Source organism: Scophthalmus maximus, chromosome 17 (assembly GCF_022379125.1).
Source record: "Scophthalmus maximus strain ysfricsl-2021 chromosome 17, ASM2237912v1, whole genome shotgun sequence".
Classification (NCBI taxonomy): Eukaryota; Metazoa; Chordata; class Actinopteri; order Pleuronectiformes; family Scophthalmidae; genus Scophthalmus; species Scophthalmus maximus.
The window spans coordinates 4,030,756-4,552,500 of NC_061531.1; the positions used below are offsets into that span (position 1 = coordinate 4,030,756).

The 521,745-nt window shown below is 44.3% G+C and overlaps 22 protein-coding genes and 3 long non-coding RNA genes across 82 annotated transcripts in view; 15 read left to right on the forward strand and 10 right to left on the reverse strand.

The window, feature by feature from the left end:
• Window positions 1–2,381: 2,381 nt before the first annotated feature.
• Window positions 2,382–23,432, forward strand: brsk1b (BR serine/threonine kinase 1b). Of its 5 annotated transcripts, none has more exons than XM_047328306.1 (20): window positions 2,382–3,885; window positions 4,366–4,460; window positions 6,471–6,556; window positions 6,855–6,995; window positions 7,669–7,785; window positions 7,940–7,973; window positions 8,099–8,167; window positions 8,515–8,661; window positions 11,047–11,078; window positions 11,770–11,934; window positions 13,278–13,375; window positions 13,523–13,673; window positions 13,869–13,929; window positions 15,124–15,730; window positions 16,239–16,287; window positions 16,858–16,981; window positions 17,080–17,181; window positions 17,298–17,406; window positions 18,452–18,541; window positions 18,634–23,432. In XM_047328306.1, the coding sequence occupies exons 1-20, from the start codon at window positions 3,798–3,800 to the stop codon at window positions 18,852–18,854; spliced, it is 2,586 nt and encodes an 861-aa protein (XP_047184262.1). In that variant the 5' UTR covers window positions 2,382–3,797; the 3' UTR covers window positions 18,855–23,432. The 5 variants fall into 5 exon arrangements, with proteins under 5 accessions (XP_047184262.1, XP_047184263.1, XP_047184264.1 ...); XM_047328307.1 differs by having other exon boundaries at window positions 22,356–23,432; XM_047328308.1 differs by having other exon boundaries at window positions 15,454–15,730.
• Window positions 23,433–25,018: 1,586 nt separating this feature from the next.
• On the forward strand, window positions 25,019–65,947 carry cpt1a2b (carnitine palmitoyltransferase 1A2b). The gene is made up of 20 exons (XM_035614266.2): window positions 25,019–25,176; window positions 31,101–31,243; window positions 31,713–31,852; window positions 33,768–33,945; window positions 34,227–34,328; window positions 34,456–34,593; window positions 35,220–35,297; window positions 35,530–35,637; window positions 36,720–36,807; window positions 37,093–37,288; window positions 39,931–40,119; window positions 41,904–42,009; window positions 43,432–43,548; window positions 54,263–54,427; window positions 55,682–55,810; window positions 56,514–56,669; window positions 57,585–57,698; window positions 57,788–57,880; window positions 59,098–62,977; window positions 65,882–65,947. The coding sequence occupies exons 2-19, from the start codon at window positions 31,103–31,105 to the stop codon at window positions 59,224–59,226; spliced, it is 2,367 nt and encodes a 788-aa protein (XP_035470159.2). The 5' UTR covers window positions 25,019–25,176; window positions 31,101–31,102; the 3' UTR covers window positions 59,227–62,977; window positions 65,882–65,947.
• A 12,646-nt stretch (window positions 65,948–78,593) lies between these two features.
• pih1d1 (PIH1 domain containing 1) lies at window positions 78,594–87,572 on the forward strand. The gene is made up of 11 exons (XM_035614269.2): window positions 78,594–78,707; window positions 80,295–80,377; window positions 81,537–81,594; window positions 81,742–81,930; window positions 82,872–82,933; window positions 83,452–83,533; window positions 84,067–84,163; window positions 84,848–84,874; window positions 85,055–85,133; window positions 86,618–86,761; window positions 87,145–87,572. Exons 2-11 carry the CDS (start codon window positions 80,297–80,299, stop codon window positions 87,178–87,180), a joined length of 855 nt encoding a protein of 284 aa, XP_035470162.1. The 5' UTR covers window positions 78,594–78,707; window positions 80,295–80,296; the 3' UTR covers window positions 87,181–87,572.
• Window positions 87,573–90,153: 2,581 nt separating this feature from the next.
• tnnt1 (troponin T type 1 (skeletal, slow)) lies at window positions 90,154–101,937 on the forward strand. Its single transcript, XM_035616456.2, has 14 exons — window positions 90,154–90,302; window positions 96,841–96,868; window positions 97,003–97,016; window positions 97,146–97,199; window positions 97,421–97,438; window positions 98,425–98,446; window positions 98,600–98,660; window positions 99,425–99,541; window positions 99,699–99,776; window positions 100,099–100,212; window positions 100,323–100,432; window positions 101,336–101,426; window positions 101,549–101,589; window positions 101,714–101,937. Exons 2-14 carry the CDS (start codon window positions 96,843–96,845, stop codon window positions 101,757–101,759), a joined length of 792 nt encoding a protein of 263 aa, XP_035472349.1. The 5' UTR covers window positions 90,154–90,302; window positions 96,841–96,842; the 3' UTR covers window positions 101,760–101,937.
• Window positions 101,938–102,921: 984 nt separating this feature from the next.
• On the reverse strand, window positions 102,922–116,262 carry syt5a (synaptotagmin Va). 2 transcript variants are annotated; one of them, XM_035613990.2, is made up of 10 exons: window positions 116,146–116,262; window positions 111,029–111,186; window positions 110,689–110,703; window positions 109,435–109,613; window positions 107,227–107,313; window positions 105,629–105,796; window positions 105,332–105,499; window positions 105,118–105,235; window positions 104,848–104,981; window positions 102,922–104,000 (listed from the first exon to the last, which is right to left on the reverse strand). In XM_035613990.2, the coding sequence occupies exons 2-10, from the start codon at window positions 111,177–111,179 to the stop codon at window positions 103,791–103,793; spliced, it is 1,230 nt and encodes a 409-aa protein (XP_035469883.2). In that variant the 5' UTR covers window positions 111,180–111,186; window positions 116,146–116,262; the 3' UTR covers window positions 102,922–103,790. The 2 variants fall into 2 exon arrangements, with proteins under 2 accessions (XP_035469883.2, XP_035469886.2); XM_035613993.2 differs by lacking the exon at window positions 110,689–110,703.
• Window positions 116,263–117,505: 1,243 nt separating this feature from the next.
• Window positions 117,506–119,032, reverse strand: LOC118288185 (ferritin, middle subunit). Its single transcript, XM_035613994.2, has 4 exons — window positions 118,686–119,032; window positions 118,204–118,350; window positions 117,963–118,088; window positions 117,506–117,860 (listed from the first exon to the last, which is right to left on the reverse strand). The coding sequence occupies exons 1-4, from the start codon at window positions 118,785–118,787 to the stop codon at window positions 117,705–117,707; spliced, it is 531 nt and encodes a 176-aa protein (XP_035469887.1). The 5' UTR covers window positions 118,788–119,032; the 3' UTR covers window positions 117,506–117,704.
• A 3,104-nt stretch (window positions 119,033–122,136) lies between these two features.
• aldh16a1 (aldehyde dehydrogenase 16 family, member A1) lies at window positions 122,137–132,070 on the reverse strand. The gene is made up of 17 exons (XM_035613983.2): window positions 131,801–132,070; window positions 129,863–129,962; window positions 129,407–129,533; window positions 128,967–129,124; window positions 128,792–128,869; window positions 127,678–127,865; window positions 127,432–127,590; window positions 127,194–127,352; window positions 126,712–126,868; window positions 126,549–126,624; window positions 126,258–126,363; window positions 125,951–126,087; window positions 125,602–125,772; window positions 124,454–124,658; window positions 124,007–124,192; window positions 123,750–123,875; window positions 122,137–123,624 (listed from the first exon to the last, which is right to left on the reverse strand). The coding sequence occupies exons 1-17, from the start codon at window positions 131,891–131,893 to the stop codon at window positions 123,463–123,465; spliced, it is 2,388 nt and encodes a 795-aa protein (XP_035469876.2). The 5' UTR covers window positions 131,894–132,070; the 3' UTR covers window positions 122,137–123,462.
• A 189-nt stretch (window positions 132,071–132,259) lies between these two features.
• On the forward strand, window positions 132,260–151,894 carry LOC118288182 (histone acetyltransferase KAT7). Of its 6 annotated transcripts, XM_035613985.2 has the most exons (17): window positions 132,260–132,741; window positions 134,198–134,471; window positions 134,610–134,754; window positions 136,360–136,578; window positions 138,969–139,250; window positions 139,379–139,461; window positions 140,348–140,434; window positions 141,260–141,358; window positions 141,483–141,593; window positions 141,691–141,738; window positions 142,521–142,712; window positions 143,802–143,891; window positions 144,140–144,280; window positions 144,703–144,796; window positions 145,064–145,210; window positions 147,655–147,761; window positions 147,936–151,894. In XM_035613985.2, the coding sequence occupies exons 2-17, from the start codon at window positions 134,445–134,447 to the stop codon at window positions 148,032–148,034; spliced, it is 1,971 nt and encodes a 656-aa protein (XP_035469878.1). In that variant the 5' UTR covers window positions 132,260–132,741; window positions 134,198–134,444; the 3' UTR covers window positions 148,035–151,894. The 6 variants fall into 6 exon arrangements, with proteins under 6 accessions (XP_035469878.1, XP_035469877.1, XP_035469879.1 ...); XM_035613984.2 differs by having other exon boundaries at window positions 132,260–134,471; XM_035613986.2 differs by lacking the exon at window positions 134,198–134,471.
• A 4,514-nt stretch (window positions 151,895–156,408) lies between these two features.
• Window positions 156,409–167,245, forward strand: LOC118288725. Of its 9 annotated transcripts, none has more exons than XR_007029877.1 (6): window positions 164,118–164,132; window positions 164,612–164,706; window positions 165,400–165,511; window positions 166,206–166,322; window positions 166,507–166,787; window positions 166,910–167,245. XR_007029877.1 is itself a non-coding variant. In XM_047328093.1 (5 exons), exons 2-5 carry the CDS (start codon window positions 157,067–157,069, stop codon window positions 167,197–167,199), a joined length of 855 nt encoding a protein of 284 aa, XP_047184049.1. In that variant the 5' UTR covers window positions 156,409–156,552; window positions 156,986–157,066; the 3' UTR covers window positions 167,200–167,245. The 9 variants fall into 9 exon arrangements, 6 of the variants coding, with proteins under 6 accessions (XP_047184049.1, XP_047184050.1, XP_047184047.1 ...); XR_007029876.1 differs by lacking the exon at window positions 164,118–164,132 and adding an exon at window positions 164,346–164,363; XM_047328093.1 differs by lacking the exons at window positions 164,118–164,132; window positions 164,612–164,706; window positions 165,400–165,511 and adding exons at window positions 156,409–156,552; window positions 156,986–157,078; window positions 157,701–157,733 and having other exon boundaries at window positions 166,507–167,245.
• Window positions 167,246–167,401: 156 nt separating this feature from the next.
• LOC118288724 (NACHT, LRR and PYD domains-containing protein 12) lies at window positions 167,402–175,572 on the reverse strand. 6 transcript variants are annotated; one of them, XM_035615153.2, is made up of 10 exons: window positions 175,421–175,572; window positions 174,209–174,613; window positions 174,079–174,117; window positions 170,728–172,597; window positions 170,452–170,655; window positions 169,943–170,116; window positions 169,103–169,276; window positions 168,821–168,994; window positions 168,619–168,665; window positions 167,402–168,509 (listed from the first exon to the last, which is right to left on the reverse strand). In XM_035615153.2, the coding sequence occupies exons 2-10, from the start codon at window positions 174,519–174,521 to the stop codon at window positions 167,944–167,946; spliced, it is 3,561 nt and encodes a 1,186-aa protein (XP_035471046.2). In that variant the 5' UTR covers window positions 174,522–174,613; window positions 175,421–175,572; the 3' UTR covers window positions 167,402–167,943. The 6 variants fall into 6 exon arrangements, with proteins under 6 accessions (XP_035471046.2, XP_035471048.2, XP_035471043.2 ...); XM_035615155.2 differs by having other exon boundaries at window positions 170,452–170,625; window positions 174,079–174,120; XM_035615150.2 differs by having other exon boundaries at window positions 174,079–174,120.
• A 3,018-nt stretch (window positions 175,573–178,590) lies between these two features.
• On the reverse strand, window positions 178,591–183,614 carry LOC118288726. Its single transcript, XM_047328170.1, has 4 exons — window positions 183,485–183,614; window positions 182,562–182,737; window positions 180,785–181,655; window positions 178,591–180,139 (listed from the first exon to the last, which is right to left on the reverse strand). The coding sequence occupies exons 1-4, from the start codon at window positions 183,612–183,614 to the stop codon at window positions 179,229–179,231; spliced, it is 2,088 nt and encodes a 695-aa protein (XP_047184126.1). The 3' UTR covers window positions 178,591–179,228.
• Window positions 183,615–186,141: 2,527 nt separating this feature from the next.
• On the forward strand, window positions 186,142–190,854 carry eci1 (enoyl-CoA delta isomerase 1). Its single transcript, XM_035616008.2, has 7 exons — window positions 186,142–186,298; window positions 187,007–187,132; window positions 188,784–188,911; window positions 189,028–189,174; window positions 189,275–189,396; window positions 189,534–189,712; window positions 190,076–190,854. The coding sequence occupies exons 1-7, from the start codon at window positions 186,256–186,258 to the stop codon at window positions 190,240–190,242; spliced, it is 912 nt and encodes a 303-aa protein (XP_035471901.2). The 5' UTR covers window positions 186,142–186,255; the 3' UTR covers window positions 190,243–190,854.
• A 304-nt stretch (window positions 190,855–191,158) lies between these two features.
• On the reverse strand, window positions 191,159–196,561 carry dnase1 (deoxyribonuclease I). The gene is made up of 9 exons (XM_035616009.2): window positions 196,426–196,561; window positions 194,719–194,857; window positions 194,218–194,306; window positions 193,917–194,006; window positions 193,395–193,510; window positions 192,855–192,967; window positions 192,497–192,651; window positions 192,331–192,424; window positions 191,159–191,341 (listed from the first exon to the last, which is right to left on the reverse strand). Exons 2-9 carry the CDS (start codon window positions 194,854–194,856, stop codon window positions 191,285–191,287), a joined length of 852 nt encoding a protein of 283 aa, XP_035471902.2. The 5' UTR covers window position 194,857; window positions 196,426–196,561; the 3' UTR covers window positions 191,159–191,284.
• A 3,446-nt stretch (window positions 196,562–200,007) lies between these two features.
• On the forward strand, window positions 200,008–207,173 carry nat15 (N-acetyltransferase 15 (GCN5-related, putative)). The gene is made up of 7 exons (XM_035615729.2): window positions 200,008–200,252; window positions 201,716–201,831; window positions 202,213–202,342; window positions 202,878–202,974; window positions 204,209–204,443; window positions 205,056–205,221; window positions 205,332–207,173. The coding sequence occupies exons 2-6, from the start codon at window positions 201,722–201,724 to the stop codon at window positions 205,210–205,212; spliced, it is 729 nt and encodes a 242-aa protein (XP_035471622.1). The 5' UTR covers window positions 200,008–200,252; window positions 201,716–201,721; the 3' UTR covers window positions 205,213–205,221; window positions 205,332–207,173.
• Window positions 207,174–210,212: 3,039 nt separating this feature from the next.
• Window positions 210,213–229,623, forward strand: carhsp1 (calcium regulated heat stable protein 1). Its single transcript, XM_035616053.2, has 5 exons — window positions 210,213–210,449; window positions 225,125–225,299; window positions 225,584–225,692; window positions 226,927–227,049; window positions 228,870–229,623. Exons 2-5 carry the CDS (start codon window positions 225,209–225,211, stop codon window positions 229,030–229,032), a joined length of 486 nt encoding a protein of 161 aa, XP_035471946.1. The 5' UTR covers window positions 210,213–210,449; window positions 225,125–225,208; the 3' UTR covers window positions 229,033–229,623.
• A 570-nt stretch (window positions 229,624–230,193) lies between these two features.
• LOC118288406 lies at window positions 230,194–230,992 on the forward strand. Its single transcript, XR_004785871.2, has 2 exons — window positions 230,194–230,644; window positions 230,744–230,992. It is a non-coding gene; the product is annotated as an uncharacterized LOC118288406 (long non-coding RNA).
• Window positions 230,993–233,968: 2,976 nt separating this feature from the next.
• Window positions 233,969–257,882, forward strand: LOC118288404 (neurabin-2-like). 2 transcript variants are annotated; one of them, XM_047327993.1, is made up of 15 exons: window positions 233,969–234,083; window positions 240,474–240,881; window positions 241,664–241,872; window positions 241,970–242,329; window positions 242,456–243,166; window positions 251,157–251,289; window positions 251,738–251,858; window positions 252,305–252,409; window positions 252,949–253,084; window positions 254,427–254,570; window positions 254,665–254,718; window positions 254,871–255,002; window positions 255,526–255,623; window positions 255,708–255,804; window positions 256,975–257,882. In XM_047327993.1, exons 2-15 carry the CDS (start codon window positions 240,560–240,562, stop codon window positions 257,026–257,028), a joined length of 2,676 nt encoding a protein of 891 aa, XP_047183949.1. In that variant the 5' UTR covers window positions 233,969–234,083; window positions 240,474–240,559; the 3' UTR covers window positions 257,029–257,882. The 2 variants fall into 2 exon arrangements, with proteins under 2 accessions (XP_047183949.1, XP_035470346.2); XM_035614453.2 differs by lacking the exon at window positions 233,969–234,083 and adding an exon at window positions 234,357–234,513.
• Window positions 257,883–262,617: 4,735 nt separating this feature from the next.
• Window positions 262,618–271,509, reverse strand: LOC118288405 (phosphoribosyl pyrophosphate synthase-associated protein 2). The gene is made up of 11 exons (XM_035614454.2): window positions 271,361–271,509; window positions 269,327–269,487; window positions 267,652–267,704; window positions 267,138–267,204; window positions 266,870–267,042; window positions 266,578–266,693; window positions 265,913–265,968; window positions 265,284–265,432; window positions 265,050–265,120; window positions 264,143–264,289; window positions 262,618–264,047 (listed from the first exon to the last, which is right to left on the reverse strand). The coding sequence occupies exons 2-11, from the start codon at window positions 269,407–269,409 to the stop codon at window positions 263,889–263,891; spliced, it is 1,074 nt and encodes a 357-aa protein (XP_035470347.1). The 5' UTR covers window positions 269,410–269,487; window positions 271,361–271,509; the 3' UTR covers window positions 262,618–263,888.
• Window positions 271,510–274,604: 3,095 nt separating this feature from the next.
• On the forward strand, window positions 274,605–369,532 carry caskin1 (CASK interacting protein 1). 12 transcript variants are annotated; one of them, XM_035614683.2, is made up of 25 exons: window positions 274,605–275,715; window positions 321,639–321,690; window positions 333,870–333,967; window positions 334,216–334,361; window positions 336,595–336,690; window positions 336,813–336,943; window positions 338,628–338,736; window positions 340,485–340,593; window positions 341,044–341,138; window positions 342,103–342,220; window positions 342,335–342,418; window positions 345,603–345,851; window positions 349,535–349,639; window positions 350,524–350,642; window positions 352,646–352,727; window positions 353,185–353,297; window positions 355,257–355,367; window positions 358,254–358,355; window positions 358,544–358,682; window positions 359,378–359,545; window positions 359,704–360,929; window positions 361,062–361,385; window positions 361,940–362,600; window positions 363,264–363,771; window positions 364,858–369,532. In XM_035614683.2, the coding sequence occupies exons 1-25, from the start codon at window positions 275,622–275,624 to the stop codon at window positions 364,952–364,954; spliced, it is 5,136 nt and encodes a 1,711-aa protein (XP_035470576.2). In that variant the 5' UTR covers window positions 274,605–275,621; the 3' UTR covers window positions 364,955–369,532. The 12 variants fall into 12 exon arrangements, with proteins under 12 accessions (XP_035470576.2, XP_035470578.2, XP_035470580.2 ...); XM_035614685.2 differs by having other exon boundaries at window positions 353,188–353,297; XM_035614687.2 differs by having other exon boundaries at window positions 274,606–275,715; window positions 361,964–362,600.
• A 2,126-nt stretch (window positions 369,533–371,658) lies between these two features.
• Window positions 371,659–385,243, reverse strand: traf7 (TNF receptor-associated factor 7). 4 transcript variants are annotated; one of them, XM_035614701.2, is made up of 22 exons: window positions 385,086–385,243; window positions 383,292–383,461; window positions 383,067–383,119; window positions 382,860–382,951; window positions 382,607–382,723; window positions 382,265–382,357; window positions 380,444–380,477; window positions 380,103–380,325; window positions 379,836–379,970; window positions 379,596–379,691; window positions 379,351–379,472; window positions 378,528–378,601; window positions 378,353–378,401; window positions 377,906–378,033; window positions 377,305–377,387; window positions 377,136–377,175; window positions 376,890–377,006; window positions 375,424–375,546; window positions 373,377–373,496; window positions 373,127–373,258; window positions 372,542–372,661; window positions 371,659–372,459 (listed from the first exon to the last, which is right to left on the reverse strand). In XM_035614701.2, the coding sequence occupies exons 3-22, from the start codon at window positions 383,116–383,118 to the stop codon at window positions 372,445–372,447; spliced, it is 1,965 nt and encodes a 654-aa protein (XP_035470594.1). In that variant the 5' UTR covers window position 383,119; window positions 383,292–383,461; window positions 385,086–385,243; the 3' UTR covers window positions 371,659–372,444. The 4 variants fall into 4 exon arrangements, with proteins under 4 accessions (XP_035470594.1, XP_035470592.1, XP_035470593.1 ...); XM_035614699.2 differs by having other exon boundaries at window positions 383,064–383,119; XM_035614700.2 differs by having other exon boundaries at window positions 383,067–383,124.
• Window positions 385,244–399,060: 13,817 nt separating this feature from the next.
• On the forward strand, window positions 399,061–413,439 carry gng13b (guanine nucleotide binding protein (G protein), gamma 13b). 2 transcript variants are annotated; one of them, XM_035615737.2, is made up of 3 exons: window positions 399,061–399,526; window positions 408,797–408,923; window positions 409,650–413,439. In XM_035615737.2, exons 2-3 carry the CDS (start codon window positions 408,826–408,828, stop codon window positions 409,753–409,755), a joined length of 204 nt encoding a protein of 67 aa, XP_035471630.1. In that variant the 5' UTR covers window positions 399,061–399,526; window positions 408,797–408,825; the 3' UTR covers window positions 409,756–413,439. The 2 variants fall into 2 exon arrangements, with proteins under 2 accessions (XP_035471630.1, XP_035471629.1); XM_035615736.2 differs by lacking the exon at window positions 399,061–399,526 and adding an exon at window positions 408,313–408,438.
• A 13,436-nt stretch (window positions 413,440–426,875) lies between these two features.
• On the reverse strand, window positions 426,876–429,622 carry LOC124849440. Its single transcript, XR_007029868.1, has 3 exons — window positions 429,484–429,622; window positions 429,022–429,076; window positions 426,876–428,861 (listed from the first exon to the last, which is right to left on the reverse strand). It is a non-coding gene; the product is annotated as an uncharacterized LOC124849440 (long non-coding RNA).
• On the forward strand, window positions 427,148–439,264 carry LOC124849441. The gene is made up of 2 exons (XR_007029869.1): window positions 427,148–427,178; window positions 437,378–439,264. It is a non-coding gene; the product is annotated as an uncharacterized LOC124849441 (long non-coding RNA).
• Window positions 429,565–436,782, forward strand: rad23aa (RAD23 homolog A, nucleotide excision repair protein a). Of its 2 annotated transcripts, none has more exons than XM_035615091.2 (9): window positions 429,565–429,791; window positions 430,758–430,919; window positions 431,119–431,318; window positions 432,286–432,329; window positions 433,196–433,323; window positions 434,545–434,632; window positions 435,387–435,517; window positions 436,366–436,527; window positions 436,633–436,782. In XM_035615091.2, the coding sequence occupies exons 1-9, from the start codon at window positions 429,726–429,728 to the stop codon at window positions 436,744–436,746; spliced, it is 1,095 nt and encodes a 364-aa protein (XP_035470984.1). In that variant the 5' UTR covers window positions 429,565–429,725; the 3' UTR covers window positions 436,747–436,782. The 2 variants fall into 2 exon arrangements, with proteins under 2 accessions (XP_035470984.1, XP_035470985.1); XM_035615092.2 differs by lacking the exon at window positions 429,565–429,791 and adding an exon at window positions 430,034–430,055.
• Window positions 439,265–441,221: 1,957 nt separating the features above from the next.
• Window positions 441,222–521,745, reverse strand: part of nfixb (nuclear factor I/Xb) — a 155,372-nt gene continuing 74,848 nt past the window's right edge. For 7 of the 18 annotated variants that reach the window (XM_035615082.2, XM_035615080.2, XM_035615079.2 and 4 more), the window contains 11 exons: window positions 468,202–468,267; window positions 466,818–466,892; window positions 466,049–466,169; window positions 465,653–465,688; window positions 464,852–464,982; window positions 462,987–463,061; window positions 457,627–457,755; window positions 453,452–453,627; window positions 452,198–452,345; window positions 450,502–450,593; window positions 441,222–447,474 (listed from right to left, as the gene is read on the reverse strand). In XM_035615082.2, the coding sequence (XP_035470975.1) occupies window positions 447,460–447,474; window positions 450,502–450,593; window positions 452,198–452,345; window positions 453,452–453,627; window positions 457,627–457,755; window positions 462,987–463,061; window positions 464,852–464,982; window positions 465,653–465,688; window positions 466,049–466,169; window positions 466,818–466,892; window positions 468,202–468,267 (1,064 nt within the window). In that variant the 3' untranslated portion in view covers window positions 441,222–447,459. The remainder of the gene's footprint in view (window positions 447,475–450,501; window positions 450,594–452,197; window positions 452,346–453,451; window positions 453,628–457,626; window positions 457,756–462,986; window positions 463,062–464,851; window positions 464,983–465,652; window positions 465,689–466,048; window positions 466,170–466,817; window positions 466,893–468,201; window positions 468,268–521,745) is intronic. The other 11 variants (XM_047328044.1, XM_047328042.1, XM_035615086.2 and 8 more) reach the window with 9 other exon arrangements.

Sequence of the window (521,745 nt, forward strand, 5' to 3'; positions counted from 1 at the left end):
GTAACAAGGTGCATTGTTCATGCCTCACCATGCTCAACTGAGCATGTCTGATTTCCTGTCCTCCATAAGGAAACGGGTGCGTTTCGTTACGCAGCAGCAGCGGCTCGTGGGTGAAGACGTGAATGACAGATGAGGGTCTGCACTGCAGCGTAACAGCACCATCGCGTGGCGTTCAATCTGCAGCTACAGATACATCGGTAGGAGTGTGTACTCTACCCTCCCCGCACAGATTTTAATAATGCTGGGTTAATATTTCGATAAACTCTGTTTAACAGAAGGGCGCGCGTGGATGGAGGTTTTGAATGTGCGCAATACCCAACAAAATGAGAAACAACCTCTCTGTGAGGCAAAACTGTCTCACGACATCTCCCATTTTTAGCTTTGCCCCCGTTGAACACCGCCTATGGCACAAAGACAGACGCACATGCCTGAACACACTCACACACATACGCAGCACCATTAGATAATCTGAACCACATCAACCTGACTGCATCAAGAGATTAAGATTAAAAGGGGATTAAGATTTAGGAGGCAGTCGAACAGATATCACAATGTGAACCTTAATCACAGCCTCCACTTTCTGTTTTGCAGTGGCTCCAACTGTCCCAGCGGTTGGCGGAGTACAGTTGCTTTTCATCCATCGTGTATTTAAAAAAAACAAAAACATTTCAATTGTATATATTTTTTTATTTGGAGAGAATCCAGCACATTAAAGCCATCCGTCAGAAAAATGGATTTCATTTTTCATCATCCCTTAGTATTTCCATTACCACCCAGACATGGTCAGACAGAAGATGAAGTGTCTATATATTCTGTACAGTCAGTGGAATGTGTTAGTTAACAGTGATTCACTAATTCAACTTCACAGTTCATTTTCTGAGCTTTTAAAACACAAGACATGAGACAATAGGGTCAATGATTGTGCTGTTGTTTTCCACCACATCATTTGTTCTCAGAGTGACACCACGTGTGGAAGAGGGAAAAGCCTTTTGTTCATTTTGACCTCACACAAACGTTCAATTCATAAGCTCAATTAAGGACAATTAGGTTGGTTTTCTTGCGGTTACAGCATTGGTCTGGTGTGACCAGTAGCCTTTGTGGGCTAAAGTTAGCAAACTCGTATGTGCTGCACTTAGTTTTCTCTCGTCGCCGGACGTGGTTTCTTGCTGAGAGCGGGTGGCGGTGATGGTCCCTTGCCAAGAGCTTGGACCATTGTTTGATCTACAAAAAATGACATTACGTCCTCAAGGGCAGACAGGACGCTAGAGTGACTTGTCATCTGAAGATGATGAGAATGGCCAGCCAGGCCGGGGCTAGCCGGTTAGCATGAACTTCAGTAGAAAGAGGAATAAGGAAGAATTAGCTTTGACAATGCTTTCCACTACTGGAGACAGCTCTTGTTGAGTAAAGGGTTGAAGTTTGATGCTGAACTTGCAATGTTTCTGCAAGACTGGTAAATAATCATCTGTTAATGCTAACGCTAATCAGTGACTGTACAAAGATCTCAGCTGTCCATCACGAAATAATTCACACCTGAGAAAAAAACACTAGTGGCAGATAAGCTACCTAAAATGACAAAAATAAAACATCTTTAGGAAACATTTATTTGGCGTGCGAATGAATGAATGGACGAATGACAGATGCATGAATTTCGACTTTTTTAGTCTGGCCCATGTCCCATCTGCTACCACGGAGGGGGCAGGGTTAATGAGCTATGCTGCAGCCAGTCACCAGGGGGCGATAAATGTGTTTTGGCTTCACTTTTGGGTTGCTGTCATGTCACGTCAATGTTTGCAGTTAGCCTATTGATGCTAACACAGGCTATGTAGCAATAGCATACATACATATAGCACCTTCTAGATAGGTACTGCTGTGTAAATACACACAGACTTTATGACTCTAATCTTCTTGTAATAGCACAATGGCTGCCATTGATTTAAAGTCTGACTAATATTATTGTTTAATGGAACTGCAAGATGAATTTTAAAATAAAACTGATACATTATTATTCATAATGTATAGTATGAACTGTGCTATACAATTTCCAGATCCCGTATACATTTTTTAGAACAATCAAAAGTTGAAAACAAATTCATATCTGAGAGCTTTAAATTATTACGAAAGTTAGTAATGATGATCAATTATTTGTATTTTTAAACATCCCTATGTACGTTTTTTTTCTTCAAATTTGCCTTTTAATATTCTTTCATTCATTTAAGTTGTCAGTGATACAGATTGGGACCATGTGGTGTCTGGTGGTACCTCCGACTTCGTCTGTCGTCGCAGCCAATCACGTGTGGAACTTTGCTGTAGTACAAAAAAAAAAAAAGGGGGTGGGGGGCCAGAGGCTCACCGAGGAGGGAGAGGCTGGGACCGAGGGAGGAGAGGGACCCGGATGCTGATGCTGCCCGACGAAGAGAGGGGAAGAAAGAGAGACGTAACGGGCCACTTCTGATAACCTGCGAGATTAGATCACGAAGCCCAGGCCATCCATTCCAACAACAACACAAATAATAATAACTGACGCCTTCCCTTTTGTAATCTTTTTTTTTTTTTTTTTTTTTGCGCCCATGCTACAGACTGAGGGAGGGGATGCGGTGATATCACGCTCCGCGGCCAGCCAGGGACGGAGAGGAGGAGAGACGGGGAGGAGCAGAGGGAGGAGAGACAGAGAGGAGCAGAGGGAGGAGAGGCGGGGAGTCGGCTGCCACCGAGCCAGCTGAGGATGCTTGTCGTTTCCAGGAGCGGGATTTAGTCGCCGGGCCGCGCGCTCGACTCTCCTCCGGCGCACCGAGCGCACCTCGCCCCCCCCCCCCCCCCCCCGCCGCCGCCGCCGCTGTCCCGCGTCCGGTCCGCCCGTCGCGGCTGCTCGCCACGCTCTTGATGCTCTCCCCCCTCTTCCTCTGTTTCCTGATGCAGGGCCGGGCGGGGGGCGAGCCAAAGTGTGCACCGGATATTGGAAAACCCATTCTTCTGGCTGATGCTGTCACGATAATAGGTCGCCATCCGGACACCGCCGCGTCCGCGCGGAGAGCCAGGTCCTGACCGAGCGAGGCCCGGCCCGAGGCGGGACACGGAGGGGGATGCTGGAGCCCGGGAGACTTGTGAAAACATTTCCCGGACGGCAGCAGTAGCGAGGAGGAGGAGGAGGAGGAGGGGGGGGAGGAGGAGGAGGAGGAGGAGGGGGTCTCCCTGATATCGATCAGAGAATGGATTCAATCAGGGCATTCTGACTTGGGATATTTGAGACTCCTGCTTTTTTCTTTTCTTTTTTTTGGGGTTTGTACAGGAATCAATCCGTGGCAAATGTAGCCTTCCTGTCCGGCTCTGGCTGAGATCTGTCCTCTCCTGCTTCACTTTCTTTTTTCTTCTCCAGCTGCATAGAAGCCGTGCGAGATCACTCAGCGTTGAACCACTGTTATTTATAGCAGGGGTGGGCTGGATGTGACTATTCATCCAATTGTGGACAAAAACCTCGCACGCCCCTTTTTCTCTCTTTCCCTGGTCTTTTCCACCGGCCCTTTTAAACGATGCTGCTGTGAGTCCCGGGACACACTTTACTCCGCAGGCCTCATTGCCTCTCCCGGCGCGGCAGCTGACCGCATGACAAACAAGTGCATGGGAGTAGCCTGCAGGGCCCGGCGTTAGATCACGACCACGCCAGCCCCCCCCCCCCCGCCGCCGTGCAGCCGCCTGTGATGTGCGTTAGGGCATTACGCACGGAGCAGGACCGAGCCCTATCTTGATCCGCCTCGCCTCGGCAACAGAAGCGCATCCCGGCACGGGAGGGGAGAAGGATGAGCAGCAAGGAGCTGACGGTGGGCCCGTCCAGCCAGTACGTGGGGCCCTACCGGCTGGAGAAGACCCTCGGGAAGGGGCAGACAGGTAGGGGACCCCCCCCCCTTATGGGATTTACCTTTTCCGAGTCCCGCAGCGGGGCAAGAGGAGAAGAGGCCCGCGAGTTGCATCAGCTGACTTCAGGGGTGTTAACACCCCTGTTCACAATCAATTAAAAAAAAAAAAAATCCCCCATTATATTCTGAGCTCATGGTTTAATCCTAATGCTCATTGTGTGTCCTCTTATCTTCTATGGTTTTACAATGCTACAAATCTGCTTAAAGAGACCCCCAGAAATCCACCGCAATGTGTCAAACACACCACAGTAGGCCTCTCAAGAAACACGACTTGAATAGACCAGTCTTGTCTGTGACAATGTCAGCAAAAGCCTTTTGAATTATGTATGACATCCCCTCCTTCCAGTTTTCACACTGCATGATGATTTCTGATATTCAAACATTTGCTCCCCCCCCCCCCCCCCCCCCCCCCACTCCCTCTCTCTCTCCCTCTCTCTCCCTGACTCCTCAGGACTGGTGAAGTTGGGTGTCCACTGTATAACGGGACAGAAGGTGGCCATAAAGATTGTGAACAGAGAGAAGCTCTCCGAATCGGTCCTAATGAAGGTACACAGCATGTGTGTGGGGTTCGCCTGTCCGCCTGCAGTATGCGTGTGCTGCAACAGCGGCGGCTCCAGAGCATCACATCGTGTCGGCTCGCGCCGTCCAGCCCCCCAGAAATAGAAGTCGTTATTTTCGCGTCAAGAAGAGAGCCCCGGCGTCCGTGGTGTTGTACAGCTCGGAGCTGAGCCCGGGTGTGTGGGCACTGCTCCTGTATACCGAACAATAGGAATGATTTCAGTCTGCTAATTAAGCCCCCTGATGAAAGCTACAGCAGCTGAAACACGCCGACTGAAGGAAAAAAAAAGAATCAACATTTGAAGCAGCTTGCATGTCGGCGGTGTCGCTAAAAGTGCCCGATCACCTGATGGTATTGTGCAGTCTGCCTTTTTAAAAAAATACAGCGAGGTGAGCGGGGGGGAAGTTCTGGACGCGAGAGAGGGCATCGCGTGTTTTACCACGTCACGCATGTATCTCAGCATCTTAGTGACAATGATTTTGTCTAGTCTTATATAAACCTGGACGTATAGAATCCGAAAGAGGCTCAGGCTTCTGGCACGAGGGGCATTAACCAGCAATGACATTTTTGCATGTGTTTTTTTTTTCTTTTCTTTCCTCGGCCAGGTGAGAGCTAATGGTGACAAGATCATGAAAGTGAACCTTCATGCCCGACGCAGGCCGCTGGTACCCAGTGCTCTGGTTTATACAGTACTGCTCATCTGTATCACTTTGGAAAGTTGCCCATTTCCCCGCCAGTAGGCCGACCGCACTGCTGGGCTGCTGTCCACCAGCTTGCACATAAGGAGCTGAAGCAGCCCCTTTAACGTTGGCGCTCCAAATGTGGCCTCGTGTCTTTGGCTTCCTGCTGCCAAAACATCGGACCACACATATATATTAGCATATCTTAATATTTCAAACAGATAGCGTCTGGCTGTCCTAACTTTTAACCTGCATTAGCTTATGTTTAGGGTTCCAAGAAGCTGTAACCAGACCATTGGTATAATGTCACCTTTCAAATTTAATATAAGGAACTTAGCAAACTCTGCAAAAAGTTGCCTATTTATACATCAAGCAGATGCAGAGCATTCATTTGGATTTCTGACCATCCAGAGAAATTAGAGTCTAAAATCCATCCTCATCTTTTAGCTATGTTTTGGTCTCAACCAGCTCCCGAAAACCCTTTATCTGGTCTTTAAATGCTCCACTATGTCCAACAGCTGGTCACTAACATGCATGATAAGCAGTGGGTTCATCAGAGATTCGCTGAAACTGTAAAAGTTGTGAGCGGTAAAACTAAAAAGAAGCTAAAGCCTGCACAAGGCTATCTAGTTCATTTTTTTCTATAAAAGATTTGATTGGTGCAACTTTACTTTCAAGTCGCTAAAGGGCCTGAAGCAGCAAACTGTGGTACATGACCTGCAGTTAAAGGCGCAGGAAGCGATTTTTGGAGAACGACTGTTTGTTGTCGATTTTCTTCAGTCTGCACTGGTCGGCGCTCGAACCTGCGGCCTTGGGTACGAGAGACAGACGCGCTAACCGCGAGGCCAAAAAACCCTGAGTCATGGCGTCTGTAGCTAGCACGCCTCCCCATGTGACTGGGAGGGATGCAGTTACAAACTGCACAGTGATGTGCGTCGGGGTCCGAAGCATTATTTTTTTCAAGGTTTCTTTTAATTTACAGAAATCGCCGAAAAACAGATTTATTTTTATTTGGCGCGCACACAGAACCGACAGCTGGCAAACCGTTAGGAAACATTCGCTGATTTTAACCAACAGCGTATTGGATTTAAATGGCCTACTGCCCCTTTAAACTTTTGTTGTTGCACTCAAACGTGTCTCGTCCCTTCAGTTAGTACTATTAGGACTTCTGCTCCACATTCATCTTGATGCTTGCTTACTCATCTTGTTTCCCTTCCTGCTCTTTCTCAACATTTCCCATTTGCATCATTTTTAACCTCCCTCCTCCTCCTCTTTACCTTTCTGCACATCTCTCCCTCCCTGCCTCTGTCTGTCCAGGTGGAGAGAGAAATAGCTATTCTTAAACTAATAGAGCACCCTCATGTTCTGAAGCTGCACGATGTCTATGAGAATAACAAATACCTGTGAGTATCTCTTTATCTTTCTCGTTTCCGCTGACTTGTTTTTTTTTCCCCAGTCTCCTCTCTGCCTCTGGATCTCTGCCAGAGCAGAAACAACCTTGAATCGTAAAGGGAAGATGTCTCTGTGAGACCAAACTGAGATAAATAAGCATATGACAACGATGCACCAGGTTGTGAGCGTGTGTTTCAGTGTGGATGAGTCTGCATGTACAGACAGTGACTTATGAGCATGATCTGTTACCAGCGGTCCTTCCTCTCACCTGTCATCATCTGTCTGACCTCTCTGCTCCCCGGTCTCCAGGTACCTGGTGCTGGAGCATGTGTCCGGCGGAGAGTTATTCGACTACCTGGTGAAGAAGGGCAGGCTGACCCCCAAAGAGGCCAGGAAGTTCTTCAGACAAATCATCTCCGCCCTTGACTTCTGCCACAACCACTCCATATGGTCCGTCAGAAAGCTATAGGAAAGCCTTTCGTCCCCTCTCAGGGGTCACAGGGCAGCTGTACTTAAGTTCCATTGATAGAAGTACTAGATAGTCTTGCCTTTACGTTTTTCGCCGTGAATATTAGTGTTCAAGTAACAGCAACTAATAGACATCTGATAAGTGACAGTGGGTCCCAGCACTGATGAACTGCTTTACTATGGGGTCAAAATCCAACGAGGTTGGGAACCACTGGTTCAAAATTTCATAGTGCATCATATTTTTATGAGCTAATCATATTTATCTCGCTTTCAAATGTTTTTATCCAAGCTTATTGACAGGAATGTACATTTAAAACCTGTATAACACTGGCGTACAGTATCGTTTTCAACATGCTCTTTTGATGTGAAAATAAGAACATAGATAATAGAAACAGAATATGAACTAAGGGAGCTTATCATATTCCTGAGTAACTAGTAACTAGTTACTAGAGGTGTCCAATAAATGTACAGACTAAAAGTTCAATATTTCCCTCTGAAATGCAGTGGAGTTGAAGTATAGAGTTTGAAAATGCGTGGAAGAAAGTACCTCGAAATTGTATTTAAGTACAACTTGAGTAAACGTACGTGTGTGTGTGTGTGTGTGTGTGTGTGTGTGTGTGTGTGCGTGCGCGTGTGTGTGCGTGTGCGTGTGCAGTCACAGAGACCTGAAGCCGGAGAATCTTCTCCTGGATGAGAAGAACAACATCAGGATAGCCGACTTCGGCATGGCCTCGCTGCAGGTCGGGGACAGCCTGCTGGAAACCAGCTGTGGGTCAGTATGAGGTTCAGTGGGTAGATACAAATCCCCCCAACGCCCCGTTTGGGCCACTTTTTACGCAACTGATTATGAAGTAGACACTTTGAAACAGATAACCCTTTATCGTTGTGTTTATTTGTGTAATAATGTCCCTCTTCTTTCTTTAAAGGTCCCCTCATTATGCTTGCCCAGAGGTCATAAGGGTAAGTTACCTCCCTTTCAGTGTGTGTCACTGTGTGTGTGTGTGTGTGTGTGTGTGTGTGTGTGTGTGTGTGTGTGTGTGTGTGGGCCTTCCTAATGCCACCCTGCCCTTGCGTTCCTCTATCAGGGGGAGAAGTACGACGGTCGAAGGGCAGATGTTTGGAGCTGTGGAGTCATCCTCTTTGCTCTTCTTGTGGTAAGAACACCCTTTTTTTTTAACCATTTCTTCCTCCAGTGTCTGTTTATTCTATATTCCTTATTATTCATCTCTAATCACCCTTTGATTCCCATGATTCGTCCCATGTACAACATTATTCACATTGACTTCATTTACCTTTTGTGGGCCACACTTTTTTTTCTCCCGATTGACAGCTGGTTGTTGTAGCGTGTCCCAAATTGAAGTGGAATGGGATGACTTATTCCTTTAACTGCTGAATGTTGACTGACAAAGCATACTATGTGTTCGCCTCCATTTCCATTTCTCGTCCTTTTTCAACCTCTTCCTCGATGGGCCTCTCCCGTCTCCTCCCACCCCCTTCCCAGGGTGCCTTGCCCTTCGACCACGACAACCTGCGGCAGCTTCTCGAGAAAGTGAAGAGCGGAGTGTTCCACATGCCCCACTTTATACCTCCTGACTGCCAAGCTTTGCTCAAGGGCATGATAGAAGTCAACCCTGACAAGAGACTCACGGTGAGGAGGGGAAGATCGCGGGGGAGGAGGGAGAGTTTTTTACACAAAGCATCACTTTAAAATAAGCTTATAGGGATGTATGTATGTATGTTTCCATCCTTTTTGTTCTTTAATTAACCCTCATCCCTGTGAAAACCTGCCCGAGAGTGATATGATGATGCAATGCAATACAAGTAGGTTTGAAATTTCAAAAGTTTATCATTATCCAGAAGCATAATTGTAGAATCAATGAGCAGAGTCTTCTGTCTGGAGGCAAAATCATTGCACGGTGACTCATTCCGTCAAAGCTGATGGGATCACACATTTCTACAATTGAAGCTGTCAAAACATTGCAGTGCACTGATGAGAAATTGCATTACGAGTGTACAATCATCAAGGACATTGGCAGAAAATGGATCGGTCAAAATCAATGTCCACCAAAAATCTTAGTAGTTGACGATGTTGTTTCATCCCATGTCACTCTCTGGGAGAAGAAGAGAGGAGGTGTGACACAGTCAACATGACTCAGCAAGTCAAACAGGATACTCATGCCTATTGACTGAAGGTTTATTTATTTTGGTGTATACCTCTCAGGGGATCTGCAGCTAAGACAAACATATCAGATCATTTGCAAATCCCCAGCTTATGTCCAGTCTTAGCGTCGCTGCCCAGAGGCCTGTACCCGAAGATCAAGCTTCGGATCTCTACAAATGTTGAAGCGGCGTGAAGCAGCATGGGGCTGCAGTGAAAGCGCTAATCAGCGCTGTATATGAAAGCGGACGAAGTTGACGGGTCCGGAAAGTGACGCCAATGTGGAAATGTCTGAAGCCCGTTTTTCTCAGGAATCACCAGCAGAGGGCGACTCAGTGGTTTTTAAAAAAGCGGCATGTCTTCTTCAATACAGCATGATGTTCATTTTTGTGAATTACGGTCTCATTTAGAGTAAAATATACGGTAGAGCGGCCATGGATGCAGCGCGATTGACAGCTGGTGCCATCCAATGGTTGCAGGGACGAGCTCTCAGTCAGGCTCCACCCCCTGCTCCTCCAAATATGGCAACGTCTGGTTTCAAAAAACCAACATGGCGCTGTCCAAAATGCTAAACTTGAGGCTTCCAAACGTTTTTCATAGTGCTGACCTCTTGTAAGCACTGCCTCCAGACAATGACAGGTCTATTTTCATTTTTATCTGTTCAAAATCAAGTGCAAATTGTTTCATAAATTGTAAAGAATTCTAAGAGGTACATTTGGTGCCATTAATATTGAAAACTGCAAAGTTGGACAGTAGTGGATTTAAAGATGGGTCGAATCAGTCCGTCGCTGCCGCTCACATGGCACCACATCAGTTTCTACAGCACATGAAGCACAACACAGACATTTAAGAGGGAGGAAGGAAAGGAAATGAAAAGCGCCAGCCCCAGGCTTTGTTCCAAAATGTGACAGAAATGAACCCTGACACATCCACAGAGGGTGAATGGGAAGGACATCTCTTCCTTCTCACCTAAATGCCAACTTTCCAAAGTGAAAGAAAGGCTTGAAAAGAGACGGAGGGGAGGGGGGGAGGGGGCTGAGTGAATGAATAAATGAACGACTGAGTGAAAAGGACCGCTGGAAGAAATTCCACTGCACTCAGCTTTATAAAGGCAAGCCGGGCCAAAGCAGGCGTTTAGGGGTAGAAATGAACTCGCGGTCATGAGGCAGAAAGACGGAGAGAGCCGCGATCATGTGGTCGGCCCGGTGCTGGGAAGCAAAGACGAGAACGGAAGAAGAAGCCCGGTCAGTGAGTCGGCCGGGCTAAAACAGAGCAGATTTAATCAGAGCTGCGGGTTTGTGTGACGAGCTGTTGATTAATGGAGCCTGAAAGCAGGTCAGACCGTCTCTATCCGTCTCTGCCTTGTCTGCGAGTTCCCCCCAACGGAAACCAAACCCGCCGCGCACAGAGACGGAGATCGAGCCGGCGTGTTTGTACTGAGCGAGCACAACGTCAGGGAAATGAGCCCAGACATCTTCGGTTTTGCCCCATTTTCATGGCGTCCACATCGGTTAGGAAACGGGAACGTCCCATAAACGAAGTGTTCGCAGCATTTTTTTCCACAGGCTTGCAGACGTGCAGCTGCTCCGTTACTCCACCCACAAGAGACACTGTGCGGTACTGACGTGAAGTGTGACCTTTGACCTCAGTCCCCTGAAGCACGTGTTACTTTCCAGCTAAACTGAACTTTCCATACGGAAAAATACTGGTCTGGAGTCAGGACTGTTTTTTTTTTCTTCATCTGTACAGTAAATACTTGATTCTTATGTGTCATTGAATTGGTTGTTAAAAAAAAAATAAAGGAAAAAAAAGTGGATAGATATGTTTTAATATCTATCAACGCATTAATAATGGCTTATTTTTTGTCATTTACAGCTAGAAGCAATACAGAAACACGCCTGGTATCAGTAAGTTCCACATTTTTTCTCTTACCTATTTGTCGCCCTGTTCCTTTCTTCACCCAAACCCACCCCACCAACTTGTTATATACAAGGCTGCTGTCACACTCATACTGTAGCTATGTCATCCATTATCGTTTGACCAATATTGTAACATACAATATGCTCCACCGCACACTGTACATATAGCATGCTGTGATATAGAATGAAAAGGTGAGGTCAATACTGTGAGTGGTTGTTTTACGTGTTCTGTTCACTCCAGGCATGAAAGTGGAAGTAGAGAAAACAGAAAGTAGGCCCAAGATGTGGATTGTGCAAAGAAAGGTTCAGATTAGCCCTTGACTTGTCTCATTTTCAAATGTTTAAAGTTGGTTTCGGCAGCAGCAATAGATACAATACACATAAGTGAGACAATTCATACATCACTGTAAGCACTGCATTCCAAATTGTAGAAGTACACAAAATTACAAGCTTTGCAATTTCCCTCCCAAAAATTCTTATCTTATTATGCTTAAATGATATGTTCTGGATAGACTAAGACAATCATTCAATGTCAAACCTTCCTTCCTCTGCTGGGAATTTCACTTTTACTTCTTCCTCGGTGTAATGTACGACCTGCTGTAAACTCCTGGGTATGCCCCTGACGTTTCTAATTGCACTAACTTGCGCTAACTCCACACACCGATGCTTTCCGTGTCAGGAGTGGCCGCAACGAGCCCTGCCCCGAGCAGCCGCCGCCTCGCCGGGTGTGTGTGAAGAGGATCCAGTCCTTAACGGAGCTGGACCCCGACGTGCTGGAAAGCATGTACTCCCTGGGGTGCTTCAGAGACCGGGTCAAGCTCACGCAGGACCTTACAAGTGAGGAGTGAGTAAATACACCCAATCAAACAATTTTTCTGCTTTCCAACGTTGAAAAGGCATGTCTGCTGCTATACATGGCAATAAGAATTCAAAAATCCATCTCGCAGTTTTATAAATCTGACCGGTTTCCAGATCTTTGAGCATGTGTCTCAGTTGTGCCTACTGACCCTCACATAAACAGAACGCAGCAGGTCAAGTCTATCAGTATCGGAAATTTAAGATTGGCAGATACCCAAGCAAATCGTGAGCTGTTTTCCGTAAAGCAGAAATTTAAAATTGGCTATTTTTTTGGTCTCGTGATGCGCCCCCATAATTTAAGATAAAATACCATTCAAAAATATCCGTCTACGAAGATGCAGGCCCAACTGGACAGAGGCAATCGAACCGTGCGTATCACCGAGGCAGACGGAAAAGCTGCTACAGAACGGTCAGAGCCACAGAACGAGCCGCCAAGGTCAGGTTGCAGGTCAGGTCGCTAATTCGATTGTCGGCTGCAGCGCATTGAACATGAAACAAATGGCACTTGGGTCCGGTTAGTACTCAGAATTACTGCTAACACCGGGTCGGTCCATGGCTTACCTCGACGGCGCACGGTGGTTCACTCTCTGCAGCAGGATAAACCAGACCTTTCCTTCTCATTTAAATAGTACAAAATTATAAGTAATATTTGAACAGAAAAAGAATAAATGTATATTTAGACTCTTATGGTATTTACACCTGGTACTGAAACCGGTATTGTGTGACGGGTTTACAATCAGATAGTGCTCGACCATATTTAAGTACAGGTGTAAAAGGCACCTAAGATTGGATTGGCGGATTGAGATACGATCGGCTACACCACTTCCGGAGAGGGTCAGGGGAACATTTTTGGTCGACATAGGTTGAGCTGCGCCTAAGACCAGAGACGTAATCTTTTTTTTATTTGTTCTGTGTGCGAGTCCTCCTCTCCTTCACAGGGACAAACTGTGACCGACGCTGAACACAAGTGTAAACGTGGACACTTATAATACCAGGTGTAAACGTAATCAGGTTAAAATCATATCTGGACACAGTATGGTTATGAAATGCATTGTAATGCCAGGTGTAGGTGTAAATGAAAATGTCAGAGCTGGTTAAATCTATTGAAGCATGTTTAGATTGTGCCACAGTTATGTTAGTTAACAATATCAATGGATGCTCTGCAACTTTGAATAACTCGAAACAACACCAAGTTTGGGGAGTCTCGTTCATCCTATTTGGAAGAGTTTTGTCATTTCTATTTACTTCATGACCTGACCAGCGAGCACAATGTTTGCCAGTGTTCACGCTCGGACCCTTCTCTGTGTTCCCCTGCGTCTCTTTCTGCAGGGAGAACCAGGAGAAGATGATCTACTACCTCCTGTTGGACAGGAAGGAGCGATACCCCAGCTGTGAGGACGAGGATCTGCCGCCCAGAAACGACCTTGGTGAGGCCAATTGTCCTTTTAACCCCCCCTCCGTTTCTTTTTAATCATAGAAAATTTCCCCCCAAAATACATTTGACCCTTTATGGAACTTTTTAAAAATGTTACAATTTTTTCCATTGTCTTTTATTATCATTTGCCTCCTCAAAGATCCACCTAGGAAGCGCGTGGACTCCCCCATGTTGACGCGTCATGGCCGCTGTCGTCCGGAGAGGAAGAGCCTGGAAGTCCTCAGTGTCACAGAACAGGGGTCTCCCACCCCACCTCGCAGGGCCCTGGACACCAATGCACACAGCCAGAGGTGTGTGCCAAAACCTGTGGATCGTGACAATTGTTTGAATGATTGAAATCGTTGGCAGGAGTCTAATTGACAGCCCGAGTACACACGGGAATAATAATCTTGACCTCAAGATTGTAAAACCACCAATGTGTATTTGGATTGTTGCCTCTGGAATTCGCCTTTCATCTCATTGTCGCTTGGTGTCGTCTTCCAAAGGTCTCGTTCGGTCAGCGGAGCGTCCACGGGCCTGTCCTCCAGCCCCCTCAACAGTCCCAAGGTGAGAACTTTGCCCTCCTCTGGTCCAACCTGCCGTGTTCAACCGTATTTCACACCCAGCTCGGAGCTTTACCTTTACCTTTATTTAATTCTCCCATGTATTTAATGTGATCATGGATACTTGAGTGACAGTGATGGTTAAGAGTTTGTGGCCTCTGACCTTGCTACATGTGTCCATAACCCCAGTTTAAAAAAAAAAAAAAGTTAAATCTGTTCTCTGAAAATTAGTTTCATTTCTTGACGTTACACTGCTACAACAGCAAATACCAGCTTACCTGTCTTTAACAATGGGACCCATTTTAATCTCGTAGATTCTGTCGCAGGCTTTAAAATGTGCTTTGAACAGCCACACTATTGCGCTGAATGACACGATCCTTCATTATGATGAATATGGTCGCTGTGGTTTATTTTAGGTCAAACCCATGTGCCCATGTACAACATGCGCCATGTAGAATAATGTGTATTCGTCCACAGCTGGAAATTGTCCCATACAAATGAAGCATTCATTGCTTTAATGATAATTGATTAAAAAAAAAACGCAGTGACCCGCTTTTGTTACAAATCGCTATGCCTTGAAAGTCAGACGGTATTCAGAGACTTTCCAACATACTGTACTTATGTTTTGAGCCCTAACTTGTTGCCAATAAGAAAATACAGCTCCAGCTTTATCATTTACCTTGCGATAATTTCATTATAATAAGGGTTTGTTGTGTTTGTTGTGTTTGCAGTGTGGTGTATTGTGTGCCTGTATTTCCAGTATACTGTACATACTTTGTAGATTGATGTGTGTTTCATCTGCAACTTCAGTATGTAAATATGGGGTTTGGCCATCAAAAACACGAAACCAAATTTCCTCATATAATCTTCTTTCTCCAAAAACTTTGGGCTCAGACTGTCACTGCGAGTCATGCCTCTCAATCATTCTCTCACATTGTCAGCCATGCACATTCTCATTTCATGGACACGCCATGCTGCCTCCAACAAAAGTCTGTGCACACATGCTGACACGGATCGGTACAATGAAGGGGACCAAAACACACAAGCATAACCCGAGACCCCAAATTCATATTCCATGTGGTACATGCGATCAAGGCTTGTTGAGGAATGGTGTCCATGAATCATTATTCATGATCATTACTTTCTGTCCATCTCTCTTTCCTTCCCTCTCCCCATATCTCTCCTGTCTGTCCATCAGAGCCCGGTCTTCACTTTCAACCAATCAGAAGTCACCTCCACTTCCTCCTCCAAAGACCCCAAACCAGGAAGTGCCACCGCCTCTCGGCCTACCCGCCCGCCGCCTGACCCCAAAACACAGACCCTGCCCACAAAGGGCCAAGCCGACCGGCCCCAGCTCCACTCCATGAAGTCGCTCCCTCTTCAGACGCCGCGCTCCCCTTCCCCGTCCCCGTCCCCGCTCCTCTCTCCCATCCCGCGCTTCTTCAACTTCCCCTCTCCATCTGTCTTCAAGTCCAAGAACTCCCAGTCGGCCTCTAACTCCTCTGCCACGCCTCCTCCTGTCTCGCAGGTCACGCCGCAGGGCTCGCCGCTGCCCACTCCGCTGGGCACGCCCGTGCACCAAATTCAACACCCTTCGTCCACCACCCCTCCCTCCTCTTCCTCGTCGTCCTCTTCTTCCAGAGCCGACGGGGCCGGCGGGGCCTCGCTGTCGCTGACGCCGCCCTCCAGCCCGGGCGGCAGTGGCGGGCTGGCCGCCTCGAGCTCCGGCCACTGGAGAACAAGGCTCAACTCGTTCAAAAACAACCTGCTGGGCTCGCCTCGCTTCCATCGGCGCAAAATGCAAGGTGATTGAAACCAAGCTAATGATGGTTATTAATTCAGTAATATCACATCCTGCGGAGTAGTTTTGCAGCTGTGTGATGAAGCAAAATGTGTCTCCACACTGTAACTGTGAACGTGAACAATTTAAACATTATTCTACTTTACCTACTTTGCATTTGTATCCAGGATAAACTCCATCTTTACTACGGAGCTGACATAGGTCCCAGCCCGTATCGTGCACTGAAAAACACATTATACGCTCATAGTAGAATAACGTTTGAAATGAGTTTAATGCCCCGCAAAAAAATGAGAAAGAAATTAGAAGAAATGTCTTGTCAGACAGAAAGCAGCCATCTAATCATTTACTCGGATTGCAATGCTTGCGGTGTGTCTGTTTTGAGTAATGTCTATTTCCGTAATAAATTCGTAGTTAGGGTAATGAAATCAGGTCCTGTCATCAAGATTTACGGCCCTTTTCCTTTTTTTCTTCCCTCTCCTCTCTCTCTCTCACTGACTCTGTTTTTTTTCTAGTCCCCACATCAGAGGACATGTCCAGTCTGACTCCAGAGTCCAGTCCAGAGTAAGCACACGCGTCTCGGTTTGATACGCTGTATTTAGGTTGGTTGTGTCATGTTCGTTTGACGGAGCGGTCTCGCCGCAAAGGCCAATCGAGATCCGCAACAGAGAGTTCAACCACTGTCTCCAGGCTTTGAGGATGGAACCTTCACCGTCGACTTGGCATCGGCTTTCGTTTTACTTTTAATTTGGTCGGCGACCGGCCGGTTTCATTTTCACGATCCTGCAAACCGCCTCTTTGGCTTTTTTTTTTCAAAACATAGGATACTTCCTCTCCCAAAACTTTTTCCCAGGAATTAGTAGAGACCAACACAAGTTCAAGGAGAGTGAACACGTGGCTAACATTCGTCATGTGGCGAGGATTGCTAACGTTGCTTCATGTCCGGTGGATGTGTAATAAGGCAACCGTTTTGTGGGCCTCAGTAATTTCCTCATAGCTCTGCAATATTCGAAATCAAATGAATTCAAGTTGGTGTAATGTTTAACCTCAATGTAGCACGGCGTTAGTTCGCCGCAGCACTGGCTTCTTCTGCAAAAATCGCACCTGACACACTGTTTTTTTTCTTTTTCGCAGGCTGGCCAAGAAGTCCTGGTTCGGTAACTTCATCAGCCTGGAGAAAGAAGAGCAGATCTTTGTTATGATTAGAGACAAGCCGCTCAGCTCCATCAAGGCGGACATCGTCCATGCCTTTCTCTCTGTGAGTACGATCAGCCACGACCTCACTTTCCGTTCATGACATTAAAGGCGCGGCCTCCTTTTACCTGAGCGTCACCCTTTGTCCCTTTGCCCCGGCAGATCCCGTCCCTCAGCCACAGTGTTGTGTCTCAGAACAGCTTCCGGGCGGAGTACAAGTCCTCCGGCGGCCCCTCTGTCTTCCAGAAGCCCGTCAAGTTCCAAGTATAGCTTTGCTTCTTCCTTCTTCATCTTTTTCCACCTTTGAAAGTTTAGGGTCGACTGCATGTGAATGTGAAAATGCTTCTTCTTTTTTTTTGCCGGTCGTGTTCCCCCCGTAGGTGGACATCGCTTTCTCGGAGGGGGAGAGGGAGCGAGAGAGGGAGCGAGCGGAGAGGGAAGGAAGACGAGAGATGGGCATCTACAGCGTCACCTTCACGCTAGTAACAGGTAGGGGAGTAGGTTTCACAGCGAGATGGAGGCATGGAGAGATGAATAGAAATAAATGGGTGTTACGGGAGGGGCCATGCTTTTGCTTTTTTTTAAAGTACAAACTCCAAATTTTGTGTATTAACAATAAACTTGAAAAATAGCAGCTCTAGTTGTGACTGCAAGTATAAATAGTTGTCTGTCTGTATATATAAGTTCTGTGATTATCTGTGAGACTTTCCCTACTTCCTCTGGCCTAATTAACCTGGGATATAGGTTAGAAACCTTGCACCGAATAAGAGGGTATCGACCTAATTCATGCCCCAGGATATCTTCCATACAAGATATGTGCAATGGGACTGAATCCGGGCACGTGTTTTTGTCATCTTTGTAAATGCCCAATGGACAATTTTTGGTGATGTGAAATGTTAATTTGCTATAGATTTAGTAAATTTCTCACCATAAATTATACTAACTATTACCCCCAAATGGATTTCTATATTTTCTATACCTTAGTGTCAAAGGGATCTGTTTTTAAAGTGTCTATAATCAATATTTTTCATAATATAAGATACATCTTGCAGTGGACGTGAAAGGGATCACTCATTATTCATTATCACCTGACTCTTCAGGTTTCCTCAGCTCTCTGGAATGTTTTCTCTGGAGTCTTTCCGCTCACTGTTTCTGGCTTTCAGCGCCATAACGTCACCGTTTTGTGCAGTTTTTTTCAAATGAAACAGCACCCAAACAGCAGACAGAGTTAGTTAGCTGGTGAACAAACAGTAGATGCACACAGAACACACATATTTTTTATGTTGGTGGAGAGATCAATGACAGAGCGAAAGGGAATATACAATTCAGGAGGTGGCCAGAAACGTAGCTTGTCCACACTGCCCCCAAGTGTAAAATAAAAGGTATTGCAGGTTTAAAATGATGCCTGAATGTGAGGCAAATTCATGCTTGTTGATGTTTCAGTGTGAACTTTTCTGTTTAAAAGGTTTAGTTTGATTTTCACAGTTCGAGTCTTTAAAAAACTCAAACAAATATTGATCCTCTGTCTTCCTAGGTCCCAGTCGCAGATTCAAAAGGGTGGTGGAAACCATTCAGGCCCAGCTCCTGAGCACTCATGATCAGCCTTCTGTGCAGGCACTGGCTGGTGAGTAACACACACTGATACGTGCTACAAGCAACCGGTGGCTAGTTGTTTTTACGTCTTCTCCTCCTGCCTTTTGCCCCTCTGCCGCGCAGATGAGAAGAACGGGCAGCTCTCCCGCCAGCCCAGCACGCCGACGCGTCAGAACTCTCGCCGCTCCGAGAGCGGATCCGACCGGGAGCGGGCGGCGGACGCGGGAAGCGGGAGCGGGAGCGGGAGCGGGAGCAACAGTAGCACCGTCTTACAAAGGCGAGAGTCAGGGAAAGACAAGAACAGACTCCTCTCGTCGTCCAATGGGACGCAGTCTCATCCCTGAGAAGAATGTTGCGGAAGAGAGGCCCTTTCTCTCTTCCTTCCCTCTGTCCTTCCCACATTGTTTCCTTTCCCGTTTCCTTACTTTTTTGCCTTTTGCTTCCTGCCATTACCCCCTAGCAGTGGGTTGGAGGTGGGGGGGAGGAGTTTTTCCCTTGAAGCTGATCTATGGATATGACGGAATTTCCCCACAAATGGCTGATTTTAGCAGAAATGTATGTTTGTGGGGGTGGCGGAGACGGGTGGAGCTGATCTCTAGTCAGCCTTCAGGGGCGTCCTCGCCCCAGAGCGACGGGTCTAAAGACTGGATGTCCCAAAAAAAAAGCCCACCTCAACAGTGAAATACAGGAAAAGCTCACAGCTAAGCGGAAAACACGCCGTTCGCCCACTCCGACGAACCGAGAAAGCACATTGCCTTCCCACCGACCGATCACATGCAGCAAGTGGTTCATATCCAACGGGAGACCTCGCGTCAGTCAGTCGAAATGGTGAAGGGGACAAAGAGCCTCGAGGCATGTTCGTTAATCATTTCCTGACCAGCCAAGCGTCACCTGGATCACGGAGTCTCCTCAACACCACGATGAGTCGCATGGCGAGAAACCTGCTCTCCTCTCTTCTACTTCAATTTCCAATCGAAGACAAACATGTGTTCTCAAAAAGTCTTTCGGAAAAAGGGAACAGGAATTTACCGAATGGCCGCCGAAGTGGATTTTCTCTACAGGGACCTTACAGAGCTGTGTCCGACCAACCAAGGGAGTCTGAGAGCAGAGAAAGAGCAACAAAGCAATGATGAGAAAAGGATCTGATGTGGTCCACGTACTGTAATGTAGCCGCAAAGCTAGGTGAAAATCAAAAAAACCCCAACAACAACAAAAGAACAAACACCCCCAGACACCTTTTCCTTGAGTGTATGAGAAACATGAAGTCCCACAATTTAATTTCTGAATAACACTGATAAAGCTATGATACCGTGTTGCCTTTAACGGAGGAGAAAAAAAGTGGATAGCTAGTTAGATTTTAGTACCATTTTGCGGACACTAGTCACACACACACAGGTAGACTGTTTCACAAGTGAACGCTCCCGCTGGCAGAAAAGAGACGAGGAGTAGATTAGACACAGAGGATGGCGAGACACAGGTTTCCATTTGGTGGCGAAATGGAAATGGGAAAAAAAAGCACATTTTCCTCTTGAGCTAGTGTAGAGATGACAATGAAAGTCTAGTTTTGTTAAAGGATAGGTTGTGATTTAGTTTGTCCCAATGCAAAGTTGATAGGCCATATGCGCACTGCAAGAGTTCACTGTTCGCTGCGCTTCTTCCCACGCGCTGGCGGTGAGGAAATACCTTCCGAGAGCAACTACGCTGAAAAAGACAAGAGGCCTCGATCCACGGTTCCCCGCTGTGCATTGTAATTGTCCGGCTGAAGCTGATGTGAGGCTTCATCCGAGTCCGAGTCAGACTAACTAATGTTCTCTAAGCCCCCGCCCCTATACATGGGCTGTCCAATCACAGCTTAGTGGGGCGCAATGCTCGAAATGTGGCCTTTGAGTTGAGTGTTAGGGAGCTGACGGTAGCCTAATGAGTTGGAAGTCGGGGGAAAAAGTGACGTCCGCTGTCCGAAATGAGCGTCCTCCCCTTTGACTTTCGTCTGTCTCAAATTGAGTGACTGATTTCAAAAAAATAACAAGTGAAAAATGGATCCGTGTCATGGCAGAGGACACGCACACAGGCACCGGCACAGTAATGAGTACGATTTCTGTCTCGCATCACAACCAGGAGGCGGACGAAAAGGTTTTTTGCTCCTCGCTGACTTGTGGATTGTAGTTCCATTCTAAAATATGCAGGCCGATATACGGGCCGAGCGACGTCATCATCTCGTGGGGAGGTCAGCAGGAACGCTGGTGCTTATACAAGAAACACGTCTCTGCTGCCGATGAGGCACAAGACTCATGTTGGCCCTCATTTTAAGTTTGGCTCAACAAGAATGCATTGTCGGACAGTTTAAAAAAACAAACATTTACCCTTATGATATAATGATATAATCATGGAAGGTATCACCTCAGAGCCGCCAGTGAGAGGATGAAGGATCACCGTGACCGATGGCACTTTCAGTGTTCATATCAGCGTGTGAATACTGTATTGCGAGTCCCTTGGGGGGGGGGGAGAAAAATCGACCCTTTGACTAGGAGGAAAATTGAAATCCATAGAGTTAATATACCTTAACATTCTGAAACAAAGCAGCTGGTCAAACAGGACAGCCGATTGTTTAAAGTATTTAGACCCACGCCGAAACCCCTTTCAATGAGACTTTTTGGTTTGCCAGAAGATGCAGAACGACGCGGCTCTCACCTCAGCCCCGTCAGGACCCCGGCCCTCTCTGCCTGTGAACGAGCTGGACGGAGGCCCGAGAGGAACAAATGGGAAAATACACAGACGAGACAGAGAAAAAGACTTGGGTGTCTTCTGTCATAAGAATTCTGCACACATGCCTGGAGGGGGTGGGCGCGGTGGGGGAGGAAAATTCAAGCCACACCTAAAAAAATGTACAATTCACGTGTTTAGCCTTATATTTTCCGTTCCTTTTTTCTTCTGTCCCCGGTCCTTGTGTGTTTTGTTTTGTTTGTTTCCGTGCGCGCCCCCAGCAACAGCAACAACAAAAAAGGACGCGAATGTCAGAGAAACTTTCCTGAAATTGTTGCGAGAAGAGTGTAAACATATTTTTGTTCCATATATTCAATTGAAAGTGTATTTATTAATTTATGTATTTATCTATTTATTTATTTTTCCGCGTACTTGCTTAGAGTGTGATTTATTTCCCATGAATTGAACAGCAGGGCGAGACAGGGAAATGTCACCTTCGAGGTGTCTAATACTGCAGGGCTCACCGGCTTTCCCTGAGGAAAACTAATCCCTCTCCCTTTTCTTTTTTAAACATTCCAAAAAATAAAAAGGCCAACCAGCAGGCCCAAGCCTTCGCTGTCCTATGTACGAACCTCGCACAAGCTGTAGGCTTTTTCGGTCTTGGTTCAGAATGTTTAATGATTCACGGGCAGTGACTGAAAACACAAGAGCACTTTTCTTGTCGCTTCCATTCCCCGTGAAACATCCTGTATTTGAATTAACGCCGGCCAACACCCGACTGAAACCGTGACACATTCCTGATAGGACTCGCGATGGTGCTTTCGCCTAACGGGTGAAAAGCAACGCTCACTTGCAGTTTCATCTGCCAGCGCCCCGTGCAAAGCTGGGGACTGCGGCGAGGACTTGCGGTTGCACTTGCAGGAGGGACTCGACGTCCAAATTGAAGACATTTCACAATATCTTGCCTGATGTGTCGCACCCGCGGACGAGTTTTGTGGAAACGTTTTTAGTCTGCCCTTGTTGACAGTTTTGTTCTTTTTCGGTGGCGCAGAACATGTGCGGTCTGTGTTTTGTTTTAACGCAAGATGTACATGTATTTTCTTTTCCCCTCTCATGTAATCGGAGCCTTTGTTTCCCCATTCCAGTGCTCTACGGAGGGCCCCCTTCAGATGAGTCCAGCAATGACATGCACACTTCAGAAAAGGCCAGAGGTCAGGGAGCTCCAGAGTTACACACATGACACGCGGAAGAGCGTGCTAATGTCGCGGTCCTCTTCTATCTTTTTGACACAAGGTCAGAGTCAACTCCGCCCACAGCAACTCTCACAAAGGAATGATTTGGTTAAAGGACAGAGAAAAGGGAAGAACATAGAAGAAGAAGAAACAAGGCTGCTCCAGAGTTTGGTTCTACTCGGAGCAAACTCAAAAGACACAACAGGGGCCTCGGCACATTGGTGGCTGAGACGCTGCCTGCTCGCTTAACTCTCTTATTGAAAGAAATCTCACCCCTCCCGCCCGCCATTCCTCCTTTACTCCCCCATCCACTTCGCATTTGCTACTTGCCCATTCGTCCTCTTTGTATCTCTTGAATCCTGCTCCATGGCCACCCCTTGTCTCTCCCAACTGCACATATCTCACCCCCTTATATAATCAACACCCCCCTCCCCCTTGTATACATTTTATACACCGTATACTTCAATGCAAATGCTGTATACATTTGTATACACTGTATGCCTGTCTCTGTCTCCATTGTATGCCATTCATATCTATGTAGCCTTCACTATCTTTTATCGACATTGTAGCCACCGTACCAGTCTTACTTCTCATCATTATCGCTCATTGTCCCTCTGCAGAGAGAGTTGTACGACTATAATCTCTTGTCTCCTGCCCATGTTCCCCCTCCACCCGAGCCCCCGCCACACCGCATCCATTGGCCTGCCGCTTCATCTTGTGACCCTCCACTCCACACAATGGAGAGGGTTTTCTTTTTTCACCCCGGAGAAATTTCGCGATGTCAGAAAAAAAAAAACTTGACGGAGGAGGGGGAGGAGCTGCGTGGGGGAGGGGGAGTCGAGAAAACGTTCGAACACAGTAAATGATGACAACAACGACAAAGAGAAATGTCTGTAGTATAATTACAAAAAAGGAAAAGTGCACTATTATGACAACGATTATTATTGCCTGTGAGAAAAATACTGACCAATAAACAACAATGGAAATATATACATGGGTGTTTGTCGTCTTTGAGGATGTCACTAATTGTTTTTAACTGGGAATGATCGCAAAATCACCGTTATAGTTCACTGTCATTCAGGCAATATCTTTGCCAAATAGTGGTGTGCTTGGGCTGCAACAAATGTCCAGGCAGTTGGTACGCGTCAAGGTATCATCCTCATGAATACCAGGACCGAAGGTTTCCCAGCACTAACATATCCCCAGAGGGTCATGCTGCGTCCACCAGCTTGCCTTTTCCCCACCGTGCTGCCACCTCTTCACCTGGAAAACAATATACATGCCACCCAGCCGTCCACATGATGTAAAAGGAAATGTGTGTCATCGGGCCAGGTCAACCGTCTTCCGTCTTGCGCCATGGTCCAGTTCTGCAGTCCCGACACACATGTGCATCAGTGTATTCGCTGGAGGGGTCAACATGGGCACTCTACGCAGCGACAAAAACCAGCGTGCAGAAATGTATGCTGCAGAAGCTTGTCTGTAATATTAGGAACCACATGGGCCTGCCTTCTCTCCCCGCCCACATCAGCGAACCTTGGGTTCCCATGAGAGTGTCACCACTTCCCCTGTTGTACTTCCGTAGACCACTTCTTGTTTGTACTAACCACCGCGTACAAGAAACACCCCAGAGGACCTGCTGTTTTGGAGAGGTTCGGACTCAATTATCAAGCCAACACAATTTAGCCCATGTCAAATTTGCTTTTCCTGCTTCCAACACATCAACTTCAAGCACGGACTCTTCACATGCTGCATAATTTATACCTGTCCAAGACAGGTGCCTTCGTACCTTTTTTAAAATGAGCTAATGGGTTATGGATATTGCCGGTCATTGGTTTTGATATTGTGTCTAATTGGTAAATATGTATATTCACTGTATATATGGATTCCTGCCTCAGTGACTCGATATGACCCCGTTCAGGCATGGCCTCTGCACAGTAGGTGAGAGTTTATATATTTGTTGGAGGTATGCAGTAAAATGCACAATAAAAAAACACTGTCCATTTATCTTTCATAATTTTTCCATGCACCGCGGGTCACTCATTGGCTATGTTTTTAAACCACAGATATATGTAGATGTTGTAAACTAAAAACGTGTCCTATTATGTCAGAGGTGGGCCGGTCTCCTCGCGTGTGACGTAATGCAAAGCGTCTTGCAAGGAGGAAAAATGGAAAGAGCTCTCACTCTGACCCCAAACACGATAACACCACCCCATCTTTCTTACTTTACTTTATATCTGCTTGTATGGTTGTTGGACTTTGATTTATTTACATTCATTTTAATAAGTATCCAATACTTCCCGCAGGCAACTGTTTGCTTTGTCTTGTATTGCACGGTCTTCGTGATGTTAATAAAGTTGCTATAAAAAAATATAGGCAGGATTTACTCCAAAGACTTTTCGTACTAATTACTTAACCGGTTTGTCTTATATCTTATCATATGTAATCTGGCCTCTACGGCATACACGCCAAAGTCAACGCCTACATTTACACAATCTCAGCTCGGGCTCCTGGTTTTCTCAAATGAATGTAGGAGTGCCCCATCTTCTCGCAGTCAACCCATCTCTGCTCGCTGGTACAGGAACTTGATCCCCCTGCTGGCAGCCAGAGGGGGAACAGTCGCGTTCGCTGGCTGCGCTGTGTGGCAGACTCTGGAAGAACAGGGAGGGGTTCGGACCGACACACGGTTCTGTGTCTGCACTCTCGCCGAGGAAAACTCCTCGAACCGACGCTCCAGGTAAACTTTGAACTGCTGCTGAATCTGCTTTCATCGATGCGCGCCCGCGAGGGATCTGTCTCCGGTGTGATGGACGCACGCCGCTCTCCTCGTTTTTGTTCGACTCTCCGTGCGTCGCGCGGCGCTGGCGACGGTGCCGAGCATGAATGGACCACTGTGTCGAATAGCAGCGGTTGTTCTTTTACAATAGGCTGCGGAGTTCTTTCGCACAAGTGGTGTGTGTGTGTGTGTGTGTGTGTGTGTGTGTGTGTGTGTGTGTGTGTGTGTGTGTGTGTGTGTGTGTGTGTGTGTGTGTGTGTGTGTGTGTGTGTGTGTGTGTGTGTCTCTTTGGCAGTCCCCGTCCACCCGCATAGGGGCGACGCGGACTACATCGATGTACAGTAGCGATGGAGAGCAGCGTGGTTACGACAAGCAGGATGTATTTGTCTTTCGTCGAGCAACTGGTTTGGACTCGGGTCACATTCCTACCGACAACTTCCCCCAGAGTAGACTACACGAGCGAAAGTACGGCACAGACGTACAAGGAAAACTATTTCTATTAAGTCTGACATACTTGTCGGGGGCGTGTAGTGATTTCAACGTTTGTTGGTGGACGTTGTGTAAACAGTATTTTCCACAGCGGACATTTTGACTTGTCACGTCAGGAGACGCCCAGGTGTTCCCGATAATGGCTCTAATGAGCCCCGCCGATTAAATGGGATTATTTACACCTGTGCTTTTCCCTCCTATCACTGGTCCTAATTAGTTTCCTCCACATTCCTCTAGCTCGTGCCTGCGTGCGTGCGCGCGCGCGCCGTCTCTTCCCGCCGGCGTCGTGACCGCGCTCTCGGGCTCTCTCGATGAGCTCGGCAGCATTGCTTTTATTTCTGCTCCAGCAGGTAAAACCTGCTCTCCTGCTCCTTTTCTTCAAGCACAAATTGTGTAGCTCTAATTGAAACATTGCCTACTGACCTCAGCCAACTTTTCAAATGTGTTGCAGCTGAGTCAACCCCCCACCCCCCTTTTTTATCCTTGAACTATGGCTGCTTTAATTAATGTTACAGTTTTTCTTTTAATGTGTAGCAGACATAATATGTATGTTTTTAAATTGGTGATCCTGTCGCTATCTTCAGAATAGCAGGAAGTAACTTTCAACAACTGGGGTTTTAAAATCCCTTTAGGTACCTTTTTATTGTAAAAATAAATAAATGCTCAATTCTGACCAAAATATTGACTGTATGCAAAAGAATTGACTTAATTTATGAGAAAATGACTCTACGTCTCACTTGATGTATAACAGCAGTAAACATTTTCCTCAGGAGTTTATGGTCTCAAGCTGTGATTGACAGCTGGTCCGTCAAACCGGGGCATAGTTGCAGATGTAGGTGGGCGTGCAGTAGACAAGCTCTCAGTCAGACCAAACCCCAATTCTATGTCAGTTTTTAAAAAAACCTACATGGCGCTGGTCAAAACGCAAAACCCAAGGCTTCAAAATGGCAGCTCACAAACCAACGGGTGACGTCACGCTGGGCTGCTACTTGGGTGAGAGGCACACACTGTTTTATAACCAGAGGAAAAAAGCCCTAGTATTTAGATCAGAACCATGGCTGCAGTGTTTACCATAAACAAACTTGACCTCCCCTACCCAGGAGTGTGCACGAGACCGGGCCGTGCACAGAATCCCCTTGGTAACGGGAGATAAAAAAAAAGGAAGTTGTTTTCATTACTTCACGATGACATACTTGTCGTGGTAAGAATCAGTTTAGTTTAGTGTAGCTTTTGGGTGAACAGTGGAATTGTGAGAGTGGTTTGCACCAATGCTAATCATTTGGAGGCCGTCGGAAGCGCGCGCGCACACACAAATAGTCTGTCAGTAGCTTAAGTAACTGTACAGCAACTGTGCGCTGCTCAACATGCCCACACTCCTCCCACCTTCATTCTCTCCATCTCATTCACAAACGGTGACATAGCTGTTGGAAGTGAGAACTATGCAGCAATCAGTTGCATGGCTGGGCAGAGAGAAGGAGCAGAGATGACAGAGGTCTGCATGTGCGCACGCGCACTGGCAAAAGACCTCATAGGGATTATGTTGACCTGCTTTCTATCGGTTGTGTCACTGTTACCATATAGGTGTCATGTCATGATCCACTATACACCAGAGGCCAGCTGTACATACTGTACATTACAGTGCCTTTTAATAGTGAAGGACCTCGGAGCACCGCTCCTCGCTCCCTCTCTCACTCAGTCAACAACAGGAGAAACTTGACATATTTGTTTGAGTTGTCGTAAAAAAAAAGAGCAGCAAAGCGAATACTACGGGTTTCAGCTGTCCATGTGTCTACATCATGAAGTGGTTGCACAGGAAGTGAAGGTTTTGTGTAGTCACACTCTTTTACTGTCTGCAGCTTAAGGCTTGGTGCAGAATGTTTCAAAGCTCAGATATATTGAACAAACATTCTAGTCAGTGCAAGTATGCAACGGTATATACACGCAAGCCTTAAAAATCATTGAATTAATTTTTCTTCTAAAACCTGTTGCCAGTATTTGAAAGCCTAAATTCAATTTAAAATACATTTTCTTTTCCCAGCCACAGGCAGTAATGTATTTGATTTTGTATGTGACAGTGGACTGTTGTTGTGGAAACACTTTCAAAGTGGATTGTGTGAGAAGGGGTGTATTCCAGGAAGCAGGTTAAAAAACCTCTGAACCTAACCCTGAACTCTGAGTTGATCTACTCTAAGATCTGAAACTCTTGAGTTTTCGGTTCCAGAACAGCTGATCTGAGTTAGTTAGATCAACTCAGAGTATGTTCACTCTGAGTTACGCCCGTGGCCGACCACTATAAAAAGTCATCATCAATGGAGTTCTGATACCACGATCAAAAAAACAGGTCCTCCTACGTCACGTCAGTAGAGTTGGACATCCGACTTTGTGTTTATGGAGAAAATGTGCACATTCTGAGAAAGAGGAGCAGCGCAGCTGATAAGACAGTTGGCGTGGGAGCTGATTACTGCCCAAACCAATGTGTAAGACTGAATGATAGTCAATTGATTTAAAACATTCTTATATTTTCTCCACCAAATTCTTGTATAATTGTATAATGGTAAGTGATGCTGTCCGGTGAGAAGGAGAAAATAACGAGAAAATAACGTGGCTGCAGCTGAAAATGAATTATAAGAACATAGTGCAGATAGGTAAGGCATATGGTTTTAATCAGGTTCCACATGTTAAACAAAGAAAACATCAGTGGCTATTTCAACTTGTTGTACAGGAAACTCCCGTTGCAAAGAATTAGCTCTGTTTGGAAAGCATGTCCGCGATATTATAATGCTGGAAATAAGGCCGTAGAATATAGTTCAGATGTGATATATTGTGAGAGAAACGGTAAAGTTCTACTAAGTAGTCGTCCGGGAATGAAAGCATCTATACAGGGTCTGAACAACCTCTCCCGACGTGAGGCTACTGGATTAATTCTGCTTCCATATCGATCGGGTTGACGAGGAAAGGATACCTAACATTTTGACAACTAGATCGATAGAGTTAATAAGAAACTGCTTTTCACACCAGTGAGCAGATTCAGTTACCACGGTAATAAACTCATGCTCTCATTATGGCCAAGTGTTAGTTTTCGTCACAATTTAATGGGTTCTTCAAACAATTTCAAAGAAATTTGTAGTGGTTTTAAAGAATTCCTGCTGACTGACTGACAGAATGGTAATAAAAACATAAGCTACATTGCAGAGTTAATTATTATAATTCAATGCTGGAAAGTAATGATATGATACTTCAAGACTATATTTTTGCTACTGGTTTTCCATCATGCTTTCAGACTTTGGCCAGTGAGGCTGTGAAAGTGGTATCAAATTTCCTTCTAGAGCTTTTTTTTCTCAGAATCAGATCACGACATTGTCTGGAGTTCACATCAGAAAACAGTTGCTCTTCCCATGTCAGACGTGTTCGGACCTCCTGGAAATCTTTTCAGTTTGGTTTGGTTCAAGACAGGAGTGGTGTCGGGTTCGAGCGTGCAGGAGAAATAAAAGAAACCTCATCAACACGCTCACTTGATTGCTTTGAAATCTCCAAACAATGATGGGCTCTGTTCACACACCGGCTCGATTGAACACTGTTATCGGGATAAGGCAGAGAAAAGTCAGTTTAATGTCCTGTCCAGTCGATCCAAACTTTTGTGCTCTCACATAATGCTCATTCATTCATTGAACCTTGGATGTCACGTAGATTGTTATAGAAAACATTAACTGAAAACTAAGGGTGGGCGATATGACTGTCGCGCTGCTCTCCTTCTCCTGCGTCTTTGGGCTTGTGTCATCGTTGAGCTCATGCGCGCTAGGGAACGTAAATGGGTCAAACGTCGCTAAACCACTGTTATCGTGGATGGTATGATTATGGCACAACCCAAGTGACAACTAAGATTTTAGTGGCTTTTGAAGTGTGCTTATTTGCATTATTATTACAGATTTTTCATGCTCATTCAACCCATCTGACCTCTGACCTTTCGATGGTGTAATGTTTAGTATGAACCTGTACTTTTGCTGATGAAATGGATTTAAATTCACATTAGTTTTTATAAAGATGAGTCCAGAATAGTCCGCCCTACCATTGCATTGTGTTAGTTTGTTCTTTGAATCTGCCCACACATTCATGTCAATTAGTGACACGTATGATGCCAGAGCCTGGAGCTCACAAGTATTACATTATTTCTAATGTCAAACAGAGGCTGTTGTCTGCTCAGGCACAGTCCTACAATATACTCTCTTGTAGATTAACCGCAGGCAGCCTTTGCTTCCTGAGCTGAACACAACTTTTAACTATCAGTTTGACCATCACCTCTGCACAGTGCATTCACTTCTGATTCACTATTGTAACAATCAATTCATTTTCACAGTAACAGTGTAGGGATCTGTCATGGCAGCCAATGTAAAGACATAATGACACAACAGTGTAGGACATACTGGCTGCTTGCATTTTTTATAGGCTGCAAATACAAATCCTGGCTAATATAGATAATACTCATTTTTGTGGTGTACAGTGCATCTCATAGTATTCAGATACATGCTAAATATTCAATGATTTTAATATATGACCAGGTTAAAAATTACATAAGATATGGAGCTTTTGTCTTTAAACATTTGGTTGAAATGTCTTCAAAAGAGAACAACAAGTTTGACTCTGTGGCGGGATTCAGCGAGACCACACTGCCAACACACTGAGTTGACAGTTGATGTTGTGATGAGATGACTTACAAACCTGTTATCCTGGGTTATTATGTCTCCTTTGAAAACAGCCATAAATTATCCCAAAGCCCAGTGAATGTTTTGAAGTTGAAGGCTTTAGGTGTGGTATGTCTGAGGCAACAGAAACACAATAAGAATAAGCTTGTTCATTTGTTCACTGCTTGCGCATTGTCACGTCTACTGGAATTCCACAGATGGGAAATTTACTCTTTTAAAGCATTTTAATGCTGCGTTTTACTTCAAACGGGTCTTGGTAAGGGTTTTTGTCATTGCACACTAAAGTAAACATCAAACAACTTTTTTCGAACCTATTAAAAATGAACAATATATTGTTTTTAAAAACAAATAATCACTACATCTACCTCTTCTTTCGCATCTCCGACTGTCTGGGGAAAAGGAAAACTCCGGAGCAGAAGGTGCCAAAAACGACAGAAGAGTGTACAACCAATCACGTTGCGATCTCTTATCGTGTTGTGCCCTCAACCATAGCTCCTTTAGGTGATGTGAAATACAATTGGGGAAAAAACAAAAAACCCAAACAGATAAATTTGACTGGTCATTTGTTGAAAATCAACAATACATTCAGCAAAAATGAGGTACACATAGACATTGACTCCTTAATTCTAATAAACTATATATGATGAATGAAAGTGATATTTTAGTTAAAATGTTTGTTATCTTGTGTTTCTACAGCAATGGCAGAAGCCCACCAGGCAGTGGCGTTCCAGTTCACCATCACACCAGAGGGTATTGACCTGCAGCTCTCCTACCAGGCCCTGAACCAGATCTACCTGTCTGGAGTACGAGCATGGAAGAAACGAGTCAGCCGCATCAGGGTGAGCATGATGGGAAATCTCTATCTCTCTCTGTGTGTTTGGTATGATGGAGCTGAATGCACACAGCCTTATTACATGGTGTGAATTCCCCATTGTATAGGTTAGGAAAGCTGAGCCTTCCCTGACATGTACTGACATGACTATTTTCCTCCTACTGGAGTGACAAAAACGCAGCTGTCCATATGAGCTTCCCTGTGCATTCAGCTCAACTCCTGTTGTTTGTAATGTGCCTCATAATTAATTCTGACTTGACCTTATAATCCTGCCAGTCATGTGAGCGATTGTCGTGAGGCCAAACATTGTATAAACTGTATTATTTATTTCTTATCAAGTTTACAAAATTACCTCCTCAATGACAAATCAGTTTTTCAGACTCGGGGAATCCAGAGGTTTCTCAAGTTAACCCTTGTTAAGGTGATCAATGTCTCACTAATCACAATCCATGTTGTTTCTTCTTCTGTGGTAACAGAACAGGGTGATCAAGGGAGTGTACCCCGCCAGCCCTTCCTCCTGGCTCTTTGTTGTCATAGCGATCCTGGCCACCATGTACATGCGCTCAGATCCCAGCATGGGCCTCATCGCCAAGATACAGCAACACCTGCCGCTGAGGTACACAAAAACACACACAGCAGGAGTGTTTAGATCAGGAGCGTCTTCATTAGGAGAGAACAAATAAACAAAAAGAGTAGAAATGTGAGCGTCATCGATATTTGAGGGGGATGGGGCCAAAGACACTGGTGATGGAGGTGATGAGATGAAGAAAAGGCTCCGATGAGCTCGATCTAAAGGTGAATGGGGTGGATAAAAAGGAAATGCATCTATAGGGAAGAGTTGATTTATCAAGGACGATGGATCATTTTTTGTTTGTAGACAGGAATAATGACTTTAAGATCACTAAATGAGTGACATTACATAAATTCAAACAGTAAATAGTGCTGATGATCATGTTGATGTTGTCTAAATTGACGATGCAAAGAAATTATTAGATCACAATGTATAATAGTTGAAAATGGAGCAAGACGGATAAAAGGCGGATATCGGCGGACTGCAGATATGTCACTTTGGTGTACAGATCAGCCAATAAGTAACAAGCAACTGCAGTATGTCCACCAGAGGGGACAAGTGACTGACAAGTTGATCATTACACTGTAACTGGTCCCTCTCATTACATAAATCAGTCACAGTAAAGAAAAAAACGAAGGGATTTATACATCAGCCAATGAATTGTTATAAGTTTTTGTAAAACTTTTCTAAACAAAAATCCAGTATTGGTCAGAATATCCAGTCTTATAAGAGTCAGTAACAGGTGACAGGATTAGGATATAAAGCTGATGAATCATTCTGGAGCAGTGTGGGTGTGGTTTCTTTTACCTTTCCCCTACTTCCTTCCCACTCTCATCACTTAATTGCTGCTTGAGACAATTTCAACATTTGCTGACTCGCCGTCTACCTCATACACAAACCTGTTACTTCTCCCCCGATAATGAGTGAGTACATATTAGTTTTTCTTGTCATCATATGCAGTATCATGTGAAAGACTGAGAGCTGCGTTGCATTTGACTCATTGTTGCTTTAGAACATTTGTCCATGAAGGACAACGGGAACTTGACAAGAAAGTATGTTGTTTTTTCATACCTAAATCAATATTTTCGGTGCTTCTGTTTGTAGATACCTGGACTTTGGCACCTCAGAGTGACTTCCAGTGATTACACTGTGGTCACACTGATTAATAGTCATTCATTTTTAACAGATACTGGAGAAAGGGACATGACCATGACTACAGACTGAGTCGCAGTGGTTCTGTGCAGTTTAATATACCTGAAGCACGACAAAGAATAGCACAAGATATATACATTTTTATATCACTCAGTTCTGTTGATCAGCAGTAACGTATACAAATAATATTTTTGTTATTACCTTTGTATTTAAAACTCCTATTCCCATGTTTTGCTTTATTTCATTGCATATATTCTTTAATTTAGTTTATTACATTCTGTCTATTTTATTTTTATATAAATTTTAATGCCGTTGTGTGATTCTAAAAAAAAAAAGGAAAAAAAGCTCAGAAATTAACTTCCTCATTGATCAAAATATAGAATTGGTGTTGCTGTTTTTCTTTCGTCATGATATGTGACATGAGGAATGTGTCATGGGTATATTGTAGAAACATGCATTTTTGTCTCCTGCGGATGTTACTATTATTTAAGGAAGTTAATTTGCCTTCTTGACCATTTCAGATTACTGTCCCTGGCTCTGTCATTGGTCTGTGTACGCTTATCTTTCGCTGCCCTCTGCTGGTTGTAATGGTGTACACATTTGGACAGATAAATGCTAATCTACAGTTTATGGTCCTAATCTGGCATTTGAAACCTGATCTTCCTCAGTTGGCAACACTTAACTTTGTCCATCTATGAAGCATTAATAAGCTTCAAATAAACATTTAGTAAATTTAATTAAGAAACAGTAATATCTCTATTGACTCCACTAACTTGTATATATTTACTTTCCCTATTGTCTTGTCCAGTCTCCACGTGTCCCTCAGTTCGCAGGGTCAGACCATGTTGTCAGCGCTGGTCTTCAGCACGCTGCTGTGGCTCTCCCTCATCCTCGCCCTAAGGTTCTGCCTTAAGCTTCTCCTCTCCTACCACCAGTGGATGTTCGAGCAGCATGGCCGCATTTCCAACACCACTAAAGTCTGGGTGGTAAGACAGACTTCTGCCTGATATCACTGCTTCCTTCTGTCGTCACGCTGCAGAGGTTGTTTTAGGTCTCACAGACAAAATTGCTGCTTTCATATAATTTTGTTTACTGGTTGTGAACAAAACTATAACAACACGTTGATGCATTTTATCATCACGTGAAACAGATGGGGCTTTATGAAATGACAGTTTAAACATCTTTTTATAGTTGCTCATAGTAAACAAATAGGTTATGTTGGAGTGAATGGAAATGTCACATATCTGTCTCTCTTTGTTTCTCACAGACTCTGTTGAGGTTGTTGTCGAGCAGGAAGCCTCTGCTGTACAGTTATCAGACCTCTCTCCCTCACCTGCCTGTTCCTTCCATCAAAGACACACTGAGCAGGGTGAATGAACACACCTGTTCACGTTAAGACACATTTACATGCATATCTTGCATTCCATGCACATGTAACCTACAGTATAACCCTAAATGTCAGAAGTACATTTTGACTGTTGCTTTTTCTCTCTCAGTATCTGGAGTCTGCACGTCCTCTGCTCACAGATTCAGAGTTTAATCGGATGATGGAACTGGGCAATCAGTTTGAGTCTAGTCTGGGAAACCGTCTCCAACGCTACTTGAAACTTAAAGCTCTGTGGGCCACGAACTATGTAAGTGTACTCACTCTCACTCACACATGTCTGTCACCAACCAGTAGCAGAACAAGATGCAACACTGGGCCCCTTCTCCAAACCTACAGCTGCAGCAGAGAACCATTTACAACTTGACATCCTCCTCAACCTAACTTTACAAGAATTAACAATGACCAACACTGAATTAAAAAGGCCACTGACACCACAGAGGGCAATGTGTGTTATCCACTGCACACGCCAAGTTTTGAAGTAGGTGTCAGGATTTAATGTTCCCTCACAACTGCAGCCATTTATGAACACAAGGTTCCAAACTGGCATCTGCTCTGCATGATTGTTTAAGACCTTGGTTTTCTTTTTGAAACTCCAGTGCCTGCACATATTGAGCATATTGACATATTTTGTAACATTTAGAGAATAGTTTCTACAACAGAATTGTTTTTGTACTGTTATGGCCCACATCCCCTAAAGCTCCACAAGTGTCTCTTACCTGTAAATGAAAGTGATACTCTGTCGCATTTTCATTAAAACGGATTACAATTTGCTGGAAACCTCGTACTATATAATAGTTCTTTGTTGTTAAAAGAAACACTGAAGTATTTTATCATTTTGTTTGAAAGACTAAAAAACAAATTGTTGTGTTCCAGGTGAGCGACTGGTGGGAGGAATACATCTACTTGAGAAGCAGAAGTCCTATTATGGTCAACAGCAACTACTACGGCATGGTAACCAGCTGCCATACCAATTTTACAACATAGGAAAAAAATGATAAATCTTTAAAATGTTTCATATCTGTTTGTAGCAGAGAAAATGGATGGAAGCATCTCTCTTATTCATGAGCTCTACTGCTACTTGTCTTTCCTACCTGAACTCCTCCTCCCTTTTGTTCTTATTTATTCAAAATCATAGATACATCTTGTTTTAAATCTGAATTCCTGTGTATGTGTGCCTGTCTAGGACTTTCTGTATGTGACCCCAACCCCAGTGCAGGCTGCCAGAGCAGGCAACACCATTACTGCCCTGCTGCTGTACCGCCGCAAGGTCAACAGGGAGGAACTCAAACCGGTAGGACTGCACAGTGTGTGTGTGTTGTGGGAGGGGTGGTGTCTTTGTAAGGGGTGAAGTGATTTCAGTAGTGAACTTGTCTGACACACACACGCGCACACACTTCACAGACCAAAGAGAAAACATTGTTACATAAAGCATCTTTGTTGCGTCGCAACTTTCCTCTGCTGAATAACGGTAGATGTACTAAAATCTAAATATAAATTTAGCCTCTTAAGCTCAACAAAAAAATTGTTACTGTTGGATGATACTGCTGCATAAGTTCCTTTAATACATTTTTCATCCAGCATGGTAGATGAATACCATGGCAACACATTTTTACAGTATAACAAAGCACAGAGAAGGCTGTTTTTAAAGAACGTGGATTAATTAACTTGAATTGCAGAGCTCACTCTCACTGTTAATTACTTAAGTGTCATCATTAGTCATAATTTACCAGCGTTGACTTTCAGCCATGCTGGGGGCATGACTCTGTGATTCAGTTGTTTGGTCAGTCCATCACTGTGGTCCAGGTTCAAATATTATCATGGATTACCTTGGTACAGTATGTGAGTCCCAGAGAATGGCTCCTGCTGACAATGATGTCACGATGTTTCCTTTTGCACAACAACCCTGAGGTTAACAGTTGTGGTTTTGACTAAAATGTCTCAACATTGTTGGATAAATGGCCATGATATTAGGAACAGACGTCCATGTTTACCTCAGTATTACATGTGATCCAGTGACTTCTCTTGAACATTTTTCTTGCTAAACATCAGCATGTAAGCATTATGCTGACTTTAGCACTTAGCTCGACTCACCTCTGTTCCTCAGATCATGGCTGTAGATTCTTTTGATGAGTTGACAGGAGGCGAAATCACAGAAGAATGTGTCATGACTCTTTGGACTTTACTGTTTTCATATCATTTCTAGTTTCATTCGACCATGCTTTATTGGCTTGAATTCCATAAAATGTATGTCATTTTTTATGTTCCTACGATGCCTGTATATGTTTATAACTGCATATGCATCAAGTGAAACCAACGAGTGTTACATTAAACAATTAATATCAATCATTAATATGTGTGTCTCTGTGTGTCAAGAGTCGTGTTCCAGGTACAGTCATCCCTCTGTGTGCCGCCCAGTGTGAGAGGATGTTCAACACAACGCGCACTCCAGGAGACGAGACTGGTAACACAACACAGCACTTTCGTACCCTGAGCTAGTCCTCCTGGAATCAACTAGTAGTAATAATAATAATAATAATAATAACTTTCATTCATAGATGTCTTGTGTCCTGTAAAAAGAGAATATATATAACTAAAGTAGAAATTGATTAGAAACCAACAACACACACGGTAATAGCCTTGTCCTCCTTGAGCTAACTTAATTGGCAAGCGTCAACAAAATGTGCTGTAGTTGGAGCAGACAGTAGAAATGACTGAGCCAGTGGAATAATCTTCCTTTCCTCCACAGATGTACTGCAGCACTGGCAGGACAGTGAGTTTGTGGCGGTGTACCACAAGGGGCGCTTCTTCCGTCTGTGGGTGTACCGGGCAGGCCGCCTGCTGACCCCCAGGGAGATCGAGTACCAGGTCCAGAGGATCCTGGATGACTCTTCACCCCCCCAACCTGGAGAGGACAAACTGGGAGCTCTCACTGCAGGCGACAGGTAGGAGAAGTGTGGTGGAGTGCAACGGAATGTGTTTGTTACTCGTGCATTGTGTCTCTTACCTGTAGACCTTAACCCTTTGTAATTTGGTGTTAATAACTGAATGCATGGCTTGCTCTTGGTAAGTGTTAAATGTGAACAAAAGGATTATACCAACAACAGAGATTCAAGAGTTTGAGATGCTGTTTCTCACATTGAAGTTGGCGGGTTGTCCACTAACCTGTAGGTCAGTGGTTCAATCCCCGGCTCCTCCACCCCGCATACGAAAGTCTCCTTGAGCAAGACGTTGAACCCTAAATTGCACCTGACAGCTGTGAAGGCAGCGCATGAATGACGTGTGATGGAAAAAGTGCTGCACCAGAGTTTACTATCCACACTAGCCTCGGGCTTTCAGACCGTTTACATTATATAACACACAGCCAGTGGTCTAATAACAAGCAAACTGAAATCTTTCACAAGCAAAGATGGAAACTAGATCACAGGTCAACAGCATATGTTTGTACTCTGCTAGTGCAGCGTTGTGGCGGCGTAACATGAAACGCAGACAGGAAAGCGTTCCGAAATCCATTTAGTGACTCGAAACCTAATCGAGTCCATCTGTGTTCTCCTCTCAACTGGAGCTCAGCCCTGTGATCTCTCTATGGGAGCAGGCGCTTGTGCACATTTAAGCTTGAGCCGAAAGCCTTCAGTATTTTACAAGGTCGAGGTTAAAGTCACTGTGATTGGATGATGTTATTCTGTATTCTCACTATGTCCACCACCACCACTGTTATTTAGATCACATCATCACACTTCAGTACAATACACCAGCATGCCTCTGGCATCAGACATCGGTCTGCCGTAAATACAGTGTTTCACTTTGGCCTATGTCGGGTTGTTCTGTTTACAATAGAAGACCTTATCGACCACGTAAATGCTGTGTAAATGCTGCGTAAATGCTGTTTCAGGCAGCCACTGTTTTCTGTACGTTTCACCGGCAGGTATTTTACATTTACAATGTGTTGCAGAATTTTCAGCAAATTTCAAAAATATCAGTAAAAGACAATTAGGTTCATTAACTGCTTTTTTTTTTTTTTATAGATTAGATTGAATGGCCATCAGCAGAACCTGCACCTTCTGCTCCTCTTTGTTTTTCTTGTAACTGCCAGCATCGGTATAATGCTGCCACTCACCTTTATATTCATGTTACACCCAGTGTGTGGTACAGTGACAAACCAAGGAGACGAACACGTGCTGACTGGATCCTGTGATTTGTCAGTTTTTGTTTGTTTTTCCAGATCCAGACTTTCACGTTTCTGTGTCCTTACGTGCCCCATGAAGTAGCAAGGAGCTCCAGTGCTCTCCGAATATGTAAATTAGTCAAATAAGTTTCTCAACGGTATAAAGTATGTGGGTTACATGGTGTCTTTATATTTTATTATGTGTTCCTCTAGGTCTAAATTATCAAATCAATCACTTTCATATCTTTATTATTGTAAATGTTACAGCATTAGGCTTTGAATATACATAGCACATTAACACTAGTCTTTATTGTGCTGCTTTGTTATGAATCAAGATTGTGGAGCTTGTTGACAGCCCTCGACATTACTCCAAAAATATTTTGCTTGGTCGTCCATACAGTGATCAGTGTTTCCCCTAGGTTTACTGGTTTGGGGGGGGGGTTAGGGTTAGGGCTCGTTAGGGCTAGGGTTAGGGTTCAAAATAACACTTCTTTAAACAATCTTTCATACAGGAATGAGGAATAAGGTGTATAAGGAAAGTGACCTGAAATTACTTCTGCTTGACATAATATGTAAAATACAAAAAAAATAATTATATTATATATATTTTTTTAAAAATTAAAATCAATTTGACATTTCAAGGGGGGCTGGGGCTCCCGTTGAGGGGGCGGGGCGCCCTCCCAATTCAATGGTAAGGGAAACACTGGTGATGGATGAGCTGTCATGAGCTAAATTAAAGTCTCTGCAGCTTGGTAGACACATATATGATGTAAAGGAATCGTGAACCAAGAAAGAGAGTCATGTTTGTGTGAGGTGTCATACTGATAAGACAAGCTGTTGAAACCTCACAGGGACAATCATTTCCTGGAGGAGTTGTGTTAGGCTCAGCTTAGACAAAGGGCACATGACTCATGCACAGACAGCACGCCTAGGTTTGCCTGTGGACAGGAGAGATAAGAAAGCATTTTCCTGAATTTTCTGTAAACGTGGAAGTCTCTAATAACTTCTAACTTTATTTCACTTGTATCCTGGTTCGGCTGCATCAACTAAGAACATTGCCAGATTCACTATAAACAGTTAAAAACTGATCAGATGTTACTACAAAACAAATTTAATCAGCAAAAATTGCATCTTAAAAGAAATATAAGTTGCTGCCATGATACGGACACTAATCATAATGAAGAAAGCCAAACTAAATCTTGGCTGATCTCATAGTTGATTGTGTCATCTAAATCATGAAAGGACATCTGCTATTTCCGCTGGGATGAACTCTTTGCTCTTTTCTTTTGGGTTATTAAGAAGTGTCTTGTCAGTTTTTAGCTGCATTTTGCAATTCCGTATGCAGATGTTGGCAATGCACCCATGATCACAATGATAACGATTGTGTGTCACTACTATTTATACATCTCTTGCTCTTCCCAGGATTCCTTGGTTTCAAACGAGGAAGCAGTACTTTAGCTCCGGCATCAACAAGCGATCGCTGGACGCAATCGAGAGGGCGGCCTTCTTCGTAACTCTGGACGATGAAGAGCAAGGCATGAGGGGAGAAGACCCGGCAGGAAACCTGGACCGCTACGCCAAGTCCCTGCTCCACGGGAAATGTTATGACAGGTAAGATGGAGAGAAAGAAAGTCCACAGGTGTTCAGAGACCGCTAGAACCCTTGAGATCACAACCAGAGATTCGTCATCTTGAACTCTTAAGGTGCTTTTTGGTTAATTTGCACGGAAAAGGATTATTTAAACTGGATTAAACAGTTGAACATCCTACTACTGGATGTTCAATATCGTACCTTCAAAATGTTCTTTCAAACATCCCAGTCAATGAAAACACATCTCAGTCTTGAGTATTCACACTTGAAGGTGCATCATTTTAGCAAAGTACCCACATTGGCTGAATCATCCGAAAAGTACTGCTCCTAAATACCACTGCAGAGTTGGTAAGATGTTGTATAAAATAAGATTAAGGGAAAAAATATTCTTTCTATCAGTTTGATCTATTATTGATCTATTTTCTGCATGTTTACATGAATCACAACAGGCTTTAATTTCACTTAATGTGGCCGCCTGTCACCACTACTATTTTGTCTGCATATCCTCCTATTGTTTTTCTTATAACACAATCATTGGGATAGGAGTGACTCTAAAACACTGAATAGATTTTTCCTTTTTTTGGCCCTAACCCTTCTATAGGCTCTGGCTTCACAAGACATGAGAGTGGTGTTGCTTGATGCTTCACAATAAATAGTGCAGTAATGCGCAATGCATTCATGCACCATTAAAAACATAAAGGAGAAAAAGTACAACAAAAGTGCGTCTAGGGCTTAAAACCCCATGAAATAAAAGGGCAGGTTTATCTTGAGTCTTAGGCGATGTTTTTTTTAAGAAAATGTTCCTGGCTGTCAGCGACACGGGTGGATAACAGCCTCAGTCAGCCCAGATACGGAGGCATATGGGCTGAGGACCCTAAACATATGTATTATGCAAGAAGCAACCCACCATGATGTCGCCAATCTGGTTGTGAGCTTCCAATTTTATGTCTTGAGTTTCGCATATTGACCAGCGCCATGTTGTTTTTTTGCAACCGGACGTAGAATGGTTCTGACTGCGACTCCTTAATGTCCAGCTGTCCTCAGTCTGTCGCACTCTGTCCTCCTTGCTGCAGCCTCTTATGACCCATTCACTCACTCTCTTGGCAGCAGCAACAACAATCTGTGTCTCACAGTTCAGGACAACGAGCCGATGATTTATGTTAAAATATCAGGTACTTTTAGTCAAACACTCGTTCGTAATCGGAGCCGCTTCTCTCCACGTCATGGTATAAACCCTGCCCATTATCAGATACTCGGTTATGATTGGACCAGCAAGATTTCTGCCAGAAGGAAATCACTTTTCAATCGAAAAGATCCTAATCCAGATGTAGTCTGGCAGAGCAAATGAAATGAGCTCCCAGAATTCGTCTGGCTCCCAGGCTATCTATTCACATGTAACTACTGAACCTTTATTTTTTTTCAAAAAGGATCACTCAAAGTGATCTTTAATGTCAAATACTAACCTCAGAAATGTACAGTGGGCTTGTTTTACTGAAAGTTGATCCAAACCCTGTTCAACACGATCGCCTAGACAACAGACCACACCCACCTGAGATGACGCATGGACAGAGGTTCAACACTCTTTCACTTTTCAACTCCACAGAGGCCAGGGAAACTAGGAAAACAAAAATAATATTTATATAGAAGTACCACCACCTTGAGATTTATATCAGTGGTTTTATGTCAAATGTTTCATATGATATAATAATAATTGAATATTTTTTTCTAAATACATTGCCAACAATGCATTCTCTCCCATCTAATCCCTCCCGTTGCTGTGCTGTGTTTCTCTTCCTGTGTCCCAGGTGGTTTGATAAATCATTCTCTATTGTGATCTACAAGAATGGGAAGAGTGGACTGAATGCAGAGCACTCCTGGGCTGACGCACCCACTGTGGCTCACCTTTGGGAGGTGTGTTTGTCTGTGTGTGTCTGTTTGTTTTCATGGGCTAGTGTTCGTCTTATCAAATCTAAATCTCTGCCACTGCAATATCTCCAACATAGTCTCTCACTCCTGTGAGAAGAAACATGACCTGTACCCATTGGGCGGCACTAGCTGTCAACACCCCACTGCATACCATGCCTTATCTTTACAAAAATTACATCATGCAGTATTGAAGAATAATTTAAACGAGATTGAGACCATAAACTCTTCAGGAAACCGTTCACTGAAGTTATTCAATAAAATTTGACTTGTATAGCACCAAATAACAACAGACATTATCTCAAGGCACTTTACATAGTGATGTCAAATCCTCACAATATTACAGAGAAACACAACAGTTCCCACTATGAGCAGCACTTGGTGACTGCAGGAAAAAAACAAACCCTTTTATAGGAAGAAATGAATAACAGAACCGGACTCAGTTGTGGGCGGAACATCTGCCTCGACTGGTTGGGGTGAGAGGGGAGAAATGGGCGAGAGAGACAGGGAACCGTTGTGTAACCGTTGAGATGCTCAGTGCATGATGGGAGTTCAACCAGTATTCTAGACCTATAGCAGCATGACTAAGGAATGATTCAGTTATAAATGTAGCTGTATAATGGGATGTTTGCAAAGTTTGTCATTTGAAAAAATTGAGGAGATGGTACATCATCATCTGATGGTGATGTGAAGGGCACAGGAAGTGGTTTACTGAGCAATGGAACAAAGGCAGAGGATTTGATGACGCATTCACCCTTTTCAAGAAGCCTTTGTGTACGTGTGCGGCCGGCTGTCCGTTGCTGCTGCCGTGGGTGACAGTCAAGAGGGAAAGGTCACATGTTAATTTGCGGGGTTAATTTTCCAAGCACCTCGGGGGCATGCTTTTAAGTTTTTGACTTTTAGAAAAAAATGCTGCTGGTCCTGTTTTGGTTGGTAAACTCTGCAGTTGCTTTTTAGTTTAGACAGACAGAAACAGAGTTTTGGAAACAATAACGTAGTCGCCCACATTCTCTTCCTGACTGGGTTTGTCAGGCACGAATCAACCCCCAGCATTGAACGCCACGAAGAGTTTCTAACACTTAACGTTAGTCACTGTTCCACCTCGGTGTCGGTCCAAACAAACAAATCCCTGCTATTCCTTGATTGTGTTTTTTTTCCACCTAAACCACCAACTGTAGAGTTAACAGTTTGCTTCCTGAGCGTGGACATGAATGGAGATGAGTGTGTTCAGGTGTGCTAGCATGGACAGATTATTTCTGATACGGAGCTAAAACACTCATCATTATTGTTTTTAAATGCTGTTGTAAAATGAATATGTGTGGACGTAGCCTTGGCGTGTATTTGTAGTGTGTTGCTGTGTATCGGTGTGTATTTGGATGTAAATATGAGCATGTTTCTTCCCCTCTTCAGTACACCCTGGCCACAGATGCCTTCCAGCTTGGCTACAATGAGAACGGGCATTGTAAAGGTGAGGTGGACCGCTCACTGCCCCACCCTCAGAGGCTTCTCTGGGACATCCCCTCAGAGGTACACGCACCCAGGGAAATGTGTATGAATGTGTATGATTGTGGTCGTGTGGTATGTTATAAACATGCATGAATGTTTTCACTCTTTTACTGGACCATATTAGCAGGTACAAGTCCCTTATGTACCTTTACTTTAAGGTCAGTTGATAAAGTAGGATTTAGTACAACAGGTCATTATTATTACATTTATGCTCTGGTGCAGACTTGGTGGAGGAACACATATGGGCGACGGCTCAGTCATTACCTTTCACAGGGAAGGTGGATTCTTTCATTTCAGTTGGAACGAGCACAAATTCAAGTTTGACTGTTATACTCGGAGGAATGTTTTGGGAACAATAATTGGCAGATCCAGAAAATGAAAACAAGTAGCAGCTATCAAAGGAAAGAATAAACAATTGACGGATTTGCAACTCTATTCAGCCTTCCTCCTTTGGCTTCACAGCAGAGGTGTGGCTAACCATACTGCACTGAGAGGGCAAGCATCCATAAATCAGGTTTGATCAGAATAAGACCAAAACATCTTATAATGTTTTTAGCCAGTTTATGGTGAATTCAGAATAATAACTATTTAAAAGAAAAACGATGTTGAATAGGAACAAATTGAGAAGAATCATGTTCTTAAGGAGACTGGATAAATATTTTCTTACCTTTTTTTCCAGATTTCTTTACAACCTTTGCAGTCCACTGCAATTCAAAATGTACTTCATCATAAACTAGCATAAAGACATTGCTCAGTCAAACGCTCAATGCATATCATATGCTTGCTCTGCAGCATTGAGTTCACTGCACAAGCCCAAATTAAAACCAGGCCAAAATGTCTTTGTTCTTCCGACTTCCTGATCCTGAGAGCCAAATATTTTCTATTCCTTATCGACGTCCTCACGCTGACTTAACCCTTACTGCAAAGTGCCTTTTCCATAAGTTTCTCAAAGTAGTTTGTGTCGTTTTCTTTTTGAACTGTTGATTTTAAAGGTGTTTAGAATACCGTTAGCCTTATGGACAGTATGTACATAAGGGTACACACAATAATTGAAATGTTACACTATACAATCCAAATCGTCATCTTTCTATTCTGTGCACAGACAAATGGGATGCAGCAGCACACAGTCTACATTGTGGACACAGTGCAGACGCTCCAGAGCAGTGAAATGTGTTGCCCCTCTGTGAAAACATGAAAGTGGGCGCTGCCGAGGGAAAGCAACTGAGCCTGCTCGTCCATGGGCTAAATTGTTTTGACATGTAGGGACAGATTTTCCTTTTCTTTTTTTAGAAATGGATTTTCAGATAAAGCAAAACTTGCATTCACTCAACGAAGAGGGAAAGAGGGCAGGGAAAAATCAGTCTGTGAAAGCATACTGGTTAAAGAACTGAAGTGAGGCAGGTGGAAATAAATAAAAAGAAAGAATTAGTGTTCGACCGATATATCGCCCGGCCGATATTTGCGTTTTTTACGTGTATCAGCATCAGCTGATGCGGCGATAGTTTTTTTTGGGAGGGCAGATCCGGTCGCCTATCGGGCCCAGCCCCGCTCTCTCTGGAACCATTTCCCCAGCGTCATCGTGGTGCCTCTACCCTAGGCTGCCGCGCTGCACGCCCGCCGGGTACCAACTCTCCCTTCTCCTCCGGAGAGCGGGAGGGGGATTCAATGTCTCCCCCCTGCTCTGCCGCCGCTCCTCCGACGACTTCTCGCTGGCTCTGGCCAGCTTAGTCATGGGTCGCGGTGGACGGAGCGCCCGGTGGGTTTGTGTCTTTCTCCTTTTTCTCCAAAACCTTTGCCTTGTGGAAATTGACTTTTTAATCTCGGGGGGGCCGCCGCCGACGGACGGGTGCGAGGCTCGTGGTTGCTGTTTTACGCATCCTCCACGTCCTCGCGCTCTCTCTGCTCGTCAGCTGGCTCTTCTCCCCGTACCCTCCTTCTCTTCCCCGCCTTTCCCCTCTCTGCTTCAGCAGCTTGGGACTGGCGGCACCCCCCGTCGGGCCCCACACAGAGTCGGGCGCGGCTGCCGGTGGACTTTTTGAGTCTCCGCGCTGACCGCGCCGCAGGCTTTGCGCAGGGGATACCGTTCACGGGCGGACGAGTCCCGGTCTGGTGGGAACCCCTGAGATGCTCGAGCCACGGCCTTGGCCATAACCCCACTTTGACTAAGACCTCAGATCAGACGAGACAACCCGCTGAATTTAATTCTATTTAACTATTAAATTGAGGGAGCAAAAGTAGTATCGGCTCCAAGAATCTGCTCAAGAAAATCGGCAGTCCTTATCGGTCATCGGCTAAGGCAGATGAAAAAAAAATCGGTATCGGCATCGGCCCTAAAAAATCGGTATCGGTCGATCCTAGAAAGAAACCACTGTACGGTAATAGATAGAAGGCAGACAGAGAGGTATATGTAAATATTGAATCTAAAACTGCTACACTTGGACATGTGCGCGCGTGTGTTTGTGTGTGTGTGTGCGTGTGTGCGTGCGTGTGTGTGCGTGTGTGTGTGTGAGCGTGTGTGTATGTGAGCGTGAGCGCGCGTGCGTGCGTGTGTGAACATTAACTCGGTGGTTGCCCATAAAAAGAGTTGTGTGGCCTACTGAGGGGAGAATGGGGAGTTTCCTTCTCACTTTCTCTGAGTTGAATACTGTTTGAGATCCTGTTTGGTTTCCTACTCAGACCTTCTGAAAAACTGCTTTTGCGTCTGTCCTGCCTTTTACACAGGCTCTGTGATTTCAGTTTCAAAATATTATTCATCATCGGTTTGACAGTCCTGTCTGAACCACTTCAGTAGCATTAACCTGTATGAAAGGTATACACTAAAATGGTGTGCGTAGTAATTTGACATTACATGAGCGGTTACGGACCAGCAGTACATTTAATTCTCTCTTTTATCACTTGTACGTGACACTTGAGAACAACCGTATTTGTGCGACCAGTTGGTGCATCAAGTCCTTCCTCATCCCACCCTGTATCCAAGTGCAGCACCGCTGTGCCATGTGCCTGTCGCAAAGACAAATCACACACTGCGCGTTGATTCATGAAGAGCAGCATGGATCCAGTTGCAGTCTCAGGATTCTAATCCAGACGGACGTATCTTCCAGTTGTTTGCTGATTACTGGGACACTGTACAGACACTTATGCTCCTCAGGGAAGGAATCCTGGGGACTTTTCTGATACTTTGGTTTACAGTCACATTCCCAATTAGCAAATGTTAGCATGCCAACACAGAAATGTAAGAAGGTGATCAAGTTAAACATTATAACAGTTTCCCAAATGCATGATGGCATTTACATCATTTTACTAAATGCATCCTGACGTTAACATTAGGTTAACAGTTTGACTGAGCTGCTGGCTTATCTTAAAATCACTGCCAAGTGAATTAATCTACGTTTCAAAATGAAAGAGAAAAAAGAGAAACATTCACATAATCATGTCAAAACAAAGTCTTTTTTTCTTTTTCTCCATTCATATTTAATGACCACTCTTCTCATTCGTTTCTAAATATGTCTCTAACCGTACATAGTATTAGTCAGTGTGTTTGTGTGTGGGGTGTAGAGACAAATGGGATGTGTTGCCTCTCTGTGAAAACATGAAAGTGGGCGCTGCCGAGGGAAAGCAACTGAGCCTGCTCGTCCATGGGCTAAATTGTTTTGACATGTAGGGACAGATTTTCCTTTTCTTTTTTTAGAAATGGATTTTCAGATAAAGCAAAACTTGCATTCACTCAACGAAGAGGGAAAGAGGGCAGGGAAAAATCAGTCTGTGAAAGCATACTGGTTAAAGAACTGAAGTGAGGCAGGTGGAAATAAATAAAAAGAAAGAATTAGTGTTCGACCGATATATCGCCCGGCCGATATTTGCGTTTTTTACGTGTATCAGCATCAGCTGATGCGGCGATAGTTTTTTTTGGGAGGGCAGATCCGGTCGCCTATCGGGCCCAGCCCCGCTCTCTCTGGAACCATTTCCCCAGCGTCATCGTGGTGCCTCTACCCTAGGCTGCCGCGCTGCACGCCCGCCGGGTACCAACTCTCCCTTCTCCTCCGGAGAGCGGGAGGGGGATTCAATGTCTCCCCCCTGCTCTGCCGCCGCTCCTCCGACGACTTCTCGCTGGCTCTGGCCAGCTTAGTCATGGGTCGCGGTGGACGGAGCGCCCGGTGGGTTTGTGTCTTTCTCCTTTTTCTCCAAAACCTTTGCCTTGTGGAAATTGACTTTTTAATCTCGGGGGGGCCGACGGACGGGTGCGAGGCTCGTGGTTGCTGTTTTACGCATCCTCCACGTCCTCGCGCTCTCTCTGCTCGTCAGCTGGCTCTTCTCCCCGTACCCTCCTTCTCTTCCCCGCCTTTCCCCTCTCTGCTTCAGCAGCTTGGGACTGGCGGCACCCCCCGTCGGGCCCCACACAGAGTCGGGCGCGGCTGCCGGTGGACTTTTTGAGTCTCCGCGCTGACCGCGCCGCAGGCTTTGCGCAGGGGATACCGTTCACGGGCGGACGAGTCCCGGTCTGGTGGGAACCCCTGAGATGCTCGAGCCACGGCCTTGGCCATAACCCCACTTTGACTAAGACCTCAGATCAGACGAGACAACCCGCTGAATTTAATTCTATTTAACTATTAAATTGAGGGAGCAAAAGTAGTATCGGCTCCAAGAATCTGCTCAAGAAAATCGGCAGTCCTTATCGGTCATCGGCTAAGGCAGATGAAAAAAAAATCGGTATCGGCATCGGCCCTAAAAAATCGGTATCGGTCGATCCTAGAAAGAAACCACTGTACGGTAATAGATAGAAGGCAGACAGAGAGGTATATGTAAATATTGAATCTAAAACTGCTACACTTGGACATGTGCGCGCGTGTGTTTGTGTGTGTGTGTGCGTGTGTGCGTGCGTGCGTGTGTGTGCGTGTGTGTGTGTGAGCGTGTGTGTATGTGAGCGTGAGCGCGCGTGCGTGCGTGTGTGAACATTAACTCGGTGGTTGCCCATAAAAAGAGTTGTGTGGCCTACTGAGGGGAGAATGGGGAGTTTCCTTCTCACTTTCTCTGAGTTGAATACTGTTTGAGATCCTGTTTGGTTTCCTACTCAGACCTTCTGAAAAACTGCTTTTGCGTCTGTCCTGCCTTTTACACAGGCTCTGTGATTTCAGTTTCAAAATATTATTCATCATCGGTTTGACAGTCCTGTCTGAACCACTTCAGTAGCATTAACCTGTATGAAAGGTATACACTAAAATGGTGTGCGTAGTAATTTGACATTACATGAGCGGTTACGGACCAGCAGTACATTTAATTCTCTCTTTTATCACTTGTACGTGACACTTGAGAACAACCGTATTTGTGCGACCAGTTGGTGCATCAAGTCCTTCCTCATCCCACCCTGTATCCAAGTGCAGCACCGCTGTGCCATGTGCCTGTCGCAAAGACAAATCACACACTGCGCGTTGATTCATGAAGAGCAGCATGGATCCAGTTGCAGTCTCAGGATTCTAATCCAGACGGACGTATCTTCCAGTTGTTTGCTGATTACTGGGACACTGTACAGACACTTATGCTCCTCAGGGAAGGAATCCTGGGGACTTTTCTGATACTTTGGTTTACAGTCACATTCCCAATTAGCAAATGTTAGCATGCCAACACAGAAATGTAAGAAGGTGATCAAGTTAAACATTATAACAGTTTCCCAAATGCATGATGGCATTTACATCATTTTACTAAATGCATCCTGACGTTAACATTAGGTTAACAGTTTGACTGAGCTGCTGGCTTATCTTAAAATCACTGCCAAGTGAATTAATCTACGTTTCAAAATGAAAGAGAAAAAAGAGAAACATTCACATAATCATGTCAAAACAAAGTCTTTTTTTCTTTTTCTCCATTCATATTTAATGACCACTCTTCTCATTCGTTTCTAAATATGTCTCTAACCGTACATAGTATTAGTCAGTGTGTTTGTGTGTGGGGTGTAGAGACAAATGGGATGTGTTGCCTCTCTGTGAAAACATGAAAGTGGGCGCTGCCGAGGGAAAGCAACTGAGCCTGCTCGTCCATGGGCTAAATTGTTTTGACATGTAGGGACAGATTTTCCTTTTCTTTTTTTAGAAATGGATTTTCAGATAAAGCAAAACTTGCATTCACTCAACGAAGAGGGAAAGAGGGCAGGGAAAAATCAGTCTGTGAAAGCATACTGGTTAAAGAACTGAAGTGAGGCAGGTGGAAATAAATAAAAAGAAAGAATTAGTGTTCGACCGATATATCGCCCGGCCGATATTTGCGTTTTTTACGTGTATCAGCATCAGCTGATGCGGCGATAGTTTTTTTTGGGAGGGCAGATCCGGTCGCCTATCGGGCCCAGCCCCGCTCTCTCTGGAACCATTTCCCCAGCGTCATCGTGGTGCCTCTACCCTAGGCTGCCGCGCTGCACGCCCGCCGGGTACCAACTCTCCCTTCTCCTCCGGAGAGCGGGAGGGGGATTCAATGTCTCCCCCCTGCTCTGCCGCCGCTCCTCCGACGACTTCTCGCTGGCTCTGGCCAGCTTAGTCATGGGTCGCGGTGGACGGAGCGCCCGGTGGGTTTGTGTCTTTCTCCTTTTTCTCCAAAACCTTTGCCTTGTGGAAATTGACTTTTTAATCTCGGGGGGGCCGACGGACGGGTGCGAGGCTCGTGGTTGCTGTTTTACGCATCCTCCACGTCCTCGCGCTCTCTCTGCTCGTCAGCTGGCTCTTCTCCCCGTACCCTCCTTCTCTTCCCCGCCTTTCCCCTCTCTGCTTCAGCAGCTTGGGACTGGCGGCACCCCCCGTCGGGCCCCACACAGAGTCGGGCGCGGCTGCCGGTGGACTTTTTGAGTCTCCGCGCTGACCGCGCCGCAGGCTTTGCGCAGGGGATACCGTTCACGGGCGGACGAGTCCCGGTCTGGTGGGAACCCCTGAGATGCTCGAGCCACGGCCTTGGCCATAACCCCACTTTGACTAAGACCTCAGATCAGACGAGACAACCCGCTGAATTTAATTCTATTTAACTATTAAATTGAGGGAGCAAAAGTAGTATCGGCTCCAAGAATCTGCTCAAGAAAATCGGCAGTCCTTATCGGTCATCGGCTAAGGCAGATGAAAAAAAAATCGGTATCGGCATCGGCCCTAAAAAATCGGTATCGGTCGATCCTAGAAAGAAACCACTGTACGGTAATAGATAGAAGGCAGACAGAGAGGTATATGTAAATATTGAATCTAAAACTGCTACACTTGGACATGTGCGCGCGTGTGTTTGTGTGTGTGTGTGCGTGTGTGCGTGCGTGTGTGTGCGTGTGTGTGTGTGAGCGTGTGTGTATGTGAGCGTGAGCGCGCGTGCGTGCGTGTGTGAACATTAACTCGGTGGTTGCCCATAAAAAGAGTTGTGTGGCCTACTGAGGGGAGAATGGGGAGTTTCCTTCTCACTTTCTCTGAGTTGAATACTGTTTGAGATCCTGTTTGGTTTCCTACTCAGACCTTCTGAAAAACTGCTTTTGCGTCTGTCCTGCCTTTTACACAGGCTCTGTGATTTCAGTTTCAAAATATTATTCATCATCGGTTTGACAGTCCTGTCTGAACCACTTCAGTAGCATTAACCTGTATGAAAGGTATACACTAAAATGGTGTGCGTAGTAATTTGACATTACATGAGCGGTTACGGACCAGCAGTACATTTAATTCTCTCTTTTATCACTTGTACGTGACACTTGAGAACAACCGTATTTGTGCGACCAGTTGGTGCATCAAGTCCTTCCTCATCCCACCCTGTATCCAAGTGCAGCACCGCTGTGCCATGTGCCTGTCGCAAAGACAAATCACACACTGCGCGTTGATTCATGAAGAGCAGCATGGATCCAGTTGCAGTCTCAGGATTCTAATCCAGACGGACGTATCTTCCAGTTGTTTGCTGATTACTGGGACACTGTACAGACACTTATGCTCCTCAGGGAAGGAATCCTGGGGACTTTTCTGATACTTTGGTTTACAGTCACATTCCCAATTAGCAAATGTTAGCATGCCAACACAGAAATGTAAGAAGGTGATCAAGTTAAACATTATAACAGTTTCCCAAATGCATGATGGCATTTACATCATTTTACTAAATGCATCCTGACGTTAACATTAGGTTAACAGTTTGACTGAGCTGCTGGCTTATCTTAAAATCACTGCCAAGTGAATTAATCTACGTTTCAAAATGAAAGAGAAAAAAGAGAAACATTCACATAATCATGTCAAAACAAAGTCTTTTTTTCTTTTTCTCCCTTCATATTTAATGACCACTCTTCTCATTCGTTTCTAAATATGTCTCTAACCGTACATAGTATTAGTCAGTGTGTTTGTGTGTGGGGTGTAGAGACAAATGGGATGTGTTGCCTCTCTGTGAAAACATGAAAGTGGGCGCTGCTGAGGGAAAGCAACTGAGCCTGCTCGTCCATGGGCTAAATTGTTTTGACATGTAGGGACAGATTTTCCTTTTCTTTTTTTAGAAATGGATTTTCAGATAAAGCAAAACTTGCATTCACTCAACGAAGAGGGAAAGAGGGCAGGGAAAAATCAGTCTGTGAAAGCATACTGGTTAAAGAACTGAAGTGAGGCAGGTGGAAATAAATAAAAAGAAAGAAACCACTGTATGGTAATAGATAGAAGGCAGAAAGAGAGGTATATCTAAATATTGAATCTAAAACTGATACACTTGGACGTGTGTGTGCGTGCGCGTGTGTTTGTGTGTGTGAGAACATTAACTCGGTGGTTTCCCATGAAAATAGTCGTGTGGCCTACTCGGGAGAGTGGGGAGTTTCCCTCTCTCTTTCTCTGAGTTGACAGACTTTTTGAGACCATGTTTGGTTTCCTACTCAGACCTTCTGAAAAACATCCGGCCAATGGAAAATGTTTCTTCAGGAACACTTTCAGTTTTGATCAGACATGCCTCTGCATTGCATATAGAGCATGACAGTGTTCCTGAATTATAGGCGTGTTGTGTAACAACTACTGCTTTTGCGTCTGTCCTGCCTTTTACACAGGCTCTGTGATTTCAGTTTCAAAATATTATTCATCAGTTTGACAGTCCTGTCTGAACCACTTCAGTAGCATTAACCTGTATGAAAGGTATACACTAAAATGGCATGCGTAGTAATTTGACATTACATGAGCGGTTACGGACCAGCAGTACATTTAATTCTCTCTTTTATCACTTGTACGTGACACTTGAGATCAACCGTATTTGTGCCACCAGTTGGTGCATCAAGTCCTTCGTCATCGCACCCTGTATCCAAGTGCCTGTCGCAAAGACAAATCACACACTGCGCGTTGATTCATGAAGAGCAGCATGGATCCAGTTGCAGTTTCAGGATTCTGATGCAGACGGACGTATCTTCCAGTTGTTTGCTGATTACTGGGACACTGTACAGACACTTATGCTCCTCAGGGAAGGAATCCTGAGGACTTTTCCGATACTTTGGTTTACAGTCACATTCCCAATTAGCAAATGTTAGCATGCCAACACAGACATGTAAGAAGATGATCGTGTTAAATATTATACCAGTTTCCCAAATGCATGATGGCATTTTCATAATTTTTCTAAATGCATCCTGACATTAACATTAGGTTAACAGTCTGACTGAGCTGCTGGCTTGTCTTAAAATCACTGCCAAGTGAATTACTCTACATTTCAAAATGAAAGAGAAATAAGAGAAACATTCACATAATCATGTCAAAACAAAGTCTTTTTTTCTTTTTCTCATTCATATTTAATGACCACTCTTCCCATTCGTTTCTAAATATGTCTGTAACCGTATATAGTATTAGTCATGGCAGCATTTTTCTGTCATTACAGTCACCACATGTTCTGTGAACTCCAACTTGTTCTTTATCCATTTGTCTCTATACAAACGAAAAACTTTCACTGAGGAGACGTTTCAGAAGAGAGCTACAGTATATTCAGTGGTGTGAAAGACTGATTTGAGCAATGTGATAAATGCTGTATATTGTCCTGAGTGGTGCTTGATTTTGCTTAAACAAAAACCAGGTAAAGTTCAAGTAGAGTTTATTGGAGAGTTTTGGCCTACTGCCCTAAAGAAGGATCACTGTTGATGAGTGGCAGATGTAATGTCGTGTGTCTATTTTTGGTCTTGGTAATGTATCGTGTGTATTTATCTATTTGTTATAATTAGTTATATATAATTTGTTATATGTTAGGTGGAAAAGTTAACCACAGTTAAATGCTCATGCACTCCGACCGAAAGCCGACGGGGACAGTGATGTCGGAGAGGTTTGTACAAGTAACCAACAGGCTCTCTCCTCTGCACTGAACTCCTCCTGAGCTCTGACTCTGTTCCAACAGCTCTTTTTCGAGTGTGTGCACTGTAAACTTGACCGATCATTAAGAGCTGTGGGGGAGTGAGTGCTCTCTGAAACTGCATTTCCTTTTTATTTTACTGTTTCCTAGCGCCACTATCATTTTGATCACAGCATCCCCTTTCAATCCTCCAAACAACCCACCATGTCAAAACTATCTTGTGTATGCTGTTATAAAAGCTGGCTATTGTGAATGGATATCAACGTTTTCTTTTTCACTTTTTGCTTAAATTTGATTGATATTTGATATCTTTTTGTACAATAATAAGTCAGCCATTGAGGGTTCACTTGCCACAGTGGTGCTTTGAGCTAAAGGCTAAAATGCTCATAATGAAGGTGCTGATATGATGATGGTAAGCAAGTACTAAAATTTGTGTCCTTCTCTCCGTCAGGTCGAGGCTCAGGTGCAAAGATCCCTGACTGTGGCTCAGGCTCTGGCAGACGACGTGGACTGCCACGTGTTCCCCTTCAGCCAGTTCGGCAAAGGACGGATCAAGAAGCTCCGCGTCAGCCCAGACGCATTCATACAGATCAGCTTACAGCTGGCATACTACAGGGTAACACACACAGACACACACACAGACAGAACGAACATGAAAAGGTGAAAATTCATTGTTGTCCAGCATCAACTTCAAATATTGTTCCCTGTGGATCTGGTGTGTATATGGTTAATTCTGATGCCGAATGTGCACTCTCACTCAGCCATGGCCTTAGCACAAAAAAAGTGTAACATGCCAATGGAGTGATAGCATGAACATGATCTAAAATAAAATATGCAGTCTCAGGAAATGATGCTCTGACATGCTAGTAAATCTTGGCATTCGAAGAAGTTGAATATTTAAACGAAATAGTTTTAAAAACTTGTCCTAACCTTTAACTCATCGGTCAAAAAAGGTTTTATCTTAAAGCAAAGTCTTAGTTGTGATCCTTAACTGCTGATTGCAGTGAACATTGTCATGTCAGATGATCATTGCAGGGTTCCTACGCAGTATGGAATTTGTTTTTTAGTAACACCAGGTCTGGATATTGGTTTTTTTTGTGTTTGTAGACTGAAGTCTAAACAGACCTTTATCCAAAGATTGTAGAATACTAACGATCCGTCTCAATTTCTCTAGTCTAGTGAATCATTTTCCCACGGTCAGTGATAAATGTTGCCATAGCGACACACTCTCTGTTCCTGCCACCACTGTATCTACAGAGCCTTATCACATATGACTATGACAGGCGGAAGGATAAGTAGTTTCTATCAACATACACATTTACCCAAAATTACTGAGTTTCAATATCCCAATCTTTTAATATGAAGATCAGTCCTACAACAGGTAGCGTCGGAATTGGAAGTATCAAAATGTCAATATCAATCTGCACATGTACACCACAATCAACCTTCTGGAGAAACCGTGACTTACAGTCAGAATGTAATTTTATAAACAGTTGGATTTTAAAATGATTTATTTACATAATAATATTTGATTCTAGCTGATTGTACTCGGATGTCAAATATGGTCTGAATCTACAGAGAAGAAGGAAATTTGAGTCTGGAAGAAGTTTGGAATTTATGAAATGGAAAATGTGTAGGAACCCTGTCATTGACTGTATCCAATGCTTTCATGCTGCAGAATATTTAAACATGCATGTGGGAAGCTTTTGGGAGCTGAGACCAAGTCTTATCTCTTTCTTAGTCCTATAACTCTGACACACGAAAGACCTAAGTAATTTTTTGCTGATAATTCTTCAAATTTAACAAATGTTCATATTTTGCTGTCTTCCTATCAAACCCCTCCCCTCCCCTGCTCCAACTCTTCCTCCAGGATCGCGCTAGTTTCTGTTTGACCTATGAGGCGTCGATGACCCGTCTGTTCAGGGAGGGCAGGACGGAGACTGTGCGATCCTGCTCCAACGAAAGCTCTGCTTTTGTCAAAGCTCTGGAGGCTGGAGAGGTACTGACACATTCCTTCATTCTGCTCTCAAGTATTTAAAGTAAAACCTCAAAAAGTTTGAAACACATGCTGACCCCAATGTGCATCCAAAATTACAATATTGTTACGATAAAAATTACAGGGTAATATTGGCTCAGACTTCTTAATGTTCTATTTTGTGCTTTATTTCTACTCATTTTAAAGGTCACATATTATGCAAAAATCACTTTTTCAGTGTAACTGTGGAAAAAGACCACCCTGTTGTTTCTATGTGAGCTAGCTAAACCCTACAGCCTGACTGGTTCAGATTTCTCTCCCACTGTGATGTCACAGTTGGACTCTTTTGGGGTAACCCCACCTGCAATCTGAGACTCTCCACTTCTCTGGTGAAGCAGTGTGACATTTCCGACACGTTTTTGAAAGCGGTTGACCAATCACAACAGACTGGGGCAGCTGGCCAATCAGAGCAGACTGGGGTTTATCGGGAGGAGGGGGCTAAAAGAAATCCAGGAGTTTTAGACAGGGTTTGAAAAGAGGAGCTGCAGGAATGAGCAGTTTGAGAACACTGATGCCTTTTCTCAATATTAGAGCATGTCAATCTTTTCAAGTGGTAACCCACATTAAAAGTATGGAACCAAATATGAGCATAATATGTCACCTTTAAAGTTTGTTGATGATGTATAGGTGACAGAGTGAAAGTGTGATGGTTGATTCGGTTCGACAGGCAAAAGAACAGTGCAGGCATCTCTTCCGACTGGCTTCAGAGAGGCACCAGAACCTCTATCGAATGGCGATGACTGGAGCTGGAATAGACAGACACCTCTTCTGCCTGTACGTGGTGTCCAAGTATTTGGGGGTGGAGTCACCGTTCCTGAAAGAGGTGAGCTTGTGTTCGCTCTGTGTCCTTTTAATCTTCCCTGAATTTCCAATTGACAATACTTTACAGATTGTGTAAGTGACAACACAGTCAATACACCATAAGTGTGGATTAACAGTAACAACAAACATATTCTGAGTTTACCTGCTTACAGTTTTGACCTTGAGGTATAATTTTAACAATGTTTACCGTTTGAGTTTTGCATGTTAACTTGCTAACAATTGTTAATTAGCACAAAACACAAATTACACCTGAAGCTGATAATAGTAATGTCATTAAATGTACAGGTATTTTTATATCAACTAAAGTAAGGGATGAATTAACCTTTAGATCTGATGGTGGTACTAGATCAAAGGTCAGAGGGTCAATGGTATGACAGGTCATTCTCATTGGGCCGTGTATTTGCTTATGACGTGACAATCCATCTAGTAGTTACGATATTTCAATCTGGACTAACTGACCATAACTGACTGCAACAACAATACTGCTCTTATGAAGTTTTTAATGCTTCTCTCTATGTTTTGTTGTTGGCTGCATACTGTATAGCAGATCAGATTGATTTATTTGTCACTTCCATAATACACGTTACCGCATACATGGGAGTGAAATGCTGTACTCCACAGATCAGGGTCATATAAAGTGTTGGTGCACTTAGTGCAGGTCTGTCATCCTGTGGTGTTGGATGGAGGATGGGGGGGGGGGGGGGTTAGCATTCTGAGGGTTCTGATGAATCGTCGGATATCAGTCATATATTTTACACCATCAGTGGAGACGAAAGGTGAAAATGCACTAACAGGTGAAAAACGGTGTAATGTGATGTTTTTATCTCTTTCTTTGTTTAAAAAGTTTCAACAGATGTCTGTGAAGGTCGTTGTGCTTCATCTCTTTCTATTCATCTCGCCCCTGCTCACATTCCAGGTTTTGTCGGAACCGTGGCGTCTCTCCACCAGTCAGACCCCAGTTCAGCAGATGGAGCTGTTCGACCTGAAGAATCACCCAGACTTCGTATCACTGGGCGGAGGGTTCGGACCTGTGAGTAACAGGCACACAGTGTAAACGGACACAGTGAGTGGTCTGTGAGGCTTTGGAATAATCTCATATGATCTCTTTGGCCACGTTAGGTTGCTGATGATGGTTATGGGGTGTCATACATCATCGTGGGCGAGGATATGATCAACTTCCACGTGTCGTCCAAATATTCCTTCAGTGAGACTGTAAGTAAAAGCTCTGTTAATGTCGTCAGCGTTCAGAGAAGGTATTGATTGTCCTAACACAACTGGAATGACATCACACTGAGGCATTCAAGTGAATGTTTGACAGAAAACAGTGACAGAAAACTGCTCTTTTACACAGACACACACACACACACACTGTACACACATTAGAATCTTAAAGGGAAAGTCTGTGTAAAAAAGGCTGTTTTTACTCGTTAAAATTGGCAGAGCAAAGATGCTTTAAACATCACTAACTGATGCTATTTAGCAGTTTTGGAATAATAAGTGGAAAAGTAAATGTACCGTTACTTTCCATGAACTGCACATTTGTAATAAAGCCGTGCAACTCCTACTTTCATCCCTGCCGGGGGAGAGATGTTGACCCTACACCAAATATCTGAATGCGTTATTTTGTAGACAGTGTCTCCCCTCTCGCTCAACCTCTCACTGTCTGGATTGTTTCCTCTGATGTCTTCCTACATGCTGTGAAGCTGCAGATTAAGTGAGACGCACTCAACCTGCGACTTCCCATCATTTTCACAGACCCTGAAGATGAAATCAAATGAGATGATCCTTTAATAGTCCCACTGTCGGGAAATTTTCTGAGGTACAACAGCAAAGGGAAGTCATAATTAAGTCCCACAAGGTTTCCAGTGGAAATGATTAATGTCCACTTCAGTTGGGACATTAAGTTTGGGATGAGTGGAGACAAGAATCTCATTGAATCACTCCACAGCAGCTGTGGTGATGAGTTCTCAGTGGACTGCTTACAGGGATTCCCAGCAGTGTCTGTGTGCACAAGAAAGTGTTCCGCTCATATTCTTCAACCACAGAGCATATGACAGGACAGCAGGAACTGTGTTTAGTGCTTCGCTGTCTGTTTTCACTTCCCCGTTAACGCTCACGCTCACTCTCACACTGTGGCATCCGGTGTTCGAGAGCCAGGTTTATAAATCAGCTGCTGTTGACTGAGAGCAGTTTGTGTGCGCCATTCAGGTGGTACAGGGAATCGAAGGACAAAAATGCTAAACTAGGTTTGATAAACTATTCTTTAAATCTCTCAAATACATCCATTGTCCGGTACTTAAGTGCTTCCCTTGTATTCTCTTCACTTCTTGTATGTCTCTGTGGTTTTGATTCTGTACCCACATCATTGTTCTCAGTTCCCCTCCCATCACCATGCTCTAAATCCTTCTCTCTGGTTCTCCTCACTGCAGGACTCCCACAGGTTTGGAGCTCAGATAAGCAAAGCTCTCCACGACATCATGACTCTCCTCACTCCTGATGCCAAAACCCCCTCTTCCCCCAAAGGTGCAGCCCAGCCTCAGTCCAAGAAGCTTCTCTGAACACGGCTTTCACAGAGAGTGTCGGACCCGTAGAGAACCCGTTATGTAGAACCCTTAATGTTAAAAGAGCAAATCGTACATATGACTGATTATAGACATGAAAGCGTTTATTAAAAGTGAATTTGATAAGTAAACCCAAGGGAGATCCCAGCCCAGCAAAGCTACAGGCTGATGTCATGGTGCTGCCACGCCGCACCTGAATGTTATGATTTACATTCTTCTGCCAAAAGTTCTGTAGTGGACAAGCCTTTCTGCTTAGACAAATATATTTCACTACTATTCAGCACCAACTCATAGACGTGTGAAAACAAAAAGCTTCCAGTCCCGCCTTTTTGAGAGCATGAACCCTGTGATGGGTGATTTTGAGGGAGGGAGTGAAGGTCGTCAGTTGAGAAGGAAGTCTTTAGGAGAAATGTAAGAGACAATTAAAAGTGAAAAGGGAAATAGTGTTTTAGATTGTAACCAGAGCCGAGTGTGAAATGACGCCGTGCAGCTGATCTCACTGACATGAATCATAATAGTTTAATGGTCATGGAGTGCATGTTGTAGTTCATTGCTAAAAATCCAAAAAGCCCCCCAAAAAAATTACGTATCATAAGGAGGAGGATAAGACTGAAGCAGAGAAGAGTCGTACTTGCAGACCTCTGACTAAAGCAGCCCAGTTGTTCTTGTCATGTACTAATCAGACGGGACACTTAGTCCTGATTGGAAACATTTTACCAATTGATGTTTTGAGTCGCCTGAATCAGTGGTGAACTACCTTCATGACTTTGTAGCCGGCTCTTCAGTGACAGAGAGGATGTTTTTGCCGTTGTTACAATTACAAGTATCTGTGATAAAAAGTAAAATGCAACAACACCGACAAATGCATCTGAGTAACTTCAGAGTGAAAACGAAAGCTAGCAAAATGTGTTCCCCCTTAAAACTGTCTCTCCCTGAGGTCCGACGGCACGTTGAGGGCAATTCCATCATCAGGAAAACATTTGCAGAACCAGCGTTTTTAAGGACCATGCTGGCTGGCTGACTGACCGTCTCCCTCTCCACTGTCTCACTACAATTGTGTGAAACGTGTAGTAATCTGTGGCCATGTTTTATTGGACGAGTTTTGACATTCTCTTCAATCAGCTGTTAAATTAAGAACCACAACTTTCACTGTATCAGGTTCAATGTGAACTGCAGTGGCTTGATGGTGGGAGTGGTCAGTGATGACTGGCAGCAGTTTGAGCTTCGTGTAATGTAGAGAAACTGTTAGTTTCTCTACATTACACATTGCCTCATTCATTTGATGGTTTGAATTCACTGGTTCCACATTAATTCATCAACCCCTTGAGCAATCAGTTATTTCAGGCTCCATTTTGTCCAAGATCAAGTGATAACTGCTAATGTAATACTGAAGTTTTATTTAAACCCATGCACAGGAAGGGAGGGAGAAAACATTATTTTCTTTTCTTTTTTAACTGATTTTTTTTACTGATCCATTTAATAAGATGTAGAGGATTTAGGTCAAATGTCTTGTAACATTGTGTTGATGGTCCGAACTGGACCGTTGCCGTGTGACGTACAGTAGCTCGGCCTTCTGATCGCCCGTACTAACTGAACCAGTGATTTTTATTCTTCTGCAAACCAGTTTCAAATGGTCTCCTTTCTTCCTGAAGGTTAAACCAGTGCCAAGCTTCTTTATCTTATCCCTCCCAATCTGTGACCTCAAGTTGGGTAAGGTGCCGCGCCGGGCTGACATCACTTTATAACCAACGGTAGACATGGCCCCAACCCTCCGAGCAGTAGAAGTGACCCTGTCGAGTCTGTGCACTTCAATAAATCAGAACTAAATATAAGGATTATAGGACGTCAGTTATGCATTAAATGAGATGAAGAGAAGCAGCAATTAGAACACCCATTTCGAAGGTCATTAAGTGTAAAATAATGCAGTCCTATTGTGGACCAACAGTTCTTTTTGCCATGAGTCATAGATCACACTATGACTCATCCCTGTTTCAGAGCTGTGGGGTTAAAGAAATGCGTGTGAGCCTGAATTCGAGTATCGATTCAGTGAAACCGTTTCAATGCAACTTTGAAATCAATGCAATTCCTGAGGGGAAACCTTGCCACGTTATACTCAAGTGTGTTCTGTGTGTTGATAAGAATGTATTGCAGTTGGCCAGATAACTACTGTACCATTACTAATGTCAGGATATGTCTTCATGTGCAATGTTCACCATAACACATGAAACCAATATGGATAAACATAGATTTCCGAATGATTTCTGCTTTTCACTCCTTTTATAACCAGAATATTAACTTACTACACCATGCTCATGTTTCCTACCTATAGTCTAATTTCATATCCCTTTTTCAGAGAGAGTGATGTCTTAATATTCTCAAAAACCTCAGACCATAGTGGCTTAGTGTCTCATTTCCCAAACTGTTGAATGGCAGAGGAACTGTTTTTATTCAGCCAAAAGACTAATAAGACCGTTCCTACAGCTGCAGCAGTGGACACTCACAACTTCTCTACCTCTCGTGACTTTTTCTGAATGTGGAAGGCCCAAAAGAACCCGCTTGTTGGTTTTCCTCTTGTAACAGACAAACTTTTTTATTTTTTTCCAAAGCAATGTATTGTTTTCAGGTTATCACAAAATGATAAAAAAAAAAATTGAGGGAGTGTTCAAATAAAATGTTTGACCAGTTTGTCACGGTAACATGGTCAAGAGCGTTTTGAAACCTGTTTTTGTACTCTACACTCCACTGGTGTCGTTAATAAGGGCTTCTTAGTTATACCTTTTTTTTTCTTTTCTTTTTTTCACATGCTGCAGTTTGTCCAGGAGCTTAACTCAAAGCATTAAATATGAGAAATGTCAATTATCACTCACCAATATCTCTCACCTTACCCTGCCTGAAAACCATAGAACCAATGAAACCGCTTCTGTGCCTCAGACGACTCCAGTGTGCCACATGTCTTGCCCGACACCGGACTGTGTCCTCTGGCTTTCAACAGTTTGGACAATGAGCCTCACAAAACGGCAGCGAAGGTCACGTCTAGCAGCAGCGTTACAATTTACTGTCAGGACTAAAGTTTAATATTAATACTAGCACGAGGTCTTTTCTTACTCATTTGATATCGGGATACATTTTAATTTCTGTTATTTCTCTGTAACCTGTCATGTCTACTGTTTGTTTGTTTGTTTTTACACTAGGTTAATTGTGGTAATGCTTGAAGATTTTAGTAACTTTTCGTGTTTAAAGTTATGATATCCCATGTTTACTGACCATACACTCCTGAATATCCATGTTACTGGGTTGTTTTTTTCAGTTTGTTTTTTCATTGTTAAGCTTATTTACATGTAAATTGTGGCTTTTTACAGACGGTGACTGCATGTGATGTCAATTAAAAAAACCTTTCCCTGCGGTGCCGCTGGATTCTTTCTAACTGTTCAATGTAACTTTTGCACCGCATCTGTGGACGTGAGGCCGCGGGAGTGAGCAGTGACCCCGGGGGACCTCCCCACTGGCTCCTAGTTAACAGTAGCTGGAATGGGTTGTTGGAGAGTCCGCCACTTTCCATCGTCTCCGGCTCGGGACGTCGACGCATCGTTTCGGAAACCCCGGGATGATGTCACAGGGGCAACAGGGGGAAGAGGAGGAGAGAGGAAGAGGAGGGAGAAGACGCGGCCGAAAGTGAAAGTAAAAGTCCAAGGCAGAATGCGTGCGGCTGCAGCTCAGAGTCGATGGACCTCGCCAGCAGCAAACCACGGTGAGTCAGTTCCACGCTGCGCGACGCGTCTCGTGTCCCGCAGGGGCGAGCGGAGCGGGGCTCCTCCGGCCCGGAGCGGGGCTCCTCCGGCCCGGAGCGGGGCTCCTCTGGCCGGGTGGCCGCTCGGGTCCGACCCGCCGAGCGCTCCACGCGGTGATGGCGCTGCTGCGCGGCCGCGCGCCTGTTCTGCTGCGGGTCGCCGACGTGCGAGAGCCACGTCGGCGACCCGCCGGGAGGGGAGGAGAGGGGAGGGGAAGTCGGTGCAATTACTGATCCTCGTCTGTCGCCTCTGGTCCGAGCTGTTGTCTTTGGAACCGGATGGAATAAAGAGGGACGTGCAGGGCAGTTTACAAGTCAAGTTCTCTCTATGGGGTTTTTTTTTCTCTGGGCTACGTTCACTGTGTAAACCCCAAGCATATCCAGAATTACTGGATTAGTAATGGTTATTATAACGGACATGACATGTTGGTATGTGCGGTGTGTGCGCGTCACGACTTTTAATTCATTTTTTTCTAATCTAGTGATTCAATCTCAGACTGTAGAAATAGATATACTTCAATATGAATATATATAATTCGAGCTGCAACAATTAATCAATTAGTAATCGATTACAAAATTAACCAACTATTTTGATAATTGATTCATCCGCTTAAGTAGTTTTCATTAAACAAAAAGTCAAAGTTCACCGATTTCAATTTCAAAAATGTGAATATTTTCTGGTTTCTTTGCTCGTCTGACAGTGTACTAAATATCTTTTCTTGTTTGTGGACAAAACAAAACATCATGTTGGAGTTTTGGGAAACGCAAGCGACATTTTTCACCATTTTATGGACCAAACAACGAATCGATTGATCCAGAAAATAATAATAATAAAAAACGCCACAAATACTTCTTTCCATTTAAAGGGGCAGTAAGCGATTCTGAGTAAGTTTTTTTTTCTTTTTCTTATCTGCGAATATTTCCTCACGGTCCACTAGCTGTCGGTTGTGTATGTGCGCCGGTGTAAAACCCCCAGGGGTTTCCCGCTCAGTTCGTCCCATCCAAAGAAAAGGGTGCGGACCGCACCGCACTGCGCTGCACGTGCAGTTTGTGAAACGTCCCTCGTCGACACCCTGAGAGACGCGGCCGCAAATGACTCTACGACATCAGCGCCAAATATTTACCCGTGACGCGTCTTTGCTCTGCTTTCTGCTTCCCCTCACAGTGTGAGTCTGGGTGGTCTCGGCGGCAGCATGACCTCATGGAGAATCGTGACCTGCCTGTTTGCTTTCGTAAGTGTCGCACCTCCGCCCCGGGACTCTGCCGTTTGTGACGAGGCTTCAGATCGGAGCTTCTTTTTTTTTGATCCGAGTGCAGCGCTAATGACGCGGCGAAGTGTGTCATTTGAAGGTCACACACACACAGACGAATTCGGAAGTAGCTGGAATAATTGCACATTTCTGCATCAGTCACTACTTTTACCTACATGCACAAACACGTCACGGCTTTCACTCTTATCCTGCAAAAGACTGAATAAACAGTTTACGCGGCTGATGTGGCAGCATAGAGCTGCTTCTTCCAAAACGTGTTGGACCATGAGAACAAAACCTCCTTTGTCCTTCCATCCAGGAACGTGGCTGTTACGTATGGAAGCAAATAAGAGACATACGTCTTTGAACTTTAACAGCCACTCAATACTTAATATTGAAATATTTTATTTTGAAAAACATGTATCTGAATTTCTTTGTTCGGAATTCACCTCTTTGAAATTATTTTTACTTCGGTGTTCAGACACAAAAAAATTCAGATCTCAAATTTCAAGTTCGAAAAATTCAAGTCAAATATTCACACTCTCAAATTCGATTGCTCAAATTCAGACTGAAAAATCCACACAGTAACATCCGGGCTACCCAGGATTGGAAAAGCAATTGAGCCTGCATGAAATCGAACCGACGTCTGGCCTATCAGAGCACGGACGGTCTGTCATGTGATCCAAGAAATCGGCACGGATATTTTGAAGATGACGAAGGCTGAAACGAAGGCGCTCCGGTAAGTTTGCTGTTTATGTACAATCGAACTCAGGGCTCGACAGGAGTATGTTGAAGCTAAGTATGTTTGGAACACAGCTACGGTTTGTGTGACTCGTGTCTCTATGTAGGTAAGTCATCACATGACAGACCGTCCGTGCTCTGATAGGCCAGACGTCGGTTCGATTGCATGCAGGCCCAATTGCTTTTCCTATCCTGGGTAGCCCGGATGTTACTGTGTGGATGTTTCAATCTGAATTTGAGCAATCGAAAAATTGTAACTTGAAATTTGAGATCTGAATTTTTTGGGATCTGAATAGCGAAGTGAAATAAATTCGAACAAATAAATTCAGATACATGTTTTTCAAAATAAAATTTTTCAATATTAAGTACTCAGTGGCTGTTGAAGTTCAAGTTCAAATAAAAGTGTCTCTTATTTGCTTCCATAGTTACAGTTGCGCTACCATAACCGCCGCCTTGCAAACTGTACTCTAGCTGGCTTGTGTACAAGGCTCAGAGCTAATTGGAAAAAATTAATAACTGAGAAGCATATTCTGAATGAGCTGTATACATAACCAAAGAATGCTTCTCAAACCTGAGCAGTGCCGGCGTATCCCATGTGTTTTGATGGGGGAATAAGGCCATACCAATTGTGAGGCGTAATACAAACCGTTTTCTAATAATGAGCTCCAAAAGATGCTCCCAAATATTTTGCCGGCCCTATTCATATTGGACGGCGTTGAATTGTTAGACTGCACAGCTTAATTTGAAACCATGTGCACGAATTGATACAGTACTTTGTAACTTCTTATGATGAAATGTAAGTTTAATATCTTTTCTATTTCTGTTCAAAATCGGACTTAGAATTTTGCTCTCACCTTTTTTTCCCGTCCGCTAGGTGTCCCTGATCGCCTCGTCAAAGGAAGACTGCTTCGACTATTTTAAGATCGAGACATGGGTATGTGTTCTTCATTTTGTCTTCAGATTCTCCTTCATAGCATACATAGGACGTCGCGCAGGGAGAACAGCTCGTCTGAACAGAGCCGCTCCTCGGGGCGCGCCTACGAGTGGCTTGAGCAAAGTTTTCTAGTACGTCCAGTTTTTTCTCTGATGTGCCTGTTGGTCTCAACGGTGAACAGTACACCAGTTTGACCTGAATTCATAATGACTTCATCTGAATGAATTTGGAGTATAAACAGGCAGAAAATGTAATAAATAATGGATTCAAAATGAATAATAATAATTGCAAACTCTATATTCTTTGTACCACTTTGTGGCTTGCTAAATTTCCCTTGGCATATTTCATCACAGCAACATGCAGTTAGGACCCCAGGCAGACCAAAGACCCTTACACAAGTAACTAGTGACGTTACTCGTTATGTTACTATATTGCTATATTACTTTTGCGGGTCATGCAGTCATTAGAGCCGCAAGGAGTTTATGATGATTTTACAGAACATAAAACGTTGCATAATCCCCACATTCAAGCTGATATTGTGTCCAGCTTCTTGTTCTGTTATTTCTGCCCTGGCATATTAAGCAAGGTCCCTAATGTTCAGAAGTTAAACAATGATTGTAGGTCATTAGAAGATCATCTACGATATACCCAGCGACGAGCTTCTCCAGATCCCTGTCATCCTCCACCCTTCGTTTGGCTTTTTGCCTCGTGGCCAACGTGACCCGCCTGCGCGTACACGTGGTCATATAGTAATAAGTAACGCAGCGTTACTTGGATCAGTAACTGTAATATAATTACTATTTCAGAAATTGTAATCCCTTACACTAATAGTGACTGAGAAAAATAATAACATTACAGTAATAATATATTACTGAGTAATTAGGTGCAGCCCAACACTGCTCGCGGACACGTTAAGAGACGCTCATGACTTTGAGCTCCCTTGGTAGATCGCCCGTCTCCCACGCAGAGGTCAGGGGTTCAAAGCCAACCTGTGACGCCCCCCCCCCCCCCCCCCCCCCCCCACCACCACCACCACCAGCCCTGAACAGGCTGTTGAATGTTTTGGTCACCCACTGCCCCCATTTCACTATGAATGGGAAAATAAGTTATGTTAATGATAGCCTTTAGCAAATGAGAAACCAGAGATGAACAATTCATAATATCCTCTGTTTGTCTATACTTTGAAGGATGTAAAAAATCTGGGAGAAAGTTTCGTCCTTATTCGAGAGAGGGATTCCAGGGTGAGTTGGTGGAACAGTGTGGTGTGCACAAATGAAATATTGTCGGTAACTGTATGCAAATGCACATTGTTGGATGGAGATTGGATTGAGTTGCGATTGACAACGTCAATTTCCTTTTTCCAATGCAGGACTTAATCAAATGTACTCTGGAACATGCGTGCAACACTACAAATGATATAAATCATACTCTGTGTCACGTAGTACAAGACTGCTTTGGAGTGAGTAGATCCTAAAAATGTTTTATTGTCCTTTACTTCATATAATGTCATGTTTGGCTCATTTAGTTTGCTGCTTCTGTTTTGCCGCTTTTGTTTCAGTGTTGTTGTTTTTTACTTCCCCGATCGAGCCAATGAATGACTGCATGTGACCGACTCATTTCTGTTTCCACACCAGGATAGTGAAGAGTCACGGACTTTGACGTGCGATGGCCAGCGCTCTCAGAATATCTCCTTCTATCACCTCATGTGCTTGACAGCCAAAGCACTCAAATATCCTCCCACTGTACTTTTTCCTGAAGGTACAGTATCAATCCTACTGATCCCAATGCTTTCACCTGGATAGGGCTGAGGGTCTGCTGCTGTTAATGTTACTCCCAAACTATATTTCAAAACTTTACACACATCAGTAGCACACCCTCTAAGGGAAAAGTTAAGTATTGGAATCAAAATCAGTCATTAGTAGTTACAATAGCAGACCCTCAAACCCACCAAGGTAAAACCAGATACTACTTATATCGTTTGGAAAAAAATGCCTGTTGCTCTCAAATTGCTAATTTGAACCTAACGGTCTCGCTGATGATCTCAAAAGGCGACTGACCCCTTTTTAAATATCATTTAAAAATGTACACGTAATGAATGTCCAAATCTGACAATTGCTGCAAAATCATTTTAGTGCTGAACAGCTGTTGTTACACCTTCAAATTCATAATTTGCCTCTCTTCTCTTTCCTTTCTTGCATCACAGGCTGCAAATACAGTGAGTACGGTGCACGGAAAAATGAACATGTGGAAGTGTGTTGTGCATGAGCGCGGTACAGCACTGTGCCCGGATGGATGGATGGACACGTGAACGTCAAATCCAGTTGGAAATCTTCTTTCTCTCTGCTCGTTACCTCAACTCGTCGTATTGATATTATTCTCCTCGTCTTTTTAGAAAATGTGTGCGAGCTTCATTCCAAAATACAGCCTCTTGGTAAGTGGCAACACTTTTGTTTGGACACGCTTAAGAAGTGCGGGGCTGATGCCGCAGCATTTATCCCGTCTGAATGGCTCTGGTGTAACTTTGAGACGAATGACCACATAGGTGACCGCGAAATTGCACACTTTTGTATTTCGTTGCCTTCTTAACCGCTTTTATGTACAGTTAAGAAGGCAATACTGTTGTTAGCGCAGCTTTTAATCTCCTGATTTCTAATCGCTCACTAAAGGTACAGGGAACTTAAAATATTGGCCAGACTGAGACATTTTCACCTGAGGATTGTGAATTTGGAAAATCTATTTAAGAACCAAACTTCCTACTGTACAGTGTTTTCAAAGGGGAGACTGTTTGTTTTTTTGCAAACACTTGTCATTCATCAAGTTTGATCTTGAAAAATCCAGCCAGATTCTCATGTGTATTTCATAAGAATCCTCACTGGTATTGGTCAGTCGGAAAATCCACAGAAAAACGTCCATCCCTATTTCCGAGGCGCAACCACCAACTCAAATATATATTAAATCAATCCACAATATTTGAGCTGCCTGTACCTTTAAATCCTGCCTTTCATTTCTCTTGATCTCCTGTTACTGCTACAAGCATCGCATGTTCGCATAAAGACCCTCTCGTACGATTTCATCACTGACGGAGACGCCTGCCGTTTTAGATCAAACGACAACACTGTCCCCAGCGACAACAACACTGTCCCCAGCGACAACAGTATTGCCATCAATGACGGCAACAGAGACAGCATGGCCACTTACCGCAACAACACCCGGAACGACCACAGTCATACGGGGACAAGGGGGCCGAGGGAATGGTAAGCTGCATACATTTCACTTCATTTCATGGCCGGGGGAACGTCTGCTCTCAGGTTACCCCACCAGTTTGACCCAATTTAACCTGAAACATCCTCCTCCTCTCATTTCGGCTTACGCTCGGCCTGAATATCTACTAAAATGCGATGCGATTGGCCGGGGCAATGCGCTGCCGCCGAAAGTGTTGAACACGACGCACGCCGCAAAAAGCACCACCGCGCTGCATGCTTGACAATGCATGACATTAGCCCCATTCAAAGTGAATGAGCGTGTTCATTTCTTTGCATGCAGGGTGAGATCCGATCATAAGTCAGCTGATCGCAGTTCGACCCTCAATTCGTGTGATTTTCTTCTTTTTATTCTTCCGCATAAAAAATGTCTCAAGTCTTTTAAAGGCCCCATGAAACTGATCGCTCGTTCCACATAATTGCCGTGGATGTTGATTGGCACAGATATCGTAGCCAATGGCGCTGAATGTGCGTCACGCCCCCAGGGGCAGAGTTGACCGTAATAGCATCCTCAACACGGAGAGTCATAATGACACCTTGGCTTATGGATTCAACCGATGAATTGGACATAGTCGTGTTGAGGGAGGGAAGAATTTGAGAAAGCATTATCAAAAAGATTAAACACCCCTCGGTGTAAGGTGAGTCATCAAACAGTTCAAACTCTTTTACAGGAAGAGGAAAAAGACAGAGATTTAAATTTCCTCAGAGACACAGGATTACATTTCGGAAAATGTGTTTTTAATTTCATGGGGTTTTTAGGTGTTGTTCTCAAACGGCCAGCAAATTGTACTGATGTAAGTTGTTTTTCCATCTTTCCACAGCCTCAACTTTACATGGAACAGGTAAGCTCTTGTTTTTCTTTTTTTTTCAGATTTCAATTGTGCATATGTGGGTCAATACAAATGTGTCCAATAGACAGAGTCAGAAAATAGGGAAAAAATAATCATCACAACGAAGGAGACAAACCACAAATCCCCACATTTGAGGATCCAAAGAAAGTTTTGGAAGGCTTTTTTAAACTGAATGACTTGCCACTTTGTTCTTTCATGTAACTATTTTGAAGGTGCGACAAGAGCGTTTCTTCTCAGTGCACCGCTGCTCTGGAGGGACAACGTTTCTCCTCTGTTTATTGTAAAAGCAGAAAGTTAAATCAAAGAATGAATGAAACAATTACATGCGCGTCTTACGCGTTTGCAGTTGACTGACATAGTTCATAGCTTTTCTTCCTTCATTAAGATTGGCAGAATTTTACCGATGCAAATATGTGAGAGAGAGACAGAACTGCTCTGGGATCAGATGCACTGTCATCTAGTTCCAGGAGGTTTGAAAGTCGTAAGAATATGACTCTGCAAGGTTCCGGCTCAGTGCCACAAAATGAATCAACAACAATAAAAATCAACATTTTTCCATGCTGGTGACCTTCATCGTCCATAATTGTGTGTACTTTTAAGTAATATTTATTTGTTCTGCAGTAAATACAGTTCCACCAGCTTCAGTGTATTTCATGTCTTGACGTGGCACGATCACCCAATTCCCTTCCGGCACGTCGCCCAAAACCTTTTGGGGTGTTCGTATCGGCGGCATCTCTCGGAAAATGGCTTTTTTTTAAACTTTCTACTTCCTGATAGATACCCGTAACGCGATGGCAAAGTTCAGTTGAAACGGGCTACGGGTCGTTTGGTCGGTGACATTAATGGAGGTTGCCTCTGTCTCTGATCTCTCCCGAACAAGGTCCCTCAACCATGAAGAATTGGTTAATCATTTCCACCATCTCCAATGTTTTGCTGCCGCTGGTTGTGTACCTCTACATGCGCCGGAAGACACGGGACCAGACACATGTGAGCAAAACCAAACGTGTTGTGCGCAAATGTCATGGTCCAAATGCTCAAAGAACCTTAAAGGGGTTACATTTCTGTGCGTGAGCGCACGAATGGCGCTCACGGAAACCTTGTTGGTTCCGGGAAATCGCCTCAGCCGGCACCTGTGACAAGCCGGCGTCAGTGGCAATGATGTCATCTTACCCGCGACATTCCACCACATTGTTATTCCGGGGTCCTTGCGAGGAGTAGGCCAACATCACACGCGTCTCGCCCCGCGGGAGGCTTCACGCTCAAGTCTCGCGAGACCCGGGTTGTCGCGGGAAGACGGAGGTGACGGAGGAGCGGCTGGAACAGGGGACTGTGGATTTTTTAATGAGAGAAAACTATCACGGCTGAATCTTCCGCTGACGTGGACGATGTCACCCGGGACACCGTGTGAAGACTTCGGAGGAGACTTGACCACGCTGGAGACGTGTAATGATGCCAGACTCTCGGCAAAGACCCCGAATAACAATTGGAGCCTTTTATTGGTGAGGAAAAACCAACCTGTCACAGCAGATTAGATTGTAGCCACGTGCTGGCTGAGGCTGATTCCATTCACGTGCACTCCCACAGTTGTAAAAAACAAAACAAATGGGCCCAGGTTAAAAAAAAAATTCTGTTGGGAGACTGCTTGATATTTTTTGTCAGTCAAGATGGTCACTGTGTCGGATGAGGTGATTATAGAGTCGTAAATTCTCGCTGCGTCCTGGCCGAGAGACATGACCGACTACGTGTTTGGGAGAGGAGCCAATCAATGGCGTCATAAATTCCTGGGACGGGAATTTAAGCAAACGCGGCGTCCAGAGCGTGGTGGAGCGTTGTGTGCCAGCTTCACCTCTTCAGGCAGAGGATTTCATTCAACCCCACAGGGGGGATGAAGCCAGGAAAAAAATGTCCACATTACCAAAATAAGCCTCTAATGTTGATGATGAAATTAGCAAATAGAAATCTACGTTGTGCGGCATCAAAGCCTTTTATCTGTTTTTCAGAATGGAGCACCTCTGTTGGACGGAAGCTTGGTGGACCCAGAAGCTCAGCCGTTAACACAGGTACTAATGCTGCGGATTTTCAGTTATGGTCAAAATATATTCACACTGTACTATATGAGGACACAAATAGTTTATACTTGCTTTTCCAAACAAGGCCTTTAAAAGAACTTGATATGTTCATGGTTTCACTAGTGTGTATGTGTTGCATGAAATTACTTTGAGATTGCTTTTAGCAATGAAAAGTGCTCTATAAATGAAATGTATTATTATTATTATTATTGTTATTATTATTATTATTATTATTATTATAAATGAAACCGGGCCGGTTTCTGTCCAGAAGGGATATCTGGAAGCCTGTTGCTCCTAGAGAGTGGACTTATCTCTCTGCTGGGCAGTTAGTGACCAGTCGAGTCCAATAAACTATGAAAAGCAAGCGGGCTGGCTATGAAACCAAACTAAGTGACGTATTCAGTCCATCTGTCAGGCATCCACTCATACCAAACAAATTTTACTCAAAAGGAATTTACAGATTTTGAGAGTGACAAAGAAGTTGCCGGATGCGATCAAAAATGTCCTGGTCCCATTCTGGGAGGTCCAGTTCAAACCCTGTGTGGAATCTTGACAAAGCTCAAGGATGGTTTAGGCAGACAGGACGTACCTGACCACGACTTGCAGCATCGCAGCAAATACTTTGGAAATGCAGTAATTCAGTGTTTTATTGTGTTTAAAAACACATTTCACTTCCAATTTCAGTCTACAAAATAGTAAAGTCTGCATAGAAGAAGAAGGAAGCCGCTGTACTCTAGATAATAGACAATATTACCGATATTTTCCAATTACAACTCTTCTTCTTATATTTTTGTATGCGCTGATGCATGACCGTGGGTGTTTACGATGGTGAGTCTGAATGCAGGAGGTAAAGATTAAACTATCCACGGCTGTTGTTTAACCACCTCTCTCACCCGGTCAGGTCAAAAACCTTACACAATAACAGGCAAGTGAAACACATTAACAGCATGTGTAAATACTGGACGGAAATAAATTCACAGTCAAATTTTGTTTGTCTGGAAGGTGATGATTGAGACGAAAACTATGGCAATGGTCGGCAGTAGCCAAAAACTGAAGAGATAGGCAAAGACATTCGGCGAAATGCCCAAACTTCCTATCATAATAGATGATGGATAGACCTTTATTAGTGATTCTCAACCCTCGTAGGTCATTCGGTTTGTGTTTGAGCAAAGAGGTTCAGGTCAGCTATCTGTTGGGGGTGAGTCCATTGCTCAGAAATATTAAAGTCACATTGAAATGAAAAGAACATAGAAACCAAATAGAGCCCTATCGATTTTGGGGGGCCAATGCCAATGCCAATATTAGGGAGTAAAAAAAATCTCAGATACTGATATATCAGCTGATATATATACAGTATATATACATATATATATATATATTGAGGCTGGTTATTTGACAGTTTATACATAAACTCTGCTATAGATAACTATAAATAAAAAGAAAACACAAATACAAGCGAATACAAAAAACATATAGGATGAAATAAACATACTATATTAATCAACTCAGTTCATGACTGAGTTAAAAATTAAGCTTTAAGATACACTTCCCCAAATTATTAAAGCACCCCATTTCATTTCCCCGTTTACTGACCATTTTTGATGGAAGTTACTGAGTGTTGCTGACAAGTTTCAGTCACATAGATTATATATACAGTAAATGATTGAATAATTTGTATGAAAAGACAGATGTTAACAACTCTGTAATGTGCAGAACTCAGATGGTGTGTTCTTTAATTATTCCCTATTCTATGAATAGATCTATAATTATGGCCTTGCCAAAAAAAACAAATGTGCCAAACACATGAAAAGAGCGTTTGCCAACCGCCATCAAAAACGACGATGAAGAATGTACAACCAATCACGTTGCGACCTCTAAGCTGGTTGTGGCCCATGAACACGGCCTCAACCGTAGCTCACCGAGATGGGGAAAGGGGGTATGCAAGCTACACATTGGCGTGTTTCAGTGGCATGACACTTCTGTCTCTCGTGTCGCTCTTTCGTCAGCAAGCCCAATGTGACCCCAGCGCCTCCCCCTCAGCGGACACAACCATGACTGAATGCGCCGCTGGACACAGAACGCCGCTTTGAGGACCGTGCTCACAACTCTGACCATCGCTGTGACAGAGCTGCGGGATGCAACGCGGGGGGGGATCAGCTCGACGCAGGGTGGAGAGCTGAGTGACTGTGGTTTTGCGAAAGGCCTTTACAGGGAGGAGAAGCTCTGATGGGAGCTTTCACTTCAAATATGCGCGAGTGAGGGCGAACAAGCTGCAGCACGCGTCCATCGAGATGACCCATTTGCGGTACCCCGGCACTAAGTCAAAGGAAAATGAAGGGCGACAGGACGACTTTTGAGGACTTTGTGTGACTAAAGACCAACGGAGCGGGTGCCCGGAAGAAACAGATGCCCGGCATGTTAAAGGTCATAACAAAATGCAGCCGTGGCAACGCTATGTAAAAACATCACAACTTTAAATACAGCCGGAGCGTCATTGTTGTTTTAGACGCATGAAATGAAACTCCCATGTGAGATGTAGCAGCATGAGGTGAGACCTAACTGGCTCATTGAGGAGTCGCAGTGTGGGCAGAGTTTATTAAAGGCAAAAGCAGTTTGTCTGCACAAATGTCCACTTTACAGTTGGATAAATCAAGAAGAATTCAGAAAGTATTAGAGCTGTAATGTTTTCATTGATATAGCCAGTCGTTTAATGGGTTCCACCCCTGGGACTCGCCTCCTCTGTCTCCTTAACATCCTGTCCCGTCCATATTAATGATAGAAAAAGGATGCATGTAAAGTAAACTGCCCACTGCTTGTTACAGAGGGATTATTCCCGTTGCATGCGATGGCTTGTAATTGGATAGACGTATATGCTAAGCTATCTGTAGTGTAAGAGCATAAAGCCATTCTATACACATTATACAGAAGAACACACTTTTCTCATAAGCTATGAATACATGCTTGGGTTATCATTATAATCCTGAATAGGTTCTCCTCCTGACACGCTTCATCAATAGACGGGTGTGTGTGTGTGTGTGTGTGTGTGTGTGTGTGTGCGTGCGTGCGTGCGTGCGTGCGTGCGTGCGTGCGTGCGTGCGTGCGTGCGTGCGTGCGTGCGTGCGTGCGTGCGTGCGTGCGTGGTGCGTGCGTGCGTGCGTGCGTGTTACAGGTACAGGTACAGCTTCTGTTGTGGGGACTTCAATTTGTTTACACATTATGAAGACTAGTCTTTGTCCTTGTGGGGACAAATTGCAGACCCCATCTCATTAATCCTAACATTTTATGCTGAAAACATGTTAAGGTTAAGTCTCCAGTGCTTGAACTGTATTTTATGCCTTTTCAGCAGTAATAATCTCAAAGATTAGTAGTTACTTACCTTGATATTGGCCAGATGAGTGGTTCCCACACTTTATCTTGCAACCGTGTTATGAGAGCAGCTCTGTGTGCCAAAAACAGTTTCATATACCTACACAAAATCCACGTATATCTACTGACAAAAACGTCAACCTTGCAGAAGGGTACATCAGATAGAGATCGAACAGTTCGGTTTTTTTATAATGTTGTGTATTGACACTGCTAAGATATTCCTGGTCTGTATTATTAACTACTGTGGCATTTCTGTTTTTTTGTTGAACTGTGAAGAAAATGTATGCATGTGTGTGTATGTTTAAAATTATTGTTTGATTCAATTCAATTCAATTCAATTTTATTTGTATAGCGCCATATCACAACATACATTGTCTCAAGGCACTTTACATAGTGAGGTCAATATTACAGTATTACAGGGAAAACCCGACAAATCCTACAATGAGCAAAGCACTTGGCGACGGTGGAGAGAAAAAACTCCCTTTTAACAGGAAGAAATCTCTGACAGAACCAGACTCAGTTGTGGGCGTCTGTCATCGGTCATCTGTCTCGACCGGTTGGGGTGAGGAGAGAAATGAGGAAGAGAGGAGAGGTGGGAGGAAAGAGGGTGAGAGGAGAGACAGTAGGAGAGAAGAGAGAGAGAGGACAGTTGTACAACCGCCGCTGTAATCTCTACCAGACTGATACTTATAATTAAAAAACACAATTATGTTGTTGTTATTATTAGTGATGATATTAATATTAATTTTATTAATAATAATAACAATAGTAATGACAGGTTTGGGTCCTGCAGCTCTGGGGTCAGAGATACACTAGGAGAGATAGAAAACACAAACAGGGTTAGTGACATGTACTGTAAACATATCGGGGGATGGGGGGGTAGTATAACAGTTGCTTTCATTTCTACCAGACTGATACTTATAATTAGTGAAAACTGACACTTATAATTACAATGATGCGTTAACGGAGTGATCTGATGCTAATATATCTCAAAGTTGACATTGTTTAACAAATAAAGTAAATCCAAATAGACACTGTGGGTTTAATGGTCATTCAACTCCCGAACTGGAAGCTTCATAGCTTTGCTTATTGGGATATTTTATGTTCCTTAATCCTGAGGTCCGCAGAGCTTCTCTTTTCCTCTGGTAAACATCTGACCTTCTAGCGTTTTTCCTCTCCACGATGCCCACCGGCTCGTCTCTATTTGTGTGTGTCTGCAGTTTGGTGCTGCACGGTTGTTTTTTTTCACGGTGGGTCTTTTAGTAGAACATTCTCCCCTGAGCACCACAGTCTCTTGTGGCTGAAAGTGATGCTGTGAGCCTCCTGCCTTCATACGACAGTATTCTAGTTCTCTCTGAAAAGCGTCCTCCGCCTATGCCACTGAGGCACTTGTTTTGCAGGTTGCACCTTTTCAGCAGTTTAGAAGTAGAGGTGAGGCGTCGTCATCGGCATCTCACCGCAATGAGCCCCTCCACCGGCTGCTGAAGAAATGATTCATTAGAGCATTGTACTTTCTGTCCGGTCTCTGTGCTTTTATGTCCTGTTTTATTTTAAAATGACATACCTTGAGTGTCTGCCGGGTATTTTACTTCCTGTCATTGTGTGTGTGGGTGGGTTGGTTTCACTTTCTCCCCATCTCACTTGCCTTCCTTGCGTGTTACGTCTCTGCGTCGCCCCTCACTCCTTGAGTTTGTCTGTTCCGTTTCCTCGTGTTACCTTGTCGTTTCTGACTGGTTGCCTGTTCATGTTTTTCGAGTTTCCCGAGATTTGTTTGCTGCCTACCTGAACTCCACAGCCCCCTTTTTTTTTAGTTTCGAAAAGGAATCACATTTACTACATTTCTGCCTGGTGTCCAGACTACTGCAGAGTTTTCCAGCCCCCTAAAACAGAGGCCCTTTGGAATGCTCGGGTGGTGTTTGGGCACTGGACCAGCAGAAATGGATTCTTGAAGGTTTGCCAACTTCTGCCTTGGCTTTTTGTACCCAGCTGTTGATTTTGGCAAACTAAAAATAAAAATTGTCTTGTGGGTGATGACAGTCTTAATGTCCAAATACTAAAACTCTGGATTGAATCTAACTTGCCAAGATCGTCAGTGTGTGGACATGCAGTTATGGTAACCCAGAATGCATCAGGCTCACAACATGGCCTTATCCATCCATTATCTATAGTGGGGGAGCTGGAGCCAATCCCAGTCGACATTGCTGGCAACCAGAAGCTGAGGGGGATGTCTTGATAAGTGGCTTCAAACACTCGACCTCCGGCATGGGAGACGGATGCGCCATCAGTGAGGCTCAAACCCTGTTGACCACCGTTACACATGCTCAACAGAACAAACCATGCAAGGATTAAATCCCCCTTCCAAATATTGTACAGTGATTGGAGACATTCTGAAAAGCCTTGCATTGATCAAGGCTAATGGAACCAGGATCATTTGGTAAATGAGCCCCAATGTCATCTATTGTCTGATGAACGCGAGCGCTGACAGTGGGTGGTCCATTTCAGATTTTGTCATTCTATCGCACCGTATACTGTTCGCGTTACAGCGCTTACCTGGGGTCATCCCTATGTTCCCTCAGCCCTATGTTCCCTCATTTCTATGAAATTTCCCGCCGTCAAAAGTAGGCCCTATGTTCCCTCAGCCATATGTTCCCTCAAGGATTTCCCCCCAAATTAGGCCCTGTTTTCTCTCAGCCCTATGCTCCATCATTTCTTTTAAATTTCCCCGCATCAAAATGAGGCCCTATATCAGGGTTAGGGTGAGGGTGAGGGAACATCTATGGGCTTCAGCAGAAAGGGGAGATTCTCAGGTTGCAGGCTGGGTTTCCCCCGAAAGAGTCCAACTGTGACATCACAGTGGGAGAGAAATCTGAACCAGTTGTTCTGAGCCAGGCTGTAGGGATTAGCAAACTCACATTTATATGCACAAACTCTGAAAAGTGATTTTTGCACAAGACGTCACCTTTAAGTGCTTCCATATTTGTTGATTTGCTTCAGATTGAATGGCAGTGGGAGAATTAAATGCAGACCCCCAGGTTTATTTTGACAGACAAAAAAGTTTTGTGCAAAACTTGGGTTGCTTGGATTTCCGTGCGCTTTTATTCTGAAGGATCCGAATCGGAAGTGCTGTTGTAGCTGCGTCGAACGCGGACGGGACATCTCGCAACAGTTAGCGGGTGCAGGGTGGGAAGGTAAACAACTGTCCGGTTACGCGTTTTGACAGGTGAGGGAAGCGACACGGTGGACGCACACAGTGCACACACACACACACACACACACACACACACACACACACACACAAAACCCCGTTCAATTATTTCACGTGGAAAATCAAAGAGCGACGTTTGGCGGCTCGCGGACACCCCTTTGCTAGCTAAAGCTAAGCTAGCGCCTGTGGACGGGAAACGGCGTGGACAAAACACACACACACACACACACACACGTTACCAAGACGACGCCCTCCGCGAGGTTTAGCAGTAACTCTTGCGCGTGTTGAGAAAAACGTGTGTTCACTGACGCCAGCTGACTGAAGTCCACTCCGAGTCAGACTATGCAGCAAACGGAGAGATCTGCTGTCTCTGCCCCTCACATCGCAAGCCTGTGGTCCCCACAGATGTCCCATGTGTCTCGGTAAACACCAATATGCAACTGTATTTAGCTCACGCGCATGTGCAAGCCCCCTGCATTTTAGTGCTGTGTCAAAGTTAAAAAAAACTTCACCCGTGGGTTATTGACTATTGATTATCAAATGATCCAAAATGAATATATGAACAGCAAAGCCAAAGATTGATATTTTCACTAAGACCTATTCTCAGCGGTAACGTTAACATGCACGCAGTGGTCACTTGTCGTGAGCGCTACAGTCAGGGGCAGCGTACGGTGTAAGATGCCTAGTTTATGGATATCGGCTTATTATTACAACGCTTATGTAAAGGAGATGTTAAAAGTTGATATGGTAACGTGCACGATCAAAAGTAGACGGCCCCCCTCGGGCCCCTTTAACCGGCAGCGTACTGGCCCCCGGAAGACCCCTAATAAGTCAGGGGCCCCCCGATGGTGTGTGTGCATCCCGAAGAGAGACCTTACCAGCACAATGTTTTCCTTCACGTAGGCCTGAGTAGAGTAAGACTCTCCTTGACATTTTTTTCGTGTGGTTGACCGCTCAGCAACAGAAGGATGGGGGTGAGCGCTGGGGGGCGAGGCCGAAGGCGGCGACTGCGTAGCTGTGACATCACATTTATACGGAAGTCCTCGAGCCTCGTAGCAAAACCAAAAAAAGTAGCTGCTGAATGCAGGCTGTGTATTTGTCTGTGGATTGACTGTTTTCACACTTTTATGGTACTTATAAAGCCCCTAGACCTTATTTAGTATGAAAAAAGCCAAGAGATCTCGATTTTGACAATATGGGGACCTTTACAGCTTTCGGGCCAGGCCTACTTATTTCATTCTTTTTGAAAGTGACTAGTTAAAAAAACACAGGCGCTGCAGTAAGTGAGTGGGGACCAGAGGCTTCTCTGTGGCAGCTACGGTGCTATGGTCCACTGTTAGCCTGCATGCAAAGTCGTTATGGATCATGGGTAAATTTTAGTGTCTACCAATATTTTCCATGCGAGGCCTTTAGGGGAGATTTGTAAATTCAAGAACAGGGAAAAAAAACGGCATTACACTCTGGTCAGAGTTTCTGCATGCACACTGGTCACACGCTGCGCCACGCACCACCTCAACACAATTCTTATTTGATCAAAACTAAATCAGTTGTTAAACTTCATGTTCAAATGGTGGATCATTGACGGGAGTTTTGTCCGTGCAGCCATGGCGACCGACTCCTCCCTCCTCAACTCTGAGCTGGAGTTACAGCAGCAGGAGGAGCTGTATCAACAGCTGCTGTTACAGGTAATATTGTTTTAAAGTGAATTGGCTGACGGAACAACTGACGGAAGTTTTCCCACATTGACAGCCGTCATTGTCCTTTGAAAACTGTAGTGAATTGAGTGTGTATACACATTTGATTCTTTTTATAAAGGTTGCAATATTTTTTCTTCTTCCTTTAAAAGTGATGTGCCCTTGCTTTAGAGGAATAGTTTGACATTTTAGGAAATACGTTTGTTTGCTTTCTTGCCAGTAGCTGGATGGGACGATTAACTCTTCTGTCTAGCCTTTTATCTCAGCTTAACTTTAAAACTGGAAATGGAGAAACGGTTATTCTGTCTCTGTCTAACAATAAATAGCTGGGACCAGTAACCTCCTAGAGTCAAGAAATAGTATGGGCACATAACCTTGTAAGTGTTTTTAAATTTTTAAATTTTTAGTAATTAAATAAATAAGGTATAATGGACGGATCCGCACTTGCTGTTTCCCACTGTTATCAGGCTTTATGCTAAGCTAAGCAAACTGGCTCTTGCTTCATATTTACGATAATGACTCATCTCACGATTTGCAAAAAAAGCAAACAAGTGCATTTCCCAAAAAGTTGAACCATTCCTTTAAGGGGAAAACTACTATTAATACTCTCATTTATCTTCTCTAAAAGTATTTGCATTGCTGAAGAAGTTGAAATGCTGTCCAATGTTTAGAAAAGCCAGCTGTATTTTTGTGTTGTTTGGAACAAGTTGTCTTTCAGCTTTGTTACATATAATAAATGTAGCGCAATTGTACGTACTCCATGCCAACGGAGATGTTGTCATATAGTTATGTTTGAACTCCTCTCAAAATATTTTTAGACTTTTGATCATTAACATAGGTTGATTAAGGCCATGAAAATCCCCTTAAATAACATTAAATGCAGCTAGAGACCTTTTTTGTTCTGCGACTGAAAGTATGGTCAAACCTTTTCATACAGTCTTTTCTCTAGTTAGTCCTCCCAGCACTGTCACATCATAACAACACTAGTGTGCATTTCTTTTGTGTTTGTGTTAGTTTGTCTTGATATTTTCTTTCCTTTTTCTCTTTTATACCTCATGCTCTGTATCTATGATGTTCAAGCATTTCATTCTGCAACAGTTTTTCTTTTGGAGGAACTGAAAATATTTAAAACTACCGGTTATCTTTTTAGACAATGGGAAATAAGCAAACGGAAAATCCAGAATCAAAAGTAATCCGACCACAACCTGGTAAGTGTCTCCACAATGTGAGAATGTTGTTTGAAATCACACACACACACACACACACACACACACACTGATGGAGCAGAGCCTTACATGGGCGACAGGGCGTGACTATTGTCTTCTCTCTTTCCTCTTGCTCTCTTCATCTCCCAGGCATGTGTGTGAAGACCGTCTCAGAGCCAGACAAGCAGAAAGTGTTTGTCAACATTTGTCAGTCCAACTCTGTCCCACATCCCCCAGAACTCTCAAGAGAGGAGCTCTTGGAGCTGCTCCAATCTGAGGATCCCAGTGGCTACAGAGTTCCCATGACCCTCGGCGAGCCACACACAGAAGTGGACAACAGTATGTAACTAAAGCCAAAGATAATATGTTTTCATTGGCAGGCAGATTGGTTGTCCTCGCTGTGAAATCAGACACAAGTTGAGCCAGGCACTTAGATCTCGTCCTCTTAAATAACCAATCAAGTTACCGGTTAGCGCCTGTTGTTCCGGTGTGTGTTGGGTGACCCAGGTGGGCAAGAATGTTTGCCACAATTTCTTATTTAAAAACATGCAAAACCAAAGTGATAGCTTTTACACAGACCATTCTTTTTGTTTTTCCAATAAGAATTTTTTTTTTTGGCATATCATCATCACGAGGATGTTTACTTGTCTTTGCAGCTGTAGAAAGCTAAGACAGGGATTTCTTATGGACATTGTGTGATCTTCCTGTGACTGTTTTTTCCAAGAATTACGTCAGACATGGGGCTTACTGAGAAAAACTAAAAGTTGGGAAATTAATTATTCTGTATCTCAGGATTAGTAATGATACTTCCACAACCAAACTGTGGATCCACACGCACAAACACACACTTTACAGATGGATTCTTGATGGCAGTTTTTTTTTCTGAATAGAAAGACTGGACATGGTAATTTGTGTTATTTTAGCTGCAAACATTCAGTATCTCAGCACTTTTGTAATCAGGAAATGTTTTTTTTACAACCATCACCTTTCAGGTTTATATTGAGAAGGAGTAACCATTTTGATTTATTGCTTTAATCAGTATTGAAGGACATCCACAGTGTTTATATTTGTTGGGTCCCACATTTTAATTTACAGTGTGATAAGTTTGATTGACCTGGTTACCCATTTTCATCACCGTGTGCCAGAAGCTTACAGACCTTTATGACTATTTTCCTGTTTTAAAACTTCTTTAACACACAGTTCATCATTCAATAACTACCTTTTGTTCTTGAAAAATGTATTTGGTAGATAGTTCATTTCTCTCTCTGTGTGTGTTTCAGGCTCTCAGGGTTGCACAGCTTATGATGTGGTCATCAACCAGGATTTCTTCCAGAGATGCCAGGTGTGTGTGTGCGTGCGTGCGTGCGTGTTTCTTTTTTCATTCATATAACAGTTTCATTTTGCTATTGGAGATAAGAGGAAAGAGTAGAAATGCTGTACACTGCAGTACTTGCTTGGGATTATTAACGTTAAGTTTAGAGGTTGATATATTTTAGTACACGTCTGTATAATTTTTTGTATCACACCTGCCTCAGTCATATTTGAAAGCCAGAATTTTATTTATCCTCTCACAAACTGAAGAAACTCATTGAATTTGAACTGGCTCAATGTCCAGTATATTCAAAGGGGATCTGTGATGTTATTGACGTATTATGTAGCCGAGCCGAATGTAAGTGATCTGTTAAAGATAAAAAGTGACATAAAGCTTCTAAATGCCAAACATTTTCTGTTCGGCCTGTCTTTGGAACCGCCACGACTACGGTAGCAGTCACACGTCTTCACACGTATAATATGTAACAATATGAAATGTATATACATAATAAATTTGCCTCTGTGTGTGTGTGTGTGTGTGTGTTTTAGGAGGATCCCTTGTTCCAGCAGTTTTTTATCCTGGTGTCTGTGGAGGGTCTGGAGAACAAATACAACCTAGAGCTAAGTAGAGGTAAGTGTGTGTGTTGGTGCGGGTGTCTGTGTGTAATTGTACTCATACTTGTACTTTTGTACTATACTATATCTTTGTGAGGACCATCAGTATAGACCATAGACTGTATATAAAAAATGGTGACCAGGTCTGGAAAGTGAAGACAATGCAGAAGTGCCTGAAGCCTATATTCTCTGGAACGACCAGCAGAGGGTGACTCACTGGTTGCAAAAACAAGTCAGTTTCTATAGAAGTCAATCAGAAACCGACTCAATCTCTAGTTTCAACTCTTCTTCAATACAGCATGGTGTTAATTTTGTAAATGATGGTCTCATTTAGAGTAAGAGAGATGAGAAATCACTGTACACATTGGGGCATGGATACTGTGTGATCGACAGCTGGTACCGTCCAATGGGTGCAGGTCGAAGGTGTAGGTGGACGTGCAAATTAACCCCAAGATGGTGGGGTGAGAGAGAGAGAGAGAGAGACACAGAGAGGTTAACCTGTATTCATATGAAAAGCAGGTGTTGAGCTTCTTTCCTGTCTTCCTGCAGACTGGAAGGTTCTGAAGAACAGGAAGTTCTTGGGATCCGTTAGTGAGCAGAACATCCGAACGAAGAGCAGGCCGGTTATCCAAGAGCTGCAGCCCCAGTACGTCCCTGTGAACGGACAGAGAGTGGAGCCTGGTGCAGGGCTCATCTTTTGACCCGTGTCTTCCCTTTAAGCATTTATAAACAACATATAAACATGGAATAGATGGTTCATTTAATGTATCTGACAACAACTCCTACTCCTCCCGTGGCACCCACAAGTATGAACATCTAATGATAATAATTACATCAAAGGAAAACACAATTGTAATTGTGCGAGATGTGTTCATCGGAGAAGTAATATATGCTGACAATTAATTTACTTTAATAAAAAATAGTTTATTCAATGTTTATATCCTGCTCATAGATGTGAAGAATCTGTCAGGAGGACACTGAACTTTTCAAATATGAATAGAGGTCTCTGCCCTTTAGTGCCTTTGTGCTTTGTTAGGCATAAATCAAACAGCCACCCACTTGCACAGGACATTCTTAGCAGTCTGATGCAACTGATTAAATCAGACATGACAGGAATGAAAAGGTCTGCTTCTGCCCCTATAACCTGCCTGTACTCCCCTTATTAGTTTGCATTGATTTGCCATTTAGCGTTGGAATTTCCTTCAGTGTTTATTAAAGACAGGGTCTGAAACATGTATATTTAGCTAATATTATGGTGAGTGTAAGACTTGTGGGTTTATAAGTTGTATCAGATGCTAAAATCTCCCCCTCTCTGTCCCTCTTCTTCCAGAGGAAGCTCCGCCGCAGTAGCCAAAAAGTAAATATCTTCTAATCTGTTTTTGTCTGGCTCACACATTTGATTTATCTTCTCTCATTATCTGTCTTTACTTTGCTGCTTTTTATCTCTTCCTTGTACTCGTTTCACCCATTATTTTGTCCGCATTCCTCATGTTTGTCTTCCGTTCCACTCCCTGGCGGTGTCCTTCACTTTCTCCAGACCAGAGTTCACTTTGCTTGTGGAGCCGCCTGCTGGTGACCCTGAGTATCTGATTGCTGAAATAAAGCTTCCTGGGGTGGTGAGACATGCACACAGACACACACACACACACACTACATAAAACACTCTTGAATCATCCCTTGTCTTCTCGTCTACCCTGTATTAAACAATAAGACATGCAACTACATGTCCAGTGTTCTGGAATTTTAAGTTTCATAGTTTGGGAGTTATTTAATAATTCTGACTCATTTTTCAATTGTGTGTGACATACAAAGTTGCCTTGAGGACATAAGATCATAACGTTGGACGTGGACTGATATCAATATAATGTCATTGTGCGAAAAAGTTGTCTTCGCCTTTGGTCTGAACACACCTTAACACTTTGACTGCGAAGCAACTTCAAGGACATGCCGCACGCTGAACATCTGAGTTGACTATCAGTCACCAAGGCTGTCGGTGTAAAGGTAGATACACACAGTTCTCTGCAGTAAGAGAAGATAAGATAATAAGCCTCCATTTAATTATATTACAATAAATACAACGAAATTGCGAATGCCCCTCCCGGCGGTGCTTCAAGAAACTATATCGCACACATCCGTATATGATATAAAACACGGGCGCACACACACACACACACACACACACACACAGTCAACCACATTCCACGTCATACACCAACCTTCAAGACAAGGGCAGATAAGGTTGTGATAAATAATAAATATATTATTATATATAAATTTCAACTGCAGCACATCATCAGTTATTGTAAGTATATGTACTAAAGACTGTATTGATATGAACATTGCAGCATTCATCTAACCGCTGCTGTTTTTCTATAGTAAGCTGTTAAAGCATCAAAGTTTTAAGTCAGAACAGGATTTTTAATTCCATTTCTGTCCACAATACTTCACTTTAGTACCGAGACAAACTTGCCTTACATTGCAGTGCAAGAAGAGTAATACTCTTTACTTCCATGTGGTCTGAATGGACCATCAGCTGCTGAGGATGCTGAGAATAAAATACATGATTCAGCTGAGAAGATGCTGAATCATGTATTTTATTTAACAGGCTCTCTCCTTTTAAAAACAAACCAATTGAAAACATTAGGATCTCAGCTGGTTTTCGGTGTCAACCAGTTTTGGCATGCACTGTAACTCCTTCTAGATCACAAGAGTTAGTGAGAGTTGAAATTGTGTTCGACAAAATCCAAAAATGAGAAGCCTGCTTTTCTGTACTTGTGTGTGAAATCCAAGACCAGCAGAAAATGAGTTAAATTCAGAGTTAGTTCTGTTTACAGGTGCTGTGTCATAAGTAATGTAAATCTCTATCAGTATTCATTTTCACATATTAGTTCCCCTACTGACTTTATCACTAACTTCATTTCTTATCACTCTAAGGTAACATTTCAGAATAATGATATGATGCTGATAGTGGCATGTGTAGAAGCCCATGTAGCTGTCATTCAGTTCAGACAGGGCTTCACATAGTCAACACGCTGCATTGATCTGTGTAAATATGTAATTAGAGAGGCTGCATGTCATATATTTGTGTGTGGGCACGCAGCCATCATCTCGCTCTCTGGTTCTGGATGTCGGAGAAGACCGACTTGTGTTGACCGCCCGGCCGTCGCTGTTCCACCTCGACATCTTCCACCCATTCCTTGTCGATCAGGTCAACAGCATGGCACAGTACAACAAGAGCACCGAGGTACGAAACACACACACACATACACACACAAATGCATTAAGTATATACTGCGCACAAACAGTCACAGACAATGAGAACGATAAAGCAGTGTACAGTGACACCTAGATGAAATGAAACAAATTCAAACATTATGATTTGTAGTTGTAGTACATACAATGTGGCATAACACACTAGACTACTAAACAAGCTACAGCATGACAAAAACAAACACACACACCCTTGTGTAATATAGCACCAACGAACCGCAAACACCACCGACAAAAATGATAAACATAACACTTAAACATAACACAAAATAACACTAATCTACTACAACAAAGTGTGCACACTTGCATTTTGTCTCCTTACACACTGTACACTTTGTTTCTGTTTTCCTTTCACAGATCCTCACAGTCACTATGCCTGTGGTGTCTTCCTGACACTGGAGAGGTTATGTCCAGTTATTTATTCATTTTTGGGGGGTTAAAGCTCCAGTGTGTAATTATTTTACTTTTCTGGCGGCATCTGGTGGTACAGTTGCAAACCGCAGTTTCCAACAGGGGACACTTTCTGGTGACCCCGGAAGTCGGTGTAGTGATTTGGTGGAACCGGAGCACAGCACAACAAGATTTAGCAAACATGGCGATTTACATGGAGGTCGGGTCCATCTCATGTAACTATATATATATTGGTTCTTTGTTGCAGGTGAATATACCTATATGAACAGACAATTATGACAACATATTCAATTTCTTCTACATATTACACACTGTAGCTTTAAAAAAAAAAAAAAATGATGTACTAATAAAATACTTTTTTTTTTCGAGGCACATCTCTGTTTCTTTGATTTGATTCATGACTTGGTTCACCACAACTCAGAGCAGATTTTAAAAAAGCAGCAGCTCCTCGAGTTTGTAGAACATTTCTCCTCCTTTGGTGCAAATTCAGATTTAAAAAGAAAAAGATAAAAAACAGAAAAGCAAATGAAGCCAAGTAACATCTGCCGTTCTTGGGAGGTGGGTTGTCAGTAGGGTTTTGAAGATGGACAGCTCAGGTGTTCCACAACAAACTTTTTTGTTTCAATTCAACACATTTTCCCATTAAAGATCTAATTATATATTTTTCTACAGCATACTTCTCCCTCTTCTGCGGTGGTTAGCTGGTCACTGAGCAGTTCTACAGAGGCTCTGCTCGAGCTCAGTGATACTGTTTCTGTTGAGGTGGAGGCACACACACACACACACACACACGTTCTTCTCCCTATTCCACACCCACATTTTTCACCAGCTTCAGCCGTCAGCAGCCTGCTGCTTGACACAGAGTCATCAGAGGTACAGTAAACCAACTGTAACTAAACCAACAGCTTCCATAGACGAGGCTGATTTAGTTTTTTCCCCTTTAAACGTTTTTGACATTTGATCAGTTTTTCATCCTTGCAATTCAAAGCCCCAAACCCATTAACACCTTAGTAAGTAGAGTTTTTGTGTAGAAATAATATTGTTTTGGTTTGTTTCAATCGAGACACTAGTGTGACTCACTCTCGGCCTCTTGCTTTTCTTGGCTTTCATCAGGTTCATTTCGCTGATGGAGACTATACGATAGTAGGTGGACTTTGAGTGGAGTTCTATTTTGTCGAAGAAACGTGCTCTTTGGAGTCACAGCAGATGAAACAAGAAAAACAAAAGTCCTTCTTGTTAACACAGTGTGGTACTTGTTAAATGTTGCCACTCACACTTACTGGAATGTTCCCCTCCTCAGTAATTTATCGCTGACCACAGCGGTGCAGTACGTACGTAAGGGGCAACATTTTCATTCCGTCGTAAGGCCTCCGTGGAGCTCTTTTCTGCGAACTGGAAATCTCTCCTTTCATGGAAAAGACAAATGAGTGAAGCAGTCACTTCTATTCTGGATCTGCTCTGGTCATCCCTCTGTCTGCTGCCGCCCCCCCCCCCCCCCCCTCCCCGTCCATCTCTCGCTTCCTGCTGTTGCATGAGCATCCACAGTTTGGCTCGGTGTGGCTCCGCTCTCACGTTTCTCCACCCGCCGTTGTGTGGAGAGGCGGGTGTGTCCAGAGGTAAAAAAATGGCAAACATTTTTCCAACAGAGGATGTGGACAATTGTCTGTTTACCCATTGACAGTGACTGGCATGTCTGTCTCCTTATATTACAAGTAAAAACAAATGATTTAATTTATTTGGAAAAAGCGCCGGGAGCATCGTAAAAAATTAAGTTATTATTATTATGTAGTCACAATCATCCAATCAGTGAGTTTAATAAGAATATGGAACTTCATAGATCCAATCATTAAAGCTGCACTATTCTTTTATTTTTCTCATCTTAACAGTTAGTCCAGTGACCATGTGTGATGTGAACTGTCACTCAGTGACGAACACATAGAGTTATTAGTTCAATCTGCAGCTCTCTTCAGCTCTCAGCTCAGTGATTTAGTGGCGACCAAAACTGAACCAAAAGGAGTGTGATTGTTTGACTGACAGTCATCAAGCGGCCGGAAGCCCAATGAATGCTGATGTTGCTGTGTCTCTGCTGAAAGCTGAAAGTTGCTGTGTTGAAAGTCTTTGCTGATAATCTTTACAAAAAGTTTATCTTTTTACATCTTGTTCTGTTGCCCCCAAGCGGCTCTAAAAAAAAATATTTTAAGTAAAACTAAATCACATTTTAAAGGAACAGTTCAACATTTTTGGAAATACACATATGATATCTCGTCCCTGTACCATAAATATGAAGCGACCACCAGCAGCACAATGAGTGGAAACCCGGGAAACAGCCTTGCTCCGTCCAAAGTTGAGAAAATCTGTCTGCCAGCACATCTGAAGATCAATCATCAACACATTCAATTTCATGTGCGTAATCCATACAACTAAAAAATTAAAACATTAAAACAGCTGTATTTTGTTACTTTTGGTTATTTGATGAGCAAAACACTCTGATGCATTTTAATGAATATGAAGCCGCAGCCAGTTAGCTTAGGTCAGCACGGCTGAGAGCAGGAGGAAACTCATAGGCCGAAGGCCAAAACACACTGAGTCTCACCTGCTAAAGCTCACGGTCGGCTTAAAAGCCGCGACTTGGACTACTTAAAGCGGCAGTCCTTCTCTGCCAGCTCTGGCTCACTGCATGTGTCAAACCCTCCCTCTTCATTCTGTCATCCCCCTCTCCACCTGCCCTGTGGCAACCCCCATTTGTTCAGTGAGGTCATGCCTCTGTTCTCCCTAATCCTTGCGAGGTGCTCATCTTTCTGCCTCTCCTTAATCCGCCTGCATGCGCGGCGGCACACACACACACACACACACACACACATTTGTGCACTTGAACTCACTGTTATTCTTGTATGTATACTCGGACTCTAAGTAATTCTCACAGCATGCATACACACATAGTCATTCAGCACACACACACACACACACACACACACACACACAAACACACACCCCTTCACCTCTCTGTATAAAACTCCCTCTGTTTCTGTACAATAGCCATTCTCTCTTCCGTCTCTGTCCCTCTGTCTGTCTCTCGTGTCTGGTGATAGCACACCTTCATACAGGTATGTCTCTTCTTTAAAATATACTCTCTAGTGTATGCTAAAGTAGGATGAAAGTAGTCTCAAATATAACCCTAACTTTGAGATTGATGTCAAGCTTTTTTTCTAGGCTGCCGTCGTCTTCATTTTCCCCACAGCTTTGAAAACTCTTCCTTGTTGGTGTTCTTAAGAATGCTCTGCCATGACAGTTATGGACAAATCACGGAACGCTTTAATGCAAAGAAATTTCCTATTCAACCAAATGTTACTGTACTTTAAGGATTTGCAATATTACATACTAGTGTGTGTCTGCTAATATTGCAATTTCTTATAATCTGCACAAGTTTTCAGTACTTCTTCTCAGCAGCAGATGCAAGTTTTGGGTGTCTGAGCATCCCCTGAAAGCACCACAGATGTTTTTCCTTTTTCCTTTGTCTTTTTTAAATAAAAAAAAACTATTACTGCCATTTAACAATAATGTAGCAAAAAAAACATTCAAGCCACAGCAAGTTAATTTCATGCTGTCCAAGAATTAATGGTTACATTGAACATAATCCTGTTATATTTTATATAATGAAAATATCCAAACCTTTAGCTATATAAAACCAGCCTGTGTCTTCACCTCTTAAAAAAAACAACAACCCTATCTTGAATACTGTTGTTGGGTGCAATGGATTAATAATAATGAATGGTTACAGCGTTAAAACATCTCTGTTTGAAAGTGTTGATAGACTTTAGGCTGCCGTGCGTGAACTGTCACCTGCGTACGTCTGCACCGACACTCGTCCTGTGTGTCTGTGTTAGTGTGCTCCAGGGCCTGGGTCAGAGTTTCATTCTGCTGCTCAGACAAAGGATGACGACTTAGAGTGTCCCAGACAGAAGTCCACACAGGGTCACATTTAACAACCAGCGTTCAGGAAATGGCTGAAATTAAATGAAATGTTTTTGATCCAGTGCCACAGCACTGTTATGTAGTTTGCATGTCCTTCACTGCTAAACAGCAAAGCTCTGACAGCCAATTAGGCTTGTGTGTGTGTGTGTGCGTGTGCGTGTGTGTGTGTGTGTGTGTGTAGCCTGCCACCCTTCACATTGTTCTCTGTGGTCGCAGCCAACCACATTCACAAATGCTGACAGTCTGAGGTCAGACCATCTAACTTTAGCCGCCGGAGGAAAGTGGAGGGCATTAAACAGGTGCCTACATACAAAGATATCATCTAGTGTGAGTGCATTACTTTTACAACAGGCGATTCAGGTCAGTGTCAAAAATCTTTTCTGGTTGTCGTCTCGTTAAACTGGCCATGCACCGAATGATTTCAGCCTCATTCGGAACCTGATTTATGAGCCACACAACTCATTTTAGTAGCCTGGCGTAGCCAGACTAATACTCGAATGCACATTAGTCTGGGACCTCTCGGTTCCTTTTCGATTTCCAGGGGGAGGCGGTACCAACGGACGCAGAGCAAAATGCCTCCGGACGCAATATGGCGCAACAGTGAGGTTCCGGAAGTTAAAATCCCATTCATATTCTCCAATGACATTTTGAGTATTAGCCGTAATGTCTTAACCATCCAAGGTAGACTCACCACAAGCTACGAGGTTGTGAAACGGTGATATATGCACCTGTACAAGCCACACGTTTTGTTTTATTCATGATGCCATTGAGAAATACTACAGTACCCACCAACCTAAAGTGTAACATCGACGCCTCTGATTGGTGGAGATCACTGTTACCATGGACACACTTACTACACCCGCGAACTTCATGTCGGCCCATGCTGCTGCATTCCATTGTACTCGGAGGTTCGGGCAGCGGGGCTGTCGTTCCGTTATAGCTCCGAACTCGAAAATTACAGACCTCCGAGTCGGACCTTGCAACCTGAACCGCTTCTTGAGTCGGAATTTTTGCACCCTCTACTACCACTGAACTCTAACGTCGTGTATACACGCGCACAGAACACAGGCCAATACAGTCCAACACATTACACATTACATTACACATTATATTGTTTATATTCTTTTCAACAATATAAACAATGATGATGATGATGAAGGTTAAATTCAAGAAGAAGCTAAATTGTTGTCGGAAGCCGTTGGAAATGCATTCGCTCTTGAAATATTTATGTACACAGTTTTGTACCTTTCTCTTTTTTTTCTGTTTTCCAATTTCTTTTCTTTGCTCAGAATAAAAAAATGTTTTATGGTAACGATTAATCTCGTAGCTTATTGGCCTGGTTCCAGTCTTTAAACTCTCTACATAATGATGAAATGTCAATGGAGTAAATAATTGGGGAAATTCCCTTCTGGAACCGGAGCCGTGAAAAAAAGTGGGCGGTCGCTGTGGCGCTCTATTGGATAGACCTACAACCAGTGAGAGCAACGAATCATGTGACGTCTGTTGAGCGACCGCGGAAGAGTCAACACTCTAGAGCAGGGAAGAGATGCCCGTGATGATGATGCCACAATGTCCGTGAAAGAACGTTGACCTTTTCGTGGGAGAAATGTGAAAATGTCGGATCCTTTCAGTCAAATGCTCGTTCATCAGCGGCAGCCATCTTGTTAACAAAAGTCGCTTGTTTTCCGCGTCACGGTGCAAACCCCGCCCATTATCAGATAATCGTTTGTGATTGGACCAGCAAGTCCACTTGTTACAAGTGACAGAAATGAAAAGACAACTTAAACCCAGTCCTGACTAACGACTGCTACCTGCACACCCAAAACATTTTGTTCGCTTGTTTTTAATTATAGTCAAATAGGAAATGTCCTATGACTCGGATATTCTTTTATTTTTACTGCAGCTGAATTCTTTGTCAGGAGGATTTGACTGAATTGTTTTGCGCACACACACACATACACACACACACACACACAAACACACACACACACACACACACACCCTGTCCTTGACTAAAATTAACCCTGCTAAGGCCTATGCCTGTTGTCTGCTGGAACTTGATTCTCCTCCCAAATCCCCTGGTTGCCCCCCCCCCCAATGACATGTGCACCTCTCATTAATGCATCCATCATTCCTCCCCACCCTCCCACTTATGTCCTTATTCATAGGTCTTACCTTTATGCACCTCTTAAATAAAATCAGCCCCCCCCCCCCCGGACCCCCTTGCGTGTAAGATTACACGGAAGGAGCATTTGAGCAACACACTAATCTCCAAGTGATTCTTGCGATAAAGGTCCCATGCAGTGTCATGTGTTGCTCTGTTGCTGTATAGCAATAATAAGATACATAATACTGAAATCATAACATTTTCTCCCCTTAAAGGAAAACTCCTGAGGCAAACTACTGAGACGTTTTGAAGCCTCGTGCTTTAGTATTTTCGGCCAGCGCCATCTTGGTTTTTTTGAAACCAGAAGTAACCATATTTGGAGGAGCATGGGGTGGGTGTGACTGAGAGCTCATCCACTGCACGTCCACCTGCGACCTGCAACCCATTGGACAGTACTAGCTGTCAATCACACAGTAGCCATGCCCCGATGCATACTGCGATTTGTCGTCTATTATACTCTAAATGGGACCATCATTTACAAAATGAACATCATGCTGTATTGAATTAGACTTGAAACTAGAGATTAAGACCATAAAGTCCTCAGGAAAAATGTTTACTCATGTTGTAAATCAAGTGTAGCCCTCTATAGAAACGGACTTCTTTATGCAACCAGTGGAGTCGCCCCCTGCTGGTCATTCCACAAAATACAAGCTCCAGGCGCTTGCGCATTGGCTTCACTCTCTGACATTTAAGATTCAGGTTATGGTCTTTTCAAAGGAAACCAAAAATCCTCCCACCCGCAGGCCTTGTAATGAACATATGACATCAGGTTAGTTTAAACCTGCAATTACCGATTTCCGTAAAAGAGCTGCAGATTCAGGGGATTGCTCTCTGTAGGTTCACCACTATGAGTGGTCTGGTTAACGTTGTTTTCACCCTGTCATTACGTACCTTGTTATTATAAAAACATATATTAGCGGTCCGGTTATTAAATCAGCAGAAGTTTTTTTTTTAAAGCCAAACTAGTTCTTTGCCTGTCTTCTGTCTTTCTGGAGAACCTTCGGACCGAGCCAGGCTAGCTCCTTCCCCTTGGTCCCCTATTGGCTGTTACCTCTTTTTACCATATGAACATGCGAGTGGTATCAATCTTGTGATCGAACCCTCTGCAAGAAGGGGAATGAGCTCATTTCTCCACATGTCGAACTGTTCCTGAGTTACTGAGTCTTGGGTCTGAAGCGATTCGAAGGGCGTGGAACAGGCTTTTACAATTTTAAAATTAAATTTCGCATCTGTGAGAGCTGGAACTGCTTACTGAGCACGCAGATGGAGAAATGATTGACAACTGTCCACCGAAGACTGGAGGGATACTGATTTCCGTTGAAAGCACTCGTGGTGTCCAACTTGGCCAAGCTCCGGCTTGTGGAATGACAGTGGGCCCGACAACAGACAGGAGAGAGAGGGCAAAGCTTTTAAAGACAGTTACCACCTCTGTGGATTTAACCACCCAGTGACAGGGTGCACTGAATTCCCCCCTGATGATTGACAGATAGACAGAGTGGAGGAGAGGATGGGAGGGCCTGACGTTGTGTTTTGGAAGAACACAAGGAAAAGGGGATGGCTGGTGAATTTTCCATTTCTACTTTTGAGCCGCGATTTTACAAGCTGGAGTTTTATTCTGCTCAAGGTTTTTTGAATAATGGCCAAAAAAACTGCGCACATTTTGGACATGATCATAAAGTGAAGGTCCAAGCCCCTCCCCCCCCAGCCAAGCTGATGACATAGTTTCTTATTAAAGAATTATTATTGTATATTATCAGTCACTTGAACAGTTAAGGTGTTAAGCTTTCAATACACTCGAGGGAAATCAACACAGCCCCTGGGGGTGCGGACCCTCAGCAGAGTTTTCGAAGGAAATTATCCCATCAAGTTTTTTCAGAAAGACCAGTACGGAGGGAGAAACCGACAGCGAGGACAAAGGTGGACATAGAGATGTGTGTGTGTGTGTGTGTGTGTGTGGGGGGAACTAGAAAGCGAGAGAAACTCTATCACCCCAGGTCCTTCTGTGTTTAACCCCTTGTCACATTCTCACCTGTTGACACTCCATCCGTCTCCCTGCGCCGCCTGCCAGGGAGGTGTCAGCACCCTCCTCTGTGTCCGTCCGTCTGTCTGCGTGCGGTTTTGTGTCGGGACAATGGAAGCTCAGCGAGACAATTTATAGTGAAAACCATCTCGCCCGTACATTGTCTCTCTCTCTCTGTGTGTGTGTGTGCTTGTGTGTGTTTGTCTGTCTCCAGAGTGATTAAGCACAGGAGAATGGAGACTGTGACCCGCTAGGATTTACCGATGGTGACTCGTGTACTTATGAAAGAGACAGTCCTTTAATTCTGCACTTACTGCACATCACATTGTTTGCTCAGTATTTCAATTGATATGACCAAAATATTTCCAATATATTTTTGCTTGTTATTTATAAAGTAAGCAGGCAGTCCCAATGAGTTGTATTCGGTAAAACTGGGACTTCAAGACATTTATAGGCAAGCAACCATTCAAAGGAGCAATGTGTTTTAATGTGCACTATAGATGGCAGATAAACCCTTATTTAGTGACAAATAAGGGTTTTCATTACATAGTCACAAATCAACAGGAGATTAAGCGTAACAACCATATGATAAGACTGGTCTATTTGATAAAAAGGAAAAGTAGCAGTACGCCAACAGTGTGGCTGACCACACCTCATTTTGAGACAAATGCGTCCATGGGCCCTCAGATGGGCATTTGATATTCAAACAACATAGTTGATGTTTCGGAAAAAAATTAGAACTGCTTCTCCCTGAAACTAGCAAAGACACTTGACATATTTCAATCTGGCTACAGCCGTGAACTAACCAAACCAAGTCACCAGCATAGTGGCATAGGCCTCCACAGGGACTGAGAGTTATTGAACATAATTTCCTTGGATGCCCACAATGACAAACATATTGTCCTATGCCTTATTCAACCACCATCACCAATCACCATCATTCATCCTGAGGCTCTGCTGAGTGTTGATAGAAGGATAACATTAACACCACCTTGTTGAGGGTCTTAAAAATAAGGCTGTGGAAAATATTTATTTTCATAATACAAATATTTCTTCAGCGATTTTTATTTTTTGGCAACATTTTGTCACAAAATAATTCAAAGTGAATTAAAAAAAAAGCCCATGACATTTTCCAGCGGCCAAACTGTGACCTTCAAATAGCTTTTTATTACCTGACCAACAGTCTACCAGTTGACGGCTGGTCTGTTTCAGTTTACACTGATACAAAGCAAAGAAAAATGGCCAATGTTTATATTTGAAAAGCTGTAAACAGTGAGTGTGCTCTGCATTTTTCCTTAATAGATGTCTTGAATGAATCAATTTGCTGATACGGCAATTCTTTAATCAGTTGAGCAAATTGCCCCTATCAATCAAACATTTCTTTTTCTGATAGGTTTCTCGTACTTCACATAGCTCTGCTGTTGTTACTGTCTCCTGTGTCTTTCATTATCTTCTTGATTCATTATCCTTCTCTTTGCTGCAGCCATGTCAGACGTAGAGGAGGAATACGAGTGAGTAGAGCGGCACCCTTCACCGTTTGTCATTTGACGTCACTTGTCATCTGTCCATCAAAGTGTAAATGCGTCCACTGTGATGTTAACTGATGTACACTGTGTGTCCGTGTTCCTCCTCCTTGTCTCCACAGGGAGCAGGCAGAGGGTGAGTTCCGTTCAGACGTGTCCGCGCCGGTCACCCGTCACTCGCAGACACAATGAACGTCATCTGAGACGGTTTACGTGAGACATGAAACGATATACAGTACTTTTCCCCGGTTCTCGTTTCTCCCAGAGGTTGAGGAGGAGCAGGAAGAAGAGGCCGACCAGGTGGAGGAGGATGTAGAAGGTAAGGCCAGGGAGAGTCCCAGAAGGCAACGCACAGTGTGCACAGCGACAGTGACTGAAGTTGAGATCAAAGTGAATGTCCTCGTGTTCTGAGGAATTTCCCTCTCCTTTCTTCATAACTGTATCAGTTATGTGTGATCTGTACTGACTCTGACTTACCAACTGCCACTCTGTCTTACTTTGTCCCGCTGTTGGCTGATCGCCGCTGGTCCGGGTTACCAGAGGAGCCAGAGTACCAAGGTAAGGTCATCACGAGTCACACTTGGACATACCATTTAAGGGCTTAAATAAAATATATCCTTATTTATGTGTGTTTATTTTATTTGTTAAATCAAAGTAGAACGTTATTTGCTCGTGTCACCTGGACCCCTTTTTTTTAGAAAGAATGTAGATATGAATTTGACCTGCACTGTATTATGTCATCATGACTTGTCCAGTACTTTTCTAGATGTAAGGATTAAAGACCTATGTCATTTTTAAGCATATTGCCCTTTCCATTTTGATCATGCTTCTCTCAGTAATGTAAGCATATCACTACATTCAGTCTTTCCCGCTTCAGTGTTGTGAAGGTGTGAAATAAAATAATCAAATAGGATATTTTTTATGATGTGTTTAAATCTAAAATTGTATATATTAATTCAAAGGCTAAATATTATCATCTAAAAATAGTCATTTAAAGCTGCAGTCATCAATGTTTTTATATCAATATATCAGACAACTATGCAATGTGATGACAAATCAACAGTAAGTGTTACATTTTCAAAACTCTGCGGTTCCCCTCAACTTAAAGAGACTTCACCTTAGTGATTTGGTACTTTGGCTACTTTACTGTTTTACAGTAATTCAGGGTGGCTACTCTCCTCAACCAGCAGGCAACTGTTTTCAGTGAAAAGGCTCTTAAAACCCACCCGGTGCTCCTCTCACCAACACCAAATAGCAGAAAGACAAAGTCGTTGATCGACACAAACTTCCCTCAGGAGTTGGTGGAGACCAAAACGGAGCTAAAAGGAGGGTGACTAGGACAACCATAATAACACGACTCTCCGTGAATGCTAAATAACTGCTTTATTTAATTTGACGTTTTCCTTTCCCAATCCCATGCTTCTTTTGCATTCAATCAAATTAAAAGCCCTCCACCCATGTTTGAAGGGAAACAGCGTCTGATTTGTTCCATACAGTACGATATATATTCATATGTTGCTCATCTTTCTCTCTTTCATGAACAGAGGAGGAGCGCCCCAAACCCAAGTATGTTGCCTCAAGCCATTTTACAAAGTCTGACTGCAATATTTCTTGTTCTCAGTTTCTCAGTCCATTCCCCTAATCTTATTTTTCATCTTTCAATTATTCTACCAAAAATCTTTATTTCTTAAACTTTTGTGTTTCCATTTTTTTCTCCAGGCCTATTGTGCCTCAACATGCTCCCCCAAAGATCCCTGAGGGAGATAGGGTGGATTTTGATGTAAGTTGTGAAAAAGCGGGTTAAGCCAGATCTTCTTTTCTTTCCAGTAGCAGTCTTCCTAATCAGTTTCAGTCTGGGCTCAGATCTGACAGTCTCCTGAAACTCGGTGGACCAGGGCAGCGATCAACTTGTTAACTGCACTGGATTCTTATCTTACACCTGTGCTGCCTTGGACACTATCGATCGGGACTCTACAGCATCCTGAAACCTCATTGGTCTCAAGGGGCCAGCATTTGCCTGCTCATACTTTGCTAACAGAGCAAAAAGTGTTAACAATGCAACAATATCTTTTGCTGGGGTCAAATACGGTGTTCCACAGGGTACAAAACCTGGACTACTTTTGATCTTTCACCTGCTCACATTGTCAAAAAACAACCCGTCTATTTAACAACACACACAATCTGCAGTATTTTCCTGTAACAGCTTATGACCCCTATCAAATTGTGACACTAAAGAACAACAGAACATCAAGTTATTTTTCCCCCATTAAATTACATTACATTCATTTAAGTGCATTCAACCATTTCCCCAAACCATTTTTTTCCAATTCAGATGCGTAAATACTGTTAAATACTTTCAAAATGAATGAGAGGCAGTGAGACCAAATAAAATGGCTGCAAATGGCTTCCAAAGGATCTCATCCAGATAGGAGGTTTTGGATACACACAGAATCTAATGGATGTCTTAGTGGTAAAATAATAATAAGCATAACTAATCAGTTTTGTGCTGTCCATATGGAGGTAAACACTCTCTTGTTCCAACAGGACATCCACAGAAAGCGTATGGAGAAGGACTTACTGGAGCTGCATACTTTGATCGACGTCCACTTTGAACAGAGGAAGAAGGATGAGGAAGAACTTATTGGCCTCAAAGACCGAATTGTAAGCTCACTTTGACATTACCGCTCGTTGTTCTGCCAGAAACTGGCCAACACATTTATTACATGTATTTGTGTGTGCTACTTAAGTCCTGTACTTACTTTCTGCTACTTCATATCTTGTATTAACAGTATTGCTTCTTTGCTTTGCCTTCCATCAGGAGCACCGTCGTTCAGAGAGAGCTGAGATCCAGAGGGTTAGAGCAGAGAAGGAGAAGGATAGACAGAACCGGATTGCGGTAACACACACACACACACACACACACACACACACACACACACACACACCAAGGCGCATTTCATACTGTTAAATATTATACATGTGAAGACATTTGACTGTAGTCGTGGCAGTTCCAAACACAGAACAGACAATCTTTGGCATTTAGATCGTTCTCTGTTGGTCAAGTGTAGAAAACAGACGTATGTACAAGTGTACGTACAACCACTTGTTATATTCATTTATATATTAAGCCATAGAGTTTATATGAGCATGACAATGCTCAAAAACACAATTCAAAGCGTAAATGTGGCTTCATCAGCCTCTCCCTCTCCACTTGTCAGGAGGAGCGTCACAGAAAAGAGGAAGAGGAGGCCAAGAAGAAGGCTGATGATGATGCCAAGAAGAAGAAAGTGCTGTCTGGCATGGGAGCAAACTTTGGAGGCTTCCTGACCAAGGTCAGACACCTGCTGTTGTTCTCAGTAGTGATGATGATGATGATGATGATGATGATGATGATTGGGAGACGATGCTGTAGAAGACGACTGTTCTGTGCGTTCTGTTCCAGGCTGATACGAGGAAGGGCAAGCGCCTGACAGGCCGAGAGATCAAGAAGAAGACTCTGGCTGAGAGACGACAGCCCCTAACCTTCGACACTATGAGGGAGGATGCGCTCAAGTGAGTCTCCTCCGGTTGAACTTCAGATCGCTGACCGATGATGCTACACCTTTGCACCAGCTTTAAACTATGGGTATTCATAGACATGGAAGGTGATCAAACCAATCCGTTCCTGGATCTATGTTGTATTGTGTTGTGTAGATGGATTCAAGATGGGCTTTACACATTTGACCATTTGCTAAACCCCTACCCCCGAACAGCAGTTGTCAATATATCAACCATAACTATATGCATGGCAGGCCAGTTATGCTTCACGCAGGCGATAGTCTTTCTTTTAACTATGCTCACGCATCATGGCAACCTGATGTACAGTATCCTGCATCCAATCACACACACCAATGGTAGGAGCAGATGGTCGCCATGGTCACAACATTGTTGATTTATTGCTTTTTTCTGCCATGATCTCAGAAGTAACCACAGGCCTCCAGTGTCGCCATGTTTTTTCAGTTTGCAGAACGCGAAATTCAGAAATTCAATACGGAGTATACTCCAGCATCATGCGTAGTACTCCAGCATCATGCGTGGTACACTACACACGCAATACATAGCAAGTCTGTGAAGAATTATGGTCATATTCAATATTCAAAGAGTCTAGATAGTGGTTTTTGTTTTTGTTTTCATTTTTTTGCTTTTTGCACTCGGAAAAACCCCTAAAACACCAGAGCACAAGTGGTTGTAAGGAATGGCTTTAACAATTTCAAATCTTTGCATGTCCAGCTAACTAACTTACCGTCTACTGTAGAAACCACACTCACTTGTTTCAGAGGCCAGCAGCATTTCATTGTACAGTATGTGGAGGGGTTAAAGGGTAAATACAATTTAAAAAAAATCCCTGTTCATGCTAGCGCATCCAATATATGGAAATGGGTCCTGGATCCTCATTTATACTGTACTGTTTCCAAGGCAACGGGCCCAGGAGATGTGGAACTGCATCTACCAGCTGGAGTCGGAGAAGTTTGACTTCATAGAGCACATGAAACACCAGAAATACGAGGTACTGCAACTGCCCACAGAAATAACCGCTTGTGAAGTGGTCTTGTATGCACACTGTGCTTCTCATGGCGCTCTTCCTTTCTCCCTGTTACCTCTCAATCCCTTCCGTTACCCCTCCTGCAGATCATCGTGCTGCTGAACCGGATCCAGCATGCTCAGAAATTGTGAGTAGCTATTCAAAATACGAAATGTGAGTGACTACAAATCTCCCTTTCATGTGTTTTCATCCTTCCTCACTTCGCCTCTCTTTCCTCCCCTCTCCTCCTCCTCCTCCTCCTCCTCCGACAGTAAAAAGATCCATGGCAAAGGGAAGGTGGGTGGTCGCTGGAAGTAAAACGGGGGGGGGGGGGGACATTTTGAAAAAGGAGAAAACAAAACAGGGTTGCCGTGTAGAAATGGAGGAGGGACGCTCTCCACGGTCTCCTCGTTCCGGAGCCCCTTTCACTGTACGTGTGCGAGATGCTGAATGTTTCCTGCTGAGATGTATTGATAATAAAATGACATGCACTGAGTGTGGAGTCGGTTTTGTCATTGCTCTAATTCTATTTGGACACGTATTGTACTGCTCTGTTTACACCGGCACGCAAGACCAGCGTATGTGAATGCTCATGTGATGAGCGTTTTTCAGGTGCGTCGAGTACGGACGGGGATAACCTCGGATACAGAGCTGAAACGCCCGTCTGGACGGAGATCGTTGGGCTAAAATGTATGGGTGTGGGTGCAGCCTGGCTCTGATTCATCAAATGGAAAGAGATGAGAGAGCTCGGACATCAGCACGCTTGTCAAAATGCAGGTCAACACGATTCAATCAAACACCAAGGTGACACGTAAAGTACAAGATTTGGAAAAGCAAAAAAAAAATCACAACCCTCATTTTGGTGCAAAAACTACATTCTACTCTTTGCATTGTTTGGACTTTATCAGCCACATGGACATTATCAGCCACATGGACATTATCAGCCACATGGACATTATCAGCCACATGGACATTATCAGCCACATGGACATTATCAGCCACATGGACATTATCAGCCACACGTCTTTTAAGTTAAATCCGTGATAAGCTCTTTTTTAAAATTTCCATTGCTGCAACATTTTATGGTCAGCTATTATACAGACCGTATTCTTTCCTTACTTTTCTTTTCTTACTCTTCTTCTCTCCTGTCTGTGGTAAATATGTTTCCTGTATGACCCCCCCTCCTCCCCTCACTAATTCCTAATGCCTCACATGTTTGGCTCACAGCGTGAGACAAGGACTACAGAGGACAAACTGTTAATCCAGTCTTTCACTCGCTACATGGGATCAACACGCACGCACACGCACACGCACACACACACACACAAACACACACATACACACACACACACACACACACACAGGTACTGTGTGATTGAGAGAGGGGGGGGCGACTTTCTGTTTGTGTGCAGATAGAAGCATGTCATGGTCACACATGAGGGTAGTGCAGCGTCTGTTCCACTGAACCCATCTGTCTTTGTTTCATTTTTTTTATTTTTCTTCAGCTATTTACTTGACAGTCACATGGTATGAATCGAAAGTGAGACCACAAACAGCTTTCCATTTTTTTTATATACATACAACACACACGCGCGCGCACGCATCAATATGCACGCTCACCAGACGCTCCCCTCATCCAAACAGTAGCAGAAGAAGGAGCCACAAAGATACAGACCAATAGTGAGTAGAAACATGTAACTACAAGCAACAAGTTTCAGAGGGGGGGGGGAATCAAGTTTAGTTTGGAAGTTAGGAGGGGTTCTCGGGGCAAACGAGTGGGAAAACATGAGGACGACAGAGGACAAAGAGGAATATTCACACTTCAGCTCTGCGACAGCAGATTGGAGTCGGACAAACTTTTTTTTCTATCTCCGCTCTCAGAGGGTGGAGAACGTTCTAGCGCCACCCTCTCGACAGTGGTTTCTAAAAAATCGTTAATTCCAAAAACACTGGTAAACTGAATTGGATTCGGCCGGGGAAATGTGCTGGAGACCCTGTTGTCCAAGAGCAAACGGACCCTTTGACTTCTGAATATGTGAGTCGCTGAACTGGTCGCTCAGTGTAAATTTGTAGTTTGACTTTGAATGAGACAGTTTGGGCCAGTACGCTTGAATAAATCTGAGTCCCGATGCAAGTGCACATCCTGTTTCTGTGTGCTTGAATACAGAGTACACATGCAAGGCATGTGAAGAGATCCCCAAAATATCACACAATCGATGTTGGTGTGAATGATTACTATTCAAGTTACAGGTCGTTTTATAAAACCCACCGTTGTTTGCTTTTAGATTGAAAGACTACCCCTCCTTTGCAGGTGATGCTCCACACACACGTGTGTCCGTGGGAGCGTGGTTAGCGAATGGGGGCCTTCAGGGCGGCGTCCACCTCCTCCTCAGGCTGCAGCGTGTGCCACTGGGCCACGGGGCGCCTGGGATTGGCCAGCATGTCCGACCAGTGGCGCAGCCCGACACCCGACGCCCCGTATCCCATCCAGCACTTGCCGATGGGGTCGTTGCTGCCGAGCTTGTCGTAGTCGTACACGGTGATCACCACCTGGATTTTCTGTGTTGAGTGGAACAGAGGAGAGGAAGCTGTGGTTACACCACAAGAGCATCTTGTTTTGTTTGTTCCCCGTCCATGGGTAAAATCCTTGCGGAGTTTGGTCTATTTTAAGCAACAACCCCAAAATGAAAATGAAAATGCATAATCTCCCGAAAGCAACACCCTATCACCTATCTAGTTACTTCTTTAGTAGCAGCTGCAACACATAAACTACCAAAGAGTTTGTGTGCAAAACTTTGTTTTCCATTTTTGTCAAGATCAACTTACTATCGTAGGACTTCTGAAGTTTTCAAATATGCAGTTAAACTATGACAAAATGTGCGTAAAAGGAGACCAAGGGCCCTACAACCGGCTCAAAGCGGTGCCAAGCACGATGCAGGTGTTTCAGACTGACACAGTTGTTGTACATTATTATGATTCCTCCTCTGGGGAACCAGAAATGTCTGTGCAACACTTTATGACGAACCCATTCAATAGTTGAAAATGTTTCTGTCTGTACTCCATCAAGTGATGGACAAACCAACCAACACTGCCCTTTCTTAAACTAGGAATACAGATGCAATCATAACAGAATGACATCTCAAGTTTTAATATTTCATGCAGCTTTAGCTGAATACAGCTTCAACGACTAGCTATAACATGTACATGTCACTATAGATGTGTGCTATATCAAATGTAGGAAATACTTTAAGGGACATCAAACAGAAATGTTGTGTTTATGCATAACTGATAAAGTCTTCTCTCCACGTAAATAAGAAAGTAATAATTCACTAGGTAATGCAAACAGATAATTACCCTAAAGGAGCCATTGAATTTGACCCCGTGTAGTAAAAGGATGTGTACGGACCTGGATCTGGGAGAAAGGGATCTCGAAGCTGAAGCTCTCATTGAAGTACGGATTCAGAGTGTTTTGTTTGACTGTTGTCTTCTTCTTCTTCAGGCGCTTCCCGTTGTGCTGCAGCACCACCTTGACAAAGGGGTCTGAGACAGAGAGACTTTGTTATCAGGCAGGGGATCAGTGTTACCAGTAGAGATACCATTGCTGCCGTCCGTCACCAGTGTCAGTCTTCATAGTGGAAGAGCGCATGTGTGGATACTGTGCGTGTGTTGTGTTCACCTGACAGGCCTCCGACGTCCATCTTCTTCAGGTTCTTGGCTTCCATGATGTTAATCGTGAGCTTACCGGCCGTTGGGACGTAACGGAGGGAAATGCAGACATCACCCAGCTTCTCTTGCTGTCAAGAGACAAAACGGACACAAACAGTCGGCGAGTTGTCGTTGCACAGTGCTTTTGGTTACTTGAAATGTGGGAAATGACAAAAATCATGTACCTCCTCCTTCTCGCCTCCAACCAGATCTTTCCATTCGTGTATCGGCTGTGCGAGGTCAATGGAGTTCATGGGGATCTTGATCTCACCAATGGTGTCATGTTTACCAAAACGGTCAAAGTCGAAAACCTGCAGCACCAGAGTCTGACCGCCCAACTCGCTGTAGGGTATCTGGAGAGGGGGAGTATTTTCCAAAAGTTACATCTGATGCTCCTCCATGCTGAACAGTTTGACAATGCTACTGACTCTGTGATCAAAGCTGTCCGCGCCCGGTATCATCTAAAGCACCCATGTACACACCTTAAAGGTGAAGGTCTCATTGAAGACTGGACACAGGTTCTTGCGCTGAATTTTGGTCTCAAACTTCTTCTTCTTGTCCGGCAGCATGTAGACTTTGACGTAGGGGTCTGAGGTCCCGCCCATGTCCATAGCTGGGAGGTCCTGTGCCTGGAGGATGCCCACGATCAGCTGGAAGAGGGAGGCAAGAATGGGAGATAAACTGACCTGCCGAGTCAGAGGGTGTCATGAACTCTTTACGACCTTAAAGGTGACATATTATGCTCATGATCGGGTTCATACTTAATTAATTTGGGTGTCCACTTGAAAAGGTTTTATGCTGTACTGTTCAGAAAAGGCATCAGTGTTGGCATACTGCCCATTCCTGCGGCTCCTCTTTTCACCCTCTCTCTAAAACGCCTGGATTTCTTTTAGCTCCGCCTCCTGATAAATCACAGTTTGCTCTGATTGACCAACTGGCCCAGTCTGTTGTGATTGGTCAACCGCTTTCAAAATGTCTAGAGAATCTCACGCCCCTTCACTGCAGGCGGGGTTACCCCCAAAGAGTCCAACTGTGACATCAGAGTGGGAGAGAATTCTTAAAACCAGTTTTTGAGAGCCAGGCCACAGGGTTTAGCCAGCTCACAAAAAAACTACAGGGTGGTCTTTTTTTCACAGTTTGTGGGCCGGCAGGCTCCACAGATACACAACTTCATGTAAACAAACACTGAAAAAGTAAATTTTTCCATAATATGTCTGTTCACGCTTTGATTTACCTTTGCTATTTCCTGTGTTTGTATCCTGAATTTTGTGATTTCCTGTTTTACTTAGTGGTTTCCTTTCTCGTGTGTAGTCACTTCCTGTTCTCCTGTGTGTTTGGTGTCTTGACTTTTCTCGTGTCTCACCTGTGTCTCATTACCTGTGCCCTCTCGTTTCTACTGTGCTTCCCTTTGTCTCGGTCAGTTCGCTCCAGTCTGTTCCTGGCCTGTTATGATTCCCGCCTGTTTTTTCCCCCGTGGTTCGGTTTGTTATTTCGTTCCTGTTTTTGAGTTTTTACCATTGGTTCCTTTGCCTGACTTGGAGTTTTGAACTCCCTGAGTTTGGATTGTGTTAGTTTTTCCCTAAAAGACTAAGTCTGTTGTTTTGGTTACCGCTTATTAAATCAGCTTGTTCACCGCGCTCTGCATTTGGGTCCCGTTCCTGCACCGCTTAACAGAGGGTCCCAAAGCTCAAATCCCAGGTAAGCCTGCTTCTCAGAATGAAGGGCTTCATCATCGCTGGACGTTAATTCTTTTCGTTTCTCTATTTAGTTTTGTACGATATTGATGAGTACACCTGCAAATTATTCTGTGTTTGCCAAGATCTCAAATGTAAGATTTTGAAATATGAGATTAATTATCTTGTTTTAAAAGGTATTCATTTGTTTCTATCATTGAACTTATAAGAGCTTACTTATTTTACTAGAATAAACCAACTTATTTCAGGATTTCTTGTCAAGTTAAAATATTGTGCCGCATGAACAGATGATTTCACTTGTATTAAGTAATTTTTCCCTCAAATTCCATGTTAATTTCTTCTATTTTAGCTTTTTTTTTGCAGTGATATCCTTCCAAAATACTTACCTGGTTATCAGTGAAGTTATAGTCCAGTGAGTACTCCAGTTTGCCATAGAACTCCTTCTCTTCGTCTTGCTTCCCGTCCTCTCCTTCCTGGAAGACACACAGTGTGATTTGTAGTTAACAGGTGATGGTATGTCTTCACAAAGCATTCTGATTCTGAAGGCAAATATATTCAGTTCAGAAGGAGCCAACACCAACCATTCAGACAAAACCTAGAGTGAGAATGATGAGACATAGGGTGAAGGTTTTACATATATCATGCAGCTCTGGGTCCTAAAGTTACCCCGTGGAGTCTGGTCCACTGTTTTCTTTGTCAAATTGACGATAATGTTTCATCGAAACGTTCAAAGGAAATGCATTGAGAAGCACGTAATGCATTTAAAGTAAAACTGAATCTACACATATTTGTTTCTCCATGGGTCACAGTAAAGGTTCGGCTGTTCATTTCCTCATGGTGGCCACCGTTAATGATCATATTTTCAGTGATTATGACCAATAAAGTTTCGTTTTGGCAGAATATATATCAGATCGTGGTGAATGTGCAAGGCAAGTGGAAATCAGCATCAATGAGAAAAGTAACACTCTCTCTTTGTCAACATGGTTTCCACATCCATATACTATATTAATATACTGTAATATATATATATATATGTATATATATATATATACATATATATATATGTGTGTGTGTGTGTGTGTTTGTGTGTGTATACAGTATATAGCAATAAGCTGATAGGTGCAGTGAACAATAAACCCTATATACACATTATTATCATTTCCATTCATATTTGGTGAAAACGGTGATAAAATGTCCAGAGAAATTGTGAAAAGAAATGTGAATCAATGTATGTTTCCATCCACTGCTGTGATGTGAATATTTGAATGTCGAACTCGGAGCAAATTGAAAATGAACATGAAAAAATACAAGTCGGTGGAGGAAAATACACTGTATGACACCAAGAGGACTGAATGTGAATATATAAATACGAGAGTCATGTTTTTGTCAGATTTCGCGCAAGGCTGCTAACATTGTCGTCTTGATCACATACATGTTCGTTAGTGTATGTAAGAAATGTGTTGTATGTTTATCACTGTAGTGAGTTGGATGGTTAGCCACACTGGTTATAAAAGAGCCTTTGTATAAACTGTACGTGGGTGAGCTTTCCATTTTGACCTGACCAAGGAGCAGGAGTTCCTCTCTGCTCCTCATTCATGCCTGTTGCCATAAGCTTCTCCCAAAATCGGCGCCCAAGCTCTGCGCCGTCGTCCCTTTCCAGTGTGTTTACCATGGTGCACTCCGGCTGTTTGAGCCGCAACTAGTCTCCACGTGGAACGGAGCCAAACAGCTTGTGGACAGGGAGGCCGTGATTACAATCGGATACCAAACAGTGCAGCTCCAGCTGTTGGGCCTGTGGAAGGTGAACACACTATCTGACTGGATTATTTATTCAGCTCCTAAAGGAATAGTTCAACATTTTGAGAAATGCGCTCGTACGATTTCTTGCCAACAGTTATGAGCTGAGGTGAGGTAACAGCACCAATCACTAGCATATTTCCCATAATGTCAAAGAATACCTGTAGTATAACTGCAGTCTTTGCACAAGTATATTTTCCCTCAAATGATTAAATCCAACTCCATTGCACTCAACTTCATCTCTTGAATGTACAACCTGGCACAGAGGTACTAAGGGGTGACTCAGGAGTAGTTTTGCGAGGCCATGGTTGGATTTCAGCCCGACTTGAACAGTAGAATGGCCACTTGGCCCAGGTAGAAGTAGATGAAGTGCTTCGTCTCGTGCGTCACATAGCTGCCAAAGTTCCTCCCGGCGTGGGATTGTATTGGGTTTTTCCCTGCGAGATTGCGAGGTCTCGACCTCACTGTGTGAAGTGTTTTGAGTTGACGTATGTTGTGATTTGGCACTGTACAAATGAAATTTCATTGAATGTATTTATTTTTTCCGCATCCCAGCTTCCTCCCACAGTCCAAAGGCCTTCAGATTGGGTTTAGGTCAATGGACAGGTTTTCTCTAAATGCTAACCCTGCCTCCTGCCCAGTGTCAGCTGGGATTGGCTCCAGCCCCCCCTGCAACCCTTAATTAATAAAGCAGTATAGATAATGGACGGATGGAAATGTATTTTTTGTCCCTCCGCAGACACTACGGTCACAGGATCACCATGTGACTCCCCCTCCACCTTTCTCCCTCTTCTCACCTTATCCCCTCCGTCCTCGCCGTCCTTGTCCTTCTTTCTGCGCCCTCGTCCTCCCTTCCGCTCGCGGACCTTCTTGGGCTTGCTGCCCTTGTTGAAGCACTTCTTGAAGATGCAGAATCCCAGGCAGGCCACGAGGGCGAGGACCACCACCACGATGGCTCCCACTGCCCACATGGGCACTGGAGGAGGTGGAGGAGGGGCAGGGGAGAAAGGCAGGTTGGCGTCGAGCGGTTTGATAGAAAACAGTGTGTGACACATTTACTGCTACTGAACTAGACTGACGAGGAATTTCGGCGGAACACATTGAAAACGGTGTGAGATTGTTGTCACGTGAAGTCATTGTACCACATTTTGAATGGCTTTCATTCAACTTGAATTGAGCGGCCTAAGCTTGGGCCCTGTAGGCCGGAGACCTGTCTATTTCATGGAGGTGTGTCTTAGTGTTATATTTTATATATTGATTTGATTGATGTTTATTTATCAGGTTTTAATGAGTGTTTACAGAGACTGAGGTAACTTATCTAACTTGTGGCTGATTCAGTAGACTGTATGATGTGTACTACTATACTGGGTTGTCTTTTTCATTATAGGGTGGTCATGGCCACTGCTGTTTCGCCTGTTTGTGTTGCCGCTGTACTATTTTAAACTATCGCCCTGTAATGTTGATGCCCACTGCTGGGGGGTCCCCAGGGCTTTTTACTATGTTCTCCTCCACCGTACCATGGATCCTTACCTTCTCATCACACGCTTTGGGGTGAGGTGAGACCGTGCACTTTGTTACGCCCGTCACTATTATATTGCTTGCTGTGTCTTCAGGGGGCGAGACCCTCGTGTGGCATTTCCAGGGCGAGTGGTGTGTTGTTTTTTTTTATAGCCTTTCGCCTGTTATTGTTTATTCATTAATTGATCCCCTTTGTGATAAACTTGTTAAAATACAAGTCTCTGTCATTTTCCGTGGGGAACCCACTCTATAGCCTCTACGTAGTCTTCCTGGGGATGTGTCCTCCGGATGGCGTTTTCTAAGCCTAGGCCCTTTAAATCTCAGTAAATGTTACATATGTATACATTCGTTAGTGTGGATATAATGACAAAACTGACTGAGAAATTGAGTCCTGTCAGATAATTTGAAACTGTTGGATAAGAAAAAACTATTTTTCCCTTCCCACGATAGTTTCTTCTGTTAAACTTGTTTTTGGCCCGTGTTGTTTTTGAGAAGGAAAGACAGAAAATGTAGAAGAAATGAGATGGACTTACTGTTGAGTTTATGATCTTGAAGAGCGGAGCAGAGTGGGCACACGAAGAAATGAGGGAGGACAGAATGAAGAAATGAAACATGGTTGAAAGAGAGGTAACACAATGGTAAGATGATGGTATGAAACAGAAGTGGCCCCAGATAGTCTGTCTTATGTCCCTTGTTTGTAATGCAGGCTGTGTGTGTGTGTGTGTGTGTGTCTGTGTCTGTGTGTGTGTGTGTGTGTGTGTGTGTGTGTGTGTGTGTGTGTGTGTGTGTGTGTGTGTGTGTGTGTGTGTGTGTGTGTGTGTGTGTGTGTGTGTGTGTGTGTGTGTGTGTGTGTGTGTGTGTGTGCTTGCTCACTTGGCAGGTGTGTGAGCTCATTGAAGAACTTGCTCTTCATGCTCGCAAACTGGTGGTTGGAGTGGTGCGAGGGGGGAGGTGGGGGCTCCTTCTCCTTCTCCTCCTCGACCGCCCTGCGGAGCCGCGCCCCCGCCACGCTGACCAATCGCATCGCTGCTCTGCGGGCAACAAAGGACAAATGGTCAATGAAAACATTGCAATTGATTTTATTGATAATTTGTCTATTTTTTTAATTTATTTTTTTACCTGCATGAGACTACAAACTGCCTTAAAGACGAATAACTATTATTCTCAATTAAATCCACAGACTGACCAGTGACAGAATAACTAAACCAGTGGACCTAACAACACATTGGCCCCTTTCTTGTCTTCTATACTTCTCCTCCCTGCTTCTCATTCATTCAAACGTATCCTTTCAAATTTCGTCCCTTTCGCCCTTTGACCTGGCTGTAATCTCTTTAATCCTCTCTCACTTCCCTCTGCTGCCTCTCACCATCCCATTCATTCCTCAGTTATCTGATAAAGATTAACACGATATCTTCATCCAGGAGGAGGGCCTCCTTTTCAAAGGAGTTTCTATACCGTAGGATCACGGCGTGAAATTCCTGTGGTGAAGGATGTACTTGGATATTTTACTGTATTAATAGCAACTTGTAACTGGCGATTGAGACCAGTCATGTTCTCATACACTTCTATAGAAACTGACTACTTTTTGCAACCATGAGTCGCCCTCTCTACAGCAACACCAAATATCCTTCATTTACTTTGTCCTGCAATCAAAATACAACGCTCACGCTAAATGTTTCAAATGTTTGAGGTGGAGTTAATTTTAACTGCTTCATACATAATCCTGTTGGGTTTATTTGATCAATAATAGTGTCATCTTTGTCATGTATGAAATTAAGACTGCCTCTGTAATATTCAAACGTGAGGATGATGTTATCATCGTTCCCGCTGCATCATCATTTTTTTTTACTGTGCTTAATGAGGCACAGTGTGAATTCACCTCAGTGAGATATAGTGAACGTGTACATTGGGTTTCAAAAGTTTCAGAAAACGCAAGTAAATTGTGTTCTTCGTCTGCCAAATCCCCGCATCGGTAAAATGAGAAGATATCAATCTGGTGGCAATCATGTCTTCAACTTGTCGGACGATTCAGCCCGCAGCAGACAACCCTCCGTCGCCGCGCAGAGATGTAACGAGATTAATTGCCAAAGGTAATCCAAAAATCCCTCAGCTTAGACAAATTAAGGACAGTTTGCCTCTCTGGGTCTCCTCCCCCCTCTCGGCCCATCCTACCACCCTCTCCCCTTTACTCCTCCCCTCTGTCTGTCACTTATCCCCCCTCCTGACAGCTGAAGGAGAGACACACCACCAAACATATCGACGCACACACACACACACACACACACACACACACACACCATATTCCCACAATGAGATCTGATTTAGTTGGCGGGCTGTGTTGCACTGTGCGTCGACCCTCGCAGCTCCCTGAATTGCATAAGCAGAGGATTAGAGAGGGAGGCCTCGGTGTGTGGACTCCGACTCACAAACACATGCAGAAATCTTGCTGATTAAATTTGCCAGATCAGTGGCCCGTGCACTGAGAACTGTTCCTGCAATGCAGCAGCCGCTGTGTATGATGATGAATATTAGATTATTCTCTGGTCTGTTAATACGCCACACGCTTTGACCTGCAACTGAATGAAAAGCCTCAAAGGTGGGGTTTGGGAAACACAATCATAACACTTGTTCGAAATCCTTTTTAATTTACGAGTTTAACAGTTTGTTTATTTTAATTTCCACTTGTGAAAGAAACTGATTTAATGATATTACTACTCCCCCCCCCCCCCCAATTAGATTGTATTTCGTGTCTTCATGCAATATTATAGCGGAAAATAGAATTCACACCAAATATGTTAACATGAGACTATATTAAATATTGTTCAATCCAATGACACAGCCGGTGATTACAAGCATCCAATAGACAACTAACTCCCCAGTGAAACGCACACCTATGAGATACAGTACGTTAAGTTTTTGATGTTACAGTCCATTTCCTTTTCCAACAGCCAAATAAAGGACATGTCATGGTCTTTAGTCAACTCAGAGGTGACTGAAAGTGAAATATATACAATATAAGATTGAAATGTAACTGCAAGAGAGTCTTTTCTGGGGAGAAGATGGATGTTCCACAAACAACAGCTGTAACGGGGCTGATGCTAAATCCAAAAATGTGTTTGTTTTATTTCTAAAAGCCATTGCAGAAGTGACTGAAAGCTGAATTTCAGTGGAATGACCAGCAGAGGGCGACTCCACTGGCTGCAAAAAAGAAGTCAGTTTCTATAGAAGTCAGAATAAACGACTCTACTTCTCACCTGAGGAGTTTGTGGTCTCAATCTCTAGTTTCAAGTCTTCTTCAATACAGCATGGTGTCCATTTTGTGAATTGTAGCCTATTTGAAGCAAAATAGGTGATAAAGCATCGTATGAATGAGGGTGCGGATACAACGTGATTGACAGCTGGCACTGTCCAATGGGTGAGGGTCGCAGGTGTAGATGCGCGTGCAGTGGATGAGCTCTCGGTCAGGCCCCACCCCTCGCTACTCCACATATGGGGTGGATTCAGATTTTGTCCTTCCTTTTGTCTTTTCCTGTCTACTATTCTTTTACCTCAATGGAAATTGTCATGAGGTCAAGGAAAGTGTGGAGGAGGACTGATGGGACTTAAAAAAGCAGACAGCGCTGCTCAGAGAATCCGACTCCACTTACACTATAGTACGTCATTATGCAACGGTGGATGTTATTGAAACTACAAATTTGTGTATTACCACCGCGCGGCATGAGATGTAAATGCTTCATAGCAACGGTAACTTATATAATGACGTGCGTCTCTTCTGGGTCATACTCATGCTCTTCTTCTTCTCCTTCTTCGGATTGAATCGTTTACGTTTGTGCATGGCGCGTCACGTTAAATATCGCTGCCGCAATGAATTGTGGGGCATCTGTTTCTCCTTTTCTTTCGCTAAGGAAGGTCCAGTGTAGCCTATGCTAAAGGAGATAGGAAAGGAAGCATTGAAGCTCCTTTCCCTATGCATTTAGAGAATCCGAACAGCTCTCATCATGGCTGACGATGAAATACTTCCCGGTCATTTCAAGATTTAGGAAACTTTGACAATTCGACCGCAACCCGGGTAACTTCTGGTTTCAAACACTAAGATGGCGCTGGTCGAAATATTATACCCGAGGCTTCAAAACGGCAGTTCACAAATCAAATGGGATTCTCTGGTCAGTTCAATGCTGCAAGCGCTCGCACTTTAAGTCCCTAAACAAGATTCAACATATTCAACGTGTTAGAGCTGAAATGATAAGTCAATTAATGGATTAGTCAACCGACAAATTTCATAAAAGGTTAATTGTGTTAACCATTTTTTTTTTTCAAATTCAGCGCTTATGGATTTTAAAATAGGTAGTAATCTTTGGGTTTCAGACTGTTGCTTGGACAAGCAGGGTATCTTTATCTGTCAAATTGAGCTCTGAGAGGTGTCATGAGTATCACTGTTTTCCGACATTTCATGCACGAAACAATTGACAATAATCAGCAGTTTAATCAACGATGAAAATGATTATTAGCTGCTGTCCTTCGTGCATTAAGCGCATAGTGTATGTGTGACTAACCAGTGTTAAAGACTTCAGATGTACTGATAAATGTACGTCCCCCCCCTCGCTATTCCAGACAAGACGTTTTGTGCCTCAGTGAAACCAGGTCTCGCGTTGTTTTGCAAGTTCGAGGTGCCGTGCTCTGATCTCCCAGCGGACAGATTGGAAGGTGAACAGCCGGCGGTGGGATTTCGTCGGCCTAAAAGCTCTCAGCTCTGAACTGAACCCGGGGCCTGTCAGGCTGTATGACACTCCGCTTGACTACGTCACTATTTCATGCAGTTCGTATATTTTAAATTTATTTGTGTATATATTGTATAGATTTTTAATGTGTGCTGGGTGAAACGTACTGCTGCTACACCGGAATTTCCCAGCTTGGGATGAATAAAGTATCTATCTATCTATCTATCTATCTATCCATCTACTATGTATAAACTACATGAACCCAAACAACATGAGGGTCAATATTGACATATTGCAGCAACATTCCTATGAGAATTGACATTTGAAATTTGCGACACTTGATGCATCATGCATTTTGAGAATAGCATCGCAATAGATAACCAAAAAGATGAAGCAGTAATTTCTTTGAGAGACAAATTTCTACCGCGGACATCAATGCATAATAATACAATTAGCTAAAATACGCTAACCCGATGCAATTGCTGGAGCTGAATAGGATAATGATTAATAACTTCCTTTTTGTTGGGACCACACAAATGTGTGCATTTGTGGTATTGTTGCTTTACGTGTCATTTTCAATTTTGTTTTATACTATTCTTCAAATTTAACAAAATTTCTTTTGTCTTTTAAGACAAGGATATTCTACAGTTTAGTGTGAATCTGAAGCTTTGTCTACATTTCCAGTAGCCTATGGCGCAAGCATCCACCCGCAGTGCAACATCCACAACAAGCACTGCTGTTGTAGAGGTGTGTTACGGGTGAATTCACGTGAACACGCCGTGACACTGCAAACAGACGCGCATCGGTATCCCATAATCCACTTAAACTAATCTTTACCCGTTTTGGAAAAACATCCTCCGCTCGGCGTAAAAAATCAAATGTTCTTCAAACTTTCTCAGTGAAATGTATAAATCAAAAGATACAGAACGTCATGAAAAATGAGCACAATAGTATAAAATCCAGTAAATAAAATAAACTACGGCCGCTTCTCAATGGAGTTACAGCACAACTGAAATATTAGTGCATAACAGAAAATTCCGAAAGTTTCATGATCATGTCATTTAAAATGAAATCAAAAAATATGTCCTGCTTATTTAAGGTAAAGGTTTGCTTGATTTTCTCTGTTTCCATTCATTGGAAATAAAATCCCTTTTAGTCTTTCATCTGTCTGTCTTAAAAATAAAAAAATAAAAAATTTGGCCATGGTAAGTTTGTCATAGTTGTAAACCCAAAAATAAATAATAATACAAGACAAAACAGCACACAACTCACCTTATTTAATATCAGTCCCACTTGTTTCTCCGTTGATATAATTATTTTGCATCCAAACCTCCTCCGGACAATTTCACCACAACTGACTAGAGAGATGTCCTTGTGCATAACTCCCTCACTCCCTCTCTCTCTCTGTTCCTCCCCCTCCCCCCTCTGGGTTAATCTCCAGAATATCCCTCACCACTTACTGTCCACGTACACTGCAAAAAAAAGTCCATCTTCAAGATTCAGCAATCCACCTTGCCTTTAAATCTTCTCCTTCAAAAACAACCGGGAAACTACTGTTGTGTTCTTGAACAACTTCTTATAGCGTTTTGTTAGATACAAGTGATTGAAATACAAATCAATGTCTTGCTTGTAAATAGTGCACTTATTCAATGTCATTGCTAGATACATATATTTTTAACCTGCTTTAAATATGATTTGCAAATTCGATAGATTTGTTTTACAGTGTATGAGCTCGCACTTTGCCAACAGAGCTGACAGACAAATATGGAATTATTAAGAAACTGTCAGCTTGTCACACAAATAATCTTTATTGTTATAATCTGGATTCATCCTGTATTTAGTTGATCAACGATTAAATGCTGCTATGCACTCAGACAGATGTCACCAGTGCATGAAATGATGCATTTTAAACTCTGAGATGTAATTTAAAGCGGCTGTAATTGATATTTTCAAGCTAACAATTTAACAAATATTACCACAGAGTGAAAGAGGTTGCTTCTACAGCTGAACCAACGGATAATTATATTTAGCTCCCCTTGGTTCCAGGGAGCTTTACAGCAAGGACAGATTATTGCCTGGCCACAGTTTCACATTTTTGGTTCAGTCTCACGGCATCATAAGCTGAAAGACTGAATATTGGACGTACATTTGGAAAGTAAACAATTTCAAATATTGTGTGTATATAGCAATAATAGTAAAACTGAGTAAGTCGGCCATCTATGATAGTGAATTTCAGTCTTTCACAGCATGTATAAACTGTGTACTTCAACTTGACAGTGACTTTTGATTAAAAATCACTTGACTCCAGGTTTTCCATGAGCTTGGTTAACAAATAATGAAATTGTCCCCACCTTGTGGTAAAGAAGAAGAAATACATAACCAAGAGAGCCTGCCAAGTTCTTGTGACTAAAGGGTATACTATAATCTATAGGTTTTCTCTTCAATATAAATCATTTTACATACAAGCTCTTTTTCAAGAATAGACTACTTAACCATTAGTGAATTGAAAGTATAAACCATTCACTATTTAAAACCAACAATGTTCACTTTGGAAGTTAGTTGTATGATTGTTAGCATCTCAGTAAAACACTTTCATATGGACATGTTAAAATTGATGCAGATAGAGACAAAATTCCAGCTCAAAAGGTTTATTCAGATAGACAGATCAGGGAGTGTTAAAAATGCCACGAGGAGGCTTATAGGTAATGAGGGCAAAGCCAACCCAACATTCATCCTTCCATTATGACAATTAACAGTTGGAGCAGACGGGTGCGTTTATTCAAAGGCCCTGTTAATACTCTCACTCGGGCCAAACCCTGAGGCTTGCGTGTTTAGCTTTTGCCCCCAAGGGAGTGCTTGTCAAACAGGTACTCGGCCATCTTGTTGTTTTTGGCATCCATGCGGGTGAGGTTGGAGATGTAGTCGCCCAGCTTCTTGATGGCCTCCACCTGCTCATTCAGGTAGTGGGTCTCCAGGAAGTCACACATCTGACGAAGAGAGGGAACAATTAGTGGTTTGCTAAAACACAATGTTTACAACTCATATCTCGTCTCAAAATTGGACAAAAACAGATTTATCCCACAACTCACATGCGGGTCTACGTGGTCCGAGGCCAGCTTGTGCAGATCCAGCAGGGCCTGGTTGACGTTCTTCTCCAGCTGCAGAGCGCACTGCATGGCCTCCAGCCCGCTGCCCCACTCGTCTTTTTCCGGTTTCTATGGGGGGGAATAAATAAATATTACAGCAGACTGTAGCCTCGTTACATAGCGGCCTTGCGTACATTGCAAAAATGATCGGAGTCAACAGCCACACTGCTGGATCTGTACAGACCTTGACGTCCTGGAGGAAGATGCGCCCTCCCCTGTTGTTCTGGAAGGACAGCAGCTTGTCGGCATGCTCGCGCTCTTCCTCACTGTTCTCCTTGAAGAAATGGGAGAAGCCTGGAAGGGCCACATCGTCACGGGAGAAGTAAAAAGCCTGTGTGGAGGGGAGGGCAGACAAAACAACCTGTTATGACAAAACCAAAAATCACCCGTCATCAATTTGGCAAAAAGCCACCGTGACAAACGGTAGTTATGCAACCAAACACACACACACACACACACACACACACACACACACACACACACACACACACACACACACACACACACACACACACACACACACACACACACACACACACACACACACACACACACACACACACACACACGTGCATTATGGGAAAAACAATAGAAATAACCAGTGACCATTGCATCTTCATGGGTTTTCCACAGTTACAAATAACAGAGGGGTTTTGTTTTGCTCACCATCGAAGTGTAGGTGTAGGAGGCGAACAGCTCCATGTTTACCATCCGGTTGACGGCGGCCTCACAGTCGCGGTTGTAGTTCTGACGCACTTGGGACTCCATTTTGGCCGGTGTGTGGGTTTTCTTCTCCCCTGCTTTTTCTTAGCAAAAACGGTACAAAAATAGAGCTCTGCGGCGGTTTCGTCGTTAGTGTTCGAGTAGAAAAATATAGGACTTTCGTCGCGACTAGCTTAAAGTAGATGGTGTGGAGGGAAAGAAGAAGGAGGAGGAGGGACGAGTGTAGAAGTTCCGTTCAAACACTGTTGAAGCAAGAACAACTGTTTCTTCCCCGGTCTGAAATGGCTGACGGGACGCTCCGCGTATTTATACCCCCACTGCGCACACCTCGTGACAGTCGACGCGTCACTCGGCGCATCTCCACCAATCGCTGGGCTCAGACGTCAAACGAGCCACGCGCCAAGGGATGAGGTTGCACTTTTTGGGGGGAGGACACGTTTACTTCTTTAATCCGACCCGCTTACACACACGTCCAATGACTTTTGCTGCTTCAAAACCTTTTTTTTTTATTATCGATAACTGTATTCTATTTGATCATGTCCCCAGTGCAAAGTTATCGACTTCAATAAGAACAATAAACCATTAAACGATTTTTTTAAAACCCTGAATGAGTTGTGACGTTCTTTCCCCTTTACCTACACACCAGCATAGAAACAGACAAAACTTAGAACATACCCAAGCTCATGAATACAAACAAAAAAATATCAGGCTACTATAAAATCGAAATATTTATCAAATAAAAACAGGGCGAGTACTTGCAACTGCAAATGAAAAAGTATTGTAGAGCTGGTAAACACTTTTGTAATTTATTATTATAATTATAATTATAATTATTATTATTACTTGACCAACAATTTTTTATGGGTGTATTTCGGTGAGTAGACTTTGGGCCTACACATAACCAGGTTGAACTGGACCTGTCGCACCTCATAAACGCACCACATGACATCTGAAAAACTGCTGACAACATGTTTCCAACCAAGGTAGTTTTTATTGCATTACTCAATACCACAGCACAGTTGCGAGACGCCACTGGGGCCGAAAAGCCCGAGAAGGCCTATCATTGCAAAAAACAACACGGGGACCAAAGAAATCCTTGTATTCGATTTGTGTTGTTGTTTTTTAGGCTGAGCCTTTCTACACAAAGCATTTGCCTCTCTTTTTTGTGTCTGCGAGAAGATCCTCCAATAGAGAATGAACTGTCCATTAGGCTGAATATGTCTGTCTGTATGAATATACACATTTACATACGTGTGTAGACAGCAGTTGTCAGCCCCCAATAGTGTGTCTGTAGTGTACTCTGCCCCCTGCAAAGGCAGGTAGGCTGGGATAGGCTCCAACAGTTAGAAAGTGAATAGATGCAAAACAACCATTATAACAAAAGAAGAAAAAAAGTTAGTTTATGAAAGTTGATGTTGTCACACTAATGATGGAAACATTTGCTACAGTAAATGGGATATGTTGAATTGGTGATACCATTGCTTAATTAAATGAGAGAAATTTAGATGTCACAATTTCCTTCACACTTCCAAGTTTTCACCCACAACTGTAGATCATCTACAGCTGAGTTGTAAACCTAGCCCATCTGATAGGATGTAACGCAGATGCATTGAAATTTGGGTTGAGGTTTGCCCTCATATTTACCTAAATATTCTGTATTTAGCTTTCCCTGGCAGTATGAGATGATTCACATGACTTTGGTTATTAGACTATATGATCAACTGACACAGCAGTGTGAGCCAGTAATTTTCCACTTGTGTCTCGGTTCTTTGTTTACCCCTGCTAAACACAAGTACACACCTTTTCTTCACCGTACCCTATCATTTATTTTGATAGCATCCAACCTGATTTTGGGACATTTAAATTCAATTTGATCTGAACCGCCATTTTAACTCTCTTGTTGAAAGTTCAAGGGATCTTCCTCCATTAGTATAATATGCATTGGTAAAGTTATACGGCCTGATAAGCTGTTTCCATTTTAATTAGCAAGCCAATTAAACCCCCATGATACATTTTCATGCTTTTATTGTATATTTCAATAGCTATAGCACAATTAAGAAGAATTTCTAACACATCCTAATTTGTATTTGTGTAGCGCCACATACATTACCTCAAGGTACTTTACATAGTGAGGTTGAGACCTTACAATATTAGTATATTATAATATACTATACATCCTACACTCTCAAAAAAGTGACTCAGCAATTCAAACAGCACCAATGCCTCTACCATCCTTACTTTTTGCTGTGTCATGTTGACACGATTAGTCAGTGTACAAAATGTCAGGTTCAACTGTGGATTGTGCTGTGTCATTGTTGTGACTCAGCATTCCACACAGACTGTAAACCTTCCTGTTTTGGTCAGGGAGTCGGTAACCTGATCTGGTCTTGTGAGCTGTGAACTGTCAGACAGGAAGGTCACGTCAGCGCTCTGCTGGATAGAACCGGTCTGGGAGACAGAAAGAAAAGGGGAACCAATTTCTGGACATGGACATGAATGTCTCTTGTGCAGTGTTAGTGTAACTAAGAAAAGTGATCCTGAAATTTATTGAAATATCAGGAATATGAAATGTGTGTTTCTGTTCAAATATTTGCCTTTCTGTAATTTTTTTTAAATGTAAGCTAAATTGTGGAAAAAGTGACAGAATATTTAGACACAACTGGCCCTACAACACTACTGCTGTACTGTCAGTGAACAACAAATCAGGCCTCCTCAATTTAACTAGTGATAGCAGGGAACGTTCCCGTTGAAATTGATAATGTTAAGACGTGTCCATTCCAGTTCTTGCGATGCAATAGGGCATGCAATGAATACAAGTAGTAGGTTGTCAAGTCAAAAAGTCTGCTGCAATAAAGGTCCAGGTTAAAATATACAAAGAAGCTTTGAGGTTTGAATAGATTCCTATAGATAAATAACCAAATGAATCTGTAATCCAGAACCATAATCCTCCATTTGTGTAGCCATCAATCTAATTTAGTGTGTATGCATTATAATTTTTGCTAATTAGCACTAAATACAAAGTAGAGGTTGGTGAGAAAGCCATGACATTTGCAGCCATCTATAATCTAGATAGTGGTCAAAATGTATTTTTGATCTGATGCTGGTGCTAAATGAAAGTTAAGGGATCACCATTGGATTAAAATTCATCCTGTGGGGAACATGAATGTCTCTACCGATGTAAATCTATCCAATAGCTGTTCGGACATCTCACACATAACTGTGAACCTTATGAAGGTGCAGGACTAAAAAGTAGATACATCACATCATCCGAGAGCCATGCATGTGTTTTACACATTTTTATGGCTTTAATGGTTGGGTTATTTCAATCTGGACGAGAATGGTGGACAAAACAACAGCCCAAAGACAGCCCCAAAAACATGACAGACAGAATGCGTAAATTCATGTAATTGTCCTTTAATTATGGCTTTTAGACAGTGAGACTCACAGCATCATTCTGCAGAAACACATTCAGATGTTAAAAACCTTTTTAAATGGTAACTCGGACATGGAAACAAACTACATTTTAATGGGAATGTTTGCACCAGTTAGTAAGTGTGCTTCTATTGCTAAAAGCAATATTACACTACAGTAGTAGAGATATGCAGTACAGTACAATAGCGTGTTTGTATTGACTTCTCACAGGATGGATTGATCGTTGCTCATTCATTGACAGAACGCAGATAAAATTGCAAGTTAGACACTGAAAAATGCAGCGACGTTAGAGTGAGGATACTTCTTAGAGAAGCATAATGGCAGATGATAGAGGTAGAAAGACATCAAGTCATTAGGTAAGGCAAATAAATGAGGAATTGGTCCTTTTTAGCTAGTATTTGTGTAGCCCTTGTCATCTTTCATTCATACCTGCACTCTTAAAAAACCCCAAAATAAACTGGAATATTATTTTATTGTGAAAAATTTTGCTGAAGCATTTTTTTTTATCACAGTGGAAGACTGAATAATGAGAACATTCCTTATACTATTTGAAATTCTTTGTATCAGTGACACTTTTTTTTATATCTTGTTGACAACCCCAAAAAACAATCGTCTTATACTGTACTGTATCAGCAATGCTGATAACATGTGACCTTCAACAAAGTATATTTATATATATTTCTAGTATTCCTTCAAAATCTCCTGTCTGTTTTAAGTGCTTTATGAATTTTAATCAAAAGTTCAACCCAGGCTGAGACTCTGTCTACCTGTCTCTGTATAACCCCAAAATTAAATATGTTTTTATAACTAATATATCTATCGAATTCTGCTCACTCACCCATAACCTGCTAAATAAATCCCTGTTGTGATGATACAGTGGAGTAATGGAAGCCACACTGTGTTGTGATCCAAGCTTCTCTGTTATTTGTTCTGGTAGCCAGTCCAGGTGCACATTCATGTTCGTGCATCTGCATGTGTCCCTCACTATGAAGCCGTTACTCTAACCATGTTAATAAAGTGACATCGCTTCAGCTGAGGGATGAAAGATCTATTGGTGTAGTAACAGTAACTAAGGAGGGTTTTGCTTAATGAACAGTCACTGAGTGTATTTGTTGTCTGTTCACTTTTCATTTTTATAGGCATCTTGTGATTTTCACGGTTAGAATCTGATCCTGCCTTTTCCAATCAACATCCTACGGGTCAAAGTTCAAATCAGTGGATATCTGGAACACTTCCTTCCTCTATATTTTTATCACCTTCATCTATCATTCTCCCTCCCTCTGTCTTTTTATGCAGTGGGAATCCAAACACTCTTCCACTGCACGGCGTTTCTCCACATCTCTTCCAGGAGCGAGGGATGAGTCCAATCCTTCCCACCGTCTTCCTCCTCCTTTTGGCGGAACAGGCGCAGGGTCTTCAGAGGGCTGGTGTGCTGGAGGTACTGACAGCCCTGTGGCAGGAAATCAGGAGAGCAGGTGAGAAGAGGAGGACATGAGAGAGGCAGTGCACCCCCACGCTTTCACAAAAATTTAAAAACACTGTTGTTTGGTGTATGTGTTGGTATGTGGCGCCTACCTCAGCACTACCCCAGTACCAGATGGCCTTGATGACACTGTGATTCGCCAGAGCCACTGTAAGCTGGTTCCTACTTCCTGAAATGACATTTACCAAACCTGCTGGCAGGTCTGACGCCTGGATTACCTGAGGAGCAGGAGGAGGAGAAAAATGGGTTAAAAGATGATCATGGTGTTTATAGATACATTACAAGAGGCAAAGTGGAACGCCATATTTGATGTTTTGCCGTCGCCCTTGTTGAATGTGTTAACACTTGCCTGGATGAATGCCAAGGCTGCCAGTGGATACTTCTGACTGGGCACCATGATGACAGCGTTGCCAGTGGCTATGGCCGCCCCGAGAAGGGTTACCATCGAGAGGAGGGGATTCTTGTCTGGTAGGACGAGGCCCACGACTCCCAGGGCTTCAGGGATGGAGAACGCAGAACCAGACTGAGGCATAGGCTAAAGGAGAGGGTTGATGGTACTCTGAGTCAACGGTTTTCTGATGTTGAATGCAACAAAGAAGGTGGTAAGACACATAGGACACATTGGCAGGGAGGCTGTGGCTCAGGGGCTAGAGAGGGTCTACCCCCTGTCCGTGTGCAGAAATGTCCTTGATAGCAGTGGTGTGACCTTTACTGTAAAGCTCTTTGAGCGGGCGATAAGACTAAAAAAAGGGCTATATGAATACAGTCCATTTACTTTATTTATAAAAAGCCTCACCAGAGTTCCTCCACGGATTTTGTCACAGTAAGCGGCCCAATCGCTGAGCCTCGCGAGGCTGAGGTCCACCTCCTTCTCCGCTTCCTCCACCGACAGACCGGCCTGGATGCTGATTGACACGGCTATGTCCCGCCTCTTTGACTCCAGGCCCTTGGCCAGAGAGAGGAGAGACTGAGCGCGTGCAGACGGACTTTTCTTCATCCAGCTAGAAGGAAGTTAAAAAGAAATAATATGAAGAAACATTGGCGCCAACATTCACACACATCTGTGTGGTCGATTGTCAGGTTATATTATATATTATATTATAAACTGTACTTTTAATGGTCTTAACAAAAAGAGCTGTGGATTTCAACTTATTGAACTCTGCTGATACACTTTGTTCATACTCATGTACTTTATTGTGTATGAGTCAGCAAATATGGCTTTTTTCCCATTTGCTCCCAGAGCCATGTTGGACTTCAAAAGGAGATAAACACACCTTCCTACATGTGTCCTCATGAAAGTCTTGAAAGTCGGAATGTAGCCAGATTTCACCTCTATGAAACATATTTATGTTAATAATTGACAGGTTTATGGCTCAGTTTAAAAGTAGTTACACTTTAACTAGGAGAGGGAGACTGAGTGTTTCAGTCTGGGCCAGATTGCACAATTACACGACACAACACAATAAAGGCCTCAAACAGGATTTAACTGTGGGACCAAAGCAGAATTTAAGATGATCTTGATATATGTTTGCTGATGGTAATTGACATGTTAAGACTGCGTTAAAAGATCTGCACATTTAATCTGCTTTGTAGTGAAGAAACCGAAACTCCGGGTTTCTCTAATCAAGGCACAGAGATCACTTTCATTATGGTTTAGTTGCTTTGGTAACCCCTGTCTTGCTTCTGTACACCACCGCACAGGATTTGAAAGCCATAAAAGATGTGATTGAAGCTTATACTTCTCAGCTTTAATTTGATGGGTTTAACAAAAATATAGCATGAACCGTTTCTGGAACAGGACACGGCTCTTCTACACATTTATAAATTTGTAAATTGATCCTCTGGCTTTGACAGCACAATTTGCATTTGTGTTCTTAGCTGGACTTTGATATAGCAATCTGCTGCTGTTGTGTTTGTGTGATTCTTGTTTGCCAGAGGTCTCACCCGGGCTGGACTTTGGTCGCTGCCTCCACAGCATTTCGGACATCTTTCCGCCCTCCATCTGGACAGTAGGCTAACACACTGCCGCCTCCTGGTGGCTGCACAGCCATACTGCAGCCGGACTCTGACTTGCACGCCTTGCCCCCCACGAACTGCTGGTAGGACTTAGGAGCACTGAGGGGAGCGGAGGGAGAGACAGATACGCACCCAACAAATCAGTCATGTGAAACTCTTGCAGTGAAGAATATCATCTCCCCAACCTTATTACCACATTTATTAAAATGTTCTTATGTGTGCAGCTAACGCCTTATGAACATGCGTTGTAGTGAAGAGAGATTTACACTGAACCCACCTGGCAGGGTCCGAGTCATCAGGAATGATAGCTGGGGAGGCTGCTGTCCCAAACTTTGTGTAGTCCATAGAGACAGGGGAGGAGCGAGGAAGAGGAGGAGAGGAAGAACGGGACGGGCGTAGAAACTGGTACAAACCCTGGTGGAAATCAGAGTGGAGGTCAACATGCGATACAAGACTCTTCTGCCTCGTGGTACGGTTATATTTGATCGCTGAAGTAGCTGGTTTCTGTTCTCATATATGGTTTCTGGAATTCATATGTGTTCCCTGTCAAAGTGTAAACTGTGAGAGAAACCACTGAAACCCACCTCCTGTCCTCCATCAGTGCAGGTGCCACTGTCTTTGTGACCAGAGACGGGCAGACAAGGGTCCGACACAGAGTGGGAATTTACCCACACGGAGCCAACTGACAGACTGGGGTGGGGGAGAGGAAGAAGAAGAAGAAGAAAACATCAGTGGAAAGAACAAGACCCTGGAAGAAAAAACGTGATTTGAAAAGAAGACAGAAACATCAGAAGCAAAGAAACATAGACGTCAACTCAGTGAGATGGGCCTGACGGACGAGAAGAAGAAGACGTTGAAGAGTAATGTGACCGTACCTCTTGGCCGTCTCCAGAGCCAGCGTGAGGTCTTCAGTCCAGACTGAGGCTGCCAGGCCATGAGGACTGTGATTCCCTGTTCAAACACAAGGTTTGAAATGTCTGAACAGAGAAATAACTTCACCAACTGCTTGCGTCAGTGTCCACAGCGAAGTCTCCCTACCCAGGGTCACAGCTTCGGTGTTGCTTCGGAAGGTCATGAGAGGCAGCAGCGGTCCCGGAGAAGGGCTGACCACAAACGGAGAGGAGGGGACGGCTCCACAGATCACCGTGGGAGGGTAAAGGGCACCTGAAGGAGGGGCAGCGCAGGACTGAACCAACTGAGGAGAGACACGGAGAGAAACAAGGTGGATTGGGATTTTCCTTCCCATCGTCTTTTCCTATCTACTATTCCTTGACCTCAGTGGAAAACGTCATGAGGTCAAGGAAATGTGTAAAGGAGGATTCATAAGACTTAGGAAAAAGCAGACAGCGCTGCTCAGAGAATCCGACTTGACTTACACTATACTACGTCGTTATGCGACGGCGGATGTTATTGACGTGAAACTGACAAAATGTAATAAATCTTGAAAACACAAATGAAATAAAAGAATTCTGGTCTCAGTCACTCATTCTGAGAGTCACTGCATAGTTTTTCTGACTCACCTTGGCCCCCTGCTGCTGAGCCTCCTGCACTGCGGCGTCCACCAGCACCCTGTCTGCTTCACTGGGCAGGCCGACACACTTCATCCCCGCCACGCGCAGCCTGAGACGGGCCACGACACTGTCCAGCACGCTCTCTTGCACGCACAGCACCCAGTTGACCTGAGGGGTGAGAGGGGGAGAGGGCTGCTACAGGAACTGTAGGGTGGGTGGTCTGACGCAATCATTTTACGTGAATCACCTCTTTCTTTTTCTTGAAAGCCGTCTCGATCACTCCGTCCACAGCGCTGTCAATGTCGGCCGACTCGAAAATGATGAAGGGACATGTGGCACCGATGCAGGGGAAGACAGAAACGGATACGCCCATCCCTGCTGTGGCCTGGCAAAGCGTTACTGCATCCTGACCGGGAAGAGAAACATTTTTGTGTTGATCAGGGACATTTTTGTTCACATTAAAAACGTGTAATGTAATCTCTCCCACACACACCTGCTTGTTGCCACAGTAGGCGACGCAGCTGATGCCAGGGTTCTGGGCCACTCTGGCACCCAGGGACATGTCACTTCCTGTTAGAACATTAAGCGCCCCGGCGGGAAGTCCTGCACCCATAAAAAGCTGTGCCAATAGGAGCGCTGGAGGGGCGGTGCTGCGACCGGGGACGATGATGATGGAGTTTCCTGGGACAAAGCATGACTTGGTTACTGCAACTATTTTCTAACTATTATCATGTTCAAGAGAATTTTCCTCATGGCTTCAGCTTCTCACATGTGAGAATTTGCTGCTGTCTCTTGTCTTATAAGAAATTGTATATTTGGAATATTTGCCTTTGGAATGCTGGTTGGGGTAAACAAGATATTTGTTGTTGACATTGTTTCCTGAGCCTGTCTGTGTGTGTGTGTGTGTGTGTGTGTGTGTGTGTGTGTCACTGCCCTTGGTTGCATAACTACCATTTGTCACGGTGGCTTTTTGCCAAATTGATGACGGGTGATGTTTTGTCATAACAGGTTGTTTTGTCTGCCCTCCCCTCCACACAGGCTTTTTACTTCTCCCGTGACGATGTGGCCCTTCCAGGCTTCTCCCATTTCTTCAAGGAGAACAGTGAGGAAGAGCGCGAGCATGCCGACAAGCTGCTGTCCTTCCAGAACAACAGGGGAGGGCGCATCTTCCTCCAGGACGTCAAGGTCTGTACAGATCCAGCAGTGTGGCTGTTGACTCCGATCATTTTGCAATGTACGCAAGGCCGCTATGTAACGAGGCTACAGTCTGCTGTAATATTTATTTATTTATTTCCCCCCCCCCATAGAAACCAGAAAGAGACGAGTGGGGCAGCGGGCTGGAGGCCATGCAGTGCGCTCTGCAGCTGGAGAAGAACGTCAACCAGGCCCTGCTGGATCTGCACAAGCTGGCCTCGGAAGACGTAGACCCTCATGTGAGTTGTGGGATAAATCTGTTTTTGTCCAATTTTTAGACGAGACATGAGTTGTAAACTTTGTGTTTTAGCAAACCACTAATTGTTCCCTCTCTTCCTCAGAAGTGTGACTTCCTGGAGACCCACTACCTGAATGAGCAGGTGGAGGCATGTGTATGTTGTTGTTTTTCTTACCCATGGCCAGAGATGGCAGGACTTTGAGCATAAGGGAATAAAGAGAGCAGTCATCAGAGACGACTACAGCCACCACACCTGGAATAGAGGGAAAACAAACATAATTTGATCACATTTTTAAAAAAACAACTAAAAACATCAATTAAAAAAATGTATGCAAGCCTCATTCCCTCACCCAGTGGTGTCCAGTCGGTGATGAGCGTGTCCCTGAGCTGAGCCCAGCTGCTGTAGTACTGCAGCAGTCTGACCAGGGTGGAGGGGGAACAGGAGGCCTCGCACAGATCGCACAGCTCTGACACACACTTGGTATGCTGCCCGAGAACACTCACCAGCCTGCGATGGAGGAGCAGGCAAGCAAACACCCACCCACACACACACACACACACACACACACACACACACACACACACACACACACACACACACACACACACACACACACACACACACACACACACACACACACACACACACACACACACACACACACACACACACACACACACACACACACACACACACACACACACAGTCAGAGTCAGAGTCGAGTCGGCCGGTGGCAAACTGGCTAAAACTTCCAAAAACCTCTGCATGTCAGAGCGGAGTTTGTCCTACCTGAGAAGAACCTTGGCCCTGTTGTAGCACGTCATCCCGCTCCAGGCCTTGTAGCCGTTAACGGCCGAGGAGGCACACTGGGAAACATCGTCCTCAGCAGCGCACAGAGTGCTGCACACGTTAGCACCTGGAGGGCAGAGCAGTGAAATATGATGCATCATAGTTTTTCATTCAAACAAGAAAAACTGATGAAGGTAACCTGATTTGTGAACTTAGTTCTTTGTAGTACAAATAAGGACATTTAGAAATGGGCTGAATCACTGACTTGTTTTTAATTGTGTGCGGTAGCAATTGATTTTGGGCAAACGTGCGTATAAATTCTGGTGAAATGTCACATCATATTTTCATATCTAGGTTATATTAACGTTGTGCTTTTGTTGGGTTCACAAAAGTCAAATGATCTGCCATCTAAGATGATAAAGGCGAGTTTTGAGCTCTAACAAAAGCTGCCATTACCTTTAGAGTCAGCCAGGCAGCGAGTCTGTCTGTCTGCTGGACAGACAGACTTGCCATCGATGAACAGACCCAGAGAGCGAGAATGATGATCCAGCCAGGCCTAGTGGAGGAGACATGAACAGACAATACTGAGGGTAAGGTGGCAACATAAAACCATCTCTAACTTTTTCCATTATTAACAAAATATGTCTTAGGTTGATTTGACGACAAGTAGACAGCTATGACACATGGCAAAGATTTGTTAGTGTGAATAAAGTTTAAAGAAGTGCTGATACATCTCCAAGATTGGGCTTTTTTTCTTTTTAGAAAAAAACAACAAAAAACATTTAAATTAACCTACCAGTTTTTATTCATTGTTAAAGCTTAATATTCATCAATAAATCCGTCCCCAAAATGTCTGTTTTCTTTTTACTTCAACTCTTATTTCTGTTGTTAGCTTGTTGAAATACAAACATCCATGGTGTCAGTTTTTGGCGAAAATTTGAACAAACAAACAGTGAGAACGAGAAAGACTTCTTTCGAAATGCAGAGAAGCCTCATCTGCCTTTGGAAGAAATGAGGAGGAGCCCCTGGGGCTTTCTTCTACACAGGACGCAGGGTTGCGACCTGCACACGAGGAATACCCAAAGCTGACGCTCACATGTAATTGGTCAGGAAGATGCCACCTCTGCGGGACAGTGACTGATAACAGGCTGGCAGGGCAGGAGAGAGTGTGCGTCAACTATCTACAGACTAAAGAGCAAAGTGCGGAGCTGACTTTCTCTGGTCTGGGCCACTGAGCTCATCTACAGTTCACCACAGAGAAGCAGCTCTGATTTACTCTGATAAAATATCACTTTCAGTGTTATTCAAATTTGGTCAATGGTATTTGTGTGTATTCCAGCAGAACGTCAGTAATCATGTTTGGTGATAGTCCAGCATTTCACTCACGTCGGACTCCCAAGAGACTGGATTCCACATTTTCGTTCAGTAGAACTCAACGGTGTCCTTCACTGAACCCTCCCTACCTGGTAAAAGTCCACACCCGAAGATTGTAAAGTTGCTGTCTCTTAACCCCGAGTGATCATATAAACAGGGTTATCTTTCCCCCTCCAATGCCATGGAAGACATAACTGTCACGGGTTAAGTAGCACTCTTCATGACAAGAGAACTGAACTTTACGTGCAAAATCTACGGACCCCTTTAAATGCTGCTCTGTAATACACAAAAAATGTGCATGTTTCTATGGGCCCCAATGGCGAAGAAAACATAAGTAGTAGAAACAATTAGTGGATCATTAGGTTGTTTTGAAGGGCTTTCCATCACTACACTGCTAAATTAGATAACACGTATTTACATTATGTTCTCCTGGCCAACATTGAACATTTGTGGGGCCAAATTACCCTTTTGGGGGGGGGGGTGTAACCCACTCTGTGTGTCTCTCAAGATTCATCTGTATGTGAATTGGATGTTTTTCAAATCCAGGTTTCATGAGACGGTGGTTAAGGCCCAGGGGGAATATTCACAAAGATGAAATTTGGTTGTCACCTTATAATAATAATAATAAAAATAATGTAACGCTGTGTGTGAACCAGGCTGCCATCGTGACATAACAGGACAGCAGGGACGAGGTCAATCTTGAAAAGGGCTACGAGAAATATGTATCACAACGCGTACAGCAAACTATAGGAGAATATGACAACACTGTGCAGAATCTACAATTGAACAGCACGGACCCGCCGACACCTCACACCACCGGCGGACCTCCTAAACCAACAGCTACATCAGGAAGCCTTCATTATCTTGACCCGTCTGGGTCACATGCTCGCCTTGTGAGTGACAGTGGGCTAACAGTTAACGATCTTCACATGGCTCCGACAGTATGCCGGCTACATATGCTAACGCCACAGGAGCCGGTCCCTCCGCCGGGGGAGAAAAAGAACCGGTCGGGAACTTTACCTGTGCAGTGGCAGAGCTGGGGGTCGCTGCTGGTCCGCACTCCATGCTTCGGAAGATGTCGTACACGGTCTTGGTGGTGGTGCTACCAGCCATAATAGTTACAGATCGGCGAGGTCCCTGGCGCTCTGTCCGATTCTGGAGTTGGTGGTGGGGCACGCTCAGGGGAACCTGCGGTGAGTTGGAGGACGAGGAGAGGGGCCACGGCTGGTAGGAGGACGGAGTCCGTCTTCGCTCCACACAAACCCTGCTGGCTTCCCTCCCACTGCAAAACCCCCGAGACCTGACCTGCGCAGAGCTACGTTTGAACTGCGCAGGGCGAGATGTTTCACCCCCTTCTTTCTTCTGGTGTTGTTTCCGTTTTTCCAAGGGGTTCACTCATTACAGTGTATATAAGCAAAAACAACGCAATGTTTAGGGTTTTTAATAGCTGCTGTTTTACACACAGACACACACACACACACACACACACACACACACACACACACACACACACATATATATACATATATATTCAATTTGGTGTAAACATGCACAGGGATCCTGCTCTGCTACACTTGTTTCATTAGTATTTTCCACGAACAATTTATTAAACTTTTTTAAGTCCCCAGTCGTGACATATTCCGCTGGGACGCACTGAAATATGTTTGGTGTTTTTTTTGTTTGTTTCTTAAATATATCTGAATCTGACCAACCAAGATAGCTACATGTTTCCACCCGGAGGCATTTTGGCAACGTACCTGAAAAAACGACCGGGCTTGCGCACTAGGAAGTGCGGAGAAATTGGTGTGCCTTTTTTTTTTTCAGCTGAGTTGGCTCATGTCAAAAGCTGGTGATTTGTTGTGCTTGGTATTTATCCTGCCCGGGATAAATTGCTCCCAAAGTGCGGAGTAATAATCTGCCAGCGGCAGTGCGTCCCATCTTTGAAAATGCCCCGGAGAAAGGTAAGGGCAGAGGATGTTTGCTGCAGACTGCAGCTCGGACACACAACAACATCACGTCATAGCTAATGTTAGCCGACGTAGAGGTAACATTCAAGTTGTGTGTGAAAACCGCCTGCGAGCTGAAATGCGACACAACCGGACGCCGTCAATGAGTTTGACTTAAGGAACGTGTTCAATATCAGTGTTGGTGAAATCACTCAACTGAGCTGCCGACTTGTGTTTTTGCTAAAAGCTAAGCTAGCTCATGTTTAATGCCGAGTTGCATGATTGTTCCGTCGTTTATGAAGTGTCTCTTCTTTGTGGTACAGAAAGGAAGGACTTTGAACGTTTGGGCTTTGCGACATTAGATTTCTACGAACGGCTGACAGACGCTGACCCGGGTTAAGTGTGATAACGGCGGCGTTAACTGATAGGAACGGGTTGTTCTTTGGGGTGCGAGGACGAAGCGAAGCGTCCCTACCAAAACAACGCTGTGATTGGCCAGAATCATGAAGGTGTGGTGTTCATTGGTTCGGCTCCCCCAGTCACCGCCGCCTCTTAAATTTGATTGGTCGTATGCAAATGTGCGCCTATTTTCTTGTGAAGTTGTCAAATAACGCGCGTTAGTTAATGTGCGTTAGTGGGGCATCCGGTTGCTTCACAACCGGTTGTCGCCTGACCATTTGATATATAGTTCGTTTTCGTTTTTCTCGGCTGTGAAAATGTATCTTACTTTTTAATAGTATTAAAAATAGCCCAACAGCGATGCTATCAATATCATTTTGCACAAATTAGTCCAATGCAATGCACTAAAAACATTGGTATGTGTACCGGCTTAGGGTATTGCATTATACACACACACACACACACACACAGACACACACACACACACACATACACACACACACACACACACACACACACACTCTTCACCCATCTGTTTCTATTGCTGCTGTATCAACCACCGCCCCCCCCCAAAAAATGAAAAAAAGATTTTATTTTGGTGTTACATTATTATTAAAGTTAATATAATAGTAAGATATCCCAAATATTCGTCACCGTTTCAGATATATAATTGGACCGAAACAGGATTGCTGTTCAATATCTTGAAAATTGCGTGTAGCGAGTGAAATACATATAAATGTATATATATAATAAAATATATGAACGTTAATATTCATTCACCGTATGAATGACATTGTATTACACCACAGATAGCCCCATAGTGACACGTTTGAGCAGATAGGACGAGCGATGCCCCCGGTACGTTATTTCTGAAATGCAAATGACATGTTGGCTGCTGCTCCTCACCCCACCCCCACCTAGCCGGTGGTGTCGGGTGAGCCCCTCATACGCCTCAGTCATCAGCATCACCCCTCTCATTCCGTATGGGCAGCCTGTTTTTTTCAAAAAACCATGCTGCAAATACGTTCATGGGACATTTTAATCAGATAATTTGATTTTCACTGATTATCAGACCCTCCTGGAAATAACAGAGAGCCGACTCGACAGACTGCAGCCTGGGAATTCACGCGGAAGTTGCAAACCGGGCGCCGTGATTAAACTGGGGTTGGTACAATGGATGCGCTCGGCTTCATTCGAGCAGTGTCCGCCGCCACGCCGGTGTCGCGCTCGTGTTGAGTGCTTATCGACAAGCCCATCGCGAGGAGAGTCGGTGCAGAGCCGGAGGAGATGTGAATTGGGTGACGTGCTCCCCCCCTAGTATGGGATCTCTGTTGAATTATCCGCTGGTAAAAACACTCAAACCAAACGACACATTGTTACGTTACAAAAAAAAAAAAGCAAATGCGAACTGATCCCATATGAGCGGTTTACAGTCCGGGCGTCTGGCTGAGTCACTCAAAGTTGCTTCTAATTGTTGTTTCCAGAGGACCGCAGGCAGCAGCTCGGACGGGACTGAGGACTCGGATTTTTCCGCCGACCTCGAACACGCCGAGGTTTCCGAGAGCGCGCACAGGCGCAGCAGCACGCGCCTGACCCGCGCGTCGCTGCGCCTCAGTCGGAGCTCTCAAGGTAAACACCCGAAGTTTTTTGTCCCAAAAAATGAACACATACAATATGACTGACTGCTATAGCATATAGTAATAGATCAACGAACTCCTGATGTTAGCACCAGCAGTCTACACATGCCGGCATTTAAAGATAGTTTGGTTTTATAGCTGCAGTGTAATTGTTGAAATAATCGCTTGCGTCTTTGAAGGTGCCCTATTTTCAATTTTCACAAAGACAGATTATAAGACAAAAATCGACCCATTTACCAGACAGAAGGAAACATTTCACGAGGCCCGTTAACCATTTTTTACACCAGTTCATTTTCTCATTATGTAACACCATTGTATTCAGAAGACCTCTCCTCGCTGTAAACTTTAGAAAGTTTAAATTACCACTTCCCTGCCATTTTTTCCTTGTGGGTATAATCAAACATTAATTATATCACAGTTAAGTTTATTCTTTTTTGATCTTGACCCGTAGTGAACTCTACCTTCATCTTTTTATCATACATATTTTACCTCCACTTCTATTTATTGTGAAGCCAAACATGTCTACATGCAGTATAATTGAGTTCATGAGGAAGGATGTTTTTCATTTGGAGACCACCGAGACCCCAAATCCCCCCCCCCCCTGTTGCTTTTATGTATGGGCAGTGATAAAGCATGAATGGGTTCAGACAGCCTCACCCCCCCCCCCCCCCACCACCACCACCACCACCCGCCGCCCACCGCCCACCACCACAGGCACAAACGCACCCTGTGTGACCTCTTTCTGCTGTGCCAGAGGGGATTTACAACAGAGAAAGAAAGGCTGACACTGTTCCCTCCGCCGTTTGTCGCTGAGAGAAGAACGCTGCCCTAGTCCTCACCGGGGCACAGCCCAGAGATTGATCCAGAAATAATTGGATTCAGAGGTTCAGTCCTCCAATCTGTGGTTGGATTAGACTCTTCATAACCATTGAGGCCGTTCCTAACAAGTAACTACTTCTTCTTACCACTCTTGCTTGGATTAGATTAGATACTGCTAGGGTTCAAGAAACCTAGAATCTGCAAAACCTTTAATCCATCGGTTCAGTCAAGTTTCGACAGCAATTCTTTTCCATAGGGCACAATGAATAGTCTGGTAATGTCAAATTGCTTATGTTGTCTGACCAACAGTCAGATATTCAGTGAGAATATTTAGTTTATTATCGCCTAAGACAAGGAGCAGCAAGTGAATCCTCACCATTGAAAGCTAGAACATGGTACTATTTGCCACTGTTTATTGAAAATTCGATGGTTATCATAATACTAACAACAACGAAAAATCTGATCAGTTTATGGACTAATCATGTCAGGTTCATGCCTCTACACAGACCAAACAGTAAAAACACAAACACAAAGTAAAATACAAATGTTCAATAAGTTTATGATGAAGGCTATTAAGGAAACATTTGTATAAAGCTGTATACTTTCAGTTCTAATGCATTTTATGAGGTAATACATTTTTTTAAAACTTATTTTACCAAATGGGTGATAATTATTGCCAACAGATAAACACAGTAGAGGACCGAAGTTTCAAAAAGTAAAAATCCTGAACTCTCCTCTTCTCTCCTCTTCTCTTCTCTTCTCTTCTCTTCTCCTCCAGATAACTGCAGCTCAGTGCGGAGCAGTTCTCCTGCAGCTGTGGCTCCGGACGAAGCCCTGGATTCAGCAGCAGCAGCAGCAGCAGTGACAGCAGTGGCAGCGTCGGTCTTCTCCTCCGGGCGCAGGGTCACACGCAGCCAACAGGTGGCGACAAACACCACAGCCAAAAGATACCCCCTGCGCCAGAGCAGGTCGTCTGGCTCAGACACAGAAGCTAATGGTGAGGAGCTGTGTGTTGTAGGGTTTAAAATGAGATCTATACACAATATCACAGAGACTTTGCAACATTTACTTTTAAAATGTGGATTCTGTTTGATGTGTTCATTCCACCTCTTGGGAAAGGGAAAGCACAAGCAGATGAATCTGTTTTAAGAGAGAAGAAACAGAGGCACAGAGAAAATAGATAAAACAAGGGTGGAAGAAAAGTGATGATAGCTGTAAAGCTAGGGCTGGTTGGAGGAAGCAGAGTGAGGGCGATGGGGAGAGTAAAAGAAAAGATTGATAACTGAGAAAGAAGAGAAAAGAAACACTGCCATGAAAACGAGAGGGAGAGGAGGGGGGGAGAGGGAGAGGAAGGGCGTCTATCTGTGTGTTTCATTCATTCATTCATTGTGTTGCTGTTCAGCTAATGTCATCCGGCCCATCTGTGATCACAGCGTGTTCCTGATTATAAAGAAGACAAACATGTCTCAGTACGTATCCAGGACTTGTGTTTTGTCAATTGAAATGAATGAATAACCTTATAGAGACCAGGAGCTGTTGTTATCTAACTTCAGCCACTGGAAGGAAGTGACTCTCCATCCATTAGAGAAGACACATCTGTTATTAATTTGTGAGCTTATTAAATTTTGTCATTTGTTACCTTCACAGTGAGTCATGTTGTGAAACAATATAAAGTGTGATGTCATGATATACAGTCAATCATGTCTTATCATGATCGTAATGTGCTAAAGTTGAAGACAGTTACAAGTTAGTGTCATTGTGCTAAAAAAAAGTAATATTTAAAGCAAAAAGCATGAAATGTTTTTTGTTAACCATGAGTAAGATTTTTTTTTTTTACATTATCCATTTCAATTTGAGAACAATAGACAGGTATTGTTCAAAATTAAAAGTATTTGCTGTTAATTTTCAAAAAGATGCAATTTAAAATCAACAGGGGTTCTAAACTAGATCCATGTGAAACTCCATATGTAATGTGTTAAAGGTAGCAGAATAAATGCTTTGCGGTGACAAATTGTATTTAATGATGAAGAAAGCTACTACACATAGTCGCCGTAGATTCTATAGCAGACAGTATATCATGTTCAAACCTGTCGAGGTTAAAAAACAGCCAAAGGAAATTCTCCATTATCATGAGCCTTTTTTTGATCTTTCATTAAATATGTTAGTGCTACAAATAATTGGCACTTTTAATTAGGGCTGCAACTAACGATTATCTTCATAATCGATTAATCTGTTGATTATTTTCCCGATTAATCGATAAGTTGTCTGTTCCATAAAATGTCGTAAAATTGTGAAAAACGTTGATCATGTTTCCCAAATCCCCAAGATGATGTTTTGTTTTTTTCCACTCACCAATGATATTCAGTTTACTGTCCTAGAGGAGCAAAGAAACCAGAAAATATTCACATTTAAGAAGCTGAAATCAGAGAATTCTTCCTTTTTTCCCATAAAAACTACTTGAACCGGTTAACCGATTATCAAAATAGTTGGCCATTAATTTAGTAATCGATGATTTATCAATTAACTGTTGCAGCTCTACTTTTAATGAACTATACATGCTCACTAAGTAGAATAGTCAGGATACAACAATGTAATGCTCAATTATCATTACAGGAATATTGAATGGCAGAAAAATCGTGATCAGTCATTGCGATCACAATAAAAAAAAAAAGACTGTTTTCATCAATGATACCTCTTCTTCTTTTTTTGCCTTTGTTTGCTTGCTTGAATGTTAGTCTGACCTCAAATCGAAGTGATGTTAGCATCAATGTTTAAGAGTGTATTAAAAAACACCTCCTGAATTCCAGTGGCAGTGGAAAATAGGGAAAGGAAATGTGCTGCAATATGTCCTCCCCTTCACCTACCAGCCTCCCTGAGCACAGACTGTGTTCTTCTGAGGCAGCAGCATCCGTCTTTACTATTGAATTTCTCTGCTGGCAGCCACTGCTGGAGAGTGTTTACTGCATCTGCATGTGGTTACATTTGCAGCCTATAGAAATGTCCCCTTATGATAGACCTGTTGCAATGGAGAGGCTAGAAATCTTTCATCACCTTTCACCTGGCATAAACAGGCATCTTGTTTGGAAAGCAGGGGGAAATCACAGCTTTCACCAGTGTCTATCACGCATCTCCAAAGTGTCCAGCTTACCACTTTAGTTCAGATTTCATTACTGCCTATGTGTAACTACAGTTTTTTTTAGGTTTACACTCCAGAAGATATGTGGTCAAAATGTGTCCTAGACCAGCTCCACAAGTGGCTTGAGTAATCCGATCACATTGTGTCATGGCGGTTGTTTGCACATGTTAATGCCAGGTGTGTACATAATTTTAAGGTGGTAAAGATTTTGTATGACTACAATGTTTTTCTTGCCCTGATTGGCTCAATAGACCTAAAGCAGAGTGAGGACCGCGATGAGACCCCTCCCCGCACCCCAACAGGCAACGCCCCATCCTCGGAGTCCGACATCGAGGTTTCCAGCCCAAGCAACGACCTTGTATCTTCCAGCAACGATATTGTAGTTTCACAGGAGGAGGACGAGAGATTGGCCAAAGAGCTGTCGCTCAAAGAGGCCGCCGCTCACGACCTTTCCCACCGGCCAAAGCGACGGCGCTTCCATGAGAGCTACAACTTCAACATGAAATGTCCCACACCTGGCTGCAACTCCCTGGGTAAAGGCACAAACACAGCATGATTTTATGTCGGATCTGATCTCCTGCTTTTGTAGACCGACCCTGAGCTTCAAGTCTTTGTCTCTCTGTCTCCCTCCACATTTTCTCTTTTCTTTTTTTTCACTCAGGTCATCTAACAGGGAGGCATGAGAGACATTTCTCCATATCAGGATGTCCTCTTTACCACAACCTGTCTGCTGATGAATGCAAGGTACACACACACACACACACACACATAAAGACGTTTCAGAAGAGTTCCAGGGTAGAAACTAGTGTGAAATCATGATGCTGAATGGTTCTTCAGACCATCTTAAAGTTTCTCTTATTTGTTTTATTTTGTTGAATTTCATGACAACTATTTGCCACATTGAAGTAAAATAGGCTACAGTTTTTTTTTTCAGTTCATCCTCAAACAACTTTTTAAATTACTGGAAACATCCCAGCCAACCCGCCCCGACCAGGGGCCTGTACTACGAAGCGAGTTCAACATACCCAGGATATGTTTTCGTTATCTGGTTTGACTTAACATCAACTAACATTGATCATCCTGGATGACCTGTGCTACGAACTGGATATCAATTGTCTCACAATCCTAAAGTGTAACATTGACGTCTCTAATTGGTTGGAAGTTGTTGGAAAGGCATTCGCAGGGGTTTATGAGTGGTTCCTACATTCTTTAAATACTTTAATAAAAATTATTATTTGTAAGGTTATTCCAAACTCTTTTGTCCCAGTCAGGATCCTGTAGAATGATAACTAACGGTTTTCCAGTGATAGTTGGACTGGTGACTTGGCTTTGATCTTTTATCTTGAACTTAGCCGTTCAGCATAAGTTACCATGATGATTTACCCCGGTAAGAAGAGACCCAGCTTCGTAGGACGGAAAAACCCAGAGTTAAACTTGAAGTTACCTCGATAACCGCAAATCCTGCTTCGTAATTCAGGCCTCATGAAGCTGAGTTGAGTCTAAGGCCAACAGACTCAAATTGAAACGGTCAAGCTGTGAAGCCTTCCGGAATGTGGGGGTTTGCTGCGATGTTACTGCTGCAGGGCTGGTTGTGAGTGGTTGGTGGTAGATGGTGTTGATGTTTTGTCAGGGCAAGGCATCGACTCGTGACAAACAGACTGAGGAGAGGACACTGTCACACCGTCAGGACGAGAACAGACATTCCACAAGAAACCAGGTAATGTACAACACACACACAAACACACACATACAAGTGCATCACAAGCACAAGACTGGGGACACGCACATGTAAAGAAACAAACAAAAAAACAGATACTGGTACACACATTCTGTGTTCCTGTAAGGGTAATTCTCTTGTTCAACTGTCCGATTCACTTCATCATGAGCTGAAGTTGTGTTTGTGCCTGAGTCTGTGTTCAGGTCAAAGGTCTGACGGCCATGTAATGTTGTGAATTCTTTTTTCCACAAAATACCGTCTGAAATATGCACAAAATAGTGAAAAACAAAAAACACATCCTACATCACATAATGCCACAGCAAAAACGAAAAATGCCATCAGCTGCAATCCATACAATCAGCTCAGCTGATTCCTGCTCAGCTCTTATTTGTTTCATCTGAAGTACGGACATGAACTGAACACTGGGGTCAGATGCAACTTGTAACATTATATCTGGTTTAGGAGTGACATTTCTGAGAAGGAACTACTACAAATGTCAATGCATTGAACTTAGGATGTGATTGGTTTAGCCATGATGTAATATAATGGCTCATTGCATTGGCAAGTTTGGAGGCGGGTTGCTGTCTGTAAAACCATGTGTATAGACCACTTTATCATCAGCATATGAGTGGAAGTTCTTCAGCTAGGAGACCACATAAATGTGGGCCGAGTATAGATCCCTGTGGGACGTTATTAAATGGAAGCCAATACAATTTTGCAAGATATTACCTCTTTATGTACAGTATAATCCACAGTCTTTGCCTTAAAAGGTAAAGAGGTCATAATCTTCTTTTTTGCAATGTTTGTCTCGGTTTGACATCACAGGCTCCAACAGAGCGTCAGCTACGCTACAAGGAGAAAGTGACGGAGCTGAGGAGGAAGAGGAACTCTGGACTGAATAAGGAGCAGAAGGATAAGTACATGGTAAGTGTGTGGGAAATAGATGTGTGTGTGCAATATGTCAAACATAAGCAAATTCATTCCCCATATATTTATATATGTATATATATTTTGAGAGTGTTTCCTCTTTCCTACTCTGCACATACAGGAGCACCGTCAAAGCCACGGGACGAGCCGGGAGCCGCTGCTGGAGAACATCACCAGTGACTACGACCTCGAGCTGTTCAGGAAAGCGCAGGCACGTGCCTCGGACGACCTTGTAAGAGAGAAAACTCATCGCCATCTCCCTCCCTTTTTTTTTTTTTTTTAATCCTTCGGCTTCTTTTCTGCCTTACTCCTCTTCTTCTCTGTTTCAGTCCACAAACCCTCCTCTGCAGCCAAAGGAGGAGTCTGAGATATTTTTGGTAGTTTGGACAATCACTTCCTGTTTTTACCTGTCTTCTTTTATCTCCTGCTCTGTTAGTTAGTGACCTGTTCAGATGAGAAAGCATCAGATCAGGCTTCTTTTCAAACGATCAAATGGTTTCGCCAGTTTTAACCTCTAAGGTACAAATGACATATGCTTTACACTTCCTTAAATTTTCCAAAGCAAAAAGAAGATATAGATGTGACATGCTTTTAAAGTTGTTACTGGTCTTTGACAACCATAAGATTGGTAATCTAAAAGTGAACATTGTTCCACTTTATTTGTTATAATGGCATTGTAATGCTGGTAGTTCCCGATTATCCTAAATTTTCTTGCCCCGATTCAAGGCAATTATTTTGGCACGTTTCTACATCTTAAATTCAGTTTTAGAGATTTCGCAAATATTGTGGTTTCCATACAACTCTTATCCTTTGTCCTTTTTTTTTATGTTATAATTCTAGTGGCAGCGTTTGTCACTGAAAAGGTCTTTCACACGACACTTAAATATTTTGTTTCATACTTTCATATAGAGCCTTTTTTGTTCTTCGTCCTAATTTTTCTTCCAGCATCTTCATATTGTTTTATTTTTAAGTGGTTTCCTCCACTGAGGTTTTCCCTGAGTAAGTGTGATCTTTGTCTCAATCATTCCTCTTCCCTGCATAATTGAGATCCTTTTCTTCTCTCTCCTCTCTCCCCTCTTTCTGCCCACCTGCCCTCTCTTCTTGTCCACCCTTTTACCTTTTCTCTCTCTCCCTGTCCCTCCTGTCTTGGTCTGTACAGGACAAGCTCCGTCTGGCCGGTCAGGTGTCGGAGGGCAGCAACATGATTAAGACCATCGTGTTCGGTCGCTATGAGCTGGACACCTGGTACCACTCTCCCTATCCGGAGGAGTACGCTCGCCTGGGGAGGCTGTACATGTGCGAGTTCTGCCTTAAGTATATGAAGAGCCAGACCATTCTGCGCAGGCACATGGTGAGGCAGCTTCTCTGAAGGCATCAGAGCAGATTCTTAGAAAAAGCCACATAGAATAATCTCCCAACTCTTTCCCTCAGTTCTGCTGAGTTTCACATTGACTTTGTCCTTTTGTGTTTTCCAACACTGCTTTGTTTTGCTCTCACCACGCTGATATCGATAATTTTGGCCACAGGATGCAGAAGATTTCAGCCCTGATACACTCACTGTACACCGCCTGCTTAGTGCCCATGTGTGGCGCCACGCCTGCTTGATGTGTAAATAGGCAACTGTTTGCTTACTTGTTTGCTAGATCAACTCATAAAAATATTATATTTGTGTTGTGTTCATAGGTGCGTGAAATATTTCTCTGTTTAGTAAGTGTTTGTCATTTCCTGCCCATAATGAAGTGTTTGACCTTCTGGTTTGTTCAGCTTTTAGTGCAGCTATAAAAACACATGGAGACATTGGTTGAGAATCAGACAAATTACATGACTCTGCGGGTAAATTTTGTGTTTGCTGTGACATTATTGCAGCTCCCCTGGAAACAGTTTGACTGTCCTGCACGTCCAATGTTACAGTAGATAAATACACAAGGAGGCTGGAAATTGACTAATCCAATTGCAGTTTGTATTTAAATGCTAAAAATGGACTGCAGGTTCTTCTTGGCGTGGTGAGGGAGCGGTTCTCTATCTTGCTAAAATAAAATGTTTCTGATCGATAACCACAATAAAAATTTAAACTTCCAGTCAGCAATGTTGAAGCATTAAAGTGAAAATGGAAACAAAATGAGCCTTTGCCTCAGTCGAAAAAAATGACCTTAGCATCTCAGCACCTAAGGCGATTCATAATTTCATTCCTAGACCACACACTCTATTTGGATAGACTTTATAACTTTGCCCTTCTGATACAGTTCACACTTTTTTCTGTATTTGAGGGATAGATGGAGGACCTGGCTGCTCTGCTTACCTCAATGCTTTGGAACTGGGATGTGAAACCGACCGTTGTTGTTGTTGTTGTTGTTGTTGTTGTTGTTGTTGTATTTACTATGTGAAATGTTTTACCCACCCCTGTATGAAGCAACCTTTCTTCCTTGTTTGTTGCATGAAGGCTAAGTGTGTGTGGAAGCATCCCCCAGGCGATGAGATCTACAGGAAGGGGAACATCTCTGTCTTTGAGGTGGATGGAAAGAAGAACAAGGTAAGAGAGAGCTGCACGAGCCTTCCTGACCTTCTTTCTTCCAGAGGGTCCAAGACTCATTGATCCTCATGAGTTTCCTCAGAATGTCATTTCCTGCTGCTCCTCTTTTCAGCCTCCGTCTGAAGCGCTTGGTTGTAGTCTCTTAAGGCCCCTCCCTCCACACATGCACACTGTCAAGAAAACACAATGTTATATACATGACATAAGTGTTATATAGATTATTATCTCAATGCTGCCCTTCCTCACAGATTTACTGCCAGAACTTGTGTTTGCTGGCCAAACTCTTCCTGGACCACAAGACTCTGTATTACGATGTTGAACCTTTCCTCTTCTATGTCATGACTGAAGCTGACAACACGGGGTGCCACCTTGTCGGATACTTCTCTAAGGTAACCGGGAAGTCAATTATAGATTGCTCTTGCTTTCAACATTTTTATATATATGAATAACATGAATAGAACCCTTTGAGTCAAGTGTTTTTAAAGAGAGGAGAACACAGAATGTACAAACGCTGATTTGCTATTTTTGGACTGTTGAGAATAGAACTGACGTCACTAACTAACCCTAAATTGCTTTTGATAATATCATAGTCCCCCAGCACATGCTATAATACTGAATTTTATTTATACATTGAGCTTACTCAGTTCGTTCTACATTGATTGAGTCTCAGGGTGTGAGAAACAAAAAAAATTAATGAGACGCAGTCAAGATCAACCTCAAATTCATATATATTAGTTCTGATAATCCACCTTGGATAAACCTGTGTCAGGCAAATCATAGGTGTTTCTGGATTGTTTTTATCTTTCTGCAGGAGAAGAACTCTTTCCTGAACTACAACGTGTCCTGCATCCTCACTATGCCACAGTACATGAGGCAGGGTTACGGCAAGATGCTCATAGACTTCAGTGAGTATATGCACCCAGTTTGTGTATTATCTCTCTCTTCTCTTTTGTTTGTGTGTGTGTCTTTAATCTCATATTGTAATCACTGGTCAGAGATTCTGCACAGCACAATAACAGCAGATTTTCTGAAGCATTTACTTCTCAAATAGCATCCCTATTATTTAGATATTACAGTCATCGATTTGTTGATTACCTTTTTCTATATCTGTAAGGAAGATGATGCTTATAATGAAAGCCAAACAAAAAGCTCTATCTGATCTGTCCTTCCAGGTTACCTGTTGTCAAAGGTGGAGGAGAAGGTGGGCTCACCCGAGCGCCCTCTGTCTGACCTGGGTCTTATCAGCTACCGCAGCTACTGGAAGGAGGTGCTGCTGCGCTACCTGAACAACTTCCAGGGCAAGGAGATCTCCATCAAAGGTCAGCGCAGGACAACACGCTCCACAATTATGGAAAGAGACAGGAACATTTCAGGAGAGAGAAAGGTTGGACAGTGGTCCATGGAGATCTCTGAACAACTACGTTTTTGATTTTTACAAGAAGCTGTAGAATAGAGTGTTATGTCAGGCGGGAATCTAAGAGCCGCAATTCTCGATACTGCATGTGTTCATGTTAATATCTGTATGCATGCATTCATGTGTGTCCACCTCTGACTGGATGTCAGTTTTTTTTTTCTCCTGTTTGTGCGCAAACTTGAGAACGTCCCTGTTGCAGTGATGACAAAACAAAAATCAAGTCAAAGAGTCTGCAGCCATTATGGCGGCTAACAAAACACAGTGGTGCGTTGAGTGAAATTCTAATATTGGCAGGCTAACATGGTCACAGAGACGATGCTACTGTGTAAAGTTTACAATAATCACAAAAGGCCAAAAAAGAGGCAACAGCGTATAAGGACTCACTCACGCACTATATGTCCAATTAACATAATTTATCATATTACAAACAATAACAGTTCAGCAGCGAAGGGACCTTCCACCCGTAGTGATACGCTCCAATACACTGATTATTCATTATTTATTTATTTATAAATAAAAAAACGACCTTAAATTGCACAGCGTATGCCCGGCTTTAGGTTTAAAGCACAAGTTACAAGAACTACTAAACATGAAGCCACGGGGGCAGACAATCTCTCCACTGTATGAGCTGGTACAATAATGTGGCTACGTCTGTCCGTGAGGTCCACGTCTATATATTGCAGGGACACACACACACACACACGCACACACACACGGGCTAAATCAGATCGCAAAAAGATGTATTATACTGGGAAAATACACAAAAGCTGGCCCTTACGATCATGCTACTTCAGGCTAACAACACAACTATGTAGCACATGAAAGCAGGGCCTCCAACAGTATATTTTCTTATCTACCTACGACCAAATCGCACTGAACCAGCAGCCAAAGACGAGCAAATATAAAGTTCGCATTAAACCGCTAAAGCCGGCAAAGCCAATGTCCCTGTGTCACTTCCAAATGATTCCCACGTTAATGTTTCCTTCTGCACATTAGGTATGGCCCCTTTCTTTGCACACAGTGTATTTGCGTCCTCATAGGTGGTAAATGGTGATATTGACATGGATTTAGAGGCTGTGTTATTGGTGCATACCTAATATGAGTTACACTAATAATTCACTGCAACTGAAAATCTTTTTTTTCATACTAGATAAATTAATAACTAAGGCCTCAAAATAATGAATTGCCACCAAGGTCAGACAGCATCGTCAGTGTGACAAAACTGCAAGTAATTCAGTAATAACACTCTGTTCTGTCTCTCCCAAGCCTTCTTTTTTTATCTTCCTTTTTTTTGAGTTTGTGTTGTTTAAAATGTCTGCGTGTCATTTTGAATATTTGACCATGTTTTCAACTCGCACAGAGGAATACAAATGACTCCTTATTCATCCCTTCGACACTCGGAATGTTCTCAGTATACTGGCGTGATTCCACTGCTGTGCTGTGACCATTCTTCAGCTTCACTTTTATAATGTTGAGTGTTTTTTCAGTTGCATAGAAACAGCACAAGCCGAGCTTGCCGAGAAATGCTTGCCTCCACAACTATGGGATGGACTGGCAGGAATTTGGGTTCCTTCATGTCCCCTCAGCATGAATTGTAATGATGTTGCTTATCCTTTATTTTCCATGCTCCATTATTTGATCAAATTTTTCCTTTTTTTACTAGTACTTACGTTAACATGCTAAAATAACATGGCATACATGCCATCTGCTAAACATGAACATCTTAAAGATATAGTTTAACATTTTGGGAAATGCGCTCTTGTCAACAATAATACAATACAAGTCTCCGCTGGCTGCCTGGCAATCGCACTGTGACACCAAAACTCAAGAAAGTTTGGCCAAGAAATAATCCGGCACACACCATAACACACCATCAAACCATAACTTGTTGTTTGTACTCTTTCATTTTTTTGCAGATTACATACATGTGCCAATTGGTGATCTTAAACATACTCTCCATTATCACAATGTGCTAGATTTTGTATGATGGCGCCACTGTTGCTTTTTCTGATGTGATCTCACAATCAAGAAAATAATCCAAGCTAATCAGCTGCTGGCTCTTTCCCTATATTTACTGGATATATGTGAGTGGTATCAATCATCTCGTCAAACTCTTGGCAAGAAAGCAGGGAAAAAGCACATTTAAAAAAAACCAATTTCTTTAATATTTATTAGATTATTATTTTAAGCATGTTGTCATTTTAGTAGATGAATAAACCTCAAAGCACTGTTATGACTGAATGCAGCCTCAGAGTGCAGATAGCATGGCTGTAACTTCTCAGCCTTCTCAATGAGACAGATCTTATCGCTCTGACCTCCTAACTCCGCTTCCACGTTTCATGTTCTCAGAGATCAGTCAGGAGACGGCAGTGAACCCAGTGGATATCGTGAGCACACTACAGTCGCTCCAAATGCTCAAATACTGGAAGGGAAAGCACCTGGTTTTAAAGAGACAGGTAGGAAACAAAGGATCCATTTTGAAAGTCAAAATTCCCTTTATGCTATTACTAGATAATACAGACTCATGGTAAATAATATCGGTCAATTAGATACTTGTGATAATTACAGTTCCTCTTTATTACTCAACTCTTCATTAGCACATGCGACTTAGTTGTTTTTTCTTCCTGTAGGACCTTATTGACGACTGGAAGGCCAAGGAGACCAAACGGGGTAACGGAAAGACCATTGATCCCACAGCCTTAAAATGGACACCGCCTAAAGGGACGTAGAGAAGCTTCCTTTCACACTCCAAAACCCTAAAACACACAAACACAGTCAAATCCTCCTCTGTACACTGGCATGCTCACACACCCTGAGCCTAAACTCTCACACGCACCTCTGTACAAAATGCTTTCTGCAGCTACAGCATAGTCACCCACTTTACACATGACATCTACACATTACTCTGGGTTCAAGCAGTCACTGTCATGGCTCGGGAAGCTGACTTCAGTCCAACAAATTAAAAATTGATTGATATAATTCACATACCAAGATCAAGCAAAAGTTCAAATTAAAAATTGAACAGGAAAAAAATGTGTAGGAAAAATACATGAGAAGTTGGTTAAAACATGGTTAACTAATGATGTTTAATGAAAGATAAAAAAAATTTAAAAAAAACTAATTGTAACCTAAGTGTGGTTTTAGATTTACTTGAAGGAATGAGCAAACTAGTACACTACAGTTTAGTGTTTACATTCAGCTCACACATGTAGCCACTGGCTATTAATCACTAAAATTAAGGCAATACATCACATGGCTGCCACATGCTTAGAGAAAAAGTAAAGCTTCCTAGATTACATTTTGCCTTGTCACTACTGTCCTTCAAGCCTTTGTTGCTCTTTGAAACAGACAGATTTGTTTTCAGTTATTTCTCAAATTGTTTATTTAATATTTCTCACAATTTATTTATTATATTAGACATAATATCATTCAAAACACTTATTTTTTTTAGATTCTAGGTAATATCAAACACTTTGGGGTATCACAGTGGACAAGTTAGACTAAGATTCTTGTCAACGGACAGCATGACTAGGATATAAAGTTATGGGCCACAGTAGCAGCCAATGAGGTCAGTCTACGTAGGATGGCCGGCTGACATCTCCTCAACCTCATTTGTTATCTGAAAAGTGAAAGTAATTGTTAGCGCGCCTCCTTCCAGACACTCCGTTAGCACAGACCACCAGGCACACCCAACTAATCCAATCTTCCAGCGGCAGGTATGAAACCTGTGCTGCACTTCATTCTGTTCTCGAGACAGAACGCAGGTCGGCAGCACGCTGACGCATGCGGCGAGTTTAGGGAGACAGACCAGCTGTGATTATCAGCATCAGGATCGTAAGAATAGGAACCCAGACCTCGATTTACCATCCGGTTCGTGAATATATAGTGAGTTCTCACACAAACTGGTCTTTAAAATGAATTTGCACATTACCCCTATTAGAATATTACAAATAAATTGACAATTTTGTCATTTCACACATTGTTTTTATTCACAATGTGAAGAGGGGGCACATGATCAGCTGTAAGGAGTGATGTAGTGTTATACTGTTTATCCAGTCATCTGAAGTTGGTACAATTTTGGTCTGGAAAAAGTTTAATGGTTGAACTAGTATGAAGAGCTCAGATGGTCTCGGGTCACGTCTTTAAATCTTTACAGATTCTCTATTTGTGTTAAAACAAACAAATGGCAAAAGGACTCAACAGTGACTGTTTGAACTCAAATCCATTCTTCTCCTCTCTTCTCTCTCTGCAACAAATGTACATTGTGTCCAGTATGTAACCTATCTTTCTCAGTAGTTAGTTGGTTAACTAGGAAGCTATAGCTGCCATCGGCCGTTTTCTGTCCCATCCTGTTATGTTACCAGGATGTTTTGTGACCACCTGTGCCCCCCCACCCCTGTTTTTTGTCTTCGTGTCGAGACGTCCACACTTGTATCCTGAGCAGTGAAGGTACGTGGGGAATCTCGGCTGCTTCGAGTGTGGGAGCTCACAAACATGTTACTGTGTTTCCCCGTGTTCTTTGTGTTGACTTTGTTAAAGTTCTCAATGATATTTTACACTTTTTCTACCTCTAAGGTTTTACCACTGTATAAAAGCTACAGCCCATTTTTACCATGTTCTGTTTTCTGTTAACGTGATAATATGTAGCTGTGTTTGGCCAGCAACGTTTTTTTCCCATTAGATTTTTTTTTAATTTTTTAAAAATATATATGCTATTTATATTCTTTAAAAAAAAAAGGACATGTTAATTGCGTAGAACGTACAGTAACAGACAAAGTCTGGTAGAAGAATGTCTACTCTATAGGACCGGCTGTCTTGTGAATAGAAATATTTATTTAAAATTTATATGTAGATTTTAATGTGTTCAGAAGCTCTTGGAAGGTACAAGACTCGCCAACGACTAATACAACAATAGAAGTCATTTTCATTTCAAGGGTTTATCTCCGGCTATCAGAAGCTATTGAATCAAGATGTGTCCCCTTTGCACATTGTCACTATTTGTTCACACCACTGTTACTGCTCCAATCATTGAGGAAAATACAAGCACATCCTTCATGCCTAAGACCAGTTAGAATGTAGAATGGTCGGCAGCCTTTTTTATGTTTTGATTTGCGTAGCCCACTGCGTTATACCAGCTGAATTTATTTCATTAACATTCTCAATATTTATTGATTAAGGTTAACATGTTCATTTTTGTTTGCATCGTTGTGGATTTGTTAACAATTTGGTAAATTTGCATATTCTCTTTCTTGTTGAAAGTTGATACTGCTCTCAGTAATGTCAAACTATTCCTTTAAACTTTGTGCAGATAAGCTTAGACAGCGGCTGGCTGGGAAATTGGAGGTGTGACGCCAACAATGTCAGAGTAAATCATCTTTTTCATCAAAGCTTTTTTTCGTTTTGCAGCTTCAGTGTTACAATTTCAAACGCAGATGAACGATTTTCTCTCACTAACTACAGACATGTTGTTGTTGTTCTTTTCTTCTTCTCTTCTGTTGCCTTTGACGTGCGTAAGGTTAAAGACGTTCTTCTCTGTTTCTTATTTTCTTTTACAGTGATCTTTTCTTTCTGCCATCTAGGAATGAATACGTCTGTGTTTTACCTGTTTATATTCTCTTTAATCCTGTGATTGGTGTCGCCGTCTTTTTTCAATTCTCACTCGAGGGCGTTCACAAGTCATGTCACTGACCGGTCAATACCAACAACAGTTTATGCCTTTCAGACGACTACAATTATCCTTTTAGCACTCGTTCTCAATAAACCTCTCTGAAAATGTGCTACTGATCAAACTTATTGTTGGGAGTGTGGGGAGTGTTTTTTTGTCGTTGTCCCCTGCGCAATCGTTTATTCACAGGAAAGTGCACTTATTTCGGAGGGAATTTCAAAGTAAAAGTCTGTCCCTAAAACACAACAACTTCCCATATGTGACTGGGGTAATTTAAAAATGTGCTCTTATTTTTGTTGCGGCCATGTTGAGATATTCTGTTCAAAGTATGAGGGAGTGATCTCTGCTTTCAGTGCCTCTGAATTAAAGAGGACGGGCATTTTTTTTTAAACTCTTTTTTCATTTTATTTCCAAATATCATTGATATTTACCAGTAATACAGGGAATAGATCATAATAATTGGCATATACTCCCTCAATTACAGAAAATGGACCTGAACAATTTCTCGACTGACAGAGAAAACCGTAGTGACAACGCTTTGTCCAAAAACACATCTGGAATGTGTTGCACATTGGACATATCCTTTAAGATGAGCCCCTTATAGGGAAATCGGTCTGTCTTGATGTGGCAGTCTGTTTTAATTTCCGTCATTTGTCTTGCCGTCGTTCCTCTGTGCCAGTGGCAGCTATAGATCGGCAGGTTTCAGAGCCCCTTGCTGGTTATTAACGCGTCCGAACGGGATCACAAGTTACTTAGAGAAACGAGAGGAATTCCATCGCCTTCCACAGGCCAGCGAGCTGTTGTAGTGCCGCTACCTATTTAAACTACGTGCACAAAAGCAGCGTGGCATTGATGTGTAGCTCAGTTCTTTTTTGTATTTGCTTTCCCTGCATTACTTCCTCTTCAATAAATGCAAAATGGTGATCTCTGCCTGGTGTGCTGTTTGTGTGGTTGCCATTTACCAGTGACGGCTGGTGATAAAAAAAATTGGGGGGTGGGGCAAACAAACAGAAAGCGGCACTTCAAAGCTCAGCAAAAAAACAAAACAGCACTACTTTTTAAAAAACAATTATGTATTTAAGAAAAGCTGGGCAATACAATACCATACCAAAATCAAGTTACAAATATAAGAAGATAGTGACTCTCCTGAGTTAAATTTTTTTTTTTTTTAACTATATCCTCCCACCAACTACCAAAATGTATGTTTACTACTTGAACATACATTCTGCTCTCCTTTCCTTCTGGCCAGGATATATCTCAGTGAGTTTCTGATTAAAGATTTTTTTTTATTAAAACTTGTCCCAAGTTTTTAAGAAAGCTGCTTGCAACTTGCTAAAACATAGCCCAAGTTTTGAGGTGATCACTGGCAGGAAATGTGTTTTTTTGTCCGTTATTATTGTCATAAGATAAGATATACCTTTATTCGTCCCACAATGGGGAAATTCAAGCATTACAGCAGCAAAGTGGACAGAAGAACATATGAGAAATTTCCACACAAAAAAGGGTTAGTCTGTACAAAATAAAAAAAATTTAAAAAAATAAAATAACAAATAAAATAAAAAAACAAAGGTATAAAAATACTATATACAGAGCAGTAGCAATAGTTGCACATGTAATATTACAATTATAAAATATAAATATTGTACAGTTCGTCATTGCACTTTAAATGTATCTGTGAATTATTTGTGGTCATGTGACTGTTTTTTCAAACCCTCCCTGCTGGTTCATTCACAGGAGCTTCCTCACCTGAGATTCAAGAGTCCTCTGATCTTCGAACAAAAGGTCAGTCAATGCTCATAACTATATAGTTGAATTATGTTTATGGTCAGGGTTAATGTCATTCGTGGTCCAAAACCAGTGCAACGCCACTGGAGCATTTGACCGGTTTCACACTTCTTCGTCAGTCGACTCGTCTTGAGGAGTGCTTCTCGACAAACAGCTGGGAATGTCTCCGGCGTCCCTAAAACTGTGAACGCGGAGTTTGACGCGATTGTTCTCAACAAAGACATGCCGTCGAACTGCATCATGGGAAACGTATAGGATCCGGCATGTCGTGGAGCCCTGTCCCGTACCAGGGACTGAAAGTCGTAACATCTTGTCCTCTGGCGCCTCAGTTATGACCATTCTTTTATTTTCAATCCATCTGTTTTCAGACCCCAGACCAAGTACAGTACTCAGTCACTAGAATCTTTATATCATATTCATATTATATTTAAGAGATATGATGCAGGGAACATAGTGATCTACAGTTGCAGATATAGATGTGCTCCCTACATATCTGTTTTTAAATCCTGATTAATGACACATCCTTTTTCACTGGCTATTTCATTTCATATTTAAGCCCCCCCTCCCCTCCCCTTAAAAAAAAATATTGTTGTAATGTTTATAATATTGTATTTGTCTGGTTGTTAATTGTCGTCATTGTCACACATTCTCACACATTCCTCCCATGCACGGGTATCGTTCATTACAGTAGAAACACAGAATAAAAGACACTCAGCTAATGTCATCGGATGGATTTAATGGATTTGGCATGAAATAAGCGAACACCCTAAAAGACGTGAGTACATACTTTTAAATATAAACAAAATATTACTAATAACAATGTAGATCATAGGTGACGGTCCCAGTGATTTCCAGCGGCTCTTAATGTACTTGTAGTAGTTTCAACAGATGTTTGGAACATCTGTCCTGGTCAGAGAGTGGGAGATACTCGACAGTGTGTCCTGTTGGTCAACAACGTAGGACCGCAGTGCACATATACATATAGTTGGTCTCAAGATTTATATTGATGTTGTTGTTGTTTTGTCCATCTTCATCTTTAATAAGAATCAGATTTCCAATCATCTTCTATATCTGGGGAAAAAAGAGACAAAGGGAGCAAGATGTCACTCAGCAAAAAAACCCACAACCTTTCTCAAGTGACGAGTGCGGGGTTATTTAGAGCTTTTGATTACAGATCACATTTTTGACCATCAAATGAAAAAAATACTACTACAGACATAAAATATACAAGTACTGCATTTCATGAAAAGACAAAACCCAATTCTAGTTCTAAGACCAAAGCGAAGTGTGCATTACCTCCACGTAGACTCCTCCTGCCCATGAGTCCAACAAACATCTCCCCTTTGTTCCCTGGTACAGACAGAAAAAAAACAATGTTCAGTGTCGTACATTACAAGGATCGTACAACTGCTTGTACTTGAAGAAGCAGAAGCAAAACAACACTTTTGCCTTCCTCGCAGCGTGATCGCACTCACTTTTCCTCCCCAGTCTCACAGGTTGAGGTGAACCTGAAATAAAGGCGGAATAAAAATGTTGTAGTGATGATCAAAAGCGCACCAGGGAAACCACGAGATGAAGAAGGAATATGTTATTTATGTCATTATTATACAAAAGAATACCACAAAGTACATTATTACAACTGCAATAATACAATGAATCAACTATAACATCCCCACAAAGTACAATTATGGATTCTTTCTTTTTTTCTTCCTTTCTTTGTTGCTTTATGTTTACCCGAGCTTCTTCCCATCAGGCCGTGGAACTGCTCTGATTTGGAGCGCTTGATGAGGTCTGCCAGACGAATGGTTAGGCCTCTCTCCAGCGGGTAGCCCTGAACACACACACACACACACACACACACATATTGTACCTTGTGTTGTGGTATTCCTCCCTTAAATCATCCGATCCCTACTACCTGTTGGACTGAAACTGAGCGGTGCTCATCACACAGGTCTGGATGTAAGTACACAGAGAGGAGAGTACTGTATACAGTGTATAGTGTATGTATGTGTATACTATGTACTCTATACGGTATTCTGTACACTATTATATACATGCTTGTGAGTTTCACTCTCCACTTTACATCTGTCTCAAACCGCCTTTTGGAAACTCTTTTTTTTATATTGCTCTATTTACTTGAATCTTTTCATCACACTCCATCCTGACTCAACGCTGATGTTGTGTTCATGGTCTTGGGGACCACATGGTCTCTGACACAGACCACCAACTTCATTCCACAGTGTTTTTATCTCCTTGACCCTTCATGACTTTTTCCTACTTTGGAAAATTTGGAATTTGTGGTTTTTGGTGCGATACAGGAAATAACAGAGCCTATTATTTCAATTTTGATTTAAAACAAAGTGGGACTGTTTTTTGCCATGAATCGCCACAAACAGCTGTCAGGTTCAAGACCACAGAGTGTACCGACTGCACATGGGAGCGGACGCACCGACTGTGTGTGTGTGTGTGTGTGTGTGTGTGTGTGTGTGTGTGTGTGTGTGTGTGTGTGTGTGTGTGTGTGTGTGTGTGTGTGTGTGTGTGTGTGTGTGTGTGTGTGTGTGTGTGTGTGTGTGTGTGTGTGTGTGTGTGTGTACTCTTTCTGTCCCCCCCCCCACGCACCTGTCTCCTGACAGTATATGTTTATCAAAAAGATTCATGAGGCTCCGAGATTTTTCTCTCTGTTGACTCTCTGTGAGACAGGAGGCGAGTTACCCTCCAGCTACTTGTACGTAACTTGCAAAAGTTGGCCTGATGTGTGTGTCCTGAGGTGTGTGTGTGTGTGTGTATGTGTATATAAATGTACATAAATGTGTGTATATATATATATATAAATGTACACACATACCTGATTCTACTGATGTGTGTGTATTTAATTATTCATAGTTTTCTAACGGCTCATCTAGCATTTAATATAACGCATAAGATTTATCACAAATCATATAAAACAGGAAGTATTCCATGGTGTAATTTCAAAAAGTCTTGGCCAATTCTTTGTTTTGTCACCTTCATCAAAATGTTCAAATTCGCGGCGAAAGAGAAATATACCTCCTATATTTCTACTAGAGAAAAGGGAGGGATAAGACAAAACACAAGCTGCGTTTTTTTCTTTCCTTTTTTGTTTGCGAGACAACTGTGTACGGTACAGTAAGTAAGGAAAGTAGAAAATCCTTCATCCAGCCAAAGTGTGCGTGTCCGTGCGGAGCTCTCCGTGGTGCTGAAGTCTGAGGCGCGTGACAACCAAGAGAAAGGCGAAGAAGGAGGAGGGCTCCTTTCTGTCTCCTTGGACACGCAACACCGGCTCCACCGGATGGTGCACAGTGGAGGGACACTTTCTCCACAGAAGTCTTAATATTAGAGGAAATTCATAAGAAAAACTACTGTAAGTTCCACAGACAGTGTTTCATAGTCTCAGTCAGTTTGGACTACTGCACCATAGACCAGGCGACGGGAAGTTTATCCTTCACTCCCTTTTACTAATTTGCAGAAATATATATGTTTAGCTGTATTACCAATAATAATTTTTTTTAAAAATCCATAAATCCCTCATTATGAAATGTTTCTGATGATGTTTTTTTTAATCTTTTTCTTTTTTCTTCTTTTTTTTTACCTGCGAGTTGTCCAAGGTCCAGGTGTCCCCGTCTTCCTCTTGGCCGGAGAGCGGGGTCCCCAGCGCGCCGATCACCTGCACGAACACGACCAGCAGCAGCACGCCCACGAACTTCAGAGCCTCCATCGTCGCCCCCAAGGGTGGCCCGGGGGGAAAACAGACAAACGCGTTACCGGCCGAGCAGGTCAAGGTAGAGCTCCCCGAGACGACGCGCTTTGTCGGTACACTGCACTTTGTGCGTTGCTCCCGAGCGAAGGTCCCCGTCTTGTCTTTTTAAAACCAGCCCCCTGCTCGCCCCTCCCCGCCTCCCCCAGCCCCTGCTATCAAAGTGATTACGTTCTGTGCTAGAGATTTTCTTTTTCTTTCTTTTTTTATTTTTTTTTATCTTTGTGTGACTCAGGTGTGATGTGCGTAGACAGTGAGTAAACCAAAGCCAACGAGATTTCCACTAACTATGATGGATGGACGTGCTGATTTGATTCTATTCACACTGTAGCCTAATCTGTGAAAAGAGTGCGTGTGTGTGTGCGTGTGTGTGTGTGTGTGGGGGACGACGACGACATTATTTTACAGTCACAAACAGTCACCAAATGAAACTGTCACTGTCATATTTTCGATTGCAGGTCCAAGCAGATCGCAGTCACGTGTGTTGTGTCCCCTTCTCCATGGTGCCGTGTGATTTTCAGCTCAGGTTGTCTTCCTGAATGACTCTGCGGGTGGGTACGAAAGGCACAGTGGCATGATAAATTCATGCTTTATGTTATGTTCACCGCAGCAGCAGCAGCAGCAGCAGCAGCAGCAGCAGCAGCAGCAGCAGCAGCAGCAGCAGCAGCAGCCTTGGACACGAATTCAATTCTCTGTATCGCTCTCTGCCGCTTCAGTCAATAGTTCACACCTGTTCCTTCGCGCGACAAGACAAACAGAGAAAACGTGAAATGGGAACATCTTTGTTGGGAAATGAAGCTTTGTTAAAATTTAGGAAGCTTCTACAGAACATTCAATTCGTCCTGTTGCACAGGGATTCGGTGCTAAAGAGGGATAAGAGAAATGGGACAGATGCAGATATAATGGGTTTACAGCACAGTTCACAGAGGTGGATCAAACAATGCACACACACGCACATACACACACCTTGACTAATGTCTCAATACACAACCAGAGAAGCTCTGCATGCGTACGCCGGGCAGATAATGAGAGTCTTCAAGCAGCCAATCAGGTCGACATTTCCCCCTGGTCGTCTCCTCCATTTTTTAGCGAACTGACAAACTGCTGTTTACCATTTAAGTCATCACGTACCTCAATGTCTGACCCGTTTTGTACTTTGTATTGTGTTGTAGGATGACAGAGATGAAAACCGCGAACCCCAAACACGTGAGCATTCACCTCATCAAACATTGGTTTACATATATTGTAAAAGAAAAACAATTGTCAAATTGTCAATGTTCATTATCGGGAAAATATATGCGAATGAACAATTACACCCTTTTGTCTGAGAGGAGCAAATATATGTCCGGCAAGCGTGTCAATCATCCATACCTGCCTATTCCAGTTCCGCGTGAGGTTGACCTTCATCAGCACCTTTATGCTACTGCAGCCGTTGCGAATCTACCGCCGCTGATCAGACATTTTACGCATCTCCGTCTTCGTTCTAATGACAGCGACTGATGTCCCTCACTCGCTCGTTTTTTTTTAATAGTAGCCCATCTGAGGAATGACCAGCTGCAATCAGTCTCCTTGGACAATCAGGAGCTATTGAGAAGAAAAGGAACATCGTATGTAGAACTTTGTGCTCTTATGGAAATGGAATGAAGACATAACGGAAGTAAAGCAGTAAGCGATCCTGGAGAAAGCTTGTCTCTCTCTTTGTTGGTGTTGGTGTTGTTGTTGTTGTTGTGATGCTACTGCTCTGGGCCGGCTGCGGACCCGCGACCTCGGGCATGGGAGACCAACACACGCATCACTAGGCCAAAACCGCAGAGTTGCGGTGCCGCCCGTGGCCACGGGTGATGTTTACAAACCTCGCTCGCAGTGTTGTGTGGTGCGGTCCGCACCATTTAGTTTTTTTCTTTTAGATTGATACCGACTGGTAGCGGACCCTGAGGTCGCCTTAACCTGTCTTCATCTCTCTGGGGCTGGTTTTTAGGCAAAGAGGCGCTTTGGGCTCATGATTGATTCTGCGACAACATTTTGGACTAATTCTAATTTGGACCGGGTGATGGAACTGGAAAAAGAGTCAGTAGATCAATAAAGCTATTATAAGTCCTCCTGTGTGGTTCACAAAGGCCTTGTGGTAAAAGGCCAATCACGTGATTGCACTAGAGGTCAAAGGAGTCAAAGGACATTCAAAATCATTCCGATTTGTTCTCCTTCTGCAGGAGTAAGTCAGGAGATCAGCAAAAAGTCATTAGAATGCATCCTCTGGGTACCACGAATGTCTGTAGAAAGTTTCCTGCAAGTCCATCCAATAGTTTCAACTTGCACCATAGGGGTGTGGTGACCTGCCTTGCTGCTAGCCAGATTGTTGATGATAGTAAAAAGCCCCATTCAGCAATTTTTCTGCTCTTTCATTCAGCAGAAAAACACTAGGTTGTGAAGTCTGTCCCTCGAACATCAGGTACTCCTTAGAAAGGTATCGGTCCAGTACAGTTTGATACGTATAGGCATCATTTAAGATCATCAAACTGTTGTTGCTCCTGAAAGTATTATTGCTAATGCAGCTTCATCTTAAAGTAACCGTAACACAGACGGCTGCCTGTATGGTCAACATGAAGGAGTTACAAATATATATATATTTTTGTATCTTTCCTTATGTCCTGAACACCAGAGACCACCCCCCTCGAAAATGTTGCTGGACTGCGGCGTGGTTGACAGAACCAAATCACCAAGTCATTACCCCGGTTATGTTTAACCATTCTACCATGATGATTAAGTGACTCACATAATTGCTGAAATGAACGGATCATACTGGAAAATGATGTCAAGGAAGGCGGTCGGAACATGTTTTTGACGCCCTTTGTTTGGCCACGCCAACGGCAATAGACATTCGCACAAAAGTGTCTGTACAAATAATACGGAATGATTCCGATTGGGGATAAATGAAGCTTCAGTCTCTCATAAAATGTGGAACCACGGAATCTGGAAATATATAGAACGCGATTCGTATGTCACGACCTCAGAGGAGACAGAGGTTGTGACTCGGGGGACAGGGGACCGGGACGCCGCATTCCCACGGTGGCCATTCCTGGGCCGGTGGCATTGAGAAGGCTGCAAAAGACCCCCATGTTGGGGAAATAAAAACAGTAATAGTAGCATTTAAAGAACCGTCATTTCCTTAATAATAAGCCAAATAATTACAGTTTATCCTGAGGGGAGCGTGAATGCAACCGGGCAAAATGTGCCGTCGTCCCTATTTACCGGGACGCCACCGTTCTACGGACCCTGTGCATTGGATGTAGTCACTGAAGGGGTCCTCGCTCTCGGTTCGAGCGCTGGCTCGGTGTCTGTCTGCTCCGAGCTCTGAGAGAGATTTTACGTTCAAGTTCAGTGGATTTAATGCGACACGTTCATACAGGCATGCAGATGTTGTAATTATCACTTCTGATTTGATTTTTAGGGACCCAACACAGACTTTGAAGATTTTGTTTTACAATATAAAAAAAAGTACAATTACATCCTTTTGTCTCTCTTTGCCTTTTGCTTTCTTTTTTCTTCTCACTGTGACTCCTGCGAGCAGTCTGCGGACACTGTTGTAGTTTTTATCCGAGCTTGAACCCAGCAAACCGCCGAGGGAGCAGTTTTGGGCAAACAAAATAAGTGATATCACTCTGGCTGCCACCTCTTTCTCCCAGGGCGGCAAGCAAAGACACACACACCTGGTGGGAAGTGCAAACACATTGAAAAAAACATTTCTCTAATCCATTTAAAGCTAATTGCTTCTAAGTCTTTCTCCAGTGTCCTCCTTAATACTCCACCGCTCGGCAGGAGCAAGAGGGCCAATAAAGCCTGAGTGTTGATCGCCATAATAGTGATGATAATATTAGATCATGATAATGACATGCAGGGTCAGAAGAAGGGAGGGGACGGAGCAACCGAAACACGGGAAGCTAGAAATTCATCTCAAGCATCTTTTTTGTCGGAGTTCAAGCACTGGTCAAGCTTTCTTCTCTCCCAGCACATACATATAGTATACAGCATATATAAATATAAATGCTTCATATGTAACAGTTACTTACATGATGACTTGTGTCCCTTCTGGATCACGTTCATACTCTTCTTCTTCTTCTTCTACTTCGGATTGAATCGTTTACGTCCGTTCATGACGCGTCACATTAAAAATCGCTGCCGCAATGCATTCTGGGGCGACTATATGTCCTTACTCTCACATAGGAAAGTCCAGTGTACCCTATGTTAAAGGAGATCGGAAATGAGGCATTGAAACACATGTCCTATGCATTTAGAGAATCCGAACGGCTCTCATCACGGCTGCTGATGAAATACTTCTGGGTTACGTCAAGATTTGGGAAACTTCCGCAGCAACTTTGACAATTCGACCTCACCCCTTGGCCGGTTCAGTGTGCCTTAACTGACTGCGTACTCGTGTGTTGATATTTTTGAATTCTAAGATACTAGCACGAGTGCAAGATTAGAACGTTTTGCGTTGCAAAAGTTGAAAAAATGTAACCGGGCTCAATTCCCAGCACCAGAACTCCTCAGATCACTCGACGGCTCACGGCCTCGCTCTTAACATTTGAACTGACAAGTGTTTCTGTCTGTTTGTAGGCGGGTATGCAGTAACACACCAAACCCCGGGGTGGGTGTATAGTAAATGCCGGCCTGTACTCGCCACTACGCCTCAGTGTAGTCCGTGAAGTCGATGTGACTAAATGGGCAAATCCAGGACAACAGTCGAGCAGACGTGATTAAGGAAAAAACAAAAACCGGACCACAGTGGCCACAGAAATCTGGCATTGTTCCTACAGATTCATTACAAAGGGGGGCCTGTTGCAAAAACTAAACACAGGAACAGAAGCAAAAACTGTTATTGCCCCCGCAAGACAACGTGCAACTTTATGTATGCATATACACGTGCATCAATGTGTGTCGGACGATGTGTGTGCGCGTACTCTTCGCAAACATGTATCAGCCCGGAAGCTTTGTGTTAATTTGCTCCATATGTTACAGGTCTTGGCTACAGACGCCTCCTGTTGAGCAGCACCACTCCAGGTTGTAAACACTGGCCGTAAACGTGACTGCATGTTTTCCACCACTTCATAATTAGATCCCTCAATCATTTGCTGCACAGATCTTTGCTTGCGCTGTGGGCTTAGGAGATAGAGACATGAACGCAGTGCGTGCGAATGTGTGTGTGAGGGCATTTTCGTGCGTGCGTGCGTGCGTGCGTGCGTGTGTGCGTGCGTGCGTGCGTGCGTGCGTGTGTGTGTGTGTGTGTGTGTGAGCGAGTGTGTGTGTGAGCGAGAGAGAGAGAGAGAAAGAGAGAGAGTGAGAGTGAGTCTTAGCATGTGCTTCTGTGCAATGGGTCACATGTGTAAGCTTGCATGCAATGCAATGCATGTGCATGTGCATGTATGCGCGGAATCCAAATCCAATGGGTTGTTGGACAGAAACCGGTATTAATCCGATTGAGACACTGGCGCAATAATTGTAGCTGTGATGTATTAACGGGCACACTGAATTTGTGTCAGGAGAGATACATGCAGATAATTTCTCCATCCATTCACTTCCATGAAACGAGTGTGTGGTTCGTGTTTGCCGACTGCACTCGTTACTGTTCACAGTGTTGCTTCCGCAGAAAGAGTGTCGGGAACCTTAATGAACAAGTGATTAGGCACATTTTTCCCCCCTGACTTCATGAAGCTTCCATTTTTACAATCTTCCCAATAGACAACCTCATGAACATCGAGAGTTAAAGGAACCGTTTGACGTTTTACGAAGCGGCCTGGCCCCAATCTTCTCGTCTCATTAGTTCTGTGAGAGACCCACACACACGAAACGCTCCAGTTCATGTCCTGCAGTGTATCCGGATCAACCCCATGCTAACTGATGGCATTTGCATTAGCCCGACGACTGTTAGGTGAACACGTGCTCCTCTACATGCTGTCACTATAATTAACATTATGAATGAATTTGAAAATCCGGCGTGGCGCCGTTTGATTGATTGTGTTTACCTGGTCATATTCGCAAAGGCCCTGCGTGAATTTATCTGAGAACCATGAGGTATGTGGAGGTGGACAGGTCGGCTGTGTCTGGAACATTTGAGATGCGCACAGCTGTATCAACAGTGAGGAAAGGGAGACGGGGGAAGACCGGTGAGTGAGCGACGAAGAGACGGTGGGGAGGGGGGGGGGGGGGGGGGGGGTATGGAGTAAACATGTTGTGCACACGGTATGTTTTACACACACACACTGCAGAGAAAAGTATCTGGCAATGTTGCTAATTGCTCCTCTATGTTCACAGCCAAGTCGCCGGCTTTGTTCTCCTGCAGTCTTGATGTTCAACGGGTAGAATATTACGATAATTCAGAGCTTTTTAACTAAAATATGTTGCATGCTGTGGCAAGTGGAGTTTGCAGGCCCGGACCATACAAACTGCATACAGAGATGGATGCCACGTCCCGTGCTGGCACGGGTGCTGCCGCCTTGTGCTGATGATGCAATTCGGAGCAAGAGTCTGCACAGTACTGATCATGGAGTGGAGCTGTGGTGTCGAGGTCCCGCCCAAACACATGCTCGACCAATCACAAGTCAGTCTCAGCTCTCAATTAGGATGTTTCACTTTGAGTTAAATAATAAATTAAAACCAAACTTACTGGAAAAAGTAACACTTTGTGTGGTTAGATCTACGTAAAATTATAGCAAATTTATTTAAAATGTAATTTTTGACTTTTTAGTTTGGTAGTTCCTTGTCCCATCCTTTAACTTTTATGACCCTTATTGCAGTTTTACCACCATGTGACATCAGATGTAAATGATTCATATGTAACAGTAACTGACATGATGACGTGCGTCCCTTCTGGGTCATATTAATACTCTTCTTCTTCTTCTACTTTGGATTGAATCGTTTACGTTCGTTCATGGCGCGTCACATTATATATCCCGGCCGCACTGAATTGTTTTCCTGATTTAGATTTTTTTAGTTTCGATTCCAGCTTTCTTTTACCTGCCTGATCTGCAGAGACTGTGAGCCTGTTTTTTAAAATTAAATTCCTGTTGCATGTGGGTCCTTTCCCTGCACTCCCCCCCGACCACATGGAGCTGTGGAGTCGACTGATAATTCTCCACGGGTTTATCACCATAATATACACGTACTACTTTGATCCCTATGTTACTCCTCAAAATAATAACTGTGGGTGCCGCTTCAAATTTTTTCTAATATAATTAGCGGGATGAAATAACGTTACCTGGACGTGGAAAAGGAATGGGAGGCAAACTCTGTATGTAGCTCACACGACATTCTCAGTAAGTCGGCACAGCTGTGACTGAAGTTGTTGTGTGTGTGTGTGTGTGTGTGTGTGTGTGTGTGTGTGTGTGTGTGTGTGTGTGTGTGTGTGTGTGTGTGTGTGTGTGTCTGTCTTTGATTTATAATTACTAATGAAAACTTTATACAAAGGAGAAAAACATTTTTTCTTATGTTTCTAAGGATTTTAAGAGGATGAAAATGCTGTTTGCTTCCATTAGAAACAACATAGGGGCCCTTTACAGATTTTAAGGGCACTTTACAGATTTGTTGGGGCCACGCCGCCATCTAGTGGTGGTGAGCATGTGTGACATCCTTTTGTATGCACCTCTGTGGAATGCTGTATCGAATGCTGGAAGACAAACACACACAGTACACCATTTCGAATGAATTATGACAAATTAGTCTGTCACCGTGCACAGATTTAAATGCTTGATGAAGATATCGCATATGTGCCACGTGCGCAAAAGGCGCAAACTGCGACCCTGGTGCTCTTTGGCAAACCTGAGATATCGTTTGAGAAAACAGGTTGGAATGTTTGAGGGTTTTTAAAAAATGTTTATTCCCGTCTAAAAATGTTTTTTCATTTTCATCTGTCCACCTTCATCACGTGTGATGTGGACTCGAGCTCAGGTCTTTGATGAAGCTTTGATCTCAAAGGGAAGATGTGACCATGAAAGCATATGTCATTCCGTCATTCCCTTCTATGGTTGCCCTGTTTGTCGCAATCGTTCATATTTGACTACTATTTGAGGAAAATATATTTTTCTTTAAAGATATCACTCTCACTGAGGACGCCTGGGCCCAGACAACAAGTAAAACCTCAGTCACACCGACGACTGCGACTCACCAAACTTCCATCATGGAAAATGTGAGATTTGGACACTTTGAAGTGTTTTCTGTGTATTCCACCGTGTAGAGACTTTCAGGACTCTGAAGCTCTGAAGCATTGCCACCAGGCTCAGTTAAGAACTCAGAAAATATGTTGAAGTGAACCTGGATTCATAGATGAATTAATAAAATCATTCATCTCACCCTTTACAGTATCATAAAACATTCAGTATCACAGTTTTGTTTTTATTATCATTTAGCTTACAGTTAGGATAAAGTAATATTGTGAGTTTGAGTGTGGCCACTAAAAACAACTTAAAGTTTATAAGATATGAGATAAGGCAAGTTTATTTGTATGGCACATTTCGATAACAAGGCAATTCAAAGTGCTTTACATAAAACATTAAAAGCATTAGAGAAACAGATGAAATCACATTAAAATACAATCATCAAAAAGATAAATTAAAAACATGTTAAAGTAGAATAAGACAGGTGATGAAAGTTACAGTGCAGTACAAGAAATGCATAGATAGTCTATTTACTGGAAGGCAGCGGCAAACAGAAAAGTCTTCAGTCTTGATTTAAAAGAGCTGAGAGTTGCAGATGTCCTGCAGATGTCCTGTCTGGATGGTTCGTAGCAAAGCAGGAGATCAGAAATGTATTTTTGGCCCTAAACCGTTCAGAGCTTTGTAAACCAACGGTAGTATTTTGAAGTCAATTCTCTGACCAACAGGAAGCCAGGAGACCTGTGAGGACACTGTTACAGTAGTCGCGTCGGCTGAAGATGAGTGCATTTCCAAATCCTGCTGAGACATAAGTCCTTTAATCCTTAAAATATTCTTCAGGTGATAGTAGGCTGACTTTGTTATATCGTTTTAATGTGGCTGTTGAAGTTCAGGTGTGAGTCCATGAGATGAGAAGCCTTTATTGTCATTTATATTACAATGAATACGACGAACTAATGCCCCTCCTGGCGGTGCTTAAAGAAACGGTAGCCTATTGCACACACTCGCACGTAACATAAAAAGTACACACACTTTTACACAGTCAACCACATTCTGCGTCGTATTTCCAGCATTCATCAGAAAACGAGGGCAGGTAGGTCGTGATAAGTAACACATTAATTGCACAGATCTTAATGATAATAACAATATAATATTGCAAAGATTAGTAACAATGAACGTAAGCACACTAATAGAATGTAATGAAATGTGACATACGGGGAGCAGAGTGATTGTGTGTGTGTGTGTGTGTGTGTGTGTGGATTTATAGTGCGGACGGCTTTGGGGAAGAAACTGTTCATTAGTGTGGTGGTTGGTGTCCCGACGGACGTGTAGGGGTCGAACAGATGGTGGCCAGTCTTGTTTTTTTGCTTTGGAGAGGTAGCGGGTGTTTGCAATGTCCTAGAGTGAGGGGAGGGGGCGGCCGGCGGTTCCCTGTGTTAAACTAGATGTTGAAGACGCATCTGCAATTTTGACATTCAAATGTAGAACTTGTCGAACTGTAGGGCCTCGTCCTAACGGGTGTGTGTCGTTGCAGTGTTATGTGCCCATCCACCTCAAAGAGCACTCGAAGAGGAGAGTCTCTGCGGGCCGGGCAGACGCTGCAGGGGAGCACCGACCCTTCGGCAACCGGCCATGCTGCACAAACAACCAGGTCGGACGTTTGGATCAAAAAATCCAAAAAACAAAGAATTTCACTGATGTTTCTATTTAGAAAGAAATCAAACTCTTTGTAAAAACTTGTCCTTCTGTTGTGAAATTGCGAAGCTTCCTTGTTGACATGTTTTTCCTGAGGCCGGCCCACTTCTCATGCGTCGCCCACTGTCCCCATGGTGCAGAGTGTCACCCGGAGCCCCCAGCACTCGGCCTTCCTGCACCAGAGGAGGAGGCGCCGTCCGTCCACGCCCACCGCTCCGTCCGCGGTGAAGGCCTTTGTTTTCCAGAGGTCTCGGTCTCCAGTCCCAGCGGCTGACCTGCCAGTGGCCTCGCGTCGGCCCCCCAGCGCTGAAGACCAGCTGACCTGCACTGCTGTCAACCCCGATGAGCCTTTACTGGTTCACAAGCACTCGGTGGAAGAGTACCAGCAGATCTACCATGAAGCGGTGGACGATGTCCTGAGGTGCGTTCGCGTCAAATATCATCCGCCTTTTCAATCAGATCTCCATCACACTTGTCAAATTGTTCGGATCTCAGTTTATAGCCATTGCATCTACTTATTTTTTGGTGTCCTCTGCTCTTCAGGAATGGCCGGGTGCCTCCATACAGTTTACACCTCGGGCGTCAAATCAAAGAGAAGCTGTGGGAGAGACTGGCCCGCCCAGCGTTTGCAGCCACAACGGACGATGGCGGCCACGTGCATGTGGGCGTCTCATACGGGGCTGGAGCCTCCCCTCCCCATTATGACATTGACACTTCCCTGGAACCAGAACCTAAACCAGTGGCCCCCGAACACGAGAGCTGAGAGCCGAAGCCTAAAATCAGACAGCCGCGGCTCATCGGGGGGGAGGCAGCGGCTCCTCAGAAATTTGTGAGGGGGAAAAAAAAAAAAGCGATGATAATAAAACACCATTTAGTTTACGATTCTGTGTATTAATTGAATAAATATAGTGCACTTCCGTTGGTGTGGTCTAAGCCACCAAGTGGAGGCTGAAATGGCTTTGCCTCCCTTGGCGAAACCGAGGCTAGCTGAGTCTGATGTTTCAACCAATCACAGAGCTACACGCTCTGCTCTACCTGACACACCTGTCTCTTCAGACACTCTTCTATCTGTTCTGTTTGTGTTCATTAATGTAATGAGAACAATTTGGGGAATTCCTGCCACAACAAACACAAACAACGTCGAAGTTTGGAGCAGTTATTTTCTTTCTATAAGCCAATGCGCCTTCTCACACAGTCTTTTACTCCGTGTAAGTGGCTGCTGCTCTGATATTCCTTATCCTCTGCACATATTCATCATCAATCCTTTTGGATTCACTCGGCTGCAGGGGCAACATCTGGACAGACAACAGAAGGGGGATTCAGTTGAGCGGTGGCCGCCCGCCCCCTCGCAGTGAGGGAGTGGCAAGCCGCTTGGCTGTAGCAGAGCGGAGTGGGCGGCCTGTTCTCTGACGTTTGACCATGTTCTGGATGGAGGACGGGCCTGAGCCATTGGCAGCGCGGTAGGCGCGTACCAGTGCACGGTGTAGCGTGGGGGAATTCTGGTAGGCGCTCTGGACGAGCTGCAGACGTACGATGGCACGTTCCCGACAGATAACACCCAATAACACCCTGTTTCTTCAAACAGGCGACAACTCCTCCTCCTCCGCCTCCTCCTCCATCTGGCACAGAGTCGCTGAGCAATTCAACCCAATCCAGAACCCGGGGTAGACAGGCTCGTCGAACGTGGAGTAGAAGGTGTAGAGGTGAGTCACAGTATCAGAGGAGAGTCTGTAGAAGGACAGGGTGCCCGCGGGCCAGTCCAGATACGCCGCCACTCTGGTGGTGTCGAGGGGGTGGAACCATATGCTTGTTATACTTTTATTGTGCCAAGAATAGTACGCATCATCCGTGCACTCGAGGCACCAGGACTTTTCATTCCCTCCGAGTAGGCAGTGGACAGCCTTTCCACTCCTGCTGATTCCGCTGTAGGCCGCACCGATCCAAACCCGTCCTTTCCACTCCACCTCCCAGTAGTGGCGACCGGTGAGACCCTCTCTGCACAGCAACTGAAACACGTCGCAAAATCTCTCGGGGCCATCTGGATACGGCTGCTCGTCGTCGCCCTTGGTCACGCTCCTGTTCCCGTCGGACAGCACGAGGTCCCTGTGCGCGGTGTTCAGGTCCAGTGTGAGTTCACCGGCATCTGGCGGAAAAAGAACGGGTCACAGCACGGGCAGCAAGTGTTTTGTATGGCACGGTTTCTTTTTCGTTGGAATCAACATGTCACATTCAAGAACTAAGTAGACACTCACACTTCCTCAGACCAGATTTCAACCAGCACACTCCGCTGGGGTCGACCCTTAAACAAAAGAAAAGAAGATCAGGATTGAAGCAATTTATTACTTTAACTTTGAAAGATTTCCCATGAACCCAATTTTGTATCCCTTAACCCAACGCCATGACAGGGACATTGTGTGCGACCTGTCAGCTTTCCCAGCGGCTTGCTCTCCATACTTCAGAGTGTCCAGCCTCCACCGTGGGTCGTCCAGTCCGGCGGACAGGGGCGCCGCTCCCGAGACCCCCGGATGATTGTAGCTCAGGTCCAGCTCCCTCAGATGGGAGGGGTTGGAGCTCAGAGCTGAGGCCAGAGAAGCACAGCCTTCCTCTGTGACCAGACAGCCTGACAGCCTACACACACGCGCACACACACACACACACACACACACACAAACAGGGATGTGAATTATTATTATTATTTTTTTTCTCACTACCTCAAACTAATTGAGGGATTCTCACCTGAGTGTTTCCAGTCGGCATCGTGGATTCGCCAGTCCGGCAGCGAGCAGTTTAACTCCTGAATCCAGCAGGTCATTGTTACTCAGGTCCAGCTGCCTCAGGCAAGATGACCGTGAGCTGAGGACCGAGGCCAGAGCTTCACAGCTCACCGAGGACAGCTTGCACAAGTTCAGCCTTTACAGAACATGGAAACAGATGAAAATGTTTCCTCCCGCATCTAAACGTTGCTGTTGCCCTCCGCATTTGACCGTGCGTTGCATTTTCTGGTAGATGTATTATTAATAATGATAGCACAGCATGCGAGTACATACATACATTTGAGCATTTTTATACTTTGCTGGGGCGCTGCGACTCGTTGAGTGCAACCACCAGAGGCGGTGATTGGTTCCTGAGGTTACGATTTGGAAGTTTAATTTTACTCAGATGACAGAAGAAAATTGAAGGTAACCCTGAACAGAAATTTAAGTCATCAAGTAAGTTTGAATATAAATTCTCTGAGTATTATCACAACAGGTCTTTATACTATATACTCCATTCATGACACACTGACTCCTCTGTTGCTCTATGAGTCACTGGGTTGGAGCGTTCTCTTCTACACGAAAGGGGGATAAGTGAATGAACCACCTTATCTACAATACCAACCCTGTTGGTGTTGGCTGTTTGCTGTTCTCTAAATGCAACATTAAAATGTGCAGCACGGGCTCTGCAAAATAACTAAACTACATTTGTTCTACAATGTAGTGTAGACCTTGGCTAAGGGGGGTTGAGTTCAAGTCAAGTAGAGCAGAGTAGGTGTTGAACTTGATTTTTTTTTTCTTCTTCACAGCACTGGATTCTCACCGGAGCGATTCCAACGTGCAGTGCGGACTCTCAAGTCCGGCAGCGAGAAGCTTCACTCCGGAATCCTGCAAGTTGTTGTCACCCAGGTCCAGCTCTCGCAGATTGGAGGACCCAGACCCGAGGACTGAGGCCAGAGAGTCACAGTTCCCCTCCGAGAGGTTGCAGGCACTTAACCTGAAGGAAGGTAAAAAACAAACAAACATATACATACATGTTAATCTTTCATTGTATTTCATTTCATCTTAGGTTTTTTTTCAGGTTGTTTTTTTTATATAGCGCATTTTACAAATTCGCATTTAGACTTTAGCTGGGTAGAAGATTAAAGCATATTCTTGGTGTTTTCATGGGATTTGTTGACAATATAGAATTACACAACAACGATGGCTGAATCTTGCTGCCATACGCATGCTCTGTTCATAGTTTGAATGTAAAACTGCCACATCCGAAAAAGAGAAGAAGAAAAAAAACGCAGCTAACAGACGTGACAGCAGAGGGGGAAATGAAGTGACCTGAGCGATTCCACTCTGCAGCATGGATTCTCCAGGGCGGCGGAGAGCGCCGTCACTCCAACATCGTCGGGGTTGTTGCTGCTCAGGTCCAGCTCTCTCACCTTCGACTGTTCCGAGGTCAGGACCGAGACCAGGGCTTTGAAGCTGGTGTCTGACAGGTTACAGCCACTCAGCCTGAATGAGACAAACAGAGGAGGACACCACCTTTGGGGAAAAAAAACTTGACCAATAAAATATTTAAAAACAATTGTTAATAATTTTTCTATGTCCACCTACAGGTATGTTGTGGAGTCTTGAAACACCGGCAGCAGCCTCAGGAGACCGCCATGCGAGGCAGAGTATTTCTTGAGGTCAAACACGTCATGCTTTTTTTCTGATGACAGAAGGATGAAGACCAGCCCTGACCACTGGGCAGGAGTGAGATATCTTTGAAAGATACATCCCGAACTGATGTAGTCTTGAATATCCTCCACTAGCGAGTGGTCATTCAGCTCATTCAGACAGTGGAACAGGTTGATGCTTCTCTCTGGAGACAGATCCTGCTCAATCTTCTCTTTAATGTACTGGATTGTCTCCTGATTACTGCTTGGGCTCATTGGTTTCCGTCCAAGCAGGTCTGCCAGGAGGTCTTTGTTGGTCTGCAATGACAGGCCCAACAGGAAACGGAGGAACAAGTCCAGGTGACCCTCGGGACTCGCCAAGGCCTTGTCGATGGCACTCCTGTGGACCTCGGTTGCAGATGTTTTGCAGAAAAACCCCCCCAGATTTCTGGAGACCGCCTGTGATTCCGCCATCACGTTTTTGCTGCCGTTGACGAGCGAGAGCTGCACATAAAAAGCAGCCAGAAACTCCTGAATGCTCAGATGGACAAAACTGAACATTCTGCCCTTTTCCTTGTCCTTCTTCCTCCAGCGCTCCCTCTTAAAGATCTGCGTGAACACCCCAGAGTACATGGAGGCTTCGCTGAGATCAATGCCGCTATGTTTTAGGTCCTCCTCGTAGAAGATTATGTTTCCTTTCTCCAGCTGGTGGAAAGCCAGCTTTGCAAGTGACTCAATGTAGCGAATGCACTTTTTTGTGCCGTATTTCTCTTTTGTCTGCTTCATCTGAAAAGCAAGGAATTCCGTGTACATCTCAGTCAGGGTCTTTGGCAGCTCTACTCCCTCGCTGGTTTGCAACACGTCCTGCAGCACTGTAGCTGTGATCCAGCAGAAGACCGGAATGTAGCACATGATGTAAAGGCTCCGTGACGCCCTGATGTGGGAGATGATTCTATCAGCATGCCCGTGATGGCTGAATTTCTTGGTGAAATACTCCTCCTTCTGTGGGTCGGTGAAGCCTCTCACCTCTGATACCATGTCAACTAACTCTAGGGAGATCTGATTGGCTGCTGCAGGTCGTGTGGTTATCCAGAGGCGCGAAGACGGAAGCAGAGTCCCTTTAATGAGGTTCATCAGAAGTCCTTCCACCCCTGTCGAATTTGTCACATCAAGAACCTTTGTTTCCTTGGCAGTGAAGTCGAGTTGAAGACGGTTCTCATCTAGTCCGTCCAACACAAAGAGAAGTTTAAATTTGCTCTTGTCGTAGTTGGTGTTTCCAGATGTCTGTAAAGTTGTGAAAATGTAATTAAGAGCGTCCTCTGTGATGTCTTTGGTTTCCCTGATACATTTGTGAATGAGTTTGGCAAGACAAAACCTTTTTCCCTTCAGTAGATTGAGCTGGCGGAAGGTGAAGGGGAATATGAGATGCACATCCTGATTGTTTCTTCCTTCAGCCCAATCGAGGATGAACTTTTGCACAAGAAAGGTTTTCCCGATCCCTGCAATCCCATTGGTCAGCACTGTCCTTATGGGCCTGTATTTTCCGGACGGGTGTTTGAAGATGTCACTGGGTTTGACTGATATCTCTATTTTAGCTGGCTGCCTTGCTGCCATCTCAATCTGCCTGACCTCATGTTGCCTGTTAATTTGCATGTTGCCTCCATCTGTGATGTAGAGCTCTGTATAGATATCATCCAGCAGTTTTTTATCCTCCATATCAGACAGTCCTTCGTGTACACATATAAACCGGTTCTGAAGATTAGACTGGAGCATCTTTTGGTACGATGTGATTGGTTGTGGAGGCTTTGGTACTGGCACCATCAAATCTGTGTAGTACAAGGTAAAATTTATACAATAATAACAATACCAACACCAATAATAATAATATATATATATTATAACAAAGTGTGTCCCGACCCAATCCAATGGACACAACTGTAAAACCACAAGTGTTTTTCTTAGTTTCAACAAATCCAACAGACATCCAAGAGAATTCCCCTTTTAGTTGATCGCATCCTTACTGTCGCCAGTGTTATTCTACAAACTGAACGATCAAATCAATAATTTAAGACAATAAACTTCATGTTTTTGAACCATATGCTTCAGTATTTGGATCAAGAAGGGTCGAAAGTATCGTGGGACCAAATGACGAAGGGTCGAATGAAGCGAGGGATGAAATGACGTGAGAAGTGAGTCAAAGAGTGAGGAAACGGAACAAGGGATTTTTAGTACTTTCTGTGCGGAAATGAGGTGTATTTGAGGCGTGGTCCCTGTTCCCGAACTTAGTTATTAAACTTCATTCAGACAGTCTCTTCTTGAAGGCCCCCATGGTGCTGCACTTGGTAAAAACACGAGTAATGAATGTACTTGTGTGAAGAGTAATTGAAGAAAGAGCTTGAGAAGTTCAAACTTTTCCAAATTTCATATCTTTCCACAAAAAAACCTGATCGCAACGTCAAGTGGCAGCGCCTGACCTTTCGCTGGAAAGTTACAACGTGAGACTACGGCCATGCTAGTGGCTCTTGAGCTTGTGCCTGGGAACAGCACAACAGTCCTCTGACCTAATTGCTAACATGCTTACAATGACACGGTTAACATGCTGATGCCAAGCATCTCATTCATCACTGGACTTGTACAACCAAGTCCCGTAGCCCCTGGTTCAACGCCCTTTTGGATGATGCCAAGCCTGCCAAGTCATCCTGGGGACATGAACATCTGTTCCAAACGTCATGACAAACCCTTCAGTGGACTACACAAATGTTAACCTGCCAGTAGGGGGAACACTAAAGGATGTCTTGAGGACACACCGAGGACCGTGAATATGTCAACAACATTTTGTTCCAAACCATCTGGAAGGTGTGAAAATGTATGAAATATTGGGGTTCATCCTCTGGGGATCATGGAGGCACGAAAGGTCATGGCAATCAGGTAAATAGTTGTTGAGTTATTTCAAATTTACTGTCCAACAGACAGACAAGCACTTTTCATTCATGTGGCCATGCCATTAGTATGGCTAGAACAATTGTGGTGAGCAGCCCCCGTAATTCCACCATCAAATTAGGGGTTTCAGATGCCGCCTGATCATCTGACAAACACTTATTGACACTTGGGACATTAAAAACAACTCACGTTTGCGGGGTATCATTCAAAATTCTGACAGTGACAGTTTTTGTCTCAGACACAGCCTAAAAGCCCCCCGAACCAAGTCATTCTGAGGTACTTGCCAAATGTGAATGAAGCAACAAAAATGTAAGAGCTGGCCTCAGCGTTAACCGAGTGAAACAAACAGAAACATCCATAATCGTACCTCTTCTGTTTTCTGAACTAATCCCCACATCACCAACATCTACTGCGAGAGACACAGAAAGGAAGAGAGGGACATTTCAGGAGCTTGAACATCAATAAGTGAACAGATATTACACATTATCTGGTTTTACCTTCCCACGCAGCTTTTGATGTTGCGGTGATGTTTGGTAATTGCTGCACAAGATCATTTCTGTTGATCTTGATTAAAACCCCTCTGGTCACCTCCAGAGCGCCACGGAGGTTGTAGATCTGCACCATCTGATCAACGGTGTCTTGCCTGTCGGCCTTCTCCAGCCTGGTGGTGGGGATGGCTCGATAGGCCTCGCCATGTGGGACGATCGTGTGCATGATGTCCGCCTGCTGGAGGTGCCATTTCAACTGCTTGAACTCCTCAGCCCTCAAATCCTCCAGCGTTAGCCACAGCGTCTCCTTGAGCGAGGTCATCGTGACTGGAAGAGTGGCATTGGAAAGGCACAGTCTAGAAGGTGACTGACTGACCTATTTGGCTGCTCTGCAATTTGTATACTTCATAGTCCCTGGGAAACACACATAATTGGCAATTTCCACATTTCCTCAGTAACATCAGAGCAGAAGAGTGTTCCTTTTGTTCCTTTTTTGACTGCACAGGGCTGCTAGTAACTGGAGTTACCTCATATTAACCACAACCAGTCGTATTAGAACTACATTGCGTTAAGTGCATAGCTCTTCCTGATAGATAGATAGATAGATAGATAGATAGATAGATAGATAACCCTAACCCAAATTCTGGTGAAGTTGGGACTGCGCAGTTGTGCTGTTTTATTTAAAAACCTTAACAGGGATTCATTCATGAATGGTTAAAGTCCAATACTGGAAGGTTGAGCAGTAGCCAGCAGCACCAGTCACTTTAAAAAGCCTGGAATAAAACCATATATCATAATAAATCTTTCTTGTTTGCTTCCTCCAGTAAAAGGTCAGGATTTGTCAGCAACAGAAAGCTTTACAGTAGAGATTCAGTCGCATCTCAAGTTAAGAGTCAATCTTCCTATTTATGTTGCGAACATTCTTTCCATTATAAATATCCGTACGTGTACTGTAGCTGAAGTGATAGAACAAAACAATATCCTTTGTTACTTTCAGTGTCCTGCTGCTGAAAGTCCATGTTTTCCTCCCATTTTATCTTTCTCCCTCACTTCTGCTCTCTTTCAAAGAGGTGGACAACAAAACAGGTGTAGACCTGAGACATCATTAGTCCTTTGACAAACCATTCATTTTCGAAGAATTTATTGGGAATACAGGTTTTCAAAAATATTTCTCATCATACAGGATCTACAGTTAAGCAAATGTAAAAAACAATCACGTACCCTCTTGACAGAGCTTTTGCCTCGAGAACTCTCGTTTGTGATTTGTATCTCAGAGTGAAAATATGTGTTCTCTTCCCCAAAACAAAACACTATTTCACAAGAGTGGAGGTTTGTCAAAAAGGAACTTAACTGTGCACTGCACCACAAAATTTCTCTACCAGTTCCTTAAAATGGGTATAATGTCATGTTACTGCCCAGGGCTGGACTGGGACAAAAAATCCGCCCTGGCATTTTTGGCCCAGGAGGCCCACACACACCGTGATAGGTCAGACTTCATTAGCATTTATTGGCCAGGCGTCCAATTCTCCCTGAATTCATTGTGTTTAGTTTGCTATTTCCTGTTTTACTTTGTAGTTTCCTTCCTCGTGTTGCTTCACTTCCTGTTCTCCTCTCTCTTGTGTTCGGTGTCTTTACGTCTCTTGTGTCTCCTGCCCCTGTGATTTTTTTTGTCTTTTTCTCCTAGTGGACACCCTTGGATGCATTTTGCTTTTGTTTTACTTCAGACACAGTAAGTCTGTTTTGTATTTTTATTTAATTAAATATGACATCTGTGTCCTGCATTTGGGCCGTGCCTCTTTGCCACAGTCCTTACAGGCAGGCTGGAAAGGTCTCTTTCTGCTGACTCTGTAGCTGGACATATGAAACTGGCCAATAAGACCTAAAAAAGGTCCAATAGCCTTTTAATAGCTTATCAAAAAAAGCGGAATATGTTTTCACGATAGAAAACATAAAGTATATGGTAGTGCCATAGCTCAGGCGGTTTAAAAAAGCCATTTGCTTTTAGTTTGACCACAACATCTTCTGCCAATTTCCACTGTCTGAAGTAGAATTTCCCAGCTTGGGTTCAATAAAGTACCTAACTGTCATATGTAGAAATTGAATAGTAACATATATATATATATATAGGCATACTATACATCTGATAATGTGCATGTCAGCCACTGACTGAACCATGTTCTTTCCTTTAAAACACGCCTTCTATTTTAAGAACAGACACTGCACCCTGCTCTGCAGCTGAGCAATGCAGCTTGTTGGTGCATCTGTGGGGGAACCAGTTTTTTTCTTCACCACAGTTCAGCCACAGGAACGTAGGATAGAGAAAAGGTGAGGTGACAAGATACTTGCAAGCTTGACCTTTTTTTTTCAACATTCCTTCCATCAGGAGACCGGGATTTAAGTCTCAAGTTTTTGTTGCAGCTGATTTACGTTTTGCCTACATATTAATTTTGGTTTGTATGTCCCACTCAAATACATATATTGAGTGTCTTACTGAATTACAGGTTTGCATGTTTCATGCAGCTTAAGCTGCTGTGGCGCTCCAATCCCACTCTCTTTCTACATACAGTACACACACTGTAGTATTCTGCTGGCCGTCCGCTGTGTAGTATATGTACAAGTGCAGCCTTTAACAGAAGACATGAGGCAAAGCATTTTCTACAGCCGCCAACATTTTATAGCAAGAAAAGTCTACAGCCTAATAAATAAGCATAACCAAAAACTGAACCAAATCTTATATGAAATGTGCTCGCGTGTCGAATACATGCAAAAACTTTGAACAGATGTGACTGATCTTCTCGACACATTATTTTTGCGTTTTACAATGTGTACATTTATAAGAGTCATACAATAATTATATTATGGACCAAATTTTCATTAAATCAAAATATGAGAGACTAAAAGCATAATTGCTAAAGAAAAAGGGGAGATGAAGATTTGTGATATTACATAGCCTGCAAACTACAAAAAGAAATATATAGAAATATATATATATATATTTCTATATATTTTTTTGAATTCCAGTCCCTAGACATAGTTAAAAAAAAATAGAAACGAAAAAAGACCGGATCTCATGGCGCAAATGGCCTGGATTAATAGCAACATCAAATCGAATTGTCTCTCAGCCCGAGGCCAAAGTGTCCACCACACTTCAGGAAAGTGTTTCCTGCTGACGGACAGGGGGACCGACATGGGTGAAAACATGACCTCCGCTGCAGAGGTCAACCTCAACTGTGGCTTAAATACAGGCATTAATATCAGTATCTGACACGTCGGTACCTGCAATGTAATATGTATTATATCAAAACACATCAGCCCATATGAAACTACATGAATCAAAGTAACAGCCCTTTGCCGTGTGTGTGTGTGTGTGCATATTTAGAGCCGCTCTTACTGTCATTAAACTTTACTTACATACCCCAAAAAAATATAAATATACATATTGTTGCTAGGTAGCCCATTTAAAAATAAACACATCCTAAAACGTACTTTTCCCAAATTCAAAAAGCATTAAGTTATTAAGGTTTCCATTGATCTAAAATAACTTTGCAACGTGTGATACTGTCTCTTGATACAAATTACAGTGATTTTTTAGCCCGTGCAATTCTGGGTTTTTTATTTTTTCATAATCCTGCAATATTTACACACTATACACAAGAGTGTTAGTATAACCAATGTGAACTCTGCGTTGTGCTCAAAAAGGAATCCACACTTGCTTTTCAGTCTGGTCTGGTTTATTTCACGGGCACGCTCCTCATGCACTGGCCCAGCTCTATTTACCGTACCGTACGGTAGCAATGTATAATAGCACAAACTTGACATTAAATGGAACAAAAATGTAAACAAAAAGTCAATATGTACCTGGTGAACAAAGGAATTATCCTGGTCAAGCCACGTAGGACACAGCGTACACACCCAGTCATTCTAATTACAGATGGATAAAAGCAAATTAGCAACCAAGCAAATTAGCAGCTAAACATTTCCAGTACATTGCACGAGATAAGCTTTTCAGACAGTCTACATAGCCGTCGCTGCATTCTACGGGAGCATTTAAACATCAACATATCAACATTGTATGTAAATTAAATATCATTAAAAGAAACAATCAAAATGTGCTCGTGACTGGGTGCGATCCAACCTACAGCGGGCACGCTCGTCGGGCACAGCTCAGTCATGTACAAGGGCGTATATCTACAGAGGAGACGCCCACTGACCAATCAAAATACAGAATGTCAATTAAACCTTTTGGTATTGGTTGATTAAACCATGGCAAGAGGGATCAGTAAATAACTCTACTGTTACATTAGTGATCGCTGTAATAATTCTTACTGGCGGCGAAACGATCATAATCAGAATAAACACAAGAATGATATCAGTGACATCGTGGGGGAAAATCCATACTTGTCCCTTAGGCTGGCAAAGCTACGAGACTTTTTATTGGCAAGCAGGAAAAAGCTCTGGGGTATCAAATAACTTAACACGTGACAAATGTTCCGTTTATTGGCACCAGTAAACGAGATTGTCAGACTGCACAACACCAGGACTCAATCTCCGGTGCGGCTAAATGTAATCCAGCCCTTATTAATATCGTTTGTTATATATGTGGGTTCGCCGTGTCATAGCGGCCGCTATGCTTAAAGGCACAAACCATGACCCAGGTATAAATAACAGGGTAGCCCTGCCACCAAAACAACAACCACCACAACAACAACAACAACAACAAGCTCATCTCATTTGGACGCATTAGACTGAATAACAGTAATAATTGTCATATTTTGTGTTGCTCTCTACAGCAGCAATGTTGCTGACATCGGCAGAAAAGCATCAATGAATCGATGTTGCCCCTTGAAATGGCCCCTTTATGATTTGTACACAAAAGTCTTTCAATGAAACGTTTGCAGTCTGGGATTTACATCTTTCATGCTCTTTGCAGTGCAAAGATACTAATCACTAATATCTATTTTCAACCTGCTTTTTTTTGTTGTTGTTTGCATGCTGTGTGTGCCTACGTCTCTGTGTCGCGCATCTGTCCTCACAAAGTGGTCGTGGAGTGTCGCGCGGCGAGCGGCGCGCGCAGCCGGTGAGACTCTGCGCGGCAGCGTGTGCGCACGAGGCTGTGTACGGCGCGGCGGTATCGGGCCGACATCAGGTTGTACAGTAAAGGGTTGACAGCTGCACTGAGGTAGAAGAGAACCGAGGACACCAGGTTGAAATACTGGGACAGATAGTATAAAAAATACAAGCGTGTGTCACTGTGTGTGCCGTTGTGTACGTCGGCGGGCGTCACCACGTGCGTGTCCGCGCCTGCCGTCGGGCCCGCGTTTCGTGAGCTCGTGCAAACGGATGACCTGTTTAGGTTCTCACGTGAAGTAGTGTTTGTGCTGTTGCACGTTTGATTCTTTGTGTCTCTGCCGTCTGCAAATTGGCTCGGTTGTGTGTCAACACGTCCTGGTCCGCTGCGTGCCCCAGTCTGTGTAGTTGAACGTGAATCCGTTTCAACGCACGGATCCGAGCCGCGTGCGCCCTCGCCAGTGTCGGCGTGCTGCCCTCTGGAGTGCGGTGTGACACGAGAATGCGAGGGTCTGGGTGTGCTCGAATTTACCTGTGCGCCTGTGCGCGTTTCGGTTTCTCTGTCCCTGTGTCTGCTGATGTCGACTTTGGTCTTTGTACAGGCGTCACTGAGTGTTTCATCTCTCTCCGCGTGAGCACGTGCAGTCGCTGTTCCGGTGAAGCGCGCCTCCGAGTCGGAGTGTCTCATGGGCTTTGTGGCAGGGCGCGTGTTGCCGGCGCTGTCGGGGGACGGGTTTGTGTCCATGTGCGGGTTCGCGTCCACGTGAGGCGACGTCTCCTCTCTTTCAGCACTGGTGCCCAGGGAAAGAGAGAATATGGTCCGGCCGACGTGGAAGGGCAGCCAGCACAGGACGAAGGCCAAGACAATCACTCCTGCGGGAGGCGAGGAGAGACACCGGGGGCACGGCAGGGAGATCAGCACAGGAAGTGGACATTAGAATCATCAATACCTGAAAGTAATAAAATATATCTCGCACTATTAAACACAGATGTTCGAACCCTGTCCTGGATTTGGCTGCACAACCTACAATCTTAGAGTCTTGGTTCGTAAAGACTCAAAGGGGCAGTAAGCGACTCTAAAGCAATACACGTTTTGTAAAAATCTGTGAATATTTCCACATCGTCCTTTAGCTGTCGCTTTTGTGTATGTCCCGACAAAAAAATTCGGGTTTTCGGCTCAGCCCGGGCTCTGTAAATCGTCAAAACATAAAAAATGGTGCGGACCGCACCACGCAAGACTGCGAGTGCAGTTTGTTTGTCACATACCGAAGGTCGCAGGATTGCGATTTGAAAAAATCTAAACAACAACAAAGAGAGAAACAAGCTTTCCCCAAAACATATCTTACTACCCCTTTAAGTAACGTGTAAAGCAACTATGTAACTGTATAAACAAAAGGTCACTTTAGCATGAGCTAACTGCTAACAGAAGATAATATACTCAAGCAACTAGTTCCTGTATGTTCTTGTCACAGTAAAGAGCCAACGTGAGGGTGTGTGATCGTCCAGTGTGTTTCTCACCCAGCATTTTGACAGTGTGCCGGTGACTCTGGTCTCTACGGCTGCTTCGCGGGCGGAGCCACAGGGTCCGTCCAATCAGGCTGTAGACCAGTCCCAGGATGCAGAGTGGTACCAGGAAGTACAAGTTGGACAGAACCATCATGGCCGACAACAGGCCAGAGGAGACGGCGTAGTGCGTGCAGCGGCACTCGCTCTTGTCAGTCTCGCTCCCTGTATCAACGCCCACTTCCCTTCCTCCTCCTCCCCCCTCATCTTCTCTCATTTTATTTAGCTGCATTCCGTCAACTTCCATCTTTCCTTCTTTTTCACCTCCTCCCTCGTCTGCCTGCTTGTCATCTTTCATTTCTCCTCTGTCTCCTTGTTTCTTGTCATCGGTTACTCCTGTTCCCAGTTTTCTGTCCCCATCCTCTCTTAACAAGTTCAACTCCCCAACTCTTTCCCTCCATCCCTTTGTCCCTTTTTGTTCCCACTTTCCTCCCTCCAATCCTCCATCCATCGATGTCAGGTGTCCACTTCCTGTTTCCCCTGCATCTATCATAAATGCACCCTGTTCTCCTTCCCTGCCCGTCCAGCCTGCACCCTCCCCCCATCCGCCGAGCCCCTGTTCCTCTCCGCCAACCTCCTCCACTCCAACCATGACCAGCACTGGTGCTGCGCTGATGGCTGCGCCCAGCCAGAGGCAGCCAATGAGAGACCTGGTTCTGCGGCGTGTCACCACGGTCTTGGCTGTGATCGGCCAGCAGACCGCCAGGTACCTCTCCAGGGAGAGGCAGGTGATGTGGAGGATGGTGCAGAAGGTGCAGCACTCTGAGAGGAACATGGTCACTTTACAGACAAGGTCTCCCAAGGGCCAGGGTCTGGGCCTCCAGAGCTGAGAGTGACAGATGACAATGTCTTTACTGTCGCCTGGATCTAATCCTCTGACAATTAGCTGCTCCGAAGCATGTCACTCATATAGCATTTGTTACCATGGTGTTTTAAACAGGGTCAGCTTTGTGATAGCAGAGTGAAACTTGAGTTAAACTCACTAATCTCGCTTCCTGGAACAGGCCTTCCAGCAAGCAGAGACATACAATTGGCTACTTCCTGAGTGATTTGATAAATCTAGTTATTTCTCAGGTCAGTGTTCAGCTAGACTGAAGTGATATACGACGTTCAATATGTTATGGAAGACATTATTATGGCCCCTCCACGCCTCCCCTTGGTAATAGAATCTCACTATGTCACCACTCGCCACTTAAGATCTTTGGGGTAGAGCATGAGTGTCCTAGTCCTAGACACTGTTTGTTTTTTTCAGTGAATTTATAGGCCATGCTTGCAGAAAACGTCTGGTCCTCATCATAGAAACAACCATGCCAATCAGACATTTAGTAAGTGTGAAGAATCAATAATGGGTGCATCGGTAAATTGCACACATTATAAAGACAATTAGATCCATACACAGCTTATTGACTGAAAACAATGTTGACTTGATTAATGTGTCACCATTTTACTATTTGGTTATGTCACAATGACAACTAAAGAATGAAAAATTACATACAGTACTTATATTGTTATTTATCCACATTTACTGTAAATGTCCTTTGACCTCATTTGATTTACCATTGAAATTCATTCAAATGAGTGGCCTGCAATTTCTGACGTGAGTGTACCTTGAGCCAAAACATCAGTGTCTGGACAGATATATATATATATATATATGTATATATATATATGAGTGTGTGTGTGTGTGTGTGTGTGTGTGTGTGTGTGTGTGTGTGTGTGTGTTTGTGTGTACCTTATACAGATCCAGAGGCAGCAGCAGGAGAATCAACAGATCACTGACAGCCATGCTGCTCAGGTAGAGGTAGGTCGAGCTTCTCATGTGCGGACGAAGCCAGACCACCAGGATTGTGAGTATGTTTCCAAGAAGGCCAAAGAGCATCAGTGGAATGTAGATCGCAGTAACACAAACTAGAAAAAATAAAACATTGATGTTTTCTGTAGAACCGCTTTGCATTTTATTCTGAAAATGCCGACATGGAAAAGCAAGAATGAAAAAAATTTGTAGTTTACGAAAAATATATTATTTCACTAAGACTGGCACCATTAGTTTTGTGAGATCTAATAGGATTAGTTTCTTGCCAAGAGGTAGATTAGAGTACATGTGAAAAAAACAAAAACATATTTTAGAACTGCCAAATTTCCTATTGTACTGCTTTTGTTCTTTTGTTCAAAATTTACAAATGTATTTGTTCAAAATTTTGGGAAATTGGTTTGTTTGCTTTCTTATCTATAAACACATGGAATATGAAGTTACGACAAGCCGCCATTAGCCTAGCATGTCCACTGGAGACAGGTGCATATTCTGAAAGTGTGAACAAACAAAATGATTATTGTTAATTAGTAATCAGTGATCTTTAGAGGCACTGGTAGGCAGTTTTTGCTAGAAGTTTCCACCTGTTTAAAGAGTTTGTGCTAAGCTAAGCTAACCAGCTGCTGGCGTCAGCTATGTAGTTACTGTACCGATATTTTTCCTATTTCCACATTGTTGAATTATTTTGCCCAGATCAAATGTAAGATGAATGAGATTTTTAATTCATACTATCCTCTCCTTCAGTTGAAGTTGTTTTTTTTTATATCAAATGATATTAAAACTTACACACATTAAATCTTAAATTCTAAAACATCATTACCATTGTTGTTGTTTTTTTTACCCACCTAACTCAATCAATCCGAACATAGGTTCCTCCCACTGGCTTTCTTGGTTGGAGCACTCCTCCGGGGAGCCTGACGCGAGGACACAGTTTCTATCTCCACAGCCCATGTCTCCCAACTCCACGAGATCCATGATGGCACAGGGTGGGGGGTGGGTACAAAACAAGCGAGTGGTACGGAGAAAACGGCGGGGGAGACGCGCGTGTCCCCCAGGTTACAGGGCGACACAGGTGACGCACACCGATGGATTTCCAATGACACTCGATCACGGCCAACACTGGAGGGGATGGTCAGGGTGCGAATGTGCTGTCCAGTCAGGACAAAAGAGAAAAACAAAAAATTACATAGAAACGTATGTCATATATTAGAAAACTCACATGCAATTGCACACGCATAAAGGATGTTTTCTTTGAGACGGATAAACGCAGAATTAAATTCAACACTATGTCTTGCTACACTGCTGTGCACATATGCACATATAATGGTTCACCTTTCAAACAACCTTCCAAACTATTTAAATCTTTATACAACTGACAACATCAATACCGTTTAAAATGAACCATTTTTAAAGTAAACTCATCATTTCTGCACCCCCCCAAACATCTAGATCAATCTAAAATATTAGGCTAGCGGAGACATAGAGTTACACACACACAAACACACACACACACGTTTGCTTAAACTCAAGGTATTATATACTCACGGATTCAGCAGAGCTGCGGTACCTGGTGTATTTATCTGTTGCAGACACGCTTTTGCTTTGACTTACGCCCCTATAGTATGGCTTCTCTCCCTCCCTCCCTCTCTCTATTTCCCCTATCTCTCTTTATCTCTCTCTCCATCCCTCCAATGGTTCCCAACCTGTAGGTCGCTCCCTTGAAGGGTCATATGATAGATCTGAGGGATCGTGAGATGATTAAAGCAGCAGTCACAACACAGAGTTGCATTAGTTTGTAGTATTTGGAGCAGGTCAAAGGATTGGATTACCTTAGCATCTTCCATTTATGCACTTGCAAACGTCAGCACTGTCAAGCTGGCTTGACAAATTTAAAGTCAAAGGAAGCTGACCTCGTGTTCCTTTCATCGTGGCAATTCTATTGGAATGGACTGATTTTGCTGTGAAATTAAATCCCAATGTGTTGCCTCTTGAACCGTTATTTGAACAAAACCTTCTGAGAAGTTTAAATGGAAAACATCTCATTGGTGGAACCGCTAGTAACTGTAATCTGAAATGTGGCGAGAGGCCCCAAAGAAACAAAAAGATGGGGAACCACTGGTTTAATCTTCTTCAGTGTCACAAAAGATCTTGAGGAACCAACAAGATCCAAATTAGAGGTCATCATTTGGGGCAATTCAATAGGAAGGTGGTTAGAGTCGAGCACTGAGACAAACAAGGCCAAATAAACATCTAGACGGACACAGCACACAAGTGATTACTGGTAGGAATCAGACTGGTCTATGCGATCAGTAGAAGGTAGAGAAGCCAATAGAGCATGAAATTATTGATTATAAGCATAGACTGTGTGTAAAAATGGACATAGTCATCGAGTACAGAAAGTGAAGCCAACCTGTATTCTCTCGAATGACCAGCAGAGGGCGACTCCACATGGTCTCAATCGCTAGTTTCAAGTCTTTGTCAATACAGCATGATGTTAATTTTGTAAGCGAGTCAAACAGACAATAAATGACAGTATACTTTGGGGCATGGACACTGCATGATTGACAGCTAGTACCATCCAATGGGTGCAGGTAACAGGTGTAGGTGGGCATGCAGTGGATGAGCTCTCCCCCTGCTCCTCCAAATATGGTTACTTCTGGTAAAAAAACAAAAAGGTAAAAAATGCTGTGCTCGAGGCTTCAAAATGTCAGTTCTCAAACCAATGGGTGACGTCGCGGTCAGTGGGGTTGCCATTTGATTGTAACAAATATGAACTCGCAAGAAGACAAATGAAGAAAGACACCATCGTTATATGAAAACTTAATGGTACATGCAGTCAAATGTTACTCAAGTTTTTTCGGCAAACAGTATTTTACAGTTGATGAGCAACTCTGATGCACATTTTGGGGCACAAAGTGGCAGTAATGCTCAGGTGTCTAGGCAGATGGGTGACTTTGGAGTAGGGTGCTGGTTGTAGCGTCGATGGGAGACTTACATTATTCCACAATCCACATTCACAAGCAGAGACGGGCGGACTCAAAACCAAATTTTGGACTTTGGAATCCTTTGGAAGCCACTTAAACCCAATTTTGTCTTTGACATTTCTTATGTAGAGATAACTACATTATTAAATTTTTTTAATAATTTTAATAAAGTTCATTTGAATTTGTATTTCTTCTTTCTTTCTTTTCTCTTCTTTTTTCTTTTCTTTATCTCTTCAATAATTAGTATGTGTACTACTGGCATTGGCAGTTTTTTTGACACTATAATTGTACATGTTTTGTGCATGTGTGTGTGTGTGGGGGGGGGGGGGGGGTTAAAGTAGCAGACACAAACCTCATAAGTATCTGTGGGCCACTTTTTTTAAATTGCGGAAGTGCGTTATTTCTTTTCACACCAGTGAGACAGAGGACCAGCCCCTACATTGACTATGATTGGCTTGCCATCATGCTATCGCCCTAATCCCAACAAATCATCGCGCTCCATTCCTACAAATCGCCAATCACAGGCAGGAAAGGGGCGGCTCTTCACTCACCTCGGGTGGGTCGGAGGAAAATACAGTTAGCCCTCTCTCGCTCTCTTATCTAAACTTCACTCGTTGTGTGCGGAAAACAAAATGGCATTGAGAGCTGCGTTCAGAAACCGGCGCGGCGTGTCAGGTACGTGTGTACGCCGGCGCATCTGTGGGAATGGCAAATCTCACTTTATGCATTGTTTCCTGAAAGTCGCAGTCACTGAATATCGAAATGTGGCTGCGGGTGTTAGCAGCGTTAGCTGTGCTAGCAACGGTAGCGGTGCTTTAGCTCAGGAGAAACTGGACCAAAGGTCGCGTCCAGGACCCTGACAAGGGGGTTACACCGAAACCTGTCAGCTTGCGCTCAGCTATTATTCGCAATTTGTATGATACGTATTCACATTATATTAATTTGACTTCTTAGTTGTTACTGGAGATGTTTAATCTAAAAGCATTAGAAACACTGATAATCAAACGCAGGTGTGTGTGATAGGTGTCATTTTCACATCCGCCTTAGGCTGCTGAGGGATACACTGTCACAGGAAAAACTTTGTTTTGTAGCAGACTTCTTCACTGTGTGTGTGTGTGTGTGTGTGTGTGTGTGTGTGTATGTATGTATGTATGTGTGTTGTGTGTGTGTGTGTTGTGTATGTATATGTGTGTGTGTTGTGTTATGTATGTATATGTGTGTGTGTGTGTGTGTGTGTATGTATGTATGTATGTATGTGTGTTGTGTGTGTGTGTGTGTATTGTGTATTTGTGTGTGTGTGTGTTGTGTATGTATGTATATGTGTGTGTGTGTGTGTGTGTGTGTTTTGTGTGCGTGCGTGCGTGCGTGTGTGTGCCCTTGCAGGCCTTCTCTCCCAGCTGTCCTCTTGCAGCAGTCATGTCCGAGTGTGTGTGTCTCCCGTCCTCGTCGCTCAGCAGAGGAGCAACTCCACGTCGCCCAAGCTCAAAGTGGATTTCGACCAAAGCTCGGGTAAAGATTCCGCCATCACCTGCATCGTTTACCCTTTGCCACGCACGTTTGCCAGAGTTACTAGATTATTAGGTTGGATCATCGGCTAACACAAACACAAATTAATGGTATTTGTTTGCGGCAGACCATTATGGATTTTTTTGGAGGGGAGGGCGATGCCGATATCAATATTAGGGAGTACAAGATTTCCGATACGATACATCAATAATATATATTTATTTATATGTATATATATCTGTCATTGATTCCTAAGATTTCGTTAACAAACCTTCATAACAAAAAATGTAATTTGAGTATTGATATTTTTGTTTAAAGATAAACTTTATCAGAAATAATAAGAACTTTAATTAAGAAAATAAACATTTATAAATGCACCTTTTTTTTCCTGCATTGTTTATTCTGTCCAATCAAATATTTCATATCGGTAAACGTAAGCGCTGATATGATGCGTCTGTGAGAGGTTGTATCGGTTGGCCAATGATATCGGTGTGGCTCTAAACATATCGGCCGATACCCATATGTCTGTGAAAGGCTAGCATAGGCCAATCGATATATCGGTGTGGCTCTACTATTTATGGACTAAAAGTTTAATATAAAAAAGATAATTAGGACAGAACTGTCAAAAGATCAGATTAACAATCCAATCATATTGGTGAAGCTTGATCATATATGTGAGAGAACAGCTTGAGACACTTTTTTTTCCCCAACAACAGCTCATCTGAGTGGAGTTCAGTGTAACGTCAGCTGTCATTATCACCGGAGACTTTCCACAGAACCGTTCCCTTAGTAGTGTTGTGTATTCATCTTAGATGGACGGATGAATTCATACATTTTTAACATCTGGCTAATATGTTTCTGGGCAATATTGGCCAAAATGACTGGATCGGATATTGGAAGAAATAAGAAGTAAAATCAGATCGGATACATCACAATAAACATACCAAATAAATGCCTATTTACATATCTACTAAGCCTTGAACGACATTCCGGCATTATATTTTTATGTTAGTTTATTATAATTTAATTAACAGTTAACAGTTCAATTTTTTTTTTGCTTGTTTGAATGGTGCAGACCATAAAAAAACATTCTGCCAAAAGTTCTGTGAGAAATAAAAAAGCAGTATTCCATAACTCAGTCATGTTGCTGGCTAAGTATGTCTTCCTTAAGGTGAGTTGATTATTTGTTTCACAGTTGAGCAAGAGGATTGAGATGGGTAGGTTAAGCAAAGTGCATCCAGAACAATGCATTATTAATATTTCATCTTACGAGTGGGGGAAAAATTGTACCAAATCGTATCGCCAAATACTCAAGGTTGCAGGATCGGTATGGGATCGGACACGATAAAGTGGTATCATCCCATCCCTAGTCTCAGGAAGTGGTCTGGGCAATGACATTTCAGTCTGTCTTTAATCCTTTTTAGATGAATTACTATGAAATGAATATCTGAAAATCTGCCCCATCCGCCCAAGAAGCATTAAGTAACTGTTGGATTCAGAGCAGCTCAGGTGTGCTGCCTGCGTTGTGAGGTTTAAAGTTCCATGTTTTCTTTACCTACTAATTTTAACCCTTTTACATAATTTCTTTTCATTCGATAAAGAATTTATGTTAACATAATTCAGATGACAGATAAGCTTGTGTGTCTCTCTGTAGGTGTGGCGGTGATGCACATGCAGAGTCCTCCTGTCAACAGCCTGAGTTTAGATTTCCTCACGGAGTTCTGCATCGGTGTGGAGAAGCTGGAGATGGATAAGAGCTGCCGAGGCCTCATCATCACCTCGGTACGGTACAACCTTGTCGTGTGCGGCAGCAGAGGCTGCGGTGCATATGGCGGGACAAACGGACAGCTTACCCTTGTTTGTGTTTGTGCGTGAGCGTGCGTGTTGCTTAATTTCAGAGCCAGCCCAAGGTTTTCTCAGCCGGGTTGGACATCATGGAGATGTACGGGAAGAGTCCCGAGCGCTGTGGAGAGTTCTGGAAAGGTGTCCAGGAGATGTGGCTGAAACTCTACAACTCCAACATGGTCATCATCGCTGCGATCAATGTACGTGTGCAACACAAGCCCCGACCGCCACAGCTCAAAATAAGAAACTGAAGCATCTTGCAGTTGACCTCTGACCTTCCTCATCCCCCTCCCTCCACAGGGCTCCAGTCCTGCAGGTGGCTGTCTGATGTCTTTGACATGTGACTACAGGATAATGGCAGACAACCCCCGTTACAGCATCGGCCTTAATGAGACGCAGCTCGGCATCGTAGCGCCTTTTTGGTAAGGAATCACATGACGACTCCCTGTGGCAGTAGTTGTGGTTATGTCAGTCATCATGATCATGCAATCAGCAGGTGTTCTCTGCTCATGCCTTTCACTGTTGTTTAACTGGAGTTAAAACTTGCTGCTGTGTGCAGGTTTAAGGACACAATGGTAAACACGGTGGGACACCGAGCCACAGAGATCGCTCTGGAGCTGGGGTTGCTCTACAGCCCGTCGGAGGCCCTCAAGGTCGGGCTGGTGGACCTGCTGGTTCCTGAAGACCAGGTTCTCACCACAGCCACACAGACCATGACCAAGTGGTTGGCTATTCCAGGTAAACTACACATACATACATTGCCACAAAAAAACTGAGGTTTTATGTCATAACATGCTACAGCTAATCACATAAGGAAACATCCTTTATTAAAATTATTCTAATCATCTCACTGCCAAACGGGCAAGTTCAGCTGTAGCCCAGCGGCTATATAGAACTGAGCTGCAAAACATGGGTGGTTGAAAGTTAACAGACTGTTAGTGTACATGTAGGTTAAGGGTGTTCAAATATGATAGTAGACATAACTTATTCTAGTGAGTCATGCGAGTGACAACCATCTAGAATGCATATAAAAGGCTGGTGGAACCTTTACGCCACTGTTTGGAGTCAGCAAGCTAACTGTCGGGTCTGTTCACTCTGCAGACCACGCCAGACAGATCACCAAGTCCATGATGAGGAAGCCGACCATCGACAGGCTGACATCCAACCGGGAGGCCGACGTTCAGAACTTTGTCAGCTTCATCACCAAAGACTCCATTCAGAAGTCGCTGCGCATGTATCTAGAGATGCTTAAAAAGAGGAGAGGCTAGAGGAGAATGTCACACATATGCTGCACATGTTTGAACCAGACCGATATGGATACGATACAGATATTGGGGAGTTACATTCCCATGCTGATATATTGGCCGATAGCAGCCTTATGCTCTGTCTGACGTTGTCATGTTCTCACTCTCTGTAAAAAAAAAAAAGATTTTAAATACTGTATGCAGATGATACAGTGCTAAAATACAGAGGCTCCAGCTGCAAGTCTCACCTGCTCCTCATCCAGAGCAGCAGTGGCCATGATGATCATTTGAGTGTAGAAGTACATTATTCTGCTGTTATGGTACAGTATTATAGTTAGACATGAGCGACCCTCTGAGGTATCAGGTACCTCAATACAGCCCCGTGAGCTCTTGGATAGTCAGTGTTTGGAGGAGGGGTTTTAGTAGATGGTTGATTATTGTCACAGACAGGTCTTCACTATTTAAGGTGCCTAACCTTAGTTCTTTCGAGCGCCATGACAACTGATGATGAACCTTTGAATAGCCCACAGTGGGCGGAGCCTCTGTCATCTCTTCACAGATTTTTCTTCACTCAAGTTTTCCTTATGCTATTTGTGAATAAATTCATTCGGTCAATGATTGAATGATCTGATTAAATGTCCTGTTGTCACACTTTCTCACTCACATAGCTCCAGTTTTATGTTCCAAGGTTTTTGATTTTCCATCACTGTAATATTTGCCACTGCCTGATATGAAACAGCTAAACGGACTTCAGTTTGCCCTTCATGAAACAATGACAAATGAAAACATCGGTGTTTCCTTTCATTGGCCCAGGTACTCAGGAGAAACATGGGGCATTTCGTCAGCAGAAAGTGATTTTTCCAAGATAAATATGAATCCAGCAAATGCTCAAAAAAAGGCTTTCTTCATGCCTGTTCCAAGAAGCAAGCTTGCAATGACATAATTGAGCAGATTTGTTTATTTTGGTCTTGTCATTCATGACTGTGCTTGTTGAGTGAATAGGCCCAGTGTGGATTGAGCCCGGAGACATCATGAGGAGGTTTGTTGCTGTTGTTGTCACAGTGATTCAAGTAGCTGGAGTCAGCGTCACCTCCACAGGGAAATGGTCACTGACAGCCAATGCCTGAGTGAGACAGTGAAAACATTTGTTTCCTTGTACCACTCATTGGTACACATAGTTCACACAGTTAAACAGTAAGCATGTTGTCTTCCTTGTACAATATGCTTTATCTCCAGCATGTACTGTAAAACTCCAACTTTTTTATTGTTTTAACCTATCGGCTACAAATCTTTTACTTTTAACTTTTTTCCAAGTTGTAGTCGTAAGTCAGAATGTGTTGTATTAATTTTTTTGTGTTTAGAACATTTAATCAACATATAGGCATATAGATAATAAAAACAATGAATCTAGATCAATCTGCATGGACAGCAACAAACCATTACAAATTATGTTTGCAAAAAATGTGATTTGAAATATGTAAATGTGTACCATTAATCAGCTAATTGAGCTTAATTAGCATTATCCACTATTCGTATCATCGTAACCATTTTTCGGAGCGCACATTATAATTTTGCCTTCTTGCTAAGGTATGTTTAATAACAATTATTAACATATTTAATTATGTGTGTTTAATGGCTCAGTATGGCTTTCTTATGGCTGTTTTATGTGGGATCAGTAACTTTCTTAAGTCTTTGTTGGTTGCCTGGCAACTATTTCAGAGAGAAGACATAGTCCTGCACATTATCCCAGATTAATGACTGATTGTTATTTCATACTTCAGTATTTCTATGGGTTTAATTTATGAATTAATGAGAGATAAGGTTAATGCTAAGCTAACAGCTTCTCATAATTACAGTCCAGTACAGTATTTGTATCTTCTCATCTGTTTGCCAGAAAGACATTCGGTTTTTTTTCCAAAATGTTGAACTATTCCTTTAAACAGTAACTCAGCATCAATATGTGTTTCACTGACGCTGAACCTCTGACCATGCCCAACAGTGATGTCACCATGCACTGACCCTGAGTGCACCGTGTTGAAGTTATAGACTGAGCATCTTTGCAATAGAAGTGAATTCTACTGTGAAGGAGAATTAAGCCAGAGATGTATTTACCAGATCGTGTTTGAGATTCATGTCCATCATGTAGTCGTAGACCTCAGCAGTGCTGGGCACTACTCCCTTCATCATGTCAGTAGTGACCACAATCCTGCAAATGCACAATAGGAGGTGTATTCAAGAGTAGATATCACTGTGTGTGTGTGTGTGTGTGTGTGTGTACCTGTCGTAAGGGCAGTTAGTGTGTGACACTGTGGTGTCGGCCTTGTCGCTGATCAGCCAGTAGAAACTCTTATCGGTGAAGAGACGGATCTGCTGCCAATCGGAGCCTGAGACATAATTGCAGCCTGTGTTGAAGTCACCGAGCAGAGCTATGTCCTGAGGGGAGGAGAGTTGGATTGACCCTTGGTCAAATAGCTGACCAGATGTCCTTTAAATAATTGATTCTCTGAGTGAGTGAGTGTGTGTGTGTGTGTGTGTGTTAGATAGATAGATAGATAGATCAATACTTTATTCATTTATCTATCTATCTATCTAACACACACAGTAGACTTGTTGTAGACTTGGGAGAGAGTATGCACATTGGTGTTCCAGCGAGAGCGGACGTCAGCCACCACATCGTAGAGAGCGTTCACTTCCTTCACTGCACTGTCGGGAGAGGTGTGCTGAGGGATCAGAACAAAGTTCTTCACAGCTAAAAAAAACAGGAGGGAGGGAGGGAGGAGTGAATGGAGAGAGGGAGCAACACAGGAAGGAGTATCGGGATTGGCACGCAGCACTGAGATCACAATGAGTTTCCTGGCTTTTGTGCCTGACAACTTCCTGAAGCCACTGTGGATCAGTCACCTGGGGCATTTTTTTGTTTAAATCACTTTGCCTTTGATACTTAAAAGTATATTTTTTTGTGATAGTGGAACTTTCACTGATGTAAAGGATGTGAGTATAGAACTAAACTGGAGCTTAAGTCTGTAGAGGTTCACTGGTGAACAACAGACTGTCCGGCCTCTGAATCTCATCTTACACAAGTCTGATGCTTTTGTCTCTGTTATTTTACGTAATAAAAGAGAAACTCGCCATGAAAAAGCAGAATTTTGTGTTTGCCTCGCTCTTCCAGAGCCTACCGGTATGATCGGAGGAGAACATGACGACAAAAGGCTCCCTGCTGAAGGCGTCCGTCCCACAGGGCTCGCAGCCGTCGTCATAGGTGTAGTTTTTAGCCACGGACACCGTGTGCTCTCTGGGAAATGGAGACACCTTTTAGTCACATCGCGTTTTTCTGTTTGTAAAGAACAAATTAATATTTGTTTAAAAAGTGTGCTTCACCTGAACCACGTCGAGATGTGTAGACATTAATAATCTTACAATGTCATATTACTCTGACTGTGGCCATTCTGCAGTATGTACTGCATCATATTGATACTTGATGTATATTTTATTACCTGGAATTATTATAAATATTCTATTTATGTAAAGGATCATCTAGTTTTCTGCCAATGCTCACATTAAGAGCAGAGATAAAGGCACTGCAGAGCAGAATTAAATTAAACTTAGAAGGATTAATCCAAAATAAAAATGTAAAATTAAATATATGTTTATGTTAGTTGTAATCGCTTAGTTGTAATGGCTTTGCTGTCTTTGTGTACCTGTAGAGGAAGAGATATCTCTCCTTATAGGAGCTGCGCCCCAGAGGCTCACTCACGATGTGGCTGTACCTGAACTGAGGAGGAGATCCTCTGGGGAAAACACACACACACACACACACACACACACACACAAATACACAGATCTAGATGAAGATATAGATGTTCTGTTTATCGTATTTCATGATGTGAGTTTGTGAGCTTTCACACATTTCTACTAAAGGTCGTCATATTTTAGTCCTGACACAATGAAATAATTTTATAATTTCACGTATACGAATGATTTTGATAAGATTTATCTAACTTGTTGACATGCTCCATGAGTTTTTTGGTGGCGGACAGATCACTGTCTCTGACCTCCTGGATCAGAAGGATGTCATAGCGGTGGACAATCTGTAACACAAAGAGCAAAACACATCACATCGATCTGATACATGTTCTATAAATCATTATATTATGAATGCACATGGCTACCGTTTTTCCACTGTAGTTATCCTTTTTTTTAAGCTCAGTAAACGTGCTAGGTAGAAAAAGGGGCCCTCCATCAAGGAGGTCAAGGAGGGTTACAAAGAAAACACTGTTGCTTTCATCTAGAGGAAATGTAGGATCCAGAGTTTGAAGCTTGACCCATACTAGGCACTGAAATGATGTCTAAATAAAAGAAATAATAATTTACAGTGGAAGGGAGCTCAAGTGTAGGCTGAACCCCGGTATTTTAGTTTCTCAGCACTCCTCAAAATATAGTGTCTTTACAGTCCAGACGTGGGTATTAATTGTAAGATGAGATACCGTCGGCGTTTCAGACCTTGCTGATGATGTTCATGAGCGTGGCGTTGGAGGATTTCTTGTCTCCGAACGACTTGATGTTGAAGGCTCCCAGCAGCAGGGGGGTCGACAGATGGAGCAGGGTCAAAAAGAGACCCAGGGCACACAGCAAGCGCATCCTTGGCCACAGAGGTCAGGCGTGTACATTAACACACACAGTACATTAAGAACATTTACCCCCTCGTTTCAAAAACATTTTCTATTCATATCTCAACCGACGGCCCAGCAGTTTATTATTGTCACGGTAGCCAGTGTATTAGGAGTTAAATTGCAAGTTGAGCATGACTATAATATTGTATAATTTTTTTTTCCTCTATATATAATTGGAAGCAGAAACATCCCCCGCTGTGTCTCTGTGCAAAGCTCCGAGCTGGATCACGTTGATCAGATTCAGGAGATTCAACACAGGTGTTGTGGTCACAAGAGGTTAACCTCATATTCACTTTAGGGCTCAACCCATTATCGGCTTGGCCGACTATCAGCGCCATTTTTATGATTATCGGCATCGACCTTTTTTTTAATTCCGATTTGCCGATACGATAATTTCATTATAAAATGTGCTTCTTTGGCTCTGATGCAGCCTGGACTTTAAAAATGTCCCGTCCATGTTTGTTTGCTCAACTTCAATAATACCGCTGCCGACAGCTCCCTGCACTTTGTGTGTTACGGTCACGTTGAAAGGTTCTGTGAACTAAACATACGCTTTTAGGCATTTCAACAAAGTTTTGTGTTGAGAGTTAAGACCTTTGACACTTTTACTGCAGACAAACACCGGTTTCAAATATCGATTATCGGTATTGGTCGACCCCTAATTCACGTCTTCCATCTTCACCTGATCATGAATTTTTTTGATTATCTGATTAAATGCTGTCTGACAGTGCTGTTGTTGGCTAATGTGGATCCAGGAAAATGGACAATAGACATCTGTGAGTAAAACAGTTAAATGTGCCGTTGTACGATCGGTCGCATGACCATGAGAGCCTCTCTTTACCTTTGCTGTATTGTGGGAGTGAGAGATCAACGTAACACCTGCAGCAATAACATGGGCTCTATTGCTGTCAGTTCATCAAACTGCAAGCTGTAACTTCCATGTTTGACATGATGCTTTTCGCAGAGACATGATCCATGTTGGACAATCTGGGTAAAGTATTACTCAGCTGAAGAATATTATCCTGTTGCTCTGACTGCCCAGTGATTCTTGGGCAAAGGTTGTAAACTACTGTGTGTGTGTGTGTGTGTGTGTGTGTGTGTGTGTGTGTGTGTGTGTGTGTGTGTGTGTGTGTGTGTGTGTGTGTGTGTGTGTGTGTGTGTGTGTGTGTGTGTGTGTGTGTGTGTGTGTGTGTGTGTGTGTGTGTGTGTGTGTGTGTGTGTGTGTGTGTGTGTTCCCCAGTGTGTAACATTTTAACCCTAAACTCAATTTGAAAATAAACTTATGTTAAAGTTTTTTTTAAAAGAAGTTATTTAGCTAATGGTCCTTTGGTTTCCTTTGGTCTACACTTGATGCTGTGTTAAAACAACTACGTTACATTTTCCGTTACATTACTTCTTTTTTTTTTTACAATAAGTCAGCCAGAAAAGATTATTTGATTCCATAAAATTGTTCTATGATTGTTTTTTTTTATTTTTATGAAGCTTTAATCTGCTGTTTCTGCATTAAATGAGAGACAGAGGTGTATAGCTACTGTACCTGCGTCTGTGTGGGAGAGGAGCAGGTCTGCTGAAGTAGCACACAGGCTTATTTGTGTGAGTCCCTGGAGGCTCCACTGCAATTTGAGCTGGACCCCTGGTAGCTCCTGGTGAGGTTTTTATTTACCTGCGAGTGCATGTGACTGGGGAGGAGTGAAGGGAGGAGGTGTGATGTGGAGGGAACACAAGGTTTTCAGGTTTTTAGGTAAAGTGGCGACCATGTCGGCTTTAAGTTGACTTTGCAGGAAGTAGGCCAACAACGTGCCTGTCTCAGTATTCTCCTCTGCTTTTGAGTTTGGCTGAATCATGTAAACGCTGATTTTATATTTGATTGCTAGAATCATTTACTTTTTTGCGTTAAGTTTGATTGTAAATTATTTTTTGCCGCCAGAAAACCCTGCAGAGCAAATGCATGTCCAGTTTTGGCTCAGCTGGAGTTGGTCCACCTCTAGACTGAAATGACAACTATTGGATGGATTGACTTGACAGTTTTCACAGACATTCAAAATTCAGACAACTTAGCAAACGTGAGCATGTGAACACACTTCATTATGGTGAACATGGTAAATATTTGTAACTGTGTGTGTGTGTGTGTGTGTGTGTGTGTGTGTGTGTGTGTGTGTGTGTGTGTGTTGTACTATAATTTTAGCGACACGCTGAAATGCGGTCAGACCGGCTGGAGGAGTTACAGAGGTGCTGTCGATGCTCATTTTGAGCAGCAGCAGGGGGTCGACAGCATCGGCTACTGTGGAGACGAGCGAGCACCTGTGCTAACAGGTCGTGTTGTTTCTGTGGATACTGTGTCATGCAGTCAGCAGAAATCATGAACTAACCACTGTACAAAAAAATTGTCTAACCTATAGTCTTAGCAGAGTGACGGACTACACGTTGACCATAACGTATCTTTATGTAAATCTGCCGAAGCTGTAGAAAGAAGTGGGATTGATGCATTAACTTTGTTAATATGGTGAGGATATTCTATCACAGAGATGAAAACTACCGCTGAGGACTGGAAATGTTCCAAATCTGAAGATATAGCATTGGCTCGCGGGCAACGGTGGATTCATCCAATGCCAAGAGCCACAAACAGCTGCAGGTGCAACTTTCAAATCTGTCCCATACGGAGGTGTTTTGATAAGTGTAAGGCAGGATAATGATTATTATAGTAACTCTAACACTGCGGTGGTGTTCACATTATATACTAATGACACTATGTGTAGTCTTCCAAATAAATATATATCTATCTCTATATATAGATAGATATATATAGATATATATTCTTGAAACATATTCCACTTTAATGTCAAGTTAAATCTATAGATTACATATAAAACATTTAACCCGACATTAATTTCAGGGTATGTATTTGAAATATATCTATCTAAATGTATATGTAAATGAGAATGCAATGCAAAAGGCCAATACTTACAGTGAACTTTTGGAAAGGAATTTAAAAATGGATCTTTGTGCTATCCCATACGTTAAAATGTATTTGTAATCCATTGTGAAATATGAAATCCATCACATTTCTGAAAGCATAATGGAAATGCACCTGAAACATTTTAGTTGTTTCGTTGTTACAAATAAAGGACACTGGCCTGGATTAAATCCTCAAAGGTCGTGCTTAATTCATATCACAACATTTCAGAACAAATATTGACACATTTGAGGTTGAATATATATATAATATAACACAATATTAACTCATTTGACTAATTAGAGAGGACAAACCTCGTGAACTTGAGTGTGTAAATGATCATTAGAGGCTATTTTTAACCGACGGGTTCACAGCAGCAGTGAGAAGGCAACAGGTGGCATAAAGGCCTGATAAAGAGAGTTGATTTAAAATCATGTGTGATGGAACATTTCTGCCTTTGAACCACGTTCCACGCATCGTCTTCATACCAGAATGAAATACCTTTCATGGAAGAAGAAAACATTAAAACATTTGCCATGAAGTCTTGAGACTTTTATTTGTATTTTTCTGTGTGATTGAAGGCGCTAAAGTCCAAAGTAAAAGGTGTTTCCCATTAATTGAAATCTATAGTTGTATATACTCATACTTTTTCTCTGTCTTAACAGGGGTAGTTTCATTTTAGCTGTAATATTCATGCAACAATGTGGAGATAATCAATGTAGATTTTTTTTAAATAGTACATTAACTGTAATTGATTCATTGTCAATCAAAGGGATAAAGTAAACTGGATGTTTTCACATGTTGATTTGATGTTAATAATTTGTATGTAGTAGTCATTGTTTTATGATATAATTTAACACTGTTTTGATTAAAATGTGTATATTGTTTGTTGAAACAATATTTTGATTGGTATGTGCCAAATGCCTCTGGTGGTATTTACCTGGATTAGACTGTTGAGAAAAATTAAATTCAGCTCCATGTGCGCCATCAGGTGGGGAGAGTGACATGGACTATTGATAATACATATAATCAGTTATACATCAGTGAACTTCAAATACCAGTGAATTTTTGGTCTTAATCATCTCAATGATTATAAAAACTGAAATGTGTCTTATGGTGTCATGTCTGTTTAATTTCACGGTTTGTTTAAACTCTTTTAATGGTTAAAAAAAAAACACACACTACAATCCAGTCCACTTTTATTTCCACAGTTTACAGACACAAACACTTTACAACTACACTCTTTGATTTAACTAGTAGGATATAAAACAGACCTTTGGACAAACATGGATTGTTTTAATGACAAATAAAATAAAATATCTTAATCTACTTTTAAAGAATTTGTTGACATGGCTCCACTACTTGGGACGGGCTTAAACTTTGTTTTTTTAGTGAGGGGACCAGGGTCAAGGGGCGCACTCGGTTGTTGAGAGGAGCAGAAGTGGGTGGTGAATAAGGTGAGGTGAGGAATAAGTCGTGCTCTTCCTTGGTGGGTGGGGGCGACAACTCGGAAAGCTTCATCTGCCTTTTTTTTTTTTTTACTGTGGATATTTGAGCTTCACCCTTTGGCACAGTCAAGATTGATAATAGCGCTGTTTTCACATTCATCTGCTGAAGAACGGTAAAAGTCTATCGGTGCTTCCCTCACATTGAAGATGTGTACTCATAAACAACTTTAGTGTCCGAGTGTGATGTGGAAATAGTGTGAATCCTCCGGTGTACATAGCTGAGAGAGGACTTTTCAGTGGTGCAGGAGACGACATGTGTGCAGTTAATGTTTATCCTTAGGTTACATTATTATAATGATGGAGAAGGAATATGGGGGGGGGGGGCACTCCATGTCCTTTATATTGCACATTTTCAATTTATTATATTTATTTAGTTTCCTGTATATTTCACATACTGTACAGTTTTTCCTTACTATAGCACATTTTCAATTTCTTTAGCTTTTCTATGCCGTGTGGTTTTGCCTTACTCTTACTTTTGCTCTATTTATTATATATATTACTTTTCAATTCCTCTGTATGTCTGAAATAATATTGCAGGAATTGACAATAAAGTTGACTTGGAAAAAAAAATAAAATTCCTACTCCACTTCAGCCCACTAGGTGGCGGTAACGTAAAGTACGTTTGACACCAAGCGACTGACGGAGCAGAAGAAGTGACGCTGCTCTTAGTGGCGGCCACAAACAGGAAGAAAACATCCAGCGGTTATCGTAGCGGAGGGAGCCTCGACTAGCTCGGCGGTCTGTGTGGCACTGGCACAGTAATGAAACGGCCCTGAGAGTCGAGGATAAACGGGACTTTTTGGAATCATGCTGTGTCCGGAGGAGTGACTGCATCCGCTGACACCCAGGGAGGAATCACACAACTCTCCTCGTCTTTCCTTCGGGTCCGGGTGTTGAAACAAGGTGCGTTAGCTTAGCAAACGGACCGTTAGCTAGCGCTAGCGAATGCTAGCTTGTAGCTAATTACCGGGCAGCTGTCACACCAGTCAGGGCTGCTGCACCAGGCTCACTGCGTGGTGTGTGTGTGTGTGTGTGTGTGTGTGTGTGTGTGTGTGTGTGTGTGTGTGTGTGTGTGTGTGTGTGTGTGTGTGTGTGTGTGTGTGTGTGTGTGTGTGTGTGTGTGCGTGCGCGCGCGTGTGTGCGCGTGTGTGTGTGTGTGTGTTGTACTATCATTTTAGCGACACGCTGAAATGCGGTCAGACCGGCTGGAGGAGCAACAGAGGTGCTGTCGATGCTCATTTTGAGCAGCAGCAGGGGGTCGACAGCATCGGCTTCCTGTACTAACGGGTCGTGTTGTTTCTGTGGATACTGTGTCGTGCAGCCAGCAGAAGTCATGAACTGAGTGTTGCTCACACAGTGACACACACAGCTCAGAGTCGACGTGTTCAGGGTGATCTGTGTTTTAGGTAGTGCTGTTCACTGTGGTGTAGAGCTGCAATGACCATCGAGAAAAAAACTCTATTGGATGACTGATTGAACTGTCTATCTATCTCAAGAAGAAGAAAAAAAAAGGTATAAACTTTGTTGGTTCCGGGATCTGAAATGTGCTGCTTGTACCTTGTCCTGTATGTGTTGTAGAATTAATAATGAATTGCTTAATTCAAATAGGTGACAGATTGATAGATGATACATAAATCATCTATCACATCCCTACTACTTGACAATAGTCTCATCAGCACAGATTAAGACCGCAACTAATGAATATTTAATAAGACACAGTACAGTTTTCCACCATCTAATTGTTCTTTCCTTCTGTCCATCAGTCCAAACCTCTTATGATGTTCAGTTTATTTCCACAGAAGATCAAGAAAAACAATCAATATTAATATCTGAGAGACTAGAACCAGAAGTAAGGCTGAAATGATTAAGATCGTTTGATCTACAGAAAACCAAGTTGCTGATTTGATAATTGAGTAATCCTTTGTTATTTTTAGGATCCAAACAAATAGTTGATGAAGATACTTATACAATCATATTAATTTAAATTGACATAGTCATTAGATGCACTCTTTAAAAAGATTGATTGATTGTTAAAATGGTTGTAGATTAATCATATCTCAACTTATCATTTTAGCATTAAAGTTTCAGTGTTTTTTAATATTTATTTATTATTCTATCTTTCAATGATGCACAAACTTTATTACATACTGTATATTAAATCTAACTGGTTAACCATACTGATTTTAAAATGGGGTTGAAGTCGTATTCAAATTCATGTTTTAACACAATGCCCTTTAAAAACTTTAATGTCCTAAAAATGCATATAGGAAAAACAAGCAGTCTCGTCGTCGTTTTGCCATTGTTGGGGGCTACTGACACTGTCGACTCACCGAAACCTTTTCTGTTTTTCATGTCGGGGCGCGCAGGTGTGAATGAGTGACGTGGTGCCTCCCACAGCTCTCAGTGAAGTCCAGCTCCGCTTCCTCTGCCACGATGACATAGAGAACGTCAAGCTGCTATGTGGCGATTGGTTCCCAATCGAGTAAGGATTCATGTTCCGTATGCCTGTGATTGCGCTTGCATTGGATCGTATCTGAATACAGTATTTTTGAATTTGATTTGTGACCTGTCAAATCCGTTGTTGAACATTTTATAAAAATTTGAAGGGCTAACTAGATAAAGGAACTCTGATAAATACGTGTACATTTTCTTGTTTATAATCACTAACATATTCTAAAGAGACTAAACCATCACTAATATCACGAGTACTTCATACCTTACCATTTTTTTTAAAGTACATTATTTGCCATCTCCACTTTTGTCTGACTGTTATGGTTAAGAATCCCATACTTTGCCAACATGTTTTTAAGATCCCTTCGCCCGCCCATGCACGAATGCTAATCTGTCTGACCTCTGACCCTAGGTACCCAGACTCATGGTATCAGGACATCACCTCCAACAAGAAGTTCTTCTCCCTCGCTGCCACCTTCGGAGGAGGCATCGTGGGAATGATTGTGGCTGAGATCAAAGGTCGAACCAAAGTGCACAAAGAGGTGTGTGACTTACAGTACCGTCGCTCACGCGAAACACGCGGCGGTTTTGAACTCTGTCCCGTCGAGAACGTGTCACCCAGCGTGTTGTCAGTACAGTTTATCCAATGTCACTCACCGACGTAGCAGAGTCTGTTATAAGTCTTCTAACTAGTCAAACCACACCCTCGAGTGAGTGTGCTGTTATCAAACACTGGAACAGAATGTATTCCACTGTACTGGTGTCAGAAATCTACTCCTTTCACTTCAGGCTCTTGTTTTTATAAGCTCTTGACTTAGTAGATGGAGCGGCTTGTGTCAAAATCTGATTTCCCCTTGGAATATTTGCATTTTGGAATCTAACTCCCCAGTGGGTAATTTGCCTAGGCCGGTCCCAGAGGGAATGTGCAAAGCATGTTCCCCAAACTGCCGAACTGAAATCTTCCAGTGATGTATTCAATAATCCCCTGTGGCTGGCAAAAGAGTCTATCGTATGTTCAGAATGTTGGGTCTCGATTGCATCTTTTTCTCTGACTTTTGTCTGTTGTGTATCTGTTAGGATGGAGACATCCTGGCCTCCAGTTTCCCTGTGGACACACAGGTAGCCTACATCCTCAGCCTGGGAGTGGTCAAAGAGTTCAGGAAACATGGCATAGGTACATAGCCCCTGTGTCCCGACTCGCTCTAACACATACACCCAGACACGCTAAAGACTTACATAGATCCCCTTGATTGTGACCACTACATGCAGAGCTCCACAGTCGCTTCAGGGACTTTTGCTGCAATTTGGGTTAAAAACACTCCCCGCTATTGGTGTCAAATCTGAACAAGTTCTATAGATATTTTTTACATTTCTGTATGACTTACACTGCTAGAGAATATTAATCATCATTATTTTATTATTACGCTAACCTATAAACAAATCTTTATTTTGGTGGTTATCCTCGTGGAGCCTTTTTTTATAAAAATACATTTTTGTCTCCAAAAAACTAAACAAGGTTACAATACCGTTACTTTGTGAACAGATTTTTATCCTCACATTTACAGCGCCATTTCATTGTGTTATTTGTCTCAATAATAATTAATGATAAGTAATTAATAGAATGGAATATGTTCACGGTTCAAGGTTTTTTTAAAATTTATTTGCCATGCAGACAGGGCACAGCAATCCAAGGAAACAAGGCCCCCCCAAAAATGTGTATATTTATATTACAAGTTGATTTTACATTCAAACTTTTACAAAGCACTGGTTCAACTCCAGCAATGGTTGTTAGGTCTTAACTCTGAATTCAAATGAGGGAGCAGGCGTCAGTTAAAAATGATCAAAGTGAACAAACAGCAGTGGACCAGAGTTTGGAAATGGGAAACGTCTCATTCACTTGAATAACACCTGCCTATGGCACTTTTTTGTATAGCATACATTTAGATAATTTAAGTAAAAATACTACCAGGATATTTGTGTGGAAAAAGTCAAACAACACTGTCATTTTATGTATAAGGTCAATAGATGGATATGTTATTAATTTCATTCCTGTCAAAGGAGGAGCTGGGTGTTTGAATCATTCATTGATCAAACTGTCAGTGGTTTTGTCATTTAGAACTCTGCCAACCTCTCATGAATAATTAATAACATAAAGGGAATGTGTGCTCTACCTCTCCGTGACCTTAGCCACACTTTCCTTTGTTGAGAGAACTCGTCTCCTCTGTCTTTGCATAACCCTGTTTGTTTCCCTCTCCCTCGTCTTTCCCCCTTTGCTCTATATTGATGCGAAGAGACGCGGAAACATTTCACCCTGTGACCCAGCACCCTGGGGACCTGTCCTGTGTTTCTCTCTCTCTCTCCCTCTCACTCATTAAACTCTCTCTCTCTCTCTCTCTCTTTCTGTTTAGGCTCCCTACTGCTGGACAGTTTGAAGGAGCACATCTCAACGACGGCGCAGGACCACTGCAAAGCAATCTACCTGCATGTCCTCACCACCAACAACACTGCCATCAAATTTTACGAAAACAGGGACTTCAGGCAGCACCACTACCTGCCCTACTACTACTCCATACGAGGAGTCCTGAAAGACGGCTTCACGTATGTGCTCTACATCAATGGGGGTCACCCGCCCTGGACAATATTATATCCTTTTGTGGCAGCAAAGTCACTCACTCACAGTTGTTTAGCGGCCAGTTCGATTATTTTAGTATTCAAGCCTAGATGGTAAGAAAATCATGATTCAGATCTGCGATTGTGATTCTATCCCAAAAGATCGTGATATGATCTTTTGGCCAGTTCGCCCACCCCTACACTGTACCGGGTTATGTTTCTTATCAGCTTAAAATTATATCAAACTTTGGACACTTTGTCGTTTTTCTTCCGCCTGTTTCACTGTTTTTGCTCTGTTCATCCATTTTTTCATCTGCGCCGGTCTCGTAATTCTTGACTGAATGTTCACAACAGAAGCCGGTTGTGCGACAGTAACAATCATCCTTGCGGAAACACAGTGAGTGGTGCAACGTTAGTTACATTGATTACATGAAGCTTCCATGCAAATATGGATGATTTTTAGTGATCAAATTATTCTAAATTACTCTAGGAATCGTTTCAGCCCTAGTTTGTATTTACCATTTCACATAACTGGCTCCAATGAGTAGAATCTGTAAAACCTTCAGGCAGTAACATGGACAAGTCGGAGAGATAAACCAAATATAAATGTGTTTTTTGCATTTTTCCTTGACTATTTCGTCCCACTGACTATATCCAGCACATTGGCTCCACCCTGGCCAGCCTGAGCCCCTGCTCCATCCCGCAGAGGTTGTACCGACAGGCCCAGTCCCTGCTCCGCTCTCTATTGCCCTGGTCCAACATCGCCTCCAAGACTGGTATCCAGTACAGCAGAACAATGTGACACAGCATGGTGGGTGGGAGTCGTGGCAACAGGGGCCACACCTTTTTCTTTTTAGCCCTTGTCTTTTAAGAGGTGTCTGATTCCTTTTTTTTTTTCTTTTCTTTCTCCTTCTCTTTCAGGGGCGCAAAAGTGTTCCATTTTCCATCAGTCTTCCCCTGTACACACCAGGATGTGCAAGCACTCGCTCACATTCTCGATCACGTATGGCTTTCCACCCCCCACCCCCCATCCGTGGGACTCAGGTTCAACCTGTGCTTGACCGTTCACGCACCAGAATATCAACTCCAGATTCAGTACACGCGTGGCACCGTTCTCTCAAGGTTCCGGGTTTGCAGCTGCAGCCGCGCGCCCACTTACTAAACAGGGTCGTTGCATTGCAACATTATTTTTTAATTGAAATGTTGTGTTTCCACTGATGGACAGTGTTCTCTGGTTAAAAAAAACAAACCCCACAGGATTTCTTCTAGTTGTTCAGTCACAATACCATCCCATATATAGTCATCTATCCCATAGTTGCTATAGTGACCTGTGTTTGACCAGTCACACCAAAGCTGAGCAGTGTCAGACCGGCATTCTTTTATGTTGGCCTACACACACAGACGACAACCACGGGTCATTGTTCTGATGTGAGAGGGGTGTAACACGCACGCACGCACGCACACACACACGCACACACGCACGCACACACGCACACACTGGGAGAGCGGTACAGAGACTAAAGGTTCAAAGCTTGTCTACCTTTCTGTCTCCCTTCAACCTGATTCACCACTGTCACAGAGACTATGTATACTGTTTGTATATTATATATACTGAGCTAATATATGAATTTCTCTTGATATGTATGTATGTTCTATACTGTCCGTTGGGCCTAGTTGGAGGAGAACCCATCCATTTTTCCTTTTTTCGACTATAGACTGAATCCAGTCAATTCCAGTTTGTAATCTAGATGCTAAACTAAATTGGGACTGTGAATCTAGCGATGTGAACAGGCTCGCGGGGTAGAAATAAAAACGAATTATGCACAGGAAACTTTGCGACACAATGTAGGAAGTAATTCAATATACTGAGTCGCAACTGGAGATTTTTTCTTCTCTTTAAGGATTCTTTGCCTTTGCAAATACGTGAAATGAGTCTGACATTCTGTGCAATAATTGTCCCTGTGGCATCAATGTAGAAATTATGTTGTTGTGTACAACTCAGTCAGTACTTCCTGCAACACAAGAATTTTACAGACGCCACCAATTATGCAGTACTGTCTGAAAGTGTTATATAAAAAAATAATATAGTTATAATTATGAGCAAAATGGCCTTTCTGCATTGTTTCAAAAATGTTGCCTATGTATAATTCCGACATGAGTAAGGGAGAGCTCCTTGAGTCCTTGTTTTAGATTGTTCTGTGAGCGGCTGTAGCCCCGTCCTCCTCTTTGGCTGTAAAATTGCTGCTAGTGTAGAGCAATGTCCATTTTGTTTGTTCGGGTTTTAAGAAAAAAATGGCCCAGATTAGAGGGTTATTTTATGTTGGCTTGTAGAAGCGATAAGATGAAAAGCTATGTGATGTTCCCAAACACAAACATCATACACACTTTGTGTGCCCAGGTGCACTAAGGTGTGCATGTCTGGGTCTGAAATTGTTGCTCAGATCCAAAGAAAAGCATGGTAAGCTCACCCGACACGTCGACTTGTATGTCCAAAGTGAGTGAAGTCTTACTTTTATTGCTTTTTAGTTGCTCCGCACTTGAACGACTTTCAAACCTGATCCAAGGTTTCAGTCAGGGAGGAAATGTAAGATTTTTATACATGACACTGCACTGAAGAAAAAAATGTGGGGGGGGGGGGGTAACTGTGATAAATGTGCATTCATTTTTAAAAAGGCAAAAGTTCCTCTTGTTCTCTAGTACTGCACGGGTGACTCCACAGAAAGTTTCAGACATTTGTGTATGCAATAAATCTGTTTCATTTGATTGAGTGTAAAGACTGCGTTAGTCCGACTGCCCTCTTCTGTATGACTACTACTTCACGTTGTTCTAATATTTTATTGTGAATATCATATTACATTGTTCGAAACCTGAGCCTTGATTTCATTCATGGTGTCACTTGAGTGATTCAGGATTGTAAGATAGATTTTTTCTACAAATGGTCAAAACCCAGTCGGATATATCCTGACTTATTACTTGGTATAGATCCTACACTTCCCATAATGCATCTTCATAGGATTTTAGATCCTCCCTGACTAGTAACTAGTGTTTTCCAACCTCCCAAGAGATGAACCTCATCATTAGGGTTGTTTTCTCAACCCTTTAAAGGCTCCTATACAGACCCACAGAAGAAGTTATACGACTGTCGTCATAGTCGTGCTCATCGTGACGAGGTACATTTTAAAAGTCTTCCATTGTGTCTTATCACTCAAAACCTCCGGTTTCCGCATGTGGCACAATCAAGGAATTCGCATCGTACCAAAACAATACATCCCGGGAACCTACGCCCTTGTAAGGAAAGGAAGGAAATTGGTTGATTCCCCCCATCAATCCTCATTCATTTTTAATGTTGAGTGCGTAGAAAATGCTTGCTGTGCTTGGCCCGAGGACTGTGGAGGGTTTTTCCTGCACATGATGAGGTTTCCGTAATGGCGATATAGTTTATCAGTGGCTTCCTATGCCATGATGTTGTAATGCTTTGTTGTTATTAATTGATTCTCTTATCGTGGACAAATAGAGGAGTCTCCTTGTGGCCGGAGGTTATTTCAGAAAGACACGTCTCTCCGACCTTTGACCGTCTTGTATTGGAAGGTCACTGCTGCTATATAGTTTGTTTCCAAAATTCTCATGTATTTAGCTGCACTGGAGAGGCAAAAACACCACCGGGCCTAGTCTCGTCCTCCGGTTTCAAATATTGGATTTCCTAAAGATGCTTAATTACTTCACAAAATTATTGTTAAAATCTCCATGAACAACCTTATGGACAAGCTGCTAATCGGATCTGTTTGTAAGAGAGGAGTTTGTTTCCAAGCAGGCTTGGGTAACACGTTGAGGAAAGCTGTTTAACACTTAACTTTTATGTGAACTGTTTTTAACTATGATTCTTTAGTACGCTGCTCTTTGACAAACAATGTTCATATTGCAAAGGATCCAAGATCATCATTAACGCATGGACACAATGAAGCTCATCTGTTTCATCGCATAGACATCTCCAAGAAATTTTACTTTTTGTGTCATAACCAAATGGCATAAAAGTACTGTTAAAAGTATAACATAACAAAAGTTTTGTGCTCAATGTATTGAATATGACAAGAAGGAAAGGAGGAATCATCTGATCAAATCATCATATTTATTTAGCACACTGGTGTAGCCATGTTAAGATCTTATTCTTTTGTCTAAGCAGGGGCAACTTGGAGATGTCGTTGATTGTCGTTGATGTGCACAATTTATTTCAAGCTAAAACTGGTTCAAATAATAAAGCAAACAAGTGGAGGCAAAAGATAATTGCAGTGAAGCTGCTATTCACCGCACTTTTTTCTTTCATACACATTCATACACTGCCGGAAGAGCCACCAGAGGCAATTAAGGGTTAAGCGCTTGCCCAAGGACATATCGGCATGTGGACTGGCTGAAGCTGGGATAGAACAACTCTACCTCCTGAGCCACAGCCGCCCTATGATGAAATCAAGCTGCACCGAATTGCACACACCCATAGATATCAGTTCCCTAAATATGCCTGCGAAATTAGTGAAAATTTAAAAAGAATGCCATCAAGTTTGACGGAAATCTGATTTTGCATAATCCTGCTGACCAACCAACCTAACTACCTTCCTGTACCCACCTACCTGCAGACAGTACCTACCTTTTACCTCCCTACCTACCTACCTGCTGACAGTACCTACCTACCTTTCTACCTACCTACCTGCCTACCTACATACCTTCCTTCCTTAATTCATTCTCTGTTTTCGCTTATATGAAAATCCCAGGAGATATGATCCTTATTTGTAGCAGTTATTATACTGAATATGTCACTTCTTTTTCAAGTAATTTGTCATGTCGGGATTTTTCTTCTTCTAACGTCTGTGAACATCGGCATTGAGGACAAACTGTTTCTCTTTCTTTAGAATGTCTCATTCCTACGGCATGTGCCACGATACAATATCGTTGTGTTTTCTTCCTGCGCTGCACATAAGGGATCAGTAGTCGTGGCATGGGTAGAGATCTAGATTAAAAATGGAATTCTAGTTATTTCACATTACACAGCTGAATTACTGGAGCTGGGCATAGTGTCTCTTGAGCACCACATTCCACACAGTAATTCGTTTGATTCAGAGTTCACAATATAACCGCAGAAAGGCAATTCGCTGTCAATCCAGAAAAAAACAGCATAATGCATTTATCAGTTCACATCCCTTTCAATCCATATAAATAGCACAGTTATGTCTCCCTCTGCTGAATATGAGGAGGTGCTCCATGCGAACCTTGTCATTTTCCACTGAACTACTTCTGTTTTTTTGTTGTTGTTTTTCTATTAGAGCCATTCAAGCCTCATATATATATATATATATATATATATATATATATATATATATATATATATATATATATATATATATATATATATAGAGTCTTGTCAACACTATACATACTAATATATGCTTTTTGTTTGATAGTCTGCAAGGAGACAAAATTATTCTTGTGCTTAATGTGTAGCAGCAGGTGAGTGCAATGTAAAAAGTCATTCAAAATGTAATAATTTGATATTTGGTAAATATGGAATACATATATATATATATATATATTTTGCCAGCATTTCATATTTTCTTTCTTTTTCTCCCCTCTTAATCCAGTTGCCAAGATAATTTTTTTCCCTCATCTGCAAGGTAATATTTTGTAAGCTTGTGGGATGTGTGATTATTGTGTTTTGTTTTGTTTTTTTACCGTACACTTCTCGGAGGTTTTGAGGTCGCACTGTGACGTCCGTTACGGTAACGCGCTCCTAGATGACGTCACTGTGGAACCAGTCACTCCCATTCAGAAGCGTCGAGAGAGAGAACGAGAGAAAGAGAGAGAGCGACAGTATTTACACTGCCTGGCATTGGGAGTCACTGTCACGGCCACGTCCCGAAGAAGCGGTAGAACAAAGTGCACGGACTCAACTAAAACTCAACTTTGAAAGTTGCGCCCTTGTTTTTTCCCCTGGACTCGTTTTCTTCCGAGTCGAGAAAACTCTCTTCGGCCGCGAGGGCACAAGGAAACAAGGTGAGTGATGCGCGTTCGTAAACACCTGGGAAACCATGGCTGGAAAAACGGACAGTGTTTACTCCGTGAACGCCCCACGGCCGAACCCCCCCTCTGCAGTTCGAGTTTTATCATAAGCCGTAGCTGTCAACGTTTTAGCATATTTATCACATGACGAGATACAAACTCGGTTCATATTTTTCGTTTCACAAATGTGTGTCGTCTTAAAAGTGGGGTTGCTGTCGGCGTTGTCAACAGGTTTATCTCTCGAACTTATCAGTGGCCTTCAAGTCCGTTGGGTTTTTTTGCACTCTGTCTCACTGTCCATGACGGACTGTGTTTTCCTGGCGCGAGGGGACACCAGCCAACTGCAGAGGGACTGTGCGCGTGCGTGTGTGCGCGCGCGCTGTGTCATCCAATTACCTCTTCACAGGGGTGTGTGTGTGTGTTTGTGTGTGAGAGAGAGAGAGAGAGAGAGAACAGAAGCTTTTATTCAGAGACTTGAAAAGGTTTTGTCTCTCTCAACAAAAATTTCTCATTCAGAGTTAATGAAGTGCTGGAGAATGAACTTCTGTGGACGCCTAAGAGCTGTGGGATGTTGCCAGTTTCTATTTGCGGCTCATTATTATTATTATTATTATTATAGTGTGTGTGTGTGTGTGTATTTGTGGTCTTGTGTGCTATAGGGGCCTACATTCACCACACAAAGAAGCAGGGGTGGATGGAAGTGTCTTGTTTCGAAGCCCTGGCCCCAGGCCTGTTGTTGGTTGAAACAATAACCCTCATCCATCTGAGGGAGGCTGTGAGTTGTTCAGGTGTCCGTGTGTCCGTGTGTGTGTGTTTGTGGGTTTTTTCGTGGACCTTTCTAACGAGGGCCCGCGTCCGTCGTGGCTACGGATTCAGTCGGCGTGGGACTGGCGCTGAAAGGTTGAGGTGCCTCCGGAAATCTTTACCCGCAGCGGGAAGAGACAGGTTAACTGCTCCAGAACTTGATCACACTTGTGTTTTGACAGACTCACTCCATTGTCGAACAGCCCCAGGGTGTGTTTTCTGCTTGTTCGGAGGTGTTCAGGGGCCAACAAGACTTCTGTCATTCCAAGTGAAAAGGCCTCTTATACAACCAGTGGATTAATTACATTAAATTCATTTAGCTGACGGCAGGTAGCATTTAGGGCCTTGCCTAAGGGAATCGAATCCCGACCTTCTGTACCAAAGTCATTGGTGTTACCCACTAAGGTATACCATCTTATACCTTGCTCAGATTGTTTTCCAACAGACCTGAGTGTTTTCACAAATGAATAAGCCTAGTGTTTTTCCTCTCATTCACATGATTTACTAACATGGCATTATGTTCAGACATTTCTGCCTCAGCTTAAGTGGAGTTTGGCAACAGAACATTTCAAACGATAACCCATAAACATGGTATTTGGTCGTAGTCCTGCTGACGCGAGGAGCAGGGGTCAGTTGCACCATAATTTTAAAAAAAATCCTACATGGAAGAAACCCATGAAAGCAGTGGAGATATTCAGATACTAAGTCAGAATTCAATGCAGCATTCAAGTCAATATTAAATAACACATCAAAGGACTTCTTTTATTTATTTCAGAGGACTTTGATTTCAAATAACATCTATTTTATATTCCAAATGTATTTCTGTGGCAAACGTCCTCACTGGTAACTCTTTTATTAAGAACAAAACTCAAAACATACAAAAACTGAAACTATGTGTGACTGTTTCTGTCACACATGTTCTCCTTGTCTCTCCTCCCTGGAAGTTTCTTCAAAGGCATTTTAACCAGAGGACTAATTAGACAATTGAAGTCAATAAAACCTGAGACTGCTATAGAACCTCAGAGAAGAAGAAGAGGTGGAAGGAGGGAATTTGAACTTGTAGGACAATGCTTCTGTCATTCTTCCTTTCAATTTGAAGATGAAACTTTGAGAAAGGAAGCAGAGGAGGAGGAGGAAACAACCAGACACACACACACACACACACACACACACACACACTACTTAAAAGAAATGACTGTGTGTGTGTGTGTGTGTGTGTGTGTGTGTGTGTGTGTGTGTGTGTGTGTGTGTGTGTGTGTGTGTGTGTGTGTGTGTGTGTGTGTGTGTGTGTGTGTGTGTGTGTGTGTGTGTGTGTGTGTGTGTGTGTGTGTGTGTGTGTTTTTGTGGTCTTGTGTTGTGCAATACTTTATAGCAGTGGCATGCAATGACTTTTACATACAGGTAAGCAGAGCTGCGGGTAGGGGGGTAATAAATGTGAAACACCATGGTGGTGTAATTGTCAGGTGGACCAGTGTATCTGGGAGTAGTGTTATAGACAGGGAAATCTCACAGAAGTGCAACAGACCAGTGTCATAGTAATGTTTGACAGCAGTTGTTGATGGTGGACCAGGGAGAGTAGGGGACCTGTCTTGGTTCTTGAGGACTCGTAACATTTACTTACTGACAAACAGGCTCACCGTTGGCTCGCAGCTGTGGTAAGGCTGTACATTCCTACTACTACGTTTTCATTTTAAAACTGGAATGATCTCCGCCCACACAAGCTCTTATGGTTCATTACAAGTAAGATATAAGTAAGATTTAAAGAATTTGAACTTCACAGAAAGTGATGAGATGCTCCGATGCTCTACACCGCAGCGCTAAAGGGACAACAAGCAGAGACAAGTGGTCGGGCTTAAGGGAGGATTTGGGATAGGGCAACAGAAGACAGAGACCTGCTGAAAAAACAATTAAAAAAGAAAAACACAAGTTTGAGCATAAACCTCTGAAGAGGCAGAATGAAAGATTAGTGAGTGTGGTGATTTGCAGCCACATTATTGATGGTGTTGAGTAAAATAGTGGCAATATTTTTTCATCTAACTCTCAGCAAGAAACCAAAAGAGTGCGTCTTCCAAAACTATTCTTCCATTAATATTTTTATTCTCGATTGAGCTGCCTACTGTTTTTCGATGAATCTATAAATCATTTGATGCAGTACATATTAGAAAATTGTGAAGTATGTCCAATGTACAATCTCCACATTACTTGACATTACACTGACCTACAGGAAAATATCGAATCTTCACACTGGAGAAACTGGAAAGAGTAAATATTTTTGCATTTTTGGTGGAAAACTTCAACATCCCATAATGATTGTTGGCCCAACGTTTTCAGCTCCAAAAGCAGCGAATCACAAAAGCACATATAGTTTGATGGCAAAGCTTGTGCGTTCGCGCCAAAAGTGATAACGGTCCATAGTAAAAGAGGCTAAATGTAAAATATGTATAGAAGATGTAGATTGAAGATAAAACGTGATATAAGAGAATGAGTTATGGTGTCGCAGCCTCTCTGCATTCATTCACCTCTGTAAACTGTGTATGTGATCATCTCCACACCAGTCAAGGTTATTACCTGGTAAACGTGTGGTGAAGGGCCATCACCACAGAGCGTCACACTCTGCTAAACCGTTATTGTAATGTGATAGTCCTCAATGTTTCCTAGTAAGTAGATGCTTCCTTCACTATGACAAACGCCTTCAGCAGCTACTGTGCATTCATGGCCTTTAGTGGCCAAGATTAACTTCCTCTTCTTATGAATATGTTTGAAACCTAGTTCTATATGTTTTTGTGCAGCAGGAGTCCCACCATGTTCAGATGTATAACATCATCAACTTACCTTTACATAGATGCACATAAAAATTGCTTTTTGCCCTGACATGTGGACTGATCATGCAGTGAGAGAACCTCACTGAACTTCATTGTCCTGAACTTCTCTGGAGGGGCTGTATATGAGAACGCAAATGTCTGCAGATTTGCTCCGGACATTTTCCTACCAGCCCCCTAGTAAAGTGAGTGAAAGAGGATGTCCGAGTGAGCCCATGTGAGAAAAACAGCAGGCAAATCTGTAGAGGTTTCACAGCGAGCGCGTTATCGTCATGTCCTGACTCCTGCATGCTCTACGCAGATGTTCCGGAAATGTTCCTGCTGTTGTGCACCGGACTCAGACAATCTCCTGCCGCGCTCGTCATATGTGAACGGCGAACTCTGCAGAATGTCCGGATCCATTTCTCCGGACGTTTTCCAGAGTTTATGTCTGAAAAGCTTATGTAAGTAAGTAAGATAAATATAGGCATTAAAGATCTTTGCATATCATTATTTTGGACAGTGACATGCACAGTGGTCAAGTTTTGTAATCTCACTGGGTTCTCTTACCCTCAATCCCTCACACTTAAACCCGATTTTTCATCCACATTACATTTAGGAAATTATCACAATGATCAAACCCCTGTGAACTGAGTTGGCATACAGTCTGGAATCCAGCGATTCCAGATGTTTTGTTTTACAGAGCCCTGTGTCAAATGACCACGGTTGTATCTGTAGGGGTGTGTTGAGACATCAAATATGATCCAGGATCCAGGAAAGCCAGTTTGACAAGTCGATCTGTGGGTTTGATAGCTGATGAGAAGGAGATTGTATTAATGACAGCTACAAAGCTGGTCTTCATGCCATGATCCTATATGGAAAATATCATAATTGTCCAGACAAAGAAATCTACCTTTGCCAAATGAAGTTGAATTATATGTTAGCAAAAAAAACGTCAACATTGTTGTAGTTGAAATCAACCAACCCTGGCTCGTCTACCTGCTACAGTAGTAGTAGCTAGGTTTATGACATTTCAGATTTTGTCCCACAGTTAAAACTGCATTATGAATCCCCATAATTTCTCTGGCTTCATACTGTAGGTTATTGTGAGCAGTGTTGAAGATCAAATAGTTTGGGATCTTTAAATACCTTTGTATCATTGGGATGAAGCCAAGTCAAAAACATGCACTTTATATCAATCTCATTATAACATTTCAGTATTTCATAACTGACATTTCGCATATCAACATTAGGCTGAGCGAGGAGTTATGAGACAGTGACCTGCAGGGCGCAGCTCCTGATGCATTTATCAAGTGTGTCATCTCATTTTGGAGAAGCCCTCAGGTCTTGTACCTTTTAGAAGGTGTCGTATTACACCGTGGGGACGAGGAACTGTGTAAACGTATCTACGCGTAGCAAAGATGCATCGATCCGAGTGATGGTTACTGCGCGAGTCAGGAGCGGACACACACAAGATCAGGTGTCGTTGTTGTGAAGTGGTTTGCGTGGGTATTGCTGTATTTGTTTGCTGTCCTGCTCTTCTGCACGCAGCAGTTACACACAGCATGCACAAAAGAAACCATAGCATGGGGACCCCTACACTACAACTACACTCGATTTAGAGTTCAATAGTAATGTCCTTGGCTCTTTTTTGTGTAGTCCATTGGATAAAATCACACAAAAAGTCTTGTCTATCTACATCAAGAAATTATCTCAGCCCCATGACCTGAGTTGGAATACATTTTATTTTTTTATTTGATGTGTTGACGAGGATACAGTCAGTGGCAGGAAGTCTTCACTCAGGGAAAGTGACAAATTATAACGTTTGGCTGAAATCCAAACAGTCTCCTGAACACCCGTTGAATGTTTGATTCCATGCAGGGCTGTTTTCCTAAACCCTCCTGGGGGATTTTTTTTTTTTGTCTCTGACTTTGGCCTCTGTTTTTCTTCAGCGGTCGGCCTCTCTCTGCTTGTCAGTCTAACCCCCGATCTGCTTTTCCTCTTTCACTATCTGTCATCCTCCTCACTTTGTCGTGGCAAGAATAACTCTCCCCAACTCTCCGAATCTTGCTCTCGTGTCTGCCCCTTTGTTCATATGCACTTATATGTTTTTACGTATTCATTTCTTGAAAATAAATGGATAATTATAATAATACATAAATAGGGATGGGGGAATATAAGGGCAGATGTTTTTGAAATCTGAGACTGCGAGGACTTAAGTTCACTTGCCCTCTGTACTCACAACATTTTTTGTCTTCTGTGTTAGACTTTCCCAACACTGTGGGGATATAAAGGGACCCTCTACCCTGAAAAGAGTCCATATAAGGAATAGTGATGCAAGTTGTATAGGTCTGTGTTGCAACTCTTCTAGACACACAATCTGAAGACGTTCCTGGGAATTGTGCAAATCTGCCCATTCCAGGTCCAGTTAGGAGCATTAGAATTCGGATTATAAGGAGACATTGTCTTTTTTTTAAGCAGCCAGCTGGGTCCAGTGCTTGATGGGAAGCTGTGGGCATGAGGATGATAAGGATGTCTCAAAATTGGTTGGGGTATTCTTTTGTTTATTTATTTGTATTGACCTCAATAATCGCCATTGTGTCTACATGCGTGTTTGTTGACATAACAGCAGTCAACAACAGTCCAGCAAGTCTCACTCCTCCTGGATAGCATTTGTCTCAGCAGCAACACAAATAGTGTAGGACTTGCACACGCAACAACCAAGCTCACATAAATTCAGTATCAAAACATGGGCTTAAAATGACGATAATATCGTTTATCGCAATAATTTCAGGGACAATATATCGTGCAACAAAAGGTAGCTATCGTGACAGGCCTAGTTGTTGTTGTTTTTTCCTTTTGGCAACACATGAAGCTATTTGACTGAAATAGTGAACATGATGACCCTGGGGTCCTAGATGAAATGTCAGAGGATCAGAAAAGTCATTAGGACTCATCGTCTGTGCACTATGAATGTCTGTACAACATTTGATGTCAATCCATGCAACAGTTGTTGAGATATTTCATCCTTAAACAAAGGAGTGGGCTGACTCATCGACTGATGGATACAACAAAATTGCTATCCATAGAGCCATAACACTAGCATAGATTTAAAAATAAATTTATCTGCACATGGAGGCTGTAAGAGAGCCCTGAAACAATCAAATCACACCCACAGCAGCTCAAGTCTTTCCCCTCTGCAGTGATTGCACAGGATGAGAGCGGGCCGCTTCCTTTTTCCTGCTGTTTTAGGAAGGGCTGATCATCGGCCGTGGTTGAGGCGCCCCAAGGACTGGGTGGACGAGACCAGAGGAAAGAGTGGGAGGAGAGAGAGGGGGGAACCTTTAAAGGTGCCCCCGTGAAGTTTCCTTGTAAATACTTGTTTTTACGCGGGGCTGCGGTAACACATTAACAAACTCCTCCTCTACCTTTAACTACAGCAGCCAGTGCTAATGTAGAACGATGCATCATGTTGCTGTTGTAAATCTACAGTAAAGATATTGGGAGCGTCTAGTATCATACCTGTGACATTTCACTTTATTTTTGTTGGATTAGGAGTAAAATGCTATTAGGGTGAATATAAAATAATTCATGGACTTTTGTTACCTACTACACAGACGCATCGGTGCTTCACAATACCAAGAAAAACAAAAGAAGGATATGTTAATGAATTTCATCTTGAAGACAAAAAATGGTCAAAGCCCAGAGCTGCGTTGAAGTGTGCTTTCCCTTTTTTTATTTAGCTTGTACCAACATTGATTATTTCGCTTTGTTTCAAGTCGGCTGAGAGGTTTTTAATTTCCATCAACTCAAAGGTCAAGAACAAAAGGACGAGGCAACATCATTTTGATCAAAGGTCATTCTTCGACTCCTTACCTATTCTTTTCTAGAAGCGCCCGTATGAATAAATCATCATTTCAGATGACATACCTCCTTTGATTTTTTTTTTTTTGGTCAAATGAATCATCCTCATCCATAGACTTTGTACAGATGGACCAGACACTTAAAGCTCCAGAATATGTGGTTCAGAATCTCATGTCTTTTTTTCAATAACAGCATATTTTGATGACAGAACAAGCAGCGATAGAAGAGAAAAAATATATTCATCAGGAGTCAAAAACCACAGTCATCAGTGTAAAAAGGAGTTGGGATCTGTACATCGCTGACACTTAATCTACAAGTATAGAGGACATTGTAACAAGTCTAGAGCTGCAACCATTAACCCATAATCGATTAGTATTGGACTACTAAATTAATAGCCTACTATTTTGATAATTGATTCATAGGTTCAAGTAGTTTTTATGAAAAAAAAAAGTAAAAATTCTCTGATTTGAGCTTCTTAAATGTGAAAGTTTTCTGGTTTCTTTGCTCCTCTATGACAGTAAACTAAATATCTTTGGTTAGTGGACAAAACAAAACATCATCTAGGGGGTTTGGTAAACACGATCGACATTTTTCACCACTTTAATGGACCAAACACCTAATCGATTAATCAACAAAATACTCAACAGATTAACCGATAATGAAAATAATCGTTAAGCCAGTCCAGTTCATGATTGTATGTCTATGACTAAGTGTGAATCACATAATGATTGTATGTCAAAGTGATGCCATTGCTACGCTGCTAATGTTTTTTTGTACTCTGCTGAAATGAAATCCGAAGGTGAAACTTTGAAGGGTAAGAACGGATGGACTGAGGATGTGATGTAACATAGGCTGAGTCAGATATTCAAATTTCAAATTCTGAATGAGAAATAGAAGAGAAAAGCAAAAGAACACATTTTTGGTTTTATTTTTTAAGCGGTAGATAATCTGACTGTGTGGTTTACAGCCTTTGTGATTGTCAACACACTCATGGGTCTTGCCAATTTGAATTTTGTGGTCGTTCGTGGTGTTGAACCCCGAAAAACCTCCGTCCGTATTTGGGCAGAAAAGTTGCAGATCAGTTTTGGAGGATAAATGGGCCACACTGACACAATTATTAAACAGTGTCTTCATTGCGCAGCTCGTCCATCAAGCAGTAATGCCTGAGAGATAGGAAATTTTAAACTTTGATGTTCTGTTTTCAAATAAAAAACTGCTTGAAAATGTAAAAACACAACCCCAAACTAAATGGCACATACTGTACCTCTGCCAAGGCTAAATTATCCGACACACTTTAGTCCAGCTTTTATATTATATATTATTTCTGCACCGAACTGGACAAACTCACTGATGTCAACAGCGTAAATGTGTTGGATTCCATGTTTACATCAAGATCCAAACATAATTTGAAAAAAGTGACAATCGCACAATTTTAAGGTTTAAAAACCATCCCTTTAACAAACATTAACTCTTCTCTAGCCCATGCCCTATCTCTCTACCAAGTTTGATGCAAATCGGTTAAGTAAACACACAAATAAACAGACATTGTCCCATTTGGCCGCGCAGTGGACGACACAATCGCAGGCCGAGCAAATATTTTAATTTTAATAAAATTTAAGTCCGATACAAGACAAACAGGTGATGTTAACTGAGCCCCCCCAAAAAACCTGCGACAACCTTGAAAGTAAAAGCCACAGACTGAGTTTGTCACCCGAAGCGTACGAACGAGCCCTGGAGAGTTTGCCGTCCGTGTGAATGGCGGTGTGCAGCCAGGCCGTCGTGAATGCGAGCATGATTGAAATATGTAAAATGCTGCATTGACGCACATCGGGGGTGTGAGTCATCAGATTGCAGGATCAGGACCATCTCTTGCTGTCACATTCACACGCATATCATATTCGGGCCTAGCAGACACACGCACACGGGCCCATACACCCACCTGCGCAGACTCGTAAGCACACTCAGGGCTTTGTGTAATAGGCTGTCTGTGTGTAGGGTTAATGCTTTCTGCCTTCAGTGGCTGCATAATGCGTCGAAAGCAGCTTCTCTCCTTCTTTGTGTCGGTGCATACAGGCCCTCAATAACCTGCCGGGAGCTGGTAACATCCCCCATCCACTTCAGCTTTTTTTCCACCACTTTTAAACGGAGCAGCCACGATGACTGAGCGCCCCTCAGCTACAGAGGCTTGACGTCCTCTCTATTGTGTATGACAGATGTGAGGATGCAGCGGAGGTTCGTGTCAGTTAACTTGTTGGGATGGATTTGACATTTTAAAGATCAAATGATTATTCAAATTCTAGATAAATCGGGTAAATTGATTATGGAAAAAATGGTTGCTGTGTATTTTCCAGAGATTTGTATATTCTCTCATGGGCTCACTCGGACTCCGGAATTTTTTTCCAGGGGGCGGGTGGGAACGGTTCAGGACACGTTCTCACATACAGCCCCTCTTGAGAATGTTTTGTCTTCCATTACCTGGAGAATTTGCCGCCTCCCGGTTTCACGGCTCTCCACTGCAGTGCACGGCTCCTCCAACATGTAACTACCAGCAGGCTCTCTTCCCTCCGCCCTCTGATAATTCTATATTATGTCATATTCAGCTGTCTTTGTCTCGCTGACATCTCCTCTTCCATCTGTTCTCCCTTGCGTGTATGTGTGAGAGACCAAGGGTGGATGGAGGATGAAAGTGGCTGGAGAGAATATCGAGAGATTGGGGTGACGGTATTAAAAGTTTCAGTGCCTCACAGGGTCGATCCACTGTAGCTCTCGTATCTGTCCTTTTCTGTGCTTTGTCACTTTGGATTTGAAATCCAGAAGGTTTGTTTTCAGTCTCCACTGTTATGACCTGATGTTTGCACGCATGCGTTTCTTTTCTTTCTTCTATTTCATCTTCTTCTCCTGATTGGCTGAAAGGCAGATTTTGCCATAAAAGTTTTCTGTGTGGTTAATTGAAAATGGGTCTCCAACTACTTTGTCTGCATCATTTTGTCTCCTCTCCACGTCTTTGTTTGTCTCTGCTTTGTCCCAATACACACGGAACTGAGTTTAAAGACTTTACCAAACAAAAAAATATATAAAATGGAGAAACACTGATTCTCCTCCGTCTGTGGGTTATCAGTCTGCAGGTAATTTCGGCATCCGTCTTCTCATCTAACCCTTCGACTAGGAGGGAATTTCCCAAACCGTCATTTGCTGTTAGTCTTACATTACTGTGTTATCTTTGCAAATGAGATTCCTCTCCCTGTGAATGCAGCTCTAGATGAATGCACCCAGTCCTGTGGAGGGTGCCAGGCCAAAACTGGAAACCTGCGACTGGGGTCTGCATAGGTTGATGAAATGTGTGCATCTGCATTACTGTCCATATCAGATAGGTAGCCTTTGTCTCAGCAAAGCCACGGGTGTGTGTGCGCTGGCTGAAAATACTTATATATTTTATATTTTGTGTGTGTGTGTGTGTGTTTGTGTGTGTTTGTGTGTTTGTGTGTGTGTGTGTGTGTGTGTGTGTGTGTGTGTGTGTGTGTGTGTGTGTGTGTGTGTGTGTGTGTGTGTGTGTGTGTGTGTGTGTGTGTGTGTGTGTGTGTGTGTGTGTGTGTGTTTGACTTGTGCCCCACTGAGCTGGTATGTGCTGTATCAGCAGGGTCTTTGGGTGGCATGGTGTCCAGAGAGCACTATCATGGACAATTCCATTGGACAACAATGAGTGCAGCTATATTTTTCGTGTGTGTGTGTGTGTGTGTGTGTGTGTGTGTGTGTGTGTGTGTGTGTGTGTGTGTGTGTGTGTGTGTGTGTGTGTGTGTGTGTGTGTGTGTGTGTGTGTGTGTGTGTGTGTGTGTGTGTGTGTGTGTGTGTGTGTGTGTGTGTGTGTGTGTGTGTGAAAGGGAATTACCATGTGAGCCGCTAATGACAGGGAACAGCTAATGATTTCCCATCTATCCATTATCTACACGGCTGAGAGTAGCGGGAGGGGGGAGCTGGATCCAATCCCAGCTGACATTGGGCGAGAGGCGGGGTAAACTTTGGACCCGTCGCCAGTCTTTCACAGGGCCGACACGCAGAGAGACGAACAAACCTCTCACACCTACAGGCAATTTAGAGTCTCCAATTAAGTGAGAAAAAGTTTATTTATAGAGTCACAAAGGGCTTTACAAGACCATAAAGTTAAAAACAGTTGCATAACTCAAAATGTAAAAACACAAATAACACAGAAAGACAATTGAGTCCAATGAAGTGGAACCTGGTACACACAAATCACCTGAATGCCTTTTTTAAACAACTATGTCTTTAACTGTTTTTTTAACCTTAAAGGTGTAGGTAAGACATTCCACAACTTTGGTGCTATTGCCTCAAAACGTTTGATTTTGGCGGATGAGTGGTGGGTGTAGTAGATTGGTTAGATGTGAAGGGGCTTGAGAGGAAATGAATCTAAGCTGCATGTCTTTGGGAGGAAGTGGGTGTACCACCGAGAAAACACACAGACACAGAGAGAACGTGCAAACTCTAAACAGAAGGGCCCTGGCCTGAACCACTGCACCACCATGCCGCTAAAATCGGTTCACTGTTAAGTTCAGTGTCTGCAATGACAGAAGTCAGTAGCTACATGGCAGCGTCATGTTTTGGTAACGCCTGCAACAATGAAGCATTTTGAATTCTCTCTCATTCAGACTCACGTGTCAGACGGGCTTCTTCCTCATCGTAACAGACCTCAAGGCCTCATGGTCATTGTGGTATTCTTTCTGCCATGCCACAACAACAGCCAAAACTTAATGTCTCGGAAACAAAGTTAATATCATTACAACTTGTGCCCGTCCATCCAGTACCATATTTCTGTGTTCAGGATTTCAGGATATTGAAATGGGAAAAAGGAATGTGTCAAAACATTTCCAGAACTCTATACAGCCCTGCCTCCCCTCCTCTCCCCATTGCAGTGGACACAAATATGATGGCGTCAAGTGTTCAATGTGATAAATTGCCAACCTCGAGCCAAGTTTACAGCTTCTGTACATCTCAAGTGGATTTCAACGCTAACCCTAACCCTATGCTTGTGGGGAAATGGTCAGCAGGAATGTCGAGTACGGTGCAGATGGTGGAATGTAAAAGAAGGACTTCAGTCTAAATCTGTGCTCCCCCTGTCGTGTTTTCCGAGCCTCGCTCAGGCTCATGCTTATCTGCCACCTTCCCATTTCACCCCCCTCCCCCTTTGCTCCTCCTCAAGACCCTCTCTTCTTTCCCGATGTTGTTCTAGAGCAGCTTCTCTCTCTCCATGACTGCTCATTATTTGTCTCTGCTGCTTCATTCAGACCTGTTCAGCAATTTTAGCTTTGTGTTCTTGATTGTGTTTCAGCTGATTCACACCTCCAGTGTGTGTGTGTGTGTGTGTGTGTGTGTGTGTGTGTGTGTGTGTGTGTGTGTGTGTGTGTGTGTGTGTGTGTGTGTGTGTGTGTGTGTGTGTGTGTGTGTGTGTGTGTGTGTGTGTGTGTGTGTGTGTGTGTGTGTGTGTGTGTGTGTGTGTGTGTGTGTGTGTGTGTGTGTGGGAAGCATGCTGTTCAGAGAGGCTGTGACTACATTGACATCATGTCTATTGAGTTAGGATGGATCAGACGTTCTGCTCCCTCTCTGCTCTGTGTTTCCAAACCGTCGCTGTACGGATGCTAAGCAAGCCACTTGGTGCTAAGCAAATCTTCCTGGATAAATATGCCCCTTGAAAATAAAAATAAAAACCTCTCACCCACAGCTACCAGAGAGGAGAGACCTGGTCAGCGGTGATCATCATCAGCTCCAAAGATCATCTATCAGCAATAGCCTTAAATTGGCTCGGTTCCATTTTGTCAGTGTTTTCTGATCAGTGGGAGTTTATCAGAACTTTTACTTGGTAAAAATACCAGTCCCTGCTGCATCTGGCAGTGAGGTTGCTGAGAGCAGAGATTGTGAGCCGGATAACAAGAACAGTGACACCTCTCTTGTAAATTACTGAGCAGCCCTTTCAAGCTCATATTTGTCCTGAATGGTATTGTTTTTATCTCTTTCATATATAGTTTCTAATGGGTTTTTTTTACGCCTGCAACACAACTTCCCTAGCCTGGGACCCAGAGGAATTCTGGGAGCTCGTTTCTTTTGCTCTGCCAGAATACGGTCTGCTCCCCTACATTGGAAAGGGATTTTCCCTCCGGCCGAAAATCTTGCCGGTCCAATCACAACCGATTATCTGATAATGGGCGGGGTTTGTACCATGACGCGGAGAACAGCGACTTTTGTGAACAAGACGGCTGCCGCTGATGGACGAGCATTTTGTCTAAAAGTACCTGATATTTTCACATTTCTCCCACAGAAACGACAACACTGGTTCACAGACATTGTGGAATCATCATCTCTCTGCTCCCATCTGTTGACATTTCCGCGTCGCTCAACAGACGCCACATGATCCGTTTTGCCTGCTGGTTGTAGCTCTATCCATCCGGATGCAATTTGGTCTGCTTCCTTTGGTAACGCCTCTTGGAAATCGAAAGTGAACTCAGAGGTCCCAGACTAATACCCATTTGAGTATTAGTCTGACCAGGCCAGGCTAACATTTGACTTGACTTGACTTGATTCTCTCAAACTCACAGCCTTGTCCATGTAAATGTCTTAAAACCTGTTTTGTTTTGTTTTGTTGTTTTTTGGGAACTAGCAAAATGGAAAATCTGCTCCCCCTTATTCTGTCATCAGCTATACATACTGAGAAATACCACTGACGTTCACTGACCATCTCCTGGTGCCTCGGTCATTGTTTCCTTTAATTAGATTTGTTTAACACCCCTCCCTCCCTCCCTTCTCATCTTTTCCCGCTGTTGCTCTATTTTTACAGTATTCCATAATGGAAAAGATCAATCATGGAGGTTTTCTTTTTTCTTTTCTGCCCTGTCCCTAATTGGTTTACATAGCTGGTGATGTAATAACTGATGATGTAAGACCTGTGGCGAGGTGAATGAGGGGACTGTTCTCCTCTGCTGTCTCCATTGGTGCCGGCCTGTCCACAAATTTTGGTTGCTATGGTAACGGGAGCAGGTCACCGATTCAGCGTTTAGTTTTTAGTTTTAGTTTTTTTATAGGTTTTTTTTCTGGCGATGTCCTTCTGGGCGGAGGTAAGGATGCTGCTTTTAAAGGGACAGACAAACATGAAATGTACGTTGTCATATCTCTTCTTCTGTCCTGTCCTGTCCTCCTCAGGTGTTTTTTTTACGACATCGGCAGAGTGACCCCCCCCCCCCACCCCCACCTTCCTTCCCACACTTTGACTCCACCTCCTCCGTGATGTCCTCTCAGGCCACGCCCATCCAGGGGTCAAGACCAATGACCCCTCCGCTGACCTCCGCAGGATCCCCACGCTCTCCACTGTCCCCAAGTAAAGACTTTATTTTTTTTGCCTCCTCGAGACAAAACGTACAGCACTGTATTATATCAGCACTGCACTGATTGTACACATGGAAATCATTTTACCACTGAGCTTGTGAAATTGTTTGTACATTAAAGGTGTATGAGAAATATGATGTCATACAAAAGAATCTAACACCAAAAAAAATGTATATCATTCAGCACATTCTTAGTCACAACCGACCAACGTACTATATTGTCATGAGTGGATTTTCCTGATGCAACACGCTGTTTTTTTTTTTTATGTCCCATCAGAGTCCCTGCAGCCTCCGGCCTGCAGACACAGAGACCGCTCGCCCTCCCCCATGAGGAGCTACCTCGTCCCCAGCCCTCTGCCCACACGCAGAAACAGGACCTGCTCAGCGTGAGGACATGCACAGTGCACTTGCTTACTACACTGTAGGGACCGTCCACTCAGTCGGTTTCATCAGTTAGCGTCCCTGTACCTGAGACGAACTGCAAGTTCTCCCTCAGGATAACGAGTATTGTCAAGGAAACTCATTGATAATGCTTTTATAATCTCAATTTCGACTTCTCTCATCTAACGTCATTTAACAAATGTTTATTCTGTAATTGAATTAATTTCACGTTTCCTACACAGCATTCAAACTGCACTCATTCATGTATTGCATGTAACTGCAGAAGACAAAAGTCTGCGTACCTGCATTTTTTCATAATGGGACCGGAAGTATATCTCTGTTGGTGCCCCATGGTCAAGTTTCAGATAATCTTATAAAATTGCTAAATATCAGAGCCTGGCCGATATGGATTTTTGGGGGCCGATATCGATACTTGGCAGTCATGATTGCTGATACGGATACATCGGGCAATATATATATATTTTTTAATCCATCAATGATTCCTAAAATGTCATTATCAAACCTTTCTCTGACAAAGCAATGTAATTGAGGCTCGATATTTTAGTTTAACCATGAACTTTATCATAAATAACTATAAATTGAGAATACAAATACAACCAAATACATAGAACTTATAACAAACATTTATTTTAAATGAAATGTAAACATAAATGCACATTTTAAGGCTCAAATCAGTTGGCCGATATATCAGCCGCTCTACTATATATACACTTCAGTATTACTCTGCCAGACAATCATTTTCAGGTCTACAGAGCTTTTCCTTTAGCTTTTTATCCTCTTTTAGTTTGTTCTGTTGCTTTTCTGTTCTAATCAAAACTCATAATCAGCAGCAGGTAGCTGTTTTTAGTAAATCTCCATAAATCCCCATTTGCCACTACCTGCCCTGAACCAAACAGCAGGCAGCTGGTGGAGACCAAACCAGAGCCAAAAGGAGTATTATTATTATTGGGATTTGGCTTTGGCAGGGACCAGAAAAATTACTCTAACTTGCTATGTGTCTGTTGAAAGTTGTCAAATGGCAACTTCTTGCAAAATACTTCCACTGACCCACTAAATGTAATTAATACAATTGGAACGACTTGATTCTTCTTTTACAAATGAAGTTATCTCTTGCTTACTGTCAAAATGCAGACAGTAAGCAAGACACATTGTTGAATGCTCTCTTCAATCGCTTGCTGTTTCCCTCCGTCTAATACTTCTCTCTCTCTCTCTGGACAGGACGGCTCGTGCAGCGGAGGGTCCGGTGTTTACTGGTGTGTGTAAATATTTTTGCCGCTCCAAAGGCCATGGCTTCATCACACCGTCGGACGGGGGCAGGGACATCTTTGTCCACATCTCGGAGTAAGTGTGAATGTGTGCTAGTTGTGTGTGTGTGCTGTGGGGATTGTAGGTTTGCGGGTAGGCTGGCATGTTAAAGAGTGGTGTGTTCATTACTTTCTGTCTTCATGAGGTTCTTCAGAAAATAAGAAGAAGGCAGTATTTTCAAAAATGTATTTTGACTCTCTTTCATATGTTCCTATGGCTAATCAGGCTGTGTGGAAAATGTTGTGAATAGAAGGGCATCAACACTGTGTGTAGGGACAAACACACACACACGCACTATACTATATAATTGAATACAATATAATAGATTCTGTATGAATCATTCCTCACTAAAAGAAGTGTGTGTGTGTGTGTGTGTGTGTGTGTGTGTGTGTGTGTGTGTGTGTGTGTGTGTGTGTGTGTGTGTGTGTGTGTGTGTGTGTGTGTGTGTGTGTGTGTGTGTGTGTGTGTGTGTGTGTGTGTGTGTGTGTGTGTGTGTGCGTGCGCGTTTTCGTGCAGTGCTGACGTCGTGCAGTGCTGATAACCGAGGCACTGTGGTGAAGGTCATCAGATATTTTGTTGTCCTCCTACACCACTCCTGCAGCGTCTGTCATCCATCTGTGTGTGTGTGTGTATGCGCATGCTCACGTATACTTTCATCTTAAAGGAAAGGAAGGCGTGAATACGTCCTGCGCCCACACTAGTGTTTTCAGATCATATTTTGGTAAAAAGATCTCTGACTACACCACAGTAGTTCATAAGAAAAAACATCTGTCACTGTCAGACACTGAAGCAGGAAATAGCGATATCCACGTGATTTGTTTAACACACTGTTGAAGCCTCTTCAACTTTGACTTAAGCTGAATTCAAGAAATATTAATTATACTCTTTGCGGATGTCGCCCCCCTTCACTGATCTTTGAACCACATTGTGAAGAAACCTCTATATTGCCAGTATGGAGAGTAGGAATGGATACGGTGAGCAATAACTCATCCAGTGTATATATACATATACATATGGGCATGAGAGTACTGTATGAAGACCTTTGACTTCACTGCCGATGTTTCCACAACGGCGTCTCAGCAGGCTTCTTCATCTGTTGTGCTCACTCCTCCGGCAGTGACAAATGCCTTGACTTTAGTTTAACCTCTGAAGGTGGTTTACATCACACGACCCTTGGGTGCCTCAAATGGACACTTTGCCAAAATGACCACCATCAATACTGTCGACCAACATGCAGATATTATTTGCACCTACACAACAAAACCAATTTTACTTTGTTTGTTTTATCTATCTGTGTTGTCAAGTATCAACCTACAGCCACTGGTTTGTGAGCTGCCGTTTTGAAGCTTCTAGTTTAGTATTTTGTAGAATTGGGGATGGGTAACACTGAGAGCGCATCCACTGCACGTTCAACTGCAACCATGCACCGATTGGACGGTACCAGCTGTCAATCATGTTGCATCAGTGCCCCGATGAAGACCATGCCTTATTGTCTATTTTATTCTTTATTAGACCATAATTTACAGAGTGAACATCATGCTGTATTGGAGAAGACTTGAAACTAGAGATTGAACCATAAACTCCTGTTTACTGACGTTATAAATGGTGTGTTACTTATAAATCAAGTGAGAAGTAGAGTCGTTTTCTCATTGACCTCTATAGAAACTGAATTCTTTCTCCAACCAGCGAGTCGCCCTCTGCTGGTGATTCCAGAGAATACAGGCTTCAGGCAGTTCTGCATTGGCTTCACTTTCCGGACCCAGTGACTACGTCCATTTGCTGTCATGTCACCTTACATTTCAAAATATCAATGGTTTGTAACCTTTGAATCTATTCCTTTTCGTTTTTCCCTCCAGCATCGAGGGCGAGTACGTGCCGGTGGAAGGCGACGAGATGAGCTACAAGGTTTGCTCCATCCCTCCCAAATACGAGAAGGTGCAGGCAGTGGAGGTGACCATAACCCACCTCAACCCGGGGACCAAGCACGAGACCTGGGCCGGACACATTGTCAGCAGCTGAATGCTGATGCTCGCAGGGGGAGAGAGGGGGGAGGCCAGCGTCCTGCGGCCACGAATCAAGGTTTAGTTTAGAGTTGATGTTGACGTGTGGGAGGCTTCTCCTCTGCAGTTCCTGGGAAATGGGTAACTATATCTTGGGAGAACATGCCGTTGGTTTGACTGGTATACAAAATGATTTACGACTACAGTGGCAGAAATGCTTATCATAGAAAGATGTTAAAACAACACGGTAGGGTTTCATGCTTAGATTTCTTTTCTTTCTTTTTTTTTTACATTGTTTTACTCATTTTGATGAGGAAATTATCGTCAGGCGCAAATGATTCATTTCCTGGAAAACACCCAGACGCATTCACTTCAGCTTTGAAGCGTTTGATAATAACGTACTGTGGTGACAAAAGACAACAGTGGAGTCCCTGTACACTCACTCAGTGTTACGTGCTCCAGCACCATCGGCTCATTGTCCATGTGAACCGTGTGCCTGCTTCTTATCCAGAGCGCTCCCAGCTCTGCTTGTGCCTACTCCAGCCAATCTGTCATCTGTTTTTGATCATGTGTGGGTGGCTGTTTGAATTAAAAGCATTTTTCAACTGGTGCTTCTTCGTGGATTCTACATTTCTTTTACTTAAAATTTTGGCGAAATCCGATTGGAGTTATTCTGAAACAAATTTTGCATCATTGTGGAAAAGGTGTTTCCCACTCTAACTGGGCTGGTATGTGTAAAAAGGGTTTATCTTTGACTTTAAAATGGTGCTGAACTTTGACTTCAGAGTATGAAAACTTTACAAAAAGTTTCAGACAAAATTGGCTTTATACACGCAAACAAGATTCATTTTCAACATTTTGAAAATCTAATATCTTATAAGCTTATGCGTGGTACTTAACTACATAATTATGGATGTATGAAAAGGTTTGCTTTAGGGCTGCAACTAATGGTTCTTTTCATAATCGATTAATCTGTCAACTATTTTCTCAAATAACAGATTCGTTTTTTGGTTCCTAAAATGGTGAAAAATGTCTATCGTGTTTACAAGAAACTCCAAGATGATGTTTTGTTTCGTCCACACACTAAAGATATTTTGTTTACTGTCATAGACGAGCAAAGAAACCGGGAAATATTCACATTTAAGAAGCTGAAATCAGTGAATTTTGACCCTTTTTTTAATAAAAACTACTTAGACTGATTAATCGATTATCAAACTAGTTGGCGATTAATTCAGTAATCGATTACTAATTGATTAACAGTTGCAGCTCTAGTTTGCTTCTCTGAAATTCATTGTTAACTGTTGGATGCAGTTACTCGTCACGCCTCCCACAGATGAACCTCTCTCTACTGCCTCCTTGTGTCCACGTGTGTCTACTACAGCTTCACAACCAGGTCAGAGGTCACACTGTGTGTTCTGCTCACAATCATCCTGCATTTTCACCTTGCAGGATAATTTTACAGAGAATGAAGAATGAAACTGGCAGTTAAAAGATTAAAAGAGAAATGGCAAACCACGTGTGGTGGCCCAGGACCTCGGCTCTGGAGGAGAGAGTCGGGGGAGCGGGAGGCCGAGTCCAGGAGAGAGGAGGAGGACGTCTGTTGCCTCGTGCCGTCACACAGGGCGCTGCAGGTACAACACACACACACACACAAACGAACATTCACTGACAGTTTCATTCAAAATATACTGACACACACACATACACGTTGTCTCTGTCTTTTCGTGAAGTTGTGCTCATGTCAAATAAAGATGAGGCGAGGAGAGAGAAGGAGGAGAAGAAGAGACTGAAGAGAGAGAGCAAAGAGAAGGAGGTGAAGGAGATGAAGGAAAAGATGGAAAGACAGAAAAGCGACACAGAAGAGAGAAGGAAAAGAGAAACATTCAACCTCCTTTTACCTTTAACCCTCGCCCCCCTCTCCCTTTACACACCCTCCTTCATAGATGATAAAAATAAATATAACTTCATTTCAGAAATAATTCTCTCCCATCCTCCTTCATTCTGTCATTGTGATTCGCACAGTGTGAATCCGCCCGCCCCGAGGTTCCAGATATTTACCTCATGTAACTTTCTGTCAAGTGAAGATGATTTTTTCCATTTCCATCTTTGTACGATATGGAGTGTTTCTACAGTTTGTGGGTTTTTGCTGCAGCCGCTGCCTTTCACACAGCAGAGAAGCGCCGCCCTCCAGTGGTGGAGCTTTAGTACTGCAGATGGTGGACTATTCAAAAAGCTCAAATGTGCTTGAAGAAATATGGATTTGAGTCAGACCTTTGGGTGAAAATTAGAGATCTCATCCAAGATTGTACTTTTATTCCAAGTGGCATTTGGAAAACAATCTAAACTATGAAAACTTAACACTTATGTATAATTAATAATTAAATATGATTTATTATTTGAATAAAAGGCCATATCCTCTGATTTCCTTTTGTTACATTTACAGAAACTGAAAGATACATTTGCTTTGCTTTTATGCATCAAAGTGCACATATCAATACATAGTAATTGGATTTGCAGTGCACCGTCCTGGATTTTGAGCAATATCCATAATTCCTGTCAGGGATTATGATGGTTTGTGAGATAAAATGTGCAGAATTCCACAATAGCCTCATTCAACAATTTTAATTTATCTTTCTTCTGTAGTAGTTGTACTTGTACTTGTACTTGTACTTGTTCCAGTGGTTCACGCACATTTATAATCAGCCAAGAGTTCAAACGACTGATATGTCTTTGCTGTTCAATAGGATTTAACATTTTTGTAGCTGAAAAATCAACAGAAAAACAGGGATACAGTGTGATTGACATACAGCACCGTCCAATAGGTGCAGGTCGCAGGTGTAGGTGGACCTGCAGCGTCCTTGAGCTCTCAGTCAGGCCCCGGAACCCCCTCTCCTCCAAATATGAAAACAACAAGTTTTGTTGGCACATGTCCAAAATGTCAAACTGTCAAACTTCCAGTCACACTCCTTAAGAGACTTGACTTCTTACACTTTAAAAGCATTTAAATGCCGCGTTAAACTTCAATCGGATCAGGGTCGGGGCAAAGGTCAGGGGAAGGGTTCCCTGTAGCGGCAGACTCAAGTGAACATCAAATGACATTTTTTTTTCATGATCTATCAAAATGAGGAATATGTTGGTTTCAAAAACAAGTAACCACTACCTCCTTTTCAACGTGGGTAGCTCTCTTCTGTAGCTTTTTACGCCAAATTTAAAAACCTGCCACTTTTTCAGAGGAAACTATATATATATTTTTATATACAAAGCTACTGTACAACCAATCATGTTGCGATCTCTTGTTGTGTTGCGGGCCCCTACAACACGGCCGCAACCATAGCGTTGGAAAAGTTTCGGACAATGTCCAGGAGCAACATTTGCGGACATTTGCGTTCTGACAAGTTCAGGGAAATGTGCAGACTACAGTGCAAGTCTGAAAACAGCTGTAGAGTAAAATATTCAGTAAAGCACAGTGTGCTGTAGGGTGTGGCTACTGTGTGATTGACAGCTGGTACCCTTGTAACCTGTCAGTCAATCAGGACAGAACTTGCAGGTTTTTTTATTCCATGAAATTCCACGGTAACGTTCTGTTTGCCTGAAAAAAAATGTCATTTTAAGGGGTCAATGTTCAATGTACACCTCAATATGACCCTGCCGTCCTAATGTAGTTATTCGAAAATCACCGGCCGTGTTTGTAACACAGACTTTTAGAGATGTGTGGTCTCCATCCCCCAGCCGATAACCCCAGTGACATCACCATGACATCACCGGGGTTTCCTCAATTTGGAAAGCTTCTCGTTCTAAGCCACCTGACTTAAAACTTGTGTCCAAATGTCCCTTTAAATGTTAATCCTAACATGAGCTAAACCTGTGTTGTGGTTGAACGTACATCCACTCATGTATTGTTGCAAAGTGCATGTTTGAATAACTCGTATTTCCAATTCCTGCAATGATATAATCTACTGTATTTTGGGTAATAATGGATAACATGTAATCTGGATTGCGTAATCAGATGATAAAAAAATAAGTAACTATAATCAGACCAAATTACATTCTAAAAACTGTGTAATTGGATTATTGTTACATTGTAAAGGATTTATTGATTACATTTTGAATGTCTTTAAACTATGGCAATTTTAAAATCAAAATTTTTTAAATAAAATGCAATACAATAACCAATGCTATCGGCTCAAGAGAAGACAGCGACATACATGTGGAGGAAATTCAAGCAGCTCTGTCTGTATGTATGTATTAAATTTTTATGATTTATAGATATGTAGTGGTTAGCACTTTCGCCTCACAGCAAGAAGGTTCTGGGTTCGAATCCCGGTTCAAACCAACCAGGGCCTTTCTGTGTGGAGTTTGCATGTTCTCCCCTTGTATGCGTGGGTTCTCTCCGGGTTCTCGCTTCCTCCAGGGCCTTTATGTGTGGAAAGGGTTCTCTCTGGGTTCTCCGGCTTCCTCCCACAGTCCAAAGACATGCAGAATGGGGTTAGGTTCATTGAAGACTCTAAATTGACCGTAGGTGTGAATGTGAGAGTGAATGGTTGTCTGTCTCTGTATGTGGACCTGCGATAGGCTGGCGACCTGTCCAGGGTGAACCCCGCCTCTCGCCCAATGTTAGTTGGGATTGGCTCCAGCCCCCCCCCCCCCCCCCCCCCTAAATTTGTGGAACTCCAAATTTTGTGGCAGCATCCATTTTTTTTTGTATAAAGTGCCATATTTTTTCAAAGTTCGATTTTAAAAGTAATCCACAAGTATTCAGATTAGATTACATTATTTTGTTCTAATCCAATGGATTTCGTTAGTGGTTACAAAAATCGCCATGTCATTTGTATTCAGCAACTAACTACATTTCAAAGTAATATGACCCCAACCACAACCCTGATTATTGTACTTCTTATCCCCTTGCACATTGCTTTTACTGAGTTTGTCCAGCAGAGGGCGCCTGATCTCCACGTCGGACCGGAAAAGGCCTGTAGCGCAGTCGAACACCTTGTCGCTCAGCCACAGCAGGTAAACAACAGGGAGTGAATCATACGATGCTTTCTGCTGAAATCAGCGGATCAACCAGAGGTAAGAACATTTTTTTTTGTTTTTGTTTCCTTTGAATCCGGAATATTGTAGATATACCTGATGATAAGGATGAGGATGGGAAAGGTAGAGGTGGACGTAGACATGAGGCTATAGGGGAGATGGAGGGAAAAAGGCGGTGAGGGGGGAAGGAGAGAGGACGCAGAAGATTAGGGGGTGAGGAGAGAGAGAGAGAGAGAGAGAGAGTGAGAGAGAGAGAGAGAGAGAGAAGGATGCAGGAAAACAGATGATGAGAAGGGAGGAGGAGAGGGGAGGGGAGGAGCAGACGGGAGGCAGGCGCTCAGGCTGCTCACTCGCAGGAGGAATCAGCAGCGGCGGCGGCGGCGGCGGGACAATGGACTGTCTCCACCACGGATCCTAACGGGCGCCGGGCCGGGGTTTCACATTCACGACCAACTGCACATATTAAAAGGTACGACCGGCGAGGCGACGCCGCACAGAGTCGCCGGTGGGGCCTCCGGGGTCCCTGAAAGAGAAAGAAGCTGCAGGAAGGAAGCGACGCAGCGCAGCAGACAGACAGACAGACGGCGGCCGGCGGCGGCGGCGGCGGGGCCTGCCACCCCGAGCGTCCGCCTCCGGCTCCTCCACCGGCCGGTGACACGTTAGAACGCGGACGGCTCCGTCTGTTCTCTCTTGTCGCCTCTTATTGTCCGCATCAGGGGGCTATCCTCGCCCCCCCCCTCCTCCTCCTCCTCCCTCTCGCGTCCACAAGGGACGTCACGCAGAACTCCGTCGCGAATCTCGCCGTTTTAAATTCCCCATGCCTACCCGCAGGAGCATACGCCTCCGAGGGACGCCAAGAAAGGCGGATTCGGCTCCGTCGAGGTCTCCCGGTCAATTCGGCCTACGAGCTGTTCGCGCTGCGCGTTAAGTCCCGTTCACAATCCGACCCTTCTTGGTGCGAGCGGCGGGAGCCCGTCGCCTTTGCGCTCGAGTGTGTTTCTCCTAATAACAGGGACGATACAATGCGCGCACCGCGCAAACCAGTGGGGCCGTTCCCCTGCGGCGGACCCCGGTCTGCGCGCGATATTTGCGCCGAACGAAAGACCAGAACACAGCGAGCGGCCGCAGGTGTTCAATTGTATCTACTGTTGACTGGCAATTGCTGTAAAAGCAGCGACTTTGAAAACGGATTGTTTTTTGGATGGAGGTCCGGAGCGAGCAGCATATGTCGGGGTAGTATGCCAACAAAGCCTCTCTCTGGCCAGGAGGAGGAGGAGGAGGAGGAGGAGGAGAAGCAGTCAAGTGTGCCACTGCCAGAGTGAACCTTTGCACTCGGCCGGGGCTACAGATGCGGGGATTGTGGTGTGTGTGTGTGTGTGTGTGTGTGTGTGTGTGTGAATAGATGGAGCCGTTGTAGTCGCTGCCATAATGTGCCCTCTGTTGAGGATCGGCGTGCGTATGACGCACATAGGCATGCAGTGATGCAGAGGTGCTGCTGTGTGTGTGTGTGTGTGTGCGTGTGTGTAGGCATGGGAGCGACTCGTGTCCGAACGGGGGCAGCCAGCATGTCACTGTGTCAGAGTAGCAGGAGGAATGTGCGCGCGCACACACACGCGCGCGCACGCACATAAACAAAGGCATGATGTTGCACACACAGCATCTCAGTGTTACAGTATACTGTGTGGTGATGCAAGGTCACTCTAGCCCACACTCACGCTGCACCCAAACACTTCACACACACACACACACACACACACACACACACACACACACACACACACATCCTCACACGTCATTTAGAAAAACACAGGGTTGTGTGTGTGTGTGTGTGTGTGACCTGTATTCACTGGAGGGAGGGGCTGTCCAGTGCCCTCCCATCATTAGATCAGAAGTCACTGGTCATATGCCTCCGTAAGGTGAGGATGACTGGTGCAGGCAGGCGAGCAGTGGGTCGTGCTGTGCTGTGTTTATTTTAGATGCAACTGTGTGTGTGTGTGTGTGTGTGTGTGTGTGTGTGTGTGTGTGTGTGTGTGTGTGTGTGTGTGTGTGTGTGTGTGCAGTGTGTGGGAGCAGTAAGGCGGCTCGTCTTCTTATCGGGGAGCTGTGGGTCAGGGAATCTGGTTACAGCATAGAAGATGGGTCAGTTTTTAGATGGAAGTGATTACAGAGAAGTGCAGGGAGCGAGGGAGCAGATCAAGGAAACGGAGGCAGATCAACGACGGCAAAGGTTCACGTCGACGAGTGACGCCAAAATAACGACACCGAGGCGCATTCGAAACGCCTCCATCGGGAGAACCAGGGACAGCCATTCCAGTGTGAGAATCCAGGCCGGGTGACGGCAAGCAACGTCCAACGGCGAGGGGATTATGGGTAGCAGGAGACAGGCGAACTTGTTCTTGGAAAGACAAAATTAAATATCAGCTTCTTTTTTTTTTGGTCGTTGTTATGGAGACTGGAGTCAGATATGTGTTTTGCGTACATCCGGTTGTGTTTATCGCTACAGCTCCATCTCGACAACAACAGGATGGAGCCCAAGAGCTGTATGAACTGTGTCTGTGTGTCTGTAGGCGTCTGTGAGGGTTCTTTGCTTTACACTGGATTTGCTCACCGAGGTTCACATGATCGGTGTGTGAGGATCGACTATTTGGCAACACAGTGTCACAAGACATGCTGTGGCCACAGTTTGTGCCTATATACGCACAGACGTCCCTGTTAGTGTGTGTGTGTGTGTGTGTGTGTGTCTGTGTCTGTGTGTGCGTGTGTCAGTCCTGCTGTGGTCAGCAGTGCCGCCTGGAGGAACTTAGTCGACCATTTCCTACATTTCCCAGGATGCCTTTCAGTAGTGTTGACAACAGTGTGTGTGTTTAATTTGCAGCTGTAGTTCATTTTTTTTTTTAAACCGTGCAGCACCCTGTCAACATCCAGTTTGTTGTCCGTGTTGCCATGGAGGAAGTGGACGTTCGCTACCAGATCAGCAGAAACGTGATCCAACGTGTTTTAGCCGCCCTCAGTTCAGAGACATATTTCTGCACATCGCTGCAGCGTTTGTGGCCTCTGCACTGAAAGAATTCATGTGTGGAGCGTTGTGTGCCTCGTTTGTGTTAGCTGCAAAAAAACAAACAGTCGATTCATCAATTATTTGAACAAACAAAAGTAATGTTCTGACATTTTTACAAACCAAAACAAATCAAGCGATTTTAGAAAATATTTTAAACTCTAGTCTTCATCAAAAGTGCACTCCACAAATTTTATACAGGAAGTTCAGTGCATTTGTCACACATAATACTCATACCTGCTCATTGTGGCTCTGAATAGATTTTTCTTACGTCTGATAAAAACAACCATGATGATCATCAAAGGAGCGTAACGGTTGGTGTGTCGATTAAAAAAGCAGAATCGACGAGGTGTAATGGAAACCCACCAGGTGAATAATTTGCGGCACACATGGCACGCGTGATTTATTTGTTGCTCATGCTTTTGACTGGAGGACGACAACATTTACAGACGAGTGCATCCTTTTCCCCTGCCGCGGTCTCATGGCCCCCAACTGGACGTAGCAGAATCAAAACAAGTCACCTGCTCTTTGCCAATTTTCTGAAACATTTGGTTCAAATTAGTCAAGGGAAACTTGACGAGGGTTAATTCTTTGTAAAGTTTTGAGTTTATTACAGAAGGTCGGCATTGCAAACTTTGCAGTGAGCGTCTACAAAAGACCTTACAAAGTCGCACCAAGGGAAATGGAGGTTCCGTTGCTTAGGGAGCTTGTCCTAGATTAAGGACAATAAACCAGGATATCTCAAGCAAAGATTGTCTTCAGTAAGTCTTTGCTAAAAGGCTAAATTGATGGAGTAATCCTTTAATGGTGTATACTGTGGCCCATGCTGCGTCGCAGGTCGTTTTAAACCCTTTGCTGCACATCCTCCCTCCACTCCACTGTCACGATGGATGAAGTGGCTTTTGCCCCAAACGCACACAGACGCAAATCTTTAAGTGTATTTGAAAATTTGGGCTTATGCAACTAGTCTGTTAAGGGCAATTTGTGTGGACTTGCTTCTGATCCTACATGTTGATACGGCCCCCCAACCATTACATTAATCAATGACGACGTCATGCAGCGTACCGTCGGAGGGCACCCTCAGCTGGGGCTCTTCGGCCTGAAACCAGAGTGGAAACTCTGACTTCAGCGCTTGGCTTGTTTGGACTCGACAAAGCAAATTGCAGCGTTGTTCCACTATCTTCTTCAGACTGGGTTTTGGTTTTTTGCATTGACAAGTGGTTTGTATCATCTGCGATAATGTCACTTGAACAACGGCATGATTCTTCACACCTGAGCTGCGAATTTTCACACAAATCCCACGGTCATGTTGGGGGGGGGAAATGGGACGTGTCGGCTCCGTCCGCATTGGATTAAGTAATCATCTGCGTTGCAACAACGGAGCAATTTCATTCAACCTTTTAAAGGGGCAGAAAGCGATTTTGGAGGAAGAGAGTATGTTGTTGAATTTCGGACTGCACTTGTCGGGACTCGAACCCGCAGCCTTGGGTACGGAAGAACGACGCGCTGACCACGAGGCCAAAACCCCCAAGTCGTAGCGTTCGTCGGGGAGTGACGTTTACAAACTGCACACACAGTGTTGTGTGGTGCGGTCCGCACCATTTCTGTTTTTTGTTTTTCAATTTACAGAGCCAGGGCTCTGCTGTAAAAAAACAGATTTCTTTTTCGCCGCACACTCAGAACCGACAGCTATCGGACCGTGAGGAAATATTTGCTGAATTTTACAAAAAAGTGTATTGGATTAAAATCGCTTACTGCCCCTTTAAAGTGGTCAACAGTTTGACGATGATACCCACATGTTTGCAAAGATAGGAGCTAAAAGACACCTTATTTTAATGTTTAGAATGTTGTAATAGTGTTATTAAATTAGATTTAATAAACATTTTCTGGAGACATGAGCCTGAGCTCATGTTTTCATATCAACCTGCTGACAGTTGATTATTCCTGTCCTCCTCTCTGTGATTCGACCAGAACGCAGATTTCTGGTGTTTGCTCATATTGGTTTTCATCCGGTTTTCTTGAGAAGTTCTGTGTTCGTAACCCGCAGAACCAGAATTGAAACTTGATGCCGCCAGCGCCGACCTGACGGCAACAGGCTGAGTCGCCGAGATAAACAGGTTGTTGATGATGATGATGATGATGATGATGGGGACAGTGGGAGTGTTCGGTTCTCGCTGACTTTGTCACAGAGTCAGTTTCCAGAGCCGCCACACAAAAGAGACACGTGACACGTAAGGTCACACTATAATTGGATTATTTTGACAGCTCCTGCGGCGCCACGTGGGTGTTATAAGTACACATTAGAGCAATTGTGCTAATACTTGACAACAGGTTAGCTCATCACCTGCCTAGATACTATTTATTTCTTATCTAAAGTTGAATACAGTTGTGTTTCTCCCTCTGCTGTCTGCTCTGCTGCGGGTTTATTCCAGGGCTGAGAGTAACCATTGTGTTCAGTAGTACAGATTATCCCGACAGTTCTTCATTAATGGATCAACAAACCTAAAATGGTGAAAAACGCCAATCACAATATCCCCAAAAACTCAGCTGGACACATGTAAACGGTTTGTTTCATCCGACCACTTGTTCAGTGTAGCCAGCAAATACTCAAATTTGCATTCAGAATTCATTCTATAATAATACCTCAGTGGAACAGCCTGAGGTTCTTGTGGGTTGAGGTTCTGACTGTGAACCACAACATCAGCGTTTGGACTCCAGCTGTTCCCCATGTATCCCTCTCTGTCCTCTAATTCCTGCTGTCAACCCTCCATAAAAGACATACATGCCCAAAACATGATGGGGGAAAAAATGACTTTAATTTTTTCAGAGACAAACTGACACATTCTAGCGCTGTTGCCCCACAGCACGAGGTTCTGGGTTCGAACCTGCGGGCCGACCAGGAGCTTTCTGTGTGGACCTGTGTGTTTTTCCCCTGTTGTATGCGCGGGGCTTTCTCCCAGTACTCCGGCTTCCTCCCACATCACTGGTTTGAACAAGTCAGAGTAATTAAATCAAGCTCTGGCTTGTGTCACTGTGACCTTTGACCGTCAACTCCTCTCTTCTCTTCAATCAATGCTTTTTGACCATTACTTATATGATTCATCAATGAGTTATTTAATCAGGGGAATGTGTTTGCTTGTATTTGTTCAACCAACAGTCCAAAACAATAGCAGAAAGAAGGAATGTGATTACATTGACAGACTTGACTTACTGTTTCCAGGTTTACGAAAGAGAAAATTCACATGTATCACACATTTAAAGTGTGCACATCCGATTAAAGTTTGAAGACCAGGCCTCTGGTAATGTTTAGCTGTTATTAATTCGATGTGGTAGAAAATATTTCATCACAATTGGCCTGTCTGTCTGCGATGCAGGAGGTGAATGTCAAATCGCTCCAGGATGCTGCCGTCCTCCTCCCTGCTGACCTGCTGTTCATCGGGGGGAATCTGATTTACCAAACATGATGAAGACTGAGCCCCCGTCGACCACGGCGGGCAACGGGGCCTCGGGCGGGAGCAGCGGCGGGGGCAGCGGGAGCTCCAACCTGCGCAGCCCCTCGCCCCACCGCAACGCCTACGAGGCGGGGCTGGCGGCGCTGAAGAAGGCGACCGACCACCTCAACAATGCGGCCAACGGAGGCTCCGACCCCGCCTCGAAGCCCGCCCCCCTGCCCCGCCCGACCGGCAGGGGCCGGAGATATGGATCCAACGTTCACCGCATCAAGAACATGTTCATGCAGATGCAGTCCCCCGGGGACGAGGAGGACGGAGAGAAAATGATTGGTAAGGTGCTGGTAGATGTAGTTGACAGCAGCAGTGCTTTACCCCTAACCTACTGTACGTCTTTTAACTGTACAAAGATGAAGCAAAAACAACTTCTTATACAGGCACTGCCATCTTGTGCCGGTCACATCATCTTGATCCAGATTCTAGTCTTTCGTAGGTGAAGCTGTAGTATCTAGGTCCCGCCCATCCACACACCTGATTCAATCATGAAAAAATAAACCTTTTTTGCATGCAACAGTCTGCTAAGAACTGCCTATGATGACAGAAACCATCTTTTTTTGGGGGGGGGGGGGTATTTGACGTGTTCTTTGACATTTTTGTGTGGTGTACGTTCCATCCGTTAACATGGAGGGGGCGTGGTGTATGACCTCTACTGCAGTCAGCCAATAGGGGGCGATATAGATGTTTTTACTTTTTTCGGGGGGGGGTGGACGTCATGTCGGCCATCGTTACGTACGGTTTGTTTTTAACAAATGTGTGAAGCAAACATTAGCTGAAATATAGGGCTCGGCCCTTGTTGTACGTAATGTGAACCCCCCCTCAGGTCACTCCAGTCACTGATGACGGGAAAAGCACTAGACTAAAACTTGGATTAGTATTTCTGCAACAACACTTCTACCCCCCCCGTTTCATATCCGTGTCGGACTTTCTAGTCAACCTGGTCTGTACAGTGTCAGTGTTGGAAACGATGACCACAAAACATGCCAGCAATACATAGGTTGGGGTGAAAATAGAATGTTTCCCTTTTCCTCTGATAAAGATTTCCTCTTTATCGACAGGTAAAGAACAGGCGGTTAAACTGTCCCTGCCGCGGGCATCCAGCCTCAACGAGAACGTGGACCACAGCGCCCTGCTCAAGCTAGGGGGCACGGTCTCGGAGAGGGTCAACCGGTTTGACCCCAAAGCAACCGGGGAGGGCGGATGCTCCTCCGCCGGTCTCTCCAAACTGCAGGAGACCAGGCGGATCTTCGAGCAGCGGACTCTACAGGTCAGGAGACTCTCAGTCGTACTTACGTGTGTTCCGCGTAGATACTCACTTGTCGGACAGAAGTCAACACGTCCCTGACTGTTTTCATCTCCTCCAGGAGAAGCAAGCCACGAACCGCATCTTGCTGAAGAAGGAGCGGGCGACGGGCTTCCAGGACAGCCGCCTGGACGTGGTGGCTCGCTTCAACGGCTCCACTGAGGCTCTGGACCGGCTGGACGACCCACCCGCCCCCGCTCCCTCTCCCGCTCCCGTTCCCATTCCCGCCCCCGCCCTAACTACTGCTACTGCAGCCTCGGTCGGGCCCAGCGATGCTGTGAGCCCCACCGTGAGCCAGCTCAGTGCCGCGTTCGAGAAGGGCGAAGTACAGCAACCTGTCCACCTCCCCCAGCGTCGGTCGGCCCCCGCCCTCGCACCGAAGCCCAAACCTCCAGCCAGATCGGACGCTGTCAGCAGGAAGGTGCAGGGAATGTGCTTAACTTTGAAAATATTCAGGAAATTGACAAAAGGAAGCTGGTTAAAATGGATAAACCACAAGCTGTGAATTGATAGATGATCTCTCTCCCTCTCTCTCCCTCTGTCTCAGGTAAAGGTGTTGCCTCCAGGGAAGGACGACCCCGAGGAGGATGTGAGGGCAGCAGACCTACCGGAAGTGACAGCTTCTCTGCAAGGGAGCGTCGAAGGAGTGGAGGCGAGCGAGGAGAAGGAGGCGTTCGGACAGTCCGGAGACCAGCTCTCCAACTCCTCCTACTCGTCCTCGTCCTCGGTGGCCGTCACTTCCTCCTCTTCAGAAGCCAAGCCGGAGTGGGAGGCCCCGCCGGCGGCGACCGAAGCCAGGGGCTCGAGCACGGCGGCGGCCCCCGACCGGGAGCCGCAGGCCGACGAGCACGACGGCTCCGCCGAGGGGTCCGAGGCCGGAGCCAGGCTGGTGCTGGCAGAGGTTCACGCCTCGTTGGAAAACGGAGAAAAAGAGCCTCCGGGTTCCTCCCCCTCCCCCAAGGGGAAAGGTGTGGGTTTTGAGAGGAGGGGCGAGGAAGAGGAGGACGAGGAGGAAGAGAACGACGAGGACGGCTCCAGGAAGGAGGATTACTCAGAGGGGGATCTGGTGGATATCAGTGCGTACAGTGGGCTTGGGGAGGAGGACTCCGGGGGCAGCCAACTGGACGACGAGGAGGACGAAGAAGACGAGGAGGCGTATCAGCCCGAGAGCAGTTGCTCCGAGATCGCGGGCCTCCCTGAAGAAGAGGAGCCCGCGCCGCCCAATAGGAAGATTCGATTTAGCACTGAGTCGATCAAGGTGAGTGAGTTTCTGTTGAACGTCATCACTCTTGTCAACACTCTTAATCTCGAATTAGAGTTACGGTCAACAATAATATGGTTACCTAACCCTAACCCTCACCCTAACCCATTTTCCCGAGTTATTTCCGCAAATCATAAAGCACTAGAGGCAATCAGAAAATGATTCCAAGTGACGTCTTGGAGAAGTCAGAAAATGACGTCATGCGTAGTTCAAGGTATCGCTGCAGCGTAGAGGACTATAGCCACGATCCAAAGCTTACTGTATATAGGCCGACAAACTATGAATGATCATATGCAGAGCTGCAACATTTAATCGATTAGTAATCGACTATTAAATTAATCGCCAACTATTTTGATAATAGATTAATCGGTTCAGGTAGTTCATATGATTTTTTTCCCCCCAAATTCTCTGATTTCAGCTTCTTAAAGGTGATTTTCTGGTTTATTTGCTCCTCTGTGACAGCAAACTAAATATCTTTGGTGTGTGGACAAAAACAAAACATCATCTCGGGGTTTCGGAAACACAATTGGCCTTTTTCGCCATTTTATGGACCAAACAACTAATCGATTGATCCAGAAAATAATCGACGGATCAATCGAGTATGAAAACAATCGATAGTTTCAGCCCCAATCATATGGTAGGAATGACATCATCATCATGACAGCACTATGAGGTCAGATAAGATGTCATATAGTGTAGTAATGCATTAAGTTTACAAACCAATAACATTAGAGATAGGAGCTACAGTGCTTTTTAGATTAACCAATCATTGGTCATCATGTGTTATGAATGAATTGATGATGATGATGAAATGAAATGTCATTATTACAGAATCAAAAAGTTATCATTGCCTGATATGGACGCATCGCCCCTCTGATGATTTTCGTTGCATTTGTAGCTTTTTAAGGTTGATGTCAAAAAAGCTGCACGTCCAACAGTATACAGTTTACTCGCTGTATCTGCATGTTGTCATATTAATAGATCACATGACTGTGCGTCCGGTGAAAGGGGCTGCTCCTAGTGACAATCCCAGAAAAATCCTCTCCCAACTCTGAAGCTGAAGCCCCTGTCATGTGTCTCGCAGCCCATTATTTCGTTTTTTTCTTGAACAGCGACTCCACTGCTTGGGCTCGCTCTCACCAAACCGAAATATCGCTGTAGGGTTGTTAGATTCATACGTTCATCAAGCAGCCAACGGATGCTAATGTTGCCAACTGTCGCACACCCCCCGCGGCTTTATGAAATGGTGTGTAGCTGTCGGCAATGCGGACGAGATTGTGTGCTCCGCTGCAGCTTGTTGCTTCACCGCTGCCAAGTGGAATCGATTGATGAAGCTTCGACGATGTCGGACTCTGAAACGCTGTTCTTCGGTTGTTCAGTTAAACCACGGACTCACGGCGAGGCCGCTTATGTGTTCTGCTGTAACACCAGGCCATAGAGCCTAATAGAGAGAGTAAGGAAATGACTGAAAAGACTCACTGACTTCCTCCATCGTTAAAATCACGTACGCACGCACGCGCGCACACAGTTGACATGGGGGATTTTTCGCTCTTTAAATTCCGCCACAGTAAAATCCCGCTGACTGCGGCTCAAAGTGTGCGTGACTGTGTTTGAACGTAGACCTTGATTTGACAGAAGCTCTTTTTACACTGGATTGTTTGTTTCTCCCATAACCCCCCCCTCACCGCGGCAGTCAGCTGGTTGAGCCCGGCGGAACGTGAAACATGTCTCCACGCGCGAAGGCAGAGCTGTCACAGTAACAACGCGCTCCCGGAGAAGGTTCAGCAGCCTCACGTGGTAATGACACGCTGTGTTTAGTGAGGGAGGATGAGGAAAATGGCAGGATTTAATTTGCAGAAATTCTTTTCATTTTCTTGGGACCTTGAGACGTTCAACCACCGACCTCTTTGGCCAGAGAGTGCAGCTAAAAGCGGAGTTGTGGCCCGAGGCGACGCAGGTCCGCTGCCCGGGCCAATCATGTTGCACCGGCATGTGCAACGGACGAACCACCTGTTCTGAGATTCATAAAACCTTTTTGTTTAATATCCAAACGCACAAAGTGTCACAATTGTCCAAATGTGAAATGTCCCACATTTCAGCTTTGACGAAAAAAACCCAGAGCAGGTATATTTATTGAAGACGACGTGACGATGACGAATTGATTACTGGACATATTGTCAGTCATAATGATTCAGCTGGCTGCTCTGACACTAGCTGTGCACAGGCCCACTTCCTGTCGCCGCTTCCCTTCAGCTCCGTCTCTTCGGAAAAAAAAAAAGCTACTCTCGCTCTGAGCAACAGCCAAGTGCGATCCAGGAAGTCAAATGCGAGCTGAGGAAATCGGTGCAGAAGAGGTTTCACAGTTTGGACAGGAACATTTGTTGGATCTCAAACATACGTGCATCAGCACTTTTGAGACAAAATGACTCAGATCTGTATGTGGCAGTTAATCATTTTCTATAAAAGTGAAGGATTTATGCAGAGTTTTGATTTAACCCTTTCAAGTCACAGAAAGATAATGTTACTGACGGCCGTGTCTCAGGAGGTAGAGGGGGTTGTCCACAAACCAGACGGTTGTTGGTTCGAGCCCCGCTGCCCCCAGTCAGCATATCGAAGTGTCCTCGGGCAGGACACCTAACCCCCAATTGCCTCTGATGGCTCCTCCGGCAGTGTGTGAATGTGTGTATGACTTGTACGTGACTTGTACTTTAAAAGCGCTCCTAGTAACTGATAAGGCTAGAAGGGCTTTATAAATACAGTCCAGGGTACTCAGTTATATTTTTTTAATCATAACAGCAACAGCAGTGTCAAATAACTACCATAATACAATACATGATAGTTATTACTCAGTCCCGAGTGGCACCTAATGCCAAACAGGGCAGCAGCTTGAACCTCTGCACACGCGCACGCACGCGCACACACGCACGCACGCACGCACGCACACGCACACACACACACACACACACACACACACACACACACACACACACACACACACACACACACACACACACCCCCGCTTCCTATTCAAATGCTTGGGGCAGGGATGACATAAGAGGAACAGGCCCGGACTGGAGTCATAGTGAACATACAGGTGTTTTCTCAGAGCACTAGATAAAACACAGTGAGAACACCAACGTTCCTCGGTGCACTAGAGTCCGAATCAGTCATTTTGTTGGAATTAAAAACAAATCGTAGTTACCGTCTCTAAATGTACATCACTGTAAGTTCCTTCAATAATGGTTTTGTGGGTTAGCAGCATCGGTGCATGAACCCCCCCCCCGTGGCAAGCGCGGCCGCCCTCCCTTGTTGGAAGCGAACCAGCGACTTGTCCTGCGCGCTCAGAGGGGCGTTGTGCTGCAGGGGCCAGGAAGGCAGTCGGGAGACTCGCTGTCCGGGCATGTCGGGTTGTTCAGTTCCAAAACTGGTTGCTAATCGTCGCGATGAGTCACTGGGTTGAGCAAAAGTGAGACAGGAGAGCTCCAACCTCCACGATCTTACCGACGGGAGGCCCCACGCGATCACGACACCGGGTGATCGTGAACGCGGCGCAACGACGAAGAGTGGCGATTGACTGATTCGTCGCAGGAAGTAGAAATCCTGATCGGTTGCCTCGGCCCTGCATGTGTCTGTAACTCGCACACACACACTCGGTGGATTTAGTCCGTGCCGAGTTGCGCACCAGCCTACCTGTGTAAGGCAGTTGGAATGTGGCGGGGTGTGTTTGTTTTCTTTGGGGGGGAAAAGCCCGCGCGTGCACACACACACACACACACACACACACACACACACACACACACACACACACACACACACACACACACACACAGGTAAGGGATGCCGGTTGATAAGAATCAAAGCAGACCTCTGTTTGTATGAAAACCCACCTGACGTGTGTATTCCTGTGATCTGAAGAGCTCGGTAAAAACTGGAGTACGGAGATGCACCTGATCCAGACTGACTCCTCTGGTTTTACACATCAAAGTCAGTTCACAGGCGACGGCGACTAATATTACATAAAAGCTGTGTTGAGCCTTTTTTGCTGGACAGCTCTGTAAAGTCTGATAAGCTGCCTGGAGAGTGCGACGTCATGTCGCCGCCGCTCAGGCTGGAGCTCGCAAGTTCGAAAAATCTAAAGTGTGTGTGTGGGGGGGGGGGGGGGGGGGGGGGGGGGGGGGGGGGGGGGGGACGTCTCACGACGTGAGATGAACCGGGACCTCCTCGTCTCCACTTGCGGCCCAGGCCGAGGCCAGACGAGCCACCTCTAGCACCACGCGTCCGAAAAATCTCCAACCGAAACTCCCGGCGGCTGAGTTCTGAGTTCGCCTTGTGGCAGGTTTTATTGCAAAGAAGGGGGGAAAAAAGGGAATATTCTCTGGTTCTGCTCGCCAACGTTTACGCGCCCTGTTCAAACTGTCCCCTGTTGAATACAGTCCTGCACTGGACTGCACTAGAGTCAAAAAAGACGGGTTCACCTTCGAAATGCCACGAAAAAGAAAATGGGCACTCAAAGGTCCACAGCTGCATTCAAACTGGGGAATGGACTGCTATGTAGTAACTAACCCTTTTTGAAGAGGTTAAAATTAGCCCTCAAGTTCTTCTGCTGCAATCAAGTCCCCCTCAGTGCCCGGGCGTGAGTGGCGAGAAGGTTTTTCCCCTGCCAGCTGCTCCCTCAGCACGAGCAAATTACAACCCCCGACGAGTGCCAACGCCCAGCGACGCGTCTCCAGCAGATACGCTGTACATCGGTCCGAAAAGCTTCATTTCAAGCTGCGCTCGCGTCTGCGTCACAGCCGGCGTGTGTCCCAGGCCTGTGACGTGAGGCGCGGTCTGTACCTCACTGTGTGGGACGGTGTTTTATTTTTTCGGGGGGTCCGCTTGACAGGCTGGTAGAGATGACTGAAAGGGTTTCTGCCGCGAGCCCCGAGCGTCGCCAGTTAGTGTGAACAGTGGTGAATCCCAGGCAGCTCCCGGCTCCCCGGGGCGCCCTGGATCATCACCATCGCCTCGGCCTGCGAGTGTGTCGCCGGGACCGATTAGGCCCTGCTGGTGGCAGAAGACACATGAATGAAAATGAAATGAAAATATCATTAGATTCCGTAGAAAGTGGCAATGCCCAGATGTATTCGAGGCACGTGACCCACAATAGACGCAGACGCAGATGGTTGCCTGGCCACCGGGACCGTCTCCAGACTATTTTTCACAAAATTTCTCGAACAATTTATTGTTATTTTGGCTTAAATGGTGAGGAGCACAGGGGCCGATACAATCACGAAGCTTGTCTTCTGTCACCAAACGTCCTGAACTCAAAGTTGAATCTGACAGACAACACAGACGACCCTAAATCCCCCGTTCCAGCTGCTGCGATGCGACGGGCAGGCAGCTTGGCTCGCGATTGGCCAGATTACGCGGATGCCGTCAGTTCAGGAGGCAGCGTTTGTAAGACAAGACCGCGAAGGCCGTCGTGCCGCCTTGTGTTGGGGATTCAGTCCGCCCAGGCCTGGTGGTGAAAGTCAGGACGCAGAGGACCTGTGATGTTGCATAAGTGTACGTTAAATCCCCCTTTTTCCTGGCATGTCTGAATCAATGAACAATATGCTGTTTATGCTGCGCTGTGCCTTTGGGGAAAAGTAAAGTTCAGTATGAACACTGAGCTCAGCGCTCAGCCGCAGCATTGATCAGCTGATTTTTGTTATTGACAAAAACAAATTATTGACAACCACTTAGTGGTTAGTATAGTATAGTATCAATCCATAATTGTATTAGTTTTCTAATGTAAATGATCTGCTGGTTATTCCTTTAGTTCATGTTTGTGAAGTCTCAGGCTCTTCGTGTCCAAGCTTGCACTGATTCGTTCTAGAGCATCACATGAGCACAGCCGCGCACCCGCCAACATAAACCATATTTTTGCTGCAGTAAAAGTGGAAAACGTCGACGCGCGTCTTGTGACTGAAGTGATGAACTGCTGCATTTATTTTTGTTTTATGTCAACCTGGCTTTTATCATCAGCCATTACCGTGTTTTATAATCTGTTATTATGATGTTCTTTTCTATACGCCTGTGTGTTATGTCAGGAAAAAAGGCACCTACAGTACACACTGAAGTGATCCTCACGTTTGACCTCTTTCATCGTGTCCAAATCATGTTTGTCCACCAATAGATGAGCAATTATTTTGTGCATTTAGTGCCAATTTGTTTTGATTTGATTTGTATCTTTATTTCAAACGATTTAATAAAATGTATAAAAGAATAACAAAAAGAAAAAAATGAATAACAACAAAACAAATTTCAACATAACACACTAGACCCGTTAGAAAAGGGATAGGAAGAAGCCTTGTCAAGTCCTACCCCCCAGTCTTTACCATAGACAAGAGCACAATCCAATGAGATAAACTAAACAGACAATTTTAAATAATACAAAAATACTACTCCAATTACGTCACGCTCTATCAAGCTATTTCGAAAAAAGAATACAAAAAACAAGCAACATTAACATCAGTGAGATTTGCATTCTCCTTTCTCACTTTTGTAATTTTGAAAAATAAATCTTGTCCTTAAAGCAATGGGAACACACAGCCAAGTGAAACATGTTTCTAGATTCAATTCAACAGCATTAAAAAAGAGAGATGATTTCATATGACTCCAGAACTTCACCCGAGAATCCTCATGTTTTGACCAAAATGCAACCAAACACACGGGACACACCGTCAGGCCTCAGGGTGCGACCGAGAGGTGGTGTGTTCATGACACAAACACACTCGAACCGCTTTCAAGTTACTCAACAGGAAGGAAGCGTGACAACAGGAAAGAGTTTAACAATCACGGCCCCTGACCCCGTTTGTGTCGCTGTGTGTGTGTGTGTGTGTGTGTGTGTGTGTGTGTGTGTGTGTGTGTGTGTGTGTGTGTGTGTGTGTGTGTGTGTGTGTGTGTGTGTGTGTGTGTGTGTGTGTGTGTGTGTGTGTGTGTGTGTGTGTGTGTGTGTGTGTGTGTGTGTGTGTGTGTGTGTGTTTTCAAAAATTCAGGGGGAATGAGGATAAAACACATAAGCACCTCATTAAACATTAAATGTAGCTCTCTCTCTCTCTCCCTCTCTCTCTCTCTCTCTCTCCCTCCCTCTCTCTCTCTCTCTCTCACTCTCACTCTCTCTCTCTCTCACACACACACACACACACACACACACACACACACACACACACACACACACACACACACACACACACACACACACACACACACAATAGCATATCTGCCAGACAGGGATAGAGAGAGAGAGAGAGCCCAAACCAGTGCCAGTGCCAAAGTCACACTGGGCAAGCCTGTGGTTGCCATGGAAACCATGCCACGTGACCACAGGGATGGTCAGCGGGGAGACAGATGCTGCTGACCTTTTAGAGGGGGGAGGGGGAGGATAGAGAGCAGGTGTAAGGATGGGAAGATGGAAAAGTACATTTATTTTGTGATTATGTGTCATAGATTTTGTACAAAATGCTATAGGAAATACATGAAACACACATTATCTATGTCCGCTGCTATCTGATGGCGATGGAGTGGACCGATGTCGGAGTTTATAAGTGTGGACAGAGTGGGATTGAGCCTCATGTCGTCTCTCTTAAAATCCCTGCGGTCAGAATCACGATGGTGCTGGTTAATTACAGGTCACTGTTTGCCGGATGAGGACGTGTATGCGGACGACATACATTGAAGAACAACATCGGTTTAAAACACGGGGACGTGTTTGTGTGACTGTGTCATTGTTAACGGGAGCTTCATAAAAATAGGTCGGTCTTACTAGACTATTGTCATATCTCACTGGAGGGAACCTCCCGGGTGCCCCTGTTCTACTGCACGTAGGAAATAACAGGTCATTCAATTCAATTTTTATTTGTACAGCGCCAAAATCTGAACGTACGTCATCTCCTTGAGAGCTATGCCAAATGCAGCAGGGGCAGGAGGCTATCTGACCTCTAACCTTTTGGCCTGTGCGTAGGTCTTCACCACCTACTCCAACGAGGACTACGATCGACGCAACGACGACGTGGACCCGATGGCGGCCTCAGCCGAGTACGAGCTGGAGAAGAGGGTGGAGAAGCTGGACCTATTTCCTGTTGAGCTGGAGAAAGGTACAAACACGCACGCACGCACGCACACACGCACACACAATCGTTGAGAGTCACTCAGTCAAGCCTCTTATGCAACTACGCACTCACAAACACACAGAACAACTGACAGGGCGCTGCTGCTCGCGGACGCACACCGTCTGTCTGCTCACAACCCCATAATCCCTTTATGGGATTAAATTTAGCGCGGATTAGCCTAATTAGCGGCTAGTAATTCTGGAGGCCGTGGATTTGAACCAGCAACCATCCGTGACAGCTGCTCTCGGCATAACAGCACCTCACGGCCACATTCCTGACGACTGTTTAGTGGAGTTGAATATGGATAAAATACACTTATTGGTCCGACCATTACAGCGCACTTGCTGCAAGGTCGCATTGTGAAATGATAAATCTCAAAAGATACAATTCAAAGTTTATTTATATTTTGTGTGTGTGTGTGTGTGTGTTTCAGACAGCGATGGTCTGGGTATCAGTATCATAGGTATGGGTGCAGGAGCCGACATGGGCCTGGAGAAACTGGGGATCTTTGTGAAGACGGTCACCGAGGGGGGAGCTGCGCAGCGGGACGGCAGGTACCCTCTACACACACTGTCACACGCACTCTTTTGTGTCGAAAGTCCAACTGAACAGCAGAGATCACTGTGAAGTCTTTTTCTTTTGACAAAACACTGCCACGTTGACATGCATTGTAATTCGACAACGGCTGACTTTGATCCGTCCAGAGTTCAGAAATACGCCGCGACAACGCCTCTGAATCTTCGTCTTAATTGACGCAGTGTATCTGCTTCGTTACCGAAAGGAAAAAAAGCATCAATGTGTAGTTTTAGTTTTGAGTGGAGTTAACGCGCTGGTGCTGTCTGGTGGCGAACAATAGCTGGATGTAGTGAATGTGCACAACTTCCCGAAGGTCATTTTGTCACCGTGAGACAGATTTGTCTTCAGAATTCTTCGTCAACAGTGAACAGTCTGATCACATGAAATCTATATCGAACATTGCCGTGTTTCCTCGCGCGTAAAGGATCCAGGTGAACGATCTGATCGTGGAGGTGGACGGGACCAGCCTGGTCGGCGTCACCCAGAGCTTTGCTGCCTCGGTCCTCCGCAACACCACCGGCACCGTCAGGTCTGTCAAGCGCACACACACACACACGCACACACACACACACACACACACACACACACACACACTGTGCTTTAAGCAACGTTGAGTTCCTTGAAGAGCGCTTTATCAATACAATGTATTGTAATTATAATTAATAATATTATTACTGTCACTATCGGTCGTACAATCATCAGAGCACATTTCAGATTTTCTCCATTTACAAAAGGAACACGATGTGTGAACATATTTATGTACTTGGTGGTTTTGAAGATGTGTGATACTTTTCAGGTTTTTGTTTGGTACATGTTGAAAATGTCAGTTCTGTGTTTGTTTGTTTGTTTGCGTGCTTTGATTTATTTTCAGTTTTGCAGTTTAATCGATACTCTATGATGTTGATGTGATTTATGGATGTGGACATGTTTTCAGGTTTACAGCTGCTGTGTTTGAATTTCTCAGATTTGCAATAGTCTGTTTTGAGTTCGTTAACTACTTGAACGATGGATTTTGAACATGTTTTTTTTTTCGGGTCCGTTACCCGCGCGTGTCGAATGTTTTCCCAGCTTTGTGATTGGCCGGGAGAAGCCGGGGGAGCAGAGTGAGGTGGCTCAGCTGATCCAGCAGACTCTGGAACAGGAGCGGTGGCAGAGAGAGATGAAGGAGCAGAGATACAAACAGTACATGGACGAAGATGAAGAGGTAACGTGCCGAGTCTGACACACGGGTAGCGTGTACGCACAAACAAGACTGAATCAAAAAAAGCCCCAAAAAAGTGTTGTAAAGTGAAGTTGGTTTTCTGAAGGAAAAATTTATCAGGACATCATCAGCTGATGTAGCTTTCATTAGCTGCAGGAAAGAGGGAAGATCGAGAGAGAGAGAGAGAGAGAGAGAAGAGAGAGATGAACTGATAGAGAGTGTGTGTGTGTGTGTGTGTGTGTGCGCGCGTGTGCGCGCGTGCGTGCGTGTGACAAAATGTCGTCTGCATGCCACCATGCGGCCTGTAGCTTCAAACTCAGTCCAGCTTCTCCATCTTGTGGTCAGAGAGAGTAACAGACTGTTTGCTATTGCAATAATCATCTCATGCCATTTTCAATCTGCACATAACTTCTAGACATTGGTAGTCCAGTGTGATTTAACTGATGAATGGCCCAGCCTTCTACAGCAACATACACACTTCCTGAATGTTTCAAATCATAGAAAGTGTCGGACTGAAAAAATCTACTTCAACAATCAAATCAAATCATATGGGGGGAAAAAACACAGAGTTATAGATTTATATCTACAATAAATCAGATGTAAGTTTTAGCCCATAATAATTCACTGAGCATCTTCGATACAGAAATTCAAACGAATGCTCCGGGAAATTTTGCATTGTTCTTCTATAATCCGGTGCAATTGTGAGCGAGAGATTGTGAACACTGGAGCTGTGGACCGCACTGGTGTGGCCAGAGATGGTCGCGTGTCACCGGTCCAGAGAGGCCGACAGGCAGCTGGCTGCATTCAGCAGACGAAAGGCTACCGATGTAGACAGCAGCACGCACTCAGGTGTGATGCAGCCTGATGATACGTGCAGTCAGAACGCGAGCTGGTAGAAAGAGCGGTATGTTAAGTTCACTAGTACATTTGATTTAAAGGGGCAGTAAGGGATTTGGAGAAAGCGGCCAAAACCGCGGAGTTGCAGTTTAGTTAGGATTAGTAAAAACCGTTATGGATCGTGTTGATCCTTCCTTTTTGGAGTGGGAGGTGGTTTCACCTCAGAGTCTGAACCACCAGCGAGAGCTTTCTTCTTTCACTTCATTAGTCATTTCAGAGGTACTGGAACTGGGAGTGTGGTATCACTAGTTCCATTTTAAAGAAATTTTGTGACATTTTTGGGATATACAGCACTTGTACTGCTCACCAAGCAGCTGTTTCTGTCCTCTCTCTTGTGACCTGTCCGTTTCGACAAGAAAGCGACTACACAATAAAAAACAATCACTCGAATAACAACCCAATTATTGCAATTAGTAACCAACGTATTCCCCATCTCCCTCGCCTGCAGACGGGAGAGTATGCAACAGACGAGGAGGAGGAGATGAGTCCGGTGTTTCCGAACTCCATCGAGGTTTTCGACCTGGCGGAGAACCAGGACATGTTGTCTCCTGTGGAGCTGGACCCCGAGAAGCTGGCACACAAATTCAAGGAGGTATATGCATTTTTCTTTTCTTTTTTACCCTGATTGTAATTCTTGTCGTTTATCTGTCCCAGACTTTTATAACCCCCCCCTTCTCCGTCTATAGCTCCAGATTAAACATGCAGTAACCCAGGCGGAGATCCAGCTGCTAAAGAGAAAGGTAAGACCACGCAGCGCTCAATCCGCTCTTAACGGGCAGGAATAAAAAGATACACCGAAATATCCAGCCTCTGCTGTTTGATGACTTAACGCTCGCTCTGCCTCCCACACGCCACCTCCTCCCTCCCACACGGACCCGCTCCCTACCTCCAGCTGGCTCACGCGGAGCAGGACAAGTTGCGTTGGCGGATGGAGCGCGCTCAGCTGGAGCAAAACATCCGGGACAGTAAAGAGAGGATGGAGAAACTGGAGGGCTACTGGATGGAGGCGCAGTCCCTGTGTAAGGTAATTAATTAGAGAGCAGACATTGAAATCATGGAGGAAAACTCATGAATGGAAGGTTTGTTTGTTTTTTTTGGGGGGGGGGGTGGGTTTGGTGGATGTGACAAAGTATTTTCCCTCATTATTAAAATGCTCCGTTGAGGAAGGAGCAGTGCAGTGCACATTTTTCACATGGTGGGAGGAGAGACGCAAACAGGTGAAAGGTTTATTGAGATGAAGCAGTGCTATGAGCGAGTTATTGGTGTTGCTGATTCTGAAGCAACTATTAATATGCAGAGATAACACAATGATAATTATTACTAATCGAAAACTCCCCAACCAGTAGATATGTTTAAAATTGTGTCGTGTGTGTGTGTGTGTGTGTGTGTGTGTGTGTGTGTGTGTGTGTGTGTGTGTGTGTGTGTGTGTGTGTGTGTGTGTGTGTGTGTGTGTGTGTGTGTGTGTGTGTGTGTGTGTGTGTGTGTGTGTGTGTGTGTGTGTGTGTGTGTGTGTGTGTGTGTGTGTGTGTGTGTTCGTGTGTTTACAGGCAGTGGACGAACACCTGAAGGAAACCCAGTCTCAGTATCAAACCCTAGAGAGGAAATACAGCAAAGCCAAGAGACTGATTAAAGAGTTCCAGCAGAAGTAAGGAAGGAGGAACGAAATGAAGGTTTGAGGGCAGTCAATGATACCAAAACATTAATGTGTGTGTGTGTTTTTGCATTGAAGGGAGATCGAGTACCTGAAGAAGGAGACAGCCCAGCGTCAGGCACAAGAGGAGAGCGAGGCGACGCACAAAGAAGAGACGGGCAACCTGCAGGAGAAGGTAGAGGAAATGAGCCCCTGGTTTTACCTTGTTTCTCTCTTTCGCTGAACAGTTCATGTTTGCATTATTTCAGGTTTAAAAACCCAGTTCGTTTTTTTAAAAAAAAAATTTGTGGCATGGCGTGGTATGAAAGCTGACGCAGCTTGGAACACATCGCTTATCTAAACAGGTTCCTTTGCTTTTATTTTCGTCAAGGTGCGACCCGAATTGCAAAAAAGAAACATGATTTTCTCTGACCCTCATGTGGGCCTTTGGTAACAGCTGATGCTGTGGATTCTGCTTGATCGTGGGGCTCAGCATTTGATACTGAGGATGGTATCAGGCATACCGCAGTAGTCTAGCTTAAATCTTTTAAAATAACCCAGCTGACTTGGTTGTTCCCCAGGGCTCCATCCCAGGCCCCTGCTTATTTATTTAAATATTGGATTGAAAACAGTTCTCACATTGAAAGCCATCCTCACAATGTCAGGGAAAAAAACAGCAGGTACATTCTCTCTCTGCTGATAACTCACTCATGACTGTCTTCTCTTATCAGTCCTCTCTGAGCTGCACGAGTCATTCTGAAGAAAGTAGTGTCATGCGGCTGCGATGTGACATAGGCCTGTGTTTCCAGACACAACAAGTATTTTAAAAGAAAATTTCAAAATGGATTCATGTAATAAAAATAAATCAATGTGAAAAGACCAGCCCAAATCTTAATAATTGTACTTTTATTTTAGTTTGTGATTAATGCAATAGCAAATAAAACCATGGAAAATATGGTGGACATGGGATTTTCCCTGTTGTCCACAAAGAGACATAACCTTTTCTTGTAAGAATATCAGATCCGGGGCATATTCATATATATATATGTATATTCACATTTCCAACTCAACATCCTGGACAACAACAAGATTCCTCTTCAGGAGAAACCCCCTTCAGGATTTTCAAATAGTTCGCAATGACGAAAAAGGCTTGCATCTAAAGGAGATAAGAATCATGACCTCGACTGTCACAGCCTCTGACATGCCCACCTACATCATGTATTCTTTCTGGTACCGTATTAATCGCTTATCAGCAAAAGTGCATTGCATCCCCAATGCACTCTGGGCTACATGCCTGTCAAAAAGAGCTCCCTTGGTCGTGAAGTTTCGTTTTGACCTATCATCCACAATGTCGCTGCCTCCACAGATTTCCGACCTGGAGACCAGAGTGGACGCCCTGAAGGCGCCCAAACCCTCGTAGACCGCTGCTACTTGCTACCTCCTTCCTGTGACTGGACGAGGAGGATCTCTGCCTTCATTTCTGACCGGGGCTTGTAATGTATCCCAATCGACCATTTACTGCACCGACGGGAACGGGGGCGAAATTCAACGAGGACAATTGTTAGGGGGGGGGGGGGGGGTGACATACGAAGAGGGAAAGGAGCAGCCTCTCATCCGACATCTGCCAGCAGCTTTGAGCTCCATCAGTCGGCCACCGATCCCAGAATGCACCCTCTGTAATACCCACAATCCTCGTGTGTCTTCCTGGCAAACCGGCTTGGCAATCAACACAAAAACAAAACAAAAAACACATTCAGCAGCTTGTACTTAATTTACGGATGACATGCTTTCACCTCTCCTCTCCTTCATCAAGGATTCTATTATTGATTCAAATTTGTTTTAAAGAAAAGGCGCTTTTAATAAAACAGGCTCGTCACAAAGTGCTTTATAGAGTGGCAGAGGGCATGAGTGCAGAATGAAACTGAACAAGAGAGGACGAAGGTCATTTGTTTGTCATTGTGCTACGTTTGAACCGGATGGTTTGCTGAGCCATCTCTTTTAATTTTTTTCGGGGACTGGACTGGATTCTTATGAAGAGGACGCGCGTGTGTGTTTTCTGTCACACGGCCTTGATCACATGGATCAATAACTGCGAGGGGAAATGGCCGCCTCAATTTTAAAGACTCATCTCAACATTCTGAAGTGGAGCCTCAGTAGTATTGGAGAAAAAAAACAAAAAGAAAGAAAAGAGAAACTAACTTGAAAAAGGAAATAGCCACCGCCCTATGAAAACTCTGTAACAAAAACTGGGAAATAAAAGAACGCCCGACCCGGCCTTTGTTTTTCTCTTTTCCAGTTTAATTGTCTGCAGGCGATGGAAGGAGTCAGGCAGGAGCGTACACTCCAGGTCTGAACTGGTGGCATACTGTTTGTATATATTCTATACGTGTATTTAAAAAGTGTTATTGAAATGGCTTAAGCGCCGAAGTGGGTCTGAGCACGGCGTGTAAGGCGGAGCAGTGAGTGGACGACGACGTCTCTCACTGTGGAAGGTGGAAGGTCCCGTAGTCCAGACCCCGTCTGTTTCATCTCCTCTCTTATCAAAATCAATGGCAGACAGGGTTGCGAATAGTCCCACGTGTGCTTCTAGAGTGTCCGATGGTGTATATTTGTTGGTGTTTACTACAGTATCTGTGGGTTCACATGCACTCCAACCTCCTGTTTTTCAGGACAGCCGTGTACTATATATTCTTGAGTTGGTGCAGGGAAACATCGCTTAATCCAGGGATCACGAAAATAACAAGAGTATGTTAGTTTAGATAAATGAGTGTTGGGGGCGGGGGGGGGCTATTTTTTTGTACATCTTCCGCTATGCACAGACGTGCATAGTTTCCTGAGCTCCGGCTACAGGGTAAACTGAGGATATTCACTTAAATCTTATATTCAGAAACACACAGAGGGGGATCTCCTGAGGTGAACGCAGTAGTGTCAACTGTTCAAACGTTTCCTGGAGGCAGAAACTATTCAGAAATAATCTCTCTGGTTGAGTTAAATTTAAGTGGGTGGAGCCAAATTAAAATCCCAATAATTTTTTGAGTCAGATATTGGTATGTGAGAGTTCTGATTACAATATGTATACGACAGTATTCTTTTTTTTAACTAAAATATGCCTTAGAACAATTAATGAAATTTGATTTCTGAGAGAATTTGTCAGTGTTCTGTATCGCAGTTTCCTGTTACTTATCAATTATTATCAACAAATAATATCGCCCATGGCTAAAGGACAGCCGTAGTAAGCAACTCAAATGCATACCTAATTGTGAAATTTTAAAACATGTATGTAATGTTGAAATGCAATACCTAATTGTAAAGTTAAAATATTGCTATTTGTAACAAATTCAAAACCTGAATTGAATTTTTAGGTCTGAATTTAAAGATTTAGAAGAACTAGAGTTTTCTTGATATTGGACGCTTGAATTTGGAATTTGTGAACCTTGATTGGCCTGTTAAGATATCATTATGACTAAAGCTCACCTAGTACCTGTAACTATCCATACACAGTATGCTATTTCAGCCTACCCGTTGAAAAAATATCATACAATAATATTAATATTTCAATCAGTATTTTTCTTTTCAAGTAACAAGTGGAGCCATTTTTTTCAGCTGACACACCAGGATAGTTTCGCCTCTGAGAAATGTTTGTCTAACTCGACCTTTCACACGGACACTGGCCACAAGTGTTAACCAGAAGACGATGTGCACGTGAGCACATTACATGAGGAGAAGAAGTAGAGTAGTCCCAGTGTCGGTATTATGACTTTAATAAAAGCAACTTAAGTTAGTGAAACATATAAACCTGATTTAGTCGAACTGTAGGTCGAATAAAGACGTGTTTGCTCGTGGTCATTGAAGGTCAGATCATTTTCCAGAACCCAAGAGGTGCATCGGGTGCAGCCCCCCCCCCCCCCCCCCATACACTGATTTTCTTTTTTCATTCTGTAAAATGGATGAGTTAAGGGCACAACAGTAAGAAAGGTGCTAAAAGTCCTTGCTTGTAAAATTAGAGTTCAGATTGTCACTAGGCTGATCTAATTTTTCGCCATCAATCACAATTGATCCAATCCCTTTGAAGAGAGCGGGCAATTTGACTATTAAGTATTGAATTGTAGGTCTCTGCAGTTGTATAGTCAACGAAGCAGATTGGACTGTTACCCAGTGGTCGATGATAGTTGGTGTTCCAAATGTGAGGCTCGTAGTTGCACGGAGATGACAAAAGGGTGCTCACTAAGACAGTGTTTAACCTGTGCACACTTATGAATGGGCCAGTTGTGTGTTTTGCTGCTTATCATTCACCGTGGTGATGAATCTGAGGTCGTGTCCTGTGTGTGTCGAGACAATGCGGCTTGCTGGCAAGCTCTCACAGGGTTTACGTTCACTGAAAATGCTGATTTAGAACAGATATGTAATGTAGGCTATTAGGTTATAGTCAATACCCAATACAACCATGTCTGTGTCTGAGAGTTTGTTCCCCCCTGTTGTAAGATACGGAGACGCTGAGGACAGTGATTATCAGATTCTCCCTCATTGTGCTTTATGTCATGTCATGCAGTATATAGTTATTTGTGGTAGCCACGCTCGTGTCGTGTCAATCTGTCAATCGGTCAGTCGAGCAGCCACCTTGATCCATGCTGAAACATGTCTAGTGTTGGAGGGGTTGCCATGAAACAGACATCCATGGTCCTCTGAGGATGAAGCCTAGTGACTTCATTTCAACATTAAGACTTCTAGCCTCAGGTAAGAACAGAAATGAATTTGTCCAATACTTGGGTTTAATGAGCGTTTCTAGTAGACCACCAATAGTTTTGTCTGGTCTCAAAGCCGCTAACATGGCTGTAAACTCAAATTTGTATATTTTGAATATCTCGCAAACACAAAATAACATTCACAAATCACAAATTAAGCAGACGAAGCAGTATTAGGTGTTATTCAAAATCCAATTGTATAATTTGCGAGATAACAATTTGTTTGTATAATTGCAGTATCCCCCCCCTCCAATCAATAGCCCTGAACTTCAGGAAACACTTTGTACTAGATGTGTGTATTCCACAGAGATGTTCAGTGACTCACGGTGGTAAGACAGGTTCTGTCTACCGCTCAAATGATATTCTCTCATTTTTCTCTCTCTTTATATAAGTTTGTGCTGCATTCTTTCGCGCCTGAGGGCCATGATGTAATTTTGCTTGAACTGGACAAGGAGGAGATGCTGCTGAAATTCACGAGTACGAGGTTCACGTTTCTTCAAGCAAGACTGAATCTGACACTTTTTAATTTTTTTTCAGAAAAAAAATCAAAAAAACACCACAGTATTTGTTCAAAACTTGCAGTATGTTTACATTGTATGGAAAGAAGGGTCTAGAGATTAAGAGAGAGAGTGTGTGTGTGTGTGTGTGTGTGTGTGTGTGTGTGTGTGTGTGTGTGTGTGTGTGTGTGTGTGTGTGTGTGTGTGTGTGTGTGTGTGTGTGTGTGTGTGTGTGTGTGTGTGTGTGTGTGTGTGTGTGTGTGTGTATGGCTGACTGACTGACAGTTGTCCCCCATCATGTCTGCCCACCGCTCATAGCTGCGTTAAAAAGGACACAAGCCAGCGTTCGAGGTGATGCTGATACAGACTGTCCACAGGTCGACGCCTCTGTTTTTCTTTCCCCCGCTTTGCATTCTGGGAGCTGTCTTTTCATAACCCCTTTTCCCCACATGGTGGTCCGGTGATCAGGTTTTAGGGTTTAGTGCCTTGCTCAAGGGGTGTGGGTAATGATTGTCGAGAGCAGCCGGTCCAAAAGGTCTTCCCCTGCCAGCTCCTTATTCTGTCTGCCTAACCGTAGCCTCCGTTCTGACGAGCCCCCCGGTCAGGATTGCACTGTGGTGTTTGACCCCCCCATTATACTTGCTTATGAGTATGATTCCTTTTTCGGCATCGTTGAGGCAAACTGACTGGACCGATGGCATATTCTGTCCCGTGACCACTGGTAAACAAATCTTTAAACCCTTGGGAGCCAGTAGAGTTAGTAGAACAGACGCCCCGCGACATATTGTAGACTCGTGCTCACGTGATGTTACACAGCAACTTCTTTTCAAGGATCTTGCAAAAACTGGGGAAAAGTTTCAGAATGCAAACAGAATCACTACAGGAAACATGAAATGTTTTGTTTTTTTAAATATTGTCAGACTTTTACGTTTCGCATTGTTTTATCATGCCCCGTTACCCGATTTCAGTTTCATTTAAGAGGATTTTAAAAAAAATGTAATACTAACCCATGGCTCGACTCCTTCAAATACACTGATGGAATCAGAAGCAGGTGCCGTGTGGTACTGTGTGCCGCAAAACGGGGCCGTGACCGGAGCGGCACCACCACCACCACCACGCGCTGCGAGCAGGACAATCTGACGGTGTGTGTGTGTGTGTGTGTGTACACACACCGACCTCTGAGAGAACGTCTCAGGTCTGAAGCGGATTTCCTCCTCTGTTCTTCGGTTGATGCCACCGTGTTTGTATGAGCCAACGCCCGTCTGTCAGCATTAACGAATAAACATATGTTGAACAAGAAACGAGAGAGGAAGCTTGATTTCAAGTGTTCATTTGTGTTTGTCACATAATTCATGTACCTGCATTCTCACGACCTATGCTATCCATCCTAACTGTCACTATACTTAGAGAGCAGTGGAGGAAGAAATATGTTTTTTTTATATTATTGAGGATAATTTTTGTCTCTTATGCTTTATAGACGGCAGTGTTGGCGAGTTGGTCCACGCTTCTTAATGGCTTCGGTGAATCTCTGACTTTCCCCCTAGCACCATCAAGAGGTGGCTTTAGCTTTTTAGTGAAATATCTCCACAGCTGAAAATCAGAAAATACTACTCATTAGGTCCAATACTTTTTAGGACCAAATACATTTAAGCGTAAGAAAACTAACACGCTATATCACAAATTACAAAAAACACTATACCTGCTGAACATCAGCATATTAACATTGCTATTGAGCGCACGCTTGCTAGAAAGTCAACTTTCAGCTACACATTTACTTTCAGAGGTCACGTTTATTCAGATGCAAGTGCTGAAAATAAATACAAAACTTTTTTTTTGAAACATCTGGTAAAGTGACAAAGACCTGCTTCTGTTGGGTTTTGCTCCTCCGGAAAAAAGCTAGGATTTACCTTCTCGGTTTTAGCTGCAGTTTGGGACTTTCTCTCTTCAAGTGTTAACACGTTAAAGCTGATTTCAGGAACGATGTCCCACCTCTGACTAGAGAGTAAAGTTAGTGAGAGAGTTTCTTTGACCCGGAGCCTTCCATCTGGAAGCGAAGCCGCTCATTCGTGGGCATGGACAAATAAATACGACATGGTGTTGGGGGAAAAAAGATGGCACGCAATGTTACATGAATGACTCGTGAAGACATATTTCACAGGTGCACTGCCATAAAAGAACGTTAGCCACCAATTAACTAGTGAGAAAATAGTTCCCTGTATTAATTCCAGTTCAACTTTTTAGCAATTAGCAGATTTGACAGCAGATTAGCATCTAAGTGCCATGGCAACCACACGGACATACAGCTGACTGGTAGGAGTCTCAACTAGTCGTATTAGTAGCACATTCAGACGCAACATAAATTAACAGAAACTGACCTGCACTCTGATACTCTACACAACTTAATTAGCTGGAAACCTGCATATTCCTGGATTAATTACAAAGAGCCACTATGAATTAGTTAGACGAGGCCCAGTTTTGTATCGGAGTGATGAGGGCCTGTGTGTTGCCTGTCCTGTCGAAGGCAGTGGCACTTCTGCGCTACAATCTCATTCACTAATAGTAAAGTTATAGTATCAGAAATAGACTTTCAGTGCCAACAAATACCACGTTCTAACATCAACGTTAATGGAAAGCTATCTGGGAGGGAAAACATAAAAAAGGGCGACAGGATGAAGAACTTACTTCAAGAGGTACTGACATTGTGTTTGGCAAAGGGGGCAGCCATCAGAGAGATAGGCAGCAGTCCAGTGTGTTCAGTCAGAACTATGGAACAAAACTACTTTGTGGAAGTGTTCACTCGTCTATGTGCGTGTGTCTGCATTCAGTCATCTTCTATAAGCTGCACTCAAAGGAAAGGTCAGAGTTTTGTATTTTTACATGATGATGCAAGTATAGGGCACTGGATGTGTATGTGTGTGTCTGTTCGCCATTCTTCTGTGTGTGTCTGGAGAGGTCTACGAAGGCAAATGGGAGTGTGTGTGTGTGTGTGTGTGGGGGGGAGTGTGTGGGAGTGTGTGTGTGTGTGGGAGTGTGTGAGTAGTTCAGTCATCCATCCCTATGTTGCGGAACAGGTAGGACATGGACTCTCCGTTGTGGATGCGGCGGATGGCCTCTGACAAGATCATGCTGATGTCGGCCGTTTTGATTTTTGGACACTGGAGCTTCTGGAGCTCGTGGGGAATCGTGTTGGTCACCACCACCTGGAGAGAAAGAAGAAAACAACAACACGTGAGATGAGATGAGAGAGAAGACGGAGAGGGGTCGAGTCTGAACACGGATGAGAGCGCCAACTCGCCTCGTCGATGGCAGACTCCTCTATGAACCTGGGGGCATCTGACGACAGGATGCCGTGCGTTGCCATGACGTAGATCTTGTACGCCCCTCGTTCCTTCAGCGTCTCCGCGGCTGCCACAAAACTGCTGACATCATCGATGATGTCATCCTGCAGGAAAAAGAGGAGCCGTCTGAAATCACCAATCAACACTTATGATTCAACCGGTGAAAGTACATGGACTGTATTTATATAGAGCTTTTCTAGTCTTATTGACAACTCAAAGCTACTTTACAGTACAAGCCAAATTCACCCATTGATACAGCGCTGCTATTGAACGCCAGAGGCAATTTAGGGTTAAGTGTCTTGCCCCAGGGCCTCATTGGCATGCAGCCTGGGGGAAGCTGGGATCGAACCGCCAACCTTTGGGTCAGTGGACGACCGACTCTTCCTCCTGAGCCACAGTCGCACAAGTGGCACAAAACTTGGTTGTTGAGTTGGTCTGACAAACCCTATCCCAAGTCAAATGATTAAAAATGTAATTTTATATTATATTATAATATATTAAAAGGAGGTCAGTTGCTACTGTGCTTCAGCATGTACTTTAAGAGATTTGTATGAAAGAATGCACATATTAGGGAATGATAACTAATGTCATTTTTAGACTTGAAGTTGAATTGATCCCTCATATAAACTCTCGCAAATTTGACGTCTATTCAGTTGAATTTTTTACATTTCTAATTTTCTGTAGTGTGATTGCTTTTGCGTGTATCTAGATGCTTTAGGGACATTTTGGGACATTGCGACACGCCCTGGAGTAAACAAACACTAAATGATGCTCCTCGATTTTCATTTAAACAGAATGGACTGGCTGGACCACAGACTGTCAGCTGTAGTCACAGATGAAAGGTAAACGACTGCGTGCTCTCACCACAATGATGGCGATGCGTCCTCCTACATCTCCTACCACAGTGATGGGAGGCTTCTCTTTAGGGATCAACACTGGCAACAAAAACGATAAGACACAGTGAGACACGCAGTATTTAAGTATATTCGGGTTATTGGGGGGCAACACTTTTTTCTGCAGTGGTAGGGTGAAAAAAACTCACTCTTTTATCTACCTATACAGGCTATAATCTGAGAGCTGTGTGTGTGAGTTCATTACATGGTATGTCCATGCTGGGGTGAATTGCTCCCGTGGTCTTGACGGTGGGTGGGGAATGTCGCCCGTCCACCTGGTCTGACTCTGCGTCCTGAGCTTCACCGTGGATCACCGCTAAGCCCAAACGCAGCCGCTCTGCAAATGACTGAGCCCTGCGCACACCAGGAAACAATGCAAATTCAAAAGTCTGTTAACACCAATAATCTATGCTCCTTTATCTGACAGCTGTTGTTAAGCAGCAGTGTCAAGAAAAAAAAAAAAGGCAGACCGAAATGAATGGGAAAGCCTCACACACGTACACACACGTAAACATGAACTGTTGAAGGAAAACAAGGAAGACGGGAGTGCCGCTGGGGAAGCTACACAAAGTGGCTGTACTAACTGGGGCTAACTATCCACGTCTAGTTGCATCTTTGCATAGACTTTGTCTGTAATCTCCCCGAGCGAAACATTCGCATTGCATCCGGTGTGAAGGCACCTTCAGAGAAAGTGTTGAAAGAGTTGTGAAAGAAGGAACAACGTGGGATTATGGATAACATGTTAAGAGTTTACATGTAATGAGTGACAGCTCTGCAGCTCAGCACAGTTGAAGCTGACTGAAGGTGAAGTGCAGCGGCAGCAAAGAAACCTACCTTTTGGCAGAAGCTGGGGATTTGGCCACGATCACAGCATTTCTATAGTCGGGGATCTACAGGTTCATGGAAAAATAAAAACACAAATTAAGGAACAGATACGGATACCACTGCCAAACACACTGCGCAACCTGAAAGACTTTTCTCTTGTAACGCAGAAAGTTAAACATAAATGAATATTGCTTTGTCCAAGTATGTGAACGAAGCAGTCAAATCACTGCTTTTCTTTCTACTTTCGAGCTAAGGTAGTGTAAGTGCTAGCTACAGGTCTGATGCTGCTCACTGAACGCCAGTTTGTCCTCAAGACAGTCTGACAGAAATCCTTCGCAGTAAGCGATTTTGGAGAAAGATTGTTTGTTGTGACGTTTTGACTGCACTGGTCTGGGTTTGAACCTGCAGCCTTTGGTACGGGAGACAGACGCGCAAACCACGAGGCCAAAAAACCCTGAGTTTTAGCATCTGTCACTAGCACTTCTGTTAAGGTGTCTGGTTTTTAGGTGTAAAATTTCTTACTGCCCCTTTAACTTAACTCAACTAGCTGCAACTGAAAACTGAAGCCTCAATCAGACGGGAAGAATGCCCTGAAGGTGAACTCCTGCCAACAGCGGGTTTAAGGTAAGAAAACAAATGTATCATGGAAATAATGTTGTGCAGGTATGGGCGACCTCTTCCTGTATGTACTGCAGCAGGAAGGGCGAGGCTCTCAGATTGTCCACTGGGATGTTGAAAAAGCCTTGAATCTCTTTCTGGTGGAGGTCCATGGTGATCAGGTGGGTGAGACCTACACAAACATGCTCACAGTCAAGCTACATTAGCACAAGTCTTCACCTCTTTTTTCACTCTTACTATCTGAACATTGCAAGCGTCTTGTGTACGTTTTCTTCAATTGTGATTTTGAAAGAACACATACTATAGGGGAGTTTTCCCCCTGCCCTCGAGCAATTCTCTCCTACTCACCAGCTTTGCACATCATGGAGGCAATGAGCTTGGAGACGATGGAGCCCCTCTTCCTCATCTTGCACTGCTTGCTGTAGGGGAAGTAGGGGAGGACGCCCGTGATGCTTCTGGCACAGGACGTCCTGCACGCGTACACCATGATCAGCATCTCCATTATGGTGGTGTTCACATCCCTGATCCAGCCGAGGGAAGGAGGAGAGGGAAGACGGCATTAGCAGATTACATGACGGGAGATGTTTCAGAGGAAAAAAATTTTTTTTCTTCTTACTTGGACACTGTCTGGATCACAAAGACATCCTTGCCTCGCACCGACTCTTGGATCTGTACCCGTGTTTCTATGGAAACAAATGGGGCGTGAGAAGGAGACAGTGGCAAGGAAATATACACATGTAAACATACATTCACACAACGAGATAAGAAAACAACATGCTTCCTAGCCAGAGTCAAATGTTCAGCAGACACAGAGGGAACAGAGTCAGAATTGCACTCAAATAAATTTGTTGAGTGTTTGGGAGTTAATGTATTTTGGGAGATCAGAAACGGAAACACGGTCAAGCTTTGAATACACAATTCACTTCCCTTTATGGAAAGTGGTCTCAGACTTTTGGACCCCACCATTGATGGTGTATTTTCCATGTAGATAGTATGAGTAACCCTTAAATTTTATACCTGGTCACTTTTGAAAGCTGGACGCTGCTGAAAGCTCCATCACGGTGAATTTTTTCGTAAGTATAATATGAAGTCATTCACAAGAAGTTGTTCCATGTCAAAATTCATCTTACCTCTGTTCGCTTCCTGGTAAACCTGCACCTTGCCAAGCTCCACCCCTAACCTCCTGAGAGAGAGAGAGAGAGAGAGAGAGAGAGAGAGATTCAGGTTAGGATTTCAAAGTAAAACATGCATCATTGGCAAGAACAGAAGAATAAATATTAATGCTGCGTGTTATACAATTGAGGTCTGTTTATATTAATTTAGAAAGAGGAAGCAACATTTCTGTTATTCTCCAAAAGATGTATGAAATGTAAAAAGTACAAGTATACACACATTTATTTGTTGTTTCATTGCCTCTCTTAATTTAAGGGCAACTTATTTAAACATGCTGTGTTTTGTTCCTGCCCATTTCACACACTCTGTCACACACACACACACGCACACAGTGCATGGAATTTAGTGTCTGATAAGCCAGGCCGAAAATATTTGTTTAATAAACATGCACGGACTAGAATGTCCTTGGTGGAGTGCAGGACTTCATCGTGCACTGCAGTTTAGGACTGTTGAGTTTACACATGACACTTTGAAATAAGCACAATGTTGCAGCTCATTGTGAAGGCAGAATTATATTAAGAAAGCTACAGAAGTTTTAGTCGGCGATGAGGGTTCTCCCGATGGAAGGACTTCATTTCCCTCCTCTGACTCCTCTTGGCAAGAGGATTTAGTGCCGTTTTGAAAAAACAACTGCACCTTAGAGGTTTAACTTTCTGTATGAAATGGCAATTCTGTAATCGCTTACAATGAGTCATTTATAGCCACACATTACGAATAATTGCTAAATTAGTGAGCGTATTCTTCATTGTCAGCAAGTCTATGTGTGACAAGCATACACAGTAATGTTAAAATATTTTGTTACAGCGTTTCTACAATCATTAATTAAGTTAACAATTTGTTTGAGTATCTTTACATTTAAATTTTTCATTGATTAAACTTCTCTGTCTTATTTATCTTGTAGAGGTGGAATCATCCAGTTTCAGGGTTAAATGTGGTTGTTCCGCTGGTGACAGTGAAGGTGAGCACGTCAAATGGCACCGTGGTTTTGAGTAGGTTGTTGAAAATGATTTGCCTTTCCAATAAACACCGGTGTGAAGCTCCAGCAGTATTTGGAAATTGTTTACAGAAGCAAGAAGAGAAGAATTTAACCCTTCATCTGCAAGGACCACAACATCCATGATCTTTTAAATTAATTCTACCCCCTGACAAACTTTATACTTTATTGAAACTCGTGACATATTATATGTCAAGTGTAAATTCACCAGCAAGTTAAAGGTCGCAAAAAAAAATATGTGTCGTCTTAAGAACAATTTATGATTGCTTTTGTTGAAGAGGTATAGATAGATAATTATACAATATTCCACTCCCCCCTGCACTAGCTTCATCATCACTGCTTTTTGTGAAGCCTAACCAGACAGGCTCTGGTAAGCTGTATTGTAAATTGCGCCAAAACACGCCTGTAGAACCAAGAAACACACAAGCTTGTCTTTCAGGAAGTGAATGTGAAAAGAGTGTTTCTTTGAAAATCCCTGGTATAGTCAACAGCTGCAGAAGCGGCACGTGTTCCCAAAGGTCTCACATGGGTCATCTAAAATAACCAGTTCAGCTTGCCACACACACACACACACACACACACAGTGCTGTGTCTGTTTTGCATGTTGTTGAAAGGCGAGCGATGCCTCCTGCACTCACTCTGCAATCCTCTTGCTCAGCTCGCGGCTGGAGGGGTGCGAGTTGGCGGTGAAGATGACCAGGCCCCCCTTGGTGTCGTTCATGTCTTTAGGGTCTTGGCCGCTGCTCTCCCCGCACTCAGGCAGTGGATCCCTGGGCACCCACGCTGAACTGAGACCTTCCTGCGGTGGGAGGGAAAGGAGAGGGTCAGTTACTTTCCTTTAAATCCAATGTGTCAACATTTCAAATCTCAATCGGAGGAGGAACAAGGAGACAAGTTTTGGTTAATCTTCACAAAGACGACATTTTCTTTTAATTTAAGCAGTTTTTCCCAGAAGGATAGCTGTCCTCCTTTAAGAATACTCATACAATGCATTATTAAGCCAAAAAGAAAAAAAAACAAATGTGTATCACAGAATGTGGGAATAGTTCCGATCAATTTCCTTTTGTTGATAAAGACGCTTGATAAATAAATATATATAGAGTTGCATATTAAGTCAATTAATCCATTTATCAATTGACACAAATAACTCTGTTTTAGTCTTTTTCTAAGCAAATATGCCTGACATTTGATGGTTAAAATAAAATAATCCCTAAATAATAACACAAAATGTACTGTGTTACCACAGCAAAGGAGATCACAAAAGAGCACAAAACAAGTAACTAATAAGTAAACAAGCAACGTTAATACCAGGAAATATAAATAATACAGATAATATATACAATGTAAGCTGAATATATACGGTGGGAACTGAATATATGCAGTCAGTGTAAAATAAATGCCTGAATAAATGAAGATATAAACTGAGTATTGCACAGTTTACGATAACTTTGATAGCTTCTCAAACGTACTTTTTAATACCATTAGGTTTTGGACTTTTCGACTGGACAAAACAAGACTTTTTGAAGACGGTCACCTTGAGCTCTAGGAAACACCGATGAGCAATTTGCAATAGTTCCTTACATTTCACAGGCAAAACAATTGATCGACTCGCCGCGGAGAAAACCTGAGAGACAGATGGATCGGTCGTGAAAATAATGGTTGTTGGTTGCCAGCCCTGAGCACATACAGTATTGCAAACAAATCATACAACAATGCATCAATACAATCTAACTGTGGAGGGGCCATCTGTCGTTGTCGCGTCCTTACACCTCCTTCAGACAATGAGGCATTCAAATGATTTGCATCTCCCACAAACCTTCCTCAAGATGTAGACGCTGCTTCTCTCTCTCCTGATGTACAAATCCACGCTATCGCACAGCGAGTTTCCCTTTCTGATGCTGTGTGTGTGTGTGTGTGTGTGTGTTGTGTTGTGTTGTGTGTGTGTGTTGTGTTGTGTTGTGTGTGTGTGTTGTGTTGTGTGATCAGCAGCACATACAGTCTTGGTGGGGTTTGGCGTCTTGTCTACTTGCGGACACACTTGTGGAAGTCTGCGGGACAGGAACCCAGCGGACTGGGCTGGGCTCCAATCACATGCCACACGCAGCCATGTGCGACCAGAATGAATGGGTAGACGTTGTGTGTTTACTACAAATATACCACGTTGTGGTGGCGCTGAGCATTAACGCTCCGATTCGTGGGTTGTTGGGGGGTTTTTTGGCGTACGCGGAAGAGGTCGTGCGTTGGGACCATCAACAGTCACGACGTTAGCTTGGTCGCGTTGCTAAGCTAACGGGACAACACGGGACTGGGACCGTGCGCCCTGCAGCGCCGCGGATCGTGCGCACGGCTGGGAGGTTAGACCGTGAGTTGAAATGTGGTTGTTGTGACTGGAGAAGAAGCAGTTACATAAGTCAGGTCAGCGTCGACGCGGAGCTTATCTCATATATATGTTTATATATATTACACGTTCAGCTGTGACAGTGTGAGAGAGCGTTAGCTAACGTTAACGGACGAGTACTAACGCGATAGCTAATAATCTTGCCATGGCAAACGCTCCCGGGTGCGCGAATTGATTTGTCTTACACCTCACATGAAGTGTGACGCACGTAGGAAACACGATGACGAATATCACATCAAAATACAGAGCGACTGAAAATAATATATATCCTTACCAGCTTGTGTTTTTGGGTCTGGTTACAACCTGCAACCAACAGAATATGACTGAACAACACTCCGGTTCTTTTTCAACCTGTTCGCCTCGATGTCCGACAAACTGTGATGTGTGGAGCAACGGACGTGCAGCTCAGCCAATCACAGGCCGCGAAATGCTAACGGGAGGGCTTGAGGGTGCGTTCACGCGTCTTGCGTAAAAGCGTAAACTACAACTTCACCAGGGAGAAATTCAATATCATATCATCAGTGTTTTCGGTTGAGTCCAAAATCGATACTTGGTTTTTAAAATGCAAACGTTTGATGCGTGTGTGGTTTGTAGCTTGTCCCCATAAGAGTTAATTCGCCGAATCTCTTTTAAAAATTCTAAAACAAAATACAGTGTGAGGCCAAAAGTGTCTGAAGTTTGCTCAGTTTTCAAAGGTACGGAACTCAGTCCTCTGGTGTATCGAAAGTTAAGCGTCATTTTCAAAATATTCAAAAGCAGTTTTGTGTATCAAATGTTTCATTACATAAGCAGTTATTGTACTGATGTGTGATAATCGTAACCAAACCGGTTGATAACAACAACAACCTGCCGTAGATGTATTTCAGCACTAATTTGTAATATATATCACAGTCACAAAATGTTACCCTTGTGACCTTCTTATATAAAAAAACAACAACAACCGAACAAGACTCCATCACGACAGTAAACACCAGTCTATGTGGGAGCTGTATACTTTGTGACTAGCCACTTGGGGGCAGTGTTTGTTTGTGCAAGAAAAATAATTCAGTTCTTGATAAACGAGTTTCAAATAAACATGGTTTTGAGTGTGTGCCCGATAAGATTTATGATACATTTGCATTTAACTCCCACACATGAGAGAAGAGCAACTATTTTAGATTAGATCTGGGAAAGAATTCCCCAGAGAGAGACATGCTTTTGGCCTTGGATAGAAAGAGATGGTACAAACAAATCTGTTCGGTTATGAAAGTGTAACATTCGAAACAAAATGATTTTCTCATAACACCACTGCTGCGACGACCGCCCATTAAATATGGATCTGAGGAGTTCTCCAACCGCTGCTGCTGCTGCTTCTTTTTCTCTCCCTTTTCTTTCATCTGCCTTCTAACGTTCAACTTGTCCTTGTCCCTGAAAGCACCGAAGGTTGTGGTGTTTGCCTCACGTCAGTCAGTCAGTCCCTGTGTTGGTTGTTTGACTGAGCGTGTGATGGAATTGTGTGTCCGCCATACTAGTAAAGAATTTCACTCTCCCCCAGCACCATATTCAAAAGCATTAACAAACACACACGCACACACACACACACACACACACACACACACACACACAAACACACACACACACCCCCGAGGGAGAGAGAACAGAACTCTCTTTGATTCAAATAGATTTGGCCTTGTGGCTCATGAATCTGCAGTTTCCTCCATTGGACATACTGTATATTGGATCCTGTCTCTATACACGCTGCCTCTGTCTCACAACAGAGATAGAGAGACAGATGGAGGGTGGCGAGGAGCAGGTAAACTCTTCCAAACGAAGCGTTTAAATATATCAAGCGTTAGTGTTAACACAGCTCCAAGGTAAGTGAGCCTGCTTTTGCATTAACAGAGACAGATTTAGAAATACTCTCTCAGCACCATATGGGCTACTTTAGTGTTGTTACATAACTCAGTGGATATGTGGAGGAGGCAGAGAGCAGTTTCCAAGCAGCGATACTGTACTGCCCACACACACAAACACACACACACAATGGTGAGGAGAGTGAAGTTAAAAAACCTGGAGGAGGTTGGGCAGCGAGAGGAGACATGTTAGATGTTGTCAAACTCACTGATGCGTGTCCTTCCCCAATTGTGTTTATGACCAGAGCATACCTGTACTGTACATTAGCTGTAGTAGCTCTCAGTGTGAATGCAAGATACCAGGTTGACACAGGCCTATGATTCCACATTGTTATAGGAACATTGTTACTCAGATATAAAAGCTATCACAAACAGACTGCAATCTTGACCCTGCTTGGCATATGCCCAAAGGTTAAAGCCACAGTGTGTAATATTTAAAAGAACACATTCACATAAATTGAATATATTGTCCATAGTTTTGTGTTCATATATGTATAACCACCTCCAACAAAGAACCAACTCTGAATGAGTTAGTAACATTAGGGGGACCCGACCTCTGTGTAAATCGCCATGTTTGCTACGTCGTGTTGTGGTGCTTTCCGGTTCCACTGCGACTCGGGAGGTCTGAAATTAATCACCACCCCCACCTCCGGGGCCGGACTTCCGAGGTATAATGGAATGCAGCATTAAATACGGTTGCAGAAAACCGTCCAAAATACGCATTTGCGTTGAATTTCCAGTTCTGCGAGAAACCGGATATGGAATTAGCGTTGTCCTCTGTCGGATGCTCAGTTGGTTGCTGTTTGCAGCTTTACCACCAGAGGCCGCCAGAAAAGTACAAACATTACACACTGAGGATGAACACACAATTATGGAGAAGAAGAAAAAACTACTACCAGCACCTCTGAAGCACGCTGATTCAACTAAAACAACACACAGTCTTCATGCTAAGCTAAACTAGCCTGCTGCTAGTTTCATATCAACTGTATAATGAGAGGGGTATCAGTCATCGCGTCTTACTTTTGGCAAGACAGAGAATTACATTGTCCCCAAAAAATGATGGATAAAGAAATTTGCCTCCAGAGACATGCAGAATATGAAAGGAAAGGGTGCGTTATACTTTCAGGAGAGACTCTTTTTCACTTATCTCCTGTATTTACAAGAGGAGGTCCAATGGCCTTTTAGCCAAGCTGGCATTGGTTGGATGTTCCACCACAGCCATTGATGGTCCCCAGAAGATGCACCCCCTTTGCCAATGATTGGACGGAGTGCCATGCAAGCTGGTGCAAATGGTTCCCTCTGAAAGGAAATGTTATCTGATCGAGTGCCGTCATTGGATGAATTTCATTTTTTAGTTAACTATTTGACTCAAGTTCAAATCCAACATCGTCAGGATTATTATTAAAGCATTTGTCCATCCTCCTGTAGACTCCTCCTCTTGTCTGTGACGCAGGTGCAGCTAATTTCGCCTGATGAAACCGCAGCGAGGCGTTAACAAGAAAACGAGTAGCGCGCGCGCACGCGCACACGCTGATGGTGCACTTTCTCCGTGTCTGAATAAATCGCTGCAGCTCCTCCGCGGGGCGAGGAAGGAGAGAGAGAGAGAGAGAGAGAGAGAGAGAGAGAGAGAGAGAGAGAGAGCGCGCGCCACAGAGACGGAGCCGGCGGAGAGAGGTGAAGGAGGAGGCGGGAGAGCACCACGCTCCCGGTCCGCCCCCGAGTTGCAGCGCGAGCCATTTAGCGGTAAGAGCTGGGCCAGCTGTAGAGCGCGCGGGCGCGTGTACGTGCAAACCCACTCACCGCCGCTGCCGACCCCCCGCCCCGCCCCGCCCCCCTACGCTGAGAAAAAACCCATTACCAAATACAGAGCCCGAGCGCACGCGGGGATGCGATGGCTGCGGCAGGGGCGGCAGGAGCGGCAGCCTTGGATTGTGTTCACGACGCAGGGCGCGAGAGCGGCACAACCTCGGGAGAAGCGGACACCGCGCGCACTCGATCTCCACGCCGCGCGACCATTAGCGCGCAGTTCCTGCGAGTGAGCCCGCGAGGCGGCGTTTGACGTCCCCTGCCCCCTATTTTTAATTTTCTTTTTTTTTCTCCTTCTTTCTCGCGAGGATCGCCGAGCAGTCTTCTTCTATTCGGTTAGTCGTTTTTTTTCTTCTTCTTTTTTGGTGCGCAGCTGCGAGCGGAGACAGACCAGTCTCCAGCCGGTCGCACCGACGACGAGAGCGAGCGACAACCGTGGAAACGACACTGCTCATCTCCGCCGTCAAAATATCACGCACGGATCTGGAATGGCCCAGTAGCCTCCGCACTTTATCCCGATCCAGTGGCGCCGCGCTCGGGGATACCCGAGAGCATCCCTCCATCCCACCTAATCCCCCCCCCCCCCCCCTCCCTCTCTCTCTCGCCCTCTCCCTGTCTCTCTTTCAACCTCTCTCACTCCATCATATGCTTAGAGACCCCAAAGGGTCCGATCTAGTCAGGGACCAAGGGGGAGGAGGAGGAGGAGGAGGAGGAGGAGGGAGGCTGCTCGCGGTGCCGTGGTGGAGACGCACCCTCACGCGTGGTGAGGGGCTCGGCCGAAGCGCCGCTGTGTCGGAGGATGCTGCGGGAGTAGAGTAGAGCGGCTCACGGCGGAAGATGGGGAAGGACCAGGAACTGCTGCAGGCGGTTAAGACCGAGGACCTGCTCACCGTGCAGAAGCTGCTGCAGAGGCCCCGGCCGGGGAAAGCAAGTAAGACCCTCTCCTCTCTACACTCCATTCAACCTCAGAGGCAGGCCAGTGGCACAGCTGTGGTTGTCCCACTGAAAACCCACCCCCCGAATGGCTGTGCGAGATGGGAGGCTCACATACCGTTGCTTACTGATGCTACTACAAGGCCCGTGATATTTTCTCTCTCCCTCTGTGTGTGTGTGTGTGTGTGTGTGTGTGTAAGAGAGAGAGAGAGAGAGATGTGTAAGGCAGAGAGCGAGGAGGGGTTGTACGCATCGGGGTGTAGCAGAGAAGATTAGTGGTGTGATTGGAGACTGACAGCCCATCTTGAGACCCCCTGTCTGAGCACACTGCAGCAGAGAGAGAGAGAGAGAGAGAGAGAGAGAGAGCGTGCGTGTGTGTGCGTGTGTGTGCGTGTGTGTGTGTGTGTGAGAGAGAGGGAGGGAGGGAGGGAAGGAAAGAGTGTTGTGTTGTTGGAGCAGGGATCTGTGTGACCCTGTCTCTGGAGTGAGAGATGATGCCAGTGGCCTTGTGAGGGTTAAAGTTCAATGTTGCCTTCAATGGAAATATATGCACGTATAGTGACATGCTTGGATGATTGGGAGTAAAACCTTACTTTTATTATTATATTCTATATTTGTATTCTATTCTTCTCTATTCTATTCTATTCTGTTCTGTTCTACAGCCAGTGCTTCTACTGGTCTGTATGACTCTGCTCCTCTAATTGTGTATTTTCTGCAGGCGATGTTGCCCTTCAACGTCCACCAGTGTTTCGCTTTCCACAGCCCACTCTAATGTGTGGGCAACACAGAGGAGCCAGCGCGAGCTGCAGAAAGATGATTCTGTAGCTGCCCTACTGATCCACGCAATGATAAGGTTATCAACAGCCAGGGAGGGGGACGCTACAAAGACACCGACTGCAGGAATTACAATATTTGCAGATAAAATAAAAAAAACCTTAACGCCTTAGACAAAGAGAGCAATTCAGTCGGAATACGCATTTAAAAAATAATAATAATCAGATTTTCTCTTCTTCACTTCTGACATGGTCTTAATTGGCTTCACTCACTGTCCAATTTGTGAAATTGTTCCAGTCAGAAAGATTTCCCATCAACTGACCTGCTGCTCACACCAGTAAAATGCTCTGAACAGCAGTCGGGCCTCATTTGAATAAGAGGAGCCGGTGTCGACGACAAATCCTGCTCCGGAATCGTGGCCACTTGTGATGACTTTACGAATTCAGTATTCATTAAATTCATATCTACAGAGCAAACTGAGGACATCCCTCTTATTGTTGACCTAAAACCATTGATATGTTATAACCTTTAATAGCCTTTTAAATGAATATATTTCGTGCTACCCATTTTCAGAGACCCCTGCAGATCCACACAGGGGATCAGACTGATCAGACCTATGTGGCACATGTGTATGGTCTTTAATTGGATCCTCTGTGTCGCCTTAAAATATTCGGGTAGGTTCCATACTAGTGACCTGGTCTAGCTGAAATACTCTGGAGTCCTTCTCCTGTGATTTTATTTTCCAGAACAGGACTAAGGCTGGAAACATACAGGGAAATCGCAGACCAAGAATGAATGAATCATTTATAGTCTGTAGAAGAAAATATTCTCATGACACAAACTGCTAGTTTTTGGATTCTATGACTAGGCTACTGTATCAGTCTTGCATTCCTTAGTACATTAATTCGTGGATCTGACGTAATGTGGGAAGGGAGAAAATATGTTGTACATCAATTTCCCTTCACTATTATTCAGGTGTAATCAGCATTTCGTTTTGGACTAAACTTACGTTTACGCTGCTATGCCCCAGATGGCAAAGCTCACTCTGCACGACCCAGTGACGTATACAGCACATGGCATCAAAAACTGTTTGTAGGAATCAGCGGGGCGCGGTGTGTGCCGGTATAGGCGCTCAAAAAACTCTGCAGGGTACGGACGGAGCGGAGCTCACACAGGAAAGCCCCTCAGATTAAACACAGTCTGCAGACTGTCTACTGCAAAATAACTGGCGTCCCTTTACCAAAAAGAGAGATCATGGCAGGGTCCACGTAGTGTGTGTGGAACTGAGTGGAGTACATTATGTGTAAGAACAAATCACAAAACAGCCTTTACGCCACAGTGAAGTGCACTTTTAGCTGGAAGCCAAACGGCTGTTTAATACATCATATACAGAGGACAGGTAGACCCTCAAACACAACTTTTATAGGCAGCAGCCAGTAGCTCGCAGCGCGCAATCAGATCCAATCCTCGGTGGATTGCAGCGCATGCAGAAAGGAAACTAAAGCAGATTCAGCCGGTGAAAGAGGCAGAGACTTGACAGAACACACTTGCTTAATTGGCCCTAAAGACGCTGCCCTCTGTTTATTATATTAATGTGTGATTAGAGGCTGTCTAGTCGAAGTCAGAACCTCCCGGGTTCCATTGCTGAGTCTTGCAAACGCTGTGACAAAATAACAGGGAAGTCTGTAATTTAATTTGCCCCCACAGCAAAGTTACCTTTGTGAAGAGCTCACAAAACGCAATGCACTGCTGAATATCAACCATCTGCTTGCCCAACATTTTCGGCGTGCGGCCCTTAAAAAAAAAAAAAAAAAGCACTGTGAAGTCAGGGCGACCAGTCCCTTGTCAAGTCTCTGTGCTGTTTCACTTTCTCGGACGTTCAGTCTTTCAAAGGATGATCAATTACAAAACACGAATATTAATGCAAATGTACACCGTAAGTAGTCCTTCGTGCCTTCCTTTCCCGCTCCCCATTAAACCCCTGAGGTTCATATATAACAGTGTATGAAGGAGATAAAACTCAACCAGAACAACTAGAACGAGTACTTTTATGCTTGTATGTACATTTATACCTGTACCTTTAAAGCAGTATTTTACAATGTAGTTTTGATACCTTTACGTAGGTAAAGTATCTGAATATGTCTTTCACCACTGCATAAGGGTTAGATAATGTGTCTCTCTGCTATACACACGGATTCCAACGGGCCTGGTAACTACTGCTGAGGTCTAATCATCAGGCATTTTTCGGAGAAGTGGAGCGGTTTTGGAAACCTTGTGAGAGTTGACATTCTACAGTTAAAATCATTCACATGGTGGGTTGAATTCGATTCACCGGTAGCGAACGCTGTACCGCAGGCACTGCATTTTATGACACAAACTGCTGCATATGTCAAATTTCATTTGTGGATGTGAAATTCTTTTTTTCTTCTTCTTCTCTCTGTTCCTAAAAAAACTAAACAGGGCAGGTGGGGCAAAGCAATAATGACAGAGTGGAGCTGAGAGTCCCAGACAAACAGCGGGAGAGTCTCACGTCAGGCTGATGTTAACACAGACCTGTTTGTCATCTAGCATTAAACACAAAGCTCACAGGACAGCTGTGTGTGTGTGTGTGTGTGTGTGTGTGTGTGTGTGTGTGTGTGTGTGTGTGTGTGTGTGTGTGTGTGTGTGTGTGTGTGTGTGTGTGGGTGTGGGTGGGTGGGTGGGTGGGGGTGGGTGGGGGGGGGGAGCACAGTTAGGAGAGTGGTTTGTGGTGGTTGAACGGTGTGTGTACATAAAGGTGTATGCTGTAAGGAGCTAAGATTGGATTTGGTGTGTGTGTGTGTGTGTGTGTGTGTCTATGTGCATATGTGTGTGTGTGTTTTTGTGTGGGTGTAATGGGTCTGGCAAAGGCTCTGCTCTGCTGCAACTCATTTGCTCCAACTCAGACCAGACACACATAGTCTGCACATATTCAACTGCATCACACACACTTGTGTTTGTACTTCTGTCTTTGTGAGGACATTTATTGATATAATGTACTCCCTAGCCCCTTACCTTAACCTTAACCATAACCATCACAACTACACGCCTAACCCCAACCCGTACCTTAGCCTAAACCTAATTCTACCTCTAATCCTAAAACCAAGTCTTAACCCTCGAAGTTGTAAGAACAGGCCCAAATACTGTATCCCCATTTGTCCTCACAATCATAGAAGGACATGTTCACACACACACACACACACACACACACACACACACACACACACACACACTCTCACACACACACACACACACACACACACACACACACACAGGACTACTCCGTGCATACACATCTGGCACCATCTGGAGAGCCATCATCAGTTTGCTGTCACTCAAATTGCCTGCAGCACATGGCAGGAGACGAGGTCATAATAGTGTGTGTGTGTGTGTGTGTGCGTGCGCGTGTGTTTGCACATGTAGCAGACCTTGAGTGTGACCTGAGGTCTGTGTTTGTTAATCGGCTGTTTCAGTGTTTGTGTGTCAGGGGGAAGGCGTGTGGTGTAATCTGCATTGATAGTTGTTTGTTGTTTTTCATTAGTGTGTGTGTGTGTGTGTGTGTGTGTGTGTGTGTGTGTGTGTGTGTGTGTGTGTGTGTGTGTGTGTGTGTGTGTGTGTGTGTGTGTGTGTGGTGCTGCTGCTGCATCATCATCAGTGAAATGATTATGATTTAAACTCGGCCACTTTAGCCCCCCTTCCTTCATGGCTCCACAACACTGCCTGTCTCCCTCCTCTCCTGTCTTGGAAGCCAGTCGAGATACTGATGCCCACGCAGACCTTCCCCCTCTCTCCTGCGCTCTCTCTCTCTGTCTTCCTCTCCCCTTGTCTGTCTCTCGTCCATCTCTCTGCGCTGATGGCAGAGCAGATGATTGCATCCACACCAGTGCACATTGACAAAAGAGCAGGCAGGCAGAGAGGAAGCCTCACATACTGTCAGCCAGAATCTTGGTTAACTGTGCTCCCACTACAGTGCTTCACCGAGAGAAATATAGTGCGAAAAGAAATAGCTGATGACTGATACACTTATATTATCAGTGCATATTAATTCACAGTACATCTAATTATAAGTACCAAAGTCCGAGTCTCAAACCAGAATCAAGACAACCCTGATTACATCATATGGGTTTTTTCACTTTAAAAAGTTGTCTTTGAGCTCTAATAAATTATCAAAAAATATTACTGAAATGAGCCATGAACTGAAAAAAAAAACATAAACTGAACCATGTGTCAAATGGATAAAAATGGACCTTTAAACCTGTGATAACTGACGTCTTTGGTCACTTTGGGAAAAAACAAGCCAAAGCGAGTGAACATGGTGATGACATATTATGACATGACATATTATTTTTAAGTTGATATGGTGAACTTGTTAGGAAACAGTTGCCAATTTATACATTAAGCAGACACAGAGCGATGTTAGCAGTTGGCAGTCAACAGTCAAGTGCCCCAGCAATACCATGTTTAATGTGGGATATATATATATATACTGTAGACAGATTCTGTGACAGTATTACAGGTTCTGAGTCTCATCTTGAAAACTGAATTAGAAACGATACAGTCATATTGACAGTACAGAGGATGGGCTGGCTGAGTTCACTGCATTTTGCTCCGAAACATCATCACTCACTTCTCCTGCTGCTGCTACTGGCTGCCTCCATGATTGAATTACAGGACAGATGGGGGAGAGAGAGCGAGAGGGGCGAGGGGGGGGACTTAGGACAGGGAAAAGAAAGAGGAAGATGTCTGGCAGTCGGAAGAGGAGGGGAGGATGTGTTTTTTGACAAGGGAGTGGGACAGACGGAGGAGGAGTGATGAAAGGCTGAAAATGTTGAAAGAGAGAACAAGGGAATGAGGCGATGAAAACGGAGGGGTAGCTGTAACGGCAAAATTTCCACCTCACTTTCATTCTGATTGTCAACACATCGACCCCCCCACCGTCACTTACACACACACACACACACACACACACACACACACACACACACACACACACACACACACACTCTTACTCATCTGCATGATGCACTGCACCAGAAATAACAATCACACAGTTTAATGGGTCAGTGGCAAGTCCAGGCAGACGGGGAAGGGTGAGGAGGAAAGAGAGCGAAGGAAGGACACAAAAGGGAAAAGAAAAAACTACATCAAGGAAATAAAATAAATGGGAGGAAATTTAAATACAGGGAAGGGAAGGAAATAAAAAAGGAAAGGAAATCAAAGGAAACAGAAAGGGAAGGAAGCAAAAACAGAAAAGACAGGAAAGGTAATGGTGGATGCTGGGATACCTATTATATTCTACTCTATTGTAATATTAACTACAGAGCAGATTATGGATGAGATGGGAAGGGGAGTAAGTGGTCTAGTCCGGATATAAGGACCACCCACAAAATCAGAACGGTAGCGGCGTGGGACCACCCTTGCTCAATCAGCACTGATTATAGAGGTTGCATTAACCACCTACTACACACACACACACACACACACACACACACACACACACACACACACACGGTTATGACCTCGTCTCCTTCCATGTTCTCTCGAACCATCATAGGACTGCCACAGAGAGGTACAGGACTGTTGGAATTTACATTACTACTGTGTGTGTGTGTGTGTGTGTGTGTGTGTGTGTGTGCGTGTTGTAATTGTTAATGTGGAGGTAAAGCATTGTAGACAGAGGACAAAAGTTGTCATGCTCACACACACCTGCACACACACATGGGCCGGCAAAATTCTCTGCAAACATGACAGTTGAATCTCAAAGGTACAAAAGAGAAAAAGAAAAAAGCAGACAGCTGAGCCATGTCATCTGAGGATTTTTATGTAACTACGACAGTAGTTGCCTGCATGTGTAGTGCTAGCTTGCAAAAGGTGTGTGTGTGTGTGTGTGTGCGTGTGTGTGTGCGTGTGTGAAGAGCTGCTGCAGAGTGCGACTGTGCCTCCACATCACCTGACAGGATTTTTCCACTCACGCCCCGAACTCACAACATTCGACTGTATTCTCGCCGCTTCGAACGGGTGTTGGAGCAGCTAATAAAGGCAGGAAATTGTGCAGTTTTTTCAGACTAAGCTGCTCAAACTAAAACTAACATGGTCTGGACAAGGTTTTACTGTATCCTACGTGAGAATCTTTTACAAATGCCACCCGCCCCTCCTCCTCCTTACCCACTCTGAATACATTTAGCATGGCCCTGGGACTTTCTGAATGAATGCTGGTGCTCTCGCTGTGTGCGTGGCCACAAAACACAGGGCCGCGACAGAGCTTGGGAAAATGTGTCGTGCACTGACACACCCTTAGGACTCTGATTTTGCCCCGAGAATATTTGGCGGGTTAGAGTTGCTATGCAATAAACAGTTCTTCAGAGCTGTGTTCTTAAAGAAGGGTGAAAGGTTTTCTGCGGCAGTGTAGACAGAAGTGTGAAAAGACAAGGTTTTCGGTCAAGCTGAAGGCTTTTGGTTAATTCTATAGATATAAATGACATCAGTAAATGCGTGGCTTGTGGCTCTTTCAAGCTTTTACATGTCTAGGAAATGTTGGTTAAATGTCTAAGAAAAGGTGGCTTAATGATTAACTATCACTTACTTTCTAAGAGGAATGACTTTTGCAAAAGAGGTAGATGCATTAGATCCAAGTACAAGTGGAGGAGTAGCAGGGGGGAATCAGGCCTATCACAGGACAGACACAGAGAGACAAACAACCATTCACGTCTCAAAATCTCAGCCACGGGCAAATATAGGGTCACTATACTGTAGTTAAAACAAACCTGCATGTCTTTGGAGAACCCGGTGGAAAACCCACACAGGCACAAGGAGAACATTCATACTCCACACAAAGATTCCCTCCGCACGCAGAAACCTCGACGTCTCGACACAAAAAGACATTCAGGGTGAGAAACTAGTCAATGTGTTTGCCAAACGCAGCTGATGCTATCTCGGGTAGTCCCGGTGTTCCCCGAAACTCTGAAAAAAACCGAATTGTATGATTTTGCTTCTTTTGTTTCAAGCAACTGTAAGCAGTGAGTAAGCATTCGGGAATTTTGGTTTTGAAAAGGCTTGAAAAAGACAATAACCCTGCACATTACTAAAAGCCAGATATCGGATTCAGTCTATCTATCCCAAAAAACACTGGTTGTGTCAGATGTGTGAAATAATGATCCTACACATGAGCTTGTGTGGTCCCACCTCTCGGTCTCGACCTCTGTGAGAGGGAGCTCCCGCAGTAGCGTCACCATCTGGTGTAACAAAATATCAGCATCTTCCGTATCATGGGCGCGTGCATCCTGATACATGAGGCTGCAATCAGAGGCCGGGCCAGGACCGGCCCGCAGGACAGATGGTGAGTCTGGTCTTATATGTATTTGTAAGCGTGTCCCCACACACAGGCCAGTACATGTGTGATCCAGCAGCCGAACAGATGCCCGCACAGCTGCAGATTTACAGAAGGATTCCATAGCATAGAATGTGCCTGACCGTCAATAACACGCACTCGCAATTCGTACCGAATGTGCGCGTGGGTGCGATATTGCGTCAAGTTCACGTACGTGCACGTTCTTCTAAATCCAGCTTTGGCAATAGTTACTTACTGCTAACTGATATTCTGACCCAGATTTCCAGTCTTTTTCCACCAAAAAAACGTCACCTCTCAGACACTGACATAGACACGCCCTGTAGGGAGGTGGACGTCCGGAACACAGCGTTATTTGGTGCCACAGCATCGGATCACTAATAAAAAGATGTCTCTCCCTCTCCCTCGCGCGCAGGGTGTGTGTGTGTGTGTGTGTGTGTGTGTGTGTGTGTGTGTGTGTGTGTGTGTGTGTGTGTGTGTGTGTGTGTGTGTGTGTGTGTGTGTGTGTGTGTGTGTGTGTGTGTGTGTGTGTGTGTGTGCGCGCGTGCGTGCGTGTGACAAAATGTCGTCTGCATGCCACCATGCGGCCTGTAGCTTCAAACTCAGTCCAGCTTCTCCATCTTGTGTGTGTGTGGAGGGGAGGGGGCGAGGTCCGAAGAAACAGAGTTGCAGCCGTGAATTTGCAGTCTGTCTAAATGCTGCAGTGTCTCAGGTGTCTGGCGTCAATCGCTCTTCTCACATTTACTTTCTACCATCGGACTTCAGTTCACGACCTCACCGTCTGTGTCGCTTATGCCCCTTGTCTCCAGAATGTGCGTACGCCGTACGCAAAGTTCAGAATTTGCTTACGCTGCGCACACTCTCCCGTCAAGTTTGTTTTTTATAGATCACAACCTTTGCGTGGGCAGTGGCGTGTGCACGTTTCCAGCCCCGTCTTGTGCGTACGCCGCGTTTATAAATGGGACCCCAGAGCCCTTGGAATTAGATCATAGCCGTTACTCAGTGGAAGTCGCCAGACCTCGGTGACGCCATTGTCCACTCGGGGAGGCTTTGCTTGCTAGTGTGTCCTTCATTTTTCGTAACTGAACAACGTGACATTAATGGCTTACTTAACTGATAGGTTGAGAGGGCATGCAGTAGGTCAAGCTGATATACATATAGGTCAAGCTGGCATGAAAAGTGACCCACTCACTGCCTAGGCAGAGCAATGGCAGCGTACAGACGATTGTATAGGAATATAGGAATCGTTGAGTGTGTATCATCTGACGTGCTACCCAGATGCTTGAAGGGTCAGGGACACAGTGATAGAAACTGTACAGTAGCTCATATCTGATAGTGTTACTATTAAGTTAATTAAGTTAAGTAATACGTGTTGTAAATTATTTGTCACCTTTACTGTGAATCTCGCAAAACCTTGGTAGCATTATTGTACCGTATGAAATGTGCTCTGTTTGCTACTTTCTCTGAGAAACATGAAATGGTGCGAAGCTGACTTGATTTACGTGACCAATGTTTACAGTGTAATATAAGTTCTTTGAAATGGCGCTTCAGACCCCTCCTAACATCACATAAGGTTTGTGTTATCGCACTCGTGAGAAGGCACACGAGCCCCCAGCAACAGTAAATAACTGTAATGTTGAAAAGCAGGGTAAGAAGCTCAGGGCGATGAAGGCCTCCACTTCACCTGACCCATAAATACTTAATATGTCAGCCTTTCCTTGTGTTGTCTCCTTGGCTGTGAGGAGGCCTCTCCTGCTGATCTGGAGGCAGATATCTGGGTCAGATTTATTTTCCAGGAAGCTTGAACTCTTCTAAAATATGCATAGAGACTGATTGTTGGAGATGATGAGGGGACTTTCTGAGCCCAGTCCTCGGAGCAGCTGGGCAAACTTGAGCATATCGGGTGAGTGCGATAGAACAAAGGGAAGAAAGAAAGAACGATGAAAATGAAACAGTGAAGAGGGAACGGAAAGTTGTACTCAGAGTGAATCTTGCCCTCTGTGTTTTTAGTGTCACACTTCTGTCTCTGCTAAATCACCACCGACCTCGGGCTGATACATGTGATCCATGACACACACACACACACACACACACACACACACACACACACACACACACACACACGGTGTGATTGATTACGCCGTTCTTTTCCCAGTCTCATAAAGTTCTCGGATTGATTTCATCCACTGCATCCATTTCATTTTTTCGCAGTCCCCTGCTAAAGTGAGAGTGTTGTCTTCGGAGCACGGCCCATTTCACACGTCACATGCAGCGCTAGAAACTAACGTTTGAGTGAATTGTTGTACTGAATGTTTATGACCAAACACAGACGTGACACCTCACACATTATCTTTGATTTGACACTTTAAAAGCATTTAAATGCTGCGTTCAATTTGGTTAGGGTTAGGGTTGTGGTTAGGGTCAGGGTTCGTTGTCACCGTCATCAAATGACAACTTCTTTCCAACCTATCAAAACAAACAATTTACAGGTCACTACATCCGCTGCTCTTCTTCCTGTTTTCCGCCCACATTTGAACATCTGCCACTGTCGAAGGAAAGGGTAAACTCCGGAGCAGAAGGTGCCGATAATGCGCCTACTACGCTGGTTGCGTCGACCGCCATTAACAAAAACGACGAAGACAACCAATCACGTTGCGATCTCTTAGCTGGTTGTGGCCCGAGAACACGGCCCTCAGCCGTCTAGCTCCTCGGATCACTACTGTGGCGAGGAGCAGCTTAAAAGACAGAGGCGGGTGTTATCTTATCCCTGTGAAAATGCCCCGATGGGTCATTTAATGCAACAACTAAGCACAGGCTAAAGTAACAAATGCCACATGAAAAAGTGCATGTTGTCACGTTTTCCATGGACTGGTTTGTCCATGAAGGCTGCACCGAGGGTCCGTCGTCCGACTTTCTTTGTACGACTCTATCTGTTTCCCTGTTTCCTGCCCCCCCCCCCTTCCCGTTTCATGTCTGCCTGCCCAGTCAGTCTGGCTGGCAGTGTGCTGCTGTCGGAGAGCCGGTGAGGGTGATTAGTCATGTCGAACTGGGCCAGGATCTGGATGTCCCGAAGTGACAACAGGAAAGAAGGGATTCTGGAAGATTCCACCAGTAACATTCCTGCCTCCTCTCTCTTTCTTCTCGCGGTTGCATTTGCGGCGCAAATACAAGAATAGCAGGCCGGGATGAAGGGAGGAAGGTCAGAAAAGGACCACATGCGGAAAGAGGGCCTTAGACCAGATTCAAACCTGGTTCACCTTTTATCCACATGAGCCACCACCACGATAGTCCAACATCTGCTCCGTTTGCTGTGTGCCTGCGCCAGAAAAGAAAATGTGTTTGTGAGTTTTGAGTTCACGTGTCTGCAATTCAGTGTGCACGTGGTCGGTTTCTGGACTGTGATTAGCAGGATAACAGATTTCACATGTGTTTACAGTAACTTGCATTTCTTCTCCTTCATGTGCGAACATCTGTGTACACGTGTGTGTCTTCAGCCATATAGTGGCGCGGCTTTCGGGGACGGCGTCTCGACGGTCGGCCCCCCAATTTTGGTCCAGACATGGCTGTAGACTCATTGTCTTATCACTGCAAAATTGTACTGTAAAAGCCGCTTTTCAAAGTTCGCGCACAGTAAATTAGATTAAATTCAAATCAAATTAATTTAAATAGATTTTTTTTCACGAGTCTCAAAAAATGTGAGCGGACAAGAGCTCTGTGCGGCATGCGTGTGTTTATACAGTATCGGAATAACATCCGTGTGTGGTTAACTCATTTCCTTTGATCCCTCTGGTACAGTAGGTGTGTGTTACTCCGGGGCCAATCAGGCGGATATTTTCCAGCGTGTCAGCCAATGGCGGAGTAGTAGTGGTGTCCCCGAGCCAATGAGCACTGTTGTTTGCATGTCCTGGCTGATGGGCTGGTTGTGTGCAGCTGTTCAACGCATGCAGAACATGTGGTTTGGCTCTGCAGGCTTGAGTGTGTGTGCATGCAAATATAGTATGTATGCGTGCGTGCGTGCGTCCGTGCGTGCGTGTGTGTGTGTGTGGTGCCAAACGCGCTGTGGCTCCGCATGTTTCTGCCCCCCCCTCTCTCTCTTCCTATCTTATCTTTCCTCACTGTCCTGCTCCCCCCCCCCCCTCTTTCTGGACCCATCTCCATGGCAATAAGCATGCAGCGCCAGCCAGGAAATTTCTGGATCATCAACAGTTATTCCAATTCAGCACTGCTGGGTCCAGTCAAACACTTAAGCCCTGCGGTGTGTGTGTGTGTGTGTGTGTGTGTGTGTGTGTGTGTGTGTGTGTGTGTGTGTGTGTGTGTGTGTGTGTGTGTGTGTGTGTGTGTGTGTGTGTGTGTGTGTGTGTGTGTGTCTGTGGTTTACCATGAGATTACACTATAATCTGACAATACAAATACGGACCTACTGGCCCGTTGGCTATTATACATTCATAATCCTTTCTCTCTTTCTTTTCCTCTTTTTCACTCTCTATAAACAATAATTTTCTTCCTGCTCATCCCTCCATCTCCGTTTTCTCTCCTTCTTCTCATATATCCGTTTTCACCATCTTCTCTCATCCCTCTTTTTGTCTCTTTCCTTCGCTCTCGTCCGCTCCCAGCCTCCCAGTCATCCCACTCTGTCGTTCCTGGCCCTCCCCACACCTCTCCCTCCCTCCCTGCTATCCACGCTTTTCATCTCTGCATTCACCATCCATCCTTTTCATCCTTCCTTCCCTCGCTCCCTCCCTCTCTTCCATGCTGATCTCTCTGTGTGCCTCCCTCCGCCTTTGCGTGCCTCATTTGCCTTTTCCAGTTTGACTCTCATCCCATTGTTTCTCCTGTCTCCTTCCCTTCCCTCCTCCCTACCTTACCTAACTCCCCTCCTCTTATCTCTCATTCATCAAAATCTCTCAACTCCCAAGGGATTGGATGAAAGAAACTCCCGTTCACACGCGTTTTCCTAATCACCCTTGATCCCAAGACTTTTATCTTGGTTGATAATCATCTCTTTTTCTTTACTCTCTTCCCACCGTCTCTTTTTCTCCCACCCCCACCCTAGTGGGGGAACCCTGGGCCCCCTCTGCGTGCCACAATGGTTGCAGGGCCGAGTGCCAAGCTGAGGGGGTGGTGCACGGTCGGAAGGTTGAGTTCAATTCAGTGCAGCTGTAGGTTCTGTTCATTCATTTTGTCTTTTTCTTAAGTTAATTCATTTAGCTGAGTTTGTTTGCACAAATATGCAACATAACAGGACCATCCATTAAAATGTCCCAATGCACTGAGGGGTTTCAGTGCTTCTGGCAAACTTAGGTTAATACTAGTACAAAATAGAAAACGCAGCTTTCTGTTTACTTTTACCTTTTAAAAGTTGCATCATATCATGTCTTTGTTTAATTTGCTTTATGAAGTGGTCTTAAATGAAAGACATCAATAAAAGTGTGGCGTCATCATAGATTGGATTTGAGACCTAGTTATCTTTAGTGTGGGTTTAAAAAAAAGAAAGAAGCGAATTACCAGGCAAGAAGGCTCTAATTACAGATGCCGTCAAGTTGCATTGTGGGAATTGCATAAGCTTTATTGGGAATTTGGCTGCATTACAGTTTTTCTCGATTGCTAAGGTGCGCTTAATGAGACTGTGGTGCACTTGATCTTCATTTACACATCTCTTACAGACGTGTTAACACTTCTTCATTGGTTTCGCACATGTTTTACCCAACAGTTCCCACAGATCTCATACAAAGACTACTTTATACTTTATACTTCATTGGTTTAACTGCACAGAAATGACTGATCTGTTTGGGTTCACTCTAGACATGCACATTGGGGGTTAGGTTCAATCAATTGTGTGTGAATGTAAAAGCTGAACCATATTGAATATCTCGTCTTTATGTTTTACTGTATGGTCTTACATGTCAAAGGCAGTTCACGAGCACATGAAGTAAACTTGGGAGAGAAGAATACAGTTCAGTGATATTCTTGCTTGCCTTTTTTTTGGCACATACTGTAATGATGTATAACATGGTGCAGGCACAACTGACAGCAAGGAACTTGTTCTTATTGATAGCTGTATTTTTTTGTTCACTGTGGGATGATTGATTGAAAAACATATTAATTAATAAAGAGGAGAAAAATGGGTAAGAGAGAGGGGAGAGAGCGACCAGTAACAGCTCTATATACTGTTGTATTTAAGCACTGTCGGACTGGTTGCTATAACAACTGTTGTTGTGCATTCTGTACATTGTGATCACATTCTGTAGAAGAGGCAAGTCTGTCCTTACAAATACTGATTTAAGAAACTCTTCCCCAGCAAAGGAAAAAGAAGTAGAGTCCAAGGAGCAGCTTCCCGTATAATGTGTTGACATATCTGCCAGCACTCCATATTTAGAAATCTAATCTAAAAGCAGAACTAAGATGAAGAGAATCTGCAGTAAATGATGCCAGTACGTTGACACAACTGGAAAAACCAAACTTCTGTATTCTACATGTGAAAATGCTATGCATAGATGGTTTAATGCTTGAATAGTGGTCAACATGGCTTCAAATGCTCTGGTCACCAATCACTATATGACATGTTTTTAGATTGTTTTTTTTATTGAAGAAAATATCCTGATCTGATCTGTTTTATAGAGGAAGAGGCAAATTGGCTCAGTGCACAGACAGACACACAGACAGTAGCTGTAGACACAGGTACAATAAGGCAATTGTTCTCCATGTAACTCTACACACACACACACACACACACACACTGCTCATAGTCTCTCTCTCTCTCCATCTTCATGTCATATTCACATACACTCACACATACAAGCAGTGACTCTAGTTTCTCAACTAGTAAAATTACATTGGTGTATTCACTGCACGGAAAAAAACTGGGGCATCTCTGTTATGATAATCTCTCTCTCACACACACGCACACACACACACACACACACACACACACACACACACACACACACACACACACACACACACACTCACACTCACTCACACACTTTGTCCCTGTCAGTGAAACAGTCCAAAGCCTTCCATTGGTCAGTGCGAATGAATAGGCAGGATACAAAGAGACATTTAATAGGTTGACAATTCGGAGTGAGGCAGACTGAAAGAAAGAAGAGTAGTTGGGTGCCGGCTTTCAGCATTTCAGTCTGCTCTTTAAACTCAGGTTGTGTCAGTTGGAAAGTCCGCTTCCTCAACTTTCAATGCCAAACTTAAGGCCCACATTAAAGAAGTCCAGTAGACACATAAAATATAATACAAAAAAACCCAGCAACAAATAACTGTGGGTTCAGGAGTGACTCCTTCCACATACAAATAGTGATCCGGTGTTAACGAAACAATATACTTAAGTTATATATAGCTATATCTACGTGAAGGAATCAACTTCATTTCTGTTGGTTGCAGGTTTCTTAAAACAGAAATTCAATGTTTTATTAAAACATAAATTCCTTATTTTATGTTTGGCTTCAACATCCGATTTCAGCTGCAGAGTGCACGTACGTCCCACCGAGGCGGCCGTGTGCTCTTGAACTCCTGCTTCTTTGTGATTTCATTAGTTGTCACCTGTGACTCAGATGTGGCAAACTGTGCGCCGTCAGAAGTAGTACATCGGTTCAGAGATGTGTGGAAAGTGAACTGACAGTGCTGTACCTGCAGCATCTCAACACCCCCCCCCCCCCCCCCCCTTTAACTGTCTCACCCGACGTGTAACTCTCTCTGAGGGTTAATCTATAGCAGTAAATTAGGGAGCCGCTGCTGACTCTGCATGATATCAGTTCATTACATGCCCCAGTGGACTCTACATACAGTTTTCCCGGAGCCTATCATATTCTCCTCCAGCCTGGAAGCCAAGACCAATCGGCAAGCTCATGTTCACCCGCCGTCACAGACGGGTCTGGCCAAACCACATCCATCCTGACCCTGGTCGGGCCAATCAAAACCAAACGAAGCATAATTGTGACTAACCAAGACGACTGCCCCCGATGTGGAGAGGTCTGTTGAATCGAGAGGATATTCAACTGTGTATATTTACTGTAAAAGAACAAACAGCTGCATTTTTGTTTGTAGGTCTGAGCTGCGACCGTTGATACAGTAAGACCTCCCTGGAAATCATCAAATTAAACTGAGGGGTTCCAGAATAATTTGCTAATGTGTGGCAATATTGCATCCTTAAAACTCGAGTTGCATATTACAGAATGTAAATACTATCTGACAAAAATTATAGGCATGGCCATTACTTATGTGTCCACTGGAGCACATTTATTTTGAGAATTGGTAAGCTGTAATGTTACTAACCAGACACAGGCTTTGTCCACAAGTTGTAGCTCTAATATTATATATATACATCGGGGTCGCAACCCAGTTGTTGCTGTTAAGGTCAAAGGTGAGGTAGGAAAAGATCATGTGAATGATACGTAGGCACATTTTTTTTGCAGTGAGTAAGAAATGACCAGTGTAATGTCGGCCTGGACTTCAGTCTGTTGGATCAGGTTCAGACCAGGGATGGTTTGTGTCTGTGGGATGGGCTTCCTCTGATTGTCAATGTATCCTCTTGCTCTATAATGTGTGCGTGCGTGCGTGCGTACGATCATGTGTGTGTGTGTGTGTGTGTGTGTGAGGGAGAGAGATCAGGGTGGGTTGTCAAAAGATTTTTGAACAGCGGATCAAACTCCTCTTTGTTTTCTCCTCTTGTGTCTCGTGTGTGTGTGTGTGTGTGTGTGTAAATCTTTCCTGTTTAGTAAATGCCGTCATATTTTATCAAGACAGCTGCATTCTCATCTGCTCCCGTCGTACTTTGCTGTTGGTGCTGTTTGCTGTAACTGCCTACTCAGCACTTCCTGTCTGTGGCACTCATTTCATCAGCGCAACAGCAGAGTCATCCTCAGCCCTCGGCTGCTCTGAGGTTCTCTTCTTGAACTGAAATTATGTTTTCACTTACTACTCATTTTCTGTGGTTCTGCTTTGCTGTTAAACTAATGTCAATTAGACCAAGAAAGACCAAGATGAGGCCGAGATTGAAATGTTGTCTAAATGAAACTGAGTGCAGACGTTATCCTTGTAGCTCTTACACGAAACTACGGCCTTTCTTTGGGCTTTTAGAGTGAAACAGGTGCAAGAAGTCTTGAGTGTCATTGACTATATTTAAATACTGATGAAACCGGCAAAGCAGAAGCTACTGGTAAAAAAAAACTTTTTTTGGGAAACAGAGTGGTGAGTCTGACATTACATTCTATATCTGAATACATCCCGTGGAAATATTTATATCATAGTGAATTTGAGCCATTAATGTTTCTTTCTTTTTTTACCTTTAGTCTTTAACAGTGACCTACTATATCTCAACAACTAGTTTGCATTGGAAGTTTGTATATTCATTGTCCCTAGAGGATGTATCTTGTATCTGACTTTGGTGACCCCAAAGACGTTTGAAATGTCTCAACTATTGGGTACATAGTAAAACACATTAGCTCTGACAATATATCGCAAGTTTTACAGAATTCGCAGAACATCAACTAAAGAATTTGTGAATTTATGCACACCCACTACCTCTGTGGGAATATTAGAAGTCGGTTCAAGTAGGTGGCGCATATTTCTCAGGTAGGTGACAACAAAACCTCCTTAGAAGAAGAAGGCGCGACAAGATGGCGTCAATCAAAGCTCCAACCAAGGAAAACCTTGAATGTGTTATTGTGATTGAAGGCTTTGTGACGGAGAGCACACACTTATGTTTTTTTGTATTCATATTTAAGAAATGTTGCAGTCTCCTCAACGCTCCACACACGAGGGAAGTTTTCATTTGCCTCCGTTCTCTCCCGGAAGCGTGAGTGACATTTAAGTCACAGGAAATCTGCACATCATTATTCCCGCATTCGCTGAATCTGTTTCCGTCGGACTTAGTCACATTTAGCTTTTTCACAACAAATCCAGCCCTTAAAAGTCTGCAAAGTGTAAAAACTTTTTGGTGATATTTAAATTTAAATTCTGCGTTTTCCACTCAGGTTTAAATATGCATAGAAACAGCTGGATGGAAACGCTACTCAACACTTTAAACCTCGGAACCCTTGAAAACCTCCTTATCGCCCTGAAATACACTTTCCCTGCTAATTGTTTTCATAATATTCTCCATCTTTCTGCATATGCCCCAATATGTGCCTACGTCCCTCCCGCCCTCCCTTCTGACCTCATTTTTGTTCCGAGGCACTGGCCGATTTTAGGCCTGCCGCTGATATTTTTAGGTAGAAACATCGTATCCAAGGAACTCAGCTCTGACAGACTCATTTTAACTTTTGCCACCCGATGTACATGAACTCTTTATGAGTATTTTGGTTATGGACTATTTAGTTACTTTATGTTTTTTTTATGATTATGATTCTGTAGTCTTCATTGTGTTTTCTGCCTTTGTTAGGTCATCTTGTTATCCCCTGGGTTTTTGTTGTACATTCAGTTGTTGCTTCCCGTTTTTTTTTGAAGCTAGAGTCCTGGTGGCTGCACTTCCTTTTCCAGTGTCTTGTTTCCGTTCACTTTACTTTACCCTTTGTCTTTGTCAGTTCGCCTGTGATTTTTGCCACAATCTGTTCCTGTTACTACACCCGGTCGGTTGGTTCCTTGTGTCCACACTTGCCAACCTTGAGACTTACTAAATAGTGAGAATTCTACAACCAAAGCGGGGGAATGAATGAAAATGAGAGAAAAATAATTACATTGCAACAGGATTTTTAATGTCAGCATAGCCTGATCCAGGCTGCACGGTGGTGTAGTGCTCATCACTTTCGCCTCACAGCAAGAAGGTTCTGGGTTCGAATCCCGGTTCAAACCAACCAGGGCCTTTCTGTGTGGAGTTTGCATGTTCTCCCCGTGTCTGCGTGGGTTCTCTCGGGGTTCTCCGTCTTCCTCCCACAGTCCAAAGACATGCAGAATGGGGTTAGGTTCATTGGAGACTCTAAATTGACCGTAGGTGTGAATGTGAGAGTGAATGGTTGTCTGTCTCTGTATGTGGCCCTGTGATAGGCTGGCGACCTGTCCAGGGTGAACCCCGCCTCTCGCCCAATGTTAGCTGGGATTGGCTCCAGCCCCCCCCCCCCCCCGCGTCCCTTAAATGGATAAAGCTGTAGACGATGGATAGATGGATGGCATAGCCTGATCCTTTGAAACTCTCCGTTACAAACGGGAACGGGAAGAATTTGCATGTGTTTTTTTTTCTTTTTTTCTCCATTCCTCCCTCACTCGGGGCGCCCTCTTCTTCTTCTTCGTCTTCTCCTTCGTCGTCGTCTTCGTCTTCCTCGTCATCTTCTTCATCTTGTCAGAAATTTGGGAGAAATGCAGGAGAATTTTGACCGCGGGAGGAAAACGGGAGAGGGTAGTGAAAAATGGGGAGGGTTGGCAAGTATGCTTGTGTCTCCTGGTCCTGCTTACTCCCTGTGTGCTTTGCTTCCAGTGATTCTCCCGTGGGACCTTCTCAGTTAGTTTGGATTTTGCCCTTTTGTTTCTCGTAAGACTGTAAGTCTGTCCTTTTGTTTTTCTTTTCATTAAAATTAGTTTTGCACTTTGCACTTGGGTCCCGCCTCTTCGCCGCCTCCCGCAAGACATCTAATTATAAATTGTCACTTTCAAAGAGAATGGCAGCCCTCGGTGTTTGTCGCGCCGACTTGCTGTAATTAAAAAGTCTCCAAACGCTTTGTGGTGACAATTCATTGATGTTTAAATGCAACATGTAGCAGCTTTAATAAAAGATCAATACCCAGCTGATCTTTCACTGGATGCTTTAATCCCCACTTCCTCTTCTCGTCTGCTCCGCGTCACCCTGTCCTCCCCCTCCTTTCATCGGTCCATGTTTTCCTCCGTCCCTCCATCATTCCTTCTCTCCCTCAGTCTTCATCTCCCCATTTGTGTCCTTGTTTCCCAGCAGTGAGGCAGAAATAGCCCTGTGTGTACCAGTAGTCAACTGGAATAGATCCATACCAGGACCTCTGTGTGTGTGTGTGTGCGTGTGTGTTACTGTACACACATTAGACATTCTCCCTGGGCATTCTCTGTTAGAAACCTGACATTTACACTCGGAGAAGGATGCACCATCTTGCACATCAAAGCCTCCTAAACTTAGGCTTTCTCCTCCTCTCTCACTCACTCTCTCTCTCTCTCTCTCTCTCTCTCTCTCTGACACTCTCACCACATTCTCTGTTAATTTTAACAAAACACTTTTGCTATTCTGAGTGATGTTTCTTTTTTCTTCAACCATTACAATATGCAGGTCAGTTATTGTTTTGATACACGCTCTCTATATATCACTGCTTGTCTCCAGAAAGGAGGAGTGATCACGGCAAAAGCATTCATACTGGAATTTAACTTTTATGTAACCTATCTTTAAATCTACCCGTCTAGGTAAAAGGACTATTATATTATACTTTATAATATTAATATAATACACTTTATATACTTTATTGTAGATTTCTAAATTTAGGTCAGGCAATGTGATGTGACAAGATTGAGGTCCACACCAATACAATGAAGAAAAAAAAGGAGATTAATTTGATGCTTCAGGAATCAATATGCAAAGACACACGCCTGCACAAACACTCCGCTGTCGTTTGTGTCATTGGTAATTTCGTGAGTACAGTGGCATGGTAATTTTCTGCTGGGTAATTGATCTGCACAATAATCAGAGGTACACACCTGCATCCACACACACGCACACGGCAGTGTTGAATCAGTGCAGCCAGCCTGGTTCATGAGCTATATTAAGAGTCCGAATTGAGAGTCCCTCTGCTGAATTGGATGCTCAAATAGTTCAGGGACCATTGATGTCAGTGTCACGTGGAAGTGTGTGTGTGTGTGTGTGTGTGTGTGTGTGTGTGTGTGTGTGTGTCTGTGTCTGTGTGTGTGCATGTTCAAAATGTGTGCGAGTGATTACATTGGTCCGTCAGGCTTTGGGTTTCTGCTCATGTTGAAGTGGTGCAAGAGCGATACTCGACTTTATAACATAGGCGGCAAAACTTCACTGAAAAGTGTGTTTTCTGCTTGCAAGCTGCTAGGGCAATCAATTGTGAGCATGTCCAGCCGCCCATATTCGATTGTGGGGTCACAGGTTACATAAGAATTGATGATTAGCACAGCCAGGGTGTACTATTTACTCAGTGTGGAGGCTGTCGTCCTAAATGATACTAAATCAGAGTTTCATTTCTATATTTAGGAAGACAGCAACATTTTTCCCAGCCCAGCATTATAAGATACTTTTAGTGAAAAAGTATATACTGTAAACTGTAAGCTAAATCCACAAACATGGGTTAGGGTTAAGGTCATGCCAAGGTCATGGCATCATGTCCAGGTCTGTCGACGTCACCAGTGCCTTCCGTTTCATCAGCTTCTGTGTATAATCTCTCATTCATCATTTCTTTCATCCGTCCCGGATGCGCGTTCCTGGAGTTCATTTTCAATTTTCTAAGGTCGTCATCAACCGCGGCATTTGCTCTGTCAAATTGAAAACCTCGGTGATTTTGATGCGATTTAATGATTGTGAGCATAGAACGAAACCACAATGCGTGGTAGCATGGAATCTTATGTCACCATAACTTGGCCAGCTATGGCTCAGGAGGTTGAGTGGAAGGTTGGTGGTGGTTCGATCCCCGACTCAGTCTGCATGTTGAATTGACCTTGGGCAGGATGCTGAACCTCAAATCGCACAATAGTGTGTGTGTGTGTGTGTGTGTGTGTGTGTGTGTGTGAATGTGGCCTGCAGCGTAAAGCGCTTTGGGAGGTCATAAGGTTAAAAAAGTGATATATAAATGCACCAATTCTTTTTAACTCACCTCTTCTGTTGAGCTGCAATGTTTAGCCGGCCAACATCAAGCTTGAACCTTGTGGGAAATGGGATAACATAGATATTGAATATAAACAATAATATTAGATGGTTCTTTTCCATATTAAATAACATACTGTCAAAAAAGACTTTTTGTTAATAGTGTAGTTACAAAAGCAGAAAGTGAAAACGGTGCAGTGTGTCTAGGCTGCACATGTGTTTGCATGTTTGTGTACATGCAATTGTGCTAGGTCATGTCTGCATTGTTGTTTTATTGTGTGTGTGTGTGTGTGTGTGTGTGTGTGTGTGTGTGTCATGTGCGTGTTTGTGTGCAATGTACTGTATGGGGAGGGGGTTAACTCAGCGCTGGCTGGTTTCCAGAGCCAATTTCCAGCCTGAAAGTGGGAGATAACAGAGCACTGCTCGGAAAGGGAGTAAGAGGATGACTGAGAGAGGCACTGAAAAAGCAACTCAGAGAGAAAGGGAAATGGGAGTTTACCGGCCGGCCGGGGATGGTATAAGAAGATGATGGAGAGACAATCAAGAGAAGAATGAGAGTGTGGGGGGAAAAGGAGGAGGAGTTAAGAGGGCCAGAAGAAATACGAGGGGATTAGAAAAAGTAGAAGAGGTGGAGATGAGAGCGGTGGAGGGTGGGAAGAGGAGAGAGCTGGAGTGAGAGGAGAACCCTTGGTGGAAGAGGGAGGAGGAGGAGGAGTGGTGTGGAGGCGGGTGATCGTTATGAGTCATGCCCATGGGAAGCTGCATGCCGCAGGGGAAACAGCTCACTGACAGTCCCAGGCTTTAAAAAAGGCCTCCTGGAACTTTGCATAATGTGTGTGGGGCGAGACGGATAGAGGTCAGAGTAAAACTGGGACACAACAGACCTCTCCTCTCCTCCTCATCCTCATCCTCCTCCTCCTCTCCTCTTCTCTTCACATCTCTCCTCTCCTCTCCTCTCCTTGCCTCCCAGAGCAGATTTACTGCAGCAGTACAAGGCCAGACAGATAACTACACACACCAACACAATCACACACACACGCACGCACGCACGCACGCACGCACGCACGCACGCACACACACAGTTGTTCCTCTTTATTAATGTCCCGTGACTAACGAGCCTTACGTGAAAGGTTGCAAACGTGTGTGTTTTTTTTTAAATCTCACTCCATCTCTATTTTTGTCTTATCATCTTTCTCTGTTTCTCTATTCCACCTCCCCCCTCTCTCCTCCTCTCACAGTCTAAATGCAGTGAGCAATCACAACACTCCATAACAGTCCGAGCCCACGCTGTTGGTGTGTGTGAGAGGGATGGAGAGGAGAGAGATGGAGAGAGGGGAGGAAGGAATCTGATTGAGGGGATATTGATAGCAGAATGCAGAGAAATTGAGATTGCAGGAGTGAGGAGGCTCAGAGGGGAGGAAGAGGCAGAGGGAGACGAATCCAGCAGGATGAGGTGGTGGTGTCAATTGTTGCTGTTGCTGTTGTTGTTGTTGTTGTGTGCCAGCCTGCAGCTCTGAGTCTGCTTTTCTAATCCATCGCTGGCTTATTCCTGGCCATGATCACTGCCACACTTGTGATGAATTTGTCACTTCTTCCCCCTCCTCCCTTTTTACTCCACCCAACTCGGCGTTCAGCGTATTTCTTCCCACCTCCTCCTCTCTCCTTCTATGGTCCTTCTCTTTCGTAGTTTGGCAGTTTTTCTCTTCTGCGCTGTTGACTGTCGACTTTTTAATTTGTTTCGTTTCAGCTTCCCTTCTTCTTGTTGCCTTTTTAGGTCAAGGTGCCACTGCGCTCGATTGTGCTGTGTTGCCACGGTCAATGTGTGTGTCTTTGTCTGTGTGTGTGTGAGTGTGTGTGCTGTAGTTGAGTCTTTTGTTTGCATGCGTTTGTCAAATGCAATAAATTACTCAACAACATCATGTCTACACATATGTGTGCTTAAGAAATTACATACTGTAACTGCAGTCCAGTCAGTGTGTGTGTGTGTGTGTGTGTGTGTGTGTGTGTGTGTTGTCATAGTGGAAACTAGCCTGGAAATGATCGTTATTTGGTTGCTTTTGGGTGAACAGAATGGAAACTGTGAACTGATGGTCGGTTGTGTATAAGTATATGTGTGTTTGTGTGTGTGTGTGTGTGTGTGTGTGTGTGTGCGTGTGATGAGGTCGTTGTCTGTTCAGTATAGTAATCACAGTGCTGCCCGGAGGTCTGCACTCATAGAGAGGGCCCGGCAAGTCAATTGTCACAATCAACACAACTACAAACACACAACTCAAAGCAGCACAATTCACAGACAAAATCAAAGTCTGCACGAGAATACGCTTCATAACGCACACAATCACAACGTCGTGTACACAACAATTAACCGAATTAAACAGCATTAATATGGCCAGTGTGAAATGCTTTTTATGTGGTTCCTTGATGAGTTGTGTCATCGATCAGAGAGCGTGACCTCATTTGTTAATCGGTCCTCTCTCAATCACTTCCTGTCTTGTCGTCCCGTCTTCTTCTGTGCCTCTGCCTCTGTGGATGGAGGTTTTTTTGTGGGACTGCAGGGCTGCACTTTCACTGTGTGTAGTCCCGTCAGAGGCACCGTCTACACAACATCCTCTCAGGTCAATAAACTGCTGCTGCACTATTACCACCACTAGATTTGTATCTGCATGTCCACAAGGGCCCCGTGTGCAGAATGTCTTCATCTACGTACAGTACACAGAGTACTAGTATGGGAGGTAGAAATAGTAAACTGACAAGAACACATTATTTGGATATTTAAACATTACTCGGATATGAACTCATAATACACTCCTCACCGTTTGGATTTGGTCATCTCGTTGTGTCTAAGGCTACATGCACACTACAAGATTTACAAACGCATCACTGCGACGGGGGGAAAAAAGAGACTTTTGGAAACCATGACGCAGTCAACCTCATTTGCTTACCTGGACGGGGTTAGTGTTATGGTTAGGGTTATAGTTTAAAATTGTATCTGATGATCTGCGTCAAATGAGAAATACCGCTACGTATCAGTCTCGGCTTTCCTGCCTTCTTCCTCTCTTGGATTTTGAGGCCCGACTAGGACGAGAGTTATCATGCTGCCCTCGACAGTCCTGGAGGAATCACATCTCCAGTTCCTATACTGTACAGCATCCGTGGTACCTGTTTTGAAAAGCAAGATATTTTGCTACCCACTTGGTGGCGAAGTATCTGTTCTCGTGAAATCCCGAGTACAAACAAATTCTGATACAAGCTCCACCGCCTCTGGTAAAAGTTCAAATACAGCTATTTCTTTTGTTATAAACAGATATGTAATCATTTGTATACCTCTGATGGGTTGTAGTGTTCATTCGTAGGAACATAGCTGTGTATGTGTGTGTGCATCTGTTACCACTGTTACTATTCTATATCTGCCCCTAAACACTCGCCCACTGCACAGATCAGCTAGGTCAACGACCTTTCACACACAACATTTTATGCAGCCTAACCTCTCAATTGCTTGGCTCTCTGTCTGTGTGTGTTTGTGTGTGTGTGTGTGTGTGTGTGTGTGTATATGTTTTTTGTTAGATGGGTTATGGCTGCCGGTGTTGAGCACTCTGCTCTCATCCAGCCAAAGGCGGCGGGTCTGCAGCGGTCCTATACTTGGGTGACGTTAAACAACACAGACGGCAAAGATAGAAGAACGGATCACGTGGTCGTTGTTTTTTTTATTATTCCTGCAGCAATGTCCCACTTCACATTTAAACACAGGAGAGTTTACCGCAACCCGGCTGAAGTATTGATCCAGGAGGTGAAAGGTCAGGTGGTTACCAGAATAATCCTCCTCTGGGGACCATGAATATCACTTCCAGGCCAGGTTACAGTCTATTAGGTTGCTTTGTATTCAACCTATCATCAAACTATACACACAGTAACTTACTTGGTTAATTTGACCTCTAATTTTCGGGGTTGAAATGCCTGACTACAGCCGTAACCGGACGGGACAGGCAGCGGCCTCCATCTCACTCAGACTCACCCTGGGCCCAGGTGCACAGCCGCCTGTACCCGTCGCAGACATCTTAACCGAGCGGACACGACGACTTGATGTAGTGGAATGATTTCACCCCGGAGAGCAGCTTGAAAGCGAGGCGCGCTCACTCCGCAGCTACTTCTGGGGACCGAAATATCCCTAGAAGTGAATGACTGACTGAAAAAAAACAGTGATAAGTGATCACTAAGTGATAAGAGGAGTCTGCGACTGATGGTCAGAATTTTCAACTTTTAGTGTAAAGCTGTCTCTGAGGCCTCCGCCCGCCGCATTCATGTTCCACATTTGTTTGCAAGCAGTATCACCAATATGGAAAAAAACAAAACTATAGCATCACATGTCGACCGTTTGACAGACAATAACTTACAGGCCCTTCACTTAATGTTGGCTCCGGACCCAGGTGAGATATTGCGCTATATGATTTAGACAAGTGTGGGTGATATATCAGGTTCCTGAGAACAGGAGTGCTGTCTTAGCAGAAAAATCCTCCTTTCTCATCCCCGTGAATGAATTACTGAGTAATGCCGGATCAGCAATCCTATTCTTGGTGGTTTAGTACACACTGACCCAGATTTACTGTAAATGATTTGCCTTTCTCACGCAAAGTTAGGATTTTGGGTTAGAAACACCGTGTCTCATTAGTGTAGCCAGTCTTCCACACCGAATGCTCTCATTTCAATATCATCCCGTATAATGGACTGTTTACTTTGTGAATCCCATTTTTGGGGATAAATTGGTTCTGTTAAACTGAAGTCTGTGGTAGAATACACACCATATTTTTAAGGCTGCTTTAATCTCATATTAGATGTGAAGGAAGGTATAGTAATAATTAGAGATTTCAAGATCAGATATTCAATATCGGTATCAGAGTAACATTGGCCAAAATGACTGGCTAGGATATCGGAAAGAAATAAGAAGTAAAATCTGATCTGAACATTACAGTAAACATACCAAATAAATACTTATATACGTATCTACTAAGCCTTGAACGACCATTCCGGCATCATATTTTCATGTTAATTTATTATTATTTAATTAACAGTTTACAGTTCAATTTGTTTTTCGCTTGTTTGAACGGTGCTGACCATAAAACATTCTGCCAAAAGTTTTGTGAGAAATAAAACAGCAGTATTCCATAACTCAGTCATGTTGCTGCCTATGTATGTCTTCTTTGAGGGGAGTTGATTATTTGTTTCACAGTTGAGATGGCTAGGTTAAGCAAAGTGCATCCTGAACAATGCATTATGAATATTTTATTTTACGAGTGTGGAAAAGATTGTATCAAGATTAGTATCGGATCGGTACTGGCAGATACTCAAGGTTGCAGGATGGGTATCGGATCGGACACAAAGAAATGGTCCCATCCCTAGTAATAATAATAATGATATTAACTTGATCAAAGACAACAAGTGGAACAACACAGTTCTGGTAAATCGAAGGGATAAACTTTATAAAAAAGATTAAATCAATTACATAAAAGCCATTCAGTAAAAGTTTCGAGAGACGATTTGAAAACAGGCTGTGAAGGTTCTGGTCTGAATTCCTCAAGTGAACTAGAGATAGTGAGCGGGGCCTAATCGGGAGATCTCGGGCTACGCACTGCTGAGCGCTGATTTAGAAAAACTCTGCGCCCAAGTCGCGCAGGGCGTTGACAGTCAAGAGCAAGTGATCAGAATCTCCCTATTGAAGATCGGAGAAACCCGGGTCTGAACAAAGAGACAGACGGTATTCAGCAACGGGCAAAGGGAAGTCGAGAAGGATCACAGTAGGGATGGTAATGAGACAGTGAATGAAACAAAAGAATAAAAAAAACAACGAATGATGGAGAGTCAGTAAAAGAGCAATGTAGAGGTGGGAGGGTGAGGGAGAGCGGTGAAATCCTTTAAGAGAGAAAGCTCTTTCTACAGCAGACACATGCTCCCTATTGATCACCGAGCCACGTGATCGTCCCCCGGGGGAGCGTCACCGTCTCCTGTAAGTCTCTCTCTGCCTGCGAGCGTACGCTCGCCCGTCTGTGTTGGTGTCGCCACGCCGTCTGCGCGTCGCAGCGGGTTAAGCGAGGGGCGATCGGATGTGGCGTCTGCGCCTGCTCTTAGAGCCTCACTGTGTTTAGCTTTTTTTTTTTTTTTTTCCCAGGCTAAACCAGGTCAGATGTAAAACGACATTCGCACGGGGAGGGCCGGTTGCACTGACACTGATAGTACAATATATCCAGCTCTAGACTCTAACGGTCCCCGTTTGAATGGATGTGCAGACAACAACCTCTGGATTACTTTAATAGAAAACGTAAAAATGTGATGATTCTCAGGCAAGTGCTGGGGTTATGAGGAGGGTCCTTTTTCTACGATTTCTAGGTGGAATTGTTTGGATGTTTAATTACATCGGAGTCCCCAGAAAGTGTCTTTACATGGACTTTGTATGGAACGACACTGCCTCTAAAGTTCACTTTGCATCAAACTGTACCATTGGCACCGCAGTGATTTATGCTAAATGCTATCATCACCATGATATGATATGACGCTCACCACTGCTATTTCAGTGTGATGTCTTGCTACTTGATATGAACTACAGCCAGAGGCAGGAAATTCGAGCCAAGATAGTTTAACAACTACCGGTCAAAGGTTTTTCTTAATCATGTTCCTCATAGTCATGGTCCTTATAATTTCATAAATTCTAAATCTAATAGTCAAACTGCCATGAGAGGTAATGTGAGCCTTCCCACCGTCATTTTGGACTCGTCTCTGGACTTTCTCGAGTTAATCATAAACGCCACGTGTCAATTAGAGCGACAGATGTTACATAATCTAAAGATTGACACAAATTCTAATTTAGACGTCGTTGCTCCAAATCAACACAAGACAAACCATCTGCAACACTTTACATGTGTGACTACCGCATAAACATCGGACACAGCAGAGATGGAAATACATGGAGAACATAGCCAGTGTGTGTGTGCACCATTAAGGGAGATGACCTTGATAACCGGCGAGAAGGCTGTTGCTAGGTAACTGTCAGTGTATCCGACTGTGGCAGTTGTAGCGCTCCCGGTGCAAGGTCTTGTGAGCAATGATCATCAAAGAGTGCGTCAGTCCTCCCTTTTTTCCCCGCTATTGATGAAGCTATACTTTGTCCTGCTCCGTTGGAGCTCAGCGATTCAGTTTTTAATGAGACTTCTGTTGGAATATGGTTCCATATGAAAAAAAGAAAAAAGTAAAATGCAAGTCATAACCAGATTGGAGCCTGAGGCACTTAGGTGTGCGTAAATAATAGTAATGCACTTGATGCTTGGCTCTACTAATCGTGATTAAAAAACATTTCCTCGTCTGTATGAGGCCACTGTTTTGCTGTCTCATCACAAGGATTATTTTTTATTATTTATTATTATTGCATTGACAGTTGTTCACAGAAGGCCACCGCCGCTTCCTGCTGAAGGATTTGATATTATCCAGTTAGAAGTTAAAACAATCTTTTGTTTTGTTCCCACATTAATGACTATTATTAATCGACAAGAGAGTTAAAAATTGACTTACGTTTCTGGACACGAGGGGTGTGCCGATCCTCCAAATCTCCAGACCATATATGGTTCGTTTCGGAACCTTTACTCTCTGAGCAACACACTGAAAAAGAAAATTGTTCAACAACTTTGAAAAATGACTTCAATTGTTACCACACAAATAAAGGTTGCTCAACCTGAAGTTAACAAGTTGGGACAATTGAAAACTTTCATTTCAATAGACTTAATTCATTTGTTTGTAACCAATTGAAGTATTTATTTTTTTAAGTTGGTAAACAATATTCCTTTTTCAGCGCAGCACAGATAACCTTGAGCTAGGTCAACCAGCATAGCTTTTACCACCGTGGGCGTGATCATGCGTTTATGATTGGCCCCCAAAACGTTACAAGATACAGTAGTCAGAAGTCAACGAAATTAGGTGTAATGTGTGATATAACCTAATATAAAGCTTGGCCTAACTTTACATACATTTTATGATGTAATAGTCATTGTGAAATGGAAAAACAACGAGAGCTCAACAGGCTGAACCTGCAGAGGGTTCGGGTGTCGCAGTTCCGTTGTCCTGTATCGTGATACAAGATTGGGAGCGTTTGTTTCACTCTTTCAGTTCCCTAAACGTTACACACTTTATATACACGTGGATATGATCTGATTTTAAGATAAATGACTGCATTAATAATACAGAAATTCAATACCGCCTCTTGCCCTCTGGTCCCTCCCCCTAACTGCTCACATGGTAGGTTTGTCCTAACACACCAAGGTCAACATGATGTCATGCGTGACCCCTCAGCTCTGTTCAGCTCACTTTATCTCAGTTGCACGGCTCCGTTCTGTGTCTCGGAGAAGGGATGAGCTGCCCCACCCACCATCTGATTGGTGGTGGTAAAGTTCCAAAGGGCCCATTGGTTAACGTCGGTGAGATGATAAGGAAGCAGCTCCCTGTCCCGTTCCAGCGGGAGTTCAATCAAGGAGCACTCTTGTATCCATGGAGACAGCCTCCCATGGTAAGCTGAGTGTGTGTGTAAGTGTGTGTGGTCAAGGCAGGGGTTGGAGTTTCATGTGTGTATAAATAGCCGGTTAGAGCAAACCCACTGTTCTAGTAAAAGCCTGCAGTGTGGCGTCGAGTGCACCACACACTACTACTGCTGCCACCACCACCACCACCACCACATGCTTATCCTTTTTACTTCTCCTACTGTATGTATTTCAAGAAAAAAGTGACATAGTGGTGGAAAAACAAATAAAAACAAATGTCACAGAAAGAGAGATGAAATTGACAAAGCAAAGTATACTAATTTTACTCAAAGGAGGCAAAAGGTTTCAAGTGAAGGACAGATAACAGTACAAAATCAAAAAATATATTTTCTGTCAAGCGACAGCAACAGATCTTTACATTTGAGAAGCTGAAACCAGATAATATTGAGCGTTTTTGCTTAAAAGAATGACAGAAATGATTACGCAATTATCCGAATGACAGCTGGTTAATTTTGGGTTGATTGACTAATTGAGCAATTGACTAATCATTGCAGCGCTCAAAACTGTCTCAGTTACACAACATTTAAGGAGGTAATGCTATAAAAAGGCTTTTAAGATGGACTTGATGATGTGTTTGGCAAAGCTAGGCCACTGTAATCTTGAGTGATGTCGGCCGGCAAACTTCCCCAAATACAGTAAAGGGCAGGACAGAGCCCAAACCAGCATCCGGGTCCAGCTTTTACACATTATTTTCAACCTCCATGTAACCCCACAAACTAATGAAGTTACAAGATTTGCATTTTACATCTTACCTTTGCAGATTAACACAGTGTTTTCACCACTACTCACATTTCTTTCTCATGCATTCACGGTTTATGACGTGATGAAGATTGTGCTCAGATAACAGCGATAGAGGAACAGCTGTGCCACGGTTCTTCAGTGTCCCTGGTCGGATCTTTCCGTCGGTACACTCGCTTGTAGTACACTGTGTGCACAGATTGGTGTGGTGCATGAATTCTGACAGCATATGGCGTTGTCCCAAATCAAACTCACTGGAAATGATCCTTGCAACGTTTGACATGTCCTCTCACATCTGTCGCCATCTGAGGTCGAGGCAGGGAAGTTGTACCCGGCGTTTTACACTCGACCTTTCGACCATGTTGCGAGCATTAATAGTGCTCGTTTAATAGTACTCTGCACCTTGCGCTTTTGCTCACACAATAGTACTCTTTCCCTTTCGTTTTAGTTCAGTTTAGTTTTTAATGGCGTAATAACAGAAAATTGTGAATGTACGCCGTTAGGTTGAAACTATGCACTAATGCATCCTGATGAAAACGTCCATAAATCAAGCTGTGAGCGTGCATCAGTCACATGTTCACGTGTATTGTGTTCACGTGGATTCCTAATATTGTTAAAGAACACGGCAATAATGCGGTGCATTACAGTCAGCCCGCATTGATTGGTTTGCCTCATCATCATTTCCTGTGTCAGTGCTTCCTGTCCCAGCTTCTTTTTCTTTTTACCCGTCTCTGTCTCTTTCTCTCTGATGCTCCTGTATCCATTTGGAAAGTTTCTCCGGTCTAATTCAATCACCGCGCTTCCTCTTAACCTGCTTCTGAAGTCACATGTATGGACCTGTGTGTGTGTGTGTGTGTGTGTGTGTGTGTGTGTGTGTGTGTGTGTGTGTGTGTGTGTGTGTGTGTGTGTGTGTGTGTGTGTGTGTGTGTGTGCGCAGCTGAGCAAATATGGATCAGCAGCTCGGAACTAATCACTACTTGTCATCCTGTCCTGTTGTGTGCGCAAACACACACACACACGCACACAAACAAATATTAGAATGCCGTGCATTACACAGGGATGACTCATTGATCCCTCAGGCTGTTGCACCATCTATATGTGAACTCGAAAAGTGGCTTAGGTTGAGGACAGTGGAGGCAACACTTGGGTTGGAGGTGGGTAGTGTTGCTGGCATCGCCCGATTACTCGTTAAATCCTGTGTCAACAGACATGTTTAGCAGCTATAGATTGCTAATTGTTTTTTTTACATAACCTCATCATTTTTCACTTTTAGTGTTAAAACATTTAACATTTGAATTCAGTTTCAGACACTTGACATTACTCAGTCACAAGGGATATTCCTGAAAGTGGATTCGGTGAAAACTCTTTCTTTGTTCATTCCCCAACCAAGATGAGGGAAACTCCGGTTTTCTGTTCCAAAACACCGTCATGGTGTGATCGATCGCGCTGATGGGACCTCCCTATCATACTGATCAAATCATATTGTAGATGATGTGCTATTTTTGAGTGAGCATGATTTTAGTGCGGTTGAAAAGACTTCACATTTAAAAACTGGACTACATTTAATGTAGAAGTGATATTCTGAAGGTACGCTGCATGTAGACTCAACCGTTTCTTTTAGTACCTTTAAATGTACTCCTTGTTGAAATATAAAATCACCACATTCATTAGGCTGCGACTGGGTCGGACTAGGAGGTACAAATCATAGATCTGTAAACTATCCGTATGATCAATACTCTCATCCTCTGCTGCCAGCGGCTCTTAACATATATAAATGTTTAATCTAGCAAACAGTGGTATTTCAGCACTTCAGCTTCCATTTAGTAAATTAAAGTCTGCTAAATAATGTGGTCCGGTGGACAACGCTATAAACGCAACAGTGTCACCTTATTGACTCTTATCCAACGCAGGCTCTTCCTCTGCTGCTGCATTTCCACAGATAAAAGTGCATCGCCACATATTAGTCTTTCTGGCTCCTCTGGATTAAAATGGAAGCCATGCTCTTCAATGTCTCGTTTCCTATGGTAAATTGCATTATCGTCGCTCCATTAATGATTCATTTCATTCACCAGACACTCACTGAACTCGGAGTGAACATAGTTGCCCGAACTTAGTGGGATCAGCTGTTCTGGAAGGAAAAAATCTGGGCTTCTCGTCTCAGGGCTCATGGATTTACTGCTACGAGAGCCTCGGTTACTTTGGAAAGACTAGACAAGGTTGCTGGTTTCTGAAGTTAGGAGATGAGGCCTTGCTTTTGACCATGCAGTATAGTGTACACGGACAGGAAGGGAGAGACTAAGGGGAAGGAAAAGACAGGACAGTGGGGAGGAGAGGAGAGAAGTGGATGGGAGGAAAGCTGTAAGGAGGGGGGGGGGGGGGGGGGGGGGGGGGGGGGAAGAGGAGGAGAGAAGAAGGCAGACATGGAGGAGAAGATGACACGAGAGGGAACAGGAGACATTGATCAGGTAATGGAATAAGAAAGATGGGTCGGTCTGTTGGCTTCATCTGGGAGTCAGTTTGTCTCTCTCACACACACACACACACACACACACACACACACACCCTCCCTCTTCCTCCATCCTGTGTTTTTTTTCTTTTCTTCTTGCACTCTGATCCTCCCTCCGCTGTTGGAGGCCTCAGAAACAGATGTGTGCCGGGATCACACGTGTGTGAGGGAGTGCACAGAAGTGTCTCAGTGTTTGTGCTCTCGTAATTGTGTGTATGTGCGTGCGTGTGCTTGCATGTGTGTGTGTGTGTGTGCGTGTGTCTGTGTGGAGAGATATGGGATGGTATGATGTATGTATTTTTAGTAAATTAATTCAGCTCGCTGCACCTCGACTTCCTGTGGCACACTGAACAATGCTCATCTGTGTGTGTGTGTGTGTGTGTGCGTGTGTGTGTGTGTGTGTGTGTGAGTGTTGGCTGCATGCTGTCTTTGCCTGTACATGTGTTTGTGATGTTGTTGTGTTTACTTTCCACCCCTGTGTTTATGTGTTGTGATGCATCCATCATGTGATGTCATACAGTCTGACAGTGTGCAATTATTGACGGTCTGTTTCCCATAATGCAGCTGTCAATCAATGAAGTAGTCTGGGCTCAGTCAACTAGCAGAAGAGAGAAAGAGAGTATGGTCATCGTGTCTCGTGTTATTTAGTCTAATCTAGTCTTCTAATCCGTCATCTGTTCATTCTTTGAAATTCATTCTGGTGAATTATCGTGTGCGCCCTCGAGGTCACTTTCTGGACACACAGGAAAGGGAGAAACAAAACAAGAAACCCCCTTTTTGTTGTCCACATTTACAGTATTGACCTAAGTGAATAAATTAATGATACATAGACCATTTCTCACACCAAATAGGCTTTTATTTACTATTTTCTACAATGTTTGGCCACTGTATCAATGTTAAAAAATTTAAAAAAGATAATAAGATGAGATAATCCGTTTATAGTCCCACAATGAGGAATTTTGCAACGTTACAGCAACAAAGATGTAAAAAATAAAAGAACATGAGTTTATAAAAAGTAATAAATTAGTAAACATGCTAGAGCTGCAAAAGTTAATTGATTTATCGATTAGTAATCGATTACTAAATTAATCACCAACTTCTTTGATCATCGATTAATCGGTTCAAAACTCTCTGATTGCAGCTTCTTAAATGTGAGTTTTCTGGTTTCTTTGCTCCTCTGTGACAGCAAATTGAATATCTTTGGTTTGTGGACAAAACAAAACATCATATTGGCGTTTTGGGAAACACGATGGACATTTTTCACCATTTTATGACATTTTTTGGACCAAACAACGAATCAATTAATTGAGATAATTATCAACATGAAAATAGTCATTAGTTTCTGCCCTACAAAGATCTTAAAAAAGAGGAACACGAGTTAAAAAAGTAATAATTGAGTAAACAAGAAATAATATATACAATGTATGTAGAGTGTATACAGTGTGAATACAATGTATACAGTGTAACAGGAGTGGATGTAAACCATTGATTTGCACAGATAGAAACTGAGTATTGCACAGTTAAGTGAGTTATTATAGTGCAGTTCTCTATGTGCTTACTTATGTGTGGCTACGTGCGCCTGCAGCCTTGTGGCAGTAGTGAAGTCCTTATCCCTCGCCGTTCCTGATGAATGGGATCTGCGGAGCTGTGCACTACAGCACTCCATTACAGATCAACTAATGACTTTAACCCGTTACGGAAGGGACACGTTTTCCTCGACACTTCACAAATCACTGCATAAACCGCGGGGAAAGGGTTGTGTTGGCATGCGTTTGGACTGGAATAATCCACAACCAAAAACTGAAAATCAGAACCCCGGCTCGTTTGTGCCGTGAATGATGTTGTTTATCCCAGGTGTCTCGGTGGTCTGTGTTAATGTCTTTTGTTTCCCTGTCTGTGGTATAATTGCGCTCGACTTCTGTTTGAACCCATTGTCCCGTGGACCGGATGAGACTGGAAACAAAAAGGGAATTTGTCAACATATTTCAACTGTTTCAGTTCAGTACATTTTTTTATTAACGTTCACCGAGTTGATTATTACCTCTGCCAAAGAGGTAATCTGTGGATCCAGGAATATTTTGAAGGTTTCTTCACTATTGGGAGCTGGACTGTATGATTATCATTATTACTACGGTAACTAATGATTTAACAGGGACGATATGGTATTTCACTGCGTTGAGCTCGGCCAATCTGGGTGCAGGTGTTGATTGGATGTCTGAATAGAGGAGTCTCCGTGAAGACGCTTTTGTTCACTCAGAGTCTCTCTGGAAGAACCAGATGCTGTTCTCGATGGTTCATCTGGAAATAAGGATGTCACGCTCTCACACTGTCACTATGCCAATGTGAATCTCTCTCGCTCTCGGTGTGTGTGTGTGTGTGTGTGTGTGTGTGTGTGTGTGTGTGTGTGTGTGTGTGTGTGTGTGTGTGTGTGTGTGTGTGTGTGTGTGTGTGTGTGAACCTTTGTGTGTATGCATGTGATTCTGAATCCCTGTGTTTTGGATGTGTGTACTCCTCCATGTGTAGGAAGGGCTAGAGGATGCTTGTTGCCAAGCAACCATCTCTGTGCAACCCATTGCTCCCTTGTGTGTGTGTGTGTGTGTGTGTGTGTGTGTGTGTGTGTTAGTGTGTGTTAGTGTGTGTGTGTGTGTGTGTGTGTGTGTGTGTGTGTGTGTGTGTGTAGTGAAGGAAAGCCGAGTTAGCCTGCAGGCTGAGGGGTTGCAGCAATATCATGAAATTAGTATTTTCCCAGAGTTCTGCTGCAGCAATGCTCCAAAATAAACAATCAATTCAGTGTGTGTTGTGTGTGTGTCCACAACTATTAAGGTGAAGCGTTAACTCAATTGCTGAAATTGGTTTATTGTGATATTGCATTTAAACACTAACTAAATTGATAACCCATATTTGTGCAAATAACATTTTGAATTGTCACACCTCATAAAATGGTCCCGGGGGCACTAGTACACCTCACCGCGTGTCACGTGCACTCCCCTACTTAATATCAGCTCGTATTAACAATGCTTTCAAATATATTTATTATATGTTTATATGTTTGCCTCCGCAAATAACAATGAAACCTGGTAAATAATGAAGGGCTATTGCTAAAACAAAAATCTTGACTCAATACGAATGAAAAATGAACATAAATGGGTGGAAAAATCACCTTCTATTAACAGTTTAAAAAGGGAAACAGTTTGACAATCGAAATCTATCACGTAACAGATTTCAGGTTGTACCGCTCGTCCCTTTATGCCGAGTAGTGACCTGTTCCTGTCTGAGTGGTGGTTACTGGGATGGAAGCAGCAACAGATGTGGAACTAACACCAATCTGCAAAAATTACCTCCAGTCCCCGCTGCTACGCCATTCCTGGCTGGATTCACTCTTTGGCAGGACACTGAGTTCCAGCAGTGCTGCACATTTTTATCTATCCGCCTCCCTTTTTTCTCTCTGATTTAATAATAATGAATAACTAAAATATAGTGCATTGTTTGACAGCTTCAGCCGAGTTTAACACATTAACCAACCCTGGCCTGATTCAGCAAGTTATACAAATGAAACAAACGAAAACTGCGTGGTGTGAGTATGTAAACTTGTGGTGATGGGTATGCTCAGTAATTTTATGTTTATTATGTAATGTAATGTACTTTAATGTGTAATATGACATCATGTGACTATGGGTGTGTCGGTCCTGTGTGTGTGTGTGTGAGCTGTGACAAGATGGTGTGTGTGTGCTACCCGCTCGAAAAGCTCTGACCAGGAAGTGTTGGGGAGGGAGGAAAGAAGAAGAGAGGGTCAATGGGGATCAAACAGCTCCTGCAGTCACCATGCTTGCGCACACACACACGCACACACACACACACACGGGCAGGTCATCTGTCGATTAATTGCTATTGCTAATTATTTAAGTTGAGACATGAGAGCTACGCACTTGTTCACAAATCACTGTAATGCATGTTTATTTGGTTTGAATGTGAAGCTGCCAGGTACTGTGTGTGTGTGTATGTGTGTGTGTGTGTGTGTGTGTGTGTGTGTGTGTGTAGGCCGATTAACTGTGTGCATACATCTGTCAGGCAGAAAATGATGTTGGCAGAGTTCCCATTCTTACCCGCTCTGTCCTTATATGATGTCTCGTACAAGGCTCTTGTCCTTATTTGATGGCATGGGGGCGGCCATGTACTCCTATGATGTCAGAAAGTAAGAGGGAGTTCATTGAGTGTGCGGAGTCCAAAGCGAAACGAGTATTCAGTGCACACACGCGTGAAGAAGAACGATAAGTCCACATGAAGCTGACTGTGTGCATGACCAGCATACATCATGATGCTGATCAAACCGATGTACAAAACATAACTTCTCTGAAAGAAAGATGAAATGATTGAAGCTGATGCCCGTGACATACGGTTGTATGTATTGCACCAGAAAATTCCCCCAAACCGGGAACTCAAGTGGTACAGGTGCACATTCATGTATACACACATGTACTGTATGTGCTTGTGCACACACCGTTGGTGTCTTCATCAGGATGCAGATATTCCAGAGCTTAGCACACTTACTGAGCCCCCCATAGATGCCGTGAATTAAGCATTTGTTTGCTGCCGGGTAATTTACGATGGAAGGATTACGCCCCCTGAAGCTCTTATTCTGGCATGAAAGCTAATGATGGTATGTTCTGTAAGAAAAGGCTGCCAAACTAGCCTTAAAGTCTGGCTGTACTTCACCAAAGTCGATGGAGACAACACTCGTTGCCACAAGTGACACGAATGTTTTCCAAGTAAAGGCGGTAACGCGAGCGATCCGTCGAAAACATTTAGTCAAAGTGAAAGTAAACTCTACTTCTGCTGGTCCATGACAAAGACCGGATCTGTTATTTTTTTAAATACATTGTCTTTTTAGTTGTCCTTTTTCTGACATGAGACGCTCACTTGTTGTTGTTTTTTTTTTTTTTTTTTTTTGATAAATCGTAATTCAGATCGTGGATCATAATTCTATCCCGAAAGATCGTCATATGGAGCTTATGGCCAGATCGCCCATCCCTCGCGTAGCCTATGACACCTGCTCATGACTCATAGGCTAGCAATAGCCTTGACAACCACACATTGGTTGGTTGGTTGTTTGACAAACAGACCGACCAATCAGTGTTGAATTCAGATTAGCGATGTCTTGTTTATGCTTTTATATTGGATTAGGCAACAACGGGTATAAAACATGATAAACATCCCTGTCTTACAGATATTTGTCTGGACTCGGGACAAACTAAGACAGACCGCGACGTCTAGGCCACCGTAGGAAAAATGATGATGCAGTAAATGAATAGAATTAAAAGACAACTTTGGATAGTGGGCATAGGATCAATAGGATTACAAAGATCGCATTCCTGATTTGATTCTGCATGGTGGGTAACGCTTGAAAGCAAAGAGCCTACCTTAATAATACAGGATGAAAGTATATATAAGACAGACCCTGCCACAACTCCTGCCAAAGTAATTTTTAGTGCCACACTCCGATCGAGGAACGAAACGCGATCGCCCCACTCGTTTGTGGAACTGTGGGGGAGGGACGGCACAAGGGGAGAGGTGAAAATGAAGACGGCGAGCTGGGGAGGTGAAGGGAAACAGTCAGAAGAGGGGAAACGGGGACAGATCGATCGGAGCCAAGACTACAGGTCTACTTTCAGAGAGCACTCCAGAGTCCAGCACACGCTTTTTCCATTCTCACTGCCAGAGAGAGAGAGAGGGGGAGGGAGGAAGAGATAAAGCAAAGAAAATAAAATAATTGGGGGATACGGGAGAAACGTAGTGAGCTACAGCATAATCAACCTTTCCTCTCCTTTCTGCAATGTAAATGTGTTTCATGGTCGAACAAACTAAACTCCTTTAAAAGTCGTCTTCACACTAGACTCAGTATTAGAGGTTTTATGCAACAGCACAGCGTATCGAGCAAAGCGGCGACATTGTTCCAGTCTGTTCTCCCATGAGGATGAGATCAGCCCCTTAAACAACAAAATCATAGTCTCGTCCTTCACCTCCGCCGCCTCTATCTCGTGTCGGAAATATGAATATTTCCAGCCTTTTTGAACGCGCGAGCTCGGCCGTGCAGAGACGCTACAATTAAAAAAATCCATCCTGCTTTTTTTTTCCAGCTCTCCCTCACCCCTTGGCATTTAGTGGGGCATGTTAACAGGGAGCGATCAATAGCCCTTCAGGAGAGCATTGTGGCCTGTGCTGTTGAATTATCTTTGGGTTGGTGGTTCCGTTTCGTCTCACGCATATACACACGCACGCACACACGGAAATTGCACTCATGTAAGTGGGGGCCAAAGAGGAGCCATTTAGGAAATGTAAGAAAAACTCATACTGACATTTGTAGTAATGCAAAAGGTCGATACGTCAGTCCACTACTTTGTTCTATACTGGAAATATCTCAAAGGCTGTTTGCTGCGTCCGCACGGACTGTCACCAGCTGCACAAAATGTCATAACTTGGGTTATTGCTTCATCGGTGTGAATGTTAGAAGCATTCACGACACGTTTGCTCTACGAAAAAATGTTCAGCCTGCATTTTCTTTGGCCGTCTTCTCCACCCACAACCTAGAAACATCATTCGAACATCAAAAACGTTCAGCTCAATTAAGACACCCGGGCTCGTCTTCAACTGTTTCACAACTTTCATTCCTTCCGAAATACTCAACGTGTTCCGTGATCGTTCTAGTAATTGCACTTAAACGACCCATTTCCCCACTTTTCCCACTCTTCCTACTCCTTCTACTTCTCCATCCAAATTCAATCCAGAGACTCAGTTTAGCGTCAGCCTTTCAGCAGCCATCGCTCACACCGCAATTTCTTCAGAAATGGCCTTTTCTAGTTCTTCACGTTGTTGTTTTATTACCTGAGAAACCCTAGGCAAATTAAATATACCTGCCAAACTCAAGGCAATGCCACTGGCTTCAGCTGCACGTTGTTCTAATAAACATTTGTCAGCATGCAAAATTTGAATCAATAGTTGAAAGCTACATATCGTTGCAGGTTTGCATTGTTATCAGCATGATGAAGGAAGCATTTGGCACCTACATACAGTAGAGCCTCACATAGCATGGCTGCAGACTCCTTTAACAAAAACTATCAACGTGGAAGAAAATATTGCCACGGGGATTTGGAAAATGATATTGGAAGAGCTGTCGGTTGGTGAGATAAAGAAGAAAGAAAGTTTTTAATGATGAAAGTATGTGCGCTGTTCAATGTCCAGGGAAGCCGTTCTATTTTGTGTGCCAGCACTGGTTTGCAGACTAATAGTTCAGAATCAGAACCTTTATTGACATTGACATTGTGCACAGTGCAACAAAATTAAATTAGAAAAAGGACGGTCCTTACAGTGCACAAATAGCACACATCACACAAGAATAGAAATAAGAATAAAGAGTATAAATTATATTATGTATATTATGTTTTGCTGTATTTGTGTTTTCTTCATATTTATAGTTATTCATGATAAAGTTTATGGTTAAACTAAAATACCAAAGCCTCAATGACATTTCTTTGTCACAAAGGTTTGATAAGGACATTTTAGGAATCATTGACAGATACATTTTTTCATATATATATATATATTTATATATATATATCTCATCCTCTGGTGAAAACAGATTTGGCAGGCCTGTCGTTTCGTATTTTCTTCGCCCATATTTAACGTGAACATCAAACTTGTGGATGAACATGCTCATTGCGTGTTGTATGATTTCTCTCTGGTCTGGTATCTCATTTATACATTTTGAATATTTCATGATATTCAGAATCATTTCATATTGAACACAGCATAATTTGACATGCACTTCATACACACTGTATCAGCTGCTGTTGTTATACACACTGCTTTCATATTTTATTCACGCTTGAAGCTGCAATTCATCATTTGCTGTATTTGTCATATATATATATATATTGTTGTGATCATGGTCAATTTTCTCTAGCATATTTAAGCCAGTTGTTTATGTTATATTCTTTATGTTTTTCTCTCTTTTTTTTGCTTTATCTTATGGCAGCATGCCCACATCCTGGCTGGCATGAGCACAGAAAACAGCCTTTCCGATTTCCCCAGTGGCTCAATATTTTTAAATTGCAATTCTCTTTTACTTTACGATAACTGATCTTTATCTCTCAACATTTGAACAATGTCTTGCTTTGAGCATTTCCAGAGAAGCCTTGCTTCTGTGTTGAAAGTTTGTTTTTCAGATTCTTACAAAATGGTTTTGTTTTTTAACCGGTGACAATGTTTGTGTTGCACACTGTATTTTTATTGTATTCAGTTTCAGTTCATGGCTCAGATGCTGTCCTCCCTCCTGGCAGACCTCGGCCGGTAGCGCACAGTGAACACCTATGGATGCTGTCAGATGCTGTAACAGTGACTCCAGTGGTCCTGCAGTCATCTCAGCAGATGCCTGTGAATGTATGAAGTATACAGGGAGAGAAGGGTGGTTCGTGTTTGTTTGAGTGCATGCGTGTCTTTATCTGTGCATTTATATCAATGTATTCACGCATGTACACAGTATCTGAGTGTGTGTGTGTGTGTGTGTGTGTGTGTCTGACGTGTGAGTGTTTTCCTAATGGCAGTGTGGACTGTCGGGAGTGTTTTGGAGAAGTGTGTCCTCGGCTGACCGTCCTCTCCATAACCATGGTTTCACTGTTTGTTATGACTGTCTGCTCTGTTGCCGTCCAGGATCTCTGAGCAACACACACACACACACACACTGACGCAATAGCAAAAAGCTCATCACAACATTTTGTTAAAAAGCTTATTATTTTTGAAGTTTTAATTCTATTGACCAAAGCTATACATCATATTGGAATATTGCATATTTAACCACTGCTCATTGTACTTATGTAGCCACTGTCTAAAAGTACCAGTGTTAAAATATCAGCAACCCACCAGTATGTAACTTACCAAGAGTTTAAACTCAATGAAAACTGCAATAGGAAATTGTAGCTGTTTTTCATCAAACTCAAATTATACGTATCATCAAAGTGTCATTTAATCATTTAGATTTTGGAGAGTGGTGTTTGAGTCTTTTCAAAACCAAAAGTACAAAGCTGACATGCTAATGTTATCAACTTATCCAAGGAACAAGAGAACATTACTTTGTAGAGTTAACATTTTTCCTTTTAATATCTATAACACTAGCACTGACTGACACATACTGCAATAAAATAATCAAGCTCTTTTGTTGGCGCTGCTGATCAGGATCGGCTGCAGATAGAGAGACATGCAGCTTTCGCTGGTGTCTAATTTGCTAATAGGAATAATATCATGTGTGTAGCCATCAAATTCATATTCATGAACCTTTAAAAGGGTCTTGTTTTGAAATGAGTCAGCCGCAAACCATACAGTGCGAATCACAGCCTGTGTTTTTAAGCAGCAGTAACCATGTGCCACAGATGAAGGTCACCTAAAATGAGAAAAAACCTGTTGCTTTTGTCCGCAACTGTGTGAAATCCGTGAACCTATTTTTCTACTGAATTATTGTGATTTTGAAGGCAAATCTTTCATTGTTCTCGTTGTTAACCGAACGTGTGAGAACGGAAAGCATGACAGATGTAGCAACACGGTCAATTCACCAAGTCCCCGTTGACGCAGTTGAAAAGGCATTTTTTCTGCAGATTGTGTGACATCACTAAATGACACGAATGAGGCAGCCCGAGGAAACCTGCCCCCATCCAAAAGAAAAGGAGAAGACGATCCAAGGTGGATTTTTCCTGTAACTCGTGAAAACCAGATGCGCCGAGCGGAAAGTTTTCCTCACAGAGGCTCTTCGCGACGGCACCTTCAGATTAAACGAGAGGATCTTTGTCACGAGGGGAATGAACATTTTCCCGTGACGCAACAGGGCCACATGGAGGCTGGGGTCACGCCTGATGGCTGGTGGCCATGTCACGGGGTCCAAAATGTGGGTCAAAAGGTCATGACTGGCGGCTGCAGAACAGATGCGGATGGCCATAAACAAAGACTGGTGTGTGTGTGTGTGTGTGTGTGTGTGTGTGTATGCGCGCACATGTTTTGTTCTCTTTTGGGAAGAGGCCATTGCATGGTGCTTATCAGTGATATCAAAAGGTTTAAAGAGCTCTATTTTCTTTTCTCTCCTCTTCTATCTGTCTCCCCTCTTTCTTTCTTTTTACCACCATTCACCACACCTTATTACTGTAATACATGTTAGTGGATGCATGTCAGGTTCTATGGTGTTACACCTTTCTCCAAACAAGTACACACACACACTCCCACACACACACACACACACACACAGACACACAGACACACACACACACTCGCACAGGATGTAGATAGTGCCTTTGAAAGCTCATGGCCTCTTTGTGTGTGTGTGTGTGTGTGTGTGTGTGTGTACACGTTTTAGAGAGTGAGTGTGTGTTAGTGAATCCCTGCATTTAGCGGCCAGAAATAGCCTGTTAGGAAATCAATGTTCCTCCCCCAGTGGTGCTAGGAGCTGTCTCCTCTACAATAGAGGGACTGTCCTGTTTCCTGCACCCTGGAGCGTGTGCATATGTGTGTGTGTGTGTGTGTGAGTGTGTGTGTGTGTGTGTGTGTGTGTTTGGATAGAGTGAAAGAGAGAATGCAGGCTCATATTTATCCTCAGTTTTGCATCGCCAGCTAACCGGAGACATAGAACAGAAGGCAGAAAATAAAAATAATGTGCGGCAAAGTAGCAAAATGTTGTTTAGGAGCGTTCTACATCTTCTGTGTCATCGTATGTGAGCTAATACACGTGTCTGTGTGTTAACAATGAACTAAAGTCTTCTACCCTTTGACTTCCTCCACCCATACTTGTGTGAAAGCTGTATAGGTGCTATTAGGCATCAGCGCTGTCTAACTAGCAGTGTCATTGGGTTTCTGCGCCTGTGTCATTGCTCTGGCAGCGAGCTAGTCACCAGGCCTCTGACTGGCTCTGTGATGGATATGAGTGAGTGAGTGAGTGACATTATTACCGTGAGACAGAAAAGCAGCCAGACCAAACTAATCCGCCCTCTGGGTGCATGGAGGCCCATTACATGGAGATTATGACTGGAGGCAAGGCACAGCAGGTTTAAACATACACAATTTTGAAATGCGGGTGAAACATAAAGTGAACGCCCTCCGCTCAGACAGGAACTCCAACGGGCTCCTTTTCATAAATTAACCGTCTAACTGTAACACACTTGAACTGACGCTTCTTATTTTGGTAGTATTGCAGTCCATACCATAAATATGATCTACTTTTCCTGTGATGTGCAGGAGGAATTACATCTCAATACATTCGGTTTGACCAGTGTCAGATTGCAGACACGAATCGTGGGAAGGGTGTGTCGTGTGTGATACCATCCAATCACGAAGTGAACGTGGGCGGCCACGTCGTCGTTTCCAAAGGTTTCTGCCCGTCCAGTCCTGGAGTTTTTCAAACTAAAACAAGGCCGCCGGTGTTCTCAAAAGTCTCCGCTTCGGTGGATTGGTGCCAGACGTGAACGCAGAAAAAAGTGATGCATTTTAAAGCAAAAAAAAAAGGTATTAGTGTGGATGTACAGTGGGCTGTGTTGTTTGTTCACAACCTGCACAGTGTTTCATTTAACACGTAATGCAATGCCAACATCCACGCCCAGCGCCGGTATATTGTGCACACAAACGAAATGACACGAGGCCAAAGTGATGCAATTAGGAAAAGTAAAAATGTCACATGCAATACGTTCATTTCAACACATAAAGCTTCTAGTTTACTTCTTTTTCTTTTTATTTCACAACCCTTTTCAGGTAATTTAGCCTGAACGAGAATTGTACAATGAGGCTATTCAGCTCTTTTTTTTTTTTTTTTTGTGCTTTTTGCACAATCCAGTTCCATTCATGTTACATCATCAGCATGCGCCGCCCCGAGTGATGTGAACATGAATGACAGACACATATTACCACCGTGAGAGCCTGAAGTCCTTTTTTCCCTGCAAACAGCAGGCGAGGAAATGTGGCGACAATGTGACTCGTGCGTGTTTCAGAAGTGGCAGATAAGGGGCAGGTGAAAAATGTTGCAACCTCTTCCCATTTGCACGACGATGTTGTAAACACTAAGCACCGCACTGATATCGCTGTGTTATATCACACACACAAAAAGCCATCAACCGCATAGACTTATTGGCCCGCAAAAATCAATTCACGTTCCGCCTTATTTGTGTTTCAGAGCTCCTCGGTTCTGCAAAGAAAGTGAACGTCAACTTCCAGGACACAGACGGGTGAGTTGCTCTCTCTTTCTCCTCCCACGTACCTGTCATCCATTTCCATTAGTGTGTCTGGGTTTGAGATCATCAGCGTCTCTCTGGTTTCGCTCCGTCCCCCCTGCTATCCCTGCTCTCTCTTTCTCCGCCTCCTCATCCTCCTCTTCCTCTCCAGACTTACTAACGTCCACCCTCTTTCATTTCCCCCTCCCACCATCCTCCCAGTCCCATTCGCGGTCGCATAAAATCGGTTACTTCTGCATCCATATTATTAAAAGCTGAAGGATTAGCCCTGATACCATCAGCCAAAGTTCAGACCACAGAGCTGTATTTGTGTGTGTGTGTGTGTGTGTGTGTGTGTGTGTGTGTGTGTGTGTGTGTGTGTGTGTGTGTGTGTGTGTGTGTGTGTGTGTGTGTGTGTGGATTAGCCCTGATATTAGTGTGGATGCGTGCGTGCGCGTGAGCATTAATGGCATGATTTCATGACATTAGTTTTTAGATACATGTCTTCTCGTGACCTTTGTGTCCCATTTGTCATTAAAAGCTTTGCGTGTGTGTGTGTGTGTGTGAGTATGTGCCCGTGTGAGCACTAGTTTGTGACTTACTGCTTCAAACCAATAAAAAACATCCTGCCATCAAAACAAAACATCAAATGGAAAACCGTGGCCCGCAGCCTGGCAAACGTTTTTATTACGTGTGGACTGCAGGTTTATGACCATGGTCCAGATTTACCTCCAGCGGGGTCCCAGGGCAGAAATACCATTGTGGGGCCCCTGTTGACCCCCACTGGACATGGCAGTTTCTTTATTTCACCCAAACAGCCAGTGCTCAAGAGCTGCAACTGCTAATAGAATAACTGATTACCATTTACTTCATTTTTAAGCATCAATGCCAAAAATTCAATGCTCACAGCTTCTCAAGTGTAAATACTTGCTAGTTTCCTCAGTGACTGACAGCTAAACCCCCCCCCCCCCCCCCCCCGAATAAATTGGTGCAGAAACACGAGACAAGATACAGACATGATATAAACAAGACATGCAGATGCCTGAGTACCGGGATGGGAGGTTTGAATAGTTGAATAGTATGAAAATTATGCAAATCATACGCTACGGTTTTTCGCCGTCACCAGATGTCAACCCAACCAAACACCTAATTACCTAATTGGATTTGAGAAACACAGCAGCAGTGTATGAAATGCCAAATACTCACTCGCGAGGCAACACTGATACAGAGTCATCATGTGTCTTTGCGTCCACTGTGATGACTCTGACGTCTGAGGTGGACTGAAGGAATGAAGGAAGGAAAGAAGAGGAGACCTGCAGCGGTGGGGAGGGGGGCTGAGAACCGGGTGTTTAATGGTTCATTTGTTTCTGCTCCAGAACGTAACCTCAAAGAAACCATCAGCAAACTGTGGCTTCCTCTTCGTCACTCGATCCCCCTCTATAGTTGCGAGCAGCTTGTTTGCTCAGCTTTTCCCCTCTCATGTCCGTACACTGTGAAATTTTGAGAATTGCTGTTGCCGAACTCCGACGCACGCTGGCCGAGTAAAAGGTCTGCGATGTGGAGCCAAAGCTCAGAGTCGAGGGGCTCACACCGTACGGTGGCCGACCGTCAGCCACGACTTGGCCGCTCGCACTGTGCGTGTGAAAATGCCCGTCGGCTCCTGCGGGAAGCTCCTCTGAGGCAGAGACGTTTGTGTTTACCAAGGAAGAAGAAAACTGACAAGAGAGAAAACGTGCGTAATCTGTGTGACGAAACCTCCAAAAAAGAGGCGTACTCACACGCACTATATGTCCAATTACCATCAGTTATTATTATATTACAAACAATAGTGATACGCTCCAACACACTGACTGTTTACCATATTAAATGTGCTATTTATTTCTTATCCTCCAAGCCAAATTGACCATGTTTGCCACGTCACGCAGGTGCAGTCAGGAAAGAGGCACGGAGTTTGAGGAATCGGCTCGTGGCTCTGCTTCAACTGCGCGAGAGGCCAAAGTCGGCCGACCCAAATCTCTGACGTGTCAGAAATTTATGGGAACGTCCGACGGCCGGTCGGGAGCAATTAATCACTGCTCGCCCCCCCCCCCCCCCCCCCCCTCTGTACACCGCACGGCAAATGACGCACGACAAGGCTGAAAATCGTTCGACTCGCTCGAGTTGTACTACTCAGAATTCGGGACAAAAACGGCTTTAAATGGCACAGTGTGTGCGCGGCTTAACGTGCTTTGACACGTCTTAATCATTTGTGGCGTTTTTCCAGGTACATTACATGTGCTGGCTTGACGTATAAAGCCACCGCCCACTCTTGCTTTTTACTTTTGCTCTGTGCAACGGTTGTTGGTACGTACTGGATAGTCTTCTCGCTCCAGACGGCGAGCAGGGCTCGAGTCTCGTCGTAGGTCCACGTAGTAGTAGCCATCTTTATGTGAAAGTAAAAAAATAGCACAGCGGCGTTAGAGTAAAAAGCGTTATGTCTGGCAGAGCAGCGGATTCTATTTACCCTATTTACATCCCTGAAGGGTGATGACGCTGATTCGTCGCTGAATAAGGACGACGCACCCTGGCGTCAGCGCAGCCCGCGTGGAGAAAGGGGCTGGCTCGCTCTGGCCCCCACTCCAGAGAAGGTCCACCCCGGGGCGCGGATCGGCGCAATAAAAGTGCTGATGGAAAAGCAAATCAGCGCGGCGCGGTGTGGCTCGGCGCAGCCAAAATTGCCAGTGGAAAAGGGCCATTGGTGCCCCCCCCCCATTGGCACTCGCCTGATTCTATATATGGATAATCCGGGCTTGCCCTCTGCTGGTAATTCCGGGCAATACAAGCTTCATGCGGTTTCCGCATTGGCTTCACTTTTCCGGACTCTGTGACTCCGTCCATTTTTAGACAGCACACTAGGCCACCTTCGTCAATACACCTTCACAGGCGTGGAGACTCCATGCCAAGGAACACTGACGCTGTTCCAGATAATCCCGGTGGACGTTACTTTTTTCCATTTAAGTAGAAATAAGCGATTTTAGAGAAAAATTGTCCCTCTCTTAGTTGTAGTTGTGATATTACTGCTCTGGCCGGGGCCCGAACGTTCGCCGATCTTTACAAAACGCGTATTCGCTTACTGCCCCTTTTAATTTGGCCGTTAACATTGTCGGTTCATTGATCCATGACTGTCTGCACAGCGAAACCTAGGCATATGCGAATAAACAACAACCACAGCTCCAGCCCTTATGAGAATAATTTTAAGTGAGCTAAACGGCTGCAAACTGTGCTGAATGAAGAGGTTTGTGTTAAGATAAAGACCAAAAGTAATCCACACAGAGCGGCCTCGTCACCCTCTAAGTGAACAGTGTAATCTTATCATTGTGTTTACTGTTACTGCCTCTTTGCCCCTTAATTCCTCACCGCACGATCGAGTGCTTTGCGTAGGTTGAAGCTCACATGGCTACGTGCATTTTGTGCCGCAGCACAAACAGGCCACGAGCGCCAGTTTGTGATGGAAATGCATGCATCATGTTAAAGTGTGGATCTGTAACGAGCATCACACTGGGAACGAGGCGGTCGTGTTCATTTCAGATTCATTTACTCGTCCTGGAGATTACTTGGGAGACTCGTAATGAACTGGCTCTGTAGAAGAAGCTCTTTAATTGGGCAGTGTACTGTTCCTCGCCGTGGTCTGCTGGCGGAGCGGCATCGGGGCCAGCGACACCGGCAGACTTAATTAACTGATTAAGAAAGTCGGCTCCGTGATAGACCGCAAGATGGAGACTTTCGAAGCTGCGGTGGAGAGGAGGACGCTGGACAAACTGTCATCTATCATGGATAAACCCTGACTGTCACGCTGGACATACAGCGGAGCTCCTTGTCCCCACAGCTTCGCTGTCACCAGGAGCGTGACAGGAAATCATTGCACGTTATTGGTAACTGATAGCACATTACATGCTACACTATTTATGTACATTCTTTGTATTCATATTCCTTATTCTTCTATATTTTTTACTATTCTTATTTTTTTTACACGTGTGTGTGTGCGTGTGTGTGTTGTGTGACTGACACCTGCTTCCTTTGTAACACTGGATTACCAGTTTGGGATCATTAAAGTTCATTTATCTATCCATCCGTCTATTAGGGTCAGGTGTTAGAGAGGAATAGGGAAATGGTTAGGTTCGCTGTCTGGGATGTCTGGGATGCCTGGGACGCGTTGATTGGCTGAGGCACTTGTTGTCCCAGCAACCTCTTGCAAATTGTTGTTTTTCAAGACAACGGTCACTTGGCAAAATCAGGACGTGCACATGGGAGTGTGTGCGTGCAAAACAGCATTACGTAAGTGGTGCCAATCATCTGGATTTGCTGCGCCACCAAGTCGGCAGGAATTTCAGCAAAAGATGCTCAGCACTTTTATTTCATTAGGGAAATTGGAAAACAGAAGTGGGACGAAAGTGGAGAGAAAGCGGTGATGGAGACGAGTGATATTCAGAAGAGAAACAAGCAGAAAGAGAGGAGGTTTGTGTCTCACCGGAGGCTGCAGACGTGACAACAACAAAGCACTTAAGAGTGTGTGGATGAAGATTGCTCTTTATAAACCCTGACAAGGAGATTCCCATTGAGACTGGAGAGTACATTGCAAGAGAACTCCACTGCAATGATATAGTCACAGAACGGCATGGGAGCGTGTTTGAGCTCCTCGCACAAACGTAGGAGTTCAAAATGTGTAGAGGAATTGTTTTGTACCAAAATAAACAAGACAAACAGCATATATTTTAAACCGGATGTACATGTAGTATTCACCTTTTCACACAGTCTTCAATGAAAGACTTTCAATGTATTGATATTTCTTACCTGTGGTGGTTCCCAAGGAAACATTACAAAAACAGGAATAGTGATTTTACAAAAATATGATACTCACAAGAACGTAACTTTACATAAACAGAGACACACAACGAGGAAGGGCAATCAACGAAATCCTTACCAACAAAGTCCACAAAGAAAATGATGTGCCCTGAACACCTCACATGGAGGCTAATGGTAGAGGCGCCTATCTTAGTTTCACTACAGCACAGTAAAACAGAGTGATTGGATCTGCCTGTGCGGGTCACTCAGGTAGACTGTGTTTAGTGGTGCATGAGGAATATTGGTGTGGGGGCGTTGCTGGGTCCCGTTGACAAATGCTGGGGCTTGTCAAGCAAGTCAACGCGCAAATTACTCCGTGATTCGTCTCAAAACGGCATACGTGTTCTCATCCATCACCCTGGTCACCATGTGTGACGCCGACGGGTTCGGGGCGGAGCAGCTTTCATTTCCTTTTCCGAGGAAAGATATATTTATTCTATTTACAAGTAACATTCTTATACGACAACCGAGCTTTTATGAGTAATTATATTAATATCTCGTCCTTTCTTTTAATCGGCAGCGTTCTCTGTGATCTCCAGTTAATTGAGAGCTTTAAGACAGTTTGAGGAAGGGAAATACAGCATTCTGCATTGTCACTAGAGTGTGTCATTGTCAATATTTCGAAGATTAACGAAGAAGATATTTTTCCTCTGTAATGCTGGTTTGATTTGGTTTAGTGTCAGCTCAGAGGAGGCTGCTCTCCTTTCTTTTGTCTTTCTTCTTCTTGTCTTCGGCGTGCGTCACCACACATCATTTAAGATATGAGTCATCTTCACACGTTGCTCGGAAAATATTTTATTATCATGTATTTTAGATGTGCAAGAAACATTTTGACCAAGATAGAGTGGCTGTTCTGGGTGGAAACCAAATCGTCATCATTATTCCACAAAGGAGCAGTATATATATACATATACACACACACAGTATCCTCAGCTTGCATTTGCAATACAACCAATTACTACCATGCAAAAAAAGGAACAGTACTTTGCGCATTACGAGATGATCCGATCTGTACTTGATCAAAAGCAATCAAAAGCATAATCATGTGAGCATAATCCGAGGATCAATGCTTTCTTGATTCTAGAATACCAATTGTATAAGCATCACATTCCTCCAGGTGTAAACTGATTTAATGCAATTACTGACAGTGTGTTTGTGTGTGTGTGTGTGTGTGTGTGTGTGTGCTTGTGTGTTCATGTGTGTGTGTGTGTGTGTGTGTGTGTGTGCTTGTGTGTTCATGTGTATGTGTGTGCGTGTGTGTGTGTGTGTTTGTGTGTGTGTGTGCATGTGTGTGTGTGTGTGTGTGTGTGTGTGTGCTTGTGTGTTCATGTGTATGTGTGTGCGTGTGTGTGTGTGTGTTTGTGTGTGTGTGTGCATGTGTGTGTGTGTGTGTGTGTTTTACGGCCAGAAGAAACCTGGAGACACCCAGCTGTTATGTGCAGGCAGACTGGCCGACACTGATTAGCAGACAAAAAAGACACAAGAAAATGTGATATGAGCCATGAGCTGCCACACACACACACACACACACACACACACACACACACACACACACACACACACACACACACACACACACACACAGGTTCACACGTTGTTTGTCACAGAAGGGGCTTATCTGAACTGCACACCCGCAGATGGGAGAGGAGAGCGATAGACTTGTCTTCCTTCCTTCCCTGTCCAGCGTGTGATTGTCGGAGCAGCGTGTTTCAGGAAGGCCTAGGAGGCGTTAAGAGTCTCTCATTACTGAAAATAGGTCAAAGCGTGTTTGTCTGTGTCTGTGTATGGATGGGTGCGTATGTGTGTGACAGGTGAAGATGGCTTGTTTACACCGGCCCTCTGATTGTGCAGCAACAGAACAGCATGAAGAGACTGTGTGTGTGTGTGTGTGTGTGTGTGTGTGTGTGTGTGTGTTTGTGTTTCTGTTTGTGTGTGTGTGTGTGTGTGTGTGTGGAGGAGACAGACAAGCTGCCTTTTGAGATGATCTTACGAGAGACAGCGATGCGCGACAGAGATAAATAAACTGAGGCAGCCTGTAAAACCGAGATGGAAAACAGAGTTTGGTGTCGGGGGTGTGTCGGTACTATACGTGGGGCTTATCCTTTGTCCTCCATCACTACAGGAACATCATCGCGCCCCTCTCGTGACTGTCTTTAATGACATGTTGTAGTGAAACGTTTTTGGTTTTTTTGGTGTTTGGGTAAATGCTCTTTTATCTATTAGTATTTTTAAAGGAATAGATATCATAACAATATACCATCACGTCTGTATTAAATACAAAGATGCTTCTAGCAGTCAGTTGGCTTAGCCAGCTACAGTAGTTTCTAAACTCCCAAAGAAATAGTCCGGTACAATATCCCTGTAATACCAATTTTACACCTCCATTTTTCCATTTACAAATTGAATAAACCAGATACAACATGTTCATTAGAGAGCTTTGGAGGTGCTGAAAGGCCGATTCTGTGTCATTTGACTCAACATCAAGGAAGTCAACACGTGACAAATGCCTCTTTTAATCATCTAACGAGTCACCATGCAAAGAGTGTCAGGGCTTGACATGCATAGTTCAGGCCACAGGATGTGTGGTCGCTGAGCGGCTAAGCTACACACCAAAGAAACCACAACACTCGACTGCACTGGGAGTCCTGGTTGCAGGTTGTCCACGCAAAAATGCCAAAGGGGAAGTAACCGAATCCACAAATCAGGTGGCACATGCCAGCACATTTGACGGTGTACAGTAAATTTTTCCACATGTTTTTTTATTAACCCATTTACTATTTATTCCTTTTTCAATGTATTTCCTCCTATGTGGAAGAAATGCTGTGACCACAGATTGTATTAAAGACTGTAATTGGTGGGCTGCAACGCTGCTCTGCAAGACAGCCTAGGCTTTTTTTTAAGTAGGCATGCACTGCATCCCGAGATGTTTTATGCAAAAACTCACCTGCTCTGACAGTGAATATATGGTGTGTATATAGGCACTATACAGCACGGGTGAGAGGGAAGCTCAAGAGAGAAAGGCAGCTATAGGGACCATCCTGAGGAATCCGAGTGAAGGAGAAGGAGAGGATGCAGAGGAAGACAAAGAGGATGGAGCTGTGGAGGGAAGGGGCGAGACCGCCCGAGGCTGAAATGGGAGGACGAGAGAGCAAGAGAGGGAGAGATCTGAAAGGAAGAAGGGGGGAGAGAGACGGAGAGAAATATTATAAATATTGTATGGCAGGTTTTTCTTCGTGGCAAAAGCAAGGGCTTCCCTTTCCCTTCCCCCCCACCATACATGTACCCCACTGACACACTCCGCAGTGCTGTTTTATTCAGCCTAGTGCGGCGTTGAGTAACAGTATCCTTGTCTAACCCTGGCTGGGAGAGCGAGGGGAATGAAGAGACACGGTCGTGAGATGCAGAAGCGTAACAAGAGTTAACCTGAACCAATTGCTACTGTGATTCTTCATTTGCCTCCTGCTACTCAAAAATGTAGAAGAAGAAAAGGAAGAATGTTGATGAGGACTAATTTTAACCTTTATTGTCCACATTCTGGACCGATAATAGAGGTTGTGTGTGTGTGTGTGTGTGTGTGTGTGTGTGTGTGTGTGTGTGTGTGTGTGTGTGTGTGTGTGTGTGGTCCTGGGATTGACTCCTCTGACAGGCAGAGTGAATGGTAAGATATCACGGACCCTGACCTGATGTCTAAAGTAAAGCTTGTGTTTTGTATGTAGTCTTGCAGGAAAAAACATTCAGTAAGAACGCTGTTGTTCTTTTTTAAAGAAAGGAAATGAGGCTGCATCCGGCCTCGTATTTCGGTTTGGCCACAGCACCTCATCCTCATCCTGATGTTCTCCCTGGCTCAACAGCTGGGGAACAATCTTCTGGAGTGACGTGTCCAGCTGCTGAAAGCCCCCACATCAAGTTCACCACATGCATCCTCCGTTGCCTGGAGAAGAGGCATGTGCGTGTGCGAGGGGATGGCATAACCATAACACTCACAACAAGGGACATATAGGAAACAGTATAATATAAGAAAATGCAAGTAGAGGTTAAACGATCAAATATGACAAATACTGTTTGTAATTGAGTATTATTAATAAGTTTTCAAATTCTTACTATAGATAATAAATAGAGAGGAGAGAAGGGAGCAGAGGAAAAGAAGAGAGGGAATTAGAATAAAAGTCAAACGTGAGGGAAAGAACAGATGAATAGAGGAGGAGAGGGAAGGACAGATGGGTGATCTGTAGTGAATAAACCCAGAGCAGGTCTTTAGTATGCTGCTCCACACACACACACACACACACACACACACACACACACACACACACACACACACACACAGAGAGTGGGTGAGACTATGTGGCTATACTGTATTCAGTTCTGTATATTCCTATAAACCACCTTGCTTTAACTCGGAACTAGAGTAGAGCAAGTTCACACACACACACACACACACACACACACACACACACACACACACACACACACGCACGCATGCATGAAGGAACTGTCTCCATGGCTACAAAAGAAATCAATGTCCAATCACAAAACAGTAAAACTGAGTTAAGGGCTTTCCAGAAAGTAAGTCGATTGGGTTACTGTTACTGCCCCCGTCAAGCTTTTCTCGCATGGCACATACACAGTTCACATTGATAATGTAGTTGATTTTTCAAAGCTGTGGGTCCTTGATTTTAGAGAAAGACAAAAGTAGGCTTGTTAGTTCTAGCCAGCGACCATTGAATGCAGCCGATTGAGGTGTAATGTCATGTAGATTGCGTCTACCTCTCTGACTCTCTCATTTTCCAGGCACCTTCCTATTCATTTGTGTATTTGTCTGCTGCTTTATGTTGAGGGATGTACGGTACATATTTGTTTTATGTATGTTAATGATCTAAATGCATGCTGTCAAGGTCATGATGCAAATTCATTTAGGGTTTGCCTTTTGCAAGTTTCGCAGCCGGAAAAGAGGTCTGGTGTGCCAGGCGCATGGGTCAAACGGGTCGAATGTAGTCTCCTAGATGATCGTGGGCGTGTTTTATGCATTAAAGCCATTTCTCCTCGTTCCCTTTAAAAGTCAGGCGCACTTGACAGATTGATATTATGAAGGCAGATTATACAGCGAGAGTGCTTCACGAAACAGTTTGACCTTTCTGTGTATGTACAATAACACAATAATGCCGTGACTTTCGACCCGATTTTTGTTGTGTCAAAAACACTATCGCAGCCACGACTCATTTTAACACCAACAGGCCCATGGGTGCTCGGATGGGTGCATTTTCGTATTTAAGCAAAATAAAAATAAAATAAAAACTGCATCGGCCCTGGCACCGCTTTGCACCCGGTGTAAGACGGGGCTGTGTGGCTCAATCCTGGTGCCTGTTTACTTCTATTTCTCCCTGTTCTTACGCTCCTACTCACCCTCCAAATCGAACTCTGTATTTCACATTTTAAATGTGCAGATTTATTATGTAAGGGACACCATTAAGAGCCGACATGTCTATACGAGAGGACTTTTCTTATAGAGAGATGGCAGAGCAATGGAGGTTTCATCCCCTTTCACTTCACTGCTGTGCACCAGCTGGATGATTTAACTTTTTTTTCTGATATGCTCAGCCAAAGTGGATCTCCTGGGAATGCAAACTAGAATATATGATATTGATTTCACAGGTGGACACCGTGGCCTGGTTTGGAGCATCACTCAACACCTTTTTTTTTTTTTAAATGATGATGCATAGCAGCAGTTTCTGAACTGGAATCAAGCAGACCCTGGGTCCAGGGGGAGTTAAGAAAAATGAGGATGGGTTTTATTTGACTGTGTTGTCATTCTCTTGAAGGTTGCACTCGAAGAGAATGTAAAACAACGACTTCACCCGCTTCCCTTTTTTATCTCCTCAACCCAAAAGCAGAGACGCACCGTCACGACTCTTCTCAAATGAGAGTCCTTGAGACAAATGTGTAGTCAAATCGAGATACTGCAAAGCTTTGTTTAAGGAATTGTATATTTTTTTTTTTTTTACAGATTACTCCCAAACATTGGGGAACATTACAGAAGGAATGATTTTGCACTTATGCAAGGACACAGATGTTGAACAGCGAATTGAGACAGTGGATGAGAGAAACTTTCCATGTTGTGACCACAGAGGACAGTTACAACATCGCTGCATCACGCAAGACGCGGGGCCACTGTGGGCATTGCCAAAATGATTCTTCATACTGCCCCATCAGCTCATCAACTTGTGTGTGCATTCACTTTTTAAAAACAATATTACGATGCAACTGGTTGTGTGTCCGCGTAAGTTGGTCCTGCGATACGTTGGCGACCTGCCCAAGGTGAACCCCGCCTCTCGCCCAGTGTCAGCTGGGATTGCCCCCCCCCCCGTTAACCTTATATGGTAAAAGTGGTATAGTGAAGATAATGGATGGATGGATTATGATGCTATTTTATTTTTTTTAAAAGCTTTTAGAGAGCCTATTGCAACATCTGGCCAGGGGCTGCAGATGAAAACTAGCCTTTTGGCAAAATTCTGGCATATTTACAGAAATGTTTATTAATATGCACCGTTCCTATCACATAAAATAAAGACAAAGAAGTGTCTCACTGAGTGAGAGTCAGCTGCTTATACCGCTGGAATTACGCCCTGCAAGTCCAATGTCTAAACTGTAGTTAAAAAGTCATTTAAAACTACTCGGTTCGTCTGTGATATTCAGCCAAAAAACAAAGAAGAAGTTTTGCTTGTTTGTTATGTCGGCAGCACTTCCAGTTCAGGAAGTTAGTGTTTGACGGTGATTCAGTTCAGAGTGAGTGGGTTGATGCAGTCGGAGCTCAGGTCAAGCGTTGATAGGCTTTTCACGCCCGGACCGGGAGCCCAACAGAATTATATAATCATTATAATGTTATATAATCATTTTATTATTGTTATCATGGCTAATTCTCTATAGAGAACACTATAAACACTGACAGAAAAACCGATATGATACTTTTCTCCTTGTGAATATTTTCATCATTTTTCATTCCATCTCCCCCTGCCTGCTTTCTTTCTAGCGCCTAAGTAAGATACACATCAGATGTTTGGTCTGAATCCTCCTGCTTTTACATCTGTTTGTCATGCTAAGCTTTGCCATTAGCGCATGACAACCTTCACGTGTCTTCACATGATTGTTTGGTCCGAAACCCACAGCACATCTGAAAAACATCTGTCATTTCAGAAAAGTAAAGGATCAGGAACGTGAGCTGGGAAAACAAGTGTAATACACAAACGTAACCGCGATGTGTGTGTGTGTGTGTGTGTGTGTGTGTGTGTGTGTGTGTGTGTGTGTGTGTATTATAGGTTTTCTCCACTGCATCATGCGGCTCTCAATGGCAACCTGGAGCTCATCTCTCTGCTGCTGGAGTCACAGGCCGCGGTTGACATCAGAGACCAGAAGGGTGAGAAGGAAACGCACACCCCACCAGCACCAACATACACAAACGCACACCTAAAAAAAAGAGAAAAAGCAGGTGTATGTCCGATAAAGCAGAGAGAAAAGAGAGCTGTGCACACGTACGGAGAGAACTGCATGTTTCACCCTTGTACACATGAATACGCATCGATCAACGATATTGTATATCCTTGTGTGTAGCAGACACAGCATGTGCGCGTGTGTGTGTGTGTGTGTGTGTTTCTGTGCGTGCAGGTATGCGGCCTCTGCATTACGCAGCCTGGCAGGGGAAGGCGGAGCCCATGAAGATGCTGCTGAAGTCCGGTTCGTCCGTCAACGGCCAGTCGGATGAAGGACAGATTCCTCTCCACCTGTCGGCGCAGCACGGCCACTACGACGTGGTGAGTGGCACCGATGAACATGAAATCATTTGTTCCGCTCCAACTAACTAGACCGTTTCAAGCGGGAGAGACAGGTGGATGAAGAATAATTATTAATAACAGACGTAACAGAATGATATTTGATGATAAAGACCCGATAGACTCGAGTCTTTGGGGGGTGACTGGGTGGTGAAGGGGAGCTGGAGGGAGAGAAATCCTATTTAAGAAGACAGCAGCGAGACGATGGGCTAAGAAGGCAGGTGTGTACTGTAGCACTGCTATTGGAAAGATGAGACCAGCTGATGAACAGCTGATCGCCAAAATGAAGGCATGAAACTGAGAAGTGCGCATGCATGAGAGGAGGAAAGGCCGAATGAATGAGAATTAAACTTCGCCCGAAGCAAACATGACATTAGTCTTCCTGACTGGGCACCTGATTCACATAACAGAGCCATCCGTTATAACTCACAAATAATTCTGCATCCTTTTACTTCTGATGTACAGACTGCGCTCTCGAAGAGAGTGAAAAAACAAAAACCTTTGAGCTCATTATTTTGGTCTTCTGCCCTGCATCTTTAATACTTACCAGCCGATCGGTGTCACAGCGGTTCTTTTTCAGCCACAGTGGGGGGAAAAACTCTGAAAGCACTGCAGCCCCACTGCAGGCCTGCCAGAGACACAACAATGAAATAGAGCGAGACTCACCACAGCAGCTGACATACAGTAACCCCCAGAGGAGAGGGAGGGGGAGAGAGAGAGACGCTGAGCATCCACGGGCCGGAAAAACCCAAGAACCGCGGCTTCTACCAGATTAATCGACCGTGATTTATACAGGCCATCAAGTTCTAATCCACAGCTCCTCCCAGTGTGCGAAGGAAGATGAATAAAAAATGGCGAAAACAGTGAGAAAGTGAAACAGACTGCCGACTTGGAAATGAAATCATGTAACGTTGTACCAGTAAGGCAAGAAGACACAACTAGATGGTGAGGCAGTGTTTCCATCTGAGGCGGAGGAATCTCATTTGGCCTATTCTCCTAATTTGTTCCATCTTTCAAGGTGCATTGAAGAAACTAAAAACGCACAATGAACTAATTCCTCCGGTGAAGAACAATTGTATCCTCCGGTGTCGCTCACAACATTAACCAAGCATTTCCTTTAACTAGATGTTCGGAGCCCTCCACGTCTACGGGGATTCATTCTCTTCAACTCACCAGGGGACAGAAACTAAACAAAACACATATGTTCCGTAATAGATGTACTCTCATTATTAGTATATGTAAACAGCTTGCTATCACCAACTCTTTGAGTCGGAGTTAAATTTGAATGGACCCACAAGTCTAAAGAAAACATTTAATCAATGTTGCGATTCATTATTCAGTATTGTCACGGGCTATTTTTAGACGTAAAGCTGCGAGCACATTAATACCCCGTGCACCCTGCTAATGCATTTGTTTGCTCCGCTCCGCAGTTCCGAGTACATCTGCAGCGCTTTTGATTATTAAACGGAGCGTGACATTAAAAAATAATAAAAAAAGTTCTCTGATCGCGTGTGTGGTTGCATTGCCTAATTATGCCTTTTCACCCCTCGCAGTTTTCTGGACACGTGGTGCAGTGGTTAGCACTGTTGCCCCACGGCGAGAAGAAGGTTGTGGGTTAAAAACTGCCAGCTGTGTTAGAGTCCTGTGGTTATCCGCTGTGTGTGTGGGCTTCCACCTGATGCTTTACCTCCCACAGTCCAAACAAATGCAGGATTCATGCCACTGCCTCTGAATCATTTGCCTAGTTATGATTGGGCAATTGCTGCATGGATTAGTGTTTGGTTGACTGGTGAATTGGTAAGGGGAAAATATAATTCTTACCTCCGCCAAGGAGGTTATGTGTACAACACTGTCCGTTGGTCGGTTGGTTGGTTGGTTTGTCAGCAGGATAACACAAAAAACTACTGATCAGATTTCCACAAAACTTGACGGAGGGATGGGACATGGGCCAAGAAAGATCCTTTTAAACTTTAGCGTGGATCCAGAATTTGTTTCTTCTTCTGTTTCTTTATCATTGCAAGATACGGTGTTTGTGGACATTTTTTCACTCGTCTCCCAGGGAATGATTCATAGATGTAGATGAGATAAATTCGGCAAATTTAGGGGACTGATATCTCTGAGTTTCTGTGACTTGGTGCGGCTCGATAACATTTATGGGGGACTGCTGAGCCTTGGCGATCTAGTTCTAGTTTGTTCCTCATGTGTCTGTCCTCAGTCTGAGATGTTGCTGCAGCACCAGTCCAACCCGTGTATTGTGGACAACGCAGGGAAAACACCTCTGGACCTGGCCTGTGAGTTCGGCAGAGTTGGGGTAAGAACAACAATTTCACTCCTTCTGAAAGAACTGCAACTGAGGAGAATCTACAGGAATCATAAAATCTGTGTGTCTATTTGTGTGTGTGTGTGTGTTTCTGTGTGTGTGTTTGTTTGTAGGTGGTCCAGTTGTTGCTGTCCAGTAACATGTGTGCTGCTTTGCTGGAGCCCAAAAAAGGAGACACCACTGACCCCAACGGGACGTCCCCTCTTCACCTGGCTGCCAAGAACGGACACATAGATATTATCAGGTAAACACACAAACACACACCCAGGTCCATCGACATATTCACACACACACACACACACACACACACACACGCACACACACCATGTGAATCACAGGGTTTAAACGTCCTCCTGAGCTTGCTGATAAAACAGATGCAAAACACAACAGGGGAACATTGTGACCCGATGCACCGAAGGAATGACGGAACAAATGCGTTGCCACAAAGCCAGAGAGCTGCCGCATCAGCCACATACGCCCGGACACATTTTGGAGACACAGCTGACGTGACTGGAAACACCGCAGATCTGCATCCCACTCCACCATGACACGCTAAAATGTCAAGTCATTATAATCTCCGCTCAGCGGAACTAACTTTTTTGCTGAAATGGTATCACGACGAAATGTGACTATTGTTGCAGTGGCGATGTCAGCATGCAGCGCAGAGCTTTGAGAGGAGAGATCAACGAAAAAACGCGCGCGCGTGTGTGTTGGTGCGGTCTACTGTCGATCATACAGAGACAGGGAGGGACGAGGGAGACACTGAAAGATGACAGAGGACTGTAACCGAGGGAAGATGAGAGAGGCGAACAAAAATCAAGAGAGAGACGGAGAAAATAAAGGCCGCCATAGTTGACGGAGCAGTGTGCCTCTCTAGAGGTGACGCTGATAAACGGTGCTCATTAGCCATGACAAGCCAACCGCGGAAGACACACACTCACATAAAACACAAAACCAAACACTGACACTGACTACAATAGCTGATATTCTATATTAATTGTCGAGAAATCCCCATGAAAAGACCAACAATGGATCATTCAGAATGTTCACTGACATGATCAACAATATTAGGTGAAAGGATGGAAGCTACCAGGTATTCCAGTTAAATAAATAAATGGCCAGCACACCATCACCTTATATCACTGAGTGAAATCAAAGAGTGCTGGCAATCAACAACAACAAAAAAAAACAAACCCCTCAGTGTAGGTATCTACAGTGTGACACCCTGCTTGCATCCAGCATAAAACCCCGGGATTCCTAGTGGTCCGGGATGTGTCCTGATGATGCCCAGTCTCATTACATGTCACACTGTAGGACCCCTACTGTGTTCCTGGGGAGATTCAAAGCTTTCAAAGTTGTTTAATACAACCCTCCCAGATGTTGTTGCAGATGTTGTCCTCTATGTATTAATCCACATCTGAAAATAGTCACCTAAAAATGCACTTTTCTATTCCAATTCGAGTAGCAGACCTCTGTGTCCAGGAAACAACTTTTCCTTGTTTTAATGAAACTGTATTTGTTTCGTGGGCGGCTGTGGCTCAGGAGGTAGAGTCGGTCGTCCGCCAACCTGCGCCAGTCCGCATGCCGATGTGTCCTTGGGCCAGACACTTAACCCTAGATTGCCTCTGGCGGCTCTTCCGGCAGTGTATGAATGTGTATGAGAGTGATGGGGGGGATGCGCGGGAAATACCAGCGCTGTAGATTTACATTCAGTTCAGTTACGAATTTGCTTGAGGCCACAACCAGGATACAGAGGTCAGACCTTTTTGCATTTTTGTCTACATGTTTTGTTTCTTTTGACACGTCTCTGGACTTTCTCGCCCTCTCCTCTCTTCCCGCTCTCTCTCTCTCTCTCCCGTATCTGTCATCCCCGATCACACTCCCTAACCTGCTCTCCCTTTCTCCTGCTTAACGCCCGCCGCTGTCAGACTGTTGATCCAGGCAGGCATCGACATCAACAGACAGACCAAAGCGGGCACTGCCCTGCATGAAGCTGCTCTCTGTGGCAAGACCGATGCAGTGAGACTCCTGCTGGACGTAAGTGGAACTGTACTGAAAGAAACCACCTGTCACTGACACCCTGGGTTTGAGCTCATTTAAAGGGCAATTCCCATCTAAAGTTCCAGCATAATATATATATATAGATATAAAAAGTTTGGTCTTCTTATCTGACTGCAACCACTGTCTTCACCACTGTAAACATATTGATGTGAAAAAGTCACATGCAATGAATTTATCGTTTCAATCAAATTACGCAAAAAAGGTGAGAACAACAAGTTGTGATTGTGAAATATGCTTTACACATCAAATTAAAATGTAAATTACTAATCATATTCTAAAGAACAAAGGCCAGATGCCATATGAATGACCAGCTGGAAAAAGGACATTGTTCCCAAAAGTATCCAAAAGGAAGGTTAGGGAGAACAAACTTGTTAATTCAATTAAATAAAGTATATATTTGTTTTGTAAAAAAACAACTTAAAAGGTCAATAATCAGAATCAATTTATCAATCAGAAGTATTCAATGTTTTTAAAACTATATTTAATAGCTGCTAACAAGACAGCCATCAAACAAATACGTGACAGTCAGTGAAATAGACTCTGATTTTAGGCTACACTGTTAAAGTACTGGAAAAAAGACATTTGTCTCCTATAAGATATAACATATTCTGTTGAAAGCCACTGTTTGGCTCTAAGTAAGCAAACATTTCTTTAAATGAAAGATTTGAATTCACTACCAACTAATATGTAGTCTCACAATCACAGAAAATATTCTTGAGTTGTGTTCCTTGGGAAGTATTACATGTACAGTAGTGGTGCTCTAAGACTTGTTGCCTATTTATAAAAAGGTCCGGAAAATCGCTACATTCCCAGTTGTGATAAAACTGTAAACGGCACAGTTAATGAATAATAGTGCTAAACTGAAAACCCAGACAGAGATGATGCACATTTCCCCGTCCGTGCTGCGGAAATTGAAATGCCATGGGTTTATGTGAAAGCAAGCGAGACAATATATTTTAATGACTATGTGTGCTCCAGCATGAGAAACTAACATTGTCATTTAGATCCCAGGCTGTGAAAGGTTACCAGTCTTTGCCCCAGAGCGCCTTCCGACTGAATTCAGCCTGCTCTTGAGTCACCAGATTTGAATGTGATATTGCTCTTCAGCTTGTGGCTGCGTCGCATGAAAAATAAGAGGAGGTTGTAATTAGTAGATGAGCTAGAGGGAATGAGTGAGCAGGGGTTCTTTTTTGTTGACGGTACTCCCATAAGGTGTTTAATTAGTATGAAGGGACTCTAATTTATGAGTTTTAAGTAATTGGACATGTGTTTTTTTCTTGTATAAATAGCTATGTGTGGTGTAATGTAACAATTAGTAAAGTATTAATAAAGAAGCATTTGGTTTTTGTGGTACAAACATAAATTTAAATTTGCCAGTAACATGTTCGAAAGTGAAACCTTTAGGTGAGAACAGGCCAAACGCACGAGCGTGAGTAACGCAAATATTCTGCTGTCTTTCGGACGCAGACGTCAGTGACGCAGAATATTATGCTCTAGTTCAAATATTTCAACTTGAGCGGGTGAAACCAATGACGCACATTTATGCAAAATTCCCTTCTTGTTGCATCTTTGCAGTGACTTTGTATTTAATCTCATTGCGCGTACAATTTGCTTTGTGTTTGGTCTGAACGCACCTTTATTCTTGTGGTCTGGGTTGTTTTTCTCATTGATTAATTAATTAAAGGAGTCAACATACCAAAACAAGTTTATTTTCTCTTGTACAGAGTGGTATCAATGCCACAGTGAGGAACACGTACAGCCAGACTGCGCTGGATATCGTCTACCAGTTCACTGCAACACAAGCCAGCAGAGAGATCAAGCAACTGCTGAGGGGTAGGATGGATGGATGGATGGGTGAATGGATGGATGGATGGATGGATGGGTGAATGGATGGATGGGTGAATGGATGGATGGATGGATGGGAGGATGGAAGGATAGATGATAGATAGATTGATGGGTGGATGGATGGAAGGATATATGATAGATAGATGGATGGAGGGGTGGATGGAAGGATGGATGATAGAAAGATCTATAGATGGATGGATGGATTGATGGGTGGATGGAGCGTTAATATATAGCATAGAGATAATATTGAAAACGGACACCTCCCAGATACAGAGTATAGGAAATGTGTACATTATTTAGGTGGGACCATAATGAGGTAATGGTGTTATGTTGAAAAGTGATAGTATGTCTGTGACATGCCGATGATATTGTGAATTATATATTAATGTGTGTTTACTGAAAGAGCATCTTATAATTCTCTGTCTCTCTGCTGTTCAGACGCGTCAGCGGCCCTTCAGGTTCGAGCTCTGAAAGATTACTGCAACAACTACGACCTGACCAGCCTCAACATCAAAGCAGGAGATGTTATTACGGTAACGCACACGCACACACACACACACACACACACACACACACACAGCATAAAATGTCAATCTTGAGCTGACACACTAACTGATCATCTCTACATCACAGACTACGTCACGTTATATATCGCTGCCGCAATGAATTGTGGGGCGTCTGTATCTCATTACTCTCACATAGGAAGGTCCAGTGTACCCTAGGAGATAGGAAAGGAGCATCGAAGCACCTATCCTATGCATTTAGAGAATCCAAACAGCTCTTGTCATGGCTGCGGATCAAATACTTCTGGGTGACTTCAAGATTTAGGAAACTTCCTAAGCCAATTTGACAATTCGACCTCACCCACAGTTCCTCTTTCTGCAAGTCCTCTCCCCAGTCCCAAGGAGGAGCTACAGCCTGTGTTCCACTCAAGTAGCTTTAACCCAAACAGACGAGTCAGTGTAATTCATTCCAGCGTCTGTGCCATGGTAATCAGTTTACTTGCAGGAACACGGCCCTCATGACGTCCTTGTTTGTATGTTTGTACGTCGCTTGTATTCTGGCTCTGTCTTTGCTGAGATGACTCATGAATATGCAAATAATAAGCGGTTGCTCTCATTGACTGCAAATATATTTTACACAAACGTGTATTCACTCGCTGTGTTGCAGTCCACCCACCATTCATGGATGCTCATGTGCATTTATGCAGCCTCTGGATACTAATTACAGTAATAAGGGAGCCAAGCTGTGCCAATGTTTCCTCCCTTAGGGCATGACCAAATTATCTGACTTTGCCCCTCTCTGCCTCAGGGAAATTTTCCAAATGCAGTTTTGCGTATCGGTTTGACGGAGAATATTTTTCATCTAAAAAAACAAACATTATTCAGTTAATCTTCAGGAACTTTTGGAAAGCTATAAAGAATCTTAATAATATTAAACCTTAAAGACTTTATTTAATGAATTAGTCTGTCAAATTTAAACTGTTCTTCCTCACAGGTTTTGGAGCAGCACCCTGACGGACGCTGGAAAGGCTGTATCCATGACAACCGCACAGGAAATGATCGGGTGGGCTACTTCCCATCCACCATGGTGGAAGTCATCAGCAAGCGCACAGGTGTGTTTGCCCTCCTACTGTATGTGTGTGTGTGTGTGTGTGTTTGTGAGTGTGTGGTGGAGTGTAAAATTCAAATCATGGGAATAAAATTACACATATTTGGATCACACACAGAAGACGAACATGAACCCCCCACTTCAATGGAGCTGCACTGTGGCCAACAGTCACAAAACTGTCATCACACTCGTCAGATCCCAGGTTTGAATCTCAAGAACTATTTGAGTTAGTCAACTTTCCCCTTAGAATAAAAATCACATCAGAGAGTTTTCATCTCTTTCATCTCACACAGTGGAAGAGATGTTTGTGTGTCGGCCAGCAGCACAGTGGTACCACACACCCAGCTGTCATACCTGCATAACGGAAGGCGTAATCCAAGCCCATATGTTTGTGATTCATTTTAACTTCACCTCCACCAGAATCTTTTAACGAACTAACCTGAATGAAAACACTAAACTGATTCTGAGTCTGATTAATATGTATGAATATACCTGTTAAGTGATGGGAACATTGACACCAAAATGAAACACACGTTAATTACACGTTTCATTTTTTTAAAGCAGCCACTTAGCAACTGAATGGGAGCAGGCGAATATGAATAAATCTAAGGGAATAAGTTGATTTCCAGTCAGCCATCGGTGAGTGGCTGCTCCTGTCAGTGAGTGAGCCTCCACCTGAGACACTTCAGTCAGTAAACTGGGAGTTTCTAAAGCTTACGTCCGGGTTTCTGCGTTCACTCTCTCGGAGGATCCAACTAACATGCACATGCACACTAACATGAACGCGCGCCTGCACCGGCTACCACAACGAATAATAGAGAAGCTCGGTTCACAACTCTCAAAGTTGGAATGTGTCTTCATTCCCTGTCCAGGACGCCATTACACCACTCTTTATCTTTACATAGAGAATTGTTGCTGGCCGCTATATTAATGTTGACAATCTCTCATATCTCGTATAAAGCCTTTATCGGCTGCTTATAAAGTAAAAGCCCCGTCAGAGATAGAGATGTGATCGTCTGTGTTTCATTACTTAACAGGCAGGCCAATGTCAAACTCTTAAAACCTCTGCAAATACCTTAACCTCCGTCCTCCAATCGTAGATCAACACATTAATCTCTTTGGCGAGACACATTTACATCCATCCCATCACTGCATCGCCACAAAGAGGCTCGGATGTTTTTAACTGTCTTATCGGTGTCCGTCTGACCGTCCATCCGTCTGTCTCTCTGTAGTTATTTGTCTTGCTTGTCCCGGTCTGTAAGCCACGTCTCTCTGTGATCGTCACAAATGTATAAACACTGTCTTTTGAGGCTACCTTTACTCACAAGGTCACAATGTCATGAATTTTCTCTCCTTTTTTTGTCATGTACGGCATCATTAACCACCATGGTCGAGAACAATGCCACTGTGGCCGCATCTGTCCTAACGCAGTTACATTTTTTATATGGAGGCAAAAACAGCCAGGGCCACGCCCACTGGCCTCGCAGAGCCACACTGACAAATCACTGCCAGGGTACATCAGCACACACGCCAGCTGTTCTAGCGAGCTGTTTTCTCATCCATCTTTTATTAGTATTCTTTCCCACCATTGCTCCCCAGTCTGTCTCTCTGCAGCACTTGTAGGAGAAGAAAAGAAATCTGCACGTTAAATTAAATTGATGTTAATTTTGCAGCACCCGTCACGATCAGAGAGGGAAAGTGGCAGGCGCACACAGTGTGAGGCCAACTTTAAAAGTTGAGCTGTGACGACGACTGCTGGAATTCAGCAGTTGTCAGCAAATGCCTTGCTTAGATGAAACATGAATGCCTAACAGACACAAGACAACTCCTTTTTTACATTCTCTCACACATGCAGGAAGTAGACACTGCGCTATAGGCCAACACACAGGTAGCGTATCCCCGGCATTTGTCGTCTCTCTAATTTGTGTGAAAACGATGCAAGCTCAGTCAACTCGGACGGAATCGATCATTATGTGAATTGTAGAATATGTACAGCTATGATATTCTTGATGTAGAATCCGACCTCTTCACTCGCGGCGCCAAATGCCCTTAGCTTCGACAGGGGGCAGGCCACCGACTGTTGGACGCAAGTTGAACCTGTCTGAACAAGCTCACAGGCCGTGCTCCATTTTTCAAAGTAACGCTGTTGTATATATTGTCGTAAGCATGTCTGATTGTCTGAGAAAAATGATGCTGCCGAGCAAAGTATTGCACAAAAAGACACAGCGGCCTCCAAGTCTGTTTTACTTATATAACACCGAATCATAATCTCAGAGCACTTTTCATATAGGGCAGGTCTAGACTGCGCTGACACTGAGGTATGTCTGAGGCCCGACAACATGACAAGAATGAGGTCGTTCATTGGTTCAGCGCTTGCGCATGCGTATTGTCACGTTTCCCCCAGAATTCTAACAATGGCGGACATGCATTTTTTATGATTTCATTCTAATATTAATGCTGCGTTTAACTTCAATTGTGTCAGGGTCAGGGTTAGGGTTTTGTTGTCTTTGCCTATCAAAATTAAGATATATCACTAAATCTTTATGACGTCAAAAGAGGGTACTTCTCCTCTTTCGCTTTCTGCCATATTTTTAATATCTGTCACAGGAACACAGCCCTACAACACGGCCGCAACCATAGCTCGACTCGAACTAAACAACGGCTCAAATGAAAGTGTTCTATTTTTGTTCTTTGTAAATTATTAGCAAGAGTTTGATATGACACATTCAGTACAGCAATACATCCATCCTTACATGTTTAAATAACATTTTGATCAGAACGCTTCATAATCCACACTGCTATAATGTTCATACAGAGGACATACTGATATACGTACAAGCGGATTGCAAAATTTTAACAACCTAGTAGCAGCAGCATATAACGACCAGTAAACCGATACTACGGGATACTGTACAAACATTACTGTTACACGTGTTAATGTTATACTGTATGCACATGTAATGATGTATAACATATTGAGTGGGTCCACTTATACCACTTAACAAGACTGGAGGATTCACAATATGGCCTTTTTACATACAAGAGTCGAAAGGTCAGCTAATATTCATCAGCCAGTGAGACCATCTCCAATTTTACCATCCGTCATCCCCCTCGTCACGACTTTTCATTTCAATGATGCCCACATTTGTTTGTCCTCTCCTTCTATCCGTCCTCACACCACTAACATCAGCCGTGTCCTTCACTACCTTTGATTTCTTTGTTTAATTTTGTGACTTCAGCCTTTGTTTTTAATTTTGTTTTCTCCCCCCCCCCTTTTTTCTTATGTGTAATTCTCTGTTCTGTTGTTTGTTTGTTTCGTGGCGCTGGTTCACTGTTGGCTGGCTGTGTGTGTGTTTCGGTGTGTCGTCACGGTGGGTGTTATCTAGGTTTGGCCAGCACAGTCATTTGCACTCAACAGTTTCAAAAGATACCGCTGGTTCCCCCGGCGACGGTTGCCCCTGCCAACGCGGTAGTCAACGGCAACGACACCACGTTTCATCAGATCCATATCCTGCCTCCACCGCCTCCTCCTCCACCACCACATTCCCATCAGCCACTGCTTCCACTTTTCACTTCCTTTGGCTATAACAGGTCGCCCGTGACAACCCCACAGGGAGACACACCCACTGCCCCAGGTACACGCCCCCTTTTCATTCTTCTTATTCTTCTTATTAAATTCTTCTTATTATTCTTATTATTCTTATTCTTATTACAAAACTTTAAGGGATGCTTTCCTCTGATGTTTGAATTAAGTATCTGCCAGGATAAATCAAAAATGTATTGGTCACTTTATATTCTAATTGGTGTTGTAAGTGTTGGAGGCATCCATTAAAGTTTTCTGTTATTGATCATTATTTATGTAATTTGTATGTGTTGCTCATACTGTATAACCTTTTGTTTTTCTGTTGTTGCTGTTGTCAAATTCATTACTGAGATCCAGAGTCACCTTTCAGACAGGAGTTTGGCCACTTGCTAATTCTAGCATCATTTTTGTAGCACACTTAAAAGACATACTGTATGCGATGAGAATCAAATATTATTCATCATTACACGTAGACTGTTAATGTACATATTTGACACATGCAGTCACACAGCATATGTCCAAAAAACAGTTTTTGATTTGAATTCCAGTTATAATCCTCATGACATGAAATCAAACTCAAACAACTGTTTCAACTTCTCCATTGGACTTTTCACTGTCAGTGATTTTGTCTTTTTTAAATTCCAAACCATGCCAGTTGCTTCATTTCAGGGCTACTAATCGATACTACCATCAGCCCCATGTTAATCAGCTTTTAATTGAGCCTAAGTCAATCACAAAAGCACATTGTTTGAATATATTTATTAAGAATTTTTTTTCAATTAAGACGTGTCTGCATGTGAATGATTAGGCGACAGCTTTGTAAAGAGGAGTAAACTGTTGATTAGTGGTGAGGTTCAGTGGTGAAACAAAGATTTTAGGATGAGGTTTTGATCAATCACACAGAACAGTCTTTTGGGATTTATTTTCAAGTAAGGAGTAGATGTCAAGTGTGGGAAGATAAAAAATCTTAATTTTACCCCACACCTCATTTCACCTGAGTTGATTTGTGCTTCAGTTATGTCTTCGTTCCCTGTTTTTTGCAGTTCTTTTCCCCCTTCCTTCCTTCCTTCTTTCCTTCCATCCTTCCTGTTTGTTTTCTCCTCTTTCCCTGCACATCACCACTGTCCCACCTCCTTGCACAACCCTGCTAGTTTCTTATGCGCACATATGTCCAATACACAACTTTCCCACCAGACAGTGTGTTTTCCGTTCTGTCCTTGTCCTTTGTTATCGCCACGTCTGATCATTTTAATACCACTTTACCGGCCTTGCACTTTTACCCTCAATGTGTGGGTGAGAGAGGGCGAGAGACAGAATAGAGGCAGAGAGTAAATGTCTTTCTATGGTTGTTGGGAAAAAATGTAGAACTTTTTGGTTGCATGGCTGTGTAAGGATTAAGACTTGATTTAAGGGTTATGGTTTGAATTAGGTTTACAGGATGTTAGGGTTGGATTAAGGGTTCAGATCAGGCATTTGGTTGTGATGGTTAAGGTTGGGGTAAGGGGCTAGAAAATGCATTATATTAATGTGTGTCCTCACAACTATAGAAAAACCGACCTGCGTATGCGGTTATGGTGAAGAGAAAAATTAATTTTCAGTGCTTCTACGAGGCTTTGGAGCGACAAATAAGTCTGGAACTATCATGAATATGCTGGAAAAAAGTTTAATATCATCCGAAAACATCATTGCGTAGAAAATTGAGATTTGTTTCCTGAAAAGTGTGTTGGGGATTTAGTTGGGGGAAGCTTCTCTGACATTGATGGGTGACATTTTCTGTCGACCTGAAAAAAAAAAAATCAATAAAACATACATCTGCCATATTGTTATTATTCGAAATTCATGCTGAAATGATACATGACCTGCAATGATTTCCAAGTGACAAAGTGAAAAATGTTGAGTGTTATGCAACAGACACAGATACACTGTTAGAAAATGTCACCCAGAATGTTTTGCAGGTAAGGTGTTCATTGACTGTAAACTCTGTACTTTCTTCTCTGCAAATGGGAACTTTCAGTGGACGCCATTTTGTCTCCTCCAGGAGAAAGAAAATCCTTTTCAATTCAATTCTTTCCATTCAATTTTATTTGTATAGCGCCAAATTACAACATACATGGTCTCAATGCACTTTACATAGTAAGGTCGAGACCTCACAAGACCTTTTAGGCTAATTTTCTGTTATACAATAGAAAGTTGAGCTTTTCTAATCGAAGCTGCTAACAGTCTTATAAGACAAACTGAAATCAGTCCAGGGTAACTTGGAGGGATGCAAAATGGCCACAGGAAGGAGCTGTGAAGCAAAAAGGAGGATTTTATAATTGTGTTTCTGCAGAGCACTGTCGGTCACTACTATAAACCATTTATACACCCTTATTAAGGTTATAATGGTTTATGACATTCTCCAAAATGCACTTACAGCAGCCCCATTCAAGGCTTTCATATATAATCACACACATACGGATGCATTATATATGTATGTGTATGTACATGATAGCATATATGTGTATATACACAGATATTCATGTTATGGATTTATTTATGTACTCTGGGTATATAAATGTTTTCATATATCTATAGACAGTATATGCTGTACTTTTTTCTGTGTGTTTGTGTGTGTGTATCTGTGTGTGTGTGGGTGTGTGTGTGTGTGTGTGAGTGAGTGAGTGAGTGAGTATGAAAGTGTGGTGTGTAAGTGAGTTTGAAACTTACCGTAAACATCCTTTTAAAGACTTTCTTATCCGCCTTTAGCCCGTCACCTTGCTCTCCTTTTGGCCCCTCTGTGTTTTTATGGATACGATTACAATTCATTTAATTGAATCAACCCGACTTTGCCCTCAACACTCAAGAAAATATCATGCTGGGAACACTCTTCAGAAAATGAGGCAGATTTTGCAAAGCCAGTTTTAACACAACAATATATTTATGTAAAGAAGATTTTGCTTAGATCAGTCAGAGCCATTATGTCTGTGGGTTTTCAACAAAATATCAACATGTTTCAGTGGTGTCAGCTGGTTACTGACCAATTTCTAAATGCAGACCACTGTAATCTGTAAAAGTCAACTGCCCCGTCAGTTGTTACTGAGTTCTGGTAGATAAATACGTTTATTTGTGAGGACAAAGTTGAAGCATAAAATGTGCTCCACATTTTAGAGGACTGTAGATGCAGTGGAGGGTTAAACTGATATAACTATAGTATATATAGTTATAAGATTGATGTAACAATGTGGCAACATAATAAACAATTGCTATATACAAAATGCTGTAAAGAAAAATCTTCATCAAAATCAGGTTTATTGGTACATGATGGTTAATAATCCTAACATTAATGCTGCACCCATCAATGTTCCAGTGAATTATCACTCGGCTCTCTGCCTCCTAGACTTCCCTTTAGCGCCACTGTGGTTTTTAAGCCTCCTTTAGCTCATATGGGTTTTCCAGCCTGCAACTGTAATGTTTCGGCTCAGCGTTACTACAATTATTAACCCCATTTCCAGCAACAGAGGGCAGAAAAAAAAGCAATTCACTGTTTAACAGCAGGGTGAATATAAGACCTAATGCTAGCACGTTTGTCATTGGAGCTTAAGAAGCCGATAATAATAATAATAATGATATTTATTTATTTTTTCCATCGCCCCTCCCCCCCTCCGAGTGGCCTTTGTCAGCCTATCAAAGGATAGCATTGCGCCCCTCGGCCAGTTTAGGGTCGCTAGTGGCTAACAGTGGTGTTCTGTGTTGAAGGTTGTCGCGGTTCAGAGGCAAGTCCTCACAGCTCTCCCACCCCGTCCAGCGGGCCCCATGGAGGCTCCAACGAAGAGATCTGGGTACTGCGCAAGCCCGTGGCAGGTAACTAAGCCGCGCTGCGCTGAGCCCTCAACCCCTGACTCCTTAAGCTCTGACCCGGGGGGTCAAACAGTATCTGACATCCGTTCAAAACAGGCTGGCACACCCTTTCAAGTGTCGCGAAAGATTTCAAAGTGCTCCCAAGATTAGAATCCGTCCATTTCCTCGAGCTCCAAGATGATGTTCTTTGAAGGCTTTCAGATACTCTTTGACCCGTTATTGACAGTCTCCCATGTTCTGCTTATTCCTCCATCTAAAGCTTAGCTGAACTCAGTGAACCTCAGTGTGTAGGACTGCAGCCATCTGCATTGGTCTACAGTCTGTGTGTGTGTGTGTGTGTGTGTGTGTGTGTGTGTGTGTGTGTGTGTGTGTGTGTGTGTGTGTGTGTGTGTGTGTGTGTGTGTGAATGTACCTGGATGTGTGGAGAGAGAGGAAGAATGAGAAGAAAAGTGCGTGTGTGTGTTTGTGTGTGTAAAAGCAAAAGGTGTGTCTTGTTTACTCCACCTCTGTTTGACCTTCACTTGTCCGACAGTCGTCTGTCCGTCCATCCATCACGTCCATCCAACCACACGCTGCCCAGTGCATTTCAGTGGAGAGTCACACCTGTTACCACGTTGCTTTGGATGTCAGCTAAACCGCTCAATGTGTGTGTGTGTGTGTGTGTGTGTGTGTGTGTTTGTATGTGTCTCTGTGTGTGTGTGTGTGTGTGTGTGTGTGTGTGTGTGTGTGTGTGTGTGTGTGTCCATCGGTTTGTTGCACGTTTGCATTTGGATGCACAAAATCTATGCATATTGTTTGGGGTCGGTTGCATGTGTGAATGCATGTTTGTATGTTATGGGTGTTATCTATGTGTGTGTGTGCGTGTGCGTGTCTGTGTGTGTGTGCAGGCGGAGACCGCAGCAGTTTGGGCAGTTCCGGCAGTGTCGCCAGTGTGAGGTCGTCAGGCAGTGGTCAGAGTGCCGGCAGTTCCTCACACATCCTCCATGCACAGGCTGAAGGGGTTAAGGTACAGTATGACACATGCACAGACATACACATAAACAACATTTTTGTACTAACTACAGCCAGTATTCATTTTGTATTCCAAGAGCTACATATTCATCACATTTAAAGGAAACTAGAAAATGACCCAGTGCTTGACCTGTTGAAGCTAAAAGCAAACATCAGATAGACGATAACGAGATGGAAGCATTATCTCGCCTTACATCTGATCTCAGAACAGCATTCTGTGCCACAAAAGAGCGAATGTTGCCCGTTTGCGTTCCTTTTGCAATTCACTGCCCTCCTGTGGTGGCAGCAGGCTGTTGTCTCTGGGGAGCTTGACGACCAGCCTATGCCCTGAACTGTTCTGATATCAGTTATCACATTGGACATTATTGTACACAAATGCGAGTGGAAGGTGGAAACTAGGTGCATTAGAACATTACTTTAACACAATTTTCTTCCTCTGTGTTAAGAAGCAGATGGTAAATGAGCAAATTACACTGATTTATCATCTCTGTGTAAGATCTGCAGGACGTATGAGAAGTTTGAGACAGAATATTGTTTCACAAGCTGTGCAGCTGTTGTTCTTTTGCTCTGCTTTCTTATGTGTAAAAGTCACTGCACGCCACGCAATACACACAAACACCTATATGTACGTGTATATACAACCATGGAGACGTGATTTTCATAAAAGTTCAAACTAGCCATTTGCGCATTACACGTTTTCGACTCTCCTCCTGTTGAGAAACTGCAAGAGAGCATCTGTCTTCTCTGCGTCTCACTTCACCCACTTCTCATCGGTGATGAGATTTGTATTACAGTACTCACAGTGGAAACTTCAGAACCAAGGTTTAAACAACGAATAATGTGGCAAACATCGTAAGTACATCACGTACTTAGCTGCAGTCATCGTTCTACTCTTAGGTGACGAGGTTGTAGAAATTGAGCGCGCCGTTAGTTCAGGTTAGGTCACCAAGTCAAGCTCAGCCGTGATCCAGCACATCGGCTGACAGTAGAGATCTCTATGTCGGCCCACGCCAGCTGACGGCTCAGCTGATCCTCTGTTTAGCTGCTGCTCTCCTTGCCTCAAAAACCATGAAGGCTGATGGAATGGTAGGGAGGTGTGCTCTCCCTACCCCAGGCTTAAGGGCAGGGTGGGTCCCAGAACAGAGCCATATCGCCTAAGATAACAACTATATAACTATGTATTCTTTAAAATTAGAAGTAATACCTTCCTTTTCTATCAAATAAAAAGGTAATAATATAGTTACTTTGTCTGGTATGACCAGTAGCTTATGGTGGCTAATGCTAGGTAATGTTAGTATAAGATAGATGTTGCTATGTAACTCTCATTACTGAGTCATTTTGCTAATTTTATGACCTTGTTGCTCTTCATTTAAGTACTGTGTGTCACAGATGAACATTTCAATGGACATATATATTGGATGTTACTTGCTCTAAGTCTGGTCCCCTTATGATGATGTATTCAATACAGCCGTTGCTGAGCAAGTGAAAAAGTCTCAATTTAAACCACTAACATTAGATAAGTACTTAGATAATGAAAGATGCACCAATCATTTTTTGAATATAAAAATGGATTAACTGAATACAGGTAATGTGAAAGAGGGAGAGAATTATATCCACACCCTGCAGTGTTTCACCATCTTTGTTTTCTGATGCAAAACCTCACTGTTTTGATGCTCTGCTCATATGAGCCAAGTTTTCAGCAAAAAAACAAAAAACCTTGATAAGCCCATAGTGCACTACCTATTCAAAGTCAGCAACTTAGCTACAGAGCCAGATATTTCCCCCGGGAGTTGGTGGAGAACAAAAACAGAGCTTAAAGGAGAGCTAATGTTGGACTTAATTAACCGGGTGGTCAGAAATAGGAAATACAAATTAATTCTAAAGTTGCTCCGATTCTACTGGATGTTTACAAAATATCAACTTCAAAAAGTGTTTGTGTGTTTACAACTTATTTTGCTACATGCGTGTTGATATGGATGTCCGAATGTGTTTCTGCAGCTTCTAGCCACAGTCTTGTCCCAGTCTGCCAAAGCTAAGGAGCATCTACTGGAGCAGGCAAAGTCCGTGGACCAACCTCCAGGTAGGACCGAGTCACAAGAACCAAACCTGCAGTTGTTATGAAACTAGTGAGAACGAGCAGGGGGGGGGCATGTTTTTTAATAGAGAGAAGAGATGAAAAGCGTTCAGCAAGAGACTTGGGTTAGAAAATCTAAAATGTCATCATATCACACACAAACACACAGGCGCACACACACGCACACACACAGATCTTGGCTGGCGTAACAGACAGATGGCGAAGGCAGGGGCTGTAGGAGGAAGTGCGGAAAGGGTGTGATTGGTTAAGGAGGTTTGTTATCTTGGACAGTGAGAACTTTTATTGGTTGCTTGTCAGAGCAAAGAAGGAGACCGACCAGAGTAGAGGTCAGGTGGCATGAAGCAGAGGTCAGGTGGAATGATGGGTAAACTCATCCGTTGCCCGAAGCAAGTTTACAGTGATAGGCGAACAGCTCGTGACTGGCCAACGATATTTCTCCCAGCAGGTTCTGCCAACTCCTCTCGGACATCGAGCCAATCGGGCTGTCCGCTCCACGAAGCGCCGCCTTACGACGCCACGGCAAACAGGAAGGGGGAGGTGCCAGGCGAGGGGAAGGTAGGACAGTCCCCAAATCCCACAGATTCGGTCCTCGACAAAGACATGACAAAGCATGATGAGAACGTAGCTCCTCGGTCGGCCACACAGCAACACTCTCCCGCTTGTACACGCACACATAGACACATACACACACGCCAAGATGTCACAGCGGTTTCTCTCGCAACTGGCCTCGTCCGTGCTGCGACTGTTCGGATGCAGCCACGATACGGTGAGTGCGTGAGTGGAAGATCCCCTGGCTGGATCTTGTATGAGTCTGTGAACGAGGAATCTGGTGTGTATGTGTGTGTGTGTGTGTGTGTGCACGAGAGAATCCTGTCCTTCTCTCGTTGATCTAACTACCTGCTATCCATCATTATTCACTCCTTTTAGTTGCAGCTTTACTTCTTCCATCGCAGTATTTGTTTCCTTCTTTTGCTGAAATAAATGTCTCTAATTCAGTTGTTGCTAGGGTGCCCCTCAGGCAAGCATAACTCTAGTCAAGATATCGGTGTGTGTGTGTGTGTGTGTGTGTGCGCTCGTGCGTGGGCTGGCAAGTGCCCAGCAGTATTCATGGCGTGGGTAGAGTAGCTCGGCACAAGAAGTGCGAAATCTGAGCTTACACCATGTACAGTAAGCTGTCGTTTGCTGTAGAGTGTGTGTGTGTGTGTGTGTGTGTGTGTGTGTTTTATACATGTGGGGACACAAATATAAGTTCATGTCAAATTATATTTACATAATAATTTCACGCTTAATAAAACAAACAGCATATTTTAATAGCAGGTGCTTGTGGTAGTGTGTGCGCGCACGTGTGTGCATGAGTGTGTGTGTACTGTCATGTAAGCCATGTTCTCATGGCCATCTGTTAGCTAGAGTCCTGTTTTTTTAGTACCCAGCATCCTAATATGTCCTTCGACAGGGTAAAGAGGAAGACCTCGAGTCTGTGGAATAATGTGTCCCAGGGAAAGTAGGGAAAAAAAGGAGAAGAGAGATGCAAAATGGGAAAAGACAGAAGGAGTCTTAAGAGGAGTGGGAAGAAGTCATGCAGTCTTTTTAAACTTACACCCAATCCTGTGGCTCTGATTTGACCAGCATCAGCATTTGGAGCAGGACATTGCAGCACATGCTCAACTATTTTAACCTGGTCGCACTGTATATCTGTGGTCCCCAACAGCTGAGCAGGATTGGGTTGCACCAGCTAATGATCAAATCATCAGTAAGTTTACGTGTGAAGCCCTTCCTAAGTTCGTACTGGTGATGTATTAAATCGGGAAGCGCCAATAGAGCGTTAAGAAAGTCTTAGTACAACCTTCAGTGATGTGCAACTGCATTCCTCAGTAGCAACTATAGTTGTTCAAACAGGAAACTGTAGGCTCACAGTCTAGCAAAACCGAGAAAAATAGGTCAAAAATACATCAGACCTTTAGCAGCTATAAATAATCATTTAGTCATGAAAAGGAGTTGTTCAAGACCCAAAACAGTGTTAAAAAGATAGTTAATACTGGACATACAATTTGCGGAATGAACAGAATTGTGGTGCCCCTTTCCTTCAAAAGCAAAATGAAAAGGACACAACGTCGATTCAATTTTGTCTTTATTTTCCAGCTGTGTAGTGTCTAATGATGGTTAGTCTTCTGTTGCTAATCTGCAGCTCTTCCTGGGTCGGGCCTGGTACTCGAGGCAGGGCCTTCCTCCTTCCTGACTTAAGCCTGGTTTTCACTACATGGCCAAGCAGGGCTAACTCGGGGCTAAATCCGTTGACCCCCGTGAATCATGTGTAAGAACTCGTCTTTCGGACATTAGTACGGATATACAGAAAGGATATACCGACCGACATGATCCCAGGAAAACTGTCTCCTGCTAAAGTGACTATATTGTGGCCTCTGTTTGGCCCTACTTGGCCCTGCGGAGGAAAAGTGGCTGTTGAAAAAAGCAGACACGGAGCCAGTGACCGCATGCCCCCTGTCTTCTCTCCCGTAGAGCTCAGAGGCCGTTGTCCAATGGCTGAGCGACTTTCAGCTGCAGGTCTACGCTCCAAACTTCCTGGGCGCTGGGTATGACTTGCCCACCATTAGCCGAATGACCCCAGAGGTAAGGCAACTGAACCCTGACCCCCCTGAAACCCCCGGAGAGGTCGCAGGCCCCTCCAAGGACCACAATGGAAACATCTTTGATTTGTGCTGTCCTTGATGTTTTCAAGATGCATGTATTTCATGAAATTCTCAGAGCACAAACCACTCTTCTTTCCCTGCCTCCTGCCAAACCTGCCCGGGTTTAACCTTTCACCTCTCACCCTTGACCTGGTATAGACCGGCACCTCTCTCTGACCCCTTGTACCCTTGTAAATGTAATCACTGCACTGGTAGTCAAAAGACTGAACAATAAATATTATGATTCCAACATAAGATAGATGACACTGTTTAAGGTAAATACAGTATGAAGTCATCACCAGTAGCCGTTAGATTAGCTCATCACAATGATTAACTCTTTTACCTTTAGTCTTTGTGCTAAACTAGGCTACCAGGCTGCTGGCAGTAGCGCAATATTTAATTGAATTTTTCATCTCACTTTGCGATAAAGAAATAAAATGTATTTTCTATAATGTCCAACTATTCCCTTTAAAAGGGCAAATTTTTCGAAAACATCAGTCTGATGTTTCAGAGATGAAAGCCTAATAAATTAGTTTACCAACCATTTGAACGCCTTTAAAAGAATTCCCAGAGTATACCTGAGCATTCTGAGCATATTTATTGCCAAAAAAGTTTGAACAAGTCTGTCTGATTAGCAAAGACTTCATTTTTGTCTATTAGCTCGGCTCATAATGAACTTTAAGAATGCCCTCTGCTGTGCCACATGGGTAGATTGCTTCCCACGCACGAACAAATTTTGAATAAAAAGTGACAGGCCTATTTCCTGCTGTCTAATGTAAAAAGGGCAGTTGTATTACTCAACCCACTGAGCATCAGAGGTCAACTTAATGCTGCTTCAACGAGGAGAACTGTTGAAGTAACACCTGTCTGCTAATTGAAAAGCAAAAAATCTCTGCCAAATTAAGTATTAAGCGGTTGGTAATTAATTGCTGCCAACAAGTGGAATCTCAAGACACAAACCACAAAGGGGTCTTAAATGGGCATTCAACCAATTTAACACATGGACTCCTGTTCACTTACTAAAAGAAGAAGAAGAATTGCTCAACCTGTGAAAGCAGTTTTAAAATGCTTTGAGTTTCAAATTGAGTCTGGATTACCAAAGTCAAAAAATGTCAAATTATAAAAGTCATTATCAAATTACATTACATGTCCTGCCGGAGATTCATAATGAAACATTGTTTTTAAACAACATAAAAGATCTCCGACTTAGTCTTTTGTGTCGTAAATTCATTGTAGAGCTGTGTGCAGTGCTCTTTGCCCCACTGTTGCTCGCTCGCTCTCTCCTTCTCTCCCTCGCTGTCTCCCTCACTCTCCAACAAACAAACTGACAACAACTGACCATCAGCTGCACCAGGAGAAATCCTTGGCCTGTTGACACATCCATAAGGTTTATACCGTCCTCTGCAGGCGCCATAAACTCGGAAGATACCACTCTCACTCTGCACGTCCGCGTGACAAGCGCGCAGTTCTCAGCAGGCAGACCTCAGTTCGACACCGGCCCTGCTCTCTAAGAGTGTACTTTGTGTATGTGTCGTCCCCCTCGCCCCCCAAGACCCATCAGCTCCAAAAGTTAATCATCTGGAGATGATTGGGAGGGGGACAGTACCCAAGTAATATTTCTACCAATATTGGTGAAAATCTGTCCATGCATTTTTGGGGTTATTTTGTACACACACACACACACACACACACACACACACACACACACAGGCACACAGGGTAATAATAAGCTGTGGTTTAAACATTTCTACACCAACATGAAGAACAGCAAAAAAGTTAACAAACTGCTGTAAAGCATCATATGCTTGTTGGTTTATTTATATGGCCTCTTCATTTCCACACGCTGACATTAATCTTATCTTACTCTCACCTCCATTTTTAGCTGCCAGTGTATCAAGGCCCAGTGCAGCTAAATGCAAATAAAGTCTGTGGATTTACAGTAGATGTAAAAATATACCCATACAACCCACTGACCCTCCCCTCACCTTCCTCACCGTTGCCGCCTGTTCCGAGGGACTCGCCCGTTGCTCTCCGTCTCACCTACTTACAAATAATTTATAGTGTGTATAAATTATTTGTGCATACAAGCTCACACGGGTAGTAGTTGTGCATGCTGAAAGGTTCAGGGCTGAGCTGACCTAAAAAAAAAAAAGCTTTGTTATCAGACCATAATATCCTTGCCCCTTCTATTGTGTTTTTGTGTCGCACCTGAATATGATTCATGAGTTATGCAGGTGTGTGTGTGTGTGTGTGTGTGTGATGCGTGATGAATGTTTGTCTGTGTCTGTAATAGTGTGTTCTTGTGTGTCTAACACAACTACCGCTGAATTACACGAACAAAAGTAAATGTACATTGTCAGGATGTTGCACTGAACTGGTTTGTTGAATATAAATCTGCACATTCTTACTGTTTAAATTCCGTTAGTTTGTACGTTTAATTATGACAGAAAAAAAGCGAGTTGGAATTTAAATGCCATCATGGAGAACTGAGCTGATGGACTTCTTGTGGCTGCTTCCTTTTCTCCATGTAACATTTTCCTTTGCTTTCTTTGCTTTTCTGCTTTTCCTGCTCATTTAGAGACATTTACATTTCTGCTCGATTCTACTCAACTCACACAAGCTTTCATTAGACGGCATGCTGTCTCCTGTTTCTCTGTGGTGAAAGGTTTTTCTGTGTGTGTGAGTGTGTGAGCGAGAGACCGACGGTGTGATGGAGATTTTAATGCACTTCATGGAGAACAAGCCTGTGCATGCCACTACTGTATATAGCACTACTTATGTATGTGTGTATTTGTTTGTTTGTGTGTGTGTGTGTGTGTGTGTGTAGGATCTGACAGCTATTGGAATAACTAAACCAGGTCACAGAAAGAAAATGTCATCCGAGATTAACAAGCTAAGTGTCACAGAGTGGCTGCCAGATCAGAAACCTGTGAGTAAAACTCAAGACATGCACGCGCACACACTTGATACTTTCATGACCAATTACTGTAGATGTTTGCCTGATATAGTGACACATTCAAACTATTGGCGTATATCATATTTCTGTTGGATCTGCCCTGGTGATTAGTTTAGTGTTGGCCCCCCAGCTGAGCAGTCTGTTTTCTGGTGTTCCTATAGGCCAATCTAGGAGAGTGGCTTTCTGCTATTGGTCTAAGCCAGTACCACCAGGTGTTAGTGCAGAACGGTTATGAGAACATCGACTTCATCACTGACATCACTTGGGAGGACCTGCAGGAAATAGGCATCAGCAAACTGGGTAAGTTATGCTTTATACACGTATTGCATTTTCTTTTACACTAGCACACACCACCTTGACAGTTACAGTAACCCCCCTTTGAAGCATTGAATCTCTGCAAGCGAGCTTCAGCTCGATGGGCAGTGAGGTGAACTACAGTAAAGAAATCTTTGCAAGCAAGCTGCTGTTATAGTATATTTTTAGTATAATATCTATGTTCATTTCTAATAATTCAAATAAAGGATTTCACATCCCACAGAATCAAATAATTTCAATCATTGAATCCAATATGTTTTCCGTAGCTACGCTTTAACACGTTCACATATGAATGTGTAAAAAAAATAATCCTAATGTGGCGTAGATGTATATTGCAGTTATGGAGAAGATGAATGTTAAGGTTATGAAAAAAGTTCAAAATATAACCAGGGTGCGATTTTGTGAAAAAAGCAGAGGGGGGGTCGATCATGTGTTGCAGGTGGCTTCGAGCTCTTAACGTGTCCGCGAGTGATGTTTACCCACTGCACATCACTCGACCGGCTGGACCAACGTTACACATAACAACAAAACAGCACACACACGACTCAAATCCCCCTTCCAAATATTCGTGGGGACAAAAGGGGAATAGATGAATGCTTTTTGCTTCTGTTTTACGAAAGTGTTCAAATGTTGATGGAAAAAAATTTAAAGCCCACCCCTTATTTTCTTCATTAAACAAGAATTCCACTCTGTTGATGTTAAAGGCCACCAGAAGAAGCTGATGCTGGCGGTGAAGCGGCTGGCCGAAATGCAGCGTGGTTCGGATGGGCGGGGTTCCCTCCGAAAGAAGCCCCCACCAATCACGCAGCAGCAGGAAGTCGCGTCTGTGGACGGCCCGCCTCCAGACGGTGAGATAACAGATCGTACATTTTCCATCTAGAGATCTAAACTGCCTCATCCAATGAGATCATGCAGTGGTCAAATGTCTTCCCTTAAAGTTGTATCTCTCCAAAAGGACAGTCATGATCTCGTCATATTCATTTGAAGAGTTTCTTCATCTCTTTAGAGCTCATGTCTCCCAAGATGAGCACCTTCCAGGACAGCGAGTTGAGCACAGAGCTACAGAGTGCCATGACCCAGCCAGCTCAGGAGGTCAAAGCTCAACGAACACGCAACCTCAGCAAAGACCACGATGAGGCGATGGCGGGAGGCGGGGGAGGAGGTACTGGGCCGCCTAAGAAGGAGGCGCGGACTATGAGGCATCAGAGTAGCCAGGGAAGCACCTCCTCCCACAGGGGCAGTGTCTCCTCTCAAGGCAAACACCGTCACTCCCACTCCCATTCCCAGCCCGCCCCTCCCTACACGCCCCCCCACACCCCTACCAAGTCTAGAACCTCATCTTCCTCCTCCACTTCCTCCGTGCAGAGCACAGCTTCCATGCAGTCCAAACCCAAGCCAGCCCCCCAGTTCATCCATGGGGAGAGACCTCAGTCGCCGCGCTCACACCCCCCTCAGTCTCCGACCCACCGTGGAGCTCCAGGTATCCAGCCTCAGCCTCAGCCTCAGCCTCAGCAGCAGCAGCAGCAGCAGCAGCAGCAGCAGCCTCCAGTCCAGCCAACTCATCAGGCACACCCTCACCACCCACAGACACAGGTGATGGAGGTCAGGGAGAGCCAGCAACCACAGGTCCCTCTCCTCTGCCTCCCACCAGAGGCTGAGATGGCAGAGGGAGAAGGAGCGGAGCCCACAGCGCTCCAGACGAAACGCGCGCACAGTCTCAACCGATACGCCGTGTCAGATGGCGAGTGTGATGAGCGGGCGGGACGGGGAGGTGGAGGAGGGGAGGGAGAAGCAGAAGCAGCCGAAGGTCAGAGCTCAGCTGTCGCCAGAGGGGAAAGAGTTAAATATGCCACGGTGACCGGCCGCGTCAGCCGCAGCCACTCCGTCCGCAACCAGGACAAAAATCGCAACCAGACGCTGTCCTTCGCTCTGCGCCAGAAGAAAAAGGGCCCGCCCCCACCCCCGCCCAAACGCTCCAGCTCGGCCATCTCCACCTCCAACTCCAACCTGTCCGACGCCAACGCACAGCAGCACACGCCCACTACGACGGGGGGAATGCTGGACGTGCCTTACCACCAACAGCGGCGGGCCAGCGATCTCGGGGTGTCTGTGGAAACGGGTGTCGTGGAGACGAACAGCGTGGGTAGTGTGAGGAGCATCGCTGCCATGTTGGAGATGTCTTCTATAGGGGGTGGACCCAAAGGCATGGCGCTGCAGAAGAACTTCCTGCAGGTATTGTAGAGAAATACCACTAGTCTAAGTCATTGTATATATATATATATATTGTCCTGTAAAAAAAATTCCGGAAATGTCAAATATATTTATTTATGTGGATAATTCATGGCGTGGTTGCGTGTTTACCAGGTGGGGAAGACACACGATGCCATTGGTCTGGACGGCGAAGTGGTGAACAGACGGCGGACCATCAGTGGACCCGTCACCGAGCTAGTGGCGGCTGCCAAGCGCAACCAGCCGACTCCCTTCCCTCTCCCATCGCCCTCTGTCCAACCGGAAACCTCCCCTCCCGTGGTGAATTCGTCCTCGCCCCACCCTCCGTCCTCGCCCCGCCCTCCGTCCTCCCCCCACCCCGGCTCGGGTGGCAGCGGCAGCTCCTCAGAGAACTTGCCGTTTGCCGAGGAAGGAAGCTTGACTATCCGTCGCCAGGGTCGAGGAGAAGGAGAAGGACAGGTAGCTATCTATATATATATATATGTTTGTCAATCTATCTATCAATCTATGTATGTATCTATCTATCTATCTATCTATCCATCAATCTATCCTTATATCTATCTATCCATCTGTCCATCTATCCATCCATCTATCTATCTATCTTTCTATCTATCTATCTATCTATCCATCTATCCATCTATCCATCCATCTATCCATCATCTATCTATCTATCTATCTATCTATCTATCTATCTGTCTATCTATCTATCCATCATCTATCTATCTATCTATCTATCTATCTATCTATCTATCTATCTATCTATCTATCTATCTATCTGTCTATCTATCTATCCATCCATCTATCCATCATCTATCTATCTATCCATCTATCTATCTATCTGCTTGTCTATGTAATGTAATTGTCATGTAATGTTCTAAACGAACATGTGATCTAATGTAGTACAAATCCATAGTTCAGCTTCTCTGTTGTGTAAGCATTATTTGTTTCATTCATTTATCTTTGTCAATGTGCAAAAATGACCTCTTTCCACGAATGTATGAATTTTCCGTTAGTGTGTATTTTGTGTTTGTCTGCAGGGCGATGACGAGGGTCCCCAGGGAGACGGTGGCTACACCCAGGAGGACATCGCCAGCGTTGAGGCTACTTCCACCTTAAAGCGGCGGCCCCGCGGCTCCAAGTCCCACCCCAATGGCTCCGACTTCACCCTGCAGGAGTCGTCTACGGTCAAGCGGCGACCCAAGAGCCGCGACAAGGAGCCCGAGGGCTACGCAGACCTGGCCGCGGCTAACGGAGAGCCTGTGGGAACCGGGCCACCAAACACCACGCAGCCGGTACCTTACCAGAACGGCACTGCCACCATGAAACGCCGCCCGGTGTCCGATACTGGAGTGACGGAGCAACCGCAACCGCAACCGCAACCGCAACCTCAACCTCAACTGCAACCTCTAGCTCAACCTCAAGCTCAACCTCAAGCTCAACCTCAAGCTCAACCTCAAGCTCAACCCCAGATGGCTGCTGCTCCTCGGAGGGACAGTGTGGACCAAGGAGCTCCAGTAGTCAACGAAGGAGGTCCGCCTAGGAAACCGAAGCCGCCAGTCTCCCCCAAACCTATAGTGGGGCAGATTAAGAGACAAGCGGGCCCACAGACTCCCCCACAGCCGGGGTCCAACAAGAGGGTCCCCCTGCCAGGCCCCGGGACGCCAGGAAGCCCAGGTACTCACAGTGTCTGATTGTGTGTATTATGCAAGAGGCGGGGTACAACCTGACCTGGGCTGACATGCCGAGGGTGACACAAACTGAATTATACAAATTATCACATTGTCAGTTGAGAAAAGGTAACCAGACCCTCAAATTCCAAAGTCAGAAAGGTTGGGGTAGGGTGTTTCAAGTGCTCTTTGAAGGATGCTGTGGCCTGTAAGTTACCTGAGCCTGAAAGAGATGTTAGTTGGCTCAGAAGAAGTCTAAAATGTGTCTGTATGCTTGAAACAAACCATCAAGAAACACTTTATTGAACTGCCATATTGTCGAATGGGGTTCGGTGTGACGTTCAGGGTGACAGAGAGGTTCACGTGCGCTAAAGACCCTCACCCTGGGTCCGAGTCTGCAGCTGCCCTTACCCGCAGATATGTTCACCAAGCCAACAGGAGGACTGGAGGTAGTGGTGTGATTTTACCCTGCAGAGAAGCTGTGAAAGTTGGGAGCGCTCACTCTGCAGTTATTCTGGGGGTATAAAAAAACCCACAAAAAAACTGTGCGACTTGAAGAATGTCAGTCGGCTGAGGGTTCTCCATCTGTTGATTCACATCATGACTTTCAGGGGGCCGCCCTACTAACTCAGGCTTGTTCTTTTCTCACTCTCTCGTTCTCTCTCCGTAGGGGAAGGAAAGAAGATCCCTCCGCCGGTCTCGCCCAAACCAGTGCCGCCGCCAACGGCGCCCAAACCGACCAAGCTCATCCACTCAATGACCAGCCCCCCCTCCCCGAACCCGGCCCCCGCCCCAGTGAAACAGCACTCTGCGGTGACCCGACAGACCAGCTCGCCCCCCTCCTTCCCTCCCTCCAACACTCCCAGCCTACCGAATGCCAAGCCGCCGAGCCCGTCTTCCCAGAGCCCCCACACCCCGCAGACCCCTACCACACCACAGACGCCCCAGACCCCAGCCACTCCCAGTCCGACCCCGCCGCCCGTCAAGCCCCCTCGGTCCTCCATCGGTGGGGTGTCTGTGGACAGCGGGATGGTCGGCGGCGGGGTGACGACGCCGGTTGCAACAACCACGCCGGACTTGTGCGTGGAGTCTCTGGTGCATCAGAAGCTGGAGGAGACCAGCGCATCGCTGGCCGCAGCTCTGCGGGCTGTGGAGGATAAGATCCTGCGGCAGGAAGAGTAAGGAACACAGACACACACACACACACAGTCTCATGTACACACACTCACAAACACAGTGTCAAACACAAGGCTGTTGGCTTCACTCAGAGTGCTATAACATGGCAGATGGTGCAAATGGTCATGGATCATTGTGTGACAAATACAAAGTGCATTAATAGGATTTAATGTCTGTACCTGGCAGGATATTTTAGCTGATGTTTTCATGTTTTTAAATCAAACATGACAATACGTTGACAACACGTTTCCTCTGAGGAAAAAGCCTCCACAGGATTCCCAAACTGTCAGTGTCAGGACCATCGGTCAGGACAGGGACAGTCCTGTGTTGACAGGGGATGAGAGTAGTCATTAGAGAGTGATTGGCCAAAAATCTGCAAAACTCTGATTGACCAATCACCAAACCCCCTTAGCCACAGCCTGTTAACTCTTTAAATGTCCCAGACCGACAAAATACTATGGAATTCTTTATTTTTAATTTTTTTATGCTGAGCTTCCATGGTAAAGAAATCCACAGTAAAATTAAATTTCAACAATCAGCAGGATTACTGCTCATCCTATACCTCCACTCCTGTTTTAAGACAAGAAATTTATATATATATATATATATATATATATATAATATACACTGTGTATATACTGTATATATAGACTACATATTGTGTGTGTGTGTGTGTGTGTATATATATATATACTGTATATGTGCATTACTAGCTAACTAAATAGCTCTACATTGCTTTATTTGATTGCATGGTCATAGGGTGAGGACGATAAGCATGCACCAGAGACATGTAACTTTAGCCTCAGATATTTAGTATGATATCAGATATGTAAGACATCAGGTGCATATGTAAGAATTTGTGGGTTTATTGCGAGGCAACTCAAAACGATGAAATGATTAGCCGGAGAAAGCATTGAAGCTCCAGCTCAAATCTGCCAGCGACAGGTGCCATGTCAGTCGGCAACAAATGAGAAGCTTCTTCTGTTTGAAACCTTTGTTTTAATAGTCCTCCCTCTCTCTCTCTCTCTCACTCGCTCTGTGTGTGTGTGTGTGTGTGTGTGTGTGCGCGTGTGCGTATCTGTGTCTAGCTCTGTGACCGAGCAGAAGACCACGGTCAGCATCCTGGACGACATCGGCAGCATGTTCGATGACCTGGCCGACCAGCTGGACGCCATGTTGGAGTAACCACGGACACCCGTCAGCATGTCTCCACGGCAACGCCTCAGCAGGACTGACTCAGATGGCACAATGGGCAACAATGCCTCTCTATCTCTCTCACCCTGTCTCTCTCTCTCCATCTCTTCAGCCGCTTTTCTTGCATTGTGCGCATCCCCTCCCCACTCTCGCTGTCGTCCGTCCGTCCATCCATCCATCGCTCGCTGCTCTGGAAAAGCCTCCTTCATCCTCCTGTTCCTCTCCTCCGCCATTGCTGATGGAGAAAGGGATGATGTAGCGGTGACACGGGGTGTGGATGGGACATGTGGCAGAGAGAGACAGTGGATCGAGAGCGAGACACTGAAAAGAGAGAGGTTTAAAAAAAAAGGACCAAAAAGGACCGATGAAGAGAGAGAAAGAAAAAAAATTCCTCAGACAGAGAGATGAAGAAATGAAACAAAATGGAGGAGACTGCAATCAACACATGGCTCTTTTATGGACCCCGTGTGGACTCGAACAAACAAACGAAACTAATAACGACTGAAAAAAACCAACTGTGTGATGAATCATATAGTATGGTATGTGTACATTCTAAGCATGGAGAGTTTATATCTACTGAAAAAGTCCTGCATTAGCACACTAATATATAATATACCGATAAATATGAAACTCTAGCGCTTTGGTTTGATGTCTTGGTTCTGTGTGGAATGGTGACCTCTGGTGTTGTGACGATGTAAATGACTTGGTGGAAACATTTTTATCTGTGACCAAAACGAGACTATTCAGCTCCTCAATTGTGTGTGTGTGTGTGTGTGTGTGTGTGTGTGTGTGCGTGTGCGTGTGTGGGCGTGTGTGTGTGTGCACGTATGTGTATGTTTATGAGTGTAGGGACCTTTTGACAGGTGTGTGTATGTTAACGTCTGGGTTCAGCTCGTGGATCGTTGGAATTTCCTGATCCAATCCAGTTTCCTGTCCTGGCTGCATCCATCCTCGTCATCACCCTCAACACACTCACTCACTCACTCACACACACACACACACACACACACACACACACACACACACACACACACACACAGGAGAAGCACAATGACACATGCAGCTAGCTTGCACGCACGCACACACACACACACACACGGGAGCCTGCACAATATAAACTAAACTGAGGGAAATGGAGGGAGAGAGACAAATGGCAAAAGCAGGATGACTTGGAAAGCAGATGTTAGGTCATGTTGGCATCAAAGGAAGATTTCAGGATGCATTTGAAAGAGTTTGGGGGCACAAGGCCAGGTAGGAGGCAGTAGAGTTCCTCAGGAGGTCAGAGGTCAGATCAGCCTCACACGGTCCAAGCTCCCCCTGCACAATACAACACAAGCACCAGAGCCCGAGCCCTCCGTCCGGAGAGAGAGGGAGCAGTGCCAGTGGACCCAGCCTCACCCAGACACAAAGAGAAACAGCCGACTGACTTTTTGATTTTGAAATTCAGACGCTGAAAATCTTTGACGTGGTGAATATTCCTTTCCAGACATTTTAAAGCAGGGATGCACCGATCCAGCTTTTTCCCTTTTGCTGATACGGATCACCAATCCAACGTTAGCGCATTCGTTATTCAAACGTCTTTTAGAATAAAAAATACTCTCATTTGAACATTACGTTTTTCTAACATGATTTCATAATTTAAAACAACCTCATCTAATTTTTTTTTTTAATCTAGAATCCATGACTATCCTAAAGATTTCTTCTCTCTACTACGTAGTTGAACTGCGGAAACTTTTTAAAAAATGCAGTTCACGTGCATTGAAGGATTCCAGTTTCCACCTTTATTTAAGTTGTGTACGGTCGGACCAACGATTGGCTGCCGGAGCCCGTTGTGATGTCACAAACTCCTGCTGGCACAACTGCGTGTTACACTCAGATTTACAAGATTTGCGGTGAGCACAGGGGAAACGTCGGCCCTCCAGCGGATGAATGTGAAAACAGCCTTCTGGTGTCATACGTGAATCTGTAAACTCTATTTTGGGGGAATTTACTGGAATCGTTTTCAAGTCAGGCAATACTGAATTTATACTGAATTCCAGTGATGCAATGACTGTATTTAATGTGGACTGGTACCATGTGACCTATAGCCAATCCAGTTAATAACATCCGTATCAGCCCAGTGTGGTGCATCCCTACTTTTCAGATTCCTGCATTGAATCATTCTTGTCAAATATTTAACTTTGATTAATTTCTGCAGGATAGAAAAAGAAAAAAACGAACCCCCTCCCTCACACCTCAGCTGATTACTCTTCCTTCTTTACCTCCCTCATCGCACTCTCTCCCAACCACCCGCCCCCCTGCTGCCATGACAATCTACATCATCTCCCCCGCCATCCTCATCAGGCATCACCGTGGCTACCGCACAGTGTGTTGCCATGACGGCGTTTTTCATGAGATTTGAAGAAAAAAAGGTGTCAAGATGGAGCAAGCGGCGGTCGGGACCTAGTGAAGCCGGATGTTTGTTTGTTTTTTCCCCCCGTGCAACGTTAAGTTCCTCAAGTTTGCACCTTGGTCCATTAACAAGATCTCGGTTTCACAGTCCCACAGCGGCCGCACTCCTTATATCGATGAATAAGAATCCAGAGAATAGTTGTGGTATTTAAATTATGATCACATAGAAATTATATATATATGGATATTTGCAAAAAAACAAAAACAAAGTGTATTTATGATGTGTGTGTGTGTGTGTGTCACCCTGAAGACTATTTTTCAAAGTGAACAGATCTAATATGAGTGTTGAGTCCGTTTGCTTCTCCATGCTTAAGTGGTCTGAGCTGATCATTGTAGGATACCATGTCGGGATATTTCCAGGAAGTTATCTTTTTTTCCCCCCCCTCCTCTGCCTACATGTGTCCAGGTGTGGCAATGTGTAAAATGCGAGCAATTCTTGTTGGTAAGTTGTATGATTTTTTTATTTTTATTGTCTTAAATGCAATATTCAGTTGTTTGTTTTTTCCTTTGAAACATGTGCCTTGCTTTGTGATGTTGGTCTGACTACAATACAGTAGATGGGTATGTACAAAATGTGGGGATCTTTCTCTTTCCTCATCATGAAACTAGAGACGCCGCCTCGCAGTACGCACTGTACTGTGAGCTTCCAACAACCAGTCACATTGCAGGAGATATGGTCACATGGTCTCCCGTTGTGGTCCCAGTGACCTTTGACCAGCTACATCTCATCAGTCCAAGTGGACTTTGGTGCCAGACGGAATGATGAAATTCCCGAGATACCGCATGGACAAAAAAAAAAAAAAGGGAAGGACGAGATGTCGCAGTAACCTTAACCTTTGACCTTTTAACACAAAATCAAAATCACAGTCAAGGTTCAAGCTCAACTTTAAAGAAATTGCCCCGAGGCGGTGCTAAGATGCCGAACGCACAACCCGAAAACACGATGTGTCCTTTCACAGCCGTCGTCGGAGCGGAGGCATTGAAGTTATAAAAAGTCATTAGATCTACACACAAAAACAAATAGTCAATAGTGACATCTTTTCCACCACTTGCAAGTCTTTTCCACCTGATTGGACAGTTAGCGATTTATTCCAATAACACAACCTGCAACATCTGCGTCTCCCAAGTTTGCTGCACTACGTTGTCAGAACATTGAAGGTAGTGATAAAATAGTCTCACACACTTTCTTCCCTTGAGTCAGATGAGAAGACTGACACCGCGCTTACGTCTGAGTGAACAAAGGTGAGCTTAGCTTTGCGTGAAGACCTGATTAAGGGGGGAAATAAGATAACCAGCTCACTAATGATCATCTTGTTGATTTGATTCGTGTGAAAATGAACCGCTGCGGTTTTCACTAACCTTTGTCCTGTTAGTGAATTGAGTAATACATTATATTTTACCGACTACAACACGTGTCAAATTTAATCTGTTAGAAAATAAAAAATCTGGCAGGAAAGCATGTCAAACACAATGGTTATCTGAAATTGACAGCATAAAATGACGTTAATCTGGTAAACTCTGTGATGCAGGGCATCATAACTACCATGGTAGCTTTCGACAACGCCTCCGCCCCGACAGCTGAAGTTTACAGACGTCGGCCCGCCGTGTCAGAGCAACACTTTGCCTTTTCTCCTCCTTCCTTACGTTGGTCTCACATAGGTCATCTCTCATGTTGTAGGCGCTATTTTGAAGTGTGTGTGTGTGTGTATGTGTGGGGCTGAGGTGAGGGTGGGCTTCAGGTCAGGCTACAAAGATGAAATACCCCAGATGGTTAAAAAAAACAAAAAAAAACAGATGGTCAAATATGTCGTGGAGCAAAAGTGGTTCATGTTAATATTTTTTTTCGTTATGGAAAGAAAAGAAGACAAAAAAGTCAAACTGTTTTTTATTTAATTTCCCACCTGTGCTGATCTGAACAGATTTTGGCCTGGTGTCTCCTCCGCTCTGCAGCGACCGTGTGCGAGTCCTCGATGAGCTGAGCGTGTGTTTACGTGTTGCTCTGCTTTCGACTGTATGAAGCCTGTGTGTGAGCGTGAGCGTGAGCGGACAGTGGTGTGTGCTTGCAGTGACTGCATCTTATGGCCATCTGCTCTGAATAAATAAATGTTATATACAAAACGCCGCTGTCCTCGGCCTCCTTTGTGTGGTTGTGACGTTTTCAGGGGAGCTCCTCCAGGGGGCGACACGCGACTGCGTTCACGGCTGCATTCACCTCCGGTGACCTTGAAACAACTTAAGACCCTTTTGTCGCCGCTTGCACATTTAAAGAAGTTGGAATGATATCTACATATTCCTAGGATTGTAAAGAGATAAACTAGTAGAAAAGGCAAAGTTTAAAAAAAAGTTTAGCTGAAATATATTAACCTAAAATATTCAGTTATTATTGGTACATGAACATTGCACATGCTTGGCCAAAAGGGGGGAAAAAAGTCGACACCTTCTAAAGAGCCTTTTCCTCTGCTTTCAACTGCATCTCATGGTCTTCATCACACGACATTGGAACTTTGATGACACGATAACAGGAGGTTTGTATATTGGGAAAGTCGTAACCCATGTGTTGGTTTCAGGACGGACATTAAATATGAACAATGAGGACCATTAGATGCGCGTTAAAGCTCCTAGAAAGCCAGCAAGTAGACATTGCGTTTGTTTTTGTTGTTGTTTTTTAGACTAAAACTAAATTCCCGATAAAAAAAAAAATGTTCATGCACAATGTCCACATGCTCTTTGGCATAAGAAGCGGCTGAAGTTTTAATTGCGGAAATAAATCGGCCCAACTCGAATCAAAGTGTACAACAGTTATATTGATCGACGATCAACTCAGGCTTACATGATTACAAGTATACAATAAGAAATCACTGACACTGACCAGTGAGCATCCCTCCCCCCCTCACTGAGGCTTACAGGAAGTGAGGGCCAGATGTGCGATGAAATGAAAGCGTACAGTAATATCTCCGAACATCTGTAGTGTCTGGATTCGTAGCAGTGATCTCATTAACCTAAAAACGACCCTCCCGCGCGTATTTAGTCTTTTTTTTTTTTTTTACAGTTTCAACCCAATGTGGGCACTCAAATATACTTTTGGAAAAAACAGGGCTTCGCTGTAGCTCCCTGGGAGTTTTGAGGTTTACACACCCAGTTGCCTTCACTTCATCGAGTCTACAGTGAAGTAAAGTGTTTGTCTGTGGCCGATGTTGACTCTGACCAGCTGAAGGCAGAGATCGGAGGGAGGGGGAGGGACAGAGCGAGGGGAGAAATGCACATCGTTACAGTCTTTCCTCGACTCCTCTCATCCACACGTATGGCACTCGTTGAAACGTGTAACACGGTAACAGACACATACATGCACACAGACGGCCTCCTGCGTCTCCGTTACGTAGGCCAGTGTGAGTCGCGTCCAGGCTCGCCACTCTCTCGTTACTTTACACAACTGTACAACTGTCGAGCGGCTGTGAATACAAGCATGGCACCAATATAAAACTCAGTAAATCAATCTATAGATCTGTCTTTCTCTTTAAAGTCTTCACTTAGTAAAAGGTTGTTGTGGATTTTTAAATAAAGGCTGGTTTCACAAAACTGAAATGGCCAACACTGATGGTGAGAAGAAGATTCTGTTCCTCTGTAACGGACAAAGGAAAGTTAAGACGACGTCATGATATCGTCTGTTAAGAACTGGAAATGTATTTTTTACAAGCTGCTCTACACTCGCTGGTCTGAAACAACCATGGAGAATTCATTTAACACAGTCCGTCAGGACCAAATCGAGCTTAAGGCCACTTTTACACCTGTAGTTCACTAAGGGAAAAATAGAAAACATATTCTTCCTTTGCAGTCCTGCCCTGTTTCAAGTTCCCACTCGCTTTTCTTTTTTACAGACAAAAGTACAAAGTCATTCATTGGCCGGTTTTTGATGAAGTCACCCTGCATCGTTGGCACTACACGGAGCCACGTGGAGAAATTGAACACTGTCCTACTTCTTTGTCTGCATGTTTATGTTCTCTGGTGTCACGACTACCTTAAGAAATAAGCGACGATGAAGAACATCAGTCCAGACTAAAAATCTTGACATTAAGTTATGAATAATAACAACGACCAGGCAGAAGTAGGACCGAGAAGAAGCACGTTTTATGGTTAATATTAATGTGAAAACAGCTAAGTTTCAATCTTTATATATATATATGTATATATATATATATATATATATATATATATATATATATATATATATATATATATATATATATATATATATATATATATATCAGGGAAAATCCCACAATCACATGGTGACCTGCATGTGTTGCCATGGTTACTCTAGCCTTTCAAATAGGCACCTTTGACCTCTGACCACTAAAGGGAAGTTAGTGGGAAGAGATTGACTTTGTGTGGCTCAACGTGGCCTGACTCATAAAAGCACTGTTCACAATTATTTCAGCATAAAACTGATGCTGCTTAATTTGCAAAAAATAACCTAGTTGCAATTTAAATGACCTTTTTAAAAGTCATAACTTTGAGCTTGTGGATTCTGGGATTTCTGTGTGTGGCACCCTCTGCGTTTGTGAAACCAGCCGTTACCCTCATTTGAACAGTTTACATTAGGCATCCTCAGTACGGTTCTTGAATGGCAGGTGCATCTGCAGGAAGCAGGCAGGGGAAAAAAATACCTTCGCCACCCACGATCCTCTCTGCTTCCTGCTGCGAGTACAGCGCTCATTCAATTTCAGTTTTGGCGCTGTGCGTTGTAAGGCAGCTCATCTTCGTTTTGCCCCATAATGCACCGAGTCGCTGAGGTCGCCGGGGAATATGACCCGGAGCCGATCCCAGGATCCTGAAGTTCGGGGAGGTCGTCGACGTGTTTGGTTGTAAGGTAAAAAAAAGAAAGAAAAAAGCAACACTTAATAAAACAGTTCCGATGCAGCTTTGATCGCGGAGTGCGTCTGGGGGGGTTATTGTTGGTCTGCGGATGTTAGAATCACCATGGAGGACAATCGTGGAAAGGTTAAGGAGGTGTGAGGTCGACTGGACTCTGTTTAGCACGTCCACACCTGAGAGCGAGAGAGAGAAAACAGTTAATTTAAAAGATCCAGCAGACGTGTCCAGTGACACACGGAGGCCGGCCAGTCGTACCTTGACTGTGCTGTCGACGGCTCCGGAGAAGAGGCGTCCCCTGGAGACGGCCAGCGCTGTGACACTGCCCTGGTGTCGCAGCAGCGTCTGGGTACAGATCATGTTGTCCATGCTCCACACCTGCACAACACGTGAACAAACATTTAAACTGCTTTTATTCTCTGGTGCGCTGTTCTTTCAGGATTATACAAGCGTAAATATCTGACTGGCTAAGCCTTAACAACGAATCAGTGAAAGGTCCATTAATATGCATCTGGTAAATCTAAGGAGAATACAGTTACAGCCACACAAATCATATGTTTTTGTTTGTTTTCAGTGCAGTGATTCATGTCAGTGATTTTTCCGTCTTTTTTTTCATAACAAATGAGATACAGCATCAGTGAGCTTTAGAGGTGCTGGGTGGCTTTGAATGGAGCCAGTTTCCTGTTTCTATGCTAGGCTAAGCTAACTGGCTGCTGCTGGCTCATATACAGTATTTACCATTCAGACATTGACATGATATCAAGCTTCTCATCAAAACCTCTGCAAGGAAGTGAAGAGAGAAAAGGGAGGGAGGCTTATATTTCCAAAAGTGTCCATCCTCACCCTGAGGGAACGGTCGTAGGAGGCGCTGAACACTTTGGTCTGGTCCGGGGTGGAGATGACAGCAAGAGCGTACACTGTTCCCACGTGACCCGTGAGAGTCCGCACCTGCTCTTTAGACTCAATGTCCCACACCTAGAGGACAGAGGAATGCACCTTCATCACCATCATCGCCATTATCCTCATCGAGTTCTAACAATGACGTCATGCCTCAGAAGAGCGGATGAGATACATTAGTGCATCTCTCTCTTACATGGATGAGGTTTTCGTAAGTGCCACAGACGATGTGGTGGTTCGTGACGGCGATGGAGTAGACGCTGCCGCCGCTGGTCTGCAGGACGTGGACACACTCCAGTGAGCGGATGTCCCAGATCTGGCAGGGAAAGAGGGAAGAGCGAGTCAGAGGGGGTGATGGGTAAAACAAATCGAATTAAAATAAAGCTCAGTAAAAGCACTTTAGAAGAGAAAGAGGAGGATGTTTCAGGGAGTGAGTCTCCTCGACAGGGTTAGGATGAACACACACATCGTGTAGCAGCGTGACACACCGGAAAGTTGTCAGCTTTCATCGCCATAGCAACACAGTCAGCACTAGATTAACTGGCAAGCCTTGTCGGCCAATCACAATGTAACCCTGAAAAGACTCTCAGTGTCTGATATATTGTCACGAATTGCGTTTAAAGTCAAATTAAAACGTGATTTTAGGAAAAAGTAATAACCCTATGAGATCCCCCCTATCATATCAAACAGAAATGTCACCTATTGTTAACATGAACATATTGATTATTGGCGTTACAATTTTAACATGAAACCATTATGATAGGGTATATACTGCTTCAATTGTTTGAAAGAACAAATGTTACACAACCCCATCCCCTCCATATACCAGGAGCCACACTAAGTCCAAGAAATGTTTTCCAAAAAGAAAGTTCTTATAACATACTGTATGTATGTTCACTTTCCTGATTGGTTTGGAATTTAATTAGTTAATTTGATGATGATGATGTTGATGTAAAAACAGACACAGACACAGCCAATGAAACATCTTGGGTCTCACAATCACCCCTGAACCTTCCTCCCTCTCTCTCTCTACATTTCGAATAAAGGCAAAAACATCAACAGATTACAGGAGCTGCTGTTGAACACTGCAAACTATTTTTTATACAACACTGGTCCAATTAATAAAAAAACATTCAAAACACATACTCCAACTAAACTACATTCAGGTACTAAACAGTCTTCTGGGAACTTTGTAGGTAATCTGTGTCAGAGTTACCTAACTGCTCAGCTGCTCAAAGGGACATTCTTCACTGAATATTGGCAGCATCGGTCAAAGTCATTTTCTGGAGCAAAACATTTTCTAAATGTCTTCTCTCGACTAACTGCTGTCTGGAGACAAACTGCCGCGCTTACGGGCGTCGTAAAAAAAAAAGTGAACAGTCTACTTCATCTTCGCTTTCATCTCCCCTTTCCTCATTCTTCATCCTCCTCAGACGTCCCTCGTTCCCACAACCAACCCCTCTCTCTCCTTGCTCTCCCTCTCTTCGTCTCTCCAGAGTCCCCGAGGTATTCATTAGCAACCAACTCCAGCAAGACGGTGGGACACACGGACACACACACAGACAGACTCACACGCTACTCTCAGACAGAGACGCAACATCCTTTTTATATAAAGAAACTAATTACTGGCCACAATATGTCCTAATGGCTTTCACTGCGCGTGCACGAAATTTCAGATCGGATCGTTTGGTCTCATAAAAAAAACTAAAAACAAAAAGAGCAGCTTCTCCTTTCTTGTCCTCAGCTGTGGATTGTGTTGGCTGCATACATGTTAGTTCTATAAATACAAAGTGATCAAAAATGTTGTATTAATTCTAACATTACCTGAGCCGTGACAAGCAACAAAACAGTAATATTTATTATTTATACTCCACGTTTCAGAGAGAGAGGTAACACACTAACACTGCTCGTGTTACTCTACACTCTGACTTACTAGCAACTTGGTGTAGTCCTGAACAGTGTGGGTTTTTCTAACACAAGCTGTGACCCCCCACATAACAACATGGATGGTTAAAGATACTCCCCTGGTCTTTGGTAATTACATTAGGTTAACACTGTGGGTAGTAAGCAATAAAATCAACTACATCCTCATACACGCCACTCAAAAATGTGAAAGAAGCTTGACGAGCCTTCTGTGCCTAGTTATGGTTGCTTAGCTATGACTGGACAGTCAAACATGAATATGAACTGTGTGTGGGTGTGTGTATGTACAACACTTACATCTCCCCCTCCCCTCCACCTACCTTGATGGTCTGGTATGAGCCACTGTACAGGTGGTTCTGGGAAGCCACCAGTGCTCTCACCCAGTGATTCAGACCGGTTAGTTCCTTCTTCAGTTTCAGCTCTGTGCCCACGATGTCCCACACCTATGCACACAAACATGAGGTTCAATGAAACTGAAATTACCGGGGGGGGTGTTTCACTGACTTCAAACTATGCGAGAGAAGACCCTTGAGAATAACACACTTCATTTCAGAAATCTCGACAGCAGTTTTTGGGAACAAAAAGTTCCATTTCAAAGGTTTTCGGTAAAACTGCTTCCTGAAAACAATTCAACACTCCACAAATACACTTATCTGCAGTAAGTCACAACAGCTCAGCTTAGCTCAGCTGTACACAGAGCTGAGCTGGGGTGGAAAAACAGTATTGAAAACAGTTCATAAGGTCACTTAGCAGCAGGTTGACAGCAGGAGGAGGTAGAGTCGAGGTGGGCGAGAAAGGAAGGCCCCTGTGTGAGAGCAATGACATCACAAAGATCTCACACAGAACCACAATCACCACAAAGACAACATACATCCCCCTCCTTACTTTCCCCCTCCTCATTAAGCCACATCTCTTCACAAATTGTCCAGGTCAGTGGCAGGTGATTGCAGTGACATAATGTTTTGGCAATTCTGTGTAAACAGATTTCTCTTGAATTTACACCAAAGGTCACTTAAAAACAGATCACATTATTTAATTGACCAGTATATTTTAGAACTCTCTGATAACTTTTTTTTTGCCAATCGAGATTCATCTGAAACCCTTTTGATTACAGAGCCAACCAATACTTTGGCTGCTAATGACCAATGATCAATGCGCTACACTCTTAATGTCTTGATCCCTGTGCATCATTTGATATGGTTAATACACCTCCAGTATAGTACAGACCGATATGATTCAGCTCTGGCATGGTTTAATTATCTGATCTCACAGAATTCATCATGTGCAAATAATGAATGCTAATAGCCTGTCTGACTCTCCATATTTACATCTTGTGTGCCTCAGGGGTCCACCCTAGGTCCTCTTCTCTATTTTGCACATACAAGTTGCATGTTACAATAAGGTGATATTCTTAACTTTTGGATCCATTTTCAGTGCAATATCTTGTTTCAACTTATACATCAGCTTCTCATTACCCAGTCTGTCCCATCAACACGAAAAAAAATATTAAGCTGGTTTTAGAGAAATTGAATATTGTGGTCCCCCACTAATACATGAACAGCTCCTTCGAAGGAAACCAATGCCAGGTTCACAACTCATTCTTCAATGTGTAACTGACAATAAGCAGCTGGTTGGTTCAACACCTGTGTTTTGGTTTTTTTAGGGAAATAATGCACCTAAAATAAACCCTGACAAGTGCAAAATAAAGTGACGGCTGAGCAGAAAGCTTTAAAAAATGATGAAACAACACGACATACACTGGCTGATACATCATCAACAACTGTACCTTAATGGCCTTGAGGGAGCCGCTGAACAACATGTTGTGGGAGGAGACAAGTGTACAAACGGGGTTGTCATGGGCACGGATTGTATTGACTTTCTGCAGGGTTTGGATGTCCCACACCTACACAAGACGCACGGCGGCGAGACGAAAAAACACAGTTACATAACTCATCGAAACTTTTCGACACAATTAAAATGTGCAAGTTTTCCCTTTAAAAAAAGAGTAAGCAGAGAAGTGAACATTACTCACAATGATGGTGCAGTCTGCAGAGCCACTGTATAGCCTGTTTCTATGGACACAAAAACAACAGCACAGTGTCATGCTTTAAGGAACGGCTGGCCATACTCAAGTTGACCTGAATCTCATGATCAACGTGTGTGTGCGTGCGTATGTTTAGGTGCTTGTGCATCTTAATTACCCCTGGATACACAGAGCCAATACGATGCCATCATGACCCTCGAGGGTTTTCTGACACTTGTAGGTGGTGCAGGTGTCCCACACCTGAGGAGAAAGGAGAAGATTCATTACCAAACTTTTAAAAGGTAAGAACTTACATGGAGTTTCCTGCCTCACCATATACATTTTTCATTGTTTGTTTGTGTGTGTGTGTGTGTGTGTGTGTGTGTGTGTGTGTGTGTGTGTATGTGTATGTGTGTGTGTGTGTGTGTGTGTGTGTGTGTGTGTGTGCATCTTTAACACTTGTGCAAGTCTATATAGAAAAAAGTTGGAAATGTTATATTTCCAATGCAGGGAATGTAGGCAAAAAAGAAGTTATCAAAATCTCTCTGGACGTGGGTGGGTGAAAATGTGTTCAGGCTGAAAATAGCACTGCTTCAAAGAGTAACTCACGCACGCACGCACAATATAGTCCACAAAGTCTATGTTGTGTTTGAAGACCATCTACCAACTGAGTTCATGAAAACATCAAGGAAATTGTGTTCATTGGTGCTAATGCCAGTCTAACCATGACATTGTTCATTCCCTTTGAGTGTGAGTATGTGCCTGTGTGTTGATGTTACCTTGATAGTCTTATCTGAGGATCCAGAGAAGAGCAGGTCTCCAGTGGAGTAAACACAAAGGCACCAGACAGGACCCTGGTGGCCGACAAATGTCCCCTTACACTTGAAGATCTGCTGGGGGTCGTACGCTACACACAGGCACAGAGATGGGAAACACTGGATATGCATTTTTCCATTGGAAAGAGTATATAAAGGAAAGAAAATGGGAGAGTTGGGAAGCGAGGAATAGGGGACGGAAGAGACGGACAGAGGTCGGAGAAGAAAGGTGAGTGGGAGTCAGGGGGAAAAGAGGAAGGACAAACAAATAGCCAGAGAAGGCAGTCAGAGCTACAATTTGCATTGCAAATCAGCATAATGATGATGAAATAATAACAAATTTGGCAGGGTCCAGTTATGGCAAGTGGTTTACCAAATGTCGTAAAGCAGGACAGACGGGCAGATACTTACAGCCCAGAATTCCCATATTGAGCCTGGCGTTGATGTGGGACAACTCATCCTGCATGGACACAGAACATGAATATTTAGCATTTTATACGCTGGCTAATTTAAACTCCATCACTTTTAATTCTGGTTTTCCAATTCAGCATCTACTTTCACCTATACAACTGTCTCACACACTTACGTTAAGCATGGAGGCATCTCTACGAAATTCCATCAGGTCCTCGCTTAGTTTACTCTGGTTCTCATCCAACATGTCTGAAATACAAACACCGGCACTTTGAGTACAAAGAACGGGTAATTAGGGATACACCGATGTACCTTTCTCTCCCCAGATACCAACTTCCATAACCAAACTCAAGGTGAAAAATTGTTTTGGATATATTTGGAGAGGGGTTTTTAAAAGTCTGACACTGCTGCTGCTCCAACAGCTGACCGCGTTGAGAGGAAACGCCAGCCAACTCTGTAGCGAGCGACATACCAACTGACCTCCACCTGAGGGATTTTTCACAGCTCCTTCAACAAATGAAAAGTAATATAAGTAAATATACGCCTAGGGCTATCTACCACGTTCTGCTCTCATTTACAGTCGCGCTAGCTTCTCGGTCTGCTCCACTGCCTGTTTAATCCAGGGGCAGGGCTTGGCTACTAACATTTTACACACACACAGACAGACACAGTCGACCAGAGAGCCCTGAATCTTAATGTGGCAAATTCTTGTAAAACTTAGATTCTGGCTGAGACTAACCAGCCCCCTTGGCTGAATTAAAATTCAAGTAATTTCCATTTCCCCAATCAGCACCATCAGCCAGAAATCTGAAACCCGAGCAAAAAACCCTGAAAGGCGCTCCACAGACCTGCTCAGGGGACCTGAATGTTCTAATACTAGTGTGTAAACATGCAAATAACTTCCCAGAATGTTGTGAGGAATAATTTAATCATAGTCCGGCTAGTTTGGCTGAATAAAATGCTAAACGGAAGGAACTTCCTCGCAAACTGCATCTTACCAAACTTGAGCTCCATGTTCTTCTCTAGCTGATCCAATTTCTCGGAGAGTTTGCCCAACATGGAGCGCAGGAAAGCGATGTCTTGGTCCTTCTGGGACAGGGTCAGCTGCATCTCGTGGAACCTGCCGGGGGCAAAGGTCGGATCAGAGGTGTGCTGAACAACTTCTTAACAGACGGAAAAGGTCTAGTAGAACATTTAGTTCTACAATAATAATATATTTTGAGTTGTATTCAGGTCTGCTCACCTGTCGTCGGTCTGCTGCAGAAACTCCTTCAGCCCCTCGAATTTACAGACCTCCAGATGTGTTTCATAAGTGTCCTGGTTACCGATGAACGTGCAGCTGTCAAATCAAATTGATGGTAGGTAGATGAGGGGATTGCGAATGAGCGACATATGGACACCAAAATTAATTTCTAAATCGCATATACTATGTCAGAAATGCTTTTCATGTGCCTGTGTTTTTTTGGTTTTTTTTAGGACTCACCCATATTTGGAGTGTGGACATTTGATGTGCTCGCATTCTTTGAGGTGAGCCTCCAGGTTCATGGTGAGCAGTGGTGGGCAGGAGGGGTTGTTGGGGCAGCGGACTGGCCTGTAGTCACAACTGGCCTCATGTTCTCTGAGAGTTGGGATGGGAAAAAAATTCAGTCAGTCACAGCATTTTTAATTGTTGCCGTTTCACAGTGTGTAAAAATGACATTCATATGGGAGCAGCAGAATTACTGCGGCCTCTCAAATCTTTCGCCCTTACTTCCGTAAGGACAGTTTGATGGTGAACGGGCAGCCCAGTGGGTCCACTTCGAACGCTCCGGGCTTCCCGGCCACCGTGCTGTTGGAGGCTGCGGCCCCTCCCGCGCCACTGGCTGTGGCCCTGCAGCCGTATTTGCAGTGGATAAACAGCTCTCCTATCTGCTCAGCCACTGCGATGTTGTTCACCACAACCGTTAGCTTAGCCGCATCCACTGGGCACTTGTCTGCGAGCGGTACAAGCATATAGGTGAGGTTATTGTAACACATGAAATATAGCCATTATTAATGTTAATAGCACCATATGTTGGTCCATTACTCCCGCCAGAACACTTTCATCCTCACCCGAAGTCAAGGCACAGCGTCTGCAGAAGGTGTGCTGAGGAAGGAGGGAAAACAGGTGTGGTTTAACTTCCTTATTTTTATAGTAACAATAATAATACGTTTTAACACAACAAAGTCTTTTTTAAATGCTCAACCCCAGCTAGTGCTCAACCTCGCTTCCTCATTCAGCACATGAACAGTTTATAATGACGACAGTGACTCAGTAACGTTCAAATCTATGCGTCCGCGGATTGAGATTTTGCTGAAGTGCAGAAATTTCCCAAAATCAGATAAAGAGCAGGACATTGCTGGTGAAGTCAGCCTAAACTCTGACGCACGAGGACAGGTTTCGACATAGTGGGGGAATATGACACAGTCGATGTGTCATTCATAATCAGGTTTTGTGTTTTCTTTATGTAGCATTTCTTTATGAGTAACTATATAGGTACTGTACAAAGCTACTTAGCTGGACATGCTTATGTGTGCAGCTTAAGTTAGAGTGGACAAAAAACACTGTTTAATCCATTACTTTCACTATCACTGGTGTAGTTTCCAAACTCTTTAAATACAAAGTGTCTCTGGTTTCAGAGCAGGTGTTTGGTTGGGGTTCATTCTAAATTGCTAAAGAGTTAGCATTAAACTGGCTGTATGATGATGAAAAAAAAAAAGGCAAATCACAAATGTCATTGCAGGTCAAATGTGCTATGATAAAGATAACATTCTTCTGCAAATTTTGAAGAAGACCTAGACCAGTGAGGGAGTCAATTGCTAAGAAGCTGACAAATCATTCAGAAGGACAAATGTGTGAAGGCGCCTTGTTGCTGCTGTGGAGCTGCACGAACCGGACAGAGTAAAATTGTGCATTGTGTGAAAAACATTGTAAATGTTCCTACTCTGCAAAAACAAAAGCCTGCTGTGACGCTGAATACTCTGGTGAGTTTTGCAAAACTCCCTCAGGCGAGAGGTTTCAGGACTTGATGAAAGTAAACAAAAGGAACTTGACGCATTAGCTGTGCTGCTTAATTTGGAACCAGCTGATGTGTCTGACAACCTATAACAGGAAATGATTGAGCTGCAAAGCAACAAACAGCTCAAAGTTACAGCAACCTTCCTCTGCTCTTGGTCTATGAACCGTACTAGGGGTCGACCGTTTATCGCTCTGGCCATTTTGCCGATGAAATAATTTAATTTTAAAATATGCTTATTTGGCTCTGATGCAGCCGCAGTCACTTCTCTCTGGACTTTAGAAATGTCCCGTCCATGTTTGCTTGTTCAACTTCATAATAATGCTGCTGATAGTTCCCTGTACTTTGTGAGTTAAGGTCTTGTTGAAAGGTTCAGTGAATTAAACATATGCTTTAAGGCATTTCAACAAAGTTTTGTGCTAAGAGTTTGTCTTATTCAAAATGTTTACGCCTTTTGACACTTTTTTACTGCAGACAGATCGGTTTCAAATATAGGTTATGGGTCTCTTAGATTAGTAATAATCGGTATTCGGTATCGGCCTGGAAAAGCCATTTCAGTAGACCCCTTGTACTGTATGTCCTGAGGATTTTCTCTTTCTGAGGAGATGTCACTGAAGTTTGCTTCTCTGTTTGGGACAAGCAACTGCTGAGAGCAGCTTTTTTCAAAGCTGAGTGTTGCAAAGATTCAGCTCTGCTCAACACTGACTGACCCAAACCTGGAAACTAGCTACGAGGAGCATCATCATCATCAGCTGACATCAGACGCCTTGCCAAAGAGAAGCAGTGCCAGCCATCTCATTAGAGAGGTTACTGTGTTCAATAATTCAGCGTGTTCCTCACAGGGTGTTATGAAACTCACTCACTGAAGTCAACTTACCCCACATGTGGTGATGACAGGGTCCTTGAAGACGCTGCAGCAGAGCTGACAGCACAGTTTTACTGACGGCTGTTCTGCAAACACCTGGGGTTCCTGCACAAATACACAGATCTGTTCATTTACTCAGTTTGTGTTATGGTTTTCATTCCCAAAACAATCTTTTGATTGTGTTTTTAGATGTTTAATAAGTGTGTATGCATGTTACCATATATGCGCTTATGGGCTTATGATTATGATTGATGTCATATACAATAGTATATAGTATATTAAAAACCTCAGACCACAAATTGGAAAGTACTGTTTGTGGTACTGTCTACAGTGTGTTTGTGCTGGGCAGGATACCATGTCCTCCTCCTCTTCATGCAGAGAAAACGTGGAGCGCAGGGACATGTTGGACTCGGAGTGAAGGGATCGGATGGAGATGGCTGAATCGGACCTCCGAGGTGTGCCAATGAGAGGCTGAGGAGACGGCGGAGGCAGTGGAAGGAAGAAGAGGTCAGGTGTATCTTGTTCACAAGTTTTTAGACACCTTTTCACAGTTATTATTTATTGGACTGGAAAATATAAACTGGACTGGAAATATAAATATATATACCATTCCATCGTCATCGTCCCGGGGGGAGTAGGTTAGAGTGCTGGAGGAAGAGGGAGTTCTTCTATGCTGCTTGTAGGTGCTGGACCCTTCAGCTGAAAACATATGACAAGTTCACAAACGTGAATGTCAGAATTATCGAGTGTATACCAAGAAGAAAAAAAACACGTAGTGGAAATGAATGTTTTAAGAATAGAGAAGACTTACCACCTTTGGCTCCAGCAGCCACAGCTGCAAAGGTTGGACCAAACGACGCCTCCATGCTGCTCTGCAGTGAAGAATGGAGGGATGGGTGGACAGAAAAATGATGGGAGTTAAACTATCAATTATTTTTAACAAAAACAGTCATTATGACAGGATTGTGACATATAAAACAAGTGCAGTGTGGGTATCTAATTAAAATCTCTCTCGCCATTCCACACTAGTGTCTCTCACCCCGCTGCTGGAGTCTGCTGGGGGGGTTGAAGGGCTGATGGAGATGGTTGCTGTGGTCGCAGCTTCTGCTGCTGCTGCTCTGGAGTATTGATTGTAGTGAGATGTCTCGCCACCCAAAGGGTACACAGGTTCACGAGGAAACACTAGCAGCTAGCTGTGGACTGCTAGGCCTGGGAAGAGCAATGGGGGGGGGGGGGGGGGGGGGGGGAGATGAAGGGAATTAGTGAGGAAAAGAGTGGGAGGGAGACCAGCATTACTGCGGCAGCCTGACTGAAAACAGGATTGATGCATTATGCTAGCCACAAGTTGGCTTTATGTTTTAACAGACACAGGGGGAAAAACACCCACCCACATTTGGCCCAAGAATTATTGTCAAACGCCGGCAGCTACAACGCAGCTTAAGGCTCCCTAAGATAACAATCAATGCAGTGAGAAGAAGTCAGTTCCTCGTGGAGATTGCTCAGTTGAGTTACTGTTATTGAATGGAGGTCTGACTCACTTCCCCGGTTTCGGGGCACAACTCAACTAACAGCACAATCAAACATAACGCTTCCACAGAAAGCTTTAACAGCAAAGAAGAGCATTTTGTGCTTTTGCTTCTCGACTGGGTCAGGTAGCTTTTTATAGTTAGATAGAGAGTCTCTGAGCACAGATTCGATCAGCAGTCGCGGAATTTATGAAGTTAAAAAGTACAGTCAGTCAGTGAGTCCAAAAAAGAAAAAACAAAAAAGAGTCTCTTCACTTGTCATAACACTGCTTTATATTGTATAACGCAGAATAGCATAGAAAAGTATACTAGAAATTAAAAGTGACATACTGGAAGTATAAGTCATGATATGAACAATCCACATTGAATGCATAATTTTCAATAATATTCCGTGTTCATGCTTATTCGTCGGATCCCTGTCAACACGCCACAAGCAAAACTCGACGGCAACATCTAAAACACAGGAAGTTTGCACAAAAAAGGAGAAATAATAGGTTTCTCATATGAAACCCAGCATCATAAAAATGTACATATACTGTACATCACACCGATGCACTGATGCCTTCTGCTCAGTTATGGATCCCCCAGGGACGCACGCGTGCACGCACGCACACACACACACACACACACACACACACGCACACACACACACACACACACACACACACACACAGCTGGATAAAGGCAAGAGAGAATCACAACATCGGGGGAAAGCAGCCCAACTCGTATCGACGTGACGTGAAAGTGACCGACATCTGCAGACCCTCGGCCACACGGGGAGAAGGGGAGGGAGAAGCAACGGCCGAAAAGGCAGCGACCCGCACAGACTGGACGCTGATGTAAGGAGAACGGTATGCGGACCGTCAGCTCGAAACGCGGGGAGATTCCCGTAAAGAGGAGCCCCGACACGGAGGAGGGGGCGGAACACACGGACACACGGACACACACACACACACACACACAGAACGGAGCAAAGTTTAACACTGACAGCTATGTGGCTAACTGTTAGAACGTGAAGAATACCCGCCGGCGGTACAACCGTCAGGTCCCCGTGGACGCCGGCTTTCGACGCGGCTCCCCGAACAACCGTCATCACGCCAACAGCCGCTTCCGAACCGCGATGAGCAGCAAGCCCCAGTGGTTGTTTGCTAGCTAAAGTTAGCTAATGTTCCATGTTCTGTCAGCGATCGCTGCCGCTAGCGGCCTTTGGCGAACTCCGCCAAGCGCCGACGGAATGTCGACGTCATTTTACACTCGCTGGTGCGACGGCGTTTTAAAAAGCGTTTGTTTTGAGTTAGTGGACTTACCATTATTATATATATTTTTTTTGTTGCGACAGCGCAGCTCAAACACTGCAGACGAAATCCCTAAATGTTCCCTTCTCTCTCTCTCTCGCTCGCATCGCAATACGCTGTCGCCGCAGTGCACTCTGGGATATGTAGTAAAACCGCGTTACCGCCGTCCATCGCCGGGAACACTCCCATCTTCCGCTGTCGGACTACGCGACCCACAATCCCCTCCGCGCAGCTGCCATTGGACCCGGTTCTGTCAGTGAAACTCCGCAGACCAACTGCACAGCGCAACCGGTCCATGTTATTGGTTCTTGCTGCGTCCCGAGCCATCACGCGACCGCCACCATCACGTTTTACGGTGAACGCACGTGCACACGGTGTGTGTGCGTGTGTGTGTGTGTGATGGAGAGAGATACCTGCCGACGGCACGGAGAGGCTATTGGACAGTTTCATCAGGCATATTGATGTACCATCAATGGCAAAAGACAAAAGGAAATCATAAGGAAGCTTTCTTTTTTTTATGTAGGACAGTGATAGTAATAACATACACTGTTACACTGTGATAGGATTAATGTCTGTGCAATTCCACATTATAAATCAATGCAGGATGCACAGTCTGGTTCATTCACACAAGACAAATCGAGATTTTACAACTGAAGGAGCTGGAGTTTGCATGCATCATCTGTTAGTTTACATAAAATCTTGTGCAAATGACCAACGGTGTACAGAAGGTTTGAGGATGGGTCAGAAGAATTACGAGTGTTCAAGGGAGCTGAGATGAGGTTAAGGCCCCCCACTGACCCCTGTGTGCGGCTTCTTCGCGCAATGAGTGATACAACAACTTTCATCCAGGCTCAAATCTGTTATAATAAATACATATTAAAATGTTAAATTGATCGGGTTTTAACCCCGTGTCGTGTTTTAATTTTGATGGACTCGCATCAAAGCTCACTGTAGCAAGAAAGTGTGATATCCTTTTTCACTTCAGAGAGGGCCACTATTATAGTAATGCCAAATTGTGAAAGTAAAATTCTATGGCCGCATGTAAATTACTCTGACGGTTTTTATGAACTGTTGAGATCCTTATAAAATATTATTCATATATCTAGGGGAGGCTTTGCACTATATGGGATTCTCGTCTCCCTTTTGTATTGAGAACGAATAATGTCCTATCCTGTTATATCTTGACATCTCCACACCCATGGGGTGCACTTAGCAAATGAAGTCATTCAGTTTTCGATGATTACCTCATGTTGTCTGAGGGGGGAGGCTGTTCAAGTGAAGAGTAGTATTACAGTATTCAAACTGTTGCAGCTTGACGCAACAGTTTCGACACAAAGCACTTAACTGAGAGCAAATCTTGCAAGACACATACATTGTACTGTGCTTATTTAAAATCTCACACTTCTAGATTGATATCAGCAAACGATGAGAAGTGTAGGAACGTGTGTGTGTGTGTGTGTGTGAGAGTGTGGAGGTGCTGTCAAATAGAACACACTGCAAATAGGGATCTAGATCCCTCCTTATATTTGATGGAAGTATTTAAAAAACCGTACATTCTTTTTTTTAATGACACTTTGTTGTCACCAGAAGAGGGCGCTACTTATCCAGATGTAATCAGAGCATTGGGCTAAAACGCCCTCTTTTTATGATGACCTACGACGTTAGAGATGACAGCATAGAAAAATGATAAAAACACTGATTATTTTTTTATTAATACTGGCTTAAAATTTAACAATGTGTTGACTGTTACCACGATTCAATAGATAATGTAATGGGCCCAGTTATTTTTTACGGAAGACATTTTGATGTGTCACAATTGGAAAGCACAGGCGCAGATAATCAAATGAATGAAGGCCGAGATCCGTTTAGCTGCTCCAGGGTCCAGGGTCCTGGTACTGTGCAGGCTGACTTACTGCCACACTGTCATGGTTTACTGGGACATAATGTTATGTTACATCTGCGTATCCATGGTAAACTAGGTGATCTTAACCGTTTTGACGTAAACCTCCCTTCAGGACTGTGTGGATGTGAATGTGCCTGCCTCATCCTTCCGGAGCCTTTTCTCTGGAGTAATGCATGGCATTGTTCAGCCTGTGCCAAAGTCTAATGAAACAGAATGATTGAAAACAGTTTTTTTTTTCAACTTTCATCTTTATTTGTTTTTTGTGCATATAACCAAACATTTTGTTCAATTGAAATTCTTACAAATATAAAAAGAAACGAAAACAGTCATGGCTACAGGTTTCCACCATCAAAGTAAAAATCCAGCACCTTGAAATTTATACACCAGTTAGGTCATAAACTATTTCCAATGCCGAAAATCATCCATTTCGTCCATTTATGAATGAAAACATTTTCTCTCACTCCTAGCTGGTAAGTCAGTTTTTTCCATAGTGCAATTTCTTACAATTGTTTCATAGTAGGGTGGTTCAGTCTTGTGCCAGTTTCTTGTAATTGCTTTCTTTTGGTGTGCAGGAACTTGATGCCTCCAGTGATGTATATACCTGTGTATACCATATATACCAAATGGTTTAACAAAAATCCTTGGTGGAAGTAGTACTTAAATCCTTTATTTAGGGAGTTGTATCGAAAAATGGCTAATGTCAAGGAGCGAAATGTTGTTTGGTTGTCGTCAAATGAATGTATGGTAAACCTGCACCACTGGTAAATTGTTAGCTTGAACACATTAAATGTCTGTTTTTGGAGGATGAGCTGAGCATGGAGCGGATGACATCATTGCCAAAGTAGAAAAGACTTACTTTTAATGATGTTAACTTCATTATTATAAACTTTGGGTCCCATTTGATATGGAAATCCAACATAGTAACACTGTATATATTATATTTCAAGTACCTCAAAATTGTAGATAAATACAGCACTGTGGGAGCGTGGATGTTTTGCCGCCGTGCACGGGGCCAGTCCGTGCAGCTCCGCGGGTCTGGACAGAGGAGGTACATGTGAATAGATGCCCACATGCACAGAGAGAGGGAGCCGCAAATAGAAAGACAGCAATAGCAGGCCTGAATGCTGTAATGCAGCCATGAATAAGAGATGGCTGCAGCTTTGTTGAAGACACACGCACACACACACACACACGCACACACACACACACACACACACACACACACACACACACACACACACACACACACACACAGCTCCATTAGAGGAATACCAGGCCATTAGTAGTTATATCTTCTTTGTGTGTGGGACAGCCCTGAAAAGACTTCCCTCTCTATCCGCCCCAGCACACACACGCACACACAGACACACAGACACACACACTCACACACACACACACACACACACACACACACACACACACACACACTGTCCGATTCACGACCAACACACCCCACTCCTGTCTCTGATGCAGATGTTTTGGGACGATACACTGTTGACACACTGTTCCGATGACGGTCACGAAAGAGCAGAGCATGGCTCTCAAGTTCACAGAGAGGGATTCAGCCCGGTTCTTCATTGGCTTCATCCTCCTCCTCCCACGCTGATAAGACGCCACAAACAGCTGACGGCGTGAACTGAATGTATTTGCCAGTCGCTCCCAATGCGCAGCTACCAAAATGTTGCATTGTGTCAAGACGGTTCAGTCGTCGTTCACAGAACATCTGTCTGTGCCCGTAACAGCTGACAGTGTTGCACAAAGCCTTGTCCTCTTCCCTCTCACACATGGGCTTTCAAATGTGACATGCCATGTTCCACTGAGTCACAGGGACTGACTGCATGCATTCTGTCTCACACACACACAGACACACACAAACAGACAGTGCATAAATAGACGAACCAGTAAAGTGTTCTGATGTGCTCCTCAGTTCTTGTATACAGTAAGCTGTAAACCACAACCTCTATTTATGTGAACTTGGAAGCAGAAAATGTTGTTCGTCCCAAAAAAGGCAAGATGTGCAAAAGGCTGATTTGTAGGACCTGAAAGAGAAGCAGTCCTTTGAAAGGTAAGTGCCTAGTCTCCCCCTCCATTCCTAATAGTACAATAATAGCTGAAAAATGATAGTTTAAAGCGGCTTTGATGTATATTTTTACATCAAGGAAAAGGAATCAATTATAGTCACAAGCCCACAGAGATTTGTCACCATTTTAGCATCTTAAAAGTTAAACTGTATATATAATATGCAGATTACAAAAGCGGCAAGCTACTGTAAACCAAATTAAGCGTATAATGAAACATATTTTGAAGCACATTTGTACAAATACTGTACATCATATGTTAGTTGCACTGTCGCATAAATACTTATCTTATCACACTCGTGCGTGACTGTCACCAAGCACACGTGCAAACAGAGAATACACACAATCGACAATACAATGCACACACACGCACACACACACACACACACACACACACACACACACACTTGTATATGCGCACACTTGACCTGGATAGAGACAACAGGGTGGCAATTCCCCCCATTGACTGGGTCCATTAGGGGCCAAAGTACAGCTGAGCCACATGCTGTTCGGCCACAAAGAGACACACTGGATTACACAGAGACAGCCAGGCACACATAATGGAGGAGGGGGGGGGGGGGCAGAGGACTGGACGGTGGGGATTCAATCTATTTTCATAAAGGTTCCATTTTTATTATATATACATATTAAGAGCTCGGCTTTATGTGTCATTCTCTTTTAACTCCATTGATCGTTCACTCTGAGTCTACTCAGGGGGAGACAGGCAAACAAACAGATTGTCCCACACGCTGCTCATCCAAGTGGGACAACGGAGTCAAGTTGTTGAGATGGCAGCATGCATGAATGCTGGAAGACGTGGGCTGAGGTCAGGGGGGGTTCTATCTATCCATCTCTATCTATATCTAGTTCCTTTTCGTCATATCTTTTAGTAATGTAAAGCTGAGGTTTCAGAACTGAGCCTCCATCTGAGATGTGCGCTATGAATTAATGATCAGTGCTGAGTAAGACCCCTGTCTCTGCAGTAAGTGCTGCTGGTGCTCAGATCACCACCACTGCTACTTCATCTTTCTGTGAGTGTGTGTCTGTGTGTTTTCTCCAGTTTTAAATATACTGCACCTTTCTGCACGCGAGCAGAGGCGATTAATCCTTCACCGACAAATATCGATGGTTAAATCTCGACTGCGCCATTCTCCTTTCGATCATATTAACAGGAGGCAGAGTGATACATCTGACTGTGATGCTTTAGAAAACAAGAAAATCTGTTTGGCTGTGACTAAATCTAGATGGATGTAGGTGAACTTTCATTAGGGAATTCCTGGTGAACGGATCTAAGGATTTGATCAAAGACACCCACTTGTCCAACTGATTCCGCCGCAGACTTATACAATAATGATTCGCCTCATCTGAAGGGGAAAGCAAAAAGAAAAGAAAGGGGGAGGAATGCTTAATGAGGTTGCATCCATATTGACCGGGGAAGTGAAAGTGAAACTTGGGCTTGACAGACAGTCATCCATCCAGTGAAAACCTTCAGTACAATGTACAGTTTTTTCTCAGTTACTAAAAGAAATAGTTCCATATTTCCTAAATTACAAAAGGTGACATTTAAATATGAAGCATCTGTCAACTGAGAATCAACTTAGCATATCTTATCCAAAGACTTGACAAAGACCGTGTACAAAGGCAATAAAATAAATTAAATACATAAAAACCAAGATCTAGTATGTGCATTGGAGTTAAGAGATGCTGCTAAACAGATTTTGTGACCTCTCGACAGAGCGAAGCTAACTGTAGCATCTTTTTCTAGTGTTTATGCCGAGCTAAGCTAATTGGCTGCTGACTGTTCTTTACCAATAAGGACATTAGAGTGAAATGGTGAATGGACTGCATTTGCCTTTTCTTTTTTTTTACACTGCGTCATATTCACCCCTTCATGCACCCATTCATACAGAGCTTCTATATATAACTCTACTGTCCGCTCGTGCATCCCACTCACATATTGCGAATTCACATACAGTCAGTATGGGAATGCGGACGAATGGGATCTGGGGACAGTTCAGACGTGCAGACTGGAGGAGCCGGGGATCCAACCACCAACCCTTACACCCTGAGCCTCAGCTGCCCTGAGGGACAAGAAAACAACAAGAAAACAAATATGGATTTTCAAAAAATGATTGAAGTCTTTGAGCACTGCTATCATTTTGTATTATCCAAAGTAATTTACTTAATCACGTCATCCATTTGTTCACCACATACACCAAAACAAAATGCCCTCTTTCTTCTTGATTTAACCAGGACAGTAAAGTGTTGAATGACATTGTCTCAAAATGACAGAGGATGATTAAACTGTGTCTTTATGTCATGTCTGATTGATACTTCGATACAGTAAACCAATGCTCCAAATTCATATATCTTCATGGATGAATGCAAGTTGCTTTGGACAAAAGCGTCAGCTCAATGAACATAATGTAATGTAACCTCGATTTTTTTTTTTAAAATGCAACAATTTATTGAGCACCTTTTACTGACAATGGCAGATTCCTGAAAATATGAAACATTCATGTTTGAAAGGTAACAATTTTGTGCACACGAGAATTCATAATGAGCACTTCAATAACTGGGAGTGTCACAATCCATTTTGGTCACCGATGCTGACTACATCACTGGGCCAATAGATGGTAACAGTACATGTGGAGTTATGTGAAAGCAACGAGAAATGCATCCAATAGTGTAAGAAAATGAGAATGAATTATTTAGTTGTGAAGTGTGAAGACTTTGGCTGCCTTCATTTTGGCTCGTGTGCGTCCATTCACACAGGCAAAGAAGTGACAACTGATGGTTCAGATATTGTGCAAAGACATGGATCATTAATTTGCTGTTGATTATTCCTCTCAGACATCCTACCTACCTTCTACTTGTCAACTCTACTTGTCATATTTGTATTTTAAATATGGTGTAGTCGTTGTTGTATTTTGCTGCAAGTGTGCAGAAGTGCTGGCCACCAGTGTGTTTGGTGATACCATCAGACCTTCTCTCATGGAGAATCAGTAATCTGCTGGATGACGTCTAATCCCAGCGCACCAAACACACACACATACAGGATGTATATGTGCGATTCCGACGGCACATTTATAGAAAGAGCTGTAATCTTATCTAATCCAAACCCTCTTTACTGTGATGGTTCATCAAATATATCACACCATAAATTACATCAGATTAATGGGGATGGCTGAAATCGTGGAGACTTCCTGGATTAAAAAACCTAGCAGCTTGTCAAAAGCCTTGGACCAGAAGGTGTTTCCAGAGCCCTCTGTGGGGACAGAGAAACTGCAGGGCGGCCCGGTTGTTACCTTGACCTCCGTCAATGCAACAGAGGAACTAGTCTTTCCTGCAAAGTCAAGATTCATCACGACTGAAATCTTTAGCTCAAAAGTGAACAGGTGGACATTTCTGCATAGTAGATATTTTTTCTCTCCAGATGATTGACTTTTGGAGCTTTTAGGTCCAAATGAAAATATGGTACAGAAAAAACAACAACAACACATTTTCCAAGATAGCTCAGCAAATAATAGAGCTAGAGACAATCTAGAACTAATAATGATCAGAAAATGATTTCCCCATCATATGATATCAAATGATCAGTGATGTCATCACGCAGTCAGACCATGATGTAATGCGTATTTCAAAAATGCATTATTTTAAAGGTATCTTAGCCTATTGTAGCACTCAAGACACAAGTTCAAAAATAGTCTATGATTGGTAGATTCCAAGGTAGGAAGTCATGTTGACGTCAGATAAATTATGTCATTTTGTGAAGTGATGCGTTAACTTGTGCGCCCAATAACATTAGAGGCACAATCTGAAGCAGATTAAACAGTAATTTGCATTAATAAATAATTATGAAAAGGCAATATTACTTTATCAAAATTCAGCATTGCCTGACTGGGTTATATACATGGAGGTCTCTCTGTACTGCATGTTTTCAATATGTGAATGCTTCCAAATTGTAACAATGTGTACACGTGTGAGTCTGAGCAGCACGGCTCTGTAGGGGAGCTGACCTTCTGAATCAATATGGTGTCAAGGAGGAAAGAAAACCCCAACACTTTAAGGTTTTTCTAGGACAGCGAGACAGACAATTTCCCGGTCATTTCACACCTTTCTTTGCGAGGGGGGTGACCGCTTCTGCTCCCAGCGTGCACTCTGGCTCCAAGTGATAGCAGGTACAGGAAATCATCTGCCGTCCAATGGAAATGTTCTATTTTTCCCCTTTGGGGACTTGGAAGAGTGGTGGTCCACGACCCTGAGAGGTGAAGGGGACTAATTCCATCTAGCCAGCCTCCTCGTATCTCCCCTCTCTGAGAGGGTCACAGCTCTTAATGGAGCCTGCAAAGTAGGCGGGGAGAGGAGGGTGTGTGATAGCACTTTTCAGATATTTCTACATCTTACTTCTATCCTGAATTTACTCTCCACAACATACATGCATTGTTAAATGGAAACTTCATTCATGCTGGGAAAAGAAACAAGTCTGTGTTTTCCTCATTTTCAATTTTGAATAGCATAACCCAACACTGATAAACTTCTGCCGTTAGCATGGAGACCGGGGGAGGGACACGTGAACTCCCCAGTGGGAGAAGAAATTGATGGACTGAAACCAGATCTGGGTCTTGGGACCACATCTTACAGGCCCGTGCGTGAATCTGAGCGCAGCGGAGCGGCGGTGATGGTGATGGGGGCGGTTACCAGACTCCATTCTGTCATACAGACGCAGAGGTACAAGTAAACCAGGTAACAGTATCTGTTTTACTGTTGTTGTTTTGAACCATATGGAACTTAATTTATCTTTATTTTGAGTTTGCTCCTTCAGAGATGAGTTATGACTTGAACCACGTATTTGTCTGTGCGTGTCCAGAGGATGTAGACGAGACATTTAACGCAGTTGTTGAAACATTTTGGCAAACTTTCTTGCTGAGAATGAGCCGAGTGGATTGACAGCACTCTCATGTCAGTACAGTAAATCTGAAACTATAGCCAGCAGCCGGTTTGAGGAATGGAATCGGGGAAACAGTTAGTCAGGCTCTGTCAGTGTAATACACATGATCAGGCTTTTTGGCCCCGATCCTGATCCGAGTACTTTAACATAGAGTATCCAACGATACCAGGTCCGATCTGATGCCGCAGGGTAATTAGTGACTTCCGATCAAATGTCTCGCCAGAGACGTTTGTCATTTGAATCAGTTAAAGTGGCGATATGCACTGGCCTAAAATGAGAAGCTGGCTCCTGAATGTTTTCCATCTTGATCGTGTGCGTGCCAGAACAAAATCAGTCACCTCTTAATTTTCCCTCCCATATGCAGCAAAATGCGCACACCGTGGAGCTCAGCTGTCATTAAGGAGTGTGCCGAGCTGCAACACTGGCAGGCTGAGGTGGGCAAAACCCAGTAGAGTGCACCGAGGAGGGGATCAGATGTACAATAGGCCTGGAGTGGTTGAAATACGAATCCTTGGAATTGGCACAGGACCCCAGTCAGGTAGAAAAAACATCTGCCTAACAGAGCCTCTACCAAAGGAGACATACTTGCTTTTTAACCACTCATTTGCATGGACGAGGGATGTGCAACTGGCGACCCCCCAGGCCGCTCATTGCAGCCCACGAGTCAATTTCCAAATATCAATACATTTTTGGTTCAACGGGCGTTGGGAGCAAGCGGCCCATTTGACCACATTTGAACCGGATCCCTGCCGTTAGAAGGGGCGCTCTCTTGAAATGCAAGAGGCTCATTGCCAAGCAACTGCAATATATTTGGTTGTATTCATTAATTTAGTAGCTATAATTGGCTAATTGAATGATGGGGTTACAATTGTATCCTACTGATGGAAGGGCACGGTCACAATCTGTCCCTCTCTCTTATCAAAGTTGCCGATCTCTGGCATGTGTCAGGAAAGCAAGTGTTCACATCCTTGCCTGAGTCCTATGCGTGGTACTGGAGGGTACCTATAGAGCCCTGACCGTGTAGATCTACTGGATTTACATGATCTTAACAGTAAATAAACACAGCGGCACGCACTTCCTGTTTTAGATATCAGAAAATTGGTCTCAGCGAACCAGTGGCAAGATTCTGTAGCCCGCTCAGACGACCAAAAACACGCCATCTGCTACATCCGAACTCCATTTTCCAAAATTCCATAAATTTATGTTTCCAGGTTTCTACATTGACTTCTTAAATGGCACCGATCGGCGATACTGCGCCTACACTGCACCTAACTTTGACGTAGCGTTCATTTCTAAGGACCTGAACAGCCAACGGTCCAAATGCACGCAGGGAGCTCATGTGCACATGAACATGTCGGTAAAGGCATATACAGCCTTTAGCTCACCAATTTACACATTTCAGTTTATCTTGTTTGTTTAATCTGTAAAAAAAAAAAATCCAATGGTGTTACATGCCGGACTACTTCCTGATGGGGAGCAGCTGCCAGGCGACCAGCAGAGACTTCAGTGCTAATTGTTGTTTTTACACTTTGGCTTGACTATAGATTAAATCAGTGAGACATGACGTGTTAATTGGAGAGCTTCAGGGTTGCTATAGGAAGGTTTCATTACAGAGCCAGGTTAGCCCCCCACCTTTCATGTCTTTATGCTAAGCTAAAAACATTTATTTATCATACAGGCATGAGAGTGGTATAGAAATCCTAACCTATGGCAAGAAAGCAAATACAATTATTTCCACAACAAAAATGTCCACCTAAATCCTCTAAATCGTAATGCTCCTTCGAATCCAGAACAAATAATCATATTTTGAGATGTTAAATGTGAGTCCCGTCTCATATTACAAGACATCTACTGACAGCTGGTGTCAACTTACCCCCATCTGCTGATTCATTTTTGACATGGCCAGTGTCAGGGGGCTGAAAGACATTTTGTTTGGATGTTATCATAGAGGGGATGTAAAGCTGCTCGGGAGAGCTGTCTGGACCGGACATCGTCCTCTGAGGAACAGTTTGTTGATGGCCTGGAGAGGTCGTCAGCTCTGACCACACTTGTACCAGGAAGGAGGAAATGTGAAAATGTGAAGACAGGACACATGCGGCCGCTCCTTAAGTGTCACTTTTGACTGGGTTTGACTATTAGGATACAAAAACTTCACTAAACAATATATGCAATTATGAAATCAGTGCCTTTTCCTATTCTCTATTTAAAGGATAAATGGACTGTATTTATAAGACTTATGTTTCTTGTGGACATTGTTGACCCTCTTGTGGACTTTATTGTGTACTATATCCGTGGTTGCCCTTCCCTGTGTGTCTGTGTAAAGTTACTTTCTCGCGATCCCCTCGTGTTTTGTTTCGTCTTTTGAGTTTTTTTATTTCCAGTTTTATTTTGTAATTCATGCGTCTGGTTTTCTGTTCCTTCACGTTTCACTGTGATCGTCTGCACCTGCTCCCAAGGTGTCTCACCTGTGTCCTGTTACCTGTGCCCCTCTTGTGTGTATATAGTCTTTGTGCCTCCCTCTGTCCTCGTTGGATCGATGTCGGACTGTTTGTCACCGTGTAGTCCAGTCTATCCATGTCGTGCACCATCCGAGTACCTTGCGTTCACGTTCTTGAGTTAAGTTTTTGGATCTTCTAAGTTTTGGATTTTGTGTATTTGTTCCCCTTAAAGACTGTAGGTCTTTTCCTGTTATTTAATACCTTCCCCCTCCCCCCTAACCCGCATTTTGCTAGTCTTTTATTGACCACTCAAAGCGCTTCACAGGCATTGACACACAGCGCTGCCGCTTATCACGCCTTTTTATCTGTCACGTTCATGCGTTGTGAGCCGTGCCTACACTTCAGCTGGCGATATGCCTCAGGTTATGTGCTTGAAATTACATTTACATCTCTCGGGCCCTTCACCACGACCGACACTTCCAACTAACTTTGTCACATGCACTTCAACTGACGTTTTCTTTTCAACTCTTGCAGCGCTCTCGCTTCGGGCGGCCGCCGCGCTGTTTGTGTGTGTTTGTTTCCAGTGACACTTCATCAAGTGATTACACCTCAACAGACACTTCAACCTCACTCACCAATTACGCTTTATTTGACACTTCAACCTTCTGTCAGCGGTTCTACTTTAACAGCTAATTCAACTAAATTTCAGTACTTGTATTTCAACCGCCACTTACGGTAAGGACGCAGGTGCTTTTCCTCAGAGCTCCTGAGGAAGTTGTCAACACCACTTTGGAGATAGCAGAGGAGAAGATGAAGTTTGTACACTGAAGATCCTACTTTGTTTTATGTGTCCCGGCGTCACCAGCAGCCTGGCTACTGTCCAAAGCAGAAACCAACCGTAAAAATCCTAGTTTGAACGAATAACCTCGAGTTGAACATCCGCTAGTGTGGTTGATAAGTAGGCTGGTTGGGTCACTTTCTGATCTAGTAGAAAGAAGACAAACCGCCTCTTAAGTCCCAGAGCTCTCTCCACGGAGTGAATGCCCATCCGCGGTTCACTCTCCGTCTTCGCCTGATTTTGTGCCGCCATCAACGGGATTCTTTTTCTCTTGTGAGGTTGAGTTGTGTTTTTTGTCAGTTCGGCTGTACCACCGTCTGCCATTTCCATCACTGCGGATAGTGACCCAGAGAACGCTATTCTCTTCTTTGTTATGGTTACGCAATGGATAACGCAGTTCCTTTGTGCCATAAACTGCGAGTTGTCATTTTCCCGTGGAAACCGCATCCCAGTGGCCAAGAGAATACCATGGTGAAAGTAGGGCTAAAAAGAGACCAATGAAAGTGCGGACGGTGACGTTTTTCTATTGGCATCACAAAAACATAATGATAATTTTAGGCCAAAAAGTGTCCGCTTTAAATATTGTTTCCATTGGGTTGTCAGTTAGTATCATCCATTTTTTCCATACACACTGTTTTTGAATCGAGCCTTTCCCCTCTCAATATACGGCAAAAAAAAGTTGGACAGCAGCTCCACTGCTTTCCAGCTTGAATTTGATTCATGCATCCTTATTCATATGTATCTTTCTGTTCAGTAAGATCTTAACTAAATTTATAACAACAAAAGAATCTATTGATTATCCAGAAAGTGATTTTTCTGCTGCTGACTTCCTGGAGATGAAGCCTCCCAAAAATGTTTGCTTTTGAATGCAGCAGTGCACCATGGGCATTGGTTGAAAATGCATCTGCAGACTTTCCCAGGTCAAAACGCACTCCCCCAAATTAACTGGATCACTAAAGACTAAAGACCATTGGTTCTGTAATTTATTAAACCATGTACACAACATGTACAGTCAAAAGAGCTCCGGCTCCCCCGTCTGTGGTCTCTCAGCTCCAACGCAGTATTTTCTCAAATGTGGAATTAAACCGACCCAAAAATATATATATACCCCCACCCCCCTCTCTCTCAGTGGAACCAGATGGAAGTTGTTAGGTTGCCATATTAGGGCAGAAATCCGGAGTCTGGCAACCGGGTCAAGAAAGGGTCAAAACATACATGCACGCGCGTGCACACACACACACACACACACACACACACAAAGATGGAAGAGGCTGGAGTGTGAAAGTGAGGACAGGTTGAAGTCTTGTCCTCCTTGTGGTACCTGGCTGCTTAGCCACGCCCCCTTCCTCCGCCATGCCTCATCAACTCTCAGAGAACTCTCTCTCTCTCTCTCTCTCACAAACACACACACACACACACACACACACACACAGATGGAAGAGGTTGGAGTGTGAAAGTGAGGACAGGTTGAAGTCTTGTCCTCCTTGTGGTACCTGACTGCTTAGCCACGCCCCCCTCCTCCGCCACGCCTCATAAACTCTCAGAGAACTCTCTCTCTCTCTCTCTCTCTCTCTCTCAAAAACACACACACACACACACACACACACATGTACGCACACACACACACACACACAGATGGAAGAGGTTGGAGTGTGGAAGTGAGGACAGGTTGAAGTCCTATCCTCCTTGTGGTACCTGACTGCTTAGCCACGCCCCCCCCTCCTCCGCCACGCCTCATCAACTCTCAGAGAACTCTCTCTCTCTCTCTCTCTCTCTCTCTCTCTCTCTCACACACACACACACACACACACGGACCCAGATATAGCGGGATCCCAGCAGAGAAGGGTCGCCAGAGAACAGCGCAGCGCGCACCGGAGCAGCTCGTCGAACTTGTCCACTCGCTTGGTTGCTTTCCGCGCACTGCGCCTCGTCCGCGCGCATCTCCTCCGGCAGCCGCACAACCGTCCGGAACCGTCTCCTGCAGCGCCGTGAAGAAGACGGCATCAGGGCCGGTCGTCCTCGTCTGTGGGATTTTCTTATTCATTCAATATCCTCGATCGTTTCCAGTGGAGTGCGCACCGCCAGCGCCACCGAGTCGCCCCTGCAAGTCGTTTGATTTCGTGAGCCGGGAAATAAAATCCGTGTCGTCGGTCCCTGCTGTCTCCGATCGCCCTCCGCTCCATCCCTCCAGTTTGACTGCACCGGGCCAGAGAAGAGCAACAGCCTCCACCGGCGCATCAGTGAGGTGAGTGACGCGACGGTCTCCGGCGATCGTGCAGCCACATTGCGCAATAAGAGTCCGCCAACCGTGGAGGTTTTAATTGCAGGCCTGTCTGCAGTATCTGCCTGTCTGTCTAAGGGGTTCAAATTGCAAAAAAAATAGTTTGGACATGCTATGAATTAAGGCTCATTTGGATTGCACATGCAGGGTGGTCATTCTAAGTTTATTTTAGGTCTATATTTCACAAAGTGCAACAACTTGAGTGCACCGATTTCATACTCTCTCATGCAGCTCGCACACCTTCAGCACTGGGCCATGTGGAACCCACGAACATTACATAAAGCTTACATTTCTCCTCTGCACCTTTTCCTCCTCCTCCTCCTCCTCCTCTTCCTCCTCTTCATCCTGCTCCTTCTTTTCTCTCTGCTCTCTTTCCGTCACCTCGCCTGACCCAGGGTATATTGGATGTGGCACTTTTGACACAAGGAGGGGTCTTCTTGGCAGTAATGCAATGGTTATATCATATATTTGGTTTTGTAGTTGTTCTGTTGAATGTTTCACCTCTCCCTGTAATCGCGTTACATCTCGTTGCACTAATTTTGCTTTGGCTTTGTTGAATTCTTGCATCTCTTCATACAGGCATTTTGTGTCCCCGTAGTCATTATTCTACAACTAACGATTATTTTCATTATCGATTAATCTGTCGATTATTTTCTCAATTAATTGATTAGTTGTTTGGTCCATAAAATGGTGTAAAACGTCCATCGTGTTTCCCAAACCCCAAGATGATGTTTTGTCTTGAACCGATTAATCGATTTTCAAAATAGTTGGCGATTAATTTAGTACTTGACAGCAATTTCCTTTGGTTTATTATGTGCTCCTTTGATTGACTTTCCAACGAGAAAACGAACAGTCACTTAATGCACAGTATAGTCTAAGTAATCCATCCATGATGCCACTTAGCCTGGTAGGACTGCACAGTTAGAGTGCACCCCACTGGCCCCGCTCCTGGCACACACACACACACACACACACACACACTCACTTCACCTGCTCGAGTTGAAGACGTTTGAACTCGTGCAAAAGATTCGCGTGACACAACGTCGCGAAAAGCCCAATCGGCGTTGAGATTCTCCAGAGGTCAGTGACATCCGCCGTTGGCCGTTGTATCAGCGATGGAGGACAACATTATTGTTTTCATCAAGCGAGTAACGCAAGTCATCACCACGAAAAATTCGGTTTGCGTTTTTGGTGTTGAATGCACCACAAATGCTGGCACGGTGAATGTTGCTGGTTGAGTTCAGCCAACCAAGCCACGCTACAGATTTGCTTCGCCAAAGGAAGCGAATCTTCTATTTGCCCCCTTTGCTCGCGCGGATCGGACGTGAGCGGCAGGGCCGAAGGTTCGCCACAACCACGTTCTCGTATACGTGTGACCGTAAAGCCTCACGATTCCGATTGGGCTCCTTCTGACAAGGGAACCGTGGAGCTGACCTTAGTGTGTCCTCACACATGACGCAAACATTGTTTTTGCTACCCAGTCCAGTTTCAGGCCGACATTGATCGGAGCTGATCGACCGGACGCTTTCCCCATGCAGCCGGGGTGATATCAGCTGGACCGGTCCCAGTTGCGTCTGAGCTCATTGACGTGCCAATCAGATCGCGCGGTGGTAAAAGCTCCAACAAGGGTCTGCCGGCGCCTGGCGTTTATTATCCCCAGCAGCGCTTCATCCTGCTCAATTTAACGGCAGAAGACGCCGTTTCTCCTTCCCTCCTCAGTCTCCGCTCTCAGCTGGTCAGAGGGGCTCTGCCTGTTCCGTTCTATTTTTAGTCTGTATTTACAATGCAGTAGCTGAAGAGGCAAGACGAGTCCCTCACTCTGTTTCCCTTCATCTCTCTGTCTCTCTCTCTACCTCTTATTTATCCTTCCCTGTCTCGTCGCCCTTCTTTATTTTGGTCTGCCGCTCTTTCACTCACTTTCACCTTTGTTTTATCGCTTTAACCTTCGGCTATCATCGCCGACGTCAGATGGAGCAATTCAACAGATTCAAACACTGGTGGTGGCTCACCTCACACTGCCACCTGCTCCACTGACAAACACACACGCACGCGCACACACACACACACACACACACACACACACACACAGTACATTACTGTTGTTAGAGGCTGGGAAGACCGCGGAGGAGACAGAGGGTAAAGGTTAATCTCTGAATGCTTTTGACCCAAATCACCATGCGACCTACATACCCTCCCCTAAATGAACACCCCCCCAACCACGTTTCCCTCCACACACCCACCCAAACATACTGTATCTTTAAAAAGGCACCACACACACACACACAAATACACAACCTCCTTTTGGATACAGAGCCACACAACAACAGATTACAGGAATTTCATTTAAGTAGAGAGAAGGGAAATGGTTGATTAGAAGTTGTCAAAAAAATAATGTTAATAGAGAAAATGTAATTAACTCCGACATCTTTTATGGTACTTGGGTGACCTCCCCTTCGTGGAAAGTGTCCCAGTTTATACTCATGGCTCCGTATCCTCCTCTGCAGTCACCACTGCATACACACACCCGGCCCTCAGCCAAAACACCGCACACCGCTGTCCTGAAGCTCTCAATGAATTTTTATTACACTTGTCACCGAACGCTGGGCCCAAAATTAGATTCCCTTTTTTGATCACATTCATCTGACTGTTCATTACCTTTCGTTGCTCTGGTTTGAAGGGTGAAAAAAAAAGAAGAAAAAAGGGGACGGGTTGACATCGGTGACAAATTAATTCATGTACGAAAACTGCAAAAATGATGTTTGCTAATTATAGTTTTTGGCTCTTGGGTCAGATCTTATGGTGGACGGTTGTTTCTGTAAACACAGACATAATACGCGCTGCTGCCCTGTATGTCGTGGACTATACCCTCAAGGCAAGAGTCGATTTCATGTCACTTCCTGGTGACATAATACTTACCGAAGATGTCCTTAACAGGCCAGGTTCTTTTCGCCTTCTGGTGAGCGATTGTCCTATACCATCAACGCTCCATCATCCCAGCAGCTACAGGCCCGTTTATCATCGACTCCCACTTAAAATACTTGTGTTCCCGCTATACTGGCGAACAATGAAGTGCTGCAGCAATGTCCCAAACAATATGTATCTACACATTGTGTTTCAAGTCGGTGTAGCTTGATCTTCAGAGCAAGCTCCTGAGATGGTTCAACTGCCTCAAAAAAAATATATATATATAAACTGTGGGAATTAGCCAGCAATGACAATAACAACATTGCAGCCAGGTTGATTGATTAATATGAACTTAATTATGAGGCCGGATACAATTAAGACTCTATCTTTGTGAATCTAACATGCACTACACATCCCTAGACATCCTGTGTGAACAAGAAAGCGAAGCTCTTAGTTCCTTTTAGTGGCAGGATGCCAGACAGTTGTGATGTGTTTATCCTCTTCAGTGCAGTGAGACAAGCGTTGAGTAAAGCTCAGGTCTAACCTGCGACTGGTATTCAGACAGGGGTTTATGAGATTGGTTTATAGACAATTTATCAAGCGATCACAATAAATCTGTCAGCGATATATTGGGTGTTTCAATACACTTCACTATAGGTGTAGGTATAATGTTTCACTTTGGCTGGTTTTATCAGTAGGGGCCACAACTGTTCCGACTGATAAAACTGCTGTCTGGAATTTGTCACATACGGACCGGGGGCACTTAGCGAGGAGTCGGAGACGGGACAGGAAACAGATATCAGAGCAACGGAAGGAAGAAAGTGAGACAGTAGAGGGAGAGGAAACCTGCCCGCCTCAACTCATCTTTTTTACTCAAACCTCACAGTGTGGGATGCCACATGTCTTTCCATGACATGAATTTTCATAATGTTGCTTTTTGTCTTCAGGTTTTCTAAGGTTTGCTCAGGTTTTAATCATCTGCTAGCAGGGAGAGAGCCAGGTGTACGTGTGTTGAGCAAATAGCAGGCGGGGTAATTGGAGACGGAGAGGGAGACAATAAAACGCGAAAGGTGAATGATGGAGGGCAGAGAGAATGGGGAGGATATAATGGACAGTGTCGATAGGTGAGCGAGAGGAGGGTGGGAGGAGAGATCCTCATTGTTTAAAACGTTGCTTTTAATAAATGTATTTGGAAATGAACTGCCACGTGACGACTTTTTAAGGGCCAATATTGCACCTGCAGAAGTACAATTACAGAAATATTATCTGTCAATTGATAAAGTTTGTACGTTTTTTTTGTGTCCTTGGCTTTTACGGAGTTTTACATTCTGGTTTGCATCTGGATCTATACTGTAACTGACCTGAACACACTTTTGTCAGAGAAAGTCACATTATCTCCTCCTCCCCTGTTTCCCAATGCTTGTATAATATAATGGCAACCCGGACAGTGTGGTAAAAGACGGCCCATCCCTTCAAGTTTCTTCAGGCCTCTGCGCACAGATGTTTTGGTCCCTTTTTTGCAACTCCTCACTCGACGAAAGAAAGTAATATACGCCTTTAGAAGGAAATGCTCCTTGCATTATTAGTATTTTCTGATTCACACAATGTATTTTATTTGAATTCCTCCAACCAACACCCTTGCAGAGTAGAGAAAAAAGCCGGTTCCTCAGTTCTAGTCACGAGCTGTCAATTTTGACTTACTGGCTAATTGAGCTTGCTTCATCGATAGGTTGAAAACATTATCCCCAGTTGACATTTAAGATCAAGACAACCCTTTTAAAGGGTCAGTTACACTTGATAGCTATATCGTGCTGTAAGACTGATGCTAAAGTTGCAGTTCGACTACATGAAATTAAATCAGTATTGTTGATCCAGACAGTTGGTTTTAAGAGCATTTTCTGCAGCGTATGCAGTGATTTATGAAGTGTCCCATCACCTGCCACCGAAGGCCACCCTACCCTGAAGCCACAGCCCCTCTGTCGGAAAGATGGTGACAGAGTGAGGCAGAGGGAGAGTGAGAAAATGGCAAAGACGAGACAATGAATTAGAGAGAAAAAAACAATAAAGACGGCAGACAAACGGGGTGACTGGCAGAGAAGAAGGAGGCAAAGAGGGAGGAAGGGATGTGCTGTAGAGAGAGAGCGTGAAAAAAGAGATGGTGAGTGATGGATGTGGAGAGAGTAAAGCATCCAATCCCCCCCTTGTCTCCGGAGGATGCTGCTGAAACATGATCTCAGCCAGGACATGCCCGCATCGCTCTGCCTGTTTATTTTGTGTCTAATATTGGTTAGACACACACACACACACGCCACTCATGCCTTTTTTGAACCACAACACTTTCTTGTCTGTCCTCTTGAATCAGATATTCAAAGAAAAGCATGTGAAGTCGCTGCAATCAGATAATGTATGTATGTAATGTACATTAACTGCCTGTTATCACTTAAAGATCCAGTGTGAAGGATTAAGGGACATCTTTCAGCAGAAATTGAATATAATGTTCACAACTATGGCAGTGCATAATCACCTGAAACTAAAAATTACTTTGGGGGGGAAATCAAATTTGAAAAACCTTTTAAAGATGCAGCCAGCATCTATTTAGCTTAGCTTAGCATAAGGACAGGAAACAGGTAGAAACAGAACGGCAAAGCTTCAGACAAAGCCAGACCAGCTATTATCAGTTTTCATGTGAAGCTAAGATAACTCGCAGTCGGCTTATACTGTACCATATTTCGCTTATTCAAACATGATAGCGGTATTGCTTTCAAATAACTCTTTGCTAGAGGGAATAAGTACATTTCCCACAATGTGCAACTGTTCATTTAACAGAGGATATTTAAACTGTATTCTGATGTGGGACATAACGAAGATTGCAGGGACATACGGTATGTATGTATAATAAAAGCGTTCAATTCAATCAAATTTTATTGGTACAGCGCCAAATCACAACATACATCGTCTCCCAAGGCACTTTGAACAGTGAGGTCGAGACCTCACAATAGTACAGATATCAGTTCCCACGACGAGCAAGCAAGCATAGCAGCCTATACTATTTTTTTTATTATCAGATTGTTAATATCACTGTATTTTATTCCAGTTTTACCAACCACAACCTACAGCATATTTGGTACAAAAGAGCTTGAGAGTCACTGAACCATAAAAATACATCTATTTGTCATTGTATTGTAGTGGACCAGGCAGTGGAGTAGCTGCTGAATTCAGAGCTGCTATTTCCTGCCTCAAACAACGCCCCGTATCTCGCTAAACTGTCACAAAGGAGAGCTGCATAATATCAAGTACCATTTGATGTCGCTTAAAAATACCAACGTCGTCCCTGTGCCGAAGCACCTCGACGAGATCAATCCCTGAGTGCAGACTAGACGAGCACTCTGCTCGCTCGAATCCTCAGATGACTCACACAACCCGCGCACACTCGCAAGGCGACACGAGCGCAACGTGTACACACCAGTGGGGAAGAGTATTACTGAGCGAGTACAGCGGACGAGAGCGTGGGTGGGAGAGTGTGAGAGAGCGGGACGGAGGAGCCAGCGGAAGAGAAGGAAGACAGGATTGCTCCAGGGAGTTGACCACTGGCGTATTTAAATCGTCTATGCAGTGATTTCTGTTCTTACCTCTATATGAGATAACAGTAAAAAAAACAAAAAACTGGGCTTGGCCATATATATACATTCCATTAGGTCTGATCCTACAAAACTGAATGTGTATGTGGGCACGAGTGGAAGTCCTAAATGTAGTATTTTCAAAGGAGTAGTTAGAAAGTTTCGGAAATTACATTTATTCACTTTCTTTTTCCAGAGTGACATGAGAGGATTGACTCTACACTACAGTGTACAGAAATTCCCGCAGAATTAGATTTTTCGATTTTTGGTGGTAGGTGACATTTGAGGGTACTGCATCGTACATATGCTATATAATAATATAACAATACCATATATAAGGTGCTCCGCCACTAATATAAAAACATTTTAAGTACTGTGAACAATGTGTATAGCTCTATATTTGTGTTTGGTGTCTGCCAATCTTTAACTTAGCTCAATTGGATTCCTAGTCAAACTAACCGGACTACCTCTGAGATATTAATAGGATATTTCAAGTAGTAACAATAATACATGGCGCCTTTCACGGCACTCAAGGTCACCTTACATTAAGTACAGTGATAAGACATACGAAAAAGAAACATACAAAGTCATCTCTATGGCTCTGTTCACTTAACAGCTATAGCCTGGATATCACTGTGCATATATACACAAGTGTAGCCCTGACTTTGACCTGGTTATATATGTACCTTTCCTCCTCTGTCCCAAAGGCTGAAGTGTACGGCTGAAGGAGGCCCAACTGATAACCTCACATAACTGAGCACCATGATTTTAAGTTTCTATAATCCCTAATTCTATATCATTATTAGATTGAATAAGTCCTTACATTTAGCATGACTATACAGATACTGAACAGTATGTATAAATATATATATATATATATATATATATATATATATATATATATACACTGTAATTAATATGACCCGTGAACGTTTCATATACAGAAACCGCGCTGAAGAAAATACAAAGGTATTTCCTTTACATGATAAAATGCATCTGTAACTGCCTCAAAGTTATTATTCAAGTACAATACTTAAAAAAAAGAGAAATGCACATTCCTCTCCCTCCCTAGTGTCCTCGCCCTCCTCGAATCTTCCTGTCAGCTGCAAATGAGATTTGTTCGAGTGTGGTTTTCATCCCTTGACTCACTGAGACCATTAAATGACGGGGGCCTGCTATGTGCTAAGCATACAAACACCCTATACCTTGAAGCATCACATGACATATGTCTAAACGGCATTGTCATCCTCCAAACAACGGCCGCTCAAATTGGATGATTAAGGTTGTCCGTCCCGATCCAGGCCCTGGTATTTTGGTGAAACTCTGAATTGGATGTAGTGCTTCATCTCAACATGCCAGCCCAAGTGTTCTTGTGGATCACATTAGATTTGTCCCACCGCTCACTAAACCTTACTACTTGTACCACAGGCTTGGAATGGGTCCTCCAGAAAGAGGTGAAATGACTGATTAAAACGGATTCCAGTTGTGACTTACAGCAAAATGGAGCTACAACTTTGAGCTTTTTCCCCCGACATTGTCACAAGCTTAACCATTTGATTCTGCACAGTCTCATGTGCAACAGTAGCATTCTGATGTAACAATTGACCAACTGACAAGAGTGTTGACACTCCTCGAACCACACCAGTGAAATATTTGACACACTTGTGCGGAAGTCTTCGAAAATGTACTTTTGTCTCTTTCCTCACTTGTCACTGTGAAAACTACAAGACATACACCTTTCAAGGAATACATTCCTTCATCTTTTCAAAGTCTCTCCAGCTATTGTCCAGCAACAAATACATAAGCACAACAGAAATTAATTGAAATCAAATAAAAAATACTAAAAACGTCACGTTGTCCATGCAAATTCCCTTAACAAAATAAACAAAACGAAATGAGTCAAAGATAATCACGTGCAGAACATGTTGCACAATGCCACAGTCATGGGACCCAGTTACATTTCGTATCAAAATACAATCCCGCACAAAGCACACGAAAAATGGATGGGCCTTTTTCTTTTATAACAATATGAATCACTTTTTAAAGCTGCGTGAACTCAAACAACTATGAATCCATGACAGAAACAAATAAAACATATATTTGAACTAAACTGTCAGTGAGACAGTTACAGCACCACTACATTTCAGAAGAATCAGGGAAGGGCGGGTGGGGGTGACGCTGATGGGACATAGAGCACAATTGCGCACTGTCCTTGTTCTTCTTTTTGGTTATTGAGGCAAAACATTGAACTCCTTTCTCTCACGGCAGGTACTGAATATGAACTCAACTCTAACTCGTGAGCGTTAATCTTTGTATGAAACCATCAAACTGGAGATGCCAAAGAAATGAGCCAAGGTTTGCGTGAAATAGATTTCCTCTTGAACTTCTGTCCGGTTGGTGGCGAACGTAATTGAATAATTGAATATGGCACACTCAAGTGGAAACATGTGGCCTAAATGAGAGTAAAAAAAAAAAAAGGTGAAAGAACTGAAGATATCCTGTGGTGTTAAATGGGTCTGCCAGTTTCGTCAGCACTTGTGAATTTTACAGCTTCGGTTCTCCCTTCCTGTAGGTGGGAATCTACTTTGCGGTTTGCGTTTTGCCGCGGGGCAGAGTTGTATTGAGTGTGTGCCCACCATGTACCAGTACGCCGTGTGCCGTATAAATATATCTCTATAAACACAACTCTGTCCTCCTCTCTCGCCGCGTTCAGGTAGAGAAGCCCTACATCGAGCTGCAGCCATGGATGAGATGGACCTGCCCCAGATGAAGAAGGAGGTGGAGAGCCTCAAGTACCAGCTGGCCTTCAAACGAGAGAAGTCCTCCAAAACAGTGACTGAGTGCGTAGTCCGCAAATAAGCCGACAAGCATGTCACAAAATTAGTTAAAGCCTAAAAAAAACAAAACACTTTGCACAGAACTGAAGAAGGCTTATGTCTGATGACATAAACTACCCTTGTTTTTTGCTTAATACATTAAATATTCATTATTCAAACTGTAAGAGTTACTCATAGATACTCATAAGATACCCCTTGTTTTTATATAATTTAAATAATTTGATTAGTGTTTACTTAGTTAAAGTAAAATTAGAAGTAATGTTGATCCGTGACGTGCTAAAGCAATAGTGCAATAAAGGAAAATTGTAATAAAATCTTGAAAATAATTTCGTATCAGCTACCAAACACAGTCACCTGGCGTTAGCTAGCATTGGCCATCATAAGATATGGGTCATACCAGTCCAAGTAAGGCTGTAGAGGAAAAATCTAAGGGTACTGAAGTGAGCGTTCATCTTTTATTTGTAAGGGGAAGAAAGTTACTGAACAAACTAAAAAGTTACATAGGCTCACTTCAAGAAATACTTTGATATTTTGGGGCTTATTTGCAAGGAGATCAGTTTGACAACAACTTAGCTTAGGTTAGAATAAAGACAGGGATCAGGAATCACAATGATGTCCTGGTTCTGCCCACCAAATCTACCACCTCACACTAATAATCTCACAAATTAACAAGTTATGTCTGGTAATAAATTTTAAAATGCCTTTGTCTCTCTCTGCCTCCCCTCTAAGTTTGGTGAAGTGGATAGAGGACGGCGTCCCAGAGGATCCCTTTTTGAATCCGGAGCTGATGAAGAACAACCCGTGGGTGGAGAAAGGAAAATGCATCCTCCTCTAGAAGAAACCAACCCGCCCTGCCGTGACCTTGCAACTTCAACCACGCTGACCACACACACACACACCTACAGATGACCCCTGAACCCAACCCCTTCCCGGCCTGTGAAGGCCATGGCAGGACAGCCCCCTCCTTACTTCTCACCATGAATGTACAACAGCTGATATTCCCCAACCTCTCCCAGACACACACCCCAACAAAGGCCCAGACACACACACACACACACACACACACACACACACACACACACACACACACACACACACACACACACACACACACACACATACTCACACACTCTCACACACGTTCACTCCAAACTTTGGGGTTTGCCCTGACTGCCACACATACACTGCAAGTTTATTCCTGCCACGACAATGCATCACTACTATGATATGATGACAATGATCTATACTCCTAATACATGGCTCTATATGGATACATTTATGGATTTATTTGTGCGGCTGCCAGTGACAAGCTTTCCCTCCTCTTTTACTCTTCATTCTGAGCATAGCAGTTTTTTTATTTCGTCCATTTATGATGAATTGATGAACTGTAAATCCCCACTACCAAAGTGACTGTAGGTCCTCCAGGGGCTATTTTGTTCCACGGTAACATAAAACCATTTGATTTTAAAAAATGATAACCATTATAAAACTAAAACAAGTTTTTTATTGGTACTTTTTGTATTGAAAGGCAATAGATTGCACAAGTCTGTGGTTGACAAAACAGTTACAAGAAGGTTATTAACACTTCATTATAAATTAACTAACCTGTCGATGAGAACCTATAAAGATTTATAATTGAAAAAAGATCATTTTTGTCTACACAGTATACGTGCACACCAATGATTGGCTTATGTTAGTTTGCAGACTATGGTTTCCATGTTTAGTCAAGTTAGAAATCAAGTTAGAAATCGGCCTTATAAGATTTGTTAGACCTGCATGTAGAGGACATTAAGACTATATTATATTCAGTAATCATAACATCTTCATATGTATGCCTAAAAAAGTATAAAAAGTAAAGCAATGCTAGTTCAAAATGATGAAGGTGATTGGAGCAATCAGATTCCAGTCGGCTCCATGTAAGAATTTCCACCTGGCTGTTTTAATATTTGATACCGATCCATGTCCCATTCAGCATCAGAACAGCTGAGATACATTACAGGCCTGTGCTGTAAGCCATCATATCAGTATGAACAGTTTCTTCTACCAATTTTAGGTCTTTATAGGTTGTTATGGCGCATTCTCAAATTATTAACATGTTGGTTATTGATTAATTACACTACACTTGTAATATGTTAACCACAAACTCAACTGATAAAAGCGACTGTTACAGATCATCGTCCTAAGATGTCAGTACGCTTGAAACAAAGTTGTATCATCTGACCACATCAGAAGACAAAAGTGTTTCGGAGCCTGCTGTCTCGGAAAAGCTTTGGAAAGTTAAGAAACTAGTTTGGGGGGGGGGGGTTCAGATGCTGTTCAACAATCTTAAAGCCACTTCATTTGAAGCGTACCGGCATCTCAAAAGAATGTCTGAAACATTAACAGCGAACATCACGAAACCACCTTCACTGCCACTTGTTCACTGCCGACCGAACAAGTGAAACTTTTTTTACACGGAATAAACAACATGCATGAACCCAAAAAGGGTTCACCACGGCAGAGAAATGAGTCGTGTTTTCATCTCTCAAAAAGCCTTCTCCGCAGCGCATCTCACAGTTTTGGTAAAACACGGCTTTAAATGTAGAGCGAGAGAGAGAGAGAGAGAGATATCTGCAGCCCGTGTTGTTCTGCTTCGGTGTCAGTAGGTCGGAGAGTGTCGTACAGTAGCAGCTCTGTTTGTGTTGTCGCAGCAGAATGAGGCTGTCCTGTCTCTGGAGGAGTACGTTTTCTGTTCCCTCTCCTCCTTAGCTATAGGCTCCAAGGCAACACACAAACACACACACACACACACACACACACACACACACACACACACACACACACACTCACACACTCAACATGCAAGCAACTCATCTCCACACGTGTACAGAGAGACCCCTTTAACTTATTAACTTATTGAGTAAGACCTGGTTTGTTTGGTTGTTCATTTATTTATTTATTTATTTATCTATTGATTAGACCCTTTCTCTCTACCTTCGGTTCTTTTTTTCCGTTTCCGATGTCTGCACTCCCTCTTCCTCGACTTGAAAAAAGAAAAAGAAAAGAAAAGGCCAAAAAATCTACTACACCTTGCCAGATCACCATCTACTACTGCCTTGTACACAGTTTCCTTAATATAAGAATGTAAATATGTGGCATGAGGTTCAGGCATCACCACTGAATTCGAGACTGCTGCTCAGTGTGTGTGTGTGTGTGTGTGTGTGTGTGTGTGTGTGTGTGTGTGTGACTGTTTCACTGTGTGTTAGTATTTGTAAGTGAATTTAAAAGTAAATTTGGACATTAGGCTCCCATGTGGATTCTGATGCACGCACACGCACACACACACACACACACACGCACGCACGCACACACACAGCTCAGTGAGAATGTGTATGAGGTGAGGAGTGGCAAGGATGTGGGATTCTCTAAATGACTCGGGGACAGGGGAGCCTCACATCATCTCAGTACTGTAATGAGTCTCATTATACACATTTTCCTCAAGATGACCCAGTTCCCTGAAGGCTACTCAGTGCTTGGAGGACTTTGGTCCCATTATGTGTAAACGCAAATATTTAATTTTCCCTTTTACAGTAAGAAGAAGAAAAAAAACCTTTGCACAATCATTTGGTCCATGACGTGCTAATAAATGTTAAATCGCTGGCTTGTAACTTGTAAAACATGTGAGAGGCAAAGATTGTATCCAATCACGCCGACGTGTTTCGCATGTCTCAAAACTCTTTTGGCGAACAAATATTACAATCTTTAATGTAAAAACTGTATCACTGTGCCTGAAGTGGGGCCAGTGAGTGTAGGATGTCCAGTACAACCCAAAGCATGAAGTCCCATGGTTCAATTAGAGGCATTTATGCACCTCCATTATTTTGAACATAATGTTTTATTTCTTTTTTTTTTTATTTCTTTTTTATTTTAACAGTTTAGCTGTTGGAAAGACAAATGTATGTTAACTACTTGATAAAATGATAGATCTGTTTTAGCCTAGTGATTTCATAATAAATGAATGAAGTGGGACTTGCTCCCGTAGTACAAAGATCACATCACTAGTTTGTAACATTTCCATTGTTACGCTTAAGTTTATTCCCATGATATGTTTTTTGATTCAAAGGGGCTAAATTCTCACACCACCGACACCACCACCACCACTGGAAAGTTACAAACGCTGTCTCGTAACAGCCCAAAACAAACTAAGAAGTATGTGAGAGTTTTCCTGATTCTGCCTGTCCCTGGTCTGGGTTTTTTTTTCTTTCTGTCTGGCTACTGTAACTTAACTTGTTTGGTTTGTTTTTATATAATCCGAAAATGCATATGTGTGTATGTTATTACTATTATAGCAACAGCATAAAAACTTGTCTAAAGATCTAGCAACATATTCCTTGTGAGGGTGATTTGGAAAAAAAATGATTATGCATCAGATAAAGTCCTAGTGTAAAGATGACAATGAGCAATAAATTAAAGATCTTTTTTTATTGAATGTTTTACAAAAACATTTATGTTACTGAATAAAGTAGAAGATTTTTAGACAGCTTGGTTGTCCTTTTTTCTTCTTCTTTTGAGTACCACGCTCACGATGCGCTTTATTAAAAACCTGCTCATTCATGCATTTGTCCCATCAGCATAATGATGTGGCAGCGGTGCAATGTACAAAACCATGCGGATGCAGTACAGGTCAGGAGCCTCAGTTGATGTTCAAATTCAAACATCAGACTGGGGGATTAATGAGTGGCATGATTGTTGGCGCCAGACAGGCTGGTTTGGGTATTTCTGAAACTGGTTTTCCTGGGATTTTCACACGACAGTCCCTAACTGGAGAGAAGAAAAAGAAAAAACACATCCAGTGAGCGGCAGCTCTGTGAAACATCTGGTTAATGAGAGAGGTCGGATGGGAGCGACCAGACAGGTAGGAGCTGTCACAAGGGCTGTGGAAACGCGGATAACCGCTCTTTACTACTGTGGTGAGCAGGAAAGCTTCTCAGGGCGAGCGACGCGTTGGGACATGAGGCAGGCGGGCCACGACAGAACATTTCACGCCAGGTTCTACTCCTGTCAGTCAAGAGAAGAAACCCGAGGCTGCAGTGGACAGAGATTCCCCAACTGGACAGGTGTAGACTGGCCAAACAAAAATCGCCAATGAATTAGAAGAATTTGACCCAACAGGCCCTGTGTCAACAGAGCGGCCTGCTGGTGGTGCAATGGTGTGTATGTTTTCCTTGGCACACTTCGGGGTCCCAGTCTGTGATGATTTGGGACGCCATGTGATCTGCTGGTGTTAGTCCGCTGTGTTCGTGCTCCCGTCTGCTGACCGGCTTTATGGAAATAGCCATTTCTTTTTCCTGTAGGACTTTTGCTGCGTTCCATTATACCTCGGAACTCGGATCTCGGAGCCCGGAAGTCGTGGTGGTGATTCCCCCCCCCCCCCCGAACTCCAGAGGAGCGGCGTTCCAGTTGCGATTTCCGACTCAAAGTTCTGAGTTCCGAGTTCTGAGGTATAATGGAACGCAGGGTGAGCGCCTGCCCAAGGTGCCAAAACTACTGACTAACTGGTTTGCTGACCGTGATATTTCTCTGCTTGACTGGCCAGATAACTCACCTGACCCTCACCTGAATACATGGGATGTATTGTCAAGAGGGAAGATGAAAAACACCTGACGCAACGATACAGAGGAGCTGGAGGACGCTATCGAAAGCAACCTGGGCTTCAGCAACGCCTCAGCAGTGCCACAGGCTGAACGCCTCCATGCCTGGCCGCATTGATGCAGTCATTAATGCTACTGACCAAGCTGAGTGCATAAATGGACATAGTTTTTTGATTGATCTTAGGTAACATTTGAATATTTTGTAACACTGGAACTTTGATTTCCATGAGGTATAGAAGCCATAGTCATCAAAATTAAAAGAAGAAAAGGCTCAGTATATTTCACTTTACATGTAGTGAATCTGTAAAATAGGAAAGTGTCACTTTTTGAATGAAATTAAGAATAAAAACCGTAACTTTTCTAGATGCACCTGTATATCTAACCTAAGTATTAAGTGTGTGTCTTGGTTTTTGAAAGGGGTCTTGGTATTAGTAAAGCTATTTTTGTTCGGCTTTGGTCTCATGCTCCACAGCCCAGGAGACGAAGAGCGGCTCTGCTCTCAGGACGGTTGCAAAAGTTCCCTCAATTCACCCCCTGCAGACAGAACACTGGCTTGATAAAGGTGCACCTAAGCTGGGAACTTCTTCGTCTGATGAAGAAGTTCCCAGTTCCCCCTTACAAACTCAAATCTACAAGACAAGAGGGATAATTGACTGATGAGGATTGAGAGAAGAGACCTGGAGAGATAGTCAAAGGGATACAAGAGTAGATACAGAGGAAGATTTACCTGCGAGAGCAGGACAGAGAGCTGCAATGTCTTCTCCTCCTTCCTCCCCACTGCTTCTCGGGGCTCATGAATAATAGACAAGAGGAGACACAGGAGGGCTCTCTCGTCTTTCCTCCCTGTCAGAGCCTCTTCGTCTCTCACGTCCCCTCCCTTTCTATCCACGCCTAGACCCTTTTCCCTCCATCAGTCTCATCCCTCCCTCTTCCTATATTTAGCCTATCTATCCACAGTGTGCCGTGACACAAAAACGAGGTGTGTGCAGTGAACCTGAACAGCTGGGGGAGCACAACACATACGTTTAGGCTCTTGCTCACTTTCCAAGACAAGACAGAAGAAATAACTCAAACTTCCTCTTCCAAATAAAAAGTGTCATTCATCAGCAACAGGACACACCTTTGCAGAATTCAACAGATTTTATTTCGTTACTATAAAGCATTACATGGTCTGCCATGACCTTAACTAATGGCAGCAAACTTTGCGTAGGCTAAATGACAATTGTTTGGGGTTTTTTGTCGGCGACTTTATGTCTCTTCTCTACTTATGCTTCTGCTGTGATATATTTTTTGTATTTTCTATTATATGGTTATCTGAGACCTGTTGCAATAGTGGCTTTTTTTAATTCAGTAGAAATGACACGATGAGTATTCATACCAACAGCTCCTTCCACTTCTACTACTTCAGTATCATCCAGTGATGATGATCTTGTCCTTGACCAAATAAAAGATTTATTATTTTACAAAAAAGGAGGGAGGGTTCCCCTACCACAGCTGCAGTTCTGTACATATTTCCGGATGTTGATGGGACCCTTTGGGCTGCAGAGGACCAGAGTTGCCAGATGTTAGGATAAATATATATCTTATTTGACCCCCCTCACCTCCCTACAAACAAAGAAAAACAAGTTATTTAAAACCGTGTGCAGCAACAGAGTCGGTAGTTGGTCGGGGCTGAAGACGGAAGTTTGAAATTTAAAGGTGATTGTTTGGAAAGATGCAACATTGGCCACTAGTAGCGTAACAAACCATGATCTCAGACCAAACAGGTGGCAGTTGAGTTGAATTGTGGGTTATGTAAGTGCCAGGTTTGGACAATTAATGCATGGAATTGTTTATGCTGCTTCAATTATGACTAATACAGCGTCATAGGAGCGCACTCACCCAAGGTCCACTTACTAGTTTTTTTCCCAGAGCTTTCAAGAATATCCTACGATACTGCGGCCTATGTCGGGGCTGATTGCTTGGCCTGCGTGGGTCACAGAGTTCCCTCTTCGGGCAAGGGAAATGGCTCTGGGTTTAGAAATCTGCATGGGCACTGTTTATGAGCCACGCTATCAGATTCATATGGATTCATGCACAGTAATTACTAAGTTAGCGAGTGAAAAGCACTGTAAAGGAGAGAAATTCTGCCGTGTGTGCACTGTAAATTGTCCAGGTGCCTCATATGTCCTCATAGTGCTGTTCTTCTTTTCTTTTCTGTTTAAAAAAAAATAAATTAGTCGTGTCAACTGACTCCTGACTGCCCAAAATGCTTCAGTCGACACTGCTCTTGGAAGTTGATGCGCGATGGAAGTTGATGGGATGAGCGGTTATTGAGAGAATCAAAATGCAGACAGCAGGTGGTCTAGGAGACAAGGTTGACTGAGGAAAATGTGGTAAATTGTATTCATTGTCCAGACACATTTGTGTGAATACACTGTATTTATTCCATGTTAAAATATTTTGTTGAGTGTATTTTGAATAGTAGGGAGGTGGGGATGGCGGGACGGCTGGATCCTGCTCAGGGTGTGTCTGTCTGCTTTTTATGGGTCAGCTCCCCTCAATCCCTCCGACGCACACTGACACACACATGCACTCAGTAATGCACTCAATCCCCCCTCACCCTCGCCTGTTAAATCCTCACCCCCATTGTCCCTTTCCCCCTCAAATCCTCCAACCATCAGCTTTCGTTCGCATGCACGCACACACGCATCCCTCTCCTCACTCCGTTTCCTCCAGGACGTCTGCAGTCAGGGCTAATGCACTGGTTAATGGCCCTCTGACCCCCCCCCCTTCACTCTCAGATTACCGTGTCTCGCACACATACATGCGCGTGCATACCAGCACATCTTCACGTCCACGTGCACATCCACGCATCGACTTAAACACACGCTGGTAAACATGAACACGTCTTCATAGACTTACACTTGAACACACGCAAACGCACACAAGCACAAAATTGGGGCTAATGGCCTGTTGGTCCTCAGCGTGTACATTCATGAGTGGATGTGGATTAACAATCCACCCGCAAAACACCACTACACACACACGCGCGCGCCCACACACACACACACAAACACACACACACACACACACACACACACACACACACAGTGTATACAAAGAGAACCAGAACCAATCTCTAATGCACATTCTGCTGGTGGATATAATCTCTCTCTCTCTCTCTCTCTCACACACACACACACACACACACACACACACACACACCAGGCAGACTGCTCTCTGTGCTGCTGAGGTCACCAGATGCCATCTAATCTAGGAGCTTTAATCCACTCTTTCGGGGACCTTCTCTCTCTCGCTCTCTCACTCCCCCACTGTCACTTCTTTGTCGAGCGCCGCTTGCAAATGTTGCGCGTAACTTTACAAATCATTTCACAAGATTTCCTAAGTCATATAAACACCACTAACCCCAGACCAGAGCATGTCGAAACCTCGGGTTGGCAACTCAGAGTCTCATCTCGGACATTCATGGATTTATATGCGGGATGTCACAGTAGGCTTGTAGAAGTGAGAGAACTGTGAGAGAATACAAGCCACCGTTAATGGATTAACAATACATTTACTTTGCGTTCAGTCTTCATCTGTCGTTCGCTCCAGGCTATGAGGAGAATGTGCGGGGCCCCCTGATGCCATCACATGCCGTAGTGTTGTGCCAGCAGAGGACAGATTGGCTGCGAAAACGATCCTCTAAATTGTCTCATTTAACTTTCTTTGGAAATGTTTCACGTCCTACAGGGACAGCTTTGAGGGCGACCGCGCGTGTCATCGCTCCGAAGAAGCAAGTCAGAGAAAAACCTGTTTGTTTTTCTCTCTTGGATGTCGGGCTATTTTTGGGCATTCGAAAAAAACATTCTGTCTCTCCGTCGCTGTAACTTCCTTAGATCAAGATGTGCACTGCCTCTCTCTGTGTCGCAGGGTTCTCTGAAGACATATGACCTGTGTGTGTGTGTGTGTGTGTGTGTGTGTGTGTCTCTGTTTCTCGGCCTGCCCTGTCCCAGAGATTACTGAGCCGATCGCCCGATTGGAGTGATGGATTCCCTCGTCTTTGGGTCCCCATCAGCGCTCGTTATCGCGGCAAAGGGTTAATCCGCCAGAGCTGCGGCCTAGACACTCGCATGACACTCATGCCATATCCAGATGGAGCTGTCAAAGAAACTCTGGTCTTTTCACGAGCCTGTGCCAGCGATGGGCAGCTTTTAATGGCATGCAGCAGTGAGCCACTGAGTGCACACCATTTGCTCAGCCTCTGAGAAGTAGCCGAGCTTCTGCTCTCCCTTCAGATGTCATCAGGTGGAAAATGTTTATGGGCGAATATGAGGCGTTAATGTCTAAGGACGGAGCAATGGCAGGACGAAAGTAACAGGACTTCTACAGTGCCTGTCACAATAAGTGTGGTTTCAATAGTTTAGACTTGAAGCACTCGCCATTTCTAATTTTCATAACAAGAATTTATCACGTTACGATGTGAATACAATGTGACAATATGAAAGGTGTTGCTCCAAGGCTCGAAATTGCTTTCCAGAGTTTTGGTTCACTTTCACATTCAGCATCATTTTCGGCTGCGGCATAACAAACAGCAGACAAAAAGCTGCTTAGCTTGACACAATGTGTCAGTTTTACAGACAATTATTTTACTTAAATAGAAACTAAAACCAAGAAATAGATCAGTTCAGATAATCACAGCTTAGCCAGCACCCTGAAAATCCAAAAGCCTCTTAGCAGCATGTACTGCTCCTTATGTAGATGCTGTCTGGTCAAGTTGAATATTGTAAATATTCAAAGCTCCATCAACACTACGTCCATTAACCCAGCATTAATCCGAGCTCAGTGCTGCAAGAAGATCAATAATAACCCAGCAGCACACAACTCGCTCGCTCAATTCACATAACCCAGCTGGATCAAATATGAGGTCAGGTCACGGGGGGAGGGGGAAACCACAATATACTTTGGTTGTTGTGGGGGTGTTTGTCGTGTTTGAATTGTGAAAGTGTGAAGCTCATGGAAGCTGGAAAATGAGTGTTGGTCACTGAACATCACTTTCTTATCACTGTGTGCTGTCAGAGTTATCAGACCAAGGTCAATAAATGTGAAGAAAACATGGTTATCATCAATAGACAATATAAACTGATGGGGCATTAGAAAAAAAATTCTCAAAATGTCCCATTGTCTGTGAATGCAACGCAGCACAAGAAATAACCTAATTCTATAGAGTAAAATCTGAAATACTTCATTACATGTAAAACTAGTGATTTCAGCATCTTACACATACAGAGATGTTATCAGTAAAATATACACAAAAGCAAAAGAGGTTGTTATGCAACAAAATGGCCGCTGTGGGTGGTATATGATTACATATCAATATGATTGATTACCGATACAATGATCCATCAGTGTGTTACCTACTTAGTGTACTGTTGGGTACAACTGCATTATGCTTTCTCAGCTCCTAATATGTTCTGTACGAATATATTTTCTGAATCTGCATAGAAACTGGTAACTATGGCTGACAGCTGAATGTATTGGAGCAAAGACTGCAATATTTCCTTTCAAATGTTGTTGAGTAGATGTATAAAAAAAGCAGAAATACCTGAGTAACATAAAAGTCCAGTAAAAATGGAGCTAAAGCATTTTTATTTCTTTTAATGTAAGCAACCTTTTTCCACAAAGGATCATCAGTCAAACCACAAGGCCAATGAGTCCAGGCACTTCATTAAAAAACCATTGGAAAACGTTATGTAACAAAACTGCAGTAAAGCACAGGAGATCGTGGCCTTTGTGAAAAGAAAAGAAAAAGCCAACTCTGTTAGAGATACGCCAAAATTTAGTGGGGAAACCATCTTTTCTCTTTTTTATGCATTTGACCCAGGTAAAAATGTTGATGCTGATCCAGGATAATCCTGATAAATTTCCACAGGCATTCCTCAACTGCCTTTTACCAAGTATGACCATATGTGTGCTGCAGAGGAAAGGTCCAGAGGAATCTCTGCATCTAGTCTAGCTTATACAGTATTTATTTTTAAGAAAGGAAAAACCAGGTCAGGAAGCTTTTGTCATTTCTTTGGCCAGCTTGTTGTCCATGTTTCCATTGAAGATGTCAAGTCAGACAACCTGGTGTAACAGTTTAATGTGGAGCTAATGTGGAGACGGCTTATTCACACATGTTGTTCGGCCCAAACTGACCAAATTCTCATCGTCCGACAAAGTCAGGTTAATGACAACAGCACTGCTGTATCACCAGATGTATTGCTATTTAAAGTATTGATTACAGTGAGAAGTAATACGACTACAGAGAGAATAATCCATCAAAGGCAACACACTCCGGAGGTCGATTTGGGGCAGAAAGGTGTTGTCTCATTGAGGACGGAGAACCGAAACTGTGAGAGGATTATTCTGGACGTTGCGTTCCCTGAGACTCTCACTGCTCACCTCTTCTTGTCTTCTGGCCCCGACCCAGAACGGATAAGTGTTGTATCCTTCAAGGACAATCAAACACATCACCTGGAGGTGATCAATCCGGCTCCTGATCGATCCCAGATGACCACTTTCCCTTTGGCACAATTCCTTAAAAACAACAGTTTTGAAAACATTGAAACATCTAGAATAAATGAGTCCAGTAGCCCTGGATCTCCTCGTGTCTGTACAGGAACTTCCCCCTCACTCCCGACCAGTGAAACGCAACCGTCGGACAACAACCATGCGGCGCGAGCAGGACGATCTCCTCCTTAAACGATGTGGTCGTCTGCTCTCACGCCACAACAAGAACTTTGTTGTGGCCTCACACGTTAAGCCAGCTGTACAGAACCTGGGGGATGACCTTTGACAGCAGCATGGATAGATAGACAGTTACTTTATTTATGGGAAATTCCAGTGATTTGAAAAATAGATAAAATTGTGTTTTTAGAATGAGCTTCTTCCAGCTTCGTCTTCTGGCTAAAGTTGAACCTTTCCTTAGTGAGGCCTGATTTGGAGAAGGCAGATCGCGCCTTTATTAGCTCAAGGTTGGATTATTGTAGTGCACTTTGTCAACACTCCCACGTGTGAACACATTACACCAATTTTTATACTCTCTCTCTCCTGGCTCCCGGTTTCGATTCAGCCATTAATGGTCTGGCCCCGGCTTATTTGTCAGAGATTTGAACTCCCTGAAAGTACACCAGGGCGTTGCGGTCTTCCGGTCAGCTCTTTTTAGAAGTCCAGAGGTCGAGGTGTAAGCAGTGGGGTGACCGCGCCTCCGCAGTTGCCGCTCCAAAGCTGTGGAACAAATTACCCTCTTTTCTACGTGCAGTTGAGGTCGACAGAAATGGACACACACAAGATGGGATTCGTAACATGGCTACTGTGGCACCACATCGCTGTCAGGGAAACCCTGCTGTATCATGTCCATGGCTGTATATGGAGAAGGTATTAAGGATCTGGTTCATTAAGACGAAACGCCATCTGACCTCTGCTGTAGAGCACCGAACATGGCCTTACAAGGAAAGGTCCAACTCGGATAAATAAATCTCATCTCTCTCGCTCTCTCTCTCTCTCTGCCTTCCTGCCTGTCCACATGTCTCTCGGTCCCCCTCTCCCGCCTCACTGTGTTGCATTCCCCCGTCTCCCGCTGCTCCGACGAAGTCTCCCACCAATGAATTCAAACGTATGGCCCTTGAATGCCTTTTCTAGCTCTCCTCCTCCTCCTCCTCCTCTCTCTTGCCTCCCTGTGTCGGGAGATGTGGGTCACTCGGGGGGCAAACTTCATTTCCGTAAATGAGGACAGAAAAAGAAACCCTGACACACTAGTTAGTTAACGGCACACTGCCCCCATCACACCCCGACACACACACACACACACACCGACCGAGCAGGCCGAGACCTGTTTGTAGAGCTAATTAGCATTGACTCTCTCAGTGTGCGAGTATGTGTCCATGGGAGTGAGTGTGTGAGTGTGTGTGTGTGTGGGTGTGTGTGTGTGTGTGTGTGTGTGTGTGTGTGTGTGTGTGTGCACGAGTGTGTGTAGTAGCTGGGACAGGGTTGTGCTCTCTGGCCCAGTTTTGGCTGAATAAGGGAGAATACAGTCGGCCTGATGAAGAGGCAGCGGTTAGAAAGGACAAATATAGATAGAAGTGACAAAACGAGAGGGAGGGAGAAAGAGAACCGAGAGACGCCGGGGTTGTTAACGACTGACTGAAGCACCCCGGTCCCCCCTGTGAATTGCCCCAGCGCGTTATCTGTCGTGTGTGCGTTTGTTTGCGTCCGAGTCTGTGTTTTTTTGTGGAATCCTCTGTGGTGTCATTACCGGTTGTCCCGCTCTCAGGGGAGTCCGTGTTTGCCCAGCACGCTCTCTGAGCTGTCACCGCGGGAGCCGCGCATCCCTCGTCGCCATGGGAACCCAGCAGACGCAGCGGGCCTGGATGTCACCTTCAAACGCAGTCTGTTCAGCACATTAGACGTTAGTCAGCTGACGGATGAACAGGAGGTGAACACTGCATGAATACCCGCTTATGAAATACGTGGGCCTTTTCCTTTGTATGCCTATGTGAGAATTATTAGAAGTCTGCAGCCACGCTAGTGAGTCTTTCGGGTACTCATCCAGCTAACTTGAAGAGGTGGAGAGGAGGGTATTAAACAACTTTGAAATGGCAAATGGACTGTATTTATATAGCGATTTTGGTAACCCTTTATTTTACAGTCCCCCAATTACCTGGTATTTACTAAGAAACTAGATGGTAACAAAATATAGTGACTTGGAAAGTACCAAAATAACTTCATGTAATTACTAAGTTATTACCTAGTAAGTACATGGAAATGTACTAGGAAACTAGATGGTAATACAATCTATGTATTAAGAAAGTAAGTAAATATCCGTATTTACTTAAGATAACCATAGATTGTATTACTATCTAGCTTACTCATAGGTTTTCGTGTACTTACTAGGTAATAGTGTAGTTATTACTGTAAAAGTTATTTTGGCACTATCCTGGTGACTATATTTTGGTTACCATCTAGTTTCTTAGTAAATACCAGGTAATTAGCTGACTGTAAAATAAAGGGCACCGCGATTTTCTAGTCTTATCGCCTACTCATAGGCACATTACAGTACAAGACACACACATTCACACAGCGCTGCAGTTCACTGCGCTTTTCCTGTCACATTCATACACTGCTTGAAGAGCCGTCAGAGGCAAAACGGCAGTTTGATGCTGTCCTTGCTTCTCATATTCCGCTCTGAGACCGGTCGTGGGGACGGGACACGTCGTGTTTTTTTGAAACACTGCACATTTTGAATTCTTGCGCATTGATAACTTCCAGATGTTAAGCCAAAGGAATTATGGGTTTTTTTAGGAGCTGAACTCAAAAGTGCACTTTTGCCGATGGTTCTTTCATGGCTGAAAGTTGTGGGTTTCCCCAAATATGTAACCAATGAGGATGTTATAATTCTCTTGAGGTTTCAGACAAGCACAGCATTGATAAGATAAACACATTATAATCAATTCACAGTGTGTGTGTGTGTGTGTGTGTGTGTGTGTGTGTGTGTGTGTGTGTGTGTGTGTGTGTGTGTGTGAGCCTTGTGGATCCCCAAAGTCTCATAATAAAAACGAGAACCCCTGTGGGCTGCATACATGACTCACTCCTTGCACTGGTGACAGCACCACACACACACACACACACACACACACACACACACGGAGCAGTGTGACATACCGTGGCTATGCTGATAATACAGAACTGTGGGGGTGTTCCTGCAGAAAAATAGAAGGATTTCTCTCAGAGGACAAAGATGGAAACGAGAGGAGGAGGAAGAAGAGGTGGAGGAGGAGGAGGAGGAGTGACCCAGTCGGTTGTTCCTCTGCCAGCTACACCCCAGTTGAAGATAATTTTAAACACACACTCATCATTTTCGAGTGTGTGCTTGTATGTGTGTGTCTGTTTGTGTCCGTGCAGTGATGTGTCATGTGTGTGGACTTGTGATATACACAGGATTTGAAGTTAAAACACAAATGGTGTGTACTGATGTGTTCATGGTGCCCAATTACTGTTATTTCTAAACAGAAACAGATGTAAAATGCTCATTTTGTCAGATAATCAATGACAAATCATGAAAAAAATAAATGAAATGCTGGATTTCATGTTTCCCCACAACAACAACAAATAAGGAAAGTGCTAAATCTAGTTTCTGGTATATATATATATACTGTATATAGGAACTGTTTGGTTCAAATGTTCTTCACTAACCACAGACGTATGTAAGTGAACGCACCACTACAGTCGCAATGTTCATTGTAGACTCTTCAGTTCTGCAGTAAATTCAGTCTATTGCCTGTTTTTAGTTGTTGGCGCGCTTACTTGTATTTCTTAATACATCCTTCCTAGATTAAAGAGGTAAAAATCATTGAAATGTTGCTGCACATATTCTGCACCTCCCCATTATCTCTGACATCTTGATTCATTAGTTCTGTGGCATGACAAATAACACCAAAACACAATAATGCATTTTTTTTATCAAAAGTTTAATTAGTCAAGACATGATGCAAAATTGCTTTTGACAGAAGCGTTTCTTGCACACACGTTCCTCATATTTCCCTACATGATGACACACGATAGATACACCGTGTTGTCGAGCGCTGTCGTACATTAAGTGAAGCCAATTTAGTTGAAGTATGACTGCAGCATTGCAGCACTGCAGATGAAAGCCAATGCCTACAGTCACGACATGGCTTTTCATAGAAGAGGATCTTTTTGTCCAGGCAAAATAGGAGCCCGAGGAAAACATAATACACACACACATACGCAGGCACACGCACGCACGCACACACATGCACACACATGCACACACACACACACATAAACGACAAAGACCTGTTAAGTAGGTCTGTGTTCAGAGCCATATGCCCACAAATGCAGCATGTCTCAATAAAACATGGTGGTTCGCTGTTAAACTTTAATAGTTCTGTCCTTGAGAATTAACACCAGATGAACACACATTCAGGGCACCATCCCCTCACGCACAGACACACACACACACACACTGTATACACACACTGTATACACACAAACCTCAGATTTACTTGTCTCTTGTTCTTCCCTCTCAGTCTCTGTCCTCTCTCTCATCCCACCTCCACTTTCTGCACAATCTTTCATCAGCATTTTTTTCTTCCTCTCCTCCCCCTGTCATATTTCCTTCGCTTCCCTCTGGTCTTTCTGCCCTTGTCCTACCTCTCCTCCCACACAGTCGCCCTCCACATTCTCCAGATTTAACCCCAGGTTTACGAAATGAGATGATCCACTTTAGAAGAGATAGCGACGGGTGGAGAAAATTGAGGAAATCCAGGGGGGAAACAATAAATTACTGAATGGAGGTGTGGGAGAGGCTGTGTGAAAGAACAGAGAGAGGAGAGGAGAGGATGGGGAGAGGAGAGGAGGAGGAGAAGATGGGGAGAGGAGAGGGGAGGAGAGGAACAACAAGGATACCCTGGCAAACTTGCCACTGAGCGATGGATCGGGCATAATTTGATCAAATATTTATGTTGCCATGCTCGCTGGAAGGGTTGGACTTGTGGTAGCTGCCGGCGCAATGTTTGTGTGTTTATCATTGTGCTTGTGTGTGACAATATATAATTTGGTGATGCGGCTTGGAGCGAGGAAGAAAGGGGCAACGTAAATCGCACTGGTAGACTATTATTCCCACGGATTAAAGTCAGATTATCTCTGGCGTCCCTTCAACAGCGATCATGTATGTTCGGCATGTGAGTGGCCAGAGCTATTCTCGAATTCCCTGTCTCTCCACAGGAGTGGTTGCATAAGTTTAAGTGAGTGAACTCGTTCACCTATCCATCCACCCGTCTGTGATATAATACCATCATGTAGCCGTGCAGCCATGACTTAGCCCTCAATTCTCCTTATAAAAAAGGGTCCAGCCGAACAAATAGAGCATCGCCCTCACCGAAAGAAAAGACAACGCATTGGTTTTTTGTTATTTAGAAAATAGTAAACATGTTTTTTTGTCTGCTCCTCCGCCCTTTCAAAACTCTGCAGTGCTCCCTGTCTCTGAGTTGTCAAACTCTGCCCCCTGCTGACTGCATTGGAGAACTGCAACTAAGGGTGATAGGGTAAGGGTTATGTTCTAATATAAGAAGGTCAGCATAACTGTTGGCATCAACATTTGTACATGTTGTCATTCCCGACAAATGTTTAAGTCTAGTAAAAAAGAAACTCAAGCAAGATTTGTATAAATGGTCCATCACAGCCTATCAGTGTGTACACACCTAATCCTTCTAATACATAATTTAAAAAATGGTGGGGTCAGCAAGAAAAGGCAACTGAACACATACATGGTTGAGCGATTATGATTTTATTACAAGTGTAAATAAAACAAAGGATAAAGGAATTCCTTTTAAGGCAATTGTTAAATATTTTTCAGAAATACACTTCACTTTCTCGCCGTGTAAGAAAGAAAATCGATAGCATCATGTCTCTAATGGTTAATAATAGACTGTAATGCTACAACAAGCAGCCAGTTAGCTTAGCGGAACAGCTGGGAACGGGAAAATATGTCACGGTCCGAGGATTGATCTTGACATTGGTGGGAACAAAATGGGCCCCCTGGAAGCTGAGGCCTCTGACCACAATGTGTGTGTGTGTGTGTGTGGTAACTGCCAGCCTATTTATTACAACTATTACTATTCTAACCAAGCAGTTTATGTGTTATTCTGTATTCGCCCATGTGTTCATCAACTGCCACTCACATGTAGCCATGGCGCTTCACTTCATCAGCTGGCACAACATCTCCCCCCTGTGGCCAGACGAGCATATCTGTTAAGGCAGCAGATCCCACTCGTCTGAAGGAAGTGATTTAATTATTTATTCTAAAAGAATCTATAAGAAACGTGAAATGAAAGCCACGTGTCAGAGCAAGTTAAATCATTAAGTGGGAGGGTGTTTTAAAATTGTCTTTAAGATATTTTTCCGTAAATTCTGCTGCAACTTTAAAAAAAAAAAAAAAAAAAAAAAGCAACTGTCCAATCACAAGTTAACAACTATAACTAAGCATATCAGGTCTGTCAAACTTTGAATTTCTTAAATGGCAAAAACACAACAACAACATAAAACAGCATTTATATCTTCACTTACATAACCTGCAAATGTCAGCATGTGTCACAGTAACTAAGGAGAGTTAGATGATGCCTGAAAACAGAAATAGAAAAAAATATAGAATAAAAACATTGTGCTAGATACTGTTGTAAAGTCTGGGCACAAGATGCTGTAACTGCGGATGTACCCAAGAGCCAAAAACAGTCTCCACAGTGTGCCACGTTCCCAGAGAGACACTTGTAGCGAGGAAGCAAGGTGGCATACATGTGCAGGGGACATTAAGCTTAATATTGTGCTGCATACAATTATCATTAGTCTGCATTATCACAGGATAATTAAACAGCTTTCTTAGCTGCTACATACTTAATCACAAGGCAGGGGTCCCTCTGTGTCTCTGTGAGCAAAACACTGAGACTGTAAAAGGAATTAGTGAAGGTGAAGATGTTACACGCCTGCTGGATCCGTGAAGGTTCGGTCGAACTCTGCTGTTTGATCAGTTTGATGGATAAAACCTGACCAGTGTCCCTGTGGTGCACAAGCTTTACAGTCCTGTTCCAAATACCGGAAACACGAGCAGCCTCTTCTATTGAATATATCGGCTCCGATGTAAAGAGAAACTGTCCAGACGAGTTCTTCATGTAAGATAAGACAACATTAGATAAGAATCCTTTATTCGTCCCACAACGGGGAAATGTGGGCGTTACAGCAGAAGAGTGGACAGCAGAATATAAAAGAATTTGAAAAAAGCAATAGGTATGTACAAAATATAATACATAAAATATAAATACTATATACAGAGCAGAAGCAATATTTGACACCAGGTCTTTGGTTTTCCCAGCAGTTGATCTGGAGGCGGTTCCACTGGCACCAGTCCACAAAGTCCTGGGTCAGGTCTCTCCTCGTCACTTTATCTAAAGGGCGTTGACGTGTGTTCGTAGAGGACTGCAGAATACGTCACGTTTAAGTTTGTGAAACGTCTAATTACAAACAAATTATCAACTGTGCCCTTTTATAATTATAATATATTAAAGGGAATTAAGATTAGCACTCTCCATATGTCATCACCTCTTAAAGATAATTGACTCCATTAAGACCAAATCCAGTGACGTGACCTGTAGACTTGGCCAATGGGACAATTTACAAATGACAAAGACACATTTTCGGCCACATTTTGCCAGGACTCCAATAAACGGGTAAATGGCAGTGGTGGAGTTGACTTGAGTGTGGGAGCCTGGTCATTCTGGAGAAAAGAAAGAAAGTGTTTCACAGAGTTTCACAGTTCGCTCACACTTGATTATCCTGGTGAAACTATTTGTATGTGCATCTACTGTAAGGGCGTTTTTTTAAGGGCGTTTTTTTTTTTTTTTGGACTCTGTCCAGTATTTAACAAATTCACTTACCTCCAATCGTCTACGAATAGATTGTTTCAATCCTTCCACTTCGTCGCGTTACTCTCTTGGCAGAAAGAAATAATGAATTGTACAGGTCATTATTTAGTAGTGATGTTTGTAATTCACACATCAGATGCATTGAACTGCTCTGAATAGATTCTATTTTCTTCCAAAAATAAAAATGAGGGGATCACTCCTACTTGTAAGAATTGATATATTACTGTTGTAATTGGTATAAGTATGAGCCTATTGGAGATAATGTTTTTAGCCAGGCATTTTTCTAAAATAAATAATAAAATAGCTGATGATGTCATATCTTTGGCTCATAGCTGAGCGTGAAGAAAACCTACATTATTATCCTCAACACATGCAGATGTCTCACGTTAATATTATTGCTTGACATCCCTCAATTACGACAAAAGAAAAGTGCGTTTGTGAATATGTAACATAAAGAAGAAAGGTTCCACTGACTTGTCATAGTCTCGTCTCGTATCGCGAGATCTCGTGCGATCCGGCGGCGCTCCTCTCGCCGCAACAACCAACTTGTCACCAAAGATGGCGATTTGCTGAGTGCTCATGGATGTACACATTTGTCGGCTAGTTGCTATCCGACCCGAGAACGCTCACTCTACGAACAATTCGCCCGCCCGGAGAGCGACTAGTTGCCCCCGCTGCTCGGAGCACGTCTGACTCAGCGTCAGCCGCCGCCGACCATGCAGATCACGCTCAAAACACTGCAGCAGCAGACCATTCAGATCGAGATAGACCCCGAACAAACGGTGAGTGTGCTAACGGCTAACCCTGCTAACTTTAAGCTAACAGTGCGAGCCGCGGGACCCGCGGTGTGTCGAACGCCCCTCGTCGGCCCGACGACTCGACCTGGCGTCGACAATTGAAGAATGCGTCGCGTAGTTTCGGGGCCACGGGGGTCAGCCGCTACCTGCAAGTGTTTCAAAACCAGCGAGCCGCGATGGGAGAAGAAAAAAAAACCCGGGGCTGCAACACAACGCGACAAGCTCACCTGCTAGCAAGACGTTAGCCAGGTAGCTAGCCACAACGAGCCTGTCAGCAGAGTCATCGCGACCAGCGGATTCCTCTTCCCCTTCTCACGCGCGTGTCGCGGCTTCCTCCTCCCCGCCGCCGCCGCCGCGGCTCCTCGGGAACACCCGGCGCGTGTGAACGCGGCTACCCGCGGGGCGAGCTCCATCTAGCCCCCGCCGCGCTAAAGCGAACGCGTACGACAATTGCGATTAGCATTGTTGGGGAGCGGCTAAGTTTGTTAGCATGTCCACAGCTTCTTCTTTTTTTTTCCCTCTTCACGTAGCGTGGCAAAGGCGAATCTAAATTGAGCGTCAGATTGTGTTGCTCCATCTGTTGTTGACACACTGCCCCTCGTCGCTCGGAGCACATCGTGCATTTTTATTTTACACTTTTAGATACTGTTAGTATTGCCATGCGGTGCAATACTCATGCACATGATCTGCCCCAGTTCAACTGACTTGGGCAACCGTGTCATGATATTGATCTGTCCAATATTGATACTGTCAATAATCCATCTATCCTAGACAGTTTTTGACTTGTTATATTCTTGGCAGAATGTTGAAGACCATGGCTTGTGAGTGGTAGATCATAGAGGTGAAGGAAGGACACAGAATATGGATATTCCTATAAATCATACGGTGACCAATAGGCTGAGCTTGCACGTCGATGGCCACAGAGTGTGATTCGTCTCTCTTCGGTATCAGGTGAAGGCCTTGAAAGAGAAGATCGAGGCCGAAAGAGGCAAAGACAACTTCCCCGTGTCCGGGCAGAAGCTGATATACGCCGGGAAAATCCTGCAAGATGACACGCCCATCAAGGACTACAAGATCGATGAGAAGAACTTCGTCGTAGTGATGGTATCCAAGGTGAGCTCTCGCCGTAATGCTTATGGATGACTATCGGGTTGTATAATGTATCAGCGTTTGAATTTGAATTTCTAAGCTAATCTGTTGTCAGCAATGAGGTCACATATACTAGTCCTTTTTTGGGGGATGATTTGAATATTAAGCAGTTTCACAGTTCAGTTGCCAGTCTTAACAGCACCTTCTTTCGAACCGGATAAAGGCTAAGCCTGCAGCTGCCGCCACCTCGCCCCCAGTCTCGGAAGCCCCCAAGCCCCCCGTACAGGACTCTGGCTCCACGTCAACAGCTGTCCCAGCCACAACCCCGGCCCCGGCCCAGACCCCGGCAGCTGTCCCCATTCCCCCCGAGGAGGCCAAAGAAGAGCCGAGTGCTGCAGCCACAGAACCACAGCAGCCAGCCAGGTAGACGTGGTCCAATGCATAGTGATTAATGTTATGGGCTGCAAGGATGATGATTAAAAACAATATTCATCAAGTGTTGTAATTAAAGCTACAGTGTGTAATATTTAGAAAAGGTTATTTGCAGATATTGAATATATTGTCCATAACTATGTGTTCATATATGTATAATCACTTGCAACAAACAATGTGTTTTCGTCGAGTTTTTTTCGAATGAGTCAAATATAGTTACATGAGGTGGACCCGACCTCCGTGTGAGTCGCAATGTTTGCTACGTCATGTTGAATACGGTTGTTGCGCGAAACGGTCCAGAATACATTGCATCCGCGTTGAATTTTCAGCGCTGCATGAAACCGGAAATGGAATCAATAAAGTGTCCCCTGTCGGTTGCTCAGTTGGTTGCGGTTTGCAACTTTACCACCAGATGCCGCCAGAAAATTACAAAAATTACACATCAGGGCTTTAAAGATTAATCAATTTCGGTTACCTATTTATTTCCGTAGTTGTATAAAAGTTTTCATTTCTTTTCCATAATTGAAAGCAATATAAATTAGAAGCCTAACAAAATATGTAAAAATTTCTATAATATTGCTAGCATGAATTCCTGTATCACTTCAGTCTTGTTTTACAAAATAGGTTGTGTATTATTTACTCTAATGTTCGTGTAGCAGTGATTCATTCCACATTGGGGTTGTGCCCATTGGCCCAGATGTTGCTTAATGGAGAGTGGATAAGCAATGGAACGAACAATGAATTGACCAAACTATATTTTGAATAGAAGGAATATGAGTCATACGGTACTTATGAGTCAATCCTCGTCACAGCAAGCGATCTGCAGTGTAACTATTTTTAATCCCATGTAATATATCTGTAATTTGGTTGTCAACATTTCTTTTCGCCACTCGTGGGATAACAGACATTTTGTGTACATTTGTCTTAATTATTCCTCTTCACCATCTATGTTCCGCAGCTCCAGCGGCGGGAGCCAGGGCTTGGATGCCTCCTCAGCACTGGGTAGGTTATGGATGGGTCCCTGCCAGACTGTGCACCTCTAATGGTCTCAGTGCAGCAGTTATGCCACTTCCTCACTGCGACGCATTTCTTTTATAAAACCAATGTTAAAAAAGTGCCAGAAATTTTTCCTGCTGTGAGTCAGGGACATAACAGGCTGCCGTGCAACACATACTGTTCCTATATTTAGCTGTGACAAAAGTCAGCCATTCCCTTTTTATTGTGGTGCAACAAAGAGTGAGGTCGAAGTTTGAATTGAGTCAGTGGCGTATCTTTTTACATTTGTCCTTTTATCATCCATGTAAAGAAAGATTCATCCCACGGTTATATAAATCCCTAGAATGGACTGGATAAAAAAATCTAAAATAAAGAGTTGTCTGGGCCAGAAAGAGTTTGGTACATGTTGAATTATTAAAGAAAAAACTCCAATTGTCATCCACTTCAGCCTGAAAGGTTTGCTGTTAGCTCCTCAGTGGCTGTCATGTCAGAGTCACAAAAGAGTTGTTTTCTGACATTAAGATACGATTGTACATAAAATATCTGGCGATTACAATGGAATTTGTAGAACCATAAATTATATATTGTACATGGGGTGAAGAATGTTGCTGCTGTGAGCACTTTAAAATGGGACCAGGATCAAAGTGGCACTTCATGTAATTTACTAACTCATAAAGCAGATTTAATATTATGTTTCTCTTTTGGGATTTTTTTTCATTTGTAAATTAAAAAAGGCCTATTTTTTTCATACTTGCTATTTAGATACTTATACAAGAGGGATAGTTCATAAAAAAAAAACAGTTTCCTGTTGATATATTCCTGAAGGCACGACCTATGTAGAGTTACTAACTTGCGTGTGTTTGTGTTTTCAGTGACTGGGGCCGAGTACGAGGCGATGCTGACGGAGATCATGTCTATGGGCTATGAAAGGGAGAGGGTGGTGGCCGCACTCAGGGCCAGTTTCAACAACCCCCACAGAGCTGTGGAGTATCTCCTCACCGTATGTCACACACACATGCGTGCGCACACACTCACATAATGAAATTAGTCTTACATAAGCAGCTCTGTCTCCTCAGCAATTCTGATTGAAACGTGCTCATGAATCTGGCATCTGAACAAAAGCAGAATTGATTGCTGCCACTCGTTGTCGTGGGTCTAAAGGTGGGCCGAGGGTAACAGAGTATTTCTCATTGCTGGGTGTTTGTTGACTGGACTGACAAGTATTATCGAATTAGGGCCCGAGCCACTGACAAAGTCAGGCAGCGTGGACTTATTGGAATTGATGGAATTATTACTGTTATTCCCTCCAATTAATTGGCTTTTTGAGGGCCCTAAATATGCTCGGAAAGTTGTAAAAACCGACCATGCATCAGAATCTGTGTCAAATTTGATATTTTAGGGGTCTCTATTATTGTTTTCTAACAATATTGATTATATCTCCTCTATAGAAACTTGATGTGTGTTTGTCACTTAACTGTAAATTCGGGCTGTAAGTTGTTGTGGTAACTCACTGGTAAACTCCTACAGAGAAATAACTCAGTTTTCCAGTAATATAATGGCACTAGAGCTGCCAAAATTGAATCGATTAGCAATCCATTACTAAATTAATCGGCAACTATTTTATAATAGTTTTATAAGTTTGATAACAATTTTCTCTGATTTCAGATTCTTTAATGTGAATATATTCTGGTTTCTTTGCTACTCTGTGACAGTAAACTGAACATCTTAGGTTTGTGGACAAAACAAAACATCATCTTAGGGGTTTGGGAAACACGATCAACATTTTTCACCATTTTATCACGTTTTATGGACCAAACAACTAATCTATTAATCGAGATCATAATTGACAGAGTAATCGATTATGAAAATAATCGGTACTTGCAGCCCCAATTCACACACTGCTGTCACATTTTGGTCAATGTGATGTATACTAGTGTTAGCCACTCCTATTCCTGATGTAGTTTTACTGTGAGTTATGGTAAAGAACCTTGACACGTGTGAGGGAAGTGTGTTTTCTTATATTTAACCCTCCCTGATGAAAATGATGTGGAGTCGATGTCACAAACTCCAACAAATCAACAGCATCACAAACTACAGGCCACGACACGACCTTGAAGTTGAATCGACCTCTTTCTGAATTTAAACAAAGACGTCATAACAGGTGTGAAGGGCTGTTGTATTTTGCAAATGTGTGTGTGGTTGATAGTTGTTGTCTTTCCAGGGGATCCCCAGCAGCCCGGTCCAGGAGAGTAATCCCCCGGCTCCGGCCCCCGCGTCTGGACCCACAGAAGCGCCTTCTCTAGCGGAGGGTGAGTTCAGTCCCAAAATATCCGTCGTCAAGCTTCTTCTTTTTTTTTTGTCTGTCTGCTGTGTAAAAATACACAGGTGGTGTGTTAACAACAGTGTATTTTAAACTTGACTGCACTAGTGTCATGATTCAAAATGAGCAGTAGGAGCAAACTGACACCACCAAAGGAGACTGTTCCAGAACATGTTCATATCAGACCTTTGCTGCTTGTCAGATTACTACAATAAATAAATGGGCAAAGACTCATTATGTGACTCACCGTTAACTCTGGCGCTAATGATAATAATTATCGGAAATCATTAGTTTTAAAATGCTGTGTAGAAATCTTTTTACTTGCCCCTGTTAACAGATTTACATGTGGGGAAATGCAGACTGAAGTGGAAAATGACTGCAACTACGAAAACTACATTTTTATGCCAAATAACGGTTTAGTAAACCTGCACTATTGGTTAATAATTGTATGCTGGAGTACATTACATGGCGAGACTGTGTTGGGAGAATGAACCGTACAAAGAAATCCATCACACCTTCCGCACAGCCGGCCAATCACGGCGTGAATTGCGTGCTACTGCTAGGCTTCGGAGAGTTGCAACAAATGTCCAACACCAGAGAGGTGATGAGGTGGTTTTCTCATGTTATCTGACCATCCGTCATGCTGTTCAGGCAGAATATAACACCTGCTCACCTCGGGCCAGCTGTGGACCCTGAGCACATTTAAACCTCACTCACAGTTTATTAAATGTGCACGTCACCAGGTGAAAACCCACTTGCGTTCCTGCGGACCCAGCCCCAGTTCATGCACATGAGACAGGCCATCCAGCAGAACCCCGCTCTGCTTCCCGCTCTTCTCCAGCAGCTGGGACAGGAGAACCCCCAACTTCTACAGGTAACGCATCCCGGACCCACAACACCGAGAGAAATTCTCGAGCTCGGCACACCCACACACGACCTCACATCCGACCGACACAGAGGCGTGTCGTCTCCCAGCAGTGGAAAAACTTGTTCAGTTGCTTTCTCAGACTGTTGAAATCACAAGAATTCTCCTCCCTAGTCGCTCACTTTTACATCCACAGAGCTATTCCTCCTCTTGAAGATGGCTTCCCCTAGACTGAACCGTTATGTTCGGACTTTTCCTGCCAACCGTGTCTGTTTAATGTCCTTGTAGTCGTCAAGCACACTGCTGTTTTAACGGACTTAACCCTGTCGTCATGTGGTGTCGGAATTATGGTAAACATGAGTTGCCTACTTGGAAATCGCACATGAAGGCCCCCCCTAAAGTCGTGTTTACGAGTGGGAAAACTCAGAGATAATTTTGATCCCAGATTTCCCGAGTTTGGGTGACCAGAACCTTTCAACGTAGCGAGAAAAGGATATATTCTGTTATGCATGATATGTAATTCTTTATTTTTAACAGCGCAACAAGTATTAGCTTTTGCTTGTGTACATGATTTTAATCTGTGATCTATGTACACTTAACTTGATATAGACCAATGTTATTCATCGTTCTATCCATAACATGTCCACAGTCTGCTTGCGCGGTGCAAAGTTATTACATTTTGCCATTTTTTTCAATTCATTCTGACAGCAAAGCACTTGAACGCGACATTCTCATAATTCCGACTCCACTTGTGGGAAGCAGGATCTTCCAAATAGCATGTGATGGCAGCATTAGCAGTGTTATGTTTCAGGTGTTATAACCACAACCTCCTCTTTCCGTTTGCGTTTCTTCCGCAGCAAATCAGTCAGCACCAGGAGCTGTTCATCCAGATGTTGAACGAGCCAGTGGGCGAGGGGGGCGATGTGCCCGAGGTTGGAGAGTTGGGGGCCGCTGGGGAAGAGGGCGCGCCTGTCAACTACATCCAGGTCACACCTCAGGAGAAAGAAGCCATCGAAAGGGTGAGCAGGACGGGTGGAGACAAAATATTGAACATGTTGTGTTTTTGTGCGTGTGTACATTATTAAAGAGTTTCAGAAACATAGAACCTTCTCTCCTGTGAACAGTTAAAAGCGTTGGGCTTCCCTGAGGCGCTGGTGATCCAGGCCTACTTTGCCTGCGAGAAGAACGAGAACCTGGCGGCCAACTTTCTCCTCAACCAGGGACCCGACGATGACTGAAAACGGAGCCCCGCCTTCCCGCTCCTCTCTCGCAAATAAAACCCCACCCCTCTTTGGCTCAGCATAAAGACTGCACCCCCAATTTTACTGTACAGCTACTCAGTTCAACCCAACCGGAGAGGGGGAGGGGGGGGGGGGGAGGAAGAGCCGGCAGGGGTGTGGGGGTGGGTTGGGCGGCGGGATGGGAAAGGGGGAACGGGGTGGGTCAGGTTATGGTCGGGGTTTACATGCTTAAAGTACACGAAGTGGAGGCTGCGTGCGGGAAAGTCAGACTTGGATTATCAGAGGTCGGGGGGCGAAAATGTGTGGAAGAATTGTAAAAATCCACGTGAATTCCAATGGAATGTGTGGGGTTTGTCTAGGGGAGATCTATAATTTGATTTTAGTCGCGCTTTGTGAACATTGGAGGGGGGGGGGGGGGGCTGAGGGGTTTGCCAACGAGAGTGTGTGATTGCACTTGTGTCTGCGTGTGTGAGTACGCCTGTGTTCTTGTGCAGATGGATGCGATACAGTTAAGCTGAAAAAGTAATCAAAACAATTTTTTTTTTTTGCATTCTCTAAGTTTGTTAATGCTGTAGCTGGATTGTACGGAAGCACATTCTCCCCCGCCGCATTCCGACAACATTATCAGTGTGTGTGTGTGTGTGTGTGTGTGTGTGTGTGTGTTAGTAACCGCTTGTGTGTGTGTGAACCTCCCCTGTAAGCCTCGTGTACGTACGTCCAAGAATGAAACCGGCAGAGATGCACTGGACCGCGCTGCCCTCTTTTGTGTGTTCTGACGTTCTGATGTTGCTTGGGTCTATCAGTCTGTTTGGGGAGGGGGAGACAAAAAATGGGAACTAAACTGACAAATGATTATCTGGTTTATTCTGTTCGCTTTGTGTCACTACCCTAATCTGCCATGGTTTTCAGAAGCCCTGCAAACGCCGTGCCTGCCTGTTTGGGTCACTCAACTATTTTTGTCTCTGCCGATTTGCCTCTGGTGCTAATTAACACTACCCACACTATTTTTTTTTAAAGATCTGCTATTACAAGATGCAAATCATTTAGGTTCAACTCTTGTCAGAAGTGATATGTTGGTTGATGCAAAGACTTGCAGCTTCAAATGCTTTAAAGTTTACGCCATCTGGAATATTGTCAGTTCTCCAAATTACACGGAAAATCCCAGGTTCACCAAAAGGGAGGATTTTTCACGCTAAACTGTTTCAGTTTGCAAGGAGTTTAAACGCCACCACAACATGTGGGCGGACAGTTCTTTACCCACGTCAATAAACTACATATATAACCAAAAATATTAAATGGCCACATTTAACTTCTCAGACGGCGTCTGTGTTTTTTGCAGGCAGATCTGAGCGCGCTGCTCGGTGAGGAGCAAACCACCATGAGCTGAGTCACCGGGACCGATGTGACGACTCATTGGCTCTTTTCTTCTGAAGTCCCTAAAAGTTTTTGTTTGTCTGGAGAAGTATTAGCCTTACAATCATTGCTTTCAGACATTCAAAAAACAAAACAAAGGGAAATAATTGTGAACAAAATCGATCTACAATTTCTCTTAGACAAAACTCTACTGTACTATCTTTGTACTCGTGAGATCAAACCAATTGATTTGATTGAATCCTAAGTTCTAGTTAGTTTAGTAGATACTTTATTTATCCGGAGGGAAATTCAGGCAGTTTTTGAATAAAAGAAAGTGACACAAAATTTACCAGTGATTGTATATATGTTCGCTCAGTGGCTAGAGCTGCCAATTAGGCTCAACTTAATATAAGAAACTTTTGCGTATCATAAGCATCGGTGGGGGCCAGAGATGGATGGATGGCCTATGAGCATCGTAGATGGATCCTGGGTACAGGCCCCCAGGGGCCCCTGGCCCAGAGTTAAGTACAAAGCATCTTGAAACGATAACAGACACTTAAAGAGACGGGTGACTAAGAGATGTAAAATTACCACAAATATGTAAAATTACCACAAATAACAGTTTTGCAGCCGGGGCTTTACATTTGATTCTTAAATAAATTTTCTACCCATTTCACAAACGGCCCCCAGCATCTCAAATTCAAAATGTTCCAAACCCAAACCCCTTGACGATGAGACTTTTACTGTATGTTTTGTATCTTCGGCTTGAGCAGAGACAGAAAACGCACGGGGAGACGAATCGCTCGTGGCTACTTTATGCATATTGAGTTTCCGCTACACACAAATGAGGAGAAACTTCATCACCGTCGCCGATTGGTCCGCACTACAAATCATTGTATTATCATGCGTTATTCATTTCTGGCCTGGCTGTGGTGTGCGAGTTGGGGATGTGCGGCAGCGTGTTCGATGATTTCACGGCATCTTAAGACGGCTCCGTGGAGCAGGCGACAGCTGTAAAAGAAAAGGAACACAAAAAAACAACTAAACTTGTCAACGGTGTGATTCTGTATGTATGAAGGCAGTGTTTACTGGCAACTGTCCTACAGCATCAACATGATCTTAGACTTTGCTGTGCTACATTAAATATCAGCAGTCTTTCATGCTTCTGACTCTTGTGCCTCATTAGCAGCATCACACACACACACACACACACACACTCTCTCACACACACACACACACTCTCACTCACACTCTCACACTCACTATTGGGCAAAGAGTTGTCTTATTTATACAAGTATGTATAATAAAGATGAACAAATTATTGAGAAAGTAAAAAACAAATGGGAGAATGAATTTGTTTGTTTACCGTTAAAAAAAGCAAAAAAAAAAGAAAAGAAGAAAAAGCTAGCTAATGCATATGTGTTGCCCAGGGCAACCCTGATGTATTACCCCTGCCACAAAGAGCACCATGTGGGACTTTTTTTTTACTCATATATTTCAAAACAGACAAGCGCCTTTATTTGTTTTTTTTTTATATATATATAAAACATTTATTGTTCTTGAACATGAAGCTTCCTTTGTATAGTGCTATTTTAAAAAACAATCTATTTTGCCCATGAAAGCACAAGTCAGTCACCAGTCTAAAGCTCCAGCGATCAATTAGCTCTGTAGTGGCTTAATGCTCCGCTTGACGCAAACGTTGCTGTTGCTTTGCTGTTGAGAAGGGAAACGCGTGACCTCCATACATGATGTTTTTGGTTTTAATTCTACAAAAGAACCCAAATGAGTGTTATTAAATCCTTTTTTAGTTTCTGAGACAAACTAATGTAATTGAGTATTATTAACTTATTTTGATATAGTAAATTATAGCAATCCACACTCCAGAGACTCTAAAACTCAGATACCAAATTTAATTGAGTGATGATTCTCTGTGGGTCCGTTACAGACGAACTCTTTCATATCACAGATTACTGTCAATGTGTTCATGTAACAAGACTGGGTTAGAATATGTTGTATATGGCTGGGCTGTGTTGTGGTCTGTTTGTCATTTGAATTTGGAATGAGTCCCATGTATACAATTTTACTCCGTGGAAATATTGAAGTAATAAAAAAAAGTACGATCATAAAAAATTGGTGGGCAATGTTGATAGTTTAAAGCAATATATGGAAAACACAGAGTAGTATAAGAATATTTTCATTAAGAAGAAGCCGTAGGGGGTCGGAGGTCGCCAGCTGGAGGTCCTTCAGTGTGGCCCAGGACGCATTTGCGTTTCACACAGTCGTGTTGTGATCACCAGTCATCACAGATCACCTGTTAGAGATTGAGAGTATCACAATAATTGTTTTCAATTTTCAATTCAATTTTATTTGTATGGCGCCAAGTCACAACACGCCTTGTCCCAAGAGACAACCTTAATGACATCTAGTGGATAAGTTGCATATTGCAAACAACTCAATACGCTTCAAGGCGTGTTACGGAATCCCTGGTGGGCTCATGGTAATGTGGAGAAAACACAAGGGTTCTTAGTTTCAGGTGATTACACACTAATGAAAACATAATTATAGATACTTTACCAATGGAACCGCTGAATCCCACGCACTGGGCCTTTCTGGAAGATCTGAACAGGGACGTTTAATTCAAATTCTTTCTCGTGCTCAAGGCTGGATTATGGACCGGGCCAGTGCCCGGGGGCCTCGGACTGCCAGGGGTCCTTCGACCGCCAGGCCCCTGTGTGCTTAAATGGTGACTGCTTATTGAAAAAGTACTGGGTTACTTATTTTCCAGTAAAAAACACACCGTGGAGGAGTTTATTAAAAACTTTTCTAAACCTCTGACAATCCCACGACCCCTCAGATTTATCTTGTGGCCCTTTGGAGGGGCTCAGTGAAAGTCTAATAATGTCATATACAGTAAGGTATCAGTCACTGGGGCCGTTTGTATTCTGCAGAATGAGTAATTTTACTTATTTTCTTGGGAGGGAATGCAGGACTTTTACCTGTTACGGTGGATTTGATCCACCTCCGGCCCCACGGTGCTATGGGCCACGTATGGGAGACAGGCGGCCGCTTCGTCCATCGCCACGACGACGCAGCAATAACCACAGCTGACATAGGCAGGGTACAGTCAAGAACATCCTTTTATTCAATCAAGTAAAGGTGTTGCTCTTTTCAAACTGTGTTTTATTATTATTATGGAAAAGAAACTGTAATTAACACATGCATTTCACCATGGGCTCTGGGAGGTGTGTCTGAGGATGGGATGCTCTGAGGGGGTGGGGGGCGCAGGAGGAGGGAGATGGGCACTCGTGGTAGTTACAGGGCCCTGAGACGAGGTTGATCGGCCGGCCTGGGGGTGGGCTGGGGGGGGGGCGTCGGTCTACACAGGGGTAAACACGGCCCAGCGTTCCTACGAAGACGCGTTAAAAACAAATGAAAAAGGAGACGAGAGAAGGAATAAAAAGGCGGACGGTGCGGCCACGCGGTTGGACCGGGCTCTTTGAACAGTGCAGAGGCAGAGACCCCCCCCCCCCCCCCCCCTCAACTAACCACACAATCACACTAGCTCTGCTCTGTGCAGCCTGTTCCTCTCTGATATGGCTTCTTCTCAACTGTGGCGCTTTCACTTGTCAAGGCCTGATTGATAATACTGCTGCTGGCTTCATTTGCGTCATGAAGGAAAAAAACGAAACAAAACTTGCATATAAATGTGTTATGTTGTTGCTAAGCTAATCTGTGATCACTCGGTCTTGCTGGTAGAATCGAAAAAGGCGCTCTCTCACCAAAGTCTCCTAGTCTGGCAGCTTCTGGAACCCCGATCACTTTGGTCAACGGTGGTGAACCGGTGCGACATTGTGTCACAATTTTTCCTAACGATTGTGCTGAAATCTGAGCCTCGCAGTCTCCGCGCCGTGGAACCGGTCCGCTGCTAAGGTGCTTTACGAGTGGGGTTTTTTCTTTTTTAAATAGCTGGTCTCATTCAACCACTAGAAAAAGGTGCATAATTGAAGGTCTGCTCGCAGCATCTCACAGCTGCCTATGGTGAACAACAAAAAACAACTCAAAATGAAAGTCATCAAAAAAAGCAAATCCAAATTCAATTATAAAAAAAAATAAATAGGTAGAAACAAAGTGATTACAAACAAAAAAAACCAACCCCACGCCTGTCCTAGCGCTCCTACGGGTCGCCTCCCCCGCCCCAGGGCCCTGTGAGTGCCTCCCGTCCCTCCGCCCGGGTGCACTTGAACTTTTGACCTCGCCCAGGCGGGAAAAAACACCCCAACTGGCCCGATCGGCCCCCGCGCCGGTCCTCAGCACAGCCCCGGAGCCCCGTGGTGTAACTTGTTCACTTACATTAGCTGTTGAATGGAGAAGCTGAAGAAGATGGGTATGGCAATACAATGTGAAGCGTACAGACGAGGATAACATGTGAGCTAACTGCATTCCGCTCAGACAACGAAACAAAACGAAAGATCTTTGCGTATTTCTTTTTTTTTTTTTTGTCTTTTTTTTTTTTTTTGTCTTTTTTTTGAAACCCCCCCCTCCCCCGCCGTTCAGAGGGAAAGGTAAGAAAAGGAGGAAAGGGAAGGGAGGGGAGGAAGGAGAAGTTTTTACGCAGCTACAGACTACTCCAGTGTCCGAGAGAGACAGAAGACAAAATACAGAGGAAGAGAAGCAAGACAGAAAAGTTATCCTTTTTTTTTTCTTTTTTTTTTTCTCAGCTTTTCTTAATTATTCAACAATAAAAAGAGAAACTAAATCACACACCAATTTCCTTTAGTACTATGTATACCGCTTTAAGAAGCTTTGAAGAAGAGGAAGAGAAAGATATAGGAGGACGAAGGAGGGGACTTTGTCTTTTTCTTTTTTGAGATGGGCACTCAGGATTACAAGATGGAGTCTGTGAACAAAAGGCACTTTTTTTTAGGGGGACAACCTTTAAGATGCTCTGAGTCTATCAACACTACGTCACCAAACACCTATTTATAATCATTTACAGTGGGCAATTGGGGGGTTTCGGAGGAGGAGGGGAGAGGGGAGGGGTTCATGTTCTGCGTTTTAGAAAACAGCTGATGACAGCATCCCTCTGAGGCCGCGCATTTCCCTCTCGCTGAACCAACCACGCGCCGACACCGGAGCGGAGGGAAACAACCTCCCCGGCGTCACCATTGCGTTTAGCTTTTTTCGAAACGAGAATCCGTAACTTGAGCGTCTCCCAGATTGAAGGGGGAAGATCTCTTCTTTTATCCCACGTGAGGTTCACTTGTGATCGGAAACGAGATGGAAGAGTCTGGAAACAAGATGGGGGGGTGGTGGTTTGGTTTTTTTGTTTTTTTTTCTCTCCCTACAACTATTCCTGTGCTGTGGTGTAAAGGTCGGGGTGGGGGGGGGGGGGGGGGGGGGGGGGGGAAATGCCTTTTGTCACAACAACCTTTTCATACATTGAACCCCTCCCCCCTCGGTAAATACAAAAAGAGAAATAGAATAATGCATGTTTTCCTAAAAATTTGCTTTTATGATAACACTTAATTTGTTTATTATTATTTATGTATAATAGAGATTGAATGTACTTTATTCTTTACGAAAGCACCAGTTCTCATAGCGATATATATGTCATGAGTTGCAAAAGGTGTTCCTTCAGCCCTCCCACATTTTGAAAAGCAAATCATGAGAAATGAGTTTTTCTTTTAGAAAGTGATATAAGAAAAAAACAACAACAACAAAAAACAGAAATTAAAAACAGTCTCCCCAAACTTACTTACAAAAGACTGGGATTCTTTTCTCGCCGCTCTCGTATTTAGAGTCCCGGAGCATGTGGACTTTGAAAAAACAACCCCCCCGCCCCCAAAAGAAATTGTAGAGGGTTTTCCCTCTTTTCTGGTGACACCCTCGAACAGTCGCTAACAAACAAACAAACACAATTCCTCTACCAAGGCATTGCACATGGCTCAATCAACATACATCATTTAGTTTCAAGAACAATACTTCCCATCAAAACAAGAAAAGAAAACAACAAAACCTAATCTGATTTTTTTTCTTTTTCTTTTTCAAAAACCTCAGCTACGTTATCATCGATGTCTGTGTGTCCATGGTTGTGGTTGCCGTGGAGCTTTCCTCTTTTTTTCCGCTTACGTCAATTGGCGCGGGTTTGTGGGTGCAGAGACTGGTACTGGAGCTCGGATCAGCAGTTGTTTGAGATGCATCCTGTGACCGTGCGGTGCGCGCCACGCTTCAAAAAATAACTAGACTGCCACAGAGCTTATCTTGCAAATAAAAAAAATGTATATATCTATAAATATATATGTGTATTATATATAAAGATGCTTGCGATTATCTAGTGAGCTGTCGCCGTTTTTTTTCTTTTTCTTTCCTCCCTCTCCCGACATCATTTTTTTTTTTTCTTCTTACCATTCACTATAGCTTATATGTGAGAAAAAAGAACCTGAATTCATGTTTGACAAATTGCATAATGGGAATACAGAGGCACTTCCATAGATTAGAAAAGAAATCACCTTAGCCATCGTCAGCGTCTCACTCAGCGGAGCTAGTTCTCTCTACGAAGCGGATGATGAGATGGTCGCCGCTCGTCGGCCAACTACATTGTGTTTCCCTGCAGCGAAGAACATGGCCAGGCAGTCCAGTTATTTTGTGAGGTTGGATGGGTGGTTTATTTTTGATTCAACTTTTGCCGGGGGGGGGGGGGGGGGGGGATCACTTCAATCAGTCTGAATGTGTGCGCGGGCTGATGATAGAACACGATTAAAAGCATAAAGGCCTCCTCAGATTGTCAATATTCAAGACTTCCCTCTGAATTCAGTCGGGCACCGGGGGGTGTGTTTTTGCGTCAATGGCGAGTGGTTTTTCGCGAGTCTGCGTGTTTTAAGGAGTGGTGCTCCGTTTGTCCGACGCCGGCGACACGTCCGCCGACTTGGAGTACTACGCGGTGGTCAATCTACGGTCGTCCCCACGAGAGAAAAGAGAAACGCACAAATGTTGGCTGGCATGATTGTTTTAGTGCAGTTTTGATCTTTAAGGGCTAATCGATCCACAACAGCAAGGTGGGGGGGGGGGGGGGGGGGGGGAGTGCTGGTGTGTGTGTGTGTGTGTGTGTGTGTGTGTTTGGGGGTGGGGGTGGGGGGTAGGGTTACCGTAGCAACCCGTATCCTTTACCTGACCCTGTGCACCTTAAAAAAGAAAGAAAAAAGAATTGGGCACACTCGTGTGATGCTCCCTCTGAAAAACAGCCAGATATGTCACATATTCATTTTGCTCCGCAGTGTGGCGCGCCCTGCTCTTGGAGCCGCGGCCCGTCTGGGAGTGTAAACAACAGGGTAAACTCTAGGGAGACAGAGAGAAGAGCCACGCGTACTCTCTCTTTTTACTCTGGGTCCCGTCTTCAGCAACCTTCCCTCCTTGATTCTGTTTCTTTCTTCGTCTCCTTCTTCTTCGTCCCCTCGCTCACGTACCACCACCACCAGTCGGCAGCTGTGCCAGGGTCAAATAGCAGATGCGGCCAATTTGCAGCCTTTTTGTTGTTGTTGTTGTTGTTGTTGTTGTTGCTGTTGACCTGTATCGGTTCAGCAGGTAAGTTCCCAGGAAGCAGGCCTCCTGTGATTGTCGAAAGCCCTGCGACTGTGTGGCCCCGCAGTGCGGCATGTGGCAAATGGGTTTGTCTGGCACTGAGAACTAACAGGCCGTGTTGAAAGTGAAAGAGAGTTTGACTTTTTGGGGGAGAAAACAACAACAACAACGCTACTTCGAGTCACATGAGACGACAAACACCTCACCCCCTCAGGAACTAAAGTGAAGAAGCGCACCCCCCCCAAAAAAAATCTCAAACCTCGAAAGTTTTTTCCGCAACTGCCGTTTGATCTGGGTCAGCGCCCCCCTCCCCCCCTCACTTCTCACTGTGTTTCTCTGTAAGGTGCTGTCATTCAAATACAAAACACTTATAAAATAGTACAAATCCAAAAAGGAATCAATTCAAATAAGAGAACACACAAGAGGAACAAAATTCTACATTACAAGAGGGCAAAAAAAAAAAGAAAAGTGGGGGGAATCATTAGCTGCTGTCTAGGGTTGAGAAAAAAAAATCTGTCAGTAATGATGCACACACACACACACACACACATACAAACACGCTGGGATTATCAGCGTGTGTGTGTGTGTGTGTGTGTCGGATTTGGATTTTTCTAATCAAATAGGTAGAGAGAGTTCACTGGGCTTTACTATATGTGCATATAAAAAACGAAAAGGTGATAACACAACACCACCACCTATAAATACTCCGACCTAAAAGGTGAGACTGGGGCGACTGTGTGTACGTTTTCCATTGGACATACGTGCTGTGGTCATGGCAGTGTGTGTGTCGTGTGTCGTGTGTCGTGTAGGGGAGATGTGAGAATGATTGGAGGCCGATGATTTGTCGAACTGAAGGATGGGGGACGGGGGGGGACGGGGTTATTGAGGACACGCGAAGGCTTCTCGTGCCTTGATTTTTCCTCTTTAAAACTCTTTTGACGGGCAAAGTCTGGTCTTACCTCCCATGCCTCGTAAATAGTAAATAGTGCACATCGTTACAAAGATTAGTGTTAATTGATTCTGCTTGTAGTGCAACCCTTAATCAAGAAGTGTTTTGGCATGGCCTCTCTCTCTCGTTAGTAGTAAGGTACAAAGGGGGCTTTATAGAGTCAATGGTCATTCAGAGAGAGAGAGAGAGAAACGTTGGTCAATTTGATTCTTTTTGTTTTTTGGGGTGATGGCGGACGCAACAGGAGCGCGGACCGCAGCTCTCAGTGGAAACCGAATCGCCGTGTCTCCGCTCTGACACCGGGGGCCGTGGACTCGTGGGCTAAACGCTTCGTCTGGAGAGCCGGATTTTGTGGGACAGTTGATTTTCTTTTACACAAACGCACTCCTCGCAGAGTCGGGAGAGATGGCCGCTCTTTCACCCTCGGGTTTCTCCCTCCTGCGCTGCTGCTGCTGCTGCTGCTGCTGCGCTGGGTCGGTGGTGTTTTTCTTCCAGGAGAGACGACTTGCCGCTTATGTCCCCTTAACTCCTCATCCATCCTGGCATCCTCTCGTCCATCCTTTCGTCTTTCCATCCATCCATCTTTGCTTCAAACAGGTCCTCCCTCTGACTGGGTGAGTGAGTCCAGAGTTCCTCTAAAAGTGTCATTGCTGCTGCATCTTCCTGTGTCGCTTGGTTACGTTTTGTATCAGGTGGGACATACTGTCAGGGCCGGTCGGTGGGTTGGTTGGAGGACAATTCATATATATCATCCTGCGGGTGGTTTCTCTGTTTGCTATTTCCGATTGTAAAGGAAAGAATTATACTTGCTGGCTTGCGCACAGATCTTGTCAGAGGAACCAAGACTGGAAGAGAAAAAGAGAGAGAGATGGGGGGGGGGGATTTCATCAATGTCAAAACCAGTAGACAAGAAAACTGCACAGATTGAAATTAGGTGCGTTTAAAGACAGTCGCATCAAAGCTCGGAGGGACATGAAACTCTCTCGGCAGAGAACCAAAGATGAGGCGCTACGTCAGAAAATAAACTGGGTCCTTGATTTAAAAGGTCACAAACGGACATACAAATGTAAAGAGAGAGGTTGACGAAGACTCTCACTGTACATTTCTTTTGAATTGTTCAGAATCCCTTTTCCCAGCTACAACTGCGCTGTTTCAACACGTTTCTGAAGACGGGGGACCGTCTTCAGTTCTGCAGCTTAGCTCCTGCCTCTTAAAGAGGTCCTGTTGACCCGATGGTGCTTCCATAGATGACACAAATTATAATAACAAGGTGGTTAAAGCAGCGTTATCAGGGTCTATCCCCTCAGGGTTTTGGAGCATGAGCAAACGTTGGCAAATCTTTGGGGAGCATTCCATCCTGTAGTGGGGAAAAATATTTCACCCTGAGCCACAAACATCACATGTCGTGGTGAAGCCAGGGATCACAGAGGTGAGCGGGATGCATCCTCTGGGGACCAGGGCAGTCTCTTGAAGTAGTTGCTGAGACATTTGAGGAAGTGTATCAGGACTCACAGTGACAAATACAAACTGCTGCTGCCGCGTTGTGCACTGTACACTGTGTTGACGTGTGCACACTCCACTTCTCCCCACACAGTTCTGTGAGTGCCCATTTCTGGAGTCAAGTACAGTATGTGCTGACTTTTTCTGGACAAGCATTGAATGGCTGCTAATGGCCAAGCAGCAGCAGGCGGAGAGCAGTCTGCCGCTCCCCGTCACTTGTGCCATCGTCTTCACGTTGGGTTTGTCCCGCCCAGCGTGAGCAGGGAGCATGAGCGGGTCACCGTCGCCGTGGCTGGCTTGCCCCGCTTGGACCCGCGGGGTCTGGCACCGTGGGCTAATGTGCCAACATTCTAGAAGCCGAGCCTTGGAAACTACTCGGAGCCTCCGGGGAAGCAGCCTTTTGTTTCGTTTCGACTCGAACAGGTCACATGAATACCCCCCCTTCTGCCTCCTGCCCTTCTCAGCTACCCTCCTCCCCCTGGGCACTGTCCCAGCAGGCCCAGGGCATTGTAACTTCTCCCTTCTTAGTTACTCTCCCTCGCTCTCCTTCTGTGTGTGCTCTTACACACACACACACACACACACACAATCCATCCATCTACCGTGAACACTCCCACTAAACCCTTGGCAGCAGACAGTGACCAGCCCCCCCCCCCCCCCGCCTCGAGCAAACCCCTTCTCAAATTCAAGATCAACTGGCTATGACATCATGTCTGGTTGCCGGGGGTAACCAGACGGCCGAGACGTGACTTCTATAAGGTCCAAAAAACTTTGACGCGCTCTGTTCCCTCCATTTCCCTTCTTCCTCCGCACCGCCGATATCTCGTTTCCCCTCCGGCTTGCAGCACCTGGCGCTGACCACCGGGGGGCGCGTGGAGCCCACCGTTGTCAGGGTGAGGGGTTCACCAGCCCGTCCCGCAGCCACCGCAAACTCGCTCCTGACATGCTCCTTGTTTAGTGATCTATCATTTTTTTCAGCAAATCATTAATCTCCAGTGTCTTATTCTGACAGACACGTGCAAACAATAAGTGATGTGTGTTTGGAAAAGTAAAACCACACTTCAGGACCTTGCGTCCCACTGAGCACTGAACATCACATGAGCTTTTTGAGAAAAGCATATGAAGACACGCTACATGGCCAAAAGTATGTAGATACCCCTGTCCATATGCTTTTTGTGTGGGGCTGTTTTTTATGTGTTCTTTCGCTTGGTTCCAGTGGGGGGGAGTGATGGGAGTGATGAATATTTCATCATTCATCACTTCCTGTTTGAACGTGACAATTCTCCTGTGCAGAAAGCCCGATTCATAAAGAAATGATTTTTTCTATTTGTGATAGAAGCTGAGGGGGCCCGCACAGAGCCCTGACCGCAGCCCCATCCAGCACCTCGGGATGTTGGGGAACACTGACAGCCAGTCAGCTTTTATTACACCAAATTGGTCCCCGATTTTCCGATAATGCTCATGTGGCGGAATTGGAGTAAATCCCTGCTGCCAGGTTCGGGAATCTGGAGGAAAGTCTCCCCAGAAGGGCGGGAGGCGTTATTGCCGCAGATTCGTGACCCTAGTTTTTAAAACGACAAGTTCAACAATCACATACGGACGTAACGTTCAGGTGTCCACGCACTTCTCACCATGTAGTCCACGAAACACCAGGGTAAACAAAACAAGTTGTCACGTTATAGGGAGGAGAGAGCGGAGTATAATGAGGATCAGGATGGGGTGGGAGGAAAAGTGAGAGAACGGAGGGCAGAGCAACAAGGGAGGGGATCGGCAGAGCAGTTTCAGATGGTTTCCATGTGTCGAGGAGCAGAGCTGGGCTGGCTCCAGGCGGGTGTGGTTGGACCCTAATGAGAAAAGTACCGGTGGTAATGGAGGAGGCATATGAACGAGGCGCAGGGCGGCGGAGGGAAGGAACGGGGAAGGTGAAAGAAGGGGAGAGTCAAAGGCAGAGGCAGGGAAAAGGAATAAAAGGGAGGGAGGAGAGCGGAGGAGGGAAGAGCGAAAAAAAGTTAGAAAGTGGTAGGTGGGCAAGAAGAGTGGAAGGAAAGGCAGCGAGGAGAGGGAGCGAAGAAGGCAGCGAGGGGAGAGTCCCCGCTGCCTGAAGGGTAGACTCCATTTGTGGCAAATACACAGTCGAGCACAAATGGTAAACCACACACGTACAGTAAAATACAGATGTGCGAATGCACAACGGTGACGACTGCGCCGCAGCAGGTTTCAAGTCAGTGAGGGAGTGAGAAATAGTGTTTGGAGTGCATCCACACGGTTAATAAGTCTCCAGAGTTAATCATTCACTTTCCCACTCACTTTCTTTTCTTTGTCTTTTGCACACGCAGAGACAAAGGGGTCCGCGGGTCACCCGAGCTCCTTACCTGTGTCTGCTGCGGGATGTTCAGAAAGTTGTTGTCCCGTGATCCGATGCCGACAAACCTGTTGGGAGCTGCGGCGCCTGGCGTGGAGTATGCTACGGGAACACAGAAGAAGAGCGAAAAACAGACATCAGCGCGCTGCCGCAAATTCCTGAAGGGAATCTTGACGGGGTAGAAAGACACACTGGGAAATACATGCACACTCTATTTCGCTTTGCCGCCACGAGCAAGATCCGATCGTCCCCAGTCTTGTGTCTGTGCGGTAACATGTGAAACTACCGCCCGCCGCCTGCGAGCACTGACAGCGGCATCGATCGTTTTCGTCCAACTCTGGGCAACAAAGTGAATACGTGTATTTCCAAAAGTTTCTTTCTACTGCTTTTGCATTTGATGGCACACAGTGAAGCTGATGGATCACTACAGCTGAAGCAGAAATAAATCTGCATTTGAGGTCATCAGAACCTCCACAGAGAAGTTTGCCAAAGTCTGCGACGCGAAAAACTTGGGTCTCCCCGGGCGATTAGGTCCCGTCGATTAACTCCGTTGGAAGCGACTGAGCGCACCGGGATCCTGACATCGAGCATCAGTCAGGGACATTTGAAAACCGACTGGCATCAAAGTCTCTGACAAATTTAGGGCAGTTTGAGGCACCCTACGGACTCCAGAGTGTGAATCTCACTGAGAGATTCGGGATGCGAGTGTTTGGACTTGGTGCATGCGTGAGTGTGTTTTGTGCCGAGGAGAGGGAGAACAGACGAGAACAGGAGAGGGGGCGACAGAGAGAAAGGGGGTCGGGAGATTTATGTGTATGGACAGATCGTATATATTGTATTTATGTGTTTCTAAGGACTGGAATAACATACATAAGACATAAAAGACTCGGAGACGCTGACTGGGGGGTAAAACGAAAAACACTAAATTTGAAGGAACGCTTAGAGAAAAAAAGAAAGAAAAACAAAAGTGCTCCATCCAGTGCCCCTCTCATCACAGGTTAGGAAGACAAATGTGTTGTGAGAAAAAAGGCCCACAGGTGGACTGACATCTCTCCTTCAGCTTTTACACACACGACACCCTACGCCGCTTGACAAACATCAGACAATAATCCCACCAAAAGGTTTGAATCATCTCAACCCCGAAAAAAACGTAGTAGGAATCAAGCTATTTCACCAATGTTCCAATTCGTACTAGAATAATTTGGAGTCCATATAAATTAACTGCCCTAAATTTGTGCCCTTCACATGTACGAGTCAATTAATAGTCTTCAAGTTTTTTCCCCCCCTCAAGATTTGCTGAGGAGTCCAGCGGGAGCGGAGAGGACAGGAGGATTTAGCGGGAGAAGAACTGGGGTGGCGATGCACCTTCACTCCAGAGATGGGCTCAACGTAGAGCCACTCAAACTGATGGGGCCTAATGCAGGACCCTGATGAGCACCACAGACGTCCATTCTGACAGGTACTCCTCCCCCAACCTCTGGTGGCCTTCGGCTACTCTACTGAGCTCCACTGTATATTCTGAGCTGGCTTCCGTAGCCATTCCAGGGGCTAAGGGAGGTGGGGTGGTGGATACACAGGAACAATGATGGCACGAAGTTGGAGGAAGAACAATGGCAGGGGTCTTTTCTCTGGAGAGGGATGTTCAAATTTTTTGTTGTTGTTGTTGTCGGTTTGGTTTTGACAATGGTCTCTGCGGGGTCACTTACACGGAGATGCGGGCGAGGAGAGTCCGCCGTCAGGGGGCGTGCTGTTGGGTTTAGAGTCGGACATAGGGAGGGGCACTGGGCGGGCCACTGGGGGAGGTGGAGGCAGCAAGAAGGAGCCTGGCATTTTGCTCTGGCCGCTCCCGTTTGGCTGCAGACAATACAAATAGGATCAGGAGGGCGACATGCGACAATCCGCAGACACGGAATGAGAAAAAGAGGACGTAGCTTGGGAGGCCAAGTCCAAAAAAATATCCATGACGAGAAGGGGGGAGGCAATGGTGAAAGGTGGGAGAGGAGGTGGTGGGAAACAACAACCAAAGGAATGATACATGTGGACGGCATCTTTCATGGAGGTGTGACAAAATAATAATCACCACAGGGACTGATAGGAGTGGGAGCTGGAGGTGAGAGGTTTCCACAAGGGTGGTCCGTGGTGGGGGGAGGAGGTGTGGAGGAGGGGAGTGAGCAAATTATTGACTGGGTTCGTCCAGAAGATGGCAAGAAATCAAAACCATGGGAGGATACTTGTCTACACGAGCACAACACCACCAACGATACCAGCACCAGACAACCAAACTCCAAACAAAAATCGGAACAGCGGGAAGATGGAGGACAGAAACACGATGACACAACACAGGACAGGTATGCTTGACTGAAGTGCGCTGTGACTGAGTCACTGTGGTGCTTGTGGTTGTAACTTCTGAGGGGTTGGGTGGAGCGAAAGAAAAATTTAAACAGGGGGGGGGGGGGGGGGGGACATCAGGGTCTGAAACGGCAAACGGCAAAATGACATAGACAGAGACAGATACACAGATTTTGTAGACCGGCTGCATCAACAAATGCCGTAGTGTGTTCACTTGTGTTGAACTTGTAACGCTGCGGGGTGTATTCCTCTCTACTGCAGGTGGACATACATAGTAAAATATAATCTTCTGGCATTCACTGTCCTTTAAACCAATGCTATTCACATAATTATAGTAAACATAAAACCTCTAAGTAGCATTTCAATTTGAACATTAAGCACTCAGTCGAGGTTTCATTTAACAAATAAGAACAAAGCTTCTTGGCCGTAAACGCCCTTTACCGCTACAATGCTTTTTTATTTTTATGCTTTAAGTGGTCTGCTTTTAGACATGCTACACACTTTTGTGATATCGTCACTATTGAAATGTAAGTGCAGGTTCGCCTCCATATGAATGGCGCTTTTTCGAGGTAAAGTGTACCAGGTTCCTCCTCCCTGGTGGCGAGGCTTACCTGTCCAGCGGCCTGCCCCGAGCCATCAGCACAGACAAACTGAACGAATTCCTTCAGGGGGTCCTGTCCAGGGTGGTGGTGGTAGCGGATGGTTGGGTGGGTGAAGTAGGGGCTAGACTGCTGGATGATGGAGGGAGACGGGAAGTGCAGGGCCGAGGCTGAGGCACGGGGACTCCCTGCGAACAGAGACACTGGCATCAGAGGAACACGCGAAACAGGAATAGACGGCGAGAGCGAGAGGAAGCCGTGACGCGCTGGATTCCAACACATTCTTGCGGACGGGGGAGATGTACGAAAATCACTAACGAATGACGCCAACGGACGCAACATCACAACTGGAAGCGATGAAGTTCAAAAATCTGGTTTCAAAATGTCGTGCGTGAAAGGAATGCCATTTTCCCCAAGGAAAGCAGATTTCAAGTTAATAGGGGCATTGCTCATAATGTTTTATGATCACTCCACTAAATCTATACAGCTTTACAGCGGACATTTATGCACGTTGCATTCATGTGTTGCATACTCGCAGAGACTGCATAATTCGAGTCGGCAGCAATCAGACTTAGGCACGGGCGCACACCTGAAAGTGAACAAAATCCGTAGAAGGCAAGTGCAATATTTTGACATCAGATCTAAAGAGCTGTGGAAAAAAAAGAAGCACAAAGAGATGATAGAGTGTCTTAAATTAGCTGCTCCCAATGCCTGCACGCTGCTCCGAGGCTGTGATTCAGTGGCGTTAATGCAATTTGGCATTCAATGACGGTGGAGCCGTTTCTGACATATTTTGTTGCTATGACAGAACTAATCTGTGCATTCACATTGTATGTCTAAGTTGATGTTTTTTTCTATTAATGGGCCTCACATCTGCAGATGGGCATGTGTGTGTGTGTGTGTGTGTGTGTGTGTGTGTGTGTGTGTGTGTGCGCGCGCACGACAGGACTCTGAAGCTCGTTAGCGCCAAAGAAAAAAATAAGTTTTTGTTTTTACAAGAGAGGGAAGTAGAGGAACTCCAACCAAACATAGCTGAATACACAGAGCAGGCCTCAGGTATTCGAGCAGTTACACGTTTCCACAGGCTCCGAGCTTCAGCGCGTTCGATTTGAAATAAAAACGCAAACACTACATTCAAGTGCCAAGTCTCAGATTTCATTTGAGTAGGGTGTACGTCAGCACCGAGAGCGACCGCGTGGGAGATATGTCCTGTATACACGAGGCACAGAACGTGAGCAAAAAAAATGCAAAACTGTCCAAATACTTATGGTTTGTGTGAGAGGGGCGACCAGCGAACACAAAGCCCACTCTGTCAGACCTATATCCATTACCAAATGTCCTTGATTTGTATTAGAAGCCTGTTCTCCTCTTAGCTGTGCCAGTTTGACCCCCCCCCCCCCCCCCCCCCCCCCCCCCCCCCCCTCCAATCCTGCCCGATCTAGGCCCCCCAGCTGCCCATGTTGGGCTGCCAACACTCTTTGGTGCTCGCATCTCACACGTTGAGTGTGTGAGTGTACTCCGTGAGAGTGCCAACCCCACTGCGTTGCCCCCCCCACCCTCCACCCCAGACAGGGGCCTGTGCCTCTGAGCCCAGCAACACCTTGCTCCCATGCCAGGCTGCCTGCCCCCCAATGGAGGCGTCTCCCTGCTCCTATAGTCCCTTTCTAATCGCATTAGAGAATGGGTGAGGGCCAAAGGGTGTGGGGGTGCCTCGGGGATGGGGTGGGGTCCGGAGGTGGTGAGGAGACAGGATCAGGGGGAATTCCTGCACCCCCTTCCATACCCTCCTCTCCCTCTAAAGCAATGGCTCCCAACCCTTTTGTGTCTGAGGTGCCCCCCACGCTCTGTCAGATGAACTCAAGAACCCCTTCTTTGACGCCACCCACGTGTTCCCCACGTCTCCCTTACCATTGATTTTAAACTGGATGTTTCTTATGTTATCTGTAATATTAAATCGTTAATTAAAAAGTCATTTCTATATAATTGAACCGTCAGTGTCTGGGTGTCTTCGGTCGGGTTCGCATTTGTCGCACTGAAGGGACAAATTCACCGAAACCGCCTCCTTTGCCACTCCTCCAAACCCGAGACCCCCTTGGCCCTCGTCTCCTCCACGCAGAACGACGACAGCGCTGACGATGTGGTAAAAGCACTTTCACGCCGAGCAGCTCCAGCACGCACGCATTTAGGGTTTGTGTAAGGAAGAAACAAATCACAACTGTATAAATCACGACTGCTGGCCACAATAAGGATGGGATATGGCTTGTGTGTGTGTGTGTGTGTGTGTGTGTGTGTGTGTGTGTGTGTGTGTGTGTGTGTGTGTGTGTGTGTGGAGGTTTGATTTGCTGTAGCTACATCTCAAGAGGCACAGGGTCTTGTCAACAACCACGGAGGAGGGTTTAATGACACAGCGGTCAACCTCATTGCTCCACATCTGCTCAGTGGCTTAAAAGGGCCTTTGATGTAGCCTAGCTACAGAACTTGAGCAAATGTGCAATTATCTCCAGTGAAATCCTTGACTGGGCGAATTCACCAATGTGCATTTTCCAGAAAGAAGGAGGACGTCTCCCTTGTGGAGTATGGGGATTGACCGTCGAAGCCCCTTTTGGTTGTCGTTTGATATCTGATGTTGTCACGAGCTGCCCGTCTTGGCCTCGAGGATGGATCAGCTGGTTCCCACAGCAACTCGGAGCCTCCGAGTACAGACGGGTTCGCCCGCAAAGGGATGAAAAATTGGAATTGCCACAGAGTAAAAAAGGGAAAAAAGTCAAAATGAATTTTAAAGGAAGAAGTAAAAAATGAAATGGAAAGATACAGCACAGTGAAATCCAAAGATCCACAGATGGGTCCGCCGGCTTTGGCCCCCATCAACCCCACACTGAAATGTGTACAGTATTCCTTTCTGGAATAATACTGTACATGGCTTTAGATATATGTAGATATATACATATACATATGTAACATTTTGCAACAATAAATCGCCTCAAAGCTAGATATTGACACATCAGCACTCAGGGCTCAAATTACTGTAAAGGGACAATCCACCGCTTTTACACAAAGTTTACTTCACGAGGAGCGAGTCTCTCCGAAAAATATACCCAATGATGTCAGACTGAGGGTCAACTTGGCCTGGCCTTGAGATGGGAAGAGTCTAATGAAAAATTGCATTGTGCATTGCCCATGTCATTATTTACTTTAGTGATGAATATTTGTGCATTTTTTGAACAAATTGCCACACTGTAAACCTGGGGGCTGCCCAAAAATCTGGGCCTTGGGCAGTTGCCAAACAGGCCTTTGTTTCAAATATTTTATTTCATTCCACATTTTATTGTAGGCGTTATCCGACAGTGATTTAAATTTTTAAAAAAAATAAACAAATCCCCTCATAAATTCAAAATGTAATGACACTGTTCAGTTATCGCTGAGTTAAAAGTGTAACAGTGAAAGCTAACGGACAACTAATAAAAGTTTTTAACTACTTTTTCTGATTAGCATGATGCTGGTTATTAACACTTCAAAAATATCAATGAATATATCTAAATATTCACTCATGTATATTATTAGGTCATTTTGAAACCAGATCGAATACTTTTTTAAAAAATGTCAAAATCTGCTGTTGAGTGCATTACCTTTTTCCCCTGGAAAACACATTTTAGAACATGGCGATAAATGCCTGGAGTCAATGAGTAAAGGACACGTGGTTCAAAACAGTCATAACTATTTAAACGTGTAGTTTCCGCCATACCGAACAAATGGCAAAAAAAAAAGAGAAGCCTCCCAACCACCAGACGTGACAGAATTGATAGCAGCAGCAACCAGCTGGTCGATTGTTCCATTCTAGGAAGAAAATGACCATCACCATGACCACCAGCCATCCACCAACAGACAGTTCCCAGAAAAGTCACACACCACACCCAGACTCCCTAGATGCTCCGGCTCCGGCTTGACCTCAGAGGTCAGAGCAGGAAGCGGAGGTGGCGGAGGTACTACAGAGCTACCTGCCAGCTTTGAAATTCCTAACCACTCTCATCTCCCAAAGACAACGCTCCCACTTCTGAACCACGAGGGGAGGGGTGGTTGGGGGCCAGAAGAAGTGGTGGGGGGGGGGTTGGGTAGGAGGAGATGGTGAGGAGGGGGAGAGGAAAGGGTGGGGGCGATCAGGGGGGGATCTGGAGCTGGGTTGGTCTCACCTGGTCTCACTCCCGCCAGCATTGGCAGTGGGTGGTGGGTGAACGCCATGCGGGGGGACCTCGTCTGGGAGGACAGGGCGCTGAAATCGAATTTCCCCGGCTTCTTAAGAGAACCAGGCGATGACAGTCCTGGCAAAGAGGGGATCAACAAAATGGCAGAACAGAGACGAGGTTTTAATCAAACATGGCTGCTTTTCTTATTTCGACTCTACTCAAAAAAAAAAAAAAAAAGGAAAAGAATAAATAAAAAAAACAAAAAAACCTTTGAGACTTTTTAAATTTGATCACAACAATCGAGTGATTATGATTGACTGAAATCAATGGATGGATCAATTGATTCATCCATTGATTTGCTTGATTGGCTTAACATACAAATGGGTTCTCACAATCTGTCTGTCCAGTACTCTATGCTTTCGTACAGTCATCGGGGGGCTGTGGGGTGGGGTGGGGTCCAGGACAGGGGTCCGGTGAGAGGCCACGTTTGAAGCAGCAGGGGTTCAGGGTGAAGGGAGGTGACGGGAGAAAGGGGTATGGGTTTGTGGGGGGGTCGGAAAGCTAGGGTTACAGGGGAGCTGGGAAATGCGACGGTGGCCCAACAACGGCCACCACTGGAGTGTGCGAAACAACACAGCAATGGCCCACTCACTGCTCGTACAGGAAGAACCACTGAAATCGATTCAAAGACCTCTCCTTCTCCTTTTTATCCCAGAACCACAATGATCTCAGAGCCCGGTGCGGCCACAGAGAGCTGCAGGATCAACAAACGGGTCAACAAACAACCAACCTACTCAATGCACTTGTCAGGATGCCCTGAAAAAAAAATTGGGATCCTGGGGGTCCTCGTATCTGGGGCAAATCTTGGCTTCACCCCCCCCAAGCCAAAGCCAATATGAGCTCTGCAACTGCAGAGGCGCATGCCAAAACATACTGTACATCAATAGAACCTCTGATGCAGTGCCCGTCTGCATATCAGACCATCAGGTAATCTATTTAACTGCATATAGTATTTCATAAAGAAGTACACACACACACACACACACACACACACACACACACACACACACACACACACACACACACACACACACACACACACACACACACACACACACACACACACACACACACACACACACACACACACACAAGCTGTTCAGGCTGGGTGGCGAGCACCGGGCAATCTGCCAGTGGAGGCTGGATGGGAGAGCCGTAGAAAGATGGAAGGAGTTAAGCAGGAGAGGAGCGGTGACGGCATGGCCGACACACAAAGACAAACATATTAAAGTGTCCCCCCAACCCCCCTGTCTATAAATGTAGGCTGAGGCTGGAGGGCTGCATGAAACATCCCTCAGTTTGGTAGAAACGGGCGCACTAACTACAGGCCCGGCTCACCAGCAGACCAGAAACATGGCAAAAAGTGTGAGAGCCACAGATAAAAGAGGTTCCCTTCTGTGATCAAGGCCTGGTGCGGTGGGCACTGAAGGAATTTATTTTGATGTATGGTAATCCAAAGGCACAATTTTGACTTTCGGGGTTTGAGGAGCAGCGCCAAATGGTATGTCTGACCTCTGCCTGGGGAACCGCAATGTTGAATATAAGCTGAAGTAAAACTGTGGAGAGAGCAATCCATAAAAGCGGAGAATAATGGGGAAGCAAGAGTATAGAAAAGTACATCAGCGTGGACACACAGAGCTCATTATTGTTTTCCTACGGAACATACTGAGCTCGCGTTTTGTTTGCTCCAGATTTGGTTGGGAGAATACAGTGATAAACAACCTTGGCAGGCGAAAAAGCCCCAAAAACTCCTAAACAGCTCAATATTCACACATATAAAACAAACACACTCAAATAAAGACATGGGCAATTTCGACATGGCCGAAAGAGATGTGGAAATAGATTTTTATGAGCTGAGCGTATAAAGCCTAACAGAGCAGATTTCTGAAAAGCTTTCTCTTTAATGCTACATTGGGAAATGTTTTATCGTTATTTACCCACAATGCTCATAGGCAGCATGGGCGCAGCTGTGCTTGTGTGGGCACCGATAAGTATAGAATACGGTGGGCGCCTGCACTTATGTTCCGCTCGGCACATCATGTGACTGCATGTAGGTGGGCGGAGCGGATACACTGAGCAGGACGAGATAAACGCCATTTACCGATAGAATTATGGGAAAAAAATAAAATAAAAGAAGGCAACACAAAAGCAATCACAATAAACAGATTTGTATATTTTTTTTACAACCAATGTGGCCAATCAGGCACACACAGAACAGTGAGAAATGTATAGGATCGCTGTTAAATATATGTTTTATATATCATTTGGTTGCAATGATTCCAACTTTCTCCCAGAAATCAAGAGAAAAGAAGAAAGCGATTTTAAAACATAGTTATGATGTATTACATTTGCTGCTGGCTAGTGTGTCACAGCATGTGACATATAGCATTGCACATTATAGGTACTCAGTGTTGGGCAATCACCGAGTCGAAAGCCCAGTAAAAATAGCAATGAAAAAAAAAATAAGAAGAGTGGAGTGGAGAACAGCTGAACACTCTTAAACCAAAAAAGCGTTCATAAAAAGTTACCAGATGATAAAAAAGTATAAGAGCATTCGCCACACTCAGCAAAACATTAGCAGCGTGGGCATGTCATCCATCTGGCATTGATATCTTACTTCCGACGGTGTGTTTGGAAAGTTGCTCGGCGACATATTACGGCCGACCTAATTTTCCTGTACAGGTGGTCGACCTGTACGGCATCATTGCCGCCCCGAGATTAACACGCATCTCCCCACATGACAGCTTCTCATTTAAATGGTTAAGAAGTTGGGGACTTTAGTCAACCAATGAAGGGGAACTAGTAAAAAGCTTTTCAAAATATTAAACGTACAAAGGTATTCCCAACAAAATGTGCAATCTCCATTTTCTCGCTCTCTGATTATTATAGATTATCAATATTATGTTATCGTATATTGTACTAAAGATTTTAAACCACCAACAAAGTAAGTTGTGTGTTTTCCGTGGCTCAAGGATCCAGTTGATGATGTCATAGTGATGTAATCAGAGTCACCTCAGGTTTTGGACCTGAGAAAGCCATCATGACTAACTGAAAGTGTGGGGTTTGAAAGAATTGGGCACTTAGGAGGCAAGAGCGGGTCGGATGAACGACAGGATCCAGTGGTTTATCGGAGCTTGAGACTAGAGTTTGGGACATGTGCACCTCTGCTGCTGCTGATTTTGACCATTCTTTATCAAATCTGCATCTTGTGAGTCCTCCAGCTTCACGGCAGTGTGATATGAAATCTCTGGAGAATCCCTTTAATACAGTAGCTGATCGAGGTATAGCTAATTGTTCCTAATTCAAACTGAGCCACAAGGATTCAGTGCACCCCCTGTGATACACATCCTGTTCGGCCGCAGTTCCTCTGCGGTACACGACTTGTGCGCGCCGCCGTATCCCAACTTCAATTACAACCGGCTTACTATGCATAAGCGGCCTTAAATTATACATATTGTTTTTTAGTCTTTGTGATAGTCCCTAATTAGTCGCTATCTTGCTCAAATATCTGGTACGTGTGTGGCTTTCAGTGAGGAGCGGCAAATGAGGCCCAGATGCCCAATGAAAGCTTTGTCTGATAAAGCTAACAGAAGTTACTCTGATCTCTCCCTTAATCTTAGTGCGTGTGTGTGTGTGTGTGTGTGTGTGTGTGTAAATGTGTGAGTGAGTCTGCAAACGTGCGCACGCGCACGCGCACACACACACACACACACACACACACACAGTTGTTTGTTCTACATTATTCCTGTGTCCTGCTCCTGGCACACTGTATGAGCAGACTGGCAGCCAATTGCTCCCATGACCCTCTAGTCTTGCCACGCTAACAAGCTGGCGACCACACAACCCCCCCCCCCCCCCCACCGACTGTCACCGAAAGGGTTCACTAACGTGTGCGCACACACACACACACGCCGAAAAAAAGAGCACAAGAAAAAAAGCTCACGCACGCGCGCGCACTCGTCCTTCAGGTAGGCAAGAAACAATGTGCATCGACAGAAACGGTGTCCCTCATTAGTCGCCTCGCACATCATTAACACTCATAAGCGCCGCGATGATGCTCTTCAGCAAAGCAAGGACACCTTTGGCAACAACATAACCGAACACACATCACCCTTTTCATACCCCTGAGTATCAAGCTGGAAATCTTGGTCAAAATACAAAAATACTTAAGACCACCCCCACCCCCACCCCACACCCCTTTCAGAAAAAGTTGATGGCAGGTTTTCCCACCTGGCAGCAGCAGCGGCAAGCAGGCAGGAGGAGGGAAGGGAGCAGAGCAGAGCGGGAGACAGCAGACTTAATGATGAATTACATGATCACCTGCTATGCCTCTGAGCTTTTTCATTCAGGTAGAGGAATCACCTCCAGAGCAGGCAGAGGCCCTCCCCGTCCCTCCTCCTCCTCCTCTCCTCTCACTCCCAACACCATCACCACCATCACCAGAACAGATGTCTGCTGTAACCCAGTAGCTCCCTTCGCTGTAGACACATGGAGGCGCCATCTGGACCGGAACGGCGCTCCACTCCAGATTGGGGAGCGTGAATTGTTGCGTGTGTGTGTGTGTGTGTGTGAATGTAAATCAGAGAGAGTGCGCTTCAATTTAATTTTTGCGAGTGTGCGCGCGCGTCTGTGCGTTGGTGAGTAAGCATGTCTCGGACACAGAAGGTGCCTTGTGCACTCCAAACATACCTGAGTGCTTTTTGTTGTGTTTATGTGGGTCTTGTATTGTTTTTCATCGCGCTGTTGAGTCAGGCCTACGGCAGGTGGGCGCCCCGCTCAACAGCCCGCCCCTCATTCCCGCCTCGTCTCCGTGTAAGTCAGACAAGTGTACATCAGCACGGGAGTGTCGAGGATGTTCTGAATGCGCCGGGGATGTCTTTATCCCCCCCGATGTCTGATTTCTTTCACAGATTGACAACAACATCTTTGAGGCAGACAGCAGGCGGGCGGATGTTGTGGAGCTACTGGCCTACCAAAAGGCTTTGGTAAACCCACAATGGACAACAGCAGACATCTGGTAGAAACACAACCCCACCCAGCGGCAGCGTAGCCAGAGAACAAGAGAGGAGATGAGAAGAGGAGAGGAGAGAAGAGAAGAGGAGAGGAAAGGAGAGAGGAGAGGAGAGAAGAGGAGAGAGGCGAGACGAGGAGGAAAACAGCTTAGAGGCTCACAGGAAGTACAAAACAGACTTGAATCAAACGACAGGGAGAGAGAGAGAGAGACATACATCATTTGAGGGTGGTGTGAGCTCCAAGTAGAGCATGTATACATGTATACACAGTATAATGTTTAATGTTGTTCTAACCATGGTAAGGAAACTGCACTCCATCGTTCTCATGCTTAATCTTCCTCTCCTGCACACTGGCCAAATGGTGCTGCACTGAAAGGCCAAACAGGGGAGAAGGGAAGAGTTAACAATGGAAGAGGGGGAGGAGAGAAACAGACAGGGAGACAGAGGAAGAGATGGAGAGAATGAGAGAGAGAGAGGAGTGGTTAGATTATGGGCAATAGGGGATTTTAATGGTACAGAGCGCAGCGAGTGTCTATTAAATAGTTACATCATTACTGCTGGCTGTAGTCAAATGGCAGCATGTGAGTGGGAGCGACGGTTATACATTTGGCGAATATACATGAAAAGTAACTTAGCAATTTGAAAGAATCGGAGGGTGAGTTTGACATTTTAGGATACGGGCTTTTTGCTTCCTCGCAGAGAGTCACATATAGAATATTGATTGCCTGTCTGTTTGGTAAAATGTGGCTTGGCGCAGCAGTCGGTTAGGCCAAGCGGGTAAGCTTAGCAAACTGCTAGCCACTTAAGGGAAACTGCTAGCCCGGCTCCGTCTGACTGAAGCTCACTAATTTGAACGTGTTAATTCCACCTGAGGTGAGCCACCTCTACCCCGCCTCTGATTGGGTTAGGTCTGGGCAAGGACAGTGATAATAGGTGAGGGTTAGGTAAGTATACCAGGGTAAGCCAATTAGAGGCAGGGAAGGGGCGGGGTCTTTGCTCATCTCGAGTGGAGGGGAAAGATGCTTTATGGCTGGAGCAGGGAGCTAATTATGTTCGTTTAACATAAGGACTGGAAACAGATACAATTCACCCAGAACAGAAAGAGCACATTTACACACTTTGACCTATGTATATGACATAAGAGCAGAGGTGTGGTGCTCATATAAAAAAGTATGATCGGGAAAAACCGAGAGTTGTTCACATTTCACCACATTTGATTTAATTCACCTCCATTGTATTGGGATTGGTGATATAAGATTTCAGTGGTGGAAATCTGAAAAACCTATAAATGCTGTGCACTGCTGTTTTGGGTGAACTGGTCCCTTAACTCCCTGCTGGGCGTGAGAAAAGGATGCTGTCACCTCAACCTCAGACAGGCTTGTTCAGATTGGTGGGGGGTCGGGGTCTTATTTGGTATAAGGTTGTAGGTGGAGTAGAAGTTGTGAATGGGAGACGGTGAGGAAGAGGATGAGAATGAAGAAGGGGGTCATTTGAGGAAGAGAGGGGTCAACACAGCACAGAGGCAAGGGCCGTGTTGGTAGAAAACGGAAATGGTGGGAGGGAAGTGAGCTGTGGCTTCTGGTCCACTTCAATTCAGAAATTTAACATTTGAAAATATTTGTATTAAAGTCCCCGAAAACACATCTTCTCGATCGGGTTGTTACGATGAGCGACGTGGTCGAAACTGAACACACAACTTTTCTTCTAAAGGTTGAATAGTTTCCTAGATGCGTTTTTCTCAGCTGAGGGTATGTCTGGATCTTGTATGTATATTCTAAAGTATTGAAGTATTCTTATTTTATGCATTTATTTTTTCTTTTGTATATATTCTTTTTTTTCTTCCTTGTTAAAGGAACTAGAGCTACCACTCTAGGTTTCGTTGTCCACTTACAATGACAATAAAGCCTCTTATGTCTTATTTCTTGTCTTATATTTGGGAGGAATATTTTTCTTGGGAAATACGCTTATTTATTGACTTATAAACAAGTTTTCAGGGGCTTCAAATTCAGTGTAAAGCCAGAGCAACTCTTCATCAAAAGCTTTAACCTTAAAACAGTTTAAATTTTCGCGTCTGAATTGATGTGGACCTTGGCCCAGCTCCTGGGAGAGGCATCTGGGATGCGTGCAGAATGTGATGGAGAGGTTGCGGGCGGGACTACCTGCATCCACATCATTAGGCCAACCGCTGGACTGAGAGCTGCTGCCAGCCGCCGGGGAGCGGCCCGAGTAGAAGACATCGTCCACTGGGCTCTCCATCTCACTGTCGTCAATGGACTTGCGCTTGTTGGAGCTGAGAGAAAAAGATGAGAGGAGGCACTCAGCTTAATTCATGAAGGGGGACATGAGGAGGACGTTTGAGGGATTTGTTTTTATTTCATGCTTGACCTGATTCTTTTTTTCAACGTTTTTTTTTCAACTCGCATGTGAGCCTCGGTTTCCTTCGCTAAAACTAACAAGAAACACTGATGGTTAGATGAGGCTCTGCTGAATGAGGGCAAATGTGAGTGCCTATTTCCTTGCGTGTGTCTCGCGTGAAATCGTGTGGAACTAAAAATTCACGATTCCCCTTTGACGCTTTGTTTTCGTTTTAGGTGTTAGCCAAGAAGTGGGCAAAGCAGCACAACTGGAGACAGTAAGACAAACACGAGGCCAGAATTTATTCAACATGCCGTATCCATACGGAGAGCATTGCACTGGAAACTGAGCAGAGAAAGCGTTCATGGTGATGCTGGAATGCATTCCTGTGTGTTTGCAGATTCTTATAGACTCGTACATCTGCGACCAATAAAATCAAAAAAGGGGGCCGTGAATGTACAGCAGCCCTGAATGTTTAAATATGTGCGCGCTCGTGTGCATATCTCTGTGACAGCATGCGTGTGTGGCTTTTGTCTGCGATGTGTGATGCAGGGGTCTGTGTTACATTAGTATCGGGGGAGATATTCTGCAGTGAGTGTAACTACCTCCGTGGGAGACTTGCATAAAGCTCCATTTCAGTCCTGCAGCGTAAGAGGAGCGGGAGAGGACGGCGGAGGGAGCGAGGGGCAAGGACAGAGACAAAAGACACCAACACAGACAGTGTGACAGACGGATCGGTGGGAAGAGTGAGAGGGAATGAGAAGGATTAGCAGTGAAGAAGGGGGAAAAAAAGGGGGGGGGGGAGAAAAGGGAAAGACCACAATCAAAAAGCAGAGCAAGTTCAGCAGAAAGACTTCAAGGGGTTAGAGACTTAAGAAACGAAGAATACTAGTACAGAAAAACTACAACATGAGCACAAGTGCTTTATGTGCGTTGTATTCACGTGCGTGTGTGTGTGTGTGTGTGTGTGTGTGTGTGTGTGCGTGAGTGTGTGTGTGTACCTGGTGGAGGGGGTGGAGGTGATGGAGCGGCGTCCCAGGGTCACCTGGTTGATGTTGTAGTATCCGGGGCTGTCCAGGTCGGCCAGGGAGAAGTTGGGGCCGGTCGCTGTAGCCACGGGGGCTGAGGCACATCGCACACAAACACACATTACGGAAAAGACTAACGGCCTACATACTGTAAATAATCACAACTGAGGATAAGGCCGGGGTCATTCTATTATTTATTATTCGTGGCACGGTTCTGCGGATAGCAGTGACAAAAAAAAATGTTCACAGTTCATTTCTCAATGGATCGAGGCTTTGTTCTAATGTGAAGCTTTTTAGTTTGACTTCAAAACTTTCACCAGGAGCTGTTTTGTGTCCTGGGATTCGTCAGCTGCGGGTTCCTGACACCCGACGGCTGCTAGTGAGAGGGTTTAAGGCAAAACCAAAAGCCCGGGGATGGGAACAATGCCTCCGTCTTTTTATAGGGTAACCTTACACTCATACGTGTTAAACATCAGTGGATCTTCTGCCACGTCTCGGAACTTTGACTCCCCCAGACAACCCCACTCAGCCCCAGCTTTAAATGGGTCATTAAAAAAAAAAAGAAACTCCGTGAATATCAATGAAAGAGGAAGAAACTGTCAATTACTAGTTTCAAACATATTCGGTATTCTAGTGAGCAGGACAGCGTTTGTGGAATTAGGGTCAGAATAAACTTCAGTGAGTGTCTCTTTAAAATGACTAAGGGACAATAGTGTGTTTGTAATAGTTTTGGAATACTCACTCTGCGACACGCGGACCAGCTCGGCAACGTTCCACACCCCTGAAGTCACAAAGCAGTCCTGGAAACTCAAGTGGCCTGGGTAAAAAAGAGAGAGAGAGAGAGAGAGAGAGAGAAAGAGAGAATGGAAGTGTGTGAGAGCGCAGACTGCAGGGTACGGTAGATGCATGTACCAAACATGCATAAAATTACAGACATGCAGAGGGAGCTGAGAAACATGTGTTTGGCAAAGCCTGACAACTGTGCCAGTGTCATCCTGTTGTATCTCACAGAAAAGCATGTGTTTTCCATAAGATACAACATCCCTGTGTACATGTTCGTTTTGTTCACAACACACAGGTCCAACAATAACAGAACATGCACAGGGGCAGCTATGCTGTATAATTCATAATGCACGGGTATCATAAATCTCCGGTATACGGTATATATATATCACGCACGCAGAAATCAAAGGACATGTGCCGGAGCGCAACAATGCATAAAAACTGGCATTTATGAGCAGCTTCCTTTTCGAGCCCACCGACGCGGTAACCTAAACCCTGAAAGGGAAAATGTGTTTCATCACAACGTGGGTGTTGATTTCACAACTTTGACGAGGGGGAGGAGGATCCTGCTCGACGACGAGGAACAACTTTCCCCGCACCTTTCTCGCTTGTTTCCGATGGCTGGATGTTCGTCGCCCGCTACGCGTGTGATCGCTTTGCCGGGTGCGGCGCTTAATTACCGGCCAGCGTTTGCTCTTCAAAAAGGCAGCCACACTGCGCGACTGTGACACTGACGAAGGCCAGGCGGCAGAAAGTGTTTTCCTTTTGTAAATAAAGGAGATTTCATTTCAGTGCAGCTCTCCTCTGCGATCTCATAACCTACCCTTCCCTCCCTCCTCAATTTCATCCCTCTCTCCGCACGTCCATCACTGCTCTCCTCCCTGTTCTCTTTACTGCCTCACCTCTCACTCTCTTTTTAAAAAAACAACGACTCCTCAACCCCTTATTTTCCCCCGTTCTCCATCTCTCCCGCCTTCTCTCCATCCCTGTCCAGGGTTAACCACAGCGGGGACAGCGCATGAGGTCAGCGCTCGGCTCGGCGGCGGCCATGTGGTTCCCATCTTCCAATAACGTCAGTGTGATTTATGAGTGGCCCGCCACAATCCCAGCACAACCCCTACGCTACAGTACCATCAGCTCTCTTTACCATAATAAACTCAGACCCAACTCTGCTGGGACACACTCGCACACACAGAGAGGGCCTGTATGCAGGGGCAGTGTGTGTGAATACACTCTATGCACACGTGTGTCACTGTCTGTATAGATGGGACTGCATGTGGGCACAGGACACTGTATGTGAAACAACTTTATGCAAAGGGAACTGACTAGACCACTGAACTTACCATTCGGTGGGGGCTTGACGTCTGTGTCTCCCTGCTGGTTCGAGTTGTCTGATTGTCCTGATTGTTCTGGAAGACAGAGAGAGAGAAAAAGAAGAGAGATGGTCGGTCAGGTGGACAGATGTCTGGACAGTACTCAAGGAGAGAGGGGGGTGGGGGGTGGGGTTAGCATCAAAGGGAACGCTTGCGAATCTAGATGGGAAACGGCGCCTTAATCCATTCTTTCCACTGAGGAGAGGAGACAGACACGGGCCTGAGATTAAAGGTGGGAAGACGCATATTTCCGCACAGGTTGAGCCTCAGTTCAAAGTCATAAAGTGGTTAATATCCTTACTTCTGCAGTCTGCAATGGTGGTGGGACACCACGCCGTCAAAGACTTTTATACTTGTTTTTTTTCTTTGCTTACAAACCTCTGTTGTCTCTCTCCACATGAATTCCATTTCCTCAGGGGACACGGAGAATAGGTTGAGTCAAGTGTCTCAGTAAACCTCAGCTGCTCCACTCCAAATGAACATTTTTGGCAAGAAATGTTTGGACTGCATGTGTAGGGAGTGAGTTTACTTTTTTGTTTAAACTTTCTATACCTTCCTTTCAGGTACTCGCATTCAAAATCACAGACACAAGCACACGCGGCGCACACCATATTTCAGCTGAGGTAAACTGGTCCCCAAAAAGCTCAGCTTCCCTCACTGCTGACTCGCAAGTTGAAGTGCACTTGTAGAAAGTGAAACTTTTGGGTTCTGGGCATTGTTTGGATTGCATCTCCTTTGTGTTGACCCTCCCGTCTGTAGGCGCAGGCAGGCAGGCGGAGGGCCGCCCGCTTCGGCTAGTTTTGTTTGGCCCGCTGGCTGCCACTCTATTTCCGAAGTGTAAGGCAGCCTTGTGGAGTTTTATGGTTGTAACATATATACCAATTACCCCACAGCGCTGAAGCTTTAAGGCCGTCCTGGGCCAAGCGTCCCTATAGCCAGGACGTGGCCCCCTCGCATGCCAGTGCTAGGGCCCCCCAATTTCAACATCTTCTGGGCCCAAATCAGAGTCCTAATCTTGGGTGGCATTAGTGCGCTACGTGCCAGCAAACTGCGGCACTATTCACTCCGTCCTTCCGTTGCCAAAATCAAGAAGAAGGAGAGAAAAAAAAGGGGAGACAAACAAAATCTCCTCACCACTCTGGGTCAAAAAGAGGAGGGAAAAACACACAGGGATAGAGTTTCTTTTTTTCTCTTTCCTCTCTTTCTCGCAACCCCTCGTTCTGAGTCCATCTTCACGTCTTTCTCCCCCAATGCCTCTCACACTCGTTCCGTCCCTGCTTCCCTTCCTCTCTCGTGCTGTCGCTCTGTGGAATCCTGGCAGCCATCTTAGCGCTTGGCAGCCATCTTAGCTTTGGCGGTACCCATGCATTCCTGCTAGCTGACGGCACACCCACACACACGCACACGCACGCACGCACACACACACACACTTGCAAAGCACACCCTCTTGCACACAGGCCCAGTGGTCTTAAAGATAAAAAGACCTAGAGAGGATGTGCAATGCTAATGGAGAGAGGATAAAACCACTGGGATACTGCGCTCCTGCTTGAGTTGTGTTGCCCACACCAATAGTGAGTTACACAGAGGGTATGACTTAAATAAAAAATGAGCGATGATCCCAGTGGTCAGTCTCGCTCATAAAAGTATAAGGACGGAGACAGGAAGAGGAGGAAATCACTCAAGGCAAAACGAGCTGATCATGTAAGTTGAACCGAGCACAAATAAAAAGCCCAGGGCCTCTCCCATCGGGCCAGCGCCCCACCCCGACACCCCTGATCATTGCACGCACCAAACCATTGGAAACCTGTATGCCGCAGAGAGATCTCCACACTATGTGACGGTTTCCAAGCCAAAATTCTGTGCCTAGTTGTCATGACAACAGAGATGGAACACTACAGTTACAAGTCCCCCCGGTGACGAGTGGCTGTTGGAACCTGTGTTTTGCATACGTGTCGCTGTTCGGCCAGGCAATTAGTTCGAATGAAGATAATAATATAGCCCACTGGCATGGGCTCAAAGTGTTGCTTTGTCAAAGTATTTTCTTGGCAGCGAACAGACCGGCGGCCGCTGTGCTGCACTATATTGAAGTGGATGTTTTTACTATATCAGTCTCTCTCTGCAATTTAAGGTGTTGAATCCATTCCACTTACATTATTCCACACATTTCCTAACCAAAATATGAGCAGAAACCCATCTCTGAATGTTGTTAGAGGTATCATGCCTCTGTTTAATTGGAAAACGCAAAACATGGACATTATCGTGCACTGTATTTGTGATGCGGTGGGATAAAGCTTGAGACAGTAATTCGAATGAGTTGTATAAGGTCCCCTAATTTTGCAAACACATCGCAACCTAATAAGGCAAATGTCCCTTTGCACGAATGGGAGCGGTTTGCCTCTCTTTCACCTCAACGCTCATGATTTATTTCTGATGATGGTCAGGATCAACTTCAAATAGTCTCTACAAATAAGCAACATAAGCAACCATTTGCAGTTGTTCTTTTTAAAGCTACCTGACACACACAAAGTTCAATACTCCACCCTGCCCCCGAGGGAAATGTCCGTCTCTTAATGATTGATAAAACATGTTCCACTATGTTCACCAGCTATTCGCTTACTTTGTTTGTTTCTGCTGTTTGATGCTATGGGCATACAGACATATTGTTTATATAGCTGCTTTGAAATGCACATGCCCCCATGGGTTTGTCGTGATATTTACTTTCAAACTCTTCTCTCTATTTTGTTCATGATGCATCGACTACTACTACTGAACAAACTTCAAACCGCCACTGGATCCTTGAAGAAACAGCAGCAGCGCTCACTTTCTGATTGGGGGTACAATCACATATGGCATATAGATTGGCAGCTGCGTTGATGACAACTTTATCCACCTTTTACAATTTCTTTACAATCAGTACCAAAAAAGACTAACCTGCGAGGGCATCTACTGCTGGGGGGAATGCACGACGGGGGGACGGACCGATCGTGCATGCGACATAGGAATGCTTGTGTAGTATGACGTGTTTATTTACAGGAGGTTCATCAGACAAGTAAAGGATTAGTGATGAGTGAATGAAATACAGGCGTTGTGTTAAAGTTACTGAGAGTCCCTCACTGAGTGAGTGCGGGTGCTTCTCCGCTGTGGGACGATTACACCGCCTTGAAGACAAGTACACCTCGCTATCTGTCCCATGACTATTTAATCCCTTTATCCTCTTCTTATCCACTCCGTCCCCTCCTCCATTCCTTTCACTCTATTTACACTACTACTACTGGACTTTTGAATTTCTTTTGTTCTCCTGATGCCCGTGGACTCGACTGTCACGTTCATGCTCATTTTCTTGTGCAGCTTTCTGCATAAAGGAGCCCCATAACTCTTGTAGCTTCGCCGAGCAAACATCATTTCATTGGCTTTTTAGGGTGCAACATCTGGTCAATAACAACAGATTAAACTCTACAGTGAAACTGTAGCGCGTTTACAGTATTCCTACAAGTACTCGTAGTCCTTTATTTGATGAAAAACAGGTTTGGGAAGGCATTGTCAGATTCTTTATAGTCAATAAAGTTAAGGAGGTTCACTTAAAACGAAAAGACGACAGATATTTTTTAAATGCTCATTTTGTAGACCCGTTATAAAACCAGTGTTATGTCTGCTGCCACGCCAAAGCATTTGGTCAGAGGTGTCTTTGTTGATATTGAGTTGCTTTGGCAAATTCATATTTCAGAACACATTCATTTTTCTCTGTTCATACTAATAACGGCCTTCGATGACCGCAGAAGATTGTTTTCAGACTCATTTGTCTCAGATTCTTTTTAAAGTCATGTGGACAATTTTGATGCATCTCAAAATAATCTCATAATAGAAAATAAAAATATATATACATGTTTCTACTGGTCATTATTACATTATGAAAGATATTTGCTGTTTTGTCAACTCTTTGTTTTATGTCATTCTAATCCATATGTCCATTTCATTTGTCTTTCCCTTATTGCCAACCGAGGGCGTGAGCGGTGATTTCCTCAGGGTGTCAGACACTTATTCCATGCATGCATGTACAGTGTGTAATCGATGGTTTGTGTATGTCATATATGAAATTTCATTTATTTCTACATGCACATGTGTGTACATGAAGGTGTTTCTGTGTGCAATATGCTTTCATCAGCATTCATGCACAATATATTGTGTGTGTGAGTGTGTCCACACTATGTGCCCAAAGGTGCCAGTACAGGGGTGAGGTGTGTGTGTGTGTGTGTGTGTGTGTTGAGGGTTGGGCTGGCGGGGGCTGCATCAAAAGGACAAGAGATACTCTTCTCTCACTGTGAACAATGGAGAGGCTGTGCATTATTATCCTCCTGCTCAGGCTGATGCTCTTTAGACCACCAGCAGGGAGAAATCACTGCCAGCAGGCCACTTATCCCCACAGAACCCCACAGAACACACACACACACACACACACACACACACACACACACACACACACACACACACACACACACACACAAACACACACAAACACACACACACACACACACACACACACACACACACACACACACACACACACACACACACACACACACACACACACTGTGGTATATGTAACCACATTTATTAACGTGTTCAAATGCCTGCACTGGCACACGCCAAACATGGATACACATGCTTCCAAATAACAAACATGCTGTTACACACACAGACACACACACACACACACACACACACACACACACACACACACACACACACACACGCACACACACGCACACACGCACGTTTAAACACAGATGAATCACCCTTATCTCCTGCGCACAGTCGCCCCAAGGCCCCCTGCACACGGCCCCCGCCTGAGATAATACAGCTCAGACCCACACAGGTCATCAAATATACCGTGCTATCGCTCTAATCACACACACACACACACACACACACACACACACACACACTTCATTTGGTCGCCTGGTCAGTATACAGTACAATGCTTCATATGCTCTTGCAGTGTGTACACAAAAGCTAACACTGGCTATACATTTGTCACACTGCAGCTGCAGACAGAGGCTGGTAATTCACATGCAGGCTAATGGACACACTCAAAGTCGCACTTACCTAATAACACTATTCATCATACACACAGACGCAAAAACAACACCCTGCACATGTACGCACACGCGCACACACAAATCATTAAGAGACACTCAAAGCGCACACACACGCTCCCTCGCCCTGCCGGTGCAAATGGACTCATTTGCCGTTGCGCATATTCATATACGCGCGCACACGGCACACTTTATTCCGCTAATTTGCCGAACAGCTTAGGCGTGTTTGTTTGTGCATCACAGGCGCACATGGGCAACACAGGGCCCTCTGCGATCTAATGTGCACTAAGTGAAGGTTTATTAGACCGATGACAGAATGTAAAATCAACATCACCACTTCAACACTGGGGATAAAATATAACAGCCTTTGGCTGTTAAACCACATTATGGGATGAAGGCGGCGAAGCATGTACACGGCCGAAAATCCGTTTTTCCCGCAATCTGTGTCAACATCTTCCTCAAAATACAAATGCCCTAATCGTCCCTATTATCTATTGCTTTCAGGTGTCATATGAATGCATTTAGGAATATGCATTCAGTATGTATCCGCCTACTCTGCAGCGACTCATGTGATTAATAAACCCCAGACCAGATTCATGCAAACAAAGACACGGTACCAATTAGCCGAAATACTTGATGAGTAAAATAAAAACATAACATTTGCCCAGATGTGGCTAATAGATCGGCGTGTTTAAGCATCACACCGACCGCTACAGTTCAGTGAGCCTCCAGACTCGCAGCACACACAGAGGATTTGAAGGATAATTTCAGTTTATTATGGCTTAGGTTTTATTATATTACTCTGGTCATTTTTTTTTTTTTTACCATTGTTTCTGGAAGTAATAATAACATTAAACTGACCAATGTTATTGCTAGGATATAAAAAAAAATCTTGATTTGCATTATGGGAAGTGTAGGACGGGATTTTTTTTGTATTTCAACCATTTCTTTTTTCAAATGTCTCTTACCATCTTCAAATCTCTGGAGTGTCATTTCATAGGAGTAAATCTTTAGACTGTATCTCCCCTTTTTTTTTTTTATAAGAAATGGAGCCATGTTTGAATTCTCCGAGTCGCAAGGAAAACAATGCTGAGGGGGAAATAAAAGAAGTTTAAATAAACGCCACTGCTCAGACCGGACCGTCAGTGCAGACTGACGTCTCCGCCCTCAGTGTGCCGTGTCATTCGAGGATAGCTCCGCAGACATGGCTCAGTTCACAGTCAAATGATAGGGGCCTCTTCCTACCAACTGCCCGAGAGCACTGTGGACAAGTCCACCACTGTTCTCTCCCTCCTCCTCATCTCTGCCTCTCCCTTTCGCTCACTCATGCCGTGACCCCCCCCCCTACACCCAATGCTCCTCAGCTGCCCTGACTTACGGCATATACGAGTGGTGGCTTTTAGGTCGAAAACCCTGTCATTCCTGGTGGAATGTGGGTAAACTGGCGGTGGCGGCAGCTCGGATTGAAGCTATGGGTTAAATGTGGGGATGCAACTGTGGTGTTTTGTCCATACGTCTCTGCCCAGATGTGTGTGTGTGTGTGTGTGTGTGTGGGGGGGGGGTGCACCTATGATTGTACTGCAGTGCACATACTGTACATATATACGGAATACTAAGTATAATGCAGCGTGTATGCGCAGCTGCGTGCTCATGCAAGTCATGAAGGCAAACTGACTTATATTTACTGCAAGACTGTGTTTCAGTTTAAGTATATATGGCTGTCTCACCCCATCTCTCCGCCACGCCACCCCCCCCCCACCCCCACATGTACCAGCCTCTGGATAAAGAAACCAAACAGCTTCCCCAATTGGGTTTCGCTTAAGAGGTTTATCAGTATGTTGCTAAACATTCTGACCTTTTTTTTTTAATCTTTAATGCGCTTAAAATGTTCCAAACCCTCCTAATCCCCATGGCTATCCCACACAGATGTTCACTCGGCTCTTTTATTGGACTTCATTTTATCTTTTTTTTTCTTCTTCTTCTCCTCCTCCGCCATCACCACCTCTCCTTCATCCTCTCCAGCCCCCCCCCACCCCGCTTTCATTTACAGATTTTTTTTCCGGTTTTCCAGAACTACTCATCGCCCTCTGATCAACTTACCCCTGCACTTCAATCTTCTCCAAGCACAGCTCATTCTGAGCCTGTCTTTTTCTCTTTTTTTGGAAGCCAGTAGTTCTTATGTGACACTGTTGCGGTTGGGGAGTAGCGATGGTACAGTGTGTCTGCACCATGAAGGACCCTGGCTCACTGTGGCCACCTTTAGGTTCAGCGGTATAAACGCAACTGTGACCGGACGCCACTTCCTCCAAAAGGTGCCCCGCAATATTTCATGGGAACTTGTTTCATTAGTTGATGCACAGTGGAGTGTAACAAGATGATAACAGGGTGTGTGATGAACAAAGTGGCTACAGAGTGTTCCTGCTGAGAAAATAGCACAGGTGGACGAGCTTTCTCTGCCGCCACACGTGTGGGCCATCCACTTCAGCCAATGCCCTTCATTCAAGTATGTCCTCACATGAAAAATGTATTGAGGTATGTTTATTTTTTTGGTCACATTTACACTGAAATTCCATGGATCTGAATAAAGATAAAATCTGAAAGGGCTCCTCTGCAAGAGGTTTGGTTGAGAGTTCAAGGGTCTATTGTCAGGCTGCAGGATGAATTTGGGACCAACCACATGCTTCTTTAGTGGTATTGCCGTGATTGATTAGAAATTAAACATCTGAAATACATACATTGTTGCACAGCACTTTTTTTGTACATACTGTTGATGTACATTTAGTTGAAGTTACATTTTAATCAATCAGTCGAGGAAATAAATTATGATGAAACTGGTTGTCACTTCCATGATAGCGATAACATAAGAAATTGGATTAGAAAAGTAGAAATGCAGTTGCTGTATTGTTCATGCACTAAATGCAGAAATTAGGTTGCATATATATATTAAGTGTAACATGTTTCCCTTGAAAAAAAAAAAAACACGCCAAACAAAATGAAACAATTGGCAAGACAAATATGCAAAACCCTACATAGAGTGTATTCATTTAATCCATAGCTATGCAGAGGTGGGACAATGTTATTTCTGCCCTGAATAGAGTTCCTCTCCTTAAAGGTTCATCTGGTGCAAACAACCCGCACCAGCACGGTATATGGCAGGCCGAATGTAGCCTGTGAGCCAAAACCTGGGGCGAGAAATAGTGAATAACCCACTCGCTGCCCATTCAAGCTTGTTGCTCTGAGCCAATGGTAAAAGCTGAGGGTGACTCTGATGTAAATATCAACATTATTTTCATTTTTATCATGTCAGCACGTGATGTTAAGTTCAGGTTTTTCAATGAAAAATGCCTGCGCACCCTCCTTAAATGACCCTGTGTTCTGGGCCCATTTACTTTCAATGGAGCACCTCGTTTTCTGCTTATTAATCAAAAACCGAGCTCCCAAAGACTGAAAGAATAACACTCAGGGTTTTTTTCTGTTTTAAGGATGGATTTTCCCCTCGACTATTTTTGGCCCTTTCCTGGGAAGTTTATTTGGCGTCTGTATCCACACCCTACCTATTAAACCGGCAGCTTCTGATTCTGGCAATTCCTCTGGCACTTTGGTGGCGTCAACAAAAACAACAACAACAGCAAACAGCAAAAAAAGAGCAGCTCCAGGCTAGTGGGCTTGCAAATTCCCATCTTTTGAATCCACCGAAACGTGTTCCCGAACCGATATAGTCAATCTTTGTTCCCACGATCAGTGCAAATGTGACAATAGTGCATCTCCGTGTAGTTCGGAGGATTGTCTGGTATGTAACTCCATGTGACAGCCCAGCATGGGGCGATGTGATTAATTGTGAAATGTGTTTTCTGAGCCGGTGGTGCTGAAGTGTGAATGTGTGGGTGTGAGACTATAAATACACCGCTCGGTGGCTATGGATGGTGTGACTGCATTTTCATATATGTTTATGATAGTGTATATGTGCAAGAAATTTCTCGAGAGCGCATGTAGAGGCACAGTCGGAGATAAGCGTGTAAACATCTGTGACTGACAGGCTGAGCAGCGGCGCGTGGGAGGGAGACAGCGGTCTTTTATTAAAACACGTAAGCATGCGTGTGCATTAGCATGTGTAACGCTTCGTGGGAGTATTTGCACGTGCATGCCCCCCCCCCCGCCAGTCTCTGCGTCGACACAGTTTGTGGGAAAGTTCAATAAATTGAGAAAGATAATTCTGCGTTAGATGCACATCTGTGTTTTTGTGAGTGTGTGTGTATGTTTGTGTGTGTGTGTGTATGTGTGTGTGTGTGTGTGAGTGTGTGCACAGCGTGGCCGCCTGGCTCGAAGCCCTGTGCCAGCAAGGAGCAGGTGTGGGGAGGCAGCCCTGCATTGCCCGTTGCCCATCTGCGTGGCCGTCTGTGTGCCGCCTGCGCCCTCTCTGTGCCAACGCCATACAGAGCTAGGGAGCCAGGGGGTGAGGGGGGGCTGAGAAGGGGTGAGAGGGGCCTAAAGGGAATCAACCATGGGAGAGAGAGGAGGGCAGGGGGTAGAAGGATGGAGGGAAGGAGGGGGGGCAGCTGGCTGGTTGCCCATGTACACCCCCCCTCCCTTCTCCCTCTGCCCTGTTTCTTTTATCTTTTATCTGTGCCAATGCTGATGAGCTGTGACGTACAGGGAGAGGAAAAGGGACACAAAAGTCTCTCCGGACTCATCTTGTGCGTTTCCAGGGCAGCAAAGTGATTTCTGTACGGCAAGTTTCCCTATACATGAGCAATGCCCCCACCCCGATATAATATGACTATTATTCAGACGGAAAATGATGGCGTCTTCCTCTATTCTGACTCTCCTCCATGTATGTATGATTTAAACCTCTTTAGCGTCACATCCAGCAACAACGCCTCTCTGTGTGCTTAAAAAAAATACGAGAGGTGTCGTTGCTCCGTTTGGCCAGCAGATGTCACTTGCCGGCAGTGGGGGCATCGCAAAAACCCCCTGACAACACATGCTAAAGAAATCTGCAGGGGGGGGGGTTACATTGGGAAAGATTTTCAGCAGGGCTTCCATGGTTTTAGCAAGAAGGGAGAGTAGGGAGGGAGAGTGGGGGTGTGGGGGGTCAGAGCTCCAAAGCATAATCATGCTCGAGTCAAAATTCATACCAAAATATTTGCGGCTGCAAAAAGCTTACCTCAAATAGGGTTAGGGTGAGAGTATTTCTCATAATGGACATATTGGATGTCATGTTTGGGCAAAAAGCAACAACAACAACATTATTCCTAATTTCTTGCGTTTGCTGATCCTGCCCGAATAACATACTTGATAATACTTAAGAGTCACAGCTGGGCCCGATGACATGGCCGACAAACCATGTACTGAAAAGTCCCCGCAGACTTTCTATACTGACAGGCTTGTTTAAAGTGCACTGATGACTTGTGTATATTAAGTTTCATGCAAACGGAGCCGCGTATAAAATGAACGGCACTGAGGTTTACAGCTCAAAGTGAAAGACATGAGCCACCCTAAGTAACTTATGATACTGTATACATGTGTGTGTGTGTGTGTGTGTGCATGTGTGTGTGTGTGTGTGTGTGTGTGGCAGAGTCTGGGCACAAGTGGGAATGGGGATCATGTGATGCCAGTCTCTGCAAGGGAGCAGGGGGGGCAGCGAGGAAGAAGGGGGGATATAGGGAGAAAATGCAAAAGAGAAAGAAAAAAAAAGGAAAGAGCGGCAGAAAGAAGAGAGAAGTGGAGACAAGAAAAAGACAAAAAAAAGAGAAATGAATGAGAGAAGGGAAGAAAGGGGAGGGGGAGAGGGAAAGAGTGATAGACTCAGAGAGAGAGGGGGGGGGGGGGGGGGGTAGCGGCTTGAAGGGGGGATTGTGAGAGCTGTGGGAACATTTTGCCTGGCCAAGAAAGACGTGAGCAGAGAGAATAAAAGAAGGAATGGGAAAGAAAGAGAGACTTGTTGGCAGAGAAGAAGAGGAGAGGAGTGGAGGAGTGGAGGGATACGAGGGGGGTTAGGGCATACAGTGGGCACCAGCTAGGGAGCAGACATGATCAAACCCAGCACTAGAGAGGAGACGAGGAGAAGTACGCTCACGCACACACGCACACACACACACACACACAGCGCCATCACTTTGGTACAAGCCAAATATTCTGAAATATTTTCACAGTAACCCGCACTAATAAATCTCATAGTAGCCTACCCTTGCCACGGGGACTACAGCCACCTGCCACTCGAGCCAGGAGTCGGTGTGTGTGTGTGTGTGTGTGTACTTCAGGGAGCAGATGGCATGACCTCGTGAACTCCCTAAGCTGAGCGTTTTATCAGCCGTTCCCCCACTGTGTCCGTTTCCCTCGGGGACAAATTCTCAGAACCGACTCACCGGAGGCAGACCGTGGGTATAAGCCCGCCATTGGCCGTGTGTCGCACGCATCGTTCTCCTCCCCGTTCCTTTGTCATGCCTCTTTTCAAAATCCACTTTGCCACGAGAAACAAAAACAACCTCCAAAGCTGCAACCTTAGCACGCTGAAAAATTCAACCAAATCAAAAAAACAAAAAAACAACTAATATTGCAGGTAATTGCAGGTATGTGTAAATCAAAACATAATGAATTTTGTTCGAAAACGTGCAGAGTGATGATAAAATCTGACTGTACATTTGTGATGACAGTGTTTTCACTCATTCAGGGTAGTACTGTTACTCATAAGAAGGTGTAAAGCTCAACCTTTAATGACGCCTGCACGCTCACAGGAAACCGTGTGTTAGTATTTAGACGCCCAAAAAGCCAGACTTCACTTTCGGGCTTCACAGCAAATTCCATTTGAGCAGTGCGCAGGCAGAACACAAATCAGAACTGGGCGCGATCACGAGAGAGCATTATGTCACCCGTCTCCATTTTGAACATAATGTCAACAAAATATTATTCAAATTACAAGACAACGCTGCTTGGATCACACTCTCTATTTACACCAGCAGGCCGTCAGTCGAATCCGACCTGGGCCAGAAAGCACTAACGATTTATTTTTGGGTTTGTGAACTATGCAAATAAATGCTCCCAAATCTATCTCGGGCTTGGAGGACGTGTTTTATGGGGGTTGTAAAACTCCACACAAACACATAAAGCAGGCCTGTAAAAATAATGTGTGCTCTGCATAAATGCTCATTTGGACTAATGAATTAGGGGAGCGATGAATGGCCGCGTAAAACTCCACATCCTCCCCGGGTGATGCCAGTGGAGGCATAATGTATGATGTGCATGATCTGCGGGCATGTCCTCATGTCAGTTTTTCCTGCATGTGTACAGATGTGTGTGCTGAAGGAGGGGCTACGGGTGTATGTCGCTTTATTTAAATATGTTCACGTCGTGCGGCTCATCCTCGCCCTTTAAGATGTGATGTCAAAACAGGACACAGAGTTCAAATCCGATCCGGGATGATACACACACGCACGCACGCACGCACGCACGCACGCACGCACGCACGCACGCACGCACGCACGCACACACACACACACACACACACACACACACACACACACACACACACACACACACACACACACACACACACACACACACACACACACACACACACACACACACACACACACACACACACACACACACACACACACACGTGCGTGCTCGGTGGCACCGACAGTGGCTAAACATCGACCAGTGTTGCGGTAACTAGGGAGATGATCTGCACACATCCTCCTGAGACGATGGGGGCTTTCCCAACTGAGCCGGAAAGACGTCAAACGTCAGCGTTTCGAGGAAATGACCGGCCAGCTCTGCATACCTACACCATGAACCAAAGGTTTATTCGTTTTTCGGTGGAAGGACGAGAGAGGGAGAAGAGGAGGCGGAGGCAGGCCGCGTGCGAGAGAGCGAGAGAGAGAGAGAGAGAGAGAGAGAGAGAGAGAGAGAGAGAGAGAGAGAGAGAGAGTAGCAGATGAGGTCCGGGAAAATACAATCAGCCAAATGAGGGCACAGATAGAAAGGCAACCTTTGACCACCAGCTGTCTGGGAGTCACCGCCCAGCCACATTTGTCAGTCTGTGTCCCCAGATGAACCCGGCCCAAGGGTCAGTGGCTCCCAGCGCAGCCGTGCGTTTGTGTGGTTCATTTCCGTGTGTGCAAACAAACACACACACACACACACACACACACACACACACACACACACACACACACACACACACACACACACACACACACACACACACACACACACACACACACACACACACACACACACACACACACACACACACACACACACACACACACACTGCTGCACACATGCATTAGTGACTCGTGTGCGTGCCCGCATGTGCACGAGCCGTCTGCTCTCTGTGTCAAAGCTGGCTTTATCTCTCAGGCAGATAAGGTGAATAAACAACCGCCCCGTTCTTCCCGTCGCTCTTGACATTGCGTGGTGGTAAATGCACCAGCCTCACTGCACTTCCAACAGATGTTTCCCCAGCATCGGGCTCGGGGGACTGGGGTGAACGTTTCAGGCGAGGCCCAGGCTCTGGCAGCAGCTGCGGGCCTGGGAGTGAAAGCTTCCTACACAGAGGCGCTGCTGCACATACAGTTGTTATTAATCCTTAAAAGGACCACCACAAGAATGCAGGTAGCTGCCTCATGTGAGCTGGGTTGACACAATATGAATCACAACATAAGTGAATCATATAGCATTTGGCCATACGTGTCAGACATGCAGGATTAGCCCAGTTTGGACAGCTTATAGCTCCACTCAGGCTCTCCCCCCAGGTCAAGCTGATAATTGGAGATTTAGTCCTGCTATCTATCAATCCATCTATTAACTTATTAACCCAGATAAAAGCTTTAAAAGCGCCCTACCTCCCCCCTGTAGGAATCAACATGGCAAAAAAGAGATTAAACGGGTGCCAATCCACTTAGCGGGTTCAAAAATCATATTCATCAATAGGCATCACTGACCTCGGCCCTTATTATCTCTGAACGCGGCCTCCGCGTGCTCAAGAAGTGATGCACTTTCAAATCTGACCTTGCTTGAAAAGCTGAGAGGGAAGCAGAAGAAATTCACGAGATTGAAAGATGGAACAAAAATAAGGAAGAAGAATCGGTCAAATGTCGATGATGAAAGTAACAGTCCATGGCATTGGGGGGTGATTATTTCATGTGTTGAGCAAAAAATTGAACACATCTGCCACCAGAATATTTTGGTGGTCTTTGGTAACATGGTAACATATCATTTTCATCTGTTTCGTACACTGAATCGCTGCTGATGTATATGTAAAAGCATACCAGGGGGGGAAATGAAGATTTTGTATATCAGATCAAATGGGAGCCACTGTCAGTCTGTTCCTCTGTGAAGGGATGAAATGCCAGTGCAGCCGCTGCCCCTGCTGCCTATGGCTCTGTGGTGTTAAATGAGAGGATGTTCAAGTAAAGGGGCAGAGCAGTTGGCAGTCGCTCAGAAATGTCTAGCGTTTCACACTGCGCTTCTGGGACCGCTGGCCCACTCTCAGCCGCAAGTTTATGAAAAACAGAGAGAAAGAGGGAGAACCAGGAAGGAGAGGGAGAGACGCGGGGGGGCGACGAAGTGATGCAGGGCGAACGAGGGGAGAAGAATGAGCTGGATGACGTGAGGAGACAGGGAGAGAGATAGCAGAGGAGAAGAGGTTGGACAGCTGAAATGAGAAAGGGAACCAGGTTCAGACGATGATGCGATGCTTTCCATTCGGCCTGCAGTGTGAGGGGGTTCTCCCGAGGCCCCCGAGGAGCCCAAGGGCCCCTGGTGGGTTCTGTGAGTGGATTCAGGTGAGGAACAGGTGCTGCCAAATATCAAAACGCATGCCTGTGACTGTGGTAATTACACACTGTGGACAAAGGACAATGGTGTGTGTGTGTGTGTATCCATCTATATGTGCAGAACTGTGAACGCACACGAGCACGTATGATTCATGCGTAATCTGAAAGTTAAAACCATGTGTGCACGGTTGCATGACTCTCTCTCTGTGTGTGTGTGTGTGTGTGTGTGTGTGTGTGTGTGTGCACGCGCTTGGCGTATGTGTGCATATTTTATGTACTGTACGCACACACACAAAAGCCTGCGTATTCCTTGGATTAACATATGACAGGCGGCTCTGTCTTCAGTCAAGCCCAGTCCTCCACAACAAACCCAATCCCCAGAGCCCGATCTTTTGGTTTGGTCTCCGTCTCAGCTGTCACCACGCCTGAGCTGTCTGCCTCCTGTCAGCTTCACTGAGAAAATACACAGCAATTTACAGCCATAACATAAAGTATATGACACACAAAGACACACAGATGACCTTGAAGCTGACGAAAAAGAAAGGACACAAGCTAGAGGTAAGAGGTTTTACGCACCCATGCAGTTACAGTGGAGGTTAAACTGTAAGTGTTTTGTGACTACACAGAGGAGGGGGGGATATGTGGAAAATAAATATTCAGAGTTGGGGTTGTTTGTGAATCCATTACCAGTGTTGTGCAACGTACTGCAAATTTGTAATTTACTTCATTCAAAAGTTGAGTTACATCAACAATGACAGCAAGTCATTACAGGTAACCAGGGGAAGTAGATGTGTGATTAAAAATATAATCTATCTAATTCTCAAATGAACTAATTCTTCATCTTCATCACACTATCGCTATGTTCAAGTAAGTAGTGAAACAATAAAACACAACTGACATGTAATGATAGGCCAATTTATTGCAGCCTTCAAATTAGGCACCAAGTCAGGAATAGTGTTTGGCAGCATGAAACAAAATAAAAACTGTCTCTCTGATATTTACCAGCTGCTTTAGAAGATTCAAATTTTTTTTTTTTAAATGTGGACAGAGTCCGCACACCATCCCATGGACTACAAATCACCAGTTTTCTTTTGTCACTGGGGGAGGAAAAAAAAGGAGAAAAAGCTCCCGTCGGTCGAACTGTCAGTCGTTGAGCGTGGGCCAATGGTGATCGGTAGATTCACCCACTTGAGACGCCATTAAGTCGGGTGACATTTTGTCATTTCAGGGACAACTAAAGCAACAGGGCAAATTCAAACTTCAGCAATTGCACTGGTGTTACATCAATTTGGTTACAAGTTAGTGCCAAAATAAATGACATTACAGTAACTGTTCATTAGTAAGGCGTGTTGCAAACGGGGGAAAGTTTGAACGCGGGAAAGAGCTGGCCCCCTCGACTCCTGGTTAGTCATTTTTTTTTTTCTACACATGAAAACAGACCTGGTCATGTAGTTTGGACAAAAATGTGCAGTGTCCTGTGTGTATGTGTGGATGAAAGGAGTATTGAACATGAACATGAACATTTTGAGCGTAAAAAAACACAAAATACCAGAGAGCTCGGAAAATCGATGGAAAGAATTTTCAAAAATGCAATTTGCTTCACTCTTCTGAGTCCCTTAACCTTCTTTGACCCGAACCGAATGCAATAATCCGCACCCATCTGGTATCCGCGGCAGGCTGGGGCACGTTCTCGTTTCTATATATTGCTCTGTTGCAGTCTTTTGTTTGTACACCGCACACTGTTCCACGGAGCTTTTCGATTCAACAAACATGTTCATCCAATGAAAACAAGAGGCCGACTACGAGTCACATGAGCCGAGGCCTCTTTTTTACGCTTGGCTTTGGATCTACAATCAGACCACCTCCTCAGCGGCGATGCTCGCTCACACCGGGCCTGCAGCAGGGAGGTGGCAGTGTGTTTATTTTACTGTGGGCTGTATCTGGCCATCATTATCTCGCACTGCAGAAGGAGCGGTGCAAACAGATGCTTGCGGCCCGCTCCGGCTGCATTAGTGCGTCTGGCTGAGGGGCGGGAAAGAGGATCTGAGGAGGCTGAGGTCGGAGGCATGGGAGTGGGGACAGACTGTGGCCAAAGTGAGTTGTGCTCGGGGGCTGAGGTTGAGACCGAATCCTGGGATGTCGACGGAGCTGATTTTGAGGTTACGAGGGAGGGAGCGACTGTTATTTCTACAGTTGGCACTGGTGACGGAGCCAGGAGTCGGGGCCACGGGACTGGTGGGCGGGGGGGCCCGGTGCGCTTTGCCTCACTCTCGCCTGCGATATTCTCACATTAAAAGCAATGTTGTTTTGTAAATCGTCAAAACACAGAGGGAAGTCATATCAGTTCAAGATGCTCCTGCCGGAGAGCTCAACAAACACTGGCAGTGAAGTTTTCGCAGAGCCGCGTGGCCTAAACAAACTGCAATGGAAAGAACAGAGAGGGGAAGAAACCAAGAAAAGGCGCGGGCGGGTGGGGGGGGGGGGGGGGGGGGGGGGGGGGAATGAAATGGCGTCTCTGTTAGTTACAGCTGGAAGAGAGGGAGAGAGCAAGAGTGGGATCTGCTGCTTTTTTTTGGGGGACTTTAATCAAAAGCAGAGACGCTCCGCAGTGGAAAAAAAAGCGTGACGAAAAGCAAAGTTTACATGAGCTACAGGCAGAGAGGGGGTAGGCAGGGGACGGGGGGACGGGCAGAGACAAACAAACAGACAACTACTGACGAACAGCTGCACGGCACTTCGCTGACGGAGAGGGAGAAGGAGAGAGAGAGAAGGAACGAGGGGGAGAAAGAGAGAAAGAGAGAGCACCCCAGTTACAAAAATGGAAAGTCCACATTTTAGCGCCGTATGGAAATATGGTCCTCATTTCATGATTCAATTCCCGCTCCCTCCCTTTTTCCCTCCCTCTCTAACTACCCCTTTCCCTACCATACTCGCTCGCTCTTTTTTCTTTTTTTGCAGCTGCAGCCGGGGTTATAAAGCCTGTTAAAACACAGGAGGACCAGTAAAACGGGACTGAAAAAGAGCAAGAGGGAGGTCCCGGGCCGAGCCAGGGAATGGAGCAGCCATGGAGTGGGAAGAGTTGATAGAGAAGAGGAAAAATACTGAATCAAAGTAGAAAAGAGAAAAGTTGCATCAACTTCCCACTGGTTTGAACTCAGAGCAATTGTGCCGCGTGCGAGTGAACATGCTCCATTCCACTTTTACCGCAGTGTAAACCCCAAAAAGTTGATTAAAACTTATTCAACTTTGGAGGGTATTTAGCAATTGTAACCCCGTGTGTAAGGTTGTTATTCCGACTCTAAACGCTTATGCAGCAGCTTAAGCTGAAGACGTAAGTCTGATTTCTTCTGCTGGTTCTCTCACTATAAGAAGACTGTTGTACTTGTACCAAAACACCATCAGCCCAACGTCCATCCCTCGTTTTAATCACCAACTCTCATCTTCCCTTCATCTTCTCCTCATCCCTTCCTCATCCTTCCATTGCGTGTGCAGAAGGACACACACACACACACACACACACACACACACACACACACACACACACACACACACACACACACACACACACACACACACACACACACACACACACACACACACACACACACACACACACACACACACACACACACACACACACACACACACAGCACAGCACAGCGCAGCACAGCATTTCGGGGCCGCTGCAAAGCTCCTTGTTGACTGTCTGCAAAGTGCCGAGCGCCGCGGTCAGCCGCGGTCCCTGCGACCCTGCAGGGGCTCATCCCGCAGCCTCCGCTCCCGTGTCTTCCCTCTCCTACAGGCCTAATCCTGGCGGCTTTACATCTTAAAACTTTGCCCCCTATGGCTCAGGGCCGGCGCCGGGTAGAAATTAAAAATCTGCCCTAAGACGCTGAGGAAACAAGCTTTTCCATGGAAACTGACGTTAACCCCTGCTGACATTACACGTCCTGTAACACTGAGCATATCTCGGAGCATCAAAGCCCCCGGTTGGATCCGCCTACACTGGCTCTGCTGCTCCTTCCAATGCAAACCCTGTCCTCAAATCACTTTCTGATGCACTTTCTCTACCTTCATCTGTTCTTTTTCCACTCCTCCTCATCCATGCATGTGATTTCCTCCCCTTATTCCACTTCTACTGTTCTCCTTCTTCAGCAGGTCGTACCCAGTTCTACTACACAATTCACTTCCCTCCCTGCGAAAATCACCAAGTTAGGCCGGGCAGTTCATTATTTCAAATTTACGGCCTGTCCGTTTGGCCTGCCTCAAGGGGGAATAAAACCAGGCTTTGGTTGGCGTGGTGATCTGGGGCCAAACCCAAATCCCTCCTTCTTCCCTTTTATAGTTTAATATAAAGTCATATCAAATTAAATTTAACGAATAAAAAAAAAAAACCTCTCCTGCGTGCCAAGAGCTCTACTTTCCAAAAACACACACTTCATCTCAGCGAAACACGGTTTAGACACACATGCTCATAGCTGCAACTCAACACTTAACTGCCCTCTGCCCTCTTTAGGGGAAATAACTTAATTTGGCGAGTTTGTGTGTGTGTGTGTGTGTGTGCGCTTGTGTGTGTGCAAGTAGGGGCTTGAGTGTGGGGGGTACAGAGAGACTGAGGATCATTCATCTCGTGGAAAAAAAGCATAAATTTGGGAACATAAAAAAATAACATGCATGAGCACTCACTCTTGCTATAAACCTAAAATAGAGGGCGACATCATGTAACTGCATGTGCATGTGGAGGAGCACCATGAATATGTCAGTGGCTGTGTTTGCGTGTGTGTGGTTCGCGTTTGTGTACGTTGACCCACATACATTAACCCGTCGCCAACGCCGCCACTGAAGAGGCTAGAGGAGGCCGTATTTTAAATGGATCAGGCTCCTTGGTAATACAAAATAATGATGGTTACGCTATATCACGGCCCTCAAAGCCTTCCTATCCCCATGCTCACAGGCCCTTCGGGGATTGCAGTCATTTGAAAATATTTTAAAGAGGCCCGATTGCCCCCAGCTCAGAGGCTCAGAGAAGCCTTAAAACCCTGCAGCTAAATCCTGGGGTTATGTAAGGTAAAGCCCTAAATCTCACCGCGCCTGATGTTACATATTACTGTAATTGCAAATGAAAAAAAAAAAAAAAAACAGAAGAAAAAATACAGGGTGGGGTTGGGGTGAAGAATTACAGAGAAAAGGGACTTTGGGGCCCGGTGAAGGGGAGGACAGATGAGGAGAGGAAAGGAAGGAGGTGTGAGACGATGGATGGAGTTGTGCAAAGAGGAAAGAAGCAGGAAGGGATCAGGGGAAAGAATAAAAAGAGCACTTCTTTGACACAACGGGTCCTCGAGGTATATTCTCCCCGTCTCCGTCTCCTCAGTGCTGCTGCCCTTGTGACACTTCTTCTCTTTCAGCAGATCTCACAGGGCGAGTCAGCGCACCGGCAAAAAAAAGACATGGACTAAAAAGGAAATCCAATGAAGCTCAGTCTGCATTCATCATCTGTAATTGTCGGTCATCCTCCAACCCAAACATCCAGGGTCGGACAGTAACGGATCTACAAATGCTGTCCTGGTAAGACATGAAGCGCTGCCATTAAAGGAACCCTCCATGTCACTTTCAGCGCCACTAGTTCTTATATCTGTACATATGTTTGTTTTTTTTAGACTGTGTGTCTTATTTCTTCTGTGCGCATGAATCTCAAATGAGCGTGAAGGCGGATGAGGCGTCCACATTTCATTTTTTGTATCACAGTGCATGATGCAATGCATCGTCTGAAGATGTAAACCGGCTTTGGAGTCACTCACATGAGGAGTTTTCTGTACAAAGGGAGGCTTTTACAGAATGTGATGCCCGGAGGCAAACAGGGTCTGAGGCACTTCTCCTTCAAATCTGCCAACGCAAAAATTTGCGCTCAACAACTCTAGTTTCATAAAGTGCTGTGTATGAAAACACATGAAAGGAACATTAATGGGCACATCAGTTTTCCTGGCAATCCAACCAATGGCTTCACTCAAGAGCACCTGTTTGTGGTGCTTAACGCAAATAATCAGGGGGTCTCCAAAGTCACCGTGCCTGTCCGTGTACCAATATCCGTGGCAATCTTTTCAATAACTGTCAGGAGATTCTACTGACAATAAAAAGGATGATCATCTGAGGATGATCCCAATGATCAGGGTTCATCCTATGTGGACCATGAATGTCAATTTTTTTTCCAGAATAGTTGGAGATATATTACAGTCTGGACCAAAGCAGTTGATGTTAGGGCTAGCCCAAAGAGAGCCGGGATTGTTTGAGATTGCGAATGCCTCTAGGTATTCTCCCCAAAACAGGACGTAACCCAGTGGGTTGCTACGCTTATTAAACATCATGATGCAATCAAACCTGCATTACCAGTGGCACCAGGGACTGGATTATACCTAACTGTGGATTAGAGGCAGTGTAAACTCGGGGAAGGCTATAAAGTTTCCAGGAGGTGTGGCTTAATGCCGTCCATGCAGATCGCTCACGCTGTGTCACTGGCTGCCACCCAAGAGGAGGCCAGTCAAACAAAGTGACTGTGAAGAGAGAGGAGACTGTAATGGGCACTTGCTGGATAATGGTCGGGGATGTCAAGTGAAATAAGCCGCAGGGTTTGTGGTGCTGCGGAGTAGAAGTCAGGAGATCGGCGGAGGTTTGCGTCAGACGGCACCGTTACAATTGGGGACAACAAGTGACGGCAGACAGACTGCAGTGGCCGACTGAGGGCGACATTATGAAAGTTAATAATCCCGGGGCTTGTTAGTGGGTTGACTCTCCTCCGGTGGCGGAGACAATTACAAGTCAGCAAATCTCTCCTACCCTCAAGTTAGGTTTCCAGTATACAAGCTCGAAAATGCCTTAAAACACTCTGACTGACGTCCACAGGTCAAAGTGTTTATACTTGTCCTGAACTAAAATGCTGGCTCCGGGGGAACACTTTCTCCCCTTGAAAGCATTCATGGAGTTGCCAATGCTATGCCGTTGGCCAAGTGGGTATTATTGGCTGACGGCCTTTTTTGTCCATTTTGTTTCCAAATTAGGTCTTTGGGAGAAAAGGGAGTTTGAGACATTGTCACCCGACCCGACCCAACTCCGGCTGATGTTTCACTGAGCACGCTGAAAAATATGACGCAACCTGAGAGTTGTATGTTACCAGTTATGTGTGCGCTGTGATGGACGTCAGTGTCGGTGAAGCTCACCTGGCAGCCTTTGGAGCCGTGTGACTACAGCAGCAACTGCAAGTGTGTTTGTCAGGATCACATGGTTACCCGAACGTGAGACGAGTTGCTCGTGGTGACAAACGCAGACAAATTTCCACCCGACTCCGACGAGTTTTGTGGCGCCCTGTGCTCACTGTCGTCTTCAGGCCCCGCGACTTCATTGTTTTCGGTTTACTGCCACCGCTCCCGTAGCGTTGTTTGTCGGCCGCGGACGGCAGCGGCGAAGAGGAGCTCCTCGAGCTCACTCCACACTGTATCTGCTCAGACAGACGGACACAGTTAGCCCGTGAACTTAGTGGAGCATTTAGCGGCTAAGGAATTTATGTTTCCCCCAGGTGCCAGGAGAACAAAAAGAGGTAATAGTGGAAAATACTCCGCTGACAACTTCAGTGGAAGAATCACTCAAGAATCCACCCTGATTACATAACGATGTGAATGTGATTTGTCCTCATTAACCTAATGTGAAATAAAGATAAAGTAGGTGCTAAATAACCCTCGGCTGCCTACAAGTCCCAGAAAGGTTTCGCGTTCCAAATTTGAGCGAACTATGAAGAAAAAGCTCAAGGTTTTCCAGTGTGTCTGTGTGATTATTTTTTTTCAACCACATGAATTCCTTTTTTTTTTTTTAAACTCAGATCTATCTTCCCATCCCTATTCCCCCTCATCTTGTGCATCATCTTGAAACTTGCCTCTGCTTTTTTGCTCTATCTTTTCCCCCTCCAACGGCCGCCAACATGTGATTTCACTTATCTTCCAGGGAAATTAGAGTGGAGAGGAAGAGACTAATGGTCATCTCCCTGTCTCTACCTCTTTCCCCCCACTCTCTCCTCACCGTGGCAGGGCTTGATGAAAGGACCTGTATATTTTGCTTGGGTTTCAAATTCCGCCGCCCTGAAAAACACTGCAGATGTGGGCTGATCGCCACACCTACACAAAAATGCTGCACTGAAAAAAAAGCAAGAAGCACAGACAAACAGAGCAGCAAAGTGATCCGCAGCTCCTCCTCTTTTCTTTTCCTTTTTTTTCTTGCGGAGAAAAAGATGAGTTCCTGTCTATTGCGTGATCTTTTTTTGGTAATTTCCTACAGCGCCTGCTGGAGTATTCCCCTGACTGGGTCTTGAACACTACAGCGTTTTTCTCATCGTTCAAAGTTTTTTTCATTCGAGCCCTTTTGAGCTCATCCCACATAAGGCCACGTGTAGGATTGAGTCACCAGAGTCGATCACCACCTCTGTGACCTGCACAGATATGGTATTCCCAGCTGTGCGAACGTGCCGAGGCAGCACAGTCAGGTCATCCGTCGGGAGATAACACTAACATGTCATTCATCTCTGTCCTAACAACATCCTCCTCTGCTCTCTCGCGGTCCCACGGAGGGTCTGGTGCTGTCTTCATGGCCCAGGAGCGGTGATCAGAGAATACCACTGCACTCGGGGACGTCTCTGTCCTTTCTTTACCCCTTCCTCTTATGGCGCATTTATGAGCCATAGAGACAGTCCCACATCTGCGTCGGCCATTATCCCTCGCATCGGGGGTAAAAAAGATGTTGAAGAGTTTTGGAACAATCGGCAGGAGGAACGGCTCTGATGTGGGATTTAGAAAAATGAATGGTATAAAAAATCTATTCTTGAGGTGGAATTTCAGGTTACAAGCAACTCTGTCGTGTTTGGGCAAAGTGAGTTTTTTTATTCTTCCCCCAAATGCATTCAAGTCCAGTGAAATCTCAGTGGGAGTGCACCATTTGGGCCCATTCAAGATCCATTAATTGGAGCTAGGCGAGTTTCCGACTGCACGATTGTAAATTATTATATACCATAAATATATGGTATGATTTAAACAAGAGTATACCATAGGTACTCGATGAATTACATAGTCTGAATGTTTTCCTGAACATAAAATTCAGTTTTAGAGATGAAGAGGTGTCGCACAGAAACCTTTTTTGGGCTATCTTGAAGGGAGAATTGCGGCGACCATTCATCCCATCATTTGCAGTTTCTCTCTCGCCGTTTATTAAATTGTCCTCATCCTACTGCCTTCCGCTGTTTCACAAATTTAGGTATGACCTCTCTTTCTTATCCGGAACACCAGGACTAACAATGTTCACGCTACAATACGAGAACAATGCTGTGTCTGTATTTAGCGTCGCACGTCGCCTACGTGAACTCGTGAGGATCGCCGACTTCTTCGCTTAAACATGCAGCCGTCATACACTCAAATCCCGCTTTACAAGGTTCTCGTTTTAAAACAGCCCTTTCAGCCAACAAATGGACAGCTGCCACCAAGAATTGAGGAGACTGCTTTGGTCGACTCTCGATCTAAAATCAAGGACCCTTTGTCTCAGAATACACTGTTATTATTGTAAACTGCCTTTACCAAATGAGTAAGGAAAGCATTAGGTCGACTGAAGGAAAAGAGGGTTTACAGACAATGGTCAGCTGTTGAGTTTGGTAACCAAAATCAAATTATAACAAAAAAGAAATTGCATTTCAGCTTATTGGGGCTGACTGTTCCTCCAGTGAGCTGCAACCAGGCCTTTGAATGCTCCAGTGCTGGTTCACAACTCCCTGGGTGTTGTGAGAAAAGAGCACGAGCATGCTGAAGGAAAACTTAGTGCAGGAAGTACTACCTCACCAATAGTAACCCCACAGGGATCATAAGATAGAATGGAAAAAGAAAAGAGGGAGGAGAGGCGGAGAGCAAAGGACACAGCAAAGCAAGGGAAATAGAGGGGAAGGGATTGTGGAACGGCTGCTAATGCTTTCTGCAGAAACTGGCTCCTGAATGTTCCTGTAATTGGTGCGATCTGAGGGGTTGGATCTCTCCATTTCAGCTCTCGTCGTCTCTCTTCTCCTCTTTTCCCCCCCTCTTCTCCGTTTGCCTATCCTCTTTGCCCCCTCTCGCTCGCCCCTTCGACTTCTCAAAGTCCCCTGTCTCCTCCGTTTAGCGAGCCAAAGTCGCAGAGGAACCGCAGAACAGGAATAGCAACGTTGAACAAGCGCGCAAAACAGCTTTTGTCCCTGGAAGGAGGGCCCTGATTATTCCAATCAAAATGTTAAGTCAGCGGGGTTTTAAATGAGGGCAGAAAAGCCAAGATCAATGTCAGTGAAGAAACACAGGTGGTGATTTCATGATCACCACCTTTGAGATTTTCCACATGGGCTATATTTTTACGCTCCCTTAATGTTCTTCTTACATAGCCAATAGTCTGAACTGGGCGGCCCAGCTGCAGCACACGTCCTCCTAGGCTTTGAAAACGCCATCATCTGTGTGCAGCGTTTGAGATCCTCTGTATAACCCATGACGGCCTGCCTGTGCTTTGTCCAGTGTTAAACTTGATTAACGTTGCCTGATTTCTAGCTGACATAACCCTATTTTTTATTTTTCTTATATTATGTTCCATCATGCAAATCCCAGACGACACCAGTTACATACATACATTCAACACTGTGTAGTGCCACTAATGCAACAAATGTGCTGGGTCAAAGTGACAGGGCCTCCCGGTGCACGAGCACCTTTAAGACCGTTGGCTCTACAGCTGAAAGAGAAGAGCGGATAATGTCGGCGCCAGGTTTTGAAAAGAAAGTAGAATATATGGAATAAAAAAAGAGGATATCTTTACATCGGCTGTATTGATTTTGTTCCTTTTGAGGGCAAAATCTAAAGAAGGAGAGACAGAGAAAGGCTGTGTGTGTGTGTGTGTGTGTGTGTGTGTGTGTGTGTGTAGGGCTGGGGGGGTGACATTATTGCATCTGGTTGTGTATGGATGCAAATCATTGCCACGGTAATTGGAAGCACATCAGCAACTGAATACCAAATGTTGACTTTTAATCATTACCGAACACCGTTTTGTCTCATCTCCATACTTCAACTCATGGTTGTGATTATGTGGCTTGTAACACGGCAGTCAACAACCCGCCTCTTCTGCCCACAGCTGTTAACGGAGGCCGGTGAAAACCCAGCTTCATGATACCGATTATCCAGATTCCCCAATGTTAGTGCTGGTGAAGCAAGTGGCCCTCGGGACTCCAGCTGGCCCATATGGAGGTTGGGCGCTTGGCAAGTTCTTCAAACTTATTTTTCACATCCTGGAGAGACCCCGACCTAATGACAATACGACACGTAAATATGCTGCCAACGATTCTGTTATGCAAGTGTCTTGGTCCGAAGCTGGAACCTTGTTTCTGCCTCTTTTGCCTCCATTGTCTACTTTTAACGGAAGGTGCGCAAACTGTATTTTCTTCTTTTATTTCTTTTGTAGTACGTCCCCATGCTTAGCACAATGAATACTGGCGATTGTGCTCATGAAACACATAAACTTGTGAGTCTGAACCTGTATCAATGGTTACCAACTTTTGGGGGCATCACATTTCCCTCTTCTGTACATTGGGGGAAATGTCTCCTGGTCCACACGGGCAAATTACGTGCATGCCAATAATGTTACAGTATTGCACACAGCAACGTTGCCCGTTCAGAATGAGGTTGGAAATGAGCAAAAACCTACATGAACAAACGCGATCATGTAAGACGTTTTGACACAAGCTGCTGAACGTAATCGGGAACATTCCCGGTTTCAAACTCGGCCCGGCGAAAAAGCCGAAGGTAATAATTTAGGTTGCATGCCTGCAGCACTAAGTGGATCTCCTCTGTCCATAAAGGATCATCCAATCCCCAACAAGCTAGCCTGACCTCTGGCTCAGATTCTGTCCCAATCGAAAAAAGCACAACCTTTTAATCCAACGCCATAATCACAAATTCTTCCCGTCCACATCGGCGTGGCCCCGCTGCCTGGCCTTCATAGCTCTGCACAGAGTGTACAGAGCTGAGCGGGCGCCCTCGTATTACGGCAAATGAATATCTCCGCTGATTAAATCATTAAGGAGCTTTTTTCGACCGGCCCCGCTAAAGCCCTGTCCTCTGAATATGCCTCCGCTTCCTCTGCCTCTGCTGTAGATCGGGAGTTAGTGAAGGGGTGGGGCGGCGCGGGGGAGGTCAGTGGTGGTGGGGGTGGGGGATTAACTTGTTTGGGCTGTCCGCAGGCTCAAACACTAAGCGCTCAATCACTCAATCACCGGGATCCACACGCTCACTGGGACTTAGCCGCACAGATCCCACTGACATTGACCGCGGTTGGACCGCTAAATCTATCCGCTCCCGAGCTGACCCGCACAGCCGCCGATGATCCCATATCTCTATCTGTATTACTATATTGACCAATTTTCCATCACTCTCGGCAGCGTGCGGTGCTCGGTGATATCAAACGGGAGATGGGTGGGGTTTAGGGATAGGTGAAGGATTACTGTGCTGTACTTTTTAAAGCATATTTTCTAACTCTAATGCTCCAAAGAGACAAAAAAAACAAAAAAAAAACAGAGGAGGAAGTTTGATCTCAATTGGCAGATTCGCACTGAGACGGAACGTCAGGAATCATCAAAGAACAGTTGTGCAGCATGCCGACCGTCGTCCTTTTTACTAAGAAGACCATGACCGCCTCTAACGGGTTAATACCCCCTTTCCTGCCCTCCAGCTTTCCAGCATGCTTTGTGCTGCCAGAGGCTCACACACTTGTTTCATTAAAAACACAGAATAAAAAAACATATATATATAATAACCTCATTGCCGCCTCACCGCTTTCCTTTTTTTTCATTTGTTATTCTTGAGTCCTCTCACAGGCACCCAGTGTACAGGTCAAAAGGTGCTTCTTACTTAGAAGAATTCCTCGTATTCTTATCATGTGTATCTATAATAGAGCGTTCCAAAGTGTGTGTGTGTGTGAGAGAGATATCAGAAACTCTAGAGGTTCACCTCTGTTAAATTCCTGTCCCTCCAAATCCAATTAGTACCATTATAATCACTTCCAACATCATTCCTCTTCTCCCTCACCTCATACACCAGAACATATTCTGCTCAAAACTCTAGAAGATAAGACGGTAAATCCACAGCACCCAGCCTCTGATTCAGAAGTAATGAAAAAACAATTTAGAAAAATCCGTTTTTTTTTAATTAACATAACTAAATAAACACCCAGCCTTAGATATGAGGGGTCAACTGGCAGTGATGGTCACAGTCTGAAACATGGACATACTGTACATAAACTGGCTCTTACACCAGTTGCCATGTTTTCCAATACATACCAATAATGTCCTTTCTAACCTTTCAATGAATTGGACAGGTTTTAGGTTAGTTCAATTGTTTTTTTTGGCTGATTTCAGTATCCCATTTGCACTCCAGACACATTCAGAAACGAGGCATAGATTTAAAATCAAACATTTTTGTTCCCCCTGGAAGAGAAAGTGGAGAATCTCTTGTGCATGACTTGTGAGAAAAAAGTCTGAGCCACTCGGATTTATTTCCCACCTCGGAGAAAATTGTGAAAATTGGTGCCACTTAAGACCAAATGTGCTCATAAAAGAGGTTCCTGCGTGAGGCGCATTGTTTCAGACAACGAGCCCGCTCCTCCATGCTCCAACACCTATCCCTGCCAGAGAGCAGATTCCAATCTAACATCGCTGCTGGGTCACTGCACTGCACACACACACACACACACACACACACACACACACACAGAGGAAACATCATGCAGTGATTAAGCTAATGTAGCCGTCTGACAAACAGAAATACTGAGAGCCATTCAACTTTGTGACAGGACTTTTTTTATTGTCCAAAAGCTTTATTGTCCAAACCTTGAAGAAATATTGCCTTGATGAGAGCGAACTGTTGATTCAGGGCTCAGGCCAACCACAGTGAGCACTAAAGCCAAGTTCTGCGAGTCTGCCTTTATTTATTTTTGTATTAATAGCGGGGTTATTCATTTTTTTCGTTTTCATTAACATGTGCCTCGCCGCTCCAGCATTTGTCTCCGAATGTGTATTCATCCTTTTTATTTATAACTGTCATTATCTATACAACTTATCTTTATTAGCCAATGGAGTCCCACTGGGCTCCCTTCAGCTTGCATTGTTGTGTTTGTGAAATATACGTTTCTGGAAGTTATTTTTCTTGGGGCTCGCGCCCATCTGTACACTTTAAATACATTGCAGACAGGCGCGCTTTTATTATGGGGAATTCTCTTGTCGTATTTGCGTAAGAGTGAAGCTTACTTTTTGCCTTTCACCAGGATTGTTTTCAGCGGGGAAAAAGCCCATAAAAACAACGAGGAGAAAAGGAAGGAATAAAAAGGGGGAATGGGGGCGCAAGGAGAGAAATCTTGGAGGGCTGGAGGTGAGAAAAGATCACGTTGAGGGTTTTGAGGAGAGCGATGGAGAGCAAATGAAGCGGTGCTGGTGTCTGTTTTCCCTCTGGCTGGTGATGGGCGACTGCAGCCAGCATAAACACATGCCTTCATGGCTCACACATTTCCTGCTTCACTCCACATCCCAGCGCTGGGCCACACAGGCGCAGGACACCACAGCGAATTTTGTGTGTGTGTGTGTGTGTGTGTGTGTGTGTGTGTGTGCACGCGCGTGTGCGCGAATGCGGTGTGTATTTGCATGCGTGCATGTTTGGTATGCATCCCGACTGCGGTTAGCGGACTCACATTGTTTGCACACATCTTTCTATTATCACCAGAACTCTGACCACGTCTGCACAGAAGCATGAACACACACACCAGCGCTTTTGCGCACGGATCGCACCTAAAAAACGCACACGCCTCGGCTGATTGTAAAGGAAGATTTATCTCACGTTGGGCTTTGGGGGAGGAAAGACGCAGGCTTATTCCCATCTGATTCCAACATATGCGGTTTAACAGGCATTTAACACTATTCATCTCCCCCACTTGTTGGCGTATCTCTCCTCCTACGGGCAAGACATTGTAATGCGCTGTACTCTTTCTCTCTCTCTACGGTGCATATGTGTGTGAGGGAGTGTGTTGCATCAGTCTGTTACTTTAAAGGGGGAGAGCAGCAGCGAGGTTGTCGAATGTGTTGATTCTGCACAGCTCCTTTCATCTGCGGAGCGCCTCATTTCATCTATAGCGAGACACTCCCCTATCACCTTTCAGGCAAAATCAGGCGGAAAGAGAGATTTAGGACACAATGGCGACGGGTTAGGGTACAGAGGGGCTGGGGAGTGTGGGAGATTGAGCGACGAGGGGGTAGAGAGAGAGAGATGGGCTGAGACGAAAAGGAACCAGACGGGGTAGAGAAAGTGAGACGAGGGAGGGGAATGCGAGGATCCATCGGCCACAAGTGTCTCTCTGTTTTGTCTTACAAGCAGCGCAACTCCGGCTGCGTCGTCTCCCATCCACACCCCATCGCTACATTCCCAGGCCTAATTGCGTATGCTCGACTTTAGGTGTTAATTCGATAAATGGTGGAGGAAAATCTCCCCTTGCATCCAATTCCACCAGCAGAGGCTACACAGCCTCAAAGAAAAAGGGGTCACTGAGGCAAGACGTTCCCTCTCTCCTTGGTAAATTGGGCGTAAAACATGGTGCCGACAGTGGCTGTAGCCCAGAAGGAGATGATTATCTGGGGCTAATTCCACCTACAGCGGGGCTCCGGGTATCCCTTAAGGATCGTATACGGGCCTTACAAGACACTATGTACTAGAGATGAGGTGTCCCAATAGTACTTTAACAAGATCCTCCTTCATTCATGGACAACATGGTCTCGTCTCGTCATAAATTTGGCTCAGGAGGAGCAGGGAGGATGTTCTGTGTGTGTAAGCAATAAAAAAACGCCGCTGGACCTCACTCAAAAGCCGTAAACGTGGAAACGGCACTCGACCCATTTATGATGCATTCAGAGATCTGGTTTATGTACAGTTGGAGTCCGACCACTCTTCCCTAACAGGGCCAGGAGAAAGGCCTGGGAGTACATTGGCCCTCTGAGACCGCCGCTCATAACCAATGTTGGGCAAGCGACTCGAAAATGCAACCAGAACTCATAACACATTGCTCAATGAAAACGGTCATTACATAAATTGACCGATTGACCCAACGACAAAAGCGATTTGTCACATTACCTTTGTTTACTCGGCACAGTTCCGTCAAAGGTGGCCTCAGAGGGCAGCTCGTTTGTTTGTTGGGGAGTTACTGTACTACCGCATATGTGAAGAAAGTTGCATGAAGACTTTTGTGGTTGCAGAGGGTCTGATACATTTGTGGGGCAATTTGATCAGCATCGGTTGAGGGCTGAAGACGAGTTTAAAACTGGAAGAAAAAAAAAAAAAGAGTCCGGGGAGTCTGAAAGTGAGTTCGCAAAACGTCTGCAGCCGATCCTCGTCTCGGTGACAGTAGTAACACACCCAGATTCCAGGGCCAACTGTTGATGGTCAGGTTACGTTGCAGGTAATGTAGCAGAATTAGCAGAACACAAAAGACCTCATCTCTAGTTTCTTTTCACACTGACCTACACACATTCTATTCGACCAAATCTGACACTGGAATAGAACTGCGATGCACAATTCACCAACACACTACATATATTCAAAAACGCACACACACACACACACACACACACACACACACACACACACACACACACACACACACACACACACACACACACACACACACACACACACACACACACACACACACACACACACACACACACACACACACACACACACACACACACACACACACACACACACACCTTGACCAGTCCCGCAGCTTCGCTCAGCCTGTGTAATCATGTGTAACAATGTGTGTTAAGTATGTTTGCTAAGGTCATTAGTGTGCGCAAGATGAAAGCTGATCATCGGAAAGGCCTATCAGCTTACACGAAAATGAATATGCGTCACACAATCTCTCTCGTGACATTTTGTCTTTCTCTACCACCACCAACCCCCCCTCTCCCTCCTCTCTCTCCTCTCCCTCCCTCCCTCTGTCTGTCTGCTTTTCATTCTGCCTGTAGCCTCCTAATGGCTCAAGTGAGGTAATTCGTTTTGGAGAATGTACCGAATAACCCCAGTCAGTGCATATATGTGTGTGTGTGTGTGTGTGTCTTTGCTCATACATGTGTGTATATACTGTACAGTACATACCGTATAAGTCCGTGCAAGCATAAAAGTGTGTGAGTATGCGTGTGTGTGTGTGTGTGTGTGTGTGTGTCTCTCCTGCGAGCAAATCTGTGCTGCTGTGAGCGGAACTGTGGGCTGCTTCAGGCTGCGGTCTAAGTTCAATAAGCCAGGTTTGACATATGCTAGCATTCTGTACAAACACTGTCCAGTGGTCGGCCCTGCACTCTAACCCTGCCATTATGACTGCGCTGTGTGTGTGTGTGTGTGTGTGTGTGTGTTCGTGCCTGTTACAGAGAGAGCAAAAGCAATAGGCGGGAGAAAGAAAAACAGAACAAGAGATGGTAACTAAGAAAAAATACAGTAAAACCAGAGTCCTGAGAGGATAGCGTGATAGCCGGGTGTGTAGGCCCGGCCCTGAAATTTTTTTCTTCTACAACAACTGAACATGTTTGTGTTGCCAGAGTAGGGAGATGGTAGGACAAAGTAAATCAGCAGATTACTCAAAATAAGACCAGCAGGTGGCCCCATGCATCTACAAGGTCCTCGCAGGTAGACAGGCAGAGACAACCGTAGTGGAGGTTGTGTCAGTCCTCACGTCCCTTTTTTTGTCGGCTCAGAGTGCATCCTAGGTGAAGACCGGTCAACGCGGACAAGATTCGCCAACAAATGAACGTGACCCTTCACGGATGCTTCGAAAACCAGCCGTAAAGAAGAAAAAACCCCGATCTATTCTCATCCATACGCCGAGATCCACCGGCCCCTAATTTGTTGTTGTGGAAAAACGGTCGGCGGTGCCCAACCACGGTTCTTGATACGCCGAGTAATGAAATTCGCCGAATGGAAAAATTGAATTGGTTTAGTGGTCTGAGAAACCGGTGATGATGTTAATCCAGAGAATTAACTGTACTTTGCTGTACCGTGCTCTAATCTAATTGAGCGGCGAAGGCCATCAGATAAAAAGTCGGCCTTCCGCAACCTGGGAGTCAGCGCTCATCTGCCTACCATCCTGCCTACCTGCCCGCCCGACACTGACAGCCCGTCCTACCTGCACAGCAAGCAGACTGTTTGCCTAACAAACCGCCTGCCCGCTAAATTGACAGCCTCCTTTCCAACCTGCCCTAGCTGTCCCACTTACTGACTACCAGACATCGTCAACACTCCGTCTTGGTGGTGGTTCTCCCATAAAGAGCTCCCATAAGAGTGTCAGCCCGCTTGTCTGCCAGCTTGCTGTTCCCATAAAGACGCGGGACTGAGGGACCAATCTCATTAGGGGAAGATTAGGCCAACATCTGTTTGCTGTCCCGACGCCACTGCCGCTGCTGTGGAGCTATGATGAGTGGTGACGCCACTGCCAGGGTATTGTACCAGCTGACATGGCCACAAAGTAACACACCCACTTTCCACACAATCTTAGCTGTTATGAGATACTAATCACTGCTGTCATTGGCTTAGAGTGGGAGAGTTAGCTGTGGCCTGCCCGAGAGTGTGTCTGTGCATGTGTGTGTGTGTGTGTTGTCTTTGTTCTACTGTATAGTCCAAGCCCACAAACAAGTCCCAAAACACCCAGGGGAGATGAGTAACAGACCGAAGACAGAACCCAAACAGCTGTAATGTTGTGTGAGCGAGAGAGAGAGAAAGAGCAACAAGTGAGTGCGAGACATAACCAGCGAGGGCCGGAGGGAGGGAATCGAGGAGAGAGAAAAAAGGGAAACACGTGAGGAGGTTAAATGTAACAGAGGGTTTATTGTTTGTGGTTCTTTGGGGAGGCAACGAGGCGAGCGAGGGAGGGAAAGGGAGCAGGGGCGAGGGGAGGAGACGAGGAGGAGGGCAGCAGTGGGAACATGGCATTGGCAGAGGCCCTGAGCGTCAGGCAGCCCCGCAGACCGGGCCTCCCCACCAAACGGGCAGCGCTGCAGTATATAAACAGACTAATGCCGCTCAGCGGACGGCCAGCACACCGGGAACCAAACAGCCAGGTCACAGGAGCAAACGCCTCCCGCGCAACGCGGTGGTCAACTTTCCGCAGACTAAACGGAACACAAAACACTTGGTTCTCGACGGCCATCACGGGAGATAAACCCTGAAAATAGGAACTTGCCAAGATGTTGGCAAACCTGTAGAACGTTCGATGATTCGATGCCACTCAAATCGATATTTTTGGAGACTACCCAGGGAGTCTTTCCAGTATTCTTCCTGTATTAAACCGTACGAGCATCTGGTTCATTGTGATGGATCTGGATCAGGGCTTGACCCTTTGTGCGCTATTCTCTCCAAAAAAGCGTCGTATTCTGCTGTGATGCAAGGACCGACATGTACAGTATACACAGGAAGTGACACACGCACGGTTCCCCCGCAGTCGCTCACTGCAGAGTTGCGTACTAACATGAAATACTACCAATTAGGAACAACAATAATGAAAAGCAAGAGGCAGGGATTTCTTTTCTTGGGCCGATGACGAGGTGGAACTAGTGCTTTGAGTACGTGTTCACGACGCTTCGCCTTCAGGAAGCGAATGGAGGTTAGGCATCATCGTTTCCATCGTTTTTGCCCGTTCCAGACTACAACGCGGCCCCCGGAGTTTTCACACGGGGCCAGCAGCGTTTCCAAACTTCTCCACTTGAATGCGCTCTGAAACTCTGGAGCAGCGTGGATGATGGCAGGCGCAGCAATAGTGACTTGTTTTAAAATGAAAACGTAGTAATGTGGAAGTAGCCCTTGTCCGTCTCCCTTCTCTAACTGTTGCGCTTACTCATTTTCTCTAGTCCTCGACAGGTTTTAAGTAAATACCAGCAAACAAGCAATTATTTCTGGCAGCCTCTGCCCCGTCTCGCTTCCAAAAGACATGCAGCAGAGGGAGTGGGGGTGGATGAAATCACCCTAACAGATGTGATTTAAATCAATATTACATTATATGTGCCTTTATGTATTTAAAAAAAAATGTATAAACACATACACACAAGGAACCAAAACAAAAGTGGGTCCAGTGACGATAGCTGCCCTTCACTTGATGGAATAATTGGCTTTAATACATCAGGGTTTTTCATATTTTAATTTCCTTTTACCCCCTGCTTATGTTTCTTCTGTGTTCCTCCAGGTCTGAGCAATCCCCCGATGTTAAAATAATATCAGAGGCGGGGGGACTGAGCTGAGCTGTCAAACGTTGAGTTTAACACAAACCATCTGGTGGAACGATGGAGGTAAACAGGCGCAAACAGAACTGGGCCGGGAGGAAGAGGAGGGGTAGAAAGGCAGGCGAGCTGAGGGAGGAGAAAATAAGCAGGGATCTTGAGAGGGGAGATGGGGTGAGATGAGACGAACGCTACGGAGGAGGAGTTGGAGTCGGTACTGTTGAGGGGGAGCGGAGATTCTGAATGTGAGAGAGGGAAAGGTGGAGGATGAAGAGGAGGAGGCGGAGAGACGGATGATTGGGAGTTTGGGGGTGGGGGGGTGGGGGTGACAGAAATGTGGTCTGGGAACAAATGGAGGTGTTGTAGTCGAGACTTGACAGAAGGAGAGGAGGAGTGGGAGCTTCAAACACTCTTCTGTGTTGTATCCATTATAACAGATTACAGGACAATGGGAGGGCTTCATTCCAAAATGCTATTTGAAAAAGTTTGCTCAGAGTCTCTGTTCCATTTATTAAATACATCTAATTAAGAAGACAGCAACTTATTGTTGCCGCACGGTAACATTTCTTCATACCCAATATGGAAGTAACATCTTATTTAGGATTTAAACTGATATATAAGAAAACCTCAATTAACTCTCAGGACACGCGCTGCTCATTTATTGATTGTGACAGCGTCTAGCTCATGGGCGTGCACATGTTTTAAATGTTCAATGCCAGGGTTTTTGAAAAAAAAAAGAGGAAATGTATATTTACAAAATGCACATGTGCACGAATGGCAACAAATGGGTTAGGTTTGAGGGAAACGTTCACGTTAAGGCAAATAAACCGTGATTTAAAAGGTACCATGTGGAGGTTTTGGCCACCAGTAGCACTACGGGGCACACCAGGAGCACATTAGCGCGGGGGAAAATTCAGACTCAGGAGTTTATTGTTGGTCTGCAATGGGTCACAAACTCTGGTTTTGTGCGTGGTGGTTGGCTATGCTACATGCCCGTACAGCGTGCCAACCAACACACTACACACACACACACACACACACACACACACACACTACTTCCTTCCTCGACACCGAACATGGCATTGCATGTATATATCGTGTCCTGCAGGATCGCATCCCCCTTCGAGGCTCGACGCCTCTCCCTTGAGGGCCGGATGCGGTCATGTGTGTGCATTTAATGTGAAGTCATCATTTTCAAGACAGGCGACCGATTAAATGCATTTTTAAGCTTGCAAGTGTTTTTTTATTTGATGTATCTATCGGCCTCAGGGGCGGAGGAAGAAAAGTTTAAGTGAACTTCAACTTCTTTCAGAAAACCCTCAATGCCAAAGTTTTTAAGAGCGCTTTTCCCCCCAGTGTGCCTTAAAAGGAAAAAAATATATGGGAGGGGATTTTATCGTTCAGGGTGGAGAGTGGGATGTGGAATAAACTGACCTTCAAAGTAATCTACAGTAACTGCACTATTCGAACACATGTCAGTAGAGAGGATTCTTACCTTTTTGTTGAGGCGGCAGCAGGGCGGCAGCAGAAACATGGAAAGAGACGGGGAAAAGGCTACGTTAGTGTCGTGGTTTCAGTAAACACAAAAAGATGGCCAACATGTTCATTAACTGCAGTGGTCAACGTGATAACCAATGCACCTCAAGGGCGTGAAGCGGTGGGACTGTGATACCGCGGCTCCACTCCACCATCCCTACTGAGCAGACCCTGCCTCCAAATGATGTCAAAATTACTCTAAAAGGGGAAATGTTGGGGACTCCATATTATTTGTGTCTCAACTTTTCAGTTAAATGCATGTAAAATTAATTAATATTCCCCCTTCCATCTCAGCCCAGTAGCAGCCTCCTTCATGAAGTCAATGACTCCTCCCCTCCCTCTGCATATTCCTCCTCGTGGTGGCATGTCCCCCGTCAGGTGACACGGGAGCTGATGAGGCCCGACAGAAGGTCAGCGACCTCACCTCCTCCTCTAATTGGTCCTGGGTGATAAACCAGCCCCCCGGGACTCGGGGAGACGTTGGTTTGTTGGAGCGGGGGTGGGGGGTGGGGGGGGGTGTAGTTGGAGCAGGGTGAGCAACTGGGGTCCAGCGAGGCCTCTTCTAACTCAAGCATTTGGTAATGCGCTAATTAATTTTAAGAGCTCGACATCCCCCTTTTCTGGCCCTCACGAGAAACAGATGTGAAGCAGAGGGGGGAGGGGAGCGGCGGCGGGTGATACAGCGAACTCTGCCTGGCGGAAAAAAACCCCATATAACAAATACAGATCTCCAGAATGGGGAAAAAAAAGAGAGAGTAGAAAGTGACAGAATAACAGAGCAAAAGAATGTTCCAAAGGATCCGAGCCGCCAGCCCCCCCCCCCCCCTTTGACAGGTGAAGCAGATGACAGTGCAATTTCACACCTCGCCGAGCGGACGACAGATTCTTCTGTGTTAGCGAGGAGGAGAAGAAAACATCCTCCTGAGGAGACACGCACGTGCCCACATGTAAAGACACGCACACACACACGGAAACAGAATGAATTCTGTTAATACTTGTGGGTTACACCCTGAGAAAAACACACAAAAAAACATAATGGCCTATTCATGAGATATGAGTGAAAAGGAGGGGGGGGGGGTTGTTCAAGAAGCATTTGTTGTAACGTGATTAAGATACACTGGAGATGTGTGTGTGTGTGTGTGGTTTGGGTGGCATACAACATTCAAATGTAAAGTTGAGCAAAAGATAACAGGAGCACGAGTGTTTTTGCCTAATGTGTCAGGGGGATCTGGAAGTGATCTGTGCCCCTGACATGAAAACAGAGGGGTAAGCCGTGTGTGTGTGTGTGTGTGTGTGTGTGTGTGTGTGTGAGCGTTGGTGGGGGTTAGAGGGATTTAAGGGGGTAGGGTTGGAGGTTGGGGTGGTCCAGGGAGGCCCAGTTGTTGTAACCTCTGACCTATCGGCACGCTCCAGGGCCTCCCAGAAGCCACTTCAAATGCACCCTGCAATGGGAGCCCCCCATGCCACAGAAGGGAGAACAAGCAGGAGGGGGGTGGGGGCTCAGCTGTCATCGCTATCACAGAGCTGCCTGTGCACCAAAAAAAACCTACTCACAAAACAATCCACTATTTGCGTAAGCTTCTGTCTCTGTGATTTTTCGTTAGCTGCGAGTCCGGAGCTGCGTGTTTAACTCGTGGTCCCTGTGGAGGAGGCGCTGCTCCTCCACGCATGCACTCTCACAAACACACAGACTTTCAGCCGTTCACCTCTGTGCTCGTCTGTTTGCCAATCCCACGCTCCCTTTATTCTATTGCCCCCACCCTTTTCAATTCAAGGTCATCACATCTTCATCGGGCACAAATGGCACTTCCTATTTCCTATGTCCTCAAAATGAACTTGAACTTCATTTGAAACTTAAACACCATTGGTTACAGCCCAATAAAAGTTTTGTCTTAAGAGAATTAAGTAGATCATTGATCACAGGTGTCAACAGTTAAAAACCATATGAGAGTCTGTCAGACAACAACAAAAAAAATCAAAGCAACAAAAAATCAAACGGAATGGATGAGGAAAGGAAAACTCATAAAATTTCATTTTGCAGATTAAAAAAACTAAAAGCAGAAAAGAAAAAGGGTAAAAGAGAAAATATGCAAAGAATAAAATGAAATATAAAAGAAAAATAAACAAAGAAAAAAATATCTAAACAAAATGTTCTTATTATTGATGCACAACGCACAGAAACTGAGAATAAAGAAAAGAGCAGACAACAGGGTGGGGATTCTTCATGCTCTAAAATCTGCTTTTTGAGTCTCCTTTGAATGTGCCTTCATTTTCCTCCGAAATTCAATGACGTATTCAACCTCTGAAAATAAAAAAGAAATCTGACAAAACGCTGTGTCTTCTGAGACAAAGTTTGGCTGCACGGCGTGAGCTTGTAATGACCGGCCCGCTGGCAGGTCTGTGAATTTAAGAGGTTAATTCCACTTCCAACACTTCCCTGCCACGCACTCTCCCAAAGGTCATGGCCCCAATTGGAGTCTCTGTTTTCCCTCCTCTCCCTCATCTTTTCCTCCCCCGTCTCAAGGACGGGACTCTCCCCACGCGGCGGCACAGATCCCACAAGCATTCGCGCCACAGACTAAAAAACACCTCCGGCCCAAGACCTCATCTCCCCTCTCTTCCCTCGCTGCCCGGCAGAGCGATAGGCGTCGCACCCGCGAAACTCCCACCTCACCGTCTTTCTCCTCTCCTCTTCCCATAGCGTGTGTGGTCTGATTAGTCAGGCCCCTGCAGGTTTAGCTCTGACCCTGGGAGTGTGCGGTGCACGCAGGGCTGCACGGGTGGGTGGGAGAGTTGTGTGTCTGCGTGTGGGGGGGTCTGGGGGGGGGGGGGGGGGGGTGAAGTGCCAGCATGAGGAAACCTGATATCATCCGTGAGCTGTCAACCTCCAGTGAAAAAGCAGCCCCTGAGAGGAGTTGTCATGCCAACCCCCGTCCTGCCCCACTTGATCCCCCAATTCTTCTCATAGCCCTGCAGCTATTTCTGACCTATGTAAAAACCACCTGACAGTTGACAGGAATCTATCATCAATCTTGCTGACTGACTGACTGACTGACTGACTGACTGATTGACTGACTGCGCACGCACGCACACATGCACGCACGCAGAGATTTTTGTACAAACATATACGTCGACGTACACACGGTGCTGCACGTGCAATATTAATCTGGTGCACATAAGGGAATTCCCTCCCAGATTTAGCCTCCCTGCAACAGTAGCGCACACACTTCCAAGAGACGGAGGGCGGGGGGAGTGTTGCTCATTTACTTTGGCTGTGTCAGCAGGCAACAGCCACCTTGGCCAGACCGACTCTTCCTGGGTCTCTACTCTCCTGCTGGCCCAAGGAGCAGTAACAAAGCAGTAAAAGCTACAGACAGAGAGAGAGAGAGAGAGAGAGAGAGAGGGAGAGAGAGGGAGAGCAACCAGGAGATGATGAGAAGTGGCAGAAATGACCATTTACTCAATCAATGTACTTGAAAAAGATTTTGAGGTACTTTACTTGAGCATTTCCATTCGGCATCACTTGCCACTACTTATTCGATTAACTGTTGCAGCTCTAATTTCCAGTGTAATCTAAATGTCACATAATATGAGTGTTCACATTGTGTCAGCGCTAGAAAAAGTTACTTTCTCCACTACATTTGTTGGACAGCAAGAGAGTCAGCTTTAGATATAAAAAATGAACATAAAACATGTGCATTATTTCACCAAAAAAGCAGACCCTTCTAAACATTTCACGACCCTTTGCGATGGTCTATTACTGCACCGACTCAGCAGTCTTAACAATCTGATAATGTCATATGGTGAGGGAGCCATGGGGTTGCAAGGCATACAGTCCTTCATTTCCTGTGAACGCGCGCTAAAGACTCTCGCAATGTGCTGAGAGCGTCTCACCGACAACTGTTGGCCATATTGCCGATCGCACCTGGCAACATTCCTCAACTGGGTTTGATTCGGGATTGCCACTCAACAGATTGAGCCGCGCGAGTCCGTGTGCGCTCACCATCGCACACGTTCTAACTGTCATACCAGTCATCTGCTCAGGGCTCTCTCTCTCTGCACACACTGGGCACAGACACACACACACACACACACACACACACACCACGCGCAGAGTGAAATGTTGACACGAGCTGCTGGAAGCTTGGCCATGCTGCGCAGGGAAAGGCCGCGTTTTTTCCCAATCGCTCAAATCTTGGACCTCTCTGGTTCTGTTTTGGTTAATGCCTTGCTGCTTTTGAGGGTCCCGAATGCGTAACACATGCTAGACGTGTGCGCTCATGCAAGGCCGTCTGGACGGAGGCGCAGCGTGTCGCTGCGCGTGCACAAAGTTTGCACGGCCTGGGACGGCGGTGTTGGCACGGGGAGCTTTCGGGGAAAAACAGGTCTTCAGCTTCCACCTCCAGATTATCAGTTTCTCTATAAATACAGGCCCTGGAGAACATCCCAGCGACCTATAATGACAGACACCATGAATTCTGGAGTCAATGAGCCTAACAAATGTTAACAATACAGCCCCTCTCGCCGTCGCCCCCTTTTCAGCCCCCAAGCCGCCGGGACCATTGTAGCAATTAGTATAATGAATGTGGTTTTGCTGGTAGGTAATCACATACTGTATGGCGCAGCCCCCTCTCTCCACATACGGGCGCTTGGCTATGAATGCTTTGGTTTCATTAGCCCCCCCCTCCCCTCCAAAAAACCCCCAAAAAACCCCACTCACTCCCAGTTTCTCTCTGTCTTTCTCTTCCTTGTAAGCTCGCCCCCTAACTCCTACACCCTTCCTTTCCGCTTCGTTCAAATCTAAACAAAAGACACATCTGGTCTGTCTCTTGCCCCCCTTTTCTCCCCTCTCGCTTTCTTTCTCTTTAACTCCCTCCTTGTTTCTAGCCCGAGTCTTTTTCAACTGCCTCTATCGGCGTAAAGAGCTGCACTTTTGTCGGTGGGAAGAGCCGGGCGAAGGAGCTTTGTTAGAGGGTCAACCACTCGACTTGAAGACGGCCGCTGGGGGTTTGAGTCTGTGTGAAAGACGACCTCTGTGTCCCACAACCTCGTGTATACAAACTTCAAACCGACTGTATATTGATCCGCCTCTGTAGAGTCCTCCACATCTCAAGTGTCCAACATTAGAGGAGTGGGCTCCCAAACTTCTTTGTCAGCTGGACCCAAGTACACCTTCATTAACACACCACGTGTGTCACGTTCCAGATGTGTTCCCCTGAACTGATTTTACTGAGGTTTTGTTAACACCATTAATTCTATAAGTAATATTAATACAATATTTAAATTTTTCATACAATTTAACTGCCAGTACTAGGTCAGTTTGGAGAGGCAAGAGTTGGTGTTTTATTTTTGATTTATTTAAAACTTAAAAGCCAAAAACTTAAACTTTGTTCTGCTTGGTTGCTAAGTAGTTCACACTCACTTTCAACTGCAACATGTAGTGGTTCAGTTGTTAAAGCTCACTCAACCGGTGGATATGTGCTTTTTTGAAATGATTTGAGGTGCTCCAAAATCATTTGATGTATCACCCCAGTGTCGACTGGGGCATCGCTAATCTACAGGATTTCCTCATCCTCTCCCCCGATGAAGCAAAAGTGGAACTTCAACACTGTCCACGTCACGAGCAGAATCGGGTACATGTTGCTGATCAAATTTGGAGCTATTGAGCTAAAAGATAACCTCCTTCTTCCTCGGGGAGTCTCTGGTCTCCACCAAGCCCAGTGTCTCACACACACACACACACACACACACACACACACACACACACACACACACACACACACACACACACACACACACACACACACACACACACACACACACACACACACACACACACACACACACACACACACACACACACACACACACACACACACACACACACACACCCCCCCCCCCGACAAGTGTGCCGACCACAGATATGTAGGTGATTATTGTCTGCCCACAGATGTGTTTAAACGTACATTTATAGATGCAGAAATTGGCATCAGTGTGTGTGTGTGTGATCTCAAACCCCTGTAATCACATACCAAACACACAGAGTCAATATTACACCCACTCCAAGGTTAAATTATCAAACTGTCTACCTGTCACTCGCGGCGAGGTTACGGGTCGCCATGACTCACAAACCGCCTGACTTTTGCCCCTGTCGAGCCACGGCAAACATCTGGAGCCAAGGTGCAATTGTCAAACAGCAAGCCTCGTCCTCTGCCTTCTCTGCTTTGTCTCTCTCTCCCTCTCTCTCTTTTGTTAACCATATCTCTCTCTCTCTCGCTCTCTCTCACACACACACACACACTCTCTTCCCTGTCCCGTTTCTCTTGATTTCTCCCTCCCTTGGTTTTATATAGAAAAACATTCCTGGTGTTCTACTCGGCTCCACTGAAACCTGGTGCTTATTTTCAGTGCCCTAAATTGATAGCAAATGTGAAGACAGATCCCTCCTCTCGTTCCCTCTCCCCTCCCTCCACCCCCCGACTCCCACCTCCTCCTCCTTTTTTTTTTGGCATCAACAGTGGGGATACGTGGAACATTTTCGTGACCATATTGAACCCTGGGGTTTTTATGTTTTTGAAGGTGTTCTCCTTTATATTCGACTGCACGTGTTTTTGTTGAATTGCTGGGGAGAGAAAGTCTACAGCCCGAGAGTCTCCTTGAGAGCAAGACTGAGTCATAGTCTTTTTGTTTTTCAATAAGCCCCCCACTGCACCGTGGAAACCAAACCTGGTTAGCCTCAGCTGTCTTTACCCATAATTCAACAATCCCTGTGTGTTTGTTTTCTCTTTTTGCCGCTCTCTCTCTCTCGCTCTCCCCCTTTTTCGCTCCGTTTCCCTGACTCAGTAAGTGAAACCCTAACTGCTCCCTTCATTTTGATGCAGCCAACTGAGTTCTGCTGGACCAAAATGCCCTATTGTTATGGACGTGTGCCAGGGAGGGAAACTGAACTGCATGGATCGTCCCTCTGGGTGAAGCTTATGGTGGTTTTGATTAGAAACTGGGGGGGAGGAAAACCTAGTCAGCTCCTTGTGAAGTCTGGTTTTTGTTTCAATATGCAAACCTTTGGACTTAGTTTGGCAAAAGCTCACGTGTAACCTGTAACTTCTACCAAACAATCTTGCAAACGAAACCTTAAAATATTACATTTATATTCAGTTTCTTTGTTTTTGCCACCTATGCAGATGACGCACACATCTTTCAACTAGTCACGTGGAAGACAACCTAAAACCCAACTCAGCTCATGTTTTCAGTAATCACTATGAGACAATTGTGTGACTGCAATAATTTATGTCCCACTTATTACTACAACTGTGATGCTGCAGAATGAGCACAGACACCAGCGCAACACAGCAACGAAGGGGCTTTCTGCGAGACTGTCCTCCACCCCAAAAAATGACCAATGTCGCTTTTTGAAGCAGCATATTACAACTTATGTGTTCGTTGTAGAGACAGCAGACCTCTAGTGGTCGTTATGTTAATGGCCGCCAGAGGTCAAGAGTGGAGCTTATAAGTCCGTCAAATTGGTGTATTTATATAGATGTCTTTACGGTCTGTACAGGAATCATGCTGATTCTCTGCCATGTAACCCTAACCGTCAACCTTACCTTTACAAGCTCATTAACCATGCGTTGCTAAAGCAAATAAAGCCCCACAATGCCCTGAGGCGAAAAGAATTTGTGGCGTACCCACTGTCACTGGTACAGGCGCTATTTAAGGACATAGACCACATACAACATAGGAGTTTGAGGACTTGTTGCTTTCTGCAGTCTGTGAAAGTTAGCTGATGCCCAGGCTAAACTTTGTGTTTCCCCCATAAACTTTCTCAAATTTACATATTTCCATTTTGAAAAACTGACATGTTGGCGATTCCGATTGTTCCACGTAGCTAAAGGAAGGGGCAGTAGCTAAATATGGATGGACTAAACTGTTCTACAAAAAAAGTGAACTAGCCCAGCAAAGCAGGTTATCAAAAGACTGTTATCTCAGTTTGTGATTCAAGTGGCTTTGATGGGAGTGGGTGTGGTTGAGTTACCTTTAAATCACACGTTGAAAGGTGTCCAACTGGACTTCATTTTTTGTTTGTCCACCTAAATATGTACATAAATTTAAATATGAATGGTATATGGGCACAAAAAACAACACCAAACAAGATCAAATACGCCGATTGAACGCTACCTGCTTCCTTTGGCTCTCTGTGGCCTGCCCACGTTGTTCTAGGTCTTCCAGACATGAATGAAGCGCTGGACTGCTCCTGGGCCTATAGTTAGAGGATGGCAGTGGGCTAGCTGGTGGTTGTTGAGCTCTTGCACGGATGGAGAGCCAGGCCTGCCTGTTTGTATTGGCCAACTTTCAGCATTCCACATGTCTTTGTGATTTTCAGCTCCCTGACCTCAGGAGACTCTCCACGCTACTGTAAGTTATACTCACACCAGGAGCACACATGGATCAGGAAGGAACTCTGAAATTCTATTGGTGCTTGGCTGCCGTGGCAACTTCAACCCTGAAATATGAGTTGACCATTCCTGTAAATTTTCTTAAAGGGTCACTGACATTTCTCTCTTCTAAGAGAGTCTGCTATATTTGGAACAGCACTGGAAATAAAAGCAAATAGGTTACGTTATTCCTGAAAGGGTTGCTTTAGTACAGCTACTGAGGCTCACCTATTCTATTCCACATTTGTGTTAAAATATCTACGATATGGCAATGAGTGAATCCCAAAGTAGGAGTAGCAGTGTGTTGACGTTACCCGTTGTTGCTCCAAGTCAGGAGCAGTCGGCTGCTATGTGTGACTGGGTCTGAGTCTTTTGCATTGTAAGCAGAGATAGTCAAGGGGCTTTCAAAGGAAATGATAAGAGCTAACAAAGTTAGAGGTGCTAATTACAGACTCACGCTCACTGCCTGGTCAGGCGAAGAGAAAAGGGGAACAGTCTGATTCTTTCTGCCTCCAACCGCACCCATATCTGAGTATACTGTATCAATCGGGTTATTTCATACTCTCTAAGCAAACTGGACAGCCCCCGTCCAGTGCCTGCACACAGTTTATTGACTATGCAAGAGATTTCTGTCCACGCATGGTGGCACAACAGTCTCACCTTGGCCTAACGCTCCACGTTCATCTCCTTGATGCACCGGACCGTGAGCCTGAGAGGCTGTTCAAGGTGTGCAATACGAGAACAAAGGAGAGACTGTGGCAAGTTAAAACAGAAAAAAAAAGAAATGAGGAGATACAGCATGTGCAAGATGATAAGAAGGTGTCGAGGTGATTAGAGGTGAGAGAAGGGGGGTGTTTGGGGGGGTATTTATTGCTAAATTAAGGAACAAGTAGTGCCTTGGGGCTGATCTAAACAGGATTTACCTGTTGCTGTCCCCGAGGTTACTCGCATCGCTCATTTACCCAACACTGCCGCAGGGCATAAAGACCTCGTTAATTAAGGTGCGGACACATACAAAAGCGTCGTGCATGAGCGCGTGGCTGTCTGCATGCGAGTACACGCTCGCAGCCGCAATCTCCTTGACCCTCTCCGAGTGGGATTCTTTTTATCGGGTTATCTGACGCCGTCACCTTAAGTCGGTGTCTCGCGAGATGCCTTGAACAGAAAGCTAAAACACTCTCACATATACATACAGCACTGTGTGCAGAGAGGTCTCTGTATCAGAAACATGAACCTGGTCACCCCTTACTGTGTTCCCTCGCCCTGGGGACGGGGGCTTGCTATTCAGTCGGTCCGGTTAATTCAACTTCAAGTCAGCTGGATAATAAATTATGGCCCACAGTAAACAAAATGAAATGTCATGAATCTTCCAAGAAAAACTTAAGTGTGACAGGTGGAGAGGTGGAGGAGCGGAGCCATTCTAGCAGTCGTCCGTCATCGCCTTCACCTGGTTAAACTATTCTTTTCGAATTGACGTGTTAACTATTAACATTCGGAGAGTACACTCATCAGCACGTCAATAATGACGCTATTATGCAAAAAAAAAAAGAAAACAGTAACTGTCAACCGCAATCGATGAAGCTGGAAACAACGCGTGGACCTGCTCCATCTCCTATTACATACCTAAACGTGTGCTGCCACACACGCACACGCGCACACACACACACACACACACACACACACACCTATATCCGTCATTTGCCCTGGGGACGTGTGTCAGGATGGTTTACATACTAAAAACAAACCGGCGTCCTATTTCAACAGCGAGAAAAATGGATGTGGGTTTGGACGAGGTGGGAGACTGAGGAAGGAGGGGCGGAATAGGGGGGGGGGGTTACATATGAGGGACAGGACGAGACAGGCAGGGACAGAGGGGGCACTGTGGAGCAAGTGAGTGAAAGTTTTTCGTACAACGGCAATAATGAGAGGCCTCAGTGCCACCAAGTGACCACATCAAGGCTTTCGTAATGACAGGCTGTGCAGAGTGCACGTCCGCCAGAGCGAGGGAGTGCGGGTGCGTTTGTGCATGACGTGTGTGCAACCCTTCTGTCATTGCTAAGATAAATATGACTTTGTTAACAGGGTAATAATATTCTCGGCACGGACACATGCACAGCACATTATACATATCGCAGAGCGAGTCGCGGGGGGTCACAGAGTTTACGCATGCAGACTGCGCTACACTCTCCACTTACTCAGAAAATGCATGTCCATGCGTACTGCACATTTGTTGGGCAGATTTCAAATCTTACTACTTGCTATATGGCTAACACGTGGGTCCACAACCTTTATGGCTTGTGATTAAAATGGCACGGATTATGGTCTCAATGTGGACATGGGTTGTGAGCAGTTAAACTAATAAGCAAAATGAACCTTGAATTTCTGATTTTTTGGTTGTTGTTGTTGGCACTCACAGCTGGTGTTTTCCCATTAGGGAAAAACACCACTGATGAGGGTGGAGTCAGAAGTTTGACATGATTGAACGTTTCCGCATATATGGAGCAGCTCGACAGCCTTAAAACTTGTAGTAGTTTACTGTGGATTACAATTTCATATTAGTCTTCAAGCTTTCTCCTATGGATGACTGGATGTCACTTAAAGGTTCAGTGGGCAGGATTTAGTGACATCTAGCGGTGAGGGTGCAGACTGCAGCCAACTGAATACCCCTTGCTTTCGCCCGCTCCCACTTCCAAAAGTGAAGGAGAACCTACGTAGGCCTTCGGGTAATGTAAAAGCATAAAGGGCCCCCTCTAGAGCCAGTTTTTGGTTTGTCCGTTCCGGGCTACCGTAGAAACATGGCAGCGCAACACGGGGGACTCGGCGGAAGAGGTCCCACTCCCAATGTAGATATAAAGGGCTCATTCTAAGGTAACAGAAATTCCTAGTTCAAAGAGATCACACACTAATGAAAACATAATTATGAATATTGTATTCCTTTCTACCTCTTGTCCTTAGTATCTTCATGCGGGGGACAATAGAGCATTAGTGTTTACAGTAAACAGGCCAGAGATCGGACTTTGAGCAGAGACGCCTGATGAAGCTGGCATGTACGTTCAGAGAAAGTGGTTCAGCTACGCGAAGACAAAAAACAGGAGCCTATAACAGTCATATTCCAAGCAAAACCTGAGCACTTCCAGAATAAAAATCAGCGAAGTTCTACTCCTGTGTGTGATAAACAGTGTGCGCGAGTGCAAGACAACTGTTTACCAGACCTGACCCGGACAAAGAAAGCCAGACAGGCAGCAGTGGCCCAGCGGAGGGACCTCAGCCCAAGGAAAGAAAATCCTGTTCTTTTTCACAAACACCTTGTAGAAAGAAAAAAGAAGAAGAAGAAAAAAGAGGCCTGACCACAAAAGAGGCTCTGTGCTCGAGGCTATTTCAGTTAAGAGTTCTAGCCAGGACAGATCCACAGAGAGCACAAGTGAGATGGAAAAAGAGAAAGAGAAAAGGGAGCTTTATTTGGTTAACAACTTCCACGAATCGGTACGGGGGGAAGAATGTGTGTAATTTGGCTCTGTTTGTTTTGCATTAGGATATAAAATATGTCGGGATTACTTCATCACACAACTAAAGCCCAGTGAAACGGAGATGGGCAAGAGTCAAGAAGGGGGAAACCACAATGTTTTTCAGACTCTGGGTTTTGGGTAACGTATCGGATTTGTTCTCACTGGGACGACGGCTTCGGCAAAAGCACAATGAGAAGAAAAAGAATGAAAAAAACAACGCAAGCCCGAAAAACAAGATGTTCCAGTGCCAAAACGACAGCCTCGATCGACATCAATCAACAGTTCTAGCTCACATTTGGCAAGTGGCTAATGATGCACTGCAGACGTCCCCAAACTATTGTTAGAATTTCCCCACAACCCTATCAGATGAACTAAGATACTCCTTCTTAACACCATTTATTTCAACCATTTATCATTTATCCATTAGTTTCAGCTAACTGTGTAAACGATTTCTCCCTTACTAGACATTTTTACCATTAATTACATTTAACAATTACTTTTAGCTTCACGACCATTTAACTATTAGTGATAGATAACAATTTCAACCGTTTATTAGTAAATGTTAGCTAGTTTAAACTTTTTATTTACTACTTTTGGCTAACTAGGCTTTATCAACCATTTACCAGTTACAATTACATTAAACTATTAACATTAGCTAATAATTTCAATTCTTTATTAGTTAATTTTAGCTAGTTTAACGATTTTTCTACTACTTTTAGCGGACTAGGCTTTATCAACCATTTACCAATTACTATTTTACCATTCATCCATTACTTTAATTTCAAATGTTCATCTTTTACTTTTAGCCATATTTAAACTGTACGTCCATATCGCCAGCTCAGTTTCTCTGCACTTAATATGTGGATTTTTAAATTGTATTTATCAGTTGAGCTAAGTAGAGTATGCCCTGTGGTACAAGCACCCCTCGGGAATCGGTGATGTACAGTAGCTGGTGTGAAATGCGGAGGCACGAGTATCTTTAAAGTCCAACTGAACTGAGGGCCGTTTTGTGTCCGATACGTTGCATGTGACACTGGCGGTGCAGGGTAAACACTCGTACATTCTTAGAAGAATTTTTTGCATGTTGGCACTGGAGCATGCTGGGAGACTCGTGAAACAGCAGCTCTCTGTGTAAGCCATCTTTAGTTTGCTGGGATAATCACGGCTCTTATCATAAGGATTTCCCCTATGCAGCTGCCAGGATTGTGTAGTTTGAATTTATGCCCAAAGACAGTATCTTTCAGTCCGTCACAGCTAGGGAGGGGGGAAAAATTCAAAAACAGGGAACTTGGCCTTGGAGTAATCACATTAGCCTGTGTGTTTAGGCCCTGGTGGAGGGAAAACGACCCTGGATTGAGGCAGTGGGGATAATGGGCGCATTACTGATGCCTTTCGGCGTGAATGGTATCTCGTTAAGGTCAGTTTTACAGCCAGGCCAGAAGGGAAAGCTAAATTTCAGATGAAAGGAGCAGGAACAACAATAAAAGAGCAGGCAGGAAAGAAAGAAAAGCAGGGACCGAGATGATCTCAGGGCCAAAACCACAGATACAAATCTAACTGCAGAATGAAGGCCAGATTGCTTTAATTCATTGTCATCTCAAGTATTTTTTTTGTTTTTTTATTCTGCACGGGAAAAGAGTGGGACATGGAGAGAGTGGCAGAAACCCCGATCCCCCCTCCTTCGCTTCCTCTACTCCCACACCCACTCCTCTCCTCCATTCAGCTTTACTGCTCTTAAATCGTTTGCCCTCTGCTTTTAATGGCCATCTCTAGATCATCAGCTCCTAAAATAAACACTGAGGCTTGAATTACCTTCTCTATCACCGTTCCACTGAAGCAGAACACACTGGCGGGGACTGTGCCCCGCTCCGCTCCTCTCTGCCTTTACGTCAAGTCTCTGTCCGTGCGCCCCTGTATGTTTGGGCTGCTGGAGGAGAGCCCCGCATTAAAGCTGAGCAGCCGAAGAATGGAAACTCAAGTGGGGCTCAGAGGCAGGGTGGTCTGCGTCTAATAATACAGCAATCAAATGTTACCACACAAAGGGCAAATAACAGTGGATTGGCCCCACTGCTGCTGCTGCTGCTGCTGCTGCTGCTGCTGCTGCTAGAGGGATACCAGAGGGAGGGAAAACACCTCGTAATAAGTGTAATTGTAATATTCATCACCCACAACTGCCTCATTTGCAGATAATTTATGAGCGGAGCAGGGATTTGATGAAATTTCCAGAGTACATATCATATGACTGTCCACTTTTGCAGCGATAGACTGCATCCAGTGCCGCACCAGTGAGGGGGGACCCAATCGGGGGGGGGGGGGGGGGGGGGGGGCCCGGTTTACTGCCTCTCCGACGCCTGCGCCCCTGTCTAATCCCGGGTCCCGCGTCTGCCACGGGACAGCTGGGTCACACTGTATGAGCGCGTGTACATTTTCCCGCGAATGTTCGCTTGCAAACGCGGCAGTTCCTTTTCCACGTGTACGTGCACACGAGGCCCACGGGCACCAGGTGTGAAGTGGGGGGGTTCAGGTGTCGGCTGAGCGCGGAGAGGACACGCACATGCGCCGCGGCAGACAGCGTTTGTTGTCGCTCGGCCCGCTTCTACGGCGCACATGGGCATATGCGCACGCACTCATCGAGTGCATACACAAACAACACCTAAATGCGTTACTTCACACACTTCACTCTTATTGAGTCAAAGAGAGGCCCCCTGGGGCGTGGAGGCTCGATCTTTTACGAGGAAAAGCCAGATTGCGGTCGAAAAATGAAAGGGGAATCAGATGCAAGCTCGTGTTCACGAATGATAATTGTGTTGGACAGCTTCGCATGCAACACTTGCACTGATAGGTAAAAACAGATTACGCATACTGTAGTTAATGTTCTGGATCAAGGCTGTGACCTCATCTCTCCCAGTGGCATACGTTTTAAAAATTGTACACAAATCCCTACCTTCCTTCACGGGGAAACAATCTGAGGGCCACAGGTGGACGCAGAGGTGGAGCAGCAGCACACAACGAAGTAGAAAACAAGAAAGACGATAGATTCACAGATTCACTTCGCCCATCTGAACCTTCTCACAGCTGCCAGGCCCTTGTGTTAAGTGTTTCACTGGTCTCTTTTGTTTAGTTTGTGGTCCTTTAATCAGCTTGATACTTTGTGGTCTGTGAATTTTGCTCATTTTATGAGAATTGCTGGGAGATTATTGTGACATGGTGACACGCTTCAGAGGTGTGCTGCTACTCATCCTGTTTGGGCTCTTAAGAGACCACAACTATAAAACATGGTTTAATCGAATGGATCTCTCTGGGCTTTATGGCCATGACTGTACACTTCTTTGTCTGTCGGTGACTGCCTTGCAAACAAAACGAAACTTAAAGTACAATATAAAGGAAATAATAATTTGGTGTCACAACAAAGCTTTATGGTCATTTCTGAGTTTGGTCACCTTCATCAATTGTGAAAAGCTCAGGCAGAAGGAATTGTTGCCACTACATACTGGGTACAAGGCCAGAAAACATAAATAATGTTATTTAAAAATATACAAAAAAAGATTTTTAAAAAATAAATACAAATGGAGCGGTGTGGTCTATGGGGCTCCAAATAATGAGAAGTTAACGCCAAATAAAACACAAGGGTTAAAGTAGTTCCGTCTCCCCGTAGAGGAGTCTTTCATATCACACTAATTATATATTTGAGCTGCCATCTCAAAGGGTACTTAGGGATTCTCGGAGGCAAAAACTCATGTGTAACCCCCCCTGGACTCATCTAAGCCGAAAAAATGAGTGAATAATAATAATAATAATAAGGGGGGGATAAAAAAAAATCTGGTTCTACGATTACAGTTTGACAGTTTTATATGTCTCACTTGGTCCACATACAGAGATTTATTCAGTGCATCCAGAAACAGAAGATCATTACGCCAAGAAAATCCAATATCCTCTCTTTTCGTCAGAGGAATACGAATGATCAGTTTTTTTTTAATGTGAAATCGAACGCCGACTCCGAGCGGGGACTTTGCTTATGCTCGGTCCCCGCTCCTAACTGTGCAGCGCGTACGTAGCTGCTCGTCCGTTTGCATGAGTGCGGGGATGCCCTCCATAGAGTGACAGCGATCCGAGTGGATTCCTCTGGCAGAGCTCCGCGCTTCTGGTTGCCCACACAGTGGGCCGGAGCGCCACGGAAACGGCCCAGCACTGCGTGGCCACTCATCGTGCCAACCAGGCCAGTCGCTGACACTCCTTGGATATCACCCAGGAAAGGTACACTGAGAGACCACGGGGCCTTTCTGGACAGTTAGTAACCACTTACGCACTGGAGCATGATGGCTTAGTCTGGGTTTTTTTTTTTTAATTCAGGCCAAAAACATATAAAATGTATAAAATCAAAAACGGAATATTGGACATTCTGATGAGCGAATCCAAACAAAGTGATTTCATTGCATTCACCCTAACCTCCCTCATATTTTCATTGCTCACGGGGGAGAGGAGAAAATGGATGCACCCAAGCTGCCAATAAGAATTCAGATGAGTCTGAAATTATAGACGGGAGAGTTGAGCGCCGACAGTTGACGGGGTATAATGAGAACGTTACCGTCCAAAAGTGACGTCTGTGAAACGGAGCTGGCCCTCCATGTGAGAGGCAAACAGACGGAAAGAACGTGAGCGGAGGTGTCAGGTGAGTTTTGCGATGTGCTTTGAGCGGCAGCCCGGAGCTGGACGGAGTCTTCAGAGGATGTGTGAAGCTGGGAGACCCGAATGACAAACTATGAAATAGAAATTTGAGATTGAGATGAAGTGAAGGTGCGGCGCCTAAAAAAAAAAAGTGCTTTGAAAGGTGCTTTTGAA

What these genes read in the sequence shown, in the direction of transcription:
- brsk1b (XM_047328306.1), top strand. Translation starts at nt 3,798, where the DNA reads ATGAGCAGCAAGGAGCTGACGGTGGGCCCGTCCAGCCAGTACGTGGGG. An exon ending in TATGAGAATAACAAATACCT is followed by an intron (nt 6,557 to 6,854) that starts GTGAGTATCTCT and finishes CCCGGTCTCCAG; the next exon opens with GTACCTGGTGCTGGAGCATG. An exon ending in CTGCTGGAAACCAGCTGTGG is followed by an intron (nt 7,786 to 7,939) that starts GTCAGTATGAGG and finishes CTTTCTTTAAAG; the next exon opens with GTCCCCTCATTATGCTTGCC.
- cpt1a2b (XM_035614266.2), top strand. Translation starts at nt 31,103, where the DNA reads ATGGCAGAAGCCCACCAGGCAGTGGCGTTCCAGTTCACCATCACACCA. An exon ending in CAGCAACACCTGCCGCTGAG is followed by an intron (nt 31,853 to 33,767) that starts GTACACAAAAAC and finishes TGTCTTGTCCAG; the next exon opens with TCTCCACGTGTCCCTCAGTT. An exon ending in ACACCACTAAAGTCTGGGTG is followed by an intron (nt 33,946 to 34,226) that starts GTAAGACAGACT and finishes TGTTTCTCACAG; the next exon opens with ACTCTGTTGAGGTTGTTGTC.
- pih1d1 (XM_035614269.2), top strand. Translation starts at nt 80,297, where the DNA reads ATGGCGACCGACTCCTCCCTCCTCAACTCTGAGCTGGAGTTACAGCAG. An exon ending in ATCAACAGCTGCTGTTACAG is followed by an intron (nt 80,378 to 81,536) that starts GTAATATTGTTT and finishes TTATCTTTTTAG; the next exon opens with ACAATGGGAAATAAGCAAAC. An exon ending in ATCCAAGAGCTGCAGCCCCA is followed by an intron (nt 84,164 to 84,847) that starts GTACGTCCCTGT and finishes CTCTTCTTCCAG; the next exon opens with AGGAAGCTCCGCCGCAGTAG.
- tnnt1 (XM_035616456.2), top strand. Translation starts at nt 96,843, where the DNA reads ATGTCAGACGTAGAGGAGGAATACGA. An exon ending in TTGGAGGCTTCCTGACCAAG is followed by an intron (nt 100,213 to 100,322) that starts GTCAGACACCTG and finishes GTTCTGTTCCAG; the next exon opens with GCTGATACGAGGAAGGGCAA. An exon ending in TGAAACACCAGAAATACGAG is followed by an intron (nt 101,427 to 101,548) that starts GTACTGCAACTG and finishes CCCCTCCTGCAG; the next exon opens with ATCATCGTGCTGCTGAACCG.
- syt5a (XM_035613990.2), bottom strand. Translation starts at nt 111,179, where the DNA reads ATGCGATTGGTCAGCGTGGCGGGGGCGCGGCTCCGCAGGGCGGTCGAG. An exon ending in ATAACTTCACTGATAACCAG is followed by an intron (nt 105,797 to 107,226) that starts GTAAGTATTTTG and finishes TCCCTCTTCCAG; the next exon opens with CTGATCGTGGGCATCCTCCA. An exon ending in ATGAGACCTTCACCTTTAAG is followed by an intron (nt 105,500 to 105,628) that starts GTGTGTACATGG and finishes CCCCCTCTCCAG; the next exon opens with ATACCCTACAGCGAGTTGGG.
- LOC118288185 (XM_035613994.2), bottom strand. Translation starts at nt 118,787, where the DNA reads ATGGAGTCCCAAGTGCGTCAGAACTACAACCGCGACTGTGAGGCCGCC. An exon ending in CCTACACCTACACTTCGATG is followed by an intron (nt 118,351 to 118,685) that starts GTGAGCAAAACA and finishes CCCTCCACACAG; the next exon opens with GCTTTTTACTTCTCCCGTGA. An exon ending in TCTTCCTCCAGGACGTCAAG is followed by an intron (nt 118,089 to 118,203) that starts GTCTGTACAGAT and finishes TCCCCCCCATAG; the next exon opens with AAACCGGAAAAAGACGAGTG.
- aldh16a1 (XM_035613983.2), bottom strand. Translation starts at nt 131,893, where the DNA reads ATGGCTGGTAGCACCACCACCAAGACCGTGTACGACATCTTCCGAAGC. An exon ending in CACCGAAGCTGTGACCCTGG is followed by an intron (nt 126,625 to 126,711) that starts GTAGGGAGACTT and finishes GTGTTTGAACAG; the next exon opens with GGAATCACAGTCCTCATGGC. An exon ending in GATGACTCGGACCCTGCCAG is followed by an intron (nt 125,773 to 125,950) that starts GTGGGTTCAGTG and finishes CGCTCCCCTCAG; the next exon opens with TGCTCCTAAGTCCTACCAGC.
- LOC118288182 (XM_035613984.2), top strand. Translation starts at nt 134,445, where the DNA reads ATGGGATCTCTGTTGAATTATCCGCTG. An exon ending in CTCTGTTGAATTATCCGCTG is followed by an intron (nt 134,472 to 134,609) that starts GTAAAAACACTC and finishes TGTTGTTTCCAG; the next exon opens with AGGACCGCAGGCAGCAGCTC. An exon ending in CAAGGAGATCTCCATCAAAG is followed by an intron (nt 145,211 to 147,654) that starts GTCAGCGCAGGA and finishes TCATGTTCTCAG; the next exon opens with AGATCAGTCAGGAGACGGCA.
- LOC118288725 (XM_047328091.1), top strand. Translation starts at nt 164,264, where the DNA reads ATGCTTGATGAAGATATCGCATATGTGCCACGTGCGCAAAAGGCGCAA. An exon ending in GATATCGTTTGAGAAAACAG is followed by an intron (nt 164,364 to 164,611) that starts GTTGGAATGTTT and finishes TTTTCTTTAAAG; the next exon opens with ATATCACTCTCACTGAGGAC. An exon ending in CATGCTGCACAAACAACCAG is followed by an intron (nt 166,323 to 166,506) that starts GTCGGACGTTTG and finishes CCCATGGTGCAG; the next exon opens with AGTGTCACCCGGAGCCCCCA.
- LOC118288724 (XM_035615150.2), bottom strand. Translation starts at nt 174,521, where the DNA reads ATGACCTCGCTCAAGGAGACGCTGTGGCTAACGCTGGAGGATTTGAGG. An exon ending in CAAGACTCCACAACATACCT is followed by an intron (nt 170,656 to 170,727) that starts GTAGGTGGACAT and finishes TTTTCCCCAAAG; the next exon opens with GTGGTGTCCTCCTCTGTTTG. An exon ending in TGCACGTTGGAATCGCTCCG is followed by an intron (nt 169,277 to 169,942) that starts GTGAGAATCCAG and finishes TGTTCTGTAAAG; the next exon opens with GCTGAACTTGTGCAAGCTGT.
- LOC118288726 (XM_047328170.1), bottom strand. Translation starts at nt 183,614, where the DNA reads ATGGATCTCGTGGAGTTGGGAGACATGGGCTGTGGAGATAGAAACTGT. An exon ending in TGCCTCTGGATCTGTATAAG is followed by an intron (nt 181,656 to 182,561) that starts GTACACACAAAC and finishes TGTCACTCTCAG; the next exon opens with CTCTGGAGGCCCAGACCCTG. An exon ending in GCACACTGTCAAAATGCTGG is followed by an intron (nt 180,140 to 180,784) that starts GTGAGAAACACA and finishes CGCCTCCCGCAG; the next exon opens with GAGTGATTGTCTTGGCCTTC.
- eci1 (XM_035616008.2), top strand. Translation starts at nt 186,256, where the DNA reads ATGGCATTGAGAGCTGCGTTCAGAAACCGGCGCGGCGTGTCAG. An exon ending in AAACCGGCGCGGCGTGTCAG is followed by an intron (nt 186,299 to 187,006) that starts GTACGTGTGTAC and finishes GTGCCCTTGCAG; the next exon opens with GCCTTCTCTCCCAGCTGTCC. An exon ending in GGATTTCGACCAAAGCTCGG is followed by an intron (nt 187,133 to 188,783) that starts GTAAAGATTCCG and finishes GTCTCTCTGTAG; the next exon opens with GTGTGGCGGTGATGCACATG.
- dnase1 (XM_035616009.2), bottom strand. Translation starts at nt 194,856, where the DNA reads ATGCGCTTGCTGTGTGCCCTGGGTCTCTTTTTGACCCTGCTCCATCTG. An exon ending in AGATATCTCTTCCTCTACAG is followed by an intron (nt 193,511 to 193,916) that starts GTACACAAAGAC and finishes TCCATTTCCCAG; the next exon opens with AGAGCACACGGTGTCCGTGG. An exon ending in GTTCTCCTCCGATCATACCG is followed by an intron (nt 192,968 to 193,394) that starts GTAGGCTCTGGA and finishes TGTTTTTTTTAG; the next exon opens with CTGTGAAGAACTTTGTTCTG.
- nat15 (XM_035615729.2), top strand. Translation starts at nt 201,722, where the DNA reads ATGAGTGACGTGGTGCCTCCCACAGCTCTCAGTGAAGTCCAGCTCCGC. An exon ending in GAACCAAAGTGCACAAAGAG is followed by an intron (nt 202,343 to 202,877) that starts GTGTGTGACTTA and finishes TGTATCTGTTAG; the next exon opens with GATGGAGACATCCTGGCCTC. An exon ending in CACCCGCCCTGGACAATATT is followed by an intron (nt 204,444 to 205,055) that starts ATATCCTTTTGT and finishes ATTTCGTCCCAC; the next exon opens with TGACTATATCCAGCACATTG.
- carhsp1 (XM_035616053.2), top strand. Translation starts at nt 225,209, where the DNA reads ATGTCCTCTCAGGCCACGCCCATCCAGGGGTCAAGACCAATGACCCCT. An exon ending in AGAAACAGGACCTGCTCAGC is followed by an intron (nt 225,693 to 226,926) that starts GTGAGGACATGC and finishes CTCTCTGGACAG; the next exon opens with GACGGCTCGTGCAGCGGAGG. An exon ending in ATCTTTGTCCACATCTCGGA is followed by an intron (nt 227,050 to 228,869) that starts GTAAGTGTGAAT and finishes TTTTCCCTCCAG; the next exon opens with CATCGAGGGCGAGTACGTGC.
- LOC118288404 (XM_047327993.1), top strand. Translation starts at nt 240,560, where the DNA reads ATGATGAAGACTGAGCCCCCGTCGACCACGGCGGGCAACGGGGCCTCG. An exon ending in GCTGCGCAGCGGGACGGCAG is followed by an intron (nt 251,859 to 252,304) that starts GTACCCTCTACA and finishes TCGCGCGTAAAG; the next exon opens with GATCCAGGTGAACGATCTGA. An exon ending in CGGGCAACCTGCAGGAGAAG is followed by an intron (nt 255,805 to 256,974) that starts GTAGAGGAAATG and finishes CTGCCTCCACAG; the next exon opens with ATTTCCGACCTGGAGACCAG.
- LOC118288405 (XM_035614454.2), bottom strand. Translation starts at nt 269,409, where the DNA reads ATGAACGACACCAAGGGGGGCCTGGTCATCTTCACCGCCAACTCGCAC. An exon ending in CCCCAGCATGGACATACCAT is followed by an intron (nt 265,121 to 265,283) that starts GTAATGAACTCA and finishes TTTTGTTGCCAG; the next exon opens with TGTTGATCCCTAAAGAGAAG. An exon ending in AGGAGTCTGCCATCGACGAG is followed by an intron (nt 264,048 to 264,142) that starts GCGAGTTGGCGC and finishes CTTTCTCTCCAG; the next exon opens with GTGGTGGTGACCAACACGAT.
- caskin1 (XM_035614683.2), top strand. Translation starts at nt 275,622, where the DNA reads ATGGGGAAGGACCAGGAACTGCTGCAGGCGGTTAAGACCGAGGACCTG. An exon ending in GTCCGTGGACCAACCTCCAG is followed by an intron (nt 352,728 to 353,184) that starts GTAGGACCGAGT and finishes TATTTCTCCCAG; the next exon opens with CAGGTTCTGCCAACTCCTCT. An exon ending in GGACGGCCCGCCTCCAGACG is followed by an intron (nt 359,546 to 359,703) that starts GTGAGATAACAG and finishes TCATCTCTTTAG; the next exon opens with AGCTCATGTCTCCCAAGATG.
- traf7 (XM_035614699.2), bottom strand. Translation starts at nt 383,118, where the DNA reads ATGGAGGCGTCGTTTGGTCCAACCTTTGCAGCTGTGGCTGCTGGAGCC. An exon ending in ACGCTGTGCCTTGACTTCGG is followed by an intron (nt 380,326 to 380,443) that starts GTGAGGATGAAA and finishes TACCGCTCGCAG; the next exon opens with ACAAGTGCCCAGTGGATGCG. An exon ending in ATCAAACTGTCCTTACGGAA is followed by an intron (nt 379,971 to 380,102) that starts GTAAGGGCGAAA and finishes CCCAACTCTCAG; the next exon opens with AGAACATGAGGCCAGTTGTG.
- gng13b (XM_035615736.2), top strand. An exon ending in TCCTCCAAAACAGTGACTGA is followed by an intron (nt 408,924 to 409,649) that starts GTGCGTAGTCCG and finishes CTCCCCTCTAAG; the next exon opens with TTTGGTGAAGTGGATAGAGG.
- rad23aa (XM_035615091.2), top strand. Translation starts at nt 429,726, where the DNA reads ATGCAGATCACGCTCAAAACACTGCAGCAGCAGACCATTCAGATCGAG. An exon ending in GAACCACAGCAGCCAGCCAG is followed by an intron (nt 431,319 to 432,285) that starts GTAGACGTGGTC and finishes TATGTTCCGCAG; the next exon opens with CTCCAGCGGCGGGAGCCAGG. An exon ending in AGAAAGAAGCCATCGAAAGG is followed by an intron (nt 436,528 to 436,632) that starts GTGAGCAGGACG and finishes TCCTGTGAACAG; the next exon opens with TTAAAAGCGTTGGGCTTCCC.